Source organism: Penicillium citrinum (genome assembly GCF_028827155.1).
Source record: "Penicillium citrinum strain IBT 23319 chromosome Unknown utg000003l:1.0-4596430.0:1.0-4598250.0, whole genome shotgun sequence".
In the NCBI taxonomy this organism is placed as follows: domain Eukaryota; kingdom Fungi; phylum Ascomycota; class Eurotiomycetes; order Eurotiales; family Aspergillaceae; genus Penicillium; species Penicillium citrinum.
This window is the reverse complement of record NW_026622688.1, coordinates 3,933,439-4,470,455: the sequence shown is the minus strand read 5'-3', so window position 1 is coordinate 4,470,455 and position 537,017 is coordinate 3,933,439. Positions and strand designations below refer to the sequence as shown.

Genomic DNA, 537,017 nt, shown 5'->3' with positions numbered 1-537,017 from the left:
GTGGACCGACGAGCTGGAGGTGACAACGCCTCTAACACTTTGGCAGTATCTCTGGAAGTCCTCGATGTACGCATGGTGAATAATAATGGAAGTAGAAATAAAATTCCAGAGCAAAATGTCGAGACTGAATGATTTCACATGGCAAGTTGGTGAAGTGACAAAAGGCAAAAATGGTTCCCCAGCCTCGGTTCTCCCCGAGGAACTGTCGAATCGCAATCTCCACCTTTTTCTCCTTCAACATTCCTCCTCATCTTTCCCCCCTCCCCCCCTGCCTACACATTCCATCATGGCAGCTCCATCAGGTCAGACCACACAGAGACTATTGCGAGAACTGAAGGATTACTCGAAGTCGCCGAATGAAGCATTGTTGCACCTCGGTCCAGTGGATGAGGAGGATCTATTGCGGTGGGAAGCAGTCCTCAAGGGTGTGAATGGCTCACCTTATGAAGGTATTCCTCTAGCCTTCTCCTTTCTCTTCCTATCTTCCTATCTTCCTCGTTTCCTCTTCCTCTTCCTCTTCTATTTGCAAAGCTAACGAAATAGGCGGACTCTGGCATCTCCGTATCGCAATTCCTCCCAATTACCCTCTCGCCCCTCCGACAATCCATTTCACCACTCGCATCTCACATCCCAATATCTCCTTTACAACCGGCGAAATCTGCCTCACTCTCCTCACAACCGAACACTGGAGTCCCGTCTACACATTATCATCCACCCTCACCGCTATCCAGCAACTCTTGACAGACCCACAGCCCGATTCCCCACTGAACGTGGATGTAGCTGCTCTCCTACGTGACGGCGACATTGCAGGCTGGGAAAGTGTTGTGCGGTATTGGACAGGTGAGGAGCGGTGGCAGGGAAATGGTAATCTCATTCGATAAACAGTATACAATGCGTAATTCTACAGCATTTTTTTTTTGTTTCCGATGCGGAATATTCGTGAGATGGCGATCAATTCTATCCAGACGCACAGTTAATTGGCTCAGTTCGTGGAATTTTGCGCTTGGTGGCTTGTACATACCCCCGCTGCATATTTTGAAGATATCATGCTTTTATACAATACAAGATATACGATGCTTTTCAGAAACCCAAATTAAGAATATAGGCCATAGGCCAAGATGGAGAACTCCATTTATGTTCACTCGAAACTAAGATCTAGTCATAAGAGATAAGATATCATAAGAAGTAAGAACCATTCACGTGTCTTTTGGTGGCTTTCAATTTGATAGATCGTAGGACAGAATCGCGACAGATTCGGATAAGAATAAGGCAGATAAATGATCAACGCCAAAGGAGAGGCATAAGTCGGTCGTAGAGATCGTGATATGACAATCGTCATAGGTAAGGCTGAATGCTGATGCGAATTGGAGTAGGCTTAAAAATAGATGAACAATAATTGAAAAAGCAAAAGTCTTGGGTCACCAGGGTGAGAAGTGGAAAAGACTTAGAGAGCCATGGCGACGATGATGGCTCCGCCGACCATGGCTACAACCTCGCCAGTCAAGCCGGAGGTAGTCAATGCGGCAGCGCCAGTCTGCAGACTCGGGTGAGCGCCGGATCCAGTGGTGGTTGAGCTGTCGGAGCCAGTTGGGTGGACCTTGACGACGGTGGTCGAGGTCAGAGTGCTCACATCACCATTGGGCAAAGTAGTAGTCGCTTTGAACACAGAAGTAGATGAGCTTTCAGGTGTCTTCGTAGTGTGAGTGGTCTCCTTAGTAGAAGAGGATGACGAAGAAGTGGTGCTGATCGCAGTGCTCAAGGTGGTAGATGTAGACGAGCTGGAAGATGAAGAAGAGGTGGTGGTTGTAGTTTTGGGGGCGGTAGATGAAGTTGTAGAGGAGGAAGAAGATGAAGAAGAAGTAGTAGTAGAAGAAGAAGAAGAGGAAGAAGAAGAAGTGGAAGTAGAAGAAGTGGGAGGCTCAGTCGAGCTCGGGACAGAACTAGTTGTAGGAGCTGCAGAAGTGGTGGAAGAGTCGGAAGTGGTGGGTGATTCATTCTGACTGGAAGTGGTGGATTGCGGAGTTGCCGGAGCAGCAGTGGAAGAGCTTGACTCGATGGCTGTAGCATTGCTCTCTTGACGTTTGGCTAATTTGACCAAATTGGCGATCGATTGGTCTTCATTTTGTAGGGCTTCGGCAGCACTCAGGTCAGTCTCGAAGACGCCGTCACGGAATTTGGTGGATAAAGCGTGGAGGGCCTCATGAAGGGCATTGGAGGAATGACCTTGGACGCCCGCCAGCACATCCTCCTGATTAGACTCACGGGAGGTCTCATCGTGAATCTCGGTCGCAAAGACTAGCGATAAGAGCATCAGCGAGAGAAATAGTAGCTGGAGGAAGTTGAAGTTGACGCGCGACATGATGAGTGAGATGGGACCAGTGTCAACTATCAACTAAAAGTGTGTAATGGAAAAAAAAAGAGTTCGAGGGATGAGAGAAAGAAGAGGATAAAAGGAAGAGAAGCTGAAAAGAAAAAAAAAAGGCCGAAGAAAGAGAAGCAGGCAGTTGAGTATTTTAGAGTAAAGCAGTGAATACACCAGAGAAGAAAAGAAAATCAAAGAAAATCAAGAAATTCCATGATGAACTCCACAAGTTGACTTTCCACTAGTTTTTTTAGTTCGTCTTTTTTGGCGGGTGGCGGAGTTGGCGACGTTTGGAACTAGCAGATCGGCAGGTCACTGTAGATTCGATAGACTGCGTGTTTATATTTGAGATTTTGTAGATGATAATGATTGATTGATTATATTCATATCTTCAATCTCAAAGGAAAGGGGAAAGCTGCTGTGTTGATGGTATTTCCGCATGCAGCATCAGCATCAGCATCGGCATCAGGATTGCATCGCATCGTATCACACTGCCTGGCAGCACCACACGAGCTCCACTTTTCATTGGTCTGGTCTCACTGAACATCTCAAAATAGCATGAGTCGTGGGTGTCATCGTGGAGATTAGTACGTATTTTCTTCCTTGTCAGAATATTATCAGGCACTAAGGTACGGCCAGATCAGAAATTGGTTTCACCTGGTCCATGGCTTGATTGAGTGATATCCAAATAAACAGAACAAGCTGTACTGTATGAACAACACCCTAGTTACTGTACATAACTATTAACTATGTATGGAGTACTCGGGAGCTCCGATTGTTGAAATGGCAATTCGGCCCGAAATAAGACGGACTCCCGAGTTTCCCGATAATTCCCATAGGACAGGAGGAGTTCCTTCACCACACACTATCTTTGGGTTACTTCAGATAACTAGTCTAGTGGAGTACATACTATATAAATAACACTGTTGCCAAGTTAAATGCTTAAACTAGCTACGGAAACCCGTTCTAGCGGCAAAAGTAGTAATGAATGGATTGATTTGGTATGTATGTACAATCCTATGTGCATAAAGGATACCCAGTAAGCCATCCTTGCTGAAAATAAATTATGTAAAATATACACCAAACTGTTCTGGACAGAAACTCAACACAATGCTGCTTCTAGCTGTAGAGTTCAAGTGTATGAATAACACAATCCCCCCCGCGGTGGGACTCATGACCTCACGAATTCGGTGCGGCCGATCCAACACTCCAAATTCCATCACCGTATCGAGAGTAACCTTTTGGCCCCATGGCGGATTCAAGATTGTCGTCGTTCCATTGATCGCGTACCGCCGATTCTTCTCATCCTTGGCTTGCCAATTCGTCCATAACCGATCAAGCATACTGTGGTGCAGCATGAAGGCCGGATCCTGCGGTGATGCAAAGAGATCTTGCATCGCTGCCCCAAGACTAAAATGTCCGCCGCCATGCACACCAAATACTCCATCCGGTCGGGCCGGCCAGTGATCCATCGCTGTTTGGAATTGTGTGATATTTGTCGCGGACATCAGGTTGTCAATTAAGGTGTTGTTCGTGTAGTGTGTACTAAAAAAAAGTCCATTAGCACCCTCTCTCGTTTTCTTCAGCTAGCCCGGACGATCGAAACTTACGCAACAAAATGGTTCAAACTCCGATTCAGACAACGCGGGTTATAATCGAATTTAGGCTCCGGGAGCTCAGTCAATGAGACAATATTCCGACTGAACGGTCCAAGATGGACCTCAAAGTCTGCAAATGGTCCACAACCCTTGGGTACACATCCACCGCCAGACCCTCTTGGAATGGTCACATTGCCACCAGCCAAAGATTGTTCACCGGGATTGTATTCGCCGTCGCCAGAAAGAGATGACACACTGCAATCGAATAAGGGGCTTTTCTTGAGATCGTCTGCCCAAAGTGGCCAGTTCCAGTACGGCTGATATCCAGTGTAGCCACATTCATCTCGAAGGGCTGTCTCCCACAGATGGAGGAATCGACGATGCCAAGGTAAGAATAGACCGCTATAATGGACTTTCAGAGTTTGGTTGATATGCGTGCTATACAGTGTCAGCTCTGGATGTTTTGTCCCCCATTTAGAATGATCTACTTACGCAACGAAATCATCAAACCGGCTGCGAACCCCGGGGTAATCCTTTGTGGGAAGTCTTGGTGGTTTCCGAGCCAAACACTTGACTGCGTCGGTATAGTTGATTCGCTGGGCTACTGACAATTGCCCCCTTTTATGTATACGATTAGCATGGCCCGATCGCGGTACAAAGAAAATAACCTACCATTCTTTGCGAACAGTCGTCTGATTATTCTCGCAACTATGATGTTTGTGTAGGAAAGGCGAGGCGTTGACGGCCCCAAGCAATAAAATCAAAACCGTAAACCAGATCATCCTGTACAAAACTTTCACCCCTACCTAGTGAGAACAAACAATTCCTTCTTTCCCCTCAGAAAGGAAGGGAAGAATTCTTATATCCACGAGAATTTCGACATCCTGCACCAGAGGGTAAAACCTCCCCACCAACCAATTGGTTTCTAATTTCCCAAAACCTGTCTTGGTGCCTGTGCCAAAGTTCTATACATTAGTCCGCTGCAGTAGTCTTGCTTTAGTGAAGCAGCGAACTGTACCAAACCAGGGTGACAGGGACAGGGGGCTCGGGATTCCCCAATTAGCACAAAATATCTAAGTTGAACCATCTCGCATACGACGTATCTAAGAAGGGGGGAAGTCTCTTATCTTAAAATAACACATGATACCTATGATATAGGGCCAGATTCGAAGTTTGATTAAGTCCTAGCCATCAATTATGCTTTTGAACCAATTTTACTTGCAAGGGGTTCGCGGCATTTGTGGGGTTCGTTCAAATGTGACAACTCAACTCTCGGCGATCTTCAAGGGTCCATGTGGGTATGGAAGCTAGAACCGATGCAATTATATTATTGCGGGTCACTTGGCATTTGAATCTGGGCTTGTCCTGCAGTAAATTTTCCTTGATATTCTTGGCTCCCATCACACACACAGGCCGAGTTGTCCGGCCTTTGTTCTGGGTCTAGAGCTTCGGAGGTTCACCTCGGTATTGATCGAGATATTAGGCATCCAAATCGGGATGAGCATTCATACTACTGTCCATCCCTTTTGAGTGGCTCAATTATTTGCGGTCAGGTGTTTTGTAATTTTAAAGAAATTGACTGGCCTAGACTATGGTCATTATCGATGAGCAGATGCATTCGGGCTGTTTTTGGACTAATTTTGAGCATATAATAGTATTGTACTATAAGTAACTGTCATGTCCAAATGCTAGGTAGCAGTATACAATGCACAAGTGCCAGGACACATTGATTTTCCACAATTGACCCATGGTACTCATGGTATCAAAAATGAGCTGAATACACCGCTATGCCCGATGCCAATCCCACATCCTAGTATATATTCCTATAGAGATTCAGCCACGATGCTCACAACGTGGAATACGAACGCTTTGGTATCTTAACACCATGCAAATGAAACATCAACCCTATCATTGGTCTCTGCTATGTGATATTCTTTCAATAAATGCACTCAGCTGACCCAACTTATTATCCATCACTCCCATTTCCGCTCATACACGCCAATCCATTCGCCCCAACCAACCACACTACCATCTATCGCCTTTGCAATCTCTTCAATCGTAGGAAGAGAACTCAGCTTACTTGCATCAATACCCCGACTGAGCGCAACTAAAGTGAAGAAATACCTATGTTCCCCATGTCCTAATAACGGCCGAGGAGGAATATAGATATTCCCGCGACGATTCTTACCATATCGAAAACCCCCCTTCAACATATACTCCCCGTCCACAGCCTCGAAATCAGCATTCGTGACAGCCGTAGTGATCACCGGAATACCATAATAAATTCCATGAATGATAGGATTTGGCAAGGGTGCATCGGAATCCTCACTAACAAGAAGAAATTCTTTTGTTTCTGGGGATGCAGCGGGCCAGCTGAGAGATGGGAAGTGACCGGCCCCCTCGGCAGATTGATCCACGTGTAATTGCGATCCAGATGCTGTCTCAGACGTGATTGTTATAGTGGGCTTGGGGAATTGGTTAAATGCAGGTCCCTTTGTGAAAAGTCTTGCGTCGCGCCCTTTCGCATTGGAAAATAAGCGACTGAGCCCGTATTCGATGTATGCGGACTAGATGGGGTAAGTGGATGTTCAAAGGTACTGCGCCTGGTGGTCATACCATATTGACGAACTGGTTTGAGTTTATTGAATTGGGATAGAGTGATGCAACTGACAGGTGTGTGATTATTGAATGAAAAGAGAAAGAATTAAGCAGGTCTGATAATTGTCTTCTGAAGGCATTGCGAGGCTGCCGTGAACGGCCCGGTAACGGCAAACGTTTGTGCCTGGACTCTTAGGCACGAATTTACATGAATTGACTCATACACCAATACATAGGTGTAGAAAAAGGGCTATCAACGCTGAGAAGTAAGACTTATATCGGGATATAAGATGAAGTTCATCAAACGAAAAGAAAATGGTTAGATACTGAGCAAAGGAGTTGCGTCCTCGTGGGTCCCCAATACCCCCGGACTTGAAAAACTGGCACATCGGTCTGCGATCAAAGCAAGCCTTTCCAAATAAAACATATCTATACACATATGTGCATACAATTATACACCAACAACGTCAAGGAGACCTTTCTCTGCAAGATTAAGTCTCTCCGTCACCTTACCCCATACCTGCAATCTTAACTCTGGATCACTGACCTCTCGCTTTGGAGAAATCTCCCAAATGCGATTAATAAATTTACCACCCCCACGACCATTCGGTGCTCCGACACCGTGCGTTTTCGGATCAGGCCCAAACTCAGGACTAGTAGCCGCATGTGTGATAGCCAAACTACCCTGTTGCGAGTCAATCGCGACATAACTCAAAAGGAAGTCAAGAACTCGGCCGCCTTCCTTTCTAACTAAGGTCCAGATAGACGATGCCACGAAGCCTGGATGAATGCCGTGGATGATGATTCCCATGTAATCGGGGTGCTTGATGAGGCGTGATTGTAGCTCTGTGAGCCACATCTGGTAATAGAGCTTGTTATCACGGTATGGGTTGCCGGCCATACCTGGACCACAATAAAGTTCTGGATCATAATTTCCCAGGAAATGGTATGATGATGTTGAGCAGATGATACGGCCAGGTGTTTGATCTGCAAGCGATGGCAGAAGTCTCAGGGTCAGCAATACATGAGACAGAAAATTGATCTGATAAGATTATTAGCGGGGAAAACGTTGCTGAATGACACGGATCCAAAAGGGTATAGAATACCTGATGAACTGGGTGAAAGCCATCTTTCGTTTTCGCAGACAGAGGAGCAGCTGCTATACCAGCATTGTTGCAAAGGATATCCAAAGCATGCCCAGAAGTGAGCCATCGTTGGGCAAACGCCTCCACGCTCTCAAAATCCGCCATATCGAGTGGCCAAAATTCTATGATCGAAGAATGACCATGTGTCTGCGCGATATCTTTGCACTCTTTGGTAGCAGCTGTTGGATGCTGCTCCCACTCAGGGGGCTCACGACAACCCAAGATCAGATTAGCACCCCATGCAGCGAACGATTTTGCCGCTTCAAATCCAATGCCATTATTCCCACCGGTAATTATAATCCATTTTCCAGTCAGGTCGGTTCCGGGAACATCTTTCTCTGTGAGAATGGTGGTGTTCGTGCCCTTCAAAGCCTGGAAGATGTCACTCAGAAAGTAGTATACAGATGCCATTTCGATGATGAGCTCGAAGTGTGCAAACAAGAGATGCGGAAGGCTAGGAAGAGCAAAGTTTTTGAAAGTGCTTCTTTCAAGAGCACGCCTGGTGTTCCCTGAGAGAGTTGTACGTCCTACGCGCCAGGGTGACGGAGAAGCTTGAAGGATGAGCGGTGGTGGGATGGGGTCATCTCGGGCCGACCAATCACTCTCGGCCCCCAATTACTTACTATATGCGTGAACCTCTGAATTACTACACATGGTTGAGTCGGGCAAGGAGTATTATCAAACAGTAGCCCAAGGCAAAAAAAAGAGGAGGTAATAATAATATTTGACGACACATTGTTCCGACCGTGATGCAATATTGCCAGTCTCTAGCATGGCCATCGTCTCTCGGCACGCCGATCAATCCAGCTAAGCTACTCATGCATACAAAGTAATCCGCAGGCATATTTGACGGATTGCAATTACTCGGCTCGAAGATGTGGTATTGAAGAATCTTTGAGGGAGTTTGAATGTGAATTTTTGTTTGAGTCAAACGAAAAGTCGAGATTTCCAACAGTGAAAGGAGTGTCCCTCCTTCCCGGCAATCTTCACCTCTTCCTCTTCTTCTTCTTTCTCTCATCCTCTCATCCTCTCATCCTCTCATCCTCTCATCCTCTCATCCTCTCATCCTCTCATCCTCTCATCCTCTCATCCTCTCATCACCTTCGTGCCTTTGTGCGTTCATGCTCAGCGTTCTCAATCTTATCAAAAACCTTGTCGATCTATCATTCTGGCGTTACAATATGGCTGATTCAAGCAAGGTAAGTAGTACTTCAAACCTGTTCGATACAATTGAAGCAAATACCTGTCGTGGTTACGTTCTCATCACAGGGGCCTTGGCTGACATAAGTCCAGCTGTGCGTCCACCATGGACGGTGTGATCATAATACTGTTGATTGTGAATTTTTGAAAGGCTTTCGTGAGGGCTTTAGAAACACCGCATCGCCCATTTTCCACGATACGGCTCCCGGTTTCGCGGCCTACCGCAGATTCATTCGTGAATTCGAGACCGATGAAGATGTGAGCCTTGCCCTTGAACAAGATCTATCGATCCAGTATTGGATGGCTTCTGTATATACTTACGAACTTTAATCTGTACTAGGCAGTCCCGCTTGCTCGATGGCCCAGAGCAGGTTCAACTTCCATGGCCCAGGATGGGGCGGCTTCCAGGGCCTCCGACCAACCGAATGGAAATTGTGCAATTACTTTCAGTCATAACACGCTACATGAAGGCAGAATCCATGTACCGGGGAGCCACTCAACTTTGCACCTGCAGCACCACCAGCACCAGCGTCAGAACCAGCACCAGCACCAGCCGCGTGACACTCCTGAGCAGAAGATCGACGTAAATGAAGTCAACTTCTCTATTCAATCTCACGACGATGAAAGGCTCCCAGAGATGAAATGAAATTCGAAGGGTGATTTATGGAAAGATTATTTTCTCTTCATTTCATTTCTTTAATCCTATATCCCCAAATAAAAGACTAGCGAAACTATCTACTGTCTATCTTTAAGCGTAGTTATTAACTATGATGATATTATTATTCCTCCTTTCCTTTACCCAAAAACGCAAAATGAAATTAAGTTCGGGAGATCTCCACTGAGTATCTGATTTACTGGAAAAAATTATTATGGAACCAATAGGTAGCAAAACGTATGTATAGTCTACCCAGGAATATTTCTACTCCAATGAATTGATGAACAAGTACGAACAAGTCTTCTCCCCGAACATAGCCAAGAAGAATGGATTCAACTTCATTCTCAATTCCCCTATATCTGAAATGGCACGGAAAAGAAAAGACATGTGCGAAATGATAACAAATGTATTGTTATATTGTAGACAAGACTCCTATCACTCTCGATGTCTATTCCGAGTGCCGCTTGCCTAATTTATTTGTCTGGTGGATCCAATCAAATAGCCCGATCGAACCATAATTTAGATTGAACTTGGCGTGATGCATATCATGGTCCAGAGCCTTGTTATAGAAAAAGTCGTACCCGCTATGTACAGTCGCGGTATTGAAAAGCTCATAAGCAAGGAAGGACCAGAATGTCAGAATCTATGGATTTATCAGCTATTGATCAGAAAAAGAGTCTATGACACTGGAAAGGATCGACAAGCAGAGTGCCAGTGATATACATACATGACTATGCAAGATTTGTGGCGGTAGAGAGATCGGCAATGCATTTGCAAAAATCTGTTCAATGGGATGGGCGTACTGGGCTGCTAATGCGATAGGTGCCGTAAAGCGATGATGCTTCTTGTGAATTAACTTATAGAGATAGGGCACATGCAGCAGGCGATGGCTGTAATAGAAGAGAGCTTCGCGCAAGAGAAGACTGAGTATGAAATCCCTCGCGAATTCAAATGCAGTCGGTAAGGCTACCTCAACGCGGTAAGAGGGCTTTGAGCCAAGATGAGAGGTGATATTAATCAAAGAGAGATGTAGAATGGAAGAAAGAATTTGGTTTTGTGTGACGACCCAGAAGCAGTGGAGGATGTCACGGCGAGTAGGTTGTTTGGGCGCTGGCTGGATCTTATGCCTCTCCGAAAATGCCGGTGCAATGGTATCCAGAGCAAGGTAGAAGAGGGATGGGATCCAAAATGAGACGACTTGGACAAGCAGGGTTCCAATAAATTCTATTCGTTGAGGCGAGTAGGTTGACAAGATGTCTGACCACAAGGTCATGCCTTGTGTAAACAACGGGTTCTGATGCATTTCGGTGATTCTGGTCGTTGCTTCAACCGCCCCCAACCCAGGTTAGGAGCTACGAAAGAGTATTTGACAGGAAGTTTCAGATCTTCTTCAAAGACGCGGCGATTTACCCCCAAGAAATGCTTGCCGCATCCCCGCAATTCGATCGTCGGACATCGCCAAATCGTCGGTGGATCTCGGCTCGGAGCCATGTGACAGTGCCATCTCGACCATTCTCGTAGAAGATAATAGCAATACGAGAAAAGCGATCAACTTGCATCATCACGGAATAGTCAATATATACCACAGCTACTAGCGACATGTTCTCTGATTATCATCTTGGGCTGATAATGACAGATCTTAAGTTTACAAAACCATCGGCTTGATAGCCGGCGTTTTGCCTCTCTCTATGCAGATAAGCTTCTTCTAAATGAATCAAATGTTCTGGAAAAAAAAAAAATTAGAGTAGATTCCCATACATACTATGCTCTCTGCCAGGTGGTCATCATACGTGAAATCCCGCACAGTCAGAAAACAAGAAATGAGAAATTGTTCGTCTCATGCTACCCTTCACTGGCCCATGTGTGAATCGAGGGTACTTTTCATACCAATACCCTCTTTCTGCCCAGCGTCAAGCTTAGTAGTTGCGTTATCCTCCATCTTGATTTCCTGCTGGTTGTGGTCCTGCTGGTGCAGGTGCTTTTGGTGCAGGTGCTGCTGGTGCTCCTGTTTTTGGTGCTGCTGCTTCTTGTCCTGCTGCTGGATAGCCGATGCCTTCTCAGAAGCATTGACATGGCTCTCAAGCAATGTGCATTGGCTGAAACTAACGTCGAAGTTCCTAGTCATCTTCTCAAAGGTTTCAGAGGCCATCCCATCTTGAGCTACCGAAGTTGGACTAAGTTGGACTCCTAGGTCCAAAATTTCCCGAGCTGGGCTGTCTGAAACGTGGGTCTGCCTAATACATCCAGGAGCTTATCAGAATACACAGAACCCATTGAAGTCTCCATAAAAGCCTGTAATCGTGGGGAAAGCCTTACCTCCTGAGTCTGAGCGTTCTGTATGGATCTGTGATATGCCGCGAGACCGGCCAGCGTGTTCTGAAACGTGGGTGATCCCACACATCGAACACCCTCACGGAAGCTTTTCAAGTCCTCACAATCGACTGTCTTGTGATTGCCCCATCCATGGTGGACACAGTGCTGGACCTTTATTAGACAAGGGTTCTTTGATAGGGAGAAACGTAACCACTACGGGTAATTGTTCCATTTTTATCGAGAAGATAGAAAGACTATTTACCGTGCTTGAATCAACCATCTTTTCACGCCAGAACGATAAATCGACAAGGCCACTGATGAAATTGAGTAAGTTGAACATGAGGACACTGGAGAGGGAGAGGATGAGGAAGAAGTGAAGATTGCCGGGAAGGAAGAGTCACCTCATCCTCTTCGCGTTCTTTCCACTTTTGGGAATCTCGAGTGTTCGTATGACACAAACACAAACAAACACACAAGAAATGATGAAGGATCATACTGTTTATTTTATGCTACCACTAGAAGCAAGGCACATAAGCAATACTTTGTCCGGAGTATCAGTATTTTCTAGGTGTATTGAACCTCGATTGAATTGAGCCGAGTAGATGAGATGGAATCATCGACGAATCATGCAAAACCTTGCATTTCCATTTGAATTTCAGATGCCTAGCAAAACTGAACCCTGAGATGATCTCTCGAGAACCTTAGGAAAACCTCATAGAAAAAGCAAAATCACTGAGATGAGCACGGCTCATTGCCGACAGAACTCATGGTGTAAACCCTCGAAGATCTTTCTATTTCTTGGACGATCCAGATGGAGGGGTGTAGGTCGAGCTACCCTTTCCATCGTTGTGGTAAGTACTTCCATTCGGATTGGAATAGTAGTAGGAGCCATCCCTAAAAAGTATTCAAGATTAGTGAGCTGGTAAAGCAGATCAGCCAGCTCGGTCTTACTGGTTAGAATAATGGTAGCTGTTCGAGTTTGCGGCTCCAGAACCGTAGTCACGAGCGCAGTAGTGGTTTCCCTAAAGCGGAACAAGTCAGTCTCCTATATATCTCACCGCGTTAAGCTGAATGTGACGAAGATATTATCAAGCTGGATGGTAGTATCGAGAGCTAAGACGATTGCTCGGGGGCGGGTAACATGAGCTGCAGCTGAGGGATGGGCTGGACATACCTGGCTGTTTGTGACGGAACTCTTGTAGCTGTATCCTTTATCGGACGGCATATTGAGAAGATTTGATGATTGGTGACTTGAAAAGGTTTGAGAACTGATGGAGTTGTAGAAATGATTGGAGTTGAGGTTGAGGGGAAGGGGAGTGGAAAGTGGGGGAGACGGTCGAGTTCACTTGGGAAAGAGAAACATCCGTCGCCTACCAATCTACGTATCTCTCAACTTGGTGTCAGCCAATACTGCTCTCCATGTCTCGTTAATGCTTGCTGCAAACAATAGCCTGGAAATGAATTCAAGTCCCGTCCTTTACCATAATAACCATCTAAAGAAGCTGAGTGTTTGATAGTAGTTACCCAGCCATACATAATGCACTAAAGAATAGGAAATATTAGTACATGCCAGTTGGTTACAGGTTAATCAACACTCTAACAGCATAGCCAGTGACCTTGGAAGCAACTGTATAGCACTCCTTCGAAAGCCCTGGGGTTTGTTTGTTCGATTCTCTCCCACATCTATACATCCATATCCAGACCTTCTACTTCCCAATCCAGCAAGATCTCGGTGGTAGACTTGAGTATCTGGGTGATTGGCCCCCTTTACCTGCTCCCGCATCTTCAAGACATGACACATCAAACGAACAGCGTCCGTGTTCTGGCCGGAAAACTTCCAAATGAAAGCAAGATCGGCTTGACTACCCAACGTTTTTGGATGGCCCTCACCAAGACCTGCCTTTCGAGCTTGAATTACCTGTTCAACGAGCGGCTCAGCCTCCTCTAGCTGCCTCAGACGCAAATAAACTTTCCCCAAGCTTTCCGTACTCAATATAGTGACCGGGTGATTATCACCGAGTCTTAATTTACGGCCCTTGATCACCCGCACGAAGAGACTCTCAGCCTCTTGCCACGAGCCCTGGTGCCAGTAAGCTGATGCTAGATTGGACATACTACTTAACCTGTCGGGATGGTCCTCGCCAAGTTTCTGTCTGCGAGCATCGGATACCCGGAGAAGCAACATCTCGGCTCTTTTCCATTCGTTTTGGTACATGTATGAGGATGCTAGGCTTCACATCGTCGATAATGTTGTCGCGATGATCTTCGCCGAACCGCCTCTCGCACATTTTCATTACTTGGATTCCGAGTTGTTCAGCTTTTATCCATTGGCCTTGCTTTCGGTGTGCATATGTCAAATTCTCCATCATGGTCAATATGTTGCATTTCTCTTCACCAAGCTCCCTCTTGCCAGCCTCAATAGCCTTCACCAAAAGCTCCTGGGCCTTCTCCCATTGACCCTGGTGTGAAAACGATGATCCCAGACTCGCTCTCCTCATTATTGTTTCAGGATGATCGTAGCCTAGGTATTTTTTTGCTCGTTCCTATTTGTTCTTGAAAAAATTTTGCAGCTTCTTCCCATCGGCCCTGCTTCTGGTATGTTACGGTCAGATTGGCGAGAGCTACCTGAGCTTCAGGATAGTCGTTGTCGAGGGTTTTGTAGATATTTATTAGGTTCAATAACAGCTCTTCGGCCTCCTTCCACATTCCTTTGTACAATATGTCGATTTGAGACAAGAAATGTTGTACAGTGTATCCGGGTGGTTTTCACCCAATCTTTCTCTCCATCGGCTTCACCTCGATGAGAGTTCTGTCATTGACCATCCCTAAGGCAAACTCTCGCACTCGGCTAGTGATAATTACAGCACCATGTGGTGTTCTCGGGACATACTCAATCAGCGGCTTTCGCGAGCTATCAGCCAAATCATTCCTTGACTGTGAATTCGCTTTCTTCGGCACGATTTGGAAAACATCGTCGCTATCAGCATTATCAAGAACTAGTAGCCACTTCTCATCTCCCTTGGCGTGTCAGAGCCAATTTTCGATCAGTTCGAGAATATTACTTCCAGGATCATTGCGACCTGGAATTCTCGCAAAATCCGCAATCTCACGGAAGCTTTACTCAAATCGGGCTGCGTTACTTGCGTGAACCCAAAACACCCATGTAACAGGTGATTGGGAATAAATCTGATAGTAATATTCGATGGCGAATTGCGATTTCCTTGTCGCTAGGTCTTAGTCGGAAGTTATACACTCGTCTTTCTACTTTGACTTGCCCGATCACCCTCGAGTCCTATTAATGCTCTTCGTGATCCTGGCAGCGATGCCCTTTCGGAGATCTGTCGAAGTAGTTTGGCACGATTAACAAAGTCTGGTTCGCGCGGGGACGGGATATTGATGGAAGGGTTTGGTGGGGGTTCTACTCGCTCTATAGAAAGAAAGCGATGGTACTTGTTAATTTGTCAAACTTGGATTCCTGCCCGAGTTTTGAAAATACCTGGCGGTAGATTAAATTGTGCGTTGACAGAGCCACTATTTTCTCCTATTTAGAAGCCATAGTTGCTGCCATGAAATGATGCAGACGACATGGCTATTGTCTTCAAGACAATAGCTAAGTTAACAACCTGAGAGGGCAGATCTCCGGCGGATGTCGGCGATGATGCTCTTTGGAAGAAGAAGTAAACGAGTTGTTGATGTTGGCACCCAACGGCTGTCTGCGGTTTCGGGATACTACATTAGAAAAATCAGGTTAATTGCAGCACAGAATCAGACTAAACCGTTTAATTCAATTGGCAGGTAAGTGTTTTTAACGATTGGAATTAAATTACATACTGATGAAGAAAATTAGGATTAATTTCCCAATCGAAATCTCTTCCAAGAGATTTGGAGTTGCCATTTCCATTGAACAACTGACAAATATATACTATATATAAGGTCCGTCACCACATGTGGTAGCAGGTTTCCATTGGAATGCAGTATTGGGACTATAAATTGACCTCTTTGAATCATAAGGCCATCGCAACAGACATCTCAGATCCCTTGAACCAACCTTGGTTCAACAAACAAATATGAGTACTATTTGTTTTATTGTGGGATTTTGTGCAGACTTTGCTCGAGGCGGCCAAGACGCCTAGCATCATTTCCCAAACTCCAAGACCGGGCTGATCTTGGGGATCAAGTCGAAGCCTGAACCCTTTGTACTTTGCATTTGCCAAGATCAGCATCCTAGACATATCACTACCGGCCTGCAGGTGAATGAGTCTGGAGTTTACAGTGCACTTTAAATGTCACTGGCACGTATTGTCTTGATACATTGCAAAAACGATAGGACTACACTGAATAGCAAACTATTGTACTTGGTATTGTCGACTGTCAATCATACTTCAGTCTAATACAATGCTCAGACAGATGGCCTTTTCAATACAAATTCGAGGGCTTGAAGAATGTAGTGGTGAGACGATATGATGTCATTGGTAGACATTTTTTATTTTTATTCTACGAGGAATGCGAAAAGATAATTTCCCGAATGACTGCATGAACAATTCACACCTGCCACACTGATCTACTGTATTCCATTAGCGCCGAATCAATAGCCAATATTCTTTGCATGAACTCTGGATGGACTGTGATCCTTTGGTCGATGTTTGGGATTGAGCAGTACAATTGACCTATCGCAACGAGCGACACCAGGGGATACACATGCCTCTTTTTTGTAATGTATTTGTGTTGCCTACACCCACTACCGACTATGAATAGCATGCTCGGCTGGGATGTTCATTGGTCAATTGTGTGACCCGAGGAGCGAACAAATCTGGTCGTGCACCACACAATCAAGTGAGACAGGCTGGCGACAGCCACGGTGGAGTAACGCCAAGTGGAGTAGGTTAGATGCGAGGCGCCGAGAGAATGTGTTTGCTGGCGATAGGGAGGGCCAGGTAGGGACAAGTGAAGAAGGTGAGATGAGACAGTCTGAAAAATAGATTAGAGTGCCAAAGCTGTGTGTTCTCATACAGGGTCTGGATGGTGCGTTGAGGCGCAGCAGTGCAATCTACCCAAGATGCGCTCGATCGTCGCATCAATCCCCACCGCCTAGACTTCGCGTCTGTTTGCCAAGCCAATATAGAGCGCACATCGTCAGGGGCATTTTTTGAACGACAAAGCATTTCCGCTGAGGGACAGTACATACAGTATTGGAGAGTTCTTTGCGTATGACGAGAAAATCGATCATTGACTTATTCCGCGTGAGAAGTGTGTATGTGTGGGAGATAAGTCCGATGGAACATGGTACTATGCATACCAAAATAGAAGGGTCTCAGCCATCACTCCACAGGGGACCAACAGTGTCCTCTGTGTACCTCTGTAGTGTACATAACTTTGAGTGCGGATGTACTGTATGTACAGTAGCAGACCCTGTCGAACCCTGAGTGTGCGTACGTATGTTCTAAATGTGTGAGAGTGACTGGTGTATGGGAGTCCTGGACCTGCCAGGCGGGAGGATAGGGGGTGGCCAACGAGTAGATGAGGGCCAGTTTCAGGGTCAGATCCACTCTTGTCTGGTTGTTTTTGACCCAAGAAGACCCCTTACGGCGATCAAATTATCCAGTGAGATGAGAGTGGAGGAGGGTGTGGAGTGGAGAAGCGTGCAAAAGGGTTGTCTGGGGCCAAGAAACCAAAGGGTTTCCCCCATACAAAGTCCGCCATCTCCCGCCTTTCTCCCCCCTTGTTGAACTTCTTCTTTTTCCCTACATTCTTTGTCGTCCTTCGCTTTTTATCTCCTCTTTAATCCCTTCGTTCTTTTTTTGTTTTTTTACAAAGCTCATCTCACCTCCATACATTCTTTAGAGAAATACAACCATACTATTCATCATGAAGGCCAGCTTCACCACTCTGGCTACTGCCCTCTCTCTGGGCGCTACTCTCGTCCAGGCTGCCCCTGCTGAGAAACGTGACAACAAGGTCACTCCTATTACCGTCAAGGGTAATGCTTTCTTCAAGGGCGATGAGCGTTTCTATATGCGCGGTGTCGACTACCAACCTGGCGGTTCTTCCAAGCTGTATGTTTACCAGATTCAGCAGCCAATTCGCTAAGTGATTAGTGTCGCAGAACAGCGTAATAATTCTGTGAACATGACGGATATTAACCTATTGTTAATAGGTCTGACCCCATTGCTGATACCGAGGGTTGCAAGCGTGACATCAAGAACTTCAAGGAACTCGGTCTGAACACCATCCGTGTTTACTCCGTCGACAACTCTGCCGATCACGATGAGTGCATGGATGCCCTCGCCGAGGCTGGTATCTACCTGGTTCTGGATGTCAACACTCCCAAGTACTCTCTGAACCGTAAGGATCCCGAGATCTCCTACAACGACGTCTACCTGCAGTACATCTTCGCTACTGTCGACAAGTTCGCTCGTTACTCCAACACCCTCGCTTTCTTCTCCGGTAACGAGGTTATCAACGACGGTCCTTCCTCCAAGGCCGCCCCCTATGTCAAGGCCGTCACTCGTGACCTGCGTTCCTACCTGAAGGCCCAGAACCTCCGTCAGGTTCCCGTCGGTTACTCCGCCGCTGATATCGACACCAACCGTCTCGAGATGGCCGAGTACATGAACTGCGGTACCGATGACGAGCGCTCCGACTTCTTCGCTTTCAACGACTACTCCTGGTGCGACCCCTCCTCCTTCACCACCTCTGGCTGGGACCAGAAGGTCAAGAACTTCACTGGCTACGGTCTTCCTCTGTTCCTTTCCGAGTACGGTTGCAACACCAACACCCGTAAGTTCCAGGAGGTTGAGGCTCTTTACTCCACCAAGATGACCGGTGTCTACTCCGGTGGTCTCGTCTACGAGTATTCTGAGGAGGGCAGCAACTACGGTTTGGTCAAGATCTCCGACAACAGTGTCAAGACCCTGAAGGACTACGATGCTCTGAAGGAGGCTTTCGACAAGACCGCCAACCCCAAGGGCAACGGTGACTACAACTCCACTGGCGGCTCCAACCCCTGCCCCAAGAAGAACGCTCCCAACTGGGCTGTCTCCGGTGACGCTCTCCCCGCCATCCCAGAGCCCGCCAAGAAGTACCTGAAGAACGGTGCTGGTAAGGGCGATGGTTTCAAGGGTGACGGCTCCCAGAACGCTGGTACCAAGTCCACTGGCACTGCCACCGCCGGCTCGGGCGAGGGTGTCGCTGCCACTAGCACTGCTGGCTCTGGCTCCAGCGGTGGTGCTTCCACCTCCTCTGGTGCTGCTATTGCTGTCCGCCCCGCCACCTTCGGCTTCTCCATGGCCCCCGTCGCTGTTAGCCTGGTGACTGCCATGTCGACCCTTGTCGGCGCTGGCATGATTCTTCTGTAAACCTTGATTGCCAATTTGGTCTAATTTCTTTCTAAATGACATGCCGTTTCTGTTTTTCGCGCGGCAATTTGCATATCTCTTGTTGGCTAGGCTTTTGCTTTCCTCTTTTTTTTGTGGATTTTCGTTGGATGGAAAATTCAGTGTACAGTAGGCCATAATCCGGCTACTTTCTATGGAATACGAATTTGTGAAAAGAAAAAAACATCAACTAGATTCTTGTTCTACATTTCCAACCAAATCCTCCTAGCCATTCCATGAGATTTGAATTATATACATCTTTCTCACAGCTTAGCTTTTCCATCTTGAAGAGTATATACATCCCAATCCACCCGTCGTTTCATCCCAAACTCCTTCAAACCGAATGCACCATCTGCATCTGGCCGCATCATATCGTCGAACAATTGTTTAATTCCGTCAGATTGTATCTCGTCTCCGCCGTTCTTCCAAGCCAGCCTAACAAGTTCCTTTGACATGCGCGATGCATTTGGTGACGCGATCTTCAATTGATTCAACAATGCATCTATTCTCGTATTCAACCGTTCCTGTCCTTCAACAACTTCAGATATGATCCCTCGACTTTTCAGTTCAGATGCCTTGACAGATCTTGCAGTTAACATTGTTTCCCTTGCAAAAGACAGCCCATATTCGCGAATAACATATTTCGATATCGTCGCTGGGCAAAGGCCCAGCTTCACCTCGCTGAGCGTCATCGCGGTTGAATCTGTAGCCATGCGAATATCACAAGTGAACGCCAGACCAACGCCTCCTCCAAAAGCAGGACCATTGATAGCGGCAATCGTCACTTTGGGGGAAGTGTCAATAGCCTCAAATAGTGCCGTCAAACGTGTATATTGCGCGTCACTGGCAGAACCACCCCGAGCAACAGGCGTACTATCCTTACTGAGATCCATCCCAGTACAGAAGAATCCCCCCCTTCGCCGTGATGACTATACGAGATATCTTTGCGTCCTTGTTGGCATTCGTCACCGCATCTGTCAGACCAGATAGCATCGCTGCTGTCAATGCGTTACCGTTCTTCGGTCTATTGAGAGTAATTTTGAGATTGACACCCGAGCGATGAAGAAGTAAGCCATCGGAATCCGAGACTAAGGTCCAATGCAGGGGCTTCGACGAGAAATCCGATTTTCCAGAAACAGACCCAGATTCGACAGCATTCTTGATTGCCAATGCTGTGCCCGCTCGACTGGCGCTGCTCCTTGAAAGCTGTCTCGAGATCCAAGCCCCAACAGCCATTAGTTGCGCTAGATTAACACCCGTAGAGATGCCGGCGTTGTCAAACATATAAACCAAATCCTCCGTTGCTACATTTCCTTTTGCACCCGGCGCGAAAGGACACCCACCCAGCCCAGCGACACTACTATCAAACACAGTCAGACCGCAAGTATACGCTTCCCAGACATTGGCAACGGCTTGTCCGTATGTATCATGGAAATGCCCCGCAAGCCGAGAAAATGGGATCCCGTGGCTTTTCAAGTACGCAAGAAGACTGCGGACATTGCTTGGTGATCCCACACCCAGTGTATCGCCCAGACTTATCTCGTAACACCCTGCTTCAAGCAATTGCTGCACGCAATACAGGACTGCAGAGTGTGGAGTTGGGCCATCATATGGGTCTGCGAAAATGCAGGACACATAGCTGAAAAACTGTTAGGAAAGGGGCTTTTGGGATGTTGCCATGCATGGAACGTGTATCACTTACCCACGCACTGCGATTCTAGATTCACCCGGTCCACCATTTGCAGAAGCCAAAGAAATCACCCGTTTGGCACGATCAAGTCCTTCCTGAACGGTACAATTGATATTCGCTTTACTAAATCCTTCAGTCGCACTAACGAAGACAGCGATCTCACGAACTCCATGCTGAATAGCAATCTTCAACCCCTTCTCATTGGGTATAAGAACCGGCATTCGGAGCTCCGAATTTTGTAGTGCTTGCTGCACATCCTTGCTCTGAAGCACATCTCGACAGTCCTTCAATTGGGGAATTGCTCGTGGTGAGACAATCGATGTAAGTTCGATAGTAGATAATCCTGTCTCTTTTAGGCTTCGAATTAATTCCAATTTGGTTCTTGTTGGAACCAAATCCCGTATATTTTGTAGGCCATCTCGTGGCCCTACTTCCACGATTCTGACCGCGGGTTGTAGCTGTTCATTCATTGTAATTGGGTTTAAATTATTGCAATGGCGTTGTATAGATATATTCAAGGTATTTCGAGTTTTATGAGATCTCTTTAGAGTCTACATTTGAAATCTGACTTGGTCTGCCGTGCTGCCCTATTCCGGTCCGCCGACGGAATGGCCGGACCGAACCTTGCGGGGAATGACCGTTGGAATTCACAGGGAAATATTGAAATTCCTGGAGGAAAGGAGGTAGAATCAATGATGTAATATTCCGAGCTCCAGATTCCCTTCTAGATAGTACTGGAGTAATAGAAATAATGGTCTGATAATATAGTTTTCTGGATATCTTGCTAGATCTATAGTCTAGCCCTAATCACCTTACTGCGCACCGCATTATTCCCGATTTCACATAGAACATGCTTCTTGATCTTGCCACTCCCAGTCTTGGGAAAGTCATGACCAATGCCCGCATCGCCGATCCAAAAGGTATGTGCAGGAGCCTTATGACGACCAAGAAGCTGCCCAACCCATGTCTTGAGCTCCTCTTCACCTGGTCGTGGAACACCCTCCGCTGCCTTCAAGAAACAGCCAACCACTTCACCATATCTTTCATCTTTGATAGCGACAGCACTGGCTTCGTTGATTGCATGATGCTGCATGAGTCTCTCCTCTATCTCGCGAGGAAAGATATTTTCACCACCGCGTATAATCATGTCCTTAATTCTGCCCGTAATATGAGCATACCCATCATCGTCAAGCATAGCCTCGTCACCTGTATGCATCCAAAGAATTCCATCTTCGTCTTCCCTCATGACTTCTCTGGTCTTTTCTTCGTTTCGCCAATATCCCTTCTGTAAAGCGAATCCGCTCGTGCAAAGCTCGCCCCTCTCACCCCTTCGCAGAAGCTTACCATTCTTGTCAATCACCTTTGCGGAAACATGCGGAAAGACTCTCCCAACTGTCGTCGTTGCTTTAAGCCCCGGGTCGCTTAAAGCCGTAATGAATGTAACAGGACTAGTCTCCGTCATACCGTAGGCAATGAGCATTTTCTCAACTCCCATCGTCTGGCGCAATTTATCCATTAAGTCCTTGGACACCAAAGATCCGGATGCAAGCCCGGTGCGAAGACGTCGTGGTCGTTGCTCAGTTTTCTCCATGACCTCGAGTTCAGCAACATACATTGTTGGAACACCTAGGAGTACGGTTGCGTCCTCCGCGATTATTGCATCCACTACCTTTCTAACGTCAAAGAAGTCCGATGGGAACACAATCGAGCTACCGTATGTATAGGAAGCAAGGAAGCCCAGCACAAGACCAAAGCAATGGAAAAGAGGTGGTGGGCAGCAGATGACATCTTCAGGGGTCAGCTGCATTGCACCGCCCACGAAGCGAGCGTTATTTATGAGATTGCTTGAGAGGTAAGTAAATTTCATGACTCCTAGCAATAATAGGACTCACATGTGTGTCAACATAGCTGCTTTGGGAGACCCGGTGGTTCCTAAGAAAATTAATAAGAAAAGGGAATTCAAGATAATTTGAGGACACCACTCTTACCAGATGTGAACTGTAGATTGAGAACATCTTCAGGTCGTATTGCCGATTCTTCACGCTCAATAGCAGATTTGTCAATTGAAGTAGGATGACTGGTGGAGACGAAGGTATTGTATGGTTGTGTCTCTACCCCACGGTCACCACTTTTGCAACTCCCAATGCTGATTATACGGCGTAGATCGGGCATCTCTGGATTCCTTTTGTTCGATCCTTTCAACATATCCATATGGGATGAAAGACTTCGAGAGCCAATCGCGGACGCAAGGAAAACGAGCTTGCAAGCTGTATTAAAGTCAGCATAAGAAAACGTGTTCGGCCAGAGAAATCATACAGCTCTTTTGAACCGCATTCTTGAGCTCTTCGGGGGTATATGTATTGTTTAATACAACAACTGGGCACCCAATTCGACCACCACCGAGAAATACTTCGATGTATTGATGGCAATTTCCCGCCATTATTCCAATGCAATCGCCATTACGGAGGCCCATTTCCAGCATTGCTTTGCCGAGAATTTTCGATCGATCGGCCAATTGGCGATATGAAAACCTCACAGATTGCCATGGGAATATCGCAGCTATACGATCCCCATAGATATCAGCTTGTTCATCAATTAACGACCCCAAAGTCTTGAACCATAAAGGTGGTTCTTTGGGCCCATGGACCAAGGCTGGTGCGGGTGTCATAGTTCAAATGGATTTCCAGGCAATGGATATGGAATGTAGACTGAAGAGATGCTTAACAAAATAAAGCGCCTTTTATCATTGGACAATATTAGAAACTATTCAATTGATTATTTAGAATTGGTCATTCTTTCCTCGTTCCGTGAAGCGCAATCCCGGCGTCGGGCTTCGGTCCGAGCCCCTCAACCAGCACTACATCATTTCCTTCATCTTGCCAAAAGCCCATGTCATGTCCAGATTTTGATTCATATGGCCCTTTAGAAACACTTCTGAGATTTATCCAATCCGATATATTCATCATGGCGAGCGAGTCATCGTACCCTATTATCAACACTAATGTGGACCTTCGGGGAGAGCAATTCCTGGCGAATAGAGCAAGTTGGGATCCGATCCTTGATAAGTTCGAAGATGCACTTCAGAAAGTTGCCGTCGAAGGGAATGAAAGTTCTCTTCGTCGACATCAAAGCCGTGGACAACTTTTACGTAAGTTCAAATTGCATCGAAATGACTCTGTTTACTGCTGACCATAAAGCCCGCGACCGAATCTCCCTTTTGCTAGATCAAGACTCACCATTCTTGGAGGTTTGTGCATTTGCTGGGTACGAAAATGAAGATTCTACACCCGGTGCAAATATAATTGCTGGGATTGGGAATGTGTGTGGGAAACCATGTTTTCTGCTATCCCATGTGCCTACTTCTCAAGGTGGAGCATGGAATGTCATGACAGGTACGACAATACTCCCAAGTACCAAGAAAAGGAAACTTGAAGTTGACACTTAATTAGTTCTGAAGGTCAATCGCTGTCTGGAAATCTCGATGGAGAACGATCTTCCTCTCATTTCCCTGGTCCAATCTGCTGGCGTGTTCTTACCACAACAGCGTAACGTCTTCCATAAAGGCGGCCAACTTTTTCACGACCTTGCGCAGAGATCCGCAAAGGGACAGCCATCTTGTGCTATCGTGTTTGGATCATCGACTGCAGGTGGCGCATATCACCCGGCCTTGTCTGACTATACGATATTCGTGGAGAACCAAGGGCAAGCTTTCCTCGGTGGTCCCCCCTTGGTAAAAATGGCTACTGGGGAGGTGATCGAGGCCGAGGAGTTAGGAGGAGCTAAAGTACATGCTACAATGACAGGTCTCGCTGATCAGATTGCGGTCGACGAGTGAGTTTCTTCTATCTCTACTATGGGTATTTTGCTTACATGAGAGCACCAGATTCGACGCTATTCAGAAGACTCGGGAATGGGTTGCATCTCTTCAAATGCGCGCTCGACCAACTCCTGGGCTAATACAAGCCACTGCACCGCGTTACCCAGCTGAAGATCTCCTATCCCTCGTTAATCCTGATATCCGCAAACCATTCGACATGAGGGAAGTTTTGCTTCGCCTTGTTGATGATTCGCGTCTTTCAACATTCAAGCCAAAATATGGACCGAATGTCATTACGGCTTGGGCTCATATTATGGGTATTATAAGACCACCAACATCTGTCAAAGCATGACGTGCTGATTATGACATTAGGGTACCCCGTTGGTATTGTCGCAAACCAAATCTCGGTAATAAACCCGAATGAGGCCGCAAAGGCTGCGACATTCATCCGAACATGCAATCAACAAAATATTTCTATCATCTTCCTTCACAACGTCACAGGTTTTATGGTTGGAGCAAAAGCAGAGCATGCAGGTATCATAAAGATGGGCGCCCAGCTGGTATCTGCTGTCAGCTGTTCAAAGGTTCCCCATATATCTATAATATTGGGGGCCTCATACGGAGCCGGAAACTATGCTATGTGCGGAAGAGCATATAAGCCAAGGTTCCTTTTCACTTGGCCAACTGGGAAATGTAGCGTCATGGGTCCCGATCAGCTTGCTGGTGTCATGGAGACTGTGCAAACGAAAAGTGCTCAATCGAAGGGTAAAGACATTTCAACTGAAAAGCTGCAAAAACAGGTACAGGAATTCAAGACTACGGCACAGAAGGATGCGGAATGTTATTCGACTAGCTCGTCGCTGATTGATGATGGTATCATTGACCCTCGTGATACTCGGGACGTGCTTGGAATGTGCTTGGAAGTGGTCTCTCTCCAGAGTGTCAATGGGGCAGAGGCGCACAAGGGGCTAGCAAGGATTTAAACTGATGGGATACTAAGGCCTCGATATTTCAATGAATACAAATTGTGATTCTTTAGGTTACTCTTCTACTGGTATTCACAGCCACGGAGCTCTTTGTAGGTAAAAATAAGACATATACTTTGAAATCAATAGCATCGAGAATCCCAATAAGTCTCAGGCATTGCTAACACAAATTGATGAAGACCGAGTAGTGAACAAGCAACTGTATCTCGAGCCCTAATTACTAAACATTCCACTTGTTCAATTGGTATTTTCCTACGGACCGATGCTCCACTCGCTGCTGCGAACCCGCCCGGACCGAAGAGGGCGAAGTTAAGACGATCAGCCAATCACGTCGAGAAAAGAGTACGGTCCGTTGCATTTACTTCATTTGGCGGTCCGAGGTGATCTTGTACGTGAATATTGGTATGATGACCGTGCCTGGTAGGCGAAGACCATTATTATGCGCTCTGGAACCCTCGTTTCGAGTCTTTGCGGGATCGAGGGAGGAAACTATAACGCCCATTCGAATCACTATATGATGCCTGGAATTACAAGCACAAATATCTTCGCAGATGGGAATGCATCCCCATTTTGCCGGCCGCTTTATGTAGCGCAGCCTCCTCTGAGGGATGATGGCCGTCCTGTCATTAGGAAAGTCCTCATCGCCAACCGGGGCGAGATCGCGTGCCGAATAATCAAGACCTGTCGGAAGTTGCATATGAAGAGCATCGCTGTATATGCCGACGAGTAAGTGTGATTGAAAATCTAAAATTAGAGATGAAATCAGAGCTAATCTCAATTTAAAGGGATGCATATTCACGGCACGTCACAGATGCCGACGAGGCTATCAATATTGGAAGCATTGATAGAAGCAAAGTGAATCCTTTTCTGGATATGAATTTGCTTGTCCAGACTGCAGTTTCAGCAGGTGCACAGGCTGTTCACCCTGGATATGGATATCTCAGTGAGAATGCCGACTTTGCAAATCGTGTTCGTGAGGCCGGTCTTATATTCATCGGACCTTCTGCAAGTGCAATGTCGTCCTTGGGCGACAAGAGAGCATCAAAGGTGTTTCTATGTGAGCATGCACCGGAGGTTCCATTGATTCCTGGGTTTTCGGGATCCAGCCAAGATGTAGAAGCCCTTGGAGTAGCAGCGGAGGAGATTGGGTTCCCTATAATGGTCAAAGCTTCTGCTGGAGGAGGTGGCAAGGGAATGCGTGTTGTCAGAGAACCTGGTCAGTTGAAAGATGAACTTGCACGAGCACAATCGGAGGCAAATCGTTCGTTCGGCTCCAGCGACTGTATTCTGGAAAAGTACATCGAGAATAGCAAGCACGTGGAAATTCAGATCATGGGGGATTCGCATGGCAGAGTCGTGTCATTTTTCGATAGAGACTGTTCAGTGCAAAGACGACATCAAAAGGTCATTGAAGAAACACCTTGTCCATTCCTATCGCAGAAGACTCGACAGGAAATGAGCGATACAGCAGTCCGTATTGCCTCTTTAATTGGCTACGAGAATGCTGGTACAGTTGAGTTCATTTTCGATGTGTCAACGGAAAGATTCTATTTCTTAGAAGTCAATGCACGTTTGCAGGTTGAGCATCCTATTACCGAAGAGGTAACAGGATTTGATCTTGTTTCTTTACAATTTTTCGTGGCAGCTGGTGGAAACCTCAATACAATCCCAGCCTTGGGTGAGATCACTCAAACTGGCGCATCCATTGAGTGTCGTCTGACAGCGGAAAACCCAAAGAACAACTTTTTGCCGGAGCATGGCAAAGTTCATATGTGGCTCCCAGCCGGTAATGATCTATCCTCAGGGAGAGATATTCGCTATGAAACAGCCATTCAGACCGGATCTTCTGTTTCGATCTACTTTGATTCCATGATCGCGAAGCTAGTTGTGTGGGCACCCACACGATCGCTGGCAATAGAGAGAATGCAAAAGGTCCTTGCGAACACTGCTTGTGTTGGAGTTAAAACAAACCAACTCTTTCTGCAGGCTTGCCTGTCAAACAAAGAGTTCCGAAATCCTGCGTATACCACCTCTTTCATACCTAACAACCTTGGGAGCCTTCTACATCCACCCTTTCTCCCAAGGGCAGCTGAAATCGAGCCTATTCTTTCAATTATCTCGAGCCTCACGGTTCGAAGCCTGGCCAAACATGTCCTAAAGGGGACAAAATCGAAGCCTTTCCACAATGTCAGAAGACAATTTCGAAACCAAAGACTTGATCCTGTAAATATTCACTGCGATGTGATTACAATGTTGGATTCGCCATACGTTAACGTTGATAAGAATGTTCAAAGTTCACTGTGCCTTTGGAAAGCTGAAGAACACAAGTCCTCAACGGCACTGGACGAAGCCTTTCTGGTGCCTGTGCCACAAGAGAATCATCTGCAGAGTGATTCAAAGTCTGCTGCTACTGAAGTCTCTATCAAGTACAACAATATAAGCCAAGAGCTTCGCAGTGGAAAATATGAGAACTCATCTCCATACAGAGTTCGAATTGATGAATGGCAACCAGCTGAGGGAAGCACGGCCAATTTTGAATCATGCTTTTCTTCTAAAATCAGCGTGTCAATCAACAGGCAGAAAGTGACTGCATATGTTTGCCTTCCCTCAATTCACCCACATACACTTGCCGGGCAAATTGACCGAAGTCAGCGAGTATTCTGCCATCTGCCAGAAATCGGGACCTACGTTGAATTGAAGCGCGACACACTGCTTTCATTTGCAGGGAGTGTAAGATCTCTTACAAATGCTAAGAATGAACCGGAACAAAAGACAGTGACTGCTCCGATGCCATGTAAAGTTCTGTCAATCCTGAAGAGTAAGGGAGACTATGTCAATGCTGGAGACTCTGTCATGATTATAGAAAGCATGAAAATGGAAATCAACATAGCTGCCGCATCATCAGGAACGTTTGAGACAAATTGGAAGGAAGGGGATGCAGTTGAAGATGGAAAGGTTCTTTGTTCGGTTATTTAAACATGTAGCTCATCAAATTCTTGGATATCACGCATCGGAAAGATTATGTTCGAGGACCCTGAACTTTCGAAGTAAGTGGTAATATCTCTTCTCCGAGTCTATCAACAGTATATATGGATGGCCAGTTGCAAAAATAACAGTAAATTTTAACAGTAGAGACGCAGTCGCCGTCTGGCAATAATCTAGATTGAAAATCCCCTCGAACCAGAAAATTAGATATTTTGAAGCGAACTCAACTTACAACTTATGAGTGGAGATGAGCGTGAGTGTGGCAACCCTACTATTACTAGGGGTCTCTATTATGATTTTGCGCACATCAAGATAATTTATCTGGTATTTAGTTGGTAAGTGCAATAGGTAGAGTATAAGTTAATCAAGTCAATTGAACACGTATTTACATCACACTCAAAGCTTGCTGTGCTTCTTCATGTGTTTGATTTCTTGATTGACGGCCAGCTCAGACAGAATCTCTTCACTTCCTCCACCCACAACCATAACCCTTACATCGCGACTCACCTGCTCGATTCGCGATCCACGGCCATTCTTCGAGTATCCAAGACCTCCCATTACCTGCTGGGACTCTCTGTTCACCATTTCGAGAGTTCGACCCGCAAGGACCTTGAGATTTGCGAATAAACCTCCCATACCGGCGCCAGAACCGCTGTTCTTAGAGTCATGGTGGATGTATACAAGCTGCTCCATCCATGCGTAGGCAGAATCTAAGCTCCGGGCCATGCTGGAGAATTTTGAGCGAATAACCTGATTTTCAATCAGTTTCTTCCCAAAGGTTTCACGGGCAATAGCATGCTGGTATGCGTCTTCAGCACACACTCGGGCCATGCGAAGCGAGGTGCATGCAAGCCAGAGCCGCTCGTGGTTGAAGTCTATTAATATTAGCGTAAAGCAATGCAGTGTGACTTGATACCAGTAACATACTGTTCATGATCACATGAAATCCCTTGTTTTCTTCGCCAAGGAGATTTCCCACTGGAACTTCGACTTGATCGAATTCAATGTATGTAGATCCTAATAACATATTTAGCCAAATTCAATTATGCACGGTAGCACGACATACCACTAGCATGGACTCCCGAGTTGTGTAGTCTCCTACAGGTGACTCCGGCTACCTTGAGTGGAATAATGAGAGCTGAGATATCCTGGGGACGATCGCCTGTCCGGACAGCAGCTGTGCAATAATCGGCCCACAATCCGTTGGTAATCCACTTCTTTGCACCATTGACGATGTATACATTGCCCTTGCGCTCTGCTGTGGTGGTGATTCCGGCAACATCAGAGCCGGCTAGAGCCAGTTAGCCCAGAAATTCTAGATGAATCTGAGGATTGTTGAGAGGAGGCAAGACATACCATCCGGTTCCGTGACTCCCAAGCAAAATCTAATTTTACCCTGCAACATGTCTGGAAGAAATCGACACTTCTGTTCCTCGTTGCCAAATTGTACTACAGGGGGACCGCCGATAGAATTGCCGCATCCTAATCCCCAGACAACACCAAGATAGCCACATCGAGCTAGCTCATCGATGACAATCAAATCATGGAATCCGTCCCATTCTCGAGGGTTAATATCGCCTGGTAGACGTTGGCCACCTAGATACTCGGATGCCAGCGGGAAAGAGGCAACTGCCGTGTAACCCAGCTCCGCGTGTTTATTTTGGGCCTAAAGTCGTGAATAAATCCTTAGCATTTCTGTATCACGGATCATGCATAGTCCTGAGTGGTATCGAACCTCTGCGGGGATGTAGCCTGCTTTCTCCCAATCTTCCTACTAATTGTTAGAGGTGAGATTCGAAGACGTGTAGAGAATCCATATGGTGAAAGGAGCTCACATACGCAGAATGGGGTTATATTGTTATCGACATATTCCCGAACCTCTCGTTGCAAGCGGCGATGAGATTCTTTGTAGTAAGGACTGCTTTGGCGATTAAGCCAAAGCGGATCAGCGAAAGGGATTCTCGAGACAGTCATTTTGTGGTGTTTCTTCGATTATCAAAGACCACCATACGATTAATGAGGGTTTTATCAGACCACTCATGGCTTCTATTTTACCCTGTATATTGTTCGTGTTGATCCATCACCGGACCGAACTCCGGGGATGCCGGACCGGCCTGCCTGCGCTGTGGGGAAGATCTACAAGGCAGGCCGAGTACGGGGAAAGGTGGTGCCGGATGGGAGAAATGAAAACTTGAGGCTAATTCGAAAGTTCTCTGTGTTTACTCTGCGATTTGTACCAATTCTGATGACTGGCATATCTTTTCCCCACTTGACCGTTCACCGAGTCAGCACTCGAGAGACTTGATAGAAGAAATGATTGCATATCCACCAGTGCGAAAATGTTGCTGGGCAAGTGTGAAAATGTTCTACTGGAACATTTTGACACCAAATATATACCGCGAATAGAGCAAAAGCAATAAATTATCGTTTTCGCTGTTGTGTCTAGCGGCCAATGCCTTGAGAACACTAGCAGGAGACCTGGTCTCTGGTCTCTAGGACTTTGAAATTGAACAATAGTCTAGTTTGTATTCTACAGACCATTGGTTGCTATATAGCACCAACATACCCTGACTACTTGAAGTTGACGACTGCGTGTTGCTAACACTCAAAAAAAAAGTCTCATTTATCTGTCTTGTCCTGGACAGCATATAACAAGAAAACTTTGTCCGCGGCCATTGGGATTTAATCCGAACAATCTATCATCCTCCCGATTTACTTAGACGCAGCCAACTTTTTTGTAGCCATCACCAGGAGCGTTTCCATTCTGTAGGATTGTAAGTAATAGGCTTCTGCAACTTGTAAATGGTACCTTACCTCTCTTTGAAAAGCATCATCAATCCCTGAACGAGAAATCCCTTGGTGATTTGGGGAACAAGGCCCTTGTACAGCCTCAGAAATCCTTCGTTTCGAAATATGAATATGAGGACGTCTGTGAAGCCTTTAAATGGCTTACCACCTTCATGTCCCACTGACTTCGACTGCAAAGTAGTTTTCGCAACTATAAGCGGATGGGTCACAATTGTGGCTATTATTTTCGATAGAGCGCCAAGTACTACTTCAGATCAGAAAAGCGTTTAATAAATAATGAATGGGCCGACTAAAAACTTACAAAATGCATCGAAAGAGCCGAGTTCTTTTCTCACGTTGAGTAAAATGTTCCGTAGCCATTGATATACCCCATAGGTTATCATCGGGTTAACGACGAGGATGAGGTTCACTTTGAGCCCGGTCCACAGCCCAGTCCATCCATCATCACTTCCCACAATTGCTTTAGTGCATGCCCACATTGATCTTCTTCCGGTCACTCTTTTTCCAACCTGCTGTCTCGTAGAAATGGTAGAAATGGGGGTTGTACAGAGTTGGGCCATAGCACCACCTGCAGCACCTAGACCTAATTCTTTCACAATGCTGTTGGAACCGGAAAGGCCGCGAGCCTGAAGGATTTCACGATATATTGTTCTCGCAACGGCGGACCAGTAGAAATATGCGAAATTCATAGAAGCTGTCCCGAGCATGGAACTTTCCAATCCATGGTAAAGCCCCTGCACGCCATCCTCCTGAATGATCTTGAGGACAGTGTTCCAGATATTTTTGGAATTCTGGTCGTTATCCGATCCACATTCGATTGATATGTCCGTTTTGGGGTGCTGGATATGAACCTGGAGTCTAGTTTTGACGCTGTGGATAGATTAGAGCCGTCTCGAGGTTATGTTGATTTGAAGCCGACGAAAGAAACAATGGCATACATATCTAGTGGATAGACAAGGAAGTTTGCAAGAATAGCCGCGCCCGTTCCAGATAGCACGGATTTCCATGGGTCAATATGATTGTTTGGTGCCATTTCGATATTGTACATGCAAACTAGAAAGTGTGAGGCTAGATAGCATCCATTTGTTATTAGAAACGCCATAGCTTTGTTTCTAATTTAGGCATGCTAGATTCCAGGCTGTCGGTCCGACGGTCCGAGGCCAAGGTTCGCCGAGAGCACCATTTAGACCAAGCCATTGGTACCAGGACTGCAGTCCAGGAGATGCTCGACTTCATTTAGTCGCATGGTAGGGGATAGATTATCGAAAATGCCAGCATTACTCGATGATTCTCGAGGCGGAGCACTGAAATTGAAGCCCGCCTGAAGTGCCCATGAATCAGGCGAAGGAAGACCCGACATGCTGGACAGGGGCACAAGAGGCTTTTTGTGAGGATCTGAGCCTAGGATACCATAATCTATCATTGACCACATGATCTCTTCATGATAAGGATCAAGATCTTCTGTCAGACGTGCCGGGTCAAGAAGACCGGAAAACTGATCGGCAATGCTGTGAAAATCATTGAGGCGAATTGCCTACAAAGAGTTAGCCAGGTTAACTTCGACGAGCAAAGATGGCTTACCATATTTGCAGAGTGTGTCCAAAATCTTCCCAGTGTGTTAAGGGAATCGAGGCTCTGTTGAAAATAGCACAGAGCGTCAGACTGACGACGTGATACTTTCTGATGATCGAAATGGCAAGCAAGGGAGTTTATTGATCCAGCAATCGCAATGCAGTATGCATAAAAGGAGGATTCAACCCGACACCCAGCTTGAGTGGCTTCATTCAAAAGATCTAGAAGCTCCCTAGCATGATGAGCTCCATCCTCGAGCGCCCGGGCTGAGAAGCTACTTGGGGCTTTTGCAAATGGTTTCAAGCGTAATCGTACCAAGAACGGATGATTCAGAAGACAATGACAAAGGTGAAATAGAGTATGAGCATAGATTAATTGACTCATCTCACCCGGATGAAGGTCATGGACAATGTCTGGAATTGTCTGATCACCAATCTTGGAATAGGACTCCAAGAGAAGCAAAGCTGATTTGATAGCTGAGAACTCCGACTTGGTATCCCATGGGGGAACTTGAATTGACTCTTTTTTCCCGATGGACATATCGCGTACAGCGGCCAATTATCGAGGCCATCAATATTACCAAGGCGAATGGACTCGGATTCTCAATGATCTTAGCGTTCCAATTCAATAACTCACCCAACGTGTTGGTCTTCTTCCACGTGCCATTCTGGAAGATGTTCTCGTCGCAAGGAAGCTGTACTGAGCAATCATCATCTTGCATAACAATCGGACGGCCTTGGCCGCAGGAAATCAGTTTGTCTATAAGGTAAGCAGACCAAAAGGTCCGGCGTCGCTCTTCTTGTTCCAAATGAGATAGATAAACGCTGGGCTCCATCATCAAGCGCAAGTCTTGCGAAATCCGCGCAGTAAGACCAATTTTCAGCCATCCAGAGCTTACACGCCCAGCTATGATCAAGAATATTAGTTTCGCTTTATTCGAGAATCATAGAAGTTTCTCACCTGTATAGTCAACAACCGCGAGCAGGTTGACTGTTTGCACAACATGTAAATTCAGCTTTTCTTCTACTGCCATATGCTCCGTGAGTACTGATAGCCATGACTCCCTCGCGTATTCGAAAGAAGCTTGGGGGTTTCCCGCGAAATATTCATGATCGGAGAACTTCACTGCGCAGGATAGGATGGCTAGAACCAAGCAGCGAGGCAAATCACCACTCGCAAGTCTTTGTCGAAACGACGCCTCATGGAAAAAAGAATAAGGTTGGTTATGGCAACGTGAAAAATATGTATCGATGACGGAGCGAAGGACTGGGAATGGTGGATATGATCTAGAGACAATGGGAATGACATTGTCAGTCGCGGTAGGGTTGTATCAGCCGCCTTATTCGACGAAAGAAAATGGCATACGAATAGTTGATTGAATGTTCGGGCGTTGTTTGCCAATTCGAGTCCCTGATTGGTGGCAGACTATTTTCTTCGCTATTTGGCGCGTTCAAAGAAATATCCCTAAAGTTCGATATGTCAACCTAACACGGTTCAAATTCCTTTTCGTGGAGGAGAAACACACTCGCTTCTTCTCGTCGACTGCTCTGTAAGCTCTGCGAGTCGGGACTCAATGGTGCTGATCCTATAAAGAAGCTCTGACTATGGTTCTTTTCAGCTTCAATCCAGCACAGACAGGATCAAGGTAATATACATTGTTGGACTCTTGAACATTGGTTGTTACTGGCATTGACAGTGTTGGCTCCGCCAAAATGGTCGCCGCATAAGGCTCATAGAGACATGACAGTCGACTTCGGCGACAATGGAAACAAACAGGGCGTTCTCCAGAGCATTTGGTCTTTTTGCGCCTGCATTTTCACGTCACACAAACAAACGTTAGTCCGAGCGTTCGGCAATGCTACCGATAAGCCCTTTGAGTGGCGGGTAGTTTACCTGCAGTTCGCACAAGCTTGTCTGATGCGTTTGATACCTTGACTCGATTCAACCGACATCTCTAGAGCGGAAATAATTCCTCACACTTCAAGTGTGTTGTAAATTGATTAAGAGTGAAGATGAGGGAAAGATGAAATGCGGGGAAAGTGACGGAGCGACGTTTGACCGGCGGAACAGTCGAAGATGGTTTTTACCCCGGAAACCTTTTTTACCCCGGAATATCTTTTGGGTCCGTCACATGCTAATTCCGGGAGTATGTAAATGCTCTATGCTTCTCTAAACAGGGCGCAGTGTGACTAAACGATCAATCTCATCGCCAATTTGCCTCATGATTGCGGGGTGGGGGGTAAAGTGCACAGCATCTACTACCGAACTGGACTGATATGGACTGGATGCTAGCTAAATCCCACTTTCAAAGGCCCCTCATGTCTTGGATGCTACCAATTATAGTCAGAATTGTGGACCAATCAGCTTACTGGTATTTGTTTGAAGGTTACAACTACCACGACTGGATTAAATCTCACATTTACTACCCAAAACGGTAACTTTGGAGTTGGATCCACATCACTCGGATTCAAGGTCGAGATTGGCTACAGGATATCTTCTGCAGACGTTCGGAGCGAAGAATAGTTCCTGGGTCTTGGTCTTATCTTTCATGCTCTCTTTCGAACTACCCTTTTCGTCTGCTTTCTGTAATTCAGATCGGTGATCAAAAGGTGCGGCTGCTCATACTCCTCAAACAATATGGAATGGCCCACCGGTGATTGCATGTCAGTGTCCACAGCTGCCATTGGCACATATAAATATTTCGCTTGATCCGGCTGTCCAAATTTTCCATAAATCTTTACAGGGATAATCCGCATTGAACAGTTGACGCTCTCACGAGCATATAGTCAATTCGACTCCTGAATACTTTCATTTCAACTCCTACGCTGTCTACAACTTGAATATCATTTCCCAAAATGACATCCCGGGACGGATTCCAGTGGACGCCTAGTGATGGTCTAAAACAAGGTGTTCCATCTATCGGTGTAATTTCACCACCAAGGAAAATACAGACAGACAAACCATGGGATGTCATCGTTGTTGGAAGCGGATATTCTGGCCTAACGGCTGCTCGAGATATGTGTGTGGCTGGTATGTTCCATTTTTTGCCTGTACACAAAATACATTTCTAACTCTAAATTCTGCGTGACAGGACTACGCGTCCTTCTGGTGGAAGCGCGGGATCGGATTGGAGGAAGATCCTGGTCATCAAATATCGAAGGGTATCCTTTTGAGATGGGGGGTACTTGGGTTCATTGGCACCAACCTCATGTTTGGCGCGAGATTTCGAGATATCAGATGAGAGGCGAACTTGAATCATCATTTGACTTTTCTCGTGGTGTCAATCACTTCGAGTTACGCACTGACCATGGAGTTACAACAATGAGCCACGAGGAAGAGGTATGTATCCAGTATCTTGAAATATATTCTGGCTTATGGTAACTAACTAGCTGAATAGGATAACCTTCTCGCTACAGCCCTGGAAAAATTTGTCAACGTTGATGGCAACATGTGTCGCACACTTATACCTTTCCCTCACGCTGGATTTCATAACCCCGAGGCACGCAAATATGACCGAATGTCCGTTTTAGACCGCCTAAACGAGATCAGTCAGACTCTGACACCAAATGAACGCGCGTCTGTGGAGAGCTTCATTCTGCTATGCAGTTGCGGGACTCTCGAGACAACAAGTCTCTTTGAATTCTTGCACTGGTGGGCGTTGGGTGGCTATAATTACCAGGGATGCATGGATTGCCTCATCTCATACAAGTTTAAAGGCGGCCAGTCTTCATTTGCCATTAAATTCTTCAACGAAGCGATGTCATCAGGAAACCTATCATATGCGTTCAATAGTCCAGTGAAGTCGATTCACGACGAAGGGGAACAGGTAACACTCACAACGCGCGATGGTCGCATATATACAGCATCGCGTTTGATCTCCACAATCCCACTGAACGTGCTGAGCGATGTTGAATTCAACCCTCCGCTTGATCAAAACCGTGCGCAGGCAACGAAAATCGGCCATGTTAATCAGTGTGTCAAGGTGCATGCTGAGATATCCAACAAAGATATGCGTTCCTGGACTGGGATCACTTATCCGTTCAACAAGCTCACTTATGCCATTGGAGACGGGACCACACCAGCTGGAAACACGCACGTCGTATGCTTTGGAGGCTATTTCAATCATATTCAGCCCGAAGAAGATATCGATGCCACAAAATCAGCCGTTACAAGTATGGCGCCTGGAAAGATGGATATTCAACGTTTGGTAGGTCTACTTCCCAGGTCTGATGGACCTTTTTGAGAAAAGAGCTGAACCGTACAAACTTTCAGGTCTTTCACAATTGGTCGAAGGACCAATTTGCCAAGGGAGCGTGGTTTTTCTCGCCGCCGCGACTACTTTCCGACTCTCTTGACGCTCTGCGTCAACGACATGGAAACATACTGTTTGCCAATTCTGACTGGGCAATTGGTTGGCGTAGCTTTATCGATGGAGCCATTGAAGAAGGGACCAGGGTGGCCTTTACTTTGAAAGAAGAGCTTCGTCCCACTGGCAGCTCCCTCAGATCGCAGTTGTAGGCATTTCGTATGACTGCTCGGATGGATGACTTGAGTTTCCCGAGGATGAATATGCTAGCTGAGGAAGATACTGAATTTATGAAATTTTCAACATAAGAATCTTCTTACCGAGCTACCTATTAGTTAATATGTAACCATGACCAGGTGGTTATAATTACATATCCCATGGGCATGAGCTCCGAAGTTATATTGATGAGTTATCGAGAACGCGAAGTTAATAGTACTGTAAAAATAAATAAAAGGAAGTATTCTGAAATGAAAAAGATACCAATCATTTCCCAATTGTATCGAGAATCATCAACTGTCATCGAAAACGATAGTCCATGACAAAAAGCGGCAAACGGTACCAAAAATGAGACACGAACAGTCCGAGTTCGCACAGCAATGTATCATATGTGGCTTGGCGGAATCAGAACGAAGAATATCTCATCCGCTCATTACCAGCCCTGGAGTGAGCTCAATTAGATGCGATTGATTGGCGAGCAAAGACTCAGAAAAGGCCACTCATATCGTGGCAACGTAATTGCCACAGGAAATATACTTCCCGGATCGTCCATTTTCTCTCTACTATTGCTGTTTTTGGTAATAAATCTTCCCCGCACTTTCTAGTTTACCGTATCATCAAATTGAACTTGGAACGATATGTGCCACTGATAATGATGATACGAAGTAGATACTCATGTGATAACACAGTCATACCTATTTCAATGAAGTGTTCTCCTCACGTAGTGTATCTTCATCATCATTTTCTCTGAATCAGTACTACATTGTGGCTCTTGGGCTGTGAGGAATAAATCATGGAGCAGGACGACATAAAGATTGAAAAGGGTATGTCTAGTTCCTTCGAGAAACATTAAATACTACAATTTTATGTGGCAGGGATCTAACATCAGTATGTCCCACAGCTACGGCCGAGTCCGAAAGACGTGAGCCTTACCTTTTTCTCTTCCACATAACTTTGGCATTGAGACACCTGATCTTGGATATTTTGTTGCAACATGTTCCATATAGCTGACAATTATAGAACATGGACATATGGAAAGTTTGGTCGGGGCTGGTAATATAAGAGGTCTTGATATACAAGCTACGGGGACCCGGAAAATGACCTACTTGGAGACAATATCGGCGAGTTGGGTAATATGTGATAGCTGGGCTGGCGTGGCCGGCACCGTCGCGCTCGCTATTTCCCAAGGTGGCCCAGTGACGCTCATATATGGCCCAATTCTCATGCTTCTACTAGTCGGAGCTTGCACATTCACTCTAGCCGAGCTCGCCAGTGTCTATCCTACTGCCGGAGGACAATACCATTGGACTTCGATAATGGCACCAAAATCTATCAACAGAGGCTTAGTAAGATATCATCTAGCATGTTACGTGAGATACTTCTTTTGACTGATTAACTCCAGAGTTACTGCTGTGGTATGGTGAACATGTTCTCTTGGATCGCCATCTGCACAGGAATTGCCATCATCCCAGCCCAGTGCATAGTCGGGATGATCGTTTTCTATAATCCGAACTATAGCCCCCAGCCTTGGCACTCATTCTTGATCTATCAGGCTATCAACGGTGTCGTTCTATTGTACAACATAACGCTTCTGAAAAGATCTCTCTGGATACATGATGTTTCTTGTAAGTTGGGCATTTAAGTTTAGTAGATTATTCGCTAACACTTCTAGTCTTTGTGACTCTGGCAAGTTTTCTGGCGATTACAATTACCTGCCTTGCAAAATCCTCTCCTAGCTATGAGCCATCTAAAAGCGTTTGGGGTACATTTCTTAATGGTAGTGGTTGGAATTCTGGAGGTGTTGCCTTTCTAACAGGCCTCGTCACCCCTAACTACATGTATGCTGGGATTGACGGAGCACTTCATCTTGCCGAGGAGTGCATAGATGCAGCCATCGTTGTTCCTAGGGCATTGATGAGTACCTTGACGATTGGATTTGTCACTTCATTTGCGTTTATGATCGCCATGTTATACTGCACTAGCGACCTGGATGCAGTGGTTGCATCCAATACAGGGTAAGATTATAGACACTAGAAGCAATCCAGAATCAACTAACATAATTCTTCCCATGCAGCGTCCCAATATATGAGATGTGGCGTCAAGCAACTCAGTCGAGTACAGCCGCTACAATATTTGTTGTACTTTTGTGCTGTGCAGCAACATTTGCCCTAATAGGTGCTCAGCAAACTGCGTCTAGATTGACTTGGTCTTTAGCCCGAGATAGGGCCATCATCGGGAGTCATTGGCTTAGTCAAATGAACAAACAATGTCAAGTCCCAGTGTGGGGGCTCATCTTTAACTTTTCAATCATGTTCATCATTGGTTGCATCTATCTAGGATCCTCATCAGCGTTTAACGCATTTATTGGGACTGGTCTTGTTCTGCAGCATATCTCATACGCAATTCCTGCTGCTTTGCTTCTATACAGAAAACGATCCGAGGATTGGCTGCCTCGAGAACGATCTTTTTGCCTACCGAGACTTGTTGGATTTGCTGTGAATACGACCACGATAGGATTTGCTATTCTGGTTTTGATATTCTATGATTTCCCGACGACAATGCCGGTATCAGGAAGCAACATGAATTATACAGCGGCGGTTTTGGGCGTAATGGCAATTTGTGGGATTGTCAATTGGATGGTATACGCCCACAAGAAGTATTATGGTCCGCGATTACTACAAGAAAATGAGAAGTAGATATGACTCTTGTCTATATAACCTGTTCTAAAACAAAAATTGGCTTAAATCCCGAGGTGTTTGTTGAATAATGGACGTTGTTTATGGGGCATATAGTATAGAAAATGGCTTTCCCGCCTTCGGACCGATAATCCCGGACCCCCGCATAGTGCGGAGATAACCCTGAGATATGCCATCCCATGGCGTGGGATCCCTCCCGTCAAGGATTCTCTGCTTATCACCCCTGTCGATAGCTCTTAAGGAATTCATCTCCTCACGGGGTCATGGTTTGTGTCAATTCTCGTGCTAACGCTAGGCTGGTGACTGGCTATGGAAAGAGAAGTAAAAGTGAGTTCATGTTCGCGATGATTTAAATCTTGACGCGATGCAATGCCAATGCTAATGTGATCGCCATGCAGGCTGCAGAGAATGCACTAAACGTAGAATCATCTGCGACAAGTCAGAGCCAACCTGTAACAAGTGCCTTAAAAAAGGTATACACTGCTCAGGATTCGGAAGTATTCGTTTCTCAGGCGTCGCCCAGCGCGGCAAACTCAGAGATGGCTTTGGTCCTCAACCTCAATCTTCGATTGTGACTCCAGCAAGGATCCGTTGGAAGAATGGCCAACAGGAACACGTCAAGCAAGTGAAAAAAAATCACGATGTCTCTATGGACAGACCTGAACCCCATCAAGCCTTTGGGGCTGGTCTTGATCTAGTGGGACTGGATGTATCCGATAACAAGTCTATTGACTGTGAAGTCAGGACTTTGCCTGAAACGATCCCTTACTGGATTGCCCCTATGGGCCACCAGAGCCGCATGTCAATGTCACATTGTAAGAAAGCTTTGACAATCTCGGATTGTTCATCCAATAACTAATGGCCCCGATCAAGTTGCCGAGCATGTTGCACCTGTGATGGTGGTTCTGGACCACGTTGCCAATGGCTATCGAGATATAATCCTACCTCTTGCCTGCGACAATGATCTCCTCAGACAGGCAGTAAGTGTTGTCGCCACTCAACACCTGGCTCTTTCCCATCCTAGCTATCAAGCGGCAGCGGACAAAAGCCGTGCAGCTATCATTTCGCAACTCCGACACGAATCATTCCAGGCAACATCCGATCTTGTTTTCAATCGGGGGACATGGGCAACAATTATTGTGCTCTTAGTCGGGGAAACCATTACTGGCAGTTCGGAGTACGGTCATTTACTTCAAACTCTCTCGTGTCTCTCTCAAAATGTTGGACATATCGACTCTTCAACAAAGCATTTTTTGACACAGCAGACGCATATGTATGTTATACACGCTATTCTCTCCTCGGGTCATTTCTCACTAAAACTTGCAAGGTTTGAGTTCCTAGGTCAGCCACTTCTAGGGGAAGCCCAGGGTATCAACGCTCTTCGACTACCACTTGAGAATTATCTTGATTGGATCCATTATGATGTTCCTACAGATCCAGGAGACGAAACCCTTCTTCTAAATCTAAGGATGGCTTTCATCAAAGCATCTCATATTTATCTTGGTCGCGTGTCTTCAGATGAAACTCAGTGGGAGCTTCTTGAGAGTTTGAAGCAACTAGTTAGTCAGATTGATCCTCAACAAGTTGGATCTCATGCGCTAGTTTGGGTATGCTTCATCGGTGCGGCGGACTCCACAGATCCGGCACACCAGTCATTCTTTACCGATCGCCTGCAACAAATCTTCTCAAAAACGAAGTTCAATAATATCCTGTCTGCTATAAATTCCCTACCCGCCATTTGGCGGCAGAAAGGATCCTGGACACGGAATCTAATCTTAACTGCGCCCACACTGATCATGTGAAATCAATTGATGCCCATGGGAATATGTTTGCATTTCCACCTGAAATGTGATGAATAGGAAAAGGAATTAACCCTGATGTTTTGAATGTGACCTGAGAGATCCCATCTATATCCGACCGACGACGATATTCCGGATACCTTCTATTTCCGCACCAATCAAATCCTCGGTATTCTCAACTACCGAGGTCATCATCCGTCTATCTCGAACTAGTCAACTCTAAATTAGTCGCCTCCCCCGCAAAATGTTGCCCCGGACTCGTCCAGTGGAAAGTTTTCTCACGAATCCTTGAGTTCCTTATGGCAACAAAATCATGTCGGACGGGGATATATCACAACATGGACTTTCCTCGCAGGAGTCAGCCTCAAAACACTTCAATTATCGATGCGGAATATGTTCGAAGCAGTATAAACGCCGCGAACATTTGAGTCGGCATATGACTAGTTCTCACACCTCGGATCGACCCTTTCAATGCAAAATATGCCAGGGCTCATTTCAGAGAGGTGATGTACTAAAGCGTCACATACGAACATGTGGGGGGACAACATCGAGAGCCGGCGCGAAACGACGTGCTTGCGATCGGTGTGCCCACCACAAAAAGGCCTGCAGTTCGGAACAACCTTGTCGGGGATGCTCTAAAAAGGGTGTTTTTTGCTTCTACTCCACCCTGAATCCCGACATTACCGCACCTCCATCTGACAGTGCCCCAGCTACTGCCTCAAGCGGACGAAGTCATACTGTCCCCTCGGCCAGCTTCATACCTTTTGACGTCTTAGGCCAGGGACTGGGAAATTCCAGTTCATCCCCTGGCATTTTTCCTAAAAGAAAAAGCACATTGGATGTCCCCAGCTTGGGCTGGCCCGATTATGCACAATTAGCGACCGAGGTTCAATTTATGGACCAGTTGAACTGCGCATACTCGCTGCCATTTTTGGAACGGTTTACAAGAAATACAGGTCTTGTTTCGAGCTTTGACTGTGGAACACAGGAGCAGAGGGAAGACATCGCCTCGGCTTTGGAATTTGAAAATGTTGATCCTTTACGATACCCATCTAACGCTCATTTACAAGCCGGCCTGACGGGTCCTCCCATGTTGTCCCTCATATTCAAAGAACTCAGTGATACTGGTTCTGATAAGCCTATCCCGGAGAGCTGGTTTAGTGACTCTCTCTCGCTCAAGACTCATGAGATTCTTCTCCTTGTCGAAGAAGTGGTTACCGTAAAGCCAAGAAACAGCCCAGTGACACTTCAATGGTCACCAGCCCTCAAGGATGCATGTTTGAAGTTCTTCTCGCCCGTGAACCTGCGGAAATACCTCGGATTCTATTGGGCTCTTTGGCATCCCAATGTCAACTTTGTGCACAGGCCTAGCTTCGATCCGGTGTCCGCCAAACCTGCGCTTCTGGCTGCAATGGCTCTGATGGGTGCCAGTGTCTCTCCAAATTTGCCGGACAATGAAGATGCCAGAATGTGGTTGAATTGTGTTGAAGAAATCGTCTTCATCGACGACGACTTTAACAGTGATATGAACTACCCAGCAGCTAAAAACGTGGCCATCCATCGTCCCAAACTGCAGGCTCTCCAGGCAGCCTACATAGTCTGTCTTTATCAAAATTGGGAAGGCTCGGATAACAGTAAAAGCCGTGTTCGACGATTTCGGTTTGCTACCCTGGTCTCAACAGCCAGAGACATCGGGATTACAACAGCAACGCATCTTAACTATTCAATGCTTGTGAGAGCCGATTTTCAATGGAAGGAATTTGCCGCACGAGAGGAACTTATTAGGCTATTTACATGGATTTTCTTACTTGACACTGCATTTGTCATTTTCAACAACTTACCCCCACGAATGGTGTTCAAGGAAATGAATATCCACATGGCAGCCCCAGAAGCATGCTTTCAGGCGGAGACTGCAGACTCCTGTCACCAGATGATTCAGTTATACCTCCCACCTGAAAGTACATACTGGGAGATGTCATTTCGTCAGACATTTGAGGCACTCTCTCAACCGGAAATGCCTTCTTGCTTGAAATATTCTATATCTTCCCTAGGCCTACTTAATCTCTTCGCATTGGCTTCTGGTTAGTTATGACCCCAAGATCTAGTTGTCTTCCAACTCCGCGTCGCTAACATTGAGTAGCAATCCATTCACAAATCTTCCAGTATCACAACTCCATTAATAAATGCCAAAATTTGACCTCGGTTCGCAACGCACTGAGCAACTGGGATACTGTATGGCAAGTTTTCTCTTCTACAAGCTGGTCGGGAATGTCACCACACATCTTAGTCGAAGAAAATGACATCTCTCCGAGCAACATGTGGAAGAGAAATGGATTCTATCGTTTTTGTTCGGAATATTGGCTTCTGGCAAATCTTATGGCAGATCGGCTCTCCCTACATGAGCTTTTGCCTCGGGATAGTCCAACCCTACTCAGTGAATCTGTCTTGGAGCCAATATTGAGCAAATATGACCAAACAAGCATGCGACAAGTCAATGACTTGATCATGGGGTTTCAGACTTTTCAAATTTGAATAAAATCTACTCAATTAAATTGAAATATACACTCAACCACGCCATATTTCCGTGTTTTCCTTTTTTGTACGCCAAATGATAAACTTCAACAGGCCCAAGAGCTTCATAAGTTCAGAGGATCTACTAGTTACTAAGATCTCGACTACCTAATTATTAATTGCAGGTTCTGTCTTGGACATGAAAATGTACCCCCACCTCCGCATCCGACCTGATGATCTTCTATCCCACATCCTCCGACATCCCCCATAAATCTACCGACTTTGATCAAGGTTGATCCAAATGTCCTATACACCGGAGTTCCTTAGGGATTATTATAAATATAGCTTGAATACACTGGAATTATCGATATCTAACACCTCTACTTCAGTCTTAAGATCATTATGTTGCCCGTCACGATTATACTAGCAGCATGTATCGCTCTGTTTATCCTATCGCGCCTTCTTTCTATCGGCCGTCGGCCTAAGAACTACCCACCAGGACCTCCCACCTTGCCCTTGTTGGGCAATATTCATCAGGTTTGTCATGCAATATCAACCAAAGACAAATTACAAAATTTTCTCATCAGAATATTTCACTAGATGCCTAAAAGAAACGCACATCTACAATTCGAAAAGTGGGCCCGGGAATATGGACCAGTATACAGCCTGATGCTTGGTACTAAATGCCTCATTGTGTTATCGAGTGACGAGGCTGTCAAGGATTTGCTAGACAAGAAGAGTGGGATATACTCTGATCGACAGGAGATGTATATTGGCCAAGAGCTTTGCAGCGGGAACCTCAGATTGTTGATGATGGTAAGGAGCCACTTCTGCCTTCGGAAGATTCACTAAACAAGCTAATATGTGAATAGGGATATGGCCCTAAATGGCGCGGGGTAAAAATCTAAATTTATTCCAATTATCAAGTGCAGCTTCTCATGTAAAGCAGTTCCGCAAGATGGTCCATTCTTTATTGAATATTACCACGTCGAAGCAATACCTCCCTTACCAAGTCTTGGAGAACCGTCAGATGCTGTTTCAGTTCTTGAAGGAACCAAAGGAATTCTTGAATCATATACGACGGTACGAATACCTGGGAGCTATCCCAAAATGAGATTGAAGTCAATTTACTGATCGGATCGGCTTTGAGATCTAGATATTCGAACGCACTTACTACTACAATGGTCTTTGGATGGCGGAGTCCAACATATGAAGATCCCAAGATGATGCAACTTTTCGATGGCTTCTCCGAGTTTGCAGAAATTAACCAAACAGGCACCGCCGCTATCATTGATTTCTTTCCGTTTCTACGGAACTTTCCGGATTTTCTTCTCCCAGCACGAAGAAAGGCAAAGGAGCTTCATCGAAATGAAAAGGCATTATATCTCAGTCATTGGATGAAAGCAAAGGCCGAGACCAAAGAGGCAAGTATTAATCCCTGTTTCAGCGAGGGGATGTATAAAGTGCAACAAAAGGAACAATTCAGCGATGATCAAGCCGCTTATATATCAGGGACCCTTTTGGAGGCGGGATCCGATACCACTTCAAGCACGCTGTATGCCTTTGTCCAGGCAATGCTATTATTCCCCGATGTTCAACGCCGAGCTCAGGAAGAAATAGACCGCGTTGTTGGTCCAGATCGCATGCCTGTCATGGATGACCTTGAGAACCTACAATACATCCGTGGATGCATGAAAGAGACTCTACGATGGATGCCAACTACTATACTCGGAGCAGTCCCTCACGCAGTTACCGAAGATGACGAATATAAGGGTTATTTCATTCCAAAGGGAGCGGGTGTTCTGAACAACGTCTGGGCGATTGGCATGGATCCAAATCGACATCCAAACCCTCGCACCTTCAACCCCGATCGCTACAAAGATGACTTTCAGAGCTTTGGAGATGCCGCAGCAAACCCTAACCCTTCTTCAAGAGATGCGTTCACCTTCGGGGCAGGGCGTCGTATCTGCCCGGGGATCCATGTCGCGGAAAGGAGTCTTTTCCTTGGAATGTCGGGTATACTTTGGGGTTTCGATATTAGGCCTGCCAAGGATTCTTTGGGGAGGGAAATTATTCCAGATGCCGATCGTCTTACTCAGGGCTTCGTGTGTATGCCAGAGCCATTTCCCGCTAGTATCACACCCAGGTCAAAGGATCGAGAAGTCATGATTACCAAAGAATGGCAGCTTCAAGAGGAACTTCTCGACTCTAACAAACAATGGCTACACTCTCCAGTCACTATGAAATAAGTCCGAAGTCTGGTTTGTCGCAGGTTAACGGAACTGATTTGGATGGTTGGACGGTTGGGAACTGGAAAGGAAATGTCGGTCTACGTGATTATGGAGGGTACCAGTTGGTGATAGTATCACCTCATGCAAGTCCTGATGCACTATACTAGCCCAGTTCTGGCTGGAATTACACATCATTGGCCACTATGACAGTAACTTTTGGCATCATGTCGAGGCTTTCCATCTGTGGTATGCCTTCGCCATGAAGCCAGTTCTCAAAGCTCTTGTCGCACCTGATAAGGCCTAGAAAACATGCGAAAAGGGCGCTTTCACATGATAAACTTCAATTTTGGATATCATGCCCTTTCACTGTGACCGTTATAAGGCTGTAGTATATCCACCGCTCTGGCTAAAATTTATCTGAATTCAAATCATTTTCCAGGATGGATGCATCATCCAAATTGTGTGGAATCCAGGATGTGTTCCACCTCATTCACAATTTTGAATGTCAAAGATCAGTTATCAAAGAAACACCCTTCTGCTGAATATCAGTAGCTCAAAATACATCATGAACTTTGTAGCATGGTATCTTGAAATAGTAAACTTCAACTCGGCTCTGCATAGGGCTGTGTGGGTCCTTCACACCACTTTACAACTCGTGGGAAGCTGAATATACGCTGTGTCACATCAAAAAGTTACCATATACCGAGCCACGTTCTCCATGAGATGTAATGGAATATCATTGCTCTCCCATAAAATGACTTGATGATATCATAGCCAAGTGATGAAATATGTGCTCGGACTTTCGCGTATATTGATGTGCTTGCAGCCAAGATAGAGATAAAAATACCTGAGTTAGAGGGAACCTTTTCATTCAAGATGCTGTCTCATAAAGAATTACTAGTTACTGGTAGTAGATGAGACCTAGCATCCGAAATAGCACAATACATGTGTCAGAATACTAAGCCAAGCGCTTCCTACTATGAACTCAACATATCTGCTGGTCCTGCTAGCGGCCTTCCTCGCACAGAGTCAGGCCATGTCAAGATTCTATCTGGATATAAAAAATATGGAAACCATTGCGAGGTCAATACCATGCGTGAGTATATCCATCTTAGACACAATGATAAGTTCAAGAATCTCATACCTACAGCGAAATGGTCTTAATTCACTTTCCTATATGCACCAACTCTTTCATCGACTGCGTGCCAGCCCCTCGACGAACGCGGAGCTCATGCAGCTTTTGTATGACGTCCAGATAGTCTGCATTCACGTGGATATTGGGGCTTGGGGGACACTAGGTGAGATAAATTGCTACGCGAAACATCGTAGACCGGGCTCCAAATCATGTATCTCTGTCTCGGAAAGGAAAAATAAACATTGCAGGAGCACTGGGTGACACTGGATGAAACTTTCACAAACGAACTGCATTGGATCATTTTTAATTCGTGCGCATATAATTTAAAAGTTCCCTTCTGAGCGCAAAAAAGGAAAATACTAACCATAGACTGTATCGACTTACAAATTTCGAAAGCGTCCTGTCATAAATTCTAATACTCAACAAGGTTGTTGAGTATTCAAGGACAGAAATCAATAGAATTCCACCTGAACTGCCGAACTGCTTTTGGAGGATATCCTGACGAGTGCGGTTATATTTATTTGAACATTTCAAGCGGGAATATCCAAAACCATACAATTGCTGGTGGATGATCAGTTGCGGTAGTACAAGACTGAGCAATATTTTCCTGCGAGTAAGAACGAATCCTGATACTGCTGGACTTATAAGGTAACAGGGATGAGACAAGATAAGAATTGACGCTTTTTTGAGAAATAGAAATTTATAAAGAGCTCCTGAACACCTTTTATTCTGGGCCTTTTAGTTTTCGGAGATACTTCAAGAGCCGGGAATTTTTGCGCGGTCTACCACCTCGTCCTCGAAATTATCCCGAGGTTAGTACTATCACCAGTACTAGATTCTCAACAACAATTTCGATCATTGTCGATATTATTACGTACGATCGAAGGTTTCTGAAGTCTTGCTACGGTGGAGGTTTCTCCCTTCGTACCATTCTCACGCGAAATACCACTGGCCAGGAATACTACTTAACACTGAGAATGGATTGGGTCGAAAGCTGTTTGAGTGAGTTCATATCCTTCATGGACGATTAGTATCTCGCACTAACAGACTGCCTTTAGCGACAAAGATGAAAGAATGTACATGTCAGCATATTAGCAAAGAGAAAGAAGACGGAATCATTTCCCCTCCGCGAAAATTCGAGATGCAACCCTTGCCGAAATGTTTTGACCGGAATTCCAGACAGAAATTCACATTCCTGATTCCCTCTCCCAGATCACACGCAAGCCAGGATCGTGACAACACATAGTCATCGCGGCAGTTGACCAGATACATCCATTCGGGATTGCCTGTGCGGGTACGACAATGACAATATAATCTCGCTTGGAGGAAGATAGTCAAATTATTGAGGAGTGACTGGAAAATAAAAATGCCTCAGGGACCTCGTTATGTTTGAAAATGGCGCAGTACGGTGGAGAATCACATCTTCGGACCCAGTACAAGGTCTAGTGGGACAACGCACTTGGAGAGTAATTTCAAAACCATGATTGGATTGTTTTGGAGCTTAATATTCCTTAATTTTGCTTCATTTTTTCTTTTTTTGTGAAAACCAGGCAGCATTTTTTACAAAAGCCTGAAACTGACATACCTGGGACGCACACGAATGGACGGACGGAAATCAATCACCTTCGACCACAGGTACAGACTCTTAGACTTGAGACATCAAAAAATGACATACTATGTACAGCACGAGATTTGCTTGTGAAACAAGTCCTCGGGAATCTCTAGGCTACTACGCTTTGCCGAGAAATTTGGCTGCAGTACGACGCCACTTACACGAGCGCAACGGCACAGCCACCTCCAGTTGGAATTAATTCTGAATTTAATGGGGCTTTCACTATCTTGGCCCTTCAGCTGCGTGATATCATGAGCCACCGTGCGCCTTTCTTATGGATTGCCAAATAGAATGAAATGGGGTTGCGATGGACGAGCGGTCGGTATCAAATGACGGCTAATTCTAAGGCTCCTCGGTACGCGGATGTGAAGTCGTTGTGGTGCACCGATTGGGATGAGGGATATTCGACAGACAGATCTATCACCGATCTGGTAGCCCGGGGGAGTATCAGAGGGGTTTCATCCCGTGGGAAAGATACGGTAGGGTGAATATCCGGTCGTGTCATTTTCCTAGTCGGTTCTCCGTAGTTTGGTCGAATCTGGCCTTGCAAAAATGTTCCAGCCGACAGGTTGGAGGAAAATGCCTCATAGTTGTGCTGTTTTTTACTGTTCACAGGTCTATTCAAGTTGCATTTACAAAGCAAAGTTGGTAGAAGACAGTATATCTTCCGTAGCATTCTGAATTGTGCATCATGTTCAATCTAGATTTGAAACAAGGTCTCTCAGGTAGAAAGATTTCCATCAGACTCATCTCTTAAGAACGAGCCACACTTTACACTTTTTGCTTGTGAAATTGGACAGCAGTTGCTCCGTGCTTGATATTGGGACCCACGTCCTGCGGGTAATGAACGACTCAAATGCGCTAGCCACAAATTTTCGCTGGTCAAAGCTCCCATGGTCGAGCAAGACAAAAAAGCAGAAAAAGGGAAAGGAATGAAATTTCATGAAAATCCCTCTAGGTACAGTACAGTACCCTCCGAGTGCATGGACTTGGTCCCACCCAGGTGATCCTGTGGCTGTAAGCTGTGAGTGCGAAAGAGGATGGGGTTTCCTTGCCCTAACAAACTATTCCAACTGTACAGATCGGTGTATGTCATAGCTCCCACCAGCTCCCACGACCCCTCAGTCTTACGTCGAGGTAAAAAAGAAAATTTCATTCATTACCAGTTCCGAATTTAGTAATTCTCTAGTAAAAAAAAGAGAAAAAAATTTCCCATCGGACTCAAGCTGGGTGGATCTACACGATCGACGGGGGCAGTCCGGATATAAAAGCTCGGCGGCCCTTCGCATCGTTGCTTCAATTTCATCTCATCGAGGGATGCTTATCGACGGTCAAAAGTGGGCTTGTGAAGCTTGCATACGGGGACACCGTGTGACCAGCTGCAAACATCATGGTAGGTTCAAAAAAATACTACACACTATCCTGTTTCTCTCCCAACCCCCCCGCCGTAAAACGTGAAGCCGAAAACACGCCCGCGAACTATGGGTATACAGATTGATCTAACATCAGTGCTTGCTCAGATCGACCGTTGATTCGCATCAAACGCAAGGGGCGGCCATTTGCTACCTGCACTGTCTGTCAATCAACACCGTGCACCGCACCAAGCGAGCACGCGCGCGCAAAGCGTGAAGCAGAGCTTAAGACTCCCACAAAAGTAACGCAAACACAACAACCCTTACTACCCCTCAAACATAACCGGGGCAGAAAAGGAAACCATGAATATAAATCACATCTCGACACCCTCTTCAGTTCGGGTATACCGGGCAAGCAACGAGGTCAATCGAGATGCGCGATCGGCAAGGTGCTGATGCTTCTTTTCAAATCTATAGAAAGCAGCGCATGCCAGACTTTATCCTCGACACCATAACCCTCACGGTTTTCTTCCCATCGCACCCGACCTAGCACTAGCAGTAAAAGCGATAAACGCGCTTCTGCTACCTCGCAGCATAGCGTCGAGACACTGTCATCCTCGACGCGCGTTTCCCGCTCTGGCTCGACAAGTGCATCAGCTTCGGTGTCAGAGTCCCATACTCCGATATACCCTGATTCATCTTCCCGTCGTGATTCGGCCTTAACGGCAGACTGGTCTGGGTCAGAAGGGTCGGGCACGGAATCGAGTAGTCGGACGCGGTCCACGACAACGAAAGCCATGTCGAGGACTTCATCGGCTGCGCAGACCAGCAGTGCCTCGTCACAGCCATTCCTTCGCTCTGCGCCAGAGAATCTGACTCTTGACCCGTTGTTAGTTGAGCATACTTTTGATCCTATGTACAGTCTTCTTCCTTCGACGATATCAGGATCCGAAATGGCACAAACTATACCGATGATAAGTCCTCTGGAAGGTGGCAATCCGTTTGATATCCCCATGGATCCTTCGCTGACATTGAATGATTCTTTGGGATATCTGGAAAATATGGATGTTGACCTGACTGAGGGGTTTCCTGATGAGGTCTTTCATGTGGAAGATTGGTCGAGATACATGTGGTCGCCTGAGACAGGCTTCGAACATTTAGATACAGGGTTTCCTCCTGTTACACTTCCACCTGTGACGCAATAACAATGACTGATGATAAATGAATCTCATATGATGCTAGTAGTTTCATTACAAGTAGGCTCCAATGCTAGGCCTCATTGACATCTTCTCTTTGAGGCATGGCTTCAAGTAATCATATCGAATTGAGAAAGCCTTTGGGTGGATGTCAACAAGACGAAACTGAACGCAGGGTAATCCGATGATGCTGCTAGGACTAGTGTACGTTGAATTGCTTCGACATGCTAGTAGTATTTAATTCACAAATGTAGCCATAATGCAAGCCCAAACGCTCCGCTCCGCTCCGTGCTGATGCAGATCATACTGGAGGGTGAAAATAACAACGCAAAACGAACAGGCACAAAGATCCCAAGAACAGCAAAATCCACGCCTACCGGCTCACGACGCTCCCTGTACATGGTACGTTTGGTAAAAGTATATACATTTGCCGAGTCTACACCTCTTGGATGTAGTTCGCAGGGACACTCTTTGTAACTCCACCACGCTCGACATCGGCCCACCCATCCCCACCGTTCCGAGTGATGAGAACAAAGCGATCGCCCTCGGCCATGGTCCACTCCATGTCACTCCGCGCTTCATAGTCATACAGTGCTTCTACATATTGTAGCTTCTTAGCACCTCGGCGGGGCGCTACTGCGGGCCCAACGCGCTTATTTGCGATGCTACCCGCTAGGGAGGCTGACGAATTGGAGTATGTCGACCCGGGTCGTTCAGGGATTCCGGGGCTAGCAGATGGTACGGGCGAGGGTGTAGGCGCTGCTTCAACATATGAGGCTGGAACAAGACCCTCCTGAGAGCCGACACGGACGCGCATCCAGCCGGATCCATCTGATTATTTGGTTAGATTACGAAATACTTCAATTAAAGGGGAAGATTTCACTTACCATCAGGGTCTATGATTGACACATCATCGCCGTCTTGGACAGTCACCTCGTCATCGCCAGTTGCCTGATAGGCGTAGAGCATCTTACCTCTGGGATCGTTGGACTTGGAAGGGGCCGGTGTGTTGACCGGAGGAGGCGCCGTAGTATAAGCCGAGGGAGGAGGGGCCAATACCCGGTTCCTCCTCGCTGCGGCAGGTTTGGTAGCTGTAGCCGGCTCGGGAGCTGCTTCAGCAGGGCTTTCGGGGGTGGGCTGGGCAGCCACATTTGAGGTCGATACCGAGCGCGCTGTGCTGGCAGCATATCCTGAACTCAAAGAATTCATAGTGTTTTGTCGGGTGAGAGAAGGAGCAGCTGCTGAAGTGGCGGGTGAATCCAAATCGATAGCTGGAACAGATCCAGCTTGTTCCTGACGTTCAGTCTTGAGTTTCTTCTTGTCTTCTTTGGATTGTTCCCCAGGGCATTCTGCTGGCACTTTCATTTGACACTTGCTGTGACAAGTGTACCCACAATCCCGACAGTCGAACCCCTTCGCAGAGAGACCCCAAATTCGCTCTCCACAAAGATCACAATTGGTCGGAATTTTGAATGTTTGAGATCTAAAGTTATGGTTCTTGGCCCCCATAGATATGTCGCCCGCAACAGATATGATAGTAGATGTTTCCACCTCGGCTGTCAACCATTTACGCTCTACCTCATGCAAGGTTTCTTGCAGGTAGAAGATAGATCGTACAATATCAACCTCGTTGCGATTGTCCTTGCCCTGTTGAATGTTCTGCCGGGTTCTTTGGCCAGTTTCTACTTCACGCTTCTTCTTATCGGCCTCAACCCGCAGCTCACGGACTGATGCCTTGCTCTTGCCCAATACATTCCGCAGGAAGACTTTTGCGGCCTCGTCTGTGACAATAGTAGCATCATCATGCCAGACCGGACTGGGCTCAAAGCCTAGATCTCCAGGCTCTTGACTTTGAGTCACGTTATGCTGGAGGAACATCATGGAGTCCAATCGAGGGTCATTGCGAGGAATCTCGTTGAGGAGGTTGGTAGTATGGTTCACACTATTTGTGAGAGACGACTTTTCTAATTGTCCGGCGTGGATCCAAATTGCGTTTAACCGTTTGACTCGGATTTCGTTGAGATCTTGTAGGCCCTATACGTAACCGTGGTGAGCGAGTAAGCATCAAGATAGAACGGCTATGGTTGGCATTCACTTACATTCAAGACTTCAGGGACGTACTCGTGGAAGAATCGCTCTTTGAGCTTATTCGTCACGTTGATGCTAATGAGATAAAGATTCTGATATACGTTAGTCTGTTTCACGAATAATATTACTATTATAAGGTGAGCTTGACTCACCTTATAATTGTTCATTTCGAGTATTTGCTGTTGGTATGCAGTTTGCGCCTTGGCCTTGCCATGGTCAAAAGCCGATTCCATCTTCTTACGTCGCGATTCGACTTCTTGACAAGCTCCATCATATTTACCCTTAGCCTTCTTGAGATCTCCATACGCAGAATCGCGTTCCTTTTCCAGCTTGCCGTGGTAGTCCACATGGCATTTACGGATCTCTTCGTACTGAGTCGCCGCATGTTTCAACGGCTCCGCCACCTGTGCAACCAGATCTGTCGCAAACTTGTCGCGTTCCGTCGCATGGGCTTCGACCGCATTCAATTGGTGGGTCCATGTCGTCAAGGAGGCACTCTCGAGAGAGCCTGGTGTTAAAGTAGGAGTATCGCCGACACTGAGTGGGCTGATCTTCTTCGATTTGCGATCGTAGTACTTCTTGCATAGGGCGGTTAATTTGGCCGAATATTCCTTTTCGATAGCACTGCGTTCCCGATAGAATTGTTGAATTTCTTCCAGCCATGATATGCCGTTGGAGACCTGTGTGACATAGGTACATTAGCTCCGCCCACGCGCAATGACATTGATGCCTTCGCCCTTTTGCGGGGAATTGGGGATATGCGGCCTTACCCAAGTGTTGACCGGTTTAAAGTTATCCTACACAAATGAAGTTTGTCAATGAGGCCGCCATATACCATGTCATCATAGTAAAATGTCAATACCGACCTTTAGCTCTGCCCCAAACTGGGGAGCCACGTCTGCTGCCGCCATGGCTGATGTAGTGTTGTGGCCAAATCACGCATGAGCCGGGAGGGGGAATGATATAGAGCTCAAGCCTTGCGAACAGGCGGATTGGATCAGACAAGTATTGTTTGAATCTAATTTCTTGAGTAGTCCTGTAGAATGAGAACAAATGTGAAATCCCCACGAGCTTGTCGCAAAAGCAAGCCAATTCGGACTGAAAAGGCGATGATCGCAGCAAGTCGAAAAGGCGGGGGGTTTCTGCTTGGTGCCTGTAACAGTACATTACAGTTAAATTACACTATTCCACCGTACATTTGTAAGGATTGTCCGGCTAATCGTTACAATACCATCCACCGCCTCCCCTCCTGGGCTACTCTCTCTTGGCGGCATCATCGCGAAACATTTCTGCTATCTTCTTCTTCTTGTTGCTCCCATATCTCCTTCGTCTTTACTGCTTGAAACTCTCTTTGTTGTACTCTAAGTTCGCCTCTGCAGTATTACCTAGTCTGGGATATTGCTTCCTTTTTGCTTGTCTTGAGCATCCACCACGAAGAGAACTCGGTGGGCTGGTTTTAATAAATTCAACAACCCCACGATACACCACAGCTGTTGCTGTCTCCTCGGCACATCCCTCCATTCGCAATGGCTTCGGAAACCCCAGAGAACACTGGCTCGCTTGCCGACCGCATCACTAACCCAGATGCTCAAACTGGTACGGACTTCTTGACAAATTGCTCAGCTTTCGCGTCTATAGCCCCTCTCTTCTCCCCGCTCCCCGCCATCGACTTTAATCCGACAAACTGAACTTCGAGATATTTCAAGTGATACGATTAGCTAATAACGGATGCTTGCTTTGTCTTCTATAGCTGCCACAGGCACGGATGATGGTGCCGGTACTGCGCTTCATGGCTCCGAACTCAATGAGCCAGACTACTCCGTGGAGGTCAAGTTGAGCGATCTCCAAGCTGACCCCAACAACCCTCTGTTCTCGGTCAAGTCCTTCGAGCAACTTGGACTGTGAGTGTTCCTTGTGAGACTGTATATCAATGGCACTTTGGCTGACAGACGCAGTGATGAGCGTATTCTCAAGGGTCTGTCCAAGATGGGCTTTCGTAAACCTTCCAAGGTCCAAGAACGCGCCCTGCCCCTGCTGATGGCCAATCCCGCCCAAAATCTCGTTGGTCAATCTCAATCTGGTACCGGAAAGACCGCCGCTTTTGTTCTTAACGTTTTGAGTCGTCTCGACCTCTCTCCCGAAATGCAAATCAAGCCACAAGCTCTCATTCTCGCTCCCACCCGCGAGCTGGCTCGTCAAATTGTCGGAGTCATTCAAGTCATGGGCCAATTCCTCGAGGGTCTCATCATTGGAACCGCTGTTCCCGCCGATTCTACAACCCGTCCCGCCAAAATGGCTTGCTCTGTTGTTGTTGGCACACCCGGTACTGTCATGGACATGATGAAGAGACGCATTCTTGCCCCCAATGATATTCGCGTCCTGGTGCTAGATGAGGCCGACAACATGCTCGATCTCCAGGGTATGGGTGATCAGTGTATCCGTGTCAAGGCGTAGGTTCCCCTTTTCTCTCCCTCTCACTTAATATGCCGGTATCTAATGTTCCTCAAGTGCGCTTCGCCCAACTGCCCAGATCGTCCTATTCTCGGCTACATTCCCCGAGCACGTCAGCGAATACTCCAAGAAGTTCGCCAAAGACCCTAACGAGATTAGGCTTCAGCACGAGGAGCTGACCGTTGAGGGTATCAAACAACTTTACCTCGACTGCTCCAGCGAGGAAGAGAAGTATAACAATTTAGTCCAGCTTTATGGTCTTCTTACCGTTGGCTCATCGATCATCTTCGTCAAGGTTTGTCTTCATGCCTATGTACATTGATTGAAGCTCTCTAACGTTTGACCAGACTCGTGCTGCCGCTGCCGAAATCGAAAAGCGCATGGTTGCCGAGGGCCACACCATTGCATCCCTGACTGGTGGTATCGAAGGTAGCCAACGTGACGCTGTGATTGATGCTTTCCGTAGTGGCGAGGCCAAGGTTCTCATCACTACTAACGTCCTTGCCCGTGGAATTGATGTTTCAACCGTCTCACTCGTCATCAACTATGTGCGCATCCCCGCTCTCTGCACTCGTGCCCATCATACATTTTCTGAAACACAAAACTAACCACTGCTTTCCGCATTAGGATATCCCAGAGCACTTTGAGCAGCGTGGTCGTGGATCTCGTGAGCCCGATTATCAGACCTACCTGCACCGTATCGGACGTACTGGTCGTTTCGGCCGCATTGGCGTTGCTATCTCCTTCGTTTCCAACCGGGAAGAATGGGACATGCTACGCAAGATTCAACAGCATTTCGGCTGCCAAATCGATCGTGTAGACACTGGCGACTGGGATGAGGTCGAAGAGGTCATCAAAAAGACTATCAAGAACTCGCGCGCTCAAGCAAACTTCAAAAACGAGCAGTAGATGTCCACCGGTCACGGTCAAAATGTTCTTCCTTTGCCTTCTGTCTCTGTTGACATATCCGTAACGGTGGTTCTGTTTACGCCTTACATGAAGAGTTACGACATATTATTTGTGTTTCATGATCCGGAGGATGGTTGCCATAATAGATACCAATTCACGAATTCAAATAGCTTCCTCGCTACTTTCTGCTTTTCCCCTCAACTCCATATACTTCGCGTCTTGCGCTCTCTGTCTTTTATATCCCCATTCCTTCAGCAAATGCCAGGTCACGCCAGAAAATCACACCGGTCATACCTATGTGGAAGCTCAAAATCTGGAGTCGTCCGTGAAAATCATGAATTCGACCATTTTCTAGCAAATATGGTGTTTCAAGGGCAATATCTCTCGGGCCTTTTGAATAACGAGACTAGCGGCTCTTGGGACTCTTGGCTCGTTCGTATTCACCCACGCTCGGGCGAATAACAAGAACCAAAAGCTGGGAATACGAGCCCTATAAATTAGCGATCCTAGGCCTGTAAAGCAAGACCAATCAATTATGCTGAAGAAGCTCCGAATAGTCTATTTACAGGGTCCCAGCAATTAGCCCTATCTCCTTTTGCAACTAGTTCAAATATCAACACTCCGGGTTTGTGGATATGATCTCGTTGGATAGCACTCAAGTGGGCATAGTCAGGCGAGTGCTGTCGAGCCAAGAGAAGAGGCTTTTTTCTCTTCTCAGTCATGGCTTTTTAAACAGCAAGCCTCCCTGCTTTGGAGGGATCCAATGCCTTTTTCGGTTTCTCATCCTCTGGCTATCGTTAGCTAAGGCATCATGAAACCATTTCGAGCTGTTCTACTCGGGGCTTCGTTGATTCCAACACTAGTACAAGCATCGCCATGGTTTGGTACCAAATATGTCGCCGTCGTTGAGACCGAGGTGAGACCAGGATATACAGGGACCTATCTCACGGAGGATCCATATGTACGCACCAGAACGGTTGAAGTCTCTCCAACAATCACAAACCCATCTGTGATCACCTCCTATACAGAGATCGAAGACTACAGTAGCGAAGTCACGGCTGTCAATTTATTGATTGCGCCAACAGCTGCTGTTCCCATTACGGTCGATCACTACGTCGATTACTATGTGAGCGTTACATACACCGCTCCATCATCATGCAGTTATACAACTAAGCAATCATTAACTACGACAATCCCCGTTTACATACCATATGATGCTCAAGGCTTCGTGGAACCGACGTGGATACAAACAACAACGGAACATTTTAGCTATGTTACTGGATCAATTACAGACGTGAATGCCCTCTTGAATCCCACGGATATTCCAGCGAGCATTCTTTCGTCTGCGAGTTCCAAATGGAAGCCCGCTTATTACACGTCCTGCTACAGCTATTATGCCGACTCTGGATCCTCTGGAGACTCCGGATACCGCAGCGGTGGAGGATCAGGTTATTACTCGGGCTGCTCAGAATTCACTTGGTACTTTGGGACTTCGGCCTTTTCGGGTGGTTATTGCTGCTACGATGGGTGTCACTATACCTGGGGGATCACCCCATGGGCTCTTGCCCTCGCTATAATTTTTGGTTGGTTCGGCTTATTCCTCATCATCGGTATAGTCGAGAGCTGGTTCATCTATCGACGAGCCATGCTTGGTGGAAAGGTCCGCCGTGGTTTCCCATACGCATTTGCCGCTCTATTCCCGATCTTGTCATGTCTATTTCTCCTTACGGTCAAGAAATACCCACCCAAGACTCCAGATCAGCAAGCTTTCCTCGCAGCTCGTTGGGCGGAAATGTCATCTGGCAAGAAAATTAGCTCTTGGTTGAAGAATTTCTTCAAGAGGGCTGATCCTGCTGCGGAAGTACTAGGACTTACCGTCTCAGTTGCGCCCCAAATGGCATATCCACCGCAAGGTCAACCTCAATGGTATCCGCCTCCTGGGCCTCCCGGTGCACCGGGTATGCCGCCTACTAACCTGAGTGCTGATTCTCCATCTCCACCGCCAGCCTCTCAGGGCTATCAAGGGTCAGGCGATACCCCACACGGTGAGGAACTGGACGCTGAGCCTAAAGTCATCACTGTGAACGAGACAGAACGTACTGGAAGAACTTAGGCAGCATCATGGTAGGCGAGTGATCTGGTTGGAGAAAACAAAAGTATGCGAATACGTGGTTGATGTAGTAATTTGCGCAATTTTCCGTTGCTCTATTTGGCTTTATACCCACCTCACCGGTAATCATATATCTTGGCACACTTTATTTCCTAATTGGGAGCTTCTCCATTATCTACTAGTAGTAGGTCCTGGGACTATAAACTTGCCATCATCTTTCCTGGATGAAATATAGAATATTTCTTCAGAACTTCCATAATATTGATTATGGCAGCTAAAAACGACGAGAGCAATACTAAGCGTCAGCAGAAATGGTATGAACCAGATCTTGACGAAGTCAACCCTCAAATTCGTCACCTACTTGAAGACTACTCGAAAATCCCCTCATTGGATGTCGTCGATCATGTGAATGAGATTGTAAGTAGAACAAAGCCCAGAATTGAATTACCGAGTCTAAAAATTGTCAGCGTGCCAAGGGATTCGCCTCTAATCCATACCCCTGTATTGGAAGCTATCGCTTTCTCAACCTAACCCTTTTGACGCACCCTCTATACCAATCCATTCTTGAAACACTCAAGTCTAATCCGTCAGCAATATACCTCGATTTGGGATGTTGCTTTGGTCAAGATCTCCGTCAGCTTGTTCTGGACGGGGCTCCCTCTTCCCAGTTGATTGGCCTTGATATTGAAGGCGAACTGATGAATCTTGGATACGATCTATTCCTCGACCAGAATACACTGAAGAGTAGGTTTTTCGTCGCTGACATATTCAAGGGGGAGTCGCAGGGTGAGCCTTGGACGGGTCTTGTCGCGAGAGGAGTTGATGTGATTCATTGCTCTGCCGTTTTCCATCTTTTCCCGCTACCGGAGCAGTTCGAAGCAGCAAAGTCCGTTGCCAAACTTGTTAAGAAAGGAGGAGTCATTGTTGGAAGACAGAGTGGAAGTGTGAGGCCAGCTGAAGTTCCAGCCATCAAGGCTGGAACAACAAGTTTCAGACATGATACCAATACCTTGGCCGAGCTGTGGGACAAGGTTGGTGCAGTCACAGGTACAAAGTGGAAAGTTGAAGGATCTTTAGATGAAGTTGGTATCAAAAAGAATTGCAGAAATGCTGTGGAAGATGTGAATTCTCGGAGACTACTTTTCACGATCAAGAGAGAAGAGTGAATCCTTGATGTATTTTAATCAGCAATTTCAGAATAGCACTGCTGGCGGGTGGTTATGCGACCTTCACTCGTGGCTTGTTTGGCCACATTGTAGTACTCTTCTACTAGTAGCATTAGCAGTCATTACGGATAAAATGATGATCTATCATTTTGAGCCTAGAAAAGTTCACCCGGAAACAGATTCGATCCTTTCCTGTTGATAGGGAGTGTTCTGAAACCTATTTCGAATATGAGAGGACAGGGACTCTTTCACCATTCCGTTGGCAGAGTTTACCCGGATAAGAAAGAAAAATTCAACAAAAACTAACCCTGACCGAGTTCGCCTGCCGGGTATATGCTCGTTGCCTGTAGATAATAAGCCAAGGTTAGGGATACTTGACAGCTACTTGCCTTCTCTGGGGTCCCCGCTCGATTTATGTTTACTGTATTACGGACCTTGTATCTAACATTCAAACTGGCCTAATTCTTTGAGATGCACGAAATACAAAGAAAGAAAATCCCACGAAAAGGTCTTGAATTATAGGCGGAAGACTGAGGTTTCATCTGTTCATCCATGGATGGATATGGTCGATCTTAAGGACATTCGGCTTTTTACGCTATGCTTCAATACATTTGGTCTCGTTGGCGTTCCTTATTTATATATCCTAATAGGTGTTTCGTATTGGTACTGTAATGCTGAATGTCAGTACCACTTCGTTCATGACCCTTTTTGGGTTGACATTCTACTACTATACAAAGACGCTAAGATCTGTACATATCCAAGAAGATGTGTTTTCTTGTTCGAATTCTACGCGATACTAATCATCTCACATTTAGTTCTGCTATACACTGGATCACCTGGCTATGCTCCACCTTCCCAGTCTCGATCGTGGCATACATAATTACTAAAGTTATACCCATTTTTAGTGGCCTCGTGCCTTTGATTGGTGGTTTGTTAGGGACTTTCCTCTCCTTTCTGCCCATGGGATGCATGTGGCTTGATGATCATTGGCGGACAAGACTCTTGGGTGGTATTTGATGGTCAGCTGGAGTATATTTGTGATTGTTTTCGGGGCATTTCTTTTGTGGCTGAAATTTAACGCCTCGATCAGCAAGAAAGGAGGCTCTGCAGCATGGCCCTGTGCCGATAACTCCGATTCGTCCTGGATGATTACTTTTCAACGTGAGATTTACCATTCAGTACTATGCAACTGCATACAATTATCCACGTTGCAATCTGATGTTCGCGTCGTTTTTGTCAATTGAATTTGTGTACTTTTTATCATCTATGCCTTTGAAGCGATGAATCAGTCATCCTCTGGTCGATCAACTACTAGCTGATCGACCTAGCTTATCATCCATGGCTATATTGGATACATAATCTCAAATTGGAGTATAAAGGACTCGATGCACTCTGATATTGAGGTTTTGTAAAGCCCAACTTGCTATGAGTTATATCAATATACTACCACTCCATGCCTCGGTAGTGCATTGCACATTTTTAATGGCCAATCGCTTCAAAGCTTCCGGGGTAGTATCTGCCATGCCGTCAACTGTCTAACCGAAAACAGGAATCTCGCGCGAGATTTGGGGGCTGAAAATCCTCAGCCTCGTCTGACTCTATTTGGTGCTACTTCTAGAATTTAATAACAACAACAAATAATAATTTAAAGCTTTACACTTGTCTGTTTATTTTAACATTAAGTTCTACAAAAGAAATCTCGCGAGACTTGTTGTTAATTTCACTATGACGAATTCTTCGGCTGCATCCTACGATTATATCGTGGTAGGAGGTGGCATTGGCGGATGTGTTGTTGCATCGCGTTTGCGCGAGAAGCTTCCCGACGCTTCAATTCTTCTTTTAGAAGCAGGGAAAGATCCCGTTGGTCATCCTTTGACCAGTGCACCCCTTGCATGTTTCGGGACCCATCACTCCGAACTTGACTGGGACTTGTCAACAGTTCCTCAACCTCATCTGGACAATCGAACCTGCTACCAAGCTGCAGCTAAGGGACTTGGTGGTGGGTCATCCATCAACTATGCTACGTGGCTACGTGGCCCAAAAGTGGACTATGATCGGTGGGCGAAATTGGTAGATGATGACCGCTGGAGCTATGATGGCCTCTTGAGATATTTCGAGCGACACGGCGGGGCAAACGGGAAAATTAAAATAAGCTCAACTTCCCAAAGTCACCCTGATCGAAAGTATCCGCTTCGTGATCTAGTCCGGAGTGGATGGGAGAGTGAGGGAGTTCCTTATAATCCTACTCCAAAGAATGGGGACCCTCTAGGAATCACGGAGCTGGTTGAGAACTGGGATGAAGGGAAACGTCAGTTTGCTCATATGACGTTCAATCTTGATGGGGTTGATATTATCACTGAAGCTCCTACTGCGCGTATTCTTCTATCAAAGAGTGACTCCCCTCAAGGTCATCCCCGTGCAACGGGTGTACAACTACTTGATGGCCGAACTTTTTCCGCACGCAAAGAGGTGATTGCTTCTTGTGGGACTTACCATACACCCAAACTCCTCCTTCTATCTGGAATCGGGCCCAAAGATGAGTTGAAGCAACATGGTATTGACCAGATTGTCGATGCACCCGAGGTAGGGCTCAACTTTCACGACCATCCAGCGGTTGCTTTGATTTGGAAATTAAAGAAAGAGCAGCTGGGGCTTCCGATGAGCGCTATTGGAAGCAATCCTGCCTTCGGTCTAGGTTTGCCCGCAGATTGGGTGGTCTTCTCAGGATTGAATAAGAAGACTTTGTCGGATGCGTTGGCCAAGGACGGTCTCGACATATCCAATCCAGAGGTGCAATATCTCCTTGATGAAAAGAATTGTTTCACCGAAACCCTGAACGTGTATGCTCCCGCAGGAGCTATGCATGCTGACATGGACATTCCTTTTGATGGTCTCCATATTTCAACCCCTGTCTTGGGAATGCTGCCAACTTCTCGAGGGAGTATCAGTCTTTCTTCGAATGATCCTACCGCTCCCCCACGGATTGATCCGAACTTCTACGCCACTGAGGTCGACCGAGCTATAATGCGTTCAGGTATCCGACAGGCTTTACAAGTATTCCAAAAATCAGCAGCACTGAAAGACGTTATCGCAACTGAGGTCCCACCAGAAGGCTACCCTGTGCTAAGCACAAAATCCTCAGACGAAGAGATTGATGCTCGCGTGCGGCGGGTAGCTAACACATTCTTCCATCCTGCCGGCAGTTGTGCCATGGGCAAGGCTGTGGATTCTGAACTGCGAGTCAACGGAGTAGATGGACTCCGAGTTGTAGATGCAAGTGTACTACCTACACCGGTTGCTGCTCATTATCAATATTGCATCTATACTGTCGCAGAGCGAGCAGCTGACTTCATCGTTGAAGCTAAATAGCAGTATGCTGTGGTCAGATTATTCAATAACACTTAACACTTGACAACTTTCTTTCATCCTGTTCATGTTTCATGTTCATGTGAAACATCGTATGAAGCAAAATTTATCTATATCCATCTAGATAAATTCTCGTTGGATTGAGACAACACGGCCTTCGGCTCCGCTAAAGCACTCGCCGGCAGACACTCCGGACTGATGGTATCTAACAAATTCATATGGCTTATATCTTTTGTTCCGGTAGACTCAAATAGATAATACCTTGGTGCACAAGATCTGACGCAGAGTATGTAGTACAATACCCAACTACACGCTAAACCTGATTGAGTAATCTGCCATGGCCGGGTGGGACAAACAGCGGAGATGTGCGGATCTCCAGGGCAATTCATATACTTGGTAGTTAGTAGTTGATCTTGTCATCACATCGTCCTATTTGACATTATCTTATCTCAATTGGGACTTAATGATATATTCCGATAGCTTCAGATAAAAAAAGGGTATCATTTAATCTATGAAATCTAACCACGGTAGCTTCTGGTCAGAATCCAAGGAAGATAAGAAGATAACGTGCGGGGGAATGCAAGATGTCACGGGGCCCTCCTGCAGCCAGACTTTCACCGTAAAATCATCCCGCCAGTTTCTCATCTTGTCATTATTTCTCTTAAAGAAAGGAAAAGATGACATTTGAATCCGAGTCTCACTCCACCATGCCAGCGCCTGAACCGACATCTGCGGCACATCGCTACAGCAAACATATCATTGTATGTCGTTCCCATATGGCTTCATTGTTTATGCCTGAATATTGGGGGTCATTAACCAAAAGCAGTTGACTACGTACCCAGGTCAAAGCGGAATCGAGCCAGTTCCACTTGAATGGGGTGCACCTGATGCCAAATCCCGTGGTCCTATCATCGTTTCTCGAAGAGACAACTTGGTAAAGCGTCGCAACGCGATCGGTGCCCATGGCGGTAGCTATAGCATTTACAATGCTCTAGCTATTGCTTCGGGTGATCTTGATGCTGATTTCAAGCCGGACTTGCGGAACAGCGAACCGACGTTCAAGTTCGATTGGCAGCCTTCGTGGGCAGACAAGACTAAGATCGTGTCGATGGATCCATACGGTCATGACATAGTCAATCAGTATCGCGAGGAGCTGGAGGCCGGCTGGGACATCCGGCCCACAATGGCTGTCACTAGAGCTAATATGAAACTAGCTGAAATCGGCGACGCGGTCCGCGAAGGACGACTCCAGGTCGATGGCAATATCCTTGTCGATTCCTCTGGTGAGGTCCGAGTCACCAAGGTCGCGGTCGAGCCGGTTTGGTTTCTGGCCGGAGTGGCTGAACGCTTTGGTGTGGATGAGGGGACGCTTCGTCGGACTCTATTTGAGCAGACCGGAGGCAGTTATCCCGAGCTAATCACTCGTCCTGATCTGAAAATCTTCCTGCCACCGATTGGTGGTCTGACTGTTTATATCTTTGGCCCGCCAGAGCGAGTGTCAGATGAGAATGTTAAGCTTGCCCTGCGCATCCACGATGAATGTAATGGTAGCGATGTTTTCCAATCGGATATCTGTACTTGTCGGCCTTATCTCGCGTTTGGAATCGAGGAGGCCATTAAGGAAGCTCAGAATGGAGGTTCTGGTGAGTTTTGGTCTTTTATTTACCTCTTCATGTCATGGTTTTTAAGATTCTTTCTAATGCGCAACTTTCTTCTAGGAGTCGTGATATATTTCCGCAAGGAAGGTCGTGCATTGGGAGAGGTGATCAAGTACCTCGTGTACAACGCCAGAAAGCGAGGCGGAGACACAGCCGACAAGTATTTCACTCGAACAGAGAATATTGCCGGTGTGCGAGATGTATGATATCCTAATCACTTTACTTTGAACCTTTGTTAATCTCGCTTGTATAGATGCGCTTCCAAGCCTTGATGCCGGACATCCTGCACTGGCTCGGCATAAAGAAGATTGATCGCATGTTGTCCATGTCAAACATGAAGCATGATGCAATCGTCGACTCGGGTATCAAGATCCATGAGCGAGTTCCCATCCCCGAGGAAATGATCCCCAATGATTCCAGAGTTGAGATTGATGCTAAGATCAACGCCGGCTATTTTACTACCGGCAAGCAGTTTACCATGGAGGAACTCGCTCAGGTAAAGGGACGGGGCTGGGAAAAGTGGGAGGATATCACTGTGAGTATTCAATGGTGTCAGTACTTTTGCCCTTAATACTGACTTTATCCCAGCACTAAGCGTAGCCTCTGTCTCACGAGTAATCTTGGAAGACTCAGCGCTTATTTTGGGCATATTCAACCACATTGATCGGCTAGATATTTCCAAGAGGTACCCGTAGTTGAAACAAATTGGGCTTTAGAATACAAAGATGTTCAACTCATAATACCTACATGACATATAATAAAGGCTCACGTGCTTACAATGTGAGCTCACCAACCTCAAGGTCCTCGTGGTAGTAGTAGTGGAGCGAGATAGGTATCGTATGTGAATAGTTGGATGAGCTCCAATTCCATTTGTAAGTTTTCCCTACTAGTAGTACCTCTACGCTAGTGTACTGCCAGCGGTAGTATACGACAGCAGTGCCTTAGTTCCCCCCTCCCCCGCATAAACAGGGCTACTACCTCAATAAGAACCGGCTTATTCATCGATCGTGCAGAGGAGGATATCGATGGTTATCTCAGCATGCAGGAATTTCCGTTAGGAGTGTGCAAGTGATGCGGCTTACTTCCTCCGTGGACAAGAATACTCCCTGGTAGATCTCCAATTCGCATCATTGTCGTACTAACTCAATACTGTGCCACTTCCCATTCCCTAGACGCCTCACCGCTGTAGACTCACTGAGGAAAGCATTTAGAAGCTACATCCGTCAAGCACTTCTACCAAGCTGAGATCGGGCCCAGCGGCATTCTGCTCTTGCGTGGCGAAGATTGGCGAAAAGAAGCGACTGGTTGGACTGCGACATTCGGAATTGGAACCCGAGATATTCTGGGATGTTAGCTGTTTTGGCAACGAGCAAAGTACGGAACTGAAGGAAAAATTCCCGTCAACAAGAGCGAGAGCTATTTCGAGGATTCCAAGCCGACCATGGTTGAAAACAATCAACGAGACGCTATTATGGAGATGAAGTTTCATCTTGCTCACCGGTACTTTTCCGATGGAGGACCAGCCTCCACCATAGGGCAGTTATGACGCACAATGGGCCGTCTTGTCTCCATCCTCTGGAGTCCCCGCTTCGTGATAACCTTGAGCGGATATGCGTAGTTCTACCCATTAGGCTAAGAAGGGAAATTTTGGTCTCAATTCAGACCCGCCGACACCGGATCAGCGATCCACCAGGGGAATTCTTTGGAGGGAGACGGTGTGATCCTATTCGCGAGCATCGCCGTAGACGTGGATTTTGCCTGGGCAGGTGGAGCCATTCCACGATCAGATAAGATCAGAACGCGCAGTCAATTTTCTGCCATTCGTGACCGGTGTGGGCCCAGTATGCAAATCCTGATTTTCGCAAACGTTTCGTTTTTGGGAAGGAGGCAAGGATTAAAAGACAGTCGAAGTATTGTGCGTGTAGAAAGCAGAATTGTATTGCCAGAAACCAAATCGTAAATCCAGAGGAAGTGTATGTCCTGCGTGAATGGTGCTTTCTAGTGTCCTTTGCTGAGTTGAGGAGGTGTGCACCTAACAAAACTGTCTGTCACATGCTTGAGCTGACTCATCAGGGGTTTGGCTGGACTTGTAATAAAACGAGTAATATTACACACTGAAACAACCACTCTTTTGGTTTAAGGCACCCTGATACTTGTAATTTACCTCCGGAAGTGCGGCGAGCCGAAATCATACGACATTCCCGCTAGGCTTCAACCGTCGACCAAGTCTGGGAGGAACTTTTGGACACTTGAAACTCGCACCTCCATTGGTTTTATACCCGCGAGTACATTCTGTATACCGTTCAAATTACACAAAGCCCGATCTTCGTTGTTTTCTACTATTTCGCGTAGCGCCAAATCTCTTGCGATCCACCGACTTTTCGGAGGTGATCGTCTTTGCAGAGGAACACCAATTGATATTGAGAATCCACCTTTGGGGCGTCGCAGAAAGTTCCGCCAGTGCTACCGGCCTGCAAGTGGGTATCCTTGCCTAGTTCTCCGTCCCAATGGATCTCCTACAGACATGACTCTGACAACTCCTTTCCCCTCTTTCAAGTTTTGCGTTTACATCTCCCTGTACTGCATCAACCGTCGAACCTATCTCGAACTTGGTTATTGATTCTATCATCGGCACTAAGTAAGTAGTTGGGTCCATTTCCCAGGAATATTTCCTCATTTGTCGTCTGGATCGTCTGCAATGCATCGCGAGCTCGGCGTTCATCTTCCGAATCTGAGTGAAGAGCTAACAGATATATCAAGTGTTCGCAACCGTGCGCGGTGTTGCTTCATATTCGATTTGATAATCGCCTGTCGGCACAACTTGGAAAATGGACAGTGACTTCCAACTCTTCTCTCCTCGCCGACATTCAGGCGGGGATGATTCCCAGGGAAATCAATCTCACTCAGCCGTCGAGCACCATAATCAGGATTGGACTCAGTGGATGAGATGGGACGAGCCTATGTTTTCTGAGGAGAATGACCAGAAGTCAATGAATCTTCCATTTGTCTCTCCAAACACAATCTCCAGCTCTCCAAGTCACATCCAGCAGCAGGACTTCTCCCCTCACTTACCTCTTGGCTTAATGGAGATCCCGTCAAATCAGCGCAATACAGCTGCGAAGGCCGCTCTTACCTCCAACTTCCCAGGCTCCCAATCCGGACTTGTATCGCCGATCTCAAGCGTGGGGGGTTAGCCGGAAGCGAAAGACAGGCAGCGATGACGATGCTACAACGGTTAATATGTCAGTGCAGCCAGGCAAAAAGATGCCTGCTAAAAAGCGCGCTCATAACGTGATCGAAAAAAGATACCGAGCCAACCTCAACGAAAAAATTGCCGAGCTACGTGATAGCGTACCGAGTTTGCGAACATCGAAGAATCCTAACGGTGACTCAAATGAGGAGGAGGACGATGCCGATGCCGCTCAGTCTGGTAGCAAGCTCAACAAGGCTTCTATCTTGTCAAAAGCAACCGAGTACATCAAGCACCTCGAGATCCGCAACAAGCGTCTGGAGGACGAAAACACTGGCTTGAAGAACCGTCTTCGTCAAGTCGACAAGGCCGCTGATCAGGCAGTTACATCAGCAGCTTCCGTATCCTCCCCTGGAAGCTATACGGCATCGACAGATTCCAATTCTGGTACCTCGCCGAGTGTATTTTCCCAGCCGGAAGAAATCGACAATTCACAGACTTCTAGCAGTCCTCCGGAAGGAATGATCAAAATTCCCGAGTCTCTTAAGCGTTTTCGAGAGCAGAATGCTCCTCAGGGAATCTTTGCAGAATCATATATGTCGGCACCAAGGTCCAACATGCAAGGGGAGGGTTCTCGTCGACGATCAAAGATGCCCAATAAGTATATGTTGGGTGCTCTTGCTGGACTCATGGTTCTTGAGGGCTTTGGCTCTGATAAGTCAGAATCAGAAACGAAGGGATTGCTTGCAATGCCGCTGAATCTTTTGAGCCGCTTTCAGTCACCATATCTTGCGCACTGGCAATACTACATGAACAGCTTTTGGTATTCGCCGCACGCACGTGCTATCTCACACTTCTTGATCATCGCTACTTTGATTTTTGGAAGCGCTTTCATTGTCTTCGTCTATCTGTTCAACGCTCAACCTGTCAGGCAACGTGCTCCCGCCAAGGTGACCGATGGAAAGACGACCGCTCCGACTTCAAGCGATTTCCGTCGACAAGCTTGGCTGACTAGTATGCAACGAGTCGGTGTTCCACGACACAGATTTTTCCGGGAGTGGTATGTCGTCACCTCGAGATGCTTCGAATATGTTCTCCGGTGCTTCATGGGTTGGAAGATTTATTCATGGGTTACCGGGATAACGGAAGAAGATGAGAAAGGGCGTGTCAAGACATGGGATATCGCCATCGATGCTCAACTTACAGGCGGTGATGCGGAGATCAGTAAGAGTCGTCTTGTTCTGACAATCTTCGCCGCCGGTACCCTCCCTTCGAGCCCCATGCGTATGATGCTCAAAGCTTTACACGTTCGCATCCTTTTGTGGCGAGTGGGCGAGCCCGGCTCTTGGAGCTTCCATGTTTCGAACGATATCGCTCGCGCTCTCGCCAGATATCAGTGGGGCGTTGCAAAAGACATCAACGATGTACTTCCCGAGGGACACCCCGACAGGCTTCCCTCTCACCTCGCAGCTCTGGTCAACCTCGATTGTGAGGATGTCATGATCGACAGTATCATCCAACGCGCCGTGAATTTGACCTGGAATCGCCCGACACAAGAAGGCACCAGCGACGATGAGGTTATGCTTGATGTGGTAGAGGAAGATCCGGCCATCCAGTGCTCGGTTGATGCACTCGCAGCATGGTGGTCTAGTCATCTCCTCCAGAATGCTCTCTTAAACTATCTGGAAGCTAGCGAAGGAGGTCCCATCTCCAAGGGTAGCCGGGACTCTTTCAAGGAAAAGATTCGGATGGCCCTCAACGTGGCACCTGGTCTCTCCGCTGCCTATGCTCGTGCGCTGGTCATGAAGGCTGTCTTCTTTGAGCAGGGGCGGATTAAGAATGTTGGAGCCGTTCTCGCTACACTCCCCAAAGACAAACACAAGGATGATCACAACCAAGCTGCAAACTTTTTGGACTCCTCGTTGCCTGTCTCAGTTCGGGATGAAATCTCAATTGCCGTGCGATGTGCCATGATCGCTACGATTGTGACCGCCAGATCTGCCGGTGACACAAATTTACCCGCCTCCTTCACTATTCAAAAGGCCATCAATTGGTTCAATCAACTGCCCATTGACCCCGTCGAGCTCAGCCTGCTTGGGTTTTCTGCGCTCTACCATTTATTGCACCTACTGGCCTCCGACGTTGATTACATTGTGTCGTCAGACTCTTCCGCCCCTTCTACGCCGCCATCTGAAGTGACCTCCGCTGACGATGAAACCGATGATAAGCCCCGCCTCCCACGCAAACTCGCAGTCTGCCCGCGTGATATCCCCAACCTGGGCCGAGTGGCTGCGGAACTCATCTACTGGTCGCGCAATGCGTATAACCCTGCATTCTATGGGTTTTCATCCTCTCTTGTCGATGTGATTGTGAAGTCATGCGCCACAGCCTGTGCAAATGCCGGCATCAATGTCGATGATTATTTACATACTCCACCTCCAGAAGTCATGCCTTCACGAAAGCGACGACAGCGCCGACGTCGAGGTGGCTCTGATCAATCACCCCAGAGTGATGCTGATCAAGACCTGATGGCGTCTCGTGTTGGAAAGCCCCCGCGTAGAGAACGATCTGCCAGCAATGACACTGGATATGGAAGCCTTAGCCTCGAGGATGACATCCAGTGTACTCCCAACGTCCCTGAGAGGGTGCAGGAGGTCTCTACTTAGCGTGATAACCTATCGTTTTCTGATGATCATATGATAGTTTCGTTGTTCCGGTTTCTGGGTTCGGGTTCGGGTTCGGGTTCTCGATTTGTGGCGTTTCGGCAAAGGGCTGTATCATTGTTGGAGCAATTAATGGAAAGAAATCCAGGACTTCTTTGCAGTGGGAACCAGGAACATACAAGCAAGGCGTATTGAGGCGTTTCCCAATAGTGGAGCTAAGTCTGTACTGACTGCTTAACAGTCTTTAACTTCTAGATAGCACTACTAGTCAATTTTATTACGACTTTATATCTCAACAATTACTTCTATTTAGGATAAGACCTATAGCTTATATAATACAGATAGTATCCCTAGCCCACTGGTACAGTAAAAATAAAATCACCCTAGGTTTTCATCAAGATATGTGTCGTCATGCCTCAAATGCCAAAATTGCGCTGTATTTAATGGTAATCTTTTAAAGCAGCTCTGAAAATGACCCGAGATTCAAATATCTTTCTCGAGGCGAGACGTGTCCAACCCAACCGCAGTCTCAAGAATGGTTCTGCCACCCAATGACCAAGTCATAGAAACCTTCAATCTTTCTGGACTGAATAATTGAAGCCGTCAGAGGTTACATTGGTATGAATCGAATGTTGGGACGAAAATTTGACGGCACAGTTTCAACAAGCACGCAATAAGACGTTAGCCAATGGTCTTGAATTCAGACTGCTTCACAAGGACCAAGATTCCTCATTCTTCATCGACAAAGACCTGATTTTTGCCTGGCTAGGCTACCGTGTTATTATTGAGCGCGGTCGGTGGTTCTTACAAAAGAATACCCATGGATGTACCATAATTGCAGTAATCAATAATGTAATTTTTGCCCGGCGGCTCTGAAAAGCTACGAGATAATAACACTATTGAACAGACACCGAGGCTCTACAACGATTTTCGAAAATCGCCGTATTTATGTAGTCAGGCCAAATTATTCCGAATCTAAGGTTAGAGGAGGATAGATTCAACAGTAATGGCATTAATAGTTAACTTTCGCTGTGGTATGTTATGCTCAATGAGAATTTGCTGATATTGTTAAATGTATCTCGGGCTTCCGAAAACGGTCTGAACTTCACCTTGGCTCCTTATTTTCTAAGTCATGGTCCAATTATCTGGAACATCGGTAGCGGTTACCACTAGGTAATTACTGTATAAGGCTATACAGTAATTTGGGAAGCTTTTTGTCAGGCAGTTGACGTCATGCCCAATTAGACAACAAATCTAGATTCCAGCGTCAAAACGCTGTAATTTGTAGATTTTCTCTCCATTATATCATAAATGACGTCTAATATTCACTTTTAGTCGCGCAGCTGAGCTGAGATATACTATTTAACAGCGCGCCCTGAAGCCGCTCTCTCCCAATATCCAAGATTTATTTCAATTCCATCCAAACTAGTGAAGTATTTCGCAAAAGATATAATGACTAAGAGCTTGGTGGGATACCCTTTCTTTGTTGTTTAATTAGTGATTTATTAACAAGCAAAAGACATTCGATATCCGCTACGACAACGAGCTTGCCCATCAATACTATGGGGACGGAGAGAAGTTAGCTAAACAGTACAACTCAACAGTCATAGCCATCCCATTATCAAGCCTAACAACGAGATACAGTATCCGCAATGTGTATAAAGGCAAGAACCTTGAAATACCAGACCAATTCGATAGCACTGCGACCAGTCCACCTATCAACTTCATGAAGTACGTATGTACTGTAAAAGATGGTATCAACATACTAATGACAGCAGTGTCTCTGCCCTGGATGCAGTTGATGTTGATGAATTGAGACACGTGGAGGTTCCCCAAGGCTTGAGTATCGAAATAATAGATTTTGATGATGAGTGAGAGTGAGCAATCTTAGTATTGCTGTCGTGTCTATCTGTCAAGGAGATGCTCGACCTCCTAACCTGTACAAGTGGATTGGAATCCACTTGTACAGGTTAGGGTAAGTTACTATGTTATTTTTTAGCAAAATGGAATTAAACAAAAAAATGCAGGGGATATAAACAGAATTCTTTGCCCCGTTTTGGATTGGTAAGGCTCCGGGAATATATACTTTATATTAGTAGTACTACTACTAATATAAAGTATATAATCATGTATAGTAGTACATTTTTTTCGATGCTAGGTGACGTTCTACCTAGAACTATATAGCGGTATAAGTACTATCTATACCGCTCTATACAACAAGGATCCCCTAGCTAGATATATTTTCCCAAGAACAAGATATGTCGAATATATCTCAGAGATAAGGGTCATTGCTTGTCCTACCAAAACTGCCCACGATTGGTCTACTCTGGTATACGCTGCCACCGGTAGGGTTGATGCTAGGTTTTATCAGGACTGGATCCTTAGCATCGCTAAAGCAGACACTATAAGCTTTTTATAGCTACAGATGGTAAGTAAGGTATAATATCTTCCTAGATATTATTCCCTAACTGGGGAATAAGCAAAGGCCATAGCAAACCCCTACCCAGACATTGAAAATCTGTTAGCGATAAAAGGTCTTTTTCTCCTGGGATATTCTAACCTAGAGTACTATATTCTGTAACCAATAACACCAAGCTGCACTGTATTCCGCGTCGTTATCTGGTATGTACTCAATATTCGTGTTCTCTAATATTTTGTCTGTTCTTGAAAATCTAGTAACATCAGTGCATGTCAGTCTAGTCTAAGAAAGGGTTAGAAAGCGTTGATGGAATACAGTGGCCGACAGACTAAACACAGTGATAAGCAGGGTAGGAAGTACGATCTACAACTAAGCAAAACACTGTAGATGAGCTTGTTGTGTTGTCTGTTCCATAGTAATATCTTAGATTGGCAATAAGGCATAGAAAATGGAGAGCAAATGACAGCTGGCAGGTTCAATATCTGTTATACTAGCAGCAAAACGATGGACAAATATAATTTAAATAGTTGATTTTATATATATTTATTTGAATCTGAATTTGCAATATAGACAAATTTTGGTATTGCTATATTGGATCCACCCGTGGATCTGCTGGATAAACCCGCAGCTACCCCCGTCGATGATGGGTAGACCTTTCCAAAATCCGCATATGGGCCGCCCAGCGCACAAATCTAGCCATCAGAGTACTCCGGAAGCACTCCGGGAATACTCAGGGTTGCTCAGGAAGCAGCTCAGGGCGGCGAGGGGACTAATCCAGCTGGGCTCCGGGATTTGAGGCGGCAGTGTTACCATCAACATTATTACAAACCGGATCAATAATGACACAAAATCTCATTTTCTTCCAAAATCAGCTCTCACGAAAACATCCCAGGCAGTATAATAGTTCCAACTATTGTAGGTTTTGTAAGTCGAGACATGTCCCTATTGGCCCGCACGTACATGAGCGTTGTCTTACTGAAAGTTCATCATGATTGGACTCAATCTCGTTTACCCCTACAGGCAAGTCCCCAAGCATCACATTATTACGGGTGAAAAAGCGCGAGGTCAACTCATGACCTCCAACGCTAGTCAAGGGGGCTGAAGGATCAACTTCCCACGACAAATCAACGTGTCCCAACAAGCGTGGCTCCGCTTTCCCACGGCCCCAAATCCAAAAGGAGATAATTCGGGCTCTACAATACATGACACTTCACCTCGAAACAGGCACGGACGCGGACTAGGAAAAACCGTTCCTACTCCGTTGGAGGTGGTAGAAAAGACTCAGAGTCGTCTCTGTGTTGACTCGAGTTCGAAATATCTCGACATCCCACACCATGGCTCCATTCAGGGTGATCATCGTTGGTGGCAGTATTGCCGGCTTGGCGCTAGCAAATATGCTAGAGCAGTACGAGATTGACTACGTGCTCCTCGAAAAATATCCAACAATAGCCCCGCAAGTAGGTGCAGGATTTGCTATTCAACCTAACGGTGCGCGCATTCTACAGCAACTGGGCTGTTACAAGCCACTAGAAGCCGCCAATGAGCCAGTCAATTCTTTGTCGAATGTATCTTTTGACGGGTCACTACGCATGTATGAGCCCGAATTCGGGCGCTGGCAAGAAGAATCGTATGTACTCAATGATACAAGGCAAAATGGACTTATATGCTAAATATGTTATAGACACGGTAGCAAAATGCGCTTCATGGATCGACGAAAGGTCATTGAGACACTTTTTGAGAATCTTCGCGACAAATCTAAGATTCTGACCTCTCGTGAGGTTATCAAACTCTTCTCTCATTCCGATGGGGTCGAAATTGAGACAGGGGATGGTACTGTCTTCCATGGAGATCTTGTCGTTGGCGCGGATGGAGTTCATAGTCGGGTTCGACGAGAGATTCAACGAATCGCAGCTGAAGACACTGGTAGAGATCTTTTCCCGGAAGATGATGGTGTGTTTACTCCCCTCACCGTTCAACTATGCATATATCTTACACCGGGTATAGCCTTTACGTGTGAGTATAGAGCGATCTTCGGCATCTCGAAAGCCCCAGAAGGCATTGTTCCCGATCAGGCATTCAAGTGGTTCGGAGAAGGTCGCAACTATCTGTGTGCTCCCGGTCCCAACGGGACCTTGTATTGGATTTTCGATATGAAGAATGAGGAGAAGACTCAGGGAAAGTCAATCCTGCGCTACACAGAAAATGATATAGAAGAAGCTGTGACATTGTATCGGGGTGATGTTATCAAAGACGGTGTCACATTTGGCGATCTTTTCGACAATAGAATTAGAGCTTCAATGGTCCCTGTCGAAGAGGGTATACTCAAAACCTGCTTCTACAAGCGAATCGTTCTGCTGGGCGATTCCTGGCACAAGGTTGGTTATATTGGTACCTATAGGAAAAATCCATACTAATTTATACTTTAGGTCAATGCCTTGGGTGGTCTGGGGGGGCAACACAGCGATTCAGTCGGCTGCTACCCTTGCAAACGAACTAAAAGATGCCATAATTGATGAAGAAACCCCCAGCGAGGCCCGTCTGGGCTTGGCTCTGGGATACTATCAAAAGGCCCGTCAGGCAAAATCTCTCGCAGTTGTTGAGCACTCCCATCAGCTGCAAAAGATGGAAGCGCTTGAGACGCCCGTGACAAAATTCATCCAGCTGAAGCTTGCCAAATATTTATCTCCGGAGATTATGGCCAATGCGACTTGTCAATGGTATGCTTGGGCGCCACGACTCAAACATCTGCCTCTGTCTCCCCAATCCAATTTTCTGCCATTCGCCGATGAGATCAAAATGAAGCCCAAGCGTCGTTCGAAAATCATCACACTTCTTTTTGCGCTGTTTCTTATCATAGTGGTCTTTCTTCTCTATCCCCACTTGCAACAGAAAGAAGCCATCGTGACATACGAAGCAAAGAAGTCTCTTTTCACAAGATTGACAGGCCTGGACAAAGATCGATCACTCCAGCTCCACTACAACCTATCAATCACGATCATCACGGCTATTATATCCATCGAGTCATATCGTATGTCTTTGGGTTTGAGCCTATTGGGCAGGTGGGTACCTTCAACATACTACCCCTACTAATTCCGAATGAAAGCTAACGTGAATCAGTGCCCTCCCTTTCGGAATAGCTTCCATCTTCGTCGGATGGGAGTTCGTCGCACCCGCATACTTTGCTCTATTCGTTTTCCACACGGGAACTAAATCGTACTACTACCCATGCCCAAGATCGATCGATCTAGCCGCCGCTCAGGCCTTTGTCTTTGCCTATCTCGTCAACTACATCCCTCCCATAGTCTGCACATTTGCTTGCTCCACGTTCCCATCATTGTTGTGGAGTATCTCCCATGCCACCTTGCCCCTCGCCATTCGGCCTCTTGCTAAATGGATTGCGCGTCGCTCCACTGGCAGTATTCGCGGACCGGCTATTCTATGGGGCGATCAAGACATGAAGTACACAACTCGCTTTTTTAGTCTAATGAGCATGTTTTCACTGGTGGGATACTTGTTCAGTAATCCTTTGAAAGGGCAATCCGGGGCAAAGTTGCTTCCTCTATACTTACTCGTGGTTCAGGGGGGCTCTTTAGACCCCAGTGAGGTGAGAATATTGCTGTTGGATCTGATCATGATGGCTTTCTTGTGTTTTATAATTTGGGACACTCGACGAATCAATGCCAGCAATGCCGGACTTTCGACCATCCTGCTCACCATTAGCAATGCTTTACTATTTGGCCCTGCAGTTGCACTCGCCAACCTATGGTCAACACGTGAAACCGAATGGGAGGCATCGCGGCAAAGGCAGGAGAGACCAATCGACGACAAGGTTGTCATAGAGAAGGCCTGATGGCACGATCAGACAGAATCAGGGCCCTTTTCAGCCTCGGCATTTGATTTCGGCCGGTTTGAACACAAATATGCAAAAATATGTACACATCAGGAAATGGTACTCCCCTCTCTATTCTTCTCTTTGTTTAACGAATCGCTACCCTACGATGTCATGGAAGGGGGTCTAGACTTAAAGTTTTACAATGTCAACTTTTTCTATTTGAATATTGAAGAAATTGCGTCACATGTCACCTTGTCTCCACCGTTCAACTAACTGGACCATTGTCTATCAACGTTGCAGTTGCGTCCCGGATTATCGGAATCACGCCCACGATGTACGGGGCTCCGCGCGATCTAATGGAAATGACGTTTAGATCTCAGTTGTCGTCATTGTAGGAAGAATAACATCGGAAATGCGAAAAAGAGGCCTTCTGAGTGTTCTGAATTAATCCAGGGGTAATCACATCAAAATGTAGTTGTCGGAATAAATGTAGATTGACAACCGGGAGGGCAGCGGGAACCAAGGGATAGGCCGAAGACGGCAACACGCATCTCCCGCATCCGTTTTCGGGTTGCCGACAAACAACCACGAACTGTTTTGAGACCGGCAATGCAAATCTCCAATCAGAACCGGCTCAACTTCCTGGATTCAGTGAGATCAGCTGGATTACGCAGTCTCAATATTTTCCTTGGCAAGTCCGGGTCGGCGGGAGCTAAGATCTAGACTTTGCGCCGTACCCGCCACTGACAGCCCACATACCCGCTTAAGCTTAAGCTAGCCCTGATCTATGACTACCCAATTCGGTCGGTTACACTCACGTTTTCGTGTGGAGATCTACCCTTCGAAGAATGACGATGTTTCTAATTCGGCAGAAGTCCTGTCTTCAAAGCTCCAGGGGTCGATGACGGCATCCAGGTGCGGCCGAAGGCCAAGAAAGCCAAATACAACTTTATGGCGGCGATATCCTGGGCGCGCGTTGCTGCAGTTATTTATCTTTCCATTACGATCAAACACCTTCTTTCCATATTTCCTTCCTGCTCCTCGCTATCAGCCTCTTAGGAGTTGCTGCGCATCCACAGTCACGGTGTTGGACGGTTGACAGCGGCATCCTCCACTCCCTTGCTCCGATCAATACATTCCAACCCGACAAACGCATGGAACAATGGGTGTTCAACTTAAGGGAAATGGCCACGGGGAGCCACCAATGAACCCCTTCGTGGCTGTTCCTCTATTTGCCGTTGGAGGCTTCGTCGCACTGCTATTCTTTTGGAGAACGGCTGTTCGAATTCGACACAATCGCCGATCAAAAACAGCCAGACAAATCGACGATCAAAGTCAACTCGCGCGAACCGGTTCCACTAATGCCAGTCTCAAAAAACATCTTTTTTATGCACCTCTATGGGGTACCCGCCACAGCCGTGAATTTCGATTTCTAAGACTTCATATGGGCTCATTACCACTTCGATTAGAAGTTGTCTTATTGGTGATTTATCTTCTGATGAACTTCATCTTTGTGGTTGTCACGGTGGATTGGTGGGAGAATTTTCCCAAAAAGATGTTTCAACTCAAGTACGCTGCCGGACACCTGGCAGTGATGAATACGCCTGGATTGGTCCTGAGTGCGGGGAGGAATAATCCTTTAGTCCCATTACTCGGTCTTCCTTTCGATACATTTAATTTCATGCATCGCTGGGTCGGCCGTACGATTGCTGCAAATGCTGTCATTCACATGGCTGCCGTGCTTGCGAGCCTAGCACAGGAGAGTATGTTATTCTTTTCGTTCAGAGACGATGAATATGATAAACTGACAAAACGCAGATGGTATGAATTATATTCTTGATACAATCTGGCACATGCCCTTCTATATTTATGGCCTTGTGGTATGTTTTCGTAACAGCTTGAACGGAGTTGAATCAAGTCTCTAATCCCTCTCCAACAGGCCTTGCTTGGGTTTCTGTTTATTGTCGTGCAATCAGTATCGCCGGTTCGACACTCTTTTTACGAGCTTTTCTTGCACCTCCACATCGCTCTCGCCATTATGTCATTCGTCGCTCTCTGGTACCATTTGAAGAACCTGCTCCAGCAACAAGTCCTTTTGGGTACACTCATCCTTTGGGGCCTTGACGTATGTGACTGTTTATGAGTATTAAACAACCTTATGTATGTTTGCTAACTTTTATAAAGCGTGCCGGTAGATTAGGCATCTTGATCTGGAGGAATTGTGGAAAGCGACGTACGACCGCGACAGTGGAAGCTCTCTCAGGTTCAGTTGCACGCGTGGATGTCGAGGTCTCTCGAGCCTGGAGTTTCCGACCCGGTCAATATATGTATCTTTACATGCCTTGCTTCGGACTTTGGACTTCTCATCCATTTACGGTTGCCTGGACCTCAGCTGGCACCGAAAATCTGAACACAAATGAGAAGCGAAGCTCGAGTGATTCCATTGCAACCCTCCTGGGTGGCTCAGAAACTACAACTATGTCTGTTCTGATTAAGGGCCAGGATGGCTTTACGAAGAAACTTTTGGATAAAGCTGAAGAGTCGCCTGAAGGAAGAATCAAGGCGCTGGCGTTGGCAGAAGGGCCTTTCGGTGGTATCCATTCACTGAAATCGTACGGAACATTGCTCCTTGTTGCTGGTGGTATTGGCATTACACATCCTATGTCGTATCTACATGAAGTTGTTACAAATTTCGCGTCTCGGAAGACGGCAACTCGCAAGGTGCACCTTGTATGGATGATTCGGAGTCTAGGTAGGCACGCTCTCGTTTCCGACAACTTGAATACACACTAACATCTTCCATTAGATCATTTGACATGGATTCACAATTGGATGACTGATATATTCAATCATGACTCCTTAAACAGCACGATCAACCCGAAAGGAGAAACCTATTTCCAATTTCCTGGTCTTATGCTCTCTGTGAGCGTCCATGTCACCGAACACAAGGACACGCTCGAAGAGTATCTTCCTGCGCCAGAAACACCGTGGACTGAATGCGCCCCATCGAATATCCCTGTAAACGTGCGTTACGGCAAGCCATCTTTCCAAACGTTACTAGAGAACGAAAAAGCGGAGCAGGTTGGAGCCCTGGCGGTTAGTGTATGTGGCCCTGGTGGCCTGGGTGATAGCGTTCGTGAGGCTGTTCGCAATGTGCAAGGCGAGAAGACAGTCGATCTGTTTGAGGAGACATTTTCGTGGTGATTGTTTATAAATCTGGAGTTGTGTTGTCATGATGTTGCTGGCAAGTACAGTAACCTACTAATTAGTAGTTCGAGTATATAACTATCCTCTAATACATAATTCTGAATATTGAAAACGCCTGGCACAACTTGAAACTTAAGATTAGATAATCTTGCGATACTTGCTACATAGTTGTAAGCTTAGTTGTTGAACAACTACTGTCTACGAAAGTGGGTGCTGCGGTCAAATTCGTAGAGTAGAATCACTGGCATATTGCTAGTAGTATTCGTGTCGCCGCATCAGGTAGTTACTGCGACTAGTAGTTCTATTAGAAAGAGAGTGACGGTCTTGAGGATACTCATAGGGGTAGAGCCGTAGAAGTCGGAGGGTACCTAGTAGACAACCTCGCATATCTCGCATAGCCTCTTTGCTTTGAGCATTATGCAGATCACTTTTGTATGCTCAACACTTGTCTACAGTAGAAAAATATGCACAGACCTAGAGAAAATGCACGCGGGCATATCACTAGCAGTCCGCCTCTCCACTGGGAAACGATGCTATTTTAGCCTGTCCTTTTGGAAAAGGCCAATATTCACAACTGGGGCCTTCTCTGAGGGAACCCCTGGGTTACAACTCTCACACGGCAGAAGGTGGATCAAGCATCGGGTCTCCCCGCCTCATTCCTGGAATGGCATGTCGGGAACGAGGCATTCCCACCAAAGGTGGCGGATGTACATATGGGTTAGCAAGAGAAGAACGTTTGGGGGTTTCTACTGAAGAGCCGAATCAAACTTGTGTTCCATTAACGTGCGAGGGCAAGGTCTCTCTTTCCTGAAGCCGCAAACATAGTACAGCCCTCAACGTAGAGATACGAATCTTTCTAATTTAACCTCTTACCAATGATTCCTCTGTGATCTCAGCCCGTGAGTTCCTATGGTCACCGCATTTTGATGGATTGTGGTTGGTGCAAGGGAGCCCACGCAGGACACACGACCTCCTACCCCAAGGGGGTGGGGATCTATGTGGATTGGTTGTGTCATCGTTTACGCTGAAATCCCATTTATTATAAGATCCCCGGGCTGCCCCGCATTAATCTGATAATTTTGTTCCATTTCTTCTCGGTGTTCACCATACAATCTCATAAAAATGACGACTTCCTTTTCTTCACTGCCTATTGTGGATGTTGGTCCTCTCGGGAATCCCGCAGGGGCATCAACGGAAGAATTGACGGCACTCAGTAAACGCTTGTACGATGTTTTTGCTACGACTGGATTCGCCTATCTTGTGAATGTCCCTTTGAGCTTCAGCCATGAGCAAGTATTCGGAATGTCACGAGAATTCTTTGCTTTGCCAGAGGAAGAAAAGATGAAGCTTGCTAAGCGGTCTTTCCGACGCAACCATCACAACACATATCGAGGGTCACTAGTTTTCTACCCCAGTATTAAAAAGCTGAATTGCTGACAGATCTCCGAGCATCAAGTTATTTTCCAACTCAGCCCGAGTTAGCGTCCGATAACCTGAAAGAAGGATTCGAAATGGGTCCCGCAGAACCGATTCGTACGCAATCGGCTAGTTCTTCCAATACAAAGTTCAATCTCGCCGAGTCCAATGTGTGGCCAGAGGACAATCTGCTTACAGCTCGACCGAAGCTTGAAACACTTTATACAGAGCTTCAGGGTCTTGCGTCAAAGCTTCTCTCACTGCTTGCCGCATCCCTCGGGAAACCTGCCGACTATTTCGCAAGTTATCTGGAAGATTCCTTGAGCACTTTGCGATTGCTTCACTATCCTCCTGTGGCATCGGCCGCTTCGGGGTCGGGATCTACAGAATCGGAGGATGTCAAATTGAGCTGCACACCTCACACCGATAGTGGAATTCTCACTTTATTGCACCAAGATTCAACTGGGGGACTTGAAGTACGCAACTCCTCCGGAAAATGGGTTGCAGCACCATACATTCCTGAGTCCCTGGTTGTTAATATTGGAGACCTTATGGCTAAGGTATCTGGTGGAAGATTTGTCGCTACCATGCATCGTGTACGCGCACCCCAGATGAAAGCGGCTGCGTCGGCTGTCACTAGCCAACAGAGTGGTAGAACACAGGCACTTGGCAGAATAAGTGTCCCCTTCTTCTTTGAGCCCGGTGAAAATTGCCTTGTTCGATCTGTCGATGGGGATGAAGGCTTTGTTTTATACGGTGAGCATGTGCGAGCGAAAATGAAGACCTGGGTGGAATTCCAGGACGATGAAGACAATTGAATTGTCTAATTGACATGGTCCGAATTCACCTGGGTTGCTAATGAGAACAGTTTTGCCCCTTGCAACATTTTGCCAAACTCCCCTTCACTGGAATTCCCAACGACTTTTCTTTTGGCCCTCTTATATCAAGAGGCTCGAATGCTCAATCTGTCTTTTGGAAACGGCGGATGGTGTGACCCAAGCGACCTTGAAATCCATCGCACCAATCCCCTTGCAGCATTCACCCACGCGCCAAAAGATACTGTTTTGTTCCTTTCTGTATAGGATTCCTTTTGTAATTCAATATAGACTTGAATCTTTGCGAAATATCAAAAGTTTTCTCTTTTTGAAGGGCCCGGATATGGGAGTAGACTGTGTTGACATCCGCGATACCATCCAAATGGTGTGCCTATGATGTGCCTCTGGTGTGGGGATGAATGGACTTGAATTGAAAATGTGATCCCACTGGTAATCCGACTTGTAAAGCATCGCTGATGAGACTTAAGAGTAGAAATTTCTTAGACGTCCGAAGCTCAGCTAACAACATATGGTCTAGCTGGAGGAAACGGTACGGCAGAGATGTCTTTCCCTTTGCAGGCAGCCAAGATCAATGCGGAGAACGGTGTCATGTCGTGCACTCGGCCATGCTCTAAGGCATCGGAGTACTCATGTAAGGATATCATCGAGGTATTAGATGCCGAATCAAGATCTTCCCATTCCTTTTCGGAGTCGTTATCCCATAGATTGAGACGTGTGTCAAATGGAAGAGCGTCGACAAATGGCGTACGAACTGAATAGCTCCTTTTATGTAATGAATAAGCGCTGCGAAGCACTAAGCTAGTAATAATTGTTCGTCGAACACTCTCAGCAAGCAACCAAGCGCGTTTAGGGCTCAATGATGAGGGAAGCTGCGTGGGGGGCTTGCTGCCACAGTCGCTCAGCAATCCATTCAAGCATAGCACTGATTGTGTCACAATATTCGTTTCGATCATCCTCATTCAAAGCCAGAACACAATGAATCAGAATCAGTGCTTGTGAGTATCCAAGAAGGTCTTCAATACCCAAAGCACCAGAAAGGCGCCGCGCATATTCTGTCAATTTTCTTCGCAGCAAAGGGCTTAGATCTTGGGCACGCTTTGCTTTTTCTGCTTGGACATGCAATTTACAGAGCCAATGCACATCGCGAAGTGGCATTGCAATCTCTATTCCATGCACCTCAGGATGAACGAAAAGCGTCTTTTGGCTTTGGGCATAAGACCTTGGAAGATCTCGTATTCCGTTCACAAGAAATCGGATAGTAGATTTGCTGTATTCTTTTCTGATTTCTAGTCGCGGAGGGGGTTGTATTTGGCTAGAGAGTTTGCTGGGCCATTGGTGGGGGTATGAATACGGTTTGTTGACGGAGTGCCGTGATGTGCTTGACACAGCTAGAGGCGCATTGATATATTCACAATCCAGACCCCTGTTCAGACATCTACTGCACTTGGGAGAGCGCAGATCACATCGCCTCTTGCCTTTCGCACATGATTGGCACGATCTGCGAAGGGATGTTGATTTCAGAGGAGCTGCTGGCATTTTGGGTAATTCATCTGCTCACATTAGAAGAAATGAAGTGTTGAAGTGTTGTCAACGGGTCCAGTGGCTGCGTTTCTTCCGAGTCATGTGACCTTCGTGCACGTTGAAGTATAAAATCGGTCTTGGTAGAATTTGTAATATTTTCTGGTATGATGTGCGAAAAGCTAAGAAGATCTAATGTATGCAGTTTACTGAAATCCCATTCAAATACTGCCGAGAAATTTTTGGCGGCTACAAACGCACCATCTAAGCCGAAAACAAATCATTTTTCATTGAATTAATCATTCGATGGCGATCTCCGGAGCCTAATTTTAATTTCATTTTCACTTTTCATTCTCTTCGTTCGACGAAAAAATATAAAAAATATAAAAAATATAAAAAATATAAAAAATATAAAAAATATAAAAAATATAAAAAATATAAAAAATATAAAAAATATAAAAAATATAAAAAATATAAAAAATATAAAAAATATAAAAAATATAAAAAATATAAAAAGATGAAAAACATCACGATGCTTGATAGACGGTTTTACTAGTATGCACAGCAACTTATCACAATTGCGACTCCCCAAAAACTGCTGTAGTGCCTAGTTGAGTAGTATATTCGAGCTAATTCCTAGCAGACCAGCTTGTAGCTGCGGTAGTACTTCCGTCCATGAGCACGCTGACCACCAGAAGTACCATTCCAAACCCGACCATCAAGGTGGCAGGTCACATCGGTATAAGTGTATACTACAACAGGTATTGTAGTATACTAGGTAGTATACATTATTTTCTAACATATTTTTACACTAAATATATGTTAGAAAGCAGTACTAAAGATTGGTTCGAATTGGAATCTTTGGAAGGGTGACGTATACAAACACAGTTTCCTTCCTGCTGGCTGACCTCAAGGGAGTGAACATTCCTGAGAGTAAGATCACTTTTTTTCTCTCAAATGTTCAAGAGACTGCTGACGGTGTGTTTTCGAGGTTCTTGGGGCACCTTGATAGGTTTTTATCCCCCTTTTTTTTTAGTAGACATTGAGTGAGCCCGGGAGAACCATACTTGATCTATTTTGAGCTTTCACGCGATGAGGTGTATAGTGCACTAGAATCTAAGGCCAGCTTTATTTACTTGACCTAGGTCCACCATTTGTAGATTTTCTTCTGTCCCCGGAAAAGACTGACGCATGTCAAACATGCATCTACTCGTGAAGTGCCAAATTCTATAGTCGTTGAAGTATTTGTTTTGTCCATAGAGCTCTCAATGGTAGGACGAGACTGCTGAAATATCTTAGCATGGTCCTTGTGCTTTTAGGCGCCCCCATTGATGTGTCTCATGGGTGGCGTATTGAAGCACCTGCTTCAATACACTAATGGGAATTAGTGTAAGGCCTCTCAAACGACTCAAACAAAGGCCTAACACACAAGCTAAAGCCTCGATTGGCCAATTCCTTAGCCAAGACCAACAATATTATTCAGTTACATTGCAGCTTTCACACCAAGTTACCAAACGTTATCCTTGAATCAGAGCCTAGGTCCACGGGCATGGTGTTAGTACAAGGGAAAATGTCAGATTTTGTTACCCAATTTTACATGTCCCCATGCAAGTAATGCGTCAAAGATCAATTTAATTCGTCATTCTGATTCAAAAATAAAAGAAATCCATATATGCCATATCTTCAAGTCAATACCGACGTGTTGAATCTTTCGGTACTCCGATACAATGTTGAATCACTTTCTCAGTCTCACTTCATTTCCACACTTGCATTAGCACTGAGAGACAGTGGGGTAAATGTATCAAGACCAGCCCTTGTCTCTGCATCTTCCAGTGTCAAAATCACATTCCTGCCACTTCCAATACCGAATGCACGCTTCACGGCCTTCCAGCTCTCTACACATGCCAAGTAGACCACTGAACAGCCAAACACAAGACCCCACTCCCATGTTATCGCATGATGTTTAAAAACCACTTGGTTCACCACTGGAAGGTATATGACCGGGAACGCAATCACGAAACCAGCTATCACTGCCCAGAAGAGAAATTGGTTGCGCCATAATGTAGGAAATATAGACCACTTTTGAGAAAAATTGACAGGATCCATGTTGAATAAAGATCGTGAAAAGTGTTTGACTTCCCAGGCTGTGACCAGCAATAGGAATGTCAGTGTAGCGTATGTCGTTGCACGGGCTCGAAAGACGGCATCGCAGGTTGGGTTGTAATCTTGATTACAGCCATCTCCCAAATCAGTAGTTCCTGTACCGGCCGCGTAAATCACGCACACAAATGAGACTAGGCAGAGTGAGCCCATGAAAAGCCCGTAGATCATCTTGTCGAGTATAAGTTCGCGAGTGAAGACTCCGATCCTCAAGTCATGTGGTGGTCGATACATGATATCAGGCTGCGCTTCTTCCAGACCCAGACCAACGGCCAAAAAAGAAGAAGTGACAAGATTGGCCCATAGGATTTCCAGTGGAGAGAGTGGGAAGACTGAGTCTCCTCCGGTATCCTTGAATGCAAGAGCGATCAAAAGGAGGATTACTTGGGCAATGTTTGAAACCAAAAGATGCATCAGAAACTGCAAAGGTCAGCTTCGAACAATCGAATGCCTCATTTGGAAGAGGGGGGGGGGGGATCTATACCTTCTGGATATTATCGAAAAGACGGCGACCTTCTTCGACAGCTTTCACAATTGAGGAGAAATTGTCATCTGTAAGTACCATATCTGCAGCCTCCTTGGCCACATCACTTCCATTCTTACCCATGGCAATACCAACATCAGCCCGTTTGAGGGCCGGCGAATCATTGACTCCATCGCCAGTCATTACACAGAACGCCTGACGACGATGCATAGCTTCAACCATGCGCACTTTGGTAGCTGGACTACACCTTGCAATGACAAGTGGGAGCTCTTCGATATCATCCACCTCAGCATCGGTCAATTTATCAAACTCATCTGCTGCCATAACTACCTTTCGTGATTTTGCTTGGGCCATTACGCGATCGAAGATACCAACCTCGGAGGCAATAGCAGTGGCCGTTTTGATATGATCTCCTGTGAGCATATGGACCGTAATACCAGCTCTCTGACACTTGCGTACAGCTGCGGCCGTTTCAATGCGTGGCGGGTCGTATAACCCGACTAAACCCGCAAACTGAAGATCGCTTTCGGCGGCCACTCGAGTCGAGACGAGGTCATCTTGAGCCATTTCCGTCTTTTTATGCGCAATGCAGAGGACTCGAAGCCCTTCTCCCGCCATTCTATCTGCGGTATCGCGGATGATTTGCTTCTCTCCCTCGCTGATTGATATCGAGGGAATCACGGCCTCCGGAGCACCTTTCGTATACACTTCATTGATGCCACGATCCGCATTGCTGTATACAACAGTCATCTTCTTGATGGATGAATCAAATGGATATTCGGTATACGGATGTAACTTCCGCTCTTCAATGACCCTACTTTTGATAAAGTCGAAGCGCATGGCTAGAACATGCAGGGCAATCTCAGTTGGCTCTCCAATTGCGGTCCATGTGTTGTTTTCTTCCTGTACAAGCGAAAGATTACATAGAGAAAGAGCAGAGAGGAATGTATCCAGAGCAGGATTTTTCTCTATTGGAAGGTCTGAGTTCCAATCAATCTCATCAAGCTGGACCACACCACTAGTTGGATCATATGGATCTGTCGTTTGACGAACTGTCAAAGTGCCGGCCCCGGGGATCCATGCTGATCGAGCGATCATCTTTCCTTGTGTCAAGGTTCCTGTCTTGTCGGAACAGATATTGGTTACTCCTCCAACAGCCTCAAGACATTGCAATTTGCGAACAATGACATTTCCTTTCGCCATAGCTTTCGTGCCCACTGCAATGGTGATTGTCAGCACGGCAATGAGTGATTCTGGAATGACTGCCACTGCAACACAAATTCCGTAAATTAGAACTTCACCCTCGACATCCCACAGATTGACCGAAAAAACGATTATAGCAAGCAGAATTGCTAATGCAAATAGGAGGAGAGCAAACTTGCTGAGCTTGACTTGCAGAGGAGTACCGACGAGGCCTAATATTTTGGCAAAAAATGATTTGACACGATACAAGGCCCGGTAAAAGGGGCTTGCGTCGCCCATAGTGCCCTGGTCTTGGAGAAGTTGAGCAATCTTTCCCACTTCCGTTGCCATTCCTATTGCAACGACAATACCTACAGCACGACCTTGTGTAGCACTGCAACCAGAATATGCCATGTTCGTTCTATCGCCGATGGGTATATCCGGCAAGGTGAGTGTAGCGTAAGGCGTTTTCTGGACAGGAAGAGACTCTCCAGTCAAGAGAGCTTCATCCGTGGAGATGTTCATCCCCTCGAATAGCCGCAAGTCTGCGGGGACCACATCACCAACTGATAACCGGATTATGTCCCCAATGACAACTGACTCGGCCTTGATGGAGGTCAGCTTTCCATCTCGGATGACCTTGCACACCGGTGCAGATAGACGGTGAAGGGAAAGGATGGTCTTCTCGGCTTTATAGTCTTGGACAAATCTAAGCTGTTCAGCAGAGGTCCCATATTGACTTTCAATGGGATTATTCGATACATACCCAACGATAATGTTCAACAGAATCACGGCTGTGATAACACTTCCTTCTATATAATCATCAATACCGAAGGAAAGACCCATGGTGATAAGTAGAACCTTGAAAGACACTGGTTAGCTTTCTGTCCTCCGGGTGTGGTATGCACAGGCTATACTTACTATCGTCAGACTGTTCGAAACCTGTCTTAAGAATATCCCCCAGATGGAGATACTCTCCATTTCGCGAATAGTGTTCGGGCCATCGCGCCCAAGGCGTAATTCCGCTTCGGTGTGGGCAAGTCCATTTCTTCAGAGTAAGAAAGAATCAGTTTGATATTGAGAAATAGTATTTCTCTAGTCGAAAGAGAGAGAATGGATACATACTGTAGGTCTGACCCCAGGAGCCTTGCTAATTCGGATATCTCCAACAGATGGACATTCCTTAGTCGATCTTCGCCTCTATCAGCCGACTCGCTTGAGGTGTGTTGCTGCTTCAGAGTAGGCGGATTATGTGTGGCCGTGGATGGCAGCGTCGTAGACTTCTCTTTCGGGTCGCACGGCTCAAAACTTAAGCTTGTACGATTTGCATGTGAATGGGGTTCCGTACAAGCACATATAGGAGGCTCCGTCGATTCCTCGACATCGGGAGTTGTCTCTATGCCCATTCAAGTAGGTGGAGGGAAAGGAAAGAAGAAAAGAAAGTGAAGAACTTCAAAGAAACGACAGATAGTAATCGATTTGTGCGAGCCAAGCTAGTCTACTAGATCCTTTTACCTTTGGCGGCGAGTATATATCCGAGCGAAACAGACCAGAGTGAAAAAAAAGAAAAGAAAAGGAAAGAAAAGTACAGAATGGAAGAACAGGAATGTTTGTATTTGTATGGAAAAGAGGGGGATTCTATCGTGAGCGGGGGGACAAGACAATATCATTGGGGAACACCAAATCTGATGCTTGGCTGCTTCTATAATCTTGGAATGAGAGCTTGCGACAGAATATGTACCGGTTACCAAACCACTATTTCGAAAGACAGCAGTGATTGGATGCGGGATGAGTCTGGGGATGATGAGACCCCATGCGGAGGATGCTCGCCTATTAGCTGGTTGTCGATCCGTCGATAAATATTGAACACTTCAGGCATATACTAAACTATTAGCCATGGAGTCTCTCTAATACTCATGGTTTATTTGAGAGTGGATGATGATGATACCCCCGCGTCCTTCAGTATCCATGGTTCCCCAGAGTCATGAGTGCATTGCATGTCTGCCAATACCGAGACGCCACTGTCCAAGATCTCGGCGCGCCGGATCAAGTATTTGCGTCGTGTTGAGACTCGGCATTGGGCATACGATTAGGCCAGTATGGATCGAAGCCGAGTAGCCAAGAGATTTGCAATGTGACGTGTACAATCAGATACTTGAACTGTCTGCCAGTCAGTTAGTTAGTAGTAACTATTAAGTAAGACTTGCATGGTGCAGTGTACATCCGGCAACTACTCGTAGTAGACATGGTATTAGATTGAAGCATTGTAGAAAATAGCAGATACACTTACAATATTATACCTCTAAACAGTGCAATAGTTCCCTTGATATTACTTAGGTTAATTCACTAAGTAGGTTGCATGAAGTAGTTACATACTTCCCATGGCTGTACTGGTTAAGTAACCTCTACTTTACTAGTTCAAGCTGAGACTCCTATTACTACTACTAAAAATGCTATCATTTCATCAATTTCAACATTTACTACCTCTACCGGCTCTTGAATGTATGTTTATTCCATTCATCTTTGATTTATTGTATACTTCAATGGTAGTTTTGTTGCTCTCCACCACTGACCAATCAAAGTGCGGCATGCAAAATCCGCTTTGCAGTGCGACGCCGCGCAGTTTTCCACTTTCACATCCACTTCCGACTCCAGCGCAACTTTCGGGTCATTTGCCAATCGCACACATTTCATTGAAGAGAATGGTTGGTCCTACAGTATCACTGTCGACTTTGAGTCGAGCCGATGGCTCGGCCTCCTATAAATGCCCAACTACGGGCTACGATCTGCTCGGTTCTGTCCATGCCCCCATCGAGCTTCCTGCTCGCCGAGACGCCTTGAAACCCGAAGAGGCGACCGTGGAGGTCTTTGTTAAACCTGGAAATACGACTGCGGGTGTTGGAGAACGCTATGTGGAGGGAATCTTACGGAGTGTCTTAACCAAAGTGGTTCTTGGTCGTGAACGAGGATTTCCTCGTCGTGGTGTAGTGATCACTTTGGCTATTGTCGGAGGCGAGACTGTCACTCGTGGTGATTCTGTAAGTTTTTTTTCCCCCTATCCTTGCCATCCTCTTCTTTGATTTCATGCAGGAATTGACTTTGTGACAGTATCTTACCATTTTGCCCGCTCTCCTTCATACCTCGCTCCTCGCTCTGCTCTCGGCCGCTGTCCCTCTCTCTATGACCTTCTCCGCGACTCTACTCGGTGTTGATAAGTCTGGTGAAATTGTTTCGGATGTCGTTGTCGCCAACGCAAAGTCTGTCGCATCTCTGCATGTCCTTGCTTTTACCTCCAAGAGCCACTTACTCCTGAATGAAAGCGAGGGCCGCTTCGATTTTGATACCTGGGAGAACGTGCGGGAGCGTGCTCTCTCCATTTGCCGGGAGAACACGATTTCCAACGTGGACGGGGATGTTGTGATGGGCGACGGAGAAGAATCTCAGTCAGAGGGATTTATCCGGGAGGCCGTGGAAGATCGTCTGGAAAAGGATTATATGTGGAAGATTGATTCCGTTTGAACAGGATTTTCATCGGGTCTGAATGATAGTATTTTGTGGCGGAGGACAGAAATCTGGAAGAACACAAGGTTGTCCCAATTTGCCGGGAAAGGGTACTTTGTGCCATGCGATGTGAAGCGATGCCACAATCAGCCCATCATATCTCCGCCTTGGCCCTGCTGGGGGCTGCTATACGAGCTTCAGGTATGGAACAAATTGTCACTCTGCCGAGGGAAGTCAAAGACAGTCAAGTGGACCAGACACCAACCCAGGCTCACCCTGCAGATGGTGGTATCATGGGGGGGAGGATGCGCTCGGTCGCACAGGCTCAACGCCTCTCTATCTTCCTGTCGTACCAGAAAAGGCACCAGAGTCACTGAGATAACAAGGCCAATGAAGAGTGGACGTGGTGCACAATCCCCGTCAGCAGAGTAACGACCAGAATTAGCAATAAGCCCTAGTCAATATTCGAGAGGACAACGAATCAGACAGAAATAGACACAGGGATGGAAAAGAAATTTTTAGTTCTAGCTTGAATTATCAACTATTCAGCTTCAGCACTCAGTATTCAACCAGGAATAGATATCTTTATAAAGAGAGAGAGGGGTCTGGAATAAACCCCCTGTGAATGCCATTATACATTGTAGTATGCTAGTACCTCTCTCACTCCAGAGACTGCCGATCAATCCAATTCATCCTATTTATATACAATACAGTACGAGTCACAGATCTACTGCATTTCAGTGGAAGACGGTGGAATTCTCTCGCGTTCCACCAAAGAGAATCAAATCGGAGTTGAGCTTTGACTCCAACGCAATCCCCGTTACATCCGAAAGCTCAACTGGCCCCAATTAATTACTTTCCTCCACACATATCAGCCTGTCCTCTTCTGCTTTTTCTGATCTGCGTCTCTTCTGCTCATGGCGTCGCCCGGCAGTGAGTCGTCCCGATCTGACACCACCGCGACGCAACTCTCCTCCGGACATTCTCCATCTCGTCCGTCTCCATCCTCATCTCCGACTGTCGCTGCGACTGTTCAGTCTGCCCCACCCCCATCCATTTCGACTGCCGGTACTGCTCTGCTTCGCGATTATGCTCGTCATATAGAACCATCTCAGACACATCCGGAGATTCGCTCTCATCATTCCCTCCACGATCCATCTTCAATATCACAAAGTATCAACAACACCGCACGACCACCGCTCAGAATAGATTCGTCCCAAGAAGACGCTGTCGGAGGTCGTCCACTGCGAACCTCGGCATTACGCCGATTTCGCCAGAACTCTTTGTCGGGGCGTCGATCGCAGAAAGCCCTGTCGACCGATTGCATTCCAAGACAGACCATAATGAAGGCCTTGGCATCGCGCGCAAACTTTGCAAATAATAATCATCAGAGCGCCGGCTCCCCAGGTCCGTTATCGGGCTACATTGTCGAAGGCTCGTCCCCACCGGAAGATGGAGAGAAGGATAGGGAGAGAGAAAAAGAAAAGGAGAAAGAGAAAGTGCGTGAGCGAAGACGGAGCAATGCTTCATCACAAAAACTGTCTGCGGCGCTGTCCAATCTGCAGCTGAATGGTTATCTCGACCGGTCTCCGGCGACGGCACGATTATTGCTTCAATCGCCATGTTACTTCCACCAACGATTCGACGACGCGGTCAATATAAAGAAGGTTCTCGAGGAAATAGCAGATGATGAATGGCTGTCGCATTCTCGCTTGGTTCAAACGGCAACAGGGGTTCGTGAAGTATCGAAGCAATTGCAGCGAAGACCAATTAAACGTGCCGTGCGCAATGTTATGATCGTCACCAAAGCTCGCGATAACAGCCTGGTGCATCTGACCCGTGAGGTCGCCGAATGGTTGTTATCAACGCCGCGATATGGAAATGAATTAGGTGTCAACGTTTACGTGGATGCCAAACTGCGGAACTCCAAACGATTTGATACCACCGGGCTGTTGCAGAAAGAACCGCGGTTCGCGCATATGCTGCATTTCTGGACCCCAGATCTTTGCTGGACATCCCCAGATAAATTCGATTTGGTTCTTACGCTCGGAGGGGACGGAACCGTTCTCTTCACCTCATGGCTCTTCCAGCGTGTTGTGCCGCCGGTGTTTTGTTTCTCACTGGGGAGTCTAGGCTTCCTAACGAATTTCGATTTCAAACATTATAAATCGCATTTGAATGGGGTTATGGGTGATGTCGGTATGCGGGTTAATCTACGAATGCGATTCACGTGTACCGTCTTCCGAAAGGATCGGAGCAAAGGCGCAGAGGTGGGCGCCGTTGAAGAGGGCGAGCAATTCGAGGTGCTGAATGAGCTTGTTATTGACCGGGGCCCTTCACCATATGTGTCAAATCTCGAACTATATGCAGATGATGAGTTATTAACCGTTGTCCAAGCGGATGGCTGCATCTTCTCTACTCCCACAGGTATGTTTGAGCCGTATCCCCTTAACACTCCTTTGAGATTACAGACTAACCATAATAACGAATCTAGGCTCAACGGCCTACTCCTTATCCGCTGGCGGCTCTCTCATGCATCCCTCAATCCCTGGTATTCTTCTTACTCCGATCTGTCCTCACACTCTTTCCTTCCGTCCTATGGTCCTATCCGACTCGCATCTTCTCCGCATCGCTGTTCCTAATGCATCTCGATCAACTGCGTATTGCTCGTTTGATGGCAAAGGTCGAGTTGAGCTTCGCCAGGGTGACTATGTCACCGTCGAGGCCAGCCAATATCCATTTCCCACCGTCGTATCAGACAGTGGTGAATGGTTCACCAGTGTCCAACGTGCCCTTCGCTGGAACACTAGAGGCGCCGTGCAAAAAAGCTGGGACGGCGGAGTCTATGGTGAACAAGACATGAACGGAGAGGCTGAAGACGAACAATGGGATATTGACACCGACGCCGGACTCGGCGGGACGGACAGTGGAATCGGTCCTAGCGAGGATGGTGATTCGCTATCACCAAATCCAATGCGACGACAAATGAGCCTGCTCAATATGTGAGCCAGTGTTCTTGAAAAGCTCCTTTCTGCTCCACCTTCTCTCTCTATAATTTTACGACATTCCAACTCTCGTTGGGTTATACATTTTTCTTCGGCGTTTGACGACATACCCTGACTTGCATTTATCAAAGCTTTTTTTTTCTTATGCATAGACCTCGATGGATTCTTTCTTGTCATTTGTCGGACAGTTTAGCGGTCTTTACAGCAGGTATCTGTCTTTTCGGTTTATTTTCAACAATAATGACTCGGTGCATCTCAAGCTCATAACAGTCGTTACTAGATAGAAGCTTTTGCTGGGTGAGCCTCAAGGCTTCATATATGAATCGTACAATATTTATTCAAGTTTCAACAGACTTTGGTCCTTTCGAATCCATCGTAAACTTCCAATCTTGGCTCTATCAACCACCGTGGCACCTCTCGTTTCCACATCGTGACCTTCCTATAGATAGAACGGGAATTAATCACATTCCGATGACATTCCACAGTTCTCCAAACAATCTAACACAACTCCATGTAACCTCGCGTGAACGCAAATGGAGTTTGCAGATCTCGCCTGAAGAGCACTGAAACACCGCGTTGTTTCGGCTTGATAGGTCCAAGCTCCATCAGGTGGACCGTGAATATCCTCATACACTGCAGTATACTACTACAACTGGAGTATAAAATGCACCTGAGAAGCACTTAAACTCGGAGGAAAAAAACAAAACAAAACAAAACAACATTCAATCTCATCATCGATACAATACTCCAAAATGAAGGCCTACTTTTTACAAACCTCCTTCCTTGCCCTCCTCCAGACCACATCCGCCCTCGTCGGAATATCCTGGAAAGTATCCAATACTTCCTCCACAGGTCTACAAGATATAACGTTCCCAATCTCCATGCCCAACGCAGCCCATAAATCAGGCTACTACTACGCCCAACAATTCAGCTTCATCAATCAAAAAGACGTCGGATACACAGGCCTCCAACCCCGAGAAGACAATAACAGCAACTCAATCGTCCACGCCGCATTCTCCAGTTTCGTCGCAGGAACCACAAGTTCCGACGAAAACTGCTCTGATGGCGCAGATGGTGGCGCGGGCGTTTCCTGCGCTGTAGATGTTTCATCTTCCTACGAACATGGATATCTACTCCGCGTCAAGAATACGGGTGGAACAACCTGGGCCGGAACACTGATTGATGAGGTTGACGGGACTGAAACTCATATCGGGTCTTATACACTCCCCGATGGATCTGGTGGTATTGCGGGGAGTCAGGTTGGATTTGTGGAATATTATCCTTGGAATTCGGGGAGTCATACTTGTGATCAGTTACCTAAGACGGAAGTTACTTTTGGTGTACCTAGTTCCTCTGGTGGAGATGGAGAGTTGGATAATGCGTATGAGTATGGGGATTGTGTTGGGAAGGTTGATTTTAGTTCTAAGAGGGTTGATGGAGATGCTGTGGATGTTGTGGTTGGATTTTAGAAGTTCTTTGTATTTTTTGAGTATCAACTTCAGATTGGATTGTCAGCTCTGATGGGATACTTCTAGTAGTAGATGGATAATTGCAGGACAATTGAATTTCATTTTTTTTCTTTATTTATACCACCTCATATGGTATCTCTTTCACTTTTTCCATTGGTAACTATTTACGTTCGAGATTTCGATACTCCTGGGCTCTTTATGAGAAGGGCTATTATATCCATGATCGCAACCAGCAGATCCATACTGTGAATGCTCTTCTATGAGTTGATGCAGGGGTGGTCAGACTTTCTGGGATATATGTGAAATACTGATAGTAGTACTATCTATGAATGACATCGTATGTCATTTGTAGATTGCTAGGGCATCATCATCTGGCGGGTCATGATGTGACCATCCGGCGTGCTAGTAGTAGGCATGTGGATATTGAGTTCTCAAAGATAAATGAAAAGCCCTGTCTCTATATAAATGCATTTACTATTGTTACCTCAACAAGTACTGCCCAAAAATCCAAGTGGAATATCAGATATCCTGAGTTCAAAAGTCTACTAAGAATGCACAGTCTTTCAATGACTCTAGACTGTCTAGACCTAACATATTGGGAATGTTTCACGACGATCTCGATAGATTTGGCTATTAATTAAATTACCCCTGGACGCACTTGAACTCTGACACCGTGAACACATTGGCGAGATGCACTATGTAGTATCCAAGTGTGTGGTTCAGGGACTGATAATCTGATAATTGCCGATCTGGCGTTTCACCTGAAACCTGGGTAGCTACAGTAGCCGACGTCGTATTTCCCGTGACACTCACGATTAATCAAAAATCGACGATCAGTGATCTAATGGGCATTGATGGATTTTAGAACTCGAAACCATTGATTTACAGTATACACAGTACACTCATGGAGAATATCATTGTACGTTTGCAATGGACGAAATGTAACATCTAAATTGAACATCCCTTGCAAATAAACTTTGAAGCTTTAACCAACGAAAATCTAGATATAAACAAGTTGCCATCTGTGACAGTAGCAGATTGGCCAAGTGTAATAAACTCAGAGCTTTTATGACTTTTGTGAAACGGGTCATCGCCCCATCGTCTTCCCTTCCCATATTAATTTCGATCATGTCGCATAAATCTCATTCTGATACATCATTTTATCGTTTATAGTGAGCTCCTCACCAGTCACAGCTTTCAGCCAGGATCTCGGCCAGTTCCTCAAGGTACTTCTTATCCTCGTGGTCGAAGCCAGAGGGCAGGGCGCAATCAATGTCGATAATGGCGACAGTCTATGAATGATTAGTTAAATACCAGGATGGGCATGGAACATGGATATAGCGTACCTCGCCCCGAACAAGAATAGGCACAACAATTTCACTTCGGCTGTCGGCGTCACAAGCAATGTGTCCAGGGAACTTCTCTACGTCCGGTACAACAACGGTTTTTTGTGTGGCGGCAGCAGTGCCGCAGACTCCCTTGCCGAATCGAATCTGTTGGCAAGCGGGCTTTCCCATGAATGGGCCCAACAGCAGAAGCTGGTCCTCGGGTGAAGCATAAGTAGTCGAGATTGTTACATTGGCAATGCTAGGTCCGCTCAGCGGTGGTGAAGAGACGGGCGAGGCGAGGGTGGGAAATTTGTCATCGCGAATATAGAATCCAGTCCAGTTGACAGAGGAGGATGGAGAAGGAAGCGCAGCGAATGTGTGCCAAAGGAGTGAGGAGACGTTGGAAAGGTTGCTGACAGATTGTTAATTTACGAAACTCGGTGTTCATCAAAAAAAAAAAGTGCAAGCATTTCTCGGAGCGTAATTGGAAATAGTGCTTACCTGACCTATGATGACGATGTTCTGTTAGTACATTTCATCATTTTTGCTAATCTTGGAGAATGTTCTCTGAGACATCCCGGTGGAACAAACTCACCCAGTTACGCTGACCGGAAAGCAGGCCCTTGGTCTGATCAAGCAATTGAGGGTAAATCTCGGCTTTGGTTGAGCCAAAGAAGATGGAAGAGTCGGCGTGAGGCTATGAATTTTGCGATCGGACAATTAGCTCAGATCGGCGCAACCAATGGACATGCGACTGTCGCAATTGAAGGAACAAGGAACGGCAGGACTAACCATATTGACTTGATTGGGAGAAATAAAACGGAGAAGGGAAGAAGAAAGAAAAAATTGAAAAAGAAAAAAGAAGTTGAAAGAAGAGAAAGAGAAGTAAAGAAGGAAGGAACAAAGAAGGAACGAAAAGGAAAGAGCAAACTCGGGCAGTGGGGGAGGGAGGATTTTGAAGGAAGGAGCAACCCTGGTCTGGACCCCGCGTTCCTTCGTTCGTTCCTTTCAAAGCGCCAGTGTCTTCCTCTTCTCCACTTCAGCTTCAACTTCCTCACTTTTCAACGTCAGTTTTTGGACCCCAATTTGACTCCTCTTTTCTCTCCATCTTTGTGCAACTTTATTCCATCACGGTAAATTGGTTCAGATCCACTTTTTCCGGTTTGCTCGCGTGCCCCCGACCAGGTCTGTAATGATATGTGTCTGATAAGCCTTCGGTTCAAACCCAAGTAGTCCGATTCTTTCTCGTACGGAAAGTCTGCAGTCAACTTTAATTTCAGATCTGTCTCCCTGGTACTTCATAGTTTAAGATTTAAGACTGATTTGGTTTTGGCCTCCGGTCGGCTGAATACCATCTTCGGTCATTGACTTTGGCAGCTTTCCAGAGCCCTGGATCACTTGATCGGTACTCCAATGGAATTTGACTGCGGGGCTCATGTTTGGATATAGAGGAGAGACCACTGGCTGGTTGATGTCCATCTTCCAGATCGCTTTCCCCCGGTGAATCAACGGGAATCCGCAAGGGGCTTGGAATCATCGCGAATGAGCGAACGCGCCAGCTGAATACCCGGTGCACTTGATGCTTCTGGACAAGTCCTCGGATGATCTGATGCACCTCCACTTGGAGGATCGATCGCACCCGTGACATCGATCGCTTCCTAATTTGGAATCTTGGGCTATTGAACCCCGATTGGTATCGACTGGGTTGGAGACGCTTGCTACCTTTGATCCAGTTGTCGGCATGGCGAGGATCATGAAATTGTTCTTGCACATGTACTTCATCTGGTGTAATGCGTACCACGGGTCCTGTGAAGTCAGCAAAGAGAAAGAAAACCAAAACGCCAAAAGGACAAGTGAGCACGCCCACTGAACAGAACTTACCATATTCTTCATGCATGCGGTTAATTTCCTCTTCAAAGGATCCCGTTCCCCAAGTGGTCAAAAAGACCTCGTATAGCCCGGTCACGGCAGCGAGCCTAGGGCCGGGGAATTTGCTCAATGGGTGGATGTGTACCCGGTAGATGATCGTGACCAGAATGTAGGCCACCAGGCTACCGAGCAGAAAGAAAGCAATCATGGTGACAAGCTGACAAGCCGCGGCGGCAATCTTGCGGCTGAGAGTGAAGTGAACAAATGGCTGGATACGTAGAAAGTCTTGTGGTAAGCCGAGGTCAAGGTCAAGGTCAAGTTTTGGATCGCTGATTCTCTTCAAGTAGCTCGTGAGTTGAGACCGATATAAATATTAGTAGTAAACGCTCTTCTTTGCTTCAAGCAATTCGTCCAGATCTCGTATCTCTATCACCCACTCCGCTCTGATCCTGAGGTAATCAATACTCAGAAAGGGTGGTAATACGGCATCAAAACTTCCCAAGCAAAAGACAAATTGGCCCGCACGGGCAATATGAAGGTTGCACAAGTTGCGAGATTGGGATTGCTGCGTTTACAAGCTCCCCAGCAGTCGAAATCTCTTTCATCAAAGGCACAGACCAACTGCTCCCAAGCGTCCCACGGTGTCCTGCAAGATGTTTGTATCGTGGGGTGATCAACAGAGTGGGAGATCGATCATTGGCTAGCACTCTATTTATACCGCCTCTTTCTGGGCCTGCCCGCAGACATGGCGAGTCCCGTCTATCGTGAAGTCGGTATTAATTGGTGTTCTCCCTTCTTGTGGAGCTTTATATACAGGAGCAAGGCGGGCCTGTTCTGTAAGTTTGGTGGAATCTTGAAGGCTGGGATCGTGCTCAGCCCGAGACCGCTAATCTATGTAGAGACCACTGGTAGACCGCCAGTTTGGCTGGTCTCCGATTATTTGTCCACTTTGTGATCGAACACTTTGTCTGTGCTTACAGTCTAAAAACGCTACCGGGCATCATTCTGCATTGGGTTTGGTGTGTAAAATTAAAGAACAAATCTCGAATCAACAGTCAAGATCAGTCAAAACCGTCAGAATGGATCAGAGAAATTGCAATCTCAATCTCACCAGCAGTTAGAGGCAGGAACCGCCCATTTCAAAACATACAAGAGAGAATTCGATCGTGAAGTGGCGGGGAGTAGGGTTCGGTCATGTTCTGTGTGGAGGATAGATCGGCTGCAGGGCTGGATGATGGGTTGGGTTACACAATCTGCTACGTGGAACCCCAGACATACAGTTCGATTGTAGATCTGTAAGAATCCCCGTCATCGAACGTCAAAAGCTAAAATAACTGGCTGCAACAGAATTAAGTTTGATATGTTCAAAGGACTGGGATCTCTGATTTGCCTGCACACACAATACTAACATCATGGAAATGTCCTGATTGGCTTTGGTCTCTCCAATGTGTTGGGAGTTACCTTTGATAGCTCTTCGATGCATGGAATCCCCTGTTTGTGTATCAAATCCGCCCAACCTCATTCAGAATTATCTGTGGCTTTTACCTGGTCAAAGAATTTGTCTATTCAAATCTCATTGGATGCTGGGAAATCGGCAGTATGACGAAAGATTGGCATGGCGTCACTAGAGAGCGAGGTTAGCAAGTTGAACAGGTGTAAACACTGCCGAGATACTACCTAGTAGGTGTCTCTGCATGATCAATCAAGGCCCCTTTGGCCTTCATTCGTGGGTCATTTCCAATGAAATATTAGAAGGGCAGTGGTATTAGTTATATGCTATATCCCTTTGAGATCCAAATACGGTTTCATGTCTCAGTTCTCTAAGAATGGCTGTTTGTCTTGATTCATATTAAGTGCGAATAGGTACAAAATTGCCAAAAAAAATGTCCAAAGCCCCACGAGCCTTAATTCCAGGCATGATCATACACCTGAATCATCTTGCTCGATATCAAACTCTCCATCATATGTATTCCAAGATTCGCAGTTATCATTTACATAGTCCCAGTCAATTAGCTCTTTAGCTTCATCATATCTCTCTATGAATTGCAATGCAAATCCTTCAGCAGTATGCCAACCAATATGGCAGTGTGCAAGCCATGCCCCAGGGTTATCCGTCTGCCAGGCCATAAGTAAGTGACCAGTACTCTCTAAAAGAGCGGTATCACGTCGTGGAGGGTTGGATGTGACAGTTGTGCCATCCCAAGCACCAATGCCTTGCGATAAGACAAAAAAGTCGTGCCCATGCAAATGGATTGGATGAGCAACCGGCATGGTAGTATTGATCAGAAGGTATACCCATTCATCGGCATTTGGTAGCTCAATGACGCCACTGGAATCCTCCCAATGAGTTGTTCCTTGGTACATTTGTTTCAAAGTAGGTTCTTCCCAAGCAACTTGCATAGTGGTGCTATTAAGATACCAGCGGAAGAGGTTTTTACTATTCCTTCCAACGGTCACGTCTGTCAAGGCTTCCCAACCTGCTGTTGCGACATTTTTAGAGACGACGGGAACAAGATTGCTCATGTCCTCATCGACGCATATATCGTCAAAGCCCCAGGGTGAGGTTGTCGGGGTTGCTATTTTGCCATGATAGTGCAATATCCCTTTGATATTATCCACATTGTGGTTCTCGGAGCAATCTGTTTGAGGTATAGCACGAATCCAGTGATTTTTAGCTTTTGGCTGGTCTGCAGTAACAATCACATCATATCGTTGCCCTAGGTCAGATATTAGCTATAAACCGCCTTTTTGGACACCCGTTTCAGGAGGAATTATAGAACTGACCCATTCCAATATTGACGTATTCAGTAGTATACGGCTCGATTGGAACCAAATCCATTGCAATAACCGTCAGCTTATGATTATCAATCATGAACTTCCAGTGTGTATCAATGGCCGCATTCACGATTCGTAGACGGTATGACTCGCCTTTATTAGCCCGCATGGTGAAATATGAACCGCTCTCATTATACTTATTTGTTCCATTAATGAGACCAGTATCTAGTGTCGGCGGTCCTATAGTTTGAGCATGAGTAAAAAGCTCATCTGCTGTCTGATGCGACCAATCATTCAGGAACAGCATTCCTTTATCTACATCGTAATTCTTGCTCGCAGGTCCATTGATAATGATACCTCCGAAAACGCCCTCCCAGGCCTGCAAGCCAATATGGGAGTGATACCATGATGATCCATACTGCGCGGCACGCCATTTGTAAGTAATAGTCGACCCAGGTGCTGTCGGGCATTGAGTGATTGACACAACGCCGTCATTCTGGTTGGTATAATTCTGACGGATACCATGCCAATGGATACTAGTGCCATTCATAGACTCGAGGAGATGGTTTGTGACATGAATGACGACATGATCTCCCCAGTTGGCATAGATCGTAGGTCCTGGAATAGTCCCATTGATAGCCATTACAGGACGTGAGATTCCATCTGGAGCAGCAGTCATCTCATCAATTGAAAGCCAATATTCACGAGTGACACCTGTATTTGGTACCGTGGTTGTGTAGTCTGTGTTGATGTCGTAGTCACACCATTTCGTTCTCTTGTGAGCTGTGTTGCCCTTGCATGGTCTGGGCTTCGAACCATGCTTTTTATCCTTGCGTGTCTCAAGTTGCGGTATGGAGATTGCAGCTGCAGTAAATGCATAGGCTAGAAAAAGAAAATTATTGAGCCTCATCGCGATGCTCTATTTTAAATAGACAGATATAAGGTTCAAATTCTTCGTTCATGTAGCTGCCAATTGAAAAGACAGCCCCATGAATTTCGAATGCTCGAGTGTCTTGAAGTTAAAAGTCACAAAGGGAAATGGTTATTCCAAAGTACTGTCTGACTGGCTTCTATATATACAAGACATCCTCTCTGGAGAAGACCCACGCTGAAGTATTCATCCTCTAAAATCTCACTCGGCCTTTCACGGGCCTTGTCCTGGTCCTAGAGCCGCCCAGAGCACCCACAATCTCTAACATGCATGAAGCCAACGGTTGATACTAGCATCCTGCTAAGCAGGAATAAATCCATGCTCTTCATACGACCAACAATGACTCCGTACTAGCCATGTCTAGTATATCTCGTGAGGCTTTTCGGTACGGATTTCCCGAGTCGGCAACACTCCATCGCTCCCTTGGTCAAGATGTTTCTTTTCTCATCGTTTTCTGAAAGTTATATCAACCAACAGCCCGGGATAAGTGGCCTGAGTTTGTGTGTATGTCTCAGGGCCACGAGGCGTAGAATGCACTTTCATAATTAGCGTATCTCGTGAGATTTCAACACTGGCTAAGGCTACCACCACGGGGCCCCATTCAGCCAGGCACTGCCCACTGAAATTACATAAATACGAGGCCTCGTGCTATGTTGAAGGAGCTACGTCGATACGAGCGGCCTTTTCTTCTTCGGCTGGGGCTGAAGTTGCGTTGGAAGCGCTCACTCGGCCCAGCCGAATGGATGGGATGTAGTACGATGCAAAGTACATTTGTAAATCACGGCCAGGGCCAATTCGAGTTTACAGCTGAGCTGCAGGTCTTGCGCAGCCATGAGAAGCCCCTGCGGGGGGCTCTTTGGGCTTAATCATATTTTCGGAATATCTATGCGAAAGTGCAATAGAGGGCTGGGGTTACCATGTACAAATGGTCATCTTTCTCGGGTGGTGAGACATTAATATCAGAATATTCCAAGACTCAATATTATGCTATCATAATCCAAACGATATTCCTTTTACTCTTGCACCTCCCTGAGTTCACTCCGTACGCCTTTTGCGATTTTTTCATTCACTGAAACTCCTCTCAGATTCACTTACTATCTTCGGACCAAGTTTAGGCCTGCAAACCTCCACAGGCTTCTTGTCTGAAGGCTATACTAAGCCATGCTTTCCTTTCCTCCTCTATTTGCTTTGGTCTTTACAGCTCTGTTCTCCATTGGTTCTGCTCGACCACACGAGAAGCGTGCCCAGCAGTTCAACATATATGCTTTCGGTGATCATATCAGTGGTCTGCAGGTATACTACTCAGATGGTGCGTACCTATTCTCGTTGACAGATCCGAGCTCGCTCCTATGGATTACTACTTACAAACAGTATCCAAGGCGCCGCTGTGATAGGTGATCCAACTCAGACCAACTCAACCGACATACTGCCAGTCTACTGTATGTGTCTCCCCAGTATACTTATACGTCTCATCTTCGCTTGGTACAAACATATTGACTCAAATTTCTTAGTCACTGTGTCCGATGCAACTAGCTCCAGTGGAAATACATTCACCGCGCATTCCGAAAACAAAGCGAAGGCGTTGAGCGATGAAGTCCTATACATTTCGAATGACGGCACGGACAAAGTCGGCTTTGCCTCATCTACAGAGAAAAGCAGTGGAAAGCTGACCAATGTGTGGTGGCTATATGGGCGATACGTAATGACCAATGTTGACGGTGCCACTTTTTATGCGGAGCAAACCTCGAACGGGTGGTATGCGTTATCATGGAGCTCGGCAGATCAATCAGAAACCGGAAAGACGCTGGTCACGTTGCGGACTATTGAGCCGTCAACCAATTCTGTTTTGCCCTGAACCCCCGGCGGGATGGGGATATATGGGGGTGGCGAAGCTTTAGAATAATCAATATTGATTGTATGCAGTTGTCGTGTGAATACCTATCTCTTGGAAGTAGTTAGTTCCAAGATTACCGGATGTGAGAATGTCAAGAGCTAGCTGCCAAGAGAATGTATTGTCTACTAAGCCTTTACGAGCCGAAAGATTATATTGAGTCCACAGATCAACCCAAATGCGCGAAGACTCGGCTTAGATTTCCCGGGATTTCCTAAATATGCACCTTCAAGGATAGTATGAAATAGTCTACGCTCAGGTCATTTCTGTTCAGATCGTGGCTGCATCATGCATTGGAGTGGGCCCCAAGCGATCTGTAAGATCAACCGTTCTACTGTATAACTAACTATACGAGCCACGTCAACAGGTGGGGTAGGGCTGGCGAGGATTTTCTCGTGTCAGCTGGCTCAGCCCGTCATCGTCGCCGTCGGTAAGTTGAATGATATTCACCATTCATATGATCATCTAGCCCTACGAATTGAGTTCCGGCTGCTAGTGCCGAAGGGTGCAGGTCCAAGCTTGATGTTAAGCGATGACAAAATCCTGAGGAACAGTCGCAGTACGAAATCTGGTTCATATACAAGTCAGATTGGATAGAATCATGAGCTAAAATTGCCTGGACAATGCAGTATTTCCCAAGGGTTTGCAGCGACTGGAGAACGGGAAGCATCGGCGCTAAAATTGTTGGAGTACTTTATGTATGCAGTGGTGGTAGTATTAAGAGGTGCACTAGTATCGATCTCACCAGCTATGGGACCACGGGCGATCCTATTAGTACATCCAAGGATGGAAAAGGCCGATCCGATGACTCGGGAAAAGGAATCCCTGCTAGAGAAGGGCCACGTACTTCGTTCAAATCGGAAAGTTCTTGGCTCACCATGATGCTCGTATTTAATATAAATCCCGTGCTCACAGCATGCCAAGGATAAGGCCATAGAGTGTATGACACACCAATGCCACACGGCGCGCACATCGCTTATACTACCTGGATAATACTGTCTGGGTTCCTCTCAACGGATCCAGTTGCCTTGTGGCAACGGATGTCATTAGATAAAATATGCTAGGTAAAAAGGCCAGAGCCTTCCATGTATGCATGACTTACTCGGGATGTCTACATACTCCATCGTATTACTGCAATGCTCTCCCCATTGCGTGGATGATAAGTCTCACTCGGGTTGTAAATCGGAGCCGATACATCCTCCATGTCCTAGAGGAGCTCAGGCCGACAACTTCAAGTTGGGAGCCAAATAATTCTTGAGGCTTTGGGACCAACTTTCCAAAGATAACTGTGCACAGGATTTCGGGGGCTGAACTCTGTCAAGGTTGCCATAGTTTTCTCTGGGGCTTCTCTCTTCGCTCTCTACTTCTGATTTGCATTATAGAATGAGCCTGGAGTAGACCATTAACTGTTGATTTCCTGTTGCCTCCAAGTTCTTCACGAGAGCAGCTTTGTAGGTATCACAATTTAGTTTATTGTAGATACAGTTGAACAAATACGGACTTTTTGTCGTCGTTGTGACCTACGAATCAGCCTCATTATCCCATTTGACCGTTATGTGCCTGCGCCAATTGCAAAAGGCTTGGATAGGTCACTAAGAGAATGAAGGACGTGGCAAGAAATTGAGTGTGCATACAAACCTGTCGATAGAAGTGTTGAACTTGAGCAATGAGCATTAGAGGCCACGAATCAGAATTGTTCTATTGAAAGTCATATCAGTACCGTTGATTTTCTGCGTGTTTCAGAGCCAAGTGCATGTTGTTGCAGTCTATGTCACCTTCTACCTCGAGATCCTGCAATATAATGACTGGATTTCTTGGTCGAAATCTCAAAGTCTGAACTTCAATGGGATTTAGAATTTGGATCTACTTAGAGAAACATAACATAAGACCAAGTCATAGTATCGTATCGTTGTACGACTCAGATTATACATGCAGCTTAATGCTGTCCGTGGCCCTAGTATTTGCCCATATTTCCCAATATCAGTACTAGTATTAGTATACACTTTTCTAGATAAAAAATACTAGATTTTCTTCTCGGCCTGTGATGCCGTACCTTGCGGGGCGCTCTGTTTAGTCTGCTCTCCTCTCAGGAAGCTGACAGCACCCGGGCCAGTGAAATTTTTCCGTCCAGTCGTGATCCAAGTTATTATACTAAGCAGGCCGACAACACCAATAGCTGCGCTGGTATAGTTCATAGACTGATGATCTACTGGCGCCGTACTCGGGAAATTGAAGGTAATAGACGCAAATAGCAGAAAGATGAGTCCGAATACATTGAGGCCGATGGATACAGGCGTAGAGAATGAGTAGGGGCCTTCCATCTTGGTAACATGACCAGTAAAGTAACCCAAAAGTCGACTAAAGAGAGCCATTGCATAGGAGAGGTCTAGCGTTCAGTATCAGTAGTATTCTTTCATCAATTCATTATAAACCTTGGATCGACTTACAGAAGCCTTCCGTTGCGATGGAAATCACGGTTTCAAAGCCGGTTGTTGTGCCAAATTCGATAGCATCGAGAGCCATCTGCACCGCTAATGTAAGTAGAATAGCATTGACCGGAACTTGGCTCTTCTTTTCCACTTTGCTGAAAAACTTGGAGAATGGAAGGCCATTGTCACGAGCGAATGCGTAGACGGATCGGGAGCCCTCGGCAAGGATATTGTTCCCAGCCACGATGACAATCACTGCAATCATGCTTGAAAGTATGCAAGTGGCGGCCTTATTTCCAGTAGAGTCATATATAATTTGTATCACAGGGACTCCGGTACTACTGTTGGCAGTCTCTGCAATATCTCCGATGCAAAAGCAGAGGGTCAAAAGGAAGACGAATCCAGTGACAGCACCTAGAACAACAGCGAGCACAATAGCCTTTGGAGCCTCCTTAGATGCCGATTTCATCTCCTCTGTCATATGCGAAGGTGCATCATAACAGCACATACCAAAGCAGGCTTGCAAGATACCGATGATGGCCGCCATCCCGGTACCGAAGCCAGTTGTATTTTGAAAGTCTTGAAACACAAATGAAGCCGACTGCTTGCGGTCGTTAGTCGCAAGAAGTGTGACTGTCACGACGACAAAAGAGAACACATTCCAGATCAAGATAAACTTCGAAATACGATGGAGCAAGTGAGATCCCCAGATATTGACGGCAGCGGAGAGCAAGATAACCAAATACGCCACTAAGACTGTCTGCCATCGCTCAATAGTATATTCCGGGAATATCAAGTTAGCCATGCCGAGTACAAAATTCGAGGCAATATAGTTGTTTGTCGCTCCCATTGCAAGGAGACCTTAGCTGAGTTAGCTTAAACAAGTGCTTGTCATGCATGTTATCAATGTAGCAAAACATACCAATGAGCATAAACCATCCCGTCACGTATGAGAGACCCCGCGCATATTTAGTGGGAGTTAGAGCCGCTACCCATGAATACTGGCCACCTGCAACCGGGTACATCGAACACATTTCAGCCATGGGGATAGCAACGGCCAACGTAAGAAGTGAAACTCCTATAAAACTGAATATCATCACAGGGGGGCCGCCAGAGTTAACGCCCACAATGAATACGCCACTCAAGGCTGTCCATCTATTGAGTTTTTAGTGACACGTCGTTATAGTCATACATGCTATGATAGGTCTCTTACGATGTCACAACGCTAAAACTGAAACCAATCATGCTCAATAGGCCGAATGAACGCTTGAGCTCTAGAGGGCCGTTAGTATACTTTCTCCTGCTAAGCGAGATTTCGCTCTTCGAATATCAAAGATCTCACCTTGCTCATAGCCCAAATCCTCAAGTCTGACATCTTCGGTGGTGGTGCCTTTGAAGACTCGCTCATTATCATCGTCGTTTGACATGGTGGCAACTGTCTTGCTCTATTCTGCGATACAGCCAGAAGAGCTTCCTCGGTCAGGAGTGGGTGACACCCCTTACTTTAAACTCTCGATGATACTGATTCACATTCATACTTCCCCGTATGTCTTGACTTCTAGATAACCCCAGCAAGACTACATACATAGTTGCAACAGTCCATGTGCGATAAGATAGATGTGCCCCATAAACTTCCTTATCGAGAAGGTCTGCGCGACAGCAGTGGAGACCGGCATGCTAAATCCCGGTCAACGAGCGAACCTTCTCGGGATGTTTGCGGGGAGTAAGTTCATGCCTTCGACGCCTACCGATAAGCCAGAGTCGGAGAACCTGTCATTTGTCGAAGATCCGCCAGATCTGAATGTCACTATCTTCCCATTGAAAGTCTCAAGGAGGGTTTACCTCGAGAATTGTGTAATAAGAAATGACGAAGTTCCTTCACATCTCCTGAGATTACTCTTGTTAACCAAGTCAATGATAAACACAAATCTCGCTCGGTCATGATCCCGACAAGAAATTCCAGCCAAGGTCATTATTTACCAACGAAAAAATCAGGCCTTCTTGTTTGATTCTGAAGAGTTCTTATCGGCTGTCCCCAGCCGGATAGAAGAACGGCGCCGGGCCGATGTATGGCCTGAGGCAGAAAGATAACATCCAAAATAGGGCTTAGGGCTTAGGGCTTCGGAAGTGCAAGGTTCCGGCGAGTCAGCAGGCTGTAATTTTCGAATACAACAAGGATGTACCTGCACGTCTGTACTTTGTCAAGATCGTTCATGCATATGTCGACTGACCAACTTTATATTCGTTCCTATGCATAGAAGAAGCTGCTACTTATATGTTAGATTCTCAGGAAAGACTTGAACCATAATTTTATCTTCCATTCTCAAGTCTTATATTTGGATACTCCTCCATACACATCGATGTCGTCCACTGTATTATCAATACGACTCGGCAGCTTGAACATCCTTAAGATGGTCCGACAAATTTCACCACAGGAAACGAAGAGGCCGAGCAACAAGCACCAACGGCAATGTTCTTCGCAACTCACAAGATTTACCGGAAGGGGTCCTATCCGCTTTCCGTTTCACACAATTCAAGGGTCATATATAAACAGTTGATCCCCTATTTTCCCCGTAAATTACTTCGCGATTTACCCCGGTATTTCAATTTCTTTCCCTGCCACAAGGCCGTATCTACAGGACACAATGACCGGAATGAATACTACTCAGCAAATTCTAGCTGGTAAGACATGTCTTGTCACTGGCGGCGGCGGTGGCCTTGGAAAAGCAATCGCTGGCCATTTCCTTGAGGCAGGAGCCAACGTCGTCATCTGCGACATCAACGAAAATTGTCTTCAAGAAACATCCGTTGAACTGTCCTCTAAAGGATCACTGAAGGCCATCAAAGCTGACATCACGAAGACAAATGAGGTGGAGACCCTCTTCGCCGAATTGGTGGACACGTTTGGAAAGATCGACGTGTTGGTTAACAATGCCGCCATAATGGACACTTTCAATCCCGTCGGTGACCTCGAATACGATCAATGGGATCGTGTTATGGCTCTGAATCTCACGGCACCATTTGTTTTGAGCAAACTGGCCGTTCGCAATATGCTGGAGCAACCTACCCCTGACGGCCGAATTATCAACATTACATCTGTGGCAGGCCGAGCTGGATGGGCTGGTGGTACGTGAAGCGATTATTCACTTTCCCCTTTACTAATTCATCTAACACTGTATACAGGTGCTGCTTATACAGCCAGTAAGCATGGTCTTGTTGGTCTGACCAAGAATACTGCCGCCTTCTACGGTGACAAGGGCATCAAGTGCAATGCGCTCATGATGGGCGGCATGAATACCAATATTGCTGATGTGTTCCAGAACGGAGTGAATATGGACGGCATGCAAAAGTTTAAATCCGTCTTCGAAGCCGTGAATGCTCCGATGTGTGATGTAAATGAGGTAGCCGGCTTCTGTACTAGCCTGACTTATGGAAAGGGGGCCAGTATCATTAACGGTGCTTGCATTGCCGTTGACAATGGCTGGAGTTGTGTTGTGGGCTGAAAGCGATAAGCTATGCCTGACAGACTTGATACCATTTCGTATATACCTTACAGAATGAAAGTGCAATTTAGCCGCAAAACTCGAAACGTACAATATTGTCAAAGCCCATCAAATTCTTCAATAGATCATTCAACTGACAAGTCTTTTAACGCTCAAGTGGATTAGGTGGCATTCCAGGCTCTGCCTCCCATTGCTGTGCACCTTCTGGGATGTCGACGATTGCATGCTGAGTCCAAATATGGATGACATCTTTCATCATTTCCTTATCTAAACCTTCCAGACATCCGCCTTTCACATTGGTTGTCGCCTTTGGATCAGCTTTCTGACCAGGCGCGGGGACGAAATGTCGAAATCGGTGCAACAAACGAGCTCCGCACTTTTTGCAAAACAAGCATTCCATCTCTCGGCCCTTTAGAGTGATGCGAGTAAAGCTTCCCACCAAATCAGACACTGATTCTGGAAGCTCAAAGTAAGGGAAAATAGCAGTGATTCCGAAGGCGGATGCACTCTGGTGTCTGCACTCGGTGCAGTGGCACGCATAAAGGGCCAAGGGCTTGTCGGTCGACGTGGTGAATTCAACCTTGGAGCATTGACAGCGTGCCTTCATTCCCATCTTGAGAATATGATAAAGATGTTTAGTCGGCCTTGCGATTATTTGACAGGATGTTTGAAAAAATGTGTCTGGCGGTAGTGGTGAGGGGAAGATGACAGGTTGGATACGAGTACGAGTTTCGTTGGTCAGCCACAGTCGCACCGAGTTTAACCTCGCAGATTTGAGGATTCAACTGTAAACTTGAAACTGAAATTGATGATTTAGAAGAGTTTCTCTTTCGTGATTTGACCAGATACTCGGCTTTTGTCACCTTTTCCCCTCGCAGGAGCTCGACATTTCGCCACATTAGAATGCAACAGCACCTGGTTTCGAAGATCTTGACCTTCAATAAAAGTCAAATGGAATATAACTAGACTAATTGGACTTTAAAGGAGAGTATTAGCATTATTAAAGTTTATTACATGATCCGGGATGACTTTAATCCAAGTCTTCACTTTGGGATTCAGCCACTGGTTACGTACGTAGTACAATCTTTTCTTTAGTCGGTCGATTCGGTTGTATATTTATTAGAATATGACTTTGGAAGTCGTATTCATTCAAGAGGAATAGAAGTAACGACTTGTTACGTTGGTACTAATAATACTGCCGGAATTATCTGGCCATAAGTTTATCAACGATCTCTCTTTTCCCACCTAACCAATCATCCCAGCAAATAGATAGATATGCCGTATCTCTGCCTCCGTCCTTTTGCTCCCCATACGGTGGCCTCTCGCGTCCATTATGAACTTTCCCCCTTGAATCAGCATCATGGACAATCTTATTCCACCGAAGAATACCCTCCAGATGGAAACCCATTCGTTGAGCTGCATTTAATGACGCCTTGTTCGGGGGATCAGCGAGCCATTGCATCCGACGAAGACCAAGTCCGCCTTCTACCGGGCTATCCAAAGCATAATGAAGGAGCAGACCGATTGCATGGGTTGTGACGTGGGTTCGTTGGTAAGGGGGAGAATGATGATATATCCGACTTCGGCAGATAGATGAACCTCAGAAGCAGCCATATATGACACCATTCCAGCAACTTCCCCTTCATTATCGGCGTCCGATGGCGACTTTTTCTTGTCGATAATTGCGAAGCATGCGACAGACGATTTCGTATTGACAAAATCATCTATGAAGACGGACACGAACTCTTTCTCCGAATCAAATGGTCCTATAGACATGTACCTAAATAGTTCTGGGTGATCCTTAGATCCACGGAAGAACGGCCCTGCATGCTTGTTTGTCTTCTCTTGTGAGTCACGAGGCCTATGTTTCATTCAATGATCAATGCTTACTTTGAATGGCGTCAACTTAACCAAGTCATCGGAAAGCTCTTTGACTGGAAAGCAGAAGTCAATCCGGGTGACCATAGTGCACGCGGTAGTACAATGGGAGAAATATCGGGCCTTTGCAAATCTGATAGCGTTGATAATGGACGATGAGGGGGGGCTGTTTTACACCGATTGACATTGGATTGGTTGGCGACTGGTGCGGGGATGATCAGCCCCCTGCGCAGGTAGCAGCGGTGTTGCATTTGAGGCTTTCGGGCGCTTGAATTTGCTCCCTTATATGGTCCGATGGCGTAATTCACACAAAACCTCCAAATTCAGATATACCCAGTCCATGAATATCTGATAGTGTAGATTCAATCTTGCTAGTAACGCTAGTGCCAAAGGTATGTCAAATAAGAATTCAATGACCACCATCCCAAGGATCAGTCTGGCGTCGATTCCAAGAGTAATATACCCAATCATTCCTTGAGCAACATCGTGATGCTGAATAGGAACAACAATAAAAATAGGATTAAATCCATCTTCGGAATCCATCGAGAAGAAAGGATCCTCGTCATTTTTTGTTCGTAATATTTGAGTAAGGGACGCATACGGCCCCAAGGACATGATGACCTTTGCAGAACCCTTTTCGGTAAAATAGATCTGACCGGTACTAACCTAACCGTAAGGCCAGCGGCAGTTGTGCCATTTCCACGTAATTTCCATTTGGTATGTACCTGTACGTGAATATGGATAGTTCGATTGGCATAAAATCCTGGATGTTGATTAGCCCGGGCCTCGTATTGATACGCCAATATCTGTTACCGACCCGGAAAGACAGTTTTCATCTCCATGATTCCGTTCTTGTTGGTAGGCCAGATTCCCCTGAGCCAAGTTGCATTATCGGTATGGAGGTCTGTCAGTCCCATAGTATAGTTGGATATATTCAACTGTTGCAGCAAGAATGGAAATGGCGTGTTGGGTGAGATTCCGATAAAACTGGAGTATGAGCCAGTTGCATTGCAGTGCAATATATCAACTAGGACGTCCCTGAGAGGTTTACAAGACTCCAAATCAATGACACCGATATCTAAACACAAAGGAACTCCTTGCTGATTCTCTGTCATATCTTTTCTCAACTTCTGAGAAGGAGGGTATACATAAGGTCCCGAGATTCCTTCCGGGGTTAGGACACAAGTGCCGTTTTTGATTGCTTCATAATAAGGTGCTTCGGTGTAGATAGTATACGTAGTATAATCAGCATGCCAACGACGAGCTAGGTTGGCAGTCCAGCGGTCCTGGTGGAACTTCGTCACACTTTGATGGCATTTTTGAGACGTGGTTGATTTTCGCATTATATCCTCAGCGCTCATAGTAATGAACATACTACCTAGAATGTTCATTCTAATGTGCTACAGTTGGAAATGCTAATATGAAAAGATAGATGATAAAGCCCAGCAAATACATGATTGAGAGATGGTCTTCATATCGGTCTTGCAATAGGATCTTCGATTTTGTAGAGGACGAGATATATTTTATCTTACCATAAGTTTGCCAGATATTAAGAGATAGTTCTTTTTTATACTGATACTAGACCCAAGTCATCCCTGGAATGGCCATTACATCAGCGGATCTCATCTAGCTCGTTGTTCAATATTATTAGTTTGACTATTGTCAGTTCCAAAATGAGCTAGTTCAAAGAATTCTAGAGCTTTATTATCAAGGAAGATAGAAACCTTGTTAGTGTAGACAGCGAAAGTAAGATTACTAGTATAACCAGGCCTGACAAATCGATCTCACGCCATGGTTGTTTTGTTTTTGTTTTTTTCCTTAATAAAGAACTGTTTATGCTTTCCCATCTTACTATCATGACTTGTGGCGATAATATTGCCTGCTCATAACGCCAAGCTTAAAGTAGCACCCCGAACTGCCCAAAATTATGTTTGGACATCCGTCTGGCCTCGATGAATTGAACACATTCTCTGCATTCATCTCATTTCGAAGGTAGTTGGGTACCGTTGCTTCGATTCTCGGGGCTAATCATGGATTACACGCCCAGCAGAAGCTCCAATCATTATGAAATGAGTGCTAGTCTGGCCGAGCGGAATGGGTACAGAAAGTATAGGAAATTTTTGACAAGGTTTCGAAGTAAGCACAGGGCATCATTTTCGAAAGTAGTATAGACTACATCTACACAATTGGAGTGTACGGCCAGCTAACCGAATTAACTCCCATGAGGCTGTAACTAATTTCTGTCCCTACACTATGTACCGTTAATTCGCAAATTACAACGACTTCTTTCTTAAAAATTGTGTGATTTCTCTTGCAAGTAAATTATCGGGATTTGCTAAATACAATTAGGTTTGATGGCGTGTCCACGGAAGCTAAACATTTCGCCCGATGGTGGAGAGCCATTAACGAATGCATACCTACAGTCGCAGCTTCAATTGCTGATCCACCACGTCTTGAACCTGCTGCTCCATTCCTTTGAAATGGATACCCAAATCTGACATTGCCCTTGTTGTATCCACGGTGTAAGTAACCCTATCATCTGCCGCGTCCAATTTGATGGGCAGAGATGGATACTGCGACTGGACAAAGGCTTTCACCTCACTCCATGATCGTCTCGGCGAGGCAAGTAAGTAAGATTGGAGACCGCGGATATTGCCATCAAGAGCTTTGATATGCGCTGAAGCCACATCTTCGACATGCACACCCAGGTATTGTCCAGCCGATGGCTTCTCCGAAAACAAAGATTGGAAAAGGAGTCCGTTTGTGCCACCGAGTTGGTCTGCGGTTTCTTGGACGAGACTATGTCCGTACACAAAAACAGGGTGCAAAGTCACGATATCAAAGGAAGGCTTTTTCTCGGTGTAGAAATCTAACGTTGCCTTATGAGCAGCAAGCTTGCTGGCATGGTACTGAGACATTGGGTCAAGTGTGCGAACCTGGCCAGGGTCCATGGTAAAATCGATATCATTGTTTTCTATTTTGAGATTAACATAGAGTCTTTTCTTTATGAAATTGGGACCTTACCTGTGATTACAGTGCCATCTCCGATCGGCTTCAGGGGAACCAGAGACAGAACAGAGCCAGTGATGACGACTTTCCGAATGCTGGGAATTTTGACTGCTGATTCTAGGACTGAGACTGTTCCATGTATAGCCGGAGTAAGCAGATCTGATGTCCCCGCACTTGGTATCGGGGAAGCCAGGTGGATGACATAGTCTATCCCCTGCAGAGCATTTGTAAATGCACCGGCAACCGTGATATCAGGTACAATAGCAAAGTCAAGTTGACTGGCATATTGGGAGAAAATTGTGCGGAGCTTGGTAGCTTGTTCTTCACGACGAATAACGAGACGAGTATTATAGCCAGCTTTCAAGGCAGATAATGTGACTTGAGAGCCGATGAAGCCGGTAGCTCCGGTTATCAAAGTAGTGGGCATTTTGTAGTAATGTATTATGTAGACAGCACGAAAAAAGATACTGAAAAAAGGGTAATAGTTGGCATCGAACACTTTATATAATTATATACTGCACAGCGGAGTCGATTATTCAACTCATGTATGACTACATGATTATAAGTTAGTCTGTCGGTCTCTACGTTTTTTTGTGATGATAAATCATGAAATCGAGTAAATGTGGATTGTACTAAAGACAGAACACGAACCGGCACTGGCAAAAAATCGGTTATCCACTGTAGAGCCCAATGCTTTCTCGAAATTCCTAGCACGTCATCTACATAAGATTCTGTTGAATCAACATCACCGACTGTTCTAGTACCATTAAAAATGCCCATCATCACCTGAAGCGACCAAGTAGAATATAATTCGGTACCTACCAAGGTAGTCCATTTATGCGCCACGCTGACATATCCAAAAAAATTTCACTCGGGACAGTTCTCATTTCGCAGTCATCATCGATTTCAAAGAAAGTTACAGCCTTTGACGCGAAGTCTTGATCTGAAGGGTCTCTTTGTGGCCTTTACCCAGAGGATTCATCTCGGATGAAGAGCGCCACAATATGGTACATCCTTATACCTCCATCTGGGCACTGGCAGTTCTTCACGGACTAGCATAGGGTACGCGCAGTTATACATCTGTTTGCACCAAGCTGAAGAGCTTGAGACAGGACTGCCGATCATTCAAAGCAACTAGCACTGGCATGTATCTAAGTAGATGACATCTTCAGTATCTACCAGCAAGTGTCTCACCTTACCCCCGGGCATCCTATAAATCACGCACGCTCAGTCCACTGGTATCATGAATCACATTAAATCACCTTCACTCATCCCAAAGCGAATGGAATGTGGATATATCCACCTTGGAATGCCACATGGGCAAGATTGGTCACTGTATACAGTCAAGAGGGCTCGGCTCTGCCCGCCTCTCATCAGCTTCTAATCCTTGCTTCGCATATCCGAATTCTTGGATTACAAAGTACAGCACTAATGTACTGTAAAGTAGTAGATGATTTTCCTCAGCTGCGCGCTAAACGCTACGCTATTCTACTCGGGGAAAGGTTGCGGAGAGTTCGTGGGAAGCGAATGTCTCATGGGATCGCCGATAGGCACATTGCTCAGCATGGTAGGCTCTCCTTCTAACCGTTCCTTGTTTTGGTCTCTTCTTTTGTGAGGGCTGTCTGACTTGCATTAGGGCTGGAGGTCATGCAGGGGTATCATCGGAAAGGCTACACCGATCTAACATCCGGCCATCCTGAGGCAGTTAGTATCTATCTGCACTGTCGACATGCATAATCTTCTACTGCCACTCTCCAAACTGATGGTGTCCTCCTATTCAACAAACGACTCAGATAGGGCAGATTACATTCGTTCTATTGGAAAGTTGAACTCTGATTTGACTCAGTCCCCACCATCAAGCACCGGCGGTAGCAGTCTTCAGCCAAATTTTCGCCGATCGCGACTAAGTGCTGCGCGTCCCCGACACGTCTGGCCGACTGGATACCAGATCGATCCGGTCTTGCAGGCTTGAAGTTAGATGTGAAGAAAGTCTGCTTGCATCCGTCCTGCGCACTGAGCATCTCCTGACTCATAGTTATTCTTCATTTGTATATGAGAGAGTGGTGGGGTAGTAAACAGAGCCACGATCAAGGCGCGTCACCCATCACCTAGCCGAGACATCTACACTCAGGGTAGAAATAGAAAAGAGAAAAATGGAAGAAAAGGTGACATGCGTCATGGATCGTAGCCAGTTAGATTGCGCGGTTCCCTCAGTCCTGGCGAGGTGATAGGTGTCGGCTGATCAGAGAGATCGAAGGTGAGGATGGATAGTGGTTGGCTGGATACAACATCCCACCGTGATCGAGGCCCTTGTATGGAGCATTGACCAAGACTAGCTTGGCCCCGAACGGTTGTTGGCGTAGTCGTTAGTGCCCGTCATGTCAGCCACAAAATTCGCGGACGCATGCGAATCACTTTGCGGGATGACCGGGATGGTCACCTTTCACGCATGACCCCGGACGATCAACCGCGCCCTGGTGCTTGGATCGTCACCCACCTTTACTCAGTTCGGGTCCGCCACTACGACTGGATCGGGACGGTGCATGATCCGAATTGTGAAAGTAATGGAGAAATATCACTTAAGTGTGTGTTGCTGTGCCCTGAATTTTCAGATGAAGATAACCTAGGTCATTCGGGTGTCCCGCGTGGAGGAGAATGGTGTGTACCTGGGTGTAAAGGAGGGGTGGGTTTCACCGGTGCCTGGTGGAAGAGAAGGAGTGATAAAAAAAAGTCATTTATATATAGAGAGGGGGGGACTTTCCCCCTTCTCCTCACTCGAGTTCTTCCTTTTCGGATGGAAAGGAAAGAAGAAATTTTTTTGCTCTGATAACCACGACATACATACATTATCCTCCGCGACCAGACAACGATTCCGCACTTGTCGCGTCGGCCCGTCCACTAGCGAGGTCCCCCCCAAATTGCGACTGGTTCTCCACAGTTAGAAAACCCGGGTGTTATGGTCTAGAACAGAATTCACGGAAATACGGGAATCACGGAAACCAAGAGAGTCTCAGGATTCAGCTGAATGCCGCCAACCGAGCAAAGCCGGGAGGGAGGAATGAGACAGGAATCAATGTTAGTTGAATATCTCAATTGAATTGAGCGTGAGTGGAAGTGTGTGTGTATTGCATGTGTGAATATGAGAGTGTACAATTATGTGAGGGAGTGAGTGGGAGGAAGTTGAAGATGAAAGTGGAGCCATGACGCCATGCGCGGGAAAGTAGGAAAGAGGAAGGCACGCACACACACACATTCACTACGTATACAAAGTGGGAATTTTGTATAAAAGGAAGGCACGACTAACAAAAGTGCCGCAGATGCGGAAACAACTGAAATCCGCCAGTCCTTCTTTCCCGTCTTCTTCGTCATCCTCCGATTTTTATCCTTCGTCCCTCACTTCACACGACAGTAAGTATATTCCCCCCCATTGTGTACATAGTATAGTTGCTAGTTACTAGTTTACTGGTCACTAGTTACCATTATACTAGTGACTGATTTACTAGTAGTGACTATACTACAGTACTGTACAAATGTACATAGTACAAACAAATTTCACACATTCCTTCTCCACTCCGACACGTGTGACATTCCCCTTGTTCATTCCATATCTGATCGCCTGCATCTTAGGCCTCTCCTCTGTCTCCCCTCTTTCGCTGCCATATCGTCCGCGCGATCATTTAGAGAGTTTATTTCTTAAACACGGATACCCCACTCCTGTTTCGCTTTCGTCCCTGCGAGATTTAACGGCTACCTCCTCTGCTTATAATCCGCCTTCCCCCTCTCCTTCCCCTTCACCGAGGCCTCATCATACCCGCTTGCGCCCTCGTCGTCGGTCTTGCCATCGTCCACGCTACTCCGCCCGACGATCAGGCTCCGATCCCCCAATAGACGCCTTTGATTCTCTTTCTCTTTCGTCTTCTACTCGTCCTATTCCAATCCCTACTCGTCGTGGTTCAATCTACGAGGACGATCTCCCGGTCACCCCGCTTACCGGCCGTTTTGACAAGGACTCCTACTTTGAAGACTGGGAGCGTGCCTCAATATCGGCAAAGTCCAGGCACTTCTCCCCTCCTCAATCGTCCACCCACCGCCCGCGGGGTTATTCAAGAATGCGTTCAGACCACTCGCCCTTTATCTCTCCAGTTGGATCCCCCGTCATGTCTCCACGACGCCCCAGCTCCCCACAACCTTCTCGCTCCCATCCTCAAAATTCCGCAAAATCTATGCCAGGGTTTCATCTCGGCAATCTACCTCGTTTCCACCCTGCAGTCTATCAGTCCAGTTCATCAGGTCACAATGGCACCGGTCAACCCCCATCCCCGCGGCAATCAAGACACCAACCCAACTACCGCCCATCATCTAGTTCTCGCGATATGAAATGGCAATATCGGGACCTCTTGGAAGCATCTCATGAGAGTCCAGAGGCTCCCCGTCTAGACCCTCTTCGCAGCCCGGGGCCTGTCACACCTTTGGCTCTTGAAGCCAATGACTATCTGGCAGCCGGCTCCTCCACAGTGGACCACCGTGTTCCCCGTGAGAGTGGGAAACAGCAGTCCGGTCCCTCTCCTGATCTGATCGACAAGCTCATAGCTCGCGAGAATGAAAAGGCTCGTAAGAGGAAAGCAGCTTTTAGTCGGTGATTGATTGTCTGGGACATTTTCCTGATTAGCCAATTTGTTGCAGCTACTGCTACTGCATCAAATATTGGTCTTGAATTTATTCATCATGTCTTCTCTTCCTTTTCCCTTTTTTCTCTTCCATTTGTGTCCTTTTCTTGTGGATCAGAATTCTCCCCTCCATTCAGTTTGCATTTGCCGGGGTTAAAACAGAGACCAAATTGGCATTGGTTTGCATGAGTCTTCGTTGGCATGGCTGAACAGTCCACTTCCCTATATGCCCCAGATTTGATGTTCGTTCCGCTTTATGATTCATGTATCTATAATACCCCAAGTTTTTACTTATCGAACGCATTCGCATTTCAAGACACTGATATTGATCTATTTATATTCCTATCTCATTCAACTGCTATAGAAATAGTGTAGAAAAACACGCATCATACACTCTTGCAAAACCGTGGTTTCATTTCCAAGTTGTCTTGTCATTCACTGAGCGGCTCTTTCATTTAGGCAGTGAATGCCATATTTGGACGCGGCGTATCCCAAACAGGGAAGAACAATGACTCCCTCTTCATTCCTTCCTTTTCATGTTCCTGCTGTTCCTTCCTCTTCTTCTTACTTCCTTTCTTCTTCTCATTCCCCATCCTCTCATCTCTTTTCGTCCTCACCCTCACCTTGTGACGCTTTGGCTATCCACTTCAGCTCGGACGACTCTGCTCATTGCTCGCTGGACCTGCTGGCTCTGCAAACTTCTTCGCAACTCATGCTAACAACTGACAATAGTGACCTCCTTCCTACCCACCCCCTGCCCGTACTGCACTAACCCCGCTCCCCGACACTGCGCCACTAACACATACTTGTAGGCTGTAGGGTAGTCCCTATCACCACAGCACTGACTGCCTTTTCTGCCCGTCCCTTGCTCCAGTGAGTCTACTCCATTCCCTTTTGATTTTGCCAGCAGCGAAAGCGAGCAATGAGCCACGATTTCAATTTCCAGCTTTTGTGAGGACAAACCTTTTTCTATCACCATGCTCTTATTCCACTGGGAATATACTTCATACTTTATACTTTCAGGTACGTGCGCCACCAAGATCGTTTTCGCCTCAGGCATGAAAAGCGGATCCGGAGGTGCACCCTCGCTCCCCGAAGGAATCAACGAGTGCGGGGCGGAGGACTTAATTTGAAGAAGCAGCTCGACCATTCCTCTTCACCTCCTCAATTGCTCCAGATTCCCCAGAGTTCCCGTGCCAGTATCTCCACAGACACACCAGCTTTCTCATCTACCTTTCTGACCGTTTCAATCATCGCCTAATCTGGTCTCTGGCCCGTCGCACGCACTGCACGCTAATACAAACCGAGGCGCCGCTGACGCACCGCTCCGCGGTTCAGATTCAAGAATGTCATCGGCGCAGGCGCCCGTGCAGGCTTCACCTACGTCTGCGCCCGCGCCAAGCGCGGCGAGCAAAAAGGATTACAAGGGATTTGTTGCGGGGGTTTTCTCTGGCATCGCAAAGCTAAGTGGTAAGTCGAAGCTACGCGGAAATTCGTTGTGCCTGTCACAAGCAAATCCTGTTTTGGACCCTCTCATAATTGTCATTGGCTAACATATATGATTGATAGTTGGACATCCGTATGTCATATTCTCGTTCTTCGCGTTTTGAAATATTCTGCCCGAGATCTTCGGTAACTGACGACATTGCCCAGATTTGACACTGTCAAAGTTCGCCTTCAAACTAGCAAGGATGGCCATTTTAAGGGACCCTTGGACTGTACATTACAAACAGTACGGAAGGAAGGCTTGAAGGGACTATACAAAGGTGCGACACCACCGCTGGTCGGTTGGATGGTCATGGACTCAGTGTGAGTATTGCCTATGTTGACAGAACAACAAATTCATCTTGAAGTTTGGACTAATTCTATCAACAGCATGCTTGGATCATTGACACTTTACCGACGATTACTTCTCGAGAACGTATTCTCTAAATCCCACCTCCGTCCTTATCTCCCTTTCTGTCGCAGTCAGCCTGACCTGAAGACTCTTCCATCCTTCGGCCATGGTATTGCGGGTATCCTGGCAGGCACAACAGTCAGCTTCATTGCTGCGCCTGTCGAACATATTAAGGCCCGATTACAAGTTCAATATGCTGCGGACAAGACCAAGCGGATGTACAGCGGGCCTATCGACTGTCTTCGCAAGATTGTATGTGCAAGTGCCATTATCTCCTTGACCACCACCAGCTAACAAGTCGCAGTTGAGTACTCATGGCATTCGCGGTCTTTACCGCGGTCTTTTCGCAACCATTCTCTTCCGCTCCTTCTTTTTCTTTTGGTGGGGCTCATACGACGTTCTCACCCGCTACATGAAACATAACAGCGATATGTCCGCGCCTGTGATCAACTTCTGGGCGGGAGGCATTTCGGCGCAGATCTTCTGGCTCACCTCCTACCCATCCGATGTGGTGAAGCAGCGGCTCATGGTGGATCCACTGGGCGGCAAACTCAATGACGGTCAGAAACAATTTCACAGCTGGAAAGATGCCGCACGAGCTGTCTACCACGAGCGTGGCTGGCGAGGATACTGGCGAGGATTTGTTCCTTGCTTCCTCAGGGCGTTCCCGGCGAACGCGATGGCCTTGGTGGCCTTTGAGGGAGTGATGCGGATGAACTTCTAATAGATACTGTTCCACCTTGGATCAGAAGTGTATTTTAGTGAATAAAAAATGCATAAAATAGACAAAATGGTGCATTAGACCCTCATATGTGACACCCAGATGGAATGTCGATCTTCTGGCCGAATGCGGCCACCGTCGGTCTCCGCTGTTTTAGGTATCCCATTGAACAATCGTATTCTAATCCGAATATTCCCCCGATCCTGTTAATTATTGGACCGCGTGGAGACTCGCGAGGTTGTAGTGGTCCTCCAATTGCTATGGGTGGAGGTTAACAAAGGGTACTTTTTAGTCGAGGGAAGTTGATGTAGTATGGAAACATCCTCTTCCGGTCAACAAGACACTCTCACCTCTTCAATTTCTTCCTTTAATACAATTCAGCGTTCAATCTCCAATCTTCAGTCCAGCTCCATTAGTCAGTCTTATTCAAGATCCTCAAGTCTCTAATCTCACATTTGACAGCCTGGTCTCGACCCTTAATCTGCCTCAGGCATAACTGATCGACGGCAGATTGACATCGCCAAGACTGCAGTGCAATCGAGGACATCAACTCAACTCAACGCAAAGACAGGAGGGAAAAGGGAACGGCCATGGCCGTCGCACGCTCAATGCGACGTACGAGCCCAATCAGCCTTCTTCTGGCTGCGCTACTAGCCTTTGGTTTCATTTGTTTCCTGCTCACCCCTTCATCTCCCTCCTCCGCCTCAGCATCGGCCTCGTCATCGCGTCAACGCCAACAAGATGCCGCCGAACACCCTCTCTCCCCACCCACAAAACCATTCTTGAAATCCCAATCCTATCGCAGTGATGGATACCAAGCTGCACCGCCTGTCGTACACTACAATCTCAACAATCTCACCAGCACAAGCGAATCTCACGCGAACGGCGAACGCATCCTCATCCTCACCCCACTCGCTCGCTTTTACCAAGAATACTGGGATAACCTGGAGAAACTGAGTTACCCACACGAGCTAATCTCACTGGGATTCATCGCACCAAAGACAAAAGCAGGAAATACAGCCATCGCCGCTCTAGAAAAAGCAATCTCAAGAACCCAAAATGGTCCTATCGACAATCGCTTCGCAAGCATCTCCATCCTAAGACAAGACTTCGATCCACCCCTCACAACCCAAGACGAAAAAGTTCGACACAAATTATCTTCTCAAAAAGATCGACGCGAATCAATGAGTCGCGCTAGAAATAGTCTCGTCTTCACGACCCTTGGTCCATCCACCTCTTGGGTACTCTGGTTAGACGCCGATATAGTCGAAACACCAACGACCCTAATCCAAGACCTAACAAGCTACGATCAACCCGTCATCGTACCCAATTGCTTTCAACGATACTATGATAAGAATTCCAGAAAATGGGATATAAGACCCTACGACTTCAACTCCTGGATCGATAGTGAACAAGCTCAAGTCCTAGCTAAGGATATGGGTCCAGATGAGATTTTGTTAGAGGGATATCAGGAATTGCCCACATACCGCACGTTAATGGCTTACCTAGCTGATCTCAAAAATCTCGATCCAAGACGTCTTCTCGAGTTAGATGGTGTCGGTGGTACAGCGCTTATGGTTAAAGCAGATGTTCATCGGGACGGGGCTATGTTCCCTGCTTTTCCATTTTTCCATCTTGTTGAAACGGAAGGATTTGCGAAGATGGCTCGGAGGTTGGGATATGGGGTTTTTGGATTACCTGATTATTTGGTGAGTTGATTAGAACCTGATATTAGCTTCGTTGTTTTTTCTACTTCTTACTAATAATTCTTAGATCTATCATTATAATGAGTGATGGGGTTATTCAATTCGGTATACTCGCGCGCTGAGCGTGTGGGCTTTTTTGAATCGCGAGGAAATGCATTTCAGCAATGTCGGCGTTTTTTTCTTTTTCTTTTTCTTTTTGACTCAGTACTAGCATGCTAGGCTTTATTTCTATATCTTATTTCCTTGACTCTTGGATACCTTAGTCTATGTGAATAAGATTGTTCTCTTTCTTGTTTGTGTTTGTATTAAGATTTGAACTTGGAATTGAGAATGCTTTCTACTTCTCCCACTTGACTCAGTATACGAATAAGATGGTTTCTGCAACTTGGATCTGGACTAACAGATTCTAATTCTATGCACTGGAGAAGGCCGCTCGCACCAACAGTCGGAGTATTCATGGACGATTAGTACTGCCCTGGTGTATGCTCTGGGCAAATTTAATCCCACGAAATTCTATAGTAATCGTTAGTTTCAGTCACCTTTCATAGGAATGTGAATATCAAACTCACGCAAGCATAATTCCCGCGCCCACAGCAACAGCCAGAAACTGGATAATCGTCTTCCGCACCTCCACCGCTTTATCCCTACCAGTCTCCAGCAACTCTGGAATAACAGCAACAGTGCCGACATACAGGAATGTTCCTGCAGTAAATGGAAGAAGCATATCGCCCCAGGAAAGACTAGTTCCCCAGAGACCCGAGACAGCGCTATCTTCAAGAATATCGCCATGTCCACCGAACTCCTGTACAGCAATTCCAATCAATGTACCCAAGAACGCTCCAACGGCCGTAACGAACTGTGCACCCATAGCCTTGCGCTTCGAAAATCCAGACTGTACCAACAAGGCAAAGTCACCGACCTCGTGCGGGATTTCGTGGAAAAACACTGCAACAGTCGTGGTTGCGCCAATAGTAGGCGAGGCATAGAAAGATGAGGAGAGAGCCAAACCGTCGGTGATATTATGCGTGAAATCAGCAATAAGATTGAGATACCCGGCCATCTTGACGCTGGGGTTAATCTCCTTCTCTTTCTCCTCTTCCTTCTCTGAGTGTTGCTGCGACGTGGTTGGTTTGCGCTGCTTCAGCTCACCGGCATTGCTATCCGCGTTAGCAGCACCGGATGCTAATGCCGATACGGTTGACTCGTCTCCATGTAGTACAGCGGTGGAACCATGGGAATGATCGTGACCTTCGCCTCCTGTTGCGATGCGCAGAGCCTTATCCATTGCGACGAAGGTGAAGAAGCCGACCATTATACCGAGACCCAGCAGGAGATTCTTGTTCGGCTCAACCATTACAAAGCTGACGTGGTCCGGGGAATCTTCGCCGAGGAAGATCTCAGGGAGAAGGTGGAAGAGAGTGTCTCCGAGAAGACCTCCCACAGCGAAAGCAACCATAACTGATAGAGAAGAGGGGTCGATATTGGGAGGACATAATGCGAGGAGGAAGTCTAATGAGGGCATGAGAATTGAGTTTGAGATACACTTTTGCCATTTAGCGACGTGTAATATAGGACAAACATACTGGGAGGGCCGGAGATATACAAAGTCGCGAGGAGGGAGTTGACAGCCGGACTAGAAGGGAATAAGACAGCGAAGATTCTCGCGGTCAGACTGGCTGTTTCAGGCGTGGTAGCTCGTTTATGTTCATTGAGAGATTCCACAAGAGGGCAATTCTAATCAATGGCAGTGGCCATAAATATTAGTCTCGCGATAGCAGAAAGCCTATTCGGCGACTAACTCAGTTCAACGTTCAACTCATCGACATACCTGCAATTGTTCTTCGATTTGGCTGACAGACAGCTCTCCCGGACGAACATTGGCAGCAGCCAATGCAGAGAACAAAAAGCATCCAGCAACGAGTGCAAGACCCGTGCGGTGCGAGGGGAAGAAACGCGAAGCCATTGGAGAAGAGGATGTTAGAGAGAAAAACATAACATGCCGCACTGACAGCTTTGAATGACCGGGGGGGCGGGCAGCTTATCGCCGGCTCGAACCACTTTGAGTGGACTATCGGACCCTGCCAAGACTGTCCATTTACTGCCATACTGCAGTAGAAGTACACACTTATCTCAAGCTCTTATACATCTTGGATGTCAGATACATATGTGCAGTCTCAAGCCATTTAGCTCCAAAATGTTTCTGAGAACATACTAAGTAGATTATCAGTGACGCTCGAACGACAAGGTGTAGACGCGGAATCAAGGTGGAGAAGTATCTATACTTATACATCTAGGTAAATGTACAAATTGAAAGGAGTATATGTAGTTTGTTACATATGATTCTATGCTCTGCTCTCCTCCACAATAGACGGTCTATTTTTTAATTCAATCCAACCAAGACCATAGTCCACGGATACTACTTTACACACATAACCCTTTGCTCAATTGCCATGGGTTTTAATACTTCCACCAAACTCGCATTACCCTTTTGAAGGATTAACTTTTTCCTCCAGGTCCTAACCACTCTCACCAATCTCCAACTCTCTTCTAAAAGCTCCGTATTTTGGTATCAAGGACAAAGCTCACCGGAGTAGAGTATGCACTTCTTCGTTACAATACGCGTATTGTAATAATACACGTGTAGCCAAATCTGGTTAGGTCGCCTCACCGCCTAGAAAAAAGTTTCGATAACGATAATTATTTGCCGTGAACTCGACGCAAAACCACAGCACATCAGCAATAACATATCCGTCACAATGGGAAAAATCCTGCAGAAAAAGAAGGCCAGATCCGGCCTGTCCAAGGCCCGGCCAAAGAACAATCTCCGAAAGAGCGGCAATCGCAAAGTCAACATGCTAGGCAACGCCATCATTGCTGAGAACTGGTATGCGCAGTTCTGCTCCAACTCAAACCGCAAAGGAATCTCTGAAAAATTGGAAATGGAATAGAGCTAACTTGATCGCAGGGACAAGAAATTGACCTTGACCCAAAACTACCAGAGACTGGGTCTTATGCACAAGCTTAATGCCCCAACAGGTGGTCGTGAACGAATTCCCGGCAAGACGGATACGAAAGAAACCCCAAACTCGCTACACATCAGCGACAGCGCCAAGAACGTGAAACTCGACGTGATCGAGACGAAGGTCGAGCGGGACCCGGAAACAGGAAAGATTCTGCGCGTCATTCGACCAGAGGATGAGATGGTTGAGGTGGGCGGACGCAAGCACAAGGCTTCTAACCCGCTCAATGATCCTCTGAATGAACTTTCCGATGACGAACATGCTTTTGTCTCTGCTGCGTCTGGAGGCAGTCGCAATGGCTCGGCTATCGTTCAGCAACTCGAGAAGCAGGCTGATATGGAGAATCAGGGTGTTAAGGCTAAGAAGCCGAGACATCAGAGTAAGCGGGAAGAGGAGTGGGTTCTACGTCTTGTTGAGAAGTACGGGGATGATTACGTTGCTATGGCTCGGGACCGCAAGTTGAATCCCATGCAGCAGAGTGTGGGTGATTTGCGGAGACGGGTCAATAAATGCAGAAAGGTATAGGGGAGAGGAAATGAGAGAGAAGGGAAAACCAAAAGGGGGACTTTCTTTTGAGCATTTGGTTCGGGCGATTTGGCGTTTAAAATCATCGTCTATTCTTTTGAAGGTCAACACTTGAACAGTGTATAGTGGTGTACAGTGGTACGAATTGTCAACTTGGTATAATATTCGATATACAATAGGATCTTGGTCTCATGACATTACTATTCATCCACTCTTTAATCATTTGACCAGTAATCATTGACCAAGCGTTGAGTATGTGACTGTTCCTGCTGGTTGATTATTGTTCATACGTTGCACGACTCGTACCCATCGCCTGCGCCGCCATTCACCAACGCCGTACGAAGCAGCAACCGCCTCTTCCCAGTCGCCGGTCGAAATCTTATTTTCAGGACGTAATTTCGAAGTTGTTTCCGTATCCAGATCACCATAGGCCATAGTGGGCATCTCTTTCTCTTCACGTGCTTCTGGTGACTCGGCTGGAAGATCCCAGACCCAACCACCAACTTCGTCAATGATTGCTCTACCTTCTGCGGTCACCCCAGGAACCTCAAATCCAACGCCAGTGATCATTCTTTCGACCACCCACTCACGACAATCAAGATCAAGCTCCCACTTCTTGCTCTTCCACTTCCAACCATTAGGAGGTCGAACGTCATCGAAAAATCGACATCCCCGCGGCCGATCACCCGCAATTCGAGAGGGCGAGAGGGGGTCGTAGGGCTGCGGGCTGAAAAGGAAATTCTCCCAACCTGATTCAGAAGTCCCTGACACACGATGCTGTACCTCGAAGACCTCAACCTCACGTTCCTCCGGGTCAGTGTCGACTGAAATGTCCACCAGTTGCTCGATGGCTGACATGGCAGCAGACGGGGATTGTGGAACTGTAGAATTCATAACATCCTGGCTCTTTTCGCCTTCTGGAAGAGGGAGATCTAGATCATCTAGGCCATTGCCAACATCTTCCATCAACCCTTGACAAAAGAGTCGTACTTTGGGGTTGTTTGCTAAAACCGCTCCATTACCCCCAGCTAACATGACCAGTCTTAGCGGTATCAAATGCGCAGTCATGAACAATGCTGCCGCAGCCACTGTACCGACTAGAAAAACAGTAGATGAAAGCTTCTCATTCGAAAAGTTGGTCAGCGGGGCGAGTACGGAAATAGTTGTGTCATGGACATCCGAGAAATCTGCCATAACATTCTGCAGGTCTCGCATGTTGCGAAAGAAATCTTTGGAGGTCTCTGGGGCAGGTTTGATGGTTTTCGCAGGGGCCAGTGCCGGTCCTTCATAGGAATAATAGGGAGTTGTACTCGAGGTTGAAGTTGAAGGGGGAGGTGGGTGTCGAGTGATGAAGGCCGGGACCATGATGAAGAGTAAAAGTACCACCAGCGGTAATACCAATAGTAAATGCGGATCCAAGCAAACAAACGAGTAAGCAAAGAGGAAGGAGATTGTATGTGTTGGGGTTTTCCAGCTTAACAAACGCTCAACTCGGTTCTGGAATAGAAAGACCACACCAATTCTATTATTTGTCAACGTGAACTTCTTCCTCTGTTCTGCTTGCACAGTGATCCATGACAAGACTTACCGTGCATTAAAACGGCGGAAATTTGTGGACATGGTTGGCAGACTAAAGCCTGGTTTCTTGGGAGAAGTCGCATAAGACTGATTCCCGGAGTTTGATTCATCTTCATCATCGTCTTTTGGAATGACTTGTTGTAGCAATCTACTTCAGTCAGCTATCTTTCCCTTGGTGATATGATAGGTGCAAGGAACTTACTTCGTCAGTAATCTATCTTGAATAGAATTCTTTGACGTCGTTGATGAGGAGCGTGAGTGGGCGCTATCTGGGGATCCTTCACGCTTAAACCTCGGTTTCGAGATGGACAGCAACGGCACCGACTCATCTCGATTTGCAAGAACTTGAGCATCTTCTTCCATGCTGGGGAGCTCAGCAAAAATAGTAGAAGAAAAAGCAAGAAACTCAGCAGAAGGAGAGGCAATAATCAGGGAGTTGCAAACATGAAGAAGTCAACCTCGGACATCCACGAGTTGCGCAGGCACATGCGCCGATCTGCCGCCCAATTCTGGGGTGTCACACAAATACCATGTATTGTACAGTTAAAATGCAGTATTGTGTGTATTTCAGTATGGTATGGTCATCTCCGCCTCGAGTCAGGGGAACGAACTATTAACCATTAACTACTGGAGTTCGTGTAGTACATACACATTGCACGAGTCCACCCTGCTAGTTTGTCAATCAGCTAATGCTAATCTGCTAACTCATTAAACACGTCAGCCTTTTGACTTAATCTCATTTACTTTATACTACATACTACTCTTTCACTTCTTCTTTGTGACTATTCTGCTTTGTTGTGGACCCTTTTCCCATACTCTCAATCCATCAATATTCTCCCTCGACCGCCTTCGACCATCTCTTGCCCTAGCAACCTTCTTCCCCCCCCCAAAGTTGCTAAACTATTTTGCTGCGCCAAAAAAAAAGGAACGAAAAGGAAAAAAAAGATAGAGGACAGCTTTGAACTTTCTTTTACCAATCACACTTACGAATTCATTCTGGCATAATCGTCTGCCATCTTCATTCACCCCCCTTTCGCCCTCCGAAATGGACCGGTAGCTGCTATTCGATCATTCGCGCGATCGTGCTTGGGGGTTGTCCCTATTTTGATCCTCTCTACAAGCAACCCGCTTTTCTCCTGAATGCCACTACACGCGCACTTTTATACTCGTCGGTCTCACCAACCACGTCGGTGGTCAATTTGACCATAGGCTCTAGTCCTGCTATTTCTCGTCACTTGGGACAATGCCGGTCAAATCGTCGTCGTCGTCACAGACATTGGGGAGGGGTCAAGGTCAACCAGGAACTTCCCAATCGCGGACATCCAATCTGTCTAGAAACGACGATTCGGGATCTGGAGGTGAGCAAATAGGATTTATCGGGGAATTTTTCTTGTCTCTTGTATACTAATACATGTATAAAAGCTGAAACTTCTGCCCGCCGACGCCTCCAAAAGGCCGCTTCCACGATAAATATGAATACTTCCAACAACCTCGATTCTCAGTCCGTGCGGACTGGTGCGGGACCTCGCTCAGGGGGCATGGGTCGAAGGAGATTGTCCATTAGAGATCAAATGGCTCCTCAGGGGCCACGGCCACAAGATTCTTCACGTTGGAGGTAAATCTTCTCTTCACTCCCCACTCCACTCTTCCCCCTCCCCCTGTTTTTTTTTCCCTCTCTCTTTGCGGTCCCTCTTGGGGAGACGTCCCGTCTCGGATTTCTCTAACATGGGCCATTATGTGATATAGTAAACCGACCGGGACACATGTACGATCTGATCACTCCTCAATCGACTCAACAAACGATTCGACCAAACCGTATAACCTTAGATCTACCAGTGTGGGGAATCTGGCAAAGGAAGCCAACCAGACCCCTTCGGAGAGCATGGATTTTTTGGCACCTATAAATTTCGACGATTTCCATAACAGCATCATGGCCGAGCCTAGCTTGAATCATTTCCCTATGCCCAGCTCTCGGGCTCCGGGGTCTGAGGACCGCAATTCAAATATGTCCACCAACAGCTCGTGGACAAACAACAGCTATGAGAGCAATCCCTCCGAGCGCACGAGGGGTCCTTCAAGTCGCCGCAAGAGTGAGGTCCCACGATTCAATGGGACTCAAAACACTCCAGTACCACCTACTGGGCTCTCTTCAACAACCACTTCCAACACTCGAGCTCGCCGGCAAAGTCTCGCTCAGCCTAGCGCTGCTACGCGGGGTTCTCGCAAGTCTATTAGCTCAGGTGCCTTTGCTCCGACCAATGCATCTGCCCGACGTGCTAGTTTGAGTGCTCGCAAAGTCAGTACCACCGACGTACCAGGACGGCTTGACTCGAATAATTTTCTGCGGCCACGGATGCCCCCGATGGAGCCAGTCCCCAATGACGCTCCTAAGGTTCCAGCTTCAGTGCGTAACCTCAAAGCAAAGTCTTTCCAGCCTGCTCCTCGGGAGCCAACTCAGGGGACCTATCTGAACGCGGACGACACCTCGGACCACACGCGCTCTTCCTCCACGAATGCTGTTCGCACCCCACAAAGGCAACCATCCGAAGCATCTACGACTCCTTCGTCTTCTTCTAAGCGCGCTTCGATGATGCCTCATGCGACTGGTCTTGGGGCTCGCACCATAAGTCCCACTGATGCCCGAAGAATGAAACGAATGTCAATTGCTCCTCCCATGCCACATACACCTCCCACTCAGACAGAGCCTCTGCCTTACCGACCTGTATCAACAACTCAATCTCCCTCCTTTCTGCCCAGGAAAAGTGTCACCCCTTCTTCCAACCGGACAACCCCGGACCCCAATCGCAAATCCTATAGTTCCGGGCTTTCGGTATCTTCAAACACCAGCTATAATTCCGTCCGAAACTCTAGCAGTTCCCTCCAACCGCGGCATTCTCAAAACTTCTCGTCATCTCGCTTGCCAACCCCGAAACCTCGCACCGAGCAATCATCAAGTAACAACGAGGAGGAAGTTCCACCGGTACCCGCCATTCCCAAAGCCTTTGAATCGCCGAAGGGTGAGTTGGATGCACCTGTATTTCCAGCTCCGCGTAAATCCAGTTTACCATCAGACATCGGTCTTATTCATGCTGCGCGACACTCGGATTCTGAAGCAGCCAGTATGCAGAATGCCACCGGTAATGAGAATGTCGATCATTCTGCTGTACGGACCGCGAAGACCCCAGAGTCGCGAACACGGACCTCTACGGTGCTTGGTCGTAAAGGTCTACAGCCATTGAAACTGCCTCCTTTGAACCTCTTGCCGCTAGGTACCCCAATGACAACAAAGATAGAGGCGCTGAAGGATCGTGAGGCTGAAGAACGCAAAGCCCACACTCCATCTGCCCAGATCACTTCAAAGACTCCAAGCACCCCAATGACGGCATCAAAGGCAAATTTCTGGTATCGCGATGAGGAAGACAAGGGACCTTCTACCCAAATACGAAGCAGCACGTCGCATTTTGCTTTGAGTTCTACGACAGCTGCTTTGCGGACATCCAGTAGCACCAGCGCATTCGGGCCCCTTGACACACCAAATGGGAACCGAAACATATCTCCCTATGCATCTTATACGCTGCCAAAGAGTGGCCCTGATTATAAGGCCCTTCGTCACCAGGCGAGTGGCGATTATACCAGCCAAGGATCTCAATCGTATAAATTGACAGGTCCCCGACCTCAAACACAGAGCGCCATCTTCACTCCAGCTCCCGAAAGACTAAGTCAGGTCTCGACCCCATCGGAGCCCGAAAACATCACTTCAGCCGTCCCTAATCCTTCCCTTCGGGATCGACTGAACGTTGCTCGGGTGCGCAGCAGCTCCAGAACAAAGCAGACCGAGTCTGATACCAACTCTTCCAAATATGATAACATGCCACCACCAAAACTTCCAGCATCCGCAACATGGAACAATCTCTCGTCTGTGTCATCCACCAGCCCCAACCTGAAAACATCCTATTTGAAGCCCCGTCGACAATCCTCGGTATCAAGTATTACGAAGCAGGCAGGGAACCGCAAACCCAGCGTTAGCAGTGACCGCAGTCTGACTTTAGAACCGAGTCGTTCGAACGAGTCACATGCAAGCGATCAATCCCACCGTACTCAAAACAACTTTGTGTCGCCAGTCCACAAGATGATTAGCTCCGCTCGATCCAGTGCCGCAGCATCTGCGTCGACAGCCGATTCGAACGGTGATGCCGATGTTTTGATCGCAGATGAGGAAATGCGCAGGCTTGGATCTAAGCGTAAAGACTTCGAGAGGGCAGCCAGAGAATTGGACGATTTGCGTCGAAAGGCTGGACCTAAGGATCGTGTTAGTCCTGCCCAAGCTCTTAAGATGGCCAGTTTGAATATCTTCGAGAGGGGCGAGATAATTGATTATCGAGACGTCTACTTCTGTGGTACCCAGAACGCGAAGAAGCATATTGGAGATCTGCACTCGGGCGCGGCGAACTTTGGATACGATGATGACCGTGGTGATTATAATATTGTGATTGGTGATCATCTCGCATACCGTTACGAAGTTGTGGATGTACTTGGCAAAGGAAGTTTTGGACAAGTCGTGCGATGTGTTGACCACAAGACCGGTGCTTTGGTTGCCATCAAGATCATCCGCAACAAGAAACGTTTCCATCAGCAAGCCTTGATTGAAGTTAATCTTTTGACGAAGCTCAAGGAATGGGATCCCAATCGCCAGCACAGCGTAGTCAACTTTACCCAAAGTTTCTACTTTCGTGGTCACCTTTGTATTTCTACCGAACTTTTGGGCATGAACTTATATGAGTTCATCAAGGCACATGACTTCCGCGGCTTCAACTTGAAGCTAATTCGACGATTCACGAAGCAAATGCTTAGCAGTCTGGTGCTGTTGCATGCAAAGAAGGTCATTCATTGTGATTTGAAGCCAGAAAATATTCTTCTTGTTCACCCTTTGAATTCTGAGATTCGAGTTATCGACTTTGGTTCGAGCTGTTTCGAGAATGAGAAGGTATATACATATATTCAGAGTCGATTCTATCGATCTCCAGAAGTGATTCTTGGAATGTCCTATGGTATGCCTATTGATATGTGGAGTGTTGGCTGTATCCTAGCCGAATTGTTCACTGGCTATCCCATCTTCCCTGGCGAGAATGAGCAGGAGCAATTGGCGTGTATCATGGAGGTGTTTGGCCCTCCCGAGAAACACTTGATTGAAAAGAGTACGCGAAAGAAACTATTCTTTGATTCCCTTGGCAAGCCTCGCCTTACTGTTTCGTCCAAAGGTCGTCGTCGCCGACCAAGCTCTAAAGACTTGCGACAAGCCATCAAATGCGATGATGATGCCTTCCTCGACTTCCTCTCCCGCTGTCTTCGTTGGGATCCGGCTCGCCGCCTCACCCCTCACGATGCATTGAAGCATGAATTCATCACTGGGATCAAGTCGCAAGCCCGACCTCGGATGTATGCTGCCACCAACTCTCCCTCCAAGCGTGGCACTCCTTCCAGTGGTCGGCCGCTACCAGAACCTCCAAGTCTTAAGACAGGTCCATTTTCTCGCACACGAGAACCATCCGGCACTTCCCCAGTGAAGGGCAGCAGTGGGAAGCGCCATTCCACCGTGAGTGGGATAACCCCGTCCAGCCCTGCCAAGCGAGGATCCAATACTTCCACAATCTCCGGTACTGCTTTGCCTCGGGCATCGGCACGCAGTATCAGTGGGAAACCTGACCTTGCCACGGCAGCGGCTGCGACCAGTCTTGTGAGTTAAGACGCCATAACCAGCAAAGCAAAAGGGACCAAGCTGACATGGGACAGAGGAAATGACCTCATAAACTTCCCCCTTATACATTCTTGCATCTCCCCAATCCTATTCTTATTCCCATTTGCTTTTTGTTCCTCACCTTTTCTTGATCAGATTTATGTGCTGCCTGTCTGTAATCATAATTGCTCTGTTTATTCTTATATTTCCTTGTTATGCATCAGATGGGTGTCATGTCGGCATGTGTTGCGTTACGGTTGAATCTCACTTGCACCCACAGAGATGAAAGAAGGGCGGCATCATTCTATACCCGTTATGTTCGTGGATAGCATTTGCATCAGGTCCTTTGTGATATGAATTCGTGACGGGGGTACATGTCTTTCGTTTGTCTTTCGTTTCTATACTCATGACTCCACTGGCCTAGCCAGTCTGTACATTTTTTTTTATTCTTGCATCTCCCTATGAGCGCATTACATTACGATAGCGCTCCTGTGAGCCCCTTTGCTGCATTAATCATTCAAAGTTATCAAAAAATAAATAGCCCATGCAATCATACATACTATGTAGTTCACAATGTTGATGTGTTGATGTAGTCTGCTTGTGTCATGTGGGTCCATTGGATGCTTACTTGGCCTCATCGCCTTATCACCCCATCGTCAATCTACTCCACCATTTTCAACTCTCCTCATGTCCATCCGCAATGAATGGCTTCAATGAGAAAGGCCTCGACGGGGATGCCTTTGGAGAGAAGTCCAATCTCTCCGGGCTAAAGACATTTGACGCTTTCCGTGAGTTCACAGCTCCGTTCATGCAGCTCAGCTTGTTTACACCTTCAGCCTATACCTACACCCAGGTTGCGCAGAAAAGAGCAGAGACCTTCAACGAGAGCCTTAAACTAATGAATTACCTCTTCTAGCCAAAACAAAAACATCCTACACAACCCCAACCCGACGAGGCGGCCAATGGACCGTTCTCATCCTAGCAGTATGCACACTATTCAGCCTCCACGAACTCCGCACCTGGTGGCGCGGCACAGAAGCCCACCACTTCAGCGTGGAAAAAGGCGTATCCCACGATCTCCAATTAAACCTCGATATGGTCGTTCACATGCCCTGTGACACTCTCCGCATAAACATCCAAGACGCCTCCGGAGACCGCGTTTTAGCTGGCGAACTCCTAACCCGCGAAGACACAAACTGGGACCTTTGGATGAAGAAGCGCAATTTCGAATCCCACGGCGAACACGAATACCAAACGCTCAATCATGAAGCGGCTGATCGATTAAGTGCGCAGGATGAAGACGCGCACGTACACCATGTCCTGGGTGAAGTGCGCCGTAACCCGCGCCGCAAGTTTTCTAAGGGTCCACGTCTACGCTGGGGCGATAACAAGGATTCTTGTCGAATTTATGGAAGTCTTGAAGGGAATAAAGTGCAAGGGGATTTCCATATTACGGCACGGGGACATGGATATATGGAATTGGCGCCGCATTTGGATCACGAAGGTGAGATGCGCTGCTTTTTCCCTCTGTCTCGCTTTTGCATTGATTTGATACTAATAATCCTTAGTCTTCAATTTCTCCCACATGATTACAGAACTGTCCTTCGGACCACACTATCCATCCCTTCTAAACCCTCTTGACAAGACCATCGCCGAAAGCGAAACCCACTACCAGAAATTCCAATACTTCCTTTCCGTCGTCCCGACCCTCTACTCAAAGGGCCACAATGCACTTGACCTCGTGACAACAAATAAAGATAACTCCGTCCGCTACGGCCGTAACACAATCTTCACAAACCAATACGCAGCCACAAGCCAGAGTACCGCCCTCCCTGAAATCCCCACCCTAATCCCGGGAATCTTTTTCAAGTATAATATCGAGCCGATCTTGCTACTTGTCAGCGAAGAACGGACGGGATTCTTGGCTCTTGTCATTCGAGTCATTAATACCGTTTCTGGGGTCTTGGTTACGGGTGGTTGGATCTACCAGATTTCTGGGTGGATTGTTGAGATCCTTGGGAAAAGGAGACGGCAGTCTGAGGGTGTTTTGACTGGGAAGCATTATTCGGATTGATTTGTTTCTAGTAGTTTCGTCTCAATATAAGTTTGATTTTCCTTTTTCGAATGTTCTTCCTCGTCAATTTTTATTCTCTTCGGCATTGGTATCTCTACTTTTGGGTGTCTCACTTTCCAGGTGTAGATGCTCTCGTATACTTCCATCTTATACTGGCCCAGTACGGCAAATCTGGGACTTTACCGCGCACGCCTGTGGAAATTGAAATCATTTTATCTCTAATTCCGTAGCTCTAGAAGTACTTGTAGTAGGTTCTAGTACTCAGACGAACTTTGGCAGAGTCACGGTGACGATGCTGCAATTGGATTTATCCTGACTGCCGAGTTGAGATGATATCCGTCTGACTGAGAAGGATGGGATGCTTTGACAATATCTCGCGCGATATGCATAACTATTAAAAGGAAATTGGTTTCTTTATTAACAATTCTTGCGAAAACTCAAACCAAATATTTCAATAAGCCAGATTGACTCCGTGGAGTCGGATTGAATAAACGCTCCCCATACCCCCCTAGGTTATCCTTCCAATATTGCACTTACGCCAAACATCTTCCACCTCTCACTAATCATTGTTCTTCTCATCAAAGCAAATGCACAAGCCAGCGATCAGAGCCATATCCACGCCAGGCGCCACCGTCACGATATAAGTGTCCTGGCCGAAGAAAATATGACGAGGTTGAAATAGCTTCCTGCGAATACGAGCCACAGTCTGGCCACTCTGATCATCGACAATATTGGCAGTACGATCGAACCAGTTCCCTGTCATTCTCAAGGTCACCTCATTATCGAAGGTATCCGTAAACGTGGCAGTGGCGTTGGATCCAATGACTGTACAAGTGTAGCAGTTAGCTATATGCCCAGATCTACAATATGAAGTGATCTTTGTTGTAGGGGAACTGGAGTTCCCCTAGACATGCCAGGGCTGGCACTTACTTTTCAGGCTACTTCTTACTTCACAGATCTTGCTTTCCGTAGCGTCCTGCATATAGTATGTCGTATGAATATGTAGATGTTCCTTGCGAAGATCATATAGGTGATTCCCATTCATATCTTCAACTTTCTTGCGCCCAGAAAATGATGGCCAGGCACCATTCACTTTCAGAATGGAATGTCCATTTTCAAGTTTGATGTCGAAGCTATCTTTAGAAAGTGAGAGAACTTTCTCTTTCAAGACCAGTGTCGTCGGCTGTGTTGCAATGAACTGTTCGAATAGCGCAACGGGGCGTGTCACCGGAGGGAGAAAGGTATCCGACATTGTGAAGTTGATGCTAGCCAATGAAGTAATATGAGAATGTTTATAAAATTTATTATCCTCTGATGCAGAAATTGATTTCTTATATAGTTTTTCTCCATTATTCTCTAACAGACTCACGACGAGCTAATCTACTCTAAGCTTTTCCCACTGGGACTGAATACTAGAAGGCTAGCCCTAACCCCATTCGGTCATGAACTGCGATTAGTTTGTCGCATTTAAACTTCAGCCCCTTGACCTTTGGGGCAGATTCAGGGCCTTTCAGACTAGATCTTAGGCTCATAATTTAATCTATAATTGAAAATCTGATTTTGATGCTTTAATTGAAGTTCTCGATGTTTGGTTGGCCGGACTTCCACCATGAGTGCTTCATGTTCATCTGCATTGGTCTCTGTATCATGGTACCCAATACCGCTAACCTCTTCCTCGTTAGTCCAAATAAGCTATTTGTGTATTGATCAAGTCATTATAATAAATCCTCAAATTGTTTCTATCAGAAGGCCGAATCAATGCAGTGTGTATCTCTCAATTCACAAGCACATAACAGCATTCGGAGCTCAAGCTAGCTACATAACCAACCACAGTAAGAATAATACTATCTACTAGATATCATGTAGATTCCAGTTCCTCCGTCAAGAATATGCTCTCGATTGCAATTACCTCAGCCTTACGCACCAACCAATCCAAGCTGATTCCCGCTTTATAACCGTCATAGAGATACCCCCAAATCCCCCTTTGAGCCTCATATATACACCAGAATCCTCAAGATATGCTAGCAGTAGCCATCTCATCATAGCCGTCCCCTTTCAATGGTGGCTCCCCATTAGGACTAGCCGACACCAACGAATACCCCAAAGCATTCTTGTCAGGCTCAGTCCTAGGGAACCACAGCGCAGAATCGCCCAGTCTGTCTGCGGTCAAACCAGATCTTCCAGGGTTCCTGAAGCCTGCCTCGAGTTGACGTTTATAAGAAATCTTGCGTAGACGCTCGAACTCGGCGGGAGTTAGATGAATCTAAAAGAGATACGACGGATTAGTTCGTCATCTTGAGAGGTTTTATCTGGATGGGATATGATGACTGACATATAACTCAACTCCAATCGCGTGTAGGGCAAGGGCCAGCCATACGGACATGCCAAAGCTCAGGTTCAAGGCGGCGGCTGCATTTGCTCCACTGCTACCATTCATGTTTGCTTTCACTGCGACCCATGCAGAGGATGAGGAGCATTCGGGGTACGCTGCCAGGAGTTCCTTGTTTGTATCGTAAAACGAGGCTACTTTGTCGCATTTGTAGGCTTTATAGAGAGGTCCCCATAGCGAGATGATCGAGGCTGCGGAAATCATGATGATTCTGCAAGTAATAATGGAGCCAGCCTAGGATAATATTGAGTTAAGAAGTTGTTTCCTTCAGATTGAGGGGATAGAGAGCATACGTATATCCATGCCCTCAGCATCCAAGCTCGGTGCTGCTCGATCTGAAGCCTTTTGATATTGTAATATGCAATTGCGAGAGATCCAAGGAAGAGGATAGCCAATAGTCCCACGACAGTCTGAGTCTCGATGCCACCCCCAAAGGAAACTCTAGCAATCATCAATGCACCAGCTGTACCAACCAAACTGAGAAGAATAATAGCGTAGCCATTCATCCGGTGGAAGAGTATAACCTTGTATCTGATGATTGGCATGAATTGGAAAAACGCAAGAAACCCAGCTGGAAGTATAGTCCAGAGATGAAGTTTGATTCCGAGTTTCAAATAAAATTTAGTGTTGTATGTCCAACATTCTCCAGGTGCTGCGCCGTTGCCATTGGGGGAACAGTAAACACCGGTGTAGTCGACAAAATAGATACGCGCAGCCACGAAGCCTAATAGACCACCCGAGAAGATAAACCATAGAATAGCATTGTATCCTTTTCTGAAGCCGATGGGGTTATATAACTTCCGCAGAGCAGCGACAAACCCATTGGCTGGAGCACGAGTTGGGGCTACCATGGTGATACACTATTGAGTTGTGGCTCTGAACAGGTAGAGAGATGAAATGATATTCAGGAACTCATCTCCATATCTAGAGCTAGGTATCCTTATATTCCCTATACACTCATCAGTCAACAGTCGAGAGATCAATGCCAACCGTATAGGATCGCAGCCAAGATACATGCGATTTGGGGTTCAAGTTGGGGTTGACCAATGGTCGTCGAGAGAAAACAAGCGGTTCAGCAATCCATGACAATAATAGAAACAATACATTGTGATGATGAGAAATTCCCGTGAGATTTCAGGCTATGCAATTCTTTTGGGAAAGAAACTGCGTTTCTTTAAGATCTAAATGTGGTCGTCGAGAATGTACCATGCTTGGTTTATGGGGAAATTACTGGGGGCGGAAACTATACTTCATTCAGAGTCAACATGCGCTGGTGTGGTTGGCAAATTATCATTCTGCGAACAGATCTCTGGTAAACCATGGCAGGGCTGAAAACAATTTAGCGGTCTGGACCTTGATCCTAATAAAGAATTGGTATCGATGCTGGCGAATATTGAAGCTAGATAGAGTTGAAGGTAGGACTAATGGATTACTAGTAGTATGTTCAGGTATCAAAATACGCTAATTCAAATTCCGAGTCTCTCTATGAACAGAAATAAACACGAAGTTCACATAAACCACTCCAGGAATCTCCATATACTAATTATCATCTAATTCAATCTCTCTACCTCTTCGGCTACAGGCTTAAACCACCATCCCCTCGCTCTCAACTCCATCCCATACCACCCCGTCATCTCTTTCAAAGATTGCGCTGAGGTATCAACCTTGAATAGATGGTCAATAAATTTCGCGACGTACGCCCCCATAAACGGCTGTGAAACAGTCTGCAGTAAAAACTCCATTTGAGCAGCTCCAGAGTCACACTCATGCGGGAAATGATGAGCCACCACAAGATACCGTAGAGCCATTCCCAACGGAAATGACGAGCTAAGTGCCGTATACCCGCCTGCGCATGGTCTGTAAGATAGAGGAAGGGCGTGAACGATTCGGTGAGCGTGTAATGTAGGATTTCGTTCGTCGAGGAAATTGGGACATCCTTCAGATGAAAATGGGATCGAGGAAGAGAATGCGTTTGAAGAGTCTCGATCTGCCTCGTTCGTGACCAAATGAATGGTGGTGTATAAGAGGATAGAGCAGCTCCAGTAAAAGAAGCTCAAGTGCAATACTGCAAAGTCTCTATCAACTTGTGGCTTTGGGAGGGGATTCCCCGAATGAGTGTAATCGTAGATCAACAGATCTTCTCTCATGGAAAATTTCCAGATAAGCAATTCTTGTTCAACATCGTACATCTTTTTCAACAGGCTTCCTCGCTTTTCTGGACAGCGTTTCGCCACAGAAGTTGCTCTAATGTTATCCAGCTCTTCCAGGAAGCTCGGAATTTGGACCATGATATCAGATAGTTCCTCAAGTGCGGACTTATTCGTGCCATTCCAGGGAGCTGTCATCCAGTCAGGTTCATTGAAAGGTGAACCTTTTCGCCGGCAGACTCCCAGGATAAACTACAAGCAGAAAACCAGCGTTAGGGTGTCTCAATAACTCGAACAAGGGTTGATACTAGAGACTTACTGATACAATCCGGCCACTTGCCAACAAATATCTGCCTGCATCGCTCCATTCTCTATGACAACCTCTGTTCATGAACAAGGCCATTTCGCCATCGGTGTGAGCGTAATAACCTTGAATCTGAGGAGTAGGGTTCGTCTGATTTGGTATCTCTGACTCGGCGCCATATAAAATCTAGCAACATAAATAAATTAGCTCCCTCCATCCTGTTATACGTAGTACTGAAATGGATGCAGAGAGACTCACCTCGTAGAATCGGAACAGCCGAACAGCAGCCAAAAGTCCATCACCAGTAGCCCTTTGCGGATCTTGCAAGGCTATTCGCATTTCCTGCAGCGCCATCCGGTGCGCCTGAACACCCTTTACCTTCAAATGGCTATCATTATCCCGAGTCGCCAACATAGACAGACTATGCGCCAATGTAATAAAACGAAGTGTCTTCTCCGCACGACAAAGTCCATCATGATATCTCAACCAACCGGCCGAAGATATCTGTGAAGCATCCCGAGAAAAAAGCCGGCCGTTCGGCAGAAATGCAGCCAAGAAAAGACCTACATATCGATCTTCTCTCGTACTCCTCGCCAGAGAATCATGGAGAGTGATATTAGGAGTAGAGGTCCCGCTTCTACGTGGAGGACTGGATGTCTTGCTGTACAATCGACTCTGACCATCTGTGGAGTTAATCCAAACTAATGGTTTGCGATCATATCCTTCGCATACAAGTCCGGCTTGAACACATTGACCACAAAAGGGAATCTTCTTGTCGCACTGCTCCACGTCCACATTAACAGTCTGATATGGGGTAAATATGATGGAGTTGATTCCTCAACATACGCCTCTCTTCCTCCTGCGACACGTCGCACATCCCCCAGATCTTCCCGGAACACCCACCATGCCGATTTGAAAGTGCTAAGAGGGATTCTTGCGCAGAAAACTGCCTGTCTTGGAAGCAGTGGGTATGTACTGTATAGTGGCTTTATTATCGAGGTCTTAGCACGAGGCAGCACTGTAACACGAGGCTAGGCCCGTTCAATTTCACAAGGGTCCTACTTGCAACGCAAACCAAGTCGTCGAAAGATTATAAAAGAACTCGTCTTAAATCAATGAAGCAATTCAAAAGTGCGACTTTTCGTCATGAGTCTCAGCTTCTTCGGCGTAATCCGGCCAGCTACAAAACCAGCCAGTGGCAGTGAGGATGACCAACCTCGCTAAACAGCGAATCTCGACAAGACCCTTTCGCAATTCGTTGCTTTTTCAAGTAGCGCGGGTGAAAGTGCATAGAGGGTATATTGGGGGCCAGAAATATGCTTCTCAATTGGTTGCATTTTCGTAGGAGATTGCGGGCTGAGGCTGTACCAAATGCATTCGGCCCCATAAGAAGCCACTTGGACAAGAAGCATGTGTCAGTGCGAAAGTCTTAATGTGGTGGAGTGAAGATCCCTTGATTATTAGAGGATAGTTTGTTGAAAAGCCAATTTCTATTCAAATACAAGGCTGAAGAGTGGCTTCTTTTCCTTCGTTAAACAAGCCTAATGTGGTAATCCGTTCGTACATTGTACAGCCCGGTCGATCACATATACTTTGGCTATTTTAATGCTCAGCTATGTACATCGTACGTATGGATTATTTCAAAGAATTGAGTAGTATCATTACACTTAGAATCGGCAGAATCTATCTGACCACGACTCAATCCAACCCATTTGGGGATCTGTCGATATCTATTCAGGACAACATCCCACGGATGGAAACAATAAGGAGGTTTTCCTGTTACATGATTGGATTTAGATTTAGATTTCACTATTTCAAGTTGGGGTTCGACACAATTAATATAAAGTCACTCAGGGAGATTATTGGACTGGATTATATTTATGTTCTCTCAATACATGCAAATTTATATCTAGTTATATGGTTACTAACCATGAGGCCCGCGGAATGTCTTCCCTGGCTATATCAAAACGAACACAGTATTTCGATCCTAATTGCATTTTTCGCGTATCCACTGGTATGAAAATACCTGAAGAATTTCTCTCAAAGATGATTTGTTAGAGGCTAAGTACTACTTAATTATCTGCACTAAAGTTGACATAGCTTTTGTTCACATCAAGATGAATCTCATGTGCTTCAGTTCATAAAGAGGTCGGAACCTCTTCGATCTATCTATGTAGATTCGATTTTCTGAGATATAGTGTTGACTACTAGGTAGTAGTGTTTATTCAATTCTTTGAAACGCATTCATTTCATTCAAAGTATTGTGACAAATCATGGTATTTATAGTATAACATCAATGCGCCATCCATGCCACCATCCACCATCAAGCACCACCAAATCAACTTCAAAGTTGAAAAAAAAAAGTAATACTCAACTCACCTAGGAAACTAGACTAAACTTCAAAAATCTCTCCCATCCCCACACCAGCACCCTCCGCTCCAGCCCGACTATCAACAAGATCTAACCGCCATCCATTCCAATCACGCAATTGACGCTTGATCTCCCGTACCCATTCAACTCGTTTCCGCGCCTCTTCTTCAGCCTGTGCTCGCGCAAATTCCGCCTCATCAAATTCAAACTCATCGTCAAGATTCTCTTCTGATAGAAGTTCCAGACTACCCCGCGTACCTGGTTGATGGGCATGTGGTGGATTTGACGAGCCGGCCCTTGAACGATTACTGTTATTGTTACCACCCGTGAAAGCAGCAAATCCGCTTGATAAGACGGTGGAGAATGATGAGTGTTGCTGTGTAGCCATACTGCGACGCCGAGCATGATCCGGTCGGCCACCGACAAGATCGACGTCGTCAAAGGCGTTGGCTCCGGCATCAGCGCCTGATTCGGCACCTTCTTCGGGGAAGGCTTGTCCAGCTAATTCCTGGCGTTTCTCTTGCCAGACACCGCGGCGAAGGTCAAAGTTTTCGCCTTCTAATTCACGAATACGTCGTTCCAATCGCTGGCGCTCCTCATCCTCTAGTTCGTCTAGGGCTTCGTCGTCAGCGCCCCCGCTGGTCTCGCGCTTCTTGATACGATCCCGTTCTTCACGGAGACGGAGGTTCTCATTTTCAATGCTGGCGAGCTTCTTGCGGAGAACGGCCGTTTCTTTCTCGGCCTTTTCACTCTCGCGAAGGCGAGTCTGGTGTCGGGCTTCGGTTTCTTTGTGCAGGTTACCGATGGCTTGGAGCTTCTTTTCCAGGTTTTCGATCTTCTTCTCTGCTTCAATCTTTTCATTCTTGCCTTCTTCCACTTCGCGCTGTAGAGATTTGATCAGAGTTTCTGTAGAAGTCTTATCAACGCCTTCCTTGACTGCCTTCTCTGATGCACGCGTTAGAGCTTGCTTTGTATCCGCTAATTCCTTCTCGACCTTTTCCAAGGCAGATTGGCTCTGCGAGACCTTCTCTTCCAGTGCTGCTACTTGTGTCTCGTGTACACTATTGGAAGAAGACTGTGAGGTAACCTGAGCACGTAGGTTGGAGATTTCTAACTCCATAGCCTCGATAGTCTCGGATTTAGATTCAAGTTGGCGCACCAGATCGGCAGGAGGTGACTCTGAGGGACCTGCATTGTTCCGGTGTGATCGAGATTGTAGTTGGGAGTTTTGTCGTTGTAGAGATGCAATCTCTTCTTGCTACATTATCAGTCAGCTTTGTTCTTCGAACATTATATAGCCAGAGCTCAACCACACTATACATACCAATGATTCCACACTCGCCGCCTTCTCCTCTGCCTGTTTCAACTTCTCCCGTAGCTCCGCACCATCAACAGTAGCCTCCCGCAGATCCTCCACCTGCTCCTCAGTCTTGCGCCAGCGAGCCGTCGCATCAGCAAATTCCTTCTCCAGTCGCTTATTCTCCTTCTCCAGCTCCTCAATTTTCGTCGATTGTTTCCGAAACACTTCGTGTACTGACTCCCCGTCCCCAGTCAAAGGTGGTAGAGATTGCGGGGGAGATTTAAGCGCAGATGGCGAAGGAGAAACGCTCCCTTGTGAAACGGATGTTTTGCGGAACGACGATGAGCGAATCTTCGATTGTATTGATAGAGACGGCTGGCGGCCGTGTCCTGCGCGAGGCGTATCGAGTTTGGCAGGTTGCGCCTCTGTCTCTGGACCAGGAGATGTCGGGGCCGGGGGCATTGGCTCTACAGGGGATTCAACGGGTACATCTTGCTTTCCCTCTGGAGGGACTTCTGCAGCGGCCGGCTCTGCCGTAGAGGGTTCGGATTCAGGTTCGGCTGATGTGTCCTCTGCTTGCTTGGGCTCCGCGGCGACGTTTGCTGGAGATGGGCTTTCCGCGGCAGTCGCAGTACCCTCAGTATTCTCGGCATCTTTCGAGGCTTCGACATCTTTAGGAGTATCTGTAGTGGATGAGGTCTTCTTGTTGGCCTTCTTTTTTTGCTTCTGGAGCTGGGCTACCTACGAAACACGGGGTTCATTAGCGATATCCAGGCTTTTAGACTTTAGAAATAACATACTCTTTTCTTGGCAGCAGCCAGCTTTTCAGCCTTGACGCGCTCTTCCTCATCAGCCATGGTGAAATACTCGAGGGGGGTATCAATGGATGGTGGGGAGTAGAAGGAGGACGGAGAAGGGACAGCTTTCCCCATTCGTGCACGGGCCGCTCGATCTATACGGCCACTGGACTGCATATCCTCAGTTAGTTAATATTCCAGTATTCATAACCTAGATTCTCGTTTTAGGAGATAGGATGAATAAATATAACCAGAGCTCTCTCTCTCTCTCTCTCTCTCTCTTTTCATACACTACTATGCATCATAGCTACTACAATCATAGTGCCTATCATTATCGTTCCGCAATGGCCATTATACTAGTGACCAGATGTAGTCATACAGTGCACTCCGGAGCGAACCTCATAATAAGATAAAAAAAATAACATTAAATTGTATTAACAAAGGCCGAATAGAAGGGTAAATCAGGGCGCAGTCCATATCAATCCTCAGTCAGCGCCGCTTGTGGCCGGGTATGCAGGTTGAAGTGCGCCACAAGTCAATCGAATCGAGTCAAACCAACGCCCCGAGCTCCAAACAAAAACAGAAGTCAAAAGAGGAAAGCAAAACAAGGCCGATCAACGGTCATACAGATGAAATACCGACAAACAAGGCATCAGGGCGTATATAGAATCGTTAAACCTCCATAGAGTCTGCAATTTCCTCACTCATTGCCCGGACCATTCCTCTGCTACCAGAACGCGAGTGGATCTCCTCATCGCTGAGCATATAGTGATCATCATCATCGACCCGAAGGGTAGACTTAGATTGATGATGGACCATATCATCATCACTATCATCCTCGCTTGCACGAAGCGAAGACTCCGCCCGGGATCCAAGCCAATACCTGGCTCGCTTACTAGAGCTGAGGTCGGGGGTGAGATATCCGTCGTTGAAGGTTCGCTTCCCGGTCGGGGTTGAAGCCATCTCATCTGGCGGTGTATGACTGAGAATGGGTATCGCTCGTAGATAGATATAGCAGACACGTTTTCGAAGAGGGTTGAAGAAAAAGTAGTGTAGACTCCAGATCGCACCATCATCTGCGTCGGACGGATCCTCCTCCGGGGAGTACGAGTATACAGAACACTCCTTCAAAGACATATGTTCATCGACAGTCCTCCACATTCGAGGGCCCCATGAAGATGTGCTCGCATTATATGATCCAGACAGCGTGGCAGGGGATGAAGGTGACAGATCGATGGATTCACGGGGACGCAAGTTGAACAGGGTGGAGTTGACGGTATTCATCACCCGCTTCAGGTATCGCTCGCGGCGGAAATCGGTCGGTCGGAGGACATGTGAGAAGTCATAGTCCGGATGGCTGGCGTTGAGTGTAGCGATCAGGTAGGCAAAGGTGCGGCGACTAGAATGCTCGCTCAGGGGGCCAAACGGACTTGATCGTGACAGATTTAGGGTTTCAGCTGCATCGTGGGCATTGGGAGGAGAGAGCGATGCCGATAGACGGAGGATGGATTCATATTGGGCCTCAAGCGACTGTTCGATGTGGTTGTACAACTTGCGGTCGGATCGGGCAGCCTTGGTGGTGTATAAATCACAACCACCAGCGATATGGCAATCGGCGGTATCAAAGTTCATAGAACTTGTGACATCTTCTAACTCGGGCAATGGGAGAAACTAGATGAAGCAATTTGTTAAGTCATGGCGATTGACTGAGGCTGCGGGTTGCGGTTGCGGTTGCGGTCTGGGGGTGGATAGATGGGGCGATCTCCATCGCGACCGGGGGAGAAGTATCATCGACTTACCTTCATCTTGAAATACACGAGTGGCTTCCAGTGAAGCGGCAATCAATCTTGATCTCTTGAATTCAAAGTAATTGTACTGAACCTTGAGAGGACAAGGTCAGGGTGATGGTAGAGATGACGCGAGGTGGTCGCGCCGGAGACGGAGATGGGTCCGCCGATCGGCGATAGCCGCAGGCAGAAGGGGAAACTGGGGAAGAATGGGGGAGAAGGGAGAAGTTGGAAAATGAAGTCTCCAAGTGAATATCAACAGAGAAGAGGATGAAGAGGTTGTAGAGAAAGAATAAGAAGGAAAAGAATAAGAAAGAAACCGCTGGGAAGGAAGGAATCAGTCGAAAGTTGGGAAGTTGCGACCGGAGAGGGGGGGAGTCACGTGTCAGACTGGCCAGTGAGTGGACGCGGTGACTTCACGAGGAGGCGATCCATGGAACTGCGATTGTTAAGGATGAGACGATGGAAGACTGGTATAGGATGATGAGGATATATGAAGAGAAGGAGAGGGAGAGGGAGAGAGACTATAAGCCAACTCGCTCAAGATTGCGAGACACTTCTTCTGTATCCTGACATGTGAACAACAGTGGTATTGATTAGTATAGACGCTACAAAGGCAAACAAAGAACCGCTACATGATCTTGGTGACCACATCTTCCTCGACCTGGGGAGTATTAGTCCATCGGACCCAGGAGTAGAGTAGAAAAGAGTGTAGTGACTTGATAGAGCATCGAAAAGCAGAGGCAGAGGTAGAGGCAAAGGGGAACTGTTCAAGGGTATGGGAAAAGATAGTCACTCACCTCCATATCCTCCAGGCTGTCCTGTTGGCTGATACATCGCAGCACATTCTTCTTACTACTCTCTTGTAATTCCCCCGCCAATAATAATTCATCCAGAATGAAATATGCCTTTTGGAAATTGAAGATGATATCCAGCTCACACACATTTCCATAGTATTTGTCCATTTGCTCCACGTAACGGTGGACCACCTCTAGGGTGATCAATTCATTGTCTGTTGATGAACATCCCGCGATGAAGAAGAGTGAGGCATAACGGCGGTAGACGACTTTCGAGTCTATATAGATATAACAGTAAGCATTGACACTGGCGCCGGCACTGGCACTGGCACTGGCAGACCACTGGATAACTCAATAGAGTAGAGTGACAGCCAGGCACAAAGAGAACAGAATTTCACCTTTGTATTCTAGAAAATTGCACATCCGCGTCCGGCGGGATAGGACTAGCTGCGTCACATCTTTGATGATCTTTGCCTTCTCTTTAGGCGAAAGGGTGGTGAACCACTTGGCAAGACGCTGCAAAGAGAAAGGGAAGAAGAAAAATCAGAATCAATCCACTGCCATGGGGAACTCGGACTCGGCTTCAAGACGAGGGGGGTAGGAGATTGGGGTGGGTGACGAGGGCAACACACCACTTTACCCTGACGGGAGAGCAGAATCAAATAACTAGAATTATCAGTACATTATCGGCTAGTCTTGGACAAAGCACCAATCTTACCTGATGGGCATTTTGGATGGTGTGGGAGGGAAAGGGGATGGGAGTGAACGGGAGGCGTGTCAAAGGGCCTGCGGACCACAAAGCTTGGAGAAATTCTGCTTGAGTGGAGAGCGGAGGGCCCCGCTAGCCCTAGATTTAATTGCGATGTATGAATTATGTACTGTAGTCAGTCCAGAACACAGCGAGAATGCTGATCGAAATTGTCGAAGACTTGATTTAATCTTCTTCTTAGCTCGAATGAATTGTGAATGAAAACTGGGATTGCTGATTTGCTGACTGGATGAGTCAATCGCTGACGCATCTCACTGCATAACTACATGCTACATACTGTACACAGTTTAGTGAGTTACTGCTACCCACCACTAACCAAATCTACTCTTCACAGTACAGTTGATACTCTTCGTACACACCCAAATTCATAATAGCAACGTCAAAATAAATCAGAATAATGCTCATACATGTATATTGTATAAGCAGTAATTAATCAATAAGTATTAATGACATCATAATAACACAAGATCCAAGATGACGCCCGTTGCGCATTATAAAAGAACATTCATTTCAATCCGAAATCATCACCCCGTATTTCCCTCCTTTTTTTCATTCATGTTAGATCATTCATCAGCCAGGTCATGTCGTATAATTCATCCATCCACAATCCATGCAAGGCCAATACCAATCATCAACGAAGTTTCTCAAAGACGACGTGACACGCACATGGCGGAAAGAAGCCGAATAGAACTTGGATCCAACGGTCGGTCGGTGACACGCCAATACATTCAATGGATGATACCATCTTGATCCTCGGCGTAACTTAAACCTGGGCCATGCTGGGACGACCACCGCGGCGGCTAGCAGTGCGGCCACGGAGGTTGACGGTAGCGGATCGAGCCATGAAGATCGAGATGAAGACCGAGGCCATATAACCAGCCCATCCGAACCAGAGGAAAGCAACGGTAGCCTGAGCCTCGCGACAACGCTTTGTGGGGTTATGGGAACCGTTGGTGATCTCATTGTTGAGAACATACGACTATATCGAATGAGTTTTTGTCTTCATACAGCTATACCTATTCTTTAGTGTTGCGTAAAAACTTACCTTGTTACTGCAAGAGTGGCACTCAAGTTTAGCAGCCAGTGCGATAGCAGCGCAGAAAAAGAAAATGCAGTTCAGCACATCGACGACGATCATAATGATCGGGTGCAGAGCCCATTCAGGCTTGATAGAGGCTGGAACCAGATATATAAGACTGAACATTGAAAAAGCCGAAAGGAACATTGTATAGTTGACGGAGCTGGGGTTTCCGGCAAAAGCTTCGGCGATCATGTTACCCACGAGAGCCATGATCAACAAGGTCCAGACGAACTATTGAGATCAGTCAGGTCAGTTCAGGATCAATAAGTCACCCGATACTAGATATCACGTACCTGCCAGACGCGAAGGCCCAACTGCACACCCGATAAGCCCATTTTGATTAGATGTGGAGAGTATTTAGATCGACGGGTAGATCACGGGTCGAGAAATCGCGTCGGCGGTCACAGTTGGTTAGTTCCCTAGAAGAAAGAGGGATAGAACTAGACGAGGGGTCGGTTTAAGGTGCTGTGATTGATTTGACGAAGGACCTGCAGGGTGCATCTGGGACTGGCGTGGTTAATAAATGGCGGATAGACCGGAGGGGCCCCCCTGGTGTGGTGACGATATTGAAAAGTTAAGTAAAACCCTCGCTACGTCATACATCGACGAGCCCGGGAGCTGCCGGCAAACTGGATGGTAAAAAAAAAGAACTAGACTGCGACTCTGATGAATTGGTCAGAATTGGTGGAGACTGTCAATGATCAAATGAGTGGATGGTTTGACCAGGTTATTCTCTACGTACCTGGGTTGGAATTAGTGTTGGTGAAATGGTTTTCAACACACAGTCAGTATTCAGCATGCGGAGTACATAGTTTAACTACAGTACGAGTACTACTTTGTCTCCACAGCTTGACTATTGGTGGTTTTTTTTTTTTTGGATTTTCTTTTCTATCACGAGGGGGATCTTCCACTCTGAAAATTAGGCAAATATCTACGCGAATCACATCAAGGGGAAATTGCTGGCGGGTTCTTCTTGGAATGACCAATGGAATTTCTAGTATGGACACGCACATTCTTTGTACTATGTACAGCCGAGTATTGCAAGGATCTGAGCTGCTTTGAACTTAGTGCAGTTATAATACTAATGATCAAAGAATTAAGAATAAGGTCAAAATTCCAGGTGATTTTCGAGCAATTAACGAGGGTTGGAGGCAAGGATAAGCTAGGAGTCAACCATGGTTGTGTTTTAAGTTCAATGAACTGCCAAGGCGTAGTCCTCCTAAGGTCTACAGGGCTGCGACTAGATCTTGTATTCTTCATGATTAACATACTTTTGATTCTACTCAAGTTAGCACCGCAATTTAAGCCCGTGACTTTGCCAGTTCTCACTGCATACTAGTAAGAATAGTCATTGTAAACTGAAGAGAAAAAAAAAATTAGACGAAGATCGGTGGAAACTTCCACGAATATGCTGAAAATCATGGCACGTCAAGGGATCCAAAGCACCTCAAGTCAATTTCATTACACTGCTGTAAAGGGACTCTGCACAGAGCCATAGCTGTACCTGTTCATTAGTACTGGTACATCTTACAGACCGATTCTGGAAATTGTTCCACCAGAGGGAAAAGTACATACCCCTGCTTGCATAGATACCCCAACGGAGTACTACCACTCCGCATGTAACAAATCTTGGACCTCTGACACTCCTCCGTCGTGCACTCAGGGCTCTTCATACTCATCTTCCCTTGCAAGAAGTTATGCAAGCTAACCAAGCTCAAGTCCTTCTCCATCCCCTCAGTGACACGATGCCAAAAGGTTGCGTTGAGAGGGGCTTCTTCTGGCCATTCAGCAGCTGAGCCATATGTTTCTCGTGTGGAATATTCAAATCGATAAGTTGGTCCTTTATTTCGGAGGCCAGGGTACTCCGACACATTGCTGTAAAATGTGTATGCCTCGTAGATGTTGAAATCACCTGTATCGATTTCATACATTCGAAATCCACTGTTCATATTGGTCAGAGGGGTCACACTCGGCCCTATCCACGCGGTATTGAGTGCAGTCTCCGTTGACTTAATTGTCCCATTGTCCGCGTAGTAGATGTTAAATTGATCCTCATGAGTATGGCCAAAGAAAATATTGGCAATAACATGTGGAGAGTACCGCTCGACGATCTGGTAAAAGAGATTCGTTGGATCTGGCATCGCATTATACCCATCCCACCCAGCGAGGATATGTCCTATTATCCAGACTCTCTCCCCTTGTCCTCCGCGTTTTGTAGTTCTTCGATGAGCCATGACAGCATTTTGGAGGCATCAGGATCGACTGTGTTGACGAAGTTGAGACAGTTCCGTTTGTACCACAGATCTATGTATGTCCAAATTAGCCCTGTTACAGCATTGTAGTCAAAGAACCTCAAAATCAAGATATGATACATACTTGTGTTGAGCGAGATAATTCGCAATCCATGATGTGTCAAGACAGAATAGCCACCATAGTGGGTTTCCGCCTCCTTCGCAGTTTCATGGCTAATCCAACCCTCGTGTTCCCAAAGGCCGGATACATGCTTGTAATTCCAACTCATTTGCTTTCCCAAACGCCCTGGCAGACCGTGCGTCGCATCGATATCGGCGGGTACCGAGTCATGATTACCCAAGGTGACAAAGACAGGGCCCGTGAGATAGCGCTTGAACATGTCGAAAACGGCAGTCTCAATATACTCGAGATACCTCCGGGAATTCTGTGGAGCAGGATCATGAGACTCAAGATCACCAGTGTAAATTGTAAACGCAAGAGATTCCTTGTCTCCACATGCGCCTTTTCGTTTACCCGTGCCAGTCAAAGGACCGACTGCCTGCACTGCTGCCAACGCTAGATCGTATGGAGAGTCGCAGTGAAATGAGCCATAGGGAGAGGCAGGTAGTGTAACCTTTTTCATGGAATGCCGATTGTAGCTATCGACTCGACAGCATAACCCTGAAGTACAGTTGGCCTCTGAACCTACCCCGAATCGAGCATCAAGATGGAGGTCAGACATGTGCAGTACCTTCACACGTTTCCCGCTGGCCTTTGGGATAGAAGGATTTGCTGGCTTAGGCTTCGGGAACAAGTTGCTGGTCTTCAGTGGCTGTGCATGAGGCGAAGGACAGAACTGTGGATTGAGATTATTGCAGATGTATTCTCCGTCGAGTCCCTCTACATCGGCATAAGCCAATACCTGAGTCCAGGTAGGACCGAACGTGTTCCTCGCATAGCTCGATTCACACGATTCATTCGATTCGAAAGAAAAGTTCTTGCATAGTTGAACTATAGCTTCAGGGACCATTTGCGGAACATATAAAGCAGCTTTTTTAGCCGCAGCCAGTGCTAGCTTGCATTTGTTGCAGTTGCCTTTGGATGTCGTGGTCTCCGAGCTGATGATTGTAGATACATTTGCCATCACCTCTTGAAGAAGGGCATGTTTCTCATCAATTCTTAACATGGCATTGGGGACTGGGAAGAAGGCCTCATCTGAGTTTTCAGGGATGATATCTGGGTTGGTCAACTCGTAAGGGAAAACAACATCTATCACAGGGTCATAGATAATGGGTTGAGGCTCTCTAGTGGGCAGAGCAGGGGATTCATAGTAAGATCTGTATCTATTATCAGATCAAAAGAGCTAAGACTGAACCGGAAAAATCCCTGGATATAAGTTTTTGCTTACTCGAATGCCGACGTTGGAAATCCTGCAGCAGCAACATAAGATGCAGCTCCTGGGAGCGAGATTGTATCATTGACGAACGAGGGAAATCCCAGGATAGCTTGCATGATTAGAAGTAAGCACCAACATGGGATATCAGACCAAAGCAGATAGAAGCTAGCCATGATGGAAGGTCAATTTGGAGAGGAACAGGGTCCCTTCTCTTCAAAAATCCAAAACAGTAAAGACTGGTGATCATTCCCTTTTTGGCAAGTACAATTGCACATGGCAGGAAGGCACGAAGGGGATTGGCTCAGCCCTCGATCGGGAAGGAGCTTGCAGTGTACAATAGACAGTCGCACTTGCATTTTCAGTTGCATAAAAACATCCTACCTTATTGTATCTACCCTGGTAGTAGTTATTTCATCAGAAATTATTCTGGAGGTCATCTATCAGTGGAACATCTATAGATTTATATAGTAACAGGGATACAGGGAAAGACTCGATATATGTGAAATTCGATATTTCTCAAGAGCTCAATTCTAAAGAAACATCCATGGCACGCGTATATCCACATCATGACAATTTGTGGAATCCTCATCAAGGTCCTTCTGTATCAGCCAATGTTGAAGATCATGATATAAAGAGTAAGGATGAGCAACTCCACAACGCGGTAGAGCCGACCCGAGATCGCCATTTAACTTTGTGATCGACACCCCAGGTCTCACTTCAATTGTTACTTCAGATAGTTTTAGTACTAGAAGAGCGAGAGGACAAGGAGTAATGGGACTTCTGGTTTTCAAGGTATCATCCTTGGAAGTACCGAATCCAATGAGAGTACTCTATGTATGGATCTCATTTTAAGCCAAAATCCTGGGTTAATTCTTCATTTGTAGTAACTGAAATCTATATGTTAGAGTAAAGGGTATCCGATAATGAAATATCCAGAAAAGGTCAATCGGCCAAGTTTCTCTCCCTGACTCAGGGAGAGAAACTAGGTTACCTACGTAGATGTGTACAAAGTCATGATGTCACTTAACGACTTCCATTCTGGCCTATCGCATGACAGAGAAATAACTCAGCATACTAGCAATCAATGATGAATGAAACCAGAGAGACTACCAACTAGGAACTTGCTGAAGTACGGTTGCACAGAATCTTCGGAAGATAAAAAAGAAGCCCCAACTCCGGATGCTGAACGCTTGATTTATGGGAACTTGGAAAAACCGAGATCTCCAAACGAGACCAATTGAACTATCTATACGCATTGCAAGTGTCTTCAAGACAAAGAGTAAGGGAAAAAAAGGGCCTTTCTTTTCCAAAAAAGACCTCCGCGAATCAAACTGGTATCAAAATGCCTGTTCGACCCTCTCTTGAAGGGTCAAGCTTCGACGCCGACCTGCGAGACCGACATCTGATATACGACTATGCCGCCCAAGACGAACAAGGAAACCCCGAGAGTTGGCGATACGAAATGTGGTTCCAGAATGAAGATCGCATCAACTATGCGATCCACGGTGGACCGATGGCAGGTCGTATCAATTTCCAGACAGCCGAGTACCAATGCATCCGAGCCGGTGAATTATGGCAATGCAACTGGCTAGAGGAGACGGGAACAATCTGCTCTTTGGTATACGATATTCCAAAAAAGCGTATTACCACTATGCTGGGGTTCTCGAAGGGCCATTGGGAACAGGCGAAGGCGGCGCACGGCGACAAGCGGAATGCGGAGGATTTGAATAGATGGCGGGGATTAGCACGAATCGGTATCCAGACCGATCGTGTCATGCTAAGCGCGCAAGCGGATATCCTGGAAGATTTTCGTGGCCCAGGGAATCTTAAGCCCGTTGATAATAGTTTGCCCACTTTGTAAGTGAGTCAGTGTCAATGTCAGCAGAAAAGAGAGTGTGCATAATTATGCGCAAAGGCTTCAAGTGCTGTGAGTGTAGCAGTGATGACTCGTTTGTTCTTCATTTTGTATGCAACATCCCAGAGGGACTGTCCCAACATGGTGGCATACCGAGACAAGTAGCTGAACTTCTTGTAGACATTGATGCAGATTTTGTATTTGATGACTCAAGCACAGTTCATCATTGGGATAAGAACTTTATGGCGCTGTCATGTATCCCCGGATACGGGCATTGCCATCAATTAGACCAGGAGTAGGCCATGAGGTAAATGAATGATTAAACCAGAGAATGACTTGAAGTCACCAATGATCAACCCTTAATCATCGCTACTCGTTGAGCCTGAAGGAGGGGCTTGCGGTGCTTGAACACAGATCAGTTCGACCTGGATATCATCAGGGCTGTGAGGTGGTTCGTTGTCGTATATCGGGGTGCGACTAATTATTCCGAGGGCGACTTGTGATGCTTGTTGATGGGATGTCATATCATCAATATACCACACTTGCCACGGGGTATAACCTGAGCCAGGAGTCATGACTGTAACATTCTGCTGGGGCAGACTCTCTCGGGCAAAGTCTAAAGTCGAGTCAGTATTCGACCGGTTTCTAGTCTGGACATGGGGGTTCTTCAATGGAAATGGGTGACATACTCTGGACCGGGATGGAGGCAACGTCGAATAATTGAGGAGGACAAGGTTCCAGCGAGGGATTATTCCACATCAAATGCTCCAGAGCAAGCTCTAGAGGGTTATGATAGTGGTCCACGGTAGTTGCAAGGTGGAAAATAGTCGATTGAATAGTCTTCTTGATATCGCGGGTACAATGATCGCTCCAGAGACCATCGCATCCATTATTCCCACCAGCCGGAGACCCTGTCAAATTTCCAATTCGTAGAGCGATTTCGGTAGTTCGATTTGTGTCGATCGCATATTGATTGATGTTCCGATCTTGATATCCCAGCCAAAAGGCAGTCTTTGTCATCGGCCCCTGACCTTTGCCAGAGGATAGCGCGTCGAAACCGTAGAAAAGGGTGATTGGATCGGGGAAGAGAGGTTGAAAACTGAAAGGTACCGCTGTTTGGGCAAGGGGTTCGATACAATCCCTACTCCAGAAAGAACAAAACTGAGCTGAGGTGAGTCGTAATAAGGACAACACAGCGACTAGTACCCATGACCGGGTAGTCCTCAATATCGACGCCATCGATGCACCGGCGTAGTTTCGTTTATTACGAGGTGTATTCAAAGCAAATCCGTTCACGTCGAGCGACCACAGTGGGCCCTCAAAGGCGCGAATATGAAACTTGATAAGCCGAAACGACAGCACGCATTATCCTTCCAAGCAAAACCACCTCGAGCGACAGGGGGGGAGGGGAGTTTGGTGACTTGTGACAGGTGACTCAAAAAAGCGTGGTAGAGGGGATGGAGATTGGGGGATACAGTTCGAGGGATTTGGGGGGGGTTGAGGAAAAGAAGAGAGAATGAGAATGATAGGAAGAATGCAGACAATAAACCTGATTGATCGAGGGTCAACAAGCCCATCCGCTTCAAACCAAACCCAGCAAAGTCCCAGTCCCCGCAGCGCTAGGGACTCGGGGTTCTCTTTTAGCCCTTTTGACTATCGGCGACCGGCTCCTCCTTGAGTTTAGACCAATGGAAAGTGGATATAGGGAGTGTGTACGGAGTATTAGTGTAGGGGAGGGAAAAAAAGAAAGGCGTAATGTAAAAAGATCATTAAAAAAAAAAGGGTCTTGGAAAGTGGATGCTGAGGAAATGGAGACGGTGGAATGCCAGCCAAAGCAGTCAATAATCCATTATTATTTACTCTTGAAGAATGGAGCTGTTTTCGTGTGTCGCCGAGAGGATACTATGTATGTACAGTATTGTACAGGATCCAAGGGTCAGCATGCCAAGGCATTACCACACATGTACATACCATTTACTGTTCATCATGATCATCATTATCATCAATAATATCATTATAATTCATTCTATCTGTATAGCTGTACTCATACTGTACTATGTATGTTTGAAACAACAGGGGGGGTCGGTACCTCGGGGGTACCTACTCTACTGCGACGGACACCGCCGGGGTACAGGTCACTCGCAGGTTGCCCCTGCATAACTTCTCGGACTGTTTGGAATCTTTCTCCTCTTTTTTTTTTTTTTTTTTCCCTTCTTTCTTCCTCTATTCCTTTGATCTCTCTCAATTCTCTCACTTCTTTTCTGTTCCTCTTGGCTCGACTGCTGGGACACTAACAACCGAAGTCCCCGCATAACCGCTGCCCAAAAGGGATAAACCGACCGGTGATCCTAAAGGGTTGCCAAAGGTGGATATCAACCATTCACCATTCATCGTTCACCATGGCTTCAACCTTTCCTCGCGAAGGGTCCAAGTCCGTGGGTCCGCTAGGGCGCCATTTACCCTTGTTCTTCATACAGTACGGAAGTACTATGTACATACTTGCAGTACATCCTAATAGTACTATGTGCAGAGTCATCTGTATATTATTATGTAGTCATTAAGATGAAAAAAAAAAACAAATCTACCATGAACAAGTATCTTGTATATTATATCTACTATGTAGTGTAGTTATTTTAATGGGATACACCGACTGAAATCTCTTCACCCAATTTCCAGCCTCCAATCATGCAGAGGGTTCACACTTGGCGGGCCTCAATCCGTTATTAGTGCTGCGCTGGTCCCTCCGACCCTTCGACTTTATCGGACAACCTCCATTTATTCATTTTTTCATATTTTTTTTTTTTCGCTCTTTTTTTTTTTAGTCGGGGTTTTCCAAATGCCATTCGGTTACACCGGATTTGGTCTGCCTCACCCTAGTTCATGTGTACTCTGTACATAGTTAGTACTATAGTAACTGAACGCATTCTACGTAAAACAGTCTATCCCAGTATCGCACATAGGTACTAACTATGTAATAGTTAGTACATAGGTCCAGTATATGTACGATATTGGATTATCGTACATATAGATCGGACGATGATCAATCCGTTAGATTCCTGTCAATCATTCACGTCGGCCCCCTTTGGATCGCACATCTTCTGACGTAAGAGTTGCCTGAATCGAATCGGAGCATTCCGCGAGGAGCCTCTCCTCGCACATCTTCACTGCGTCATCGGGTTGGCCTGGGATGTAAGACACACTTTTCCCTCATTGGTGCACTTCCCGATGGATTCTTCGGATTCTGCTCCGCACTGTACCCGCGCAATTAAATACTCCCGTCCCCTATGATACTGTACATACTTTGTAGAGATCCATCGCTGGATAACGGGTATTACATGCAAATGCAATGCTTGGCGCCATTTCCTTATACAGTACAGTAAAATAGGCTGAAGCAGAGTTCAAAATGACCTCATGTATACACAGTACTGGTACAGTATGTATGTATCCATCCTGTTGGTTCTCCGTTGGCACTCCGTTGCCTCCGTACTTAGCCGAATCGGATACTCGGCGGAGCTCAATTAAGATCAAAATTTGAATGAAACTAAACGCGCTAACTAAATGACTCTCCTGACTACCAACTAGTCGACCTACTACTATACAAAAGAAGTCAAGCATTCGTGATCTCGTATCCATCATTTCGCCCCGGCCCCCAAGGAAATTCCCAAACAAGGAAATTCCTTGGGTTACTTGCCAAGCGACTTCAGCCTTTCTTTCAGTGTCACCTGCGACTGGTTGATGGAGTCAAACAAACGGTGCAGCCGTTCCTTCTCTCGTGCCACGTTCGCATCCACAATCGCCGAGATATGTTGCAGTGTCTGAATCTCGGCGATTTCAGCTTCGCTATGTTTAGCCAAGGGATCGAATTTTTGTAAATGCGTCTCCGCACTTTGAACTTTGTTAATGGCCTTGACTAGCGGTAGTATAGCGGAGAGGTTGTTGGTTAACCAAACCGCATTTTCCGGTGTGGCGTCCCCGCAGCCCCAAATTATGTTCATGGCCGATGCTCGCTGAATAAAAGTCTTTTCGCTGTTGGGTGGGAGTGGGCTTTTATTCCAATCCCAGTCGATATGAGGTAGTGAGACTGTACCCGCTTTCCACAGTTCGTAGTAATCTTTCTCCTCTGGAAGCATGCGTTCCTTGGCAAAGCTCTCTGCAGTCTGCCTGGATGGAAGTGATGATTGATTGGCAGAAAGAGCGAGGTTGCCACCATTCGCGACGGCATTGGCTAAGCTGTAAAGCTTCCTCGCCGTGTCATCGAGATTGTCGTCTGCCGTCGGTATTGACATGAAGATGGGGACCTCATTCCAGCTTAGTTGGGCCAAACAGTCAGACGGATTTGCTGGCCCCGCGTCATTTGTCTTCGACTCGCCTGTTTCAGCTGTCATTGGATGATGGGCGCTTGAGGTGGCTACTTTGGCGTGCGTATTTAATAGTTGTTATATTTAGACCTCTCAAACTGGCGCGTTTAGGTGTCGGCGTTCGAGCGGATTGTATTCCCAGGCGCATGCAGAGGCTAGCGAGTCAACATTACTAAGGCGTGAAATAATCTCATAAGTAAAAGAGGAGATGACCGCTGCTCGAATGGATGAAGTGCCACCCGGACAAAGGAGGTAGATGTTGATGATGCCTTGCTTGCTGGTACACCCAAAGAAGCAATACCTGATGCCCAAGGCCACAGGATCAGGTGACAGCTACGGAAAAGTGAACAATGAGATCCGTCAACTTCAACAACTCCGAGTTTACGATTTGATAGATGGAAGTGCTTAATGTGTTTGGAATATAGTACAGATGAAATTCTCATGAGCTCATCGCCCCAAACTTCAGTATAATACACGCTTGCGAAGCGATTGCTTCGATGCAGACCAGGTTGGCCCTGTACAGTGATTTTGACATATCATGCAAATGAAATGCGAAACAAAAAATCATGGGAGAGTGTCCGTTAGTTGGTGAAAATGAAACAGAGAAAAAAAAATACCAAAAACTCCGCGCTCAAAAAGAAATGCAAAATTATCGGACCAATGCCAGATGGTATCCCCATCTAAGTGAGGCAATAGTCACAAGGATGCGGAACCACCACAGCGCATGGTCTATTTATCGTCATCTTCCAGGGCATGGCCATTGCCCTGTAACCAGACACGTTTCCATGGACCCTCGGTTCCAAGAAAAGCTTCACGATCTTCTCGCATTCCTTCGAGAACACCAACGATGCCGCCACTACGGAGACGCTCAAGAACAACGTTCATGCCTTGCTTGCTCTTCAAGACAGCGTCCCGGGTACGCTTGACACCGATCAGCTCAATGGTTCGCTGGATACCGGCAGTGGACAAGGAAGAAAAGAAGCCTTTCTTGGGTTCCTCCTCTTCGGCATCGGTAGTGTCTGAGCCAGACTTCCTGCGGCTAAGGAATTTGCCCTGTCCAAGCCTAGATCGGAAAGTCACAGTCGTACGAACAGTAGTTTGCTCGCTCTTCTGATCAATTGACAGACCGTCCAATGCTTGGACCTGATCACTAGCAAGGAGACGCTGGTAGTGCTGTTTCTCCACAACGGAAAGGATACCGGTCCATTCCATGTTGCGCGACTCGGTTTCCATCCAGCCCTCCTTCGGATCGACTATAGTAGTTTCGAGTATATAACTTTGACCGGAGTTGTCGGAACCACCCATTCCCTTCGGTAATAGCTTCAAAATACCTGAAGGAATCTTGGACTTCTTCAGGTGTAGTCGTGTGGTGTGGAGGCGGTGGGTGTTCGGGTCGACATACCGATCAATCACATCGGTAGTGAGAACATGACGGGAGTAAGGATTAGGATAGCGAAGGAAGTAGGCAAGCGATACGGCGGGGAAGGAGTAATCGTAAGTGAATTTATTCTCGAAGAACTTCATTTTGTTGATGAGGATGGAAATACATCAGGGGGGAAAAGAAGAGTTGACTGATGCTTGCTGGGGGATCTTTTCGCGGCGAAGGAAAGCTGGCAGCGTGGAGACCGGAGAAATAGATGATCCGCGGGTGTCACATGTCTCTCCGCCTATCAACGCCGCGGGATGTCAAATAGTGATGTGATCATGCGATCATCTACTACTCTTGGGTATACATGCGTATATATCGTATGGCGATATGCATGGATTGCAGGATACCTGCGACACTGAAATTTTGTTGTGCCGAAAATAAATTCGCGTACTCCCACACTTTACTGCGAAATAGCTAAATCATACTACTGTAGACACTGTTTACTATCCATTGTAATCATTCACCCCCAGGTTTACCGTACTAGCATCAGGTGGAGATGAGCATTTTCAACCGACTCATTTTTGGGGCATTCCAAACTATCCTCGAATGATGGAGAAAATGGACAGATGATCAGCTAGTGTTTCAGTGATGTGATTCGGCTGGCAAATTACCCCGCAAAATCAAATCCACAGTCTGCAGTATAAGCCACCTCTGAACTTGATATCTCATGCATTGTAACACCTACCCCGCTAGATATGAGACTGCCGCCCCGAATTCTGTGGGAAGGACACTAGGGCCCTGTTATTCGTCAAAGACCTCGGATACTGATTGTACAGTACTTCTGATATACCTGCGATGTGCCCAGCGTCCTCAACAAGTCACGATGTCCTAAAACTGTACGGAAAATATCGTCAACATTGAGTTTTCCAGTGCGAGCCTATCGATCATGTCTGCAACAAACCCTATGCCCTAATGCAAGCTTTTCCATTTGGTCAGGATCATCATCGGAAAGCGAATCGGCTGTGAGCTCGGACAATTTCATGTGTAGATCAGATTTGTTTATGATGTGTGGGGTACGCATCATAAACAATATGACTCGACAACACTTCATAATGTGGGTGTATATCGGCAAGGAAATGTTTGAGCAAGAGGAGTATTGGCTAGAATATGGGATAGACTAAATAAATGATCATATGTGATGACTTACATACCTATGTACTAGGTAATACGTTTTACGTCGATAGAAATCGTTCATCACGTGTGATCTGCTTGTATGCTACATTGGTAAAGTCGGCCGTGCTTTTCCAACACTGGCAAGGGCAGGGGCAATGGCAATAAGTTAAATCTCAGTGGAATTCTTATGGATAGATGACTTGTTGTTTTTTCAACGGACGCTAATAATGACGACTTGAATGATTGCATGGTACCATCAGTTTGCATTGGGGATAGCAGAAGTTAGTGGAATGATTTGCATGTTACTGATCTTATGTCTGACGCCTCAGGCCATCTAGGACGTGTCGAGCCTGCCTAAATATTCAATGCTGATCGTAGCTTCCTTTCCTTCAATCTCCAGGGTGCCTCCTCCCATATTCAGAGTATCCCTGGAAGTACTATGAACAGAGATGCTTTGACATTCAGCACGATTGAGAGATATCCATTTTATAGAATATCTATCTTAATATAGCACATTAGCAAACACCAAAGAGTGTAAATCATGCCAAAGCTTGGAATAACCTTATACTATCCCTACACACAAGACTATGTAGATCATGCAACCTACTGTCCACTGCTACTAGCGGTGGATAAATACCTAGTAGGTATTATTCTCCGGATCATTCTAGAAAAATCCAAGAAACTGTCAATCAAAGTAGATTACCTCTTCCGTGCCACGGGTCTACTTTGATAGGGGATTTCATGTTCAAGGTTGAAGTTTAGCACATCATACGTCATCAGCATCCGAGGTGTACATATCACTATAGAAGTGTATAGTCAGTCAGCATCTCAAAAGGGCAATTGGGGGCCAGAAATGAAAATGAACTGGACATATAATGCACGTTGACCCCACATTCAACTCTACATTCAGGCTGACAATAGACAGTGCATACTAGTAGACAAAGTTATATCGTCGAGAGTACATGGGAGTACACTTCCTACATCCTCTATCTCATTGGCCTATTCCAAGGTATACCCGGTGTTGTACATACTATGTAGTACCTCTTGGTCCCCGATGAGGCAACCTTAGAACGGGGCACTCGTTTGGGGGCGGGGCGGTGCAAACTCGGCCTTCGCAAAATAAGCTAAATCTGATAATTTAAATGATGCATACCTTCACTTTTTCATATCCCTCTTTACTCGGACTTTGTTCAAAATGCCCCCGCATCATGCATCTCGAAATGATGCGTTCATGTTCGATATCGCTCAACCACCGGGCTGGTCATATACACCCGGAGATACTATCATTGGACACTTAGTCCGTAAGATACCCGTTGTTTCACCAGATGCCACCGTCACATTATCATTCGTGGGCCGGTCAAAAGTCAAGATCGTGTACACAAGGAATAACTCGAAGACATCCTATCGCGATGAAGCGCAGTTCATCAATCATCACTACACCGTCTTCAAGGGACCTATCCATCTACCCGAGGGAAATGAAGAACCTCTCTCCTGGCCTATTTCCGTGAACATTCCTCTCGAACCGCATGGATCATGCAGACAAGGTAGACCAGCAGATTGCAGTCTTCTCCCTATAAATGAAGAACATCCAGGTCACCACATCTTACCCGGCACCTTCTACTCCGAAGACAATAGTTTCGGAAACCCTGATTCGAGCTGTTTCATCGAGTATTACCTCATAGCGAATCTACGCTATTCACACGGTGGAAGTTGGAAATCCCATGAATCAATCCATCCAATAAACATCCGACATCCTATAACGAATAGCATGAGACTCGGTACCTCAGTCTTACTGAAAGATACAAGAATAATCAACAGTCAACGACTACGCCCAGGCATGGAAAACGCAGACCTCTCATTCAAAGAACACATGCACAAATTCTTCTCCTCTTCCAAAGTCCCGACGTTCAAATACGCCATACATCTAACCGCCCCTTCAGCCATCCAATTGAACAATCCACTTCCGATCCCCCTCCAACTGGAAATAATCCCAATAAACGAAGGTACAAGCGAAAGTCTAAAAGACATCGCTCAAAACATCCAAATCATATCAATCGACATGTCTCTTCGACCATACACGCAATGCATTGCACCAGGGAATTACATAACAAGTCAATATTCGAATGGATATCAAGAAAAGTTCAGTCTAGGCCTACAATCCCTTTTCATAGACCTGAATTCCCCTCTCATCATCAATACCGGGAAGGCAATTGCACCAGTTCATATTGGTAATACGTTTCAACTCACGCTTACCCCGGCGGGTTTGAAATCTGGGACTCGTCAATTGGCTTTTGCATATGCAGAGCGCGTTTTCCCAGACTTTCAAACTTATAATATTGAGCATATCAATAGTGTTAAGTATACTGTGACATTGAAGATTGCTGGTGAGAAGATCGTGCATAAGTTTTCAACTGTCGCCACGGAGATACTTTCTTCGCCATAGAGAGTTGTGTTGCAGATAGGATTGATTGTTCCATTTTCAGATACCCGATAGCTTTCGTCCTTCAGTTCCAAGGCAATACAATCTCAGTTTCTCTACCAGGCAACTTTGTATGGTCCGAACTCGTAGTTAAATTAGATACGTTTAAAGGAAGTGAAGTTTTTATAAATCTCATACTCAAGTTGAGACAAATCATTTGTCTTGGCATCTCAATTATTTCCAATTTGTTAGATTAAAGACATCAGCAGTCTCCTCGTTCGGGGTATGTTTTAATACAAAAGATCCATCACTAGTATATAGCAACAATGGTTCAAAAAAATAAATAAGAAAAAGAAATATGTCTATGTTAACTTCAACAGCATCACACACCTCTCTATTCGTGAGAAGGCTCCTGCTTCTCATCGGCAGCGGCGCCAGGCAGAGACAATGGCTCTACTACTTCCTTCCGCATACCGCGAATGACAGGGCTAGTGCGCTCGAAGTAAGAGTGCATGGAGCCATGCAGCAGACTGTCGTCGATATCATCAACTCCAAATTCAGTCGAAGACTCCTCGGCGCGGAGAGCCATGGCAGCTTCCCACTCAGCACGGAACTCTTGAACCTTCATCTTGTAGTCCAATTCTGCATCATATAGCTTGCCCTTACCCATCCAGCGCTCCCAAACAGAAAGGTGCTTGCTGTGGATGGCAGGGCCATGGTACTCGTGCTCACGGCCCTCACGGATGAACTGCCAGCGGCGCTCCTGCTCACGCAGATCAAGGCCGGTGGTATCAGGGAGGAACAGCCAGGTGATCAGAGCACCAGCAAGGCCGAACCAGGGGACAATGTAGAATTGCTGCTGGGTTGAGGTATAAGAGCCAACAACAGCGATGATCAAGGCTCCGAGTTTTCCAGCGGCGGCAGAGATACCGTGGGCTGTTCCACGGATAGGTGTAGGGAAGACTTCGGCGGCAACAAGGAATGTAATACAGTTGGGGCCGAACTGGTTGAAGAAAGAAGAAAGGAAGTACATAGCCTGGAAAGAATGGATGTTCTCCGCTTGGGTGTAGTACTCGTACTTGAAAGCCGGGATGACGAAGAGGATGAAGCAGAGCATGAAACCGATGATCTGCATCCACTTACGACCATAAAGCTTGGTATCAACGAACCAAGCAGCACAGTAGTAGCCAGCAAGACTGACACCGATATTGACCAAGTTCCAGAGCCAGTTGGTGGTCACATCGCTACCGGGGCTGATCACACCAATGAACTTCTTCTGGAAGAGCTTGTTACCGTAGAAAAAGACATCGTTGGCGAACCATCCACCGGCAGTAGCAAAGACACGAGGACCAAAGTGCTTGAAGGTCAAGCTCAAGGACTCCATATCATATCCGGTAACAGCGGCCTTTTTCTTTTGTGCCTCCAACTGCTTACTAGCAGCCTTCATGTGGTAGGCACGGTAGTACACAAGCCAAGCAGTACCAACAGCGGGAATAGCGAAAGAGACACGGTAGGTCCATTGAGTGGCGACCGCAGAATAGGGAGGGCTACCACTACCGTGGTGGAAAATCAGAAGCAACAGGATAAGAAGAGCCTGGTTCGCGAACTGACCCCAGCCCTGCATCAGGAAGGCTGACACAACGGAACGGCCACGGTGCAGACGATCTTGAGAAGTAGTCACCTTACCAGAACCATAACCGTTCTCCATTCCAATGGTGGCAGTCATAGGGTATTCACCGCCAACACCGATGGAGTAGAAGAAAAGAGACCAGGCGTAGCAGATAATCCAACCATTCTGCGTGACACCCCAAGCGGCAGTGAGCATGAGAAGACCAATGAACATGATAGTAGCATCCTGAATGAGACCCCAACGGCGACCAATCCTATACATACTTGTCAGAAGACTATTCTCACCAGAGGCGGTCGATATAAACTGTACTTACCAGTCACCCAAGAAACCGACAAGGATCTGACCAACAATAATACCGGCAACCTCAAGATAGTTGACGGCAGCAACCCAGTTCTTATCGCAAATCTCGTATTCCTTCCAGCAAGAGGCGAAGGATTTCTCGAACAGGGAGCTGACGTTGCTAATCGAGAAGAGGACATAACTGCAAGACCACAATGTTAGAAAGATGTCGATAACAACGCAGCAACGGGGGGAAACATCAATAACATACCCTTCAAGACCCAGACCAGCACCGGGAAGAACTGCATTCTTGAAGTAGTAGCCGATAGGAGAGAGAGGATCGGCCTTGAACATTTCCCAAAGCCAAGCAAACTCCTTCTTTGCCTCGGTACCATCCTGGGAGACGCAGAACTTGATGCGCTGACCAACTGGCAAGTCAGCCCAGTAAGTACCATTCGGGGCATACGAGTCCGCAGGACGAATGATATCGTCAAACGCGGCTTTCTCGTGAATCTCCATCTCCTCGAAGTGAGTGAGAGCCTCCTTGGGAGTCTCCATGTGAACCATCGTGGCGGCAATAGGGGGGGGGGACTCTACTAGTAGAGATGAAAGCCACCAAAGGCCAAAAGGCTAAGGGTTGGTTTGGGATAACGAGGGAGTGACTTGCAACGATTCAGAAAAGATTGACAGTCGAGCGGGATACCAAGCGTATTTATTTTCAATTGATTTTGCTCCGGAACCTTTTCGAGCGGAGCCCAGGTAAGTTTACCATGCAACACGACCACGAACCGCAGTATCAGCCGCCCACCAGATGTTCAATAGGACGAATGAGGGTCAGGCAATGGCACGCGTGGGAGGGTATTGGTGGTGGGTGGAGAACTGGCAATTTCAGATGTCAACGCTAGCCCGGGGCGAGGAGAGACTTTCTCGGACGCACTGGCCCGGGTATTCTCGATGATGGATCATGAGTCCATTGACTAGAGTATACGTGAAGAGAATCCATCTCATTCGTCGGGGGGATGGGGCGAGAGCTTCTGGAACAAGAGGGTCCAAGCAAGTAAAGTGCCTGCTAGTGGAACTCCACTAGGACGTACTATGTAAACAAGATCATGACATGATGTCGAAGTAGGAGTTTGTTCAAAAAAGTGGAATAACCAGATACACTGATCTGTCTGAAGTTGAGATTGAGATTGATATTGATATTGCATCAATGACGAAGGACAAGGCGATGCCCAGCAATCTTGGCGATGCTTGCCAGTGCTTGTCTCGTCTGGCCCGTCTTGGAAGGCGCAAACCTACACATCAAAGAATATCTCGCTCCTGCCTTTTCATGGTTGTTTGATAGAATGGGGCCCACCAGTCCACCAATCACCGTCTGTGACCCGCCCCCGTGCTCGTCGGGTTGGACCTCTGGGGCCGTTGCTTATTCCCAGTTCAGCCAATCACCACCTCTAATCACTTCACGCGGTCAACTCGTGGTCGGCCATGCTTCTGTCGCGTGCCTTCTACTTTTAAAATTCCACGAGGTGGGAGTTTGCCGTCTCGGCGGACTGCTACAGTCGCGCCTGCCTTGATTAGCTTCGGTGTATTCCGGATGTCACTGGGCGGTTACGATTGGCTAGACATTCAATTATATACAGTACTGTCATGGGAAGGCCCGTTGGCTCGCTTCAAGAATCTCAGCTTGTACATTACTCCGTAAATAATGAGACAATGGCAATTAACAATATACTACCATATCAGACATGTGGTGGCGTAACTATTGTATTCCTGTACATCCGACTTTCTGGAATTGCCATCCTGGTACATTTGACAGTGACCAGGAATAAGAACCATGATTGTTACCATAGCGCTGAATACTAGGTATTCGTTAATCAGTATCAAACGGTCATTATTGCACCACAAGCACAGTTTATGTAGATGTCGATGCAGATGCATGCCATCTGGATAGTCAGCGGGGTGCCGGAAAGCTTTGACCGACATTAGGGTGACGCTTGGACAATCTTCTCTTGCATGATTGCATTTGAGAACTAGTAGTTCCCGAACTGAGGTCATTATATAGTTACTTAGTTTCCTAGTACGAGTTAAGTCATCAACAGTATAACAACTAGTTACCTATTATTAGTGGTGGTACGTAACAGTATCACAACCTATGATACTTGAAGTAGTAATAGTCTAGATCATTCATTGTTAGTCTATTATGCCGCCTCTAATATTTCACATAATGTACAAAGTATATATACAGAAAACATGAGATGCAGGCGGAAAGAACAAGATAAATACAGGATGGCATCGCTGGAGGGGATCTATTTCGCATGCAGTGCGCTAGTAGTAGAATACAAGTAAAGAGAAATAGAATCACAAGTTGAGGAGAGAGGCTTGGGTCGTGTATCGATTGCTTTCTTAGGCGATCGCCGACGAACCGGCACCTGGATGGCGTTCTCGAGCATGTATGATAACGGCATGGGAATACCCTTCCATTGAGTATCGAGAATAGCCGCCGCTTCAAGCATGACAGACAAGGGGAATTGCGAGTGATAGTGCTGTGCCCCTGACTGGATGTCATGTTTGATGAGCATATAAGCTACTCGATTCTGAAGATCGCGCTCTTCACCTTGGGGCTTGAATCCAGATGTGAGGTATCCTAGAGGATCTCCGTGGAATTTCGAAGGAAGCAAATCGGTAATTTCCCATGGGTATCCCTTTTGTCGAGGTAAATGCAGGTCGAGTCCAATGATAACCTTTCCGGCATTAAGTTGCCAAATCCTATGGATGTCATTGGAGTATTTCTTCAATGGGACGTTGCGGCGTAAGGAACTCAGCACCATCTCTTTCATGCGATATGTCACATTTCCGTCGAGACAAGCGTACCGCCACAGGACTCGACAAATGTTGTACTTTTCGCTTTTGTAGGCTACTCGGAAGAGAGATTCGAGGGTGTCGCGCGACAGCCGGAAGTTTTGTTGTCGCAATAAGGGAAGGGTATAGTCAATGGCGGAGAAAATGTCTTTGCGGCACATGCTCACGAGCGTAGTGACAGTGTCACTCTTGAGCTGAAGCTGATTATTAGAACAAAACTTGAGCAGTATATTCGAAGCAGTAAAGTCTTTGCGACGGGCAATGACGCTGAACATTTGCGAGATAAGCGATGGGGTGAACCAATTAGCTCCGTTGGTTTGAGCTATCAGGGCGATAAATGAATCCATACTCTGACCATTGTCCAGATGCACGAGCAGTGAATCTTGGATGGTCAGTTGGAGTGCAGTCCGAGTTGTGCTGGTACCTGCTATGTAGCCCTTCTGCACCAGATGCGCCACAAGAGACGCTTTGGCGTTAGGCGTGATCATTGCCTCGAGCAATGCAAGCCATGTAGCCTTGTTAGGGCGGATATGAGCTCGATTCATAGAGACCAAGAACCGCCGGAATGTTTTCAAATCCTGACGTCGAGCTGCACTTCGAAGAAAGATGTTATATGAGTCTGCGGTTGCGACATGCTCTGCTCGAAGAAAGACTGCCCTTGCAGTCCTCAGATGCTCTTGGCCGCATAAAAAGGCCAAAGCTTGATTCAACGCCGCAGAAGAAAAGAATTCTCGATTCGAGTCTTGCCGAAAGAGCTCCCAAATACGTCGCACAATCATGTCACGATGTACGACCCAAGCCCCATTCTTTTTTTTCTCACCCGATTTGGATTCCCATGCATGAGTGAGATCTTCAATGCTTTCTGCAAATTCTTTGACAGTCCCAGTTGACGAACGATATTCAAGTAAATCCCGTAAACTCATTGGTTCCGGTCGAGAATCATGCCAAACACCACGAATCATAGGAACAGGAAGATTATTGCGGCGCATAGCTTCAATTGAGCTGAACACCGGAAAAATAGGTTTCGATACTTCCACGAGAGGATCTCCGTTTTTCTGGAGAGTCTGGCTGCGCTTGATACGGTCCTCAACTAGCTCCATCACGCGCTCGGAACCTGACAGTATAACCTTGCGGTGAATCCCATCACCTTCCCTCGGATGCATTATATGCACACGACATCCATTGCGAACATGGATGTAGAAAATATTTTCCGACCTAGCCGTATCGGTCATCCCAGATATCAAAGCAATGGTCTCTTCGGGAACCTGTAGCTCCTTTTGCCTAAGACTTCTCCTAACCGCTGTCCGGGGATCCCGTTCTTGCCGCTCTAATATATCTTTCATCGAGTCCCAGCCACCGACAGTAGTATGTGAGAGTTTCTCGGCGCTTCCCGATCGGTCTTTGATAAAAGTCCCGTAGCGTAGTTTCTTTCGATCGCGCACAGACAATTTAGATGTAAATTCGGCTTTCCGACTAGTCAAATCACGCGTAGGAGTAGCCAAAGGCCGTGAGCGGGATCGATTGAGATTTCGATTTTTGTTTCTCCATGAAACAGGAGTCCGGACCGGGTCAGTCAACTCGATGTTGGTAAAAGCATTGAGAGGACGTTTCGGCTCGGTGACAGGGGATGTCTGATGATGGCCGCTAAATCCTACTCTCTCTTTGATATCTTTCTTCCCATTCGGCCCAATCGTTTCGCGGCCGGCAACTGGCACTTCCGAGCTGCTCCCAGCGGTACCTGCGGCGTTAGCCGTGGCATCTGAAGAGAGCCATCGACTCGATTGTCGGGAAAACAATAGCGAAGATGATGGAGAAGGGCCGGCTGGTGCCAAGGAGCGATCGGAAGGACGATTCCTATTTGTTGAGATTGTCTTGGTGGTCAAGGACGCGATCTGCTGTCTTTGCAGAGCCGAGGCGGCCCATCGGGGGTAGAGGAACAGGAGAGGTTCATCGGGGCCAACCGCAGAGGTGTCCAAGACGACAGACAGACGCCTTCTTAGACACGGACGGCCACTCGAGAACATAGGGGAAATTGCTGATGCAGCATCCGTGGCATAGAGAGGGATGGCGTAGGGTGGTTCAGGAGGATAGGCCAAGCTCCGAAAATTGTTTGCGCGGGACGGGCAGGCGGTGACGGGCTACTTTTAGCTGCCGAAGTATACATAGTACTGAGCTGGCATCGGCTGAGAGTGTTGATGGACTAGGAACTATTCCAACGGCATATAAATTTATGATATTATATTCTAAGTCATGTTTACGCTATTCCAAAATGAGCCGGATCTAGTTCGTGTATGTCACGGCTATTATACTATGTACAAAGAGACTATCATCAATAAATATGGTGATCGCGACCAACTTCCGCGGCCTTAGGGATGCCCTTGATCTCCTGTCGCTTTGTCACAAGCAACGGCGTATCAGTTGCCTTGGACCGTTTGGATAGGAGGTATTTGTGTTGTGACTTCGGGGTCAAATCCAGCAACCCCCCTGCTGAGTCGCCATGAGTATCGGCGAAGAAATCAGGCCCCGTAACATGCTGTTTGGCTGATTCCATTGCCCGAATGAGATTATCTTTCTTTCTTTGCAGTTTGTCCGTATCCTTGCCATCTGAGTCTGCGATTGATTGAGAAAGCTCATGAATTTGGCCAACAAGATAGGTCACAAATTGCCAGCGGGATGTTTGAAACATGAACATAGGCATGATCTCGGGGATCTAGAATAAAGTTAGGAGCGTGTGTCGTAAAGTATGTGAGATAAAATATATCTTGACTGACCTTCTCGGCCAAATAATATAGTTCCTCGCCGCCTGCTTCGATAAACTTCCGAAGCGCATCAATCTTCTCCCGGTCTATCGAACAAAATTTCAAAGCATGCATCAGAGTAGGGATGTCCCCTATTTCCTCCAGAGGGACTTCTTCATCCAACTTTGTATCAACACGGTTCAAAAATCCAGACTCGACCCTGGAAAGACCAGTCACGCTTTGCTCGCGGCTGCGAACTTTAGAGGAATGAATAGTGAAATAATCCTCGGTCAACATATGAGCTTGTTCGAATCCTGACCGTCCACGAACACGTTTCTCCAGAACCTTATGACGAAGTCTAACCCACCGACGTCGACGGACCCAAGAATGAAACCACGGATGTGAACCATGCCACTGAGATGAACTGAAGGAGAAAGAGTATTGCCAGCCTTGCTCATCTACATCACCAGACATGTCGACATACCATGTCCGCCAGGACCACTCCCAGCTCGGGTCTGGTAATTGGGCATTCGTTATATTGACCGGGCTTTCTCGTCGATCTTGTGTCATCCATGGACTGGGATCGAAAGTGAGGAGCGAACTCTGAGAGTAAAGGGGAATCCCGAAGATAAATGATCCACGTTGATTTTCATATAAGATGTCTAGCTCCGAAATCGGCTTTTTATTATCGGCAGGGGGAGTTCCATTTCCCGTTGTTAAGTGCGTCGTAGTATTCGTATGGCTTTGTGTGCGTGTTGGCGCAAAGTCTAGAGTGTCGCTCTCTCTCAACCCTAGCCCACTGTCATGCTGCGAGGGTTGTCGATTCGGAGGACCACCAGAACTCCCTGCTGAAACCGATCCTCGAGCCCGCGACGATTCTCGGCTGGTGGAGGCCTCGGTATCTGATGTAACCCCCCAAACGATCAGGTTGCCATTTGGCATATTTCCTCTTTGCAAGCTGTCCGGATACTGATGGTCGAGTTAAGCGTGAGGAGCGGCTATTTTGGCGAGCGACGGTGGAAGTTCGTCGCAGTGATTCCAGGTCCCCGCTACTAGGCTGCTGCGAAGGGGCAGTATTATCCACGAGAGAAATGCTTTCGGTGTCTTCCATGATGTTTTCCTCGATTCGAAGGAGTTGGAATGACTTCTATGAAAGCCTGCAGTGTCTGTTACTAGAGAAGAAAGGCCGTTTCAACAAGCTCAAAGATTGTAGGCATTATCTTCACAGTAATAGCATCATTCCCATACCGGACCCGCAGTAAGGAGGATGAAGTATATCAGTCAGTATAGAAGTATGACGAGCTAATAACAAAGGAAAAGAGAAAGGAATAATGCAATTTCAGGCCCGGTAAAAGAATGTCTGGGTCATTGAAAAGGGGGATAAAAGAACAGGAAAAGTCGAGCAAGACTGAAGTTTAAACCTTTCGATGACATCGTTTGCGTCTGCGGGGACAAACGCCAAGCCTTCCAACGCGTGCAAATCCGAACGCCTCACGACAACCTCGAATTCCCCTCCTCCAACAACCCTATAAAGATGGCCGCAACACACCGCAAAATTGAGCTTCAATCTCCAGCAGACTTTACATATCTGTACGCAAATGCAGTCGCCCTCTCACGACAAAAACTCGACCTCAATTTCCCCCCTTTGGCAACAGACGATGACACCCCAGACCCGATGCGCGAACGCGTCCAGGAATTGGTGGACGAGGTAAGACACAAATAATCCAGTTCCTTACTTCAAGCGTAGGAATCTGTTTTGCTTCAAGAGACGCACCATAGAATGAATGGTACATATCGTGGTGGAATGAGGCTAATATATCTTAGTACATAAACAAAACATTCACAACAGCCTCCTCATCAATCAGCATTAACGGAATTGACTCTTCATCCCCACAATTCCCATTCCCAGCGTCATTCACCGCACCGACAGAAACAGTCGAGTACGAACCTTATGACTCGGAACTCGCTTCACGCGTCACAGCCCTCTACGCACAACTAGAATCACTCACTACGAGCGTGGCCCAATTACGACGAGATGCGCCACGGAAAGCAGCTAAGGAGTACGCGGCACAATTAGCGCAAGTCATTAAGGAGGAGGAAATGGCAGATGAAGAAGAAGAAAAAGAGGAGGGTGCTCAGAGTCTCCAGAATGGAGAAGGGTCTGGCGCTGGACCTTCCACTGGCGGCGATGTAATGGATGTCGAGGGAGATTCCGAAGGATCATCTGCGAAAACAGGGAAACGTCGTGGTCTCCCGCGTCCGGAATGGGATTTACGGGTTCCACTGGGCACAGATGAAGAGACGGAGCGATGGATGAGTGGTGATATGGCGGATGTATATGAAGATGCTTTACGAACGTTGCAGCGGTTACAGGGCGAGGGTGATGGCGATGATGAATCTGGTACGGAAGGGAATGCGCTGGCTACTACTGTTGGCAAGGCTGAACGGGCTGGTCGTGCTGCGGAGGTAGTTGAAAAGATGTGATAGATTGAGAAAATATTTACGGATTGATTATGTTTTGAATGTTGAAGGCGTTTGGATATGGGGGTTTGGTGGGAATCATGATACCATTGTTTTCTTTGAGTTCTTTCTGTGATGCTTTCCTCTGTTTTGACCAAGGGCTTATCAATAACAACATGTGTTCTACTCACGCTAAAATCAAATTTCTTGAAATCTACAAAACAAGACGAATTCTTGGGCTATTGGACGTATTTTGCTATGTGCTCTCCCGTGTATACACTCCAAATCGAGAATCGAATAGAAAAAAGCCAAGTCTTCACCTCCACTCCTAAACTCGCTTTTAAAAACTCCCCAATTCCCATTATCCCCTTTCTATATCGAGAGAGCAGGTGTAAACCCTCGTATTTTAAACAGGTAAGAGAATATAGGGGATGAAACTCTCCATGATATCTAGATCAGAAGCAAGCGACGAGAAAAACGAAAAAAGCTAGATGGGGGGCAAAGGATTCCACAGGATTGTGAATGGGTCGTCGGTGATGATGATGTGTTGAAAGTTTCCAGTAGGCGTTGAGTTGTCATCGAACATGGAAGACAATAGCAGAGTGATCCATGTTTGATCATGGCCTCGGAGAAAAGAGTCTAGTTGAGTTTCGCTCCAGTGAGAAACTAAACTGCCCCGTGAATCCTGTTCAATTTGTCCCTTTTCTTGGTTTTCAATAGGAAAGGCGATTGACGCAGGATCAATGCAGGCGCCCAGCAGATGCGAATGTTGAACGAATGAAAAGAGTCTATATCGAGCATTTTATGCGCTGGCCTCGACACCCTCCTCCTTCTCCCCCTCCTCCTCCTTCTTCTCGGCGCCAGCATCTGCGGGGGCATTGGCGGCGGCATCCTTCTTGACGGCCCATGCTGGGGGACGGGCCCATTCGGCCTCCTGCCAAGGTCCCTGGTCAGAAAGCTCACAGCCGCCCTCACACTCGCAAGTGCCACCAAACTCCTTGGGGAGGTTCTCGGCGGGAACCTGGGCCAGTAGCTCCTTTTGGTAGCCACTGCCAAGAACGTGGATCTTGCTGACAGTGACGGGGTCAAGGAAACCCTTGACAACACTGAAGACGGAGCTGAAGCCCCAGGGGGCGTTGATGATGTAGAGCTTACCCAGGCGCTCGGGGTAGTAGTTCTGGGAGATCTCGGAGGCCTGACGGACGTAGCCGTAGACGGAGGGGATGCTGGTAACACCGACACCCTTCATATCCATGACTGTGCAGCTGGTCTCGAGGAGCTTGCCGGCCTTGCGAGAGCAGGCGGGGAGACGGGGGTCGGACATCTTCTCATACTCGGTGACGAGGTTCTTCAGCATACGCTCGCTGGTGGTGATCTTGTACATCTGGTTGAGGTCGATCTTGCCCAGCTTCTCAATGTAAAGGGGACGGCCATCCTGTAGTTTAGACCGTGGTCAGTAGAAATTCTTTGTCTCGAGATCCTTATTGGATTGTATCGTATAGCGCTAGAACTCACCTTGTCAGTCTTGTGGTAGTATTGAGGGTAGAACTTGAAAACCTCGGGCTTCTCTGGGTATTCGAAAGTGGCAGGCAGATCATCAGTGCCGAATTCCTTGCGCCACTTCTCAGTGTTGATGAACCTAAGAGCGGACAAAAAAATACATTAGACTAGACTGCGACAAAGGCATTTGTCACGGTCAATCCAGCTCCCTCGAGAAGCGGGTGACGAGGGAATTGGCAGACATGGGCATGATCAGGGGCACATACATCTGCTTAGCCAGTTCAACATCAAACTTGCGAGCGCGCAAGAATCGAAGCAGGGTCAAAGTATCCAGGCGTTCGGTGTAGCCCTCCTGCTCGAGCATTGTCCGCAACTGGTGCACCTTGGCATCCTGTTCCGGAGTGGTGTGGCCGGGGTGACCAGAGACAGCGTCCGGCGCGGTAGTAGGGAAGTCGTACTGATCGTACTTGGGATCGGTGGGTAACTGTGACTCGGCCATAATGGAAGAATGGGCGGGGAAGAAGATTGGGGAGTGAGGAAGAAAGGAGGAGGGGAAGGGGAAGACGTCAAAAAAGGTGGAGGGGGGGAATATGCAGGAAAGGCGGACGGGGGCAATTTTTGGCGTAAGTGGCCACTTTTAAAGATGGACGATCGTTGGGTAAACAACAACGCACGGAAGGACTTTTGGATAAGTAATGTAAATGACTATTGCAGTGAATTAATTTTATTAATTTATTTGAAGGTGAATGAGTTAGTACATTACACAAGCAAGTTGACAGGGGGGGGGTTCTGTCAAGATACTCCTGTAGTACTATGTATATATAGTAACTATTGGCCGGGGTAACTGGTTATGGTGGCCAATTCAACTAAGCAGGACAGAGCTAAGGGGAAAATTATATATTGGACACAACTCGAGAAGTCTCATTTGTTTTCTTTTGACCATTCATCTTCATCTAATGGGTAATTTCTCTTTCCCTATCTTCCTTGTCAAAGGGTTTTGTCTCATACGATGACCGGTTGTACGGACAGACTGCCTCCAGCCTCGTTTCTGGGTTACGTCCATCGAGTTCACCAGGATGGATCATCGTGTTCTCCGTAGGCAACTGGAACTTCAAGGGGGCAGAGGGGCATGAGGCGGTGTCTCAAAAGGACTATCCACCAAGCCTGCATGACAAGTCGCCCTAGTCAGAAGCTAAGGGGAAAAAACTTGGCCGACGGATCGGCGATGGGGAAAAGTAAAGTTTTAAAGAATAAAAGTCATGGTATCCCAAATAAAAAATTGAAGAGAGCCTGCTTCTAAAGTGTATCTGCTGTACAGGCCAAAAGACTCAAACTATTAGGAGCTGAACAACGGGTATTTAAATCCAAAAGGCCTCGCATCGCACGCAACACGAAACTTGAGCAAGATATTATACACAGCGCAGGGAGGGGAGACCAGTAAGGTCCAAGCGGTATTGGTGATCGCAACAGAAACATGCATAGTAGACATCAAAACAAGATCAGATCAGATAGGATTATTGGGCAAATGTAGTGGCCGAACAAGAGACATGATGGATAAAACTATGCGCTGGGTATAAATTGCAGAAATCCACGACAAAATGAACCACGAGAAAAGACAAGGAGAAAAAAGGCAGAAAATAAGAAGGGAACAAAAGAAAAGGTCTCAACAATATCAAGACCGATGGCATGCCCGAACCAGCGGGGTGCACACGTTCGTATACCGATGGCATTTCACACTCGACCCAAGCTTCCCCCGAATACGCTATACGCTGCCGGGGGAAGAATGGTCGAGATCATAGCAGAGCTTCATTCAGTCCATCCCGATGCTGAGCAGCAACAATGATGGGAAGAGTAGACATTTAGGTCCAGGAAGATTCCTTTCCGTATCCATCAGATCATTCAAAAATATTACACTGCAGTCAAATATCGCAGCCAGTCAAAACTGCTTGATCAGAAATCATAAGCAGCTTCGGTCTCATGGTTTTTCATAAATAGGGGGCATATTGCCAAATGGGAGGAGTGTTTGGCGTTTACCATCCCTTCTTGCGGGCAAATCGTTTGTTGAGAAGAGCCAGCACCTTGGTAACATTGAACTGGACATATTCCAGGTCAAGGTCCTCAAGGCTATCCTTTTGCATCTCAAGGAGATCGTCCAGCTTGAGATCAAGTTCAAGTAAGCCACGGGCCCTGCCTTTGTAGTGTAGGCTGATCACAAACGTCCCGGGCAAGGGACTTTTGAACATAAAGTAGATGTTTGCCCGACGGTTTTCGGGAACATTGCTGCGGCGAATAACACCCTCCTTCTCCAGCTGTTGATGGGTGAACTTGTATGGACCAAGTTCTTGGTGTTTCTGCGTTTTCCGCTGCTTGCCTTCAGATTGGCTGCGGACGTTGTGGAGATAAGACTTGTATGTTTCAAGCTGGCCCACCAAATAAGCATTGTGGTCGCGGATAGTGGCAAATACTTCTTCCAGCTTGCGTGTCTCATCCAATACCTTCTCCTTCAACGACCCAAGATGAACCAACTCTTGCTCCACCTCATCTCGAAGCAGACTGAACTCGTCGGAGCGATCAATCACGCCCATATCCTGGAGTTGGCTCAGTAGTTCCATAGTACGAATTCCCTTCCGCACCATCACGGCATCATTCTTGAGGGTGGCAGCTGCCTCAGCGATGCGGTCCAGTCGTAGAGGTCGACGCGCGACAGAGGAGTTGGTCGGAAGTGATCGAAGGATTTGGACAAAGGTCGATTTGGCTTCCATGAAGAACACTTCTTCTTGAGTGATATCCAAAGCGGCGGTCAGATCATCCAAGGCGGTCTCCCATCGACTGAAGAGTGGCACAGTAATAGTCCTGTTCTCTTTGCGAGGCACCTGTGGGGGTGCCGCTCCCAGTTCTTGTAGGAGCTGCGAAAGGTGGGAGTTGTGATCCTGGGTGAGGGCATCGCTGTGCTTCTCAAGAAGACCGTGGGTGGCGTACATCTCGTTAAGAGTGATCTGCAGCTCCAAATCACGCTTAGACAAAGCCACGTAGTTGTCCATCTCCAGGCTTTCGTAAAAATCTTGGACTTCACACAAATCAAGCAAGAACTTGTTGACTCGTTCCTTATTACCTTCAATAAAAGGTTGTAGGCTCGACATGTAGGGCTCCTTGGCATAAGAGGGTTTATTGGCCAAGTTCTGAAGCATCTTAGCGATCAAAGTCAAGGTACGGCGGGGTTTGTCCGTAGGGGTCGCATCGATCAACATGTAGGAGCGCGGTGTAACAATAGCGGGATTGATGAAACGAAGGAAGAAAAAACCACCGATGAGTGTACAAATCGTCTGGTCCTGGGCGTCTGGGTATTTGCGACGGGACAGACTGCGGATCTGTTTGCAAATCCATCGAATACCGTAAGGGGTCTCATCCACAGAGTCAATGATAGTGGTAAGGAATCCGTTGGCAATATCTGTCAACATCTTCAAGCGCGGCGCAATAATTGCCTGCACCTGCTTGTTGTCAGCGGCATCTTCGGCCGTCACAGAGCGAGCCAGGTAGTCCGGGAGAGAGCCGGTCTCCTCCTCGATCTGTTTCACCATTGATTCATAAACTTTCAAAGGGTTGATTTCCAGATCCACATCTCGCAGCTCGATCAGTGAGTTGATCCGTCCCGCCAAAACCTGTTTCAAGTAGCTCTGACCGGGGCCACGGCGGGTGTAGGTTGTCATCATCCGAGAGACAGGAGTGTTCTGGCGTAGGAGGGACGAGTACTCGGGAGTGTTATCGAATTGATAGGTGAGAACGGACTGAAACATAGTGAGAAGAAGGTGCTCTTCGCGACTTTCATACTGATTTCCGTAAATTGTGAACATGACAGTCTGTAGAAGCGAATCAATTTCGGCCATCGAGACCAGTCGGCAAAGGTGGGCGATATGGCGGGGTTCGGACTGCAACAAAAAGAGCAGATTACCGTACTTCTGGGTACGTTCATCATTAGGGAAGAAACCCTCTTGCGGGTCGGCAGTATCATCAAGATGGCTGGCGACTTCGTTTTGCTGTTAAGAAGATCATTCGTGAGCCACTGTCTTTCTTTGCATCCTTTCTCCTTATCCGCCCGGAAGGGCACAATCCCCCCCAAGACTTACCTCCTCCAGAGCCATCCGATTCTGAATCAACAGTGCTATCCGTGAATCAAGGTATCGTACATCCTTTTCTAGCACGAAATTCTTCTTTGACTGCGAAGAAATCTTCGACTTCAATTCTCTCAAATGTTTCTGCGCTACACAAGGAGTCAGTCACCCAGAGCGAACAGTCAGGAGAGAAAGTCCCCGGACTTACCTCGAGCCAGGTCATCTGAGATTTCCAAATCTCTGTCCTTCGCGGACATAGACAGGTATAATGCGGTGACCGACATCCGCTTGGACTGACGGATCGACCGAGTATCGTGGGAAGACATGGTGTTTTGCCGTGCGACTGGTTGGAACGAGGAAGAAGACGAAGAGGAGGCTCGGGAGATTCTGGATGCAGGCTGTAGCATTGTCGCAACGGACATTGTGTGATTGAATAGCAGGCCTTCCTGGAGGAAGGGCGAATATGATCGAGTGCGCTACGAGACGGCGCAAACGATCACGACGGGCTAAGGAGGATACTTGGTGTTTTATCTCCGTTTTTCTGTTCAATAATAAATAGTTAGAGCGGAAGATCCGATGAGATGTATCGTCCGCATCGGGCGAATGAAGGTTGGCTTCTTTTCTTCTTATTACCTTTGCAATTCGTGGTTGACTGTTGTGGTTGACCGTGGTTGGTATAATCTCCCTCTCGCTCGACAGGGGTGACGGTTGGTTGAGGGAAAAGGGCGAACGGGGAGAAGATGATGGACGCTTAGGAGAACTCAGGTCAATTGGTGCCAGATGACAGACAAGAGGTGGAATTCCAAAAGGAAAAAGCAGGATGTTGCCAGTAACAGGGAGGAGGGGAGAGTGAAGAGGGGGAAAGGAGATTATTATTTCGTTAGTTCCTGTTAGGGCGGAACTGGGGAAAAAAAAGGGAAACGCGGTGGAGCATCGTATTACGGAGAGTGTATAGTATACAGTGTACAAGGTATTGGGGGTATTGGGATATTATTTTATAATTAATTATTATGTATATTTTTATATATTTTTTATCTTATTATCTTTGATTTTTGATTATTTTAGTTTGAATATCTGCAAGGGATCTCTGTGAACTGCACCACTTGTACACACGTAGTAATTAAGTAAAGTACTCTACCTGTCGATTTACCCCTGGATGCACTTCGCCACCGCGAACCTCCCCTTTTCCGTGGATGCGATATCTGGCCTTGCCACTTTGATCTTGATCGTACTCTATGTACTGTATGTACGTACTACATACTCTCTACTCTTTATGGACTATTTTACATACTCACTTCCCCTGGATCCACTTGATAACATTGCAAGTTCGTTCGCACTCCGGACTTTGTGCTTTGCTCGATATACCGAACTACGTCAGGCCAACGGTGCCGATTCTCTCAAGGCCAAGTTACACGGACTTGTTAGTAACCCACCATCGAACCCGGTACCTGCATCCGAGCCAAAATTGAACAAAATGGATCAACCGGGGCCGCACTGACTCTTGTGAGTGGGGATGTGCACTTTAGCTTGGAGAGAGGAGGGGGGCCAAGAGTGCATTGCTGATCCACGAGACTTCCATGTGGACGACGTTCTCGTTAGACCTGAATGAATTTAACTGTTTCACATTGATTCGATGTGTCTGGAATTAAAGGAACAGTTTTCTCTTTATCCAACTGATCTCGAAATACCTACGGGATATCCCATACAGAGTCGAAAAATAATGAGTTTAATCTTGAGTCCTAAAAACATCCTATCCATGGTCCATGACTTACTATGTACGGCCATCATCTCACGCTTATCAACAACCTCAATCAATCCCAAAATTATACCCCAAAAAAGAGAATCTCCACTTCCCTTCTGCACCAAAGACTGAACCTAGCGGCCGCAGGTGCAGCAAATCGTTCGACACTATCAACGGATGTCTCAGACGCAAGGCTCTTAGCGGATCTCAGCCGGATTAACACCCGGCTCCATCATCCGACATCGTGCGGTCCGCGTGGATGACGAGACCACTCTTGCTGGTTCATTCCAGTATGCAGCTGGATGCCCGAATGATCTTTATCCCCAGATACTTCTTGTCCCATGCACACTGCGAAGAATCTGGATAGCGTGGGAGAGCACTCAGTAGTGCGCTAAACCATTCTCCTCATATAAAATGGATAAACAACTATGCACATTGGAGCCACTCGATGTCCCGAGCTCGACGCTACGCCTTAAGGATTCGGGGGTTTTCAATTAGTTTGCGGGGGAGGAAGATGTTCTGCGTAATGGATGTTGATTTTGTTGAGATTGCTTTTGCCTCCATCCTTGCTCTTCTCGTTGCTTTTTCATGGTCTTGCCTTCACCAACCTGACCATTCACTTCCCCTCTGACCCCCGGTTAGCACTTACCTACTGTACGCTTACATTCTTGGTCAGTGCTGTTTTGTCCAGGGGTAAAGACGCGCGAGAGTGGATCCCTCCTGGTGGGAACCCGCGGGAGACTCGAGAGTTCCCTCTCCGCAGGCTGTGAATTGAACGCTGACAAGACCCATCGTACATACTCCGTACGGAGTACTCTCGTTACATATGTACACCTGCAATGTTCTCAAACCCCCCCTGATTGCAGCTCACAAGGTCGTTTACATAGTACGCCATACCTGAGACATATTCCGGGGTGGCGGGAGGTGATGCTACCGTGTGCCATGACACTAAATCTTAGATCAACGCTAATCTACCCCGAGTACACAGTAGATGACAGAAGGACCAGTTTCAACCGTCACGGATCCTGAGCATCCCTCTTTCTGTCCTACTCTACACAGTACACTACATAGTACATACTCCGTACATATGTACATAATGCGAGCTTTCCCGGCGATCAACCACACGGGCCACCTGCATCCCATCCCGCCTGTCATGAAACATGGCCAAGCTCCGTCGCAGATCTGTTGTAGCTCAGCTCTGCCCAATTCCCCTATTTACTTTCATATTCATTTTAGAGAGGCTCCCGTAACACTGCACTATCATTGGGTAGGATGATAGGGGGGCACTGCCTTTTCTTGGATGTCAACGAGATCGGCAATGCATGTATATCTCAAGCAACGTATTGGGGGTGTTGAATGATTCATGCCGCACATTACCGGTACGGCGCGGAAAAGGATGTACCAAGAGGACTAAGTGGGGATCAACTCATCACTCTACCTTTTCCAGGCATTTTAATAGATGAAGAAGATCACACGAAAGTGCTAACTGCCACCGTCGAACCTTACATTCCTCTTTGGCGGGGAATGGCCCATGCGGTATGATGTCGACTGTCGGCTGACCTGATTGTATTCGGTCTGTGCAGCCATGACCTTGAAATGCTCTATCAAACTTACTAAAATGCTGACAGGCATGCTTCATGGTGCATTGTGATTGCCATGTGACGTTGGTCGCGATTGAGATCTTCGTGTCGTCGAGGCGTTGCAGTAGTTCATTTCTTTCCCATGGCCCTGGATCTACGGCCCAGCTTGAGACTAAAGATTGGATAATTTTCCGAGTGGTAGGGAAAGCTGTCAAAACGTAGTGTATGTTCTATGTATGTAGCTAGTGCAGTGATATTTTTCAACTTGAAGGATTCTTTGCCGACAAACATGCAGCCATCATGAATCGAAACTAATTGTACGTACATAATAGTGTACTAGTTTGTTCAGGCTGCTAAGGCAACCAGTCACAGCCCCAAATGGTTTTAATACATAGCAGTGTACTGCCGTATTCTGTTCAAACATCTTTAGAAAGCCTTTATCATTCATAATCATCCTACGCGTGCGTAAAGAACATTTAATGGGGTTGCTCCTTATCTTGCAGCTGACGGAAACTTCGGGCTATCTACCCACCTAATGGTAGCCCAATTTATCTCGGTAATGTCACCTTTCAGATGGATTTGGAATCAAGACAGTGGGACCCCAGAGTCAAGCATTTTAATGGCGCAAAGTGGGACCCATCGTATATTGAAAAGCAATGAGTTACTGAAACCGCATGACAGATTGATTGGTACGTATGCACATAAATATGTACATAGTACAGTACAGTACAGTACCCAGGCCATGGTGAGTTATAGTTAACTAGTTAGGAAATGAGTATTACTTCATAAGATACTACCTGAACTTGAATGTAGCACTATACAAGACTCAATTATCTTTCTTCTCCTCTTCGCCCGCACCCTCAGCACTTCCAGCTTCACCCTCGTCCTTCTCCTCCGATTCCTGCCCCTGAATTCGCGGCAGCCAAAAGCGAGTGATCATTCCTCCTAAAAACCGCTGATCGACCCATTTCACCAACCCATATAAGACCCACCCCCAGCCCCACAGCGAAACGCCCATCATACTTGCAACAAGCAATACCGGACCCAGGATCAACAGGGACAAGATGGCCCAGAGCAGCAAAGAAACCGCAGCGAAAATGAACACACCTGCCAAAAACACAAGTAATGGGACTCCGCAACAGATGGCTTGACAGACAAGAAATGTGGAAGCAATCGGTCGGTTCAATGCTGCTTCATACATTTGTGCCTGTTTGGGGGCAGGAAAATATCTATCAAGAAGCCATTTCACAAACCACTCGAATGTATCGACCGTCTGTGGGAAGAGGCCGTATGCCCACTGAGTAAAAGAGGCCCAGATAGCCGAGAAGTTGATTTCAGGCTGTTGTTTGTTGTCGTTGGGAGGGGCGTCGTCGGAGGGAAATTGACCGGGGATGGAAGGCTCTTTTAATGTCTTTGTGGTCTTATTAACCCTTTTCACCGGTTCTCGCGCGGTTGATTGGACATCATCGGTTGCTGCAGTGGCTGTTGATTGCAATTTCTTCGGTTTGGCCTTGCCGAGACCGCTGGTGACAGGGTCAAGAGACATCAGGATTGGGTTGACCGGGCAGTTGGGACTAGAAGAGCGGAAATAAATGCTCCTGAAAGGAGATCGATGCTGAAGAATGACTAGTACGATTCAAGTACTCCCAAACGGCCCGAAAATGATCATGGCTCGTTCTTCAGAAAATTCGCCCAGGACATGGATCTATATCAATCTGGTCGCGATGGGCTCATGACGTAAGGGGCGCCGCATAAACTTGATAAATTATATTAATTCTGCGATCCAATCATGAAAACACAACGAACCAGCTTCCAGCATGTAAAAGAAAAGATATCCGGTGTTAAACTATGACTTCAGTTAAGTCGGTGGGTGTAGTACATGTCATTCTAACGGTCCAACTTGAAGATATTCACAGCCAAAACATTCAAGTGCATACCGTTGTACTATGTACTCCGATTCTGCACCTGGATTTAATGACGATACTCGTTGAAGAAAAGAAACAATTGACACTCCACTAGTGTAGCAAACATTATTCTTTTTAAGTCCAATCACTGGTCCCTTGAGCAGGAGATTTCGTAGAAGATAAAAGCAAGAAGATTGGCAATATCTTCATAGTCCACCACATCCCCATCGCTTGCCGCCTTCAAATCAAGATAGGACCACTAGGTAGAGTTAGATATTTTAGCTGTCGATAGCATAGGTAAAGCCATACATAACCGTAATCATCAACATGATAAAATGCAAATCGTTCACAATCCGTGGAAAGCCCATAGACAGCACATTTAGCTTCACCTCGATTTTTCCTCTCGGAGTAAACCATCGCTATCAAAATATCAGCCAACTATATAATACCCAGTTCACAGGCAGTACTAACCCATAGTTGCGATGATCTGTGCCTCACAACATGGACAAACCTTCACCTGAGATCGACATCCAAGCGGACTATTATTGGTTTCGAAAACTACAAGTTGAACAGCAGCCTCGTTCTCACTACCGTGCCAGAGACTGTAATCCGGTACACTGAAGAGAGACGAGTGTTTACCTTGGTATTCGACGGTATTGTATGAAAAGGACATTCGAGATTTGATATCTAACTCGTGAGAATGTCCTTTGCGACTATTGAAATAGTCTAGTCTGACCATGACATAGTCAAGAAGATCTCTCAATCGAGTTCCCTTGTCTTCTGAACCAGTACCAAGACGGCCGATACCATTTTCTAGTACACATTAGTTACCATAATAGAATGGGAGGAAATGAAAATATCATAGGTTCTTACTGAACCACCCCGGTATAGGAAAACTCGTCGACGACTCTCTCCACAACTTGCTAAACGGCTTAAATCGGAAATGGAGGTCCGGGAAGACTTTCATCACTTGATCGAAGTAAAGCGTATGCGCTTGTAATGCATGAGATTTCTGAGCCTCAACTCTGCTGCAGACATCGCTTAATTCTTCCTGGAATTGCTCTCTGGTGATCTGGTTATGTTCCAGGTATAAGGCTGCCACGAGGACACGATCAAGTTGGCGTTGAACGAATTCTTCGGAGGTTGCATTAGGAGTTGGGCTGAATTTAGTATACATTTTGATAGTAGATTTGATTCAGGAGTCAAGAATGTGTGAGCGACTGGAAAAGTTCTCTGTTATAGAAGCTCTCATCCTCCCCGCAAAACCGAAGTAGACGATGAGCCTATGTTTCGTCACAGACCCGACAAGGCCCAATTTTGAAGGACCACGGGGTGGTACCAGTAGTATTATAGTATTAGTATCGTTTATACTAATAGATGTGCCTGTTCTATTTTGCTGAAGTATCCATGCCATTGCTAAATGATAACGCCATTATGCCTAGTGCAATTCTATCTATCAGATCATTACCCATAAAGAAGTTCATGTCACGTAACGCCGTCACTCTCTCACAAAAACATCTGAGAGAACACTCATGCATCAATGTAAAGCTTATAAAATGACCCCATTTCCTGGGGTGGCACCAACGGGTACAGTGGGCGTTTCCATATGTGCTGGGTGAGGTGGTGCAAAGGGGTCGAAGGCAGTTCGAATCGCACTAACGCCTTCTTTGAGATAGAGGACGAGACGATAGGCCGAATTCCCATTCAAGTAGTACCGATGAAGTCGCTTACTGCGCAGAAACCCCAATCGCTCGTATAATTTCATGGCGCCGGTATTTGTGATTTCAGTTTCCAGGACAATCTGTGGAACACAATTCAGTCAAATTGGGGCTAGATTTAGGGCGTTGATTTCAAAATATACATACCTCATCCGCATCTCGCTCTGTCATCGCATCAATTGCCATGCGGACCAATTTTGTTGCAATACCTTGACCTCGAAACTCCTCACGCACCGCTAACATAGCAATATACCCTCTCAAAGGACCCCCGCGATGTGGCTCTAATTTTGACACCACAACTCCGACCATCTCATCTTTCTCATTCATTGCAAGAAAGCAGAGATCACCCCATTGGTATAAGAAATAGCGGTAGACATAGATGCTGTAAGGTTCGGACAGGTCCTTAGAGATCAACTGGCGCATCGCGGCGACATATTCATTCTCGCGCGCACTATCGTAACGCACATAGCGGAGCTTAGGGGAATCTTGATTCATGGCGGCGTTTCCTCAGTGTAGATGACGGGTCATAGATGGGTTGGGGGGGTTGGGGGGGGGAAGGGCGTGAGGGAAACAAAAAGAAGAAAGGTGCAAGTTTGCGGAGGAGACAAGCGGAGCACAACAACTGCCCGATTTACCATGTGACGCCGATCTGCCCGCCAACGGCCGCAGCTAAAGCCCTCCCGCCACCTTTTTTTCTTGTGACTCCCTTCTTTTCTCTTCTCTTCCCACCTGCTTTGTCTTCTTCGGCTAGCGGCCTTTTTTGCAATTCGTTTTGGAGTGCTTTCTCCCTCTGCGCTGTCGCGATGTTGCGCCGCCGCACGGGCAAGGACGATCCCCCTACATCCAGTGACGATAAGAGCCGGTTCACCCGAGACAAGAAAGAGGAAGAGCAATTGCGAGCTGAATTCGATGGCGCAGAGGTTAAGCAACTGGTGATTAAACCACGCAGCAAACGTCGCAATGGATTTATTTTCGTACTGGGTGGTCTCTTTGGCGTGTTTATTGCGCTATTCTTCGCGAATCAGCAGGAGGTGATCAATCTGGATGGATTGATGGATTTGAATATCGACTCTTTGATTGATGTCATTCCCCAGGGAATTGTTCGGGATGCGAGGGAGTTTTCGGTATGTTCTTGGGAAAGGGTTCTTTGAGGGCGCTAGGTCTTGAATATAGATTGTTTCAGCCAGCTGACTATGAGGGGAGATGCGGCAGCAACACGAACGCGACGCCGTCAATTACGATTCCTTCGCCGTCGGATTACACCTTCAATCGCAAGGGGTTTCAGCCAAGCATCCCGTGGTAATGATACCTGGGGTGATCTCAACTGGCCTAGAAAGTTGGGGCACTGGAGATACATCCCGGCAATACTTCCGGCGACGATTATGGGGCAGTTGGAGCATGATGCGAGCATTGGTGATGGATAAGGCAGAGTGGAAGAATCACATTATGCTGGATCGAGAGACAGGTCTTGATCCGCCGGGAGTCAAGCTGCGCGCAGCACAAGGATTCGATGCCACGGACTTTTTTATCACGGGCTATTGGATCTGGAATAAGATCCTGGAGAACCTTGCAACAATTGGCTACGACCCAACCAATGCTTTCACTGCCGCCTATGATTGGCGGCTTTCATACCTTAACCTTGAAATTCGTGATCAGTACTACAGTCGCCTCAAGTCATACATCGAGACTGCTGTGGAAGTAAAGGGCGAGAAGATCACATTGGCGTCACATAGTATGGGCTCGCAGGTGGTGCTCTACTTTTTCAAATGGGTGGAGAGTGAAGACCATGGTAAAGGTGGAAAGGACTGGGTCAACAAGCACATTGATTCCTGGGTCAACATCAGTGGTTGCATGCTTGGTGCCGTCAAGGGTCTGACAGCCGTACTCTCTGGTGAGATGCGTGACACAGCGCAACTCAATGCCTTTGCTGTGTATGGACTGGAGAAGTTCCTTTCAAAAGATGAACGTGCAGAGATATTCCGCGCTATGCCCGGTATTTCAAGCATGCTTCCCAAGGGTGGCGAAGCTGTCTGGGGCAATTCGACATGGGCACCGGACGACAAACCTGGACAATCGATGAGTTTCGGAAATCTACTCAATTTCCGAGAGGCCAATTCATCTTGGACACCACGCAATCTCACCACCCCAGAGAGTCTGCAGTACCTCTTCGACCAAAGTGAGGATTGGTATAAGAAACAGGTACTAAGTAGCTACTCACACGGAGTGGCACACACAACCCGAGAAGTCGAGGCCAACGAAAAAGACCCGCGAACGTGGCTGAACCCGCTCGAAGCCCGACTTCCACACGCGCCTGATATGAAGATCTATTGTTTCTATGGTGTTGGTAAACCAACTGAACGCAGCTATTTCTACCAAGAAGAGCGCGATCCGCAGACGAGGTTGAACGTCAGCATTGACACGACTGTAACATTGAACGAGGACATTGATCATGGCGTGGTGATGGGCGAAGGCGACGGTACAGTCAATCTTCTTAGTACAGGGTATATGTGCGCCAAAGGCTGGCGTATGAAACGATATAATCCAGCCGGAGCTAAGATCAAAGTCTATGAAATGCCGCACGAGCCAGATCGATTCTCGCCACGCGGTGGACCTAATACTGGTAAGTTTATCAGCAGAATCTTTTCTCCTTCTCGCATGAATGCTAACTTGAACAGGTGACCATGTCGATATCCTTGGCCGAGCCTCTCTAAATGACCTGATTCTCCGCGTCGCTGGCGGTAAAGGCGACCAGATCGAAGAAACCTTTGTCTCGAATATCCGCGAATATGCAGAACGTGTACAGATCTTTGACGATTAGATAGAGCATGATATGAATTAAGCGGCGTCTGGTTTTGCTTGATAACTTGAGCAGTGGAAAATTTTTCACGACTGTACTTGCTTTAGGAGATATGTGTGTGTGTGTGTGTGCCCTGTATGGAGACCGGGGTGTGTAATATAATTCCTTTAGAAGTTATCTTGAAACGACTTCTTCATACTGCAATGAAGAGTTCCAATTTCAAGTGTATTGATAGTATGATGCAGATATATCCAATGACAGTAATCAGGTTAATCAAGAAACTTGATTATTATCTTGCATACAGTCAATTTAAAGCGGGTTCATCCCAGCACTATGAGTGGTAGATAGTATCAACAAACCGCCAACCTTTAAGACTACTAGTAGTACATTAAATATAATGTATATTACAAGTATCATAAACTCCCCTCACCATCAAACCTTGATCTTCCGTACTCTTCCGCGTCATAAGTACTACAAGGAAGCAGTAAAAATTATCCAGACTGAGTGGGTAAATGCACCGTAGATTATGCAGTACAGAAACAACACAAGCAATTAGCCAGTCAGCCTCGGAATAGTACATGAGGCGGAGCCCGTTGTATGGAATCATATGAATCCATGTGCGTATGTATCAGCCAAAGAAGATCGTCTGATCTGCGTCGTTTGGTGCGGGGGTTATGCATTGTGCATCCATTGCGTGGATATCAGCCTGAGATGTCTGTCAAGAATGGGATGGAGGACTAATGGTATTGCTGCTACGAATACCTGTTGCTAGCGATTGAATGCTGGTCAGATTTACTAGTACAGTCTATACAATACAATCGATACAATGGACAATACAGACAGAAATATAATGTACAATTCATAAAGTTCATCTAGGGATTAAGAATAAATGCTAACGATGATCCAACGCGGTTGTCCGCGCTCCCCTCTCCTTCAAGGGAACAAGACATGAGGTGCCACACATTAGGTCGGGTGCGCGGTGCATGCCACGATTGGAATCGTGCTTCATTCGAGCCAGAAGCAAAGCAAACCGATCGGCGAGGTGCGAGATCCAAGGAAATCCGTCTAGTTTCCCTTTTTCTGCGGTCATCAATCGCCATGATATTCGGTGCTGGTCGTCCCCAAACCAGCTTCTTCTTCTTCTTCTTCTTCTTCTTCTCCTCCCCTTTCTCCTGGCCAAGTCCTCCAGGCCATGAAGATTTCTCTGCCACCACTGCGTTCACCTGCAAACCAGTGGAGGCTCTTCTATGTGCCAATGCAAATGTCCCCCGAGAGGTAAAATATTCATAAATAGTTCTAATGCACAGCGAGTGTAGTGCAAGCAATGACGCCGAATCCTTTTTCGAGTTTCCATAAAAAATGAAAAGTAACCCCGTATGCAAAAGTTCCCTGGCGCCTGATTCATAAGCGATCGACACGAATAATATAAGAAGTTTGTTCATATGGACGAGCTCGAAGCGAAAAAAAGGGTGGCTCGTCCAAGTCAAAAAGTCGTAGCGAAAGACAAGGGTGAGAAGTGAAGATAAAAATATTCGGAGCATCCCTCAATGAGGAAGGGTCCGACTCTGTACAAGCGAGGGTTTCCAACGGTGGTGATGCAAAGGGAATATCCCTTAGTCGCGAACCCAAAGGCAGGTGAAAAGGGCCAACCACCGGAATTAATGTATTATAGACGGATAGCCACTTCAGACGTGAAGCGACAAGAAGGCATGTACAGCCAGAAGGCGAAAAAAAAAAGTAACCTTCGGCTCAGAGCGGATCGAAAACCGCGCGAACCGGAGGTTTTCAACAGGTAATTAAAAACCTTAGGTGTCGAAAATGGCTCGATGCAGATGATGGTCCCAACATTGTCGTCAATTATAACGCCGTGAGAAAACAAAAACGAGTAGATGCAAAATGGTGACCAGAGTCGAATAAGAAAAGATGTATGCACGGTGGACTAGGTGACTTTTTTATCGACCGGCCTCGAGGTCATGGTTCGAGGTCAGAGTCTCGCTTTCCCAAGCATAGTGGTCATCCACGGGACTCAGAGAACCGGAAGAGACCGAAGAGGAGGAACCGACAGTCCACTCGTCACTGTCGAGGTTAAGGTCACCATCTAGACTAGCAAGGTCGTAGCCAAACTCTCGGGAGTGGTCGCCAATCTCGACGTAGTCGTAGTCCCAGCGGAAGGTCTTGTCGGATTGAACACGAGGCAAGAAGCGGGTCTTGGCGAAGTAGAACGCAATAGTAGCGAGAAGACCACCACAGACCAGGTCGACAGCGTAGTGGTGAGAGAGATACATGGTAGCCCACCACATCCAGAGTGTATAAGTAACCCAGAGGAACTTCATGCGAGGGAAGACGTGGCTCATGAAGAGAGCCGCCAGAGTGGAGTCTGCCGCATGAAGCGAGGGAAAGGCACCGAAGACGACGGGAGATTGCTTAAATCCCGAGGTGTACAGATCAATGCCCAGCAACTTGTCAATGCGAGCAAGACCAGCTGGGTTACCCTGCATAGAGTAATCGGCTGGGGCAAGACCATACAGGTTCTCGTACCATGGTGGGGAGCAAGGGAAGGCCAGCTGAATAGTCACAGCCAACATACTGATATATCCGAGAGTGCGGGCGAAGAGAGGGGTAGTGCCCGGGGGACCGAAGATGAAAAGGATAAGGGAGACCACAAAAGGAGCACCATAATGGCATAGACCATAAGGGATCCACGCCAAAACGTCAAGCACAACGTTTTGATGGGCCGATAAAATGTTGCTGATGTTGGCACCATAGAGAATATTTTCCATAGCGGGTAGGACACGGACCCAAATGGCAGGCCGCCAATCACTTGGAACGAACCTGTCGAAGAAGGGAACGAGTCAGTCATGCGTTATGTTGCCAGCAATGCGGCAAATTCGCCCATTTCGGGGGTAATACGCTCGGGGAATCATTCCGGGCATAGGGAGGCGTTTGGTGTAGTATAGGGCCCAGAGGCGAAATTCAAACGGCAGGAGAAAGAGGAGGGAGATGGGGATGAACTCACTGGCATGCATAGAAGAAAATAAGCCATCCAGCGATAGGCAAGAAAGGGAGGAAGAACTGCCGAGTGATGGGCAGGAGGAGAGAGAAGAGGATCATGGTCGAGATGGCCGTCTTGGCAAGCGGGCCAGGGGATTGCATGACGCTCAGGGAGAAGATGCCGATGATTAGAAGTAGCAAGTACTGGAAATCATATACTGTCCATCGATGAGCCTGGAGGGATCGAAGTGTGTCGGCCGGCGAGAAGGAAGTCTGTAACGTCGAGATTGACGATGTTGGTGATACACGACTCCGGAGCTTTGAGCGGATCTTGCGGCGCATGCGATGAGGCACGAGGAGCTGAAAGGAGCGCCATGGCATCTGGATCTGAAGTTTGCCGAACTGATTTTGGGTGCGATCCTTCCATGAGGGGAATGTAGACATCTTCGCGGTTGAGTTTGAGTCCTCTCAAGGACACGAGTAGTTCTGGATCACTCGTGGATAAGAGAAGGGGATAGGTCAAGAACCCAAGGAAGGGTCGAGGGATGCCGCGGGATGAGACGGAAGGAATTCGCGTAGGCGGAATCAAGGAACTCAGTGACAGACCGGCATGAGCACAGTAAGGGGAGAGAGAAACCGGTCTGGAAAACAAGCAAGGCGACGAGCCCAAGAAAGTGTGGTTGAGAAAAGGATGAGAAGGGGGGGGGAGGAGGAGTGCAAGGAATTAAGAAGGGGACGAAAAACGAGGGATAATTTGGCGTGGTATTGTCATTATAATACGGTAATTTACGTGCCAGGTTTGGCGCCAAAGTCCATGGCGTCACTATTGGCAGTACTACATAGCCAGACTTGGCGGTGATCATCAGTTACAATAGTATGTGGTAGTGGCAGATAGTTAGAATAAATAAGTAGCAGTCTCACAGTTGAACTGTTTTTGTTTATCTCTCTATTAATTCCAGCTGCTGTCTACTCTCAGAGTTTGATGTTTTTCATATTTTATAGATGCAGAGTATACTTGTAGCTCAACCGTACGGAGTCAGTACAGTACCTGGAATACGGGCCAGGGCCGGATGCTGCGGAACGGGGTCACGCCGATCGGGCAGATGCAGAAGATCACGGAAATTGCAGACCTATCCGAGGCCGAGCATAATTTTTGAGTCCAGTCATGCTGCCGTGTATATCAATATTTGTACTCCGTACACAATCAAGTTCTCATCGAGGATAATTACATTCATAAAATATTGTAATATTTTATTATTACTATGAACAAACTTCGAGTATATATGGACAGAATAATAACCGCAATGAGAATACTGCCTACTGCAAATACTCTATTTTGTAATGCATTATGTATTGTATTGTGTATCGTATGTACACAAAATTTTCAATATCAAACCATTGGCCTCGGCCGATTGGCCCACCTGCCCCTTTGCCGCCCCCATCGTTCAATTTTGCGACCAACTGGAGTCGCCTTTCATCCGGCCCAATTTCGCTTAGCCCACTAAACGGTCGTACAGCTTCGTATCCGCATTACTGCTTCGGTCGTCCTGGTGACTCGTGTGATTCGTGTGATTTGTCTGCGTGCGTTTGATCCAAGGTGCAGGCCAAACTTATAATTAAGATTGAATCAGGTCAGGTACATCAGTCGTATCTTACTTATGGTTACCAATGTGTAAAGAGAGCAATATACGTAGATAGTGATTTCGTGGATTTTCATTAATATACAGTCAACTATGACTATAGTGATCGATTATTTACATCTTGGGTGTCGCGTGTCGTGTACTACAGTAATTGTACAGTCCAACGATACAGACTATTGGTGCAAAGTGGCAGCTCAAGAGCTAGCGCCCGCTCCAAAAAGTCAAAAATCAATCAAACTCTTTACTTTGCCGCTTCGTTCACAGGCCCAGATGAGGATGTACAGCGATGTCTCAGTCCCAGCCTCCGTGTTTATAAGCGGACTTATAATGTGGGATTTCAAATCTCCGATCGATACTGACCCATCCGCCGTCCTATCCGGACTCCATAGTTCCCGAATCTCCATCTCATCCGTAATTGGGTTGTGATCCATCTTTAAGGATCGGCCTCCTCTAAGATGATCCTGGCTAGTCTGCCGCCCCTCAAGTTTCATGTTATCGAGTCCGCGCGACTGGGACCAATAGCTCGAGACCAAAAAGGTCAAAGCTCCCGGGTACCTGAACAAATCTACTCCGTAGTTGGGAAGAGCTGGATCCCAGCCTCTTTTTATTCTCCGATTTCGAAAACACTGGTTCATCGTTTTGCATCTGTACGTTTTCTCGTGCGACGTGCGTGGAACCCCATCGTGCGAGTAATGAGCGTATACGGAATAGAGCCTGGTCCACTCCGTACAGATATCACACTTGCAGGTCGGCCGGTGATGAGAAGGATCTTCTTTGCACACCATTGGAGTGCGCTGAGAGATAGTAGTGAGGCCTTTCGATACTGTTTTCGCGCCGTTGACGATTGTTGCCATCTCCTGCTCATATTTCGGTCAGTCTACGCTCGTCTCAAAATAGTTTCGTGTTTGTGACCGACGTGAGACTTTGTTCGCTAGAATCCACCAAAGAACAGTGTAGAGTAAACAGACGTGCGCAAAGATGATCACGACGATGGCCTTTTCGGTGAATGTGGCATCGGGGACGAATTGACGTTGAGAGAGCAGTACAAGGGTCGAGCTGGGAATAGGCGCCATCAAGTAATTCGACGTGAGTGAGATGTGCGGCAAAAGATAGAGAGTTGAGAACAATGATTCTCGAGAAGTCCACACGAGAGTCAGTCATCGCCCGCCACTTTGTTGTTTCTTTCGTGACTTCCTGTTTAGTCCAGAGTTCAACTATGGCAGGTGCGACCCAGTATATACTAATCCTCGGCATAGATTGACGCATTGCAAATTGCTATCTTTAGTTAGTACTCAAGGTACGTATTAAATTATATCGTAGGTAGGCAAGTCTGTTTGTAGTGCATGAAGCTATGGGCGTAGCATATACTTAGATATAGGCCAATGATACTGCATCAAAGGTTCAATCAATCAATCAATCAATCAATCAATCAAGCTATATGTATCTGTGAATGTCTTCAATATACTCCGTAGAAGTAGAACAGTACGCAATTCCATATGAATCAATCTCAATGAGATCATAGCCCCATAGTGATATTGGATGGATATGGAATAACCAGAACGGCCTCAACGTCCGTTTCAGATACATAAATCATGCGCGACAAGCACCCAATCACCCACCGACATCCGATATAGCTGGGCGCTTACCTTCCATCTATCCTCACTTACAACAAAGACTTCTGCAAAAATACGCACGACCAAATTATGGTAATACCCAAGTATCATCATACGCATACATCAACACGTTACAGAAACTAAACTTTGTAATCGTATATCGCAGAGTAATCTTATCGTATTCGGATTGGATATGACGGTTGCCTGTCGGTGGGTGGGGGCTATAATGAAAGGAGCAGGGCTTAGACCGACATTGGCATTCAAGTTAATTTTACGGCCGTACTAGGGCCCTCAATGGGGGCTGATTGTTTGTCCACGTATGGATTATGTACTGGCCAAGTCGACGTGTCCGCCCCAAAGCGCTGCGCCACATGTCTGTGGGAGGTTCGTGGACGGAGTAAGCTGATCTCATTTTCGTCAGCAATCTTGGTTTTTGAGTTGGAATATGCGGTATGCGATGACAGTCGGCGTTGCTGAATCTCTGAAGTAGATAGTGTACGTATAAAGCGTATTGTTTATTTGAGATGGTTGGATATTGTTCACAAATATATAGGTGGTTATTTTTAGATGGCGCTGGATCGTGCCAAATCTGGAGATACGTGGGGTCGGGTTTTCATTAGGCTGGGCGAGGAGGATTATTCATACAACATCCAGTAAGAAAGTGCGGAATAATTATTGGACAGAGAGCGAATCTTGATCAATATCTTTCACGAATGACAGTCTTAAGCTGGTAGCGAGGGCTGAGATACACAACCCAGGTGAGTTGACTTTCCTCGTTTGCCTTTTTCGGCAAATGTATACCGAACCAGTATAGCCTAGGCAGTAGTAGCAACATTTCACTAGCAGCCATATTGCAACGGAGAAAATATATCAGACTTGTGCAGTGCCTCTATCCTGCTTTTGAGATGGCCTTCACCGCACATTATCGAATTGAATCTCTTTATATTACGTTTCCTCTTGCAATCATCATCCTTCGGTATCTACGGGCATCCAATGTGTGTATACACTATGAGAAACATGTCTACCTTTCCGATCGCTTTAATACTACCTCCAGGGCAAACTAAATACTTCATGTGAATAATCACCTATCATTATATTGAAAAAAGACCAAATTAAGTATTCACCCGCCCAGGCTAGTCGGTATCAGATCCTCGGAGCTGCAGAAGGTTGTATACTTGCCACATACCAGTTGATGTCATCGTTCAAGTATTTCCAAGTTCATTTGGTAATTCAAGACAGCCAGATTCCAGAGCTGGGCAGTGAGCTACACCGCCGCATATCAATATGCGCTTGTAGTACCCTAGGGTAATTACCCCGAAGAAGTATTGTAGTATTCAGGCAAGAGTGTCTCAGTGCTCCTTGTATTCCTAAATCTCGAACTGCGTCTCTGCCCCGGTATATGGTAAATTTGTGTTCAAGAAACCCCAGGGATTACGGAGTGAATTGTACTCAAATGATCGCCAGTCGGCGCATTGTCGATCTAAACATGCTCTCTTTTGCTGACTACATACGTAGTTATTGTATGTATTGACCGCAAATACTGTAATTTCCACCTTCGATTAGACAGTGAAATCATAGCCAGTATAAAGAAGATTTGCTAAGATTGGCCTTGCTTTGTAGAAACAAATCTAGACCGAAATTACATTTGAGTAGCAAATGTATCTAGCTATCAGACATGCCAACGAAAGTGTGAATAGCATGTATAAAAACATCCGGCCTTTGACATCAATTCTCGGTCCCCGTATACTTGTCTTCACGCATTAATATTGCGCGGTGGGAAACCAAAGATACTTCGATCTTGCGTCAATATTTTCAGCCTTGTCAAGCCTTTAAGTGCGAGCCTTATGACGGCATTAACAATATTTTTAGAAGTGTACCCATCGGCCTTGCGGGCCATTCTCGGAACCGCTACCTGACAGGGCTACTAGAGTAGTTCATTACCAAAAACGTAAGTTAATGACCCCTTAGCAAAAATTTAGAGATTTGTGGAATAATTTTGCTTCTATTTCTCGCGGTTGAAATGAAGTGAAAGCCAGATAGGAATTTGATTCTTTCACAGTAGATAAACGGACCACGACATGTATCTTGATATTCGACACATACTAGTAGTCGGAGAATAGAGAGATAATGATAGACAAACACCAGTACACCAGTCCATGTAGATTGCCATGCAGTGAACGCCAGAACCAAGAAGATAAAAAAAAGAAATTGAAAAACATGATCATCTTACCCACCGTTAATCACTTTTTTGATGCTCTGATCCATGTGCCAGCATCTGGAAAGCCTTGACCAATCCCATTGCTGAACCAGCAGCAATGCCACCCACAAGCACCATCTGGATTCCACCAACAAAGCCCTTGCGGATATTTCGACGGCCACCCCATCCACTCACGAAGCAGGTCTTTCCGTAGCCGAAAAGAAACAGGGCGATGACCATCGTTGCAATTGACCAGCGTAGAGCGAGGAACGCATCATTGGGGCCAACAAAGAAGTATGGGACTAGAGGAACGAAGCCGCCGATGAAGTAACCGAGGGCAATTGTGATGGCGCATATCACGGCGCGAGAGCTCGAGGGCTCGGGGATTGTGTGGTGAAAGTTCATCAAGAAAGATGGGAGCATGGGTGAATTGGAGAGGTGGGTGGTGAGTTGGGAGACAAGCTCAGATGGTAATTCATATGGTTCGAAAATATCCTCGATAGTTCCTACGACAGATGCAGGATCCGTCATGGTTTGTGTCTCTGTCTCCTTTAGAGTTGCTTTGTATGATTCTCTGCAAGACGCACCTGGTCAGTACAAGAATTTTCCAAATTTAATTGTTTGGCTGGACATACTCTTCACTTTTCGCACCCAGATATCCTCCCAGACCCATTGAGATGGCGCCGGCGATTAATTCAGCCATACCACCAAACACAACCACCTTGGTATCACCCAGGGCAGATAGACCCGCTGTCAGGGCAAACGGAACCGTCATTCCATCCGAAAGTCCGATGATGGCGTCCGACACCGTACGTCCATCAATAAAACGAGCTGATATCTTGTCTGCATCTTGTCGAGATTTGCTGCCAGCAGTTTCAACATCCGAGTGTAAACGCTGCTGCATATCCTTCTCATCCACTGATGAGCTCCGATCGGAGAGAATGGAATAATTAGACATGAAGCCGGTAATCGAAGTAATAGACATGGCTCCAGGATTCGAAATTGAACAGAGAAGTATAGATGTCCCGCACTTCGGAGTGACGGCACGAGGACACTTTTTATGCTATTCCAATGAAAAAGAGAAAAAGTAGAAGCTCGCGTAGATACGCAGAGTTTAATAAGGCTGCTTCTCGCTAAGGGGGGGATGTTACAATGGTAGTGCGGAGTAACAGGCTTTCGATAGCCTCGTGCAGGGCACATCACAGCCTATTAAGGTCGAACGTGCTTGGCAGCTTCGATCCCACCGAATGCAACACTCAGGCACACGTGGATTGCTGATTCGAGCAGGATCGACTTGGCGGTGGAGCTTCAATTGGGTGGAGTTTTCTCTTGGAGTTGCGTGCCTTTTGGGACGGTGTTGCTTAATCTGGGGATTGAACCAATCAAAGCCCGGTAAATGTCATCCAGGACGGGACTTGTTTTTAAAAGCGCTTTTATTGGTTGGGCCCTACCCATAGGTGGTTCCACGCTAGTCCTAAAGAAGTAGATTTGTGGAAACGGTAGGCGTAGCCTCGAGCGCAGACCTCAAGCAGGTACACGCGTGATGAATATACTCAACTTGATTGATTATCAGCCTTACATGTACACATATACTTGTTGTTGTAGACAGCAGACATCTCGAAAATGAGATAAGGTATACTCTGTATCTACTGAGCCCTACATTTATTCTCATCCCATGATACTGCAGATACTGCACGCGATCGAGGTCACACGATGTGGACCCCGTGCGTGCCCCAGGGTGGTGACTCGGAAATACATTGGATCACATCTCCGAGTCCTCTCTTCTTATCGTGACACTAAACATCTCCACCTCCTTGCAAATGTCCTGGTGGATCATTTCTTAATCTCCATCAATAATAATCACCGGACAATATTGCAATCCCGACCCCACCGCGATAGTGTCCGAGTTTGCCCTCGTATACGTATCTAGCTTCACCCTAAACTCCCGTAGACGGAGATGCGGATCAGTCGCTATCATCAGTCCGGGGGTGACCGATGACTATCTGCTCAACAAAAGAGAAGCGGGGGGGGCATGTTCATTTCCTGTCGTGGTACCTGCCGATGCAGGAGGCGCGCTTGAGATTGCCGTTCATGTAGAAAGCTATAGTCCGGAGTATAGTCTGCAGAGGATCTCGAATCTTTAAAATGGCTGCATACTCTCAGGAACCTCCTTACTTTCAATCCCTTCACCCCTCTTATCAATTTCTTTGCGCCTGTTCGCCCCGTGCTATCCCTATCTCCATCACCATCGGTCCAAGGACCTCGGGAGATCAACCATCATGAGAAAAGTCTCGATCTATGTCGCTGTCCTGGCAGCTTTGATCGGCGCTGCATCAGCTCGTCCGACGATTCGAAAGTCTCAGACCTGGGATCAATTACGAGAGAACGTGAGTTAAGAAGAGCATTCAATCCACCTAGACATAATCTATGATCTAACACTACAAAAGATCAAGCATGTCATCTACCTCACTCTGGAAAATCACTCCTTCGATAATATCGCCGGCTACTGGGATTTCAACCCTAATATTGATAATCTACGCGGTGTCACCTACTGCAATGATTATACCAATCCCAATTGGACTGTGTGGGGGGAACCACTCAAGATCTGTGCTGCGCCATACGCAACAGAAGTTCCGTTGAAGGATCCAGATCATGACTTCGCTGGAGTCACATATGAGATCTTCCGCAAGTGGAACGTGACCAAGGAAGATGTTCCTAACATGGCCGGCTTTGTAGAGCGACAGTCGGAAAAGTACTCGTCCACGCCGGGGGATACTTCATTTGTTATCCAAGCATACGACGAGAAAAAAACGGCCTTGTTGGCGGAGATTGGTCGCAACTTTGCATTCTTCGATTCTTATGTTCGTATATCATATTATGCTCCTCTAGGTCTTTGCTAACAGATCTATAGTTCTCCGAGCACCCAGGCCCGACTAATGTTAACCGACAATTCGCAACCTCTGGCTCTTCCTGCGGTTTTGTCGATAATACAGACCAGTCAGCTGGATTCTGGAATAACGTGACTGGAACAACATGCGCAACGTCAATCTTTGAATCCTTGAGCAAGAAGGGAATCACTTGGAAGAATGTGAGATATGCAGAAGTCTTGAGAGATAGCCTTTGCTGATTAATTTGCAGTATTACGAGACTGATATCGTGGACGCTTACATGTACAAGGTGAGCACTTTATTGACGAAGTACTAACTTGCAATCAAGCCATGCGCTGATCAAATTCAAAGTGGACTCAAGATAACGCTATGGACCGGCTCGTACATGCCACAGAATTTTACCGTGATCTCGAAGAGGGCACTCTACCTACCTTTTCGTACATCAATCCAGAATGCTGTAGCATCGATTCAATGCACCCAACAAGTCCAATGGCAACGGGAGAGCAAATGATCAAGCACTTGTACGACGCACTCCGTCGGTCCAAGTACTGGGATAATGCGTGCGTATTTTCCACTAGTGTCCGTGATTGAAAATTGTTCTCCGTACTAATTATCCCAGACTACTTATTATCAACTTCGATGAGCACGGTGGCTTCGCAGACCATGTTCCTCCCCCGATGAACATCCCCCAACCGGAAGATGGCATCACTTTCACAGGCATGTCGGATGACCACCACGTCACCTACGACTTCACCCGTTTAGGCGTCCGGTAAGAACAAATAATCTTTTAACTCTAAGCTTAATTATGCTAATATCAACCAGAGTCCCCGCCTTCCTCATCTCCCCCTGGGTTCCATCCAACCACCTCATTCACGATGAAGGCACCATGTACGCCGAGGACTCAGCTTATACACACAGCTCGATCCTACATTTCCTACAGGAACTTTGGCAGCTGGAAGGCTTGAACAATCGAGTACAATGGGCCAAGACTTTCGAGTCTGTTTTCACATCGGCGAAACGTGATAGTACGCCTGAGACGCTGAGCACGCCTACCTGGTATGGAGGTAGTGGGCAGCCGGAGCCGGAAGCTTTTCGTCTTTTGAACCAGGATGAGAGTTATTACGCTTCACATTGAGTGCTGTAGTGCGGTGCTGCTCTAGTGAGATTCCTTTTTAGGGAGAATTCAGGTCAAACTCAAAAGCTTTATGTAATAGACGAAGGGCCTTTAACGAATGGTCAAGTGGTCAAAGCACTGCTTATAAGATCAGTTTCATTTCTGGGGTATTGACTATACAGTAGGAGAAGCCTATTGAATCCACTAAATGGAGAGAGAGAGAGAGAGAGAGAGAGAGAGAAATCTTCGTTTCAACGCAGTAAGTGGAGGCAAATTGGAGATCAATGACAGGTCCTCTATTGCAAAAGCCAGAGAAAGTATGAAAGAGCAGATAAGAAACCACAGAGAAGCATTGCATAACCATGCCCAGACCTAGGTCGTGTGCACAGCAAGCAGGGCATAGAACTCGAAGCTGACATAAAGTAGAACATTATTGTACATCATGGCGCATTTCCAGAAGCGGGTCATGAGATGAAAGTGAATAGACGAAAATGCGCATGCGAATATGTGCGATGGCATGAAATGTGTTGTAATAAATGTAAATGGTAGAAACGAAATGAATTCAAAAGATCTGTCCCGCATACTCTGGGTACTGAGTCATCCAGCGTTGGATTGGACCATAGCAGACAGACTAACACCCATATGAATGTATATTCGAAATAAAAAATGCGGGCGACGGAAGTAAGGGATAGCGAAGGAGTTCGGTCAAATTTGAAGTTACTTTGAGTACCTAGGAAAAGTCAGCACCAATACCCTTTACACTTTTAACAATCTCGTCGAACATACGGCTTGCGTTTCTCAGCACCACTCGCCTCTTGGCTTGTACCCTGCATATCCCAAAGTCGACTCTTATACGCGGGGAAGGAAGTGTGATTCCACATATTGACGAGAACACTAGATCATGTTAAGTCAGGGAGGAAACTCTTGAAGACACCAAGATAAGTGCGGGAGACTGACCTCTGTGTACGATCTTTATACGCCTCATCCTTGATCTCCTTCACATTCACCTTCATCCCATCCTTGGTGAAAACAACGTTCTTCTTCTCCATCTTATCACGCGCGGTCTGGCTCACGCCCTGGAAAATACTATACGCGACGAAACCGACGACGGCAAGGACAGCGACGAAGAGGAGAAGGAGGATGAGAGGGGAGGACATTTGATTTGGCCATTATGCTGATCGAATTTGTCCGTGCGATATCGTAGATTTGACGAGTTTTGCCCACTTATGGTCGATCAAGACGGAACAGAACGATTGAAGTGGCTCAGGCGAGGGGTGCCTCTGTGGCTTTGAGAATTTGTAGGTGTGGAGTTGACGGTGTGTTGTGGGTGCCAAGGGAGATGTAACTGTTTGTCTTTGTTGGCCTGTGTGCGGGATGCAGGCTTGGTATTCTGGGCATAAATTGCTGCCTGGATATGTACGATGTAAGAGGGAAAAGAATGCGTGATGGGGCCTTAAGCGGAGAACCTTGGGAAATACCAGGGGCTCCCCTTTCTAACGGCGCCGATCCAGAAAAGGGAGGGGCAGTCCGATTGGTGGGGGATGTGGCTGTGGTGGCTGCACTTAGTCATTGCTATTTATACACTGCATACAATACTGTAGTACTCCGTACATAACTAATAACGAGTTAGGCACATGTTTACATAGTATACAATCATTTATCGTGGTCAACTGATCTATGTAGTGTTCGGGAATACGTATTATTGGTGTATTGAGAGATTTCAAGGGAAATATCACGTCTTTGTTTTCCTACTATGGCCACTATTACGTGGTAATGTTGTTCCTCGCCAATGGGTGCTGCATCGCTACTAGTTGAATAATACCTAAGAGTATTGTAGCTATAAGTACTGGTGCGAACTAGTAAATGATATTTATACAACGCAGCCTATGTTCTCTCGGGCAGTACACGGTGTAGTGATACTTCTCTCTGGAAATTCTAGGTTCTACTAGTTACTACGGGATACCTGGTCTATGTTCCTCTGACCCTAAACTATCGATGAGAATGCCAGATTCAGGATTATTGCCTGGATACAGAGACAATAGGCTAGATTGCCTCTTGAAGGAAATGCCGCCCATAGATACTTGGACATCCGCCCCCAACATTGACCCGCCAGGTGGGCTGAAATGAAGATTAACAAAGTTGCCCTATATCCTCTTGAATGACCTTTAAAAATCACTTTCTTCTGTTGCCAACCGACTATGGAAATCTCATATTTGACGGCATATTCACTTTGAAATTCATTAGACTAGCCCTTCTAGTCGCGATTGCTACTGTCGGTAACAGTTCGAGTGTAGACAACGACGTTTTCATAAAGCGGACCTGCAACCCACGTAATTATCAATGACCTTCTCACTTATCTTAATGTGTGTCTGTCAATGAATGCATACTGACATTCACTTTTATAGCTGATACGCCATGTATGCTTGACACAGTAAAGGATTGTTGCTCCTAGGTTGCTACACCGACACAATTAAAGTGTCTCTTTGCGAACGAGGGAAATTGAAAATGACGTTCCCAATAGGAGGCGTTTCATAGCAGATTATGAAAATTTGGATCAATAGAAATTCTACATCTTTGAAAGTATTGCAATATAGACGAATTTATGGATCTTCATAGTCAGTCTAGTGTTTGGTGACAGTGTCATTGAAAGATGCGAGGTGAATGACCGTATCCTCAATATACATAAAATATCATCCTAACAATTTCGAAATTACCTTCAGTCAGCTAAATGTAATCATTGCATAACCTCATAGTACATAAACTAATTACTCAATGCATCCAGTATGCACAGCTGTTGTATGTACATGCATACCGCCCCGCATCGATCGGTGGATCACCATCTCAACTGCGTCATCATGATAGAATCACAACCGGTTGGAAATCTACTTTTGATCCGGGGTAAAATTCACCCAAAGCTTTCAGCTCTCAGCTCAATTTCTACTGTACCATAGCTCCAACAGTATTCGTTTTCTCCCCCTTCACCCCTACTCACGCTCATCATGTGTGATATCCCATTCTTCCCTATCTTCCCCATTTGTTTCCAATGCGGAACAGACCAGAATCCCTGCCACTGTAAAGTGGTTGGGCCAACACTGGGTACGTCCGTGAGCTTCGCGATTGAAGTGTTTCGAAAGAGAAATGGCTGATTATATTTTGTGCAGGATTCTGTGCTACAATTGTTGCGGCGGTGTGTCTCATCTGATAAGTTGGTCTAGTCGGGCTAGGCTGGACTAGGCTGGGTGTAGTTGAAGTTGACTAGGTCTGGGCTGATTGCTGACTCGGTGGTCTCTTGTAGGTGGTTTGCTGGCCTGCTTCGATCTTCTGTGGCTGTGGCTGCACAAAGACAGGGAGAGAGTATGTTTGTTCTTCCCTCTTTGTAGGGACTTGCTAATACCGCGGATTTAGTGTCCTAGGGTACCCGGTTAAATTGAATGGTCAAGTCAGTAATGCGATCCCATTCTGACCGAGTATATCGCTTTATGGGTGTTCCGCGAGATATAATTCTAATGTTCGAGATGATATAATCTACCAATACAGCTTACAGAAGAATAATATGGCGTTTTAAAGAGATTACCATCAAACTATTTATCTGAAACACATCTTTAAGCTTAAGTAAAGTATATTCCTAAACCGAGGATGTCCATTACGAAACGGTATTAGAGGACAGTAGAGAAGAGCTTGCTGGAATAAAATGCGGTGCAGGCAAATGAGGTATCCAGATCAAAACGCAATCAAACCAATCAAAATCAAAAAGAAACTCGAAATTAGCAGGGCCGGACGTAAATTCCATGAGAATGGCCTCTCCGTGTCTCAGTATTACCGCCTAATAGGTCAGACGCAATCAACCCATCGTAAGTAGAGCATCTATTTGAGCTTCTCCTTAAGCTTGGTGAAGAATCCACTCAGACGTTTCTTCTTCTTTTCGTCCTTTGAGCTACCCTCGGTGCTGCTCTTAGCGGCATCGTTATTGGAGCCTTGCTTGGCAGGCTCAGCGGGCTTCGCGGTGGTCTCTTTATCGGTAGGAGTGGTCTCCACGCCAGTTGTAACGACAGGAGCTGTCTGTTCCTCTGTATTTGGGGCAGAAGTGGGAGCGGGAGCAGATGGGGCTAGTCCGGGAGGAGGGGTCGAAGTGGGTGATACATCAGCCGAGTCGACCACCGGGGGGGACACTGAGGTTATGACCGGGGGCGGTAGCTGTTGTTGCTGCAGTAGCAGTTGGCGCCGGGGCTCCTGCTGATTCCTCCACAGGTACCTTTGTGTGTAGTTCACTCTCCACATCCTTCTTCTCTTCAACAGCCTCCTTGTTGGCGGCAGCTTCGGGGTTCTGATGAGATTCGGCAATTGAATCCTTCACGATCTCGGGTACTTCCTTGACTGGCTCCGAGCCGTTCGTCTGCTTGCTCTTCTCAAGGGGAACTTCAGCGGCCAGGGCGGCTGTAGTCGAGGTTGGAGCAGCCGACTGGATAGTGTAGCCGGGGTCGGCCATCGCGGCTTGTTGAGCGGGACCACCGGCTTCGTAAAACTCCTGCTCGGTACTAGCAGCTCGCTGTGCAGGTCCGCCGATGGGCAAGCTAGACTCGGGAATAGTGTTCTTCGAGACCGGAGGCACGTTGAAGGCGCTAGATCCAGCAGTATCGTTCTGGGTGCCGGCGCTGCCTAGAGGCACGCTGTCGCCCTTTTCATAAGATTCCTTGTCTAATCGCACGGTTGAATCCACAGTATTGCCATGGATAGCGCTAGAGTCGGGCACCTTCTCGCCAGGATTCAGCTTGATGGGGTTGCCGTAGCCACCCGAAGCTGGGATCGGGTTGACAGATAGGGTTTGCTCGGATTCCTGTCCCGGTGTGTCAGGGAAGGTACCGGGCAGATTTCCATTGGGTTCTTCCTTGGGGACGCCCGCAGTCAGGGCCGCGGTGGTAGAATCAGGGGTTACTCCAGACATGGTTGCGTTGGTAGTAGGTTGGGTCAAGGCAGCAGTCTCTTTGATCTCTTCAGGGAGCAGTACGTTGTTGATATTATCGTGACCGTCGTTCTCCTCTCGCACACGTTTATCAGTAGTCCAGTTGCCGTCCACAACGAACTATTGTTTTGGTTTAAGAGATAGAATGTCAGCCTAGGATCTCGTGGCGTAGCACAACTAGTTTTATACTTTTGGGAAAGCGGGACAGGCCAAGTGACGTCAGCGGAAGGATGAAGCGTCATGCAAAGCTGGGGTTGTCCAGCCTCAGGCAGTCGGACTCACCGCAACGTGCGCAACGTCTTTTTCCGATGGCGCCACTGGGGAAAAAGTGATATGAGAGCAAATTATAGAGTATCAAGAAGCATACCTTATATTGTATCTTCTCACCTGCCGGCAACGACACTTCCTTCTCGAAGGTATCGCCTACCCGGTTCAGTTTCACCGTCTTACCCCAATCATCAAAAGTGCCCGTAACGAACACCTCGTTGGCATCGTAAGGCCTACCATCCCAATGCGAAGAACCGTCCAGTCAGCGACCCAATTCAATTTTTTTTTTTCTGTCCGTGTCAGGGGGAGGGGGAATATCAAGTGCAGTTCTTCCCGTGCGTCAGATAGGACTTCTGCTGGGTGGCTGCGCGGCCAAAAGAGCAAAAGAGCCCGAGCCCAGCCGGATATGCCGGGTGGGAGGAACTTACCATTGGAAATTGAAGGACCCCATAGCTGCTTAATTACACAGCCCCGCCGCAGGAACCGAGGAGATGGAGCGATGAGATTGAAAAAAAGGTGGAAGGGGAAAAGGGAGGAGGTTGAGGAGAAGCGCGCTTGCAAGCTTCTTGGGATGATTTCGGGTGGGGGTGTGACACAGACCTATTTTGCCCTGATCTGAACAACCCTAAGCGTCTAAGGAGGCACGGAGGATGAATGTGCCCCTATCTACGAATCTTCTCTATCTTCCTCGAAATTTGATAACTAGCCTAACTGGTCCTAGGAACGAAGGGGACGCCTTCACCGCTGACTTGCGCAGCGAGCTTCCGTGGGGCCATGGCATCATGGCCACTTCTAGACCAATTGTTTGTAGGCGTCATAGCAGTGGTAGTAGATATACATACAGTACTGACAGGTGAGCATCCCGTAATAGACTACTTCATTATTCCTATATCATAGTACTTTTGATAAGTATTTCATGGAGAATACAATTGTGCGACCGAGCAATTTCAAAGCTTGTTACTGTACTAACGAGAGGGTAGTCAAAGTTCCAGATCGACACTACCCGCCTATTCCGGATGCCCAAAGCGCCCAACCGAGTGTGAGATCCCCCAAAAGAGGGATTGCCATAGAATTCCAAAAGAACAAAAAGGGCCAAGAAACAGAACTTGGACTAATGTGAGATGAAAAAAAAATAAATCAAACATTGATTTTGATAGGAAGACAAGCTGGGAGTCTAGAGCTACATACATAAAAGTAAATTTAGTAGATTACTGAAAACGGATGGATGACTTCAGTACTTGGTTGTACACCCATACCTACCGTATACATACAACTTTAATATGTGACTACTGAGGACAGCTTGTAGACAGCAGTACCCTTAATTCTCGCTACCTCGTACTGTAGCTACTGTAGTTAGTGCAAACTCCATATTCGCCACAGTGGCAAATGGCAAATGTCAATGCGGTTTCTAGAAGACGCCTGGAAGACCGGCACCGCAGAGCTTCTTTCTGCACACACAAACTACACCATCCATCTATTTGAACACTCGTACAAATTATTCTTAACTAGAAGATAGCCGTATAATATTTTTCATACTGCTAGTCTACCACTACATAGTAGATGCTCACTGTATTCAACTAATAAACTCTTTCCAACAACTGTGCTGTATGTATGTAAAGTACCAACTCAACAAGGAACGCAGTGACGTCGATCACTATGATCGACGGGAAGAAGCTCAGACCAGCCCCGACTTTTGGACTCCTCCTCAACTTCTTCCTACCCCTCCTTGGGCCGTTTTCCTTGCTGCTTCGGCTTACCCAAGACCTTCCCCCATTTTTGAGGCTATCCATTTCTCCCGTGAGTTATACACTGCTGTTTTACTTCTTCTTCTTCTTCTCTTCTTCTTCTTCGCTGGCTTTCACCTCAAGTTGCTCAAGGGCTATCCCCTTTTCCACTCCCACTCCCACCCTCTTCTGAGCCTTCCCTTCTCCACTAAACCCCTCTCTTCCCTCAATGTTACTCACACACTTTTGATCCACTCAGTCTAACCTTCTGCAAGCTTTCCCACTCTCTTCGCTTCCCCTCCCCATATTTTCCCTCCACCACTTACTATCTCCCACTTACACTTCCACTTACTCGCTTCTATACTAGTTGCACCTTCTCACCTGCTTTCTTCTTTCTTTTCATCTTCATCTTCGTCCACCCGTTCGGCCGGAGTGGCGGCCTCTCCGGCCCCTAAATCCATCAAAGTCATGGCGCAGAGCTCCAAGTCCTTCCAGGGCACCAGCCCTTTCATCAACACCAACACCAAATCCGACAGATCTCCCGGGTTTCAGAAGATCGCAGAAGACGAAGAATTCGAGGTGACGTCACCAACCGACGTGACCTTTAAGCAATCCAACGCCGCCGGCTCGTCGGGTACTGGAAGCCTGGCGTTTGGTGGAAGTGCATTCGGCGAGGCGGGCTCACAAGGCGGAGGTGGGGATACCTCATCGGGCTCGTTATTCTCGCGGAGCCCGTTTGGTGACCCCGGAGAGGGCTCCGGACTGGGCGGTGATGAGCCGGGAGCTTTGCCGACGGGATCTGGTCAGGGCTTCCCGAGCAATTATGCGTTGGGCCGTCGAACTTCAGTTTCTGCAGAATCCTTGAACCCCACGTCGGCCGGCTCGGATAGCTGGACTCCCCCGCACCACCCCAAGACAGATGACCAACTGGCACGTCTGAAGACCGCTGTCAGCAGCAACTTTCTCTTTTCGCACCTCGATGACGACCAATTCAAGACTGTTCTGGATGCCTTGGTCGAGAAGCCTATCCCCGCAAAGGATATCAAGGTTATCTCGCAAGGCGACGCTGGTGACTATTTTTATATCGTGGAGAACGGCCATTTTGACATCTACATCCACTCCTCCGGCTCCGTGCAGCCTGGCCCCGATGGCCTGGGCAATAAAGTAGCCACTACTGGACCCGGTGGCTCGTTTGGTGAACTGGCCTTGATGTACAATGCCCCGCGTGCCGCGACGGTCATCTCCACTGAGGCTAAGAGCACTCTGTGGGCTTTGGATCGAATCACATTCCGTCGCATTTTGATGGACTCTGCATTCCAGCGCCGTCGCATGTACGAGGCTTTTCTGGAGGAGGTTCCTTTACTTTCTTCCCTCAAGCCTTACGAACGATCCAAGATTGCCGATGCCCTCGATACCATCAAGTACCCAGCTAATTCAACCATTATCAACGAAGGCGATCCTGGCGACGCATTTTATCTCTTGGAATCGGGTGAGGCAGAGGCCTTTAAGAACGGAACCTCGGTCAAGAATTACAACCGAGGAGACTACTTCGGTGAACTGGCGTTACTGGATGACAAACCACGTGCGGCTAGCATTGTCACCAAAACTGAGGTGAAGGTGGCGCGCCTGGGCCGAGATGGGTTTAAGAGGCTACTTGGACCCGTGCAGGAGATTATGAGACGTACCGATTACCAGGTGGATTCAACCAAGTCCCCTGTTTCTTCATGAAGGATGATATGATACGATGAAAATGCGAGGACAAGATTCTGTGCAAGAGACAATAGCCTGCATCTTCACTTTATTTGAAAATTGGCGAATTCATCTCTCTCTCTACTTTGTCTCTTGGATTCTCTTCTGTTAGTTCTAACTTGCCGCCCTCCCCTCTTTGGTTCAGTTGTCCCTGCCCTGTCCGTTCTGTCTCCATCTCTATTCCCAACCTATTCGCCACTCTTTACGACTTCCTGTATTTACAATCTTGTCTCTTTTACGCGATTTGGTCCCAGACCCGGACCTGGACCTATTATCGTCCTTGTCATATTACTTTGCTGGGTTGCTTTATGAGTCATCTCATGTCTCGATCCTTTCAGGTCGAGACCAAGCAAATTGACTAGAATCATGTTTGATCGAGTATGCCAATGTAGATGCCAGTAAAATTTTAAATCGTAGTTGTCCAATGTATAGCAATGCTATGGCACAGAGTTACCGTGCAACAACCAAGTCACTTCTTAAAACCCACTTTTCCCCTCCAGTAACCTCCATCCCCTCATGAAGCATACAATGATCTCCATGTTTATGCAAAAGCGCCAAGCCCGTCTCAGGCGCCACTGAAATCGGTTCTGGATTGGGATTTTCCCGTGTAGGATCGGGGTAGAAGACGGTCTCGCCGCCTGAGCAGGTAGTCAAGTAAATAAGGAGGGTCCAAGTTGTCCGTGCCGGCACAGACTTGCTAGAGGAAGACGGGAGAAAAGTAAGGGAATTCGATTCGTCGTCTGAGGCAAACAATATGTAAGCATATACTCAAGTCAAATAGTATGGAGGGCAAGAGAATAAGACTCATACAATGTTGAGCAAAAAATTGACCCGCCGAATAGCGATAGATACGAATATTCGGATTTAAACCTAATGGGTCCCCGCCCCAAGTTTCCCTGCATTTCTGCGTTTTGTCTGGACTTGCATCCGGTATTTGGTTTCCATTTTCATCATAACCGTCATGTTCTTCATCCTCGTCGAAGCGTGTTGTAACCAATTCCTTCAACGCAGTCCCACTCCATACCATCTCCGCGAATCGCGCATCTTCCACCTGAAAACGATCATTCACGCGCACCGCCTCGTCTTTCTTCGGTTTACCGGGTGTAGTGCTTAAAGGTAATGAGGACAAAAACGAGACGTAGGACTTGCACAATGAGGCGGGGAAGAAGTTGCGGATTAGATAGATTTGGTCCGTGACGAGAGGGGTGAGGAATAGGTCTGTGGATGGGAGAAGTGGACGGAGTGGCGGCCAGTTTGGTGGAGGAATTGCATTGATGGGTTTGTTGCGTGGTTGGGGAGCCTTTGGGTCTGATTTTTTGCCTTTGGGCATGGTGGTGGTTGCTTTATGGTTTGTATGATGTTCAAGTTTTGATTTATCTTATCGCGTGGAAGTCTGGGGAGCTGTGGTGCCAAGCGGTCACTGTGAGTTCCGCTGGAGATCGTAATCCACAATTATTTCGATTTTTATTGGTTAGAATAATGTAGTTGTCTGCCCAATATGCAAGGGAAATGTGATATACGAGATTTTGAAAGTATTAGAAAGTCTGTTTTTCCGTATATTGAGAGAGACTTGTAATGATTGCATTGCATACAATCCTAACACGGATAGCTTGGGCGGCTTAGGATTATGTATTGTTCAACAGCATTGCGACTAAATTGAGAGTCGATGATACGATGATCCTCAAGTCCTTCCCTTAGATGCGTGCCTATTGGCTTATATTTCGCTGGCTCTCAGGACTATACCTTTACCAAGTTCGAGAGCATTTCTCTATTTGAAAGTAGATTGTTTGATAATGTGATCCATCAAATCAAGTCAAGCAGGAATCTGAGAACAGGAAAGAATAGACAATAAAAAAGAAGAACAATAGGAACAATAGGAACAATAGGAATAGTAGATTAAGTTTTACCGCTGTGAAGCGATTTTGGGAAATGCAGTTATACAGTCACGAATCTTGACTTTTCAAGTCCCCTTGGCCCTATTCGACCGAGCTACTATATAATACCATGGATCAGGCTTGGCTTTCAAATATAAGACTTCATCCTCTACTGAGTCCAGTCTGAACATAGGTCAGTGGATCATCAAATTGGGGGTCCCATGATTGTGCGTCGATAAGATGCTGTCTGGTCCAATCCTTCGGTTCTGCACTCCACTTCCCCACATTATGCCTGCAGGAAGAGGTAGAGTTGTAGCCTTGTGAGAGGATAAATTACAGATTTGAAGCGTATGTTGCTATTATGAAGCTTTGATGCTCAGAAGGGGCTGCATGGTAGCTTGATCAATTCATTGATGTATCACTTGTTACCTTAGCCAAAATTGCTGATATGGCATATCATGAGTGCGTAAGAAGCTCTAGGGTGCGGCCGTGATACTTACGGCCTTCACTCAGATGGAATCAGTCGGTAGGAAGAAATTTGAGAGAAATATTTAAATACCATACCGTGGTTGGTATGAACATACCGTCCTATCTACCATCCACCATTTTATGTGTCAAATACACTCCTCTATGGGTTGAAAGATTGGAGTGACTTGTAATATACTCAGATAGTGTGAGAAGGTAGTTATACATTCTGGTTCAGAGCACCTTTCTTCTGAGTCTGCACTTTCCAGATAATCTCTTCCATCGCCTATAGTCTTTCGTTTCTTGTCCTCTACAATATTCCAAGAAGATATTGCAGTGAATGCGATATCCGGTCAAATCAAAGAGCCAAGACTATTTTTGCCTTGCAATTGTATACTGCGAGCGGATTCCTCGAGCAAATCCTCAATTGTGGTCTGTTCGGGATAGTCCCAGATCTTTCAAACGTTCGCAACTGCTGGGGCTTCTGAAATGGATCAGCAGCGATGCCGCAGTCTCAACGTACGGATCATGAGCCGGGTATGGGATATACTGATCGCAGTAAGCTTGCCATCTTCGCCGCTCAAATAGAAAAATAGCAATGATTGATTATTGTTTAGACAGAGTTCCGATATTGTTGCGTTCTGAGACCCGGTATTCTGTGAAACATTTGTATTATCACTACGTGATCCAAATTTGGAGATATGTCTGAAAGATGAATTCACATGGCCAACCGAACTATCAATAGTATAAAAGAAGAACATGAGATACATTGTTCTGGGACAGATCTGGCAGGCATCTTCCAAAGAATATGCTTCTTGCGTTCGTTGAAGAACTCATCACGATTACAAGTCATTAAAGGAATGGCTCTATTCTCAAAGGCAGACTTGAGGATGCTTTGCTTCTTTTAGATTTTGGGGCAATGCATTGCTTCTTCAGGTTTGGAAGTTGCCTCATGTTGCGACTCGGACCAGGTACGATTTGTACGGCATCCTATACATTATTGTACCTCTAATCTAGTCAGTCTTCAATATTGCGGTCAACCCAGGGCTTCATCCTAATCAAGTTAATCAAGATTCACTTATTCAAGGGTAGCCTCCTATATAGGAGTATGTAAAGGGTTATTTCTGGCCTGTCTGGCTTCCAAGCCATTTCCTTTTAAGGCTTGTAAGTTATAGTTATCTCAGTCTACCCAAGAACGTATACCAGGAATACATACTTGTCACGATATTAATTCCAACTACCGAGTAGTTACTACTATCCTCATTCTCACCACATTCATTCTACAATAATTTTTCAGACCAGCAGCCAGTAAATTCCGCATGTACATCCATACGGCGAAATAGAAGAATGACAATCGGTGAACAGGCACCAAGTGGATCCTTCATGTTCGAGCGGGGCGAAAAGAAAATTTGTCCCGGATCGACTCCAAGGGGTCGGTCCAGTTCGATTCTGCAGATAGGATCTTCGATCTTGCAAAACACCAAACCGACAGATCCCTGAGGATATTTGCTATCTATCTTCTATTTCTTCTCTTCAGATCTCCTTTTCTAGTCCTTTTGCTATTGATTATCCCCGACTATCACTATGCAGTGATCCATTGTTACGGGCGTCTGCAGCCACCAACCCGGCAAGCCTCTTCCTCACCGCCTTCCAGTGAGAATCGCCCAGCAAAAGCTGCTTCTTCCCTCGTCTCCTCTTGAGAGCCATGTCGTCGCAGACTATGACGGCGCCAGCAGTGGGCCATCGACCGCCTGATTCAGGTCCAGATACGCCCATGCACGATTATGGCTACTCACAAGACGACCCTACCTCGCCTACCGCTTCAAGGAGCGCCTCCGCAACCCGCGACATGCATAATTCTGCCCCAACCTCAAAGGCTTTGCCCGCCACCTCCTCCATGGGGATCAAGACTGAGCCTTCCGACGGCCATGATTCCAACGGCAATGTTTCCGGCAACCAAAAGGATCTAAACACCCAATCTGCCGCCGGGGCCCTTCTCGCCCAACTCCTCGGAAATCCTTCTGCGCCGAATTCAACTGATGCGACTGGAAATCACTCCGGACAACAATTAGACACCCAGGATGTGAAGATGGACGACTCAAATGGCTTTCCTGCGACCGATCAGAGTACATCGAATGATATGGCGCTAGGCATGCAGCTCCCGCAAGATTCAACCTCGCCATCAAGGGGCATGCAAAGTACATCCAACGGAAATGGGAAACCTGCCACGGATATCCTGGCGGAGATTGATGCGACACAGCAGCAGGAAGGGAAAGGCATCACTGCGCATCGTCTGTCAAATGCGAGTGCCGTGGAGGGCATTTCCGACCCTTTGAATCCTAAATCGAGCCTGGAGCCATCCCTTCTTCCTCCCCTCGATTTTGCCGCAGCCCCTAAAAATGCCTTCGAAGCTCTTCAGCAAAATGAGTTACTAACGGCCGCCTATCTTTCACAAGGGGCTGACCTATCAGCCCTTGGGTATCAGGATGGATCAGCGTCTGTAGCCGGATCAGAACCGCGAATTCAAGCTTTTGCCAAGTTAGAGTTTGACGATGGCCATTTTTATGTCAATACATACTCGTTCATTCTGGGACGAGATGTTCGGGCTGCGCGCGCTGCCCATCAACGAGAGATTCAGTTTCGGCAGGCCGTACGAAGCTCTCGAGCAAAGAGTTCTAGCGGCGGCAACACATCCCACACGCCAAACAGGATGAAGCGTGAAGAAAGCGCTGCCATGATGGGCAGCGTGGTCAGTGACCGTGGCGGTATTATGGGATTCGATCCGGATATACCCCCCCCATCTTCCAGCCAATTTGAACATCAGTAGGCGGTCATCGAAATCTTCATTCGATGACTCTGCAATGCCCTTGAGTGCCAACCCTGCGCAGCTACAGACAACAACTGTGACAGACTATAATGCGCTTGCTATGCAATCTCTGCAATCCGAAAATAATGGTGATGCAAAGCCCGTAGATGCTTTGGCTCTATTGCCATCACCTGACTCTTGCCCTACGATTCCTATTCACCCGCCATCAACAATCGATGGTACTGCTGCTGGACACCGCGGTATTTCCCGCCGACACGTCCGAATTGCTTATAATTTTGATCGCAATCTCTTCGAGATGGAGGTCATGGGCCGCAATGGTGCCTTCATTGGAGCTGATTGGCTCTCTCCCGGGCAACTTCGCCCGTTACACAGCGGTGACTACATCCAAATTGGTGGTGTACGAATCCGTTTCCTGTTACCTGATGTCCCCATCGGTGAGACTGGGGCGGATAGGATGGAAGAGCCGCAACAAAAACAAGAAGATGAGGACTTAGATGCCGAGGCCGAGGCCGAGATTGATGCTGCCCACGAGATTGATGCTGAACATGAGATTGATGATATGGCTCTAAGTGATAGTCCTGACAGCAAAGATCCCTCCAGGCCTAAGGTCAAATCGAAGGACGATGACTCAAGGCTTGTGCAATCTATTGAATCAGGCGACAAGGGCGACCAACCAGCGCGCCGTCGTGGACCTGGTCGACCTCCCAAAGATGGCATTATGTCCAAGCGTGAAAGGGCTGAGCTGGCTCGAGAACAAAAGATGGCAGCGAAACGTGAAGCCAATGGAGGTGTCACACCACCAACAGCCAATCGACCTACCAAAGCAGGCAAGACTATCACAGGCAAGGAATCCCAATCAGTTGGAGCCGAATCACCAACCTCCTCCGTCAAACCTGCCGAGAAGCGCAAGTATACGAAGAGAAAGAAGGGCGATGGAACTCTGATGGACTTCCCCCTCCCATCCACGGAAGGCGGCCAATTCCCTCCAGAGCAACGACCCGAGGAGTATGTCAAACCACCGCCAGTCAAGAAGCGCAAGCCTTCGCGATCACCATCTCCCAACTATCCTCCAGAGTCTGCTTACTCGCCAGAGGACTTGGCCAAACCTCCTTACAATTATGCTGTTCTTATTTTCGATGCTCTGACAGAGGCTGGCACTCCAATGACCTTGAAACAAATCTACCGTGCCTTGAAGCTCAAATATCCATATTTCCGTTTCAAGTGCGAGACTGAAGGCTGGACATCCAGTGTGCGACACAACCTCAACGGCAACGGGCACCTATTCATGCACGCGGAAAGAGATGGCAAGGGATGGTCATGGCAACTTCGACCTGGTGCATCTGTTGAGAAGGAGAAGAAGAGACGACCTTCGCCTCCTCCTCCCCAAGCTCCTCCATCAGCGCCGCCCCAGCAATATATGCCTCCTATGCCTCATTCCTACGCCCCGCCCCCAGGACCTCCAGGTACCATGCCAAACCAGCGTCCGCATCAGCACCAGCACCAGCACCAGCACTTTCAATTCCCTTCGATGCCGTCCAACTTCCCTGCGCCATCAGCAAATCCTCAACACCCCAGTCCCTATCCGCCTCCTACGACGGGAGCTCCTCCTATCTCTACTCCCGCACCACCTCCACCAGCTTCGGCTCCTGCGCCGGTGCAAGCACCTGCCCCAACACCTCCTGCTACGGCTACGGCTAGTACTGCTGTTGCTCCTCCGGCTTCTGCTCCCGCTCCTTCTGCTCCTGCTCCTGCGCCGGCCTCCGGCCCAGCTCCAGCACCAGCTCCTCTGTCTAAGCCTACTCCTGCACCTCCTGTTTCCGCGCCTGCCCCGGCTCCTGCTCCGGCTCCAGCTCCTCCAGTCCCTGCACCTGCGGCGTTCCCGATTCCGAGCACTATTCGGAGCAGTCTCCCCGCAGCTTTTGCACAGACTATTCCTTCTACTTATACCTCACCGTATGCATCCAATCCTCCCTCACAGAGTGCACCACCGCCACGGCCTTCGCAAACGCCGCAGCCTGGACAAGGACCGCCACCACCGCAGCAGCCGCAGCCGCAGCATCACCAGTCTCCATATTCCACCCCCAAACCTCCACCATCTCAACCTCCGCCTATCAATACCCAGCACCAAAATTTCCCTCCCCCAGCTGGGCCATCCTACCATCCCCAACCTCATCCTCAGCCTCAACCCCAGCACCAACCTCAGGCCCAGCATCAACATCAACACCAGCACTCGGTCCAGTCGCAGCCACATCCGCAGCAGCCTCATCATGTGCCGCCTCCGCATCACCAGGCGCAGCAGCCGCGGCCACCACCGCCCGGACCCCAGGGACATCAGCAGCAGCCACTCCACGCACAGCCCAACCGGGGACCAAACGGTCCACCAGAACCGTCCTCATTCAATGAACGTGCGAACAAGGCTCTGGATGACTTTGAGGCGGTGCTTATGGAAGACTATGAAGACAAGAACTATATCCGAGAAGTTCTCCGCAGTGCCCGTGCTCGGGTACTCGGCAATGCAACGGAGAGTTCATTTCCTGGTGGCGAACCCAAGGATGAAAAGGTCATCATGGATGTTCTGGGGAGTTTGGTCGGAAGTCTCAAAGATGAGTGAAGAAATAAAAGACAAGAGAGAAAGAAAGAAGATACAAAGGAGCAAAAAGAAAGAGTGAACAATCTCCCAGGTTTGGCATGAGCTGATGCTTTTCTTTGTCACGAACTCACGATTTATTCTATATTTTCTGTTTACCACCTTGGGACATTGGTTCCGGAGTTTATTTTTGTCTTGTTTTTTTTTTTTTGGATGGTCGTTTGTACCTACACCAACAACGCCTTTTTCCCCCACTGCTTGCTCGCAGTTACCGATAGGCTCGACTAGAAGGGGAAGGGAACCCGCGGGAAACGATTTGAACGTGTCTCTGTGTCTCTCTTCCTCCTGGCGACCTTATCGAGTATACGAGTCTATGTCATTTGTTTGCGTGTCTGGGTTCTTCTTGAATCTTAGTGATATCCCTCTGTTCTGTTCTGGTTGAGCGCCAGACTTTCCCGTATTGTTTTCATCTTTGGACTATCTCGTGCCGTGGCTGTCGCGGTACATTAAAATCAAAAAGCTAGCATATAGAAATATGAAATTACTTGAAAGATTAATTTGTCTTGACTAGTTTGCATTTGAAAGTGAATGACTATTGGCGATATGTGGTGTCGAAGTCCTTATTGAATCGAGTAGTATAAGTCTTCAGGATTCGTAAGGTCAACCTACTCACAGACCCAGCCAAATCCTATCAAATACAATTTCTAGTCGCAAGCTCAGGCACAACTAATCCGTTCATGCTTATAATGTCCATGCACATGCACATGCAATGTCGGCCGAATACTACAGTAATAATCGCCAGGTCCGTATCCTGCAACTCAATACACTCCGTCTCTTCCGCTCCATACAGTGCTCAGTCTATGGAGTGAACCCAGTATTTATAATCCATTCTAGACCAGAATCGGTCCCGACCCACGGCGAGTTCTTGATTTCTTCTCCCCCCCCCTTTTTCCTTTTCTTTCCCTCCCCCCCCCACCTTCAAGAGAGAAGGCCCGAAATTTCCCTATGGCGGGGTTCAGGAGGGACAGAGGTACATACATAGTACAGTAAGAAGTGCCCAACCTCACATTGGGCCGAGCGTAGCCGGTGAGAACGGTCCACCTGTTGGAGTCGAGTGAGTCCACTCGGACGTGAACTAGTCTTTAGTGAGGGACTAGTCTACTTGTGAGTTTATTGTGTTGCCCTGGCGTAACTGTAGTCGTGGAGACGGAGTACAATCGGGGAGTTTAGATAAAAAGTTGCATACTTCTTTGGATGTAGTGTGTTCGATGTAAACATGCTGGAATTTAGTGAAAATCGGTTATAGTATAGTATACTCCGTACATATGTAGTACATCACACAGTAAATAATTAACTGTACTGTAGGTCTTAAGAGTGAGGAGGCAGGCAGGAGGATTACCCAGTGACAGGGCGCACCACGTACCAACGTGCAGGATATTGCAGTGCTGTCAGCGGGTCAAAGTCAGCGTGTTCAGAGTCAGACTTCTAGTACGAGGTAATGTAATCTCTATATAATACATATGTACTCCGTACGCAGTGCTGAATTCCTCCATACTCTCTTCGCCCCAAAGGCTGTGACTGTGACGGTCGAGAATACAGTACGGAGTACTGTACATGTGTATAAATCGACGGTGGGCTGGTCCAATCAACTACGAAAGCAGGCCAAGTGTTGCCTCTCATGCTTTTCTGTTCTCCTACCACCATGCGGCATGACGCTATTGCACACCGCAGGAATCATTAATTTTTTTTTTTTTTTGGTTTGACGGACACTCCGGTGACTCACTACCCCCAGCTTATTGCCCTTGCTTGGTTGTACGGGGTGATGGAGGGGGAAGCCGATGGCAACGGACACCTGTCACTATTAAATGACGGATAGTGATGGCAGATGACGGATGTGAAGTAAATGATTGGATTTGCCTTGGGAGGCGTTATTCGACTCGCCTCGTCATGTTCATGACTCTGCATCTCTGGAGTACTAGTTAGTTATATACAGTATGTACCTCGTTCTGAGGTGGTCACCGCGCAACGGGGGGGGGCCACTGGCATGTTCGTGGATGAAACGCTCAGACCCGTGAAAAGAAACTCTGCCGCTATTGGCGAAAGAGGCTTACTAAGGCCCGCACGAGTCCGTGGGGCTTTTTTTAGATTTTTCTTTTCTTTTTTCGGCGGTTGCATCAGAGATGATTCGGTCATTAGTATATACTGTACAATATATTTAGAGACAGTATTAGATATCCGTGAATCAAATACTCTAGGTATATTGACAGGTTAAATAGAGTATATTATACTAGTTAATGAGAGACATTGATTGTTACTGAAATAACTATGTATCTTGTGCGCTCACCGGGTTTCGGGTTAAGTATGTAATCATGTATTGCGGTGACGGTATGATCATGCCTGAATGGGCCACCAGCAGCCCCCGGTTAACCCCTAAAATAGTCGCCGTGGCGGGAAAGTAAAGAGTCGAGAACCCCGTGAGGTATTGTCACGTATTGTCACCCATCCACCACACACAATCCCCTTTTGCCTGTCAACTCTTCACTTCTCACTTTCTTTTTCTCACCTCCCCTTATTCTCTCCAAACCTCTCTCCCCCCCTCCTCCCCCTTTTCCAACGAGCTTTTCACTAAGTGTCGTTGCTGACCTCTTGTTTTGGAGGTTTGCCTCTACGCGAGGGAATCATTTGTGTTCTTTTTCATTTTCTCTATTTTCTACTCATCGCTTTGGGTTCATCTCAAATCGCGCGTGTTCTGGGCAATTGAAAAATTTATCTTCGGTACAGGGATACGTCTACAATTCTACCTTTCAGCTCGGTGAATCTGTGACTCGATCTTGTTACTTTCGACTGCTTGCGAAAGAACAGAAGAACCAGGAAAAAAAAAAACTACTATTTCAGATTCTCCTGGTGTTTGGCTATCGTGTCAGGACCTCCCTTCGCCAATCTACCGACGCTCCTTCACTCTCGTTTGTCTTCGGATCACTTGGTTGAAGATACTCTCAATGTCATTCAACTAGAGACGTTCACTACGACCATATCGGAGTGACGCGCTCGTTTAGAAGCGCCCCTCTCTCCGCTTTCCCCCAGGCTCAGGACGTTTCGGAGTTGTAGACGGTTCGCCTTTCCCATCCCCAGTCTTCTTCCCGGCCTGTCCCTGTTGCAGCGCTGACCAAGGTACTTCGGATAGAAGTCAAACTCGTCTACTTCATCCTGTCTTGACCTGGTCTCTCTCCCCCCTCTAACCCTCTTCGTTATGCCGTCTTTCTACTCTGCAGGCCACGGCCTGCCTACACCTCCTCACATCAACAGCGGTGGTCGCCTGGACGAGCCTCAGTTCTACCCGATCGGCTATACTGCCTTCCCACCCCGCTACCATCAGAGTGGTAATGAATTCATCGAGCAGTTCTCCCAGTCCATGTGCTACGCCAAACCGAACGCGATGAACATGCACCACTCGGCGCATCCGATGCACCCCCGGGATATGCACACCATGGGCCAGCAGCAGATGTACGGACCGATGGCGAACGCTTTGCCTCCAATTCGGTCCAACATGCAGCTCCCTCCCATGGACAGTGCAATCCCCCAACAGTACCGCCGCCAGGATATCGCCCCGATGAAACAACAGCACATGGAACAGCCTCGAAAGGAGGAGAAGGCTACTGGAGGCGTTGCCGCTCATCTGGATTATGAAATGGATCGCATGTCCGACTTCGTGGCGGAAATGACCCAGGGAATGTATGATTTGTACAACACCAGAATCACCCTTGCAGATATTGACTTCGCGCGAAGCATCTCCCCAGGAACCTCAGTCCCCCCCACAGTTCCGGAAATACGTCTATCAGATCTTGTCGTCGACACGCCTACCCAGCTCTACGATTTTGCTAGGACTCTTTTATTTGTCCAGCCGCATGCGGATGCTCTCGTCTCAGCGCGTCTTCCAGTCGAGCAGTGGCCAAATCTACCGCATGCTGACTGTGGCTTTGCTGCTCGGAAGCAAATTCTTGGATGATAATACTTTCCAGAACAAATCTTGGGCTGAAGTTAGCAATATTCCTGTCGCAGAGTTGAACAAGCTGGAACTCGAGTGGCTCTTCGCTTTTGAATGGAAGATCCATGACCGCATCTATGATCAGCAGGATGGTTTCGCTTCGTGGCGTAGTCACTGGGAAACCTGGAGTGCTAAGGTTAACCTTCGAAGCCACGAGTCTCGTCAATCCTTGGCGCCTCTTGACACTAACGTCGTTCGCCAACCTTCCCTCTCCAAACCGATTATGTCGCCCGAAGGCCCCATCCCGCCTCAATACCAGCGCAGCTCTCACCTTGAAAGTTCTTGGCTGAACCCGGCAGCCTCCGAGTACTCTCCGCCATCGGCACCTCACAGTGGTCCGAATACGCCTGACTACTACTCGGTTGGCCCTTGGGCCTATACGAATCCTCCTCCGCCTTATTCGCGAGCTTGGATTCCCCCACCACCGCAGTACATCTCTCAATCCGCTCCTCGATCGCAGCCCCCGTCCTACCACCACACCCCGGCATATGGCTTGCCCTTTGCCCAGAGTGTTTGGACTGGTCATGGATCGTCTTGTGCTTGCATGTACTGTGCGAAGCATCTTGAGCACTACATGTGCAACAGCGCTTTCCCTGCGCTCCAGCCTATTGCTGCTTAGACCGCATCTGGCTATATTCTTGATGCTTCCTTACTGATTAACTTATGATTACGGTTGAAACCGACGATAGCCCCGGCGTCCTTGGTCTCGTCGTCTTTTCTACCATTTTTCTTCTCTCACTTTTTTTTTCAATCTGACCACTTATTCGCGCGGTTTTAGAAATTTTTCTTCGACGTTAGGGTGATATTACATGGGTTCTCTTTTCGATGATACCGTTGTCTTTTCTTCTTCTTCTTCTTCTTCTTTTTCTTCTCCTCTTTTATCTTTTCCTGTCCCTGATTACTTCGACGTTTTACGCCCTCTTCATTTTCCTGGTTCGCTGGCCCAAACTCTGCAACTGGAGCAATCGGCATTCCGCGTCAACCCCCAAAAAGTACTTTTTGTTCTGCGATTTGCTGGTTCGTGTCGGCTAGGCGAAAGAAAAAACACCAAAAAAATGTCAAAATCAAGAGGAAAAAAAACGCTCCCACAGCGACATGGCACGTCCCGGCCAATCCTCGATCTCAGCTTTCGGCTCACTGCACCGTCCACATCATGCTTCGGTTTATTGGGCGCTGGTGTGACCAACTCGAGTATCGTCGGATCATTTCCTTTCTGTCGACCTCTAATGAGATTTGATGGCCGGGGCCGCAGTCACGACGATCACGAATACCCTCAAAATCTGACCTTGTTTATTACCCATGACCCTGTTCGGTCCATATCTCCGGTTCATTTCTTTCCTCCTTTTTTTTCTCCCTTCCTGGCATCTCGGCCGGCGGTGATTACCCATAGAATGTTTCCTCTTCTCTTCCTACTTCCATTTCATGTCGGTACATTATTCACAATTTTCAATTCCCACGCTACAGTCCTTACCCGGCGTTAATACTTTTCTCTTCACTCATCATTCGCGATCACTGCGTTATTTTGATCAATTGATTCGACTCGATTCGACTCGCTCTTCCAATCCGTGAAATCGTTTCTTGTCTTTCTGTTTCTGGTATTTCCTGTTTAACGACCCGGTCGATGAAACACTCCGCTCCAAAAAGTGGACCCAATTCCGACCCGCCCTTTTTATTCTGATCTCCCGTCTGACTGATGCACGGTTCCTTGCGAATGGACTTGGTGGAGCCTGATTGTCTGTGTCTGTGTCCCCTCCATTATCTTCTTGCAAAATTCTTCCAGTTCGGGAGCAAGCCAGATTTTCCAGTGCGCCATGTTTCATGGAACGTTTCCCGTGATCTACGGGGTCCTGGCTTGTATGTAGTCTATTTGTGCTTCGTCCTAGTTCTTTCTTTCAATTCCTTTTGTCCCGGTTTCAACCTATCCTTGTTTTGCCACTGCTTCCATGGCTTGATCTCCGTGCCTGAAGTGTGTTGTTGCCGGGTCTTTGTGTTTTGCTAGATTGAGGTTTAAGATGATTTCAAACAAGATGAAAATGACAAACTATTATCTTTGTCCTTAATCCCCTTCGTAGGCTTACATGATATAGCACTAGCTGTGATCATTTTTGAACAGAATTAAACAAGCTACTGATTGTCATTATTCTATGATCTGTGAATCATTGAAATAAGTGTACGAAAAAGCCTAGAATTTTTGTATCTCAGTACATAGTAAATAAACTCATAATCATATCGTCATAATCCCTGACCCATTAGACAGAGACAACCAGTCATATCCCAAAATCCCAGCCAAATCAAATCCAAGTCCAATCAATTTAACACAGGTCCGACACAATCGATGCAGTTAGGAATGAAAAGGAAAAGTATATATCAAAATCAGAAATGGATAGGGAAAAAAAAATGGGGGAAGAGGAGATCTTAGAATACGCATACTATCAACCCTAGTATACGCTTCCCCGTATACTCTGATCTTCTATCTGTTGCGCTTCAAGAGAAAGTTTCTCATCATTCTTTTCATGCTTTTCACTCCCGCTGTGCTGGGAGGGAGACTTCTCGGATTGCGAGTGTGTGGACATGTCATCACCGTCTCCAAGGATATTTGCCATGCGGTGGTGTGGTGGTTGGGAGTTTAACGAGGAGGTATGTCGGTGATGAGTGTGATGATGATGATGGTGTACATGTGGACGAGATTTCCGAGCATCCTCAGTAGGATGGGTACTAAGTTCATCGTCCCCGTCTTCTGAGAAGTCCTGTGATGGATTTGATCCTGATTCAGGGTGGAATTGTGAGTGGTGATGGTGATGTGGTGTTAATTTATGCGTCACGGTTCGAGGAATGTGGTGCTCTGTATCGGAGCACTCGTCGTCTGACGGGGCCAGACTGTTAGCACCGCTCATGGAGCCTCCGCCGTCTCGACCACCGAGGTGGAGAAGGGCCATTTTGAGACAGGCTGTTGATGAGGATAACGCGGGTGGATGAAGCAGATGGTCTTCACTGTCTCGTTGAAGACTGTGGAGGTGAGGTCTTGTAGGGCGTGTACCATTGGCCTTGACCTCAGAGTGAGTGCCACGAGGTAGGCTGGTATTGTCGACATTCGAATCTCCGTTGGCAGGCTCTTGGTTGCTTTCAGATACTTCACGAGCATTATTATTATCATTGGTGTTGCTATTATGTTGGTGGGCCTTTTCGCTTGCTGGAAAACTGAAGCTGTTATCCAAGCTTTTGTTATGCTTCACGGGCGATTTGAGAGAACCCGAGGATGGCTGATCAGTCTTCTTGATATCGTGACGGCTCTCCTCTGATTGGCCATTCTGACTATGGTTATGGTTATGGTTGTGGTTGTTATTGTGATCTTGCTTGACAGTCTCTATCACCTGCTTGCGTAGGGATTGCCTTGCACCAGAGGACAACCCATGGGTACATCCATCTGGGCAACCGCCCCATTTTCTGCGAATCGGGACATTGTCAGCCGGAGAGATAGGATCCGACTCCACGCCTTTAGCTTTGCGCTCATTTTCTCTCTCTTTTCGCAAGTCTGACCATGTGCGCAACTTGTTCTGTAGAGCGTATTTGCCATTGTCCGGATTGTGGGTCATGATCACAAACTCGCAGTGGTTAATATTGCGGAGATCCTCAAAGTACTCCACACTCCAATGATACCATTTCATCAAGAAAACTCGCGTCATGAGGCCGTGCGTGACCAATACACAAACACTAGCAGTGTCCTCCTCGCCAAATAATCGCCACAGCGATTCGTTGAACCCGCTCACTCGGTCATATGCATCTGCCGCAGACTCGCCGTTGGGAATCCGATAAAAGAAATGGCCATAATCGGCACGCTCCATCCACATCCGTTCCATTTCTGTTGAACATGGTTGAAAGTTGCCAAAATCCTGCTCTCGCAGTCGAGGTTCTTCATAGACCTTGATAGTATGTCGGGGGAATGGAGACGGATCAGGCGAGTCGGAGGTCAAGGATTCCAGCATGCCCTCGGTTGTTTCCCTTGTCCGGCGGTATGGGGAAGTGAAGAAATGTAGAGTATCATCGGGATGTAGGAGATCACGCAAGCGACGACCTGCTTCTTGTGCCTGACGATGTCCTTCGGGCGTGAGTTTGACCCGATGGTCAGGAGTCGTTTGGTGAATATCCCGATTTTTATTTCCTTCCGATTGTGCATGGCGAACAAGTATAATCATCTATAAGCAAAGGTTCATCAGTACCATCTCTTTTTATGATCCCTCTCAGCAAACAAACACTTACTCGTGGTTTTCCCATGGCTGCGGGTGCATGTGGGAACAGGCACGATGCGGGGGGGGGGCAAGTAAATAGTTGAAGGAGACCAAATGAGAAGATCAAATATAGAAAAGGGGAATCGAGAAGAAAGAAATCAACAAAACGGACCAACCCAACATCCCCTTCGAGCAAGCAAAAGAGTTGTTGTTGTTTCGGGCAAAAACCCAGCAAATTCACAGGAAGTCGACGCCGCACCGTCTCGCACGGACCACCCCGAGCGGCCATCCACAGGCCAGTCTTTACGCAACGTCACTCCCTCTCCACTTCAACTTCAACTTTTGTACATTATAAAGGGGGGAAGGTCCTGGGAGAATACAGTAGACATGGCTGACTCTCTACTGGAGTTGTTGACTCCTTATTTGGATAGTCCGGCTCATGATGCTACCACTGAACAGTATTTGACGCGCCTGTCCACCCTCTCTCTGGATTCTCTTCAATCCACCGAACCGCAGTCTCTCGCACAGTCCTCGCATTCGACCCTCCTCTCCCTTCAAGCCCTTTCCAACCGTTCACATCGGACCTTTATTACATCAGCCGACAATCTATCTACTCTTTCTACAAACATTCCTCAATTGATAAGGGAGGCGAAGCAGCTACGTGACGCCCTACCGAAACTTGATGAGGAGGCCGTGAGCTTCTCTACCAAATATAGCAAGATTACAGACAATGCCGCCCTAGAACGACAAAAGAAAGCCCTGCAGCTGGCTCGCAATGTTGATAGATTGTCTGATATTCTCGAATTACCAACTCTTCTCTCCACCGCTGTCTCTGCTGCTTCTGCCAACTCCGGTGCTGGTGCGGCATCCACCACATATTCATCTGCCCTCGATTTACATGCACATATCAAGCGACTACAAACTTTATACCCCGATTCTCCCCTGATACAGGATGTCGTAGCTCAGGCGGAAGAAGCTATGAAAGAAATGACGACCAATCTGATTGCAGGTCTCCGAGCTCAAAATTTACGATTGGCGGCTGGTATGCGAACTATTGGGTGGTTACGGCGAGTTGCACCGGATCTGGAGGTATTGCAGAATGAATCAGTATCGGGGACCGGGGAAGGGGCATTTGGAGCAGTCTTCTTGATTTCCCGACTAGCACACTTGGTTTCAACCTTGGAAGCGCTCGAACCGCTGCGGGAACTTGCCGATCAAGAAACGCAACGGAGAAACCATGGCAAAGAGAAATCAGAACCTTTATCGAATGGTCAACAGACTGATCGTTATCTGAAACGATACATTGAGATCTTTCGTGAGCAGAGTTTCGCAATCGTCTCGCTATACAAGAACATTTTCGACTCAGAGCAATCCGATACTGAATCAGTCGTGTCTGGATTACGCGGAATCAACCAGACGGAGAAATTGGCATCTCAACCAGCACAGACCAGTGATCCCTTGCAAAACCTTCCCTCCGCCCTGGCCACATTCCCAATGCATCTCGTGCAACTACTCACCGACACCATGCGGGTGTATCTCCCGAACGTACGAGACCGAAGCTCCCGCGAAAGTCTTCTCACACAACTGCTATATTGTGCAGCTAGTCTTGGTCGCCTTGGGGGTGATTTCGGAATGATTCTGACGGAGCTGAGTGGGGAAGAGGAAATGAGCTATGAATGGGAGGATGTAATGCGCAAGCACCGGGCATTAGCTGGACGACTGGAACAATTGACAAACAGGGTGGCAGTGAACTAAGCCAGCAAGAATAACCATAATAATACCAAGTTCAACTACAATATACATAATACTGAATGTATTCAGCAATATCTGCCTTCTTCGTACTTTTGTATAAATATAGACTCAGTGCCAAGACCCTCCGTAATCAATCATTCTCCGCCTTTCGCCCTTCCCCGTTCTTCGTGTCACGCTTCCTTTCTTCCTTTCTTCTCTCTTCCGCCCAAATCCCTTTTGGCCCTCCGATCCTCTTTATTTCCTCTTTGATATTCTGAATGTCTTTCTGTCACATACTCCCTTGACTATATCCCCAAAGTGCGGAGTCATGGCCGCCCCAACCATTTCAACCATGATTGACCCGACTAAACAAGCGGAGTACCCTGTTGTTCTGGGTGAAAGACTCGAACAATACAGCATCTAGTCGATTGGTGAATGTCAACTATAATTACAAAACCAAGTCCGCAACACCATCCCAGCGCTCAACCATTACTCGTTCCTCCTTGTCGCGCGATCTCTTCGACCTTTCCGTCACCGATAAGGCCCCGGGCGCCGATCATAACTTGACGTATGCCTACCAAGGTAGCGAAGACCCGACTGACGAGCGCAACCTCGTCTTGGTCTTCGATCCCAAGCGAAAAGTCTTCGTTCTGGAGTCTGTTTCAACGAAGTTGAATTTCAACCTTCGTTCAAGACCCGGCAAGACGGAGAAGGAAGTTCGCCATGAGAACTTGGAGCTCCTCCCAGTCTACCACGATGACGATCACACCTCCTCGGATGATCGCAATGCTGGCAACACAAGTGAAGACGAAGGCCAAGCCGATGATAGTAATCCCTACGACTTCCGACATTTCGTTCGAAAGCCTGGCGCGGAGAACCCACCGGCCTCGGTCTCTGGCGCCACCACACCGGAGCCAGTCAGCAATAGTAAGGTGACTACGCCGGTGATCCACGCTTCTAGGCCCGCTCCTGTTCCTGCTCCTGCTCCGAAGCCGATGGCTCGTCCGAAGAAACAGGCCAATCCTCTACGAGCTCCAAAGCGGCCTGCGAAACCGACCGCATCAACCGCCCCATCCGCCTCCAAACCGCCGCGGTCAACGCCAGAACCGGCCGCTGTGCCCACTCCCCGCGCGGACCCACCGGACCACGAAGATATCCGGTCTTCTCTCTCCGATGCCGGCACCGGCTCCGCATCACAGCAAACAATTCAATCTCCAAATTCCAATATCATTGTCGATGGGGATCTAATTATCGATATGGGCTCGCCGCCTCCATCTCGAGCCTTCAAGGTGAACCCGGCCTTCTTCTCGTCCAATAACACCCCGACTGATGATCGAGATGATGGCGAAGGAGACGAAATGGGAGAGGGAGAAGAGGAAATGGATAGTTTCCAACTTCCTTCCCCTGCTCGAGATACTAAACCGCCGCCTCCTGAGAACATATCTGGAGGTGCCGGTGATAGTAATGACATGGAGGACGATGACTTCGATCCTTTAGCAGCGGAGATGGAAGCGGCTTTCGAAGAAAGCGCCCGCGAGGAACAAATCGCTCCTCGACAATATACTCAGACATCAACTTCGGCACGATATACCATGCCAAGTGATGATGAGAGCGAGGTCAGCGAGGAGGAGTAAAGATACAGTCTTAGTTGACGATCATTTTGTTTGCATGGCATCAGCATGGCGTTGGATAATATATTTAGAGATACCAAATCAGCAATGGAATTCAATTCCCTTATATCAAGCAAGTTTACTTCCTTAAGCATTTAATCATCGATGGCCCTAGGGAATATCAGTCTAGCTCGAGGGTAAATCCATTTTGGGGTACAAGACAATCAACAGATTTGTCTCAAGGACTTCCGGCTTGATTTCCAATGGAACGAAGGCCGTCATTCGTTGCATTGCGTACGGAATGGCCATCAGCTTGTAATAGTATCATAAAAGTAACGGTATCTTGTACAAATCCGCCCATTGGACCAAGAGTAGCACTACCAATGAGCCAGGAAATAAATCACCAGGGCCGTTTTGTCCCACAGTATTTCCCCTGGCACTGGCATTTTGAGGATAATTACTTCAGTATCAAATTGAAAAGGTCATTTCAATAGTTATGACAGGCCTGTCACGGTGCTCAATGGATCTCAGCCTTTTTCGTAACTTATGGATAATCTAACCTGTTAGTCTGTCTCCAAATGGCACTTAGACTTTCAGCTCTTAATTGAATGAAGTTGAATCTCTGCGCTAAATGGTTAAGTGGCTTAATTGAAGCTATACTGAGAGATAGCAAACATAAAGAAAAAATTTTTATTTGTTTTGATACTATCAACGGAGAGCTATTTGAAGGCGTTTCAGATGGACTTGACTATCTATAGCGGATACCGCGGGACCCTAACATCGTGTATCATTTTTGAGGCTTTCACTCATACACTTATTACTGGGCCTTAAAGCCTGGTGAACAACAGATACCATGATAGAATCATTTGGGCTTAATATCTTTGACTCGACACGCCATAGGATGCATCAAAGGCTGTCTACAGTACCCCCAGCTGAAAGATCCCTCGCTTTCCCCGGAGTTCATCGTATAGAGACGAGATCTAGGGTATGCTTACTCTCTCCTTGTCTCTGACTCCTTCTGGTAATTTCAATTCATCTCATCTTCCAACATAGCTTGACTTTCATCCTCCACTAACTCGTTTCCAGTGGAGTTTGCGGGCCGGTCCAGGGCTGCGTGGGGCGAGCGGGGCCAAGCTCGTTGGGGGCCCTTTCGAGAAACCTCATTAGGTGTGTCTTGGGCTATGAAATAAAACTTGAATAGGGATACGAGGATCTGGGGAGACTAGAATACACGTTCAACGTGCATTTGTGGGTGACTTACACAATGCTCCTACTAGAGCTCTCACTTCATGTCTTGTGATGAATCTCCGAGATCTAGATCACATTTCATCATACCTAGTATGTACTGCGTTAAGAAGATGCGATATAGAGCTTTTCAGAAGCTTAGAATCCTATTTGAAATAACTAAATAAAGCTATTACATGGCCTGGTACTTGTGGGAATAAGATTGGATTTTATCTTTTGTCTAGCAAAATCTTCAAGTTCATCCTATAAAAAAGCCCTTTGCGAAACCGGGCAATCTTGTTGAAGCTTTCCTTCTTCTTCTTCTTCTTCTTCTTCTTCTTCTTCTTCTTCTTCTTCTTCTTCTTCTTCTTCTTCTTCTTCTTCTTCTTCTTCTTCTTCTTCTTCTTCTTCTTCTTCTTCTTCTTCTTCTTCTTCTTCTTCTTCTTCTTCTTCTTCTTCTTCTTCTTCTTCTTCTCAGTAGCAACTGATTGAATTACTGATACCTGGTCATACAAAAACCTTGAGTCCCAGTTGAGCGCCCGTAGGAAGATATCCACAAGACAAGGACATGCTATATTTCCCTCTTTGAAGTGCATCTTTAATCGATCCTTCAGCGTCCCCGGGAAGAATGGTATGGCCAGTATATCCGCCACGGCCTCTTCAGAGAAGTATGGCGCTCCAAGGAAGTATAAGGAATCAGCAGACATTAGTTCTGATTCGTTCCCTTTATAACTCTGCCTCAGATCTTGTAGGAATGCCAGGGCATCATCTTGAAGGCATGGATGCTTACTGAATACCTGCTCCAGGTATTTCTCACGTCTTTCGGTTATCAGCTTTTCCGAATTCCACACTCCAAGAAACTCTTTTAGGGGCTCGAGAATTTCACTAATCGACGGTTCATCGCCCTCTGGCCCAGCATGGAGTATCGGATTCTCCAGATCTTCTAGACCGCTAAGAGCTTGTCTGGCTTGTAGCGATGCCATGGAACTAGGTGCTTGAGCATAATAAGGAGATGGGTCACTCTTGTAGCGGACAATAATTGTGATGATAGGCTTATCATTCTGCGTCTCGTAGCAGGAGAACATTCCTGGATTATCAACAAATCTGGTGGCTTTTCTGTTCAAGCCACCAAACATGAAAAAGTTGTATTTGCTCGGTCCGCTTGTTAGTTCGAGAGTCCGGAGAATCGTCTGAATTGTGAACCCTTCTTCTTGCATTTTCTCATATGTCTTGCTTTCAAGGCGAAAGTTGAAGCTGGATGTCTCTTCAAATAGGAAAAGAGTAAGTGGTGCCATATTTGTTAGAATAGTAGTAGCATTTGATGTGGTAAAAGTGAAATTTAAAGCTGAAGATGAAATTGAATATGATCGATATGACTACAAAAGAGATAAAAGTAGATTTCATACTTCCGAGGGCGTAATTTCCCTAAATGGCAAAAGTAGTTGAACTGACTCTATCGCCGTTCCCTCCACCCATGGAACTGAAGAAGTAACACTTTGGAAGTTCTAGCCTTACAGACAGCCGCCGCCATTTGTAGAATATATGAGGTTCATGTATCCTAGTGCGTACTGTCTGAAAATGCTGTCATGATTCTGCACGGGAATGAATAGTATTCATTCTATACTTCAGCCAGATAACTTTCAGTAAGGTTCAAATGAACTTGCGCAGTTGACTGAATTTCTATAAGAAACTTCACTTCCTCTGTAGGTTATACAAGGAGCTTCAAGTGAAAGAGATAACCGAACATGAATCTATAATATCATAGATTGAAAAGAGCCTAGATAGGCTCTTTTCAAGAAGGTCAGGTTACATCGAACCTACATTGGAATGTACTGAAGCGGCTCCAAGAAAACATACAGCCAGTAAACTATCTAGTTTACTAGGTCGTATACAAGGTACATATTTTATCCTTTCTTCTAGTTGTAGTCGCTACATTAGCGGCTTTATTAATGTAACAAAACTTCCAATGCCACTAGTTCTAGCTCATGCTGTCATGGGCTTAGTAGCAATCTTTGATGGATGCGAAGAATCTCACTAATATACTCAAATTCGAGTCATATTGCGAGACTGAGTGGCTCCTACTGAAATGATATGGCTCTTCCGTCACGATTATTTGATGACTCATTTGCCCTAACTTGCGCAAAGAGTAGTACTCTATACCTATAGAGTACTAGAACATTGAAGGTACACGTCTGCTTTGTTATATGTGCGCTTTCATTATCAAGACTAGATCTACTCATCTTCTATTTCCATCAATCACCGCATCGGTGGTCCCTGTGGCTTACCCAGTTCACTGTCTACTAGTTCTATTAGCATTTTCCTGCCTCGTAATGCATTCCGCAGAACTTTAGAATTCCTATTGCCAGTGCTTATCACCTAGAAAGCCATGCGCAATCTGTGAAAGCAAATAAGTGCCTCATTGGGCTTAATCTTATGCGTTCTGCAAAGAAACAAAGACATAAGTAACAAAAGAGATTTCTCTATGGATGAATAAGATTTCTTTGATCAAAGTAGCAAAAACGCCTGGGCACGGCTCATGGGGTGAGTCCGTCAGAAAGGCTTCTAGAATTCCTGGAGTGAAAATGAGGGATCCCTCCAACTCTCGTGAACGAATTAATATGGGAGTCAGTCGAATGTAGCTCTATTATCAAAATTTTGTGCCCGTCACGGTCATCCAAGTTTGGAAAAGAGCTACAGCCGGGCGTGTCTCGTCGTACTACCTGTTGGAACAGCTACCAGATATCCGTACCTTGTATGTGTGTCATCTAGCACTATCTGATTAACTCAAAGGCTTTGCCTGGGGAGACTTTAAACGTGTTCGGGTATAAACTAGAAGTGTTCATCCTTCTTCAAAAGCCCAGCTGTACATGGTCTCGAGTTTTAAGTATCGAAGGATTGGAACCTTCTGCCCTTTGAAGATATCTTTGAGTCTTTTTTTCTTTGTTCGATATTTAGTTTACATTTCTCAAGTCCTCGAATACCATCAGCGAGTAGTCAGTGTTTCTCTCTCGAAACTAGTACTCGACCGCTTGCTCTTGTTTTCTTTGTTCAGGCGAAGAATGTTCGAGTCTTCTATCCTTTGTCTAGTAGATCTAATCCCAGTGAGTATAAATAAGTCTTTCAAGTTCTTGATCGGACATACTAGTTCCACCTCTTTGGATTTTTGTTTTCAGGCACTAGCTGTACTCCAGATCTCTCCTCTTCCCTAACCTTGGGACTATTGATACATTCGAAAGCATGGGTCGTACATCCGCTCGAAGAAGACTATTCGGCCGTACCTCAAGGGATCGCTATTATTCCGAGCAAAATCCACGGTATGATGATTTCAACGGGCCGTGGTACTCCTGTGAAGCCTCTCCGCGCGATGTGATAATGACAGGGGCCAGTCCTCGTCAAAGCAGACGCTCATCGAAAAGGAAGACTCGCAAGATTGAACATAAAGCCCAGCCCAATGAACACTTCCCTGGTTACCCAGTTTATCTACCCATACTTCCGTGGGATGAGTCTTATATCGGTATTTATCAACCGTATCAAATCCAGCGGCCCCCGCGGAAACAATGGCCCAAGCCATCAAGACCAATTCTCAGGAGGGACGAGTGTCCAATAGGCTGGCATGATCAAGAGCCCGATCTTGACCCTAAGTGAGTGGGCTTGTTTTCGACCTGTATTGAAGACTCATTTGTATTTTCAAAAAAAAAAAAAATTAAAGTACTAATTGCCTGATTTAGTGACATTGAGGCTCAGATCGCTCGTTGCCACGAGAGAATCGAGGACGGTATTTTGCCAGTCGTTTTCGAGCATAAGCTTATTACATTAAACGCGGAAAAAGACACTCGAGAGTACGTACCAAAATCTCAAGAACCACACACTCCGATAAAGATTATTCCTGACCCTCTTATAGCGCTTTGAAGGAAAAGTGGCCCGGGCACAGTTGGGAGGTGGTTCAGCGCTTAGAGAGTCTGGCAGGAATAGAACAATGGCTCATGGATCGAAATGACGACTGTGAACTATTGCCAAATGTAAGGGCTATCACTGCAGCCTACAAAGCAGGGCATCTAGATTTGGTTCAAGGACTAGTGACCTACTGGTACGACGGAAAGCCTCTGACACATCCACGGCCGTACAGCCCCAAGGAGTTCTTGGAAATTGCGAATGCAATTGGCGGTGGTGCAACTGGCTTTTGGGTAGAAGGTGTAAGCGATTCCCAAAAATTCATTCTTCGATTGACCAATGAGTACTAACGGGTGGTTATTAGCTTAATGGGCCGCGCCCTGGTAGAAACAAGGCTGTACAGACTGGTATTCCTTCAACGACTCATCATACGGGGGGAGGTGGAAACACACTTGCGAGTGTAGGTATCTTAAAAAAAGGGGGCTTAGCTTCCAAAGTTCTCAACCTAGCTAAGACTATAATTACTAACTGTTAACTCTCTGTTTACCACGATTTTAGGTACGCGTTGCTATTCGTCTCCCCAATGCACCTCGATGGGCTTATCATGAATTCGAAATGTTGGACGACACAGGATGTGACAACTTTATACTCTTTTACGGCGACCTTGTTCTTCTACAAGACATGGAGGCAGATGCTACTGGACAGGCTGGAACGGGCATTCCTCCTTTAGCAGGCGTCATTACAACTCAACTGGGCGATGGTAGTCTGGCGTACATGTACATCAGGATGCTCGAGGTAGCCATGTTTGGAGACAACAATAGCGGTATGATGACGAATCAAGGTTTGTGGGATCTTGTACAGGTTTCTATTAAAGATGGATACCAAGAAGATTTTCATGATGAGAGAGTCTGTGGTATATGGTCCAGATTCAAGTTATACTCTGGAACATGCCCAGATCAAAGCGGACGGGTGTACTTGAGTGATTCAAGGCCTGGCATGGTAAATGCGGTACCGACCACAATACATGCGCCTCAGTCAAGATATCTGCCTCATGCCGCTGCTTGGCCTCCCCATGGGCATAATCAGCCTATGCCTGTACCAAATGCCAATAGCATTACGACTTCGTTCGATCTGCCTACCGCAACAGGTCCGGGAGTCCCAAAGATTCCCCCTGATATCTTAGCAAGACGAGCTCAAAGACAAGCACAACTAGGACAAGGGCAGGGACAGAGGCAGGGACCGGGTCCTTAAATTATTAGGACTCTTATATTAAGCGTAGAACCATATCTTCCTTTCTTTGGTTTCAATCGAATCTCAAATTTTAATGGGTTTTGTTACATTTAGTTCGCGCTGTGTAGGAGAATATTACTTATTCAAGCTTTTTTTTTTTCTTATAGAATCCAAATCCTTATCTCAAAAAATGGTGGATTTCTCTTTTAATAATACAATTATTGTAGGCTCAAACTGATTCATAAAGTCTAGCCTATACCTTAGTCTGAATTGTGACAAATGCTTCTCATCGAAATGATGCTATACTTCGGCGTTTCGGCCCGAGTTAATCCGCCCCGAGCTTCATTCATCGCTGCAACGACATCCGCGTCGACTTCACCGAATTCTCTTCTTGTCGCGGGGAGAAACCTCTAATTCTCCAACTAATCACCATTCGTCTTATTGAAAAACCGAAACCGTGTCTTGACAACTTACACGGTGGTGCGATGAAAGACCCTGTTATGCGGTAGATTGGTCGAGCCCACTTTCTATTCTAGCCTGGGATAGGATATTATACCACGAAAGCAGAGATAGTCGCCCACGGCGCGCGCCGGCGCGCTTCACTTGCCGATCCGTTAAATTGCGCTTCTTTCTTCTTCTAAATATCACCCTCGGCTCATTTAACCACCAATAACGATCCGCCAAAATGGACCAGTCGCAAATGATCCCCGCGATGCCAAACCCGGTAGTTGCTGCAGCGCAAGAGAAATGGATGTTCACCGACGAGGAGCTCGAGCGCACCCCGACGCGCCTAGACAAAATCGAACGAGAGAAGGAGGACTACATTCGACACCGCGCGGTGGAGTTTATCTGGCAGGTCAGCATGATGCTAAAGATGCCTCCACAAACCTCCATGACAGCTACCGTGCTCATGCACCGGTTTCTGATGAGATATTCCTTACGAGGACAATACCCCGACCAAGCGGGGGACCTCATGCATCCTAAGGTCATTGCAGCTGTGGCACTCTTCGTTGCATTCAAGGTGGACGAGACAATGCGACGGATGAAAGACTTTGTGGTTGCTTGTTGCCGTGTCGCGATGAAGAAGCCCGATATGGTGGTCGACGAACAATCAAAGGACTATTGGAAATGGCGGGACCTGATCCTTCAGAATGAAAGTGTCATGCTCGAGTTCCTCTGCTTCGACCTGCAGCTCGAATCCCCCTATCGAGCGCTATGGGAATACTCCCTCTTCTTCGGGGTCCAGGACAATCGACCTCTACGACACGCAGCCTATGCTTTTCTCAACGACTCCACATACACCGTTCTGTGTCTCCAATTTCCTCCCCGTGTCATTGCTGCGGCCGCTCTCTACGCCGCCGCACGTCACACCCAAGTAGCATTCCCAGACGACTCCCAAAGTCGACCATGGTGGGAGCAAATCGATGTGCGCATCGAAGACCTCATCAAATCTTGCAAACTCATCGTGAAAATCTACGAACGTGTCCAGCAAACCCTTAGCAAGGGTTATCCTGATTTCGCATTCTCGGACACAGACCCTACAGACCCAACTCGCCTATTCAATAGCAACCCTACCTCCTTCGCGCACACACCAAGCCATACCTCCCTCACAACACCTACAGCAACCGGTGAACCCGGCACGCCTAATGGCCGTAAACGGTCTCGTGAACCAGAGTCTCACACCGCAGATCAAAAGCAACCAACACCCGTCCCAGCATCTTTGAATGGAGGACGATCCCCAAAACGCCAACGTACCATATCCCCCATGCCTGGTACAACTCCCGCTTCTACCAATAACTCACAAGCACAACCTCCTCGTCCGCGTATCCCAATGCGAGCAATGGAATCCACTTCGCAGAAACCTGATCTCAACAGTCCACGACCATCCGGTGAAAAAGCTGCATCTACCGCGCCGTCTGCGTCAAATCAAAATCCCAATACCGAGGAAGGCGAGGTCGAAGATGATAAAACGCGTGCACCCGAGTCTGGCGATTCACGAGCTCAGGCTCAAGCACCTCCATCAAATCATGATGAAGCAGGAGGCAGTGAGGAAGGCGAGGTTTAAATTTATAGAATTTATTTTTCCCGTCTCATTTCTTTGGCATGGCATGGAGTCTGTTCGGGATCGAGAGTTCGGTATCTTCTGGGGGGAATGGAACCGCTGTACATCAATTAGTTTCGTCTAAATTATTACTATAACCAATATCTTAACGAGGTTTCAATGACATGAAGAATCAATTTTTCCCTTTCGTCACTACGTATCAAACGGATGAAGGTACGGCATGTATTGTAATAGCTAGGATTCTGTCTGAACGAAACTTGCTAAAAGGAAATGCAAATACCCAGGAATGAACCTGGGTAAGTGAAAATGCTAGAGTCCGAAAACGCCAAGCTAATGAAAGCAAACGTAGCGTGGCATCATCACTGCCATATAGCTACACGCCCGCTGTCATCACGCCTAGGCCATGATCCAGCAACGAGCTAGGCGCCACGAAACTGAATCCACCGAAGGGATCACCCTCACCAGGAGTTTGTCCTGCAACTCCAGATAGTCGAGAATCCTTCCGACCTGGTGCATCGTAAAGGTCATCGAAACCACCAGCAAAAGTAGGACTAAGAGGAATCTGAGTAAAGTCTGCGGAGAAATTTTCTGCCAGAGCTGGATCTGTCACAATGGGTTGGATGGGCGGAACAATTTCGCGGCGTTCAAGTGCAGCCCAGTCAATCTTGCGGAAGAAGCGGTGTTTCTTGATAGTCTGTAAGTCCTTGGGCATGTGATACCCCAGTCGCTTGGCGGGATCCTTGCGCAAAAGACGAATGAGTAGATCTTTCGCATCGGGTCCGATGAAATACGGTATGACGAGTTTTTGCTTGATGATCTTCTCTTGAAGCTTGGTATTATTACCTGCGCGGAAGGGCGGGGAGCCGGTGAGAAGGTCGAAGCCGAGAGCACCCAGAGACCACCAGTCACAGGCTTTGCCGTAAGGCTTGCCCTGGATGACTTCTGGGGCCATGTACTCGATCGTGCCGAGAGAAGAGTTGCAGCGGTCATCGTCGCTGAGAGCGATCTTGCTGAGACCAAAGTCAGTGAGCAGAAGGTGACCCTCTTGGTCGAGGAGACAGTTCTCCGGCTTTAAGTCACGGTAAAGTACGCCGACGTTCTGGTGTAAGTGCTCAAGGGCGAGCACCATTTCTGCCATGTAGAAAGCAGCAGCGTCCTCTTGGAACATACGCTCCATGGCAAGGTGAGTGAATAGCTCGCCGCCTTGGGCGTATTCCAAGATAAGATACAGCTTCTCGTGATCTTGAAAAGCATAAAATAACTTCACCACGAACGGATGGCGATTAACACTCTCCAGTATCATGCGCTCAGTTTTGGTTTGTTCTACCAGCTTCTTGTGCACCGTAATCGACGCCTTCCGGAACTGCTTCTGCGCATATAGCTTGCCGGTGACGACATGGCGAACTAGCAAGACTGTTCCGAAAGAGCCCTTGCCAAGGCAAAGCAAAGGCTCAAAGTCATCAGCAGTCATTTTCCGACAGATTTGACTACGGATGTCGGTGTCGTTGCCGGCAACTGCGCAAGGGCTGGAGCCTTTCGTAGCTTCCTCCTCTTCAACATCTGCACTGACGAAATCTTGGTCAAGGGGTACCTCATAGCTTGTCAAAACTTCTGTCTGGTCGCTGTCAGAATAGACACTCGCATTACTAGGAGTCGCAGAGCACAGCCCTGAGGTACCAGCAGAGGGCTTGCCAGAAAGGCTGAGCGAGTCCAGCTGGAGCTTCAACGCGCTCACGCCATGGCCAGCAGTGGGTTGCACGCGTGGGCTCGCTCCCCCGACTGAAGTAGCCGGTCGCGATTCAGCAGCGCGAGAGCTTGTAGTGGAAAAATCGGAGTCCTCGTCAGCAGAAGCAAGAGGAGTAAAACCGCGGACGGTCGATAGAGCCGGGTCAGCCGGGCCGACTTGCTTCTTCTTCTTCTTTCGGCGCTGTCGACCGGTCATGAGGACTGGGAATGCGGGTGGCTGCATGTCATTCTCTCCATCGGCGGCCATTTGTTTGCGCGGTGACAGCCGATCGCCCATGTGGACATCCGCCCCGTGATGATTGGCCGGAGTGTCGATGGACGGTTGGGCGCTGTCAGCCTGCGGAGTGAACACATCGCCGACGGAAATGTCGTCCTGAGTCTCCGAAGGGGACATGGTATCTTGTTCGCTCGTCAAATGAGCTAGGAATTCGAAATAGTCGCTTCAGTAGTCACGGTACGTCTGGTAAGAATCGCCGACGAGAGTCGACTGATCGATAGGTAATTCGAAGCACACAGCAGTGCAATAAGGCAAATAAATACTCGGGATGTTTAAAAACCTGCCACTTTTCATCCATTGTACACGGTCAGCTTCATTTCATTCATGTTCATGGCATTATGGAGGGGTAATAAGTAGAGCCTTCGCTGAGCCATTTTTGACTAGCACTTTGGCCCCACCAATAATAAACGCAGTAAAACCAAAATTTTTTGGGAACAATTGCGACGAGGTTCAGCTTTCAACGTACTTTAAGAATAGAAATAATTCAGTATGGCTGCTCAGTTCTTTTCAAAAAACAACACCCTTCTTTGGCCGAATGAACGCCAACTCGCAGTTCCCCGAGTAGTTAGTTTTACCGTCCGCCCTTCTTCAGGACGGACCTGGGACCCCTACACAGATCACCTCGCTAACAGCGAAGTCAAGTTTCAGGGCGAGATTGGAGAGCTGAGGATATGCAAGCACGCTGGGCACTTCGGAAGGAGCGCGAGAGAAACCCAAGTCGAGCGCGGTAGGGTTCAAGTTGACCAGTGAGGTGGTCAAGGATGTCGAATTAAGCGAGGATGGTGCAGATAGGCACATAGAGAAGTCACAGAAGAACTGAAATTTTTTTGAAGCTGGTAAAACACGTAGATTTCCCACGGCGATGTGGAAAGGACAAGGCGTGAGTGAGCAAGCTGACGTTCAATTGAAAATCGTCGCTTTGAGGCGGAAATCCGGGGCGGTACTAGTCCCAATGCGGAACTCACGTGAAAATGGATTACTTGGACGCTGATAGGTGGATTTGTAGGAGTACAACGGACATTGGATAGGGATTAGAGATAGGGATAGGGATAGGGAAATTAATGAGAAACAAGGAGAATAATATGAAATCAGAATACATAATGCATAAGTCACTTTTCACTTTTTCGCATTCCATGCGGGTGATCCGATGATCTGGTCCTGCAGGCGATCTAGGCGATCTCGATCTCCATGCACGACATCACCGCCGTGCCACCTCGTGGCTCTCGAAGAATGCTTGAGACCGCGTGATCTCGATTCCGGATCTCTCGACAAATGCCAAGGCACTAGGCTTTTCAACAAGTACGGTCACTCTTTCGTTACCAAAGTCCACAGTGACAATCCGTGCAATGAATGTTGCCAGGGCCTCTACAGTTTGGAACGATGTCTCTTCCACTTTCTGCGAAACAGTTAGCTCAATCTCTAAAGCAATAGAAAAACCATGAGTAGAGCAGGAGTCGTAGGAGATACATACCTCTGCAACGGCCCTTGTCATATCCTGGTAAGTATCGACAACCGTTGACCCCCAAGCCAACTGCCCAGGGCCCTTAAATTCCAACGAGATAATAACCGCCTGTCTCTCAACCCGTTCATGGGAATTAACCCCAAGAATAGGATAGCACCGAATCCCATCAATAGAAAACTCTTCTTCCAAAACAACCGGATATCTTCCAGAAGCCTGTCCAACTTGCACAACATCAGGAAGTTGCGTATATCCCCAAACTGTAATACTGCGATACTTCAACCCTTCCTCCGCGCGCAAAAGCGCCTTAGGGAAATGTAACTCGACCTCGCACTTCCCATAAACATCCTCAATAGGCCAAGAAGCAGGTGCAGGCGTCGCAGGCGCTCCAGAGAAACTATTCCGCGGGCTCTGATGCACATGCGTCATTCTACGTACACCCGCCGCCGTCTCATCCAGTAAACCGAGGCCGCAATTCGCGACAATTCCCGCGGTGACGCGTGGATCTTGACCTACAGCTTTGGTCTTCATTTCCTCACGCTGCGTGCCCTCCACGCTGACCATGTACTTGTGTGGATGGTCGGATGATGAGCTGTGATGCGCCATGTCCCGAATATCTGACTCCAGACGACGGAAAAGTTTACCGTAGTCGAGGGAGAGGGATACATCATCTGCGCCTGCTGCTGCAATTGCTGAGGAATAGGAGAGTTTCAGCGTTGCGGTACAAGGCTGAGCTTTATCCGGGCGATGCCATGGGTCTGGAGCTGCGGGGAGGGGTAGCTCGATGTCGCGGAGGCGAACGCTGTCCAGAACTGGGGGGACTGGAGGGATATGAATTGCAGGTCTTTGTCCTGTCATTATGGTTGAGTTCTGTAAGCGGTTTGATCCGGAGGAATGTCGAGTTACAGCTATGGAGGGGTGAAGTTGAGCGGGGGGGGCGGGAGTTTTTTTTGGGCGGGGCTGCAGATCATGCGGGACTGGAGCTGTCTCCGTCTTAAGTTTTCCGATCCACAACTTTGATATACTTTGTGAACCCATCCGTAGTATTTATGCAACTATTCATACTTATGGCATCGTCTCTGCTTCTGTCTGATATGATACTATTAGAGGTAATGCTCTGGAACTTTGTCTGTCGATTGCGGGCTAATAGTAGCTATATGTATGAATGATTAGCAGCTAATCATGACCGTGGGCACCATCTACCCGAGGTTTCCTCAAAGGAGATCAGCCCAACCAATTCTCACTTTGAGTAAGGAATGGTCTGCCTTCATCTGCCTCGTCCTTGGAACCTTCGATATTTGTAGATGTTGGCCTTAATGGACAACTGCGAAAAGGGAGAAGGAAGATGAAAATAAAAATGACAGGAGAAGAGAAGAAAATTCAATCAATGCATGAATCATCTGAAAAGAGAAGAAAGAAAAGATCCAGTACAATTGACCATGGTCAATAAAGTACCACGGAAATATATCCAGAAAAGGTGAACCGTCGAGATCCAATCACAGAGGAGGGAGAAAGGTGCTTCAGGAAATCATTGAACTACTGAAAAAGAGCACGTTGTAACCTTGGCCGATGGAAGTTGAAAAAGAATCGTTGGTACCATGAAATCAGAAAAGTCAATACGATACGAGTCGGGTATTGCGTGTGGAAGGGAAGAGTATAAGTAAAATCATCTGCAAAGAACGCATCCAAGCGGATTTTAAGGTTGAATGATAGGCGGATTACCAGTAGCGAGGGCGATCATACGGGACATACTCCCCTCTAGGCGGAGAACGAGGACGTCCATACGGAGCTCGAGCCGCTAGATACGGATCATCGTAGTGGCGTGGAGGAGGTGGAGGCCGGGCATCATAGGGGTCCTCGTAGGGACGACGTGGGGGAGGGTAATCTTCCATCCGAGGGCGAGGGGGAGTGCGACGTCCATATCCATCGCGGTCGTAATACTCGCGCCGAAGCGGGATGGGTGACCGTTCACGATAATGGTCCCGGGGGCTGTATCCTCGAGGAGCCGGGAACCTTCGGTCATATTCATCCATGGGAGGGTATGGCCGACGTGGGGAACGAGACCGATATGGGTCCCGGTAGGGACGGTCTTCATGACTCTGTATCTGGAAACGGATGAGACGAGGTCCTTGTGTATTTTATCCTTGAATCCAGGGAAATTGAAATGGGGCTCCTTACATCCGCAATGCAAGTCACGCGTGAGCCTTTAAACTCTCGCTGATCCAGCTTCTCCACGGCTGTTTTGAGGTCGTTGGCGGTTTCGAATTCAACAAACCTTTATGGTCCTTGTCAATTTGGGGAGCTTCTTAGGGGAAAGGGAAGCCAAGCCTGGCTCGGGGATGCGAATGGTAAACCCACCCTCTTCCTTGTTCACGGCCAGTTTCCGAATAAACGACATCCAGTCCAGACTGTCGAGCGAAGTCTTTCAGGTCCTATCGAATGGTGAGTCCAGGTCCAGGAAGAAAATGTCCGGGTAAGTCCAGGTGTAAGTTTCGGGGTGGTTTCTACGTCCTGGGCAAGGGCAACAGGATCCAGATATGGTCTTTAACGCAGGAGAGAGGTCTCCTAGTCCTCGAAATATTCGTCAATGCTACTCTGACTCGGGTCCTGGGAGAGGATGGATTCCGAGCCCAAGCTCAAGCTCAGAGTTCAATGCGAGAGGGTTACCATCAATCCAAGGACAAGGGATCTGTGACTCGGCAAAATAGACCGTAGAGGATGTAGGTGCAGGTGGAAAGAGGTGGCCATGGGATGGGGAATCCGGGATATCCAGAGAGGGATAGATATGGACTGCTAACCTGCCAACTTGTTTCTGGAAGACCGGAAATTTGCATCCGGAACATAGTACGGCGTGGGCGTGGGAGAGCGGGACGGTCCGGGGGCCCAGGGAAGTTCTCCTTGCGCCGGGGACCACGAGCGAATTGCACGGTGAGCCGCTCGCCTTTGAAGTCGCTACCATCTGTCATGGTAGATTTGTAAGTAGCTTATCATGATCTTATCCACCAAGTGATACATACGAAAAGCTAGAGATATTTGTCAGTCCAAAGAGATGGGGTAAAAATCTATGCGAGTATAGTTATCCAAGGGCCATACCGGGCACGACGTCACGAGCGTCCATAGCATCTTCGTACTCGATGAAGCCGAAGCCATTCATCAACTTGATTTCGGTGATCTTACCCGATCCATGGGTACTGAAATGCTCCTCAATGTCCTGCTTAGTGACTGCCAATATTGTCAACTATAAATTCATAAACTGAAGTTCGGGATCCCAACGCTTCCAAATCAAGTCACCTCTTCCAGATAGGGTCCTCGAAAATGGATCAGAATGGACCCTCGGATGGAAGTGGGCCACTGGTAGCTCTCGGCGTGGGCCGCAGGGAAACCATAGGCGCAAGTCCGAATAACGCTCAAAGTCGACATGCATGGGAATCAAAGTAACAGGATATTAGGCAACATACCATTGCGGGGAAGGTTCCCAAGATAGAGTCTAGTGGATGATACTTCCGTCATGACTCTGGATCGTCACGGGCACGATGGGATGGGGGGCCCGTCTTCTGATGGTTAAAAGTTTGGTAAGCTCAAAAAGCCAAAAAGGAAAAAGGGTCAGAAACAAGACGGCCGACCGGACAGTGGAAACACGGTCGAATCCGTGAAAGACTGAGAGAGAGCGGCAAGGGTTATGCTCTTCCCCAACAAAAAGAGAAGTTGGGCTAATAAGTCGGGTAGACACGCACCGATAAAAAAAAAAGGATGAAGATGGATGGAAAGGGAAGAAATGCAAATCAGAAAAGGTAAAAAAGAAGGAGGGGAAAAAGAAGAAGACGAGGAAGAACAACAAATCTGGCGGTGGGCGCTTGGGGGGAAATTCCGCCTCACTTTTCTTTTTGGTGCTGTGACCGCTATGATCCACGTGTCCCCCACTCTTCAAAATACGGTGTCTTGGGGAAAAGAAGATGAGTTATTCTATGTTGTAATTGTATATTTGATTTAAGCAATCGGGGGAGTTTAGTAGAAGGCTTACTATGTAAAGGGGCAACCGACTAGTGAGCAAGTCTGGGTTTACGGTAGATCCCGCCTCGTGGACCTCCACCCTCCATTCCACGGTTCTGCCCGTCCTGGTCTCTCCCCGTGGGGGGAACGAGAGGAGGAAGTACTGTACTATGAATGTAATGGAATGAAAATAATACAAAAGGTCAAAAGTACGAGAATAGGTCGGTGAGGTGGCTATGGCAGAATGAAAATGACCGCTTTTCTTGGTATTCAGGTTATGTACAATACAGGAGGCTCAGGCCCGAGACTATCTTCTTAGAAACAATAGAAACAATAGATATAAATGGGGGTGGAAAAGGGAAGAAACGAAAAAGAAAGGGAATCTACTAGATATCAATCGGAAACCCAAGTATCTAGGTCATCGAATACTTGGGTCCCTCCCCACCTTGGGGAGTCTGCCAGTTGATATCTTGAGTAGGCACCTTGATATCACAGGTCTTGCAGTGGATGCAGCTAGAAAGGAGTCAGCATTTTGAAAAAAAAAAAAGGATAAAGCCAACTTACTTTTGTGAGTTAATTTGGAACCGAACTCCATGTTCCTTGCTGGGATCCTCGACATACTCATACACACCCGCAGGACAGAACCGGTTTTCGACACCCTTATACACGGGCCAGGCAATATCCTTGTGCTTGTCCCAGTCCTCTACCTGCAAATGAACTGGTTGGTCCTCCTCGTGATTGGTACCAGTGCGGCTGACACTAGTCAGAATATCGAAGGTAATTTCACCGTCAGGCTTGGGGTATTCGATCTTATTGCATTGAGAGGCCGGTTTGGTCGCAGCAGCATCAGTACCGTGGTGGTTGAGAGTCCAGGGGACGCGGCCCTTGAATATGTAGGCCTCCAATCCAGAGTACATCAATCCACCAAAGAAACCCAGAGGGCTATTGAATGAGGGACGTATGTTGCGCACTTCCTTCAACTCCTTCCAGATCCACGATTCCCGGAGAGCCTTCTCATAATCGAACAAAAACACGGTACCACTATCCTCCTCACCCTGCAGAGCTGCAAACGCAGACTCGGCAGCCAGCATACCAGACTTCATTGCAGTGTGAGTACCCTTGATTTTGGGGACATTCAGGAAGCCAGCAGTGTCACCAATCAAAGCACCACCGGGGAAAGCACACTTGGGAATGGATTGGAAACCTCCCTCGTTCAGTGCGCGAGCAGCATAAGATATACACTTGCCTCCTTCGAGAACCTCTCGAATCATGGGATGCTGCTTATACTTCTGGAACTCTCCGTATGGTGACAGCCACGGGTTAGGGTAGTCCAATCCTACTACCAACCCAATACTCACCATGTTGTCTCCAAAGTGATACATCCAGCCTCCACCGTAGGTATCCTTAGGCAGAGGATAACCCATAGAGTGTGTAATGGCACCCGAGTTGAACTTCTCGGGCTGAATTTCCCAAACTTCCTTGATTCCAAGACCGTAGGTCTGTGGCTGGCTGTCCCGGCGCAGGTCGAACTTCTTGATAACCTGCTTCGTCAAGCTGCCATGGCAACCCTCACCGAGAAGAGTGACACGAGCATGGAATTCCATCCCACGTTCAAAGGTATCCTTGGGCTGTCCATCTCGTCCAAGACCAAGGTCATTGGTCGCAACACCCTTTACTGAACCGTCGGGCTTGTAGACAACTTCACTGGCTGCGAATCCGGGATATATCTCTACCCCAATCTCTTCAGCTCGCTCGCCCAGCCAGCTGGTCAACGCACTCAAACTGACAATGTAGTTTCCCTCATTGTGCATTTGAGGAGGTGTGGGTAAAGGAAAAGAGGATTTCTCGGTCAAAAAGCGCATCTTATCGCCCTTAGCAGGAGTTGCACCTTCGAAGCGCGAAGGGTTGTCCTCAGACAACCAGTCGGGCAAAAGCTCATTCAGTGCAGTGGGTTGAAGAACATTTCCAGAAACAATATGGGCACCCAACTCGCCGGCCTTTTCCAGCAAGACCACCCGGAATTCCTCATTACCAGCATCGTTGGCCAACTGTTTCAAACGAATGGCGGCGGCAAGACCGGCGGGACCTGGAGTGATCACAGCTGTGTTAGACTAGTACTGATAATGTGTTTTCTTTCTATCTTTGGTGCCTTGAAGAGTGGTTAACATACCACCACCGACAATACAAACGTCTACCTCGTCGAATTCCCGATCCAATGATCGCGGATCAAAGTTGCCATTCTCGTCTGTGAACCGCCGTGATACGGATTGTGAGAAGGCTCTGGTTTGGTTAGGAGGGAGGAAGGATGCAGAGCGATTAGATAGACGACGGCCGGGGTTCGAGAAAAGAGTAGCGGGGAAACGGGCTGGAGAAGCCCGCGCGATGATGGAGGGGGAAGCTCGAGGCAGGCGAGCCGAAGCTGTTCGCATTTCGCGCCTCAGCAGAGGCAGGACGGTAGCATTGGACGCCATCGTGGAGAAACCTAATGGCTGAAGTGTAGAGAGTATAGAGTAGAGAAGAGTAAACTACCGAAACACTAGCATGACCGTTCCAAGCATGCAAAGAGTGTTTTACTAATAACCCTGGGTGATTCGAGATGAGATCGAACTGCCTTGAATAGCCGAGTGACAATCAAGGCCGCAGCCGAACTTTTTGCTTGCCAAAACGCCGAAAACCGCCTACCCGAGGCTGACATCGGACCAATCAGTGTTGAGCTGATGCGAATCATCGTCGCCGCGTTGGGACCCCAATTTGGTTCACCGAGTTGATAGTTACTTAACATCCAGATTATTAAGAATCGCCGAGCAATCGAGTAGCGGTCGATCATGATCGAGCCTCTATTCGCTCTACTATGTACATATATCTATGCCTCTATATAAATAGGAGTAAATTTATTTTTATTTATCGGTGGACAGGTTAGAGACTGAATATTTCGACGCCTGTCGATTCAGGCACTCAGTAAGAAAAGAATCACGCGCATCACATGCTACCGGACACGGTATTCGTCGCCGTGGACGGGATCTCCGAGAACCCTAGGTAACTCCATACCTAATTAGTACCAGTACTTTTAAGTCAAAAGAAAGTTATCAGGCTTTCAATATGGATGTAGACTTTTTGGTTGACATCATCGATGATCATGACCACAGCTTCCGGCCTCCGCGACTCGGCCATGCGGATTTGACGGGAAACCGAGCTTAATTCAAAAAGTACCTTATCCGTCACACCGCTTGGGACAAACTCTAGGGAAAGGAACTACAGAACGCAAGACTGGCGATCGACGTGATCCAAACGTGATTCAATGTGATTACGGTGTCATGGTTCTGGAATGTGACGGATGGGAGGTATCAGAGCACTGGGCGGTATGGTATTCAGCATACCGCGTTCCCATACAAAAATGAGTCGATGGACGGTAATATTGGAGTCAACCAGATACGAACCAGCCAGGCAAACACGCGCCGAGTTGACAGACTAGAGATCGGCGCATTATGAGATTCGTCCAAAGGCTTGGCGAGCGGTGGAGTCACAAAATTGGCGCCACCACTCGCCCAAATCGACCAGCTCCGTCAAAATGTCAAACGGACACCTGTCCTTTCTTTGTGTGGAATTCCAACATCAACCCAGTCAAGACAACAATGAGAACAGAAAGACTGGGAAAGAATGAGCTGTGATAGTGTGTACTGTATATGCGTCAGTTCAGATCTGTTAGTGAGTCAAACATTTATTGGTGGCGACAAGGTGACTAGTCAAAAAGTTGGCTATCATCCCAGGTCATTTTCCAAGCTGGGCGCTTGGGTGGGAGAAGGAAGAGGAGATGGATGGAACGAATTTTTGTTCAGTTGCCTCCGTTTAAAGCGGCGAGAGGATAGCGCGTCGTACAGGGAGTGACCGAGAACAGTCAGACGTGACTATTGGATAGCGTCAGGAAGGATGGGGTGGGCCCGACTATCAGCTGCAGGAGGCCAGCGGACTGGACGCCCACTGGCTGCAACCGTGGCGCCGCGGAGGATAAAAGCAAGGGCGGTACAGCCAGTCACAAACGAATACTGTAGAAAGTGGATTCAATACTCTAGGGTAAATAACCAATAAAGGAGAGGTCTTGGTTTTCTTGAATCTAACTGGACGATAGACCCACCTCGAGCCGCTAGAAGGGCGAAACGAAAAGAACAAATCGTCGCTGCTTTTGCCGCCACCAGCGGGCCCAGCCTCCCCTGACGCGGGCTGTGACTCAGCACTATATAAAGGCCCAACCTCCCACTCCCCAAACATCTTTGGGATTCCCGTCTCGGTCTTGGCACTCCCTTATCTTCTTCCCGCCCTCCTTCCCTCCCCCCGCAGATCTATTCTCTGCTCTACTAATAACGTGATCTTCTTTTTTTCTTTTTTTTGATCGAAGATCCTTCTCCGGGAAAGAAGCCTCATTCTTTTAATTTGACAAAATTAAAAGAGAGGAATAAAAAAAAAAAAAAAGAGTATTCCTAGGTACTTTCCAGTATCCAGGTTTCCGGGCTTACCTAAAACGGAAGCTTGTCCTGTCAAAAGGTCTTGCTTCATCACTCTCATTCAGATCGATTCGCAGATAGAACCCCCCCCAAATCTCAATTCAAAAAAAAAGCAGTGTGAGAAAATACCTTGAAACGCGAAACAAAAAAAAAGTTTTCTTGTTGTTGCCTCTGCTATAATCCACTCTTCCATCTGCGATCCTTTCTTTGAAAACACTTCAGTGTGCTTTTCTTCCTTGCTCTAAACACTATCTGGGTCTTTATCTGCGATCTGAAGATTCGTGTTACCATCACTTCGCGATCCAACAGTCTGTAGGGGGATACATTGAGTTGTCCATCTCCCGTGAAGTTGGTAAGGCTTTTCCCTGCGCACCACATGATTCTGCCATCACTTACCGCCACTGCCCTCGACACCTGACTTCCACTTCTGAATGCCTCACTGCCTCATCTCACTATTATTCGCTCCACTGAGTTGATCGCAAGACTAACTCTCGTCGCTTCCATTTCAGTTGTTGTCTGAATCATCCACTTGAACTGTTCTTGTCTTCTTTGATCGCTCACGATCGAGAAGTGGTACTCGAGATGGATTCTCTCACCACTCACCCATCCACCGCCACTCAGGCGCGTGCTTTCACCTCTGCTTCGTCGCTTTCTTTCCCTGGTGGCGCAGGCGATTTGACACCCCCGTCCTCTGTGAAAGAGATCCAGGGTCAACCCGGCGCTCCCATCGCGCATGATCAACAGCAAGTTGGAGGAAATGCCACCAACGGCAACGGGGTGACTCCCGCTACTCCGGCTGCGACCCCGGGTGCAACGACTGGCGGCTCTGGTATTGTGCCGACCTTGCAGTGAGTATACTCTCTCTTGGTATTTCGTTCTCCCAGCGAGATCACAGGCTGAACATAATCGCTCCTAAAGAAACATCGTGGCTACTGTCAACCTTGACTGCCGCTTGGATCTGAAGACCATCGCGCTGCACGCTCGCAACGCCGAGTACAATCCAAAGGTATATTCCACACCTCCCTGAGATTGTCTGCACATTCAGGGTACAGTGTGGCTGAACTGGTCTTTTTTTTTCTGCATAGCGTTTCGCCGCCGTGATCATGCGTATCCGTGAGCCCAAAACCACCGCTCTGATCTTCGCCTCGGGCAAGATGGTTGTCACTGGTGCCAAGTCAGAAGACGACTCGAAGTTGGCCTCCCGCAAGTACGCGCGTATCATCCAGAAGCTTGGCTTCAATGCCAAGTTCACAGACTTCAAGATTCAGAACATCGTCGGTTCCTGCGATATCAAGTTCCCCATTCGTCTTGAGGGTCTGGCATCTCGCCACCACAACTTCAGTTCTTACGAGCCTGAGTTGTTCCCCGGTCTTATCTATCGCATGATGAAGCCTAAGATCGTGCTTCTGATCTTCGTTAGCGGTAAGATTGTCCTCACTGGCGCCAAGGTGCGTGAGGAAATCTACCAGGCTTTCGAACTGATCTATCCTGTGCTCTCTGGTATGTCCTGTTGCTCAATATGACTACTTTGTCCAGCCATGGCTAATCAAGTTCCTGCAGATTTCCGCAAGGTTTAATGAGATACTCTAAAGGAAGATCATTGCGTCTTCGCATTCCACCCCCCGTGTATTATCAAAACATCTTTACCATTCGTCTCGTGCGACTGTTGTCGGTTGTCATTTGCCTTTGCTGGTCTTCGTGTCCCAGAGTGTGCCTACGGCCCGACCTCTCGCCTCGCCTTCGGGCTTTTTTCCCTTTTTTGATTTCTTTTTTTCTTTTTTCTTCCCTCACGATTTTTCATGCAAGCATAGTATGGCGTTTTAGCGATATGGATGATCCCCGGTTTGCGTCATCATTCGACTCTTTACACTTAGATTGCTGCACACCGCAGTGAGGCGGTTTGTGCGCTGGTCGATGGCTGCCTCTTTTTAATCCTCTTTCTTGCTCTTCAGCCATGCTCGTTGATGGGGCAACTCGTCGCGGGCCCAAAAAAATTATGATGTGCCCTTGGTCCTTCGTTCGATGGACTGAAAGGATGAGGCGGCTTTTGCCGTCTAGCTTCGTTATCTCAATGAAGATCTACTATGAAAAAAATGTGCCCTCTGGTCACTGTAGCTTTATTTCGTATTGTACTAGACTAGACGTAGCCGTGTCACTGATAATTGAAGGTCGTCTCTGCTAAGACGAACATGATGTCCACAAGTGTTTCGTCTTATTGATTGCCCAATCAATATGAAGGAAGACCGTAGTATACGTACTCCTGTTCAAATGGTACGTTTGTAGATCGTTGCCGACTCTTCCAATATGAAGTGACGACAATGCTGTCATGATTGAACTCCTACTACCGGCAGTATATACTTGTGTCTAGTCACATCTGATCTAAATATACAATCTCCTCTATGCAGGAATGTGGTATACACCTAGCCATCTACAACGCACTCCCCCGTGAGGCCTTCTTAGTCTTCGCTAGTTCCTCTTGCAAATTGGAGTTCCTTGCCCCAGATCTACTTCCATCTCCATCGAAAAGGTCGTCCGTGACGGATCCCGGGGAGGTAGTGTTGGCCTCCGTCCACTCCCACAGCTTTTGCAACTCAGGCTCCAACGTACCCTCCATCGCATCGACAATTTTATCTCCAAGGACAGGGAAGAACTTGTAACCATGTCCGCTACCACCGGTCGCAAGAAATAGTCCTTCATACGCAGGGTGGTACGAAACAATGAAATCTCCGTCGGGGCTGCACAAAAGTACATTAGTATCATGCAACATTCCGTTTCGGAATAATCTGAGCTGTTCACATCAGGGGCACGATAGACTTACGTATCAGTATACCAGCAAATCCTGGTATCAGCAAATGGTCTCTCCACAAATCGAGGTAGCAATTGCTTCAACGCTTCTCTGAACGCTTCCTGACCTTCCAGAGGAACTGGTCCACCGGTCTCAGGCAAACTGACAGACATGGTCTCTTTAGACCCAGTAGCACCAGGCACAGGAACAGTGATCGGATTCCGGTAGCCATAAGCATGACGCGCAATCTTGAGTAAATTGTCGCGGGGTGGAATGATGAAGATACCCGTTGCAAAGTTCAAGATTGTAGGAAGATTCTCCAGCTCTCGTTGCTCGGCATCACTGATTTTGATATACGCAATTGCCTGACCCGTCGCTACAGCCTTGCCGCGCAAATCAACTAGTCGAGATGACCAGGCACCGGTCGCTAAAACCACCAAGTCCGCCCTCAGCGTTGTCCCGTCGTCTAACACAACACCCTTTGCGCGCGGTTTACCCTTGTCTTTGCCGGACGATGCAGATGCAGTCTCATCAAAAAGGACTCGTTCCACATTTCCATGAACAAAATCGACCTTCCCGTCCTTATCAAGCAATTGCTTCGCAAACGCAACACTTGCTCCGGCATCAGACCATCCAGATCCCCAATTCACATAACCACCCGCAACATCCAAGTCCTCACCATACGGAGGAACAACAGAGAGCACATCCTTCTTCGTAGGAAGGAAAACGACCTTATCTCCCTCAATCTGGCGCACATTGTTGTAGCTCTTGCGCGCATATTCCTTTGCGCTTACACTGTCAGCCGGGTAGACCAGCAGTAGACCATTCTGAGTGTATCGACCCTGTTCACCCCAGGCAGTGCTGCGCCATTTTTGAATTGCGGTCGCTGCAAGCTTGGAATATGCTGCGTTGGCGTAGTCCGATCGCACAATCCGAGATGTGTCAACGGAGGACCCATGCGGGTTTGGAATTGTCGGTGACGATTCTACCAGTGTTATCTGGGCATTGGGATGTCGCTGTCTCAACGAGAGAGCCGTGGATACTATAATATATTAGTGGGAGTATTCACAGTCAAGACGATGCGATTTGTGAAGGTCAGGGAAGGGGGGGGGGGAAATGAATCATTGGAAATACGGATGAGAGGGGCTGGGGTAATTGGGGTTTGATTTTCTGGGGTTGAATTGTGTGTGATTGTCGTGGGTGAAAACAACTTACGTCCGAAGACTCCTCCACCTACAATGAGGATATTAGGAGGGATATCCATATCAATTGGGCTTAATGGATTTTGGAATGAACTTGGGTGGTTTTTCTTCTGCGGAGAATCGTGGACGTTGAATTGTCTATGCTCGATTTCCAATGGTCTTTTTGCCTCGTGGCCCACTACATGACTATCAAAGCCCGATAACGGACTCATTTTTCGGCTTCCGCCCCGAGATCCATCGGAATTGGAGCTTTCATGCACTTATCTTGTCGGCACCGAGATTCGCGCGGCTGAGCTTGTGTATGCATTGGTAAAGAGTGTTATCGATGACAGTACTATCTTTTCGACTTTAAGAAATTGTTTTTTGTTTTCTTTTTTGGGATACCCGGCTTCATTGATCGCGCATTGCGACGCGCTGGGAAATTTTCGTCCGGGGGTGATATCGCCAGACCACTTCGAGAGTTCAATTTCCCAAGGAGGAAGTGAAGTCTGACCTTGTTTTTGAATCTCAGCCGAGTCCTATAGTTACTATGGCTTCAATACCCGGCACACTCACCATGCACACGTTCCGGTTAGGGAGGGCATCCTCGCGAACTCCAAAGCCTTTGATTACCAGTCGAGGAGTTCAGAGCAGGGTTCCTCGCCAAAGACGATCAAAGTAAGTCAGTCTTCTTTCTATATGGGCACTTACTCCAAACATGTGTAGCTAACAGATTAGCCCAAACACACAAGCGCCACCACGCAAACAATTCAATCCTGAGATCCAACGTTTCCAAGAACGCTACGAGCGAAAGGAATCCGCGGCTGCACCTCATGGGATTCCCATTCGAGTCTTAACCTTTATGGGTATCACTGTACTCGCAATTAGTACCTACACAGGGTACCTCTACAGCTCGTACCAGCAAGAAGTCCGCAAGGCGCAGGCACTCGATATCCCAGCCGACGTCTCAGACCGGTACAACAGTACCGCATCAAATTTTGACGCCGAAGTCGACCTCTCTGAGAAAGCAATGGGTCTGGGCAAAAAACGCGCAGATCTGATCCGCCTTGCGCGCGGGGATGTACTTGAAGTTAGCTGTGGTACGGGGCGTAACGTGAAATTCTACGATTTAAAAGAACGGCGTGGAATGGATGATCAAGGACGCGCAGCGATACTTGGTTGTCGGTCTGTAACGTTTGTCGATCTCAGTCCTCAAATGGTTGATATCGCCAAGGAGAAGTTCAACGCAGCGAATCCCGAATACACGCGCGTTGCTTTCCGGGCTCAAGATGCCGCAGCTGTTACGGTGGAATCTCCCGCGAAGGTACAGGCTGGTAAGGGGTATTTTGACACTGTCGTGCAAACGATGGGTCTTTGTTCGATGCCGGATCCTGTGGGGACTTTGCGGCATTTGGGGGAGATAACAGAGCCGGAGCATGGGCGTATCTTACTACTGGAGCATGGACGGTCACACTACGAGTGGTTAAACCGGATCTTGGACAATCTTGCGCCTTTACATGCGGATAAGCATGGATGTTGGTGGAATAGGGATATTGGGGCAATTGTGAAGGAGAGTGGATTGGAGATTGTCGAGGAGAAGAGGTGGCATTTTGGAACGACATGGAGGTATATTCTTCGTCCGAGGCCGAGTGGTCAGAGTTGATCTTAGCTTGATTGTAAAGTAGTGTAGTGTATGAGTATTTTAGGGGATGGTAATGCCAGAATTTGTACATAGGGGATTCCAATGAATAAGTTATCTGAAATAGCAGCAGTAGTACCTACTACTGGACATCCCACAGGTCGGGCTCAGACACTAGGTAGTGTCTGAATATATATCTGTACTATCAGGTAGAATATTGCCAGGAAACACATCACGAACAACCTTGAACCATCATGGTTCAACGTAATTTAAAACTTGAATATTGCTAGAGATACATAAATGCTAGTCAAAGTCTGAGCGGTAGTCCGCAGAGTAGTACCATTCCTTTGGACAGTGAGGCTCTACGGCACCGTGGATTACAGTCATGTACTACCTGACTTCACAGGAGTTGAACCAGGGGGACAGTAATCTATGTCCCTGGAAACAAATTAAAATATGGACTACACTAGTATTTCACGATTGCGCATGTCAAACGAAGTCCTCGATAATTGTTTATTCTCCTCTCGAGTACAAACTCACGTCCGCGCAAGCTGTCGCAGAAAGAAAGGCGGGATATGAAACCGCCAGTGCATTTTGAAGCATAAAACGAACAGTTTCAGATGTATTTCCTATTTACTCCGTACTCCGTACCATGTAGGGGAATCCAAACCACAATACTACGTATTAATGCATGTGATATCGACCTTGCCTCCTCATCGCAAAAAGGTAGTGTAGAAGCGGAGACTGGCGTGTAAGGCTGCTGTCAGACGGCAACTTGCTTAGTCCACGTCCAACTCGAACCGATCAAACGAAGATAAATCATAACCCCGCTCAATAACCCTGCACTTTACGGAGTACAGTAGACAGACAAAGAAAATTCCCTGTTTTCGCCATACCATAATATAGTTCTAACTTTACTAGCATGACTAGTGTAGGTTTAACCCAGGATCCGGATTTGAGACATCTGTGACTGGAGGGTTATATGTACTATGTATCTCGAAGAAGGGGGGGGGGAACACTATGCCGTGGTCGTATTTTTCTGCCGTTGGACTGGTCGCGGATGTAAAAACCTTCCAATCTTTTTTCTTGATGTGTTATGCACAATGCCGATCACCTGCAGGGGTCTGTATATGTATCCAATAGATGTCTTGAATTCTTGGATGGTTGGCCTGGAAATTATTTTCTTTGAGATCGAGTGCAGCGGGATGATGCTGATGCAAAGATACTAGTGTTTGTTGAAGTACGGAGTAGTTACATGCATACTGTATGATGTGTATGCATGTACAGCGAACAGAGGGTTGTTGTACATAAGTACTAACCTATAACTACCATTTGATCTTGTTCAAGAAATGGTTTTTAGATTTAAAAAGAAGATGCTTAATGGCCAACACAGTGGACATCTACTACTAAGTAGAACACTTGTGAATGATAGCTCGTAATATACCTACTGTGACACTTGTGAAGTAGCTAGTTCTCGCAATATGAGATAACTAAGTACTCTGATCTTGCTCATTATGTAAGTACAGCTGGATGAATCGATCGGACTCATTTCCAAGACGTGTAAACACAAAATCTAGAGGTTGGGTTAACATCTACATAGACCATATATGCACCTAGTGGTCAAAGCAGACAATCGAGATGTGGAGATGCGGAGAATTAGCACCTGCTTCATCCTTTGATGTGCATACTGTATGTCTACATCTGTAGCCATCTGCAACTACAATACGCACAAAGCAGGTTCAGGCTGTGGAGTTCAAGTTGTTTAGAGGACTCCGCATTTACGCAATCGACGAGGTCATAATCTTAAACCATGTACGCCCTCCTACAAAACATACATATTGAACCGGCGTACTAGTAGCCAATGAATCTGGCTCGTGAATCAAATAATATATTGGAGTAAACTATATTGTTGTAGTAGGTAACTAATAGAGTACGTAGTTTGCCTCCTTTCGGCCGACGCTTTCGAACAATGGGCTGATGGAAGATGGAGAACCATGGTTGAGTGCACGCCTTCGCTATCTCATCTCGATGGTCGATGTCATGCAAACGGAGATTGGGTGAATCTGACCCAAACAATTCTCCATGTACGGAGTACATAGTAACTAGGTTGTATCTATCTATGAGGGGAAAGGATAGACTTACGGAATGACGTTCCCCATCCCGCGAGACCTGCATTTGCATCAACTGCAGTGCTTTGCACCCGCCCTTGCTGCTGCCAAGTAACCAGGGGGGGAAATCAATAATGATAAAATCAGTATGTACATACGAATGAGACTTTAGTACTCCGTATACGGTAGATGGAATCAATTATGATGTATAGTTGACTTGGCATTCATGTCACGTCTGGAGATGATAGTTTAGTTTCCGTACTAGAGTGCTGAGGCAGTGGAGAGCCGCTAGCAAGGCTACTTTGCGCATTGTCATCATATCGACGTCGGGCGATCGTCCTTCATGGCATCATCACTTTATATCTACATTAATTGATTAATTAATATTATATGATTATCAATATCCCAAAGAAGACTCTCGTAGATGAATCCAGTTATCGACTGTGATACTAGTTTATTTTATATAGAGTATGAAGTAAATAATTGATCATAATAACTAGTTGTAGTAAACGGATAGCTCAGCTCAAAGTATCATCGGGTGGCGAGGCTCCCCTACGAGCATCGGGCTTAATCAGGGTTAGTGGTAATTTACGATACTAGTCTCTTACACGCGCGGATGGAGGATCCGGTGGAGACAACTTGGGACAAACGGCGACGCTAGGGATCTTTTTTTCGGACCCGGTGTTTTCCTGCCGGGTTGTTCGGAGGCACCAGAATACAGTAGCGGGAGGTTGTGCCGATACAGCAGAGATTCTACAGTGCAGTAGTGATATACGATATTAAGAGTAGAAGAATGAAAGTGGAAGGATGCTTCATACATAGTAGCTAGTAAGTGGAATGCATAGTTCGTATAGTACAGTAACATCAGTGCACATGGTAATGTATACATTCAGCGGTCAATGGAAGTCGACTGGTCACCTAGCAACCATCGACAGATCGAATGCATGCTGTACTATGTACGGAATACATACAAACATAATGAGCCCGAACGCGAACTGGGTAACTGTCCCAGTGCTGGCTTGAACAAAGCACAAACCAATGGGCCGCACGCGAGTTGATCTTACACAAGATTTATTCAGGGCGAACGAACGATGATTAGTGGAGAGAAGTCGAAACGATGGAGTCGAGTCTTCCATTTCAGGTGATGGGACACATGGGAGGTCTCCACGCTGGACCTTTTTTTTTCGTCTTCTTGTCTTTCATTTTGCCTCTGTATCTCCACTCATTTATGAACTCTCCACTTATGGATCTCCACTGGTATGCCACTATGGCCGAGGTTGGAATGGCGGGCTGTGAATGGTATGGTATGAATTTTGCTCCACTGACCCGCCTGGAATTTTTGGAAAATCATCTTGCAGGAAGCAGAGAGTGTCGCATTGAGCGGTGTAGATTAGATCAGTTAATTGAGTTTAAATAAATCATGGATGAGTTAAAGTGTAAGAAATGTAGTAGTACATGTCCATCAAAGTACTGGACTACAAAAGGTACAGAGAACTTGGCTGAATAGAGGTAGATGGAGCTGTGGCGATATGGAGCAGAACATTCCAAGGAGAAAAAAAGAAGAAACCCAAGACAAACAGAAATCGAGCTGTAGAGTTTACCAGCCAATCATGATCGATTTAATTCCGATGGCTGTATTTTATTACCATGAATTACATACTCTATACCATTTTAGTACCAGCCAAAAAAAAAAATCGACGAAAAAAGGGCGAAAAAAATCGAGGCTCCACTCGAATCTTTTCCCAGCGAGAAAGCGCAGAAAGTCGAGTGAGTGAGAGCTTCGTCGCATCTTCAACCCTTTCCTCTCTTCCCTCTTCAACCCTTTCCTCTCTTCCCTCTTCTTCCTCTTCCCATCCTCTATTTTTTACTCCCTTTTCCCTCTTCCCTCTCCTCCCCCTTTTTTCCAGATTTTACTTTTTTCCCTCCCATAATTTTTATCATCTGTTTTTTATTTTATTTTATTATACTTTATTATTATTTGAGTTTTGTTGGTTACTTTGGGTTGTCTTTATTATTTGGTCTTTTTTATCTGGTCCTTCCTTTATTCCCTTTTACACTCTTTGTTCTCCAACTTTCTCCCACCCAACCCCAAAACCACCCCTCCTCCCTCCGACATCATGCCGTACAATACTCGTCGCAAATCTCTATCCCTTCCATCATTAGGCATTCATCTCCCAAATTCGTCTCGTCGGTCACCTTCCCTTTCAAAAGGTGCTCATGCGCCAGAGGATTTGCCTCCCGCGAAGAAAGTGAAGCGATCGCATACTTCTTTATCTCCCGAGCCGTTATCCGAGAGGAATTCCGCCTTGCGCGCCAGTCGGAATGGTTTATTTGAGCACACTCCTCCTCCCTCACCCTTGGACGGTGGAGTTGCGCCAAAGATTGATACAGAAGGCATTAATGATGATATCGTCGTCGCTGTCATTGATCAACTGGAGAAGACGGGTAATCGCCCTCATCTCGTGAAAGAGTTGGCCGCGATTCTAGTTGCGCTGAACGCGACTGTTGCCAAGTATGTTCATTTTCCTCTCTTTGATTCACTTTGAAAAAAAAAAAAGAAGCTCGTATACTAACGCGTGTATTTTAGTTCCGCCAATCCCGCTGCCCTCCTCTCCTCGCGCCTGGCTGCCTATATGAAACGCCAGTGGACGGCTCTTGCACCTTGCCCCATGGCCAAGGAACTCATTAATATTCATCCACGTAAAGTGTACTATTATTTGACGACTTTCCCTCGTCAGCCTATCCCGGAACCTTCCGACGAGCTGGTCTCGAGCGTCGACGGCAAACACATCACGCCCAGCGTCTCGAGTCTGGATCAGGATGAAGAAGATATGATCGCTCGCCAACGGAGTCCCAGTCCGGAGGTTGATCTGTCTTCGCCTGACTTTGAAGAGGAGGGGCCCGTCGACCTGGATGATGCGGCCCGCCGGGGAACCCCCCTCGGATCAGTTCCCAGACCCAACCAGCCACACTCGCCTCATGCACTCGCACCGTGCGGCCTCCCCGCCCCTGGAGGGCGACGAGAAGGAGTTCACGCAGACGGCTAGTGCTGTGCGGGAACGCGCGTCGGAAGAGAAGGCAAGCCGTCAAGATTCTGCCGAACGCGGTCTATCGGTTCTTTCCGAGAGCCTCAGCAATCTGGATGAAAATATGAGTGTTTCCGAGTCTGCCGTGAATGGCGGATCTATCTCACCTTCACTCCAGAATGATCGTATGTCTGAGGAGGAATATAGCGATTACTTCTCTCATATGACGGCTGCCGATCAAGATTCCCAGGATCTCGACGAGGCCGCTGCTGTTGCTCTGTTTGGCACCTCTCCGTCTCCCTCGCTCACCTCTGTCGCATCATCGGTCTCGTCTGGCACGAGTGCTCTCACCGACGCGGCAGATGAGCGGACCGAGTCACTCCCGGCTGCTCCACAGATCAGTCTTCCGGCCGACCCGGATGCCGTCCCTGTCTCAACCCTCAAGCGATCTCTTGATATGCTTAACAGCGGCCTTCCGGATGTCGATCTGAAGATGTCCGATCTGACCGAGTCGCACGAGAAGCTCAGTCTGGGTCCTCGGGCCATGGCCTCCATGACTCCCGAGCCTATCCTGGATTCTTGGAGAGAGCTGCAGAATCCGGAGACCGTAGAGGTTGATGAGCTCGATGAGATGTTTGGCGAAATCTAAGCTTTCGTTGCATCTCTCCCTCGCTCGGTCTCCCCTCTTCCTCTCATCCCTTCCTCTTCATGCTCCTATATATTCCCAACTTCTGTCGCTCTCTCTCCACTCTTTCGGTCGGCTCTACCTTGTCGACTGACATCATTTATACCCTTTGATCTAACCATCTCCCATCATCTACCTCCCTTGACCGTGTACATGTCGGCTTTTATCTTCCCGTCATGATTTTTACTCCATCTCTCCTGCTAATTCATCTTCCTGTATATATACATTTGTTGATTTTTTTTCTACTTTTATGGTCTCGCCCTGGATGGGTAGAAGGGAGGGGAAAGATATGGGATTGGAAAATGTGCTGTTTTATCATTTATCCTCACGTCATTTTTTTTACGTGCTGGGCTTGTTTTCCATTGTGAAAAGAAGAAGCGAAAAGCGATAGTCTCCAAAATGTATTGAAATGTTTCGACATGCATTTAGCCATGGAACCTTTTGACCAATCAGCTGTCACATAGACCCACAATGACTAAGCTGTCTCCATCCTCCCAGTTCTGCCTGCTCCCCGCCACATCTTGGAATCGTCTTATCGCATGTCCTTCATCGTCCTAACCATATCATTCTGCATGAAAACTTTGCTATACGGTATACAAAGATACACTGTCCAGATGTATTCCATGTCGCCTTAAAACATCACCTCAGTCCCGAGTGACTCCCTGCTCGGTTGTTCAACATCGCATATCAGCCGTATCGGGATCCCCCTCCATTCTTTCTCGATTTCGAAAATCTCCCTTCAACACCCCGCAACAATGACGACGGACGACCAGATTCCTAATCAATCGATCGAGGGACTCTCCGCCCAGAAAGAACTCCCAACTGAACCGATCGACCACAATACACCCATCGCGATACCCAGACCGGCATCTGTCACCGATTCCGCCTCGACCTTGAAACTTGCTAAACTCGGCTCGAATAGTCGGACCGATTCTGCGGGCCCCGCTAAAGTCGCCATCCCTCGTTCGCGATCTGGTATTGCCCCTCGCTATGGCCGTCGAGTCCCGCGCGCCTGTGAATCTTGCAGATCGCGCAAGTCTAAGTGCAGTGGCGATACTCCTGTTTGTCGACAATGCCGGGAACTGCGCATATCGTGTCAGTATCCGGTAGGATGGAAGGAGAAGACAAAAAAGTAAGTGGTTCATATGAGGGCACATAGACATACTCGTTTTTCTGTCCTCACTTAGCCTCCCATGATGAGATGGATTTTGTTTCCTGATACAACTATCTAGGCAAGTCGAATGGCTCTCTGAGAAAGCGGTTGACTATGAGAATTTGTTGAAGGACTTGGGAAGCTACGTTGAGACGAAAACAGCGGATCGTATCAAAGCTTTGCTGGACAAGGTTTGTAACTTTGGAGGCTCGAGATTTTGGGTTGTTCATCAGTGATCTAACATCTTCGCAGTATGGTAACGAAAACGAATCTTCCTCTAACGCTAGTGCACCATCACATTCCGTCACCCCACAAGATGACATTGGAGACGCCGACGACTTGAGCTCCCCCTCATCTATTGGCTCGCTCGAGGCTATTGATCGCGTGGAAGAGGATCTCAATCGAACCGAACACTCGCGAGCTACCGGATTCATGGGCAAAAATTCAGAGATCACTTGGATGCAAAGGCTTCAACGAGAGGCGGAAAATCGGTCTAAAGGGATGGCGGGGTCCTTGGAGCCAGGACAAAGCAAACGTCAGGACGATGATCTTGCCCTGCATGCTGTCAACTATCATTTAGACGATATGGACATTTCTGTTCCCCAACCGGTGGATGTCTACGCCATGCCACCTCGTGAATTGGCAGACAAGTTGTTCGATGACTACCTACGAACGGTGCATCCATTCTTCCCAATCATCAACCGCCCGCTCTTTTGTTCTCAGTACCGAACTTTCTTCGACAGTCACGCCCAACCCGGTGATAAATGGCTGGCAATTTTGAATATGATTTTCGCTATCGCAGCCAAGCACGCACACCTGATCGAAGCACCCTGGAAAGGCGAGGAAAGGGATCATCTGTTGTACTTGACCCGAGCCAGGATACTAAGTATGAACGGAGATATCTTGTTCAGCCATCCAGATCTTCAACAAGTTCAAGTCGAGGGTCTCATTGCTTTCTACCTCTTGGCTTCGGACCAGATCAACAGGGCATGGAGAATTTCCGCTCTAGCAGTGCGGTCTGCTATTACTCTTGGTATCAACATGAAGAACTCGAGTCCGACAACGCCGAATATCTCCAAAGAGGCTCGTTATCGAGTTTGGTGGTGTTTGTATACCTTCGAGCATATGCTAGGTATAATGACGGGTCGGGCAACATGCATCTTGGATGGAATTTGCACCACACCCCTACCGCTCCCTTTCGAAGAAGACCAATTGCAGGAGCCCGGGCCAGCGGAACTACTTAACAACTCACACCTTCGGGATGACAGAATCAATAAAGTCATGGCCAGTGCGTGGGTTCGACATATGCCACTCAACCCAACCGGTGGCAAGGATGCTACTCACAAGTCTAGAGAGCAAGACAGAGACAACTCCTGGGTGAAGAGTCTTGAGCCCAATTCTGGCCTTTGTCATCTCTACTACTGTGACTTGTCTGTCGTTACACAGGAGATTGTGAATAAAGTATATTCAACAGACTGTGTGATGGTACCATGGAGGCACATTGAGAACCGCATTGGTGAATTGCGATCTCGAATTGATCTATGGTATAGAAGCATCCCATCTACCCTTGACTTCGAGCAAAAGACAGACGATGGCCCCGAACGACTTCGCTACAAGCTTGCCCTAGCTTTACACTTCTACAGTGCTCGAATTACTTTAGGTCGTCCATGTCTCTGCCGACGTGATGCACGACAAAAGAATCCAGCAGATAGGTCTACCTTCAGCCATGAAATGGCCGTGGTCACTCTAGAATCAGCCATGTCAATGCTTGAGCTTATTCCAGATGAACCAAACGCCGTTCAACTCTTTGAAGCCGCGCCTTGGTGGTGTGTTCTCCACTATATCATGCAAGCCTCCACAGTCCTCCTACTTGAGCTTTCATTCGGCAGCGTTCACATGCCAGAAGCCGAACAAAGGTTCATCGAGTTAGCCAAAAAGTCCGTCCGCTGGCTCTACGCCATGTCCGAACACAGTGTTGCTTCCAGACGAGCCTGGCAACTCTGTGATATCGGTCTGCGCCGTCTCGCAACCGGCATGGGCTTCGATACATCCGACGTACCATCAAACGCCTACCAACCCGCCCCAACATCCACCCTCGAGTCTACAGATAGCACCCATCAAAACAACTTCTCGACCGAAATGAATAACGGAAATATGTGGGGTCCTTATCTGGAAGACCTCTCACTCACCAATCATCTAAGCCAACCCTACCAGCTTGGAGGTGAAAATTATAATTATCCTGCTTTCTCAAATATCCCCGACTCAGATCCCATGAATTCTGTCTCAACGGATGGTCAAATCGCGGATGATCTGTATTTCCCTTATGACCCTATAAGTGGTGAATTCATCCGGTCATTCTTCCCTCACAACAACGATGATAATCGATGGGACAGAGCTGATGGAAATGATGTTGTCTAAAAGGCAAAAAGTATCATGATTTATCAACGTCAAATCATCCTCTCTATTTTCTTTCATTCTTATCTTCTGAGCCGATATCATTAACCTATTATTGTCTTTCTTCTCTTCAGAGTCTGGTTGCTAATTTCCATCTCTTCTTATCTTGTTTTCTTTCCCTCTTCATTATTGAACTCGTTCTTGATCATTGGATACTTGTTTAACAAGTTTACCGTGTAACCTTTGAACTTTTTCTATCTTCTGTCCTTTTTGAACATCTATGTCTGCTCTACTATCCTATCATGATTTCTACTTATTCAAATGCCCGCACTCTTGACCAATCATTCGTCAAAGCGGTGGAATTAAAAAGGCGCGCTACTATAAATTGGGAGGTCATGGATGTGCTGGTCTTGATATATAAAGGGGAATTTCGAATGGCGTTGGTTGATTCGTGTTTGTTTCTTCTCTGTTCTTGTTGGTCATGATTATTTGTTCGGGGGGAATCTTCACCGGATATCTGAGATCTCGATGTCACGCTTTTGGTTTTTTTTTTATCTCAATGTTAGGCTGGCCTTACATTCAAACCTATTCTATTTGTACTACTATTACTCGTCGTACAGCAGTGTACCTGTAGTTGAAGGCTTGTAGTAAATATACTATTGGGTATTCTAGTTTGATTCCACTTGGATCTCTATTATGCAAAGAAACTAAAAACATTGGGTAGTGGTACATGATGACCAGATGCGGAAGGGTATATGTATGTCCGGTCAAGTTGACAAAGATATAATGTACAAAAGCTAGCCTCAAATAAAACGGAGACAGCAGTAATCTGCCTTAGCAGGCTCAACGCCGAGATGACCTAGACGAAAATCTCATTTCAACTTTCAAAACTTCGTCGAAGTTTCTCCCTGAAATTCATTTTGCGAAGTATTGTTCGGCTCTCCTGGATTGCGCGTGTTCCGGTGAACTTTCGAGACTTTGTTCTTGCGAGCCAACAGCGATTGCATCCATGACTTGTCTTGAGCTTGTTTGACGTGGCTAGGAGGGGAGAAGGATTCATTACTGAGTGCACCGCGGAACCGCATGAGTGCTAAGTATCCTGGTATCTCCAGCTCAATTGCCCACTCTTCCATGTTTTCCTGGAGAAACTTTCCCACGCAGAAGTCAAGAAGGGCCTCTGCATCTGTTGCAGGTGGAATGACACTTTGACTGGACTCAGACTTGTGAATTGGTGCCTGGGCCTGATTTTGATGGGAGGATTTGAGGAATGAACGTGGCGAGACAAGCGGAGACGCCCGCGTTGATGAAGATGGAAGGACGGAAGACATTTTCTGCCGGGTTTGCGTCGCTTGAGTCTGGGCCCGTTCAAGCTCATACTCCCTATAAGCAGCCTGTGCGAGAATTCGATAGGTGTTCAAGTCTGGGATGACCAACTTGCTTTGCGCATGTTCATGCCATGTAGCGTTGAAGTTGCGGTCTCCGGAAGTTTCGTAATGTTTTCGCTCAGTAGCCATTGGCAATCTGATGACACCACCAGATTTTGTACGCAGTTGATCGGGGGTGGGTGTATTGAGACACCATTCATCGAATAGCCGTTTACCTGCCTTACTGCCGTAATTATCTACGACTGCAGATAAGAGACTCTGGAAAGAGTTCGGGGGAATCTGGAAGGTCTTGTCACGAGACAAGGACTTTCCGATGCCGGCATTTTTGAGAATATTATAAATCGGACCAGGAACCACCTCGAAGAACGGCCAAAGGCGTCGAAGTACTATCCGCTGGAAGTCACTCACGCGCTCACTCTGACTTGGAGATGTGGAAAATTCTCCTCGGAAGAGGCGCGTGAAAATGTCAATCGCTTTGGCGAGGCTTTCTTGGTCCTTTTTTGGGGATTGAAGCCCGCTGGCCAGTTTACGCTGTATAGATGCATCCAGTGTGATGATCTTGGCTGCTAATGTGGTGATGTTGCTAAAACCCCAGGACTTCGCCCTGTAGTCGCGAAGGTAGTTGAATGTTAAAAGTGCTCGGTCCCAAGATTCCACTGATATGTGTAAGTTGATCACGGCTTTGAGAGTGTTGGTGGTAAGTGGTGTGCCAAGGGAAGAAACAACTCTGTCAGAAAGTTCTTTATTTTGTGTCGCAGCTGCAAAGCGAAGTATCGACGGTGCAATGGCTTGGTCACCATAGGAGGACTGTGAAATTGCGGGCCCATCGATATCGTCGTTGAAGAGAAGCCAGTTTCCAAAATCAAATGCTCGACAAGCGGTAATTAGATCGAGCAGATCGGCCATCACCACATTTTGAATTTGTGGAAGAGAAGATTGGGCCATACTCGGATCAGGTTGTCGAGACTGAAAGAAGGCGGTATTTGGGCTTTCATATTGGTTGAACTTTTCCAAGAACGCTCTGATGTGATATGACTTGCTTGCATCTACAACCTTTTGTAGCCATTCATATCCGGAAAATGCAGCACCTGCTTGTTTTTTGCGGGCAGAAAGTCTGATGCTCTGTTGGATGAGTCCAGACATGGCAGCTGTTTCATCGTATATTTGTGCTCTCGTGATCTCATTGAGTCGTTCGTCTGTAGGAATCGGTTCTCCACCCCAGGGTGGAACGACATTTTGAGTGGATCGTAGGAGCTTCGCAAAGGCTATTGGGTCATTTTCGGGGAGAAAACCGCCGGAATTAAGCATCCGATTGAAGTTCCAATTCGTCGATCTGTTGGTTAATCTGGGTTCCCCTTTGGTCTTCTTTGTATCAGACTCTAGGAGGTTCTGGGCAGATGCCGAAAGGGTCAACAATTCCTCAGCAGACATCCCGGTGGTCCCAACGGAAACGAAAGATTTGTTGTACAGCATGTCCCTTAAAGATGCAACAACTTGTGTGCTGATGGTCCGCCGACCCAGACCATTGAATGGGGGCCGTTCGCGACCTTTGTATATCACAGGGGGTTTGTCACTTTCTGGATCTCGCCAAGACTCTTCCGTACTGATATCAGTTTGACGGACCACGTCAAGAGCACGCACCAGAGGCTCCCAGCTCGCAACTTTCCACGCATGATCGTCATTTCGTGTGGCCATGTCTCTTAACAAAAGAGCGCCTTGTTTAGAAAATCCATGCTCGACGCAGCACCATAAGATCAATTCTAACCAGATCTCCGGGCCAAGTTCCCGAAATCCCACATTGAACGGAAGGAACGGTGGCTCCTCTCCAGCTTCAGTAGCGGAATTTGCAAGTGAAGATTCATGCTCGAGCCACGCGGCATCTGAAAGAACAGTCATAATATGGCTCGACAAGAGATTCAAGCCGGGGGGTCTGAAAGTGATTTGATCGGGGTCTGCAGGATGATACTGGTATACGTTGTCGGATATCAGGCCCAGATGGTGCAAACGAGCAAGAGTACGAAACACACAAGACATCGCGAGTTTGCGATCACTTGGAGACCTATCTGCGGCTGCCAATACCAGTGATCCGAGGTGTAATAATACTGAGCCTAGTAGCCTGTCCGCAAAGCTTTCCACCGCAGGGCGTCTCGTGGTGACATTGAGATCGAGATGGGACGCAGGCATCTTTATATTTGCAATTTGGGCTGCTGAGAGTCGCTCATATGATATATCATCCAAAGTCATATTAGAACCTTTCAGGGACCACTCAAGATCTGCGGCAGCATTCTTGAGCTTTGTGTAGGGAGCAAGTATTTCGTAAGTGTCAATCAACTCGCTGAGTAGCGTGTTCACGGTTGACCATTGCCCTAGCTCAAATCCCATATGCGCCAGGAGATTCATGCCCCTGAAGCTCTTCGCCAGCCACAAATAGCTCATCAGAGCATGGCCACGGTTGAGATCATCGACATGTTGGAAGAGGGTCTTGGTTGAGCCAGTTGGGGTCGCAGATTGCTGCGTCTGCTGTGGCGGCTTCAAACATGACACTAGAAATGGTATCCAAGCATCTGGGTTGCGATTCTTCAGACTGATAGGTGAATCCGCTAGATCGGTGTAATTGCAGACGAGCTTGTACTCTTCCAGCGTCAGTCTGCGTTTATTCGTGGAGGCGTATCGCGCATGAACACAGGACAGTGAAGGGTATGAAGACACGAGGGGACGAGGAGTACAAGGCCCACGGCCAAGTCGAAGAAGACGGCCGGGGCGCTGGGACCTTATCATGACACGGCGGCGAGCCTGAAAGGCGCGAGCGGATGAATCTCGAAGTTTGTGGGCGTAAATATGGCGTGGCGCATATCGATTCGATTAGGAGTTTCGCATGATTGGGCGGTGGGGTTCAGATCACTTCCGGATTTTGCTCTGAGAACAAAATTATCCAAATCCACCTCCAATGTCGACCGGAAATAATAGTTGGATGGTCGTCGAGCAGAAAGAGTCCGGCGGAAATTTGGTGCTCGATAGATTAGTCAGCGATCAATGGAGTAGCCAATGAGAGCGCGCATATTTACTTCGACCTTTCCTCGCGTGTTTTGAAGAGAAAGCAATAAAAGAATTCATTGAAAACAGCAAAGTGCTCTTAGTAAGAGCATATTCAGGATATAGAGGGGAGGCCCTGGAGTCTCTATGCCTAGTTCAAGCCAAACTATGGCCAAATTCATCAATTTAAAGTCTTATAGAACATTTACCTAGCTATACCAGGGCCTTGGATCTTCTCGGTATAAAGATTCTAGAGGACACTCCGAGTGATTGCTTGATTTGCGAGATTGACTACTTTTTTTTGCTTTGGAGCTGAGCCAGCAGCCATAGGCATACATAATCTAATCTATATGTTGAAGGCAGTGAGAATGCCACAAACGAGCACAAATAGCCCATGGGAGATCTAAGCCTGTATGGGACGGATCTGGCGAGCGTGGAAGCGTTTGAAGCCTTGACCATTTCCTTGGTTTCCGCCTTCACCCTCATACTGGCCCTGGCCGCCAAAGCTAGGGACAGAGGATCCAGTAGGGGCAGGGGAGAGGCGCTGCCGAAGCTAGATTGGCCTTCAAAGCCACCGCCAGGGAATCCAGAGGGAACGCCGGAGGGGGCGCCAGAGGGGGCGCCAGAGGAAGCAGCAGTAGGGACAGGGGCTTCACCACCATTACCCTGGCCTTCTCCCTCACCACTCTCTCCGCCAATGAGGCTGACACCTCCCTCGAAGCTGCTAGCTCCACCGCTGGGCTGAGGTCCGCCGGTAGGAAGGCTGCCCGAAGGAGCCTCACCACCGCCGTGGCCATGGTGGCCATGGTGACCACCGAATCCGCCGCTGGGGGCAGCACCACCTCCGAAGCCACCACTAGGAGCAGCACCTCCACCAAATCCACCACTTGGGACAGCACCGCCGAAGCCACCGCTGGGGAAGGTTCCAGTAGGCAAAGTGCCGGTAGGCTCAACACCGCCAGAAGGCTGAGCAGTAGGAGTGGCCTCCAGTCGATTGTTGCCGACTAACTATAGAAGAGATTAGCATCCGTGTGAATAAGGATGGCTCGTAAATAGATATCAGTGTGAGCACGTACAGCGGCGGGCAGGTTCCAGGCCACGGCATTGGGAGCCATGTAGAGGATGGTGGTGAGACCGAGAACAATGTTGAACTTCATCTTGATATAGAGTTTTTAGAGTCTAACGAGGGACAAGAATCGGAATGAAAATATATGTTAAAAAGAATGAATGGCTGAAGTCACTCAGTAACAAGAGTTTCTCAAGTTGGTAGAAAAGAAAGTAAGCGCACAGCACTGTGATCAAAAGGAATTCCCATGGTGATTGCAAGAGTCTTTATAGAGGGATTCCCCTATGTCCTTACAGAGCCTTGACATTTGTGACATGACATCTGAGACGGGACATGATGTCTATCTGGCGGAATTCCCGAGCACAATGACTCAATTCCGCCACTAGACAGAACCAAGACATCCAGACGGGGATTTTGGCGTTGGGAACTATAGAGATTAGAATAAAGTAAAGTGGTTTCAAAGAGTCCAATCCTCGACGCATCTGTCGAATCTAGCGACGATCGAGAGCGACGATGGTCCAGCCATACCAGTGTCTCCTGCGCATTGGTGCAATCAGAAGAAGCCGACGCAGGGGTCAACCGGAAAACAAAGGGTGATGCATCAGGGTTTCTGAAGTAGATGGCGCGACAGGCGGCATTCAAGTTGCTGGGACGCTTGCTGGTGCTAGGCGAATGCGTTAATCCGAGAGAGGAGGAAAAGCTGAAACGTGTGTTGGTCTCCACAGAAGCTTACACGTCGTCCCGTCGATCAACCTGCCATCTGCTTCAGATTGAGCAATGGCGTCGAATACCGGCTTAACGCGGAGGTTTTATTGGATGATACGAGGGCGCAATTGTGGTGAGCACGCTTAATGCTGATGCGAGAGTTGATGTCTCCCGGATCAGCCTTAGTATGAGCCCTAATTCGGCGCGTGTCAAACTACGGCGACACCAGCTATACGACTGATATGGGAAAAAGGGCTGAATCTAGAGAGAAAAAAGAGCGAAAAGATCAGAAGAGAAACGCCACAGGTCTCAGGCTAATGACCTGCAACAACTTTGGCCCGCAAGGCATTGCGCGTCCCTTATGTCGGCAAGAGTATCATCCTTATTGTTTGGGGTATTGTACATACATGAGATATGTTTAGCGAAAAAAAAGCAGGCATAGTAGGGAAGGGGGAAAAAAAACGAAACCAAGCAAAAGCAACAAGGGCTCAATTAACACAAGACCAACCCGCAAGCAACCCGGCCAAATTCATCACTCGTGGATATTCATAGCTCTTCCTCCCCGGCTGAGGCATCGCCTCCAAGTTCCTGTTCCACCTCATCGACTACAAAACTCTCGTAATCCTCCAAGCCCTTTTGAACATGAACCTTGAATCGGATGACATCGTTGAGCATCGTCTCCACATTGGTATGCAATTCCTCCCGGAGCGCATTCGCCCGGAGTGTAAGTTGCTCATACTCGATGTTGGTATTCATCTCGCGTTGCTCCATAAGCTGTACGCTATCACTTAGATTTGCCCGCATTTTAGCAAGTTCTTTCTCCATCTTCTCAATTTGGGCGTCTGACGCCAGCTTCTGAGTGGTGGTTATTTCCTTAGTACGTTCGAATTCTTCGTCGGCTGCCCGACGTCGGTGTTCCAAGGCCTCAACTTCGCTTCTCTTTTCGTCCATGGCCTCCTTAATATTGTCAAGTAGATTGCGACGTTCTAGATCTTCGTCAACACCGCGCTTTCGTCGTTCATTAATTTCCTTTCGGAGAGATTGAAGGCTGTTCCGGATCGAGCCACGAAGGTCCAAATTCAGTAGATGCGCAGGGTGATAGCCTGTGAAAGGCTCCGCCAGCAATCGATCTCCATCTGAGGAGATGCGGTTTGAGGCACCGCCGATCTGGCTTGCCGAGAAATTGTTCTCATTGACGTTCAGAGTGAGCTCATAATCTTGGCCTTTGGCATTCTCGGCAGATTCGGGAATCAGGCTATTCTGATACCCTAGAGTGTTATATGTCTTCACAATCTGCTCAAGATCTTCGAGCTTCTGGCTCGCCTCTGCTTCTTTCGCCATCACGCGGGCGTGCGTTTCCTCGAGACGGGCTAGGGTATCTTCAAGGCTCTTTTGAAGGCGTTCCCGTTCAGTGTTCATACGATCAATGTCCTGAATGGTGATACCCTGGCGATCAACACTAGCTTGAAGCTCAGCCCGCTCAGCCTCCGCGATTTGAAGTTCCGAATCTGTTTTCTGAATTTCGCTGTCCAGGAAGTTGTTCCGTGTCTCGTACTTGTCGATCTTTCCCTGTACATTCTGGTTGTAGTCTTCGAATTTGCGTTTATCGTCCTCCAAGATCCGGAAGTGCTTGTCCAATTTGGCCAGGTCCGGCGTGTTTTTCTCCAACTCCTCTATTTGCTCTCGGAGAGTCTGGTTTTCGGTCTCCAAGGCCTCCATTTCCTGTACATAACGTTCATTACCGCGCGCAAATTCCTGTGACATGTTCTCGATGTGAGGCACCAATCGCTGTTCTGCGACCTCATCATCCTCGTCTTCACCTCCCTGGAGCCAGTCATGGTAGGCACCAGTAAGAAAACGGAAGATGATACGATCACCAATAATGTCAACACCCGCTTCGGCACATGCTTCGTCATACTCTCCCTCGTGGTAACGGTCCATCATCTGCGCCAACTGCATCAGCCAGTGCAGCATACCAAGGAAGGTTGACCAATTCTGGCCACCAACTGCCGCAATCTGGGATTTCGTGATGCCCTTCTCGTAGGGATAACGCAGCTGCTTGAGAATCGGAGGGACTTCTGCATCCATAGCCTTTTGGAATTTGTAGCCCGGATCAATACGATGATAGAGCCATTGGAAGATGTAGTTGAAATCCTTCTGGGTAGGTGAGCGAAGGGTGTTTTGGCCTAAGGTATGTTTCATCTCCAACTCGAATTTGTTGTTGGTCAAGTATTCCAATAATTCTTGTCCAATTCGAGCTTGGAAAGATCGGTCTCTAAGCGGTCGCGGGTCCCTTGGGACTCCAGCTGCCGAAGGTACCTGTGTGAAAAAAGATTGGTGCGACATAGGCCCAGCAGTCGAAGGACGCGAGAATACACTGCTTCTGCGTCCCACGTTCTGCGGCGCAGAAGCAGCCGGTAGAGAACCTGGCGCATAGCTCTGGCGACCGGAACTGGCCCCATGGAACATATTACTCGATACAGATCGGCGAACAGATAAAAGACCGGCTTCTGGGCCATAGGGACCACCGGAGGATGCGCGCATGAAATTCGGTTGTTGCGGTCGGCTTGCCGAGTTCAACAAGGAATTCCGTGTATGCCCAGACGTGAACGGAGGGTTATTGAAGCCAATAGAGCTGGTACGCTTCATGGCAGACGCAGGCTGAGGGATAGACGAATAATTCTGAACACTTCCAAGCGTCTTCATTACGTGTTAGCCAGTAAACCAATTTGCGACAGCTATGATAAATTCCATACCTCGCGAGGGCGCTTGATACTAAACAATCCAGTATCTTGAGACATGGTGAATAAGAAGCCGCGATAGCGGCGGAAGGATACAAGTTCTCAAGAGGAGCAAAGAAAAATGAGAATGGTCTAAGTTCTTGAATGCAACCCAGACGCGCGCACACAAATTCCTCGAGGAGGGGGAACTTGTTATCTTGCAGCAAGTTGGGCGCAGATCAAATGTAAACAAGAGCGGGCTGTTTCTGCTTCTGGTAGGCGGTATCGGGAGCCGGTGAAACTCTTCATCCGACTGTCACGAGACCTTCGGTCTGGGGAAGGTTCAAGTCTTGGCGGTCGTGTGTTCCGAGGTCCACGGCGATTGCCGATGACGGTCGTTCCCCTGCGTCCTCTTTCCTTCTACATTCTCCCCATCGCAGTCGACACCCATTCATCATGGCTCCCCGTGAGGAGCTGATCGCGTCAGCTGTGAGTATATACCATGCTATTCACTTCCAGTTAATTCCTATAATGGCGGCTAACAGGATCTCCTCCAGGTGACTTGTACGTCGGGGTAAACCCAATGGACCGCATATGGCACATGGTGCATGGCTCGCAACTTAGATGCTGACACATGAGAACAGTCCTACAGGATCCATCAGTAGCATCGTCGCCTATTGAGAAGAGAGTCGCATTCCTACAATCCAAGAACCTGACACAGGAAGAAGTCGACGTCGCTTTAGCGCGGGCTGGCGAGGACCCGTCCGCTGCAGCTGCGGCTACCGGTGCTGCAACCTCATCGCAAAGTTACCCTTCACAACAGGTCGCTTATCGACCTCAACCACAACCACCTCAGCCATATGGCTATCCCCCATATGGTCAATGGCAGCCGCCACCGGAGTAGGTCCAACCCCGCTCGGCTTGCCTCCCGAAACCCGCATACTGATCGTATCCCAGGCCACCTAAACGAGACTGGAGAGACTGGTTTATCATGGCAACTGTAATGGGTGGAGTGGGGTATGGATTGTATTTCGTTGGCAAGGTATGCATGAAATGTGTTTTCTGGGCTGCGATTGCTGGACTAACGGTTGCTTCTCTAGCGATATATCGCTCCGCTGATTGCTCCTCCAACCCCTCCACAACTGGAACAGGATAAAGAGAATATCGACGAGCAATTTACACGCGCTTTTGGGTTGATTGATCAGCTTTCAACAGATACCGCAGCCCTGAAAGCTGCCGAGGATGCTCGCACCGAACGTCTGGATGCAGCTCTTAAGGATGTGGAAAACCTTGTTTCGGATCTGAAGACATCTTCGCGCCGGAGAGATGACGAAACTCGCCGGATTAGTGACGAGGTGAAGTCATTGAAAGACGCGATTCCCAAGGCCCTTGAGGGCGCTCGGGAGGGCAATGAGAATCGACTGAAGGAGCTTGGATCTGAGCTTAAGAGCTTGAAGACCTTGCTGGGTAACCGACTTGGTGGCAGTGGTGCTGCTCCCGCCGGTGGTCGAACTGTTGGCAGCCCAAGCCCGACTCCCGCCCCATCCCAAGCACAAGTCTCAACCCCAGTGGCTGCACCTCGGGCGACTGCTGAGGATACCTCCGCTAGTACTCCGTCGCTGAATGCTCTTCAACCCACCGTCACCCCGGCCGAACAGGAGCCTACTCCCGCCCCTGCCGCACCAGCCGCTGCATCGACTCCTCAGAACTCAGACAGTCCCCTCTCGAAGCTCGGCCGATCTGCCTCTATTCCAGCTTGGCAGATGGCGGCATCCAATCGCTCCAAGAGCTCCTCTCAGTCGAGCCCTGCTCCCGCCGGTGACAAGCCAGCTGATTCGAGTAATGAGCAGGCTGCACCCCCAAGTTAAGGGAGGAACGAATAGATTGAACGACACATTGTATATCTCTTCGCTTAGATGTATTTATCATAACTGGCCTTCTTCAATTCTTTGCTTGACTCGCATCATCCCATGGTCTAGTAATGCAGTAGTAATATCCAGTAGATTTATCGAGGAGGGCATATTAAACGTGCTAATAGTTTGCAATATCTTCAATAGAAATTTAATAGAATCAATTTCACCATGGTCCCTACCGAGGTAGGTTATTTGCACTGGAGACTGTGGGACGGCCAGTTGATAAGAGATAAGCGCAAGCTCCATCAGAGTGGAGTTCTACTTCAACCCGATTGAAAGGTCAACCTTTTGCAAACTCGACCATCGCAAAGTATTTAACGACAATGCCATCCCCGGGTCCATCTTCGCACCGTTCACATCTCTCTGACGCGCATAGCGCCGAACAACATCATCGCAGTCGACACGAGCGTTCGCATTCCCATCGTCACCGTCACCGCGACCATTCGCGCTCTCGCTCCCCACACCGATCCCATAGACACCGATCAGAGCGCCACAGTCGGCATGGCAGGGGCCGAGGACACGAGCGCACAAGCGATCGCCATGATAGACGAGACAAGCAGCCCACAGCGCCCGTGATACTCCCATACCAGGCCCGAGAGCTGGGCCGACGGGATCTTGAGACATACGAGCCGATGTTCGCCATGTATCTAGATATACAGAAAGGAATACTTATTGAAGAACTCAAGGAAGACGAAGTTAAGGGACGGTGGAAGAGCTTTACTGGGAAATGGTTTGTCGGAATTCACCCCCGTAATGATTGATACCCATTTGCTAAATTGTCCAGGAATCGCGGTGAACTCGCGGAAGGATGGTATGATCCTGCAACTCTAAAAAGAGCGCAGGATAATGCGAACCAGGCAGAACCATTCTCGGGTGGAGGTCGGCCCTCACCGGATTATAATCGTGGACGCTCAGCGGACAATGAAGCCACTGGCGAAATTCCAACTGCAGAAGACGACGAGGCGGACGAGGACGATGATGAATATGGACCAACTCTTCCACGACCAGGTTCAGTAAGAGGAGCTGCATATTCTGGGCCAACCATACCGAATATGCAAGATCTCGAGCTTAAAAGGGGTGAGTTTCCTTGATTCTTGTAGGCTGATAATCATAGCTAACTCTCCCCCCCAGAATCTGCAATCGAGGATGCAATTGCTGCTCGCCAGGAATCACAAGATCAATATCGATCTGAGGTTCGCTCTCACAAAGCAGAGCTTCGACACTTACAAGATGAAGTCGCACCGCGTGCCGAGCCGGGTACGCGAGAGAGACAGCTGGAGAAGCGCCGGGAAGCCGCAGCGGCGAACCGGGCATTCGCTCAGGCGAGGGGTGGATCGCCTGAAGCCGCGCCTGACGAGGAGCTTATGGGTGCTGGGGATAGCGAATGGGCGCGTCTCAAGAAGGAGAAAGAGCGAGACCAGAGGAAGAAGAATGAACGGGAGCTTCGCAGGGAGGAGATCCTGCGCGCGCGTGCTGCGGAGCGAGAAGAGCGTATTCAAAAATATCGCGAAAAAGAAGATGAAACTATCGGCTGGCTTCAGGCTTTGGCGAAGCAGCGATTCGGTTGAAAATATATTCCAATATATTAAGTTGCTGTGTTCGAGGGAATATTCGACTATCGAGTAGGTAGCTGCGCCTGGCTCAGCAGAAATTGTAAAGGATGAAACTGGCCTGTACGAGGAGAGTCCTATGTAAGCCCTTACATAGAGATTAGGTTGATCTAGTTATTCATAATTTTGAATTGGCATTACTTGCCAGTGGCTTTCGATTCCGAAAACGTGTGCTTAAAATATGTATATATACTCGGACTATGGTCCTGAATATAATTTAGTCCACCTAGGCTATATCCATAATATATGCCGTGCAGCAGAAGAAGCATCATCCCCAATGTCCAGTTGTAAATTGATGAGTGATCGATCTATCAATACAATCATTGATATTCCGCTTAAAATACCAGCATCCCCCGGTCATACTACAACCTCGGGAAGACGTGACCCACGCGGTCTAAACTTTTCCCCACAAATTGCAACGAGCTTCTTCTTTGAAACTACCCCAGCATACAGAATGAGTAAGATCGCACAGGCCCTGCAGGGCCTTAAAAGATTCACTACATGTGATGTAGGCCCCCAAACCATCATCCTCCCATGATAAACAAAGTCTGATGGAACATCCAGATCGGTGACGCGCTTGTGAAATTGAAACACCCCTATGGTGGATTTCTAGATGGCCTCAACATGCACTCACCAGGCGGTGGCACCAGCATCTATGGACCGGCCATTACAGTGAAAATGGTCGAGGGAAATAGTCCTGGCCCAACACCGCCAATGCATTTCGCCGATGCTAATAAGGAGGGCCATATCATGTACATCCAGCAACCCAAGGGTCTGATTTCGGCATGTTGGGGCGGCCTCATGTCCACTCGTGCACAGAAACTTGGCGCATTGGGCGTGATGGTTGATGGCCGCATTCGTGATACGCAGGAGCACATCGATATGAAGTTCCCAGTAAGTCAATATTCTCGTTCGACTTGATTATGAGTTGAAACACAATGGGTCCATTTCTCACAACAGGAATAGGTCTTCGCAAAAGGAACGTCTGTTCTTGGATCGAACACCTTCACGCGTGCATCGGAAATCAATGTCCCTTTACAATTTCGCGGTGACCTTTGGATCTATCCCGAAGATATCCTCGTCGGTGATGAAAATGGAGTCGTCGTTGTTCCCCCTTCTCTGACCGAACAGGTTGTTGAGCTCTGCCAAGAACGGTTTGAGATCGATGAGAAGACCATGGAGGCGCTGCGGGCTGGTGAACCCATGGGCCCGACTATCAAGCGGCTACGGAAATAGACTTGATAGACAGAAGTCTGATGTATTATTTTCAGAGTGGATCTGTGACGCCGATTCGATCAAGTAAATTTCTTTTGATAGATACAAGCTCCTAGTAGTACACATTCAGCCATTGGGATGACACAAATCATTCAAAAAGACTTTCCACATTCAGTTGGAACAGTACACCGCGAATTTAGATGGTGTAGACTTTAGAGCCATATCAAGTCTCATACACATTCCTCTAATCCCTGATTCGAGGATTCTTCTCACTCAGATCGACTCCAGCGTCTAATAGCCAGACGACCATTAAGGGCCTACCTTTCGACTCCCTGACCTATTCTGCCCTGAAAATAACAGCAAAAAGAAAAGAAATACATAGTGGGTGAAACAGGAAGATGATATGTTGGAGTGCAAAAAGAAATGCATCATCCGTGAATCGAACACGGGCCTCGTCGATGGCAACGACGAATTCTACCACTAGACCAATGATGCTGTTTGATGTAATTATCAACCAATAATGATTATATGAGCATGAGCCATAGCTGCATATACAAAGATGTACAGCCGATAAACGGAAACTTTTGACTTCTGACTGTCCACAACATCCAAAAGAACCTACGCAGCATCCGTGGCATAGAGAGGGATGGCGTAGGGTGGTTGAGGAGGATAGGCCAAGCCCCGAAAATTGTTTTGCGCGGGACGGGCAGGCGGTGACGGGCTACTTTTAGCTGCCGAAGTATACATAGTACTGAGCTGGCATCGGCTGAGAGTGTTGATGGACTAGGAACTATTCCAACGGCATATAAATTTATGATATTATATTCTGAGTCATGTTTACGCTATTCCAAATTCTTGACCATCCCGTATGGAATATTTAAGGAGTTACTATTTGATATACCGATGATTGGTCTTGAATTGTCTCCTTTCTCCCGTTTTTGTTATTATTTTCAAAGGCTTGTTTATAAATCATCTATATTAACAATAGCATGACATTGGCACCGTGATTATCTACAATTTTGATTGCCAAATCGACTGTTAATAAGGGAGGTCCCTTGTACAAATTTCAATATGTTGCACTATTTTCCAGCCCTATCTTCGCAGCTAGCTCGCAGCCTTTAGCGACTTTCCCAGACTGGCTCAGGAATTCAGAGTGAGACGTTTCAACTCTAAACTGGCTATAATCACCAAGTAACCCGGCCATGGATTCTTGTACGGCAATAGGGATTGCTCGATCGTCTTCGAAAAAAATTGTACATAAAGGGTAAAGTATGCCACGGTTCATGCATGACAGCATCCTCGAAGTAGGCTTGAGGCGTGTGTATGAGCTTAGATATCCACTTTTCTTGATCCTGGGGGGGAAAGGCCGTGATAGACAATTTCAGATTCTCCTGAAGAAGTAACATAGTCTCCCTGGGATCTCTTAGGAAATTAAACTCTTTCAAGTTCCCCAAGGCGATACTGAGAGTCTAACATATCGGTACTTTTATCCATGGTAAAATACTTACCACCGAGCATACCCAAGAGGCTACCACCTTTCAGAGAAACAAATGCAGCCATATAAACCAACATTATAACTCCGCCCTTCTTTTCCTCTTGTTTCCTCTCGGAGCACGAATGCCCTTTCACAGCTCCAGCGCCCACCATCCCGCCAGAAGAGTGGGCGATAACAACGACCTTTTTGCCTTGTTCAACAAGCTTCTCTATCTCATTGTGAACATGTAGAGTATCGTCCGCAAGACCTTTTTTTTGGAGGCTCAGCACCAATGGACGGTAGCAACAGAGCTATGGTAGGATTTTTGATCTTGCGCGATGCCAGCGAGGCGCGAACATCCTCGAATCCATCGGCCGCATGCCAAGCTCCAGGAATGAAGAGAAGTGTAGGTTGATCCATGTTCAAATTTTAGGACTCGGACTGATCCACTGTCATCTTGTTAGGCTTTTATATACTGATCTATACTGCGTTGCGTGTTTTAATATGAATATCCAAGGAATGAGAGAGAAAAATGAGGACATATATCAGCTACATCACCAAAAAAAGGCGCAACTAAGCTTTAAATGTGAATTCTTTTAATTGTCACTGATACATACTTCATGCTAGTGTATCCGACCTTGTAGCTACTGATCGGCTAGTATGAAGCGAGCCGGAAAGGAATAAAGGTCTCTACACTAGTGCGCTAAGAAACCACCCAATCAAAAGATGAAATTGACCATAACTTGTCTCAAATTTGGGGCATCGGACATAGTCGTTGTCGTATTGTCGTATACCAGCATTTATAACAGCCATTAACCCCAGACCCCGCGTTGCCGTTCCGGGGGATAGAAGTTAAATTATCGGATCTCACCATCGAATCAATTGCACTTCATTCGGGTCTCTACAAAACCAAAATGCCCCATGGGGCTCAATGAGTGATCCAGAAAAAGGCCGTCTGATATCGCATCGATATCAGTTCCCATCACTTAGAACATCCAATGATCATCAAGGAGTTGGACATATGGAAAAGATAGCTTGACAGAGACAACCCTTTGGCTTGATGATTCTACATACTCCCGAGTAGACTTGTCGATACGTAGATATGTACCTATTTGATGAGCCATCTGCCGCTATGGGGGATTCGGAAATATACCAACATCGTACTATTACGATACATAGCCCTCATACTGGTACGAATGATGAGTAGATAGTATCCCGAAGATCTACCGGTTGCGACTTGGCGGAAACTTGAATTCATTTCCAAAAATATTGAATATATGTATATACTAATGCTAATGGGTCATATTAGCATTTTTTCATTTCTCAGATCTAGTCTTGACATTCGTACCATCTAATATAGTCCAAATGGACAGGAATACCCCGGATGCACGGCGCGCACCCGCGACGGGCATACTCCATCTCCGATAATCGGATCTTTGCCAACTACCGCACCACCTGGAAGCTCAAGGCCATTCAAACTCTACATTTATGAACGACGGGTGGCACATATAACACTATGTTCAGCTCAAAGGCCTCCTTGCTTCAAACACGGAGCCCAATGGCCTCTATCAAGCGCACAATAATGACGCGCACGAAGCAAAACAGCCTACCAGCAGCCTACTATCGTGGCGGAACATCTAGAGCTGTATTCTTCAAGCGAGATAACCTCCCACATGACCGGAAACAGTGGGACTCGATCTTCCGAGGGGTCATCGGTAGCCCAGATCCATATGGTCGTCAGCTTGATGGCTTAGGAGGCGGAATTTCCAGTCTCAGCAAGATCTGCGTGGTAGGCAAGTCCAGTCACCGCGATGCAGACGTCGACTATACTTTTGTATCCCTTGGGATCAAGAATAACGATGTTGATTACTCGAGTAATTGTGGAAATATGATTAGCGCAGTTGGACCCTTTGCCGTTGATGCACAGCTATTCCCCCTGGATGGGGAGGACGTGGAATCCGTATCGGTGCGCATTCACAATACAAATAGCGGCAAAATCATCCACTCTTCATTCCCTATTGTCGACGGTGAAGCTGCGGCAAATGGAGACTTCACAATTGATGGGGTTGCAGGCTCAGCTGCCCGAATCCAACTAGACTTCATAAATCCAGCCGGCTCAGCGACGGGAAAACTTCTACCAACAGGTAACTCCGTCGATATCATCGACGATTTACCGGCAACTTGTATTGACGTGGCGAATCCATGTGTCTTCGTCCGTGCATCTGACCTTGGTGTCAAGGGTAACCTAACGCCAGATGAGATCAACACGCATCCGGACCTGCTTTTACGGCTGGATTCTATTCGTCGACAAGCTGGTGTCAAGATGGGTCTTGCAGAGTCACTTGCAGCTGTACCTGGCAGCATCCCGAAGATTTGCGTCGTTGCAGCTCCATCGGCCTCTGATGAGCGGGATATATCACAAAGCCAAACATCTACTCAAATAGACCTCCTGGCTCGTGCTCTTTCAGTAGGACAGCCGCATAAAGCTGTGCCAATCACTGTTGCTCTGGCGTTGGCGGCTGCAGCTCGAGTACCTAATAGTACCGTCGCAGGTGTTGTTGCAGGCAAGCCTGCTATTGACGAAGCGGGCATCACAATTGGTCATGCCAGTGGTAACCTGTTAGTTGGGGCGAACTTTGGTGATGATGGTACATTGTTCTCTGGAACAGTGTTTCGCACAGCTCGTCGGTTATTCGAAGGCCGCATCTTTTGGAAGGCTGAAAATGCATCTACGTAAAAGACTTTCCAGAGATTTGTATATGATAATGACAGTAATAATCAGGAACCTAGGTACGTCAAATACCAGGTGCCCAAGTGTATCTTAAAATTCAATCCTGTCACACTTAACAATTTCTCTTTTATGTTTCTATGACACCGTCTCTTTTCCCCTCTCAACGCCTATCTATATACCCACCCCCCAATGCAATAGAGTAATCGCTAGTTCACTTTTAATTCCGTCTGCCCAGGTCTAGATCCTTGACCAACTTCAAATCGCCCTTGCCATCATTCGATCCGAGTCCGAAAAACGGCTTCACAGCAACATCAACCGTCTCCTCGAACAATCTTCCAACAACCATCTCCCTGAGATCTTCACCAGTCTGTCCGAAATCTGGGTAGGCATTCAACTCTAGAAGCCAAACATCACCAGAAGCATCAACCAAGAAATCAACACCAAACAGCTCAAACGCGTTAGGCAATGTTTGGAAGTGAACCATCATACCCCGAGCCGCAGCCTCAAAGACCTCGCCAGTCACAGCACATATTTGCTCGAAGATCTTCTCCTTCCAGTCAACAGATAGACCCGGAACATGGAGATCCAGATCCCAAAAGCGGCGCACGCTGCCCTCATTTGAGCTACCGCCCTCTTGGAAACATGTGTTGGTCAGGTGGCGAGCCAGATCCTTAATTTCATCGTCTTCTTCATGAGGTTGGCAGTAGGATTTCGCGGCGAAGAGAGCAAGCATCTCCTTGAAAACGTAGACCTGCAATGAACCTGTTGCAAGAACATATGTACGAATATGGAACTTGCGGTTGGAAGATGAAGGCAGAAGAAGCGGAGGATCGATGTATGGCTGTGCCATGAAATGACGCAGCTGAGAAGTAACAATACCATCATCGTGAGACTCGGGCGTCTTTTCTGGAACTTCATCATGTTCAGAACCACTCTCCTCGCCATCTGAATCTTCTTCCCACTCCTCAAAGATTTCGCGTAACTGATCTTCGCTGCTGAAGAGACGAATGCCCTGTCCTCGATCACTCATACCAGGTTTGAGAATCCACCATTCCTTTTCAGCCTCATTTCGCTCTTCATTCTTTGCCATGCTTTCACGTAACTCATAAGCTTCCAACAAAGCCTCGTCGAGGAACTCGGCGTAGTCCAGCTCGAAATCAAAGGCTGGCTTGAAGTGGTGTCGCAGAATACTGTCTGGGTTCTTGGAAATCCAGTTCGCCACGGTGTTGGAAAGGTAGTGCTTGCGGATCAAGGCCTTTCGAATGATATATGCACAGGAGAGAGATGTTGATGGTCGGCACATGATGTGTTCGAAGTCGAGGCGCTCATATTCTCGGTATTGGAATACGGGTGTAGATGAATCAGGCAATTCGGAGATATCAGAAATTTGTTGAGAACGAGCCTTGCCTCCAAGTCGGCGAGTCAATGCTTGCTCCACGAGTTCCTGCACATAAGGGTCGTCACAGTCGACAATGGAATACACCGTTAGTTGCTGGCTATCTGATCTACAAGGACCACTTCTATCAGAACCACTGCACAAAGAAACGCGAGGAGAACTCAAGTAGAATGATGAAAAGACAGAAGCGTAAAACGTAAAATGCAAATGGGAAAAGGGAAGCATGAAGTCTATCAGCTAAGCCAGATATCTAAAGTGTATGGACCCCATATATATCTGAGACAAAACGTTTATAGCCATCATGCCAGACTATCCACTCACAGCTTGATCTCGCCCGAAATGTTGGGTGCATGCATGAAACTTGCTTGAAGAGGTGTCACACTAGAAGCAGGGAATACAATGTCAGATATCTTACTGCAACATATGCAGGGTTCGAAGCTTACCTGGTCATCTGCTCCTTGACGGCCCAGCCGTCATTTCCAGGAGCATTCTCTTCAACACTTCGGTATACATCTGAAAGATTTGGCGCCCACTTGAAATGCTTGTGCTTTAGTCCGGATTGATTCCCTTGAGGTTGAGCCGGAGCCGGTCCCTTCCCAGCCATCATCTCACTTTCAATACGTAACCGCTGCTCTTGAAGTTCAGGATCTTCAGACGCATCGGGATCAGTGGCTTCAAAGCAACTACCAGACGACCACTTATTCTGCAGCATACTTGTATAAAGGACCTTGTTTTGACTCACGCCCGGTTCCAATGGAACATTCACACTGTAAAGATCAACCTTCTCGCCCCAGTTAGCGTATAGATACTCGATCAACTTGACAGAGTGCTTTGATGCCTCAGCAATAACGACTGGATCATGATTGCGAGAGCTGAAGGCATATGATAGTGCGATCGAACGCTTGCCGCACACAGCACCCTCCATTGCAGCACCAATAGTTCCACTTGACATGGCGAACAGCGCCGTGGTGTTGCGACCATAATTGGGCCCCGAGACAACCAAATCGATTGGTCCACGATCCTCAAAATAATGGTACAAGCCGACCTGGACGCAGCTTGCGGGTGTCGAGTCAATCAAGATCCATTCATCACCACCGTCATCTGGCTCTCCATTGCTTCCTCGCGGTAGATGGTGAACGGTCCCATCCTCTTGATGCAAAGTACCTGGTCGAAAGTATGTTGGCTTTACCGATGCGCCTACAATATGCGCCTTTCCGATCCATGATCGTTGTTGGTGAGGCAGAACAACCGAGACCCTATGCCCCGCGGCTTGGAGCGAATGTACGAGGGAATGCACATACGGCGAGGACTGATTCGACGGCGGGCCGTCGTCGTTAGTGACCTAATCCTTGTGTTAATAAAATCTCTTTGACATTTGATAGATTTGGAAATATCAGATTATCAAGAATCTCCCAGGGGAATTACCAAAATGTGCATGATTGAATTGATGTTGTTAGGCAAAGGAGGGGAAGGAAAAGAATCGGAGATTTCCCCCCGCGCTGCCCTTTTTTTTCTCGGCGAACGTCAGTTCTGCGGGAAATCACATAATCTTTTGGAGATATTCTTGGGATATTCTTCATTTCATTGCATATTTTGGGGGTATTACATTACTCGCTAAACAGAAAGTAGATGAAAAGAAAAGCACCCTATTCCTCTGGCGAATGAATTCGACGTTTCTGAATTCCTTGGGCCTCTGCGCTCTCCAAGCCTGACCCCATACCTGAATCGCCAGCCTCGGCCGGGTAGCTTTGTAGCAAACGACTACTCTCCTCTTCTTCTTTGACCTTGACAGCTCCAGTCGAAAAGCTGCCTTCGTCTGGTTCGATCTCCTCTTTTATCTCATGCTCTGGTTCATCCTTGACTTGTTTTTTGTCTTCTTCCTTAGCTTCTTCCTTAGGCGTACTCGACTGCAAGATGGAATTCAAAATGAACCAAGTCAAACTGGCGGAAGCCATTGAAATAGTCCAGAACATAGAGCTAAAAATCACAAAAGAAGTAATCTTCCATCGATACATAAGCCACCTAAAAAACAGTTAATCAAGGGCGAAGCAGGCTCGTAGTTGGGAAGGTAAGTATCTCACCGAAGACCAGTAAACCGAGCTCGAAACTCGACTCGCGCAGAATAGAACTGCATTTTCCCATCGCTCTGGATTTCAAGACGTAAGCTTTGAGGTAAATTGCGCGACCCTCGCGCAAACTCGACCTTCTCCAGCATTTGAACCTCCAGCGTCTCGGCTTCATGTCGCCAGCCCACCACATAGAAGGGCAAGCGCACCACTCGCCGAGCAAGATCCACAAGTGGAGATGAATATGTCAGGATAGCTGGGCGCCTAGCATGTGAAATTGGACTAAGAGTATTGGACACAGCAGCAAGGCCAGTCCCAGACTGGGGGGACAAAAGAGTAAGGTCGATCATGAAGTTTCCCGCATCGAGATTAGAAGGTGTTCGAGGTAGTTCAAGCGTAACGGCGACATCGTAAGGTTGCGAATGCACAAATTTAGGATCAAGAGAAGCTGTTCCCCATGGATGACCATCACTATCAGGAGAGTTGCGGTCAGTACGTGGGGCTGAAGGGAAAGTATCAGGAACCTGCCTACCCGAATTGTAGATGAACTTCTCGGTCAATTCCAATGGTAGGAATGAATCGGAAATAGAAGATCGCATATGCTACACCCGAAACTCCTACAAGAATGAAGGTAGTTCCGATGAATAGCAAGATATTGAGGTAAATACGGAAAGCGGTCTTGGAGAACAGCGCGTGGAATGGCGTCAGGAACGCGTCCTGCCTCAAGTTAGGTTTGAATACAGCTGGAGAGAAAGAGAGTGTCACATACAAGAACACTTGTCTGTGGAGAGGAACCCTCCCCAAACTCCGTTTCGTCGTCAGTGTAATCGGGTTCAGCCATGTTGTAGGGTGAACAAGTGGAGTTGAGAGCAGTAACTAGTTCATGGGGGAAGTTCCTCGGCTGCGGGTTGATCTTATCGGCCTCCGTGGCAGTTGGAGATTACTCCGTGGCGATGGGAATTTCGTCAGGGTATTCATGGCATTGAAAATTGTTATGAAGGGTGAAAAAAAGTAGTGGCTGAATAGCCGTGGTGATTACTACGTCTACAATGAAGAATATTTTAGTTATGAGAATGCGAGGTACAGCACGAATGAATGATAGATTGTACTAATTCCCACCATGAATGCAGAAGACCTTCAACTCCAGCTTTTACAATCTTATCATTACAGGTCGCGCGCCTCTTGAAACGCGAAAATATCATAATATCTCAGGCCATGCGCAAATCGTGACACGGATAGGAAAAGATGCATGCAATCCTCACGCCCACACTGGCCATCCCATATGAGACGTGACACAATAAGAAAAGTAGAATAAATGGAATAGAAGCGTGAAAGTGAAAAAAAGACAATGAACCCCGTGGAGAAGTGCAAGTAGGAGTGGAGTGCGGTATTAAAGTACCGACAAGAGAATGCGGGTTTGAGGATGAGTAGTATGTAGCAAAGATCAAGCAAGGGGACGAGGGCTTTGCTGTTGAATGTGTTGGAGGAGAGCGTCGAAAAGTCGTCCAATCTAGATAAAGAGAATCACGTTAGAAGCAATTCAAAGAAGAACAAAGGAGTAATTAATCATACCTCAGGGGCCGCTTGGATGAAGGGGAGGCGGAAGAAAGAGTAGCTTCGGTTCTGTAGAAGCTCTTGTAGAGTGATGATAAGACCCCATGGGTGCGGACGGTGGACAATGAGTCGCTCCAATAGCACCCGAATGATTTGCTGGCGAATATCAGACTCATCCTGTTCAGAGTAATCAACACCAAACAAACGCAGGATGGTGAAGCTGAAGAAGTAGGTGTGGCTGTTAGGGTATCGCAGCTGGTTGGCCATGGCGCTCAGCAAGTAATAGCGAGCCTCTGGTTGCATTGCTTGTGCAAGCTTCTCCAGGAGGGCAGCGTGGTTAGAATTCTCGAAGACACTGCGGGTGTCACTCTTCGATGCGTGCTCATTAACGGCTTGTTGGCCAATGTACAGAACGAGTGCGTTCACCAGAACAACATCAACGTTGATAGGCTGGTAGAAAAGAGCGGTATCCCGGGGCTCAGCGCTCATGACAGTGTCACAAATTTGTTGTACCACAGACTCAGGAGTGTTTCCATTCTGGAGGACTGTATCGACGACATCCTTGATGTTCGCCTGTTGCAGGGGCGCAGCAACTTCGCCGGCAATCTTGGGGATTTCCCGCATCTCCTCAATTCGTTCAACCTTCAGACCCTCTCGGAAAGGGTCGGGGAGTTTCTGGAAGGATGACGGGTAAGCACTGAGAACCAGGTTGCGAAGCTGGGCGCAGTGAGCTGGAATCACATTGCAGAACTGGAAATGGTTCTCGGCAACAAATTCAGGGAAGTCGTGGTGGAGAATTAACAAGATACGAAGTACACCCTTGTATAAATCCTTGGCGACATAAGAGATGTTGGCCGCCTTGAGCTGCTCGCCGATATAAGAGAGCAGAACTTGCATAATCTCACAGTAAACAGCCCAGCCCGCACGCTCCGGCATGTTAAGCATATCAGACATGAAAACACGGTGGGAGACAAGAGACAGCCAGCCATAGACGAAGCTAGGGACGTAACGAGGCTGGAGGGAGAGGAACTTGTTGGCCAGGGCAAAGATCATGCCTTGGTGATCCTCATGGTGCTGCAGACCAGCAACAGAGTACTCGCACAGAATACTGGAGAACAGGCGGAAGAAGACACGCTGGTTGAATGCCTCGCCGCGCATAACTTGGTGGTGGTTGAGAATCAGAACAAGCGAAGAGAGGATGGATCCAAAGTAGGCGGGTTTGCTAAGGTTGACAGCGCCAGTGTTCTCGCCTTGAGACTTGACCAACAGGACAATGAGTTTCGCGAGAGCATCAACATAAAGGAAAGCCTCGTCTAAGCTACCACCGTTGGGGTTCTGTGATTCGTGCTCGAACATTGCGACGGAGATGTCGATGCTCAGACGGAAGAACAAAGCCGAGTCTTCTTGCACATTCATAACCTGACGGTTGTGCATATCCTGGAGGAAAGAGAGATAGGTGCGCTCATTGGCACCCGAGGCCTTGTAAATCCCAATCCACTCACTGAAGATATACTCCATTTGATCACGCTTCGACCTAGCTTGGTCATTGAGATGTGTGCTGACGACCTCAGGAACACCACTCTCACGCAGCTTACGGATAATCTCCAAAGCAGGGGCAACGTTGCCGTCTTCGGATAGCCATTGGCTCATGGCATCCAGGCTACCCGAGAAATCGGAGCGCAGAGCGGAAGGTTCATCATTGAACAGAACACGGCTCATCAAGTTGTCAAGCAACTCCAGGGCACTGACATTCTTTTGCAAGATGAGACGAGTGAGAACCATGTCGACACGGCGAATGTCCAAAAGGCCAGCATCAATGAGCGCAACAGTGACGGGGATATTGAACATGTGTTCGTCGTCAATTTCTGCGAGAAGAGCCCAAGTGTATCGGGCGATAACCGTGGAAATATCGCAGAGCTTGGCCAGGAGGTGAACAAGAATTTCAATCTCCAAAGGTTTCGAAGATTGGCCGTAGAGAGTAGTGCAGACCTTCAGAGAGGTTAGTCGGGCCAACTCCTCGCCATTATGCGAGTTCAGAATGGCGTGCAGAATTTGGTTGTATTCCTTAAGAACAGGACTATCGAGACCAAGGTCCTTGATATGCTCTTCAGGGGCATTACGAGTGGATTGTTGGAGCTCTGAAATGATTGTTTCAACTCGCTCTCTGGGGCTTTGGGCATCCAAGAATCCGTTGGTGTGAACTGGCATTTGAGAAACAGCGTGCTGAGGCTGAGGGGTGCGATGAGGAACAGCAGGCTGTTCGGCCGGGGTTGAAAGGTTGGGAATAGCGGGGTAAGTATCTTGGAGCACGTCTGGAAGCTGGCGACCAGAATCGGTTGATACATTCTGAGGATGAGCAGCGGCGGAGCCACGAGATTGGCGCGCGAACTCTTCGTAAATCGCCAATTGCTCTTTGTTGAGACCTCCGGGCGTTTGGCGGTACGGCTCGGGAATGAACAATCCCCACCGGTTCATTGAAGGATCAATGAAAGGCTCGCTAGGACGAGTAGCGATGTGGCGTCTTCGAGCCTCTAGTTGGGCCTCGATAACCTTCTCGATCTCAGGAAGAGACTTTTCCTCGGCGGCCTTCTCAACAATGCCACAGGCAGCATCCAGGTTGTCATTGACGCACATCAGAATCAGTCCTTCGGGCATCGGCTGATCAGAGAACTCTTGTTGGATCATACGGATGTAATTCGTCATGCTGACTTTCAATGGCTCCTTGCAAGTAACCAGGGCCAGACTACCGGCAAGTTGGCGTACCATTATGCCAGCCGCATGGCGGAACTTCTCCTCATCTGGCTCCATAGCAAAGTCCTTCGACACAAGTTGGACTGTGGAGATAGAGGCGATGGTGACGGATCGCTCCACAACCGGGGTAATGATTTCCGCAATGGCACGCTCCACGGCTGTGTGCACAATCTGCCTCAGAACACTCGGATCAACCATACTGCTGGCTGAGGGGGGTAGGACCAAAATATTCTCTAGACTAGGTAGAGTCGACATGATAGCAGCAGGCGACAGCTTCTCATTGCGAATACCTTGGCTGAGAGTAGTGAGAGCCATATCCTCAAAGGCTTCCAGGCCCTCTGGGATGTTGGTAGTAGACAAGGTCTCCTCGACATGGGAGGAACGGTCACGGATACCATTAGAAGGCTCGATGGTCTTGTGGTCAAGATCGAGATCTTTACAGAGTACCTCGATCTCAAATTTGAGGTTGAGCTTCAGCTCGGCGAAATGATACAGCTCCAAAAGGAGGCCCAAAATGTCCATCAGCCACGGGTTTGGAGGCTTAAAAACTGTGGATTTGGTAGCCTGGACAAGCACCTTGCAGGTGAAGGGAATCGTGACCATCAAACGTGAGCTGTCGTATCCCTCTAAGAGCAAGCCCTTAAAGAAGATGTTCTTGTGCTTGATCGGTTTATCTTTGGCAATCGTTAAAGAGCCGAGCCAAGCACCAAGGTTCTTGAGGTGGCCACGATCCTGCGATGAGTTCAAAGTAGCCTCCGAGTTCAACAGCTTCGCTACGCTGACATATGTTTCTCTCAGGACCTCAGCCCAAAGGATTCGGTCACCAATGCGGTTGAGAAGATCCAGATACAGTTGCTGGAAGTTTGGCTGCAGCTTGGCGCGCTCCTCCACCAGGTACGAAGCGAACCATTGGTGGTGCTGATCCCGCAGCACTTCACGCAAGTCCTGTAACTTCTCTTCGATGTTCTGCTCGGATACGTTATTCAAGACGAACAAGATCTTGTCTTGGATGTCTTCATCGGGGTCTTCATAGAGCTCGGACCGAAGAGGAGCATCCACTTGTACAGAGCGGAACTTTCGCGGTGTGTCGTCATTCCCGGTACCATCCTCTAGATTGCCATTGCTGAGGATGGGACCACCAAGGTCGTCAAACTTGTTGCCATTCTCGTGGTTTCCTCCTTGTTCCCGAAGAACCTCTTCGGCTTTTTGGAAGATTGGCGTACCGGCAAGACTGGGGATTTGAAGGAGCAGATGGCAGAAGCCAGCCCATTCAGGCAGACGGCTAATCAACTGCTCAATAGCTTCCACACCAAATTTGTACATCGGGTTGTGGACTTCGTGCTCTCTCACTGCCTCCAGGATCATGCCTAGACCAACCTTGAGAGTTATACCGTCGACCAGCCGGAAGTTGATGATTCCACCGAACATGACCGCGGTCTTGGTCAGAGCCTCAAGAGGATACTCGTGATAGCAGTGGTATTCATCAATCAGACCGTGAACCATGCAAGCGAAGAGATCTTGCTCTTCAGGATCACGAGAAGACTTATACTTTCGCATCAACTCCAACATTTCGCGTAGTGACAGTTCTTCATGGTACATTTTACCAAATAATTCCTGCATTTGCTTGTCGATCGACTCGGGCAAAGTGTTGCCATTTTCACCGTTCGCGTCAATTATATCATCGAATCCTTCGCCATAGTTGATGAGACGAGGATAAGTCTGGATGCAAATTCGTTGAACTGGTGTGAGGTTCTCGCGGTCACCAACATACTCTTCCAGTACAGACAACAGAGTATACACGGTTTTCACGGAAAGGCTGACCATCTGGGGGGGCCGGCTGTTCCTTTCTTTGAACATGCAGCTCATCCTCAGCCTTTATTCTCAAGAACTTGGACAACAGCCCGCCCATATCAATCGGGCCCTTTTGGGAAGCGTTTCGAACCCATTGTTCCAGATCGAATGAGCCCTTGCGGTGAGAGTAGCAAGCAAGATCCAGAGCGAGGCCATTTGTGAATCCGAGAAGATACTCGAGCCAGCCATAGGCTGCTGCGTGTTCATAAATCGCTGCAGTCGCGGTAGGGTCCTGGGTGAAAGCAGTGAACAGTTGCTCGGAAACCCATTGACGGTCCTGGCGCCAGGCTCCGTGAAGTGCAAGTTCATATCCATCTTCTTGCTTGGAGACAAAGACAACAAATGTTCGGAGAACGAAACTCTGCTGAACGCTAGACCATGGTTGCGGGATGGCGAGAGCGGAAACAAGGAACACAGGAAGGTCGTATTGCAAGACTGCTTTGATGAGGAGCTGGCTTTCAGTGGCAGCCCACGAAGCTTGAGAAAACAGAGCAAGATCGAAAATAGCCCTCATAGCATCCATGGAACGAAGAGGCGATTTGGCGGCGCGCTCGCCCTGTAGTTTCACAATCTCAGGAGCATCGTCGAAGAAGTCACTAGGGAATGTCGCACGAAGATTGGGGATTTGAGAGGCATCTGTTCGCGATGCAATAAAGGCTGTAAGGAATGAGATCTGCGTGTCTCGGTGCTCCCAGTCTCCACCCCAAAGCTTCTGGATATCCAAGGAAGCGTCACCAGATGCGGCAGGAGTCAAAACATCATAGAGTTTGGCAAACTGTTTTGGGTCCACTCTAAGGCCCTCCCGATCAAAGTTCCGAAGCACGAGGGCCCAATTGATTTGTCTGTCTGCGTAGGCACCCAGAAGAGTCTCGAGAGAAAACTGCTGCCAATACTGCGACAGAACCATGAAGAGAAGAGCACTAGCAAGTTGCTCCTCGCTCCAGCCATCGGGGCCTGCTGCATTGATCACTTCGGTGATTGCCTCCGTATTTGCAGTTGCCCGTGGGCCCTTGGAGTGTAGCAGTCTAACAAGAGTATAGCGAGGATTGACGAAATTAAACATCTGGAGGGCTGAAGACACCTCCAATGGCATATCCAAGCCCATCTTTTGGTATCGTAGATTCACGGCATAGACCAACTTGGCTTTGACTTCGTCGGTGAAATTGCGGGGAGGGTAAAGGATAAATCGTTCAATCGTGATTCCAAGGAAAGAATTCTGGAAATCCTTGGTCGTTTCGGATGGGTTTGCCAAGCTTTGGAGGAAGGGTGTGGTAGAGTTGGAGAGAATAGCGTCGGCTGTTGGAAGAAAGATTAGTTAGGCGTAAAAATAATATTTCAAGATGCAACCAACCTTTGGCCCGAAGATCGGATTTGTTTGACATCCTAAATGCCAAAGCAAGCGAGACCTTAACAATGGGGTCAAGACGGAAATGGTCTAGGAAAGTCGACAGATCGAAATCACGGAAGATGTCACCATCGGAGCTGTCTACCGTCTCAGCAATCTTTTGTGCTTGTTCGATGTCTGTTGCAACTTTGTGCATTTCTTGGGTCAGAAGGGGATAGTTGCCCGCATTCTCAACGACTTTATTGATGCCCGGGAAGATCTGAGGGGCATTGCCAGTCAGAAGACGGCGGAAATATTTCGAGAAGACCTCCATTCCGTTTGATGTAACGAGCTAAAAGCCAAATTAGCGTTTATAAGGATGGGTGATGACAAAAATCCTAATTTACCTTGTGTATCTGGGCAGCTTTGGTTTCCCACTTTTCTTTGCCCTCTTTCTCGGTGATAGAATCTAACAGCAGGAAAACCTGAGCGATTGAAATCTTGGCCAGGGATGATTGGCTCGAATGAGCTGCAGCCGATCCGGGTTTGTCAGAAGCAAAACCCGTAGGTGAATTCACAGTTGTGCCGGATGACAAAGGTGAGAAAGCAACACCTCTTGAAGATCCTGGCCCACCACCACCCCCAGTGCTTCCACCGCCCGTGATGGAGCTTGTCGTGGAAGGAAAATGAGACCCTGCGGAAGGGGTATGTGCGCGGAACTTGGGCGAGGAGAGGGACTGTGTCTGCTGCGAGGCGGATTGCAGCGCAGTGAATGGAGAGGGTACAGGCTTGGGGCTGCCCCCGGAGTGGCCCCTGTTCGAGCTCAGAACGGCAGAAAAGGATGAAGAAGTGGAAACCCCAGGGCCTGCGTCCAAGCCCCGGGAAGATGCAGAGGTGATGTTAGAGGAGAGATTGGTCGCGAGAGGAGTCAACCCACGACGAATGCTGGACTGTGACGTGGACCGACCCCAGGCACCAATTTCAGGCCTGGTCGAAGAGGATTTATCGGTGCCAGAAGCAATCGACGATTGGGCGGAAGAGTGAGGGGGAGGGAAGGTCATCTAGGAGACGCGATCATTTGATCTGGAGGGTCCAAGGACAGATTTTTAGGCGGGCGCAGTGGACGAGACCGATATAGCCGACCGATTAGGGGAAGAGTCGTGCGCTATCGAGAGATAGAAGGGGTGATCGGTAAGAAGATGAGGGGTTGTGTGGAAGGGGAATGGGATGGCGATGCGATGGGAGAGGTTGGAGGATTCCCTCCAAAGTGAGTGTGGTCAGAAGAGTTTCTGCCTGAGGCCCTTCGGGGGGTAGCTCGGGCAGCTGGACAAGTGGTACAAGGGGAAGAATTCGATCAATCCACTTGGTTATACCCCGGAAGTATCTCTTTGAGACTAGGAACCTCTATTTCTAGCTCTATGCACGATTATTTCAAAATCCAACACTCCATTCGACTCTGCTGTCAGTCGCGTGTCTGAAGCACACATCGTATCGAGACCAGGTCACGTGATATGGCCTAAATTAGTCATTCCACCCGCACTTATTATGACTTCCCAAAATGGACTAGTTCAAGGGCGGCAGCGGACCAACCATTGGCAACTACGCGGGAGTAAACTACAGCAGTGGTCTACACACAGTTATCACTGTAGTTAAATTTTGCATCTTTTCAGACCCAACGGTAATTGCAAATGGATATCATCATGAAGAAACTATCCTTTGAGGCCATTCCATTGCCGCCACCCATTTCGGATCCCCTGTCCAGGGTACCAGTTCACCTGATAGTTCAGATATCAAAGCTTTGCCCGGTCCTCGCACCGACCAAAACCGATTACCCAATTCATCAAGTAAGACACCCCAATACATGTATATAACCATTGCAAGCGGCTCTCGTGAACACAGTTGATTTACAAAAGTCTTGTTCACATATCCGAGCCAAGGGAGAATGCCGGCTGGGTGAGGACTATATGCAAATCTCGAGAATCAAGATCGTAACAGCTCAATGGCCTCGTGGTTACTACCCCGACGTTCGAGATGGGATTCTTGATTCAATTGGTCCAATCGGTAGAGGGTAGTACTTGTATTCGGGTCAAGAGGACTCGTCTTCATTTCCCAGAAGTTGTAATTTTCAAAAACGATGCCACGAAGCCATGCCTCGCTGATACATGAAATTCTGCATCCACCCTGAAACAACTCCCAGGCGATAGTCATGGTTTCAAGCATAATGAACTTCCCACCACGATATCTAGCACTCAAACTCGGTAATGCCATGCTGATGACCATAACAATGACCGAACATGCGAACACTGCTTCGCATGTTTCTGGAGTCAATTGGCTGAGCGCTTGTCAGTATGAACCAAATGACAAACTGCTGTATTGAACCGCCGTATCAAGGTATTTGAGAGCCTTCTGCATATCGGATGCTGTGGCTTCTGTGTGCAACGCAGCTAGGGCAAGAATTGCGTGGAGAAGATACTCGTGCGAATAGGCTCGTTGGAGAATTAACACTTGCCAAGCACATGTATCTGACTTGCGACCACACAGGCTTTTATAGGTTTCTGTTGCATATGTATGCATTAACTCTAGGTCTCGAGCACTATATCCATCAGCTGGTCCGGGTTTCTCGCTAGAGGACACCGTTTTCCGGGCATCATGGTTCACTGTATCTGCAGATTGAGACGGAGAGTTCGATGGATGGGTTCGAGGAACCCTGAGAAAGACACAACAGTTCTCTCGATATATACAACTTGAGCATTTTGGGCGCATCTCATCACACCGTAATAATCAGAAAGGGTCTATGTAGAGTAAAAGTTAGAAGATCTTACCTTGACATGTCGCTCCTTACATTGATCACACCCATTTCGAGACTTTCGGTATGACCGTCGAAGCCGTGTCTTTGGTTGGCCCGCAAGTTGCGTTGAAGGACTGCCCATTTCTAGCTACTGGTGGGAAACACCTGACATTACTCGCGATGGCCCATTCAGAATAGCCGCATAATTGAATTTCGAATGCTACTTGATGAAGTCAAAAGGAATTCTTCTTAGCGAGACTGTGGGATGACAGCCCTGCAACACTTCCGAACGCGAACACGAACTTGTTGAACGTCAGCAGGATTGGGGGCTAAATCCGAACGCCGTATTACAGCACCGGTTCTTATCACTGAGTAGTTTTCGAGGTTTTTACTAGTACCTGCTACCTAGGGAGGCTATATGAAGAAAAGGGCAGTTTGTATCTCAAGTTTGCTATGCTTTTTGGCAATGTATAGCGCAAACAGCCGGTTTTGGGCGTACTTATCATAGACTGAGATATCTGGTTTCCCGAAGGGCATAGCGTTCGTGTTATGGTAAGATATGGCGAAAGGACAGATTCATCACTCCTAGTATGTTGTAACTGGGTGACCGCGGAATGAGTTCCACCGTGTCAGCGTAGAGGGATGCTATATTTCGGACACTAGGATAGATACAGAGTGCCTTGGCTTTAACCCTTTACTACCTAGTAAAAGATTAGAGCATTCTGTGGGTCCTTGAGATGGTGCAAATAGTGAACGATATATCATCGTTACTGGCTGACACTTTAAAGAGTTGAGACAGCGCTCTGTACATGAATCACAACAAACTTCCTTTGCAAAAGGGCGAGATTCACTGAAGTTAGCCATCTTGGGCCCTGGTTCCAGAATAAGCATAATGCCTAATAGATTTGCAATTCCAACAGATTTACCACAGCGAACAGGGGCTCTAGAACCATCTATCTTGTATTCAAGGTTGAGACAGATGCTAACACAAATAACCATCAGATGCTAAAAGAAGACATGGTGAGCCCGTCGGCTCCTAGAAGAGACAAAATCGGTTGGACAACAATAGATCAAGACCAAACATATCACAATACCTTGAGCCGCGCCGGCTTGTCCATTAAACGCCAAAAAGGGTAGGAACACTCAACAATAAACAGGAAAATCGATATGACCCAACAACGGGATAGGAGCTGCGAGAAGAAAAATAGAAAAGATAGGATCGTGTCAAGTAGCAGATTCCGCACAGGAACGCAGCAAAGAAAAAACAATGTGTGTTGCAGAGTGAACAAATGGATCAGAAAATTCGGACAATGAAGAGGGGTAATTCACACATTGGAGGAAGAAGACAATCGTGTGCACATAAAGCGATGCTAGTTAGAAGGCCATTTCGAACGCCAACGCCAGTAATCCCATACCAAAAAACCAAGATGTAGAACAAGTAACCCGCTCAAACGACAGAGAAATGCACTTTAATCAGCGAATGATAGACAGTAACATGGGGTGGCGTATTGCGCCTTCGCCGTGTATGTCTGGTGAGCGCCGCCCTGGTTGTTGATGTAGGTGGTGGTTGGAGTTGGCTCATTTTCCTTAATGTCGATGGTTTTATATGGGATAGGCGCTGCGTGGCCCGAATTATCCACTTCCATTTGTTGACAGTATGGTGGCGTAGACCCTGCCTGGTCGCGTCGTTCGTCTATCTTGATCTTTCGCGGGTAGTCTAGAATCGAGGTGTCTCGTTTAGACTCGCTGTTGGCAGCCGCCGTACTGGCTGCCATATTGTGCTCGGTAGAGGCGGTGGCGTCGGTAGAAGTGTCTAGGATTGTTTGGTTGACATAGATGAAAAACTCCATTTGTGTCTGGTTCCACCAACAGAACCACGGTCTTTGACCGGGTTGCGCAACTTCCTTGCGACTTAGCTGACTCAAGAAGGACTCATCCCCTGGCCATGAACGCCCAGATACAGAGGAGCTTGATGTAAACCTGGACTCTGGCACAACAACCAATTTGTCAAACTTCGCCACGAAAAAGAGAGCAGGGCCCAGACTGGTATCACTGGTATCAATTGCCATGCCGAGTGGAATTGATGGCTCGGTCATGTATGGTGGCTGAGCTCCATAGCTGTAACTTGAGGTCGGGGTAGGATTGGGGAACATAATTGTGTGCTTATGATCATTTTCAGAGATGGTGATTTCCAGATGGTTCGGCTTATCCATACACTTCCAAGCACTCTTCATAATGTCATCTTCGACACACATTCCCGAGGAATTTTGATGAATCATGGGGACATAAAATGTGCCAGTTGGTGTGGACTTGAGGTTGCTGGGGGTACTTGTCATTGTCGAATAGTCCTTTTGCGGCGATGCAGTGACTGTCACAATGTTAGGGCCGGTGGAGGAAGCTGCTGCTGCCGCTTGCTTATCAGCTTCCGCAGCGCGTTTGGTGCCCAAAACACCACCTATCACACCACCTATAGATCCTCCGATCAACATCACAGTGCAAATAAGCACGAGAGTCCAGACTGGTAGGCCGCAGCAAGCAGTTTTCTTTCCTTTCTGTTTAAGCTTTTCTTCGAAGGCCATAATGCCAGTTGCTGCTGCCGCTCTCTGGCCAGCACTGCTGCGGTTATTGTTCCCGTTATTCTCATCATTGCCATTGTTCCCGGAATTTCCGGTATAATCGGCAACAAGGGCGTGCGAGGACATTTCAGAGACATCTGGCTGTCCCCTTGAGAGAGAATTGAGTTGTTGATCCTCCAGCGGAGGGTTAATATCAGCCATGTTTTGTGGAGTCGGAGGTTTCGGAATAACTCCTGTCGGGTATCGTGAATAAGGTGGTAGGGGTTCAGTGTGACCATCTGGCCCGATGATGTCGCCAACATCGTCATCTCGTCGACTTTGCGGTGGTTGATATGGTGGATTATGACCAGGGAAGCCAACAGGGATTACGTCGTCATCATCCATCCCTTCCTCGACTACATTTTGAGTGTACATGGCGTAAGGGTGTTGGGGACCGGTTGTTTCACTCAGCGGGCGATCGTGTTGACGAATAGTCGAGGTGCTTCCAACACTCGGGGAGCGGCTCACGCCAACTTGAGGATACATGCCATACGGATGGCTGGGACCGGTGGCTCCGGTGTAGGGGCTAAGAGCCCGCGGCATCGAAAAGCGAGATGAGACACTTTGGTTTCGTTGGACGGCAAAGGGAGAGTTGTTGACAGAGTTGACGGAATTGCGATTGTTGGAGAAGCCACCTGCCCCCTTCTGGGGAAGGCTTGATCGGTGGGCCTCGTCGAAGGAGACCCGGGCATCATCGCCAAATGGATTCTCATTCTCGGTGGTCGCCGTACTGACGGGCTTTTGAGGGTGATTAGTTGAGCGAAGGGTAGTCGAAGAGGCGATGGAGGCGGGACTAGGAGCACGCTCGATTTGGTCGGGATCGATCGGTTCTAACGAGTATTCATCGGAGAAGACATTGGGGTTGGAGACGCGTGATGTGCGACCGAAGGAGTGGCGAGGCATCGAATCGCGAGTCGTTCCTTGAGAAAGTCGAGGAGTCTGGGATGACCGAGAGGCTGAGCGAGAGTGTTGTCCAGACATTGTCTCCTTTAAAATGACGGCAGCCCTATCGGGCCACCTCTTGAATCGGTTTCAATCCGTTTCGCAGGTTTACCCCGGGGAGTCACGAATGGGTGGCGAGAAGGGAGGGGGAGAGGAAAGGGCGCTATATTCGATGGGGTGTCGGGGTAAGTTATTCTTCGAGTTGGTCGAAGAAGATTAGTCGAGTATTAGGGATGGTGGGAGAATAGGTGAATGAGGGAAGTGATTGAAGATGGGGAAGGGTCGGAATTGGATGATGTGAGAAAGAGGGAGGACGAAGGGGGACTGAGTTTGAGACTTTAGCGTGACGACGGTAATACGTCGGGGAGGGGGTTCCAATGGCTCAGGTTGGGTCACGGCGAGGTATAATTTACGGGTGTTGTAGTACCTTCCGCCTGAAACATTCGGTAATCACCGGGTAAATTACAGACTTTCTTGGCTTACGGAGTTATCTTTGAATCTTCTCTCCTTCATAACACAGACTCGCACATACAAATCATGAATGAGGGATGGAGGGGCCTTTGTTTTTTCCTCATTTCTTCCACCTCCATCTTTCTTTAGGTCTCTTTTTTTCCCCCTGAAGACCCTGCTCATGGAGGATCCCCCAATGTGAGGGACCCTTTGACTGGGTGAGATCGACTGGGACCTCCTCCGTGTGCGCTACAGCCACTAGGGCGACCGAACTAGCGACTAAGTCCTCCTTTTGGCTGCACGCAGTGGGTCTGGGCATCGCCACCCCGGGCTTGGAAAGAAAGGCACTGATGTTGTCACCGGAAGAGAGTCTAGACAATGGATTCCTCCTACTATCTGCCATACTTACTGCCTACGTCTCAGCTTCTCATTATTTACAGTACTACAGGTGCAAATGATGGACTTTTGCTGTCTCACAGATTTACTCGTCATTTCTACATATACTGGTAATATCCGCCAAGCGTACTCCGTACTCATACCAGCCAATGCAAACTCCCGACAAGGTGAATCCAAGGAACCGATCGCTAACTACGAATCGTCTCTGACCGTAAAATGTATGATGGTGGATCGCGACTCTTGTGTACTCCCTACACTCGGCGGTTCTCAACATCGCGTGCCGCTCGGCAAGCGTTTTGGCCAAAAACTTGGCTGCCAACAAAACCCACCAGAGCGTGAAAAACTCAATCTGACTCAACTTTGACTGGGGAGGTTCCAGATTTTAGGCCCTCTCTCGTATGGACGTATGGATGCAGCCCTACACGTACATCTCGTACAAACTTGACGGGTGGCGGATATCTCGGATCTTGCATGGGCGGACTAAGTGTTAGCCGTGATTAGAAGTAAAAAATTATAACTAGTTATACTCAACATACATATGTATGAAACTAAACGACTCGTACTTTGAGATTTATTTTTAGAGCGCTGCGCATCTGGTGGATGTTCTGAAACTGCTAAGCAAAAAGAGAAACATATCAAGTATCCTACACACACTCTCTCATGGCGAAATCTTTTTACTTGGTTTTTACTTGGTTTTAATCCAAAAAAAATGTTGATATCTTTTTATGTACTCTGTTTTTTATTTCTATGTTTCCTCACGAGAAAATGAGATCCATGGAACAGAAAGACGAGGTGTCTGGAAAGAAACGGGACTGGCGCCAAGAGTAGTTTAGGGCTTCGGGTCCCTCCCGACATGAAGTTCGTTGCGCCCTGGACTAACTTTTGTGATTAGGTACGAGTAATCCAATTCTTGGCTAGACCTCGCACATACGTACATACAATACTTGCAGTTGTGAAACTGCGGATAACAAAGCCGTTTCAGCTCCTATAGGGTTGCTGAGCGACTCAGCATGCTTCAACGCGGGGTATGAATAATGTGTGCGTAACCAGGCCCGCACCCAGGAACGGATCCATTTTTCTTTTCTTTCGAATGGGCCTTGATCGACCGACACCGTCACTTGTCTTGCAGTCGACAGAGGCCTGGACCGATGCTGATGGATAGACCAGCTCATAATCACAAAATGGCCCCGGCGCCTATGTACATACAGGATGTGACCGAGGCTCGGAGCCAATGCCTTTTGATACTGAGCCAATGATATTTGACACTCGCACTGAACTGAGTCAGGCCGTACAGTAATCGATGTGCATATGTACAAAGGAAAGGGAAGCCGACTCATCTCGCGAGTAAACGTACTTCATTCTCTATGGAACGTTGGATGGCCAAGTAATTTGGTGCCAAAATATAGACCATTCAACAATGAAAGTCATTTTCATGCGGGCCAGATACTTCTTTCGATTGAGAAGTCATCTTATTCCAAGTTTTTATCACTATAGTTCGTCAGAACCTCCATAATTCATAAGCTATAACTATTCACTACTCCACATACATAAGGCTAGAAGTTAACAGCCTACCGAATGATCGATTTGCCTCTCTTCGTCCGAATTCGGACACTTCACCTCAAGGTGTACTCGTAAACCAGGAACTTGTCACCTCTGGGGAAATCTTATGTAATTATACCAATAAAAAATACTAGCAGATAACTAACTCATAGCAAACTCAATGACTATCTCTTTCGGTGTAGGTTATGCTTATGCCAAGACTGGATGCCGCCGCACTTTATTCACGCTGAGTGACGTCTTAATCCACTGGGTTCAAGCCATATACTTAGATATATTGGTACTCCTCATACTGATTTAATAATATCCCCAATATCTTAGTCTATTGCCGCTTGCAGTGGTCCTTGCCTAGATACACAGCCGGCTGCCGGTGGGTAATTATTAGTAACTAACCACAGCTACTACGATACCTACAAACTGGTCTTCGCAAGATTTCATATTTTTGAGGTGTTGACAGTCAAGGGAATGTAATTGTAACCAAGGACTAGCAGAATGCACCGATTTTTATTAGTGGAACCGAACCAATATACTGAAATTCAAGTTACTACTACCCGTAGTACTTGTACTAGGTAGTACGACTAGTGATGATATTTAAATCACAAATGTTCTTTAGTAAATATAATATCGAATATTCTCTACCTTGATGCTGAACAATCATCTAGAAGATTGCGAACCATGTCGTACAGGTCGATCTCCAGAAGCGTCTATTCATGCGTTCCTGCCAAGTCATTCATCGGGGTATAGGAGCCCACTAGTTCGGGCTTGTCTGTTCGATTATGAAGCCCAAGAACAGGTGGGCGAGATTTTCCAAAGCGTCAGATAAGCTGTGATTGTGTTTTCTATCGCTGCCATACCAACACATGGGACAGTATCCATTGCAATGATCAACCTTGTCTTATGTTTTGGATCGGTAAGCTATCTACTAGCAAGTGCTATAGAAGCGGGTGAAAGCTAAACTTCATGATACAGTGCTGTTTTGCCACTATTTTTACGTTGGATCTTCGTGGCATCGGCTGACACACTAAACTAGGGGGGTTCTATGCTTGTTGCTGCGATTTCCGATGGCATGATCTTCCCTCCGATGATGGGAGCCATTGTGGACAAGAAGGGTGCCCATACTGCGATGGTAATTCCCAAGATGGGATATGACCTTGCAGTGATCTTCCCTGTCTATGTCAATATCTATAAAAGGGATAGCATGGACTTGCATCGTGACACAGAAGTCAATGTTACCATTCAGGTGGGCAAGGATTTGCAATTGGAAGAGGGCACTCATGATATTGACCAGACTACCACTTCTAATCTTGAAACAGTATCTGGGAGGGACTGATCAAACATCGCTTGTTTTGCGGGGTGGAGAAAAGTGTTACGGAAAGTATGATAACATGGCGGGATATTAGTATAATTATTTCCCAATGCTTCATCTTCAAGACTAGCTTCTCTTCGTGAGGTCCTTTGAAGATGTATTCTTTATTCCAGGCATAAAACCTCGCACCAAAAGCATGGTTATCACTGTGTGAGAATCCCAACAGATGTATACTTGCCCAAACTAGTTTTGACTAGTAAAACTGCGATTAAATTTCTAGTCCATTATTACAACTGTCCTAATTGATCAATATGGGACGAAATGGTAGGTTACCAGCGTACTAGACATATTCAATTCAAAGCCAATGACCATGGCAACGCAATGAATGAAATGTTCTTGATTGAAGTCATACCACCTCACCGCCTCCAGCTTGGTTGTGACCGCCCGCCCATATTGACGGTTATTCTTGGCTCCAGCTCCAGTCTGCATGTCCATCATATTGTCCATTAGTCGACTGGCATTTGATCTGCTGCATTTGCAGCACCTTTTAAGACATGCCTGACGAGCCAAAGGGGAAAGGCTTCCCCGATGTATCGACGAAATTATCCGCACTCCCAAAGAAATCGCTCTTCGAACGACAGAAAGCTGAAGCTGAAGCTAAACGCGCTCGCGAAAAAGCCGAAACCGCCGCGGTATATGAGGACTTCGTAAAGTCATTCGAAGACGATGCGCCTGCTGGATCCCAAGCTTCGAGTGGGCGGCAACCCACGTTTGGGGGAGGCCCGCCCCGACGACATTTCACCAATTCAGGGCCGCGCAGCAGTGGCCCAGGAAGCTTAGGTCCGCCGCCGCCGTCGATCTCGCGGAAAAGGCCTCATGAGGGTTTTGTGGGACAATCACGTAGCCGTGATGCGGCCCAGGGAGTGTTAGGATACGATAATTCGGGACCTAATCCATCCGGTCCCCCACGGGGTTTTCGCAGCCCATCAGCCGAGGAAGATGAGCGGAATACCGATGCAAAGGAGGCCGAGAAGGCCGCCGCTAGACCAACGTTATATCTTGCATCACTTCCTCCCGGGACATCGCCGTCTGTACTCAAGTCTTTAATCACTTCTCCTTTAGTCGTTGAGAATGTCAACATCCTCCGACCACAAAACCAATCTCCTACGGAACGGAAATCAGCCGCTGCAATAATTACTCTTGCTAGTGATTCGGCTGCTTCAGATATCGATAGTGCTGTTAGTGCACTTCAGAACAAGTATCTTGGTCGAGGATACTACCTTACCCTCTCACGCCACCTTTCATCCGCAGCAATTAGCTCAAATATGCCTTCGAATATAAATATGATAAGTACAGGTTCGCTTCCTTTCGGCGCAAAGACCACCCAACCCAACTTTGGCGGAGGGAGTCTGAGTCGGGCACCTCCACCGGGGTCACATCGCGGGGGCTTTGCGCCTCCAAGCTCATACGGCCCGAATCTGGGCCGAAATGTCTCAACTACACAAGTCGAAGTGAATGCCCCAACGGATATCAAACAACTGCGGATGATCCACAAAACTCTGGAGAAACTTCTTAATCACGGTCCTGAATTTGAGGCTCTGCTTATGAGCCGACCCGAAGTCCAAAAAGACGAAAAATGGGCCTGGATCTGGGATGCAAGGAGTCCCGGTGGTGTCTACTATCGTTGGAAATTATGGAATGTCATAACAAATCCTAGATCTCATGGTAATCGAAGGACCAAGAGCCAAAAGCCATCTTCGGTTTTCGAGGACGGACCTAGCTGGATGCCACCGGAAAAGGACATCAAGTTCGAATTTACTACGCGTCTGGACGAAATTGTGACTGACGATGATTACAATTCTTCTGATGAGGAACAGTCAGATGGTGAAGATGAGCGACGCAACCTTGGAGGAGCACCACCTGCCGAGGAAGTGGTGCAAATGATGGACTTGGGTACATGAATCCGCTACAAAAGGCCAAACTCACCCATCTACTTGCTCGCTTGCCAACAACACACGCCAAACTCCGACGAGGGGACGTTGCACGAACTACCGCCTTCGCAATTGAGCATGCCGGATTGGGTGCCGATGAAGTCGTTGATATGATTGTCCTGAATATTCTTAGCCCTTTAGCATACACTGGTGCCAACCCTGACCGTGATATGGAGAGAGATGCAGCAAATCAGGAAAGTCTAGAAAGGGACAATAATAATCCCTCAAAAGGGAAGATGGATCTCTCCCGGCCAAATTAGTCGGTCTATATGTCATCTCCGATATTCTCTCATCATCCGCTACTAGCGGCGTCCGGCACGCATGGCGATACAGACAGCTTTTTGAATCAGCCTTGCGCTCGCACAAAGTATTTGAGCATCTTGGAAGACTTGAGAAGGACCTCCAGTGGGGACGCCTCAAAGCAGAGAAATGGAAGCGCAGTATAGGAACTCTTCTTCATTTATGGGAGGGCTGGTGTGTGTTCCCACAGTCAAGCCACGAGCATTTCGTCCAGATGTTTGAACAACCGCCCCTCACTGATGAGGAACTTCAAAAAGAGAAGGAAAAAGCAGACGCGGAACAAGCCAACAATGCCCTTTCCAAGAAAAAGAACCGATGGAGAGCAGTCGACGATGAAAACTCCGGATCTGGGAATTTCGACCAAGGTGGGCCACCTGAGATGGAAACTTCAGCTTATCGGGGCCACCAAAGATTCGCCCTTGATGAAGATGAATCAATGAGTGATATTGATGGTGTTCCCATGGAGGACAGCGATTTAGAAATGCCTGACGATGAAGAGCCAATGGAGGAAGCCAGTACACCACGGGACCGTGACGCCTCAGTGGATCAATCCACGAGGCAGCCCAAAAGTCTCGCCGGGCAGCAAAAGCCAGAAGCAGAGAAACACGAACCAGCCTCACGACGTCCTCGAAAACCACGGCCCAAGGCCGAGGACATGTTTGCATCGGACTCGGAGTGAGCTGGTAGGGTATAGAGGTAGCAACGAACGCAATGATACCAAATCTTTCCAAGGATATTTAACTAGCCGGTCAATCCCATTGTGTAGAACCAAATACTTTTCAACTTGACTTTTCTCTTTTCCTTGTTCTCTCTATCATTTCTCATCAGATCTTCACCTCGACTCAAGCATCCATCAGGCAGTAAGGCATCAGCGGCAGAATTCGAGCCCCACACAGCACAGCAGCCCCTCGTCAACAAATACCTTCCTCCCCTCGAGAACTTCAGCCCTCTTTTCTATATTGTCCTCTTTGTGTTCCTTGACATCACTCCGCTCTTCAAAATGGCCGGTAAGTCATACCACCCAGAATCAAGTCTTCATCTCAATCTCCATCCAAATTTCTACGCCTTTATGCGCGCGGGGTCGATTGTTGCATCCCACCTTGCTAGCAAAAATGGATTGCGCCGTACAGAATAGGGCAGCAACCAGATGGAAATGAAGCTGTCCTGATTCTCCTCATAAATACAGTCAACTAACTTAGTCTTACCTCCTCAGACTTCACCGCCGTCGCTCGTATGTGGCCTTCATCCCCCTACATATTCCATGCGCCTGCACACAATTCCTGGAGAAAACACCCCTCCTTGAACGATTAAATAAACCCATATCGGACACGGATTCTAACCAATCATTATCCATGTTGCAGAACAGTTCGTTGAGTTCTACTACCAGACTTTCGACACCAACCGTGGTGGTCTCGCTCCTCTCTACGTAAGATTCGATACCCCGCGTCGCGGCTCCCGGCGACGACGGATATATTGGGTCTCGGTTACTAATAACGATCTAAATAAATAGCGTGACCAGTCTATGCTCACCTTCGAGACTGCCTCTGTTCAGGGTACCGCTGGTATTGTCGAGAAGCTGACCGTGAGTCTTTCTCCTTACTCCTTGAATCTCTGTTTGGGTTCCATACCAGCATGTGTGACATACTTACCTCTTGTTACCATTGTTAGACCCTTCCCTTCCAACAAGTGCGCCACCAGATTGCCACCTTTGATGCCCAGCCCTCCAGCGAGGGTGGCATCGTTGTCCTGGTTACCGGTGCTCTCATTGTACGTCAATTCAAAATTGATATGCTCTCCCCTTGGGCTACCCAAATACTAATGCTCTAAACCAGGTTGATGAGGAGCAGAAGCCCATGAGCTACACCCAGTGCTTCAAGCTCCAACCCGATGGCGCTGGCAGCTTCTTCGTTCTGAACGACGTCTTCCGTCTCATCTACGCTGCCTAAATTAAGGGCATACGTACAAGCCAGAAAAGATGATTGCAACGACGCGATGACCGGGAGGAATAGCGTACACTTTTTTACAGAGTGAGGTGGATATGTAGTTTAGGATTGACACCGTTTTTTTCTTTCAAAAGAACCATGCGAATATCCCTCTCCTGGACAAGGTAAACCCACTTTGGCTCGCAAGTTGAATGTTTCATATATTTGCATTCGGGGTCTCTATTGCTCCATTGCACTGGGTCTTTCTTCTATATGCAACACGCGACTAATAAAGCTATATTGCGAACATAACTTCCAATATCTCCAACCACAAGTAGTATACTATTGACTCTGCAAAAGCGGGGTCTCTTCAGACGGTTGTTCCGCATCCACCGGTTCCGGCGCGGCTGTCTCAGATCTCTCGGAGACTGTCCCATTGGACGGAGCACCATTCTCATCAGCCCGGTCTTTGCCTTTCCTGTTTGGTCCAAAATACTCAAAGTAGATGGCCATCGTCAACAATGTTCCTTGTAAACAAGCAGTCACCACCAATACGCCCCAAATACTCCAGCCTTTCAGCCCTTCGCGTGCCGCCAGACTAGCAGCCCAGACAAGACTTCCGGGAGTCTGAATGCACATCATCGGGATGCTCAGGCTGCCAACACGGCGAAGTCGCAATGTAGTGTAGATCTGGGGGAAGTATTGAATCGATGCCAGGATAGCAGCGAGAATGCCAAGGAAGTTAGCCCAGGCCGGTATGGCGGATGGTTGTCGTAGTGCGAAGACAACAGAAATGATAACTGTGACCAATGCATGTAGGAGGCAGATGGCTGTTATAGATAAAGCGGTGCGATATGTTGGGCCAGTGGAAGACTGAGAAGACACTGGGGCGGTGGGGTCAGTCGGGGAGGTAGCGCGAGGGAAGTAGATCACGAAGAGAAGCAAACTGTAATGTGAAGCATTAGAGGTGCTCTATGCGAATGAATACATGGGACGTACATGGAAAAGAAGCACAACCACTGCATGCCCATCTGGAACACGCCCAGGAGCCCCGCGAAACAGGCCATTCCACTAATCTCCTGGCAACATCCCACATCCTGCGATGTTTTGGGGAAGACTAGGATATTCACAAATGCTGACGTTCCTGATGTTGTTCCCAGTAGAATGAAGTAGGGCGATATGCCGAAGGAGCTTCGGCGTGATATAATACGTGCATGCTGCGGCAGGTAGGAAAACAAGATACCGAAGATGATTAAACTGGACGGTGTTAGCGGACGAAGCTCTGCTCTCTCCTGAAGGCCCCAATACCATGAAGTAGAGGTTACTTACACAGAAAGAACAGACTGAAAGATGCCGGGCGAGGCCAGCTCGCGGCAGTGTGGTGTAAGCGGATCCATGGGAGGTGTTGTTGAAGTTGTTAGGGATCGTAGGTCAGGAGAGTGGAGTGCATTCGGGATGACGTTGTGGCTACCGACGGGTGCTCACGAGGCGGTCACCTTTTGAACAAGAAGCAACTTCAGTTTAAGAGTCCCTTTTCTGAGACTTTGTGAGAATGGTATGATCTTCTTCAAGGGACAGATGCACTTCTCAGGATATATGCAGGGATACCCGACTGAAGAATGACGAGGGCAACAAGGGAAGGACAAACGTGCCTGGGCGGTCCCGGCCCCGCCTTATACTAGCGCCCGAGCCAAATTCCCATCATGCGCACATCATGCATTATTCTTAGTGACTTGGCCATTTACTCCCAACGTCATCTAGAAGAGATGTATGCTAAATATCTACGGAGTGGGAACTTGGACACTTGGTATTGTAGTGGGTTAATATTTCAGTAAAATCACTCGCTGCTCGTTTGCTACAGACTGTACCAGGTACTACATTAAGAACCTTTTCTCCCACGCCATCCGTATGGGGCCTCAGCCGCCAATCGTGTTCCATCCACCCCCTTGGTCGCCAAAATGTGCAATGCTTCCCCTTTGTCATAGTCATACGGCGTGATCTGGTTAAACACGTCTCGACAAAGTGGGTCGGGGTCATTCCTCAGAAGAATATCGATGATATGCAGATGCCTCGAAGAAGCTGCAATCTGTAGTGGAGTCTCCTGTCGACGATCCAGTGTGTTGACCTTTGCACCCTTTTCAATCAGCCCCAGAGCAACCTCACAGTTACCTGTTACCGCAACTCTGTGCAGTGGACACTTTCCATAACCATCAGGTGTCTGTGGGTCGGCGCCATGCTCTAGCAACAACTTCGACATCATGTTATCTGCAAAGCGAATAGCAATATTGAGAGGTGTATCTTGTTCCTCGCCGAATTGGTTTTCCGTGCTGGCTTGGTAAGTCAATAAAACTTTGGCGACCTCAAAATAATTGTTCAAGACGGCTCTGCAAAGCGGGGTATGTCCATTGAAATCCCTGGCCTCAATATATGCCCCTTGATCGAGTAAATGTCTAACCAGCTCGTGGCAACCGGAATTGGCAGCAAAATGCAAGGCCGTACATCCACGATCATCCGCGCACTTCACATCTGGGTTGAATTCCAACAGTACACCAAGCACGGGACTCAAGTCCTCTATGCGGCTCGCTCCCCATCTGCTGGACTCATTAAAGAGCGACCGAATATGCAAGGCACCGTTGGGCCAAGTGCTGTACATGCAACTGCTGATAGGTTTGAGTATTTTGAGCAGATGAGGGAGGTTCCAAGGACTATTGGGCCGACCATTGGGATCTGCACCAGCTTCGAGGAGCAACCGAGCCATTTCAACATCTTGATTCTCAATAGCTGACCATAAGATATCGCCTTCTCGGGCATTTGGATCAGCTCCTCGAGAGATTGCGAAACGTGCTGTATGGATGAGTTTCTTTGAAGCGGCGAAAGCCAGGGAAGAGCTATTGCCGAAGCGAGCGTCCATGGAATAGAGTACAGGACTGAGAAGATGGTAAAAGCGTCGATTGACCTTGACTAAAGCTGCAAGCTCCTTCACTTTCATCTCATTAGCGATGATGAGAAGTATCTCATTTGGAAGGCGAGAAATGGGGGATGGCAGATAGGTGAGGACGTCAGCAAGACGAAGCTGGAAAAAGTGATGATAAGTCTGGGGTATGCATATTCGTCTGTATGAGAGAATGACTTGCCTTTCTAGACCTAGGCATCATGATGACCACGAATCTCAAAGGATCACCCGTCGATATGGAATTGCTTGTTGTCAATCAATATTCCCGGTGCAGATCAACATTCTCGGTCGAGATTATGATCGAGGTTAGTGGGGAGGATGGGAGAAATTGCAAAAAAAGGAAGGTGGCCGCATTCACTGGAAACATAGACAATATTTGGGTGTCGACGTTGTGACTTATCTAGGGCCGAGTACAAACCAAGGACAGATAGACGATCGGCTAATTGCACTGGATGTAATTATTCGAACAACACCTGCGTATTTGACATTAATGCAGTGGATTCGCTGTGTCGGAGGAGATGATGATGATGAGTACACAAGTGAGGAAGAGAGGGTAAATAGAATGCTAGATTTGGAAGTCACAACTAGACACCAGACTGCACCTTCCTTATCAAGATTTATCTTGCGTGGAGTGCTACAACTAAATAATGAGTATGACTATGAGCCAGACAACGGCTCTCTTTTATAGGGAACTCTCTCTATATTGTTGAACTAATCTACAAGGGGCGAGTATATAGATCGGATCGGATTTCTAGTCATTAATAAATGGAAACTCCACCGGATGTTTCTGTTCAGAAGCTGAGCATTGATTCAATGCCACTGGTAACTGTCAACTGTCAATTTTACGCCTGAAGCGAGAAAATCAGAAAGAAAAAAGAGAAGGGCAAAAAAGGAATCGACAGCTGGCGGATTCGAACCGCCGCCTCCGAAGAGAATTGATTTCTAGTCAATCGCCTTAGACCACTCGGCCAAACTGCCATTTGATGATATACTGATCGAAAGTGTGCTTTGAGTTAATTGACTCTGGATGGAGCTGGAAACAAACGCTGATTGGCGCATTCAAAATGTATATAACCTTAGGACCACAGTACCTACCATCTACATATACATTTTATATACAGTATGGCTATATATTTCGAATTACAGGTATTGCGATTTTCCATTATCTCATGGATTCCTCGATAGACATTAAAAGCAAGAGAACAGAAGGCGCACTGTGATTCAATTTATTCTAATGGGTTGACTTGGACGGTAGGGTGCTCAAGACACCAAATAGATAGTATCTATAACCTCAAACTACCAGAAAGGGGGAGTATGCTAGCTGATGTCTTGCTGATGAGAACAAACTCCAGCGCGACTCAGGCGACCTCCCCCCCTAAATGCGACTACCTTGAATTTCAAAACTACCTTGCAATGGCTTTGAACATGCGAATCTGTGGACACAGAGCTCGGATGGTGACACCAAGTGGAGCTACCAACTCATAGCTGCAGGATAGGTTCGCCGGCCACTGTGTTTTCCCTGAAAGAAGGCAGACAAATCAGATTGTGATCATATTAGTGTGGTGTATGTACAATCAAGGGTTGATCTGGAACCAACAAAGAGCGATGACGCGGGTGCAACTAGGGAAAAGAAGAATTGGGGCTGATGAATCATGCAAAGGCGGGCCCCGCCTGGCAAAATGTCCCCACTACGTCACTGCACGATCATCCTTGCTCTTATTTTCCAATTTTCCCTGTCTACAGCCGGTTCCAATCATTCTTCCTTTCATTCATGATCACAGGCTTTCGTATTTAATACTCCCTACGCCTAGTCTTAATTTCTTCTCTTCATCCCCCGTTGAAGGTACGTCCAACCCTCATACCTGATTGACCTGACCTTGACCCACTTGATCCTGTATATACTAATTCTTATTCCATACACATTAGCTACCTACCTATCATACTAGCTCAACTTCACGTCAACTCAAGATGAAATTCCATCTGGCTTCTGGCCTAGTGTTCCTACTTGCTACCACCGAGGTTGTTGCAGCTTCCTCCTGGTGGAGTAAGGCTAGTATGTCGCGTTCACATTTTCCTGTGATTATATACTTCTGAAGGTGGCCGCGCTAACATCCTCGCAGTCTACAACAAATGGCACGAAACTGAACTCGAGCGCTGGCTCTCAGATCATGGTATGTGTGTCCCAAGCCATAGGTAAACAAGAGGAATGTTAATAGCAATATCTGCTAGATATTCCCTACCCTTCCCCGGCCGATCGCAGGGATCTCGAGAACTTGGTGAAGACCAACTGGGATAGTCGAGTGCAAAAGCCCCTTGGCCATGCCGCAGAGCAATTCTCAGATGAGGTTCATCATGCAAAGGAATGGGTCTTTGACACGTAAGATATCCTTGTCATCGTTATTGAAAATATGGGCTCTAATTGACGCGTTTGGCAGCTGGTCGGATTCGCAGTTGAAAGCATTCCTGGATCGTCACGGCATTCCCGCTCCTCAGCCCCGCAAACATGACATTCTAATCAAGACCGCCCGCGAGAACTACGAGGCTGTCGCCAAGAAGGCTGGCGAGACAGCATCCTATCCCGGCAACTGGCTCTACGAACAATGGACGGATTCCGACCTCAAGGAGTGGCTGGATGAACGTGGATGGCCTGTCCCCCAGCCCACAAGCCGGGACAAGCTTATCGCTTCCGTGCGCCGTAACTCTCGTCTGGCTAGCTTGCAAGCTAAGGCTATTGCTGCCTCAGCTGTCGCATCAGCTCAAGCCGCGCAAGCTTCCTTGAGCGAGGAGCTCTTCAACGCCTGGTCTGATTCCAAGCTGAAGGAATTCCTCGACGAGCACGATGTGAAGGTCCCGCAAGGCTCCAAGCGCAATGAACTTATTGCGCTTGCTCGCAAGCACCGTTCATACCTCCTCGACCAGGCTTCCAGTGTCTCTTCCGCCGCCAAGGATACATTTGGAGCTGCTACCACTAGAGCTGGAAACGAATACGCTCGAGCGACTGACGACGCAAAGCTCAAGGCTGAAGATCAGTTCAATGCTGCCATCAAGCTGTGGTCTGACTCCCGCCTGAAGGCGTTCCTCGATGCCCGAAGCGTTCCTGTTCCCCAGAATGGCAAACGTGATGAGCTTGTTGCGACGGTTCGAGCCAATGCCCACAAGGCTGCCGGTGGCTTCAATCAATACAACTTTGATACCTGGGACAAGGAGCACCTAGTGTAAGGGATCTCACTTCTCCATGACGGATTGCCTCTAACTGAATCCTAACAGGAACTATCTGTCTGCCATGAACTCTAAGGCCGTCAAGAAAGCCGACGCCTCCCGCGAGGAACTCCTGAAGCATGCTAAAGACTCATACGCCAAGGCATCTAAGGCTGGTGGCGAGCATTATGCATCTGCTACCTCCTCCATTGCCAAGGCGACTGGCTCCGCCAAGGATGCCAGCTTCGACCAGTGGTCCCAGTCTGATATCAAGCAGTATCTGGACTCTTATGGTATCCCCGTTTACCAGGGCTCTAGCATCAACGAGCTTCGGGCTGCTGCTCGACGTCACGCGACTTACTTCAAGTATGGAACTAGCACCCCATCCGAGACCATTTATGCCAAGTTTATGGATACCCTGCACTGGGTTCTGGACCAAGTCAAGGTTGGAGCTTCGAGCGGCCGTGCTCAGGGACAAGAAGCCGCCGAGAATGTTCGCGAGAAGGTCTCAGACGAGACCCGGCGATTGCGCAAAGAGTTGTAAAATGGTGAAATGAAGGACAAAGAGAAATTGTGGGATGGTGGATGTGCTTATTAACTCACTTTTGTCTCTTCGATCACGACGACATGACTTTCTGATCTTGTTTTTGGAGGTGTACTCGGGATATCTATTTCGGGGGCTTTTCTTTATGTTCGCCTGTCAATAATACGTAGTTTATCCCTTAAAATGAACACCCGATTCTATCAATTTACAAATGAAGCCGTAAATGACAACCATTAAAAATCCAAGTACCACCGAGATACTCGGGAACCCGCTCAAAATGGCGTTTCTCGATCGAGAGTAATGGATCAAACCATTCAATGTATCAAAGTTTTTCTTCCCGCTAGCATAGCACAGCAACTTATCCTTTTAAGATAGATAACGCTCAGTTCGACCTGTCTCGGTAGTTCAAGACTTGGGAGCCTCGGGATCTCCCTCGGCAACAAGCTTTCCGACTACCAGATACTTCTCGGTGAAGCGCTCCTCCCACGACTGAAGGTTCTCTAATTGATCGGCATCCAGGTCCTTGAGATCATCCAGTGGTGCTGACAGGTCTTCTGTCAGCATTTCCCTATCAAAACTCTGGTTAGCCAAGCCACGCGAAGCATCGCGGCCGGCAAAGTTCTCGTAAGGACCGCCCTGTATGATTATCATTCCATCGTCAGTCAATATTCTGCAAGGGCTCCTCCCTATATCCAATAACTCTGCAGCTGGGTGATCTGGAAATTTCCACCTACCGGTCCATAAAAATTTCGGCCAGGGGACACATCGAACACACGACCCCGCACAGCCAAATAGACTGGGCGATCGTTCTCGCCGTTGAACTCAACCAAGGTCTTGGGGGTGTAGGTTCTAAAGACAGTAGGAGGAGGACCACGTGGGAGACTAATGGGTTGTTTCGGACGGAAATGATAGTAAACCAGGACAACGAAGAGAGATAGGAGGATGAGGTTTATCGGCGAGGCGATCGACATCCTGTTGCGTGGGCAGTTAGTCGTGCTTTGTCTCTGATCATGAGGAATGACGGAACAATGGGGATGACGGACACCTCAGCTGGTGGTACAGAATTATCTAGATTGGGCCTGATTAGCAGAGGTCGAAGGGGTTTAGGAATAGTGAGACATACCAGTAGTGGCCATTATGAATGGGAACGCAAAGAACATAGGAATGTGAGTAGGAAGACCGGATATTTTTGATTGTACTTGGAAGAAGACCCAACGGGACCCAGCGGAGATCAATCGATGACATCGGCCTCCCCGCCCTACACCACGTGATGCCGCTTGTTTACATTGACGAGAATTGTTTGATGATATTTGTATATCTACATCTACATACAGTCTACCAGTTGAGACATTAACATGATGTTCCAGTCAATTCCAACTACAATTGAATCTGAGGGGTCGTAGCCATGTTATTAATAGTATTTGGCAGATTGGCGCCCAAAGCTCTTCATATGAAACGACAACACAGCCCACTAACAGTCCCTGATTGTTTCAACTCCACTCGTGAATCGCCCCCATTTTAATTTGTTGCTACCCACTTACGGTAGCCTGATGATGCCATGTTGGTTTTTGAAGAAATGCTATCCAACAATCTGAAAAGTTGACGGTGCAAGATAAAAAAAAGATCTTGAACCTTGAATTTCCCTTTTGTTTAGCTGGCCGGTCACGCTCTTTGAGTCCCGTGGTAAACAAAAGAGTGTATGTGTTAGGCTTCCTTTTTTTGCGGGGGTCGGGGGATTCTCTTTCATTTCATCTTCTTCCTCTTCGATATCGAGGGTATCACAGAGTCGTCTCAGATCCTCGATTTGAAACAGCCTCACCGACTCTGTCACTCTGCAGATCATCAGTATGTGGTCTAAAGGTCCTTTTAGTCGATCACGACGGACGGTTGGAAATAACCCCACACCGGGGGATATGGACAACGTCTCGGCTTCGGCGGATCCTTCACTGGTTGACCAGAATGCAAAGGGCTTACCTGCCTTCCCAAGGTATACATGTTTGTGACCGATCAAGACCGTCAGTTTATACTAATGCCATGTGGTCTTTAGCGGATCGACCTCTTCGTTACCCCAGCAGTCCGCAACGTCATCGCCCGTGCCGGGTACTTTCAATAAGAGATATTCAACAGTCTCGCCGGTAGGATCTCCAGAACTTGGACCTACAGGCATGCGCGATAGTGGAAGTAGCTTTTGCGTCTCGCCGATCGATGAGACTGATCGATCCATTCATCATAACCGCAATGACTCTCGAGCCTCTGCCAATGCGCCTGTCCCTCAGAGCGACTCATCTGATGCGATCACCCCGGCCCCTAGACAAGCGCAGCCTGTGCCGAAGACTGCTCAATTTGCGACACAAAAGCATCAGACCCAGCCCGTCCGCTGGGATGATTATTCAGGAGAACCGACTACCAATAGCAGCGGCAAGACAAGCCAGGTGAATCCACGTAGCACTACTTTTCACAAGTCCTCTGGGTCGCATGCCTCCAACTTCCTCCATGGTGTCCGAGAGCAGCTCCAACCTAAGAAGAAGCTTGCACAGGCTCGAAATCGGATCAGCAGTTTTTCCAAGAACGAGCCCCCCCGCGCAAAAGGAAAGTCGCGGTAGATCACCGTCACGTGTATATACACTAGCAGAGCATTCCGGTAATTATACTGGCATGAGGGACGCGAGTCCTAAACTCAGCAATAGCGCCTGGGGCTTCACTCCCACGACCGTCACGACGATCACTGCTGGAGGCCCTGCCACAAAGTTACCAGAAAGGCCAGCCGCAGAACACGTTGACTCGAGTAAACGCCGAGTCCAATTCGAAAAGCTTGAGCAGCCAGAGCAAAGAGACCAAGCAGAGACCAATTTTGTCGACACCAAGTTGGAGAGCATGATGAGGCCTGCCAGCAGCGGATTTACAACGCAACCCACCATGACGAGTGGCCCAGACGATAGTCGAAGTAACAGCCCATACGGTAGCAATCCCGGTGCAAACTCCACAGAAGACCTCCCAATCATGTCTCGACGACGACCAGTCCCTATCGGGATGCCAGGCATGCCGACCTCGAAGAAACCAGTACGGAAACCAACGCCCGCGGAAGTCCCATTGGCTGATCAGAACCTGGTGGATGGTCAGCCGAAGGATCCAGTGAGTCGGATCGAATCTTTGGAGGCCAAACGTGATGAGCTTGCGAAGCGCAGACATAATCTGGAAACAGTCATTCATGAATTGACTCGGGTGATTCAGCCAGGTTCTTTCGTATACGATGCGGCAGCAAAAGCAGAAGTGAAGAAGAGTGTGCAGAGTATCGAAAATGAAATCGCAGAGATCAAACGGGAAGAACATGAGCTGGGACTGAAGGTCGCTAGAGCGTGGAGGCGATTGGATGAGAAGGAGAATAATGGCGATGGTAGTAATCTTTGGATCAAGCGCGTTACAAGTTGAAAGTCAACCAAGTGACGAGAGAAGCAGTGCTTTCTGCAGTTCTTCTCGTTGATTAATTTTTTTTCTTTCTTATGTTCTGATATGGATACCCCGTGTGTCGTTTGGTACTGCTTCTTCCCAGCCAGCGTTCTGATTACGTTCTACTTAGTAATGGGTTGCTGTCTTTTCTCTCTCTCTCTCTCTTTCTTGTTCTTTATCAATGAAGAAATCTCAAAAATGATCTTTGCAATCACCGAGGCCCTGGAGACAAGTCCATTCTTTTCTTGTTGCAGCTGGTTGATATTGGTGGCTGATATCTATGCAAACGTATATTCACGACGTACAACTCAAGGTGTTTGATTGCTAAAGTCGAAAAATGCCACCACTCCAATGGCTCGTGGACATGGCTCGTTGAGATCGTGAAAGGGATATAGCATTTGGTGTATAAACAGAACGCTAGAAGGCGAACTGTGGGAAAAGGCGCCCATATGGTTTTGCAACACTTTATTTCTTGCCCGACTTCTTGATGCCTTGCTGACCAGTGTTCAGAGGACCCTTCTTGCCCTTGGCCGCCTCCATCATATCCTTCTTGGCCTTGGCGTCTGTCATATCTCTTGTCAGGAATACTATGCAATAAGTTTGTTTAGGAGAAATATGAGAAACTAACCGGCCTTCTGCTTCTCACGGAAAGCAATCTCGTCCTCGTCCAACTCCTTCTTCTCCTTCTTCGCGGCCTTGAGGGGCTTGACCTTGCCACCTATTGGGGAAAAACATTAGAATTGACTCGATATTTGAAGGTGTTGTCATGAATAAAAAGAAGAAAACACAGAGAGGGAGATTAGTAGAGGAAATAATTTCCATACCTTCTCTGCTTTGACCACCCATTTCTGCTGTGAGAATAGATCGAAACGAAAGGAAAAGTTTTGATGTGACGAGAAAAGAGTTGAGGGGCTGCGAATGCGATGGCAAATGAAAAAATCCCCAGAAACGCTTATCGGAGGGGCGATCATACCGCCTGCCTAACCAGGACTATAGCAGTCCCCAGTGAAGATTTGGCCGACGCCGACTATCTTCTTCTCTCCAACGTGCGCGACATCGATATCATATCGACCTCAACATCGTCCCTTACATGATTCAACTTGTCAGGACCGAACATCTTATGTGCTTGGATTGATCAGAACTGTGAGGCGTTGGTGCGAAGGCAGGCCCCTTAAGCCGGTTGGACTTTCACATACCTGAAGACAGGTTTTATCTTAAGAGCTCGCGCTAACTGAGCTTTCATTACTGAAGCCTCCTCCAAAGGCCGAACAAAAAGAGATTCCAGCAGAAGGAAAGAAAGAAAGATTGAGAATCACACTTCAGTTGTGAATTGTCTACTCAATAATAGCCAATAAAATGGCGTTGCATCAGCGGTCGCGGTCTCCGTCGACTCCTTCTGAGGGTGAGATCATTGAATCAGGCTCAGAGATGAAGGCAACTGCCTCACAACCTCCTCTTAATGGCACCAGCGTTGACCGTCCCATCATAAATAGCATCTCCTCAGCGCTCAGATCTCCCAGATCGCTGAGAGGCAGCACGTCACCACGCCGACGGAGGTCTTGGACACGGTCGCGATCAAGATCCCGATCCCGATCTCGCTCTTCGTATCGCGACAGCAGAGGCTACAAGCGCAGACGCAACGACGAGTATGATGAGTACGAGGACCGCCACTCTAGATATGATACTTCCCGTCAGTATGGCTCGAGATACGATGATAGGCATCATGCTCGAGGCATGCCTGCCCGCTCCTTGAAGTCGTATCATGACTACGATCGCGAAGAGAGCTACGGTGGTGGGTTGCGATACACTGACGACTACGATTATGATCGACGAACAGATAAGCGCCAGCGAGCCCGGAGCCGATCCCCTTATCGCGAAGTCCGGAAACCTAAGCAGTATGACGAACCAGATTCGAAAGGAAATGGGGCGTTGCATCCGGTAGATACAAAGAGACGCAGGCCGTCTTCTGAACAGGTGATGACCGAAACAAAGGCTCCTGTTGCTGCTCGGGATCCAAAGCGTGAGGCTGAAAAACCAGAGAATCAGGTGAAGCAGGTTCTTCCCACGCGGGCCTATGTGGCTGATGAGTATGTTTTATCCCCCCCCCCAAAAGCAGTTGAAATGATTCACTCAACTAATGTTCATTTTAGACCGGAGAGGCCTATTGAATCGGAAACAGTAGAAGAATCACAGCCAGCTGAGCCAGTTGATGAAGCTGCCGCTTTAGAGGCTCGTCGGAAACGTCGCGAAGCCATTCGGGCTAAATATCGAAGCCAAGCGACGCCTTTGCATCTGAAAGCTGTGCATGCTGATGTTCCTTCGACTCCGTCTACACCTGGAGCCGAGTCTACTCCTAATCGACTTGATACGTCAGGTAAAACTCACAACTCGAAGCATAGTGATCCAGAGCAAGCTAACCTGTCTGCTCCATTCATAGCCTCGCCACAGCTTTCACCATCTCAAACGCCCATTGATCAGTCTGGAGACTCTTTCCCAGGCTTTAACATTGGCAAAGATACTGATCTGGCCAATCCAGAAACTCCAGTAGATGGTACCGAAAAGGATGAACCTTCTGCAGCAGATTACGATCCGACATTTGATATGAAAGAAGAGAGACAGAAACATGGAGGAGTTCAAAGTTCAAAAAATGATGTATCATCTGCTGCGTATGATGAGACAGAATCAGCAAAGCAGGATGTTTTGATTCCTGATGCTGCCCCCGAAAAACCACCAGCCCCTTCAGAGGTCAAGGATCCTTACGACATGTTTGCAGATGACGACGACGATGATATGTTTGCCGAAGATCCGAAAAACGACCATCCTGCCCATGCCTCAGCGATGGCCGTCCCTCAAGCCAAAGAACTAGACATTAGCATGATGGACAATTGGGATGACTCCGAAGGTTACTACAACATCAGGCTTGGTGAGTTGATCAATGGCCGCTATCATGTCACGCAAACTCTTGGCAAGGGTATGTTTTCTGCCGTTGTCCGGGCCACCGACTCCAAGACGAACAATCTGGTTGCTATTAAGATCATTCGTCAGAATGATACCATGCGTAAAGCTGGTATGAAAGAGATTGACATCCTAGAGCAATTGCAGGAGGCCGATCCGGAAGGCAAGAAGCACGTCATAAAATTCGAGCGTCACTTTGAACACAAGGGCCACTTGTGTATGGTATTTGAGAATTTGAATTTGAATCTGCGAGAGGTACTCAAGAAATTTGGACGTGATGTTGGGCTGAACCTTGGTGCTATTCGTGCCTATGCTCAGCAAATCTTCTTAGGGCTCAGTCTAATGCGCAAGTGTAACATCTTGCACGCAGATTTGAAGCCAGACAATCTTCTTGTCAACGAGCAGCTGAATGTTCTGAAGGTTTGCGATCTAGGGTCGGCATCATCTGCTTCGGACAACGAGATAACTCCCTACCTCGTCAGTCGTTTCTACCGTGCTCCAGAAATCATCCTTGGAATCCCCTATGACTACGCTATTGATGTTTGGTCTATTGGTTGCACCCTTTTCGAACTCTATACTGGCAAGATTCTTTTCACCGGCCGCAACAATAATCAAATGCTCCGTTCCATAATGGAATGTCGCGGAAAGTACCCGCCAAAGCTTCTTCGAAAAGGATCTCTCGCCCACCTTCACTTCGATGATATGCTTAACTTCCATAGCACGGAAGAAGACAAGATTACAGGACGTCTGGTGACGAAGGTCGTGGATTTTAAAAAACCGACTCGTGATCTCAAGACACGGCTTATGGGGAAGGGAACACGTGGAATGACGGATGTCGAGGTGAAGGATTTACAATCATTTGTTGATTTCCTAGATCGTTGCCTCAGTTTGAACCCTGAGAAGCGGTGCACACCCACTGAGGCATTAAAACATCCCTTTTTGACCCGCAAATAGCGAGTGATTTACATAGTATCCTCATTTCATTCTATGTCCTTACTCAAATTTATACACATCAGTCATTTGGGTTGTTACCTTTAGGTTAGCCACTATCTAGGCTTTCATTCTACTAAATAGTAGCGTAGTTCATACCTGTAGTATGCCTAGGCGTGATCTGAGATAATAAGGCTCATATATGATGCTAAAGCTCAATGTGATACTAGAAGTCCTAGAGTGATCACCAGACAGGTTCAACTTCAGGACACAAGTAGTCACGTACATAGTACTACCGTGTAGACCGAACGTGGGCCTCGCTACTACACTTACCTATTAGTTTTCTAAAGATACTTGTACATAAAATGCTACTGTAATAAGGGCTGGATCTCTGTTGATTTCCCGTGCTAACACAGTCCGATGAACTAAAATTATCATTGGATAGATATCCTTGATTCTTACGGTGTAGGAACAACCTGTCTTACTATATACATCCCTGAGACAGGCCATGCGGCTCAAGATGACGGGGCCAAACGCAAGACCAACAGTTCATGAACAGCTCATTGCGTTTGCGCAAGTATTACAGTAAATAATTGCTTACTCTGATGATCAGGTATTAGCGTGGAGCCACTAGTAGCATCCTCTGTATGTAAGAGCATTCCGTACAACCTGTCGCATCGCCGCAGAGTCGACAGATCAGCTGATAACAAGGCATCCTCTGCGATCTGCAAATCTCCATTCCATTCCATCTCAGCCTGGCTTCATCTCAAAGATTAGCTTCTATTGCTACGCCCCGCTCGCCCCCCCTCCACCGCCGCTCCCGGAAGAGTATGCGACTACACCGTTTTGTACATAGTCTGTACATACATATGTACGTACTAGGCAGAATTGCAAAGATAGTGGAGATGGCTCTCAACCACGACATCATCATCATTCAACATTGGGGTGGCGGTCCTAAGGCAATGCCGAGCCTACTAGAAGAAACTACTGCAAGACACCAACGTATTTGCATCTGGGGTGAATGTGATGCTATACCGGGAATCGGCAAAGAGAGTCTAGAATAAGCAAAAACCTCCCTGGATCCAATAATCAGCGCGTGGCTGCTTCATGCTATGACCAGCTATTGAATAAAGACGATCATTGGGACGGAGTTAGTCAGAGTACGGAGTAAACTTCGTGATTTCACGGGTCCGGCATTTCAAGACTAAACACGGCCAGTAGTTCAGCTTGCCTTCGACATGGGTTCTAGATCAGCACACCTGGCAATAAATGATCCATGGTACGAGTCTGACTGTCGATCGTTAGAGGATCCTTTTCGGATCCGACTGTTTGATGCATCACAAACCCGTTCTTCCCGTTACCCCTTTCGTCCGGGTGGTGTTGCCTGAGGGAAACGAAAACCAATGGAAGGGATGAAGATTGTTGGAAGAAGGCAAAGACAAGTCAGAGCTGCACGCGTCCTCAGGCTACCTGTTTCTGTTTCTTTTCCCGGATTGCCCGAGACGTGGGCAAATAGGGAGAGAACGGCACGAGAATTGAATAGTGGATGATAGCCGATTGGTTTATCTAGCATTCACTTTTGGGATATTACAGTCCAGTCTAGTCATCGTCTACAGTATGTACTTGTACATATGTACAGTAGTTACAGTTTGCATATGTAGGAAAATACGGAGGATGAGAAGAAGCTCGTTGGTCTTCCCCAGATATTTCGCGTGCGGACTATGCCGGATGAAGAAGGGAGCGGCGTGGCCGCATGGCCATCGATGAGTTATGGGAATGAATCCCATAGGATGGAGGTCAAAGAGTTTCGAAGAAGGTTTTTCTTTTTCTTTTCCAAAGGCGTCGTTCATCTCTTGACCTGCAAGTTCCACCGTCGAGTGCCATAACTACTGTATCGCCACCTATTTTGGCCCATCTCCTCTTGCGGTGTACTCCGGAGGTGGCAAAGGTATCCGCGAACGACCACACCAAGTGTTGATGATGATGATGATAATGATTATGCCATTCATGATGTCGAGATGTGTTTATTTTGTGGGTCTCACTTGATGCAAAACTGCGTGGTCAATCCCCCCCCCCCCCTGTGGTCTTCCGCCACATGTAAGACAAGGAAGATTATGTTTGCACTGTATGGTAGGGCGAGGTAGGGGAAATATTCCGCATACAGTACTGTAGTGTACATATCTTCCTTCATGGGATTGGTCAGGATCAGTATGGGGGAAACGTTTAGGTCAGGGCTATGAGTAGTGGCAGTGAATAATTTGGATAATATGGATCCTGATGCAATAGAGCAGGACTAGTGGAAGTGAACAAGTGGATAATACTGGCTACAGAGGATGAAGTATGGAGTACATGCAGTGTGATGGGTAAGAATAAGAGTTGGCGGTGAACAAGGAGTACTAGCTACATAAAGTACATTTGGAGTTTAACTAACTAGAGATTGTATGTACACTACATACATAGTAGGATGACTGTGGTACGAAATAGACGGTACTTAGATCTAAATAGTAAATGTATAGTAAATGAATGTACTCAATAAATTCTCGGGGAGCAAGCGACCTGCAGCGCCAATTCTGGGGTAAAGGAAGGTGCGTGAATGTGAAGTACAGACAACGGGAAGGTGCGATGTGATGCACCATTTTAGGCAATGGCCTGCACAGAATATACATAGTACGGTTTAGGAAGGCATTATACTAGGGAAGGCGCGACCAAGGCATATTGTGCTCAGCCTTGGCAGTCAACTGGACCAGGCTGATTACAGACACCTCTTACGGAGTACTGACTGACCTCTCAGTTCTTGGTCTCTGCTCTCTGGCCTCTGTTCTCTGACTTTCAGCGTTAAGAAACCCCAGAGTCAAAAACAGTCACCAAGTCACACAGACCGACCTAGGCTGCCTGGGCTGTGCATCTACCCAATCATTCCCCATCACACCTGCCAGGGTCTCTACAGAAGACTCCATACAGTACAACACTTTCTCGGGCCCGTGCGAATGTCCAGGAATCTCCACACTATTCTCGAAAAGAAAGAACGCCTTGGGCAAATTGGTTGGTCAGAGCACCCTGCCTCATCGCCTCACTTCCAGGCCCTTCCCAGCATGCCGGTCTTTTTCAGTCCTCTAACGCGGTGGAGAATAGAGTTACGAACGGAAAAGGACTAACTCGCGGTGAAAGGGGAAGTATAGACTTCATTGCGTCTTGGGTGGAAAAAGTTGTGCGGAAAGTATGGAGTACGGAGTACAGTACAGACTGATCCAGTCATGCTCTCATCCTCGCATTGGTCTGGGAGGTTCGATAATCTGCATTCAACATAAACGCGCTCCTTCAGAACCATGGATGGATGAAACGAGACAGGGCAGAAACATTGCCTCCCCATTCCATTCCCAACTCGTATCCACACACATCATCCTGCGGGGCTGGGAGGAAAGGGGGGGCTGGATCCTCGTTGGATCCGATGAGGTGGCGGGAGCACTAAGTCGAGACAGCAGAGAGACCAACAGCAGGCCTTTCCTCCCCTCCTCTCTGTTATTGCCACACGGCCAACAGTGCCCCCCTATTTTTCCAGGAGGCCCTTCTGCAACGCCAGACGATCGTTATGTACGACCCCGATCTTTGACCAATCACCGCCTGCAGGTGGCGCCTGCATTTCGCTGCACTCGGGGCTCTGGTGATTGGTGGGTCGCATTGCTGCACACCGCTTCGTCGAGTCGAAAGCCACGGTGGCCCGCCGCTAAACAAGTCCACATGGGTGATGCCCACGAACTGGACGCATCATCGATTATTTTTATCGATGGGTCCCTCCTCTTCCCACCCATCCTTTTACCCCCCCCCCTCAACACCATAACAATTCGATTCTCTTAGCCTTGTACTACTTCTCTCCTTTTCCCATACGGTTGTTGCTGTCATAATTTTTTTTTATTTCTTCCTTTCGATATTATTATTCTTTGGATTTCTACTCAACCCTTTCCATCGGGATTAAAATTCTTCGACAAACAAAAATATTCTCCCTTTGGACCAACTGGATACCTCCGTGGAATGGATTCCAGCCTTTGAATGCCGTGGATTTTGGATCTCTAAAAAGCCCAGGACCTCCCTATACCGCCTTCCGCACTTCCCCCCCCCTCCCCTCTACTACATCTATACACTCATCTAGTTCCCCTCCTTCCAGGGAATCAGAAGATAAAAAAGGACAAGGACATTCCACCACGACTAGGTTCACTTTTTCACTTGGATTCTTTCTTTCTTTTTCTTCTTGATCTCTTGATCGTCTTCGTCAACTACCCTTCTCTTGTGGTGGCGATCATGTATCCTACTATGCTGCCAACTCCACCGCCTTCACCAACACCCCGTTGCTATGCTCCCGAGGATCGCCTAGGATTTATTTTGGCCAACCGGCTCGAACTGACCGGTATTCTCGGCGTGGGTGCGTATGGCGTTGTCTACACTGCCGTGGATATTCACACCAACATTCGTTATGCTGTCAAGGCTCTCAATAAGACTGGACTGGATCCCCGCCAGTTGAAATATCAGCAACGCGAGATCCGCCTCCACCACCAGGCTAGCCAACACCCTAACGTGGTTTCCCTGGTCCGCATTATGGATTCCTTGGACTGCACTTATGTCGTTATGGAGTTCTGTCCCGAAGGTGATCTATTCTCCAGCATCACTGACAAGGGCAACTTCGTTGGAAATGACCCCTTGGTCAAGCGCGTATTCTTGCAACTGCTTGATGCCGTGCAGTTTTGCCACAACCTTGGAATCTACCACCGGGATCTTAAACCTGAGAACGTGCTGGTGACGGACCAGGCAATGACAGTCAAGCTTGCAGACTTTGGCCTCGCAACTACGGACTACTTTACCTCGGACTTCGGATGCGGTTCCACCTTCTATATGTCGCCTGGTAAGTCTTCAATAACCGTCATTTTCGATAACATGAAGCTATTTTGCCCCCCCTCGTTCCCCTTCCCGTTCCCCTCTTTGTGAGACGGACTCTAATATATTCGAAACAGAGTGTCAGCAAACCAACCCTCGCCCCATGTCTTGCTACGTTTCAGCTGCCAATGACGTTTGGAGTCTCGGCGTTATGCTGGTGAACTTGACGTGCGGTCGCAACCCATGGAAGCGTGCTTCGATGGAAGATTCCACATTCCGGGCATATCTCAAGGACCCATTCTTTCTCAAGTCCATCTTGCCTCTTTCTACCGAAATGGTTTGTATTCTCAGCCGGGTATTTGAGCGTGATCCTGCAAAGAGAATCACCATCCCAGAGTTCCGTCAATTGATCCTAGAGTGCCCCCGGTTCACTGAAACTCCCGTGGCTCCCTGGGTGCCGGAACAGATCCCGCAGGCCGACTACTATGCCCAGCCCCAGATGCCATTCAACGTCGTGGATCCGATGCATGCCCAATACTCTGGCTCCTCTTCAGACTCTTCATCGCACTATTCAGACTTCTCCGAAGCTGCCGTTTCAGATACTTCCGCCATCACCGAGGATTATACCGATCTGAATTCCATGTCACCTGTTGTATCGCAATCAGTACCTGACTGCAAGGTGGTTTTCCCTCATCCTATCTGCGTTGAGCCCCCCCATTCCTGCAAATACTTTCATGGGTCCATCCATTCCGGTTTGCTAAAGGATCCTTACTCGTTTTGCATTACTTTTTGACGCACCTCTACGATTTTCACGCTCTCACATTTACCACGACTTTTAACCACATCCACCGGGCTCATTTTCTCCCGGGTATCTTGCTTTATCATCATTATAATCTTCTTGGCTCCTTTTGTATCTCTCCAAAACTCCTCGCTCTGGACAATCGGCCGCCCCTTGGACTTGGCTACCCTTGTCTTTCCTCACCCCTGGACATATTTTTCCCCTTATTGGATTATACCCTTTGGACTCGAGAGATTCGAGCCAGCTTTGCATTGCCCAATCGATCCTGAGTTTTCAACCTATATTCCGGAATTTTTTGGGGGTTTTCCATTCTTACTGTTTTAATATTTTCCCGCACATACCAGGAGGAACTTTGTTTTTGTTTGTCAAAAATTTATTTTGGGATTTCATACTTTCTTGGACGGATTTATTTGAAGAGAACACGTCCAAACGTGGATTTTGTGATGAACATTGGCTTTGAACTGGATGCAAGCAAATTCTTTGCTCAAGGCGTTGGTTGTTGGTTGACTGTTTTTCACTTGGTGCAATTGGTGTCTATACTTGATTTGCTTCTTCCTGTCTTCTTTTTTCCTTTTTATTTACTGTGACGACTTTTATGGGTGGTGATCTGATCTTGGTTTTTTTTTGCTTCATTCCGCGTCACGTGCATAGATTTCCCTGCGGCATATGGTTTGGCTGCGTCGGTTTGCTTTTTCTTTTTACGATATGATACCTTGGGAATCCAAATGGAGCGAAACAATTGCATCATCTCTATACACAAAACAAACTTATGGTATTTGATAATAAGATCCGATGAAAGCTTGCAAACTTAGTTGGCGGTAGGCTTGAGGAACCCAGTTGAATTGGGATCAACTTTGATATTGGGGACTCTTCTGATAAACTCACATTCCCTATGCTCGCTCCAATTCTCTTCTTCCTGACTCATTCACATCCACTCACTGCCATGAATGCTTTCCATGCTCACACCTCACTAAATCCCTCCGTGCAACGTTACGCAGTCCTACGGCACCGCTAAACATCGTGGCCCTGCCCCGACTCTGCGGTACGTTTCGTGTGGTCGTTCCAGATAGACCGTGCCACCGTGAGACCCGTCTTTGCTGCCCAAGTGAGATGCGAGTGAATGAAAATTGAATGGCATCAGTCCGAGATGGTGAGTGCCATAAGGGATACGATGGAATTACTCAAGGAACCACAGCTGTCGAACTCAAGCTGTTCCCATGACCTGTTTTATTGTATGTACTTCTTCGATATCGGAACTCTTAAGTCCCAAGATCTTCCTTTCACATCAGCCTTGTTTAATGAGTAGTGTAGAGGAAAATCATCCAGTAAATGGTAAATATTGGATGCTGTGTTTATGTACAATAAGTAGTACGGTTGCTGGAGGAAGCAAGAATAGTAATTTCGAATCAATACCATCATATCACATATTACGTCCTCCAGTAACCCGAATCGTCTCTCCATTCACATAGGAGAAATAAGGGCTGACCACACCCAAAATAGACCGTGCTGCTTCTTCGGGAGTCGCCGGGCGACGAAGTGGAATATCAGGGAAAGCGTTGGCCTCCGCATCGCCTTGCTTGGTGGCTAGCTGCTTGCCTGGGATACCCAGCGCAACCTTAGTACCATCTGGAGTGGTAATGAAAGCTCCTGCTTCCTTGGCGGCTGTCAGACGAGTGGTAACGTAGCCGAAGGCGATGGTATTAGAGCGAACGCCGAAGGCCGGTCCCCATTCCTTTGCAATAGTACGAGTGAGGCCAACGACACCGGCCTTTCCAACGGCATAGTTGGCCTGGCCACTGTAGGAAGTAAGTATCTAATCAGAAAAGGAGGGAGAATGTTAACAAAAACACAAAGATGTGCACTTACGCATTGCCGTGAATGCCACTTGTGCTGCTGATATTGATAATGACTCGCGGCTCCTGGTCTTTGACACGGAAGTAAGGCGCCGCCGCCCGTACCAGACGGAATGGAGCCGTGTTATGCACAGCTAGCATGGTTTCCCATTGCTTATCGGTCATCTGCCAATATAATTTCCTTAGTAAGTCTCCAACACGAATGTAGGGCGGAGCATGATTGGGAGGGTAATCCAATTGACATTGCTCATGCTCGGAGAAAAACGCCGACACACCTTGTGAATCACTCCATCCCAGGTAAACCCGGCATTGTTGACAATAATATGAATCTTGCCGCCGCCAAACTCGGCAGCACGCTTCACCAGCTCAGTTATATAGTTGACATCCGTAATATCACCGACGACGGCAAGGGCTCGGCCGGATTCGACCGAATTAATAGCATCAGCTACTCCATTGGCCTTTTCTGTTTGAGGTTGAGAAATTGAGTTAGGATGAGACATTTAAGCCATATGTGAGATACACAGAAAGATAGTATATACAGTGCGATACATACTGCTATCAATGTCAGCTACTACAACCTTGGCACCTTCATTCGCAAATAGTCGTGCCGCCTCGGCGCCGATACCTTGACCAGCACCAGTGATGATGGCAACTTGGCCGGCAAGCATGCCGGCCGGGTAGTTGAGGTGCCTGTTGACCTGGTTGAGGCGATCGGTAGGAGCCATGATATCTTTGTAGAATCCAGAGGTGTGGTGAGGGGAACGTGAAAGGTGGGAAGTCGGAGCTGACCTTATACACTTTGGGGGGAAGCTCGGCGATGAGAAATGCCGAGGCTCGCCGGACCGAAAATGTGGGGTAAGTATGGATGTGAATAGTGCCAACATCAGAAGCATTAGAATTAACCAAAAGAGAAATAGAAGTTGGAATAAGAGATGCACAGATAGTGTTTACTTCTCAAATAACCGGGGTAGCCGATTTGATCAATTTGTTTGCTATCGAATTAGCCGATTCGCGTTTACTTTCGAGCTGTTGGGAATACTAATCTACTGAAACGCATCAAAACTGTCCTCCCTGTAAAGTACAGAAAACATCAAATGGCCTCTACAAGTATCCCACCGATACGTAGCTCCCCTAAATGGAATTGTCATATTCCCCACTTTTAGTAGCACAGATACAGTCGTTAGACGAGATTGATTGCAAGAACGAATCCACCGTGGCTTCGTAGCCGGCGATAATCGGGAGAAGACAGATGCTCCCACCACCATCATTTAGAGAATCCGAGTCTATTCCCGCCACGTAGGAACTGGCAGACGCCCAAGGAATGATTTGCAAGTGTTCGTTCAAAACTTTGGAGTCAGTCGTCATATCATTGTCGACGAGCTTTGGAGGGTCGAGGCCGGTAGTATTGAGTGTCGCCGTCAAGATGGACAATGTCTCACGAAATTGCAGCAGTGAACCCCGTAATAAAAAGGCACGAATCTGGCGATCCTCATCTTGGCAGACCTCATAGTATCCATATCGAATATCAACTCCAAGCTCTGCGCGCGGAATCCGAGAAGTCTCCGGTGATATCAAATACTCGAATAGTTGTAGAGTCAGATTGAGGACCGAAATAACCAGGAGCAAATTTGCGCTGTCCTTCGCACATTTACAGCACTGTAAAAACATCTGGCATGCGCAAAATGTAGTCTTTATTGTTTGGAGGCTATGATCGAAGCGGAGAGGCATGGTGTCGGCGAGTAGATGATTCAACCTGTTCATATGGAACAGCTGCATATCAATACACTCACATGGTGCGTTTGAGAAAGGAGATGAAACAGAGCCACCCAGTGTCGGACTTGCTATTCCATCTGTCAAAGTATCTGATGAAAGGAAGGTCGGTGTCACTGGTGTATGCGGATAGCTTAGACCGATAGGCAGAGGAGGGCAAGATTCCGCAAAATCAGTGAAGGGCGAGCCATCAATTGCTGTCAACTGTGATGGGCAGATGGGTGTTTCCAAAGCCAATTCATTTCCGAAATTTCGTGGAGTTTCCCAAATCCCCGGAGCCGTTGAAATAAGGTAAACCTGGCAAAGTCAATATAACTGTTTATGATCGAAAGGGATAGTGACTCACCTCATCATCTAGCAGCGGATCAGTAACATGAGCTGAATATTCTACAGCTGGAATAGGATTTCGATCAGGTATCGGAAGAGGTGGAACGATTCTACTGCCTCGAGAGCCACGCAATGGAGGCTTATCTTCTTGGAGCTGGCCGAGCTTTCGCAGAGTGGCTCGATTCTTGCTGCCCTTCGGTTTCCCAGACCGATTAGCGAAGCCATACTGGCATTGCAGGCCATGACGAAGACACCGAATGCAAACGTTCTTGCCGGACAGGATGCATTTGACTTTGGACTGCCTACAATTCTCGCATGCAGTTCGGAGTTTTGGCCCATCACCCCCAGCATACGGACTGCCGTTGGTCTCTACGAGCATCGAGAGAAGGGGAGGGGAGGTGTAAGCGATATCGGCGAAATTTGAACTCGATCACTCGAGAGAGTAGAAGTTGGGGTGATGCAGCAAGGGTGGATAGTCGAGATAGAAAGAAGATCGATTGGAAGGGAATCACGCTTCTAAAGAGAGCACAACCACCCTCTTCTCCATTCGGTACCCTTTTGCGGGGCATCTCTTCCTATTCTTGTATATATAATACATAAAAAAATAAGAAAATAAAATGAAATAAAAAACTTAAGCTTCATGGCAAATAGCCAACACAGAAAAAAAATGTCACATTCGCATTTGGGAATCCTGAACCGGCGGCAGCCGCATCAAGAGATCAGCCGCTGTGAAACCCCAGATGCTTCCATCTGATCAACCTCGCATGGAGTACTAACTGGCACATTGAAAAGGGTTCTCCCTACCCAGGCGGACCTTTCAACAGGCTGCACTCTGATCCGGCCCAGACAGGATTCGCTGAGCTGTTGCTTTTCCGGAGCATTGCTCGTGACGGCACGCCAAAGGCCCTGGAATGACATAGGGGTCTCCCAAGTCGCACACCCGGATGCAACATCGTAAATTCATGGCTGGGCGTTAAGTTTGCGTTCTCTTTGAGCTAACGGGACTGACAAGTCGGCTAGGCCCGAAGCTTCGCAGCCAATGATACATCCGTAGCAAGATGATGCACCATGTGAAGGAATTAGACGTCTTAGGACAAACTCGGCTGACCGGAACAATGGTTCTTATTGTATTCACAATGATGGATTCATCGCTTCTTCGTTGGTCATCGTTGCACATCACTAAGCTAGAAAATCGTCAGCAGGGACCGAAGAGATCGCGGTAAGAGCCCCCGCTCTCTAACGTACACTACATCGTGTATGTTTCATTCCATGCTACCTCCAAAGTATTCCATGAGCACATTGTCCAACCTAGCGTTCCCATCTTCTTTGCCATCTAGACTCGGGCGCGTGGAATCTGACAAATCTCGGCTGTGCCGCTGTGCCGATAATCAAACGCTTTCAAGAGACCGGTCAGATGAGCTACCGCTGCACAAACAACCAATACATGGAATATCTGATGTGAGCTGCCAAAGATATCAAATTGACCAGGGCGTAACCGCTCCGGTACGCGAGCGGCATAGATGCTCGCACCCAGGATATATAGGAATCCTTGAAGAAGAAGCCAAGTGAGGCCGATTTGTTGGCGCATGCTATCGAACCCAAAGAGGTATAGACCGTGAAGAACGGGAAATACAGCCGACAGGCCCATCCCGACAAACATTGCCGCTCGGAACGGCCTCCAACGGGGTGTTCGGAACCGCGGGAGTATCGAAACACCAACACACCCTAGGCCAATGGTACAGATCATTGTCCAGTACCGGCGTTGCAGGCTAGGAACACAGTAAAACCCGTAGAATACGCTTGGGACAAAGCTTCCCACGATGAGTCCCACAATGCCGATGTAGTCAAGAGCATTTCCATATCGAGCCACAGTTGGCGAATGATTGGAAATGGTGTGGTAAGTCGCTGACATGCCGAGACAAAACGCGGCGCCAGCAAAAAAGCAAGTAAATGCTAATATATCCGAATCATCGGCCGTGTGGTAACGAGGCGACAGGGCACGATAGAGTTGGTATCCTGCGGGAAAGGCGAGAGCACCGGGTAATAGATGAGAATAGATGTTAACAGTTTCGTTATGAAGGTAACCCAGGGATTGGAAGGAAACCCAGAATGAAGACGACGCAGGTCGGTATCCCGTATGAATATGATGGTTATCCCGTTGCCAATGAGGCAAATCATCCCAATGCAGCAGTTTTTTCATTACCGTGGGTAAATTTGTGCTCTGACTGCTTGTTCCATAATTCTTCCCCGTCTCCTGTACCTGACGACGCTGACGAGCCATTGTCACATGCAAAAGGTACAGAGCTTAGGGTTCTGATTATAACGGATTTGCCACGGATTTATGCACGACAGGTAAGCAAACCAGTCACTTTATGCCAGTTACCCGAAACTAAACCAGCCACAGAGGATAGTAGCAAAATCTATGTACAAGATTCGCGAATGTTGGGTGAGAAGTTGGGGTAAGCCGAGGAACCACAAAGCATCCCGTTGGGGAATTGATAGATGCACCCATGATATATTGGTAATGGCACCTTGGATATGTCATGATGCAAATGGTGCAAACATTTGGATCCACCGCGCCTGCCAGCGAGCGTCTAGACTGAGCATCTTCACACCATGCAGCCTGCACGAGTATCGGGAAGCCGATTGCGGCCAGTGGCAGACTTCCTTGAAAGTGTAGGGTTCGTCTCAAAAGGGGACAAGAAGTACGTTGATCTCAGGGATTTCCAGGTCGACCGCGTTTATTGACAGGGATCCCCGCAGACTGCTCGACCACTCTGCTCAGAAAGAGTACTATGACAAGATTGTTGAGCGGTACATGAAGTTTTGTGCCCAACATAGCAGGAATCTTGATGCTGCACTCACATCACTTCCCGCAAGCTCATCCAGCGATGTAACCTCGAACCCAGCTGCCGCTCAATCATCGACCAAATCGAACCCCGCAGAGCGCGCAGGACCTCCACCATCCGCGGAGCTATCCACTCTTCTTCTTTCCCTCCGAAAGCTGCGAGAAGCCATTCTTGCTACTGCAGCAACAACACCAGCTACCTTTTCCCAGCGAGTACATGTCTTCTCCATCCGCTTATCAATTCGCGCGCAGCATCCACCATCGTATTTCCCGTCACTGCGATACAGCCTTGAGATGTTGCATTCCAAGTCGCATCCCCTACCGGACTGCGAGGTAAAAGAGATTGTATCCTACTTGATCCTCGATTTTGCCTGTCGACAGAATGATATGGTGTCAGCCTTCGAGTGGCGTGCTCGTGCACGGAAAGACTACGGGTTTGAATCCCAGGCCATCGACAACGTGCTGGGCGCATTAATGCATGACAATTGGGTTGTATTTTGGCAAATACATAAGAGCGTGGACTCATACATGCGTGCCGTGATGAATTGGGCTGTGGGTCGGGTTCGACGTCAGGCCCTCAAGGCAGTGGGAAGTGCGTACCTCAACGTCCACGTTAGTTGGATTGTGGGCGGGTGCACAGGGGACGAAGAGAATTGGACCTGGGAGAAATTGGTAGAAGCCGAGAAACTTGGGTGGGAAAAGGAAGGGGACAAGGTCATTATTCGACGGCCGAAGGTACGCCCCCCACCGAAGCCTGCACCTGAGGCCCGTTCCTAGTCATATAAGCATATTTTCAGGCGTTGTTTGGTAAAGTCCTGCATGGATATTGGTCTGTATTGGTCTGGGTCATTTTCTTTTTTAAGCGTGGAGTCTATCGACCGTGTGATGTTGTTCCAGGTTGGCGCTTTACATGAACATTAGAATCAATCAAAACGATAAGGTTTCTCTTCTTTGTATTTGGTATCATAGTTTAAAGTCCGCGTTCGATCGATCTAGGTTGGTTTGTCCTGAAAGATGCTGTTTGGAAATAGTAGCTGCGAGTTGCCCCTTCAATTGACCTGCGTTGTCGGAACAAAGCTCATACACAGTCGAAAGATTGAATATGAGACTGGTAAAAGAGTGATTTGCGGCGACCTGGGATTCCAAAAGCTGGCGGGCCTTCAGGGAGCAATAAGTCAATCGGTCCATACTCATATATCTGAGTGCTGACTTACCTCATCTAATTGGCCTGTATACAGCAGACACACAGCAAGATTTTGAGCCACCAAAGCTCCATCACTCCTCTGGTTATCTTCTAAAAGAGCACGCCACTCGTCAATCGCATTTTGATAATGGCCATCAGACATGCTGATGAGAGGTTTCAAGAGTGCAGCCTTTTCGGAATTCTGAGGCCCATCGAAGGCTTTTTGTGCGGCATCAATATCACCAATCCTTAAGAAAAGAAGGGCTTTTCTTAGCTTCGCAGTCTCTTCTTGTGTCTCGGGTGCTTGTAGTCCTTCCAGCGATCTTCTAGCTGCATCGAGATCGCCCATCTCAACTAACGCATTCACGCTTCTAATGCCTAGATCTGCCAACCGTTCTTTCCATATTCCTCTTTCTATCTCGGTGGTGTCACTTCTCATCACTTGCCTCCTTGCTTCAAGGCCAATCTCATATAAGCCTCCAATGCTTCTGCGTGGATCACCGAACCCAATACTCTGAAGCCGGACTGCTAGAACGCGGAGTGGCCACGGGACAATATGGCGTGGGAAGGGATCATGCTCAGCTTCGTTAACACCTCCAGAATGTCCATCCTGGTGAGATGGATCAAGACTAGAGTCGATATAGTAAAATGTGGAGTTAAGATCTTCAAGAGCTTTTGACTCCTGCGCCGCGAGAACTGTATGACCAGAAAGCTCGAGACAGGCAAGCCTCGTGTAAAAGAGGGAGAAGATAATCTTAATATCCGTAGTTGCTATCAAAGACGATGTGAGTATCGATCCTGCAAAATGCGCAGCAATCAAAAAACGACCCTCTACTAGCAATCTTTCTAGGATGCCGAGGTTGGCCGACAATGATTCGCCAGGATCGAGAACGAGGAAACGGGAGCGCAAAGGAGGAGGAATATCGATGTGAGATAGCTGATGGTAAATATTGTGTCGTAATAGGAATGAAAGATCTTTCCCCAGAGTTTCAGGGAGGTCATCAGGGGCCAACGGGTCCAATTCTTGAAGGGAAGAGCCGGAGAAGTCGTTACCGCCAGTAAACTTTTGTTGAATAGTTGTAGGTGAATTTGTCGAGCCAGGGGATGATAAGGGACTACACAGGTCAGATTCGGCTTTTTGACTATCGGAGATTTAGCTGATCCTCTCACTCATCTGATGCATCCAGTGGCCCTCGTGTAGAGCTGCGGGGTCGTGAAGCTGGGGAATCGATCAGTATGCCACTACTTCTAAGAATGGATAGAAAGGCAATGTATAACATACACCGTGAAGCATTGCGCTTATGTTCTTGCGGTGATAAGGCCATCTTGGGTAAGCTTAATTTTGCCCCGGAGTAAGCAACCCAGAGAGTTTAGCTTGGACGTTTCCTCGATGTTGTTGTTCCAAATCGTTGAAGCTGCGATAAGCTATCGATCTGTTTTGCCCAAGGCGGTGTGCGGCGCGAAGGGCAAGGGTTGGCGCGAGCGGCCATGCTGTCTTCCCCGGAAAACAACAAGCTGTCAGCCATTCGCTCTCTACTCATTTTCTTTGCCTTTGCTTTCTATCGCATCAGCCCCGGAGACATCAATTGAAATCATCTTATTTAATTTTCACAATGGTTGCTACCAAGAACAAGTACTCGGTCATCCTGCCGACCTACAACGAGCGGAAGAATCTCCCTATTATTGTCTGGCTGATCCAGAGGACTTTTACTGAAAAGTACGAAATTCAGTATGGTCGGACCTCATAAGACTTTTGCTAATACGAATATCTTCGCGAACAGTAACCTGGACTGGGAAGTTGTCGTCGTTGATGATGGTTCCCCTGATGGTACCCTTGAAATCGCGAAACAACTCCAGAAACTTTACGGCCCCGAACACATCAACCTCAAGCCCCGCGAGGGTAAGCTCGGCCTCGGTACTGCCTATGTGCATGGTCTCACCCACTGCACCGGAAACTACGTGATCATCATGGACGCCGACTTCAGCCACCACCCCAAGTTCATCCCTGAGATGGTTCGCATCCAGAAGGAGACTGATGCAGACATTGTCACCGGTACCCGCTACGCCAACCGCGGTGATATCAAGGGTGGAGTTTATGGCTGGGATCTTTTCCGCAAATTCACCTCTCGCACCGCTAATCTGATTGCGGACGTCATGCTCATGCCCGGTGTCAGTGATTTGACCGGAAGTTTCCGTCTGTACAAGAAGCAAGTGCTCGAGAAGGTCATTACCAGCACTCAGTCTAAGGGCTACAGTTTCCAAATGGAAATGATGGTGCGCGCTAAGGCCATGGGTTACAAGGTGGAGGAATGCCCTATCACTTTCGTGGATCGCATCTACGGCGACAGCAAGCTTGGTGGATCTGAAATCGTCGAATATCTCAAGGGCGTGTTCAACCTATGGCTTAAGGTTTGAACGATGTCGTTACACCAGTCTAATATGTTGCACCGCGCATAATAATCTGGAAGATTTTGAGCCCGATCAACCTGTCCTTCGATATACCCCATCTTTCGAGATCTTCTTATTCCAAATCTATATACTTCTGGGTGGTGTTTACTTTTTTCTGTTCTCTCTATGCTTGTGTCGTATGCCAATAAAATACCAAATTTGATTCCATATTAAGTATACGGATAAGTCTCTTTCTCATATCTCATAGCTTCTAGATGCTCTGCAGGTAACCCAGAACGCGCTTGGTCAAGTCCTCCTGGCCTTCGTCCCGGATGTTATGGCTTGCGCCGGGGACTATGCCGCTTTGTTCTGCCCAGGAAGCGCCTCCGGCTTCCAGTGCTTGCTTCCATCTCGACATCAACTTCTCTTTGTCTACCCAGGCAGGGCAGTACTCGTCATTGCCGGAATAGAGGACCAGCAGTTTCGACTGAAGAATCCCGCGGGATCCCACAGCTCCGAATGTTTCTTGATGACGCTTATCGCTCAAGTCAGAGCTAAAAAGGTCATCTTGGGTTGGGTTTGCAGGGCTATCAGGGCTCGTTAGGCTTAGGAATCGACGAGCACTAAGCGGAGCATCACCTGGAAGACCAAGCTGAGCCGTCAAATTCATCGGTAGGATGGTGTCTTTGCCATCCTTGGTCCAAGGCAAGGTCTTGGCAGAATTGACGAGCTCATCGAAGGCCCCTCGAACTTCGTTCGGGTTTGCGGCAGCTTTCATGATGGCAAGGACAGCTTCACGGTCTGAAACAGGGGCCTGCATTATAGCACCGTCAAGCTCCGGGCGGACTATATGTTCAAGTCCAATGTCAAATTCGGGCTTTGGTAGTGGGTTAGATGAATAGATGTAGTGGAGGACATCCTGGCTGCCTGTTGAATGACCCATAACTACAATCTTTGCATTCTTTGATGGGGCACCAGGCTGTCGAGAGGCTTTGAGGTCGCGAATGTACCGCACACAGTGACCAATCTCTTCGACATCCTTATCGAGACTGCTAACCCCGAAGCCATTGTACGAGGAAGATAGAAGAATAGAAAAGAGTGACCAGTTGGTCGACTCCAAAGCCTCTGCCAGCTTCGATACGTATGGTACTGTACAGAAACCGTCGGTTAATCCACCCACGAAGATCAAGCTGTTTGACTTGTTGACGTCGGCTGTGAACTCGAAGGCCACCAGCCTGGGAGCCTGTGCATTGAGTTCTTAGATAAGTATCAAAATTTGCAATGAAGAATTAAATAGAAGGCCTACATATTCGTGAAGCACGCCACGGTGGGACAGTCCACGGTCTGGTTTTGAAGCCATTGCGGATAGGTAGTGACGAAGTTGAAGCTCTGCGGTTGTTGGAGGGGAGTGATCTGACTTACGGGCCTGACCCACCGCGGGGCTTTGGTGATCCCCTCCTTACCTCATAGTACAATATAACTATACGCATTGTTCTTCGATAAGCCAGAACAGTGCTCTGATAATTATTTAAGGTAAATTTTGGCTGTTGCAGCTATTGCAAATTCTGTCAAAATAGGAATATACACTGTTTGTTTCGAAATAATTCCATCCATCTTCCGGCTCAGACTACAAAGCCGCAGCAATTTCAACGCAGATAAGAATATCCCGAGCTTTTTGATTTGGGATGGTCAAGAATGTCTTCATAAGGAAACACTAGCAGCCTTTGATAGTCACACAAAGTCTCAGTTGGTAGGGACCTACTGTATCTACTAGAAATTTTGGTCCCTGGATAGCTCCGGTGTGGAGACAAAATCCGGTAGCTCAGCTTGAGAGTAATTAAATTTCAAGTAGGAATCAATACTAGGGTCTACCTGCTACACAATTAGCAGATAGGTACGGTTCATAAGTTCAATTCATTGGAACACATGGTCGTGTTCCAATGCATATATTAGTTAACTAGGGCTCATTAAACCCTAGTTAGTAGTTTGGGTGTAGGTAGTACCTGTATGATTCTGGAAAGTGCATATCCATGGATCTCATACTGTTACTGGTAGTACTGGTACTTATTGTCAAATCATCTGAAGCATGGATATCCTACTGGATTGTACTCGCCGCTTACAAACGTGTATCTAGATCCAGAAATTCAAGGTCCTGTTATAACGCGTTTTCCAATGGCATGTGCGCCCTGAATGGGTAGTAATTATTATCTTGAGGGGTTTGATAGTCAGTTTTGGGGGGTGATTGGAGGAAACTCGGAATTGGGGTTTCGACGTCGGATAGTACTAGTAAACGTCTGCCTTCGCATGGAAGTATTGCTGAGAGTTTGAACAAGAATACTACTGATACTGGTGCAAGCGAAACAGACGTCTTGAGATTGAGATAATCTTATAATGCATAAATTGAGTTCTCGTAAAGCTTGATGGATGACTGAGGCCTGAAGATACATAGTTTAACATCAATGCTGATGAACACTCTCTTTCCTTATGCGATAATTGTAAGACATGCGAAGGTTCATGGACAGTAAAACCTACTTTGAACTCTACCTTGGAAGGCCACCGACGTCATTATATTTATTTAAAGCCTCAGGTTCTATGGGTTACACTGTTGCTAGATGGTCATGGTCTCATAGCAAGGAGCCCATATACATGTCACTTCAGTTAGATGCCCCGTAAGAATGCAACCGTGTGCATTCGATCTGTCGCATATCCCGAGAAAATTTATATTGAGAGAACAAAGCAAAAACAGTAGAAGAAAACCGGGAATTGTTGACTATAGTCTTCCACATATGACTAAACAGATACTCTTAACTAGATGGACGAGGGTATGTGAGCTAACTACCACCTTGTTCAGATAGAGATCGGTATCAATCATTTCTGACATTCAGACATTTCAGTCTCGAATGTTGTATATGGACACCATCTAGCAAAATCTTCACGGTCCAATAATAGTAGTCAAAAATAAGAAATCAAGAGATATGGTTAGGAACTAAAAAGTGCATTTGTTGAAATGGCGTCGTGTGGGGCAAATGTAGCTACTGAATTAGGTATAGCGCCTGTTCTCGTTGGAACCTGCGAACTGCCGCGACTTGCTGAACATTCCAAGCTCTTCGCGAATTTTTCGCGCATCACCATATCTTATTATCTTCAATTGACTCTCTGCGTATACTCTCAGCTCTATTGAGGATCTTGAAAAATAAAACAACTTAGATCACGTGAATGCGTTTGCGGATATATCCAAGCTTTTGATGGTATCCGACCATCTCAATTAAAAGATGGCGCGCAAGTCTGGCCGCGTGAGAGCTTCGAAGGCGGTCTATACAGAAGACCCATTTGCCGCCGCTGGAATCAGTGATGAGGAGTATGATGAAAAGCCTTCGAAGAAAACTAGAAGGTTGAAAGAGGAATCTCCATCTGACGATGAATTTGTTGGCGGAGATGACGATGAGGATGAAGATGTTGATGACGAAGAAATGGAAGAAGCGGCTGCTTCCGAGGAGGACAAAGACGCGGAAGTCGAGGAAATGGAAATAGAAGAATCCGAGGGGAATCTAGCTGGTGGCATGGGAATGGATGTCGATGTGCCAGTATTCGTTACCAAAAAGAAAGCTGCGGCTTCAAGCGCACGACCTAGAGCTCGCCTACCGGATGGAAAAATGGAGATGGATCCGAATGAGTCTCATTATCGAGGTGGCTTAGACCATAACTCTAACACCTCGAAAGAAATGCTCTATAGGTTTGCATTTGGATCGGATGACCGGGATCTCATTGCCGCAATATACCAGCGAGACCGCTGGAGTGAAGGCGCAGACTCATGTTTCCCTCGTCGCAAGACTTTACAAGCTTTGGACAAAGGGAATGACTACAAATATGGGCCAACTTTTGGTCAGGTCCCCAAATATTGCCAGGAAGAAAGAACGACCGGCTGGGATTGGTACTACGACAAGGAGTTTGGAGTTCGATTCAGAGAAAAACAGAAACTGGCAAAATTGAAGAAAACGGACCTGAAGGACTACCTCGCGAAGCTACCAACGAAGCCTCACACCGTTCTCATGGGACCTGTTGACCAAAGGAGGCAAATTGACCTGGACTACCATGAGCCCTATGACTATGGCAAAGTCTGGGAAAAGCCGAGCCAAGAGGGAGGTAACCCGAAACCTAGAAAGGCTGCTCGCGAGGGCTGGCTTATGAGCTTTGGTCAGAAAATTCAATGCTTAGCTTGGGCCCCGAATCAAAAGGGAGCTTCTCAGTACCTGGCGGTGGTTGTTCCAATAACCAAAAGGCAGAAGGACAATTACAATTCTTCCGATGGAGAACATAGGACAGCATTTCAGCCCACGCCGGCTTATCCATGTGCCATACAAATATGGGAATTCAGAGGTAGAGAGGCTAGTACCGAGACAGACTCACTTGATATGGAATGCAAGCCGCAAAGACGACTGGTCATCTGCACTAAATGGGGCGATATAAGAAGCATAGCCTGGTGTCCAATGCCTCGTGACAAACGACCCGAAGACGATCAGGGCGAGAACGAAAGTATAGGGCTTCTGGCCGGTATCTGGGGAGACGGAAAGGTTCGGGTTTTGGATATCAAACTACACCGTGGCTCTTCCCGAGAGGAATATGGTACGTTACCGTCTGAATAATTTGTTGACACCTCCATAAGTATGTCTAACTCGTGTCATGAAGTTCAAGTGGCCTCTCCTGTCTTTGAAGCTCGACCGTCTTCGACTATCTGCTCATGTGTGACTTGGCTTTCTCCCAGTGATATAGCAGTGGGTTGCTCTGATGGCCATGTTGCTATTTGGAGCATTCTGCCTTTCTCATCGCCAGAGCCGCAGCCATATTCCTATAATCTCATACACTCGACATGGATCTTGAGTATAACCTCTGCCTACCCGACTAACCCTCATCTTTTATGTACGATTTCAATGGATGGCGAGACTCGGCTCTGGTCAATGGTTGACCCGGACCGCGAAACTAGTTCAACGGTGCGCATGCGTGTTGCTGCCAATCACGTCAAATATTCACCTGTATTGCAAGCTGTCATCTCAGTTGATGAAAATGACTTTGCTCGTATGATGCCCATCCGCCGTTTCTTCGCGTCGACGGCGATAGCAAGACTTCCCAGTTCCGTTACCAGTCTTGCGCCCTGCAGCTCCTGGCATCCCTGTATGCTCACTGGCGGGACAGGTGGCGAGGTCACAGCCACCAATCCGCTTCGCAAGCTTCTCTACACTAAGGAGCAACAATACCAACAGCGTTGGTTTACCCATGAGTGGGTGGCTGGGGACAGCGCAGATAGTCCTGGAACCAGCCGGTTTTTTGACGGCTACAAGGCGGAAAGTCAGGTGCTGGCGAAGAACCGTGCCGATGAAATTCGCGGTATAACCAAAATGAGCACCACGACAATCTATGAAGAAGGCACTCACGTCACAGCGCTTGATTGGAATCCCAACCGCCGATGTGCGGCCTGGGCCAGTGCTGCAATGGGCTGTGGTCTATTACGCGTCGAGGATCTGGCCATCTGAAACGCCTAATTGACCAATACCCGGTTAAAAATATCCGGCAGAAACGGTAGATCCGGTAGATCAGTGGAAATATGTTATGTCACAATTACTGATCCAGAAACGAGGGATCAATTACCTCAAGGTACCAGCGCTTCGAGAAACTAAGAAAAGTAACTAGGCAGCGGCTTTGGATAAGTGTGGATTACCCCAGCCACGCTAATATCGACCGGCCCGCTCGGCTTCCACTAAACGTGGGTGATTTTCCATGTGGACGTCCCGCTTGTCAAACAAAAGAGAGGAAACAGAGAAAAAAAAAGGTGGCTGGGGTCATTTCCCCAGCCACTGGTCGATCCCCAGCCAGTTTATTTCACCATGTGGATCTATACATCATGCTGGGTGACATTTTCATCAAGATCGATTCTGTCGTCCACTTTTAAATCGGCTTCTCTTCATCCTCTCTACTCAATCTCTCAAACTCAACTCCTCTCTTATTATCATTCACGTCTTTTTTTATCATCCTTCCACTTCAGCATTTCTGGACTCATTAATTTCTTTGTTTACATCCCACATCTATAACGACCAAACAAACGATTTTTCGCCTTTTAAGATGCAACTCACATCTACTGCGGCATTAATTGCCTTGTCTTCCATCGGTGTGACCTATGCCGCGCCTCTAGCGAATTCTCAAGACGGTCTCGCTCGCCGCAAGCCAGAGTATGAGGTTGTGAACGTTGGCGGCGAGTCTTCCAGCTCGGCCCCTCCCGAGGTCGAGACCATCACTCAGACCATGAATTCAGTGGTAACAGCAGCTGGTGCTCCCGCTATTCCTTCGACTGTGACAATCACCGCTACACCCTCCAGCCTGATTGCATCCTCAGAAACTCCCAGCTCGACTCCTTACTCTCATCTTGCTCCGCCTCCCGGCAACTCTTTTATGCCACCTCCTGACTCTTCATCTTTTTTCCGTCGAGGCTTGAAGGCTGCCGGTGATCCATTCTTATATGCTCGCAGCTGGACTCCATCTTCCTCCAGCTCTGCGACACCTCTTGTCGCTCGTGATGCCAGTCAATGGTATTCCTCATCGGTGGCAACCCCCACGCTTAGCGTGTCCGCAGCATCCCTTGTCGCGCGTGATGTCTATGGTTGGTACTCGTCTTCAGTGGCCACTTCTTTCTCCAGCGTGATTGCTTCCCCCTCTGTTGTTGCTCGTCAGTGGGGTGGCTGGTCTTCCAGCAGCCCTGTACCATCCTCTGCCACGCCTAGTGTGTCTGCAGCACCCATTGTCGCTCGTGACGCCAATGCTTGGTACTCATATTCGGTGGCCACTCCTACTTCTAGCGTGGTTGCGTCCTCATCTTTGGCTGCCCGACAATGGGGCGGATGGTCCTCCAGCAGCTCTCTGCTATCCTCTGCCACTCCTAGTGTGTCCGCAGCTCCCGTTGTCGCTCGTGATGGCAATGCTTGGTACTCATCTTCGGTGGCCAATCCTACCTCCAGCGCTGTTGCTTCATCTTCTTTGATTGCTCGACAATGGGGTGGCTGGTCTTCTAGCCTCCCCCTTCCTTCATCCTCCAGCTCTGTCTCTGCGACTCCCCTGGCAGCACGCAACATTGATGGGAACTCGTACACTTACACCCCGTCGGTGACACCCTCCGCCTCGGCCACTCCTTTTGCTCGCCGAGCCATCTCCAGCATCTCGAGTGTGGCTACCCCTAGCTCTAGCCATGATCTCCCCGCTGTTGCCTCTTTCATGCCGTACTAAATGGCCTGATAACACGTGAAAAGACGACGAAAAGAAAGATTAATGAATTTATGCAATTCCCGACCGATGAAACGACGCGAAGTCGACAATTAGACAATATGGGACGAGAAAGAGCTACGAAGCTGCAGCTTGACATTTGAAACCCTCTTTTTATTTTTATTTTACAATTTGCGCGGCGAATTTCCTTCCACGATGGCAACAACGAACACGCATTTCAGGAGTTTATTTGGTAATTTTTGTGGGAAACTTGACGAGTCGTACACTTTCACCCTCTGTATTCTTTTCTTTTTTCATCATTCATGGACATGACTTGACTTGATGCTTTGAACGGGCAACGACCAGAATGGATATACTACAAGAACGGGCCCCAGGGATGACATAGATAGATTAGCTTAAAAGCAAATAAGAATGAGATATTCTTCAAAATCTAATATCCTTCGAAATCTCTGCAATTCATACTAAACATTCGAAAAACAGAACAACAAAATTATGTCAGGCATTACAGCATTCGCCTGAAAAGTTAAACCGTCCATGCAGCCTGTTAGATTGGCAATGATCGGCTTAGTCAGGCTGGCTGCGTGGCTGGTTGCCCCGAGTGACGCGCCCGTCCGGCAGAGTAAACATGCCTGGCGGTGCTTCTGACTACACTTCGACATTCAGCGACCGCAGGGTCTGTTTGTGTCATTCTCAACCACCCCGGACTTCTTTATTTGAATACACTCTTTGTGTATAATTTCTATTTTATCATCTTTACCTGAATTGAGCAAAGGCTGGCCGAGGCTCAACTTCGACAACAATGCCTGGGACGGTGGCTGAGGGACCAACGGTCTCAATGTCATGTAAGAGCACTTGATTTGGAGAATTTGAATCAGAGTGAAAGTTAATATTGTCGATTATAGTTGCGAATAACTTCTGGGGGAAAGATGATGCAGGCTTACAACCAATGCTTGATCGCATGCACGGGTCGAAGACAACTAGTGATGAGTTGAAAGTGTTCTACAGCGGTATGTACAAGGCAAATATATAGACACGGATGGGGAGAAGCCAGCTGACAGATATTATTAGTACGAGCTGCTATCGAAGATGAATATGCCCGCAAGCTTCAAGCACTTTGCCGCAAGTCACTCGGGTCGTCCGAAACTGGATCCTTACGGCTCTCGCTCGATGTGGTTCGTGGAGAGACCGAGGCCATCGCCAAAGCACACTCAGCAATTGCCAGCCAAATGAAGAGCGAATTGGAGGAGCCATTATCTGCTTTTGCCAGTGGATTGAAGGAGAGACGAAAGATTATCCAGAACACTATTGAACGACTACATAAGACCAAGGTCCAGCAGACACAGACTGTCAATAAGGTGAGATCCCTTGTTCTATCTTATTATGTGCATTTTTAACGAAGCTATTACTAGACTCGGGATCGATATGAACAAGACTGCCTCCGCATTAAAGGTTACCTCGCACAGGGTCACATGGTGATGGGTCAGGAGGAACGCAAGAACAAGGCGAAACTCGAGAAAACCCAAATTCAACTTGCGTCCAACAGCAACGAATATGAAGCTGCGGTGAAAACACTTGAGGAAACTACTGGTCGATGGAACAAAGAGTGGAAATCGGCGTGTGACAAGTTCCAAGACCTCGAGGAAGAGCGCTTGGATTTCACTAAGAGTAGCCTTTGGACTTACGCGAATATTGCATCGACAGTCTGTGTCAGTGACGATGCTTCATGCGAGAAGATCCGGCTTTCTCTCGAGAATTGTGAAGTCGAAAAGGATATCGTCTTCTTTATTAAGGACAAGGGCACTGGCCAGGAAATCCCAGATCCGCCACGCTTTATCAATTTCTGCAAAGAAGATACAGACACTGGATCTGATGTCGATGAAGGGGAAGGCTATTCAGTTGCACAGTTCCAGAGGACCATGAATCCTGCATTCCGAACATCCTCTCCTCAACCGTCGACCTTTGAATCCCACCATGATCCTCAGTCGGACCTTGCAGCTCAGATGGGTCACCCGGCACCTCCTCCTGCGCAGACCACTGTGCGAGAAGATCCGACTTTCTCTCGAGAGCAGAATATTGCACAGAACACTCCGCAAAACACTGCTTCGCAACCACCGCCCTTGGATCTTCGCCGAGGTGGACAACTTCCACCAAACTATGACCCCGATCAGCATGGTGAAATAAACGCAATTCCTCACAATGCTTATCCCACGGATGGTATGACTATGTTCTGCCGTACTGGGCCACCTTCGGAGCGAAGCTCGGCGACCAGCGCGTACCGACCATCCAGCCGTGATTCTCAGAGCGAAGTGTCAAACCCTACCTCGATGTCGAGTGTCGAGCAACAGCCAGTCGTCGCAAAGCCACCACTTAAGCCAGCGAATACTGAGCCATTGCCAAGTCAAAGAGAAGATAAGCAGTCTACTCCCAAGAAAAAGACCGCCTTCTTTAGCAACAGTCCCTTCCGCCGTAAGAGCCGCCATGACAAGGAGAGGCCTGCCATCGGATCACAGTCTTCTCGAAGCCCATGGAGCTCCCCTACTAAGCAGGCCAGTCCACCAAAAGCCCCTCAACCTCAGCCAGAGCGCCAACCCCAACTAGAGCGCCGGACCCGGAGCCCAGAACCTGTTGATCCCAGGGCTAACTTTCAGCTCAACGTTGGCAACAATGTCTTCGATGTTGCGTCTCCTGAAAAGAAGAACGTGGAAGCACAGCAGGCAAACAGCGGCGATGACAGCACAGACCCAATTGCGCGTGCCTTGGCCGATTTGAAGACTACTGGTAAACAATCTAGTATTCGTGTTTCGGCTGATCGATACCACGGAATATCAACTCCAACTCCATCTGCCCCTTCATCTACCTATGGTGGCAGCTCCTCTGGGGCTCCCCCAGCATACCACGACCCATCTGTGAAACGTCTCGATGCTCCCCAGCCAGCTTTCACTTCCAAGCAGATGCAAAAGACCACTCAACGCTATACCGGCCAAACCCAAAGTATGCTTCGGGGTGGTAGCAACAATCCCAATATGCCTCCTGCATCAAAGCCTCAGGAGGTTCCTCGTGCTAGGTCCCCGGCACCTACTGCACGACGAAGTGCTAGTCCCCAAGTATCCCCGCGAGTCGACACCCGGACAGCCTATAGCACTCGCGGGGCTAGCCCTGCTCCAAGCCCAACCACATATCAATCAAGCAGTGCCCGCAGCCGCTATAGCGCGTCTCCCACACCACGACGCGCACAGGAACCACCCTACTCGCCAAATGACTACGCCAGACGTGCTTCTCCAGCCCCCAGCCACCGTGCAGTTTCCCCCCCAACCTGCTTTCAGACAGCAAGCCCGTCCTTCAAGCGCTGGTGGCATGGAATTGCAGCTATCTAACCCCCCCTGATATGTATGCTAGCTCCAGCTATGGCTCTCGTCATGATGGCCGGCCTATGTCCCAGTATGGTGGCGATAATGGCGGACCACCACCCGTTGGTCGATCTCGCAGTCGTACCCTAGCGGTTGCTGAGCCAGGGAGAAAATTCAGTCGTGATGGTCGTCCCATCTTGCATTTCGGTCAGTATCCCCCATCTACACGATTATTTCCCAAGAAAATAGGACCATGAACTAACTTGATTTCCTTTGACAGCTCGAGCAATGTATAGTTATGGTGCCGCAATTCCCGAGGAACTTGGCTTTACTAAGGGTGATGTCCTGGCCGTAATCCGTCTACAGGATGATGGCTGGTGGGAAGCCGAAGTCACCAACGTTCGCGGACACCCTGGCTTAGTGCCCAGCAACTATCTGCAGATCATTTAGGTCTGAGATGTCTTGCCGTTCATGGACTGCCATGTCCATCACAATCCCTCGTCCTCAAAAGGACCTCATTTCTTGTGTTTTTGCTTACACTATCACGTAGATACCACGCCGTCTTCCGAGTCAATTCTTGCACATTCACGATCATTTCCTCCCTACTACACCATTTATTATCCTCTATTCGGCGTTATACATGCGCTTTTTATTTTCCTTATTTCGTCTGGATGGCCTGTCAAATATTTCCCATGCCGTGCCCATGAATGATTTGTGTATTTCTTTTCCCATCCCCCTATGTTCTCGCGTTTTGCTTGTGAAATCTCTGGATTTGAGCGTCTTGGCCCTTGGATCTTTTGTGTATTTGCTGGATGTTTTTGATTTTGATTTTGATTTTTTTTTTTTTTCACGGGATCAGTCAGGTCAAATTGTATGAGGAACGATCTCGGGCGATGAATCTCTTTTTCAAGATTTAATCGCTGGTTATGTTTTTATTTTTGGCTTAACTTAATTTATCACGATTTTTATTTTGAGTGAATACTCCATTGTAGTAAATGTCGCAATAGCAATATATTTTGCGATCATCCCTGATTTACTGGAACATGGTAGAAAGAGATGTAGATTACAAACACTGTCGTCACGTTCTATACGAGCCGCACGAAAGATCGACAAGCCACAGCAATTTGGGGAAGTAAAGCAAACACGATGTAATGCTATTTTCTGATGCAGCTCAAATAAGTTATGGTTAAGTTATTCATTTGCTTGAACCCCACACTCTGCGATCGGCAGGGCTATACCTTGAAAAGTAACAAGCCGCGAGGTTATATCTGATGTGTGCGTGTATTGCTTCAGGAATTCGACTACGGAGTACGGAGTAGACTAAGCAGATGCCCGACAACTTCGCGAGATACAACTAGATATGATGAAGATCTTCCGATATCGACCTCCCTTTTTTCAAATCATGATTTACAAGACTCAGCTATAAATTCGGTCCCTTTTCCTACTCACAATTAGTACTTGTACAAATTCCATTCTACCCATACAAAGACATTCACAATAAAAATCGAATATCAGATCTCTTGTCAACACAAGCCAAAATGAAAGCCAACTTCTTCCTCATCTTCGCCACCGTCACTGCTGGCGTGCTCGCAGCCCCTGAGGCGAGTGCCGATAACATCCTCGAAACACGATCCGGTACTTGCCATAAGCCTAGCTCCTGCAGCAAATTCTGGGCTGGCAAATGTGAGCAGTACTGTGAACCTTACAAATTCTCCCATATGACCGACGACGGTTGCGACTTTTGGGCTCAGAGATGCTGCTGTGATACCACCAAGGCATAAATCGCAGAGCAGGTTTCATTCTTGGTTGAAGGACCGTGAAAGGAGAAATTGAAGACATTTTACGAAAGGTGGACTCAAAGTCCCGAAATAACTTTGAGGATGGGCCAGATTATGGGGGGGGGGGGGAAATTGGAGTGTATATAATTCTCATACTCATATGTTGTTTTTATGTAAATCAGTCTTTGCTTAAGTTGATCTGATTGAATCCAGGTGGGCCACGGATATTCTGTGATATTATTTCAGCTGTAACAAAACCCTGAAAGAGTAATTCTAATATTTCAAGTGCTTCATTGATATAGAATATAAATGATTATATGTGAAGACTTTATTTCAAGAGTTTTGATTCGAGGCCACAGAGGAAGAGCCCCATTATCCAGTGGGACGCCAAGGCTCGTATTACTCTCTGAAGGATGATCCTTTACAATTTTTCAGCGGGCCAGTCTTTCTACTACGGAGTATTTGACATATTGAACTTTTTGCCAAGGCTCGTATTACTCCCAAGGCACTGATGATCTTTTCTTTGTGTTGGATTTTGGTGATTCGATTTCTTTAGTTAATGAAAAAGGGTTCTTTGGCAAGCCATCGGCCGATGGATCACCGTCCTACCTTCCGGTCCAAACATGAATAACTATGATTACTCTTCGCAGACATGCTTGTGACTTGTATCTTGAAGTACGGACTCTACGAGAAGAGTGACAGCATAGTCAATTTGGTCAGGCGGGTGATTGAGCAAATGATCAATTTAACAAGTTATAGCGTAGATAGTGAATACTATACGCATCGCTTAGCATTAGCTACTTTGAGTAATATATTCTTGGGGAAAAATGATAATGTATCAATTTTTATCACATAAAGGGAGAAACAAAGCCTGATGCCAATACAAACGAAGTTTATACAGTGTTGTAACATTAGTTTGAAACTACCCTTCTCTCTGCCATACTTTCTACGTCTCTTTCTACCACTTCGGAACATTCAGAATGACAGTAGAAGCGAGAGATAATCAGCAGGTTGTCTCAAACTTATATTACATAAAGCACCACTGTATGTCAAGGTTCGGAGGGATAATCTGGTTTGCCCTGGCACTCGGTATGGCCCACTCGGCAAGAATTATATGATCATCACATGACGACGGGACGTCGTTGCTACTTTAAATCTTTCAAGCACTAGTCTTGGCTTTATTATGTGAGCTAGCTCAGAGATTGGGTGGATCCAATCTGAGGTTCTTGCTTTCTTGTATGATTTATAACGTCTATACAATGTACTACATTGTTCCTAGACAATAATATTAGGTGGGTCAAGTAATTGAGATATTCTAGAAACCAGAAAAGAATTTTGTGAAAGATCGTCGGTGATATCTTATTAGCAACCTTCATTTAGACTGTTGGCTCCCGAATCTGACTGTGTGTGTGTACTACATAAATCCAATCTGATACAATTTAGTTGTTGTTGTGGAGACCCGTCGATCCTCTCCATGCGGAGGCCCATGCGTCTTCGCAACGTCATGGATGACTCCCCGCTACTTCGTACCTTTTTGCCCTGAACCAACACGAAGTTTCAGGAACAGAATTGATCAATTGATTCCAGTCATTCTCCGAGAACAATTGAATGGTGGAGCTTGGTGTCTGACTGAACCTACAAGTATTCCGTGCATCAATCCTTTTTTTTGTGCCTTCCAGCGCCGGTTCAACAAGCCAAGATGACAGCACAATCGGCGAGAAGGAATTATGCCGGTGCAACCTTGGATTATCTCGGAGCACGCTACGTTGGTGTCGGCCCCGAAGCTTGCAGCTATACAACAGAAGCCGTTCAAATTCCCATGCGAGATGGTGTGAGGCTCGCTGCCGACTTCTACTCACCGGAGTTGCCTAACAAACAGAGTCCGGCGGGTCTAATCATGATCCAATGCTGCTATGGTCGTGGAGCCGGGATATCTTTCATCAACGCACGGGTTTTTGCTGCTCGTGGCTATCAAGCTTTATTCGTTAGCACGCGCGGTACCCATGGCTCTGAAGGAATATTTGATCCAGGCAGTAATGAAGAGTATGATAGCCAGGATATTGTTAGTTGGATGCGTCAGCAACCCTGGTATCCCGGCTCCTTTGCTACTCTTGGGGCATCATATCTTGGCTATAGTCAATGGGCACTTTTGCACGATCCGCCTGAGGATTGCATCGCCGCTGTTATCCCTGTTGCACCTCATGATCAAGCCTGGCATACGTGGGGGACTGGCTCATTCCGCCTTGACCGTGCAGCCTGGAGCGATCTGATGTCAAAGCGAGATAAAGAGCAAGGAAGCTTTCTCTCAAACCTGGCAAACATCCCAGGTTTGAGCTTTTTACGGTCTGCAAAGCTCGAAAGGGCTGTAGCTGACCTACCTCTGGAAGAAAGTTTAAAAAGGTATTTTGGGGATCGAGCGCCGTGGCTGTTTGAGTATCTGAAACATCCCAATGTGGATGACGAGTACTGGGCAACACGACGGCATCATATTGCACTTGAACGAGCCAACATTCCTATCTTGTTGGTAAGCGGCTGGTATGACACCTTCACGACACAAACCCTGCACCAGTATACTCAATTACGTGAACGGGGTGCCAACGTCAATCTCATCGTCGGTCCATGGACCCATGTTCAAGGCTCTGGGCTCTATTCAATGCCGGAAATAATGGACTTTCTCGCTGAGCATGTGGCGAAGACCGGAAAATACAATCGCTCTCAAGCCCGCATTTATATCACGGGCCCCGGGGAGTGGCGTTCCTTACCAAGCTGGCCCCCATCAACGCAGCCTCATGCTTTATATTTACAAGAAGGTAGCGGACTGGGCTTTGGCCTACCGGCGCAGGCTGCGAGACCCTTATCGTTCATTTTCGACCCATTGAACCCCACTCCCAGCATCGGTGGAAATCAGATGTCCGCAGGTGGAAGACTCAATGATAGTGCATACGCCGACCGATCTGATGTCCTAACATTCACCAGCGAGGCTTTAACCGAGGACCTTGAAATACTTGGTTCCCCCTTCATCCATCTGATGCACGAAAGTAATCCGCCCTTCGCAGATCTGTTTGTACGACTTAGTGAGGTCGATCTAGAGGATGTATCCCACAATATAACTGAGGTATATCGAGCACTCGACCCAGCCCGTGATACGACTCAACCATTGAAGTTGGACTTGCAAGACTGTGCCCATCGATTCCGAGCCGGCACGCGAGTCAGGATTATTATTGCTGGAGGTTCTTTCCCTATGTATGCGAGGAACCTTGGGACTGCGGAAGATCGCGTTCGTAGTGATAAGACAGCCCCCCCAGCGACATACAGTGAGCATTGCTGGTGGAGTCTCGCAATTAGTTCTACCTATTGCAACGCCAATTTGATTGCCAATTGTTGAATATTCTCCCTTCCAATTACAGCCATCTCTTTTTATCTTTATGATTGTATACTATAGCTACTCATATGCTTAGAGAAGACCCAACCCACACATCGAAATGGCATTCACATTTACGATACATCTCGCTATAAATACGACATTGATAGAAGTATGTACCCGGCTTACTTCAGACAAATCTCAAGTTGCTAAATCATCCAAGACATGTCATTAGAGAGCCTTTGCAAACGCCTTGCCTGTTACTTAGGAAATCGTGCGTCAAAGTATATATCCACAAAAGAGAGACGTAGTCTCGAGACTACCAGAGCATAAAAAGCTAAAAGCACCGAAGGAACAGGGGTATATGGAGTAAAAAGCACATCTCCTGGCGATAATTCAAATACACGCAAAGCCCTTTTAGCCCTCGAAACAGACTAACAGTAGCATTCGTGTGAGATCATTCATTGTCCACGAATGAATTGGCCAACCGACCAATGAAAGGAACCTCAAAGTGATCCAAGGTGTCGACTAAAATAGTCTCAGTTTAAGTCATGTTTCTTAAACGCTGGGAACTTGCAGAATAGAGGACTTACCATCACGATAAGCATGCATGCCAAGGAAGCCCATGAGGAGGAAGTCAATGATTAATAGGGTCCAAGAAAGGAATGACGACCAGGCGAAAATAAGATGGATTATCTGAGCTGGTGTTAGCGTGAATATGAAGCAAAGAACGATCAGACTCACGAAAATGGCGCTGAAGAGCATGCTCGATTGCCAGGCATGGAATCTGAAAATTAAATTGTTAATTCTCCTCTGCAAGACCAGCCTTCCAATTTGAGAGCTACTGACCTAACGTAATCGCTCTTGTGCTCCGTCAATAGCAGAAAGACGCCTCCAGCCGGAGGTAGAAGCAGGTATGCCAGCATAGCTTCCACATCCATGCGAATAGGCAGACTCGTCTCGAACGCACCTAGACTGAAATTTCTACCTTCAAGGTCTGGGCCAAAGCCAGTGTTTCCATGCCCGCCTCGTGCAAAATGACTAGGTGAAGGCAAGTCGGCCGATGCGCGAGGTGAGCGGAGGTTAGGGGATTTGATGCGACCCTCTGGATTTGGCGGTGACAGCGCTCGCTCAATCTCAGGCGATTCGTCTTGATAAGGCGCGAAGTTCATTCTGTAGGAAATGAAGGGATTGATAGGAGCTGGATTGAGGGAAGCCGTCAAGAATGTCAAGGAGAAAGTCACTCTGCCAACGAAGTCGGGGGAGTTGAAACCTTGAGGAAGAGAGCTTAAAGTACGGGGTACTTTAAGCTCTCTTATCGCTATCGGCGCGTGTTCCCGCCGCCTGCTCCACCGCAGATCACACCCCCGGCAGTCGAAGTCGTGTTTTGATTTGAATTTGAATATTTTTATTGGGTATCATATTTATTGACGACTATTTTCATGAAATGGCATAAGGTATGGTACATGATAACTTGAATGATTTCATCTTAATCAAGGCTTCCCAAAATTGCTCCTACCGCGGGCGATTCCACTCCCTCTAGCTGGGATTCCACTGACAGGTCGACGAGTTGCCGTTGAAGCACCACGGGTAGCCCCCGTTCGACTGGTGCTCACGCTGGGTGTTCTACCGAGGCCAGTGCTGCGAACAGTTCCGCGCGTCGTTCCGCGAGTCGATTTGGGATTCAACATACGTCGTCGTTCTTCCTCTTCGGCCTTACGTGCAGCTGCTTCGCGCTGTTCTTGAAGTGCCCGTTCCCGCCGTTCGACCGCTTGTTGTTTTTGAATAGCTTCATTCTCCATATCGGCTACATCTTGTGTAGCTCCCTGCCAATTAGGGTTCAGAATCAATCGCTGATTATGTTCGGTCTGTGACAATATCCGAGTCCATGTGTTGAGAAGGGTTGAAGCAGAAGTAACTGTTTGCGATACGGTCTGAAAGAAAGAGTGTTAGATCTTGCCATGAAGATCGGACCAATCGCACCTACCTCCATATTTCCTTTGGCACGATCAATACTACTCAGTAGCCCTTCCAGAACCTCGTTGATATTCCGCACATTCTGTAACTCATTGCGCAAGGCCGCTTCTCGGGCTTCTTCACGATCAAATGCGCTGTCGCCGCTGTCCTGCATTGTTCGTGCTTCCGGGACAATGGGTTCTTCCGAAGATCTTTGTTTAGGTGTCTGGCGCGTTTGTCGTTTGGAAGGAGAGTCCCAAAGATTTTCGGTATCATCATCGGAGAGTTGGAGCCTCTCCATTTCTTCGGCAGTAGATCGGACAGCCATGATGTTTGTCGGTGATAAATGGTGAAAAGGGCGTTGATGATAGCAAGCGGGGTTTCCCAGAAAAAAACAACAAACAACTGACGAAACTTGGCTCCCAAAAGTTTCCCCTGAATTGAATGCCGAATGAGAAGCTCGTCACAACAAGTGGTGACCCACGGAAACCTGCAAATGAGAGCCGCGGGGCGAGATTGAAGCCCAAAAGTCGAGGCGGTGACTGGTTCACCGCCTCCTCACCAGCCACCTCGTTTGGCGCCAAAACATGCCGCGCGCCCTTGAATCACTTTCATCCCTTCTTCTGCCATTCACCTCTGCATCTCTCCTGTGTTTTCTGTATTGGAAGAAACGTGTCATCTGCTCTTGCTATTCGGATTTTTTTGTTCTCGATTCCTTGACCGATTCGCGATTGATATCACCAGAAGACGACTCGACATTCCATTCCTTGTTTCAGCACATCTCAACACAAGTCCCGAGAGTCAGCTTTTGGTCAAATTTCTTTGGAAAAACCTCTGTAAAAGGTTCGGATCTGAGCGAAAGGAACGTATTTGGTTGTATAACCAATTTGGATTGTTTAAATATGGCTGCAACTCCTCCGCCTCCTTCGCCATCATCTTTGCGCACCCCAGCGGCACCTCGCCATGGGGCTGGCTATGATCAATATGAGCCTTACCCGACCAGGCAATCCGCCAGAATTGCGAATAGACGAGCTTTAATGGCCACTGAGAAGACACCAGAGCCTGTGTGCTCTAGTTCACCGAGCAAATCTCGTTCAAAGCAGCACGCGAGAAAGTATCAGACAGTTGAGGTTGATGGGGATGAGTTCTTTTCAGCTCCAGGCAAAAGTGCCAAATCAAACAATAGGCATAATCCGGGTGCTTCAATCCCGTTTATTGCTTTCAACGACTATGACCTCACTTCCCGAACCTCACATTCACCCAAATCTCGCTCTCGGTCAACAGTGAATCAAGCATTGCCAACCCCCGCCAAAACCCCCTCCAAACGGAAAATCTCATCTCTCGACATCTCTTCTGCTTCTCGTACGCTGTTTCCGCCGCAGTCTTCATCACGCAATAAAAAGTCGACACCATTATCGTTAGAGAGCTTTGACGGTGCTGGCCCCTCAAATGAAATTCAAATTTACACCGATTCCCGTGACAGAATTCCTAAGCCAGCTGCAAATATGGAAACACCTTTCAACGCCAAGTCCAATCAGGTTTCGGCCTCTGGCTCTGCTCCAGCACCCAAGGTTGGCAAGCGTGCTCGCAAGCAAGACAAGATGGACGATGCTACTGTAGAGTACAAGTCATACGAAAAATATGACCACTACGGTCAGAATGATCTCACTGAGTAAGTAGTTCCAACCCGTGCTTTATATACGGTTATTTCCGGTACTAACAAGCATTTCACAGTGCCGAGGCAAGTGAAAGTGAAGAGGATGAGATTGCGCGTGCTGGTGGTATGACAATGATCTTGTGAGTTTGAGTTCCGACCACCCAAACCGATAAAACCGTCACTAACATTATCTTTGTTCCAGCCGTGGTAAGAAGGTCTTCAATAAGTTTGGAAGCCCCTCTGACGAGGGCGACGATTTGGGACTCTTCTCTGCTCGCCCCGATTTGCTGCAGGATACCGATCTTAGCAGTGTGAAATCTCTGAGTCGCTCTTCCATTCGACCTCGTCGTCTCTTTGCCGAGGCCGCTCCTAAGCCCCGGGTAGCACCTCAGATTGAAGCCGAGGAGGAAGCAACAGACGACGAAGGCCATGTCGAGGAAGAGGCTGAGGCCCAGCCCCACAAGGAGTCAAAATCCCCGTACACCCCGCAGTCTCCCGAGTTCCCTCGAGCCCCTGGTGGTAGCCGCAACTTACGCTCGGCTGCTCGCTACGGCGGTGAAGTTGATGTGACGCCAACAGCAACGGCATTGATCGCTGACAACAAGCGCAAGCGTGCTAGTCCATTTGATCATTGGTTGCGACAGAAACCCACACCTGATGAGGTTACTTCACAGAGTGCAACCCCCACAAAACGTGGACTACGTTCTGGCAGCCCAAGTGCTCCGACTCCGAAAAAGACACGCAGTGCTCGTTCTCCTGTCGAGTCTCAATCCGCATGAATGAACATTTTGTCGAGCTGGGCTCATATTTCTCATGTGATTCCGGAAGGTCAACATATCCCATATTTGATGCATTGACTGAGCGCCGCCGGGTTCTTGTCAGCCACTATCATTCTTCTTGTCAGCCGAATAGCCATTCATGTGACCTTTACCATTCTCGCGGCATAAATTTTCCCGCAGACACTCACGGCTTTTGTCTCTTTGTGTCCCTTTTTTTTTCTTTTCTTCCCTTTCTCTCTTCACTTCTCTTTTGCTTTTCAACTATTGATAATGATTCACGTGCGTTCCTCTCTACTGTTTGCTTTTTTCGGCGCGTGCGTTGTGACATGGGAAAAAGGGATACCAGGAACCTGTCTACTACTGGGACGGAATGGTGCAAGGCGTTTGGGCCCCAGTGGTTCATTTTTTGTCATTCTTTTGTGGTTACTTATAATGCCAGTGGTCTTTTGATCTTGTCCCTTTTGGAGATGATAGAGCAGGATTGTTGAAGTAACTACGATTCCAAATAAAAATGAATCCTCTCATGATGGTCTTATACTATACTAAAGAACATTTTCTTTCACATGGTCTTTACTGGATATGTAGCTGGCTAGATAAGATCTGTCCGGATACTTTCAATAAATGGAATAGCTGTAAACGTAAATCCTGATGACGCCAGGCACTTAGAAGCACTGGCATGGAATCCAGAGAACTTGAGATTTAATAAAGCAGCCTCGACTATCATACTAATTATATGGCATCCTCGTTAAGCAGTAGAAGAGCTTCTATCTCGTGACACGTTAGGTAAGAATAGAATGGATAAAATACAGATTTTCCATTATTGGCTGGATTTCTCCATAATCAAATGATGTCCAGCTCATCATCGTCGTCGTCCGACAGGACTCGCCTTCCCCCTTCAGCGACCTCGGCTCCAACACCAAGGCTTTCCCGACCCGCCTCTCTGATGCCCTTTGATGTGATGAATCGGGTTTTCTTAACACCACTTCCATGCGGTTTACCATGGGCTCGCTTCATAGGGCTCAGACGGACATTATTAGCCTTTCCCACCCCAGATAAGTTGAAAGTACTACTCATGGGTGGGGACTTGGAGGCCTTGGGAGACTCTTCTCCCTTGGAGTTCTCGTTGCCAGTCCGAGTACGAAGATAATCCGCAGCAGGGCCCGAACGGCCAGTGACAAGCTTCCGTGTTATATCTAGTTCGCGCTGCTGAGTAGCCAAACGTCGACGTAATCGTTCTTCCTTGGATTCCTGGCCACGTCCCAGCATACCAGAAGCGAGGAATGGGTCGTCGTGAGCATCGATGAGAGCCGCTGCAGAGCCGTTTCCCGCGGACGGATGAAATGAACGGCCACCGCCAGTACTTTTCGTGCCTGGTGTGATATAATAGACTGACTGGGATTCACCGTCAAATCTGGGACCATCTGACTTCTTCTTGGCAGTAGGGTCCCGAGTCCACGATTTTCGCTTGTCGTCCATGAAATCCAAGCTAGAGTTCACTCCCATTCGCTTGCCTTGAGTACGCCGCACCTGGATGTCAACATGGAAGTCACAGAATTCAGTTTTCCGTGCATCCACCCAGGATTGGCATGTCTTGCCATCTTTTCTAACAGCCTTGCAAAAGCCAATATCGCGAGCATAGCCGACCTCGAGAACTTTATCATCTGATGAATTCAACGACAAACTGAACCGGTTCGTATCCGTCTTATGTTTGGGCGGGGGCATTATGATAGGGTTCAAGATCGCAATGACAGTCCCCTCTGACATCTTGTAGTAGCGAGTGTAAGCAGTCTCGAACAGAAACAAGTCAATGGTCCACTTAAGATCTGTAAGAGTGATGACTAGGTATTTGTCTGTGTTATTGCGCCCCTCATCATAAGGATCTACCTCCTTCTGTGTGACATTTCCCTGGGTCTTGACATATCTTGGGTTCGACTTTGATGCAATGACCCCGAACACCACAAAATCAGTGTCAATATCTTCGGGGAGTTCAAAAGATGGTGCTTTAACCTTCCTTAGTAAATCAGGTATACGAAGCACCTTTTTACCATTCAAATTGCGGTTCAAGAAGGAATGCGGCAATATACGATTGGCCAAATGCAAATTTGAGTAGGATTCAAATTTCGAGGAATCCGGTTGCGTTATCCCATCGCCAGAGGTTGCTTCGTCCTTATATGGCGAGCTTTTGTCCGCCTGAGTAAAATGATGGCGCATACCGGATTGCCTGTTATTCGAGCCGGGGGGGTTCTTTCAGATTCGGAGTTGTCTGGCTTCGTTTTATTCCTGCAGGCTTAGAGAGAGATCGCATGATTTCTTCGCGACTGAAATGTTGTGGCTCCGGTTGTCGAGGACCAGATGGTGGAGGTGAGTATTTTTGATCTGCAGCTGCACTCCTAAACGCCTCGACTTCGGCTTGGTCAAGCTGGAATGCTGAACTTCTGTTTGCCTGAACTCTCTCAGCTCGCTCTACTCGCTCCAGGCGAGACTTCTCCGCAGCTCGACCTTCCGCCATGCGTTCACTGAAACTTTTGATTCTATTCAGACCTCCAATTCCAGGCGAGGTCTGTGGTCTGGGTGAGTGAATATCACCTGAGCGTGACATTGCGCCACTTCGCGTTCCAAGTTGGCTTGTTGGCCGTGGAGGTCGCTTGAGAGATACATCATTTGCCTTCCAGCCTTTATCAATGCCCATTTGATATCGTCGTGGAGACCAGGGATCGGCCGCAGGTGCTTCACGTTTCTGAGGTGACACGGGGACCTGTACTTCATCGGTCCGTGCCCTGCGCTGCGCACTCTGAGGACTTCTCGGATCAGAATTATGGGCTAGTGCCCGTGAAGACGAGGCAAGCGCAGAGGCAGGGCGAGCAAATTTGCTCTCTCCATCTTCTGTATTGGAATTTGCACTATCAGATCGACCGCGACTTTTTTGTAGTTGCTTCAGCTTGAGCCGAGCCTGGATTTCGGCCAGTCGTAATTGCAGTGTCTCTTCGTCTTCTTCACCATCTTCGCCCTCATCTTCACCTTCGTCCAGGACCCGGCTAGCTTTTGATCGAAAATTTGGAGTAGTGTTCGAGCGCTTCAAGGGAGATGGTTGAAGTTCTCGGCGATTTTGGAAGTCTTGGTACTTCCTTCGGCCCCCAGGCGAGCTGAGAAGGGCATCACGGGGTGATTGGGGTGGCCATGCGCCGTCGCCCACTGAAGTTTGGATGAAAGGAGCTGTCAGCGACTAATTTCGCACTGTGCGATCACTAAGAAATCGCAAACTCACTCTTTATTCCAGAATTGGGTGTCTTTAAAGGCGATCACCACGGTGCGTCATTCCCCGCTGTTTCTGCCGATTCACCGGCTATAAACACAAATAGAGAGACGAATCTGTTGAAAGCCGTGGGAGTCACTGGAGAAAGGCTGAGCAGGTAATTGAAAGAATTTTGCAAGATCAGTTCTGAAACCAACGGGGGATTACAAGGGCAATAGTTGAAATGCGAGGAATCACCTTGCATGGCCCCGGCCCGCACATGATTGGCCCGAGACCCGCGTCGAGGCGCGTCTCGCGGTTTCCCTTTTCATTTCAATTTAACCCGACGAGCACGAGACTTCTGCGACTTTAGTTCTCAACTTCAACCTCATCTCCATTCTCCAACATAGAACTATGCCTCGCACACGAGCAGCTGCGCCAGTATCGGCACCCGCTGGGAAATCAGAGACGGAACAAAAGAAGACATTGACACCCACCGACAAGCCTAGCAAGACATTCATTCTTCCATCGTCAACCAGTGCCAATGCGCGTTTACTCTCCCTTCCTCATCCACAGTCGGGGGAACTCACCAGATACTTCTTTTGTCCTGAGCGTGGAATTTTCGAATTCACAGTGGTGGCCTCGCCTTCAACCTCACCTCGAAGTATCTTGTTCACCCCGACGCGTCAAACGACGAACGCGTTGTCAGAAGAAGAGACTGTGCCCCAGACTACCACCGTTACGAAGAAGGCCGAGCTTTTAGTTGCAACTCCAATTGACCCGATATTTTTCTTAATTTCCCTATTCTCGGCTACGTCCAAGTCTGGTCAAACCTTATTCCAACCGCTGGACGATATTATCGATTCAAATGACGACCTCCCACAGCACCTCCGAAATGTCCTATACGATGAGACCTTCCGCGTTACTATTTTGAAACGTGCGGAGGCTATTTGCGATACAGTGGAGGCTGGTGATGAGAAGATGCTGCGCTTCAGTGAAACAAAGCTTCTGAATGAACTGGCCGCGAAGGCACAACGGATGGCCACCCAAGGGTTACCCGCCAGTTTAGAAGAGCGGTTTGTTCGCCAGCCATTGGCTCCACCGCTCATGTCAGTCAAACGAGAGGACGCATTGACTGGCCAGACGCCTATACAGGAAGATGAGACCTCCATATCTGAAGATAGGCAAGATACTCCATCTACAGTGGCCACATCCGCAACAACATCCGTGTCAACACCGGCTGGCGAGTCGACTCCTGTCCCTCAGCCATTTGCCGAAAACCCTACTTCAGATACTATTGTGCATCTGCAACGTATCTCGACAGCCTTGAGTTTCATTAAAGATTCCTATATTCCGGCTTCCCTCTGCTCTCGTGTCGATGAGATGCTCGCATCCTCAGAGAGTCCTCTTGACTTCAAACCTCTGACGGAGCGAATCAAGGAAATTGCCGCCCTACGCGCCGAAGCCCTTGCATCACGTACTCTGACAGACTTCAGCCGTAAGCGTGGCTTGGATGATGAGGAGGTGGAAGCTCGCGCGGAGAAGAAACGCAAGAAGGAAGATGAAGAGAAGAAGGCCAAGGCCGCAGAATCTCGAGGCGTGCGAGATCTCAAGAAAGTCAACACCACTGGTATGAAGAAAATGAGCGACTTCTTCGGAAAGGCTGCCGCCAAGAAGAAAACTTGATCCAGCCTCGGCAAGCAATTGTTAAACCTCCAAATTCCTGCAATATGAAGCAAACACGTATTGCCTCCTCTGGTATCGGGACTATCTGAGCCTACAGTATATAGCGCCTTCTCCGAAGGAAACAACCTGACAGACGTCACTCAAGGTCAGGGCTTCCACGCGTCCCTTGCAATAACCACTTCATTGAGGCAGTTGAAAGGGCGATATTGCCGGCGCCCTGCTATTATAGGGATATATATAATTCGGCTACCATTTTGGGGCTTGCTTGATTTATATGTCTGCCGGTAACGCCAAATCTTCTGTAACATAATCTACGAGCCGTGCAGCATGGTATGGTGAAAGGATCAAGCTTCAAGTAATGGATTTTTTTTTCTTGGTGAAATTATATCATCTAGCCAACGCAAGTAGGTTGGTATGATGCTGATGCTATTTAAAGCGCAACACTATCGATAGCAGCGCCCGCAATTCTGTAAGGAGAAATCATAATTAGTCTTAATCAAATGAAAAAGAAGTTGCGACGGAGAACAGAAGACATACACAAATGAACCATTGGAGGGCTTGCTGATAACCATGGCCTGCTCCAGCTTCTCGGCGCTGATATCAGGGAACTTCGTTAAGTAATACTCATTGCGCAGCGCAGTCGTCACAGCCTCAACCTTTCCTTGAGGCAACATGTGTACGGTGCAACCACCCCAGCCAGCTCCTGTCAACCGACTACCCCATGTACCCGCACGGCGAGCGATAGCACAGATATCGTCCACTTCGGGGGCACTGCATTCATATGAAGCATAGCAAGATTGCTGAGACTCGTTCAGAAGCTGACCGAGGTAGTGGATGCGCTTTTCATCCAATTTTGAGGCGTTGGCAAGGCAGGCCTTGAAATCCAGTACTCGACGCGCCTCCTTGAAGCAGTGCAGCGCACGCTGGCGCAATTTGAATCGATCCGCTTCAACGGGGAATGCGGAAAGGAAATTTGACTCCAATTCTGGAACTGTGATATCGAGGAGCTTGGCCATTTCTTCACGTGTGTAGCCCTCTTCCTGGGTGAATAGGTCCTGGGTAGCTTGGATGACGGAGTCGATCTGGTACTCCAAAGGATCGCCTAGACGGCCTTCCTTGGTCATTAATTGATTCTGAAAGTTACGTAGACTGTAGCCGAGCGAGCTGTTGTCCTTGGGGAGAGTGAGGCCAAAGTTCTTGGCCAGAATGACGGCGGCAAGGGTGCACTCTGCCACTCGCAGGTTGTAGTGACGAGGGGCAGTGTCGGCCTTGTTTGAAGTGACGAAACTCTGGGCCATCAGGAAGGTGATCTCATCGTCGGCGGAAGGAATGGCGACATGTTCAGCCTTGAAAGCGGGGAAGAATTGAGTGTAGAGAAGGTAGCCGCGCTTAGAAAAGATAGAGGCAGCCTGGTCCATGCTGTAGAAATAGAGAGGTTAGCATCAATTGTTCAAGGTCAAATACTTGCTTATATACCTACCCGCCAGAGTATACACCAACTGCGCGCTCCGAAACAACAGCAAGGTCCAAGAGGTCCTGCTTAGAGACAATGTGGTTGTTGGCTTTCATGACAGCCAGCGCACTGGCGCATACAAATGCTGCACTACTAGAAATACCACCACCAGGAGGAACGTTTCCATCAACCAGAATCTCCATGCTAGCGGGGATCAGCGAGCTATCAGGCCGCTCTTTGCGGAGGAACTTTAAGGAACCGAGTAGACCGGCCTTGAAGTAGTTGATCCACTCATGCTTCTTCGGGTCAATTTCGATATCAGTATCATGAGGAACAGTGAACTCGCGCGTGGGGAATTTTTCCGGGTTGACATTGGCGATTTTGACGGTAGTAACGGACGCAGTGGCGGGGATGACCTTAACAGCCATGATCACATCGACACTGACGGCGGTAGGTAGGACATCGTAAAGGGAATAATCAATGTGTTCGCCGATGATGTTTACCCGACCAGGACTGCGGGCAACAAAATCAGGGCGATGGTTATATTGCTTGTTGAATTGCTGAATGAGAGCAGACCATCGCCGTTGGTGCTCCGGCGCAACCGAGTTGACAGAGGCATCGTCGGTGGCATAAACCTCCGCGATAGACTCTGTTTGAGGAACCAGCTCCTGCGGGGATGGCATGGCGGGGGAAAATGGAAATTTTGTTTTCTTTTTTCAGAAAAAGGAAGCAAAGGGATTTAAAGGAAAGGAGGGGTGTTGCAGGGGAAAAAGTGAAGGTGGTACTGCAAGCCTAAGAAAGGGCGGGGTCAAACTTCCCGAAACGGCAGAATAAAGGCAGCCAAGTCCCGCAACAGTCGAACTCCCCGGAAAAAAGCGCGTGGTGGGGGAAGGTTTCATCCCCGGTGTCCCATTACAGTCGCGGTTGCGGGGGCCTGGGGTCAGTGCATGGGGATTCATGTCATGCTGCTGGATTCAGGAACATATCCAGTGTGCAAGATGGGTCTTCTTCCGTGTCAAGCATGGAGGACGACGTGGGTGGCGCTGGTCAGGCCGTAGACATAATTAATGCCTTTCAAATACCAATCAATGTACGTTAGTAGTGTATATCTAAGGCACTATTTAAAACAATTGATATGTGTACTGCTGCTGAGCAATAACACTGCTGTAGCGCGCCGTTACAAAAGGGAGTCCAAGCTTTCATAGAATTTAGCCCTGGAAGATACTACTATCAATAAACATCAGCCCATTGATACTAGTCCAGTCTCGCGGCCCGAATCTACAAATGTTCCGTCATACATAGCGAACGGTATCTGAGCACACCGGCCCGAATTGCAAGCCCCGCCCCGGCTTTCCGTGAGAGATCGGGATGGAGAATCCACAATGCACTCGGCAAAAGAAAATATACCCTGAGAACCCGCCATAGCGGCTAAAGGTACTAGATCGGCATAAATGGGCAAATGGATGACCCGGCCGAATCAATGTCTGATCAACCGTGTTGAAAGTGTGATACAGACAAGCTTCATCCCCGGTTGTTTACTTTTCACCCTAATTGTCAGTCTGGCTATTCCCGACTCAATTAGGCAGAATCAGGCAAATATCAGGCAGCGTACGACATAATCACGTGCCACGAAAATACATTGCACGTGACTCGCCGAGGTCGGAGCGTGGAGGGCATGATAGCCAATCAGAAACGCCGAAATTTGAGTCAGAGCGGTCGGTTGGTTTGGGTTTAAGGCGATTTTCGTCCCCAGGAAGATTCACGGCAAGGGCAATTATCATTTCTTTACACTCGCGGTAACTCTCTACTCACACCCCCGGGCTGCTGTCGGTCATGATGATGCCTCTCAGACCTTCAAATAGCGCCTGGCGCTCCATCCACCTCCAAAGGCAGCTTGCCTCCAGCCGCAGGACTTTCTCGACTTCGTTCGTGGCCTCGGCTGCGTCGCCCCACCGCTCCTCTGCTCAGAAGCGGACGCAAAGCACCGCAACTGCTTCTTCGTATGTCTATTGTTGGACGGCAATGGATTCAGAACATAATTAACGTTTATCTTTCTTTCTTAGCGGCTCCCGTCCTGCTCCCAGCCCTGCTTTCAACCAAGAACCTCACCGCAATGAGGTCTCTCCTCTGCAGAACCGCCAGCTCCCTGAGCTTGATGACTCGTAGGTCTTCCTCGGTTTATTCCGGTCTCAAATGTCTTACACGGCACAAAACCAAATACGGCTTGTCGATGGGACCAAGGAAATTGGCTAATATGAACGCAGTATGGTTGGTATGAGCGGTGGTGAAATCTTCCACGAGATGATGCTTCGCCTTGGAGTGAAACACGTCTGTAAGTTGATCAAATTATACTCTTCTTCTGTTCTTGTTTGTTGGCTTATATTTCAATCTCAGTTGGTTACCCTGGTGGTGCCATTCTTCCCGTCTTTGATGCCATCTATAACTCAAAACACTTCGACTTCGTCCTACCCAAGCACGAGCAGGGCGCTGGTCACATGGCTCAGGGTTATGCCCGTGCTTCTGGCAAGCCCGGCGTTGTCCTCGTCACTTCTGGTCCTGGTGCCACCAACACCATCACCCCCATGCAGGATGCCATGTCTGATGGTACCCCCATGGTTGTCTTCTGTGGTCAGGTCGTTACCAGTGCCATTGGAACCGACGCTTTCCAGGAAGCCGATGTCATTGGTATCTCTCGTGCTTGCACCAAATGGAACGTTATGGTGAAATCCGTCGGAGAGCTGCCTCGCCGTATCCAGGAGGCTTTTGAGATTGCTACTAGCGGCCGTCCTGGTCCCGTCCTGGTTGATCTTCCCAAGGATGTCACTGCCAGCATCCTCCGCAACCCTATTCCCATGCAGAGCACTATTCCTTCCCTTCCCAGTGCTGCCACCATGGCTGCTCGTGAGCTGAGCAAGAAGTCCCTCGAGGCCACTATCGGCCGTGTCGCTCGCCTGGTGAACGTCGCAAAGAAGCCCGTTCTTTACGTTGGCCAGGGCTTGCTTGCACGCCCTGATGGCCCCGAGGTCCTGAAGGAGCTCGCCGATAAGGTCCAGATCCCTGTTACTACCACTCTTCAGGGTCTCGGTGGATTTGATGAGTTGGACCCCAAGTCTCTGCACATGCTTGGTATGCACGGCTCTGCGTATGCCAATATGGCTATGCAGGAGGCCGATCTGATCATTGCTGTCGGTGCTCGTTTCGATGACCGTGTTACTGGTAGCATCCCCAAATTCGCTCCTCAGGCTAAGCTCGCCGCCTCCGAAGGCCGTGGTGGTATTGTCCACTTCGAGATTATGCCCAAGAACATCAACAAGGTCGTTGAGGCCACCGAGGCCGTCGAGGGCGACTGCGCTGACAACCTTCGTCTTCTCCTGCCTCAGGTTGCCGCTGTGCCTGAGCGCACTGAGTGGTTTGACCAGATTAATGACTGGAAGGCTCGCTTCCCTCTCTCTCTGTACGAACGCCAGTCCTCCGAGGGCCCTATCAAGCCTCAGACCGTCATTGAGACTCTCAGCAACTTGACTGCCGATATCAAGGACAAGACCATCATCACTACCGGTGTTGGTCAACACCAAATGTGGGCTGCTCAGCACTTCCGTTGGCGCCAGCCCCGTACCATGATCACCTCTGGTGGTCTTGGTACAATGGGTTACGGTCTGCCCTCCGCCATTGGTGCCAAGGTCGCTCGTCCCGACTGCCTGGTGATCGATATTGATGGTGATGCTTCGTTCAACATGACCCTGACTGAGCTCTCCACTGCTGCTCAGTTCGGCATTGGAGTCAAGGTTCTATTGCTCAACAACGAGGAGCAGGGCATGGTTACCCAATGGCAGAATCTGTTCTACGAGGACCGTTACTCTCACACTCACCAGCAGAACCCTGACTTCGTTCCTCTGGCCCGCTCCATGCGCGTCGCTGCTGAGCGCGTCTCCAAGACTTCTGACCTCGAGGCTAAGCTGAAATGGCTTATTGAGCAGGACGGCCCTGCCCTTCTGGAGGTCATCACTGACCGTAAGGTCCCTGTCCTGCCCATGGTTCCCGCCGGTCATGGTCTGCACGAGTTCCTGGTCTATGACGAAGGTAAGAGAAATACCCAACATCCTATGAAATCAATTGAGAAAGTTACTAATACTTCATACAGCCAAGGAGAAGGACCGTAAGGAGGTCATGCGCAAGCGCAATGTCGACTTCGCCGTCAACTACCGCGATTAAGCATGCTAGACAAAGTGGCATCCTCTAACCGCACCACCCTCGGATGCCTGTCCATCTTGACCGTCACTTTTTTCCTCCCCATTGATATCCATCGGGCGTTATGTTGGCAAGTTCACCAAAAGCAATCGGGACTGAGTGAACCCGAAATTCTTTCTCTTGAGTAGGAAGGAAAAAAATCAAAATAAAACTCCCTCCAACCCATTGCCCTTGTTTAAAAAGGCATGGCAAAAGTTCTGCGGCGCCTTTGTCGAGACTCTTGGGCTCCGTTTATATTGTTTCCCTGATCCTCTCTTCTTGCATGGGTTGTTGTCTTGTTAAGGGATTCCTTCCGAGCTGCATTGTGGTTGTTCTGTCATGATTTCGGGGTTTTCTTCTTTTCACCAATGTCGCCATTCTCACCATGTGTGTGTATATAATGTCCATGTATTTGAATTATAAGTTTGAGCCTAGGCATTTTGTTTGCTTGCCATGTGTTGTCTTAAGCCATTTTTCTAGAGTAGTTCAGCCCAGTAATTGCTGCTGTTGATATCTTCCAAGATGAGGCAAAGATTGCCAGTCAATATGACCTAAATTTGCGTAATATCTGGACATCTTGTATATAATTGTAGTCTTCATATTAGTATATCTTGCTACGATATCTAATTAGATCAATTGGTCGTGTTTCAAGTCTAACAAGTTGTACATACATAGTACTGTAGCTTAGAAGTGACGTTGTGGGGGTGTGACAGTCGACCAACTCCAATTCCAATTCGCCCCCGACCTCTTCTTCCTCCTCCACTCTTCCTCTTCCACCTCTTCCCTCATCCACGCCTCTTTTCCCTTTTTCCTTTTTGATGAATTGCTGTTTTTGTCGCTTAAGCTGAAGTGTCTCTCAGCTGAATCAATTGCTTTGAAGCTTACAGGGGTTTACCGCCTGCTCCTCTTCCACAGCTCCCCCTCATACGCTCTCCACGATGTCCAGTCCACCGCCGGTCGCCGAGGACCAAACACGCCTCCTCGAGGAGGCCCTGGGAGTGGTGAGACAGCAGTCGGCTTTGATGCGCAAATGTCTAGAGACTCCTGGCAAGCTCATGGATGCTCTTAAGTGCGGGTAAGCTGTTCTTTATCTTCCCAAGGCAGCCATTCGAGGCGGCTGCGCCATGATGACCCTCCCCCTCGTGCTAATCAATGCGTCACCGAGGCGGGAAACTACAGATCGACTCTTGTTTCTGAATTACGAACACCAAGTCTTGGTCCGAAACAGTACTACGAATTATACATGGCAGTTTTTGATGCTTTGCGACACCTGTCTGTCTACCTCAAGGAGAATCACCCCGTCAATCACCTTGCGGACCTATACGAACTGGTGCAATATGCCGGAAACATTGTTCCTCGATTGTATCTGATGATTACCGTTGGGACTGTCTATATGTCAGTTCAGGATGCGCCGGTCAAGGAGATTATGAAAGATATGATGGAGATGACTCGGGGTGTGCAGCATCCGATTCGTGGCCTCTTCCTTCGATACTACCTATCTGGGCAAGCCAGAGATTACCTCCCCTCGGGTAGTGGCGATGGTCCGGAAGGTAACCTGCAGGATTCCATTAATTTCGTATTGACCAACTTCGTGGAAATGAACAAGCTTTGGGTTCGGTTGCAGCACCAGGGTCCTTCGAGAGAGCGGGAACGACGCATACAAGAGAGACGTGAGCTTGAGCTGCTTGTGGGTAGCAACATTGTCCGCCTCAGCCAGCTTGTAGACCTCGAAACATACAAAACAGGCATTTTACAAGCGCTTCTTGAACAGGTGGTGCAATGTCGCGATGTTCTGGCCCAAGAATATCTCTTGGAAGGTAAGTTTTCGGATTGGATTCGGATTGTCATGTTCAGCGACTAACATGTTTGTCAGTCATTACCAAGGTGTTCCCGGATGAGTTCCACCTTCACACTCTCGATCAGCTTTTGTCCGCCATCGCCCGACTCAACCCGCACGTCGACCTCAAGAAAATTGTCATTGGATTAATGGACCGTTTGTCTACGTATGCGACGAAGGACAACGAGGCCAATGCCGAGCCAGAGTCGAGAAGACAGAGTGAAGAAGAAGCAGTAACCCAGCTGTTGCATAAACTGGAAATTGAGAAAGAAACGAAGACCATGTCAAGTGCGACTACTGTCACAGAGCCCTCGACGGAGAATGGTACCGAGACGGGCGAGGCAGACGGAACCTCAGAACCTACCAAGGAGAAAGATGAGAACGCAACGTCGGAAGAGAAGTCAGAGGTTCCCGCGGAAGTGAGATTGTATGACATCTTCTATGAGCAGGTTGTAAGCCTGATCAAAACGCGAGCATTGCCCATTCAAGACACCATGGCTCTACTTGTTTCCCTTGTGAACCTGGCACTCAACATCTATCCGGAAAGGGTGGAATATATTGACCAAGTACTTAACTTTGCTACTCAAAAGACCGCCGAGTACACCGATCACGCTGATCTGCACTCCGCGCCTACACAACAACACATTCTCCACCTCCTGAACGCTCCGCTCCGTGCTTATGCCTCTATCTTTACGGCCTTGGCTCTGCCACATTACTTGCCGCTTTTGTCATCACAGTCTTATCCCACCCGGAGATCCATCGCTGGCGAGATCATTCGGAGTCTTCTAAAGAACAATATATTCATCTCAACCCCCGAGAATCTTGATCGTGTGCTTCAGGTTGCGAGAGTCCTGATTAAAGAGGGCATGCAGCAATCTGGAGGATATGCGGGAGGACAATCTCAAAGACGGGGAGGAGAAACTGAGGAAACGATTGAGGAGCAGGGATGGCTTGCAAGATTGGTGCACTTGATCCAAGCGCCCGAGAACGATACACAACTCAAGGTAAGATCACTAGAGTCGCCATGACCCCTTTTTGCGAATATAGCTAATGTGTCCCGGACAGCTTCTCCAAGCCACGCGCAAAGCATATAGTGACGGCAATGAGCGTATTCGATACACAACGCCAGCCATTGTTACGGCCTCAATTCGCCTGGCTCGCAAATTGAAATCCCGGGAGCACTTTGATGATAACTGGCAATCACAATCCTCCGTTCTCTACCGTTTTATGCATCAATGCGTCAATAATTTATACCAACGGGTCAACCCTGGCTGTGCCGACCTGGCGCTCCGATTATTTGTGATGTGTGGTGAAATCGCAGACCAAACAGGGTTTGAGGAGGTTAGCTATGAGTTCTTCGCCCAGGCTTTCACCATTTATGAAGACTCCATCAGTGACTCCCGTGCCCAATTCCAAGCTGTCTGCGTTGTGGCGGGGGCTTTGCAGGGTACACGTGGATTCTGCAAGGAGAATTACGACACGCTGATCACCAAGACTGCTTTGCACGGAAGTAAGCTACTCAAGAAGCCTGATCAATGCCGGGCTGTGTACCTCGCAAGTCACCTTTGGTGGGTTGTGGAGAACCCCCAGCGAGAGGAAGAAGATCCCAAGGACGTAAGTGACCTTTAACCATAGACTTATTGAGAGTATCATCGCTAACTATTCACAGCTCTATCGCGACGGCAAGCGTGTTCTGGAGTGTCTCCAACGGGCTCTCCGCGTTGCTGACGCCTGCATGGACAACGCTGTATCTGTCGAGCTTTTTGTCGAGATTCTCAACCGCTACGTCTATTACTTCGATCAGCAGAATGAGAACGTCACCACAAAGTATCTAAACGGTCTCATCGAGCTCATTCACTCTAACCTACAAACCAGCGAAGATGACCCGAATCCCAACCTGAAAGGTCCAAAGGCTCATTTCGAACGCACATTAGCATACATTCGCTCGAGGGATTACGAGGGTGTCATCACAGAACGGCAATGATCCTGATAACTGTCTTTCTATGCACAATTTTAATGTGTTGATGGAGCTTGAAAAAGAAGGGTTTTCTTTTCTCGAGTGCATAGCATTCAGCTCTATGAAAGGGGGTTTTTGGTATCAGTGTATCTGATGACTGATGTCCTTGTTTGGTTTTTCTGTTTCTGGTTTCTCCTTATGTCTCGTCTATCTTCTTTTCTGGAAGCCGGCCTCAGCCATGGCGCTTTGTTCTTTTCGTTTGAGTATATACAACTGTACCATTGTCTCTGGATAACTCCATACCATTGAACTTGTTTTCAGTCATAATGCTCCCCCTCGGTGACTTGCCATAATACTAGTAGTGGCACTGGCAGTATACTCTCGTAAACAGTAGTAGGTACTACTATTTACGGAGTATTACAACTCACTTGTATGTGACAGTGTATAATCAGACGAAGAAGCTAATCAGCCACTTCGAACCACGACTATGAATTCAATCTTTTTACAGAGGAGCAGAAGATTGGACGAAGAAACCTTCGATCATGCAATTGAGTCAAGAACGATGATGGAGAGGAAGATTGTCCCAATCCCACGGATATCGCTGCATAATGCAGAAAGGCCAGTAAACAAGTAGATCATACCATACACAATAGCAAAACCCAGATGCCCCAGTCCAAGTCAAATCGACCTGAACAACATTTCGAACAAAAAAAGACCCGATTAGATGAAACCCATAACAATGAAAAACATATCAAATATTTGGAGACGTGTAGATGAGACGTTAATCCGTGACGCTTCGATTCGGAATAAAAAAAGGAGACAGAGAGGGGGACATTTCAGAGATTCATTTCCTTAAGGAAAAAAGCACATAAGAAGAGAAGTTTGCCGAGATGTTGCATCTCAGAATTGAGCTCATGATAAAAGGTGAGGACCATTGATCAGATATCGGGATTAGGAAGTCCCGCCAAACAGCCCTGTCGGAGGAGAGGAGTACTGTCTGAATACAGAGGGCGCGCCAATTCCGCCAAAAGGAGCAGGGTTGCTATTTCCAGGAATTGGACTGCCAATATCTCCGGGCACAATGCTTCCTCGATGACCGCTAATCGCACTGTTGGTATCCGGCTCGAATTTGACGTACCGACCATTCTCGTCTTCTCTGATAGAGAACGACCCTCCGCCATTTTGAGAGCTACCTTCCGTATCACAGATGTCGAGCATCTCTTTGAGCGAGATCGCGGGCTCACTGGATGGGCGCAATTGCTCAACCTGGTTGACAACAGCCTTCACGTCATGGTATCCACCCGAGCCAGGTTGCGGACTGAGTGTGTTGAGATGTTTACAGGCTTGGATCACAAGAAGACGAATGGTAACGGGTCGAGTTGTGTGTACACGATGATGGCCACCAGCAGCAAAGGCATTGTGGTTATGAGCCCAGCCAGATCCTCCTAGAAAGGAATTAGCGGCATATCCATTAGTGATTTACGAGATCCAGTGATTCTTACCAGTTGCAGGGCCCCAGGTAGAAGAAGTACCAGGGAAAGCAGAACCGAATGGTGCTGGGGCACCCCAAACAGGACCCGTTGCAAAAGGCGCATTTTTAGCTCCTAAAAGTCAGGTTAGCTCGTTTCATCATCCACGTTTATACATGTCTCATCAACTCACCCAAGGGCTCCGCGAATAACGACGGTCCCTGAAAACTGGCTCGCGACGGCGGAGGGAATTGTCCCGGGGCGGAAGCACCAGGCAACGACTGCGAAAGCTTCGACGAGTACGGATCATCTGTATCATCGAGTAGAGCACTGCTACCAAGCTGTGTACTCAGTTCATCCATATCATGCCGCGAGGAAGTATGGGCACTATCATGGTGATCTTGAGCAGTACTTGGAGGTCGCTTAATTGGGCTCGGTCGTGAGATTGGGAATGGCTGCCCTGCTGACTCCAGTGGAGAGCGGTCAAACGATGCGGATGGTTGTCTTGAATGAGGCTTCGTCAAGCCAGGTTGCTGCATGGGAAATGTGCCAGGCACGCCATGGCCCGAAAAAGAGAGACCATGTCCAAGATCAGGTGGGAACCCACGCCCCGGGTGCATCGGACGTACTCCATTAATGCCAGGCGGCGCAGCGATGCCACCTGGGCCACTGAAACCACGATGGTTCATCATGCCAGAATTCGGGGAATACATTTGCATGTCTGGAGGAAGGGGTCGACCACCCATCCCAGGAAGTCCTGGGGGGTTGGATGGGAAGCCACCCATTCCCGGAAACCCAGGAGGGTTTGTACGACCCAGGGGAGATAGAGGTGCAGAGGGTTGAGGGTGATGTAAAGGCGGATATTGTGGGTAACCCGGTCTGCCACCAATACCTGAAGATCCAGAATGAGCCAAAGAGCGAGGAGAAATAGATGGTTGCATGGGAAATTCCGAAGAAGTCGTCTGTGAATGCGGCGATGAGGTATGAGATCCTTGCTGAGAAGGTTGGCGTGGCTTGACAGGAGTGGAGGATTTGGGAGCAGCAGGCGAAGCCACAGAGTAATGCGGTGATTGAAAAGGACCAGGGGTAATTTGGGACGGAAGAGATGGCGCTAAAGGTATAGAGCCAGCATGCAATGTAGCTTTTGGCTGAGCAAACATCTTTCCAGCCCTCTCCTTGGGTTCCTGTTGGGTATCAGAGATAAGCTCGCGGTCTCTCTTCAACTGCTCTTCTCGATTCCTGCGATCCTGATCTTCCTTGGCCTTCCTCTCACGTTCCTCTTTCTCCTTTCGCTTCGCATCTTCGCGTCTCTTCTTCTCTTCCTTCTGTTCGCGCTGTTTCCGCTCGGCTTCAGCTTGTCGATCCCGATCTTCCTTCAGACGTCGTTGTTTCTCTGCCTCCTTGCGGGCACGCTCTTCCTCTTGGGCCTTGCGTTCGATCTCACGCTTCTTCCGTTGCTCTTCGCGTTTTAACCGCTGCTCTTCCAGCTTTTTCTCCTGTGCAGCCTTCGCAGCAGCCTCTTCGGCCGCTTTTTCGGCATCCCGACGAGCCTTCTCTTCTTCCTTGGCTTGTTTCTGCAAGCGTTTCTTGTCCTTCTTCTTCTGAGCTTCTCGGGCTTTCTTAGCATTTCGTTGCTCATTTCGGTTTTCCTCCTCCAGTAATTCTTCTATAAGCTGCTTCTGGCGTTGTTCGGCAACCTTTTCTCGATATGCTGTCATGACCCGTTGTTCAAACATACGAGCAGCGAATATTTGGAACATGCGCCGCCCTTCTTGCATACGTTGCTCTTCGGTCATCGCATCCTATACAACTGATCAGAATTTTGAAATAAAGATTGAGATTTCCGGGAAGCAAACCATCTCGTCTTCGTCAAACTCCTCCTCTTCTTCCTGACTATCATAATCTTCGTCCTCTTCGTCGTCGTAGTCCTCATCGTCAAGAGGACCGTGATTATGACCAGCATGGAATGACTGGTGAGCAGCGGCAATATTATACTGGGTATCTTCTTCGCGCTGCATCCGACGTTCGGCCAATTGCTCCATCATATCAATGAAATGCTTCCCATCATTTTTGAGTAGATCATCAGCGACGGTAAGTATGCCATCTGGAGAAATAGGAATTGTCAGAGCGGTCTTTTTTTTCAGCAGTCAATCAATATATTAGTGCACTCACCTTTTACTGTTAAGCTGTTCCCAAAAGCAAAGAAGTCTGCTCGAGCGGCCCGAGTCTCCTCGTCCTCAAACTCCTCATCGCTGTACAGCTCGTCATCATCCTCTTCCTCATCCTCTTCCTCCTCGTCTTCATCATCATAATCGTCTTCGAAATCATCGTCATCTTCGGGTAATTCCTGAACTCTACCCCGCGATGGGTGAAATTGGCCATGGGTTCGAGTATGTTGACCTGGTGATCGTAGAGGGGGTTGGTAGAGACGGGGCGGGGGAATGATAGGAGCACCTTCATCAAAGGAACCTTGGTTGTTGTTGGCGTATTGTTCGAGCTCTTCGTAATACGCATCATACAACACCTCAAGCTCCTCTTCAATCGCGGTTCGTTTTCGGCCACAAACGGTACAGCTGCAGGAATGCTTCTGTTGCTCCTTCATCTTCTTCAACACGGCATCCTTCTCAACCTTTACTAGTTGACGACGTTCCTCTTCACCAAGTTCAAACCAAAAGGTTCGAATGTTCTCACGCTCTTCCAAAGAGGACTGGTTCCAGATGCTACTTTCTTTGGCGGACTTGGCAGGAAATCGAGTGTTGTATGGGAGAGAGTGCGACTGTGGTGGGTGTGAGAATGTAGCGGATGGAGTAGAAAGAGGTGTCGAACTGCCGTCAGCGAGGGTGTGCGAATCTGAGCGGCCTTTTTTGTTCCTCTTTTTCTTTGATTTGCGGCCGGTTAGATGCTGATGATCGTCGGGATCGTTCGATATAGAAGGGTGCAAGTGTGGTTCAAAGTCGCCATTCTTGTAAACATCGTCTCGGTCATGGTGGTCGAAATCCGCGCTGTCGTGGTCCCCGATATAATCTTCGGAATGTCGATCTTTGGCCGAAGCGACGTCAGTGGGATCTTCCGGGCTGCGGACAGCTGCGGGGTCGGTAGCTAGGCGAGCAGCTTGTTTCTGTCGACGTTTTTGCTTCTTGCGATTTACAGTCGGGGCTGATGTTGACATGGTATCAATCGGTGAATGGCTCAAGGGTCCCCGCGCGTCACCATTAGTCGACGGCGTCGGAGCGGCCGATGCATGTGTCGCCATGGTGTTTATGGAGTTTGGAGCAACTGCCTCAGCAGCGAAACTGTTCAGAACCAGAGCAGAGGCATCGGTCAGAAAAGAATAGTTCATATGAGAGTGGGTGGGGTGACAAGGTTGAATGACCAAAGCAGAGAGCGGGAGAGCGAAAGAAAGAACCTACCAACAAAGCTCCGGTCAATCCAATGCAAGGACCAACTCACCAAAGGGGGCTACCTCCTCTTGGCAATAGGAATCAGGAACCTTTCTTTGGGGCCTGTTCGAGAGGGGCGCGCAGGAGCAAATAAGAGGGGCTTGGGGTCGGTGTCAGAGGAGGGGGTCGAAAGGTAATAATCCCGGCGGGTCACGACGTGTTCGCTCGGAAACGAGACCGGGGCGCAAGTAGACCCGCGGAGGACGAGGGGTAGTCGGTCACAGCCAGAGCTTTCGAGAAATTGAAGCCCTAGGAACGCGGATCGCAAAGGGTGTTCGATCGATAGGCGGATGATGGGGTGAAGCGAATGGCTTTCCGGCCTTCTGGCTGGTTGTCGTGCCGCCGCAACGGGATAGCCGCCGCAAGCGAGCTGGTGCCTGACTCGTTAGGCAGTATCGAATGAGTAGATTGCAGAAATTGGCCGGCAGTGATTCTATCAAGAGAGAAATATATATTTATATATATATATTACTTTCCAATATTCATCTGGCAGTCCAAATGAATTAGAATAATCGGTAGATCTAGTTAACTACCCAATGCCATCTTTATGGCCGATCCAATCATGGCCATATCAAATGCAAATGGCGATCGATCTTGTCACGTGATATATGCATAACTCTCACATCTGTCACCGCCTTTTATACAGTACATACTGTATATACTAACTAATTTATGGCTGTTTGTTTATAAGGCGGTAACACACGTGACTCTCGTCTTGTTGCTGTGCAGCTCCACCGCGCTGTGAGACACGCTGAAGCGCTAAGGTTCGAGGATTAAAAATAGTCAACGCTTCATCCAGTCCAAATTTTCTTCCAAAAACAGCTGCATGATCGGACGGAGTAGCTGCCGAGTGTGTCAATTAGTCCCGTAGTCCACGCTTTTATCCTTCAATCTGTTCTCCGGGGAGGAAGGGTCTTAAATCTCCGGATCTCCTATTGTCATCCTGCTAAGCCGCATTCTCTCGGTGTCTTTCCCTCCTCTCTATTTCTCACTTTCCACTTCCCGCTCGCTCCCTCTCCGTTTCTCTCCTTGCCCCTCTCCTCAAATCTACTTGGTCTTGTCAGACTTTTGATCGTCCCGTCTCACCCGCTCCGATTCTTCCTCTCTCTCCCTCTTTCTACTTTCCCCCTCGGCTTCGGCTTATCAGATCACCTAAGATCGCCCCCCCCCCTCCGAGCCAATTCATCGTCAACGACTCTCTCCATCCCACTTACTTCGGTCCACCATCCGACCCTCAGCTCCGGCCCGACCGCCTAGGGATATCCCCAACCCTGCATCATAGGCCACTGCATTCAGGCCACCCTTCTCCAGCTGCCCCTTGTCGTCGATTGGGCGGGAAAATCTTGTATTGTGGCCAGAATCCCTGCTGGCTTCCCTGTTCGCGACTCAGGCTATCAGCTTGATCATCGCTCCTTCGACCTACTTCCAGGCGACCTACTCCCTGCTCATACTTAATTTCTACCTTTTCCGCTTCCAGCATATACGACAGATAATCCACATCCAAAATCATGGCTCAACAGCAAAATGATGATAATGTTATGCGGAGGTATGTGCGGCTACTATGCTTCTTTCCTACGACTTGTCATACCCCCTCATACCCCCTCATACCCAATTGCAGGACAGCAATCTTGCATCGCTTGGGATCACCGTGGTCTCAAGATTCCTCGAAAGAAAAATGAGGCCATTTTCATCCCGTTACAGACTTGCGCATATACAAATACTCGAGACAGCATACTAATTCTTTGTTTGCGCATACAGGAAGTTGGTGATAATTGGCGATGGTGCATGTGGAAAAACGAGTCTGCTGAGTGTTTTCACCCTTGGTTACTTTCCTACAGTGAGTTATCCCGCCTCTGAACTACCTCCAAAAACGACCTTAACTAATCAATGATTTCGCAGCACTATGTTAGTCAAATTGACCTAGAACACATCTGCCGTACCATTCTGACCGTTCATATTTCAGGTGCCAACAGTATTTGAGAACTATGTGACTGATTGCCGGGTCGATGGTCGCTCAGTTCAACTAGCTCTATGGGATACAGCTGGACAAGAAGATTACGAGCGTTTGCGACCTCTCGCATACTCCAAAGCGCATGTTCTTCTTATCGGATTCTCTGTGGATACGCCAGATTCTCTAGAGAACGTTAAGCACAAGGTTGGTCGCCTAACCTCTAAACATTACCATTTATTTCACTTACTAACCCCGGTGATAGTGGATTGAAGAAGCTAATGAACGGTGTCCGGGTGTGCCAATTATTCTGGTTGGTCTGAAGAAGGATCTCCGTGAAGACCCTCTTGCTATCGAAGAGATGCGCAAGAAGTCACTCAAATTCGTGACGACTAAAGAAGGAAACGATACGGGGTCCCAAGTCGGCGCTCGCAAATATCTCGAGTGCTCTTCCTTGACAGGCGAGGGCGTGGATGACGTGTTCGAAGCGGCTACTCGAGCCGCGCTGCTCACCTTTGATAAGCGCAAAAGTTCCTGCTGTGTGGTTCTATAACGATCTGACGACGAGAACGTGTGACACATTGCGATTTCGTTTTCCAGCCCAGCGTTCGGTTGTCTCTCAACTTGGAGTTACTCAGTGGATGCGCTTCTTAGTGCAAGCAAATTGCCAGCCTGTTGCGCACCAATGGTTTCTTCATTGTATCATGCATTACTGGCGTTTGGATTGTTGTTGTTCTGGTCTGATATTATTTGTCTTTTTCGCTCCGGTTACAGTATTCGCCTTTTATTCACTGGCTGTTCCGAACGTGTCTATTTTCTCTCGGAGTACATTCTTCATGTCTTGCCTTTACCTCATTTCGTTTTTTTTTCCCTGCATTCTCATGCACGTGCAACACCGGATATCCATCTCTTGTCTATTCCCCGAGCATCGCACCGGTCACTCCCTTCTACTTTCGCTTCTCATCCTGTAGTATCTCTTGTCTCTTTTCAAGCCCTTTTCAATGCACTGTGTCTATTGCCTTGACCTCTCGGGCTTCATAATCCATTTAACACCTTACTGGAATTTGTAGTTTATTCTGTATAATTTTTGATCCAATTGTAATTTACCGCAAGATAAAGTTATATAAATGTAGACTTCCAGAGAAACAGCTCAATGCTCTCGTGGAGAAATAGAAAAATGCCTATAATACACAGCGCCAAATGATACAGAATTGCTGCGGTTGATCATTCGACAGCAGATGCCACCACACTAACACAAGCCTCACAACAAATCAGACTTCCAGCCCTCTATTTTTTGTCAGGTCGCTTCCAGTCGTGATTCCATCCCTCGGCCGGGGGGTAGTCGGTCTGCATACGACCATATTCAATGGGGAACAAATCAGTGAAGATTCCCTTCTTGTTCATCGATTTGCGGAATAATCTACCGCCATCTCCGGCGGCAGTACGCAGCTCCTCACACGCAGCCTGCATGCTCTGGTACTGACGCTCCAACTCCAATTCTTGCTGGCGGCGCTGCTTCGCCTGGAAGAGTTGCCAGGCGCGGTGAATTGTCCAATGGCGCAGGTAGCGATTACGAGAGAAGCGAAGAGGGCGGGGGGTGAGAGGGTGGTGAAGGAAATAACGGATGAGAGCTAGAGAGTGATTGTTAGATTCGATTTTGTTCTCAATCTGGAGTGTGCCGGGATCCAGGGCATGATGGAGCATTGAAGATGGAATTGAGACCGCGCGTACAGTCCAAGTTATGGGGTGAACATACTGATTCTCTTGTCAACAGTGTTTCCCTTGCCCTTTCGCTTTGCTAGGGCGCTGGTCGATGAGAACGGGGCCGATTGTTGCACAGCTGCGGTAATTGGGCTAGGTTGTGAAGTTTGTCGAGCGAGCGTCTCATGGCACACCCGGCTGACCGTCGGGCGCACGGGATTCAGCGACATGGGGATACGGAAGACATTTGCGAGGGACGCAAGAGCTGGTGATAGAGACCGCATTCTGTTGGTGTATGGTAGTTGCAAGAGACGCGGGAGGAGTACGGGGAGGAATAATTGAATTCCCTGATGGCAGAATCACGCCGCCTTTATTTAGCCGCGCGCTTATATCGCGATATTGGAGGACTTCTTAGTGCAGTCAACGTTCGTTTTACGATTAGGCCACTTAGTACAGCATAAATGAAAGTATATTTCGCTACACTGATTCCCTCAGGTGTGGCATGTAAGCTCAAATCTATAGGGAAAGAACACATTAATCTTAAGACTCTAAATTTGGAATAGTCCTTTTTTAAGATGAGGCAATGCCTTAAAAAACCCTCCATGAATAACTAACTATATGTGCCGTTTTAAAGATGCCACATCCGCTGTACAGCGGCATGAAGTGTGAGATAGCTGGTTTGTACATCTGCTAATAAGTGGCTAGGGCTGCCACCAAATCAACACGAATCACCTCAAACGCCGTGGAATGCAACCAATGACATAAAATCAAGCTCCAAAAAAAAGGGGGGGGGGGAATAGATGACTTCTTAGTAGTCCAGCCAACGGGTCAGAATTTACCGCTTCCCTTTAACATGCTTCTTGGCACGATCATAATCCAAAACCTTGCGTCGTCGGTGTGTCTGTGCTAGCTTCCACCGACAGTATAGAACGAGTGCGTCTTTCAGCATGACAAAGACACAGCCTCCTACAACACTTCGCCCCCAGCGAGTCTGGAGAAGTCCTGGGCGGCCACGTTCCAGGATAGAGGAAGGTGATGTCCATGCCTTGGGCAGAGCATATTTCAAAAGACCGCCCATTGATGCCGAAATAGCTGGGAATACAAGAGCGCCGAGAACAATATCGGCAAGACTGCTTGTATCGTGAATGATATCGTTTTGGCGTCGCCCGAGGCCGAGACCTTGACCGTTCTGCCCTCCGTTCTGGCCTTGCGCCTGTCCATCCTGGGCAGCTTCGTCAGCGCCATCTTGATTATCGGCGGCAGGAAGAGCTGGAGCTTCAAGCGGGTCGTCATCGTCGCCCATTCCTACCTGCAATTCAAGATCAATCTCCATGAGTATTTGACCATTAGCGTTGTCGCCAAACCGACCCAGCCCCTCCGCCTGGTCCTGTTGTTGAACTTCATCCATAATCTCCTCCGCCGCGCGAGGCTGCACCTCTGCAATCCATTTCTTCTCAAGGCCACCAAAGAGACGATCATAAAGAGCGCCATAAAAGCTTTTCACGTATGGAAGCGCCGCAAATGTCATTGCGGGGGTTGGAGGCCAAAGGTCGAAATCGGGCTCCTGGCCTGGGTTGTGTGAAGCGAAGAAAAGAACGGGAATCGCCGGTAGAAGACCTTCAGCATAACGAGTACGTGAGAAGATCAATACCAATGGGATAAGAGGTAGACCAATATTCATTCCAGGATTCCAAGGGCCATCCACACTGTCTTCGAGTATCTTTCTGGCTTCATCGGAACCAAACACAAGATACATTGAATAGGCTCCATGGGCGCAGCACCCAGCCCATACAGTTCCGGCGACTGTGAAAACCATGCCCGGGAGTACCATTCGCCCCGCCACCCTCTCAACCAGACGCAATATATCCACGATGTAGCTGCGCGGTCGCGTAACGATGATATCGGTCTTGCATTGCGGGCAGACCATTTTGCCGCTGGTCCCATTTCGCCTTCGCGATCGAGGATTCTCTAGATCCGCGAGCCAGTCGAGCAAGCATGCCTCATGGGCCGTTAAGGCACAAGGACAGGGTGATCTCCATTCCGAGTTCAAAGGCGAGTCTTCCGTTTCATCGGTATAGCATATCCAGCACTTGCGCGGTTCTTCCTGGGTGGTTTCGGCGGGATGTGATCGGCCGGCGCCTTTGTCTGTCACTTCGGTTGCGGTTTCTGAGGTAGAGGCGTCTTTGTTGAGAAATACGGTCCCCGAATCATCTGTCTGCTCTGTTTGGGTATCTACACATTCAAAACTTGAATCTGAGTCGGGGTTCGCAGTTGTGGTGCCGTCAGGCGCTCTCGGCCTCCCAGTGGCGGAGAATCCGGGGAGGGAAGCCATGGTGGAGAAGATAGTAGTGTTGTGATTGAAGAAGATGAGATAGATTTTAGAAACGTTTTTTCGAGGCTTCACTCAGAAGTGAATATGATTCAACATCTTTCATAAGTAGCCATCAAATACAAAGACGAAGCAGAAAGAACATGATCCTTGAAAGAAACAGCTCCGCTGTAGAAGGTGGAGAGTTCGCCTTTCGGTTGCGGCCCGCGGCTGTTGTTAGATCACGTGCTGATCACGTCAGAAGGCTGGAAGAAAGTGTCGCATGCAGCAAAGCACCACAATCAACAATCGACCCGGGATGCTTATATGTGACAGTCATTGCAGTCACAGTGCTTTTACATCCTTTGCTGTTTAAAACCAATAGCACACATTGCGAACGCAAATATCACACCAATATCCCTTATCGTATTCGCCGAGATCCTTCAGCCCTAGTGGAGTTGGAGAATTCCCTTTTACGGATCATTCATCCATCCCGACGGAACCCTTGGCAGTCCACAGTTGTATCACTTGTCTGGGTTGTCTCTAATCATGATCAAACGCGACTTCCTCAGGATGATTGACTTGTATATTCATAGTAAAAATAGTCAGCCCTCGAATCCACTCTACATTCAAGGGATATCGATGGCTTGGGAGTGTCCCGGTGATTGACATACGGCAGAATTTTTGGGCACGATTTCAACAAGTGGAATGTCGAGCCCTCATTGAGGCTTTGAGAGTTGCAACTTATCATTTCCCCCATGCCAGAATGGTATCTCAATGGTAAATTTTTGGCAACCAGTGTAGACACGTCTCCCTTTTCATATAAGGGTGCGTCCCAAGTATAACGTGTAGTCAAGTATATGCTACATTGTATCTATAAAGCATACAATGGAATATGGATCTTTCGCCTTGCATGAGGATCCAACATCCTTTGTAAATGCTTGCTGAGATAGGTCTAAGGTCATAAATATAATTACGAGTGAAGAAACGGTGTTTTGTTGAACAACACCGTGTTTGTCTGCATGAATCTCATTACATGCCACGAGTGAATGATGTGTTAAACAAATGATCAAGGGTTTCTTCGCTACTTTGTTTTATTCTCCTTTTCTGTAGATCACCTGCTTTCTTCGTACCTACGAGTTAAAGGATTCAATTCTTACTAGTAGTATAGGTGGTTCGTACATACTTTTTCTTCTGAGGCATGGTTCCCGAAGATCATCATATCCATATATATTTACCATTCTCATCAGTACTGGCGTATTCCTCAATGCAAATCAATTCCCATAGACAAGTTCAGACTGCTAAATGTACATTTCCATAGTACAGTACATATGTTCAAGTTTGCTGGTGATTCCATCCAATCACCTCGGGGAGGATCAATATGACATCACAGGGTGATAAGAAATGCCTTTTGATAGACTATCCACGGTGCCACCCTTTCACAGCCACGAATCCTTTTGATGAGCAAGCTGCGGCATCTTCTCCACAAACCGGTTAATGACGTTAGTGTAGAAATGATGATCGGCTCAGGTCGCCTTTAATAGTTTCTCTGGCCCACCTTGTAACTACTGCTAGTCACTTCTTCAATAATATACTCAGACATCTTACCTCTACATGCACAATGATATCTTCGATGAGGCTTCAACCAAGGCTACAGTCCACGGTCTCTTTGTTAACTCTCGGCCGGCCTTCTTTCGCCATCTACGGTCGGCGTGCCTATGCCAATGGCGAGGGCAAGGCCCAGAAGGACAAGAGCGATCAGTCGACAAACTACCCAATCCCTTCCAACAAGGCGGAACCAACGCTTCACGATGGTCGACAGTCGCCTATTGCCGACCATGAAGGACATCTCCGTAAAGATCTACCTCAAGATGTAAAGGAGCACAATAAAGATATGGACAATCGATACGATAAGCCATACAATCATATTGCGGACGAAGGGAATATCGAAGGCGGCTGGGAGAAGAAATAAATTGGGATTGTCTGGAGGTATCCGCTATGTGTAGCAAGATTACACTGGTGCAAGGCCTTTTATGTCATTCAGCTTGGAGAATACTACTTCTGCAATCTCCCAGTTTCTCTCATATCACACTATTATGTCTTACTGTCATCAATTTAGGCAAGAGAGGAAATAAATTAGAAAATAATAATGTTCAGCGAGTTTATTCATTATTTACAGCTAATATCGATGTTTTTGTAACTACCTATCTGGGTATGTAGGAGTCAAATCAAAGATCGGCCCATATGTTATTTGTTCTTCTTGCAACCTTCTCTCTCAGAAGTTAAGACTAGGCATTTGTGTTTAGAGCAAATGTCGACGCAATCTCAGTGATGTTGTTTGACTTCGCCAGCAATAGTCCCAGTAATATACGAGATTTTTGAGGGTTCAAGTATCCACTGGCAATATGAGTGGCAGTGCTGCTGTCGACGTCTGACAATGGCACCTCACCATTGACCGTGCGCATACTTTGAATAATTGGAATTCCAAGGCGATTGATAGCGTCTTCAATAGCATAGTTGAATGATGTTGTGACGCCTCCTGCTCCAGCTCCTGCAATCTACGACTAGTCAGTTATTGAACAAAATTCACAGAAAATGTGCTTATGTCAATTGTGAAAGTGTAACCTACCACGATGCCCTTTGCGCCACTATCGATGGCATTGTACAAGGTGTCATTGTGCATATCCTCGTAAGAGAAGAGGATATCAACTCTCGGAATTTCCGTGACGTTGGCAATATCGAAGTTCTTCTTTCCCGTCGGCTGTACGGGAGGGTAGAAAAAGAATGGAGTATTAGAGATCATCTCTCCTAGGAATCCCATTTCCATTGCTTTAAACGTATCAATGGTATTGGCGTTGGTCTTGGTCGTGTAGTAGGCGGATGCGATGCGATCATTCATGACGATCATGGCACCGCGGTTCTTGGCCTTCGGGGATGCTGCGACTGTAACAGACTCAAGGAGATTGAAGGGCCCATCGGCTGAGATGGCGGTCGAAGGGCGCATGGCGCCAACGATGATGACGGGTTTACCACAATTGATTGTAGCGTCGAGGAAAAAGGCAGTTTCCTCCAAAGTGTCAGTGCCATGAGTGACAACTGCTCCAGCCATGGTTGGATCGTCGCAGACAAGCTTATTGATCTGCTTTGACAGTGAAATTAGAATGTCGGAGGTGATATCTTCACTTCCAACATTTGCTGTCTGAACACCCGCTACATTTGCAACGTCGAGCATAGATGGAACAGCATCGATTAGAGCACGAACGCCAACCGCTCCAGAAGTGTAGCCTGTTGTTGCCGTTGAGCTTGAATCTGAGCCTGCAATTGTCCCTCCTAAGAGGTGTTAGGAAAATATTAGCATTTGAACGCAGAATTGGATATAGGGGGCCAAACGAACCTGTAGCAAAGATGGTTACATTAGGAAGGGTATGATTCATCTGAGTGAAATTCAACCCATTCGCATTGGTGAAAACAAACCCTGTGCCAATGGCTCCACGGCCATATAGCAAGGGCGATGCCGAACTCTGACAAGCAAGAGTGGCCAACGTTATCAGGAAGCTCTTTATTGACACCATTGTGGAAATGCTTGGTCAGACTTGGGGTTCAACCTTAGAGACAATTTAATCCATGTCAACGATTTATGCCATTCTTAAGGAATTTGTGATCTTATCGTACTACTTCATACATCCGCGATATACCACTAATTATCGGTTTGCCTATTACGTGGAATTGTGAATCTACTAGAGGAAGATAAGAAGCCAACCATATCAGTGCTTCAAGACGCGGGGTGGGATAGCAACTACTGTTTCTCCACTACCTTTAGTTTATGCTTTGGGGCTAGTAGCAAAGAGATAAGAAGTTGCCTAATGTAGAGAAAAGCCCATTGATTGAGCTATTACTATGATATAGTAAGGTATTCTATGGCTTGTATGGTATTCTACTCGACCATCAGATTGGAGTCCTGGGTGGAGCATGATAAGTACCCGATACCGGCATCCCAGTGGGATTCTATAGGTGCCCAGCCACCCAGGCTGCCAGGGCCGGGCTGCCACCGTGGGAGGACAGGGCGGCCTCCTATGTACTCCGTGCATAATACCCTACTACATGTAGGGTACATGCCGCGGAACAGCGATAATCTTGATAAGATAAAAGCCACGATTTGAGGTAGCCTTTAGGTACCATAGACCCTGTTCGCAACACTAAGGTTTGGATTAATAACAGATTGATAGATGCTTAGGACGTGGCTTAAAATCCACGCATTCCAATAAGATTGCAAATCTACCAGGGCAAAAACATCGTGATGCTATCTGGCTATGCTGCTCCAACTATCTCGAGAAAAGCTTTAAAAAGGCATTCTCTGCACTATCCATGGATCCATATTGATGGATCAATAAGGCAACATTGTATCATATTAACTATCCTGTCAAGCTTTCTTGTTTGTGGCTTTTCATGAACCGATATAGCTCCGAAACGTGGATGTTCTTGTATCGATACATTACCGATAATGTAACTTTGGAACATATATTAGGTATGTGAGTTGATATAAAAGAGCCTTTGGACCTTTGGGTTGGTTAGCCCTCCAGGGCTAATGAACAGGGCTGTTCACTGTTCCATCCGAATCAACAAGGGATGGGAGATGGATACCATCATCACGGTTCGTGGGTACGATTAGTGTTCCCATCAGTAATACTATACTCCTAGGGAGTCCCAGTATTATTAAGAGTATTGTCATGGGTACGGGTACACAAAAACACATCCCAGAGATATAGTATTTAAACGACGTTACGCATCCATGGATCATAAGCTACGACTGTGGATACTTGACGAGATTCCGATTACACTCATGAGTTACTAGAAATCTCACAGAAAATCTTTTGACTTGAAAAAATATAACTAAATTAGTGGAGAAAAAAAAGGCAAAAAGAGATGACAAGAGTGGGATTCGAACCCACGCCCCTTTCGAGACACGGAAATCTATAGTAGATCTCTGAGGATCAGGTAAACCTGAACCGTGCGCCTTAGACCGCTCGGCCATCTTGCCAATTGGATGAAATACCGATCCATTTAAGTGTATATGAAAGAGAGGTCTCTCAGGCCGTCTTTTCCATGGCTGAGTTGTTGGAGTAACATGGTAGATTAGTTATAACTAGGTTGTCTGATCCAACTCAAATAATAGAGTGTAATATTGAAGTGTTTTCATCACACCATAATGGAAAGGTGATATACAAAAGCCTATCTCTTCACTATACAAAATACTCGATTAATCAGATATACACCAGCAATTTGCTCGGGCGCCATACCACACCTTCTTCCTAAGCATGACAAAGAACGAAATCGAGCTAATCATGATACGCAGCATGAGACAACCCTCAACCCTCTAAGGCCAAACCTTTGGAATGTGCGATTTGCAGAAGATGCTAATACGGTCAACATGCAGGTATCTGGGGGGGAAAAACAAATTCAAATAACTGTGTACTTCGAGAAACCGTATATCAGTACCTACTGATATACGGTTGATAGGCATCGGATTATACTGGATGGTGATTTTGATGAATGACAATAATAAGGTGGCAAGGGCCACATCAGAAGAGTCTATGGATGCTATTTTATTATTCTCATGGTATATTCACTACAAGAATTTTGATTCGGGCTTTGCACCCTCCGGTGGATTATGTTTCGGTGCACCTCCCGACTCCGAAGATATACTCAACCCGTGAGTCGATGCCAACACAGATAAGCTCCCCACGACTTGTAGAATACCAAGGTTCCCCGCAGTCAAAGCTGCAGGGACTCAGTCATGCAGTGACCATCAAAGAATGCGTCGTATCTTGATATAGAAACCCGTGTGATATCTAAAATTAGCGCGTATCAGCTGCGGCCCTGGTTGGTCCACATGTGTAGGGCAAACATCGATCGACGATCGACGCGGTCGGCATTGAAGGCACTCCCCACATCTCCTCATCCACGATTAGTTAGTCTCCGTTACTCTACTTCTTTGAGCCGCCCCCTTATATCAGAATACGAAGATCGTCAACCCGGGTTCGTTTTTCCTCTTGGCGCCTACAGTTCTTCAAACTTTGTCTCAATGCAATTGTTCATACGCCTCCCGATGCTAAGCAACGCCATGTTGGGCTTGGCGTGGTCTCGATACGTACTACTTTGTATGTAAGTACAGTCATTGCTAAGAGACAGCCCAGAGGAGAACTGACCAAGCCCTATCAAATTTAGTGAGATAGCAGAAACGCCGTACTTGGTGAGAATTGCAGCCAACTCGGTATTGGCATTATGGAGAAAATCTCGCAGAATAACCCCCCCAAAACAAACATAGTTTGGACGATCAATAATCCAAGACCCCATAAGACCCAGCATATCGTCGTATTCTGTCAGCTCTATAATAGATCCTAGTATGATCTGCAGAGGCTCAGGTACGAAAAAATGCCAAGCATAAATCTATGCATCCCTGTCCCAACATCACCTCGTATTTACCTAATTCCCGCATGGCCAAGACGAGTCTCACTGAATACCAGTGGCACTATCGAGGCAATTCCTCCTCCATGGATACTTAGAAGAGGTTCCAATGGCTTCAACAGATGTAGATCGATGCAGGATGGGATACGAGGTAGTATCTCCCCAGCATAAGAATGGTTGATACGAAGAGCGATCAAGGAAGGCCAAAAAAACCCTCATACTGAGAACACGAGTTGCTATAGATAGATTCAAAAAGACAAGGTAATGATGGAAGGAGGTAGAGGTATAAATATTGTCTCTGAGTCCTCCCTATAACCCCCATCATCAGCTCAATTCACTGCTTCAAAACATCCCATATACAAGATAAACCAACTCTCCCTTCTCTTCTTCTAACACAAGAACCACCACCATCAAAATGCAGTTCTCCAAGATCATCACCTCTGCTGCTTTCTTTGCTCTGTCCACCATGGCCATTGCTGCTCCCAACCCCAACCCCCTTGAGGCTCGCATGAATGACCTCGAAGCCCGCACTGAGAAGCTTGCCGCTCGCGCTGGCTGGACCTGTGCCTTTGGCGGTGACAAGGCCTGCCAGGTCAAGGTATGTACCTGGGTTTTTTCTTAGCCAGAGAATGAAAAAAAAATCAATCTTAACTAACATAACACAGTGCGTTGGCGAGGGCAAAGCCGGCGGATACTGCGCCGACGACAAGTGAGTTTATGCCATCTAGTTTGTCTTGGTATTACAAAGCTAAATAAAACTACAGTGTCTGCACCTGCATTCAGTGATCAATGAATCACTATCAACCAATCTGATTTGATCTCTCAGCGATGCTGGGCTGGTTTAGATATGGGCTACTATGACTCTGTTGTGTCCAACTATATATTCTTTCATCGTGTTGCTTCATTTCTTTTGAGGTAGACTGGTCCTTAACCCTGGACATCTGCCATATCTTTCGCTTAGTTCTATCAATGCAAAATGGCCATTTTGTTATTCATTTCACTGGACCTTTTCAAGCAGGCAGTATTATGCACTCTGTCTACATAGTATGTATTACTGTAGTCGTCGTATAGATGAGGAACAATGGTTATTCCGAAGCCATTCCCGATCCGACATAACCGCCCCAAACATGTAATTTACAGAGTACAGTAGTGTATTTTTCGGTACTGATATTGCGTCATCGGGTTAATCAGCCGGGTTCACCGCCAAAACAAAGGCTACGATGATTGGCTGCATTAGGTGAGCGGGATCCACCAGCCGCTACGACAGCCAGTTGGAATGCTGTCGTCGTCATCGTGAAATCATTCAAGCACGACTGTCTTCAACGTGCACGCGAGTCCCCTGTCTGGCTATCTAGATCGATTTTGCCGGGGGAAACGAGTAGAAACAAGAGACAAAGAATGGAAAGACAGACAGGGCAGAATGGGAATGGTCAGATGGACTATTCAGAATTTGCCACACCACCCTAGACTTGAAGAGAAGAGAAAAAGAAAAGAAAAGGGAAAAATCCTCCCCGCGCAATTGCGGCGATGACGAGTGGCCAATCTAGCCGGATGAGTGAAAGGCTCCGCTATTACGGGACCCACCATGGGAGGGTCACTCTCTGCCCTGCGCTCAAGGGAGTGTCTTGGACACCTACATAAGAGTGCTAGTTTATAGTTTCACGAGGGTGGGAACCAACGGAAAGATCAGATTAGACTCGAGGGACATAGTTAAAGCAATGAATATACAGTATACAACAAATATCAAATATAGAATAGCTTTTCAAGAGTACTAAAATCCTGTAATAACAGAAATGTGTTCTGTCCGGACCGGCACAGATCGCGTAACCAGAGTCCAATCTAGTCCAGCCCCCCCTTCGACTGAGATTTTCCTTGATTCGAACCGCCTTCGGCACGCGTTACATCGGTTACAGTACGGTCCGGTACTTTCCCAGAGGGACACACTCGTGTGGAGGGTGAAATTACGGGTACGATACCCGGGAGAGTCCATTGTCCGTGTTACTAAGGGTCGGTCGCGCCTGCCCCCTAAATGTGCGTCATTCCCCCCCCTCTGGGCCTCTCCTCTGACGTCTTCGCACCTTCTCGGGCCATCACAACTTTGCAAGCCACGACAAGCGCGTAGTTGCTGCTTCGAGATGTCTGCTGCTGTTGCTGCTGCTCCATCTTCAATCGCGATGGATTCGAAAAATAATTCCCAAGGTTCGTTCGTGCTTGCTCTCTTTTCTCGTTCTTGCCCTTTGGAATTCTCGATTATATTTTTTTCTCTCACCTGCCTTTTGCCGTTTTTTTTCACTTCGCTCTCTCATCCTCCCTTATCAACGCAACCCCCTCATACACAACTCGCGTCTTGTCGCAATATCATTTCCCCCATACCCTTCATTATCTCTGAATATACTCCGTATATTCCCCTGATTTCCCCCGAGTGAAGGGATTCTACTCGGTTGGGGAAAAAAAAAGGAGCTGGCAGTGGGAGCGTGATCTATACTTAAGTTTTTTTTTTTTGGCTTTTCCCTCTCCATCTGGATTGGTAATACGCCACCTGCCCTTCTGCCGTTGAGATGATCTCACAACTGGCGTCATCGATCTTCTAAACAACCCTCCACCATGAACGCCCCTTCTCGTCCTCGGAATCATACTGGTACCTTTTTGTTTGCGCGCTTGTATACTTGTACGCTGGTCGCATGCATCGCTAACTTCAGTTTTCACCAACAGACTCGCAGGTCGCGTCTTCGGAAACCAAAGATCAAAAAGCTGGGGCCGAGCCCCAAACATCATTGGCACCGCCGCCACGCCCAGCTGCTGCCGGGACGACTGCTAGTGATACTCCCGATTACTTCAACTCCGTTCATAACCCTTTCTCGCTGGAGCCAAATCCCTTCGAGCAATCTTTCGGCGGGAACCCTAACGAGACACCCGGCAAATCTCTTTTGCCGCCCGTTGCTTCTTTGACTTCGCCTGCCCTGCCTGGCGCAACTTCGTCCGGGGGCTACAACTGGTCTAATTCTCTTCGCTCGGGTCCTCTTAGCCCGGCGATGCTCCCCGGACCGACCGGTTCCAATGACTATTTCGACAATATCGGTCGCGGCTTCCCTACCCCGAACGAGTCCTCCCTTCGGACGGGACTGACCCCTGGAGGAGGAGGTTCGATGTTCCCTGCTCCTAGTCCTAACTCGCAAGCTCTCCTCCAACAACTTCAGAGTGGCGGGGCTACCCCGTCGACAATGGAATTCCATCGGACCGCTTTGGCCGCTAAGAAGAACTCCAGTGGGCCTACATCAAACGCCCCCGAACCAGATCAAAAGCCCAACATGGATACCAAGGGTGCTCAACCTGCGAATGATCAATTTACTCAGCATGATGCCGCTGATGCCGCCAACGGCCTGTTCATGCTAGCTAAGGGTGGCCAGGCTAACAATATGCCGATGAACCAAACTGCCCTGCAAAATGAGACCCGCTCGGCTGCTGCCCGACGCGCATCGCAAAATGCTAACGGCGCTGGCGTTCGTGAGATGAGTGGTGATGGATCTGATCAAGAACTCGCTAAGCCAGCCGGCAAAGGCAAGGGAAAGAAGAACGCTCCCAAGGCTGCCTCGGCAAACAACCGACGCAAAGCAGACGATCTTCCTAAGGGGTCCAACAAGAAGATCAAGACAGATTCTCCCTCTGATATGGATTCCGAGGATGAGGATTCGAAATTGCAAATGGACCCGAAAAAGATGACAGATGAAGAAAAGCGTCGAAACTTCTTGGAGCGGAATCGGTAAGTCTAATTTTGTTGATTTTTGTTGAGAAAATTGTGAATCGATTTCTAATGCGACTGGATTATAGTGTTGCTGCCCTGAAGTGTCGTCAACGTAAGAAGCAGTGGCTGGCTAATCTTCAAGCCAAGGTGGAGCTTTTCACCACTGAAAATGATGCTCTGACTGCCACGGTCACACAATTGAGGGAAGAGATCGTTAACTTGAAGACGCTTTTGTTAGCTCACAAAGACTGCCCAGTCTCTCAAGCCCAAGGCCTTGGACCAATGATGATGAGCGGCATGGGAGCTGGCTATGACCCTCATGGTTATAACATGCCTAATAACATGGGCATGCAATCTGGTGCCCCAATCCCCGCTCAGGGCATGCGTCGTTAAATTATTCTCCCAACATCTGTTAAGCTGCGGCTGATGCAATCCTTTTGTGAGGCCATCTTAACTTCTTGTTTTACGATATTCCCTTTTCGGCTATAAACTTGCCGAAACCTTTTGGCATGGACAGGTGTTTATGATCCACACGACTCAAAAATGGATGGGCCGGTTCCAATGATATGTGGAACGGATGGATTTCATTTTCAGGCTTTGAAAGGCGCGTCAAAGTCGGCGTCTGAGTTTCTTCTGGCTACTCCAGTGTGTTCTGCTTTCCGATGGCTTTTGTTCTTTCTTCTCCTTTACTTTCCCAGCTGTATTTTCTCTCCCTCCCCGACCCCCTTCACTCTTCTCTTCCTAATGCTCTTCTCTTAACAACTAAGAGAACTTCTTTCCTTTTCACTTGTCTAATACTTGATGGGTTTGCGGGTGCATGTTCTTTTTTTTCTCTCTCTTCTATCTTCCTTCTGCTCTCGCTTTTTTGTTCACTCTACGGGTTGCTTATGTTTGTGATACATGAAACTGGATGGCGTTAGGGATGGCTATGTATTCGTTTGCGTTTTTTAAATTTTTTTTTTTTTGAACGGAAGGCTTTCGCAATTCAAATGAATATCGCTCGCGAATACGATGTTGCTGTAAATGTTGGTCATTTGTAGATTTTTACTTTTTAAGGAACCCTGCGGAGTCGAGATGTAGTCAATCTAAGCTTAGCTCAACCCTGGTCGTACCTGGAAATTCGATAACGTCGATAAGGGCGCGTCAAACGACGCAAACAATTTGGTACATGGGAACCCCATCTCAAACATCGCTTCCACCAGCGATTCTCTCTACTCCCATTGAGACACTTGTTTACCCAGTTAATTGTGAACGGACGCGATATCTACTATTAACCTGCTGCCCGACGAAGTATCTCACCCCAACAAACCCGCGCCCACCGCGATACCGCCAGAGGAAAACAACGTCCACCAAAACTATCGCCCATTGGCGGGGGGGCAAGATCATGTCAACCACGAAACAAACCGCTCGTCCACGTCGCATCGATGATGCCCTCTCCCAACTGGTCGACTCGTTAACCCCCGCGCTTCCCCTCTCCTCCGTGAACTACGACGATTACTCAGACGAGGAAGAAGCCATCGCCGCGGCCGAATCACACCGTCACAATGCCCAACTTGAACGCGCCTGGCGCACGATTGATGCATATGCCTCTACTAATTCGGGAGACCCCGGTTCACCCGCTGGACTGGGTGGACGACGAGGCAGTCTTGCAGGTACAGAGAGCGTCAACAACGCGCCGGATCTGATCAAGCGGAAGCTTCGACGCGAAAACCCCAGTCCTGATAAGGCCGTCCGTTTCGCGAATCTATATTCCCGCCTCCTGACACAACCCGTGCTCTCGCAGAAATGGGGCATTTTATATCTTCTCTACAAATTATCTGGAAACGATGAAATACATGGTGGTGAACGGAGTCGCAGTCCGTTGATGGACGATGGGAACTTGTCAAATATGCTTGGACGGGAGACGTCGCGCCCGCAAAGAGGGACGCATTCGCGGGCATTCGAGTCTGAGGATGAGGGCCCGGCTGTTAGTTCGTCTGCTTCACAAAAGATCCCGCTTTCGTCTAAACCAGAGAGACCTGGTTCACATGTCGAGCGGGAGTCTGTTGAATATACTGCACGTGCCTCTGAAGAACGGCCTCGTGAGGGGAGAGCCAGCCGCGCGAGCAATTATGATACCGATGATGATCGCCAAGGTGCGGCATCACCGACAATGACACCTAGTAATCCACGATCGAAAGAGTCAATTGAGCAAGGGCTTTTGCGTGACCTACCGTTCAACCTACAAGGTCTGTCTTCTTCGAATCTGCAGTTCAAGTCTGCTTCTGTCTTGAAGCTTCCGCCGACATTGCCTTCGCCTATCATATCTCTCCTTCATTCTTTGGCGGAACCGTGTCTTCTTTACAAAGAATTGTCGGAATTTTGTGACGGGACGAACAAGGGGTTGATTCACCAAAGCTTACGAGCGGCTATCTCCAAAGAACTGCATTCATACCTCGGCTTGGTTGCCACTCTTGAGGCGGAGATTAGACAGGCCTTGGCCGCAATTGGAGATGGCAGCCAACCGCAAGGTGTGCGCAAAGGAGGTGTTACTTTGAAACGGTGCATGGTTTGGACGCGAGATGCAACGATGGCACTTCGACTCATGAGTTTGATTGTTGAAGAATCTCGCGGTGAGTGAATCATCGAGGTAGACAGCCCTACATGTAACAGCTTGTACTAATATAATATTCAGATAAGAAGGGCGGCCAATTGATTTCTCTGATACATGGGTTTTCGACTTCACATGGAGATCCCTTCGTCAGTGCTTTTGCCGAGAAGCTCCTGGCTCATGTCACTCGCCCCTTCTACGATATGCTTCAGTTATGGATCTACGATGGGGAGCTTTCAGATCCGTACAAGGAGTTTTTTGTCGATGAACCAGAGTTTCGACCCAGCACTGACCCTCGAGGAATTGCCACGAGCGTCTGGGAGCACAAGTATAAGCTGGTAGATGAGCTTATCCCTTCAATTGTAACCCGTGAATTCGCAGAAAAGGTCTTCCTCATTGGAAAGTCATTGAACTTCATCCGGACCGGCTGTGAGGATTCTGCGTGGGTGGAAGCGTATTCCAAAGAGGCTTCTAAGGAGCTGAAATATGGTGATACGGATACTTTGGAGTCCTCGATTGACCAGGCCTACAAGACAACAATGGCGCGACTTATACATCTCATGGATCACAAATTCAAACTCTTCGATCACCTGAGAGCTTTGAAGAAATATCTTCTGCTGGGTCAGGGTGACTTCATAGCGTTGCTGATGGAGTCATTGGCTTCGAATTTGGATCGTCCCGCGAACTCGCAATACCGACATACGCTCACTGCCCAGCTTGAGCACGCTATCCGTGCCTCAAATGCACAATATGACTCTGCAGATGTGCTTCGACGGCTGGATGCGCGAATGCTTGAGCTCAGCCACGGTGAAATTGGCTGGGACTGCTTTACGCTTGAATACAAGATTGACGCTCCAGTGGATGTGGTCATCACACCTTGGGGGTCGAGGCAATATCTCAAAGTCTTCAACTTCTTGTGGCGCGTGAAACGAGTTGAATTTGCTCTGGGTAGTACCTGGCGCAGATGTATGACTGGCGCACGAGGGGTGTTGGGTAATGTGGAAGACACACTTGGACCAGATTGGAAGCGCGCGAGATGTGCTATCGCTGAAATGATACACTTTGTCTGTCAGCTCCAATATTATATCCTCTTCGAAGTGATTGAGTCTAGCTGGGACCAGCTACAGAATGAGATGTCAAAACCAGATTGCACCCTTGGCGACCTGATTGATGCACACAACAAATATCTCAACTCCATCACTCATAAGGGCCTGTTAGGCTCTACCTCCACATCGCGATATGGTGCTTCAACATCGACATCCGCCAAACAACCAGAGGAAAGCTTCCTTTCCCAGCTGCACCAAATACTCAAGATTATGCTCGCCTATAAAGATGCAGTTGATGGCCTGTATTCATTTTCTGTCGCCGAGTTTACTCGTCGACAAGAACTCATGGCCAAGATCGAGACACGTACCGCGCAGGGCCGTTGGGGCGTCACAGACCGCGATGTTCGTCCCCATCGCTCGAACAGCCGCGGTGGTGCATCTATCGCGTCCACTCCAGATATCAGACCTGAAAGTGCAGGCGTCGATGGAATTTCAACTCCTTACTCCCTCGACGGTCCCAACATGAACGATGATCAAATGCTTCCCACCCTGCGTACCCGACTTCGTGAACTTTCCGCCGAATTCAAATCACGGCTCAATATCCTCTTGGGTGATCTTGCTTACCAACCTGATGTGGATATGCGCTTCCTTGGTGTAGTGATGAACTTCAATGATGTCTATGATCCTGTTCGTCCAAACCGACGGAAGCCAACGTCTAGTTCCCGAGACAAGGAAAAGGAGAAAGAAAAAGAGCGAGAAAGAGTGAAGAGGAAAGCTGCTGGTGCCACTGCTTCCGCAAATGCTGATTCAGGGACAGAGTCTAGTGCCGCGAAGGAAGCTCGCCGAGACTAAATAGTATGCTAGGCTATTATCATAATGTGAGACGAATCCACGATTTTGTTGATTGTGAGGTGCGCCAAAATCAATGTACTCCTTAGAACCACTCTACTATAATTGTAACATAAACTGAGAAATGATTTCATATATCCAAACAGGTTGCATAGTTTTAATTCTGTGCTACTATTCAAAGCCCATGAACCGTACCCTACGGTTCTACTATGTAGGGTACATAGTAGATAGATATACACTTGGAACCTTATCGGGACCGCCCTGTGGACCCGGCAGAAAAAAGTCGACGCCGCCTCGGTGCGCAACTTTTCGGGGCAAAGCTTTTAGTCCTCAACGAGATTGCGATACTCGAATTGGGAGTCGAACTTCTCAAATTACCGATTAATTCCCATCACACTTCTGCTCATCGCAGCAACAGCGTGGAAGATGGTGAAACGCGCCGTAGAGGAGTCGCCGAAGCCAGCCTCCAAGCTCAAAAGCGAAGACGTCGTGGAAAAGACAAAACGCAAGTCCGACAAGTCAGAGTCCAAAGACAAGAAGAAGCGCAAGACATCCGATGAAACAGATGATGGCGAATTGAAGAAGAAAAAGAAGCGCAGATATGACGACAGTGACGAGGAATCTTCGGAAAAGAAGAAAAAGACAAAGAAGCGCGTTTCTTTTGGACCAGGCACGAAAACGGAAGACGGCGAAGCCTCGACTGAGAGCGACAATGATGCGGGGGACGAAGCGGAGGTCGACAATGGCAAGGATTCTGACACGGCTATGGAGGACTCCGGAAACAAAGAGGGCGAGAAAGCCCTCGAAGAGATGAAGAAGCGCAAGCGTGAGAAAAAGAAGGAGCGGAAGTCCGGTACTACTCCGCAAATTCACGAGACGCCTATCCTCTCATATCTTAGCTGGTATCATCGGGACCGAGCATCGTGGAAATTTCAAAAGAACCGCGAAACGAACATCTTCAGACATCTCTACTCATTAGAGCACGTGCCTTCAGCCTACAACGTCGCTCTTCTGGCCTATCTACAGGGACTGAAGGGCGAGGCGTCGAAGATGCGTTTAAGTCAGGGTGCAGCAGACGTCATGTCTGTTGATAAAGAAGTCGAAGCCAATGAAGAGTACCAGAAGACCGTGGAAGGATTCAGGGAGTCCCTGACTGCAGATAAGGAAGATATCAATGCCACGGATGCTGTTGCTCAATTCGACGACGAGACCGGCAAACGCCTTCAGAAAAGACAGCGGGCGGAGCTTGTCTTCTTCGCTGTCACGGGTAAATTATACATTGGCCAGAGACCTGCACCCCCGCAAAAGCAAGAGCCCCCGCCACAAAAGAAGCGAAAGAACAGAACGGTCGTTGTCGATATTTCAAGCAGTGAAAGTGATAGTGATAGCGACTCTTCCAGCGGCGACAGCGACGAGACTCTCGCCACCAAGAAGGCTTCAAAGACCAAGGCCAAGGCCACGCCGGTAGTCACTGAGCCTAAAGAGCCAGAGACGCCTGCACCAAGCAAGAACAAAAAGAAGCAGAAGCGTAAGGTGAGAACCGCTCAGATTGAAATCTCGAGCAGTGAGAGTGGTAGTGATAGTGACTGAGCTGTGGGTGTCTTCTTGTTGTCTTGAAAATTGCATCTTTGCATCTATACCATAGCAGCATGACTATGTATACTATTATCTTTTTTCATCATTTATGAATATAAAAATTGCAAATGGGGATTTTGGTCCTGCTCTAGTCAGCAAGTAAATGCATCGATGTCTGGCTTGTTATCTGGGTAGTACTAATCAATGTCATCGCCACTTTATCTTCAAAAACCTCTACTCACCTTCTTCCAATCACCTGTGTACAAGTAATCCTCATTGTTTTAAGTACCTAGATAGGTATCTAAAACAAAGATGTTCGTAGAATTGAAAACGTCCAAGTGAGTATATCAACTTCGTTGCGGCGAAGGTAAAGGCAAAGGCGGTGAAAGCTCAAGCTTGGAGCTCAAGGCACCGCTGGCGCGCGTCACTCACAGCACTGCTAAACCTCACCTCCATCCAATCTCCCAACTCTCTCTTGTCCATCTTCAATCCGGCCAATCCAACTCTATTCCCTAGTACATATAAGAAACTACCATCATGTCTGGTATGAGTCGAGCCAATCCTCCCACCCCCGCGCTGGCACCCACCAGCCCCCAATGACCTCAATCCCGACTGACTCTCATCTTCTCCGCATCAGGAAGCGCAGGCTACGATAGACACATTACGATCTTCTCTGATCAAGGTCGATTGTATCAAGTCGGTACGATTACCACCTTTTCTTGTGGCCCTAGGGTGTCCCGCCCATCCTGGCTCTCGACGACGTCTCCGTGATAACCGCTGACCAACCTTCGTTCCTTAGAATATGCTTTCAAGGCCATCACCTCTGCCAACATCACCTCCATCGGTGTTCGCGGGAAAGACTGTGCTGTCGTTCTCTCTCAGAAGAAAGTTGCTGTATGACTTGATCATTCTGACCCTCGTTCCAAAGTCACATGCTGACCCGGCTTTTCTTCAGGACAAACTCATCGATCCGTCCTCAGTTTCACATGTCTTCAAAATCTCGCCCTCGGTGGGCTGTGTGATGACTGGCTCGATAGCAGATGCGCGGGCATCCGTTGATCGAGCCCGTGGTGAGGCAGCTGAATTCCGATACAAGTTCGGATACGAGATGCCTTGTGATGTGCTGGCGAAGCGATTGGCGAATATCAACCAGGTCTACACACAACGAGTATGTCTCACTTCCCCAGCCCGTTATCTGTCATTTGTCCTGCCGGCCGTTGATCCGTGAGCCACCCATGGATTGAATGTGTTGAATCGGTGATGCGGGTAGTGTTTTCTTCGAGAGAGCTCCCAGATATACTAACGATTGACAGGCTTACATGCGGCCACTTGGTGTGGCAACAACCCTTATCTCTGTCGATGACGAGAACGGTCCCCAACTCTACAAGTGTGATCCAGCTGGATACTACGTCGGATACAAGGCCACTGCCTCGGGCCCCAAGCAACAGGAGGCGCTGAACTACCTGGAGAAGAAGCTGAAGAACAAGGATGCTGCTGCAGGTAACTGGGAGGAAGTGGTGGAGCTGGGTATCACTGCCCTGAGCAACGTACTGAGCGTCGATTTCAAGAAGCATGAGCTAGAGATTGGCATTGTGGGTGGCCCAGAGGTCGATGGCGAGGGTACTACGACAGGGTTCCGTGCCTTGACAGAGGAGGAGATCGATGAACGGCTGCAGGCCATAGCAGAGAAGGACTAAGCGGGTTGTGCACCACGGAAATAGGAGTGATAGACCAAATTTGGATCAGAAATGTTCTGCGCCAATCCCTTTTGAGGTTTCTCCAGGGCATATACCCTGGCTTGTAGGTACCTAGTACTCCGGATGATTATTTGATATATTTTCCCCCCATCTCTTATTTGCTGTCCCAGAGATTCAAATTGATGTTGATGCAGATCTTTTTTGCTTTCCCCAAGCATACTTGTAGTGCATAATGTGATATTTCAAGGGTCAAAACAAGGATCACCAGGGGTGATTGATGATTAGACAATCGACAATTCTGCAAGGCTTCAGTTTCAACAACGTCTGTTACGCACCAGTGAGGACCTGAAGAACCAAAGAACTACTTAGAACTTCCTACCTTAGGTGAAGAACCCCTACCTGATACTTGACTAGCCCGGGAAGCTGGAACGGCCCGTCGTCAGCAGCGTGGGTCAATGCTACACGGGGATCAGAATCCTCGCCACCACTTTGTCACCATAAGATGCGTTTTCGACCAAGAATAACTTGATCAGAGACGCGGAGCACCCCGAGAACTTGTTACCATCAGGCAAGGAGGTTCGTTCTCCATCGCAATCAAAATTGTGGGTGCATCGCTTCAGCTGGAGTCTAGGCGCCACATGTGGCTCAGCAAAACGTGGCTGGTCTGTTTTTCAGGTCTTTTCTTGTCTTCCTTTTTTGTATTTTTTATTTTCATCTTCTCTTTTTTTTTGGTACAATTTCCACTTTTTAAAATACATCCTATATGTTCTAGGCTAGCTCATTGTTGCCTCAAGCTGAGAGTTCCCCATCTAACCCGAATCCACTCTAACCTGAGGCTTCGATCTATTCATCGGATTCCTTCGGCCCTGCAGCAGGGACCACTTCCTGACAGCTCTGACGTTCTCCCCTTCTCTCCCTACGGTCCATACTGTATGTTGATCAACTCTGTAGACAGTCCCCACTTCTGTAATTCATCTGCATTGCATTGCCCAGGTTCGACCTGTTCACAATTCCTTGAATCATTAGATTCATATCATTGTCTCTGATGCTAAGTATACCTCGGCTGTACAACTGCCCTTATCATTCGTGTACAGAGATATGCAAGTCCTGTGTCCTGCCGATGTGACAGGAGCCCCACGAGCCACACAACACAATTAATTTAGTTCTCCATTCGATGGGTGCTCGTCCCTCATGTCCTGCTACCAATCACATCCCTGAAGCCACCATGTTCATCATCGCTCCCCTCGCGCGATGGAGCAACGCTTCGACTGCAAATCGGCCCGTACAGGAACCTAATCGCGGTGGAGAATAGTCGGCTCCACATCATTCATCATTGTTGGCTGCTCGGACCTCCCGTTCCTCGCTCTGAATTGAACTGAACTGAACTGAACTGAACTGAAAAAAAAAAAACTGCCGCGCCAAAATGATAGCCCTAGTCCCCTAGTCCCCATGGCTGCAGACTAATGAATCTCTTCCGTACTTCCGCCAGTCAGCCCCCAGTGGAGATCGCAAGAAATCCCCCCTGCTCTGGAACAGGGAGTGGCCCTGCTGGACTTCCCCCCCGTTTGACCGTTCACTCGGTAGCTATCGTATGGCCCGATCCATCTGGCAGATTACGTTCCAGCTGTGCTTGACTGCCGTTATGCATTTCTCGTTGGCTACTGGTCCAACCAACCATGTCTTCCCGTAATTCTCTTGACGTTCGTGTCCCCGCTGTCCCGCTGATTTTCTGGTCTTTTCCTTGAATATTCAATTTATTTTGTTCTATTTTATAACTGGGGCATTCATCATTTAGCGCTAAGTTGACACTCACTGGTTGGATTTTTTTGGGATTTCATTTTTCATACCTTTATTTTATTTAATTTTTGTCAAAAATTGAAAAGAAAAAAAGAAAAAAAAGAAATCTCCTGTTGCTTTTTCGGGATGTCTTCCAGACATGGGGTAATGAGGAGAGCTGTCCCAACTTTCCATATAAAGACTCTTAAGTATCTCGGGCCTTCCCCCAGACTTTTATTTGATCATCACTTTCTGATGTCAGGCTAAGGGACCATCTTTCATTCTTCTCTTCCTTTGGTCTTTGTTGATGCTTTTCGTCTCATTCCCTTACTCTTTCACTCTCTTTCTCAAACGTCAAGCTTAACAATTCCTTTTCTACTTCCTCTTTTTTTAATATACATATACCCTTCATCTTTCTCAATGGCAGACGGAAGTAGGTCAAGCATTTTTGACATCATATGAGTCCTCAATTGCTAAAGTTGGCATTCAATTGCTAGTGAATCAAGCCCGCGCAGTGCGAGTGGCCGAGCTCATCAACGACTACCGAACCCTTTTGTTACATATTTCTCAACAACAAGTGGATGTCCCAGCCGAGGACTACTATGAAGAAGGCTATACAGTTCTCCGGGAATGCCACGCTGCTGCTCAACAATTGTTATCCGCCAATTACCAGCCATGTCCGGTGACCGGCCAAGGAAGTGCGGAAACTGAAAAGGCCGAGCTTCAAAGGTATTTACGAAAACCTGCATCTTGGAGCAATTGGTTGCAAAGCTTTTCATGTGGAACATCAAACTGACCATTTATATTGCAACAGAGTCATCATTGATAGCAGTGCTCGTCGTTTCCAAGCACATAAGATTTACCTCCGCGCAGCGGCTTCACGAAGATGGGCTATGACCCGATCAGCCACTCTTCGTGGTCAGCGGCCCACTGGAGCACATGCAGCAGCTTTGAAAACCGCACACTCGACTCTGCAGCAAGAACTAAGCCGTGTGACCGACCAACATGTTGTCGCTGACCTTCGGGCCGCTGACCTGCGGGCAGGTCACTGGCTCGATGACGATCCATCCCTGGACTCCATCCGACGCTGGATCCAAGGGCGGTAACGAATTATATGATTATGAATCACCTACTGTTCATGATTCATGTTTCATGCCCCTCCCAATTTACCAATTGATACCGGAAGAAAGAGATATGATCTGTTTCAATTTACCTAATTCCGTGATGCGTTGTCATTTCGATATCTTCCCAGTTTCAAGCATTGGTGTGTATACGAGATTTGGTGTCTGATTTTGGTTTCTTTCTTTTTTTTCTTTCTTTCCTACCAATTCCTCTTCTGTTTCTAGTACTCGGTGGAGGCCCTTGTGGAATCGGTATGCGGGGGCCTCCTCGCTCGGCCGGTATAGCGCGGGTCGCTGTTTTGACCGATTGAGAGACAAAAATGAGAAGGGAAAAATAGTGAAAAAGGAAAAAAAAAAGCAAGTTTGGATTTTTGTTGGGCATGGCGACGATATCCCTCTTGTATTTTTTCTGGGTTTCTTTCTTTACTATCATTTCGCTTTCTTCTTCTTCTATTTTTCTCTCGAGATATTCAAGCATTTTCAGTGCGTCTGGGTAATTAGATACACTTCCATGATAACCTCCTGGCGAGGCTAAATTCCTTTTGTTTATAAGCCTCCAATATGTACTTCTATTAACTAGTTCGGTTCTGGGGAAAAGACGACATTCTTCCTATCCCTCCTCGCATAAACACAGAACTTGAATCTATTCGGTCGAGAAAACTAGGCCGGCATAGCCCTAGCATTCCCCACTGTTCAGTTTGTAGTTTCAAGAATTACGTGTTTAGGAAACAAGATTGATCTGATTACAAACGGTCTCAAAATCCGGTTGAACCAAATGCAAAACAGTTGAAAAGGGGCATTCTCCATAGTGGTCCACTTGCCCGTCAACCCTGTCGACAGTATATCATTGGATATGACATACAGCCGAAGAGCCAGACACCTGGGTCTCGAGGCAGAGATGGCAGCTGAAAAAAGCAAGAAAGAGGATCAGGGACCACACCAATGCACAGGTGCATATTTGACACGGCACTTTCACATTCATGTATGGATACTGATTACTACAGATGTACTACAACGGAACTAGTAACACCGTCAGTATCTATTCATCAAACTCCACTCGAGCCTGAGGTATACTGTAGTATGTATCTAAGTAGGATTGCGTAAATAGAACGTACAGGATAGGGCTAGTGTAGCAGTAGTCAAAAACCCGAAGCGGATCTCTAGGATTGGGAATGGGACTTAGTGTGGGATGCCATATGGGTTATGGATCCCCGAGTGGCGGATATACAAAACGTTTTCGATTTAGTGTAACTCACACCCTTAATTTTTTTTTTTCACTCGATCGTCATATGTGGGAAAATGGGGAATATGAAAACAAAGGACGGGTTAGATCTGATGTGGATCTGGGGCTAAGATGTTAGTTCCTTGAGTCTATTGCCAATCAGTGTTGAGATCGGGCGTCTGTCGGCTTGAGTTCAGCTGGTGCTGGTTTTGGGCCCGTTCATCTCCTGATTTTCGAGGACGAAAATTTCTTTTGGCCTTGGGATTATTCGCTATTATTCAATCTAGTTCCATTTAACCTTATTACCTCTGAATAGTGGACCGGCCTCGGATTGATTCCAGGCCCATGTCTCAGCTAGGTACTGCCTCAGGTCGTGTTTCTTAAATTGTCTAGTGATCAACGTCCATTTTCAACATTTGAGAATTAGTTGGATGTGGGTCTCTTTTTTCTCTTTTTTTTTCTTTTTACCCTTCAGAACGTTTCTATCGTCGATTGTCGTCCCATTATTTCCTTTTACGGCTCTGTGCAGGTTACCATGTGCCGAGTCTCTTCGCGTGGCCATCCCGGCGATAAGTACGGAGTAGTGTATGCTTTTTTTTTCTCGCTTTCTTCTACTGCCAGCCACATTTAGCTCCACTGGGGGTGGCAAAGTGGTACTTTTGGAATAATTTGTGTGGCCCTGCTACTGTACTAATGCTGCTTGACATCTCACGGATGTACTCGAATGATCGGCTGATGCTTCAATAGTTGTTCCCTTAGATGATCGGTGATGACCGATAAAGAAAAAAAAATTCATGTGGTTGACATTTCAACTCATGTCTCTATCGGTCACGCTGAACTCAACATGATTTTGAATGACGATCTTGGTGACATGTATTTTTTTTTATTTTGATCGGCGAGACCATTCATCGTAGTCAGTTTCTGGAATAGTAGTTTTGCAATAGCTACTTTCGGAGGTTATAGAGCCGAGTTCAATGTATCGCATAGCATTACTTGCTTCTTACCGCCTGTTCAGGTTTATGGAGCGAAGAAGATAGTTGATCATTCCAACAATGCTTTTCCCAGTCATTTGCCCTGACATATGTGAGAATAGGCTGATTGTGACAGCTTACAGATTGGTCGTGCACCTCCTGACACCCGATACTATTTACTAGTAGTATTCATCCTTCTAGTCAAAAGTACAAGAGTGTACTATTGTGTTCAAGCCATCATTACATAATCGACTACTGCTACAGATAGTCCATCCCGGAGTTGATTTATCTCAGGTGAATACTATAGTTTTTTTTCCGTTCTAAACCTCTCGAGGTAGTTACCGTGTATCTTCATCATGCTTAGGTACTCTTCTTCAAACGTATCCTGTCCGACTAACATTCTCTCTCTTGACAAGAGTATTGCCAATGGTTTTTGCTCAATACGTAACGAACCAATCCCTCATGGCAATTTTTTTTTTTTTTGCTTTGCATTCCTTGAAGAAAAGGGATGACAGCCTACCTGACTTGGTACGTGATCACCATTCCAGCTGTGACAAGAGTAGGATCAGTGGCAGCTGGAATGCTCTATTTAGTACGCGGCATCTTGAGAAACAAAAATCCCAGGGAAGGAGAAAGTGTCCGACCTTCAAGTTTCCCTGCGGTTGCTTGAAGGCTTTGACGACTGCATGACTGAGATCTCAAGTTGCACTAGGACCCTTGGGCAGGCGGAAGTGTCATGCTGCTCTGGATCCTGAGCTTGTGCGATCTTGTATATATGAGATCTGTTGAGGCTAAATTATATATAGTAGACGGCTATTCTCAGCATCAATCTAATCTCATCACCACTCTGTTTATTGACGATTGCAATCGATCTATAGAGCTCAGCCACAGCACGGGACCCCCCTAGCCACAGCCTCACCGCCACGTCTTGGCCGATGACGTGGGGCACTTTTTATTTAGAAACCCCCAGGTACAAAAGTCCCCTTACAATTAGGCTGCGACATTAGGTACCTTAAAAGTGACTGGAGTTACCCCTCCATCAACAACGACAAGATTGTGCTTTCCCCAGATTTTCTCCTGCAAATTCTACATTCTTTTGCTGATCTGGTTCGATCGTCATTGTTCCTCTGCAATTTGGCTATTCCATTCCAGTCAATTACATTTCTTGCTGCTTTAGTGCTGTTTGTGGCAGTCTTTCTGCAGTATTCCTTCGATCCTTGTCAACTTACACCGATTCAGAAGTCACTTCAGACCGAAATGCGATCTGTGGTTTACTTTGTCAACTGGGTAGGTCCTTGTTCGTGGCCGATCGCTCTGGAACCCGATCTCATGGGGTTCAAGGGTCATCAATGCATGATATAAATATACATTTGTCGATCAAACCAGAAGCTAATATCAACCCCCACCTTGCAGGCCATCTACGGCCGGAACTATAACCCCCAAGACTTGCCAGCTGACAAACTGACGCATGTACTATATGCATTTGCCAATATTCGTCCCGAGTCTGGAGAGGTGTAAGTCTTTCCGGGCCCCTTCGCTCGGGCCGGTTCGCTGGGAGGAAAAAAGCTTATCGGATCTGCAGGTTCTTGACCGACAGCTGGTCCGACGTCGAGAAACACTATCCCGGTGATTCATGGAATGACACGGGCGATAATGTCTACGGGTGCTTGAAGCAACTGTATCTTCTCAAGAAGCAGCATCGCAAGCTGAAGGTCTTGCTTTCCATTGGCGGCTGGACATATTCTTCCAACTTCGCCCAACCGGCAAGCAACCAAGAAGGTCGGGAGAGATTTGCAGAGTCAGCGACTCGATTGGTCCTAGATCTCGGTCTTGATGGTATGCCAATCAGAAATCGTCTTAAAATATTTCAATAAGAGGATAAAGTGTTGCTAATTTATATGCAAGGACTTGATATCGATTGGGAGTACCCTCAAGGTAAATAGCGTTCGCGCAAGAAATATATTTCTATATGCATACTGACACTCCGATACAGATGATGCTCAAGCCCAGAACCTTGTTGACCTCCTCCGCACTTGCAGAGAAGTATGCACCCCTCAAGGTCCATTGATGATGTGTCAAGCACAACCACTGACAAAAGAACAGCACCTTAATCGCGCCGCAGGCCCGGATCGTTATTTCTATCTGACTATTGCTTGTCCCGCCGGACCTAGCAATTTTAATAGGCTAAAAATTCGCGATATGATTCCCTTGTTGGACTTTTGGAATCTCATGGCGTACGACTATGCGGGTAGCTGGGATACTGCCGCCGGTCATCAGGCCAATATCAGGCCATCCGACTCTAACCCTAGTTCAACACCGTTCTCCACTGCTGCCGCATTGGATCACTATATCACTGCCAACGGTGTGTCACCAGACAGGGTTGTTTTGGGTATGCCGCTGTACGGACGTGCGTTTGAAAACACCGATGGACCTGGACGACCGTTCAATGGCGTTGGCCCCGGCAGCTGGGAGAATGGAGTCTGGGATTACAAGGCTCTGCCGCGTCCTAATGCAGGTGAGAATATTGATACGCAAGCTGGTGCATCATGGTGCTATGACAGTGGCTCTCGCACCATGGTCACCTACGACAACCCTCAGATGGTCCACATTAAGGCGGACTTCACCCGGCGTCAGGGCCTCGGTGGAGGTATGTGGTGGGAAAGTAGCGGTGACAAGGGAGGCAAGGAGGCTAGAGCCGAAGATGGCAGTCTAATCGGCACCTTCGTCGATGGAATTGGTGGCATCAGTACACTCGACCACAGTGAAAATGCTCTTAGCTTCCCCGAGAGCAAATACGACAATATCCGAAATGGAATGAACTAGATGTGCATCTTCCGATCTTGCATGTCTGCAGCAGCTCGATAGATTGGCGGTTAGTATGCCACCGCAGTTGAAAGTTTGGGTGCGAAGTTCAACTCCACAGGCCGTTCCTTCAAGATTATCATTACATTGCTACCATAGAGGGGGACAGTCATTATCTTTACGAGAATCAATCAAGATTGGCATAAGCCGAAGTTTTGAATTTTTGTATTCACAGTCCAGGGCTCGTAGGGTACCGTTAACCGTAACATCCAACCTGTGACAAATCCGAGAAATCTCCTCCCAGTCTAGCTAAGCCACACTCAAATTTGACGTCGAATTTTGCCCCAGCTGAACTAAGTCCATCTATTTGGACTCGTCGAAGACGTAGGTCAGGTGGCACTTGCCGCAGTACTGGCGGTTGTGCATAGCGGCCATGAAGACACCGGCACCGCACTGGAGTAGAGTTTAGCATTTGAACTTGATATTATAAAAAGAGCATGTGATATATAACATACCTCGGGGGCCGGGCACTCGCGGCGAAGACGCTCGATCTTGCCGTCACCGTCAACCTTGTAGTACTTGAGGACGGCGAGCTTGGTCTTCTTGTGCTTGTGCTTGATCTTCTTGGGGGTGGTGTAGACCTTCTTCTTGCGCTTCTTACCACCACCACGCAGGCGGAGGACGAGGTGAAGGGTCGACTCCTTCTGGATGTTGTAGTCCGAGAGGGTACGACCGTCCTCGAGCTGCTTACCAGCGAAGATCAGACGCTGTTGGTCAGGGGGGATACCCTCCTTGTCTATAGAGCAGTTAGTGGCTGTTCTCACCCACCACGCTGAGGTGATCGGAGATTTTACATACCCTGGATCTTGGACTTGACATTGTCGATGGTGTCCGAGGACTCAACCTCAAGGGTGATGGTCTTACCCGTGAGGGTCTTGACGAAGATCTGCATCTTGATGAAGGCCTAAAGCGAGTTAGTCGACATTTCGAATTTTGGCACCGGGTGATGCGATGCGAGCGAAAATGGATGACATAGATCAATCTCGTAAAGAGCGCGTATTGCAGCGAACAATCTAGACTGTCTATATATCTTGAGAATGTTCTGGGTGTAGGGATCGCAAACTCACCTCGACAGACTTGTCTTCCTCAACCTTGCAAGATTGAAGAAATTCAATGTCAGTGGGACTCGATTAAAATCGTTGTGCGGTCACGTGGCGTGGGTCAAATGACAAACGAGACAAACACGGATTAATACTGCGCCGCCATCCGAGGAATCCTTCTGTCAGCATATTACCTCACTTTGTATCACGTGATGGAGATCATGCTTGCCTGAGAGATCTGGCATGAATGACATCGTTCCCATCGATGAACAAGGTGCACAAGCCCCAAATAAACCCCCGATCCCACTCGCAGGTAGATCGATTATTCAATTGTATTCTCTGAACAGGGATATCCCCATGACGACGATGACAGGAGAGCCCATTATCAGACCAGGGACCCCTCGATGTCCATCCTCCTCACAGGACGATTGAGAACCCTTGCAGAGCCTCCGTGAGCAGCGTCTCGAGAAAAACGGACATTATACATAATTCAACACTTGCAACGCAGGGCATGCAATGCAAGGCCTGGATCACCGGATAGAAGAGCATAATCGGCTAAGTGGGTGACTCCTCTGTGGATCCTCCCTCGTCACAGCTGGATCTCCCGCGATGCCGTTGCCATGCCAACGTCCGGCTTGTTGTGGTTCCCAGGCGCACTTGATAGCGCCAAAGCTGAGCTGCGACCCGCCTTCGAGCTCCAGTCTTATTGAGTTTCACTTCTGCTCTTTCTTTGATATTCTTCTTCAAGGATTTCTGCAACTGCACTCTTTCTGTCGCAGGACACTTGAACATTTGAAACATATCAAACTTCAAAAAAAAACCTTTCTAGCTAAGCTATCTTCTTGAGGAGGCGCTAGTTACTCTTTCTCTCGTCTTTCCGCATTTGCTGTTATTGCCTCGTTAGTGACGTTCACAGACTAACACTGTGACCAGGGACCGTCAAATCGATCGGCTGGATAGCCATGATATCCTCAAACGCTACATCGACACACCCCGGTCACCACCGCCGTCAACTCTCGCAGCCCTTTGAAGCCGCCTCAGCACCGCGCCATATGCCTGGTGCTCTATCTTATCGTGCGCACCGTCGCGGGCAGACTGTGGACTATGCAGCCCTCGGCCCTCAACTTAGCTCGGCCAACCGAATCACCCGACGCCCTGCGCAAAAGACGGTTCCAGAGCTGCGGGACTTTTTTAACGAAAAATCAGGTTTCTCCAGTCAGTCTGTCACTCGCACCCAGATGCCGACGCATATGCGTCAAACCGAACAGCCTTTTTTTCAGAATGGCCCCCCTGCACAGACCTCATACAATGCGATGTCCTACATGTTGAGTGAGGAAGAGTTGCAAGCAATGTATGGTGCAGCGACAGCTGATATTTCGTCCAACACATATGCTCCGGCCCTCTCAAGGTCTGCAAGTGATAACGCCGGAAAGACCCCCTCAATGCACCAAGCCCTGTATCGTCTTCAACAGGAACGCAGCTTTCCAATGACCAAGGGAGAAGAAGCTTCATTGCATTCGTGGCCGGAGCATCAGCCTCTTGTTCAACCAAAGGCAATTTCACCCCAGAAGAACCCATTGAACTCTTGTAAGTCCTGATATGCGAATCTCATTAAATTCTTAGGCTAATATTTGAACAAGATGTATCCCCCCTTACCCCAGATGCGACACCTATGAAAGCGTCGTTTGATTTCCCTATGTACCACTATGACCAAACCCCTACCAAGTCCCAAAGCTTCTCTATGCCCCGAACCCCTGTCAGTGCAGTCATGCAAAGAGCTCAATCTCTGCAAGGTGTGCCAATCTCAAGTCCACTTCACGCCAAGCATCAGATCCCTTCGCCAGCCGAGTCTGTGGCTTCATTCACCGAACTGGCTGCAATGCCTTCCCCTGGCTCGCGTGGTGTTTCACCACACAGCCTTGACGAGGCCGCAACTCCATCTTCTAGTCAGCATCATTTCTCTAGCTCTCCAGGATCGCCCGTTGATGAGTCTATCCCAGAGCTTCCAGAGGGTGTGGATGAGTACGATCTGGATGCGCGCGTGAAAGCATCTGTGCGCGAGACCGGTGTTTCTAATGATCAAATCGCCAAGTACATTTCTGGCCCGAATTCCGATGGAAAATGGCAGTGTCTTTACCCTAACTGCAACTGTGATTTTGGACGAAAGGAAAACATCAAATCCCATGTGCAGACCCACCTTGACGACCGTCCCTACAAGTGCGACGTCTGCGAGAAGGAGTTCGTCCGAGGTCATGACCTGAAACGCCATCTCAAGACCCACACCGGCAAAAAGCCCTACATTTGTGCCTGTGGAGCCCGTTTTGCTCGACATGATGCCTTGACCCGCCATCGTCAACGTGACATGTGCGTTGGAGGCATGACTGGTAACATTCCCAAGACCACTCGCCGAGGTCGTCCACCAAAGAAGAGTCGCCCAGACATGGATTCTCGTCAGACAAAGTCTACTCGCACTCGCCAACGTGCCGCTGATCGAACCATGCCTTCGTCACCTGTTCAAGCCAAGGCTGATTGCCTCAATGGCCCGGCCTTTACGTCCCCGAACTATGCGCCATCCAACACTGCATCCGCTTACACGCCGCCTACTTCTCCCGGTGACAACCTCGACAATGTCTCGTCTCCCACTCCTGTCGGAAATGAACTTCCACGTCAATTTGAAGATGATATGCTCCCTGCACCACTATCGCCACCCCAAATTGCCCACGCCAGGTACGAACAAGCTATGTCTCAGTACAGCCCCAACATCATGATGAACTCGTCGCAAGAGTACATGTATAGCGACGCGCCTCTCACCCCTCACGAAATGTCATCGCCTCACACTGCGCCTACCCTTGCCGAATCGTCCGTTGGGTCAGAAATCGATCTATTCATGACACAAGATCCCTCTGAGCAAGTCAAGGAAGAATTCGGTACACTGGCCACTCAAAGTCTATCCGATTTCTCAAACCCTTACTATGTGGATTCCTCTGACTTTCCCACCTCGTCATTCTATCCTGACCTGCCGGAGAAGCCATTCTCTGGCCTTGATGCCCTCGATGACCCATATCCAGACCCTATTGACACACTGTCAAATGAGTTCTTGGTTGACCCTTGAGCAAGAGTTGCCACGAATCAAAAAAAATCCAACAACGGGCAACAAATTTTTTTCATTCGGCTTGATTCCAATTTCTTTCATCCTGGCAATAGCGGCGTTTTCATTTCCAAACAAAAAGCATGGTCGAGGCGCCTATTGCCTTTACTATCTTCGGCGTGATGATATTATTCCATGACCTCTTACGAGCTTATACAACTGACGACACAACGACCTGACACGGACGGGAGTTTTCCATTCTTTTCATTTTCTTTTCGGGATGAGCGACAGATACCAGTTGCTTCTGCACATTCAACTTTTCACAACGCACATGACAATGCACCCTGCCCTAGACAACGGGTATATGTGACTTATCGGACTTGGGGAGCTTGGCTCATGCTTTAAGCCCCTGTTTTGCCTTTCACTTTTTCCTTTCTTGTTTTAACTTGTTATCTGGGATGTGGGATAATCTCTGGTGTTCTTTCTTCAGCGGCAACCCCATAAGGGGTCTGTCTCTTGGCGTGTTATTTTCTTCCATTTCTTATAATTTTCCCCCTTTTACGATTCGACATGTACTTCATGGGTTCAATGAAATTATTGTAGCTAGACTCCTCCGCTTCCATTTTTGTAGTAGTGGTGACTATGTATCTGAGACAATCCAGAATTTTACTACGTTTCCTCCGAGTGCATTCTATTGTACACAAGCGATCTTTGCGAAATGATTACATGCTCCATCTCATCCCTAGCTGTATCGCATTCCTATGCGTCAAAGTCTCTTCTAGACGACAATATTGCCTGGTACTATCGCTCTAATTGACATATGAAATGTCTTCACTACTGAAGTATTCTAAAGATAAAAGGGGATGAATGAAGAATGGACACCAGAGCACCATCTCTCAGGACTGGGAGCGCCAGGTGATTTCAAGCTCCACGAGATGCTCTCCCTGCGATGCATAAATCGAGCTCTGAACCTGACCTTTGGGAGGCTTGTCGGCGAAAAAGGTAGTATTCCCATTGTAAGAGAGTTTCCCATCTTTGACCTATTCGAAAATTCAGTCAGTAAACGGATAATTCGATAAAATTACTTGGTCGATTGACGTACTGAAAACTCGCTTGGGCTCTTTACACCAGGTCCACAGCTTAAAACATCATCTCTGAAGCTACAAAGACCCTTCCTTGACTTGAGAGAGAAATTATCGCCTAGAGATTGGGTTAGGTATTGAGGTGATGGCAGGCGAGCTCTTTGTATCATACCCGTGGTCTTCTCTGCGTGGAATGTAGCACAAGTTCCAGCATTATACCAAGTTCCATAGCTAATGATACATCCACGTTGCCGGTTGAAGGTAGAAACCATCAGGTTGCCCTTGCCCGAGAAGGGAGCTCCTGTGGGCTCTGAGCCACGAGTGGTTGTCTTAGTCGGCTCAGCAGAGCTCCGTTTAGGAGGATATTTAATATGTGTAGTAGGACAACGCGAATGCTGGCCATCTGTGACATTGTTAACTTCTCACTCAACCCATGCTGACAAAGAACAGCTGGCAACCGACTAACCTGGCAGAGCAGGAACAAATTTTCCACCTTGAAGACTCCCAGCGATATTAAAGAAGTACCAGACTTCGCTAATGGCACCTTGACGACAGTTAACGACCACTGGAGCTCCATGTGCTTTTTCCAAGGCATCTTCAATATCTGCACGTGCATATGTCTCTGTATGAGAAGGCAGTATGCCAGCTTTGGCGAGGAACTATTGTCGATCAGATGCTGAAATTAAGAAGCAGATATCTTCATGAAGTTAGTGAGAGAGAGACTACTAACCTCAAATGTTGGAACTTCCTTGAATATATCGACAGCTCGGTCAAAGTAGTCCACCACATCTTGCTGGGGGATATAGTCTTTATAGCAGTGAGGCTCGAGAGTGCTAACACAGGTACCATGTTTGTTCCATTCATGTTGCCAGAGATTAGCATCATCTCCCCGAAAGTCCTTCCAGTATTCACTCATATATTCGAGTAAATCACCTCGACCTGAATCTACCAGAATCAGGGAAATATTGCTGTACTGCCGCTTGTGATCGCAAAACTGGTCGAACCCACCATTGCAATGATCAGGCCTAGAAAGAGTTCGTCAATTTTGTGCTATACTTAATGATCTTGGAAATTTCAATTATTTGCATACCAGAGACCATGAATGGTCCAGGAGTTATCAGGCCCAACTGGGGGATCGACGTCCCAAAACTGGGTCTGCAGCATTTGACCACCAGGATAGTTGAAACAGCAGGTATCTTGGCCATGGTACTTAGTTTTACAACTAATTTCGGAAGTCGGACATGATGATGATGATGATGATGATGATGATGATGATGATGATGATGATGATGTTACAGGTGTCTGGTTTTCACTTGGATTCGAGGTTGATAGCCATAAGGAGCCTAAAATCTTGAGGATCTTCTGGGGACCGGGGACGCCCAGTACTTGTTGGGTTGACTCCCACATTATTGATGGCGGACTATGTTCAGATGCTCTCCCGAGAAGTATGGTAGAGCTTTTCTCTTTGATAAACTGATCTTTTGGACAGTAGAGAGAGAGAGGGAGGGAGAGAGAGGGAAGAGGGGAAATAAAAGCGAACTATGCATTCGCCGCAAGTTGGGGTTGTCACCGCGGGTCTGCGATGACTAAGGCGATCATGCCCCATTTCAACTGTGGAACAAGAATGTGGATACACTCAGATAGTCTGATCATGAGGACGCTTTTCGATGGGTTAGTCTGAGAATGATTCAAGCTATTCTATCAAGCCAATACAAGACTAGTTGAAATTTAATGAGACTTTTCACCTATGAAAGTCATGCCATAAGGTGATCATCGAATAGTACTGTATAGAATGATAGTGAGGGGGGTATCTATTCTAACGTTATGCCATCAATATATACATGATATAATACCAAATATGCGGTTTTAAACACGTGTCTCGTCTTTCCGTCGAGACTTTTCTTCCTGTTCATGTACTCGTTCTTTCCACAGCCGTAGTACCTCGAAACCTACTTCGACAGCAATAAGTAAGATAATGATCCATTCTAGTCGAAGCCCATGGGTTTCACTAAGCCGTTCTCGGAGAACACTTGCGATCTCCTGTGCATAATCCATTTTCTCATTCAAAAGTTTGATGCGAATACCCACGTCCAACGCTCTGCCCACTTGTTCGTAGTATCCCTCCAGCCCTAGCTCATGCCGGCTATCCCAAAAGATATCGGGGAGTGAGTCTGTAAGTTCTGAGTAAAGATTGAGCTGGGCACGCACACTAAGCAATTGCCCGGTCTTTCGGAGAATGAAATCACGTGTATATGGCAGGCGGGACCCCTTTGAGAGAAGAGTTGGAATGGTACGTGTTGACTCGAAGTAATTCGATAGCAGGCTTTCAAGTACTGCAAGTTTCGTACTTCGTGCCAGGCCCGATGAAAATGCGACTTTAGTCAAAACGGTATCGATCGACTGCTGTGCCGCGAGAGGCAACCCCAGCCCATCATTTCCGGATTTAGTTCCCAGGATGATTGTGTCCCCCTTGATGCTGCTGTTTTCTCTCGTGGAATCTTCGACAAATTCTAAATCTTCGGTTTCAATGTCATCCACATGTGCCCCTTCCGACGCTGGAAGGAGAGTTCTCGTAGCGAGGAACGAGGTAAACCCTTCTGGCAACGCCCATGCCACCACTGTACCGGATGGGAAGACGAATATATCACCGACTTCATTAGAGGATAAATCTGCAGTATTAGGATTCGCAGCGCGACGTATAGAGTCGATTGGAACTTGGATATGGACGACTTGGGGATAGAGCCCAGTCCCTAAAGGATCCGGCTCATACCCCTTCTCTTGCAAGATGTCTCGGACTTGGCGTATATCGAATTGTTCAGCTACGGCGTAAGCTGTGACTATCTGCAACAGATAAATAATTAGTTTGGATTTTATTCGATATTCTGTTGTGAAAATTACCTTAGTTTGATGAATGCCCTGCTCCTTGAGCTGGGCCTTAGAAAGATATCCATCCCTCGACCTTTGTGCCTCTACAGCAACTCGGCGCAAAGAAGTAGGAGCCGCCGGAGCTCTGGCACTGCGCTTTCGTTGTTTCTGGAGTTCTAATGTCTCCGCGGACTCATCGTTTTTGTGAGATTGTTTTTGCGCTAATTGAGCGTTGAAGGTGAAGAAGTCTCTCCGGCGTGGGAGTGCCAATGCCGAAGAAGCATGCAGATACTGATTTTGGGGCTGTCGTGAGACACGCAGCGTTACTAGACGCTTGCATGCTGAGCAGATGGCAGATCTCGCAAACATGGTGAGGTGCAGAATCGAAAAAGCGCGATGACATCGTCTCGCAAGCCGAGGAACCCCGCTTACTAAGAGCTCCTCCGCTCCGACCCCAGCTCCCAGCTGCATGACGCTCGCCCGATAGAAAACCAGCTTCTACTACTTGTCGCAACTCAGTCAATCCCGCTTACGAGCTTCGGGTACCACGACGGACTTGCCATGGACGCGCCTGGCGCAAGGGCGAGTGCGAGTGCGGCCGAGAGCACATCAGAGCGCAATTCATCTCCGGCGCGAAGCCCATCCCCTTGCGACCCAACACACGAGAAGCGTCACCAAGGTGGAGATAACAGTGATGACGATACCGGAGGAAGTGAGAAAGTAACAGATGATGACGATGGGGGCATATCGGAGGCAGAAGTATCGGATGAGGAGGAGGTGGACGATGACGACGAACCCCGACTCAAATATGCGTACCTCACCAAACACCTCGGATCGGTATATCGTAACGGAGATGCGACTAGTACATTTCTCGTGGCAGGCGACAAGATGGTGCGTTTGTGGATTTTCGTGTCCTCATCCTAGTATTTTGGGTCCAACTAACATTCAATGCCTAGATCATCGGGACTCACAATGGAGTCATTGTAAGTGAATGATGTCCAGGTTATCACAGCAATTTCGCGTGAATTTATTGCTAACCTGAACCAGCATGTTCTTTCATTGCCTTTTCTACAGCCTCTTCGAGTATATCAAGCGCATTCGGCAAGCGTCACATCTATATCCGTATCGCCATTTCCACCACCTTTACCGAATCTCAAACCCGAGACCGCCGGTAATCAAAATGTAGAGGAATATGGTACACCAAATCGAACTTCAACCGGCTCAGGCAGTATTGGAAGAAATTCACGGCCGAATCAGCATGTTCCAGTTCCGGTTACACCGTCCAACTCTATACACATCGCTTCTGCGTCCATTGATGGAAATGTGTGTGTATCATCTCTAGTCGACCCCAGGGATATAATGAAAAGGAATTTTGGGCGACCTGTCCAAGCCGTCGCTCTCTCCCCGGATTACAAGAATGATAGGACATTTATCTCAGGAGGGCGGGCCGGCGAGCTAGTTTTGACAACTGGTGGTCGAATCGGAGTCAGCTCAAATGCCACTACAATGGGTGGTGCAACAGCCGCAGCTTCGAGCTGGCTTGGGTCTATGGGTCTAGGTGCAAACACTGGTAAAGATGTCGTACTACACAGTGGTGAAGGCACTATCAGTACTGTCCGGTGGTCTTTATCGGGGAAATATGTCACTTGGGTGAATGAAGAGGGCATTAAAATCATGCGGTCAAACTTGCACCTTGATTCCTCCCAGGCTGAGTTTGCATGGAGGCGGATAAGCCATATTGATCGTCCGAATCGACCGGGTTGGGAGGAAATGGCCAGCGTTTGGAAAGCACGTGCAGAATGGATTGATCAGTCTGCCTTGGATAATGATGAAAATCTCAAGCCAGAAGATACGACACAACAGCAAGACTATACAGCAACGTCTCTCGCTGAGAGCTGTGAAAAATTAGTTGTTGGTTGGGGAGGCAGTGTTTGGGTTATTGATGTGTTCCCGGATCGTGCTAGTAAATCCTCAAAGGGCGAAAGATTCGGCTCTGCAGAAGTTTCTACAATGTAAGTTGTACTGTATCCTCTCTAGCTCGCCAAGTATGGATGCTGACCCCAGGTACAGACTGCGGACGGATTGTGTGATATCTGGCATCTCACTTTACTCGCCTCGTCTACTTGTTGTTCTTGCCTTCATTGAGGTTGAAGATGAACCATCCGAGTCTAACAGGCGAGGCTCTGGCCGTGGCCATCGTCAAAAGGGGCTGGAGCCCGAACTTCGTATTATCGACATTGAAACTAAGGAGGAACTTAGTGCCGACACACTCTCAGTCAGTCGCTTCGAAGGGTTGGCTTCTTCAGACTATCATCTCAGTGTTCTTCCCCCTTGGAAGACCCCGGAAGGGCAAACAGTCCAGCGCGGAGCTTTGGGGGCTCTTGGCCATGGCCTTTTGGATGCTACGATGTATCCGGCGCGTCTATTCAGTTCTGGCGCAAGCATTCGTAGTACCACGAGCAGCGCAGACAAAGTCTCGGGCCGAGCACCTCAATCTTTCATCTCTAAAAACCTACATGGCGATGAGCCACTGCCAAAGGAAGTACAGGATGTTTCAGGAGCACCCGGTGCGAAAATCTTCATCCACAGCCCTTTCGACTGCGTTGTTGCTGTGAAACGAGATCTCTCTGACCGAATTTCCTGGCTTGATTCCCACGGTAGATATGAAGAAGCATGGAATATTATAGATGCGAATCCAGAAGCAATTGACTCGTCCCTCGAGCTACCAGAAGCTATAGTGGGATCTGTCAAGTCTCAGAGCAGCTTAGGTGACTTTTTCGCCGACGATGGATCATCTGTCATGACTGCTGGTGGCGCAAGGGTCTCCGCCGCGGATAGAGAGAAGGCTCGCCTTGGTGAACGTTGGATTGAACAGCTCATCAACGACGAGAAATGGCATGAGGCTTCTGAGGTTTGTGCCAAAGTACTCAAGAGCTCTTCTAGATGGGAGCATTGGGTATGGGTGTTCATCAAGAAAGACAAAGTCGACGAGATCGCCACGCACCTTCCACTTGACTCCCACCCCTCCCTTTCGTCTTCGATATATAATTTCATTCTCAAGCACTATATCTCGCGAGATCTCAACCGGTTTAAGGAACTGGTCGATACCTGGCCTTCTGATCTGTTCGACTCCAATGAAATAACTTCTGCGATTGACGACCAACTCAAGACAGGACCAGTCCAAGCCGAGTCAGACGAATGGAGAATTCTCACAGATTGTCTCGCTAAACTATTCTTGGTGGGTGGACACTACAGCGAAGCTCTACATTGTTACATTCGTTTGCAAGATGCAGATGCAGCAATGTCCTTGGTAGTAGAGCATCGCTTAGTGGATTCCATTTCAGATGATATTTCTGCCTTTGTCATGCTTCGTGTCTCTAAAGAACAGCTGAGGTCCCCTTCCACATCAATAGCCCAGCTGGAAGAGTTGACAGCGGAGCCAATTCGGCTCCTTGTCAGTGAAGCCTATACAGGCATTGTGCCCCCTAAAGAGGTGGTGTCGCAGTTGAAGTCCGCAAATCGTCTTCTCTTTCTGTACTTCTACCTTCGTGCGCTATGGCGAGGCGAGTCCCTTCCACATCAGACCTCTAAACCTCGTCGGGGCCGTGGAGCAAACTCACGAGATGCCGCTAGCAAATTAGCTGCCGACGAAGGGAAGGCTTTAATCGATGACTTTGCAGATACAGCCGTGGAAGTTCTCGCGGACTATGACCGACCCCTACTCATGGAGTTTCTACAAACCAGTATTTCCTACAACTTCGAGACAGCTATCTCGATATGTACAGATGGCCACTTCACCCCGGAGCTGATATATCTTTATTCAAAGACGGGCCAGACAAAGAGGGCCTTGAATCTGATCTTGTCAGACCTGAAAGACGTGTCTCAAGCAATTTCCTTTGCTAAATCACAGGATGATCCTGACCTCTGGGAAGACCTTCTCGACTATTCGATGGATAAGCCAAAGTTCATTCACGGATTACTTGTCGAGGCGGGAACATCAATTGATCCAATCAAGCTTGTTCGACGAATCCCAAGTGGACTCGAAATCGAGGGCCTACGCGATGGCCTCACTCGCTTGATCCGAGAACATGACCTGCAGGATAGTATTAGCCAGGGTGCAACACGTGTCATGCAAGGCGAAGTGGCACAGGGCATGGATACCCTGCGTAAAGGCCAGCGCCGTGGAATCAAATTCAACGTCATCGAAGACGATTCATCCGAAAAGACTGATGTTGCGACCAAGTCCAGCGGCTCCGCAAAGTCATCAAGTCTTGGACTAGGGAAATGTAGCGGCTGCCATGTCCCTTTCCAGACAAACGGTATGTGCTAGATCATATTCATTTCTGTCGAACGAAAAAAAAAAAATCTTGTCTTCTAACTTTACATAGAACGCGAGATTCTCATTGGCTTTGCTTGTGGCCATGCCTTCCATCTATCACATCTGCATTCAGATGCATCACGCCCACAGTCTGACACAGGCAGCCCTGAACGAAATGCCGACCACACGCCACGATCCTCATCACCTTTAGATGAAGGGCCCTCTACAAGTACCTCTCGAACTGTCGGTCCCAAGGTAACAACCGCACGATTGTTACGAGACAAGATTGGCGATGGTTGTCGGATCTGTGCTCTGGCACGGAAGATTGAATCCCTTGGCATCGAAGATGAGACATGAGACCCTTCTATTATCGAGAATCGAACCTCATAAGTCTGCGTCGCCATTATTCCATGCCCTTCACCATTTTCCCTTTCGAGATACCCACTCATCATTATCGATAATACCCCTGCATCGCAGCTGATATTATTATTTTTTCATGGAGTCGCCCATGACTTTGCACCATTCGTACATAGATTTTTGTCATAAATTCGGTTCACATACCCTCTTGGCTAGGTGGAGACTCAGTCTTCATTTACCATCTGAGCATAACAATAAGATTTGTTACCAAGTAAAGACTCCCCACGTTCGACCCGTACTACGGAGTTCTCCGTGCTACAATATTTATATCAGTTAGCCAGGACTGAGTACTGGCCACTTAACTTGAAGCTCACGTCATATGGACTTGTCTATGCAAAATCCTTCGGAGGAACATCATACAATCTAAATGAACAGTTGACTCCTGCTCACCTTCTATTCTGATATTATGCTCAGCATTAGAGGAATCAAGCCAGCATAACTCGAAGACTCTCATTGTACTGTGTGTTCATTATTCGCAATATCAACGAATAATGCAGCAGCCCAGCCCGGCGATGATTCAGTGGCCCACTTTTATGCAAAAAAACAAGCCCTAATTGGATGCAAAGATATCACTGTGGACCGCTGATTCAAGGCTGGTCTCCTTCGTACGTCCACTCGCAAGCATCCGTTTTATACTCGATTCACCTTGTGCTCGTCTTCATTTGCCAGTCCTTTGGTGGCAGATATTAGTGAAATCAAATGCATAACTTCTCCCACGGCCCGATTCCTTATCCTGTTCTTTTTCCGCTTGCATGATCTTTTGTTTGTCTCTATTTCCTTTCCTTTCCTTTCCTTTTCTAAAACAATAGACTCTTCTTACATTTGCTTGGACCTCTTCTGGTCACTTTTCTTTTTTATATACTATCCATTCAACTCTCCAAGATTGAATCTGGTGACTGCACTGGTGCAGATAGCCGCTCTTCTACGGAGAATTGCTGTGACACCTTTTTTTTTTTCTAATTTTTATTTCTTGTATAGCTTTCTCTTCTATCAACATGGCTTCTAGCCTTGATGAGCAAAAGCCGAATTCAAGCCCCTCAACTATTAATGAGGAAAGAGAATTGCCTAATAATCAAGTCGACCTTGAAAAGCAACTCACTCAAGCGACCTCAATCATTCCAGCACCGAAGTTTCCAGAGACGGACTTGAGTCAGGGCTTGGTCGGATGGGATAGTCAAGATGACCCCGAAAATCCTCAGAACTTTGCTGCCGGCAAGAAATGGGCACTACTCGCATTGATAAGTGCATTTACTCTGATATCTCCTCTTGCATCGAGTATGTTCTCCCCGGCAGTCGTTTATATGGCTGCAGAGTTCCATGAGACGAATGAGACGATTCTCTCTTTCACTGTCAGCATCTATTTGGTCGGTTACGTGGTAAGTGGGAAATGAGAACTACATCCCAGAGACACCGATTATAAAATTGAGAAAATTGCATGTCGATAAGTACCATCGAGCTAATAATGTTGATCTCCCAGTTCGGCCCTCTTTTCCTAGCCCCCCTGAGCGAGATATTCGGTCGACGAGTCGTTCTCAGCGCAGCAAATTGGTTCTTTGTCGTCTGGCAAATCGGATGTGCACTCGCCAAGAATATCGAAACTCTCATCGTATGTCGATTATTCGCCGGCATCGGTGGATCAGCCTGTATCACCCTCGGAGCTGGCGTTGTTGCAGATCTCTTCCCTATAGAAATGCGAGGAAGAGCAACCTCCATCTGGAGCATGGGTCCCTTAATTGGTCCTGTTATTGGTCCTATTGCTGGTGGATTCTTGGGTGAAGAAGTTAGCTGGCAATGGATCTTTTGGTTATTGCTCATTGCGGGTGGTGCCATGCAGCTTGGTATTGAGATACTGAATAAAGAGACATATGCCCCTGTCTTGATTAAGTGGAAGACAGCCAAATTGGCGAAGGAGCTTGGCCGCACCGACTTGAAAAGTGCATATGATATTGGTCGTGAGCCTCTTTCGGACGGCCAGATCCTGAAACGCAGTCTTGTTCGTCCGGTTCTGCTACTATTCAAATCGCCTATTGTATCGCTTCTTTCGCTGTACATGGTAAGCAATGCTCTGATATTGAACGCTACAAAGGGGGTTTCCCTGATTCTAATGAGTCTTATCTATATAGTCCCTTGTCTACGGTCTACTGTACCTCTTCTTCACAACCATCTCCGATGTCTTTACCAGTAACTATGGCTTTACCGTCGGACTTTCAGGCCTTGCTTACCTCGGTATCGGTATTGGATTCTTTGTCGGTTTAATGATCATCGCATTGACAAATGACCGGATCGTGAAAAAGCTCACTTCCCAGAACAACGGCAAGTTCGAACCAGAGATGCGTCTCCCGACAATGATCATGTTCTCCTGCATATTGCCCATCAGTTTCTTCTGGTACGGCTGGACCGCTGATAAACACGTCTTCTGGCTTGTACCTATCATTGGCATGTTCCCCTTTGGAGTTGGCATGATGGGAGTCTTCATGCCCATCCAGACATACATCATCGATTGCTACCCAGCATATGCAGCCTCGGCCAATGCAACTCTGACAGCGACTCGATCTCTTGTTGGGGCATTCCTCCCACTTGCTGGGCCGGCCATGTTTAAAAGCCTCGGTCTTGGATGGGGCAATTCATTACTGGGATTCCTTGCCCTAGCTTTCGTCCCTCTTCCTATCATCTTCACGAAATTCGGGAAACAGATTCGAGAGAAATGGCCTGTTGACCTGGAGGGTAGTAAGAAATGAGTGGGAGGTTGACATCGAGTTTATTGCATCAAGGATGCTTGCACATTTGGCGGAGTACTAAGTTCCGATTTATAGAGCAGTTGAAACGCTGCACTGGTGCGGTACGAGTGCTAGTTCTATCCTGATAACTTCAAGGTAGCTCTTCGCAGCACATTAGTGTACCTACACTAATATAAGTAATATGAGCCTGGATATATTGCAGATATTAAATAATAGATTTATTGTACATTCATTCAACCCTAATCTTGGATGTCTAGCTAGGCACCAGAATTATGTATGTAACATTCAGGTCGAATCCGCCTCACGCTATATCAAAAACAACCGTATCAAGATCCATACCAATCATAAGATTGGGATGTTTATTAATGAACTCTTGAGTTAAGCCCCACCCTTCTTCCTTCATAAAAGTCTCAAGAAACGCCGGTTTGATACGCAATACATTATCTTCGTCACGATCAAGGATTTTCACACCCCAAGGCCATCGAATCTTAATACAACAAGCAAACATCCCGAACAACCCATCTCGATTCTCCTCATAAAGAGACCACTGACGTATCAGATTTGCTCTAACTCCCCGATAAGGAACACAGCATACTGCGATAGGATGCTTGATTTCAAACTGTTCCTGGAAGGGCCGCAGGAATGGGGCGATATTGGCATAGGTCTTTGGACTTGGTTCGATTATCCATTTCGTGAAATGATATGTTATCCATCCCATTGCCAATATTTCTGGGTCGCGGATAGGTCGTCTTTCCAATGCTATGTGGATCATGTTTGCTAGCAAGTTGGTCTTGCTTCCGTATAATATGTCGAGAGGTGATTCAGGTGTATCAGGACACTTGGTAATTTCAGTTGGATGGACAAGCCATGGGAGTGACACTGTCTGAATACTGGTGAATTTATCCGAGTACAGTGGAAGCTCATTCCAGGGTGAGTTAATGCTTATCGGGTGAATAGCTCCGGGGGTTTGCTGTGATGGTATTGTTGAAGTTGAGTGTGTCACATGGCAAGTCAGATAATTGTCTTTGTTCGAAGAATCTGCAGTTCCCAAAGGAGGACAAGTCGTTTGGAGGAGTGAATGGTCAATTTGTTCCCTGGTTGTGTTTAGAGTCCTTGGTTGATTCGGAGACAAATATTCCGAGTCTTGTTGCTTCTCATCCCATGAACTGATAAGCGACTTCAAAGATCTTTGACGAGCCACAAGGCATTCATTCTGCCTGCGAAGATCATCAATGGTTCCAAGGAGTTCCTGGACTCCGGCGTCGTTATGATGTTGTTCGCAGTGGGCCACTTGTGCCTCGAGCTTGTTAGTATAGCGTAACTTCTTGTCGCGCAAGTTCTGTTGTGCGCGACGATCGCGATTACGCTTTTTTTCAGCCGAAGACTGGTCTGACATTTGATGATCACGCCGTCGAATGTGCTGAAGTACGAAAATTATATCTGCTTTTTTGGAGGCATGTAAAAGTATATGCCGGAAATTGTGCACCGGAGAAATATATTATCCGAGTATAATACTTTCACAATTGTTATACGCAATGCATACATACTACTACTTCTCTATAGGGCTGATAGTATTACTTTGAGAAGCAGTCTGGTATGAAATTACCTAGTTCATACTAAGGTAGCAGTATTGAATAGATAAGTTTAAGGATTGCGAACAAATCTAAAACATTTGCATTCGTATTGGAAGACGTGCATAAGAGGACAAGTGGCCTGACCATGAACAGCAGAGACGGAAGAAGTACAATTTATCATAACAAGGCATATTATTGAATGCAGAGCAAGCAAATGCAATTACCAAGGGTCGAAATGCAATCGGAAATCCAGAAAAAGTAAAGGGAAGCAACGTCATTCATCACGACAAGGGCCAAATTGCAGGCTTCGGACAATGTAGAAAATGGAGTAGGAAACGCCGTGGATGCAGGGTAGGGAGACTTGCCAACCAGATGTATAAGCCGCAATTAGACACAGGCTGGATAAGAACAAGAGCAAATTACAAAGGAGACAACACCGAAGGTGTGTGTGCACATAACAGAATCGTAAGGCATCATAAGGGGATTGAAAAGGGGATAAGGGATAAATGGACAAAGAATCGAAGGTAAAGTCGAAGGAAATAATGGAGGGCATATTAGAGTCTTAACTCGCCACCTAGTTGCAATGCGAGGCCAGCATCTTTGCGAAGTCTAGGGCTGGGGGCGCTGGGAGGCACGAGAGCATCAAAGTTCAGTCGTTTGCGAGCATCCTTCGTGGACAGAGGAGTTCGACCGGGGTTGCCAGGTGTACGTCCACCCCATGCCGGCTGAGCAGGGCTGGGGGTCACATTCACGAAATCAGCAAAGTTAAATTGCTGGCCAGGAGTTCCGAGATTTGGGGTTAGTGACGGGAGAACCGCATGCTGGCTTGGAGGTGTCGATGGCGGGAAGGCTTGGTGTTGTGAGCCTCCTGCGACACGGGCTGGTGTTGGCGAGTTTGCGAGATATAACAAAAGATCCGCACCATCCTCATGCTGTGTTGTTCGATCATTGCGTGACAAGCGGGCATGCTTGGGAGGCGGAGTTCGTGGGGGTGAAGAGCCCACCATGGAGCTCACATTCTGAAAGCTATGCAAGGGGAGATCGGGATCATTTTCCTCATCGGACGGGCCATGATATACTGGGGATGACATTTCGGGAATGGGTGCTTCTGACATGAAGGGATGCTGAGTCCGTCGAGAGGTGAGATGCCGACTAAGACCAGGAGAGGACTCGGGAAGCTGGTATGAACTCTTCCAGGAAACTCGAGGAGCCTTTGCTGGTCTTTCTGCGCCTGAATCGGATCGTAATCGTTTGCGGCTGGCAGATAGCATGGGTTGCATGACCCGAGAATTGAACGTCACTGCATGTCTATTGCGAGCCGACCGAGGAAGCTCTTTCGAGTAGGTGGCCGCCTCAAGAGGAGGTGAGGTAAAAGGAGTCTCGCAGCGACTACGTGAGAAGTCGGAAGAGGAATCGGAGGGCTTGTCACTATCGAAGGGCGAGATCGAGTTCAGACCATGAAGTCGGCCATGTTGATACTTGAGTTTTGCTAGACCTAATCGATCCTGTAAACTCAGGGATACCTAAAATGAACCAAGATCTGGTCAGCTTGGATGATTCATAGAAGAAGTCCTTGGCAAGATATCTGCAGTCTTGGAAAAGCCCTTTGATGGTACCTGCGTTGCTATATGCACCATATTGGGTGGGTGGAGGGGACAATCTGCCTTTCTTTCTCATTTTTTCCCCCCATCTTCTTCTCATGATGGTCTCCACCTCGAATCAAAACTTACTTGAGCAATATCAATTTTGCGAATAGTTTTCTCCGCCGAGGCAGGCTGGGACATGGTCATGATGGGGATACTATTCAGGGAAAGAAAAAGAATCCCGTTCGAAGGAGGGTGTCAAAGGGCTTTGGGGGTGGAAGATTGCAGCAAGGGCGGCTGGGAAGGGCAGAGAAGGTCCAATGGATGAGTGGAGTGAGGCCAAGAGTCCACTCTATGGCAGAGAGCCGACGATCGGACAAATGAGAATAGGCGAAAAAACAATACAAATTGAATTTAGAGAAAAAAAAAAAAAAAAAAAAAATTTGAACAATGAACAATGAGAGGAAGCGAGGTAAAAAGATTAGTAGATGTGAATTGAGAAGTGGTTGCAAATGCAAAAGAGAGAAGAAGAGAGAAGATTGACCGTTTGTTTGCCAAAAACGCGTGCCGCGTTTCTCTTTTCTTTTGCGACGCGTGTTTTTGCTACACCTTCTTTTCATCCTTCTTTGTTCAGCACATTCACACTATCTCGCAATGTACAACTACAATTTACTATACTATGAATACGGTATATGGTAAACAGACTACCGAGAATAGCAATCGAATGATGAAGAAAAAGAAGAAGGAAAAAGGAAAAAAAATTCAAATCAAATTAAATCAATTCGAATGTGTCGAGTGGCCCCAACCCCGTTCCTTTTTGGTGGCCCCACGGCTTCAGCTCCTGTGAAGCTCTGAGATTCCAGTGGGACTACTCCACATATTGCCAGGGGCATACGAAGTACACAGCACAGGTAGTTACATAGAGGAGTATGTATGATCAGTGGTATGCCATCTCAGATTCCGATCCACTTCTGCCATGCCGGAGCGATGTCGATGTCATCTAGGGACAGCCACCCCCCCTTCTCCAATGGGAGAGAATGCTGACATTCGCCGTTGATCGTCCAGCTGTGGATGGCCCGTGCCATTGGACCATGCGGCACTGGGTGATTTACTACATTGTATGTAGTATGTATGAAAGTGCAGCAATACATAGTAACTGGAATACATAGTAACGACTATACTTTATATGTACTGTAGCAGCAACAGTTCCATGCAGTCAAGTCTATTATCGAACTTTTGGCAACCAATTATTTTGCTGCATGATAAAATCCCGGAGTTGGAGTCGGCAATTCCGAACTACTATTCCGAATTGACGAAAATGGCATATATTTGCACATACTATACATACTCAACCAACTAACTTTGGGCGGGTTGCAAGTGTCCATCTACTCACAGACATACATAGTATAGTTACTTGTATATTCCTCGATAATAATAATGCACCGCAGCCCATGAGATTGATTGCAAGTGCTAGAAGCTCGACCCATCTTGAATATGGGGCAAACGTCAAGCCAAGCCGATTACTATGACGGTTGAGGCGCAGGCCAACTGGGAGATTACCGTGAAGATCGAATAGGACAAAAATGCAGCATACAAAGTATGCGGTATCAGTGCACCAGGTCGAACTAAGAGTGGGATTGTACACTATCAGGATTTGTTTTTCTTGGCATAGCCTTGGGACAGCCTTGGGGGGGAGGCTTGAAGCTGCATCTGTGCGAGTGTACATACATAGTTAACTACATATGTACCATGTGCACTTTTGTACTCCGTACTGCGCGTATCAGATCTCTTCAATGCATGGCCAAGGGGCAGCAGTTTTGAATGGAGCCACGATGGGGCCGACTGGAATCAACCATCAAGCCCGTTTGGCACAAAGCAGGGAATTGACCTTGGTATGTTGGTTAGCCCAGACACTAGATCTTGGACTAGCAGCGTTAGGGCGATCATGAAGAGATCCACAGGTGAAACATTGCGACTCCCAGGAAAATCAGCGGCTTTGTTGTCTCGCAGATTGAGGGGGTATACGTAATGCTTAAGACGCAAGAGGGGAAGTGAGTTGAAAAAAAAAAAGTCTTACATTACGATAGTTTTGAGGGCATTGACAGGGTTGAATATCCAACAATACTCCAAACATTACAGTACATGGTAGATAGGCGTCTGTTATAGTGACAACACCATCTATCGCACTTCCCCTTATCTTTTCTATTACAGTCTGACATATTTTTCCCCTTCCTCTTTTCATTTTCATTTTCATTTTCATTCTCCCTGATTATCTCCCTCTCGCTCTCTTTCATTCATTCACCCACATTCTGCGTATTCTTGCGGGGGGGGGGAGTGCCACAGCGGGCTTCGTCACTTTCGCCGCAAACGGTCGCGCTTTCCTTTTGTTCCTGACTGTTTCTGCTTCTACTCCGTACTCAACAACCAAACTCACTCCACAACTCTCCCTCTTTTCTCTTCTCTTCTCTTCTCCTCTCCTTTCTCACTCTCCTCTTCAATCCTCATACACTCTCTCGACTGTTTCCTATTTTCTCTCTTATTCTCTCCCTCCCTCTCTCTCTCTCTCTCTCTCTCGCTCGCTCTCTCTAGGCCTGGTTCTTCTGCTGGCGAGAAGTTCCTGGCCTCATCCCAATGCCTTTCTTCAAACAGCTTCGTCGCCGATCCAAGGCTAATTTCAATCCTACCGACTCCAAATCTCCTTCAACCAAGGTGGAAGTTGTCTCGGGCAAATCTTCCTCCACGATCGACACGTCTTCCCACAGCTCCATCACTCCCCCATCGTCGATCAAACCCACTCTGTCCTCACCAAACCTCCCTTCCCTGTCCGAATCCTCCAATGGAACCAGCATCACCAGCACTACTAGCACACCTCTTCCCCCTCCCCCACAACGGCCTGGTCCTTTTGTAACCACCCCATCCCAACGAAACAGTGTCGTGGTACGTCCAGCCTAACCCATACATCGCTGCATACATGTATATAAATACATATTTATAAATTGAATCATCACTAATTCGTTATCGCAACAGGGAAGCTCCTCCTCGTCTATTAACGGAGTCTATCGATCTCCTGTCCCTAGCTCACCTTATGCGCCAAGGATTGTTTCAATCTCAGATAACAATTGGGTAAGTGCTGATGCTCTGCATGATCATCAAACCAGCGAGCTCTCCAGACTAATCATCCTTCTTCCCAGGTTCATCAAAAAGTACTTCTCATCTATGGACAGGTTGGAGATCCTCGTCAACACCCGCTGGACGGCAATGTGACTGTCTTCCACCACCAAGATAATTTCCCGTCGCTCGGCTGGCCCGTAACGGCATCCCATTTCAAAGCTCTCGTTCATCTGGTTCCGGGCCCCAATCGCCTGCGCTTCGATTTTGTCTCGCCTAAGCTGTCGACCGGAAGCACATACCCCGCTGTACATTCTACATGGATAAATATCAACTACCTGCCGTTGGTCAACTCTCCACCGTTGCATCTGGTCGTTCTCCTAGGCAAGGACTCGGAGGGCACGTACGATGCTGTGCCAGAGAGGCAAGAGCGGGAAGGAAATGGTCTCGAAATGGCAATTCGAAAGTACCGAACAGCGGCATACCTTTGGCAGGCATTCACTGGAGAGCAAATGTATCGCAACAATCTCGGCCGTCGTTGCTTTAGGTTCGAGGAGGAGTGGCAATCGGGTAGTTTGAGTCGCCGGGATTCGGCCGCTGGACAAATGCGAAACGAAGCCAAGGTCCACGTTATTCGCTCTGATAAGACCGTCGCTGAATTGCGGGATCTTAACATTGCTCAGCAAAATAAGGACGCGAAAAACAAGGACGAACTCTTCAACATCGCAAAAGATGCTGTGCGCAAGCATTTTCATGCAAAATCCGGCCAGCACCAGTACGTCTCTGTATTGCTCCTCGATTCCCATTGGGACACAGGATCGCAAACCATCACTGGTCATGCTGCCCTAGGCTCTGGCGATGACGATATCAAGATGGCCATTTTTGGCTCACATTGCTTGCAAAGCTACCCATCATGCTTGGAAGAAGTGGTGGATGCATTCTCTGACTGCACGAGGACAGACACTAACTTTGTGGCCAACGACAGTGGGGAGGCCGGCTCGAACTGGGAGTCTGCTAATCTAGGAATCGGCGCTCATCTCCATGAAGTCGGTCATCTCTTCGGGTGCCCCCATCAAGAAAACGGTATCATGTTGCGTGACTACGTACAGCTCAATCGATCCTATTTGACAAAAGAGCCTTTCTCAACTCGGACCAAAGCGCAAGGCCTGAAGGTCTGTCTGCCGAATGATGAGTGTGGATGGCATCGCTTGGATGCGCTGCGTTTCCGATTCCACCCTGCCTTCCGTCTTCCGAATGACGCCCCAGTCAGCGCAGATGACAGTGTTCAAGTATGGCCAGTGGAAAATGGCAAGATCTTGTTCAGTGCATCATCGGGAATTGCGTTCATGGAATTGTATAAGGAGGGTGATGAGTTCTGCCACGAGTATATCGAGTACCTTAACACCGAATCAAGCCCCAATGGTCTACCAAAACAGATCACTATTACCGAAAGTGAGCTCCGACAGAAACTCTTTGGAACCGAAAAGGAGAAGAAGAAGAAGATTCGACTGGTGGTCTTTTCTGGCGCGTTGGGTAGCTACACCGTTGAAGATGTGGGAGCTCTCAAGTCAAAAAGCTCTTTGGTCAAACTGCCCAAAAGCCAGACTGGCTACAAGAGTGGAATACTGGGTCATTCCAGCATGGAAGGCAGCGAGCCTCAGCAGCTTCTTCTCGAATCGGCTTTTGTCAGTACGAAGCTGCTCACGTCCATCAAAATCTACCATGGCCGTGCTCTTGACGGTCTTGAATTCTGCTACGAGGACATGACTAGTCAACTCTTTGGAAAGCGTGGCGGCAAGCCTGGCGGTGACGAGTTCGTGTTGGATGTTCGGCGTGGAGAGATTCTACTTGGATTTTACGTCCGAGCTGGACTTTGGATCGATGGAATAGAAATTCTTACTAGCCAAGGGAGAAAGTCTGGCTTTTTTGGAAATGCCTCCGGCGGGTCAGGGTAAGTTCTGAGATTTTCCTATCGAGAGATCTAGACTTTGTACAGGTACTCACATCTTCCAGGCACACTTTGATACCACCACTGGGATACAAGATTGCAGGTGTCTCTGGATCCTGTGGCTCTTGGGTTGACGGATTTTCTCTCATCATTCAGCACTGAGTACCCTCAGTGCATCATATCAGCTAGTCTCTCAACCCCTCCAGGCGGAGCACGACACGATATCTTTTTGTAACTTCACACCTTCATCGCCGGATTCACATTCTGGGCAACAGATCCGGCCAGGTTGGTCAGCACATATACACGTGATTCTGCCAGATTCCGGATGTTTTGTTCATAACTCTTTGTTTTTTTTTATTTGGAATGGCGTTTTGGGGTGCGGTAGCATTGACTACATATTGCACTGGTTCCTTCTGCTTGCAACTTCGTGAGGGAGCTACAGATATTTTGTACAAGGAACATTTCATATTGAGCCGGCAGTTTATAGAAAGTAATATCATGGACTGGGCATTCCCAGCAAATCAATACCCGATCAATTGCGAGTACATTCTCTACATAAAGATTTTTCTTCTGTGTCAAGATTCACAAATTGTACTTTGTACGAGATGCATGCGCATTTGATATCATACTTGTAGCCGTGATGTAATTTGCGCCACAGTAGCAGAGTACAATTCACAATCTCCTCAACACAGCCACACTCGGCTTCAGAATATATTACTCTATCGACGAATAAAAAAGTCTCGGGTAGAATACAGCGTGAAATGTTTGTATTTTTGTGTAGCTACAATAACATAACATATGTACATTACTGAGTGGAATTCACCAAATACCCAGGATTCAATCCCCATTACATAGCTGCTGGAGCTTACCCCATACATAGCAAACACCGGGGTAATTTAATTGGTCGGAAGGAAGTGGCGGAAATAATGGCCAATCGATATTGGAGCCGGTGGGGTAGCGGCCGTGGATCAGCGGTGCATTGGATGATCTTGGATGTATGTACTGTGTACATAGTACATAGTACAGTATGAAATGTAATATCGATTTGTTGGGGTTTGTCGTTATTTGAGATTAATCGACATGAAGTACGAGGTACCCGTTACACTAATCTCGATGCCGGCATGTAAATGTAGCCCGACGTACCACTCAGTAAGGCTAATGCTCTATGATCTGCTTGGGCTTCAATTTGACCTCATGCATTGTATGGACTTGCAGTGATGCAATCTCAATTTTGTACAGTACAGTATCTCTAGATCTTACTGTAGTAAGTGCAAGACTTATTCGTACTATTGTAGTATCCTAACTCCATGATGTAATTGTAGATCTTTATATGTTGAAGCTATAATAGCAAGAGTCCTATAGTTACAGTATCGTAGTTAGTCAATATGTTGTGTAGTTATGTATGTAGTATCTACTGGATATGCACCATCACTCATCCTCCAAATCCGATCATAGCCATGCAATAATGCTTCTAACTAACTACTAACAGTTAGTAAATGACACTGGCAGATACACATCCGTCCATGCTGCAACGTTAAGAACCATCTGACTGCTTTTTGCCACACCTTTTCTCCCCCGCTTCACGACAGAAACTCATTCGTCTATCAATGCATTCCGCCCGTCCCGCTCCCCGCAAGCTCTGTCCTCTCTCATTACTTCTTACTGCCTTGTGGCTCGATGTGGCGCATATTGACTCAGAGTCGGATATCTGAGTCCGCAGTGGCGATATCTGTGTATAATTTGACTGGCTCTTTTGGTGTGCCTTCTTTTATTCGGTCGCACACATGCGACTCTCTGACACTTGTCCCGTCTTCCATTATTAGTCCCGGTTGCGATGGCGGCAGTAGCCACGGCGATCATTTCTTACAGTATGTATACATCTACACATACTATGTACAGTATACAGTGCTGTATGGATCTACGGGATACCCCTGTAAATATGTACATACTGTACGAAGTGTACAGAGCAGTGGTTTGACACCGCAGGTGGATAAAACATCCGCCTCTACTGCAACCCCTCACTTTATACAATGAGTACATACAACTGTATATAATACAGTTGTACTATGTACAGCAGCTAGTAAGCTATATGGTGACCGCTTGTCAACTAGGCGCCAGGCAGAGGCCCAAGCTCCTATCTGATGGCGCAGGGCTGCGATGATCTCCGACTGTTCAAAGTTCAGGGGAATGCAGCATAGTATCATACTACTGTATACGTTCAAGTTGGATTCAATGTGTTGTGTTCTGACATACACAGTATGTATATTACAGAGAATGACCGAGTCAGGCTCACTCGGTGATCGTCCGTCACCAGGCTGATTTGGTCGATCTGGCCGATCTGTAGCTGATTCGTGTACGCACTGTACTGTCCACTGCAGGGGGGGCGGTGACTAGAGAGCACACTCGACCGAATAAGTAGACGCTTCGTTTTCGTGTTTGCGCCTTGGCCACATTGAATACATCGCTGGCACGAGGGGCATCCACACCAATATTACATGCTCCGGACTGTGATCTGTGATCTCAAGACTTCATCCAATCAAGACCTACATAGACCTGACATCGGGTGAGTTTTCCGCTCCGTTTATACCGGCGTAGTAAACATTTACATAGTGTAACGCAAATGGAATTGCAGATTGAAGTCATACAAGAGGAGACAGAGAGACAAAGGGACAGAGACAAAGAGAACTGTCAAACCAGAGGCTGGAAAACGAAAAAGCAAACAAAAGAGTGCATCATTGAGTATCCTCAAATGCGCCGTTTGTCGATTCAAATCCCGAGAATTGAGCGATCCCTTTCACTTAATCCCAGAATGGTCGGTGGCGGTTACGCCCATGTCAATATTCTCCCCGAAACCGTCGGATGACACAGGTGGCTTTTCAGCCCAGTATTATATAGTAGTAGTTATACAGTATTATACTACGCGTATACTATAGTTCTCAACGTTCTACTGTAGTTGCCGACCTTAAATTTCGAACCGAACCAAAATCAACCGCCGCAGATATCCGTCTCTTGTCAGTACTTACTTCTGATTGGTGGAAAACACCTGGAAACAATATCCTGACGTCAACAACTTTACAAACCGCCTGAAAGGGTAATTACTTTCCTAATAAGGCGGATCAAAGAGGCTTCAGAGAAGATTTCGAAATGGAATCTTCAGAATTTTTTCCTCTATGGATCACGATATTTGTAATGGATGATGCGATCTTTTCGATCGGAATAATCGGGTGTATCTTTGCCCCGGCCGGATGGCGAAATGTACTAATGGTCGGCATACACTCGCTTACAATTTTTGCTTCTATATTTTCTCGAACAATTCAATTAAGAATGGTTCGAATTGTTATGTACGTACAAAAGCCAAAATGGAATCAAAATAGTGTATGCAACTAGGACTTCGTACTGTAGTATTTACAATTGATAATGCTCTCCACGAATGCATACGTACAGAAAGTACATACCTTAGGGGCAGAAGCCACGATAGAGCGAGCATCGTTGCCGTTTTCGATCAGAGTGGCTCCATTCCTCTTCAAAAGGAGGCTCGGAAGGAAGAGCCAGCCAATCAGAGCTTGTAGTCTTCTCCCCGTTGATAGTGTCCGAACGTACATAGTACACCACAGCATTTATGTAGCCTTTTAGAATAATTTCAATATCAAAAGGGCTCGATTTGCAGATTGCGATACGACTGGGAGTAGTTAAATATCTTTCTTCTTCTGAAGAAGCAATTCAACGACCACTCGGAGAACTCGAATCAATACCGAATACTCCGTACGGTGTACGGCGATAGCTAATCGAAGATCTCCTGCCAAGCTGCCCCAAGGTGGATCACCCGTGCGCGTTCGGTCATGTATCGTATTAAGCACGTGCTCCGAATCACCCGAACAAGATCTACGACTCCTGATTCGTGGGATGGCATCCCGGCAATAGCACAGCATAGAGCAAGCCCGTCGAAGTGTATGAATCGGTATTGTCAGTGTCTGTAATACGCCATCAGTAACATTGTTTGTTACTCGCCTCTCTGAATTCCTACTGTATGTATACAGCATACATGTTGATGGGGTAGTATTACTGTAGTCTGTAGACACTATACTTCATAATGCAGGATAAGGCTGACATGGCGGATGAACGCGTTTCGAATAGATGAGAGGTCACGTCAATGCCCCCGTCGTTGGATAGTTCCTCAATCGAGCCACGTACAGTATCGTGTATAGACAACGCAGAGTTTACAGTTTGTATGTGCTTACCCTGACGACGATCAATTGAACCATGATCAGATGATGTTAGAGTTATTGCTTCGCGGCAGTAAGTCGGCACGACCACTGCGAATCTGTCTCGTCCATGGAACCAATGTGGCCGTGCTGATGGAGTGATTGGCGGCTACTGAGCCCAAGCTCTACTGTACAATACTGTGTATACATAGTGTGGCTTGTTGTTGCCCTGCATTAAGCAGGTGCTTATAATTCTCTGGGTCAGATCTTCACTCCCAAAGTTAGGTTTCCTTCCATTGTACAGTATGTACGACAAGCTCCATAGAATGTGCATCTCCAATTCTGTTCTTAGAGTTTTTTTTTTTTATTGTATGACATACACAGTACTATGTTAGCCACTTAGTCCAGAGTATGGAGTATAGAGCATACATATTAATCGGAGTTGTATGTACACTCATGAATAGGTGTGTATGTGTGTATGTGTGTACACGTTGAGATTCGCAACATACGAAATCCCGCTGCCTGCGGCTCTAACTGAAATAGCATGTGGCTTTTATGATTCATGCAGACATACCCTACTACAGGTACAAGTACAGTAGGTTGTAGTATCCATGTGTAGTGATTGGTTTCGCCAGTGGCCAGTACCATCCTCGTTCCCACCGCCACTTCCGCCACCGAACTCGAGAATGTCAGATGCTTCTACAGTACAGTAAGTGCATCGCAAGGATAGAAGTATAATCTAGGTAATTCTTGTAGAAGTCGTTTTCTTTGTAGATGTATATACAGAAGTTACTTAGCACAATACAACCTCAGGCAGCAAGGCAGGTATGGGCGGCTCTAGTTCTCTCAAACGGTGTGGGGGACCCGAGGCAGTGGTAAGCATGGGTTATGGGTTATCGATAGACGGAAATTCTCCGGCTGGTCCCCAACGATGCCTCGAGAAATTTGACACGCGAGAAAGGCCCAAAGAAAAAAAAATCAAATTGAATAATGTATACTGTATGGTAAGGGGGAACTCCGAGCAAATGATGACGTTGTTGTCCGCACTGGGAGAAAGGAAAGACGGTCATTCTGTACTTTACTTTACGGTACTCCGTACTGTAGAGTGGAATCCCCGGTGATACCCCTTGATACACGACAGTGTTTAAATTACCATGTCTGGCCCCAGTTGTTTGATTTGTTGTTATTTCATGTATTTTGTATTTTATATTTGTAATATTGACCGATCTCCACTGAATACTCCTTTCAGTGTATGTACTCTCGTGCGGTACCAATCACTTCCATTCTATATCCGAAATCTCCAGATTTATAAAAAGAAAATTAGCCACAGGAGAAAAAAAAGAAAAAGAAAAAGAAAATAGGGTAGCCTACCATCCTCGGATGTGGCTCCTGGTCCTTATCGTACAAGTGGCGACCCTCTTCTCTTTTGCTGCTCAACATTGTAACTAAACTAACACTGTGTTTCCTCAACTCCACAGCAGCATCTTTCCTCTTCCTTTCTTCCTTTTTCTGTTTCTCTCTCTTCCTCTCTCCCCCCTTCCCCAACTTTTTCATCCAACCACATTGGTCCTTACAAGTGTGGCTCAGTGGATGTCAAATATTGGTGCTTCACATACTTCTTTCATTATTGGAGGCTCGATGGACCGTACCATCTTTTCTATACTTTTCTTTTTCCCATTCTAGTCTCTTCGTCATCCACCGTCCTTCCGTGTTCCACCCCTCCCACCCCTCGCCGCTCTGAATCATTCTCCATCATCTCGTGATAAAAAAGGGGTCTCGTCGCATACTTCGAACACTTCTTTCGATTTGATATTTTTTTTTCCCTTTTGGCCCTCTTTCCTTTCCCCTCCTCCTATACCTTCGACTTTTCCATTCCTACTTGGGGATTTTCCGCAATCATCGATATTTATCTTAAAGAGTCTCCGCACTACTTTTTACTCTTTTGGAGGCTCGCATTTCTCTATTCCGCTTACGCGCAATTTTGATTTAACCAAATAAACTTTCGACATTGACCGACACAAAACCGATTTGATGAACACATTCTATCATCATTATACAGAGAAACTCGTTTGAAGAAATTCGTGTTCGCAATTTCCGGACTGATTGAGTGCTCTCTGGAGCTACCCGCCTGGAAGATCGAATCTCGAACTAGCGGGAAGGGGAAGTCTTAAGGGAGAAAAAAAGTTCTCCACTTACGGAAAAAGCGACCACTACACGACATTTTGGGATTTGAGGGATCTTTTGCAATCAGATGATTCTGCTGTAAAAGGCGTCTTTTTTCTTCTCTTCTCTCTCTCTCCTATCTCTCTCAAACCCCCCAACTGTGTGAATTTGTCTTGTGAACATTCACCAGTCCATCCGCCCTCCATGTTTCGTAACCGGTGAGTCTCCGCCCCCCCCCAATTACAATTAGTCGGACCACGGACAGTCACTAATTACTTTTTTTTTCTTTGACAGAAACAGTCAGCAGAAGCCTGATGATGATTTTATCAGTCGCTTCCAGCAAACATTCTCCGAGATCGTTCCGCGACGTGAAGGCGAAAATGAATATGACCATCACTCTAATTTGGGCCCGGGAAGGTATGTGGACTCAAGAATTGTCATCCATGATCCAGGCCCGATTGACTTATGCCCCATTCACAGATTCACGGGAAATCATGACCCAAACTTGAAGATGGAGGATGTCAGTATGAAATTTAGCAATGAACGAACCCCTCGCAACCTTCAAGATCTCAACTTCAGTCCTTCATGGATGGACCCGGCCGCCATGCAAATGATGTCTTCGTTTGCCGGACAGCACCCTGGATTCTATACTCCTAATTCAGGAGGCATGGGTGCTGTATTTCACAATCAAGCCGGAGACCTCCACACACCGACTGCCGGTCTAAATATGATTACGCCACTCTCTCTCGCGAACCCTATGCCGGGATCTCATCCGTCTAACGGCCATCCCGTGCATCTCGACCAACAGTTCAACCCACACTATCTCCCGCCACACATGCCAGATATCAATCCCTACATGCAACAGGCCTCGTATGCGCCCAGCGCGTTTTTGCATAGGGATTCTTTCGATGCCATGGACGAATCTTCCGATAATCGATCTCTGAATAGCATTCCCGTCGACCAAGAATCCAACATCACAGCCTCTACGGACCACTCAAGCACAATGAATGTGTCATACGCTGAAGGCGAAAAGTAAGCCCCATCCTCACCTGGAACAAATCCTCTCTGATCAAGTGCTAACTGTAATATAGCTTTCGTTACAATGTGACCTTACGAGCACCAACGGCAATGGTCAAGCATAAACGAGAAATCCCAATAACTTACCTGAACAAGGGACAAGCCTATAACATGACAGTGATTGACTCTAACCCGCCAATGATTAGCTCCGAGCCTATCAAATACCGCACATTCGTCCGCGTCTCATTTGACGAAGAAGAGCAAAGGGCAAAGCCGGCGATATGCTGGCAGTTGTGGAAGGAAGGCCGGGGCATGAACGAGTCACATCAACGCGGAGGCAAGCTCCTGGCCGTGGAATATGTTGAGCCTTTGCAAGGCGGCGACAGCAACAAGCACCGCCAGATTGAAATTGAACAAATGTCATTTGATGGGTTTTGCGTTACCTGGACGGCTAACCCAGGCTCCGGTGCTTCTGACTGCACTATTCCCGTGCGATTCAACTTTTTATCTACCGACTTCAGTCATTCCAAAGGTGTCAAGGGCATACCGGTCCGATTGTGCGCAAAAACCGAAATCATATCGCCAGGAGAAGATTCAGGTGTCGTCCGGGAAATGGAAGTTTCATACTGCAAAGTCAAATTGTTCCGCGACCATGGCGCCGAGCGCAAACTATCTAACGATGTTGCCCACGTGAAGAAGACGATCGAGAAGCTGAAGCAACAAATCGCACAGGCAGAGTTGGGTGGTGGATATGGCAAGCGCAAGCGTGGTAGTGCCGCGAACATTAAGGACCGGTCTATGAAGGGCTCGAAGCATAAACGAACATGGTCGAATGGTTCTCAGGATGGAGCCTCAGACAAAATGTCTCTTGAAGATGATCTTCAAGCCAAACTCGTCGTTATGCAAGACATGTTCTCATCAACACGCAATGTGAGCGTTCTCGCGCTTCGTGGTGAATTGGAAGATGATCCCGATCTTTTCCCAGTTCGACTACCAATCGAAGGGGAGAAGCTCAATACCGACGGGTTGGACCGCCAAAGCAAGAGTGCTTCTCATTCTATGGAGTCTTTGATTCTCTCACCGAGTAGCAGCAATGCTTCTTTGAACTCCCCCCGTCTAGGTGCTTTCAAGAGATCTGGAATCCAACGAGTCCCTACGAATGATTCAAAAGTTGGCTACCTCGAGGCTATCGATATCGATCCAACATATCGTCCACCAGCAGAGCGACCCCCCAAACCGAGTAAGTCTTTGCCCCATTGCCATACTGCCGTTGTCTTCAAGTATTAACAACACTAGTTGCATGCTTTTACGTCAGATTTTCTGGAAATGAACAACAGCCCGCCTATTATCGAGCGATCTACCTCACCGAACGCACCGTACGAGACCTAATGAAGAAGATTTCCGAAAAGCAACACATCGATCCATCCCGCATTGCTCGTATCCTGCATGTCAATCAGAATGGACTGCGAATAATGGTCGATGATGATGTTGTGCGTGAGCTTCCAGAAGGACAAGACATGATTGCCGATATTTATGAAGCTCAAGGCCCTGGTGGCGGCTTTCCCGATTCTCCGATGGAGATCAAATTAACCTATTAATTCAACTCTCGCGACACATAGATAAAACGATCTCTTGAGTATTGACCTCGCGGTACTCGCTCAATGGCAGACCTTAAGCATCGTCTCGGCTTCTTTGCCGTGGACTAGCTTACCATCCACTCTACCTGAATATCGATTGCACCTGGTGTGTAAATCGATTCAGGGATCTCTCGCTCGCAACCGACATCCTGCAGCTATCTCATTTTTGTCCAGTTTTTTCTTTTTCCAATCGATATATCACTGGGCGGCTATTCATTTTGGGGGCGTTGGATAGGGAGACAATACACGAGTCTTCCAGCAATGGTACCGATACCCTGTCAACATATGATTTGATTGTTTTCATTTTACTATTATATTCTTCGAAATTTTCATGACTTTAGCCTCTCATATCATCCATGGAGTTTGTTTTCTTCCCCTCACGGAATATGAATTTGACGATCATCATGGTGATTGTCTGATACACAAACGATTTTACTTTTGTTTTCCAAGGCTTCTCTTTCACCGTCATGAGTTTTGTTTTGGCACAGGTATGAAACACGACGTTGATATCGCTGGTCCTATATTGGTTGAATTTGCTTGTTCCCGACTACATCTGTCTCTCCATTTCGCCTTGTTGAGCATTCGGTTGCCTGTCCTACTTGATTCTTCTCATGTCCTTTGTCTGAGGCGCGTAATTACTCGGACTTTGGATCATTTGTTACATATAGTCGCTAGTTTTAGGACGGGGTTATAAACCAAATGTTTACCCAGGCACGCAAATTTGACGGCCCTACCGCTATCATCAAGCAAATTGACTTCAACCTGTTGTACTCCGTAGAATGTTTCCACAATCTTCAAATTTTCATGATGATCAGCCTTAAAAAAGACGCAATCAAATCTTTGACTAACCCCACTACGATCGTCATCTTCATAAAATCGAAAAAAGAAGAAGAGGGTCTATTCTTGACTAGTGTACTCGGTAAATGGAGCTGAGTTGGGGTAACGCAAGTGCCAGTACGTACGTGGCTAAGTCCAGTAACAGATCCAAGCTAGCGGCAGGGAAAACTGCCGAATAGGAATGGGTCTCTCTCTCTCCCCCCCTCCCCCCTGGTCTCTCTACTACAGTATGTACTATGTATGTACAGTATGTACACTCGGGACCTTTCCAGACCCAGACCCTAGACCCTCAAAATTCAGTCGAAATTTACCATCCTACGAAGATATTTTCTCTTGGTGGCGTGGCCTGCTCAGCATTTCCATTTGTAGCAATTGTAGACTTTCGGGACCCCACCCCCAGAGCCGGTCCCAGCAACCAGGCAACGAGTTCAGGGCTGTTGAGATGAAAGCCACGGGTCGAGCCGACTAAATCTGAGAGGAGGCTCCATGAAATTCCATGGTCGATATGGATCGAAGGTATCCAGTATGATTGGTGGGCTCTGGGCCCGGAGAAAGAAGACAATGGGCCACATATGTACGTGCGTACTCCGTACTTTCGGTCAAGGAACATTAATGATCAGGCTCGGCCTGCCGGTGGAGAAATAAACCCGCTGTCATGAACGGACTTACCATCTGTATGGGCCATCTAATTTGAAATTTCTTCTCATTATGAATGCTTTAATTTCGGAGACGGTTGTCTGTATTTTGATCGTTGCAATGCTATAGGTTGGTTGGTTGGGCTTGGTTCGGTAATTGCGTAGGCCAAAGCACCGGCTGTAGATACCTCGTCAAGTATGTACAGTACAGTAGGTCAATTAGTAGCAATTGCGGCTTCATCTAAAAAGGATCAAATGTACATCTCTTGGCCTTACAATTCCGAGATTTGATTCCACCTGTTTCATATTGGGAGAGCTATAGGGAAACTTCGTTGCGAGATCTCCATTTCCTGTTTCATTTCTCTTGCTGCTCCTTTCCCGTGCGTATACAGTGCAATACATTGTCCTATTTGTATGTACCTATTACTACTAGAATGTATATTATGTAAAACATCCATTCTAAATATACTAAATCGAGGCTCGATTTCCTGACGTCAATGAATCTTCTCTTTAATATACTGAGTCCAGTGAGACAGCCACAAAATGAGCAAATTCGTACGGGATATTCTGATACAATACCAGATATAGTTTACTGTGTATGTATCGTACTAGTTTGTATGTATGTATCGTGGACGGTCCAGATCAGTCTCCGTACCTGTCGATCCCGGAGATTCATCCATGCTCGTCCATAAGTAAAAAAAACCCTTACCTCTAGTTCATTTCCAGCCCCGAGCACGTAAAACCCCCACTTGCTGATCCAGATTACCCCTCTCTTCAACCCTTCAATCTATTCAAGATAAACACATTGACTATGTAACCCGGATTCTTTGCACACTGATTGAATAATTCTACAGGGGTATCAGTTTTCCCCGTTCAATGCCAAGACTCGCTTATTGAAATGACATCTTCCGGATAGCAGTTAATAGCGAAGCGATCTCAGCTACCAGAAATGACCCCACTTCGTGTTTTTCCACGCAGCTTGCCCCGTTACGGAGAACAGCGAAATCGGTTAAGTCAATTAGAGGGACGCTTACCAGTGCCACTAATACTGTATGTACCCATATTGAACTCGTCGTATGGCATTTGTATGGTAATTCAACGGCGGTTTTCTTCCCCTACTCCGCACGAGAGCTCCGCATCTCCGGGTCTCTTCGGCTTTCCGACCTACATATACTGTCTACACTAAGTGGTACTCAAACTCGGCCCGGTAATATTGTACTACTTTAGCTGTTGGTCTTACATGTCTCGAGTCTCGGTGTGGATGATGGGATTCGTCATCTTGAACCACCCCGCTAAGACGCCATTGCATCGGTTCAAAGTCTATATCGGGATATACAGTAGAAGATGTATGTAATTCTGTCATTGATATCTGTTAAGTTCCCCCAACGTGCCACATTAGCCCTAGACTGGCCGAGCTTATCCTTGTGGCGTCCAGCCACAGTTTCGTCATAGGGCTGATGATATATTGATGGTTTGTACCATTTGGCTGGTAAAGTCAACGTTCCCGAAACCCTGGGAACCATCTTCTACTTGTAACGACAGGGGCACTTGGGCCATGGTTCGAGTTTACGTTAAATCTGACCACATTCTAAAGCGACGGGTAGAAGTTGACTCAGGCCCAGAGCCTGAGGCACTCTGATAACCAGCTTACTCCTACTCAATACATCTTTGACCAATTGTCGATACTCAACAGTTCTTCGTCAGAAGTATATTAGTCTTTCCTACCGAGTCATTTGTTTGAATTCTGGCTTTTACATCGCATCTTATCCTGATCTTGCTTGGAAGAGTATCTTCACTTAGTTCTCTATATTCCGCTCATCTGCGAACATCGACCAAATAATAGCACAACTAGCGAAGCTCTAAGAGTAACCATACTAGGCCAAGGGTACATAAAAATTGCTGTCATTCTCCTTGCTGCGGGCTGCCTGCTTTTCGTCATAATACATCACCTAGACCTCTATCTTATATTGACCATGCCCATGTTTGATAACCATAGTATAATCCCAATAAATAAAACCACATCTCGTTCCAAGCAATTGAGTGTGCTCTTACTCATTTGTGTTGGAGAATAGTTCTACTCGCTCTTTCCTTTTTGGTTCGAGCCGCACGAACTTAGCAGATCTATGCGAGGAAGATCTATGCTTGGAAGGCACGACTCCTATACACGCGTGACTTCCAAATTCAGATTAACTGTCTGTCATTCACTTGTTTACCTCCCCCCCCCCCCCTTCTCTCTTCTTCTTCTCTCTCTTTTCACCACACTGGCTTACTTCCACCGTGTCTATCTACGCAATCAACCTCTCTCGTTTCTGACCTCTGGTCACTAATACGTATCTTCACTCGCTTGAATTTCGTTTGTTCACTCTCAATATGAAGTTCAATATGAGCCAGATGATGGTCATCTCGATGCTCATGCTCCTGGTGACCTTGGTGATGGGCTCAGACAGTAAGTCTTTCTGTTTCGTTTCATCTCAAATCCCTTTCTTTGAATCTTTTCGCTTTGTCCTGCATAATATACTGCTAAAATGAACTTCTGGCTTACTTTTCTCAGACGTGAATGCCTTTGAGCAGCTTCATCGACGTGAAGGCTCTGCTCAAACTGCTGAGGAGCCTTTTTCCGTCACTCCGGTTCCTCTGACTGTAACTGTCACCATCACTGAGACAGATACTGTCACAGATTACATTCATACGACTGTTTCCTTCGTCAACACCTGCTCAATAGATTCGTCCGCTTGCACCCCTACTGAAGGCAGCTCAGACAGTCCAATCATCTTGACTCAAAAGACCATTGAGACTAGCACAATTACTGTATTTTCCACTGAGGCTGAATGCACTTCTGCAGGATCAACTGCAAAGTCCTCCGGCATTGAGGCCACCGTAATTGATACCAAATGCATTGAAAGTACGACAGAGACCATGCCCCCTGCAACTGTGACTGAATGCCCTGGCGAGAAGGGCGGCTGCGCTTCTCAGGCTCCTGGAGCCAGCCAGTCAAGCCCAAGTGTGACTGAAGAATTCGTCACCAAAACACTCACAATGACTACATGCCCTCACAGCGGCTCTTGCACTGAGACGCTCACCACCTTGGTTACACCCATTGCTCATCCTGGTACCGGCACAGGGCTGATGCCTGTTCCTACTGGTGGGATCTATGTCAACACCACCGAAAAGGCTGTGACTTCCAAGGCAACTAATCCCTCAGAGTCCACTGGAAGCAAGAGTCCCAGTGGCCCTACTTCCACGGCAACTCATCCTCCCAAGTACAACGGTGCTCTGGCTCAGCAGACCACCATGGGTCAGATACTTGCTCTGGTTGGCTTCATCGTGATTCTCCTCGAGTACACGTGAAGTATCACTTTCAAGAGGTCATTATCGGTATGCTGACCAAGGCATTCAATGGTCAAATGACCTCCAGAACATTCGCAGTGGAACTGCGTCATTAATGTTTTCAATTTCTTTTCAATTCGTTATTTCTTCTTGTCAAATGTTTAGGGGACATATGGGTTTAATGAACCATGTTTCATTAGTTGCTTTTTTTCATGTTCTGGGATGGGTTTATTATCGTCGTACTGATCAGACGATTTTCTGAAAAATCTCCGTTGATTTTGTTATTAGATAGTGCCGACTAGCGGCGAGATCAAATCAACGTTGAGCTATCAATTGTACAAGTAAACGATACAAGTGTACACATTTATTTTCCAATACCGCTACCTCATTCCTCTTGCCAACCTATATTCTCCTGCTCAGTCTGTCCGGGAACGTCATCATTGGTTCGCTCAGCTTGCTTTCTCCACAACAGGGCCAAATAATCTGATGTCGTCGCTTCATCAATTGACTTATCCTCTCGAGCTTTCAAAAATCTGGGGAACCTGAGACTGAGACCCCTCTCTTCACTGACCAACCCAATAGCCGCCGGGTACGTCGGACTGAGAGTGATATCTGCAAAGGCCATCTCCCAGACCTCCTGTGGCTCAAACCAGACATCCGGCTCGCCATTATATTGCACCCAGCTGGGCCGCGAGATAACATTCGGACTACCCTCAGCGTACTTTTCTTTATTGGCAAGGTAGAATTTGTCGGTAAAGCCGGACATGCACTTGGTGACAGCTTCCAAGACACCCGATTCAGGATTTCGGACTGCAAGAAGGATTGGAGACCACCATTTGGCTTTTCGGCCTTGACCATGCCACCCTGCCACGGGAATTAAATCAAGGGTCTCTGAAGAGGTACTGTAATCCTTTTTGACTTTGAGCCAGGATTCCAGACGTTTGTCCGGCTCATAGGTGGATAACAGGGCTTTGCGCCGCGTGGATTTCTCTTTCGCCGGTTTGATGGTTTCTGCCGGCTCTATCGGTTGAGTGGTGGCACCCGGAAGACCATTATCACTGCTAAGCTCTTGCACCGCGCCGTTATTCTTGATCGTATTGTCAAGGACCTTGACCATAATACCTTCGCATTTCACGTCTGTCGCACTTTTGAAGAATTCAAGTACAGTCTCTGAATTAGCGGACGTAGCATCAATGCTCTTGACCCACGTGAATCGGTTAGGTATTTCGACAAAGAGGCTCCGAAGTAGCTCGCGTCGTTCGCGGAATGGTCGGTCCAATAGAGGCTCTCCATTGAGATACATCAAATCGAAGGAAAATAAACACACATTGACAGTGATGGCGCCGAGCTCAACATTTTTCTTTGCTCGGTTTGTCAGAGTTTGGAAGGGCTGTAAATCGCCCGTCGCCTGATCCACAGCCACGACCTCTCCTTCTAAGATAAAGCTAGAAACACTTTCACCTCGAATCTGTGGCACCAAAGAAACAAGATCAGGGTATTTTTCGGTCATAAGTTCGAGATGGCGAGAAAATATCGAGACTTTGCCCTTTTCATCGCAATGTACTTGGGCTCGTTGCCCGTCGTATTTGTACTCGCAGCTGAAGTCTCTCCCTTGTAATTTGGTCAACATATCGGAAAGATCCCGGGTGATGCTGCCCAGCATCGGCCTTAGAGGAATGTGTAATGCTAGACCACACCGAATAAGAAGCTCTTCTGTTACTCCAATTTCCAATAGACATGGTACAAGGTCATTATAGTTAGGATGGCGGGCATATGATGCCTTGACAATCTCTTCAGCATTACCGTACATCTCGACGAGCTCATCCTTTTTTAAGCGTGCAATCTCTTGCTGAGATCGCACCTCGAATGAAGCTCCAGATGGCTTAGAATAGAGGAATGCACGCGCTAGTGCTATTAACATTGTCGTCTTGACTGCACCAATCCGCAGGTTTTGAACAAGCGTGCGAACAATATAACGGCTCTCCTCGGCACCACGTGTATCCTGCAGGAGCTTTTCAACAAGACGTTGTTTCATTTCTTGGCTACCAGATCCTTTGCTGGTGGCAATCTTCAACAAGGACTGGTATACGCCCTTGATCTTTAATGGTTTGGGCTTGACTAAAGTGAAGGCCTGGCGCTTCTTGGCCTCGAAAGCGACATCTCCAGCATCTCCGTGCTTATCGTAGAGCGTTTTTAACCCTTGATTATCGAGACCATATATCTTTTTCAGAGCTTTGGAGATGGACGAGCCGCCAAGTCCCAACTCTAGCTCATCGAATGGAGGTGAAATCGAATTGGTTGCCAACCAAACAGCGGGCAGTAAGCTAGAGGGGTCGACTTCAATTAAAATTCGTAGGAAATTAACTAGAGTGTCGACCGTTTTGGTTCGACTTGTTGTTGCATTTGCAAGGACAAATGCCCTCGTTAGAAGAGCGTAGGAAGCATCACCACCCTCGCCAGCCCAATGCGCTTGTAACTCGCTCACGTACTTGGACATGTCAAATACTTGTGGATTCTGATCGAGAGGAATCATCAGTGACATTGAATCCTCTGTACCAGCAGACGATTGCAATGAGAGTGTATTCTTTTTCGGTAATATCGATGAAGCTGTCGTTGTTGAGGTCGTATTTGTAGGGATCGCAGACGCTGATGTAGAAGTAGACTGCTCTAGATCTGCCGATGTAGATTCATTGCTGGCCGCGGCCGTAGCCGCTGATTGAGAAGTGTCCTCTTGATTCCATTCGGCTTGAATCTTGCGCGCCAATGCCTCGTCTGAAAGTGTCTGCTCTGTAGTCTCGGGTTGAAGCTCTGGCAGCTTAGGCTTCTGGACTGAGGGCCCCTTGAAAAACGACACAATGCTGCGCGTTTTGTGTGGTGAGTTATCAACGTCATTCTGCTTTCGCTTCTTGGCCGGGCTGGACATATTGCTCGTTTTTCTTTTATTGCATTGAAAAGTAGAGAAATAGCGGCGCCCGTTTGCCACTGAGGTCGAAAGAGAGCGGTATGTACGTCAGACCGAAAGGCGGAGATCGGCGATCAACAATCGCGACGACAGCTGGACCTTCCACTCCCGCGCGATCTTCCCTTCTTCACACCATGGCGCCCTCCACGTTGCTCTCGTCGCATGAGCGAACGCGGGTGGAAGATTATCTCAATGACAAGATTCAAGTTACGCCAGACCTCGAGAGTTTGGACTCGCTGCTCTCTAATCTCCGTGCTCAGCAGGACCTTCAACGAAAGCAGGTATCGCTTGCCCTACGTCGGGTTCCTCAAACCTCAACATCTTGTTACTGTTGTAGAATTATTCAGACTAACGCATCTTTTTTTTTCAGCTAGCAGAGGCTCAGGAAGCTCTATCGAATGCGACAAAAGCGTCCATCGACCATGCCGAAGCCACTCGCAAAAGCGCCGAGGCATTTGCCGAAGAGCAGACGGATATCAACAGACGTTTAAAGGCTATTACACAATCTGAAACTAGCGACGAAGCGGTGCATCGACTGGAAAAAAGTATCGAAAGATTTCAACGCCTGGAGTTATCTAAAGGATACGTGGAGCTACTGAAAGAGGCGGAGGAATTGAGGTATGCATGCAACGATGTCTTGTTTGACTGGACAAGGAAGGTTGACAACGACAAAATAGCAAGGAGGCCCTGACCAAAATACCTTCCGAGCCTCGTAATGCGTTGAAACCATATGCTCGGCTCCGCAGTCTCGTTTCATCAGTGAAAGAAGCTCAGCCCGCCGCTGAGGGAGCAGCACCCCACCTGGTCGACTATACCGAGAAACTCGCATCTGCACTGAGGCAGCAATTGAAAAAATATTTTGAGACTCAACTGCAGAAAACTCTTGAATCTATGAAATGGCCTACTCGGGACTTGAATATCACGGATGCATTGCTAGATCAGTGGAGACAGGAAGCTGAGTTACTTATCGATCTACAAACACCGTATGTCAACTGCCTCACCTTTCTCGAGAGAATGCTAACCATTTGACACCAAAGCGAGCTACCAACAAGGGATGCATTGGCCGCTGGCTCGACCATCCAACCTCCAGTCCTATTCCCATTGGAAGTGATGGTGCATCCACTCGAACTGCGGTTTAAATATCACTTTAGTGGTGACAAGCCAACTAACAGGCTTGACAAGGTATCGTGACCGAGACTGTTTCGGAAAGGACCATCTAAGATGCTGATATATAACATAGCCTGAGTATTTCCTATCGCACGTCATCGACTTGATAAATCAATCCGGTGGATTCTTTACTTCTTACCTCCAACCCATACTAGACAAAAAGGCCCAGACTGCCGGCCAATTTCTGGAGTGGAATTTCTATAACGCTCTGCATGGCTTTATCAACGCCCTGCTCCCGATGCTTCGACACAAAATCAATTCGTTCCTTCCTCAAGTCGCGGACCATCCTCAATTACTCAGCCACTTCATCCACGAGCTTATGAATTTTGACAATGAAGTCAGAGAGACTTGGAATTACTTGCCCGACCCCTACGAGGAAGGAAACTGGAAGGGTATGACCTCGGAGGTCCTAACAAAGCAGGGTTGGTACGATCGTTGGCTTCAAGTCGAGAAGGAATTTGCACTGGCTCGATATAAAGACATAATCGATAATCCCGATAGTGGTCATATCGACTATGATGGCATCGAGCTTACTGCAACCAAGCCAACCAAGGCCGCAATACGCGTCAACGATCTTCTTGAAACTATCACTGAGCGCTATCAACCCTTGGCCTCTTTCAGTCAGAAACTCCGATTCCTGATTGACATCCAAATCACCATATTCGATCAATTCCACGAACGCCTTAACTCTGCATTGGAGGCATATCTCGCTATGACCTCTACCCTTGGTCGAACAGTACAAGGCGCTGATGGCCAAGCCAGCGTGGAAGGTGTTGCAGGCCTAGAAAGACTCTGCAGAGTCTTCGGTAGTGCCGAATACCTTGAAAAGAAGATGGAAGACTGGAGCAACGATGTATTTTTTGTTGAGCTATGGTCCGAACTCCAGGATCGAGTTCGCCAAAATCGGGATGGTAGCAAGAATGTTGCTGGTAACATGTCAATCGCAGAAGTCGCATCGCGTACCTCACCGGCTGTGACAGATAATAATGCGGCTACCACGCAATCTCCATCTGATGGGGCACTCTTTGATGAAACCGCTTCTGCTTACCGACGCCTTCGACAGCGATCTGAATCTATAATCGTCTCTACGTTAACCTCGAATGTAACAGCCGCTCTAAAGCCCTATTCGCGTGTATCGACATGGGCGACCATTTCAACTCCTTCAGCTGGTGCAGCGTCATCTCCTCTCTCTTTAACATCCGACCTGGCACATGCGGTCCGTATCTTATCCACCCAGGTTTCTTTCCTCTCTCAGGCCCTCGGCGTAGCTCCACTTCGCCGCGTTTCTCGGCAGCTGCTCCTTTCAATTCAGAATTATATTTGGGATAACGTTCTGACACGAAATGCATTTTCTGCGACTGGTGCTGCACAGCTTTTTAGCGATGTCGATCACATCTGCAATGTGATTGATACCACCCTCGGTACAGCAGGCCAATCAGGTGGTTCCCTTCAAATTATGAAGAAATTAAATGACGGCCTGCGCCTCCTTCAATTGAATGCATCGTCGACTGAAGTTGACACTGTCGATGCATCACCTACTCCTGGTCTTTGGGAGGTGGAAAAGAAACTGTTCAAAGACAACGAGAGTGCCCGAGCTATTCTCACTGAGTTAGAGATTGATGGGCTGACGGGGGCAGAGGCTCGATCTGTTCTGGAACGGCGAGTTGAAATCGGAAACTAAGAGGAAAGGTTCAAATTCTAGGAAAGTAGTATAATTATCTGGAGCTTTACTTCAATGATGTCGATGTATATGTCTAATTAGATGTCTTGCAACAAAGGGTATGTACAAATATCTTTACTCGAGCAGTGCTCAAGCATGGTGAATCACAGGCCCATGTCCATGTTCTGCCAGTCGCTTCAGAGGAACGATTGGAGTAGTTTTCTTCAAAGACTCGACGATGGATGGTCCGACTTCCTCGATAGCCTGCACAAGTGACTCTACTGTATTCTTGGTCGTTGAAACATTTACGACACATCTGAAGAACTTGCCGTTTCCTATGACATTCTCATCACCACTAGGGGGGAGCAAAGTCCACCATGAAGCCCTTGGGTACAATAGCATGCGTGATCTGTTCCGTAACCTTGCTGTTGTTCTTACCACGTTGCTCTTCATTTGAAACGACTTCCGATTCTCGTGGATACACAAACTCTTTGCCGGGTGCATAATAGAAGCAGACTTGCAAGCATGGCGGTGCATTCTCACTGACGAGAATGAAGTTCGGGTTCTTTGAGACAAGACTTGCAAGGTGAGCGGCAATATCGCAAGCAGCATCGATCTGCTGTTCATATCCTTCAGTGCCGTAGTATGTCCAGCCGAGGAATAGCTTCAAGGAGTCGGCACGACGACCGCATTGTAGAGTAAGGTCTGCCAGATCCCATACTTCAGGCGAATCGACTTCCAGCTCTGTCTCATGTCCATTTCCATTAGCGACGGCCTCGGTATCTTCATTGTGGAAGAGATAGCCCGCCGGAAGTGTATTAGCTTTATGGAATTGGCGCATATCAGATGCTAGGAGGAACGAGCAGGTAACTGGAACTCCGAGCATTTTATGTGGGTTGATGGCAATGCTGTTTGCCTTTTCCGAGCCAGCCAACTTATGTCTCTGTCGTTGCGAGAAAACGAAAGAACCACCCCAAGATCCATCAATATGGAACCAGAGATTATGTTTCCGGCAGATCGCAGCAATTTCCTCAAAGGGATCGAAAGAACCCATCACCGTTGTTCCTGCTGTGGCGTTGACATAGAAGGGAGTCCGTCCCTCGTTTTGAGCCTTCTGAACCAGCTTCTCGAGCTCGCTAGGGACCATACGGCCGTACTTATCAATGGGAACGGCCCAAACGGCTTTGCTACCGAATCCAAGCATCTGCGCAGCCTTCTCCACGCTGTAATGCCCATGGGCGCTGGTGAAAAGTACAAATTTGTAGCCGCCATTACCTTCCTCCTTAGTGCTGGGGTACAAGTTATTGCGCGCAATGACGATAGATGTGGTATTCGAAGCAGAGCCACCCTGCACCGAGATTCCACCAGCACGAGGACCGTTCAAGCCAAAGAGATGGGCGAGTCGTTGACCAGTGTATTTCTCAATGACTGTTAAAGCTGGCGAGACCTGGTAAACGTGAACATTTGTATTCAGGGCGGCGAGAATCAGCTCCGCTGCAACTCCGGGGGCATTAGTTGAAGCATATAGCTTGTCTAGGAATCCTTGATGCCAAGTGTTCACGGAGTATTTGAGGACCTTCTGCAGTACCTCAATCAGGCCATCTTGTTGCCGACCTTTCTCGGGGATCTCGAGGTTCAAGATATCGCGAAGATCTTCTGGTTTGCGGTATTCTACCAGTGATGTCCCGTGTGAGTGTCCATTGGTACCATTGGTGCCATTCTTCTGTGCGGCGACTGTCGGCTCGTCAGCGGCGCGGATGAAGGGAATGAGAAGATCTTCAACGGCATTGAGGAGCTAACAAAAAAAAAGAGTTGTTAGCTGTAGCCGATATGATCAGGATATTCCCTAGCTAATCTCGTGCACCAGGTCTGTGACTCACACTCTGCACCTCATCAGCACGGCTTGAAGGCAACGTTCCCGACATCTGGACGAATTGCCGTAGATTTTCAAGGGTGAGTGGTGTCGATGTGCGGAAAAAGCAGGAAATGTATGTGGAAGTAATGTGCAACAATGGGGTCAATATGAATGTCGAGGTTGAAATGCGTCGAGTATGTTTCCGCAAAAGAAAAAAAAGTTCCGATGTGCCGATGTCGCCGGGGATGGCGAGACTTGCCGGCCTCTTGACATCATCGGCTCGGCCCGAACAGAGTAAATCTCGCCATAGTCTGACTGTATTGAGCTCTTTTTGCTATTCTTTTGCATCTTTATTTACATATATAAATCGATGTATGCCATTGCCAACCAACATTCAAATTCCAGTCTGGATGGAGGGGCACGTCAAAGGCCCCCGCAGCTCACAATCTTATCGGAGATGCAGCCTCAGGATTTCCATATTTGAGGGTTCAACCGGGCCAATTCGAAAGACTTAGTTTATAAAGGACTGTATAAGTGATCAAGTACATGTTAGAAATCAATAGGTCTCTCGAGGACCTGAATTTCTAGTGTAGTCTATTGTACATGAACTTTTTAGGTGGCTAAGAACTATAGGAATAAGGTTGACCAATTGGGACACGCAGGCCAAGGAACCTGCACCCTAATGCATGCAGCCACTCGGACGCGCGGATATATTCGCATCAAAAAGGTGGTATATTCATCAAATGGGTATGTATTTCGCTCATTTAGCAGATGCAGCCTCGGCTTGCTTGGCGGCAAATCGTTCAGCTGCCAACTCGATCTTGGACTTAGGTCGGGCTCCGTTGCTTTCACCCTCGGGCTGTCGTTCAATGCCTTTAGCTTTGTCTTTCCACTCATTTCGTCGGCGCTTATAGAGGTCCATGGACCAGTTCCTCCAAACAGCTCGTCCCAGGAAGGAGTCACGCAGAGTCATTTCGTTCTGGTACAACTCTTGCGCCATTCGTTCCTTGACGAAGAAGATATCTTTCGTGGCTGACCAGAGTGAGTCTACCACGTGAGATCCGCTGTTATCAAGAGCAAGCTCCACGATGTGGCCCTGGAAGCGAGTAGTAAATTGTCGCCGGAATTGTGCGGTAGATGTAGGGAGAGTCAAGGCTTGTTGGAGGACACGGGAAGATGTAGGCTCCTTGGCAAGTTTAATTATAGTGTCGGGTGATTGCGCAAGAAGACTAGAGTACACAAGCTCACTCAGTGGGCCCGATACTGTCAACATAGCTTGTGCTAGAAGTGAGCCATGAAGCTTCTCTGCAGAGGAGACGGAAGATTTGCCAGCTCCACCTCGCTTCCTCTCTTCGCGCTCTTCGTCACCTGCGCCTTGCATAACTTGATCCTCTCGGTCCTGCTCGGTCGTCTCATCCAGCTTCAGCATCTGCTTAAGTCGAATAGAGGGGTCCTTGTCGTAGGCATTTTCCAGTGCTTTAGCGAAAGGCTTGGTGTCAACCTTACGGATGACGCATCGTTCAATCAACACTCGAGGAACAATAAGACGAGTCCTCTCGATAAGCCCAGGAACTTCCGGAATAATAAGATTCATAGCGTCTTGCAAATCATCTTTTCCAAGTCGCTCCAGAGTTCGAAGAACCACATACCCAGCTGTGCTGTTCCGGGATAGAGATCCAATCCGCTCGCAGATGTTGTTCTTGTATAGATTCTTGAAAACCTTTCCTGGCATGTACCGAACCATGGTTTCGACCAAACGCGAACCGACTGGGTCGTACAGTAAACCGCGAATGAAAGTGGCACTTTCTGTGCCTTCTTCGAAGGACTCATCGGGTACAAGTCGTCGTAGGATCGAATTGGGGTCCTTGGCACTGGATTTTCCAAAATGAGAAAGTTCTAAGAAAAGCATCACCTGCAGAACTGGGTTACCCACAGGGTGGCTAGCCAGAGCCCTCAGGTAGGTGTTGTCTAGACCAGAAACCATATCGTTCATGATTTTCTTCAACGCAGGCGCAAAAGACTCAGGAACACTCCGCTTCTTGGGAGGCATCTTGTCTTCCTGAGTTTCAGCTCCAGGAAGAGTCAGTCTCTCCTTCTTGCGGCTGGCCACAACAGAATCGTTTGACACAACATCAACGGGCTCTCCTGCGAGAACAAGCAAAAGCACACGAATTGTATGGGATGCAAATCGCTCTGTAAGCAGGTATCCCCAGTTACCCTCCAGTTCCTCAATCACGGTCATAAACATGTCAGCGAGCGACAATTCGGGCTCCGCATCGTCCTCCTCCTCCTCCTGATTAGATTGCTTTTGTTGAGAGGTTGGCGTCTTTGCCATGACAGCAGGAGCAGCATGAATGAAGAGAGTTTCACAGCAGTGACTGGCGAATCTGTGCTGTACTAAGTGCAGAAAATGACCAATAAATTTGCTGAAGACCCGTCGGATTTGTCGGATATCTGACATAGAAATCAATTTCTCCATGAGCCTCGAGCAACCCTGACTGCAGGCAATCTTCAGCTCTTTCCCATTGGCCTCCTGGTACACACTCTCAATGAACAGGTTCTTCTCTTCAGCATCGGCGAATTGGTTGGCTTCAAGCATTTCATTGGCACGTGAGAAATATTCCGACTCCTCGGTGTCAAGCAGACCGAAGAAAATCCCATCACCTGAGCCCTCCTGATTCAATTCTCCTTGTTGACCATCGGCCTCGAAGTCGAGGGGAATGTAATCGGCATTCTCAAGAAAGGGCTCGGAAGCCTGGTTCGTATCGATGTCGGCGTCGGCGTCGGTGTCAGGCTTTATGCGTTTCGCGGAGGGTGCCTCGAAAGTCTCCTCATACCCACGTTTCGCATCTTGCTTCTGGGCCTTTTGTTCGGCACGGCGACCTCTTTTTTGATTTTCACGGGGCATGGCGACGTTGTTTGGAGGGAGATGAGCGCGCGCTGGGAAATTTTTTTGGATAAGCGGTGGTCCAAGCTTATCGTGTTTGTTCTGTTTGCACTTGACCATCCTACATAGTAGTGCATTGTAGATTTACTATTATTGAATTCCAAGGGTAACATATGTCAATTATTGTATGGAGATGGATTGACAAAGGGTAAGAATATAATTAATTACACAGAAATATGATACACAAAATATTCTCAGCCAATAACTTTTAAATGGCCGAATAAATGGCCGAGACATGTCGCCCACATTCGACACGCTGCTCCATGTTTACATTTCGCTTGCCAACCTTGCCCTTGTGTCGTGGCATGATCTGCAGCCTTGCCTCGGGCCCAGGGTTCTTGGGAGTCTCGGAGGGCGCCTTGATATATGTTGGCTTAGCTAGGTTTGCTCGCCTTCCCGTGCCAAGTTGGAAATTCTCATTGCCTCCCCACCAGAAAGCTTCATAGCCCCAGTCACTTGATTGATCCAGTGTATCTTTATTCTTGGCGCTGAGATTTGTTTTGTTATCCAGCAAAGCAGCAACATGGGTTGTACCGACTGACATGGTACGTAGGCGAATAGGGAGCATCTGCTTCGTCTTCTCATCGTATTCGCCCAAGCCACTCAAGGCTTTGACCTTGATGGGAGAATCTTGCAGATGAATCCATTTCCCAGCTCCAAGAGTACCCCAAACACCTCGGCCGCAAGCCCATGTATCAGCAGTGATGTTCCCTAGGTCACGGACCTTAGTTTTGTCTTCCTCCGGGCCTAGAATTCGCTGAGAGTCAACGGTGAAAAATGTGTTAGCTCCACCGGCCGCTATACTAGTGACCTTTGGCGAATATGTGTTTAGGCGGTATAGACCCTTCATTGAAAGAACAGCGGGAGAGTCATTGAAGGGTTCTTCTGGTAGGAACTCGACACCGAGTTGACCAAAAGAATTGTCACCCCAAGCAAATAGTTTTCCATCTTTGCTCAATGCCAGAGAGTGGTAGTCTCCAGCGGCAATTTGGGTGATTTTATTGCCCTTAAGACCAGTAACTTCATGGCATGTATCCACGGGCCCACTGGGTCGAGTAGTAAAAGATAGTCCAGGAATGCCAAGTTGACCGAGTGATGGATAATGTTCTGTTGATGCAGCAGCAGTAAAAACGCGACCAGAGCTGGTCAGTAGAACAACATGCTCCAGACCACCTTGGATTGAGGTAACCTTTTCTCCGAGCTTCAATGATGGCTTGAGAACACGATAGCTTAAGTTCGACTTGCTGCCCCAGAAAGGTACCCAAGAGCTCTCTCGTGACTTCGGTCCAGTGCTTTGGTCTTCTTTGGAGATGGGTAGGGAATATAAGCTACCATCTGAAGACAACGCAATGATACGGCTTTCAGAAAGCGCAAGTGATGTCAGGTTCTTCCCGGTCAGAGTTTTGGTAGGCTTATACTCAGTCTCCGAATATCCTTTACCCCACTGAACTAGATCTCCATCCTCTGTAATGGCGGCGCCAGATTTCTCATCGATCTTGAAATCCCGCAGCACTTGATCATTGAAATACTTGAAACGTCTTGGTGTCTTGATGTCGGAATCCTTAGATCCCGGTGCAACCACCTTGTATTTGTTCGAGCCCCAAGTATATACCCCTGGACTCTTCAAGCTCCGCTTCTCTTGGATAAAGTCGGCACGAAGGTCGTTCACATCAATGACTTCTTTCTTCATCTCTTTCTGACGCTCAATCCAAGCCTCCCAATCCCCGTTCATATACGTATAACCAAGGTAGGCGGTGGTTCCCGCTACTGCGAATCCGAGCGAATTGCGGAACCAATGCGATGAGGTGTTTGGCTTCGATTTACCACTTGCGAAACGTCGCCATGGCGCATTGAGGGTAGGGCGAGAAACAGTGCTAGGTCGTACAGCTAGACGAGCCAGCTGTGTCGCTGGCCGTCGCATTCGAGTCGTCATCATTTATTTTTCGATACGTCCGATATAACTCTCAGTGCATACCCAGAAAGCTGGAAAGGCAGTTCGACTTCGAGAAAGATAGCTGCAGGAAGCTTCCACATAGTTTGCGTCACAAGACGTAGAAGCGGAATCCGGTGGCAGAATGCGGCATGGCTGCCGGAGATGAACACCTCGCACTCCAGATTCACCTTTTCAGGCTTCTTAGTGGCTTGCCTCTTGCAGGTTCTGAGAATGATATGCTTTGGAATTTGAGATCGTCTTTGTTCACGGGGTTTTAACTGCACAATGCCATCTGCAACGCGACAGCGCGCCCGCCGCCAGACAGCACCATCTGGACCGCCGCGGCAACCAACCGCTCTCGCAATCCGACCTGGCCTCGAGACGACACAAGAGCAACCTTCAGATCTACAAAAACCAGACATTCCAAATTGGAGCAATGAACTTGAGTTTTCGTCATGGCTCAATGGCGTTAAGGACGATCTCGTTGAAGAAAGCTACGATCAATATCAGTATGTCCCCATGACCGTGGGGCTGAGGATTATAGTAAAGACTAACGGGCCAACTCTCATGAATTAGGGGCACATTGGATGACCTCCAACAATCGAAAGAGCACATAGATGAAATCCTTACGAGCACATTGGCTCTCCTTGACGATCTTTCCAGTCTATCCGAATCATTTAGAACCGTCGAGTCGCAAACTTCCAATTTTGAGAAGCAATGCGAGGGGCTGTTATCTGCTCAAGAACGCGACACGAAGCTGGCAAACGCAATTCAGCATAATCTCCATTACTATGACTTTTTGGATCCTGCTTCGCGGCGGCTCAATGCGCCGGGCGCTGGAAATACCGTCCGCGATAAGGAATTCTCGGACATGCTACGACGCCTAGACGTTTGTCTAGACTACATGGAACGACATGTTAGTTTCTTATCTTTCCTGGTTGAACTCCGCCAATACTAAACCGACATGGAATATAGCCGGAGCAAAAAGAAGCAGACGTCTATCGCTCTAGATACCGACTCCTCCTTACTCGCGCCCTTACCCTGATCCGTGGAAACTTCGTGAGTGCCCTTCGAGATATCTACCAAAATGTGTCAAAGAAGATCTCCGATCAGCAATTAAATGACACGGCACTTTCTGCTCTCTTATATGCGAAATTTAGAGTGGGCGCCCCAGAGATGAAGCAGATTGGGGTAGAAATCCAAAAGAGAGCAGTTCCACCGCTCAACCCAGAGCAGAACAACGAAGCCGAGTACCAAAGCCTGATGAACGAGCTACACAGCAACTATGCCGCCACCCGAGCAAGACTCATAGTTCCTCTTGCCCGCAAGAAGCTGATAGAGATCACGCAGACTCCTAGCTCGTCTAAGAATCTAGTCTCATTCGCGAGAGCAAGCATTGGCTATATCCGAGGTCTGTGTTTGGATGAATATGATTTGTGGGGTGAATGGTTTCACGGCCAAGGTGGAATGTATGATTTTCTTGAATCTATCTGTGAACCGCTTTATGACCACCTTCGGCCTCGCATTATCCACGAGACCGACATCGTCAACCTCTGCCAACTTTGCACACTTCTTCAAACCCGGTACTTTTTAGATCCAGAGGATGACGCAGAGCCGACTGATACAAACCAGCTTGACTTCTCTGTTTTGATCCAGCCTGCTCTGCAGGATGTCCAAACTCGTTTAGTCTTCCGTGCTCAGGCAATCCTCCAAGACGGCATTGAACGATACAAGCCTCGCCCCGAGGACATTGACTACCCCATGCATAGCCGACAAGTATCGTTGACGGTCAGCGATACACAAATATCCGGCAAAAAGGACACGACAGCAAACAACATGATCGATATGACGGACATTGCCAAGGATGGTGAAGAGCCCGGTGATGCTTCGCAGGAAAAGGATGGCAAATGGGACTTTGAAACCCAGACTGCTCTCAAAGGATGGTATCCAACACTACGAAAGGCAATTTGGCTCCTCAGCCGGATTTATCGCCTTGTTAACGTGAGCTTTCCTGTCTTGACTTTAGCCAGTTCATTGATTGCGCATAAATACTGATAATATCGCTCCAGTCCACCGTGTTCGATGATCTTGCCCATCAAATTGTCCACCAGACTACCGAATCTCTCCATAGTGCCAGTCTTTTGATTTCCTCAAAATCCACGCCGGCCGATGGACAATTATTCCTAATGAGTCATCTTCTCATCTTGAAGCAGCAAATTGTTGCATTCGATATTGAATTCGTTGCCCCTGATGTCTCGCTTGACTTCTCTGGTGTCACCAGCACCTTTTGGGAATTGCGTGAACGCGGTGGCCTGTTCAATCCTCGCAACTTAATGCGATTAGTTGGTCATGGTCTAATTCCACGTGTCGTGGAGAACATGCTGGATGCCAAGGTTGAATTAGATGGCCGTCTTCGCACCGTGATCAATGATTTTATCAACGCCTTTGCCGCTCGAATGACTGCTTCGTTGCCCGCCAAGTTTGTGGACACTCGCAATTTGCAACCCGGGGAACTAACTGTTCCCACATGCCATACCATTGAAAAAGAGGTTCCAATCCTTCGAAAAATGCTGAACGCATATATCGACGATACTCGTATGAAAGAAACTCTTGTTGGTGCAGTACAGGACCGTACGATTCAGATCTACGAAGATTTCTTGGAGAAGTACGCGTCATCGGAAAAGAGTAAGGGGAATTTCCTCGGAAAGAAAGGTAAAGGCCGTGATGATGCTGTTTGGGATGTTGGGACATTTGCCGAGTGGTGTGAAGGTATTTTCCGAGTCGGTGTAGCTGGTCTACAGACCGAGCAGACTGATCTAGATGGGGATGAGGATGATATTCTGAGCACAAGCTCATGAAGCCTCCGTTTGAATTCGCATCGTTAGCATGTTACTAGTAGATACCATGTGGAATAGCGCAATCATTGTATATGTACGAAACGATGCCATTGATTCAGCGTTCGGAGAACTTTATAAGGCGAACATGAACCTGAATCTGAATCTGACCTGAAATGCTCGAAGTCATAGCACGTAAGTACACCTATAGATCCTCAATGCGAGCCCCAAGGGCATTATAATACCACTTTGAGTTAGTCCAATGGCACAGGAACCACTAGTAGCAACTCCTTGAGATAAGAAACTATTTTCAGGGAAAATGGCCCGAAGGATCGCTGATCATCGAGTTGAAGGGATCAACCCCAGGCAACACAGCCTCGTGGACCCTAAAGTAGCCTGGCAAAAGTGGAACCACCATGCTGTGAAATCAACGTATAAACTCACCACTGCTCCTTCTCCATGAAATACACGAAGCGGATTCTTTTACTATGAACTTCTCTTCAGGGGACGCAAAGATGAGTCCTCACGACAATCACAAAGATATCTTGCTGTACGGTGCACTTCCCACCGGACTGCCTACAGCACAAGTGGGGGCCAACCAGCCCAAATCCCTCTTGCTGGTCTTCCTGGCCGATATCAAATCGCATGACAGAGAAAGACTCATGCGGCATATTCAGCCAGCAGTACGCAAAATAGAAATCCTGACTTGGTATCCAAATCAACAAGTTTTACGATCAGTTGCTCCACAGCGTGGATACAGCGACAGCCTAGCCAACCTATATGGCCTTGCTGTTATCGCGAAAAGGAATGGACATTTAGGTTTTGTTGTGGCAGATGAGTTAACGAAGCGCCAAGTAGAAGGCCAATTCCCTCTACGAGGTGAGGATGAACGCATCTCTCTCGCTATGATTGCTATTAGGGAAGGGGAACAGAATGGGCAAGCTCGTATCTTTGCTAAACGTTCATCACGCAACAATTCTCTGCGTGATGACCTGGAAAGCTTCGACATCAATCAGGATGTGGATAATTTGGAAAACCGGGTGTATTCTTCAATGCTCTATACAGATCTTGGGTTCGAGATACATGATCCAGATCAACCTGCGTTCACACCTACTACGTTGGAATCCTTTGGACACGAAGAGACTCTTGCAGCTACTATGTCGACACTTTCTAGAGATACACCATTACCTCCTGAGTTAATCCTGGATATCGTATCACGGGCAGAAGAGAGCATGATGGAACCGATCAAGTTCCCACCTGGATTGGAATTCCAGGCTGGGAAGCCAACTATCAACATCATTCTTTGCTTCGAGCATACCCAAGAAGAGCGTGAGGGTATATCCGCTCTTTTACAAAGTGCTATCGATCTCGAGCTTTTGGGGAAAAATAGGACCAGCAACGAACGCAACAGAAGCAATGCTGATGCTGAATTCAAGAATACGCCTAAGCCCTCCATCACTCTGATTCCTTGGGGGAAGACCTGCCCTCTGTCTCGTCGAGATATCTCCGAAATTCCAGAAGCAGTGAACGCATATGCAGACACGGACCGGTATCTCAAAATGCCATATCTACTCACGAAGCCGATCGACAGAGAAAACGCGAGCTCGACAGAATTTCTATCCATTAACAGGACGAGAGTGGGACCTTGTGTACGCTGCACTACACTGAGTGAAGTGCTACACAATTATGAAGGACGGGTAAAAGACCCAATTCGAACGAAAGACCATCAAAATGGGCAAATAGAATTGTTCCCACCTACGGTCTTTCATTCTGGGTATGACGAACCATTCTATCCTATCTCACATCCTTGGAATCCTGTCGATAGACGAACGAACAGCATTCCTCTATTTTTCCTCACCAACAAGCTCAGCGATACACAAGTCAAGGCACTTTACAAGGAGATTCAGACTATGAACCACATCGATGATGAAGATTGGGGCAAGAAGGTCATTTGTCCTGTACCCTGGAAGGAAGATGAGCCTGATGCAGAAGACGGGACACCGGAGGATATGTGGAGACTCTATACAGAGGTCAAGAAAAACTGTGAACCACCTCTTGTATTCGCTGACCTCCAGTCTGGCGAAGACCTGAAAATTATCATGACCGAGAATATATATATCCCCGACCCAGGGAATGACAACAAAAATGCTCGTGAAGTCCTGAAAGGCGTCGATGATCCGAATTATCGTGGCTTCATCTACGGTCGTCTGCCTGGCCGCGATGCACACATTCACTGGATTAATCTCAACATTGCTAATATGAACCTTGATGAATCGCTTGATGACTATGAGACTTACCAGAGGCCAGACTGGCCATTCCACCATATGCTTGATGAATACAATGACTGGATTCCCGAGGAGGAGGCGAATGAGAACGGGTGAAATTTGTATTCCAGACTGCAACTTCACACTGGAAAATCGCATGGATGACTTGAACTGGTAATATATTATGTGCTCACTAGGCAGTGAGCACATCCAGGATGTATTATGAAATTTTGAAGCCCAAGCGATCCAACCAGGTACTGCGGGTACCAATTTTTGTGACTTGCTAGCAGGACGAAACTGAAGCCTGAGAGCCTACAAGAACATCAGAAGTGTACCCAAAGGATTTGGAGATCAGTATCAGAATGTGAAGATGGTGAATCATATTATGTGCATGCGATCGTTTCCAGCACGAAAAACACTTCGCTGCCCAACAAATCGAATTACGAGCCCTTAATCCACGTAGAAGAACATTGCTATGTGCAAAGATCGCTAATACACTGATATCTCGCAAAAGCACCCTTTGTAAACACTGTTCGAATGACTGAAAAGTAAGACGCCGGAGGGTTGGGTATATGTATGTACTGACATGAATGATGACAGACAGTTCATCACCGTATCCAACCAAAAACATTTATTTTCATGAACCACAAATAGAAAAAGAATAAGAGATCTAATAGACGTCTCGGATCTTGGCGTATAAGTCCGTTTCAAGGAAGTTGTAATTGGGATCTGATTCACAGAACGGGTGACGCGTGAGCAGAGTTCCGGCAGTTGGGCGCTCCGAAAGAGTTGCTGTAGGCATGTTAGATACTGATTTTTATAGGGAGAGGAGTTGAAATAGAACTTACACCGTGAAACAGTCATACATGAATGCAAGAGCAGCAGGGCTGATACTCATAGAGACATCATCGGGAATAGGAGGAGCCTGACCGAGACTGCCAAGCTTGAAGATGGCACCAATCGCTTCCTCTTTGCTCCAGGGGCGACGACCAGCAAACATTTCGAGAACCACGCATCCAAGAGACCAGATGTCGACCTTGGCACTGTATCCCTGTCCTTGTGACTGGATGACCTCCGGGGCCATCCAAAAGACCGATCCTTGCATTGAATTGGTGGAGTCATTTCCGTAGATATCATCCGTCTTTTTGGAAATACCAAAGTCAGAAATCTTACAAGTGCCATCGACATCCAGAAGGATATTGTCGGCCTTCAAGTCACGATGAAGAATGCCCATGTCATGAAGATAGGCTAGACCACCTAGGGTCTGGCGCGTCAGGGACTTAACCACACTTTCCTCGAATTTACCGTGCTTGCGAAGGCAGCTACCAATAGAGCCACCAGAAATATACTCCAGGTAGATAGAGATTGAAAGGTCTCCTCGCTCACAGCCAAGGTATTGAACAATGTTGGGATGTTCCAGATGCTGCATTGTATCAATTTCTTGATCTAGAGCAGCCACCATCTCCTTGATCCGATCTCTATCCGTTCCTGCAATCCTGGCGTTGATTTCGACTTGCTTCACTGCTAAGAGCTCACCATTATCGGCGTTGATACCAAGATAGACACGGCCATAGGTGCCCTTGCCGATAAGCTGACCTCGAATAATGCGGAATGTTTGCTGGCGTTGTGGAACCGACTCTGCCGGTCCAGGCTGGCTAGTATGTTGTGGGATAGGATCGAGTTGGCTGAGCCTAGTGCCGGGCTTTGGACTGATCTGCATGATTTTAGCACCAAACATCTTGGTACTCTTACGTCGCAACAGATCTCCTGATTTCTTAGGGCCAGTAGCAGGGCCAATGCTCTTGGTTCGGTGAGCTGCACCCTGAGCAACTTGTCGAATGGATTTTGTGCGCGAAAGCCCACCACCGCCACTGTTTTTGATGTTGCGTGCAGCGACTGAAATTGGCCGGGCGGTCGATGAATCAGCCCCATGCGGTGCAGTCGATTCAGGGGCTCCTTGAGGAGCAGGCGGGACCTGAGGAAGTTGTGATTTACTCCGAAGAGTTGCTTCATTCTCCCCGTTCATGCGACTGCTTGGGGAGGGTGGATCTTCGAGATAGGGCGCATCAAGGTCGACATTCGGGAAGAATCTGTCCAGGTTATCAATGACACCCTCAACTGGGGGTCTGCTAGCCCATAGGTGATTGGTAAAAGAATCTCTGCGGTCAATTCTGGCATTGACGGGAGAGACCGCTTCGTGGGAACCCCCTGAAAACTGACCAGCATTGTCAGAAAGATCCCCACCAGGACTGTGACTTGAAGGCATGTAAAGTGATGAGCCTTGGGAAGCTGATTTGGGGGACTGGATTGTAACAGTGCGACGCTTGGTATTTTCTGTGTCCACGGTAAGAGTTGGCTTCTTCTCAGACTCTACTTTTTCAGGTTCCGCCCTTGAAGGCCGGATAGCAAAAAGGCCGTCGTCAGAATCATCATCAGAACCGTCGGCGTCCTGACTGACATGTGGAGTTCTCGCAAACGAAACCTCATTCTCTTCGAAATCAAACTCTGGGCCGACAGACTTTCTGGATTGCTGCGGTGATTTCGATCCACTGAACGGAGATGGCGATCTTTCAACATGCTCGGGAAACTTAGGCCCGTTCCTAGATGAATCTAGAGTTGTCTGAGTCGAAGCCGTTGCTGCGGAGTCGAGCGTAGGTGGTCGATCGGATTCTGAGCCTGTGCTATCTCGATTGATAGATGAAGGCGTGGAAGGAACTTGGACTGAAGGGGACGGTGTGCCAATTGAACTCGTCATACGACCCATGTTGGCGAGGGCGGCACCGAGGCCGGGCTGTGCCCGAGTTGGACGTTCACGTTCGCCAGGACCCTTCCTGAGAGAATTGACTTTGGTAAGAGTGTTCGACTCGTTAGGAGCAGTGGGTGGATTACGCCTAGGAACAAGGCCTTCCTGTTGTTGTTGTTGTTGTTGTTGTTGTTGTTGTTGTTGTTGTTGTTGCTGCTGCTGCTGCTTTTTCTCTTCATAGGGCGAGACGCGAGGGCTATTGAAATCAATAATTCCTTCACGTCTGTACCCGGTTTCGCCATAAGTGCCCTTGAAGCCTTGTTGCTGAGAAGTGGGAGGAGCACGAGTGATACGGTGCTCTCTTTGTTTTCGCTCTACTTCGCGCAGATGAGCCTCATGCCGTGCGAGAAGGTCTGCTTGTTCGGGATCCAGTAGCGTTGATGATTCAGGCCCATCGGGTGCTGTTTTCGCGCCAGAAGACTTAGGGGCTGGCTGCGCAGAGCTAGGGAAAGGCGATCCAGGTTTGACTGTTGCTTGAGGGGATATCCGTTCCAAAGCATCTGGTTCTAACGGTTTACGATGTATAACGGGATGTGTCGATGTTGTTGGGGATGATGTGGGCTTATCGCTGGGTATTGAGACCCCAAGACCATATGATGTTGCAGGTTGTGAGGGGTTAGGCTGGATGAATAGCTTCAAAGAGCCGTAGGCGTCAGATTTGTTTCGACGAGAGACTGCTAGCATCGTGTCACTCAATGGGTCATCATGATGGAGTTGACCTGGCTCAGTGAGAAAGATCTGGGCGCTCGCCCAGTCATTGAGACCAAGATCTTTACAGATACCGGCACGAAGTGATTCGACCGACTCCATATCTGATATATCAACCAGGCGATAGTTGACACCATCAGTGGTTGCAAAAACCCACTTCTTCGTTTTGACTCCTGAAGAGGAGGGGCGATCTCCTAGTGACATATCGCTTATGTTGAACCCTGGCTTTGAATATGGGGTATAAGAGCCAGTGGACCCATTCGGCCGCTGCTCTGGACTCTGAGGTGAGTGCTGCTCCTCCGGGGACGGATACTCGTTTGCCTTGGCTTTCCTCTTGAACATGTTAAGGAACCCCTTGTTATGCTCCCTATAAGAGGTAGGCGTTTCACCACTCCATGGCCGAGCATTTGTTTCTTGCTGAGGAGAAGGACGCGCACCCTCCTGGCCCTGTCTGCGGTGGTCATAGTACCGGCCTACACCACCTCGGCCAGCACCAGTCGAGTCTGCACTGTTCCCACGAGAATGCTCATATCTCCCCAGAGTCAAATCAGCGGTGGAGTTCGATGTGAGGCCCTGGTATGAAGGTGAAGCGAATTGTAGAGCCGGACTGCCGCTTTTCGGACTGTCTTGACGGCGAGATGGGAACGTCCCATGCTCACTGGATAGAGAAGGGCTTTGCCTCTTGTGGTCATTCATCTGCGCCAATGTATTCCTAGAATACTCCGATCGTTGCAAGGTTGAAAACTCTCGTATTGGTGAGTCGTACTTGGGAGACTCGTATCCGGCAGGCAGAGGCTGAGTGACAGAGCGCATCTGTGGGGGTTGTTTCTGAGCCTGTGTGGATGTCTGAAGTTCCGCAAGCTGACCAGGACTGATGTCGTTGACCCCAGGTGTAGGACCAGCCGACCGGGGCTCCGAGATATGTGTTTGATGAAAAGTCATGCCAGTGCCAGAATCAGAGGAAGCTGGAAATGAAGGAGGCTCTTGCCGCAAAGGCGTCGAGATGGACGAGTCGGGGTTGCCGTCGTGAATTGAGCGAATCAGTTTTCGCAAACGCAACCCTTCCTCTCGTTCGCGAGTAGAGTCCCATCCTGTTCCGCTTCGAGCACATTCTTTCGCCAGTTGAGGATACACCACCTTATGGATTTTGCCAAGATTCCCACGTCCACCCCATGCTAGACCGAGTTCAAGGAAGTCTGCGCCTTGTAGCTCCAAAGACTTGAATGTTTCCTGCCAATCATTGGAAAATCCATTTTTGGCAAGCCACATAAGAACCCGATCGAGAGGCCAATGGACAGCAGCTTCGCTCGGCGAGAGGCCTCCTAATGATGTACCGCTGATATTGTGACGATGGCTGGGCGATTTCGAAAGATCCACGCCGGGACTTGAGTTTAGCGGTAGGTTGTCACTCGACTGGATTTCATGAACGTTTCCGTGGAGGTAAGGCGGAACATTTACGCCGCCGGGTGTCTGTGGATTATAATTACTGGGATTGTATGTCCCTGCATTGGTTGCAGAATAGTCGTAGTTCTGGTTGGTCACAGGCCTTTGTGGTGGATAGGCCTCATGTCCAGTCCGGCCGGGCTCAAACAAAGGTGGGATGCCAACTCCAATTGTATCATGCCCTGGGATATATGTAGCCGATGTAAGAGGTTGATTGTCGATAGACAGAGGGGCAGGAACACGATATCCAACAAGCGGGTTTTGCTGTGGCGGTGGTGGCGGTGGTGGTGGAGGTGGGAAGCCCGGGGTCATAGCTTGTCGAGCGTAGTTGTTTTGCGGCCATCCTGACGATACGCCAAATGAAGTTCCTGGTGGCGGACCTGGTGGTGGGGGTGGTACCCCTGGTTGCTGAAGCTGCGGGTGTTGTAGAGGGTGTCGCGGAGGAGGTGGAGGCAGTGTGGGCGGCCCTGGGATGTATGTTCGTTGTTGGCCGTCCATTGTGATTGATAATTGAACCCTGTGATTCAGATCGCCCAGCGCAGTCTCTCAGAAAGGATCAAAAGATCCAAGTCACACTGGAAAGGATCGAGGGGATTGCCTCGACTATCATACACATCACAAAACTTCAACAGTCCCGTCCCAAGATTGAGGGCAGAATCCTCGATTCGAATGGCGTGAGTTTGACGACAAGTTCCAAAGTTTAATGTCGCATCAATCTCCCGGCTGTTTCCAAGAATTTTGTTCAAGTAGCGGGTTTGCTCGCCGGCATAATCTGAATTTCGGCGTCTCCGAGGTTATTCGCGGTGCCCGAAGCGCAAGGCGGACCTGGTGGGAGGGCAATGGGAATCCAAGACACTGCGGTGAACCCCGTTCTAGGGCCAGCTGAAGAAGCTGGGGCTCACTGTTGTTGAAACGATCAAAGATTAGCAACTTGAAAGAGACAGATAAATGATGCGAGGGGGATCCCATCTCTCTGATGATTGTAAAAAACCAAAGCAAGTGGAAGCGAAGAGAATGCATATCAAGCTTCCATGCCTTGCATTGGAGACAGGCTCGTATCCAGATTCCATTGCGCAATGACTTACCGTGAAGTATCGACCAGCAGCGATACCAAAAAAAAAAAAAACAACACAAAAATAATAGCTAATGTTTAGGAGACAATATAGAGTCAAGACCTTTGATGCCTTGAGAACGCTTTGTGATCGTCACGTGGGCCCGCTTTACCGGGTGGAGACCAAATGGAGATTGTGTAGATTGCAGGATGTTTTTGTATTTCTTTTTATTTTGCTGGAGGAGGGTATGAAATCTTGAAAATAATGAGCAGCATGGATTGGGTAGTAGGCAGAATCAACAAATCAAACGGAATAAGCAGATAACCCCCCCCCTGTGGGTGAGTTACGGATCTGATCTACCCCTGGCTCTGTGGCCGCAGGTGTCATATTGAGGGGAAAGAGGAGGATCCATGTCCCCGTTATTCCTTCAGCCCCCTCTCTTCAGCTACATTATCCCCCCAAACAACCACCAAATCCCCCCTTTATTTGATGGGCTCTCTTCTGTCTGTCTCAAACAGAACGGACAGCCACTGATTCTCGGCGAGATCCATTGTGGTATTCAAAGTTACTAGAAGCCACCGTTGGTCGATTTGATAACTAATTAAATTAATTATGTGCTTACTACGGACGAGTACAAAGTGAACCCACTATCAGCCCTCTAGGAAATTTTTGCTCATTTAATAATGACATTAGACTTCATTTCATTCGTTTCGTGTATGCATCCGAGAGGAGGAGATTATGTGTTGCTGATTAGACGACAATCATATCCACCATGTATTCCTGCTGATTCACGGCGACACAGTCCAGTCCAGCCTCAGCCAAGTCGTTCGGTGACTAGCCTGAGCAGGTTCCCTGCCGTTCGATCTGAAACATGGCTTGATATGATATCGCAAAATAGATAACGGTACAAATTGCTCCCCATTTGGGAAAAGAGAGAGAAACAAAATTCTGGCGCTGTGCATGGGGACAGCAAATCAATCAGGAACTGCTTATTTGTTGCGCGCAGCTGCAGCTTCAGCAGTGAGCTTGAGGGCAGCGGGCGCATCGTCGCGAGGCATGTACAGCTCCACCAGTCGGAGTTGATTAGAATTATTGAAGTCCTCATCAGCGAACAAGCCATTCAGCTCATCTCGGGTCTTGATTCTGTACCCCCTATATCCATCGTTGCCGCCGAAGACCTTCGGGATATTCGCAAAGTCCCATGGCTGAATGTCATTGTATTTCGCCTCCCAGCCATGGATATAGCGCTCAATGGTGTAGCCTTCGTTACAGATCACAAAGCTAGGAACGTTAGCATCGAATGGCTTGGCACAAGAAAAGAGAAGGGAAAGGAGATTGAGGGACTTACACAATAGGCGAAAGTTTGTTTCTCAGAATTGTGCTGAGTTCTTGCACAGTCAATTGAATGCTACCATCTCCGATGAAAAGAATCGTGCGACGGTCATTCTGTTCTTTCGCGGCTAGCGCAGCACCCTGGCAGGATCCCATCGAGTAACCGATACTGCCCCAAAGTACTTGACTAATGGCAGTCACGTTTGCAGGAAAGCGAGTGTCCCAAATTCCAAAGTTTGCCGTGCCAGTCTCTGTGATGACAACATCGTTCTCCTTCAGCCACTGACCAATAATTGGCCACAGCCAGGCATGGGTGATATTCTGATCGGATGATGATTCCTCATTCTCTGGGAGCTTGTTGGTGATTTGAGGAGCAGGGGTCACATTCAACTTGCCCATTTTCTGGACGACCTTTCGAATGACTCCCTTCATGTTGATCTCAGGGTATTCAGAGTAACGCACGCGAACGTAATTACTGTGGAAATCAATTGTATTCAATTGTCCAATGCGATAGGTGAATCCAGTCGTGTTGAAGTCGGACTTGATGGCACCGATGCTGAGGATCAAGTCGGAAGACTCGACAACTTCACGAACGCCGGTATTGGATCCATTACCGGCATAGACGCCACCAAAATTCTTGTGTGTCTCATCGACAGCTCCTTTGCCCATTGGAGTCACAAACGTGGGTAGCCCAGAGGTCTCCACCAACTCGTGTACCTCCTCTAACGCCCGATGACGGATCGCGCATGCGTCAACTAGAATCACCGGTTTCTTCGCAGCATGTAGGTACTTCAGAACAACATCAACGACATAATCCTCCTTCTCCGAATCATTTGCAGGCGGCGCTAGGTCAATTGGCTTCTTCAAGCGGTCTCCGTTCACCTTGGCATAAATCATATCGGTGGGCAGAGTGATGTAGACGGGACGGCTGCGAATCCAACATTCACGGATCGCACTATCGACGAATGTAGCTGCGTAGTGAGGATCATTCAGCTGAGCAACGTAGCAGGAGATCCCGGCGCTCATTTTCGTGAAAACATTGAAATCACCATTTCCCAGGGTGTGGTGGAGTAGCATTCCATCCTTCTGCGATTGAGTCGTCGGTTGACCAACGATATGCACAATGGGGACATATTCAGAATATGCACCGGCAATTGCGTTCAAGGCAGACAGCTCGCCAACGCCAAAAGTGGTTATCAGCGCGCCAATTCCATTTACTCGTGCGTATCCATCAGCAGCATAGCCTGCATTCAGTTCGTTACAGTTTCCGACCCACTCTAAATCGCACTTTGGCAAGTAGTCAAGGGCCGACAGATTGTAGTCACCAGGGACACCATGAACCGAGCGAATTCCGACTTCACGTAAACGTCGAAAGAGGTATTCCACTAAATCAATAGGATTCTCAAGCTCCTGCGTAGCAATATCGAGGGAAGTCATGATGGGTGGGGAGATAGAAAATATGGTAAAGCAGAGTGAGGGAGGAGAGAGAGAGTTGTAAGAAGAGAGAACTTTTGCTCTCGCTTTTACATCAGCGAAGAACAGGTGATACGGAAGAATCGGAAGGTGCCACAGATAGTAGCGAGACCGCGCTTGGTGGCAGCTTCCTCGACAGGTTGGTGTAGGTACATGCACTACGTCATCCCATGAAGATTATTGATGTCACGCCATTTCCAGTAAGATGCAGGTTTATATTGTGTATTGTCTGACAAGTAACCGGCCACATGGTGAGCGGACCCAATGCTATCAAATCAACTTGTTCAAGAACATGTCCCTCAATATCAATTCTATTTGTTCTGAGGTGTTCGTGAACCATTCAAGGTGATGAGCTAGACAATGATAAGCTTCATCCAAACAACTCGCGGGATCGACCACGCTTACCGGTAACTTGAGTGATCCACTCGATTTGCGCCCGCTAACCCCAAATAGGCAGACACACAAAACTCGATTGATTCCCCCACTCTTGCAGCAAAACAGGGACATCTAGATTTTCCCAATGACATCGGACGGGAAACGCAGCATGCCTCAAGATGCAGCGTCTTCGAAGCGGCGAAAGGTATTGTTTCCCCTCAGTCAGCCGTATCCATTCCTCCATAAGAAGGGCTTGTGATTTGATACAGAACGCCCGATTATCAGTTTTAAGGCAGTACATGGAACTAACTACATACTTAGGGTCCGCCGCCTAAGCAACGGATTAACATCGACGCCGGCGATGCGGGGATCTTCGTGACCTGTGACATGGGCAGGGAAGGGAAATGTAAAGCCGAAGTGCTAGACATTCTTTCCGAGGTGCGTTCTCTCTTAAAATTCATATATCGTGGAACTTCTTGCATATTACATTATTCCCGCTAACATATACTAACTACTCGTCATATCTAGATATTGGAGAAATCTGAAGAGAAACCTCCAAATGAAGAGGATGAAGATTCTGATGATGGTGACATCGAGGCTCAGATTCAAAGAGAACTCGCTGGAATGCAGCCCGTCAAGGATAAGACTAAGAAGCGCCCAGTGGAAGTTACTCGATTAGAAATGCCATGCGGTGCGTTCTTTGTCTCTTATGATGGCGCGACGGTCCAGGGTCTCGCATTAGATGAAAAGTTATGACGCCAGTACCAGGATTGATACTAATTCCAAAATAAATAGTTCTTTTTGCTCGAATCGATAGCTCTGTTGACCCCGTGGAACTGGTGCATCGTCTATGTACCGAGGCGCAGGATAATCCACAGACGAAGAGAAGCCGATATATCAAGCGAATGACCCCTGTTGTTTCTATTCGGAAAACGCTCAGTGTGGAACTTGAGCCCTTCATCAAAGAGATGCTGCGGCCACACTTCCATTCAGGAGGGGGACCGAAGAAGGTGGGTCATCACCCTGTTAAAGCGAAAACTTCTCTTGGTCTACGCCGCCATTGAGACATTACTGCAACTTGCCAAGAAAGGTAGTCATCGCCGCCTAGGATTACATTTGCTGATTGTACCCCATTCCCATTAGTTTGCTATTCGGCCAACTATTCGGGGCAACAACAAGTTCAAACGGGATGACCTGATCAAGACTATTGCGGAAATCGTTGGTCCTGAGCACTCCGTCGACTTGACAAACTACGATTTGACGATTTTAGTCGAAGTTTCTCAAGTAAGTATTCGATTGGCTTTGCTTCCTATCCAAAGGACCATTCACTGACGCCAAATAGAACCTGATGGGAATGAGTGTAGTACAAAGTGATTACGATAAGTTAAAACGGTACAACCTTGCCGAAATCTATGACCCTTCACCAAAAGGAGTTTAGGCAGCGATAGCAAAATGGAAAGATGCCCAGGTCAAATCCTAGCATAATCATTTCATCAAGTCGAATGCGTTGGCATGGTCTTATCTGCATTCTCGCTCTAATTATTGATTTCGAAGAATGTATTCGCGACGACTAACGAGTCATGTGGCGGCTTTGCATGAGAGCAGACGCAAATAATTCTCCTACTGGCTGTTGTCTGCGTGGCTGTTCCAGCATCATTTATTCGCAAGCGCGTCCAAAAGAGGGCTTTATTCTATATTGACAGGTACTTTGTACATACCAAATACGATCTAAGATTCCACGCTGTTTTGACCACTGACACGAGTCTATGCTGTTCAACGGCATCTTATTTACATTTACCTCAACAACCTTGGAGCTTCGATTGAGCCAGCTTTCGGCCAAAGGAACATGTCAAAGATAGATCCCATCCATCTCATCAAAATGGCCACGGCTTACAGATATAAAAGAAGCAAATGCACAATCGTGGTCTTCTAACTTGCCAATTTTACGGCTTGTGAACGCTTAAGATGGACAAGCCGATTATTTTTAGTCCAGATGCGAAGCCAAGACGTCATGACACTAACATGACGAAGAGCCGACTAAGTTTCGAGGAACAATTTTTCGAAACACAACTACCTTCTATGGGTATCTAGATTTGTTAGTCCGATGTGGCCCGTCGAGTTCTTCATAGGATCCACAACGGATTTCGGTAAGGCGTCCCTCTCATTGGTGGCCGCCGGGTGCTCGGATGTTAGTCTCGCTGAGAGCGGGATCCTTTGGCGAGCCAGCATCGCGCTTTTTTGAATATCATTTGCATTCTGCGTTATGCCGAGACTTTGATGTCGCTCACCTCGCTAGTTTATTACTGCAATTGGAGACGACTAATGGTATGAAACCTATTGCACCGTGGTAAACGATGCAGTGGACCTGTTGCTTTAGGTTCCTGTATCGTATATTAGCGACCACTTGGGCCACCTCCGCTCTGTATCTCGCGTAGATGAACCTACAGAGGCAATGGGCTGGTTCGGAAAAGGCCCGTGATCATATCCTGCACATAACATGGGCTTGCAACGCTGGCGGTCTGGTGGCTCCCCTGGGTCCTCTCGTTGGTCTTCCTTACGTCTGTGATGGATACCGCTGTGGATTTCAATGCCAGGTGGCTTAGGGGGGCTAACTGAGTCCTTGTCCTTTTTCTAAAGCCCGATAGTTCCTTGTCTGCTTCTTTCCTGGACCGCCTTTCCATGAAGGGAGGGGTCTCATCGCCGTTTATCAATTTAACAGAGAAGATTGCATCCGGAGCCTCTTACCAGTGTCAAGCTCTCGGACTTTCATTGTTTTGCTCTGCTCTGATACTGTAACAGAATGCATCGTACATATGTGCAAACACATTCTACAAAGCCTGATGCTCTACCCCTCAAGCTTGAAGGAGCCTCCATGGATTCTACTCATAGTATGATAAAAACCACCTGGTTGGACGAATATGAGAAACTTGACACCCTCATCTCATTCTTGTTCCCGTCAACTGTATATGTGCAAAGATCACAAATTATCGCTGGCCATATGCATTATTTACGCCTCCTGAAACTATCAAACGGCGTGAAACTACTACTCAAAAGTGCACCCTCGGCACGAACGCCTCTTCTCCGACACGAAAGATTCTTTCTCGAAACCGAAGCTCGCTTTCTCGCTGTACTTGGGCAAAATGCCAATCCCTGCATCCCGCAACTCTACCATTACGATCCCAATGGAAATCCACTGGGATCTGCTTATTCTATACGCCAATATATGAAGGGAACACCACTATTGCAAATAGCACCACAGCTCACTGTACAACAACGAAATGGCATCGATCGACATTTAGGCTTCTTAGCCAGTACTATTGGACAGAATGTTGCCCCTGCATTTGGCTCCCTTCAACAGGTAGCCGCAGGTGCTGGAAAATCATCTTGGAGGGATGCGTTCAGTGCTTTGTTTGAGAGTGTTCTTCGCGATGCCGAGGATATGTTTATTAGCCTACCATACGCTGAGATCCGAGACGGGATGACTCGATTGCAATCGGCATTGGACGACGTCATGCTTCCACGCCTGGTTGTAGCCGGGCTTGGACGACCCTCACACGTTTTATTGGATGAAGAATCAAAACAATTGTCGGGTGTGATCGATTTCAGTAGCGCCTTTTGGGGAGATGTTCTCATGGCCGAAGTTTTTGAGGGTGAAACCCCTGCCGTTCTAGAAGGAGCTGGATATTCATTGATGAGAACGATGGGAGAAACGATTCGAATACTGATGTGAGTGATACTGCTGGAAAGTATGCAATGGTCTCATTTCATACTAACATGTTTGATTAGGTATGCATGTTATCGCCTCGTGTCACAAATCACCGTTCAGTACTATCGAAACCGAGATGAAGCTAAAGAGTTTGATGCGCGGAGGCGACTGACCACAACAATTACCAAAATGTTAGAATTGGATCCGGTATAAATACAACATGGCGAAGGGAGAGGCATAGCATTATTGGCATGTTTGAGCGACATGATACCCCGAAATTGGAAGTCTTATTTTGCCCCAGTCCTTTTTCCCTTTCAGTATCCTTTGAGTAGTATTATCGAGGAGAGGCACTCCTCAGACCCCTCGCTTTAGAATATAGTATGGCTTCAACAAGATATAAATAGTTCAGAATGCAAAAGGTAGTAGTAGTATGAGCCTTGTACGTAGGGCACGTCCTTGTACAAACTACTAGTTTGTACAAGGACGTGCTAGGTATATTGTTAGTACTTGGGCTTGCGTCTAATGTACGACTTGCTTGTGGGGATTAGGATACTATATCCTCTGACGAATATCTTCTTAAGCTAACGCTTGGAGTACCTCTCTGGAGGTCTCCATACCAAAGAGATTAGTGTATGATGAAGCAATTGTTTGTATTACTTGCCCGAATATGAGCGTCTTAATCTACTCCACAAGGATCTTTTTGAGCGGCAAAAGCGGTTTTATTCTTCTAATTCCGATCTGTGGAAGGCCATATGTGGCCACTCGTGCTACTAGTCAACGATGCCGTAAGCTATAGCCGCCGCAGGTGGTACATATATATCTCGAGAACCACTCTGTAACTGACGATGCGGAGCCCCACAGTCTATAGTTCGATTCGGCATGTGATTCGGAGTTCAACAATGCCGGTATAGACGATACTAATGACCTACAATAGCTGGCATGTATGTCAAGAATGGCAGAAGTTTCTTACCCTTTGTTCTGTTCAAATGAGTCTAGTTTAAAATATTCTTCCCAGCCTATTTCTTTGTTTATAACACTGAGATCGCTTCCAGCATGGCTTGCAGCCGCAGGGCGGGAGTGGAGCGGGGCAGATCCGTTTAGCCTCCGCCATGTCGTCAGCTAACGAAGCTCCACCACCTTTTTTCCCTTTCAACCTGCTGCATACCCTGTCAAACCCCAACGCATAGGGAAAGGATATGGCACAGTTCTTGAGAGGCAAGCAAGCTGGTATCCAGCACGACTTTTCAGAAGGTCTGGCAGCAGACTTCTTCAAGCTCGACGACGTTCGTCTTGGCATTCCAGGCACCCTTTTTTCCCTTCGTGAACTGACTCTGGTGCACAGTTTGAACGATGTGGTGTGAACTCGAAGATTAGCGTGATTGCATATGACCCGGTTCAATCCCTCCTTGCTGTGGGCACCAACGATACCCCGTATGGCAGCGGCCAGATCTATGTTTTCGGACAGCGTCGAGTGCTGGTCACATTTCAATTCCCGCGGAAATCCTCGGCCAAGTTCCTCCAGTTCTGTGCCGACAAGCTCGTCAGTGTCGACAGTAAAAATGAAGTCAGCATATATTCCCTCGAAACTAAGCGTTTGGTGACTTCGTACGCGCCTCCCGGGCAAGCCACAGCTCTTGCGACAGACGCGAGTCTTGATTATGCTTTCATTGGTCTCTCAAATGGTGTGTTGGATACAAAGGCATTACTTGACAAATGACGAAAATAGGCTAACATTGACGAAGGCGAGGTCATTGCTTATGATCTAGACCGAGAGTCTTTGACTGCTTATAAGATCCCAAATCTGTGGCTGGATGTGAACCCTCGCGCACGACTCTCCCCAGTCGTGTCGCTCGCATTTTCTACGCGCGATATTGGAAAAATACTCATTGGATACTCAGAAGGAGCAGTCACCTTCTCATTCAAACAGAATGTTGCCCAAAAATACTTCATCTATGAAGTGCCACCAGGCGCCCCTGGCGGAGACCCCGACGCGCCTTCCAGCGGAGTGCGCAAACCCAGGATGACTGAAGCCATTTGGCACCCAAATGGCACTTTTGTCCTAACTGTTCATGAAGATACCAGCTTGGTTTTGTGGGATTCAAAGGACGGCCGCAAGCTTCAAGCCCGTACGCTCCAGGCCACCAATGTTGACCAGCCAGGTGGCTCGAGGCCAGCGGGACCAGATGGCGAAACTAGTGGCCCTAAGGAACCTATTGTGAAGGTCAAATGGTGCGCAAAAGATAACCCTGATGATACCGGGCTTCTTGTTGCCGGCGGCCGACATGCTGGGGATTCAACTAAAGGCCTCACTTTCTTGGACATGGGCCCGACTCCGAACTACCAGACATCTTCTTGGCAGGTTCTCTCTAGCTATTTTGAGAGAACACGCCGACACATGTTATTGCCAATTCCGCCAGGTGCACAGGTCATCAATTTCTGCCCTATCCCTCGCTTGTCACCTTATTTTGCGGGTGCCCACGATCCAATTGCTTTGCTAGCCGTTCTTTCTTCCGGGGAACTGGTTACGATGAGCTTCCCTAGCGGGCATGCTATTACACCAACCAATATGCTTCACCCCTTCTTGTCTTTCGTTCATCCATTCGTGAATAAAGCTACTCTGACTCCAGTCGACCGCAGTGTGTGGCTTGGGCTGCGAGAGCGCAGAATGCAAGGGCCTAAGTTTGTGATTGGAGGTGCGGAGGCAAAGAACCCTCTCAAGCGCTTTGAGAATCGCAACGTCATTACAACTGCACACGCAGATGGAACTGTGCGTCTTTGGGACGCTGGTCATGACGACGAAATTGAGAATGGCGAGGCTATCCAGGTTGATCTGGCTAGGGCCGTTGGCCGGGTCCGCAATATTGAAGTCACTGAAATGTCCTTGGCCGCCAGTGCAAATGAATTATCTATCGGCCTTCGCACCGGAGAGCTCGTTGTCTTCAGATGGGGCAATAATCTTTCGCAAGGCCGCGATGATGCCCCTGGTCCTAACCAACCTGGAAAACTAACATCTATTAATCACCGAACAGATCCTGGCCTGAAGTCCGGGTTTATTCCCTTGACGCTCTTGGATATGCAACAAGGGCCAGTGACGGCTGTGAAACATAGCCAAGTAGGCTTCGTGGCGGCTGGGTTCGAGGGAGGCAGTTTGGTCATTATGGACTTGCGCGGCCCAGCAATTATTCACACCGCGCATCTATCCGAGTTTTCGAAGGTATCCAAACGGAGTAGCTTCGTACGAAAGAAGAGTAGTACGGAGGACGCCCCGCCTGAATGGCCTACATCCATCGAATTTGGTGTGATGACGCTAGAGGGCGAAGATTATTCGAGCATCTGCTGTTTTGTTGGTACGAACCGAGGAAATGTGGCAACATTCAAGATTCTACCAACTGCTAATGGTGCCTATTCGGCTGCATTCGTGGGCGTCTCCAACATCGAGGACAAAGTCTGCAACCTCATCCCAATCGACGCAGACTCCGGGGGTAATGCTCTTGCTACACCAAACGCAGTTGGCGGGCTGAGAAACGGCATGAAGATCAATGGTGTCCTCGTTGCAGTTTCGCCATCAAGCTGTCGGATCTTTAAGCCCGCAACATCCAAGGGCGCACACAAGACGTGGGACGACTTTTTTGTTGACTCTTCGGCGGTCGTGCGAACCGAGGGTCGTGGTTACAGTCTTGTATGTCTTTGCGGCGATGGAAATGCACGCGCATTCTCTATTCCTGCCTTGAAAGAAATTGGCTGCAGTAATATAAACCACATTGCTGAGATGAGACGACTTTCTGAGGCACACATCACGCCTACGGGGACTGTGATGACTTGGACTGGCCCATCTGAAATGGGGCTTTTCAATGTTTGGGGATCGGGCCACCAAATGTATGACTCCCTGTCTCATTGTGATGAAAACTGATTGCTAACTACCTCTACAGGAGCCCTTCCCAGGACCGACTGTTTGATCCCGCGAAGGTGATACCGGCTCGTCCAACTATCACCAACATCCAATGGATTTCAGGAACTCAATACATCTCGCCGCAAGATATGGATATTCTAAGTGCGTTTCATACTAAAATGGTTCGAGTTTGCTTCCAGTCATGCTAATAGTCATATAGTCGGCGGCCCTAATCGCCCACCATCGAAGCGGATGATCGAACAAATGAGAGTTGACGAACAAGAGCGCCGTCAAGCCCTGCGGGAAGGCCGTGCACCACCACCACAGTCGGGTCCGAGCAACGAGGAAGGCTATTGGTCGTCTATGACTCGTGGTATTCAGGAGCGCACCGAGCGCCTTGGAATTGCGGGTGATACGATGGATCGACTCGAGGAGAACAGTAGTAGTTTTGCCAGCGACGTGGGCAAATACGTACAGAGCCAGAAGAGGAAAGCTGTGTTTGGTGGTAAGTGCTCTTCACTCAAGCAACGAATATCAAACTCCACCCCCTTGCATGATGACTGACCGACCTTTCTAGCTTTGGGATCCAAGTTTGGGTTTTAAATTCTATTTCTTGAGACCCTGAGTAGATTAAAGTGATACCTTTTTGTCATTCCTCGGGCTTCCCATATTAGATATTCGAGTAAAGTTGAGACATAAATTTTAGTTGTAGGACAGTACAGTATACCATTGCTTACTAGGTATTAGTAACCTGCTTATGTCTCACTAGTTTCAGACAATGCGAAGCACTAGTAATTGCTACAATATTGAATTATTACACACTATTCACTAGTTAGTGGTTGGCGAATTGTTGTAGGGCCCTTATCTGGCTAGTATGATACACTGTGAGATGTCCAGGTTGAGCATCGCGGATTGAACGGAGGCAGTACTGAGGGAGAAAAAGAAAGGAGAACTCTAGGAACATTTAAATAGTACCAGCAAACAGCGAAGCACTGGCAGAACGTAAATCTACATTCCGGCCTGGTTCTCGACTTATCTGTTGTCCATGATCGTGCAACAGAAGGTTTACAGTCCTCCAAGCACCGCAGCTGTTGTTAGCATATGTACAGTATAGTACATTGTAGGTTTTCCCAGGGTACTCCTGTCCAATTGCGTGCTATGTACATATCATCATAAGGAACGGTCCGGTCATTCTTGTGTGTCGATCATTGCAGTGGGGTATTTATCCGGCCATTAAGGATGTTTTTTTAAAGAGATGGTTGACGTGTCCAAAAAAAAATCCCTTCCGCATAGCTGTGCTGAATGAAGATCGACGACTACGGCCCCAAGGGAGGTTGAATTGAAAAGTTTTCTATTTCGTAGACCCTGATCAACGCCGAGTTGAGCAGGGGTATAATCAGGAGATTGGTTCAGGTGTCATAAACGTAGCGTATTGGCTGTCATCAAGAAGCATAGGAAATCAAACGGTGAAAGATACGGGAGGTAACCAGGTGTGGGTTATGTTTTAGTGCACCATAACCTCAGGCTGGGCTTGGTGAGAAGATTTGGTGGCAGAGTCGTCCTTCTGTTCAGAATCATCACCCATTTCGACATCCTCATCACCACCCTCCTCCTCCTCGAGGTCATCATCGTCATCGTCATCACTGTCCTCCTCGAGGTCTTCACTGCCAGCGTCGGACTCTTCATCATCCTCCTTGCCAGCGGTAGGTTCAGCACCCTCCATTTCATGGTCTTCACCGGCCTCAGGCTCGCCATCTTTATTGGCATCCTCGAGCTCCTTGACAAGAGCAGCCTCGAGTTCGGCTTCCTCAGCACCATAGGTATTACTATCATCATCAAGGTTGTCGGCCTCGGGCTGGTCTGGTGGATACTCAGCAGGGGCAGACTCCTCAGAATCCCTAAGAGATGACATGTGAGTGGAACGATTCAAATAAAGAAACAAAACCTTCAAAGGGAGTCCATACCATTTGATAGCAAATCGAGTCACACGGGGCTTCTCAGCAAGGACATTACGGCGAATACGCTCAATAATGGGCTTGGCAGGAGGCTCAGCGGCCAATTCCTCAGAGTCATACTCGTTATTGTTGTAGTAGCCAACACGGACGAATTCACGACCGTCATAGCTGCAGGTAAGAAGGATGACAGTAACTCCGAGGATCTCAGAGGCGGGAATTCGCTTCAGGTCGGGCGCATCGGCCTCGAAGATGAACTTGTTCACACCGACCGGAATTGGGCCAACAAGGAGAGAGTCGAGTTCTTGGTCATATTCGGAGCTAGAAAGAGTCAGCGGATGCGAATCTCAAGGAGGTCAGGAGGTTGCTGTCGTTGCGATGGTGGGGTAGTAGACATACGAAGTGGCGGAGCCGACATAGGTGAGTTTCCACTCGAGATCTTAAGTGATTTTGTTAGAAGAAAGTAACAGCCAAGTGGCCTCAATTGGTAAGAACATACCCTTTTGAAGCTGCTCAAGGCACTCGAAAGTGATCTCAAACTGATAAGAGTCGGTGAAAGCGGCAGGGTTGTTGAGGATTTTAACCCCAAGAAGAGAGACAACGGACATTTTGAATATGTGATATGCGTGTATGTACGTTGAATGTGGGTTAGGAAGAGCGTGGGAGAAGAAGGAGAATTTATAGGGTCAAAGCAATGAATCCGGGGCAGAAGAAAAGAGAAACAAACAGTTCACCGCAAGGAATGTGAACGGGAACTCGCCATAAAGAGGCATAATGCGAGGGAGTTCCCTCGACGCGCCTTCGCGTCCCTTGCGGGCGCGCTTGACCGCCCACGTGATAGACCGCAGCTGGATTTGCGTTAGGAGCTTGTCGAGCGCATTGGAACCTCACGAGAATTGCTCCCCCTCTCAGGTGTGCATTGAAAGGCTTCACTGAGAATTCATTGGCCCCGCTTGACGGCGGTGTGCTCGTTTATATACCTAACCACCGGCGCATCATTCAACTATCACTTTCCCGTCGCCAATCTCTTTCCCTCGGCCCTTCACATCTCCCCATCACCTCTCTTATCTTTCTCCAGCTCCCTTTGTTCTCACAACCTCCCCACACATCGCTTCAGCCATGGCCGATGACGAAGCCGAGCAGGCTTTCTTCCAGGCACAAGCTACTGACGCGGGATCTGAGCAGCAAAATGCTATTGAAGAACCCGTTGAGGCAAACCTTGATGAGGAAGAAGAAGAGTTTGACCCCACGAACACATTAAATGACGAACAGCAAACGACAGAATATGATCCCCAGCAGGATGGAGAAACCACCGAAGGTCCTTCCGCAACCCCGCTTGACTCGTTAGATGCCGCAGATCCTTCCCAAGAACCTTCGCATGCCGAGCTTCAGACTTCTACCACGGTCCCGTCTACGGCTGCATTGGCGCAACCTCAGACCAGAACAATTGGGGGATTCGAAGTTGATGACGATGACGAAGATGATAAAGAGGGAGAAAATGAAGAAGAGCAAGGACAATATAAAGGAGCAGGAAACGAAGAGGAAGAGGAAGAAGAAGCGGACTATGAACCGCCGGCTGCGCTGGGGGTTGATGACACAGATGCCATGCCGATGACTATGTCTCAAGATCCAAGTTCAGGAAATGCAATTCAAAATATTTCACCTGATATATCATCGCAGCCGCCTGTTCAGGGTTCTGCCAGCATTTCAGACGTTGCCAATAGTTCTTACTCTCCTGCACATGTTCCCAATATTGATCTTTCTGCCTCTGCTCAAGCTCAGTGGGCTTCGCAGGAAGCGAGCCTTCAGAACAGTACCGTTCCTACTCCTGTACCTGATTCCCCGACTGCTCAAGGGCGTCTCCCCTATGACCGCGTTGGAATTTTGCAAGATCGGGTAGATGAGGACCCGCGAGGAGATATTGCTGCGTGGCTCGAGTTGATTGCAGAGCATCGCAGCCGCAATAGGCTGGACAGTGCCCGGGAGATCTACGAGCGATTCTTTAAGATCTTTCCTACGGCGGTAAGCTTGAGTATTCCACATAATTTTTCAGAATTTGCAGCTAATAAATGGACAAATCGCAGGCCGATCAATGGGTGGCATATGCCACAATGGAGTCTGAATTAAACGAGCTCTTCCGTCTGGAACAAATATTCAATCGAACACTTCTTACGGTTCGCAGCGTGCATCTTTGGTCTGTTTATTTGGATTACGTCCGTCGCCGAAATCCCTTGACCACGGACACTAGTGGACAAGCTCGACGAGTCATTTCATCTGCATATGACCTCGCTCTTCAATACGTTGGCATGGATAAGGACAGCGGTAACATCTGGTCAGACTACATTGAGTTCATTCGTACTGGGCCAGGGAATGTCGGTGGTTCTGGATGGCAGGATCAACAAAAAATGGATCTGCTACGAAAGGCTTACCAACGAGCCATTTGTGTCCCAACTCAATCTGTCAATGCACTTTGGAAAGAGTATGACCAGTTCGAAATGGGTCTCAATAGACTGACGGTAATTTCCATTCTCCACGTGAACTACTTCAAACAGATCGACTGACTTCAATAGGGTCGGAAATTCTTACAGGAACAATCGCCGTCGTACATGACGGCACGCAGTTCTTACACTGAACTTCAGAATATTACTCGGGACTTGATACGTACCTCACTTCCTCGCTTACCTCCTGTGCCAGGATCCGAGGGTGATGTTGAATTCGCGTACCAGACCGATGTGTGGAAACGCTGGATTGCCTGGGAGAAGGGAGATCCTCTGGTTCTGAAAGATGATGATGCCGCGGCCTTCAAAAACCGCGTGGTCTATGTTTACAAGCAAGCTTTGATGGCCCTTCGCTTTTTGCCTGAAATTTGGTTCGACGCTGCTGATTTCTGTTACTTGAACGACATGAGCAACGATGGCAATGACTTCCTGAAGCAAGGTATTGAGGCGAATCCCGAAAGTTGTCTGCTAGCTTTCAAGCAGGGTGATCGGATTGAAGTCACATCGGACTCGGAGAAAGATCCTTCTAAACGAGCTATCAAAGTACGGGAGCCCTATGATAAACTCCTAGAGGCTCTTTACGAATTGATCAACAAGGCGCGCAACCAAGAGAACCAAGACGTTTCCCGTATTGAGGAGACATTCGCGAAAGAGAACCCCAAACACAAGTCTGCTCAGAACAATGACGACGATGACTTCCAAGGCGAGGCAAAGGAGAAAGAAGCGGCCAAGACAGCCCAAATAGAGGCAGTACGAAAAGCCCACTCGATCCAGATCACTACACTTTCCAAGACCATATCATTTGCGTGGATTGCTTTGATGCGCGCCATGCGTCGTATTCAGGGCAAAGGGAAGCCCGGCGAATCAGCTGGCTCCCGTCAAGTTTTTACAGAAGCTCGAAAGCGTGGCCGTATCACCAGCGATGTCTACATCGCCAGTGCTCTTATGGAATACCACTGCTACAAGGACCCTGCGGCAACCAAGATCTTTGAACGCGGAGCCAAGCTTTTCCCAGAGGATGAAAACTTCGCTCTTGAATATTTGAAGCATTTAATCGATATCAATGATATCATCAGTAAGTCGATCTCTATGTCCTGCTCATACACTATGCAAGCCTGCTAACATACATTCAAGATGCCAGAGCTGTATTCGAGACCACAGTCAGAAGACTGGCCTCCAGTCCAGAAAATGTGCACAAAGCCAAGCCTATTTTTGCTTTCTTGCACGAATATGAATCCCGATACGGTGATCTTGTTCAAGTAATCAATCTGGAGACTCGTATGCGCGAGCTTTATCCGGAGGACCCATCTTTGGACCAGTTCTCGCATCGTTACATCACGCCTACATTCGACCCTATATCGGTGCGGCCCATTTTGTCACCTTCACAAACTCAACCCAAAACATCTCATCCCAGCGTCATTCCAGAAATGCAGAACTCTTCCGGGTCTGGACAAGTCGACATGTCTCTTAACTCACCGAAGCGACCTTATCCTGGTGACGATTTTGATTACGATTCGGATCGTCCTCGCAAGTTCGTTCGAGCAGAATCCCCTCTGAAGACCGCACAAGGTCGTCGTCTCGATCAACAGAAAAGGGTCCAACCTCTGCCTGGTCAAGTCACATCTCACTACAAACCACAGGGATCGCCGGCACCCCTGCCCCGGGAGGTGGTTCAACTCCTCAGCATCATTCCACATGCATCAGCATACAATATCTCGCGGCTGTCGCCCGAAAAAATGGTCGACCTTATTCGCCGCACCGAAATTCCGGCTAGCACTGCTCAGATCCCGCTCCCTGCCAATGCTCGAGGGCTTGGGGCAGTTCAGGGCGGAGCAAATGCATACGGAAGCTAGTTTGTTCCTTCCAACAATCGTCCATTCCGTGAACATGGTTCTGAAAAGAACGGTGGGGACACTACTAGCGTGCATTCTCAAGGTGCTTGTCATTGTTGATCCGCCTTTCCAACGCTCGCATATTGTTTTCTTGTCCTTTTAAAGTTCTTGCATATTGATCACCCATCATACATCGTTCATCTAATCTCTATGGAGCAAATTTGGCGGTCCTTTTTTTTTTCGAAGATATCCTCTTTGTTGAATGAAGCTTGAGTTTCGACGAAGGATGGGATTAAGCTATCCATGGCTCTTCTCTTCCTCCTTTTCTATCCCATTATCCTTCTTTCTCTCCTCTCATTCTTCCCCTCCCTCTTCCCTTTCCAGAGGCCGTTGCATGTATTGGGCGTCGATCTTTAATTTAGGCATCGGGTGTCTATTGATCTAAGTTGATTTTCCCTTTTTTTTTTCTCCGTGAATGGAGAAACCTTCCTATTGTCCTGTACAGCTTCGCATGTTCATTACCGTGAAGATAGCCTTCAATGACAATTGAATAAAATCCAAATCTCCTTCTCAACCAGAATATCAAAATATTCACTAGACATCACTCCTCTTGTCCCATTCACGTCTTGTTTGTTTTGTTGTTTGACAATCATGGCACCTGCCTGCCTTCTGCAACTTCCTCCTGTCTGTCTGCACCTGCCTCAGTCGAACTATAAAACCACGAATGCGCTTGCTTGCTTTCTGCTCCAAAATGGCTCGGTGATTGTTTATCTTGCCTCTTTCTTTCGCTGTTCCTCTTTTTCTTTCTCTTCTTTCGTACGCTTCTGATATCTCAAACTGCTCTCGATTTGTTTTGCAACTCTTTCAAACCTTCTGATATCAAATCAATTGTTTCACCAAGGTAAGTGATATGATCACTTCTATATCATATTGTCCCAAGATGTTTGATGTAATCTCCTTGTTTGCTGGTCCCGGTTTCTCTGCTTTTGTTTGATGAAATCGTTCATCTCCGTATACTAATCTGTGGTTTTTAGCAAATTCTCGCACCCAAGTGAGTCTCAAGATTCTGTGGTCATGGATTCGAGCTCCAAGAGATCAGGCAAAAGCCCTTCTCGCGGGAAGCCGTCGGGCAATAGCCCTAGCCGCAAGAGCGACTCCAGCAAGAAAAGCTCCAGCTCCAGCTATGGAAGTTCTGGGTCCGTGAAGTCTTATGACTCCCGCCAGGGACCACCTACTCATCCGAAAATTGTTCATCCTGACCCTGCTCCGCCGGGATATGAACGAATCAAGGATACTCTTGTCCGGGATCGAGGCAAGAAATGGCTGCCTCCTCCCAAGGCCGAGAAGAAGCTCTCCCCCGAGATTCTCAAACAAGCGCAGAACATCTCCGCAAAGACTGAAATGCGCGATGGTAAACCATACAATCCACGCGAAAAGTTCATCGAGGAGCACACCCCAGTGAGTTTTATCATGCTCGAATATCTTGTCCTCTGATCCATATCTCTTGACGAGCAGAACTGATTGAGTCGTAGGTGCCTCGATATAATTTACCGCCACGCAACGCGTACAACAAGTCGGGCAAAGAAGTTGAAGTTGTCATGAATGCATACCCAATCATCAAGTTTCCAACTCGCCCGGTTTTTCAGTACGAGGTCAACGCAATGCTTGGTAAGTGGAAGGCAAGTGCAGGCCCCGATGATCCTCCGGAGAAAGGTCAGTACATGGAACAAGATTCGGAAATCTTGCGAAAGGTCTTCTATCGCTCAAAGGTCAGGAAAGAAGAACTTCCTGATGCAATCTACGATGGAAAACATATTGCTTGGTATGATACATCTCTGTTCTTCATCGCCTGACATGATTGCTAATGCACACAGGTCTCTTACCAATCTGGACCGTCAGCTGCGAGACAAATTTGTCTATCCCAGTGGATGGCGCCGACCTGTTGGAACTCGGTCCGACGTTTACGGTGAGGAGATCTGTCTCATCATGAGTGTTCGACGCAAATTGTATCTGGGAACAATCAATGAGTGGCTTGCGAGAAAGCGGCCACTCGATGAGACTGTCATGGAAGCTTTGAGTGAGTTCTACTATAAAAAGATGCAGAAGGATATAGGCTTACTGAATTTTGCTTCTCTTGACAGACTTCCTTGATAATTTGATCCGGGATTACCCAGCGAAGGAGTTCACGGCCCTGAAGCGATCATACTTCTTTGAGAAGCTTGAAATTCATGAGGATCCGGAAATCAGAAAGATCGCAGACAAATCGCACTGGCCACTACTTCAAAGTGGTGCAACCTGCTATCGTGGGGCTTTTCAAACGATCCGATCTTCACCTGTAAGCCATATGCCATAGCTTAACTTTGAGGTGAACTACAACTGACTTTGATGTCTTCTTCAGATGGGTCTCTATCTGAATCTAGATATTGCACATGCTGTCTTCTATTCTCGAACATCCCTCATGGATATCATTCGTGGTATTTTGGGCATAGACGACCGAGCCAGGCTCGCCAGAGCCCTTGAACCCATTGTAGATGCCAATGGTGTCCGGGATGAAAGCCCGGAATTTGCAAAAGTCAGCAAACGGATTCACGGTATACGTGTGTGCCCTGATTTCGAGGGATATCCTTTGTCTCAGCGCAGCTATACTGTCGACCATCTCATCAATGGCGGCGCTAAGGAATACATGATCAAGATCGATGACCCTGCCACTGGAAAGTCTGAGCGAACAAGCATTTACGACTACTTCCGCAAGAAGTACAACCTGAACATGAAATTTCCAAAAACAGTCCTTGTTCAAATGACACGCAGCAGTGTCATATTCCCCTCGAAATTCTGTTTGTCCGGCATCTTCAGCGGTGGCCGCATAAGCTCGATGAGCGCATGGCTGCGGACATGATCAAGTGGACTGCTGTCAAGCCGACAGGACGTTTAGATGCCATTCTGAATTGTCAAAAGATTCTTGATCATGCAAAGGACCCTAATCTGAAAAATTATGGCATGAAGATTGGTACCAGCATGATCAAGACAAAGGCCCGTCTCCTTCCCAATCCCGAGATTCAATTTGGCAATATCAAACATAACCCAGGCACTACCGGACGCTGGGACCTTCGGGGTAAGAAATTCCTCAAGCCAAATACAAAAGCTCTTGAATGCTGGGGAATTGGCTTTATCGCAGGGTATCGAAGTTCGATCACGCATGAGCAGGTTCGCGCCTGGCATGAACATTTCGAGAAACTTTTCAAACAACACGGAGGTATATACAAGAACAAGGCCCTCTCCATCGAATTGCGAGACGATATTGGCGTCGCAATGAAAACGCTTTATGAAAAGACTCGCGAAGCATGGGGATCTCTCCCACAGCTGTTGGTGATTATCGTGCCCGACAAAAATAGCTTTAGTTATATGCGCATCAAGAAATCATGCGATTGCCGATGGGGAGTCCCCTCCCAGGTTTTGCAATCACGTCACTGCATGGACAACAAGCCCCAATACATTTCAAATGTCCTGATGAAGGTGAACGCCAAACTCGGTGGTGTCACCAACCGAGCTATTCCCAAGACACCAATATCGACGTTGCGGCCGCAGTCCATCATCATTGGAGCTGATGTCACGCACCCCATGCTTGGTGTTTGGACACCTTCGCTCGCTGCCATGTGTATCTCTAACGATCCGCAAGGAATCAGCTACATGGGAGGCTGCCAATCGAACGGAGACCTGAAAGAAATCATCAAGCCCGAGAACATTCGGGAAATTCTCCTCCCCCTCATGATGGAATGGAACGCGACTCTTGGAAAAGGAGGCAAGCCGGCTAAGCAGATTTATTACTTCCGTGATGGAGTGTCGGAATCTGAGTACAACGAGATTCTCCACAAAGAGGTTGCCGCTATCAAAAAGGTTGCTGCTGAGTGTCTCAAAATTGATCGCTGGCCTGGAAAGATGACAGTCGTCATCGCAAATAAGCGTCACCATTTGAGAGCGTTCCCAAAGCTAACGGACAAAAATGCATCTGATAGAAATGGAAATCCTCTTCCTGGGCTTCTTGTCGATCGCGATGTCACCAGCCCTCATGGGTGGGATTTCTTGCTGTATTCACATGCTGCTCTCCAGGGCACATCTCGCCCAATTCATTACACTGTCCTCCTGGATGAGATTGGCCATAAAGCAGAGGAGCTGGAGAACATGATTTATGAACACTGTTACCAATATGTGCGCTCCACCACTCCGGTCTCAGTTCATCCATCAATCTATTATGCTCACTTGATCTCCGTTCGTGCACGCCACCACGAGGACATTCCTGCTAGTTCTGGGCCACAGCACGGTACACGAGTCCCGATGCGTCGCGAGCTTGAGCATCCTCGCCACAAGGAAAAGGAAGATTTCCGCGAGAAACAGAAGGAGCACCAGGAGGAGATGCTGAAGGGGAACACGGGCATCGTTTTGGCGAGAGTGTACCCAAGGCTATCACGCGCGCTCAAAGCCCTGGAAGTCAAGCAAGCTCCAAGGACGCCAGCTACAAGGACGACAAGAAAGATACAAAGCTCGCTGGCTCGCGTCTTCTCCCGATCATTGGAACTGGCAACCGGCTTTCATACAAGATGTGGTGGATCTGATGGATCAGACGCGCTATCAAATACCCAAGATACCAAGATTGATTACCTTGAGTGAAATCGCTGATCTTAAGACTGGATTATTGATTGTCCAGTGTCTTTTTAACCCAATCCAATCCTTTCTGTTCTGACATTCTATGTCATTGGTTTTACCCTCACCGGTCTATCCTCACTGTCAACAGTGTTTCTCTGCCTCTGTCTTATGGCCATGCATGGTCTTTAACCCAATAAACCCCAAATTTCATTCACTTGTTAGCCTGACTAAGTAGAATCACCATAGCTATGTAACCCTTCTAACAACGTGCATTATATTCGGACATCGTGCTCTTGCATCACTGGAATTGTCATTGTATGTGTCTTTACTCGGGAATAGTAGTCTTGAAGGCCATCGTGTGATTACTAGAAATTATGAATAGGTACCAAGCCACTTGGATTTCAGGATATTCCATTGATATCGGTAGTGCCAAAGAACTGAACACTACAAAGATTCGTAAACTAATGTACCATCCTATGGTACAAGTCAACCTTTAGTACATGGGATACCTTGACTTCAGAGATGTAGCTCCGACCTCTTAGCCATACTATCTATCCCTAAGTTCATGACTAGAACCGACGTAATCTCCGTACATCGGGAACCCTAGGGTACATACAAGGTTGTAGTGTAGTACCTCTACCTCGGTAGCTAAGGGATACTACTACCTAGTAGTATCATCAGGATGTATTGAAGATTGCTTGAAGCAAACGAAGGTGTATTTTGGTAAGATAAAAACAGCATGTAGATTCACTGGCAATAAACTGTACAAGGCAGCACATTAATAAAAAGAAATGATAATCAGCTGTCGACGGTTATGTTATAGTACAAGCAAAGTGCCGGAATACAGAATTATATAGAACGCAATACATGGCGACCCGGCGTGTGGAATCAAACAGAAAGGAAGATGATACATAACTGACATGGCCAGAAACGTCAAAGTAGTGATTCACAGCCGTATAAAGCGTCCGATCCACGCGTTGTGTATATCTCGTCCATCATTCACCCATTACTCTTCCATCAATCATCACACCCATTTCCTTCTGGGCGCCAGTTCCGGGGCGAGAAATATAAATTCAGAGGGGAATAGACAAATGGGAAACAGAGGGAAATAGTTTGATGGGATAAGTTCGATAAACTTGAGTGTGGAATTAAGGAAGTGAGAATGAGAATGAGGGACAAGGGTTAAGCGGCAATGAAAAGTTCGTGATCTTGCACTGAGCAATTATGCAGTTGTGCCATTAGTCATGGGAATATTCGAGTTATTTTGTTGGATCTCGCCAACACCATCAACGTTCGAACCTTCTTCAACCGGGTTGGGATTGGCATCAGTTGTGAAATCCGGATCTTTCATTCCATCCACTTGGTCTGCGTCGCCGTCGACATCATTGAAACCAGGCATATCTAAAGCGACACCACTGTTCTTTTTCGATTTCTTCTTACTTGGCTCAGAGGCCCCGGCTTTTGATGCTCCGACCAGACTTGATGGGGGGGCGTTTTTGTGGGCTCGTGTTCGGTGCTGACACGCCAGGCAACGGCGGAATCTTACCAGAAGCTGGGAGACGAGGCTTGGCCGCCATGGGTCGTTGTTTGGGAGGAAGCTCAAGATCTTCGACCAATGGCTCATCACTGTTTGCATCTAACTTTCCCTTGAAGAAAGCTTGGAGGAGGCCGATCTGGCCTGAGATATTGTCCACTGATATGCGGCCATATGGAGGCGGAGTGGGGAAAAGCGTAATAGCTTGGGTAGTACTATAGAAGAAAACGGGTAAGCTCCTGAAAGTGACAATTAGAGTGAGGGGGGTTGGTGGCATACTTGGTATTCTGCGACTGGGCCGCGCTATACATGCGGTTTTGAAGCAAGTGAAGAGGAACGCTTAGGGTAGCGAGGCCAAATTCCCGATCAAGACCCAGTTCCTTGAAGCCGAAGAAATCTTCATCGATGTCTTCCGCGAAATCACCGCCCACAAATTGCTCGCTTCCATCATTAAACGAATTCGAACCGTCTTCGCCACCATCTGCAAGAGCAGGCCGAAGCAGTTCGGTAAGGAGAGACTTAAGACGATCATGAGCAGTGGAGAGTTTTGTCCCAAGCCTCTCAACGTCATCCTTGATGTAAGATTCCAGCTCGTCGATATCGATTCCCACAGCAGAGAGGGTGTGGAGAACAACTTCTGGCTCAGTATAGGCGGGCTTCCACTCCGCAGCCGAGGTTGCAGTTTCTTGGGTCCCTGTGGCCGGTACCTTGGGGACTTCCATGTAAGATTTGATGGTGTCACCCATCTTTTGGAAGAAATCAGACGCTACATCCGTAACGACCTCAAGGGCAGATGGTTGATACTCTTCGAATCCAGCATGGTAGAAAATCTTGGCAATTGCTCGTTGGAGAGCTGCGCGACAAGTTCCGGGGGCGATCACCGGCCCGTTGTCATTCATGACGTGGGGTTGAATGTCCTGTTCAGCAAAGGGCTCTGGGTTGTATTTTTGGAATTGATTTTGGTACATCTAGACTTGGGTTAGAGTGATAAACAAATAGACACCACAAGAGTCTGCATACCTGAGACTGGAGTTGCATCTGCTTCACAATGCCTATCTTCGAGCATATCTTGCGGGTCTCTTGTAATTGACGCATGTTTGCATTGAACCTCTGGGTCAGTTTGCTTTCAGGCTGAGTGAACAAGCCCTTTGGCAAAACCCTGAGAAACTCCTCCGAGGCGTCGACGACATTACCCTCTGCATCCTCCTTCCAGGCCAAGCGATCTGGAAGGTCAGGAACACCCGACATTACATCGTAGTAATGAGGAATCATTTGGTCTTCCTCCACTTCGATGCCTTCAGCAAGTGTCTCCTTTCCCGCCTTGGGCTCCATGGCCTGAGTCTCAGCATCGTGGATTTTATCAGCTTCAATGGCAGCTTGCTTTTCATGTCGCAGCCACCGTCGCATGCCAGCTTTGGTTCGCCTGAGAGCAGGCTCATCGGCATTAAGCTTGTCACCCTTGAGAAGACGATGTCGCTCTGCAGCAATGAGCGCTCGGTCTCTCTTCGTCACTTGCTTCCATACCTTGTACTCCGGGTCATCTATCTCCGCCCCCGGAATTGAGATGGCGCTGAGAGCGGTAGTCGATGTTGATGGCACATCAATATCCATAGCATCATCTTGTTGGCTTGCAGCGGCTCCCAGTCCTGTAGGGTCAGATGGGGTATGGGAGCCAGGGGGTGGAGTAGAAAACCCATTTTGACTTGCCTCCATTGCCGTATCTGAGTCTGTCCTTGGGAGTGCTGGAGGCTGAGATGCAGCTGGCCCAGGCGGACCTTCAGAGCCGCTAGGCGTATTTCGAGAAGGAGCTGTGCCCTTCTTGGATGACTTTCCAGGGGCTTTTCTGCCCCTCGACGACATGATGGGCTCGTCATCGCTTTCATCGGCGCCATCAAGTTCCTCGCGCTGCAAGCGACGCTCTTCAGCTTCAACTTCAGCACGGTCTCTAATTACAATGTCAGGAATGAGAGGAACCAGTTTCTCTGTTTCCTTCCGCATATAGAGAGCATGTTTTCTCAAGAAATGCTCAGGGTTTGTGTTGTACTTCAGACAATTTGACCAGATCAGGTTCAAATCATCAACGAAGTCTTGCTTCGACCGATATTGCAAGCCCTTCAGCTTTTTCGTCATGCTTCCGAGGTCCATGGGGTGTTTGATGACTATTTGTATATGTTAGAACAAGGAGCAATTCTCACAACCAGTTAACAATGAGAGTCGGCAACCTACTTGTATAATAATCCGGGGCATCACGTTTGTTGACTCGTGTCAAAAATGCCGTAGAATGTTCCGTCATAGCCTTGAGCTCACTCAAAACTTTTTCGGCAGCTTCGTACAGCTCCTCTTGACCAATCTTATCCTCGCTGGCCCACTTGCTGCGGTTCTTTCGAACCTCACTCAAGAGACTTCGCAGTTCCGCATCGGATGCTTGGACCATATCACGCTTCTTATCAATCCGGGCGATCAAATTCTTGAGTGTTAGGCTAGATGCTCCCAGGTTTGTATTGCTCAAAGAGCTATACCCATTCGCCCCGCCGGCTGTATTACTACTTCCGGAACCAGCCTGGCCTGAGATCTCTGCCTCAACTTGTCGCTCAGACTCCTCCAATCTTTGTTGATCCAACATGGCATCCCGATCATTTTCAAGGGTATAAAACAAGGTATGGAAGCTTCGCTTGGCAGCTTCCTCCGTTGCTTTCTTGTCCTCTTCGAGCTGCTTCCGGATATCCTCAACTGACTCCTTTTTCGTTTCCTTTGATGCGTCATTGTTGGTAGAAGCCGCGGTGCCGGGGCGTTGAGAAGGTAGGTTAGAGGTATTTGGGTCTTGCGGCGGGGGATCCGATTTTCCCTTCAAAGGCGATTCGGAGGTATCGGCCATATCGGCATCATCGTCCTCATCATAATCATCGTAGTCATCATCCATTTTACGCGCGGGCTTTGATGGTGGAGCCGTAAGGGGTGCCGGCGCATCAACGCGTTCGGTTCCAGCGTCGGTCTGTTCCGTCTCTGCGACCGCGGCGGTCGCAGCATCATCAGCAGCAGCAGCATAATGACCAGAGAAAAGTACGTTTATTTTAGCCTCACTGCGGCGGTATAAATCACGGAATTGAGCTATGCGCGGGTCCTCATCGAGAGTGAGATCGGGCTCCGATGTCATACTACCGGGGTTCGGCCCGTCGGCGCTGACAGAGCCGCGTACCTGAGGCGTGCGCGAACCAGATAATGTTTTTACCAAGCCATTGACCGGTCGAGGCGATTCCTGATGCTCATCTGGGGGGGCGTGTATTGCCCGGTGGCCAGGCGTTGTGACCGAGCGACATGCTCCAAATCCCCGATTCTGGGGGTGGGCGAGACTCGATCCTCCACGGTTCGGATCACGGGCCGAGAAGTCACAACAAGGACGTTTTAGGAGGAAAAAAAGGCATAGAGATGTGCCGCACGACCGACCATTAAGCTAGGCGATGTCGAAAAGTGCCAAAATGATGGCACGGCCGCGAAGTTTGATGAAGAAGTTGAGGTCTTTTGTAGGGAAGTTTCTCGGACGGGGATGAATTCACGCCAGGCGCGAAGGCGGCAGATCGCGGCAATTTGCGATGGCTTCATTTCGCGCCTTTTAGTCATTCGCTCCCCGCCAGGAAGTCATTTGGAGCAATTGATTTAGTTTAATTTGATTTGATATTTTTTCTTTTCTTTTCTTCATACTGGATCTTCATTGAAATACAACTACTCCCTGATTCTCTTTATCTACATACAAGTCATGCTTTGAGGGAGTATCTGCAAAAGAGTACTGTGACAAGCTCTTTCACTCTCTCCGCATGACGCATAAGGCAGCACTGGGGCCAAATCGATCCACGTCTGCTTTGCTATCCACCATCTCCGCCAAACCCGACAAGCTCCAACGCACCCACCACAAACTCGGCCGGGGAACTTTGAAGGCCCTTAACGTACGCGCATTTGATTGTCTTCAATCTTCATCATAATGAGGATCCGCTATCCTTTCGCAGGTATGTCTTTCGGGCTCCCCATATTGACTGGATGATTCGTTTTTGCTGATCCACTCTTCGTAGGAGCTTTTGTCTTTCTGTTGATTCTCGCCGGTTATATTGGCCTCCTTCCGCATAGTACCTCTTCATCAATCCCTGCGAACCTGCAACCGAATGACAAGTTCCTGCATCTGATCACGTTTTTCCTATTATCGGTCACCTTCTACTGGATCGTTGATACGTCGCGCCGGCGTACTTTGCACCTCACCTTGGTGGTGTGTACGTTGGGCTTAGGGGTAGGCTCGGAGGTATTCCAAGGCTTGCTTCCGAACGATCGTCCCTTTGATCCATTTGATATTGTTGCCAATGTGGTCGGTAGTCTAGGTGCTATTGGTATCTGTGGCTGGTACCACCGCCGGATGTTAGAGCGCCGCCGAGCCAGCCGCTATGGAATGGTTGATGGGGATGGGGATGATGATGTCGAGCTTGGTACTGGGGTCGGAGCACGCTCTCGAGAAGAGGAAGGAATGGGTCCTCAAGAGTCTGGGGTGACCAATTTAGAACAAGAGGTAGACAACTGGGATGAGAATGCAGTTGACAATTGGGATACCGAAGATGGTCTGGAACCTCCGGAGACAGCACCTCCAGATTATCATGAACATGGACACACAGCTGAAGAGGGGATCGGAAAACGCAGTGACTGATGGTATCGTTTATGAATTTTTGATCTAAATGTCCATTTATATGCACCATATATGATTGTTGGATTTTATGATGAAGCCGAAGCGTTGATTGGGTTTATGTGGGTATGATGTTAGAAATATGGCTCTATTATTATGTTTCCATTATCGATGCAGGACATGTCGGTCATTCAGTCATATGAAATTCCAAGTGTTGGAACCAGTGCTTCGTGGTGGCTTGCAACATCTGTTGTGTGCTGTTTACCGTCTGCTCCAATGTACAAATTTTCTGTTCTTACATATTGGTATATAGTATATCAGTCTGGGCGATTGAATTTAAGAGATGCCTATTATATAGTCGTAAACAACTATAATCCACTCGAGTCGAGCTTCAAATCACACAAAATTACAATAATTCTGTATATGGTATGGCCCTTGACAATCACACGATGTGATAGTCCGCATTTATGTAGTCACGTGCGTACCAATACTTCGTTGACTCGTGGAAGTGATGGACAACCAACCTTCTTGAGATTTGACTATTGGAAATAGTGCTAGATTGTATTTGGTTTGACTGATTAAAATTTCGAGTCTTCACTTGAGATTAATATGATCGGTAGATGGTATCCTCTAATTGATAAGACCAAATACTGATCATCCAATGTAGTTATACTAACTAGTAGTGAGAAGCATCCAGGCACCAAGGCACCGACCCCGCGCGCTATTGCTGCACAGTAAAAATAGAAACTTGACGGCGCTTCCAGCCACCTCGAGGGGTGATCCTCGTGGAAAAAAGTCCATTTTGTTCCAGTGTTTCTCCCTTCTCATCCCGTTCTTTCATACTGCGGGTTTGTTCCTATATGTATTAATGTGGTGCATCACGGTCGACTGCAAATTTTCGAATAGAACCCCATGATTGTTAAGCTGTATTGGGTGGTTCCTGCATCCTTGTTGGGAGGCTGATGACTCCTGGATCAATCCGATGGAGTCTACATTTCCTGCCATGATGGACTCAACTGATCGATCAGATCAAGGTGACCTAAGAGGCTCTCAAATGATTGTTCAGCAGTATGCCCGGTACCCATCTACATTGGAATCGGCACTTCGCAGTGCCTCGTCGCTTGGGAGTGCTCGCAGCCAAGCTGAAGCTAATAAATCGCCTTCATTACATCGTAAAGAAACTCCACGGAGCATTCAGTCTTCTCCTAGGGGGGTTTCGCTCTGCTATTCAATCGTCATCAGTAGCTCATTCCGGGCAATCAATGTCTCCACCTGTATTTGATGCCATTCGCCATCAGCAGTTGAAAGACACTACTGACCACGCGGAACCTCGAACCTTACCATCCCGCGAAATTACTGACGAGACAATCGATGATGCTTATGTCTTGTTTATCCTCTACTGCAATCCGAATGTTCCCTCTTCTGTTGATACTTCGGAGCTCCGACGAACATTTCGGTGCCCTCCTCGCAGCGATGGCAAAAGTTTCAGTGTTTTCACCCTTTTCGAGCTAATTCGCAAACTTGACAATAAAGAACTAAAAACTTGGATTCAACTGGCTATTGAGTTGGGTGTAGAGCCACCCTCCATTGAGAAAAAGCAAAGCACACAGAAGGTTCAGCAATATGCAGTCCGCTTAAAGGTATTTGATACCCCGTCTCCCATAGGTCTATATGATCACCTCTGATAAAAACTAGCGTTGGATGCGTGCGATGCATGTCGATGCATTCTTTGAATTTTGCTTGGGCCACCAACATCAGTATTATACCCAATTGCCTCCTTCAGGTCCATATATTAGTGAATCCCGCGATGGCGTACCACTAGAAGAGGACCTCGCACTTCGAGCACTTGTTCCCCAATGGAAGCCGAAACGAGGGAGGAAAAGAGCAGAGGACAGAGAGCTCGAGGAAGAAAAACCAGTCAAGCGGCCCCAACTGGACACCTCGGCAACGGGCTTACACCCAGGGGGTTTGCAGCACCATTCGGTGACTTTCCCACAGAGCGCCATACCGTTCAGTGCATTCCCAGACGATGATCCCTGGATGGCAGCCTCGTCAGCGTACCCGCATCCTGGACAACCCGGTCAACCTGCTCAGGATCTTCGTTGGAGACTCCCAGAACGGGAGACATCACCTGCAGGATACCCACAATCGGCCATTATTCCACGAGGAAGCCAACCATCCGACTCTCTTGTGTCAAATGAACCCCGTTCAGCTATTACTCCATCAACTGGCGAGAAAACTCGCTCGCGGCGGAGGCATGGACCCGCAGTCTCTTCGGCTTGGACCAACACCACTGGCTCATCTAATGGCAAGAGTCGAGGCAGGCCTCCGAGCAAACCACAAGCATCTGGACCATTTTCCACATTTCATGTGAATTCCACGCGTGATTCTTTACATATTCCAACAAATCCTCTTCCACAATCGTCTCCCCTTGTGGTAAATCAGAACTCGACAGAGCCCATTCCAAGCTCAAACTTCAACCAGTCACCCACACCTGCACACAATGGAAGACCAAACAAGCTTCAATTGCAAGTACCACAGCATTTCGGAGCACCGGTGCGCCTTGCAACACCACCGACACTTTTAGTAAATGGCATCAATGGGGCAGTGGTACATACCGACGAGAGTCGTCCGTCTGAGCCAGCGGATATTGACTCTGTTGGCTTGCGTGAAGACAACAATGGGGAAATAACCATTGATGATGTTGTCCGTGTTCTTTCAGATGACCTCATGCGTGCCCACCTCACCGGTGCAGCCAACCCTCTGAGGCCTAATGAAGCTCGTGGATTGGCATCAGCCATAATAGCAACTACTTCTTCCACCTACTCTCAAATCCCATTTGAGTCCCCAGCACTGCACCTGGCAACTCACTTAGGGGTTGCTCACCATTTTGGCTTTAGAGTTCCACGACCAAACTACATGGCACTGAGTATTGAGGCACCGCTGCCACGCGACGGCTCAAATAACGGCTTACACGGCACCAAATGCAGCCTCACGCTGGAATATACACCCTCTTACCGCTTTTCAATACACGTTGTAATAGGAGAAGTTAACTCGAGCTCTCTTTCAAGTTCTCCTCCCAAAATTAATGCGGCCAATGCCACGCACTCCCAGGAGAGTGCTTCTCGGGAACATGATATCAGAGACCTTGGTATAGAGGAGGATGATCCCGAATCTTCAGCATCCGAAGCTACCTGGAGAGCGCGCTATGCGAAGCTACGGGCACAAATGCAAAAGAAGGAGCGTGCTTTGTCTAATTATAAGCGAAAGATCGTTGAATCTGTTATGGCGGACATATAACGAAGACTATGAAGGCGTTACCTGTTGATGAGAGGGATTTTTTGCAACCCATTTTATTCTGTCTTCGACGTGTTCGGCCAATATCTGGTTGATACTCGTGATTTTTTGTGCCGAGATACCCCCGTTTATAATTGATTTTTTTTTTGCGTGGCATATGAAATATTCGAAGTAGATAAGCTGATTCAAATATCAGAATCGTGTCGATATAGTGAGTATGGTCCAGACTCAATCTCGATAGTCGAATACCATCCATGTGATGACATTCGTCATTTCCCCCAAGGTCGTACATATTGTACTACACATTGTATTCTCAAAACTTCAAGATGCACTGTATTTATAAAACAGTTTCACTTTCCTGGATAAATAGGAAAAGGATCGTGAGTAAAAACTTTTTCTAGCGACGGAACGGAGGACATAGGAAGGATGTTGAAGACAGACAACAACGATCTTGTCTTTAAATTATCTTGAACGATACAAATGGCCGGAGGGAACGCGTCCCAGTGGTTGTACTGATTCCTAAGCAAGATCAACAGCATACCAGAGCGAAAATCATACAAATCAATGAAACTGCAAGATAGATGGCGAGGGCTATTCCTTTCGAACTAAATCACAAAATCCGGTTGAATGGAGCTATCGCGGCCGCGAGACCCATGAGATACATAAAACTCCTAAATTCCTTGATACCAGAAACCAAATGCACCAAAAATGAGAATCCACCAAAAGCCAAAACAAAGAGAACTAAAAAAAACAGCCCATGCTCCTCAAGCCATCAAATATCTCGAAGACGAGAGATCCTGCCGATTGGGGTATTTCTGTCTATAAGTCAGTATCTTGTACCAGCCAACATCTAGGTTCAGAGACCCCAAGACTCAACTGACTCGTGCAGGAAGCCAAAAGCGAGCTTCACGCATCGTCCTGGACACACTCATCCTTTTCGGCCTGAGTAGCTACGTCCTCATCGTCCTTAGCATCGCTTCGTGCTGCCTTCTTGGCTGCGACCTTCTTGGATGGAGCACGCTTGATCTTGGGAGAGGAGGAGGGCGTGGTGGCAGATGTAGACTATGAGCAATTAGACTCATATACTAACCAGCAAAATTCATGTTTGGATTTACAGCAGGCTTGTAGAAACATTCGACTTTGAACCCGTGTTTCTTTGCGAGCGCCTTGAACCGATTCCCAGCTGAATGAGGGTTGTTGTAGCCCAGAGCGCTGGCGACTGCGAGCATGTCGACCTGGGATTATCTAGTCATTGAAACGCTCGTCGATGATAGATCACTAGTGACCTTACCTTTCCACGAGACATGTCAAATCCCTTGAAGCACTCCACAAGGAAGAGAAAGTCCTTGTCAATGGGATTTTCGTTAGGCATTTTGGCGTCAGTTGTTTGTAATATTGAATGATGTGTTACTAAGGATGAGCTGATCCGAGCTAGAAGTGATAGGTGGAAAAGGTCTGGAGGTGCTGACTGAAAAAAGTGAAGGATGGGTGAGACGGGTGATCAAGAAGAAGAGAAAGACCGACCTTCGCAGCGGGTGAACTTTTCCAACTGTCCAGAACACTTCAGCTTTGGCGGTCACGTATCTGCCCAGGTAGACACACTAGCATCATCTATTTTCAAATACCAATTGGAAGGAATGTCGAGATAAAACCTTGGATCAAAATTGGAGAGTATGACTCAACTACCTCTGGATATACTAGTAAGGCTTTGTATATAGATGGCCCTTCGCTGTCATTGGCAAGGCATAAAAGTAAATTGGAAGATGGCTACTAGACTCGATCAATACGATGAACCTTGAGTCATGATATAGGTGCAATATTTCCAAAGTTCTAGCAAGATATGCAGTCGTTTATAACATATATCGGAATAATGGTGAGCGGTCACCCAATGAATCTGGATCATCGGGATATTCTGAGGGATCCATGAGGTCTCGTTGACGATTGATGCGTTGATATGCGAATCGCAAAACCACAGTAGCTATCATGCCGACTACCACAAAGGCAAGCTCCAATGAATGACCGAGGATATATTGCGGGGCGTCCTGGGCACGGTAGAAGTTGGATGCCATAGCTACAAGCTCAGTGAATTAGTATGTGGCTTTAGGGTTCTGTGAAGACGACAGTCATGGAACCTTACCACCTGCGAGGTTACCAATGCCAATATAGATAGCCATTCCAGCAGCACGTTTATAGTCTCCAGCTAGATTGACACTGATCCAAGTGACATTGCCTGGGAAAGCAGGGTAGATCCCTTGTATAGACTTTAGCTTGTGGTTCCAGCTCGTTGGAGCTCTATCAAAACTCACCAATAACAGCCACGAAGACTCCAAAGTATACAACACCAGGGACGCTTCGGCCACTTGAAGCGAGGCAAATAATGAAACCAATAGCGATCATAGCCATGAAGAATAGGATGAAGGGCGACCGCTGTTTCCGTCGATCTGAGAGCCATGCTGCAAATACAGCAACGACTGCCGCGGTGATATATATCGGGACCTAGGCAATTTGGAGAGGCTCCTTAGCAAGAGATCCTGCATATGGCGAGTGATGAACTTACCGTCAAAAGTTGGGCCGTCGAGGATGCATAGCCAAGATCTTTGATGATGGAAGGAAGAAATAATGAAATACCATAGAGAGGACAGGTGATACCCCAATACACTGAGTTGAGAATGTTAGTTTTCATTTTCAGTCAAGAATTGACGGGCAACGCTTACTGAACAGTCCCAACCAAATTTGCCAGTCCAGGAATGCATCAATAACATATTTGGTTTGGAATTTGGCTTCATCCTGTACCATTTCCCGCGCGTCTGCTGAATTTTGAATGCGTAGGCTATGAATAACAAACCGACGTTCCTCCTCTGTGAGGAAGGTGGCCGTCTCTGGAGAATCATGGATTGCGAATGGTGCAATTAGAGCCACCACAACGGTCAAAAGCCCTTCGAGAATGAAAATCCAACGCCAGCCCGCGTAACCACCAACACCGTCCATTTTCTATTGAAACGATGTGAGATTCACGGTAGCGTACAGGTAGAAGCAATGGTACGTACCGCAATTCCATATGCAAGAAGCCCCGAGAATGCACCTGCGATGCTGGCCGCACTAAAGAATAGCGCCTGCCGATATTGAGCTCTGTGTCGAGGATACCAGAGTGTAATGTAGTAAGCGACACCTGGGTAGAGACCGGCTTCTAAATAAATCGGATCGATTTAGCAGAGATCCCCCAGATACAGTAATTCTGGATAGAAGATCTATACGTACCAGCGACGCCGAGCATAAGACGAGTTGCCAAGAGACCGCCGTAATTCTTGACCACCCCCATCAAAGTCTTGATACTCTATGTCAATACAAATGGACCGTGAGCTAGAATGAAGTTCAAAACTAACCATTACAATACCCCACGCAACCATAATCAAGGGTAGCCATCGGGACGGTCTCAGCTTCTTGAGAAGCAGATTGCTCGGTAATTCGAAGACACAGTAGGTGAAGAAAAACACAGTTACTGCGGGCATTGAGTATCAGTATGCTGTAACCAAGTGACCGGAACATGGTTCGTACGAGTCCAATTGTACTGAGGACCAGTCATATTTAAATCATCTACCAACCCTTCGATCTTCGCATTGCCAATATTGCCTATTCAAACTCCAAATGAGAATCGCCAATCAGTAAGCTTATCTTGGTCTCACCAAAGACGATCTGCACCCGTATCGTGTACTACTTACCTCGGTCCAGGAATGCGAGGAGGTAAAGTATGCTCAACATTGGAATCAACCGAAGGTCCATTTTGCGCAATACCGCTTTTTCATCAACATTGAAACTTAATGAGCCATTGATAGCTATTTCATGATCCCTGATCTTCTCATCATGTGAGCTTTGGGGGTTCTCAAATTCGCATACTGAGGCTTTCTCCAGCGAGGCGTCTACAGCGGTAGACATCGCGATGGGATGAGGATGTCAATGGGGGAAGGTACGATGGCGAGGGGGAAAAGAAAGGAAGGGACAAGCAGAAAAGAACAAGAACAAGGAAAAGCAGGGGGAAAGAGCAACCGTCGGCTCTTAAAAGGCTTCTCGTGGTTTCCTTCGACAGTTTACCTGCCAAGCATTCCCCCATATTTCCCCCCGGATTTCAATCCCCCTCTCCACCCCCACGGCTACGGTAATCAAATGGTGAGATCAACCCACTTCTTGGCGTGAGGGGGGTCATATCCCACATTTGCTGAGCTTAAGGTTTTCTATCTACTCGGGGCAGACTTGCCAGTGGTGATCTAGAAACTTTGTCTTTGGTGGTGTGTTGCAGGAGTGGTATCCTAGTGTACTAACTATTGTGTAGGAGTACTAACTAACAAACAAACAAACTAATTGACTAAATGATTAACTAGCTAGTGGTAGATCTAGACCAAACAGATGGATTTGGTTTGGCATATATGCTTATGCTAGCTTTGGAATGCATACAGTAGTTGAAATTCCGCGATTCCGCACTCGATTGATGCAGGGACTTGTAAGCGCTAAGAAAAGTACATCTTGGTCTGACTTGTTGCTAATTTGTCAATTTCTCATCCTACTACTCTGCTATGTCGCCAGTCATTTTCATATAATAATCATTGTCAACAGTGCAATTGCATACTTTATTACCAAACTGGAGTCGTCAAAAGATGTGATCTTCAGCCACACAGCCACAGCTTTTCTCGCACTTATATCATCATGGTGAAATGGGACCAACTTCCTCAATTTGCTCACAGTGGCATCATTGCCACCATCATATAATCGGATGAGACCGTCCGTCTCGATGACCTTACCAAATAGCCCTGTAGACCAGTCGAACAGTGCCTCTCAGTTCATCCAATCTCCTCAAAGGTCTTGCAATCCCAACGCCTTTCCCGTTATTCTATCATCTCTATAAACCCATCCAGCATGCCTTCGTCCCCATGGTCTTCCCCCGATACCAGCAATCGCCCAATTGCCGTAATCGGCGGCGGAATTATGGGCCGAAGGATTGGCATGATGTGGTTGGCAGCTGGCTACAACGTGATCCTATGTGAAAAGTCCAATGAGAGCTACGACGGAGCATTGGATTATATCAATGAGAATAAGGCAAGGCAAGCATCGAAGCTAGGCACGAAGCCAGGCGAGGTGCGGCTAACCGCCTCAATGGAAGAGGCAGCACACAATGCTTGGATGGTTGTTGAGGCTGTTCCAGAGATATTGGAGTTGAAAATTGATATCCTAGGACAGGCGGATAAAATTGCCCCACCAGACTGTGTCGTGGCGACGAACTCATCTTCGCTTCGCTCAAGCCAGATGCTGGCTAATACCACCAACAACTATCGTATCTGTAATGGTCATTATTACATGCCACCTGAGCAGACCTACTACGAGGTCATGTCGTGCGGTGAAACCGATCCTGCCATCTTCCCCTTCTTGATGGAGAAAGCCGCCACTGCGGGATTCCAGCCCGTGCACGCGAAAAAAAGAGTCGACTGGTTTGGTCTTCAATCGAATTTGGGCGGGCATCAAGCGAGAGTGTCTGCTTGTTATGGCGGATGGCGTTAGTGATGGTAAGACCATTGATGATATGTTCAAGTCTTGGTTCAAGGCCGAGAAGGGCCCATGTCAGATGATGGATACCGTTGGATTGGATACTGTGTACAATATTGAGGTTGTATACGGGCAACAGCTGGGTGTTAATCCGCGAGCCAGAGAGTGGCTGAAGGCTACCTATGTCGACCAAGGCAATTTGGGCTCAAAGGCCGGCAAAGGGCTGTTAGGATAATGTTGAAATCATTTGGTATGCGGCCAACATTGACGCGATAAAAGGAGCGAGGAAAAGACGCATGTTTGAAGTTGTACGATCGCTCTGGGGTTTCTATATTCATCTGAAGATAATTAGATAGACACAGTTATCGGTACTCTTAAGTAGGAAACCGCACAGAAACCACATCAGATTGAATGCCGAGAATTCTATCCAAAGAAAAAAGACATCGTTAAAGCCATATTCAATTAATGAGGATCGGGAAATCAAAGATAGAGTCGTCTAGCGATTGAAGATATGGTTGAAGATAGTAGTTGGAATGAACGAAAACGGGTATCATAAGTATGAAGCTCCCACTAGATAAACCAAGGCTCATACAATAGTACATCGAATAACTCAGACCAATAAGGTCAAGTGAAAGTTCTGCTTCTTTGTTCGTCCTGATACGTAGATCAGTCATTAGGATGTGCTAATAGGCAAAAGGCCTAAAGCATGAGAAAGCCAATACCATATCAAGCTTGATAGAAGAAAAAGCCATGTACACGTCTGATGAGCCCTGTTGGGAAAAATACATTAGGAGATAGTGAAGAGAGTGTAATCAGAAGTTGTTCAGACTCAAAGCCACAAGGCAACCGTTCAGGGTTGCCGAGGTTTATTAGGGCCCGGGAAAGATGGAGTGAGACGCAAACAGGGGGGGTTGAAATAATGGAAAAGGGGTCAAAGTATGGAAATACAGGTATTAGGAATAAGGGGGTATTGACAATCCGATTGTTCCAAGGGCACAAAGAGTCCAATGTCTCTTGGCCGCGAGTAAAAGTCCAGAAAGGGGTATAAAGATTAGGGCGTCAAGTGATAGTTCTCAGGAGTCCATGCGATCATGAGGGTACGAGACATCCATCAGAAAGAGTGATTAGGGTAAGTATGACAATAGAAAGAGACAGAAGAACAGTGGAAGCGTGAATCAATGGGACGGCACTTTTCGGCGTCGGTGAACTTTCCACTCGGCCTTGGCGACTCGCATAAAGAGTTCAATATCTTTTATCGGAACCCAGCTGGTGAGAACTTTCATTATGTTCTCAAAATCGGATTCCAGAATTATATCACGCATGCCATCTATAAGAGCAGCGGATGTGGCATGGAGTACGTCAAGACCCTGACCAAAGGTCCCTGGGTCTTTCGTCGGGCCTTTCCCAGAAGAGGTAGCTGGTCGACCTGTATGGTCTTCTGAATCCCCGAGGAGCATGAATACATCCCAGACGCGAAGTTGAGCTGGGAAAGGGATTGAGTAATTAAATAATGTCAAATACCACCGGGTACCATAGGCTGTTGGCGGGATTCCGACCTCGTTCTATGGACATGATTAGTACACGGGCTCGGAGAATTTGGAGGTTAACGGAGAAGGTTCAGGGATTTCGTACCAGTTTCGAGGCTACCTCACCACCGGCCAGCCATTCACGCTCAAAGTCGTCCAATGCTTCCATGAGTCCTGCAAAACCTGACTTGTATAGTTGCTCTAGGCCGCGAAGGTGCCAGAGCCGCGCAATCATTACAAAGGCATGCTCCTCGTCATAATAGGACAAGAGTGTAGCTGCAAGAGCTGCCATGCCTTGCACATAACCAGTATCGGGATAATATAATGACATGGCATGTAGGACACGAAAGAGGAGCCTCTGGCCACCACGATATCTTCGACGAAACATGATATGGCTGGTGATGGTACGAGGTACATCGATGTCGATCTGAACATCGTCCGGCGAAGAGATATACTGATACTCATGAAATGCCTCAATAAGCTCTTCTTCAGACGGACTATTAGGGTGCCGCTTGGCACTCGCCTCGAGGAACGAATACCAAGCTGTTCCACGCCATCGATCCGGAATACCTTTCCATGTTCGCTCGATCAGTTTGCTGCTCTGCGTATCGAACTCGAACGTCATGCCACCACCGTCGCGGCTCTTTTTAGTAGGTCTAGCCATTTTGGTCCATTTGTCTTCACGTTCCCACTCCTTCCTTCGCATCGCACGCGCGGCAGCTGCATCTTGTCCATCCCCGGTGTTCTTATCAGGGAGAGTCAGCATGTCAGCAGCTTCGTCCGTAAATTTGCGATCCCGGTTATGAGGGAGGTGATTCGTTGCGGAGCGTAGACGAGAAGTTGACCGCCGGATCGGCGCACTGGTCGTACTAGCTGATGAAGATGGACGCCCTGCTGCGGAGCTTTGAGAGAGATTTCGAGTGGGCGATCGACCATTGAAAGATCTATTACTGGATGGTCGGATAGAGCGTTTGCGACGTGGCGATTCCGAGGCAAGCAACAGACTCGTGGTAACTCGTTGGATTGGATGAGGCTCGGATTTGTCGGTGCCATTCTTGGGAGTTGCATGGATGAAGCCATAACGATCCACTTCTTCAGCACCGACGTTTTGCCAGTATTCGATGCCACCCGCGAGCTCTTGGGTTTCTCGCTTCATTCTCATACGTTCCACCTCCTCTGACGCTCGGCCTTTGGAAGTAGGCTCCGACGATTGAGGCCCAGGGGTGGAAGCAGTTTCGACATCAGAGGTTGCGTTCTCCTCCCAAAGGACGCCATTTTCCACGGCAATCGACTTTGCAACGTCAGAATCAGTGACCTTGTCATCGCCCCTATCATACATCAATCGAACTCTTCGAGAGAGCATATCCTCATCAGCGGATATAGCTCTGCTCTGAAGACTGGTCTGTCGAGGACGGAGGGTACCCTGTGGTTTTGGTGGGCGCGGAGTAGGCTTCGGTAGACTGTTATCCGTATCGACTGTGGTGGTTGAAGGGGTAGGTACGGGTGATATATCGACATCTTGTTGGATGGACTGTGCCTCCGACTGCGGCTCCGGGTCCTGCTCTTGTTCAGACGGGGACTCCATTCGACCCTCTAGTCGTTTGCCCGGCCGAGGACGACTCGATTGGTCCCGAATAAGACTACCACGATGTGAGAACTTCATTGTCTTGTCCAATCCACTAAGGGAGCCGGTGGGAATATCCAAACTGATTCCATTGAAGGACTGTTCAATCTGGGGCACAGGTGGTGTCTCTTCAGAGCTCATCTTCCGTTCCAATTCGGCCGATCTTTTTCTCAATCCGCCCCATTTGCGCTCCGACCAGCGTGATCCTGGTCGAGATCCCGGGCGCGAGCTTGGGCGGGCACTCCCATCATTGAGTATGATACTCGGAACACTATGCAATGAAGGCGCCTTCCCACCAGGTCGACGATCCTCCGATGATCTTGACCGGCCTTCGTTCCCTGAAGATGTAAAAGGTCTCAGTTTCCCCTCGTGTCTTGCGCTGTCTTGCGGCGCGACCGCTGTGGCGGGACGGTCGTTGGCTGCCGAGGGTACGCTCATGCTAAGGGATCGGCCATTGGGTTCCTGAGGCGCATTACCGGTGGGCACTGAGACTGAACGAATGGCAGACGGGCGTCTCACTCTGAGAGAGTCGTTGGAGGGGACGGCGCGAATGGTCGAGCGCGACTCCGGGTGAACGGTTGAGGGTGATAACGATGCAGGGGCCTCTTCCACCATTATCCCAGCATGACTTAGGGAGAACAAAGGGACAAACGAGCGACGAAGCCAGAACGCACAAGATTTAGAAATCAGCGGGGCAATTAAGGAGCGTGGAGGGCATCACTGATCCCTTTGCGGGCAGGGACTGGAAATTAAAATTGACCAGGAGACTTCAAAAAGACGGGGCGGGTGGAGTTTGGACGGTCTTGGCACTCTGCAGTCTGTTCATTCCAATCGGCAGAATACTTTGATGTAAGCAGGCAATGTCTGCAGGATATAATCAATATGAAACAACCGAAGAGATCTTTCAAGTGGTAAGTATGTAAGAAAAAAGAGGATTAATTGGAGAAAGAAGGTCATTAGAATAGCACGTCGTGTTCCACTCCCAGGCCACGCAGTAGTGGAGTGCGCGAAAACAGACAAGGAGACTGGAGTGGAGACTTTGACCAGTAGTTGATTGCTTAGATTAGAACAGCCATGGTGTCATGGTCCATTGCAGTATCCATTGTCTAGAATGAATGGAGGTTGGAAGAATGAGGTCCACTTTGTTTAGTCTGATGTTGTATTGACAGAGTAAACTGGCGTTTATAGTCCAATATCAAAGACAATTTGCAAGAATGTAGAAGTGGAGGAAGATGTACTACTCCAAACTCAAAGTACGGAAAAGGTCCAATTTTGTGTCACTCCCACGCAAAGTGTAGAATAGATAGACATGTACATAGTAGTATACTCCATACAGAGTGAAATAATAAAATCAAATCATTTCAAGAAAAAAAAGAACAAGAAAAGAAAAGAACGCGTCAAAACGCCCGTAGCCGAGACGGCGCAATCCAGCCATCAGCCGCCAATGCAAGAAAAAGGGGCCTCCTCAAGCGCATTCCCCTACATAGTAAGCTATGTATGTATGTATACTTAATTGTAATATTTAATACTCATCATGATACTCGTGATCCAGCCGTCCAGCGTTAGATCCTGCTAGGGTTTAAACCACTGCGGCCGTGCTGACCCCGGACTGCGACTCGCGAGTGGCTCGACTTCGATCGATGGGCTCTTTAGGTAGAACTTCAATTTGTCGAACAAGGAAACTCTTCTCGTCCGTGAATTGATCATCATCAGTTCGATCCTCAAGGAACTTGGGTAAGAAACGGAGTAGTCGGTCGCGGTTATTGATCAGAATGCGTTGTACTGCGACTGATTTGTTCGGGTTTGCCACAAATACCTGGTGATTTCTCGTTAACGTGGATGCCCTGACGTGGATGACTGGAACGAGAATTAGGTAGCCGTACCTTGAAAACGTGGAACCCTTCATATTGCACCATCTTGCGATCATCACGTAACAGCTTCATGCACAGCTTGAGGTTCTCCCCACTCTCCACATAAGCCATCATCACATTGTAATTGGCACGGTCCAACAAGATCTCCCCAAGAAGCTTAATGCTCTGTCGCTTTGTCACATATGAATCCGATTGCACAAGAACATTGTTGAATCGTCCAAAAAAGAGCTCAAAGTTGCTGGCTAAATATGCGGTGACCAGACTTTTGTGCCGAGTCAAGATTTCCTGAGAGATGTATCAGTCACTGTTCCAATTGCGAATACATACATCCATATAATGTCAACTTACTCGAAATGTCGTGAATGCATCAGCACTCACTTCAAAATTTCCTTTATCAATCCACTCAAAGAAGCTCCAAAATACGCCGGTGCCATTTTGCGGGGCATTGGGCTTCAACTCTGACAGACGCACGGCCGATTCCCCTTCTTGTGATTGATCATATAAAACCACGGCAGTGACAACGTCAAATTTGAGCGCTTCTCGTAGAATCACACCGCATGGCATGGCACTTTGGCTGTGAAAATATCCTCGGCATAATTCAATAAGAATCTCTGGACGATGATGCACAATATATGAGATAACTGGAGGGTCTTTGTCGGGCGCGTATGTGGTGGGTCGAAAGCGCAAGATATGAGAGAAGATGGTTTGCGTATCCTTTCTAGCCTCGAACGGCAGTAAATGAATTGATCGAGAGAGATCATAGAGTAAGTCCTCTTGTAAAGTTGCTTGAATGAGTGCGTGGACCTGATCGGGGGATGTGTTGATCTCTAAACCGTGAAGCATCATCTATTAGCCATGTTGGTCCATTCCAATTCCAATTCAGTCCAGCAACTTCGAACAGATTGCCTGTTATTCTTTAATCCTTTTTTCAGCGTGCAGGTAACCGACCTTGTGTTCCTTGGACAATCACTTTCATCTGACCAAGCTGTTTGGCTAGCTCCTCATCGGCCTGTATCCCCAAGTTAGCGAGGATACACTCTTCCTCTTCAAATAGAGCTCCTTGAGCTGCGTACCTTGGTTGTTGTATTAGAGGATGCTTCAACCCTGAGGAGTAGTTCTTTTGTTGACCGAACGACCTCTGCCGGCTGCCGGGATCTACCCCGATTGAAGAAGAAAGCCATGACTTCCCAATTTGAAGAAGTTCGATGATGAAACTGGAGAGAGATACTCAAGCCTGGAACGGTCCAAGGGTTCCCCGACCGCCCTGGTTGAATAAACAACAGAAAAGGCGGGGCGGGGCAACGGTTGGCCCGATAACGGATTTTTGTTTCTTTTTTTCTTTTTTTTCTTTTATCGGTTGGTTGGATTTTCTGCCCCTCCATTGCCCCTCCAGATCTGTTGCTTCTTATATAGTCCAGATCATTCACGATGGCCTTTTCGGATATTTCTAAAGAGAAAGTTCCTGCCGATGCGCGATCAGTTTCCGATGAATCTGATTCTACCAATGAGGAAGGCTGGGAAGATGTTGAGCCTGAGGATGATTCGCAGCCGGTGGTCGATCTATTCTCCGAGATTGTCTACCCCGATGTTCGTTCAATGCTGCAGGTATGCAAGGACAAACATAACTTCGACTTGCTGAAGATTCAAAAAGAGCTAGGTATGTAACTCTCTGTCCGCTACGAGGCATAGAAGTGTGGGCTTTCTATCATAGACCTTTCGAAGCTAATATATCGATTCTGGCAGAACTCGACTTCTTGGACTCCATTAAATTGGTCAACTATGTGCGATCCCAGGTCAAGGCTGGTAACAAGTCTCCCGACGTCTCCTCTAAGGCTCAATTCGAAGACGATGCCTACTTGAAGCCCGTGCTTGAAGACGATGCGCTTCTTTATAGTCTGGATGATATTGCCGAGGAGCAGGATGAGGACAAGGCCCCTGGTAACGATTCGGATCGTCGAGTCGTGGAACTGCAGGAGGAATTGGAACGACTGCAGACTCAATTCTCTGAGTATCGGATTGCCGTGCAGCAATCTCTCGAGGACCAGTTAACCCAGGAAGACGAGAAGCTCCAGCCCGAAGCACCAGAAAAGAAATCCACAGATAAGACCGAGGAAGTTGATGCTGACTACTTCAGCTCCTACTCTTACAACAGTTCGTATTCCATGACCGCCCAATACGCCGATATATTCGCTAATCACAGGACTCTCTATAGCAATCCACGAGTCTATGTTGAAGGATACCATTCGTACTGATGCATACCGTGACTTTGTCTACGAGAACAAGCATCTCTTCAAGGACAAGGTCGTCCTAGATGTTGGATGTGGAACCGGTATCTTGTCTATGTTCTGTGCCAAGGCCGGTGCAAAGAAGGTCATCTCGGTCGATAATTCGAACATTATTGATCGTGCCAAGGAGATTGTCTACGACAATGGTCTTGGTGATGTGATCACGTAAGTCATAATGTCTACTATTCCATTTAATTCTAGATCACTGATCGTTTGAGCAGATGCATTCGTGGCAAGATTGAAGAAGTTACTCTACCGGTTGAGAAAGTCGATATCATTATTTCGGAATGGATGGGCTACGGTCTTCTGTTCGAAGCCATGTTTGACTCGGTCATCTACGCCAGAGACCGCTATCTGGCTTCCGACGGCCTCATGGTCCCCTCTCACGCCACTCTTCGGGTTGCACCCTTCGCTGACCCCGATTTCATCGCCTCTCACATTTCCTTCTGGCACAACGTGTACGGCTTCAAGATGAACAGCATGTTACTGAATATCTATGAAGAAGCCCTTGTGCGTACCGTCCAACCCACCACCATTCCGGGAGATTCCAACATCTTTTTGCCCCTGCCTCTGCATACTATTACCGTTGAGGAGCTGAACTTCATCAAAGAGTTCAAATTCACCCTGAACGAGGATATCGACGCTCTTGATGGCTTCGCCATCTGGTTCGATATCTTCTTCATGCCCTCTAGGCAATCTCCAGTACCGGAGGACCCTATCCCCTCGGAAATGCAGAAGAAGGGAATTGTCTCCTTCACCACCGGTCCTCACGGAACCGAGACTCACTGGATGCAAACCATTCTCCTCATCGACCACGGCAAGGAGCAGCCCAAGCCTTTGAAAAAGGGCCAAACGTTCACCGGAAAGGTCGGTTACCAGCGAAAGCAGAATGGCTACCGCGGTCTGGATATCACCGTCGATTGGAACGGCGGGGAGAATGCTACAGGTAACCAACAATGGGCACTTCAGTAAATAGGAGCCGCCTTAGAAGTTGATATGATTTTAATGATGGTGTCATAAAATTTGATATTTCATGGGCTGTTAGCCTAGATAGAGAATTATATACCCAGTGAAAAATGAGATTCTACATGAAAGCAATTTTCATAGTGCACGAGAAATTGTATATTGGTGCTTTTGATACAACTAAATAAAAAGAGATGGCAATGCTATAGGGTATCATAAAAATAGTGGCAGGGCATTTGAAATATAATGATCAATCAGCTCTTCGCAGAAATACTCCTTGATTCTGGCCTAGAGTGTCTCCGACTTTGACGATCGTCGGCACGATGATGGTGATGGGAACGATCCGAAGACTCGCGGTGTCGTCGATATGACCGATGTCGACTTCGATGTCGACTTCGATCTCGATTGTGATCGCGATCATGATCATGACGGTGACGGTGACGGTGGCGGTGATGAGAGCTCCTGTGACCCTTATAACCACGTTCCTTCGAAGCAGAATTATCCAACCTAAAGTCATCAAGGCTATTCGTGGAATGTGAACGCTTCCGATAATGCCTTGAGCTGTGGTTTTCAGCAGTTTCCAAGCTTTCGATCTCTTTTCGTTTTTCCTCGCGCCATCGCTTCCGTTCCTCTTGCGTCGTCTTCAATTGCCTGACGCCTCGCTTCATAGCCGCAAGAGGGTCATTAACATCCATCCGAGCCTTTTCTCGTTCTCTACGCATAGGATCTTCATTTCCCCACACGTTCTTATCTGGCATGGCGTCAGGAGCTGTTACCATCTGTGCGCTGGACGAATACCATGGCTGACGCCCTGCTTGTTCTTTGAAGCCTGCTGCATTAGAAAAGCGCATCGTATATTGGTCTTCGAAGCTGCGTTCTTTCTTCTTTCTCTCGGCCTCCGCCTCGGCGTTCTTCTCCGCTTGCTTGCTGTCTCCAGGGAAAAGATTGATATGGCCTCTGTCATCCACAATAGGTGCCTGATTGACTTTATCATCCTTTCGAGATGAGCGTGACTGCCCATCTCTCACGGAAGCCGCATTCTGTGCATCTTCCCGAGCTAATCGAATATCCCTATCTGTGTCGTCTTCGCCCATAAGACGACGCCTTTTGCGATCCTGTCTCGAACCATCCTGCAATTTTCTCTCGGAATGCTCAGTGGATTGCTGAGATGGGCCCGGGGCTGGTGGAGGTGTTGGCGGTCGTTCGCCACGTAATATCTTGATCCGGCGCTCGGCATCAACTTCTTGCATGAGGCGTTCATCTTCCTCTTCGCGAGCTTTTGCTTGGGCCTCGTCACGTTTGACGCGCGCGATATTTTCCGGATTGTATACGTTCCATGATTTCTTGCCTAAAAGGTGTCTATTATATGGTGTCAATCAGTGGTTGATGAGCAAGTGGTGTCTCAGTGGGTGAACTCACAGCGGCATTTGGATGTCCCCTCAATGGAAAATCACTAAGAAAGGGCCGTCGGTAATTAAGATTGCAAAATTCGAAGATTATGGAAAGCAGTTATAGCCGCGAAGAATATTTTTTAGAGGCGTTGAGGCTGCAATACCCCATATAGTTTAGCAAGCCTAGGTAATGAAAGTGCTTACAGCGCTGGTGACCGCGGTTCTCAATAGGCTTGACAAGATGGTTTGGACCGGCAGAAAGTGTCAGGAGTCATATCTTATAACCATTTACAAATATACTACCTTGAGCTTCGATTCCTTTCTGCTAGTCAATCCTTGAACTTCGCAAATCAGATCCGTCATATCAATCACAGCTGAGCACTTAAGTTGATACTCGATTATCTTATCCAGAATATACAGTGATATCATGATGTGGAATTGGATTCCATGCGGTCTCTAGGGCGGTCAGTCCGGATTGGAGCTGCCTTATCGATAACACGCCCCACACTGCAACCCACGCTGTCTTCAGCAGCCCCGAGCTCGAGTTGCCACCTACATCTTCCCAACTCTCTGCTTTACTTGAAATCCCGACTCACTTTTGATTGCCAGCTGCTCAGTGAACAGCGCTGTTTCTTATTTCGTTTTTTACTTCTCAGAAATCGGTGGCGATTTTCCAGTCATAGCGTCCTCAAACGATCAGCGTCGAGCGTCATCCTTGAATTCCAACACATAACTACCAATTTTTCCACGACACGCCATGTTCAATCGCCCTAATCCCTACGGAGACGGGCGTCCGTCGCCGCAGGGATACTCAAACCCCAATCAAGCACCTCGGTATGACCACGGCCAGCTTCCCATGCCTCACGACTACGATGAACCTATGACTGATGAGCCTTATGATTCAAGGGGTTACGGGGCGCCGCCACCCCAACAGATGAACAGAGCCCCTCAATCACAGCCACTGCGCGCACCGATGGGAGGAGCACGACCCGGGGGACCGTCATGGATGTTCCAGCCCAGCAAGAGTCCAACTGATAACTATACCTTTGGTAATATGTATGTGGCCCGAGATATCCCATACGACCCTGATTTTAGCTCTAACATTCATTCAGCGTTGCCGTCTCGCCTCTAGACATTCCGCCCAATCCCGATGGCAGCGACATTTATGTCCTGGTTAAGGACCTCTATGTGTTCTCTGCTCGCCCCTTAGACGGCTTCCCTCGAGGTACCATTGGTATGTCAACTCACCAACGTACCTGGGCGGAAGTCGGAATGAGAGATGCCGTCAAGGTGGAGTTGTATGATCAATTCAACCAAGGAGGATCGGCATACTTGGGGTCTTCTGATATTGAAGTTGGCTTCGCATCTGCGAGCAAGCGGACAGAGGTTCCATATGACCAGGACGACCTGGCAAAGGCGGTTATTTATGTAAGTCTGGTCCTCTTTACAGCAATCCAGCCAGATACTAACGCAACAAGAACTTCCAAAACCAATTGTTTGCTCCCGGTCAAAAGATCCTAATGGATCATAAGGGCATCCCTCTGGTGCTACATGTCAAAACAGTGCAGCGTGTCAATTGGTCTGAGAAAGTCGATATGAATTCTGGGGAAGTCGAGACCAGCCCAGTTGCACGGGGATTACTCACGCCACAGACTCAGATCAACTTTTACAGAGACGCAAAGACTGGTGTCAATATGAAGGCCTCAAATCGACGCCCAGCTGCAAACTCGATCATCCAGCCCGGATTCAAGTTCGAGGACATGGGAATCGGTGGTCTTGATTCTGAGTTTAGTACCATCTTCCGTCGAGCTTTCGCGTCCCGCATCTTCCCCCCCCGGATTGGTAGAAAAGCTTGGTATCCAGCACGTCAAAGGTCTTTTGCTCTACGGACCTCCCGGTACTGGTAAAACCTTGATTGCACGACAGATCGGCAAAATGCTTAATGCTAGAGAACCAAAGATCATCAACGGTCCTGAGGTTTTGAACAAGTATGTCGGTCAGTCTGAAGAGAACATCCGAAAAATGTTCGCAGATGCAGAAAAGGAATACAAAGAGAAGGGTGACGAAAGTGGACTTCACATCATCATTTTTGACGAATTGGATGCAGTTTGCAAGCAGCGTGGCAGCGGTGGAGGTGGAGGCACCGGCGTGGGTGATAGTGTCGTTAACCAGCTGCTGTCGAAGCTCGATGGTGTCGATCAGCTGAACAACATTCTACTCATCGGTATGACCAATCGTATGGATATGATCGATGAGGCTCTGTTGCGTCCTGGCCGTCTGGAGGTTCATGTAGAGATTTCACTTCCTGATGAGAAGGGACGAAGCCAAATCCTGAACATTCATACGGAGAAGATGCGCACCAACAAGGTCATGGACACTGATGTCGATTTGGAGGAGCTTGCCCATCTGACTAAAAACTTTTCGGGTGCTGAAATTGCTGGTCTGGTTAAGGCTGCTTCCTCCTTTGCGTTCTCTCGTCACGTCAAAGTTGGCACCATGGCCAGTATCAACGACGATGTTGTCAACATGAAGGTTAACCGGGCTGACTTTCACAACGCCCTTGAGGAGGTTAAACCTGCCTTTGGTGTTTCGGAGGAGGAGCTTTCGAGTCGTATCCAGTATGGTATGCTTCACTACTCTGAGACCATCAATGATATCCTGCGCGAAGGTGAACTCTTCGTCAAGCAGGTCAGCAGCCAAAATCAGTCTACACCACTCTTATCTGTACTATTGCATGGACCCACTGGAAGTGGAAAGACCGCGCTCGCTTCGAAGGTTGCGGTTGATTCCGGTTTCCCGTTTATCAAGCTGATTAGCCCGGAAGATATGGCTGGTTTCAGCGAGGCAGCCAAGGTCGCGCACATTATGCGCGTCTTTGATAGTGCCTATAAGAGTCGCACTAGCATGGTGGTTGTTGATAACATCGAGCAAATCATCGACTGGGTACCAATTGGCCCTCGATTCAGCAACAGTGTACTGCAAACCTTGATGGTTTATCTTCGAAAGCAGCCTCCTCGCGGTCGTTGTCTACTCATCTTAGCCACGACTACCGAGCGTGCTTTGATGAAACAGCTGGATATCTACAAGTCCTTCAATTCGAACATCATGGTTCCCAACGTGAAGACATTTGCTGAGCTGCGGTATATTATGGAGAACTCCAATGCCTTTGATGTTCAAGAAATCGCCCAGGCACTGGAAGGTATCGGTAGTCTTGGTCTGGCCGATGATGGTCGTTTGAGCGTTGGCGTCAAGAAGGTTCTACTTGGCATTGAATCCGCCAAACAGGACACAGACAAGGTTGGCCGTTTCGTGCGTGTCATCAATGAGGCCATGGAAGAGTACTAGTTTCTTATTACTTAGAACTCCTCATTGCTTAAAGCTCTTCTGTGCTTAAAGCTTTTACCTTTTTCGGTGAAAGCGTACATAGATCAATGTAACAAACAGCATATAATGTGTGTTGATAGCCATACCGTGCCTGGGATGTATACCTAGTAGCATCCTCTTCTCGCTCCAATCGTGGCATTGAAAAATTTCGACTGGTGTAAGATTTTTTAAAGTTATATAGTACTGACAGTAACTAGTGTGGGGAGGAGATAATATCTTGACCATAACCATAAGGTTATAGTCAAGAACTACAACGACCCTAAGTTACATTGATTTCTATGTACCTGCCCTTACTCTCGAGCCTCTTTAGCGCATACAGAGCATTATCCTTGTTCATAGGAGACGATAGGCTTTATTGTAACCAATGTGGGAGACTGATGACTTCCAGTGCACTATCCTATGATATTGATGCAGTTGATATGATACAAACTGAATCAGAGCTCTCCAATGATAGAAGTTCGAGGCATCTCCTCTCTTCGGGCTTTTAGCTATTCAATTGCCGTTTTTCTTAAGCCGTAGTACAATTGGTATGCCAACCCCCTGTCCCTTTCCTGGATCCTTGAAACACTAGCCTATGCACTAGAGCCCGAATAAGCTAACGGTTATTTAAGTGTCGAACTTACTTAAGATTGCTGAACCTTATTCAGCAATAGACCCCAACTTCAACGTGTGAGGCAAGTCAAACATCTCAGGCAGTATCTAGTGCGTGTACGAGTAGTGGTGCTCTCAAGCCCTAAGATGCGCAACCCTAGTAGCACTACAAACCTGGAAATACGATTTCAGGAAATTACACCGACTGATTTTACATGCTAGGGCGCTGATTATTACGGCTGCAGGCACAATGACAAGTACGATGCGCGTCATACCGCATTGCTATAGCCCTAGATGTACGCGAATGAAGCCGTTACGTACACGAAACAGAAATATACAGAATCCCAAGCATACGCTCCAAACCAACTATGAAATCCAATAGAAAATCAAACAACCCGTCCCAAAGCCCAAAATCCCGATTTTGTCCGAAGTCATGAAGGTCGTTACATTAAGCGAAAAGAAGGTTAAATCACCCACAGCCGTGTCAGTGGAACCAGCGGGGGCATCGGGTAGCTCCCGCTCAGTAGTCGTCGAAGGTGTATTTCTTCGATGCCCGACGGTATTCGTCTGGGTGGGCCTTCTCGGCCTTTCCTTTCAGAGCACTGCGCAAACAAGCTTCTGTCAGTCTTCTAGAACACGCATGTGCCAATTTCATAGCGCGTCGATCATCCCAACGGCGCACGTGCCAAGCACTGCCCTGGCGGAGCGGAAGCTATCAAACCCCTGTCCGCGGAGCGGGGCGGAATTCGCAACGTCCACTTAAGGGAAGATCAGGGGTTTAGGGGCTTTTTTTTTCTGGAATATATATTACCTGACGCGCTTCTGAGTCCATTCCAGATCCCGTTTCGTCTCGCGAGCTGTTTTAAGCCCCTCGTTGAAATTGGCGCGGACGCCTTTCAAACGTCGCTGAGCTAGGGCTTGCAGCTCCAAAAGCTCTTGTTGCTTTGCGTTGAGTTGACCGGAACTAATTTGTGCACTCTAGTCAGCTTTTCGTCTTTCAGTTGGTTACCCGAGACCGGAATCTCTCGCAAACACGATCCTCGTCGCTTTGAAGACTGCGAGCAAGCTATGGGCTTTGCGCAAAGTATGCTCGCGCTTAGGGTTGAACTCACGTTTGCGCTTGTTTCGCCAGACTTCGATCCAATGGTGTTGGATCAAAAGAGTCTTGCATGCGGTCGCTCAGGACTTCAACGACGTCCACACCTGAATACGACGCCATGCTGTCATAGTCGCCGCCAGCACCAACGGAGCTGAAAGTCAGGCCACCAGAAGTGCGGCTGCCAGCCGTGGTGCTTGCATCAGAGAAGTCAGGCGGAGAACATGGCGCTCTGGAGATTGGATACATGCTTGCAGGCGCAGGGGCCTTGGATGGCATGTTCATGGCATGAGCAGAAGGTTGGTAGTAGTGACGTTGAGTAGCCATGTTGATTCGATGGTGTTATTCGAAGAGTGCAACGAGTATATCCCAACAAGATATTTCAATGATGTTATAAGGAACAAGATGACCTTGGTTCTGAGTCGAGATAGGTTCAGCAAGAACCTAAAAGGTATAAGGCTGAGAAGTGTGCAAACGGGGTCAACCGGGAGAGATGGATCAGGAAGATGGAGGAGAACCGGGCCCGCCGGTCAAGACGAGAGAATTTATAGCCATCGGCGGATAGTTTTCCATCCGGCGGGGGCAATTGAAACCAAGAAGGCAAAGGCAAGAGGGCAAGGATGGACAGAGTCTAGACGAAGCCATTGGGTCATCGGAGCACTGGGACTCACAGCCCTCGTACCATACCCCCCCAATCCCTCTCTTCGGCTGCATATCCTCCTCCGTGTCTGCCCGCCCATTCGCCTCTTAGACCTCCTCGACCCCGCTTGAGGTGGAATCGAAGAATTGTGTCTGGTGGGATATACCAGCCATCCTCCACCAGAGCTTCCGCCGTCCCGCCCCTCCCACCGGATCATCGGTCTTGGTCTACGCGGCCCCTCCCAAATATTCTGTTTGTCTTTTGGGCCCGAGCGGAATCAGATGAAAGGGATTTTTTTTAGGAAAGTCATGTATGAAAAAAGTGGGTTTGGAGGGGCATGGAGGGTGGGAAAACCTGAGTTGGGTGGGAATTGGGAAGTATGGAGTCGAAGTATAAAAACGAGCCTTATGCCCTGCTCTCTTTCCTAATCTTTCCTCCCATTTCGCCATTCTCACTCCCATTTCCAGTCCCTATGGTGCTCCGAATGCCCCTCATCCTTTCAGTCTACTTTTCGAAATTCGGTGGCTGGGAATGCAAATATACTCCCGAGGATTCGGGTTGATTCGCCCATCGGATCCATGATGGGGCACGCCGAAAAGCTGCAAACTACAGAAGAAACCCGTATGACAACCAAGGCTGTGCTCCCTCAGCACACTTTCATTCTCATGCGGTTCTCTTAGTCCTTGTCCATATTCGCCCATCCCATCATGCTATGCGGGCAAGACTCACATGATGGAGGCAGCAGACTGTTGAAATTATGTTGTGTGTGTATCTGCCACTAAGTGAGCCTTGAGGTATACTCCCGAATTTTCCCTCTTCAAAAAAAAGGGACTGGGCCCAGAGAGATGATGACGTCTCACAGTCTGACATCATTTGGAATTCGAACTTCCAGATTACAACTCAAAAAGAAAACCTTCCCTCAGGCAAAAAGAATCCAAGGGACAAGGTCACACGGTACGAAAATCACTGCAGTTGGACATCACTGCAGGGCGCGGACGAACGAGCCGTGGATAGCCCTGTAGAGATTCAAAGGGAACCCGCGTTTGATCTAATAGGTCTGTGTTCCATCAAGCCATTTAGGCGCAAATCCCAAGCAGGAGTCACCCTAGGAGCAACGGGGTAAAAGAGCATAATCAACCCAAGACAAAAGGGAAAACAGAATACTGTGTGACCAAGATGTGATCGAATTAGGTCGACAAACTCAGCCCATGGAGACAAAGATACCAGGCCTGAATATGTTGATCCCTGCTCCTCCGTTTACCCGTCTTCAATGCGACTGTCAGAAAGAAAATGCCTCGCATCGGTGTATTTAGTGGCACAGAGGGCCAAGATGAAGGCATGCAAGCATGGACAAGCGCTCTAGACGCCGTCATGGCGTGGGAAGCAGCATTGTCCCCGCCTTCTCCTGCGCACATGTTTGATGACTTGCTTGTTCAAAGCCATGTAGAAGGGAGACAAGGCTCTGCAGGCCGTCGACAACGCAATTCGTGAAATAAATGGCAAGATGACCGCTTCCTCATCATTGGTCCTTGGGTTCCTGCTGACAGGAAAGACATGCCGATCCCAAAAGCCCTGTTCTGGGTCCTTTTCGCCGCAGGACCTTCATTGGGACGATACCATGAAAAGAGGATACTCAAGATACATACATACTACCTGAGAACCATGCCTTTTTCTTCTTTTCTCGCCTTGAGGGAAAACCTGTCAATCCTTCATGCCTCATGCCTCACTTTCTACACCCGATGCCTTGGCCCTGGACTTTTCCTGCATGCCTTGCAGCCTGACCAGCCATGATATGCCCCGTTGATACGCATTTCACTGCCGAATTACACTGTGATACCACCCTCCTCCACGTAATTTCTCATCCCCAAACATGCCAGGGATGCTACGCCAGGTGAAGCAATGGGAAGCAATTTCATCCAGCCCATACTTGGGTTTACATTTGTCGATATCCCGTTCCCTTCACCATGAAACATACTACCAGGAGACAAGATATAGGGCAGCACAATAAAGCAATGACGCGCAGCGCACGCCAATATCGGGCATTGAAGAAGAGAAACTTCATTTACCAAATTCATCGTCATCGCCCCAATCTCTTCGGCCACTCACCGAATTGTGATCTGCCCCCCCTGTTCCCTGAGCCCTTCATATTTTTTTTTCTTTCTGGTCCTCGGGAAACTCAACTCAATGACTTTTTACGCCCCTTCCATCCCACGTTGCCTATCAACTTCCCAACGCACACACACATTCAGACGAATCTGTACCTTTTTCCCCGGCTATACATGCATGATCTCGAAATTGTATCCGTGACACGAACCCTTCGCTTTTATTTCAGGCCCTAGGCATTCTACGATGCTCCCATTCCTATACTCTGCCCAATGTCCACCTCAGGTGTTGACTATCAACTCCTGATTCATTTTCTCCCACAACCCTGGGCGAGCCCTTCCCCCCAATTTCCATTCATTGCAGACAATACTGCACTAAATAATTTGCCAACAAAAGAGTGGGGTTGAGGCGGGGATTATTTTTTACTCTGGACGCTTCCTTCACCGCCACATGCAGCGCCATGACTGGATGGTTGGCAATCGCCAACTCACACTTCTTTTCCTATTTCGGCCATGGCTTGATTTCCTTTCCCCGTTTTTTTTTTCTCTTTCTTCCTTTGTCTTTTCTAGGAATATGTCTACTGAATGTGCGAAAGGGCCTGGATTTGCTGTCAACAAACTATATGCAAGATGCAATTCATAAATCCTGAATCGGATATCCACGGCTTTCACTCTCCAATATCAACAAATGCGATTTGATTTGAGCCCTTGTTGAATCTCGTAAAGAGCACACAAGAAAAACTAACTTTCGCTTCTTATCTTGTTTGACAAAGCATTACAGTACACAGTTTCGATGAACCTTCGGGCGAGGGTGCTCTTCCGATTGGTTTCTACAGCCCGCAGAGTCTCTCGACCGAGGTCCTTTTGCTTTATGCCTTGCAGACAAGCAGGCCCCTTGATGACATCTATCGCCTTGGAGCCTAGATACTCATGGGAGAGTCTGATCGAAACTTTCAGGGTCTACTCGCTATGTGAAACTTCGAACGTGTATTTTCCAAGCCTAAGATCCCATCTGCTCTTATAGTCTTGAGATATGTGAGGCTGTCACGTGGGTTATTTACATCAAAGCGGATTTTTTACAGTAGAAGAACCAAATGGGATAAGAAATATAATGCTTGATAGTAGACAGAAACATGAATTTCTGCATGCTGAGAATGATATTGATGAGGCCGTGTTCACTTTACACAGTGTAAAGTAATAGTAATTATAAGAATTGAAATTGGTCAATAAGACCGATTCAATGATAGAGTAAGAAGGGAAAAAGGCTAAAAGTTAAGATAAATACAGCTTCAGAAGAAAATTGTCGTTGCGCGCTCGTAATCTGGTATCACGTATAAAAGGAAACACCACAAAGCTGAAAGTCGAATAGAAAGATTGAACAGAAAACAGATGGCCGTATACCAACGCTGATGCCATGCGCCTGAACTCGAGATCAAGCATATGGATGTAAAAAAAAAAAATGAGTAAGAGGATCAGATAGTAAGTACAGCCGTGTTTGTGATGCCGTGATGGACTGATGCCAGAGGATGGCGACAGATGCTCATTTCCAATGCGAGCTCCTGGAATGCACAGAATGTATAAATTCCCCTGAAGAGGAAATGACGAGAAAAGGAAGTGTTCGAGGCAAAGAGCTAGAGCACTGTTGACGGAGTTAATCACAGGTAAGGTTCCTGTGGAGCCTCTTAAGGATTCAAATTTCTTCCTTGATGCCCTGGTGCGCTTGCAGAAAAAAAGAAGAAAAAAAGACAGGGAAAATGGTTGGGCGAAGGTTGATCATGCAAAATAGTCAAAAGATGTATCAAGTAGATTGTCGTTGGAGACGAGAATGCAGAGAAAACCCCTGTTGTGGGAATTAAGCGGATCTCATATATTTCGAAAACGACTCAGCGTCGAACAGAAGCTGTTTTGTCGCTGCCTGGATGAAGTCGATCGCGCAGAAGCAATAATGGCTTGTTAGTGTCAAGGAGACCCATCATCATCTTGCCAAGTTCATTATGCTTGATGGGCTTGGTGACATAGTCGTTGAAACCCGCTTGAGCCGCATTCTCGATTTGGTCAGTCATTGCATTGGCTGATAAAGCCATGATCGGAATCTGGGGGTAATGATTCTTCTGCTCCCAAGTCCGGATCTCCTGACAAGTATCGTAGCCGTTCTTGACTGGCATTTGAATGTCACACTGGAGATCGATGGTTAATACATTGAGACTTATGTTATGAGCGCGGAATGGCTTGACTTACGATGATCAGGGAGTAGTAGCCGGGCTCCTTAGAGAAAACCATGTCTGTGCACTCTTGGCCGTTGGAAGCGGTCTCTGACATCAACTTGATCTTGTCGAGGTATTTGAGCATCACCTATCATCACGTTAGCAAAGGTTCAAAAGTCGCTGGGGTTGTAGTTCAGACGTACATCGCGATTGGTCTCATCATCCTCAACTAGCAGAATACGATAACCTTTATTACCAAGAACTTCCTTGACCATCTTCGATACGGTTTTGAAGTTATTGTTGATCTCTCGCGCCATGTCTTGGTTGCGGTCTTTGCTTAGCTCACGCTTGCTATCAGGGTCGAAGATGGTAGAGAATGCAGAAGGCTTGACCGGCTTTGGTACAATGAATACCTGTTTACCAGTAGCTGCCAATTCTTTGACACGAGTGCTGATTTGCCGTTTTTGATACAAGTCCGAAATGATGACTATCACAGGTGCTGCACTGGCTTCAACCTCTGAGATATGCTGAATAACCTCTAGAATGTCATCTGTTGCAGGCAGATTCAGAACGAGGTGTGTACATTTCCAGTCAGGGTCGTGCTTCATGTCCTTCCATTCGTCCACGTCGGGCAGGGTGGTGATTTTGAATGGAATTTCATGGGGAACAACCTTTTCAATATGTTGCTTCGTAGCTTTGCGACTGTTGTCAAGCGGGCACAGAATGACGACAGAGAAGGGGCCTTGCGAATGGACTCCGATAGATTTTGCGGACGACTTGTCCTGGAGTGCGGCCTCGCCTTGATGCGATGGCAGTGTCTGCCGCATAGATCCAGTCAAGTGAGGTGCAGTGGAAGGGACAGCCATATCACTGTTGGAGTCTTCTCCTTTCGCGAGTTGAGGAGGCAGGTTGGCAGTTGAGATAGCCGGAGTTGGAGGAGCCGAGGTTCCAGCAGATGAAGGGTAAGTGTTTTGGAGGCTCCCGTCGAAAGACTGCGAATCGAGGCCCGGAGATGTGGCTGAGGGGGCTGAAAGCTTCGGCTCGAATGATTTAGGTACTTGTACAGAGGATATATCATATGAAGTAGTCCTGGATGTCGCGGGTCTCCGAGATGCAGTAGAAGCTTGACGGAGCAGCTGTGGCCTCTCTGATGGCGACGGAGGAGGAGGAGCATCAACTCGGACATTGAAGGAGAACTTTGCACCTTGACCCTCTTTGCTGCTGGGTGTGAGACTTCCCCCGTGCATTTCAACCAGCTGCTTAGATAAGAATAAACCCAATCCACTACCGGCATGTTGTTGTGACCCAGTCTCGCCTAATTGACTGAATCGTTGCATGAGCCGCTCCGCATCTTGTGAACTAAAACCCTTGCCGGTATCCACAACATCAAAGTTCAGGAAAGCTTCTGTTTCTTTAAGGGATGGATCGCGATGGAGACTGCAGCAGATATAAACCTCGCCTTGCGAAGTGAACTTGACTGCATTTCCAACAAGGTTGATAAGGACCTGGCGAATACGGAACCGATCTCCAATCATCATGGCAGGAACATCAGCTTCCATGAGGTAATTTATCTCAAGGCCTTTATCAATTGCTCGAGAGGCTATGGTGTCGATAACATCCTCAATCATTGACCGAGCATGGAACCAAGAATTGACCATTGACATCTTGCCAGCCTCCACGCGCGATACGTCTAGGATATTATCCACCAATTCCCGGAGATTAGTAGAGCTGTTCTGGATTGTATCGAGCATTCTTCTCTGATCACTGTCGAGCTGAGTGTCAAGAATAAATGGGATGGTTCCCAGAATTCCGTTTAGAGGTGTTCGGATCTCGTGGGACATATTGCTGAAGAACTTGGTTTTGGACTCCATTTGGTTATTCAGTTGGCTCATTGCTTTGTTGAGTTCCCGCTCGAGGTTCTTCCGGTCATTGATATCGGTACATGTACCGTACCACGATGCCTCTTCGCTACCGAAGCTGCTGGTCTCAACGCATACTAAACGAACCAGATGCCAGCGGAAATCACCTCCACGAGATCGAAGACGGATTTCCGTTGAGTAAAACACCCGACCGTTTTCATCTTTCTGCAAAGATGCAACGCCAAGTCTCACCAGCTCATCAAGGGTGGATGACACAGCATGAGCTTCCAAGCCGGAATCTGCAGATATGGGTACATTGGTATCGTTCCGCCTTTGCGTTGTCTGTGAAGATATTCCACCACATTTTGCGAGATCTTCGGGGTGCACGTGTTTGGCAAACCCAAGGTCAAGAGCCTCTTCCAATTTCTGACCTGTGTACAGATTCCATTGCTCGTTGACGAATATAAGTCCACGATTCTCTGTTGCTTCGAAGACAACCTGTGGGATCGAGTTCGAAAATGCGCGATATTTCGCATCAGTTGCGAACTTTTCTCGCTCTTGGGTTGCCTTGAGCTCAGAGATATGCTGTTCGTGTATGTCGAGAAAAGACCCTATCCAGTAGAGAACCTCTCCCGTGCCAGAGAGAAGAGGATTCGCCCTGAAAATGAACCAGCGATATGCGCTTTCATCATTGAACCTTCGGACGCGTACTCTCTCGGTAAATTGCGATCCTGTCCGCAGCGCATTTGCCCATTCATTGGCCACATGATCCCTTTCACTAGTATGGATATTTTGCCATGGATCTCGGAGTTTCTGCTCCTGAGGTTTGCTTCTCCGGTACGCGTCAAATTTCGTATTCGTCCATATCATTTCACCGGTTTGAGGCTTGGCTAGGAAGAGGTGAAGAGGCACTGAATTGAGCATCAATTGCGCGATGGTATCAGGAATTGGCCGAGTCAGGTCGCGCTGTAGCTGGGTATAGAAAGAGTTTGTGGACGCCTGGCGAGAGGAGGGCTGGGTCGGGGAAAAGGTGGCTGGTGGTCGCATCTCATATATTGGGGAAGCGACAAGCGAGCTTGGATCATGTGAATTGGCTTCCTCGCCCGTGGAGGCTTTCCCATGTATTTTCTCTGGGTTGTCCATAACAACGGATGATTTGGATAGGCGATGACGCTGCTGTGGAATATTATCACGGGGCATCTTGAACTGCTGGCTTTGAACGTTGAAATATTCATCCTCGCCAGATCGCACAGCTGGGGAGTGGTTGTTGGATCCAAATCCAGCATTTCCAAGATCAAAGCCTGGAGTTCCGATATTTGAGACAGCAGGGCTAAACTTCGCCGACGAGCGATCGCTGGGGCTATTCACACTAGCCCGGGCAGACATAGATGCTTCGTCACCGACAGAATAGCTGACATGACCACTTAAACCTGCGACAAGTTCTAGCTCACTACTTGCATCTGAAAAGGTGCCACCCAGTCCTAGAAGATGCCCGTATCGTGGTGTTTCCACTTTGGAAGAGACCTGGCGTTCGAGTTGACTGTATTGTTGCGCCAAGCAGAAGGATGTCGTCAAATGTGGCATGAAATGGGCCAACGACTGTCGAAGATTCGATGGATAAGGGACTATATTCGATAACAGCGAGATTATGGCGACCGGGAACCTCAAGGTTGACCCAGACTCATGGTTGGTTTGGACTCCGTGGAGCAAAGGTATGTGGACTACCGTCTTAGAGTAATCAATTCCAATGGCCTCTAGAGGCTGAATATTCGAATAGTCGTGTTCCGGAGGGTTCTTTGCAAAGGCCCCTTCGTCGACTGTGTGACTCGTGAAAAAAGGGTTTAAGTCTGCATGGGTTCGTGGCGCGGGCGAAGGCGCAGGTGACTGGGACCATGGAGATTGAGGTATTTGCTCATATTCATCGAATTCCCGTGCATGGAGAGTGCTGAATTTCTTCTGTTGTCCAATGATACGCTCGGCGTCAGCAGGCGGCTCGGCGCCTGGCGTGACCTGCACTGTTTCCAGTGGGCTCCGAGGGAGCCCGTTCGACGATTGCGAGACTCGAGTGGGATCATTTTCCGTATATTCACGAGTCAAGATAATAGGATTATTCCGTCCAAAAAGTTTCACAACCCCAGTCCGTTTAATCAGCGGGTCTGGCTCGTTCTCTAGAGGTCTGGGGATTGGGAAAACTGCCGAGCGAATTGGGCCGAGCGAATTTTTAGACGAGTCTTTAGCATCAACACGCGACTCAGCTGGGTGAAGTTGCTCGCTGATCCGGGCATGCTTTTTCTCGGATTTGGCAGCAGATGGTTTCGACAGATCCTTCGGTCGATCGATCTCTTTCATTTGTTGTTTCTTGCTCTGAGAAAATCCAGCGAATGAGTGGCGTGATTCCAATGCTGGTCGAGCAGACGTGGGCATAGCTCCTGGGGTTTTAGGCTTAGTTCCAGATCCCTTCCGTTGCCTATTCCCTTGTTCACAGCTATGCAATTGACGTTCACCTAGATAGTCCGATGTAGAGCCTTCGTAGTGAGAGCATATTTGCCCAGCATCTGAAGTCGCCTCAACGTGCTCATTGAATGTGGCCTTTTGTCCCCAGGGTACATTCTCCAGATCCGTGATGTCTCCCGGGACAGCCAGAGTGACACGTTCCGCACCATAGTTCTTTTGCAAAATATCAACGAGATTTGTCCACCATCCTTCGACTCCTGGATCCGCATTTAATTTCAAAATAAGGTCATAGAGGTTTGGGGTCGCAAATTCTTCATCCTGGGGTGGATTATGATCAAGTGAAGAGTCGAAATTGGACCTTATGTCCGTCCGTTTCGTAAAATCTAGATTTTGATTGTGGTTCTGGTTTGCGGGTGAAACACGCAGCCTGTCAGCAGGGAACTTCAAGCGAAAGTGACCTTGGTGTCCCGGCTTCTCAGTAGTTGCTTTTGATGGAGTAACCTGCGCCGGGGCACGTGGGAAGGGGTAGGACGGGGTTTGCGTTGTGGCTTGTCCGGTGGAAAGAGACTCGTCGGCACCTTTTATAGTACCCCCAGAATCTATTGGGCCTGAGTCAGGTTGGACTATCGTCACGGGGATTTCTGCAGCGGACGTGTTTGACAGACGGCGCTTTCTAGGGGTTTCGTTTGGTGGTGAAGAGGTATGTGTGGGTTGCTTTGCGGACGAATGTTGGCTTTGATTCTGGCTCTGCTGCATCTGTTGATATACCAACAGCTCCTCCATCTGTCTTCTCAATTCTTTTAGGGTTTGGGATGACCGTCCTTGATCTTCCGGCCGGTCCTTCTCCGCCTGGGCATTTTCAGTAACTGGTGTTAAACCCATCACCTGCTCGGTTGAATCACCACGCGAAAAATGAGGCATCCGTGCTGATTCTGCCCCGGAACTATCCTCACGCTGAGCCAATTCTTCCAACGATATCCCAGTCACATATTCAGGGTCATGGGGCAATCGGTAACTCGAAGGTGATCGCGAAGCTTGCAGGTTGAGAGGCTGTTGAATGGCGGTAGACGAAACAGTTTCGGTTGGCGAAGGAAATGGAGGAGTCCTCCTGCTATGCACGTCCCCCATTCTCTCACTCCCTCCGATCAAAAAGGAAAATCAGTACGCCTGGGCGACAATCAGCAGGCTCAGAAGCCGAGCAATCATTCTTCGGTCACAATGAACCGTCACGGATCGAGGGAGGAAATATAAGACGAGGAGGAAATTTTCAAGTCCCTTCCTGTCAGATCGGAGAAAACAAGACACCAGGGACAGAAGAAGGCTGGTCAGTCAGAGGTCCAGCAACGTCAGGACGATTTAGAATCCGAGGTGAAAGAATGGGAGATGACTATTATGGTTGATTTTTCCCTTTTGTTGGTGGTGAGATTGAAAGGATGTGAGTAGCGAAGGTAGAGGCGGTGTTTGTGTTGATATTTGGTGGTGGTGGTGGTTGTGATGAACGATAGCGAGAAGCGAAGTGGAGAGGAAGTCAAGTGATGGGAAGGGCTCAAAGGGGGGTGTTCGATAGGTGAGAAGAAGAGAAACTGGCGTCAGTACCCGCCCATTTTGCTTGGATCGCCCAGTGGGCAACGGGTGGGCCGCTGCTGAGAGACCGCGCAGATGCGATGACGTAGTGGGCCCTGTTAAAAACCTTCGTCACCGCCGTTATTCCTGCACGTCTACTTTTTTATATCAATTCTGCTGTATATATATATACATATACATAGTATACATACTCCCGCTATTATATATCTGTCCAGTCGATACATCCCTTGTTTCTAACTAACTTTCATTCCCATTCTAATATAGGCACGCTCCTCGTCTTCTCTGCGGGCAGGTCCAGAGGATGTTCGGCTAAGATGAGGTTCGGTACGTACCTGGTACCTCCGATCCACCCGCTGCCCGCGACCACCTACGCACGCGATGGTGAGTATCGAGGACTTGTCGGTCCAAATAGAAAGCCAACCCGAGTCCTATCGTCCCTTCTATTCTCTCTCTCCTTTGCCTCTCTGTCAATTTCTGGATGGTGATACTTTAGTTATGTCTTACTGCCATCTCCTGGAAATCGGCCTATCCTGATCACGGCTTGCATCATGGTGGACCCGGTTGTTTTTTTCCCAACGTAAGGTCAGCCTTTTCCCCTCGCACAGTCACACATACGCACGCAGTTCACCGGTCAACTATCGACGTCATGCTCTGCATCTCCCGGAAGAAAACCATCGACGATCCGACAAGAAAATAGGTGTCCTGTACAGTATGTACTACTACGTATCAAGTGCTGGAATTCCTGGACTTGGTCTAGGCCTCTTAGTTCTCCCCCTTCCGTTCAATTCCCTGGTGATCACCGCGAAAACTAGTTTATGCTATTATGCAGCCATGGGCACGTTAGGAGTTTTTCTAGAATACTAATAAATTAGCACTTTGGGGGGGGGGGGGGCGGCCCCTTTTCAAAATGGTAGATCGTCCACTGGTGGCGCACGGCTCAAATAGGATTGCACCCCGGAATGGATCCTGTTCGCCTCCCCCCCCCTTTTTTTTCCAGCATATTCCGTACTATGAGGTGCATTGTATTTCCGTCGAAACG

The 537,017-nt window shown here is 47.5% G+C and overlaps 204 protein-coding genes across 204 annotated transcripts in view; 100 read left to right on the top strand and 104 right to left on the bottom strand.

Moving 5' to 3' along the window:
* N7469_004914 (endonuclease III domain-containing protein) overlaps positions 1-74 on the bottom strand; it is a gene marked incomplete at both ends in the record, with an annotated part of 1,305 nt that extends 1,231 nt beyond the window's left edge. Inside the window, one exon of the mRNA XM_056643834.1 lies at positions 1-74. This exon is cut by the window's left edge and continues 1,231 nt beyond it. Within this exon, the coding sequence (XP_056503246.1) occupies positions 1-74 (74 nt within the window).
* Positions 75-286: 212 nt separating this feature from the next.
* pex4 (putative ubiquitin conjugating enzyme (UbcJ)) lies at positions 287-881 on the top strand (the record flags this gene model as incomplete). Its single annotated transcript, XM_056643833.1, has 2 exons — positions 287-449; positions 544-881. 2 exons carry the CDS (start codon positions 287-289, stop codon positions 879-881), a joined length of 501 nt encoding a protein of 166 aa, XP_056503245.1.
* Positions 882-1,444: 563 nt separating this feature from the next.
* N7469_004912 (putative GPI anchored cell wall protein (Dan4)) lies at positions 1,445-2,359 on the bottom strand (the record flags this gene model as incomplete). Its single annotated transcript, XM_056643832.1, has 1 exon — positions 1,445-2,359. The coding sequence occupies one exon, from the start codon at positions 2,357-2,359 to the stop codon at positions 1,445-1,447; it is 915 nt and encodes a 304-aa protein (XP_056503244.1).
* Positions 2,360-3,426: 1,067 nt separating this feature from the next.
* N7469_004911 (tyrosinase family protein) lies at positions 3,427-4,635 on the bottom strand (the record flags this gene model as incomplete). Its single annotated transcript, XM_056643831.1, has 4 exons — positions 3,427-3,907; positions 3,973-4,398; positions 4,453-4,556; positions 4,633-4,635. The coding sequence occupies 4 exons, from the start codon at positions 4,633-4,635 to the stop codon at positions 3,427-3,429; spliced, it is 1,014 nt and encodes a 337-aa protein (XP_056503243.1).
* Positions 4,636-5,933: 1,298 nt separating this feature from the next.
* Positions 5,934-6,579, bottom strand: N7469_004910 (YbhB/YbcL family Raf kinase inhibitor-like protein; the record flags this gene model as incomplete). The annotated part of the gene is made up of 2 exons (XM_056643830.1): positions 5,934-6,527; positions 6,577-6,579. The coding sequence occupies 2 exons, from the start codon at positions 6,577-6,579 to the stop codon at positions 5,934-5,936; spliced, it is 597 nt and encodes a 198-aa protein (XP_056503242.1).
* Positions 6,580-7,009: 430 nt separating this feature from the next.
* Positions 7,010-8,114, bottom strand: N7469_004909 (Short-chain dehydrogenase/reductase SDR; the record flags this gene model as incomplete). Its single annotated transcript, XM_056643829.1, has 2 exons — positions 7,010-7,600; positions 7,665-8,114. 2 exons carry the CDS (start codon positions 8,112-8,114, stop codon positions 7,010-7,012), a joined length of 1,041 nt encoding a protein of 346 aa, XP_056503241.1.
* Positions 8,115-8,884: 770 nt separating this feature from the next.
* On the top strand, positions 8,885-9,549 carry N7469_004908 (uncharacterized protein; the record flags this gene model as incomplete). Its single annotated transcript, XM_056643828.1, has 3 exons — positions 8,885-8,902; positions 9,066-9,212; positions 9,244-9,549. The coding sequence occupies 3 exons, from the start codon at positions 8,885-8,887 to the stop codon at positions 9,547-9,549; spliced, it is 471 nt and encodes a 156-aa protein (XP_056503240.1).
* Positions 9,550-10,006: 457 nt separating this feature from the next.
* On the bottom strand, positions 10,007-10,861 carry N7469_004907 (sterol desaturase family protein; the record flags this gene model as incomplete). Its single annotated transcript, XM_056643827.1, has 2 exons — positions 10,007-10,201; positions 10,286-10,861. 2 exons carry the CDS (start codon positions 10,859-10,861, stop codon positions 10,007-10,009), a joined length of 771 nt encoding a protein of 256 aa, XP_056503239.1.
* Positions 10,862-10,964: 103 nt separating this feature from the next.
* Positions 10,965-11,159, bottom strand: N7469_004906 (uncharacterized protein; the record flags this gene model as incomplete). The annotated part of the gene is made up of 1 exon (XM_056643826.1): positions 10,965-11,159. The coding sequence occupies one exon, from the start codon at positions 11,157-11,159 to the stop codon at positions 10,965-10,967; it is 195 nt and encodes a 64-aa protein (XP_056503238.1).
* Positions 11,160-11,407: 248 nt separating this feature from the next.
* Positions 11,408-12,211, bottom strand: N7469_004905 (uncharacterized protein; the record flags this gene model as incomplete). The annotated part of the gene is made up of 3 exons (XM_056643825.1): positions 11,408-11,788; positions 11,875-12,042; positions 12,134-12,211. 3 exons carry the CDS (start codon positions 12,209-12,211, stop codon positions 11,408-11,410), a joined length of 627 nt encoding a protein of 208 aa, XP_056503237.1.
* Positions 12,212-12,662: 451 nt separating this feature from the next.
* On the bottom strand, positions 12,663-13,096 carry N7469_004904 (uncharacterized protein; the record flags this gene model as incomplete). The annotated part of the gene is made up of 3 exons (XM_056643824.1): positions 12,663-12,765; positions 12,823-12,893; positions 13,046-13,096. The coding sequence occupies 3 exons, from the start codon at positions 13,094-13,096 to the stop codon at positions 12,663-12,665; spliced, it is 225 nt and encodes a 74-aa protein (XP_056503236.1).
* Positions 13,097-13,459: 363 nt separating this feature from the next.
* On the bottom strand, positions 13,460-14,369 carry N7469_004903 (uncharacterized protein; the record flags this gene model as incomplete). Its single annotated transcript, XM_056643823.1, has 2 exons — positions 13,460-13,965; positions 14,042-14,369. 2 exons carry the CDS (start codon positions 14,367-14,369, stop codon positions 13,460-13,462), a joined length of 834 nt encoding a protein of 277 aa, XP_056503235.1.
* Positions 14,370-14,637: 268 nt separating this feature from the next.
* On the bottom strand, positions 14,638-15,600 carry N7469_004902 (uncharacterized protein; the record flags this gene model as incomplete). The annotated part of the gene is given in 5 exon segments (XM_056643822.1): positions 14,638-14,889; positions 14,934-15,098; positions 15,123-15,320; positions 15,339-15,412; positions 15,495-15,600. Coding segments are annotated over 5 exon segments (795 nt in total), but the record flags the coding sequence as incomplete, so codon positions are not given.
* A 2,136-nt stretch (positions 15,601-17,736) lies between these two features.
* gel1 (1,3-beta-glucanosyltransferase gel1) lies at positions 17,737-19,226 on the top strand (the record flags this gene model as incomplete). The annotated part of the gene is made up of 2 exons (XM_056643821.1): positions 17,737-17,924; positions 18,026-19,226. The coding sequence occupies 2 exons, from the start codon at positions 17,737-17,739 to the stop codon at positions 19,224-19,226; spliced, it is 1,389 nt and encodes a 462-aa protein (XP_056503233.1).
* Positions 19,227-20,123: 897 nt separating this feature from the next.
* N7469_004900 (hydroxymethylglutaryl-CoA lyase) lies at positions 20,124-21,404 on the bottom strand (the record flags this gene model as incomplete). The annotated part of the gene is made up of 2 exons (XM_056643820.1): positions 20,124-20,883; positions 20,947-21,404. 2 exons carry the CDS (start codon positions 21,402-21,404, stop codon positions 20,124-20,126), a joined length of 1,218 nt encoding a protein of 405 aa, XP_056503232.1.
* Positions 21,405-21,724: 320 nt separating this feature from the next.
* N7469_004899 (uncharacterized protein) lies at positions 21,725-23,602 on the bottom strand (the record flags this gene model as incomplete). Its single annotated transcript, XM_056643819.1, has 4 exons — positions 21,725-22,778; positions 22,827-22,866; positions 22,923-23,201; positions 23,251-23,602. 4 exons carry the CDS (start codon positions 23,600-23,602, stop codon positions 21,725-21,727), a joined length of 1,725 nt encoding a protein of 574 aa, XP_056503231.1.
* A 296-nt stretch (positions 23,603-23,898) lies between these two features.
* Positions 23,899-25,734, top strand: N7469_004898 (acyl-CoA carboxylase subunit beta; the record flags this gene model as incomplete). The annotated part of the gene is made up of 5 exons (XM_056643818.1): positions 23,899-24,082; positions 24,132-24,326; positions 24,384-24,765; positions 24,818-25,068; positions 25,124-25,734. 5 exons carry the CDS (start codon positions 23,899-23,901, stop codon positions 25,732-25,734), a joined length of 1,623 nt encoding a protein of 540 aa, XP_056503230.1.
* A 520-nt stretch (positions 25,735-26,254) lies between these two features.
* Positions 26,255-28,713, top strand: N7469_004897 (acetyl/propionyl/methylcrotonyl-CoA carboxylase subunit alpha; the record flags this gene model as incomplete). The annotated part of the gene is made up of 2 exons (XM_056643817.1): positions 26,255-26,463; positions 26,523-28,713. 2 exons carry the CDS (start codon positions 26,255-26,257, stop codon positions 28,711-28,713), a joined length of 2,400 nt encoding a protein of 799 aa, XP_056503229.1.
* Positions 28,714-29,118: 405 nt separating this feature from the next.
* N7469_004896 (acyl-CoA dehydrogenase family protein) lies at positions 29,119-30,696 on the bottom strand (the record flags this gene model as incomplete). The annotated part of the gene is made up of 6 exons (XM_056643816.1): positions 29,119-29,597; positions 29,650-29,739; positions 29,789-30,013; positions 30,079-30,388; positions 30,458-30,493; positions 30,562-30,696. The coding sequence occupies 6 exons, from the start codon at positions 30,694-30,696 to the stop codon at positions 29,119-29,121; spliced, it is 1,275 nt and encodes a 424-aa protein (XP_056503228.1).
* A 738-nt stretch (positions 30,697-31,434) lies between these two features.
* N7469_004895 (uncharacterized protein) lies at positions 31,435-32,632 on the bottom strand (the record flags this gene model as incomplete). Its single annotated transcript, XM_056643815.1, has 4 exons — positions 31,435-31,486; positions 31,537-31,774; positions 31,832-32,400; positions 32,469-32,632. 4 exons carry the CDS (start codon positions 32,630-32,632, stop codon positions 31,435-31,437), a joined length of 1,023 nt encoding a protein of 340 aa, XP_056503227.1.
* Positions 32,633-32,713: 81 nt separating this feature from the next.
* Positions 32,714-33,114, bottom strand: N7469_004894 (Zn(II)2Cys6 transcription factor; the record flags this gene model as incomplete). Its single annotated transcript, XM_056643814.1, has 2 exons — positions 32,714-33,064; positions 33,112-33,114. 2 exons carry the CDS (start codon positions 33,112-33,114, stop codon positions 32,714-32,716), a joined length of 354 nt encoding a protein of 117 aa, XP_056503226.1.
* Positions 33,115-35,957: 2,843 nt separating this feature from the next.
* On the top strand, positions 35,958-37,620 carry N7469_004893 (flavin monoamine oxidase family protein; the record flags this gene model as incomplete). The annotated part of the gene is made up of 4 exons (XM_056643813.1): positions 35,958-36,132; positions 36,194-36,441; positions 36,500-37,309; positions 37,375-37,620. The coding sequence occupies 4 exons, from the start codon at positions 35,958-35,960 to the stop codon at positions 37,618-37,620; spliced, it is 1,479 nt and encodes a 492-aa protein (XP_056503225.1).
* A 797-nt stretch (positions 37,621-38,417) lies between these two features.
* Positions 38,418-40,320, top strand: N7469_004892 (putative choline transport protein; the record flags this gene model as incomplete). Its single annotated transcript, XM_056643812.1, has 5 exons — positions 38,418-38,448; positions 38,645-38,970; positions 39,027-39,249; positions 39,297-39,639; positions 39,699-40,320. The coding sequence occupies 5 exons, from the start codon at positions 38,418-38,420 to the stop codon at positions 40,318-40,320; spliced, it is 1,545 nt and encodes a 514-aa protein (XP_056503224.1).
* A 392-nt stretch (positions 40,321-40,712) lies between these two features.
* On the top strand, positions 40,713-44,651 carry N7469_004891 (uncharacterized protein; the record flags this gene model as incomplete). The annotated part of the gene is made up of 6 exons (XM_056643811.1): positions 40,713-40,758; positions 40,809-41,135; positions 41,194-41,593; positions 41,648-41,927; positions 42,763-44,200; positions 44,260-44,651. 6 exons carry the CDS (start codon positions 40,713-40,715, stop codon positions 44,649-44,651), a joined length of 2,883 nt encoding a protein of 960 aa, XP_056503223.1.
* A 381-nt stretch (positions 44,652-45,032) lies between these two features.
* Positions 45,033-46,879, top strand: N7469_004890 (cytochrome P450; the record flags this gene model as incomplete). Its single annotated transcript, XM_056643810.1, has 5 exons — positions 45,033-45,167; positions 45,231-45,446; positions 45,503-45,526; positions 45,580-45,713; positions 45,787-46,879. The coding sequence occupies 5 exons, from the start codon at positions 45,033-45,035 to the stop codon at positions 46,877-46,879; spliced, it is 1,602 nt and encodes a 533-aa protein (XP_056503222.1).
* Positions 46,880-51,757: 4,878 nt separating this feature from the next.
* On the top strand, positions 51,758-52,165 carry N7469_004889 (uncharacterized protein; the record flags this gene model as incomplete). Its single annotated transcript, XM_056643809.1, has 1 exon — positions 51,758-52,165. One exon carries the CDS (start codon positions 51,758-51,760, stop codon positions 52,163-52,165), a length of 408 nt encoding a protein of 135 aa, XP_056503221.1.
* A 427-nt stretch (positions 52,166-52,592) lies between these two features.
* On the bottom strand, positions 52,593-55,155 carry N7469_004888 (putative actin polymerization protein Bzz1; the record flags this gene model as incomplete). Its single annotated transcript, XM_056643808.1, has 6 exons — positions 52,593-52,987; positions 53,044-54,190; positions 54,256-54,336; positions 54,397-54,924; positions 55,015-55,041; positions 55,111-55,155. 6 exons carry the CDS (start codon positions 55,153-55,155, stop codon positions 52,593-52,595), a joined length of 2,223 nt encoding a protein of 740 aa, XP_056503220.1.
* A 615-nt stretch (positions 55,156-55,770) lies between these two features.
* On the top strand, positions 55,771-57,604 carry dbp5 (ATP-dependent RNA helicase DBP5; the record flags this gene model as incomplete). Its single annotated transcript, XM_056643807.1, has 6 exons — positions 55,771-55,840; positions 55,995-56,145; positions 56,200-56,694; positions 56,753-56,990; positions 57,043-57,243; positions 57,323-57,604. 6 exons carry the CDS (start codon positions 55,771-55,773, stop codon positions 57,602-57,604), a joined length of 1,437 nt encoding a protein of 478 aa, XP_056503219.1.
* Positions 57,605-58,415: 811 nt separating this feature from the next.
* On the top strand, positions 58,416-59,717 carry N7469_004886 (uncharacterized protein; the record flags this gene model as incomplete). The annotated part of the gene is made up of 1 exon (XM_056643806.1): positions 58,416-59,717. The coding sequence occupies one exon, from the start codon at positions 58,416-58,418 to the stop codon at positions 59,715-59,717; it is 1,302 nt and encodes a 433-aa protein (XP_056503218.1).
* Positions 59,718-59,981: 264 nt separating this feature from the next.
* N7469_004885 (class I SAM-dependent methyltransferase) lies at positions 59,982-60,880 on the top strand (the record flags this gene model as incomplete). Its single annotated transcript, XM_056643805.1, has 2 exons — positions 59,982-60,131; positions 60,182-60,880. The coding sequence occupies 2 exons, from the start codon at positions 59,982-59,984 to the stop codon at positions 60,878-60,880; spliced, it is 849 nt and encodes a 282-aa protein (XP_056503217.1).
* A 1,725-nt stretch (positions 60,881-62,605) lies between these two features.
* Positions 62,606-64,249, top strand: N7469_004884 (GMC family oxidoreductase; the record flags this gene model as incomplete). The annotated part of the gene is made up of 1 exon (XM_056643804.1): positions 62,606-64,249. One exon carries the CDS (start codon positions 62,606-62,608, stop codon positions 64,247-64,249), a length of 1,644 nt encoding a protein of 547 aa, XP_056503216.1.
* A 704-nt stretch (positions 64,250-64,953) lies between these two features.
* N7469_004883 (putative GTP cyclohydrolase II) lies at positions 64,954-66,498 on the top strand (the record flags this gene model as incomplete). The annotated part of the gene is made up of 5 exons (XM_056643803.1): positions 64,954-65,007; positions 65,073-65,889; positions 65,965-66,104; positions 66,158-66,439; positions 66,493-66,498. The coding sequence occupies 5 exons, from the start codon at positions 64,954-64,956 to the stop codon at positions 66,496-66,498; spliced, it is 1,299 nt and encodes a 432-aa protein (XP_056503215.1).
* A 2,234-nt stretch (positions 66,499-68,732) lies between these two features.
* Positions 68,733-71,760, top strand: N7469_004882 (basic helix-loop-helix domain-containing protein; the record flags this gene model as incomplete). The annotated part of the gene is made up of 2 exons (XM_056643802.1): positions 68,733-69,093; positions 69,152-71,760. The coding sequence occupies 2 exons, from the start codon at positions 68,733-68,735 to the stop codon at positions 71,758-71,760; spliced, it is 2,970 nt and encodes a 989-aa protein (XP_056503214.1).
* A 3,750-nt stretch (positions 71,761-75,510) lies between these two features.
* On the top strand, positions 75,511-78,026 carry N7469_004881 (FAD-dependent oxidoreductase; the record flags this gene model as incomplete). The annotated part of the gene is made up of 5 exons (XM_056643801.1): positions 75,511-75,803; positions 75,858-76,126; positions 76,181-76,564; positions 76,638-77,235; positions 77,294-78,026. 5 exons carry the CDS (start codon positions 75,511-75,513, stop codon positions 78,024-78,026), a joined length of 2,277 nt encoding a protein of 758 aa, XP_056503213.1.
* Positions 78,027-79,170: 1,144 nt separating this feature from the next.
* N7469_004880 (ferric reductase family protein) lies at positions 79,171-81,212 on the top strand (the record flags this gene model as incomplete). Its single annotated transcript, XM_056643800.1, has 5 exons — positions 79,171-79,771; positions 79,827-79,888; positions 79,948-80,133; positions 80,193-80,760; positions 80,815-81,212. The coding sequence occupies 5 exons, from the start codon at positions 79,171-79,173 to the stop codon at positions 81,210-81,212; spliced, it is 1,815 nt and encodes a 604-aa protein (XP_056503212.1).
* A 1,125-nt stretch (positions 81,213-82,337) lies between these two features.
* Positions 82,338-83,449, top strand: N7469_004879 (isopenicillin N synthase family dioxygenase; the record flags this gene model as incomplete). The annotated part of the gene is made up of 2 exons (XM_056643799.1): positions 82,338-82,609; positions 82,672-83,449. 2 exons carry the CDS (start codon positions 82,338-82,340, stop codon positions 83,447-83,449), a joined length of 1,050 nt encoding a protein of 349 aa, XP_056503211.1.
* An 864-nt stretch (positions 83,450-84,313) lies between these two features.
* On the bottom strand, positions 84,314-84,622 carry N7469_004878 (uncharacterized protein; the record flags this gene model as incomplete). The annotated part of the gene is made up of 1 exon (XM_056643798.1): positions 84,314-84,622. The coding sequence occupies one exon, from the start codon at positions 84,620-84,622 to the stop codon at positions 84,314-84,316; it is 309 nt and encodes a 102-aa protein (XP_056503210.1).
* A 2,112-nt stretch (positions 84,623-86,734) lies between these two features.
* N7469_004877 (putative potassium/sodium P-type ATPase) lies at positions 86,735-90,217 on the bottom strand (the record flags this gene model as incomplete). The annotated part of the gene is made up of 5 exons (XM_056643797.1): positions 86,735-87,565; positions 87,630-89,520; positions 89,578-89,672; positions 89,733-89,859; positions 89,937-90,217. 5 exons carry the CDS (start codon positions 90,215-90,217, stop codon positions 86,735-86,737), a joined length of 3,225 nt encoding a protein of 1,074 aa, XP_056503209.1.
* Positions 90,218-91,513: 1,296 nt separating this feature from the next.
* Positions 91,514-92,330, top strand: N7469_004876 (putative exosome complex subunit Rrp46; the record flags this gene model as incomplete). Its single annotated transcript, XM_056643796.1, has 2 exons — positions 91,514-91,849; positions 91,920-92,330. 2 exons carry the CDS (start codon positions 91,514-91,516, stop codon positions 92,328-92,330), a joined length of 747 nt encoding a protein of 248 aa, XP_056503208.1.
* Positions 92,331-93,229: 899 nt separating this feature from the next.
* N7469_004875 (putative NAD+ kinase Utr1) lies at positions 93,230-95,318 on the top strand (the record flags this gene model as incomplete). Its single annotated transcript, XM_056643795.1, has 2 exons — positions 93,230-94,739; positions 94,807-95,318. The coding sequence occupies 2 exons, from the start codon at positions 93,230-93,232 to the stop codon at positions 95,316-95,318; spliced, it is 2,022 nt and encodes a 673-aa protein (XP_056503207.1).
* A 751-nt stretch (positions 95,319-96,069) lies between these two features.
* Positions 96,070-96,786, top strand: N7469_004874 (uncharacterized protein; the record flags this gene model as incomplete). Its single annotated transcript, XM_056643794.1, has 1 exon — positions 96,070-96,786. The coding sequence occupies one exon, from the start codon at positions 96,070-96,072 to the stop codon at positions 96,784-96,786; it is 717 nt and encodes a 238-aa protein (XP_056503206.1).
* Positions 96,787-97,967: 1,181 nt separating this feature from the next.
* N7469_004873 (GAF domain-containing protein) lies at positions 97,968-98,909 on the bottom strand (the record flags this gene model as incomplete). The annotated part of the gene is made up of 4 exons (XM_056643793.1): positions 97,968-98,078; positions 98,133-98,526; positions 98,702-98,811; positions 98,895-98,909. The coding sequence occupies 4 exons, from the start codon at positions 98,907-98,909 to the stop codon at positions 97,968-97,970; spliced, it is 630 nt and encodes a 209-aa protein (XP_056503205.1).
* Positions 98,910-99,426: 517 nt separating this feature from the next.
* N7469_004872 (uncharacterized protein) lies at positions 99,427-100,191 on the bottom strand (the record flags this gene model as incomplete). The annotated part of the gene is made up of 2 exons (XM_056643792.1): positions 99,427-99,920; positions 99,996-100,191. 2 exons carry the CDS (start codon positions 100,189-100,191, stop codon positions 99,427-99,429), a joined length of 690 nt encoding a protein of 229 aa, XP_056503204.1.
* Positions 100,192-101,903: 1,712 nt separating this feature from the next.
* On the bottom strand, positions 101,904-103,668 carry N7469_004871 (CAZyme family AA1; the record flags this gene model as incomplete). The annotated part of the gene is made up of 2 exons (XM_056643791.1): positions 101,904-102,700; positions 102,768-103,668. 2 exons carry the CDS (start codon positions 103,666-103,668, stop codon positions 101,904-101,906), a joined length of 1,698 nt encoding a protein of 565 aa, XP_056503203.1.
* Positions 103,669-104,850: 1,182 nt separating this feature from the next.
* On the top strand, positions 104,851-105,544 carry N7469_004870 (uncharacterized protein; the record flags this gene model as incomplete). The annotated part of the gene is made up of 3 exons (XM_056643790.1): positions 104,851-104,998; positions 105,069-105,128; positions 105,201-105,544. The coding sequence occupies 3 exons, from the start codon at positions 104,851-104,853 to the stop codon at positions 105,542-105,544; spliced, it is 552 nt and encodes a 183-aa protein (XP_056503202.1).
* Positions 105,545-107,601: 2,057 nt separating this feature from the next.
* Positions 107,602-109,436, bottom strand: N7469_004869 (putative GABA permease; the record flags this gene model as incomplete). Its single annotated transcript, XM_056643789.1, has 5 exons — positions 107,602-107,966; positions 108,028-108,870; positions 108,932-109,164; positions 109,223-109,283; positions 109,352-109,436. 5 exons carry the CDS (start codon positions 109,434-109,436, stop codon positions 107,602-107,604), a joined length of 1,587 nt encoding a protein of 528 aa, XP_056503201.1.
* Positions 109,437-110,654: 1,218 nt separating this feature from the next.
* On the top strand, positions 110,655-111,512 carry N7469_004868 (SDR family NAD(P)-dependent oxidoreductase; the record flags this gene model as incomplete). Its single annotated transcript, XM_056643788.1, has 2 exons — positions 110,655-111,135; positions 111,193-111,512. 2 exons carry the CDS (start codon positions 110,655-110,657, stop codon positions 111,510-111,512), a joined length of 801 nt encoding a protein of 266 aa, XP_056503200.1.
* A 145-nt stretch (positions 111,513-111,657) lies between these two features.
* N7469_004867 (GFA family protein) lies at positions 111,658-112,125 on the bottom strand (the record flags this gene model as incomplete). Its single annotated transcript, XM_056643787.1, has 1 exon — positions 111,658-112,125. The coding sequence occupies one exon, from the start codon at positions 112,123-112,125 to the stop codon at positions 111,658-111,660; it is 468 nt and encodes a 155-aa protein (XP_056503199.1).
* An 872-nt stretch (positions 112,126-112,997) lies between these two features.
* On the bottom strand, positions 112,998-113,477 carry N7469_004866 (GNAT family N-acetyltransferase; the record flags this gene model as incomplete). Its single annotated transcript, XM_056643786.1, has 2 exons — positions 112,998-113,373; positions 113,419-113,477. The coding sequence occupies 2 exons, from the start codon at positions 113,475-113,477 to the stop codon at positions 112,998-113,000; spliced, it is 435 nt and encodes a 144-aa protein (XP_056503198.1).
* Positions 113,478-115,807: 2,330 nt separating this feature from the next.
* On the bottom strand, positions 115,808-116,826 carry N7469_004865 (NAD-dependent epimerase/dehydratase; the record flags this gene model as incomplete). Its single annotated transcript, XM_056643785.1, has 2 exons — positions 115,808-116,364; positions 116,415-116,826. The coding sequence occupies 2 exons, from the start codon at positions 116,824-116,826 to the stop codon at positions 115,808-115,810; spliced, it is 969 nt and encodes a 322-aa protein (XP_056503197.1).
* Positions 116,827-118,128: 1,302 nt separating this feature from the next.
* On the top strand, positions 118,129-118,371 carry N7469_004864 (uncharacterized protein; the record flags this gene model as incomplete). Its single annotated transcript, XM_056643784.1, has 1 exon — positions 118,129-118,371. One exon carries the CDS (start codon positions 118,129-118,131, stop codon positions 118,369-118,371), a length of 243 nt encoding a protein of 80 aa, XP_056503196.1.
* Positions 118,372-119,716: 1,345 nt separating this feature from the next.
* N7469_004863 (uncharacterized protein) lies at positions 119,717-121,039 on the top strand (the record flags this gene model as incomplete). The annotated part of the gene is made up of 2 exons (XM_056643783.1): positions 119,717-119,807; positions 120,027-121,039. The coding sequence occupies 2 exons, from the start codon at positions 119,717-119,719 to the stop codon at positions 121,037-121,039; spliced, it is 1,104 nt and encodes a 367-aa protein (XP_056503195.1).
* Positions 121,040-121,574: 535 nt separating this feature from the next.
* On the top strand, positions 121,575-122,199 carry N7469_004862 (uncharacterized protein; the record flags this gene model as incomplete). The annotated part of the gene is made up of 2 exons (XM_056643782.1): positions 121,575-121,797; positions 122,090-122,199. 2 exons carry the CDS (start codon positions 121,575-121,577, stop codon positions 122,197-122,199), a joined length of 333 nt encoding a protein of 110 aa, XP_056503194.1.
* A 213-nt stretch (positions 122,200-122,412) lies between these two features.
* On the top strand, positions 122,413-123,687 carry N7469_004861 (uncharacterized protein; the record flags this gene model as incomplete). The annotated part of the gene is made up of 5 exons (XM_056643781.1): positions 122,413-122,536; positions 122,636-122,645; positions 122,720-122,875; positions 122,942-123,215; positions 123,268-123,687. 5 exons carry the CDS (start codon positions 122,413-122,415, stop codon positions 123,685-123,687), a joined length of 984 nt encoding a protein of 327 aa, XP_056503193.1.
* Positions 123,688-124,274: 587 nt separating this feature from the next.
* On the top strand, positions 124,275-125,478 carry N7469_004860 (mannosyltransferase complex subunit MNN9; the record flags this gene model as incomplete). The annotated part of the gene is made up of 2 exons (XM_056643780.1): positions 124,275-125,393; positions 125,458-125,478. The coding sequence occupies 2 exons, from the start codon at positions 124,275-124,277 to the stop codon at positions 125,476-125,478; spliced, it is 1,140 nt and encodes a 379-aa protein (XP_056503192.1).
* Positions 125,479-125,887: 409 nt separating this feature from the next.
* N7469_004859 (Zn(2+) transporter YKE4) lies at positions 125,888-127,353 on the bottom strand (the record flags this gene model as incomplete). Its single annotated transcript, XM_056643779.1, has 4 exons — positions 125,888-125,903; positions 125,960-126,899; positions 126,974-127,124; positions 127,219-127,353. 4 exons carry the CDS (start codon positions 127,351-127,353, stop codon positions 125,888-125,890), a joined length of 1,242 nt encoding a protein of 413 aa, XP_056503191.1.
* Positions 127,354-128,146: 793 nt separating this feature from the next.
* N7469_004858 (nucleolar protein 16) lies at positions 128,147-128,935 on the top strand (the record flags this gene model as incomplete). The annotated part of the gene is made up of 2 exons (XM_056643778.1): positions 128,147-128,274; positions 128,356-128,935. 2 exons carry the CDS (start codon positions 128,147-128,149, stop codon positions 128,933-128,935), a joined length of 708 nt encoding a protein of 235 aa, XP_056503190.1.
* Positions 128,936-129,169: 234 nt separating this feature from the next.
* On the bottom strand, positions 129,170-130,876 carry N7469_004857 (PEX28-32 family peroxisomal membrane protein; the record flags this gene model as incomplete). Its single annotated transcript, XM_056643777.1, has 3 exons — positions 129,170-130,457; positions 130,524-130,661; positions 130,716-130,876. The coding sequence occupies 3 exons, from the start codon at positions 130,874-130,876 to the stop codon at positions 129,170-129,172; spliced, it is 1,587 nt and encodes a 528-aa protein (XP_056503189.1).
* Positions 130,877-131,756: 880 nt separating this feature from the next.
* N7469_004856 (putative protein kinase) lies at positions 131,757-136,256 on the top strand (the record flags this gene model as incomplete). Its single annotated transcript, XM_056643776.1, has 3 exons — positions 131,757-131,871; positions 131,936-132,128; positions 132,260-136,256. 3 exons carry the CDS (start codon positions 131,757-131,759, stop codon positions 136,254-136,256), a joined length of 4,305 nt encoding a protein of 1,434 aa, XP_056503188.1.
* A 691-nt stretch (positions 136,257-136,947) lies between these two features.
* On the top strand, positions 136,948-138,321 carry N7469_004855 (endoplasmic reticulum-Golgi intermediate compartment family protein; the record flags this gene model as incomplete). The annotated part of the gene is made up of 3 exons (XM_056643775.1): positions 136,948-137,035; positions 137,164-137,751; positions 137,816-138,321. The coding sequence occupies 3 exons, from the start codon at positions 136,948-136,950 to the stop codon at positions 138,319-138,321; spliced, it is 1,182 nt and encodes a 393-aa protein (XP_056503187.1).
* Positions 138,322-138,880: 559 nt separating this feature from the next.
* N7469_004854 (LURP-one-related/scramblase family protein) lies at positions 138,881-139,573 on the bottom strand (the record flags this gene model as incomplete). Its single annotated transcript, XM_056643774.1, has 2 exons — positions 138,881-139,146; positions 139,252-139,573. 2 exons carry the CDS (start codon positions 139,571-139,573, stop codon positions 138,881-138,883), a joined length of 588 nt encoding a protein of 195 aa, XP_056503186.1.
* Positions 139,574-140,332: 759 nt separating this feature from the next.
* N7469_004853 (uncharacterized protein) lies at positions 140,333-141,561 on the bottom strand (the record flags this gene model as incomplete). The annotated part of the gene is made up of 3 exons (XM_056643773.1): positions 140,333-140,584; positions 140,654-140,944; positions 141,004-141,561. The coding sequence occupies 3 exons, from the start codon at positions 141,559-141,561 to the stop codon at positions 140,333-140,335; spliced, it is 1,101 nt and encodes a 366-aa protein (XP_056503185.1).
* Positions 141,562-142,260: 699 nt separating this feature from the next.
* Positions 142,261-143,575, bottom strand: N7469_004852 (uncharacterized protein; the record flags this gene model as incomplete). The annotated part of the gene is made up of 3 exons (XM_056643772.1): positions 142,261-143,109; positions 143,177-143,347; positions 143,420-143,575. The coding sequence occupies 3 exons, from the start codon at positions 143,573-143,575 to the stop codon at positions 142,261-142,263; spliced, it is 1,176 nt and encodes a 391-aa protein (XP_056503184.1).
* A 1,978-nt stretch (positions 143,576-145,553) lies between these two features.
* On the bottom strand, positions 145,554-147,688 carry N7469_004851 (uncharacterized protein; the record flags this gene model as incomplete). Its single annotated transcript, XM_056643771.1, has 3 exons — positions 145,554-146,789; positions 146,856-147,572; positions 147,632-147,688. The coding sequence occupies 3 exons, from the start codon at positions 147,686-147,688 to the stop codon at positions 145,554-145,556; spliced, it is 2,010 nt and encodes a 669-aa protein (XP_056503183.1).
* Positions 147,689-148,300: 612 nt separating this feature from the next.
* Positions 148,301-149,433, bottom strand: N7469_004850 (RNA polymerase III-inhibiting protein MAF1; the record flags this gene model as incomplete). The annotated part of the gene is made up of 2 exons (XM_056643770.1): positions 148,301-149,299; positions 149,428-149,433. 2 exons carry the CDS (start codon positions 149,431-149,433, stop codon positions 148,301-148,303), a joined length of 1,005 nt encoding a protein of 334 aa, XP_056503182.1.
* Positions 149,434-150,046: 613 nt separating this feature from the next.
* Positions 150,047-150,941, bottom strand: N7469_004849 (AP-1 complex subunit sigma; the record flags this gene model as incomplete). The annotated part of the gene is made up of 5 exons (XM_056643769.1): positions 150,047-150,079; positions 150,216-150,490; positions 150,611-150,728; positions 150,845-150,878; positions 150,931-150,941. The coding sequence occupies 5 exons, from the start codon at positions 150,939-150,941 to the stop codon at positions 150,047-150,049; spliced, it is 471 nt and encodes a 156-aa protein (XP_056503181.1).
* Positions 150,942-151,744: 803 nt separating this feature from the next.
* N7469_004848 (MARVEL domain-containing protein) lies at positions 151,745-152,397 on the bottom strand (the record flags this gene model as incomplete). The annotated part of the gene is made up of 3 exons (XM_056643768.1): positions 151,745-151,960; positions 152,027-152,293; positions 152,356-152,397. The coding sequence occupies 3 exons, from the start codon at positions 152,395-152,397 to the stop codon at positions 151,745-151,747; spliced, it is 525 nt and encodes a 174-aa protein (XP_056503180.1).
* Positions 152,398-153,523: 1,126 nt separating this feature from the next.
* Positions 153,524-155,806, bottom strand: N7469_004847 (PPN1 endopolyphosphatase family protein; the record flags this gene model as incomplete). Its single annotated transcript, XM_056643767.1, has 4 exons — positions 153,524-153,560; positions 153,638-154,196; positions 154,439-155,631; positions 155,703-155,806. 4 exons carry the CDS (start codon positions 155,804-155,806, stop codon positions 153,524-153,526), a joined length of 1,893 nt encoding a protein of 630 aa, XP_056503179.1.
* A 1,226-nt stretch (positions 155,807-157,032) lies between these two features.
* On the top strand, positions 157,033-157,551 carry N7469_004846 (uncharacterized protein; the record flags this gene model as incomplete). Its single annotated transcript, XM_056643766.1, has 1 exon — positions 157,033-157,551. One exon carries the CDS (start codon positions 157,033-157,035, stop codon positions 157,549-157,551), a length of 519 nt encoding a protein of 172 aa, XP_056503178.1.
* A 353-nt stretch (positions 157,552-157,904) lies between these two features.
* Positions 157,905-158,784, bottom strand: N7469_004845 (uncharacterized protein; the record flags this gene model as incomplete). Its single annotated transcript, XM_056643765.1, has 2 exons — positions 157,905-158,161; positions 158,235-158,784. 2 exons carry the CDS (start codon positions 158,782-158,784, stop codon positions 157,905-157,907), a joined length of 807 nt encoding a protein of 268 aa, XP_056503177.1.
* A 2,444-nt stretch (positions 158,785-161,228) lies between these two features.
* On the bottom strand, positions 161,229-161,930 carry N7469_004844 (uncharacterized protein; the record flags this gene model as incomplete). Its single annotated transcript, XM_056643764.1, has 1 exon — positions 161,229-161,930. The coding sequence occupies one exon, from the start codon at positions 161,928-161,930 to the stop codon at positions 161,229-161,231; it is 702 nt and encodes a 233-aa protein (XP_056503176.1).
* Positions 161,931-162,632: 702 nt separating this feature from the next.
* Positions 162,633-163,427, bottom strand: N7469_004843 (MSF1 domain protein; the record flags this gene model as incomplete). Its single annotated transcript, XM_056643763.1, has 1 exon — positions 162,633-163,427. One exon carries the CDS (start codon positions 163,425-163,427, stop codon positions 162,633-162,635), a length of 795 nt encoding a protein of 264 aa, XP_056503175.1.
* A 2,213-nt stretch (positions 163,428-165,640) lies between these two features.
* N7469_004842 (uncharacterized protein) lies at positions 165,641-166,888 on the top strand (the record flags this gene model as incomplete). The annotated part of the gene is made up of 1 exon (XM_056643762.1): positions 165,641-166,888. The coding sequence occupies one exon, from the start codon at positions 165,641-165,643 to the stop codon at positions 166,886-166,888; it is 1,248 nt and encodes a 415-aa protein (XP_056503174.1).
* A 370-nt stretch (positions 166,889-167,258) lies between these two features.
* Positions 167,259-169,340, bottom strand: N7469_004841 (uncharacterized protein; the record flags this gene model as incomplete). The annotated part of the gene is made up of 3 exons (XM_056643761.1): positions 167,259-168,747; positions 168,808-168,975; positions 169,045-169,340. 3 exons carry the CDS (start codon positions 169,338-169,340, stop codon positions 167,259-167,261), a joined length of 1,953 nt encoding a protein of 650 aa, XP_056503173.1.
* Positions 169,341-171,079: 1,739 nt separating this feature from the next.
* Positions 171,080-175,312, bottom strand: N7469_004840 (uncharacterized protein; the record flags this gene model as incomplete). The annotated part of the gene is made up of 3 exons (XM_056643760.1): positions 171,080-173,770; positions 173,989-174,342; positions 174,404-175,312. The coding sequence occupies 3 exons, from the start codon at positions 175,310-175,312 to the stop codon at positions 171,080-171,082; spliced, it is 3,954 nt and encodes a 1,317-aa protein (XP_056503172.1).
* Positions 175,313-175,904: 592 nt separating this feature from the next.
* On the top strand, positions 175,905-176,854 carry N7469_004839 (uncharacterized protein; the record flags this gene model as incomplete). The annotated part of the gene is made up of 2 exons (XM_056643759.1): positions 175,905-176,078; positions 176,195-176,854. The coding sequence occupies 2 exons, from the start codon at positions 175,905-175,907 to the stop codon at positions 176,852-176,854; spliced, it is 834 nt and encodes a 277-aa protein (XP_056503171.1).
* A 778-nt stretch (positions 176,855-177,632) lies between these two features.
* On the bottom strand, positions 177,633-178,833 carry N7469_004838 (SEC14 family lipid-binding protein; the record flags this gene model as incomplete). The annotated part of the gene is made up of 3 exons (XM_056643758.1): positions 178,597-178,833; positions 178,346-178,469; positions 177,633-178,265 (listed from the first exon to the last, which is right to left on the bottom strand). The coding sequence occupies exons 1-3, from the start codon at positions 178,827-178,829 to the stop codon at positions 177,633-177,635; spliced, it is 990 nt and encodes a 329-aa protein (XP_056503170.1). The 5' UTR covers positions 178,830-178,833.
* Positions 178,834-180,360: 1,527 nt separating this feature from the next.
* Positions 180,361-182,861, bottom strand: N7469_004837 (Ras GTPase activating protein IRA2; the record flags this gene model as incomplete). The annotated part of the gene is made up of 3 exons (XM_056643757.1): positions 180,361-182,364; positions 182,455-182,588; positions 182,648-182,861. The coding sequence occupies 3 exons, from the start codon at positions 182,859-182,861 to the stop codon at positions 180,361-180,363; spliced, it is 2,352 nt and encodes a 783-aa protein (XP_056503169.1).
* Positions 182,862-186,586: 3,725 nt separating this feature from the next.
* Positions 186,587-187,306, bottom strand: N7469_004836 (seipin co-factor family protein; the record flags this gene model as incomplete). Its single annotated transcript, XM_056643756.1, has 1 exon — positions 186,587-187,306. One exon carries the CDS (start codon positions 187,304-187,306, stop codon positions 186,587-186,589), a length of 720 nt encoding a protein of 239 aa, XP_056503168.1.
* A 503-nt stretch (positions 187,307-187,809) lies between these two features.
* N7469_004835 (uncharacterized protein) lies at positions 187,810-188,841 on the bottom strand (the record flags this gene model as incomplete). The annotated part of the gene is made up of 4 exons (XM_056643755.1): positions 187,810-187,923; positions 187,974-188,083; positions 188,136-188,477; positions 188,538-188,841. The coding sequence occupies 4 exons, from the start codon at positions 188,839-188,841 to the stop codon at positions 187,810-187,812; spliced, it is 870 nt and encodes a 289-aa protein (XP_056503167.1).
* A 372-nt stretch (positions 188,842-189,213) lies between these two features.
* On the bottom strand, positions 189,214-189,877 carry N7469_004834 (peptide alpha-N-acetyltransferase MAK3; the record flags this gene model as incomplete). The annotated part of the gene is made up of 2 exons (XM_056643754.1): positions 189,214-189,465; positions 189,530-189,877. 2 exons carry the CDS (start codon positions 189,875-189,877, stop codon positions 189,214-189,216), a joined length of 600 nt encoding a protein of 199 aa, XP_056503166.1.
* Positions 189,878-190,185: 308 nt separating this feature from the next.
* Positions 190,186-192,200, top strand: N7469_004833 (phospholipid:diacylglycerol acyltransferase; the record flags this gene model as incomplete). Its single annotated transcript, XM_056643753.1, has 3 exons — positions 190,186-190,506; positions 190,595-192,002; positions 192,058-192,200. The coding sequence occupies 3 exons, from the start codon at positions 190,186-190,188 to the stop codon at positions 192,198-192,200; spliced, it is 1,872 nt and encodes a 623-aa protein (XP_056503165.1).
* A 1,526-nt stretch (positions 192,201-193,726) lies between these two features.
* N7469_004832 (uncharacterized protein) lies at positions 193,727-194,082 on the top strand (the record flags this gene model as incomplete). The annotated part of the gene is given in 2 exon segments (XM_056643752.1): positions 193,727-193,971; positions 193,989-194,082. 2 exon segments carry the CDS (start codon positions 193,727-193,729, stop codon positions 194,080-194,082), a joined length of 339 nt encoding a protein of 112 aa, XP_056503164.1.
* A 49-nt stretch (positions 194,083-194,131) lies between these two features.
* On the bottom strand, positions 194,132-195,614 carry N7469_004831 (phosphatase PAP2 family protein; the record flags this gene model as incomplete). Its single annotated transcript, XM_056643751.1, has 2 exons — positions 194,132-195,011; positions 195,196-195,614. 2 exons carry the CDS (start codon positions 195,612-195,614, stop codon positions 194,132-194,134), a joined length of 1,299 nt encoding a protein of 432 aa, XP_056503163.1.
* Positions 195,615-200,659: 5,045 nt separating this feature from the next.
* Positions 200,660-201,605, bottom strand: N7469_004830 (VIT1/CCC1 transporter family protein; the record flags this gene model as incomplete). Its single annotated transcript, XM_056643750.1, has 2 exons — positions 200,660-201,194; positions 201,256-201,605. The coding sequence occupies 2 exons, from the start codon at positions 201,603-201,605 to the stop codon at positions 200,660-200,662; spliced, it is 885 nt and encodes a 294-aa protein (XP_056503162.1).
* Positions 201,606-202,899: 1,294 nt separating this feature from the next.
* Positions 202,900-204,643, top strand: N7469_004829 (uncharacterized protein; the record flags this gene model as incomplete). The annotated part of the gene is made up of 7 exons (XM_056643749.1): positions 202,900-203,007; positions 203,068-203,481; positions 203,532-203,708; positions 203,759-203,797; positions 203,860-204,068; positions 204,128-204,277; positions 204,331-204,643. 7 exons carry the CDS (start codon positions 202,900-202,902, stop codon positions 204,641-204,643), a joined length of 1,410 nt encoding a protein of 469 aa, XP_056503161.1.
* Positions 204,644-205,339: 696 nt separating this feature from the next.
* Positions 205,340-205,779, bottom strand: N7469_004828 (uncharacterized protein; the record flags this gene model as incomplete). Its single annotated transcript, XM_056643748.1, has 3 exons — positions 205,340-205,352; positions 205,409-205,516; positions 205,580-205,779. 3 exons carry the CDS (start codon positions 205,777-205,779, stop codon positions 205,340-205,342), a joined length of 321 nt encoding a protein of 106 aa, XP_056503160.1.
* A 1,842-nt stretch (positions 205,780-207,621) lies between these two features.
* N7469_004827 (uncharacterized protein) lies at positions 207,622-208,035 on the top strand (the record flags this gene model as incomplete). Its single annotated transcript, XM_056643747.1, has 3 exons — positions 207,622-207,718; positions 207,918-207,976; positions 208,003-208,035. The coding sequence occupies 3 exons, from the start codon at positions 207,622-207,624 to the stop codon at positions 208,033-208,035; spliced, it is 189 nt and encodes a 62-aa protein (XP_056503159.1).
* A 451-nt stretch (positions 208,036-208,486) lies between these two features.
* Positions 208,487-210,300, bottom strand: N7469_004826 (carbohydrate-binding module family 48 protein; the record flags this gene model as incomplete). Its single annotated transcript, XM_056643746.1, is given in 4 exon segments — positions 208,487-208,791; positions 208,805-209,702; positions 209,950-210,082; positions 210,278-210,300. The coding sequence occupies 4 exon segments, from the start codon at positions 210,298-210,300 to the stop codon at positions 208,487-208,489; spliced, it is 1,359 nt and encodes a 452-aa protein (XP_056503158.1).
* A 1,741-nt stretch (positions 210,301-212,041) lies between these two features.
* On the top strand, positions 212,042-213,301 carry N7469_004825 (cyclic nucleotide-binding domain-containing protein; the record flags this gene model as incomplete). Its single annotated transcript, XM_056643745.1, has 1 exon — positions 212,042-213,301. The coding sequence occupies one exon, from the start codon at positions 212,042-212,044 to the stop codon at positions 213,299-213,301; it is 1,260 nt and encodes a 419-aa protein (XP_056503157.1).
* Positions 213,302-213,772: 471 nt separating this feature from the next.
* Positions 213,773-214,652, bottom strand: N7469_004824 (uncharacterized protein; the record flags this gene model as incomplete). The annotated part of the gene is made up of 2 exons (XM_056643744.1): positions 213,773-214,062; positions 214,133-214,652. 2 exons carry the CDS (start codon positions 214,650-214,652, stop codon positions 213,773-213,775), a joined length of 810 nt encoding a protein of 269 aa, XP_056503156.1.
* A 2,714-nt stretch (positions 214,653-217,366) lies between these two features.
* Positions 217,367-221,099, top strand: N7469_004823 (forkhead domain protein; the record flags this gene model as incomplete). Its single annotated transcript, XM_056643743.1, has 3 exons — positions 217,367-218,484; positions 218,534-220,142; positions 220,746-221,099. The coding sequence occupies 3 exons, from the start codon at positions 217,367-217,369 to the stop codon at positions 221,097-221,099; spliced, it is 3,081 nt and encodes a 1,026-aa protein (XP_056503155.1).
* Positions 221,100-224,325: 3,226 nt separating this feature from the next.
* On the top strand, positions 224,326-225,739 carry N7469_004822 (uncharacterized protein; the record flags this gene model as incomplete). Its single annotated transcript, XM_056643742.1, has 2 exons — positions 224,326-224,905; positions 224,958-225,739. The coding sequence occupies 2 exons, from the start codon at positions 224,326-224,328 to the stop codon at positions 225,737-225,739; spliced, it is 1,362 nt and encodes a 453-aa protein (XP_056503154.1).
* A 155-nt stretch (positions 225,740-225,894) lies between these two features.
* On the bottom strand, positions 225,895-226,092 carry N7469_004821 (uncharacterized protein; the record flags this gene model as incomplete). The annotated part of the gene is made up of 1 exon (XM_056643741.1): positions 225,895-226,092. One exon carries the CDS (start codon positions 226,090-226,092, stop codon positions 225,895-225,897), a length of 198 nt encoding a protein of 65 aa, XP_056503153.1.
* Positions 226,093-227,558: 1,466 nt separating this feature from the next.
* On the bottom strand, positions 227,559-229,392 carry N7469_004820 (acid phosphatase DET1; the record flags this gene model as incomplete). Its single annotated transcript, XM_056643740.1, has 2 exons — positions 227,559-229,313; positions 229,378-229,392. 2 exons carry the CDS (start codon positions 229,390-229,392, stop codon positions 227,559-227,561), a joined length of 1,770 nt encoding a protein of 589 aa, XP_056503152.1.
* A 341-nt stretch (positions 229,393-229,733) lies between these two features.
* On the top strand, positions 229,734-231,101 carry N7469_004819 (Dor1-like family protein; the record flags this gene model as incomplete). Its single annotated transcript, XM_056643739.1, has 1 exon — positions 229,734-231,101. The coding sequence occupies one exon, from the start codon at positions 229,734-229,736 to the stop codon at positions 231,099-231,101; it is 1,368 nt and encodes a 455-aa protein (XP_056503151.1).
* A 328-nt stretch (positions 231,102-231,429) lies between these two features.
* N7469_004818 (ELL-associated factor) lies at positions 231,430-232,711 on the top strand (the record flags this gene model as incomplete). The annotated part of the gene is made up of 2 exons (XM_056643738.1): positions 231,430-231,455; positions 231,502-232,711. The coding sequence occupies 2 exons, from the start codon at positions 231,430-231,432 to the stop codon at positions 232,709-232,711; spliced, it is 1,236 nt and encodes a 411-aa protein (XP_056503150.1).
* A 1,430-nt stretch (positions 232,712-234,141) lies between these two features.
* N7469_004817 (uncharacterized protein) lies at positions 234,142-235,206 on the bottom strand (the record flags this gene model as incomplete). Its single annotated transcript, XM_056643737.1, has 1 exon — positions 234,142-235,206. The coding sequence occupies one exon, from the start codon at positions 235,204-235,206 to the stop codon at positions 234,142-234,144; it is 1,065 nt and encodes a 354-aa protein (XP_056503149.1).
* Positions 235,207-237,148: 1,942 nt separating this feature from the next.
* On the top strand, positions 237,149-239,053 carry N7469_004816 (uncharacterized protein; the record flags this gene model as incomplete). Its single annotated transcript, XM_056643736.1, has 5 exons — positions 237,149-237,552; positions 237,640-237,750; positions 237,813-238,104; positions 238,167-238,262; positions 238,361-239,053. 5 exons carry the CDS (start codon positions 237,149-237,151, stop codon positions 239,051-239,053), a joined length of 1,596 nt encoding a protein of 531 aa, XP_056503148.1.
* Positions 239,054-239,717: 664 nt separating this feature from the next.
* N7469_004815 (uncharacterized protein) lies at positions 239,718-241,097 on the top strand (the record flags this gene model as incomplete). The annotated part of the gene is made up of 1 exon (XM_056643735.1): positions 239,718-241,097. The coding sequence occupies one exon, from the start codon at positions 239,718-239,720 to the stop codon at positions 241,095-241,097; it is 1,380 nt and encodes a 459-aa protein (XP_056503147.1).
* Positions 241,098-241,467: 370 nt separating this feature from the next.
* On the bottom strand, positions 241,468-243,234 carry N7469_004814 (AGC family serine/threonine-protein kinase; the record flags this gene model as incomplete). The annotated part of the gene is made up of 1 exon (XM_056643734.1): positions 241,468-243,234. One exon carries the CDS (start codon positions 243,232-243,234, stop codon positions 241,468-241,470), a length of 1,767 nt encoding a protein of 588 aa, XP_056503146.1.
* Positions 243,235-244,315: 1,081 nt separating this feature from the next.
* On the bottom strand, positions 244,316-245,434 carry N7469_004813 (dihydroneopterin aldolase; the record flags this gene model as incomplete). Its single annotated transcript, XM_056643733.1, has 2 exons — positions 244,316-244,513; positions 244,589-245,434. 2 exons carry the CDS (start codon positions 245,432-245,434, stop codon positions 244,316-244,318), a joined length of 1,044 nt encoding a protein of 347 aa, XP_056503145.1.
* An 860-nt stretch (positions 245,435-246,294) lies between these two features.
* Positions 246,295-247,542, bottom strand: N7469_004812 (uncharacterized protein; the record flags this gene model as incomplete). The annotated part of the gene is made up of 4 exons (XM_056643732.1): positions 246,295-246,681; positions 246,755-246,851; positions 246,935-247,008; positions 247,375-247,542. 4 exons carry the CDS (start codon positions 247,540-247,542, stop codon positions 246,295-246,297), a joined length of 726 nt encoding a protein of 241 aa, XP_056503144.1.
* A 1,437-nt stretch (positions 247,543-248,979) lies between these two features.
* Positions 248,980-251,037, bottom strand: N7469_004811 (electron-transferring-flavoprotein dehydrogenase; the record flags this gene model as incomplete). Its single annotated transcript, XM_056643731.1, has 3 exons — positions 248,980-249,079; positions 249,131-250,652; positions 250,737-251,037. The coding sequence occupies 3 exons, from the start codon at positions 251,035-251,037 to the stop codon at positions 248,980-248,982; spliced, it is 1,923 nt and encodes a 640-aa protein (XP_056503143.1).
* Positions 251,038-253,647: 2,610 nt separating this feature from the next.
* N7469_004810 (TBP family protein) lies at positions 253,648-254,642 on the top strand (the record flags this gene model as incomplete). Its single annotated transcript, XM_056643730.1, has 4 exons — positions 253,648-253,913; positions 253,984-254,071; positions 254,151-254,565; positions 254,626-254,642. 4 exons carry the CDS (start codon positions 253,648-253,650, stop codon positions 254,640-254,642), a joined length of 786 nt encoding a protein of 261 aa, XP_056503142.1.
* An 851-nt stretch (positions 254,643-255,493) lies between these two features.
* On the bottom strand, positions 255,494-257,114 carry N7469_004809 (NAD(P)/FAD-dependent oxidoreductase; the record flags this gene model as incomplete). Its single annotated transcript, XM_056643729.1, has 3 exons — positions 255,494-255,800; positions 255,884-256,892; positions 257,066-257,114. 3 exons carry the CDS (start codon positions 257,112-257,114, stop codon positions 255,494-255,496), a joined length of 1,365 nt encoding a protein of 454 aa, XP_056503141.1.
* Positions 257,115-257,608: 494 nt separating this feature from the next.
* N7469_004808 (class I SAM-dependent methyltransferase) lies at positions 257,609-258,694 on the top strand (the record flags this gene model as incomplete). Its single annotated transcript, XM_056643728.1, has 2 exons — positions 257,609-257,709; positions 257,770-258,694. The coding sequence occupies 2 exons, from the start codon at positions 257,609-257,611 to the stop codon at positions 258,692-258,694; spliced, it is 1,026 nt and encodes a 341-aa protein (XP_056503140.1).
* Positions 258,695-262,895: 4,201 nt separating this feature from the next.
* On the top strand, positions 262,896-264,453 carry N7469_004807 (uncharacterized protein; the record flags this gene model as incomplete). Its single annotated transcript, XM_056643727.1, has 3 exons — positions 262,896-263,290; positions 263,366-263,681; positions 263,728-264,453. The coding sequence occupies 3 exons, from the start codon at positions 262,896-262,898 to the stop codon at positions 264,451-264,453; spliced, it is 1,437 nt and encodes a 478-aa protein (XP_056503139.1).
* A 791-nt stretch (positions 264,454-265,244) lies between these two features.
* N7469_004806 (Zn(II)2Cys6 transcription factor) lies at positions 265,245-268,060 on the top strand (the record flags this gene model as incomplete). The annotated part of the gene is made up of 3 exons (XM_056643726.1): positions 265,245-265,621; positions 265,722-265,833; positions 265,895-268,060. The coding sequence occupies 3 exons, from the start codon at positions 265,245-265,247 to the stop codon at positions 268,058-268,060; spliced, it is 2,655 nt and encodes an 884-aa protein (XP_056503138.1).
* An 860-nt stretch (positions 268,061-268,920) lies between these two features.
* N7469_004805 (uncharacterized protein) lies at positions 268,921-272,199 on the bottom strand (the record flags this gene model as incomplete). Its single annotated transcript, XM_056643725.1, has 1 exon — positions 268,921-272,199. The coding sequence occupies one exon, from the start codon at positions 272,197-272,199 to the stop codon at positions 268,921-268,923; it is 3,279 nt and encodes a 1,092-aa protein (XP_056503137.1).
* A 546-nt stretch (positions 272,200-272,745) lies between these two features.
* N7469_004804 (uncharacterized protein) lies at positions 272,746-273,611 on the bottom strand (the record flags this gene model as incomplete). Its single annotated transcript, XM_056643724.1, has 2 exons — positions 272,746-273,462; positions 273,531-273,611. 2 exons carry the CDS (start codon positions 273,609-273,611, stop codon positions 272,746-272,748), a joined length of 798 nt encoding a protein of 265 aa, XP_056503136.1.
* Positions 273,612-274,771: 1,160 nt separating this feature from the next.
* N7469_004803 (kinetochore-associated Ndc80 complex subunit NDC80) lies at positions 274,772-277,026 on the bottom strand (the record flags this gene model as incomplete). The annotated part of the gene is made up of 2 exons (XM_056643723.1): positions 274,772-276,925; positions 276,982-277,026. The coding sequence occupies 2 exons, from the start codon at positions 277,024-277,026 to the stop codon at positions 274,772-274,774; spliced, it is 2,199 nt and encodes a 732-aa protein (XP_056503135.1).
* A 375-nt stretch (positions 277,027-277,401) lies between these two features.
* Positions 277,402-278,813, top strand: pex14 (putative peroxisomal membrane anchor protein (Pex14); the record flags this gene model as incomplete). The annotated part of the gene is made up of 5 exons (XM_056643722.1): positions 277,402-277,434; positions 277,503-277,509; positions 277,590-277,845; positions 277,903-277,987; positions 278,046-278,813. The coding sequence occupies 5 exons, from the start codon at positions 277,402-277,404 to the stop codon at positions 278,811-278,813; spliced, it is 1,149 nt and encodes a 382-aa protein (XP_056503134.1).
* Positions 278,814-279,181: 368 nt separating this feature from the next.
* Positions 279,182-280,426, top strand: N7469_004801 (uncharacterized protein; the record flags this gene model as incomplete). The annotated part of the gene is made up of 3 exons (XM_056643721.1): positions 279,182-279,588; positions 279,643-279,935; positions 279,990-280,426. 3 exons carry the CDS (start codon positions 279,182-279,184, stop codon positions 280,424-280,426), a joined length of 1,137 nt encoding a protein of 378 aa, XP_056503133.1.
* A 496-nt stretch (positions 280,427-280,922) lies between these two features.
* N7469_004800 (RraA family protein) lies at positions 280,923-281,704 on the top strand (the record flags this gene model as incomplete). The annotated part of the gene is made up of 3 exons (XM_056643720.1): positions 280,923-280,976; positions 281,033-281,362; positions 281,435-281,704. 3 exons carry the CDS (start codon positions 280,923-280,925, stop codon positions 281,702-281,704), a joined length of 654 nt encoding a protein of 217 aa, XP_056503132.1.
* Positions 281,705-283,114: 1,410 nt separating this feature from the next.
* Positions 283,115-283,577, bottom strand: N7469_004799 (alpha/beta hydrolase; the record flags this gene model as incomplete). The annotated part of the gene is made up of 2 exons (XM_056643719.1): positions 283,115-283,425; positions 283,448-283,577. 2 exons carry the CDS (start codon positions 283,575-283,577, stop codon positions 283,115-283,117), a joined length of 441 nt encoding a protein of 146 aa, XP_056503131.1.
* A 1,096-nt stretch (positions 283,578-284,673) lies between these two features.
* Positions 284,674-285,894, top strand: N7469_004798 (DUF453 domain protein; the record flags this gene model as incomplete). The annotated part of the gene is made up of 1 exon (XM_056643718.1): positions 284,674-285,894. One exon carries the CDS (start codon positions 284,674-284,676, stop codon positions 285,892-285,894), a length of 1,221 nt encoding a protein of 406 aa, XP_056503130.1.
* Positions 285,895-286,105: 211 nt separating this feature from the next.
* On the bottom strand, positions 286,106-288,721 carry N7469_004797 (uncharacterized protein; the record flags this gene model as incomplete). Its single annotated transcript, XM_056643717.1, has 4 exons — positions 286,106-287,393; positions 287,606-287,665; positions 287,728-288,626; positions 288,710-288,721. The coding sequence occupies 4 exons, from the start codon at positions 288,719-288,721 to the stop codon at positions 286,106-286,108; spliced, it is 2,259 nt and encodes a 752-aa protein (XP_056503129.1).
* A 209-nt stretch (positions 288,722-288,930) lies between these two features.
* On the bottom strand, positions 288,931-290,191 carry N7469_004796 (seipin; the record flags this gene model as incomplete). The annotated part of the gene is made up of 4 exons (XM_056643716.1): positions 288,931-289,306; positions 289,366-289,821; positions 289,883-290,067; positions 290,120-290,191. The coding sequence occupies 4 exons, from the start codon at positions 290,189-290,191 to the stop codon at positions 288,931-288,933; spliced, it is 1,089 nt and encodes a 362-aa protein (XP_056503128.1).
* A 603-nt stretch (positions 290,192-290,794) lies between these two features.
* N7469_004795 (CCR4-NOT core subunit CDC39) lies at positions 290,795-297,891 on the bottom strand (the record flags this gene model as incomplete). Its single annotated transcript, XM_056643715.1, is given in 5 exon segments — positions 290,795-290,860; positions 290,923-295,425; positions 295,442-296,802; positions 296,858-297,182; positions 297,238-297,891. 5 exon segments carry the CDS (start codon positions 297,889-297,891, stop codon positions 290,795-290,797), a joined length of 6,909 nt encoding a protein of 2,302 aa, XP_056503127.1.
* Positions 297,892-298,528: 637 nt separating this feature from the next.
* N7469_004794 (Zn(II)2Cys6 transcription factor domain-containing protein) lies at positions 298,529-299,760 on the bottom strand (the record flags this gene model as incomplete). The annotated part of the gene is made up of 4 exons (XM_056643714.1): positions 298,529-298,790; positions 298,824-299,169; positions 299,197-299,593; positions 299,653-299,760. 4 exons carry the CDS (start codon positions 299,758-299,760, stop codon positions 298,529-298,531), a joined length of 1,113 nt encoding a protein of 370 aa, XP_056503126.1.
* Positions 299,761-301,087: 1,327 nt separating this feature from the next.
* On the bottom strand, positions 301,088-303,136 carry N7469_004793 (uncharacterized protein; the record flags this gene model as incomplete). Its single annotated transcript, XM_056643713.1, has 1 exon — positions 301,088-303,136. One exon carries the CDS (start codon positions 303,134-303,136, stop codon positions 301,088-301,090), a length of 2,049 nt encoding a protein of 682 aa, XP_056503125.1.
* Positions 303,137-306,458: 3,322 nt separating this feature from the next.
* N7469_004792 (uncharacterized protein) lies at positions 306,459-306,908 on the top strand (the record flags this gene model as incomplete). Its single annotated transcript, XM_056643712.1, has 2 exons — positions 306,459-306,488; positions 306,609-306,908. 2 exons carry the CDS (start codon positions 306,459-306,461, stop codon positions 306,906-306,908), a joined length of 330 nt encoding a protein of 109 aa, XP_056503124.1.
* A 530-nt stretch (positions 306,909-307,438) lies between these two features.
* N7469_004791 (uncharacterized protein) lies at positions 307,439-311,121 on the top strand (the record flags this gene model as incomplete). The annotated part of the gene is made up of 9 exons (XM_056643711.1): positions 307,439-308,818; positions 308,860-309,134; positions 309,182-309,850; positions 310,004-310,182; positions 310,389-310,406; positions 310,537-310,601; positions 310,686-310,757; positions 310,844-310,942; positions 311,008-311,121. 9 exons carry the CDS (start codon positions 307,439-307,441, stop codon positions 311,119-311,121), a joined length of 2,871 nt encoding a protein of 956 aa, XP_056503123.1.
* A 318-nt stretch (positions 311,122-311,439) lies between these two features.
* On the bottom strand, positions 311,440-312,494 carry N7469_004790 (PQ-loop repeat-containing protein; the record flags this gene model as incomplete). The annotated part of the gene is made up of 3 exons (XM_056643710.1): positions 311,440-312,043; positions 312,097-312,354; positions 312,427-312,494. The coding sequence occupies 3 exons, from the start codon at positions 312,492-312,494 to the stop codon at positions 311,440-311,442; spliced, it is 930 nt and encodes a 309-aa protein (XP_056503122.1).
* A 482-nt stretch (positions 312,495-312,976) lies between these two features.
* On the bottom strand, positions 312,977-314,008 carry N7469_004789 (ankyrin repeat domain-containing protein; the record flags this gene model as incomplete). The annotated part of the gene is made up of 1 exon (XM_056643709.1): positions 312,977-314,008. One exon carries the CDS (start codon positions 314,006-314,008, stop codon positions 312,977-312,979), a length of 1,032 nt encoding a protein of 343 aa, XP_056503121.1.
* Positions 314,009-315,976: 1,968 nt separating this feature from the next.
* Positions 315,977-317,792, top strand: ish1 (double-strand break repair enhancer MSC1; the record flags this gene model as incomplete). The annotated part of the gene is made up of 5 exons (XM_056643708.1): positions 315,977-316,103; positions 316,171-316,221; positions 316,280-316,427; positions 316,486-317,265; positions 317,318-317,792. Coding segments are annotated over 5 exons (1,581 nt in total), but the record flags the coding sequence as incomplete, so codon positions are not given.
* Positions 317,793-318,197: 405 nt separating this feature from the next.
* N7469_004787 (uncharacterized protein) lies at positions 318,198-318,952 on the bottom strand (the record flags this gene model as incomplete). The annotated part of the gene is made up of 4 exons (XM_056643707.1): positions 318,198-318,428; positions 318,527-318,764; positions 318,836-318,860; positions 318,916-318,952. 4 exons carry the CDS (start codon positions 318,950-318,952, stop codon positions 318,198-318,200), a joined length of 531 nt encoding a protein of 176 aa, XP_056503119.1.
* A 687-nt stretch (positions 318,953-319,639) lies between these two features.
* Positions 319,640-321,221, top strand: N7469_004786 (uncharacterized protein; the record flags this gene model as incomplete). Its single annotated transcript, XM_056643706.1, has 3 exons — positions 319,640-319,779; positions 319,840-320,391; positions 320,480-321,221. The coding sequence occupies 3 exons, from the start codon at positions 319,640-319,642 to the stop codon at positions 321,219-321,221; spliced, it is 1,434 nt and encodes a 477-aa protein (XP_056503118.1).
* Positions 321,222-321,704: 483 nt separating this feature from the next.
* On the bottom strand, positions 321,705-322,085 carry N7469_004785 (translation machinery-associated protein 7; the record flags this gene model as incomplete). The annotated part of the gene is made up of 3 exons (XM_056643705.1): positions 321,705-321,802; positions 321,868-321,957; positions 322,064-322,085. 3 exons carry the CDS (start codon positions 322,083-322,085, stop codon positions 321,705-321,707), a joined length of 210 nt encoding a protein of 69 aa, XP_056503117.1.
* A 510-nt stretch (positions 322,086-322,595) lies between these two features.
* Positions 322,596-325,148, top strand: N7469_004784 (putative serine/threonine protein kinase (Prp4); the record flags this gene model as incomplete). Its single annotated transcript, XM_056643704.1, has 2 exons — positions 322,596-323,326; positions 323,390-325,148. The coding sequence occupies 2 exons, from the start codon at positions 322,596-322,598 to the stop codon at positions 325,146-325,148; spliced, it is 2,490 nt and encodes an 829-aa protein (XP_056503116.1).
* A 4,272-nt stretch (positions 325,149-329,420) lies between these two features.
* Positions 329,421-330,783, top strand: N7469_004783 (serine/threonine-protein kinase; the record flags this gene model as incomplete). Its single annotated transcript, XM_056643703.1, has 2 exons — positions 329,421-330,018; positions 330,128-330,783. The coding sequence occupies 2 exons, from the start codon at positions 329,421-329,423 to the stop codon at positions 330,781-330,783; spliced, it is 1,254 nt and encodes a 417-aa protein (XP_056503115.1).
* Positions 330,784-332,209: 1,426 nt separating this feature from the next.
* Positions 332,210-333,367, bottom strand: N7469_004782 (SDR family NAD(P)-dependent oxidoreductase; the record flags this gene model as incomplete). Its single annotated transcript, XM_056643702.1, has 4 exons — positions 332,210-332,585; positions 332,656-332,807; positions 332,918-333,105; positions 333,196-333,367. The coding sequence occupies 4 exons, from the start codon at positions 333,365-333,367 to the stop codon at positions 332,210-332,212; spliced, it is 888 nt and encodes a 295-aa protein (XP_056503114.1).
* A 406-nt stretch (positions 333,368-333,773) lies between these two features.
* On the bottom strand, positions 333,774-335,118 carry N7469_004781 (Zn(II)2Cys6 transcription factor domain-containing protein; the record flags this gene model as incomplete). Its single annotated transcript, XM_056643701.1, has 2 exons — positions 333,774-334,709; positions 334,759-335,118. The coding sequence occupies 2 exons, from the start codon at positions 335,116-335,118 to the stop codon at positions 333,774-333,776; spliced, it is 1,296 nt and encodes a 431-aa protein (XP_056503113.1).
* A 954-nt stretch (positions 335,119-336,072) lies between these two features.
* Positions 336,073-337,020, bottom strand: N7469_004780 (hemolysin III family protein; the record flags this gene model as incomplete). Its single annotated transcript, XM_056643700.1, has 1 exon — positions 336,073-337,020. One exon carries the CDS (start codon positions 337,018-337,020, stop codon positions 336,073-336,075), a length of 948 nt encoding a protein of 315 aa, XP_056503112.1.
* A 335-nt stretch (positions 337,021-337,355) lies between these two features.
* Positions 337,356-338,364, top strand: N7469_004779 (uncharacterized protein; the record flags this gene model as incomplete). The annotated part of the gene is made up of 2 exons (XM_056643699.1): positions 337,356-337,444; positions 337,470-338,364. 2 exons carry the CDS (start codon positions 337,356-337,358, stop codon positions 338,362-338,364), a joined length of 984 nt encoding a protein of 327 aa, XP_056503111.1.
* A 186-nt stretch (positions 338,365-338,550) lies between these two features.
* On the bottom strand, positions 338,551-340,017 carry N7469_004778 (uncharacterized protein; the record flags this gene model as incomplete). Its single annotated transcript, XM_056643698.1, has 3 exons — positions 338,551-338,745; positions 338,802-339,885; positions 339,941-340,017. Coding segments are annotated over 3 exons (1,356 nt in total), but the record flags the coding sequence as incomplete, so codon positions are not given.
* A 366-nt stretch (positions 340,018-340,383) lies between these two features.
* N7469_004777 (dolichyl-phosphate beta-D-mannosyltransferase) lies at positions 340,384-341,185 on the top strand (the record flags this gene model as incomplete). Its single annotated transcript, XM_056643697.1, has 2 exons — positions 340,384-340,487; positions 340,552-341,185. The coding sequence occupies 2 exons, from the start codon at positions 340,384-340,386 to the stop codon at positions 341,183-341,185; spliced, it is 738 nt and encodes a 245-aa protein (XP_056503109.1).
* A 244-nt stretch (positions 341,186-341,429) lies between these two features.
* Positions 341,430-342,518, bottom strand: N7469_004776 (uncharacterized protein; the record flags this gene model as incomplete). Its single annotated transcript, XM_056643696.1, has 2 exons — positions 341,430-342,401; positions 342,465-342,518. The coding sequence occupies 2 exons, from the start codon at positions 342,516-342,518 to the stop codon at positions 341,430-341,432; spliced, it is 1,026 nt and encodes a 341-aa protein (XP_056503108.1).
* Positions 342,519-344,430: 1,912 nt separating this feature from the next.
* Positions 344,431-346,686, top strand: N7469_004775 (transcription factor TFIIIC subunit TFC6; the record flags this gene model as incomplete). Its single annotated transcript, XM_056643695.1, has 2 exons — positions 344,431-345,781; positions 345,845-346,686. The coding sequence occupies 2 exons, from the start codon at positions 344,431-344,433 to the stop codon at positions 346,684-346,686; spliced, it is 2,193 nt and encodes a 730-aa protein (XP_056503107.1).
* A 586-nt stretch (positions 346,687-347,272) lies between these two features.
* N7469_004774 (uncharacterized protein) lies at positions 347,273-348,427 on the top strand (the record flags this gene model as incomplete). The annotated part of the gene is made up of 1 exon (XM_056643694.1): positions 347,273-348,427. One exon carries the CDS (start codon positions 347,273-347,275, stop codon positions 348,425-348,427), a length of 1,155 nt encoding a protein of 384 aa, XP_056503106.1.
* Positions 348,428-349,223: 796 nt separating this feature from the next.
* N7469_004773 (formin-binding protein HOF1) lies at positions 349,224-352,221 on the top strand (the record flags this gene model as incomplete). The annotated part of the gene is made up of 6 exons (XM_056643693.1): positions 349,224-349,266; positions 349,327-349,431; positions 349,493-349,779; positions 349,834-351,773; positions 351,821-351,978; positions 352,052-352,221. The coding sequence occupies 6 exons, from the start codon at positions 349,224-349,226 to the stop codon at positions 352,219-352,221; spliced, it is 2,703 nt and encodes a 900-aa protein (XP_056503105.1).
* A 1,088-nt stretch (positions 352,222-353,309) lies between these two features.
* Positions 353,310-353,552, top strand: N7469_004772 (uncharacterized protein; the record flags this gene model as incomplete). Its single annotated transcript, XM_056643692.1, has 1 exon — positions 353,310-353,552. One exon carries the CDS (start codon positions 353,310-353,312, stop codon positions 353,550-353,552), a length of 243 nt encoding a protein of 80 aa, XP_056503104.1.
* A 1,696-nt stretch (positions 353,553-355,248) lies between these two features.
* Positions 355,249-356,934, top strand: N7469_004771 (CocE/NonD family hydrolase; the record flags this gene model as incomplete). The annotated part of the gene is made up of 1 exon (XM_056643691.1): positions 355,249-356,934. One exon carries the CDS (start codon positions 355,249-355,251, stop codon positions 356,932-356,934), a length of 1,686 nt encoding a protein of 561 aa, XP_056503103.1.
* Positions 356,935-357,367: 433 nt separating this feature from the next.
* On the bottom strand, positions 357,368-359,194 carry N7469_004770 (uncharacterized protein; the record flags this gene model as incomplete). Its single annotated transcript, XM_056643690.1, has 6 exons — positions 357,368-357,438; positions 357,504-357,606; positions 357,655-357,697; positions 357,760-358,183; positions 358,430-358,844; positions 358,898-359,194. The coding sequence occupies 6 exons, from the start codon at positions 359,192-359,194 to the stop codon at positions 357,368-357,370; spliced, it is 1,353 nt and encodes a 450-aa protein (XP_056503102.1).
* Positions 359,195-359,768: 574 nt separating this feature from the next.
* N7469_004769 (uncharacterized protein) lies at positions 359,769-361,302 on the top strand (the record flags this gene model as incomplete). The annotated part of the gene is made up of 3 exons (XM_056643689.1): positions 359,769-360,538; positions 360,601-360,663; positions 360,726-361,302. The coding sequence occupies 3 exons, from the start codon at positions 359,769-359,771 to the stop codon at positions 361,300-361,302; spliced, it is 1,410 nt and encodes a 469-aa protein (XP_056503101.1).
* An 840-nt stretch (positions 361,303-362,142) lies between these two features.
* Positions 362,143-364,816, bottom strand: N7469_004768 (Mcm10/DnaG-type zinc finger protein; the record flags this gene model as incomplete). The annotated part of the gene is made up of 3 exons (XM_056643688.1): positions 362,143-363,523; positions 363,699-364,525; positions 364,763-364,816. 3 exons carry the CDS (start codon positions 364,814-364,816, stop codon positions 362,143-362,145), a joined length of 2,262 nt encoding a protein of 753 aa, XP_056503100.1.
* A 132-nt stretch (positions 364,817-364,948) lies between these two features.
* N7469_004767 (uncharacterized protein) lies at positions 364,949-366,220 on the top strand (the record flags this gene model as incomplete). The annotated part of the gene is made up of 1 exon (XM_056643687.1): positions 364,949-366,220. The coding sequence occupies one exon, from the start codon at positions 364,949-364,951 to the stop codon at positions 366,218-366,220; it is 1,272 nt and encodes a 423-aa protein (XP_056503099.1).
* Positions 366,221-366,650: 430 nt separating this feature from the next.
* Positions 366,651-368,356, bottom strand: N7469_004766 (uncharacterized protein; the record flags this gene model as incomplete). The annotated part of the gene is made up of 3 exons (XM_056643686.1): positions 366,651-366,687; positions 366,758-367,639; positions 367,701-368,356. 3 exons carry the CDS (start codon positions 368,354-368,356, stop codon positions 366,651-366,653), a joined length of 1,575 nt encoding a protein of 524 aa, XP_056503098.1.
* Positions 368,357-369,509: 1,153 nt separating this feature from the next.
* Positions 369,510-371,885, top strand: N7469_004765 (acetolactate synthase catalytic subunit; the record flags this gene model as incomplete). Its single annotated transcript, XM_056643685.1, has 5 exons — positions 369,510-369,673; positions 369,737-369,835; positions 369,938-370,005; positions 370,068-371,753; positions 371,815-371,885. 5 exons carry the CDS (start codon positions 369,510-369,512, stop codon positions 371,883-371,885), a joined length of 2,088 nt encoding a protein of 695 aa, XP_056503097.1.
* Positions 371,886-372,838: 953 nt separating this feature from the next.
* N7469_004764 (vacuolar protein sorting-associated protein 35) lies at positions 372,839-375,721 on the top strand (the record flags this gene model as incomplete). Its single annotated transcript, XM_056643684.1, has 5 exons — positions 372,839-372,975; positions 373,080-373,717; positions 373,774-374,741; positions 374,803-375,351; positions 375,407-375,721. The coding sequence occupies 5 exons, from the start codon at positions 372,839-372,841 to the stop codon at positions 375,719-375,721; spliced, it is 2,607 nt and encodes an 868-aa protein (XP_056503096.1).
* A 924-nt stretch (positions 375,722-376,645) lies between these two features.
* Positions 376,646-380,503, bottom strand: N7469_004763 (uncharacterized protein; the record flags this gene model as incomplete). The annotated part of the gene is made up of 5 exons (XM_056643683.1): positions 376,646-377,139; positions 377,197-377,298; positions 377,357-378,965; positions 379,020-379,267; positions 379,336-380,503. 5 exons carry the CDS (start codon positions 380,501-380,503, stop codon positions 376,646-376,648), a joined length of 3,621 nt encoding a protein of 1,206 aa, XP_056503095.1.
* Positions 380,504-382,111: 1,608 nt separating this feature from the next.
* Positions 382,112-383,104, top strand: rho2 (uncharacterized protein; the record flags this gene model as incomplete). Its single annotated transcript, XM_056643682.1, has 4 exons — positions 382,112-382,149; positions 382,362-382,440; positions 382,567-382,758; positions 382,817-383,104. The coding sequence occupies 4 exons, from the start codon at positions 382,112-382,114 to the stop codon at positions 383,102-383,104; spliced, it is 597 nt and encodes a 198-aa protein (XP_056503094.1).
* Positions 383,105-383,838: 734 nt separating this feature from the next.
* Positions 383,839-384,536, bottom strand: N7469_004761 (mitochondrial 54S ribosomal protein mL40; the record flags this gene model as incomplete). Its single annotated transcript, XM_056643681.1, has 2 exons — positions 383,839-384,182; positions 384,308-384,536. 2 exons carry the CDS (start codon positions 384,534-384,536, stop codon positions 383,839-383,841), a joined length of 573 nt encoding a protein of 190 aa, XP_056503093.1.
* Positions 384,537-385,087: 551 nt separating this feature from the next.
* N7469_004760 (RING finger domain protein) lies at positions 385,088-386,584 on the bottom strand (the record flags this gene model as incomplete). The annotated part of the gene is made up of 1 exon (XM_056643680.1): positions 385,088-386,584. One exon carries the CDS (start codon positions 386,582-386,584, stop codon positions 385,088-385,090), a length of 1,497 nt encoding a protein of 498 aa, XP_056503092.1.
* Positions 386,585-388,181: 1,597 nt separating this feature from the next.
* N7469_004759 (uncharacterized protein) lies at positions 388,182-388,532 on the top strand (the record flags this gene model as incomplete). The annotated part of the gene is made up of 1 exon (XM_056643679.1): positions 388,182-388,532. One exon carries the CDS (start codon positions 388,182-388,184, stop codon positions 388,530-388,532), a length of 351 nt encoding a protein of 116 aa, XP_056503091.1.
* A 316-nt stretch (positions 388,533-388,848) lies between these two features.
* N7469_004758 (asparaginase ahrA) lies at positions 388,849-390,132 on the bottom strand (the record flags this gene model as incomplete). The annotated part of the gene is made up of 3 exons (XM_056643678.1): positions 388,849-389,118; positions 389,190-389,890; positions 389,955-390,132. The coding sequence occupies 3 exons, from the start codon at positions 390,130-390,132 to the stop codon at positions 388,849-388,851; spliced, it is 1,149 nt and encodes a 382-aa protein (XP_056503090.1).
* A 3,308-nt stretch (positions 390,133-393,440) lies between these two features.
* Positions 393,441-393,811, top strand: N7469_004757 (uncharacterized protein; the record flags this gene model as incomplete). Its single annotated transcript, XM_056643677.1, has 3 exons — positions 393,441-393,623; positions 393,691-393,734; positions 393,790-393,811. 3 exons carry the CDS (start codon positions 393,441-393,443, stop codon positions 393,809-393,811), a joined length of 249 nt encoding a protein of 82 aa, XP_056503089.1.
* A 1,349-nt stretch (positions 393,812-395,160) lies between these two features.
* On the top strand, positions 395,161-397,160 carry atfA (bZIP transcription factor atfA; the record flags this gene model as incomplete). Its single annotated transcript, XM_056643676.1, has 3 exons — positions 395,161-395,224; positions 395,738-396,785; positions 396,854-397,160. 3 exons carry the CDS (start codon positions 395,161-395,163, stop codon positions 397,158-397,160), a joined length of 1,419 nt encoding a protein of 472 aa, XP_056503088.1.
* Positions 397,161-398,151: 991 nt separating this feature from the next.
* On the top strand, positions 398,152-401,255 carry N7469_004755 (tubulin gamma complex associated family protein; the record flags this gene model as incomplete). Its single annotated transcript, XM_056643675.1, has 2 exons — positions 398,152-399,379; positions 399,442-401,255. The coding sequence occupies 2 exons, from the start codon at positions 398,152-398,154 to the stop codon at positions 401,253-401,255; spliced, it is 3,042 nt and encodes a 1,013-aa protein (XP_056503087.1).
* A 423-nt stretch (positions 401,256-401,678) lies between these two features.
* N7469_004754 (WKF domain-containing protein) lies at positions 401,679-402,842 on the top strand (the record flags this gene model as incomplete). Its single annotated transcript, XM_056643674.1, has 1 exon — positions 401,679-402,842. The coding sequence occupies one exon, from the start codon at positions 401,679-401,681 to the stop codon at positions 402,840-402,842; it is 1,164 nt and encodes a 387-aa protein (XP_056503086.1).
* A 522-nt stretch (positions 402,843-403,364) lies between these two features.
* prs2 (proteasome core particle subunit alpha 1) lies at positions 403,365-404,524 on the top strand (the record flags this gene model as incomplete). The annotated part of the gene is made up of 5 exons (XM_056643673.1): positions 403,365-403,371; positions 403,465-403,527; positions 403,627-403,721; positions 403,783-403,995; positions 404,141-404,524. The coding sequence occupies 5 exons, from the start codon at positions 403,365-403,367 to the stop codon at positions 404,522-404,524; spliced, it is 762 nt and encodes a 253-aa protein (XP_056503085.1).
* A 2,196-nt stretch (positions 404,525-406,720) lies between these two features.
* On the top strand, positions 406,721-407,406 carry N7469_004752 (uncharacterized protein; the record flags this gene model as incomplete). Its single annotated transcript, XM_056643672.1, has 3 exons — positions 406,721-406,733; positions 406,798-407,029; positions 407,115-407,406. 3 exons carry the CDS (start codon positions 406,721-406,723, stop codon positions 407,404-407,406), a joined length of 537 nt encoding a protein of 178 aa, XP_056503084.1.
* A 3,465-nt stretch (positions 407,407-410,871) lies between these two features.
* On the top strand, positions 410,872-412,437 carry N7469_004751 (glycoside hydrolase family 18 protein; the record flags this gene model as incomplete). The annotated part of the gene is made up of 6 exons (XM_056643671.1): positions 410,872-410,901; positions 411,028-411,128; positions 411,197-411,450; positions 411,520-411,549; positions 411,608-411,657; positions 411,718-412,437. The coding sequence occupies 6 exons, from the start codon at positions 410,872-410,874 to the stop codon at positions 412,435-412,437; spliced, it is 1,185 nt and encodes a 394-aa protein (XP_056503083.1).
* A 2,041-nt stretch (positions 412,438-414,478) lies between these two features.
* Positions 414,479-416,628, top strand: ace2 (putative C2H2 transcription factor (Swi5); the record flags this gene model as incomplete). Its single annotated transcript, XM_056643670.1, has 2 exons — positions 414,479-415,103; positions 415,157-416,628. 2 exons carry the CDS (start codon positions 414,479-414,481, stop codon positions 416,626-416,628), a joined length of 2,097 nt encoding a protein of 698 aa, XP_056503082.1.
* Positions 416,629-417,500: 872 nt separating this feature from the next.
* On the bottom strand, positions 417,501-419,093 carry N7469_004749 (T2 family ribonuclease; the record flags this gene model as incomplete). The annotated part of the gene is made up of 5 exons (XM_056643669.1): positions 417,501-417,644; positions 417,707-418,089; positions 418,153-418,345; positions 418,417-418,711; positions 418,777-419,093. 5 exons carry the CDS (start codon positions 419,091-419,093, stop codon positions 417,501-417,503), a joined length of 1,332 nt encoding a protein of 443 aa, XP_056503081.1.
* Positions 419,094-419,552: 459 nt separating this feature from the next.
* Positions 419,553-420,920, bottom strand: N7469_004748 (RMD1 family protein; the record flags this gene model as incomplete). Its single annotated transcript, XM_056643668.1, has 2 exons — positions 419,553-420,527; positions 420,585-420,920. 2 exons carry the CDS (start codon positions 420,918-420,920, stop codon positions 419,553-419,555), a joined length of 1,311 nt encoding a protein of 436 aa, XP_056503080.1.
* A 192-nt stretch (positions 420,921-421,112) lies between these two features.
* Positions 421,113-425,226, top strand: N7469_004747 (CLH domain-containing protein; the record flags this gene model as incomplete). Its single annotated transcript, XM_056643667.1, has 5 exons — positions 421,113-421,442; positions 421,508-421,534; positions 421,599-422,563; positions 422,622-424,870; positions 424,940-425,226. 5 exons carry the CDS (start codon positions 421,113-421,115, stop codon positions 425,224-425,226), a joined length of 3,858 nt encoding a protein of 1,285 aa, XP_056503079.1.
* Positions 425,227-426,281: 1,055 nt separating this feature from the next.
* N7469_004746 (MFS transporter) lies at positions 426,282-428,024 on the top strand (the record flags this gene model as incomplete). Its single annotated transcript, XM_056643666.1, has 3 exons — positions 426,282-426,662; positions 426,764-427,339; positions 427,410-428,024. 3 exons carry the CDS (start codon positions 426,282-426,284, stop codon positions 428,022-428,024), a joined length of 1,572 nt encoding a protein of 523 aa, XP_056503078.1.
* A 301-nt stretch (positions 428,025-428,325) lies between these two features.
* N7469_004745 (bZIP transcription factor) lies at positions 428,326-429,420 on the bottom strand (the record flags this gene model as incomplete). The annotated part of the gene is made up of 1 exon (XM_056643665.1): positions 428,326-429,420. One exon carries the CDS (start codon positions 429,418-429,420, stop codon positions 428,326-428,328), a length of 1,095 nt encoding a protein of 364 aa, XP_056503077.1.
* A 732-nt stretch (positions 429,421-430,152) lies between these two features.
* Positions 430,153-431,388, bottom strand: N7469_004744 (uncharacterized protein; the record flags this gene model as incomplete). The annotated part of the gene is made up of 2 exons (XM_056643664.1): positions 430,153-431,121; positions 431,329-431,388. 2 exons carry the CDS (start codon positions 431,386-431,388, stop codon positions 430,153-430,155), a joined length of 1,029 nt encoding a protein of 342 aa, XP_056503076.1.
* A 2,424-nt stretch (positions 431,389-433,812) lies between these two features.
* Positions 433,813-436,399, top strand: N7469_004743 (zinc metalloproteinase family protein; the record flags this gene model as incomplete). The annotated part of the gene is made up of 4 exons (XM_056643663.1): positions 433,813-434,118; positions 434,209-434,304; positions 434,373-436,240; positions 436,303-436,399. The coding sequence occupies 4 exons, from the start codon at positions 433,813-433,815 to the stop codon at positions 436,397-436,399; spliced, it is 2,367 nt and encodes a 788-aa protein (XP_056503075.1).
* A 3,006-nt stretch (positions 436,400-439,405) lies between these two features.
* Positions 439,406-439,839, bottom strand: N7469_004742 (uncharacterized protein; the record flags this gene model as incomplete). The annotated part of the gene is made up of 2 exons (XM_056643662.1): positions 439,406-439,495; positions 439,693-439,839. The coding sequence occupies 2 exons, from the start codon at positions 439,837-439,839 to the stop codon at positions 439,406-439,408; spliced, it is 237 nt and encodes a 78-aa protein (XP_056503074.1).
* Positions 439,840-442,806: 2,967 nt separating this feature from the next.
* N7469_004741 (grainyhead-like protein) lies at positions 442,807-445,217 on the top strand (the record flags this gene model as incomplete). The annotated part of the gene is made up of 5 exons (XM_056643661.1): positions 442,807-442,820; positions 442,897-443,019; positions 443,083-443,634; positions 443,694-444,859; positions 444,916-445,217. The coding sequence occupies 5 exons, from the start codon at positions 442,807-442,809 to the stop codon at positions 445,215-445,217; spliced, it is 2,157 nt and encodes a 718-aa protein (XP_056503073.1).
* Positions 445,218-449,098: 3,881 nt separating this feature from the next.
* Positions 449,099-450,076, top strand: N7469_004740 (uncharacterized protein; the record flags this gene model as incomplete). Its single annotated transcript, XM_056643660.1, has 2 exons — positions 449,099-449,174; positions 449,280-450,076. The coding sequence occupies 2 exons, from the start codon at positions 449,099-449,101 to the stop codon at positions 450,074-450,076; spliced, it is 873 nt and encodes a 290-aa protein (XP_056503072.1).
* A 364-nt stretch (positions 450,077-450,440) lies between these two features.
* On the bottom strand, positions 450,441-452,978 carry N7469_004739 (putative DNA ligase I; the record flags this gene model as incomplete). Its single annotated transcript, XM_056643659.1, has 1 exon — positions 450,441-452,978. The coding sequence occupies one exon, from the start codon at positions 452,976-452,978 to the stop codon at positions 450,441-450,443; it is 2,538 nt and encodes an 845-aa protein (XP_056503071.1).
* A 173-nt stretch (positions 452,979-453,151) lies between these two features.
* Positions 453,152-455,865, top strand: N7469_004738 (RINT-1 family protein; the record flags this gene model as incomplete). The annotated part of the gene is made up of 5 exons (XM_056643658.1): positions 453,152-453,298; positions 453,388-453,635; positions 453,695-454,000; positions 454,055-454,199; positions 454,258-455,865. The coding sequence occupies 5 exons, from the start codon at positions 453,152-453,154 to the stop codon at positions 455,863-455,865; spliced, it is 2,454 nt and encodes an 817-aa protein (XP_056503070.1).
* Positions 455,866-456,199: 334 nt separating this feature from the next.
* N7469_004737 (pyridoxal phosphate-dependent decarboxylase family protein) lies at positions 456,200-457,769 on the bottom strand (the record flags this gene model as incomplete). The annotated part of the gene is made up of 2 exons (XM_056643657.1): positions 456,200-457,639; positions 457,725-457,769. The coding sequence occupies 2 exons, from the start codon at positions 457,767-457,769 to the stop codon at positions 456,200-456,202; spliced, it is 1,485 nt and encodes a 494-aa protein (XP_056503069.1).
* Positions 457,770-458,459: 690 nt separating this feature from the next.
* nop9 (RNA-binding RNA processing protein NOP9) lies at positions 458,460-460,607 on the bottom strand (the record flags this gene model as incomplete). Its single annotated transcript, XM_056643656.1, has 1 exon — positions 458,460-460,607. One exon carries the CDS (start codon positions 460,605-460,607, stop codon positions 458,460-458,462), a length of 2,148 nt encoding a protein of 715 aa, XP_056503068.1.
* A 247-nt stretch (positions 460,608-460,854) lies between these two features.
* Positions 460,855-462,579, bottom strand: N7469_004735 (RCC1 domain-containing protein; the record flags this gene model as incomplete). Its single annotated transcript, XM_056643655.1, has 1 exon — positions 460,855-462,579. The coding sequence occupies one exon, from the start codon at positions 462,577-462,579 to the stop codon at positions 460,855-460,857; it is 1,725 nt and encodes a 574-aa protein (XP_056503067.1).
* Positions 462,580-462,864: 285 nt separating this feature from the next.
* N7469_004734 (Golgi transport complex subunit COG3) lies at positions 462,865-465,437 on the top strand (the record flags this gene model as incomplete). Its single annotated transcript, XM_056643654.1, has 4 exons — positions 462,865-463,088; positions 463,156-463,495; positions 463,555-464,580; positions 464,649-465,437. 4 exons carry the CDS (start codon positions 462,865-462,867, stop codon positions 465,435-465,437), a joined length of 2,379 nt encoding a protein of 792 aa, XP_056503066.1.
* Positions 465,438-465,928: 491 nt separating this feature from the next.
* N7469_004733 (uncharacterized protein) lies at positions 465,929-467,794 on the top strand (the record flags this gene model as incomplete). The annotated part of the gene is made up of 1 exon (XM_056643653.1): positions 465,929-467,794. One exon carries the CDS (start codon positions 465,929-465,931, stop codon positions 467,792-467,794), a length of 1,866 nt encoding a protein of 621 aa, XP_056503065.1.
* Positions 467,795-468,411: 617 nt separating this feature from the next.
* bck1 (uncharacterized protein) lies at positions 468,412-473,129 on the bottom strand (the record flags this gene model as incomplete). The annotated part of the gene is made up of 2 exons (XM_056643652.1): positions 468,412-468,469; positions 468,526-473,129. The coding sequence occupies 2 exons, from the start codon at positions 473,127-473,129 to the stop codon at positions 468,412-468,414; spliced, it is 4,662 nt and encodes a 1,553-aa protein (XP_056503064.1).
* Positions 473,130-474,672: 1,543 nt separating this feature from the next.
* On the bottom strand, positions 474,673-476,452 carry N7469_004731 (alpha-keto acid decarboxylase family protein; the record flags this gene model as incomplete). Its single annotated transcript, XM_056643651.1, has 2 exons — positions 474,673-474,964; positions 475,032-476,452. The coding sequence occupies 2 exons, from the start codon at positions 476,450-476,452 to the stop codon at positions 474,673-474,675; spliced, it is 1,713 nt and encodes a 570-aa protein (XP_056503063.1).
* Positions 476,453-477,008: 556 nt separating this feature from the next.
* On the top strand, positions 477,009-478,301 carry N7469_004730 (THUMP domain-containing protein; the record flags this gene model as incomplete). The annotated part of the gene is made up of 6 exons (XM_056643650.1): positions 477,009-477,068; positions 477,185-477,301; positions 477,392-477,593; positions 477,659-477,873; positions 478,007-478,147; positions 478,206-478,301. 6 exons carry the CDS (start codon positions 477,009-477,011, stop codon positions 478,299-478,301), a joined length of 831 nt encoding a protein of 276 aa, XP_056503062.1.
* A 1,362-nt stretch (positions 478,302-479,663) lies between these two features.
* N7469_004729 (phosphotransferase family protein) lies at positions 479,664-480,782 on the top strand (the record flags this gene model as incomplete). The annotated part of the gene is made up of 2 exons (XM_056643649.1): positions 479,664-480,589; positions 480,650-480,782. The coding sequence occupies 2 exons, from the start codon at positions 479,664-479,666 to the stop codon at positions 480,780-480,782; spliced, it is 1,059 nt and encodes a 352-aa protein (XP_056503061.1).
* A 983-nt stretch (positions 480,783-481,765) lies between these two features.
* N7469_004728 (uncharacterized protein) lies at positions 481,766-485,061 on the top strand (the record flags this gene model as incomplete). The annotated part of the gene is made up of 6 exons (XM_056643648.1): positions 481,766-481,852; positions 481,912-482,251; positions 482,312-484,445; positions 484,499-484,620; positions 484,679-484,963; positions 485,036-485,061. The coding sequence occupies 6 exons, from the start codon at positions 481,766-481,768 to the stop codon at positions 485,059-485,061; spliced, it is 2,994 nt and encodes a 997-aa protein (XP_056503060.1).
* Positions 485,062-485,962: 901 nt separating this feature from the next.
* Positions 485,963-487,018, bottom strand: asf1 (nucleosome assembly factor ASF1; the record flags this gene model as incomplete). Its single annotated transcript, XM_056643647.1, has 4 exons — positions 485,963-486,356; positions 486,423-486,731; positions 486,810-486,849; positions 486,910-487,018. The coding sequence occupies 4 exons, from the start codon at positions 487,016-487,018 to the stop codon at positions 485,963-485,965; spliced, it is 852 nt and encodes a 283-aa protein (XP_056503059.1).
* A 511-nt stretch (positions 487,019-487,529) lies between these two features.
* Positions 487,530-490,761, top strand: rna14 (cleavage polyadenylation factor subunit RNA14; the record flags this gene model as incomplete). The annotated part of the gene is made up of 4 exons (XM_056643646.1): positions 487,530-488,432; positions 488,495-488,926; positions 488,981-489,983; positions 490,043-490,761. 4 exons carry the CDS (start codon positions 487,530-487,532, stop codon positions 490,759-490,761), a joined length of 3,057 nt encoding a protein of 1,018 aa, XP_056503058.1.
* Positions 490,762-491,491: 730 nt separating this feature from the next.
* On the top strand, positions 491,492-495,057 carry N7469_004725 (putative eukaryotic translation initiation factor eIF-2C4; the record flags this gene model as incomplete). Its single annotated transcript, XM_056643645.1, has 7 exons — positions 491,492-491,499; positions 491,775-492,198; positions 492,273-492,562; positions 492,615-492,817; positions 492,882-493,075; positions 493,139-493,525; positions 493,549-495,057. Coding segments are annotated over 7 exons (3,015 nt in total), but the record flags the coding sequence as incomplete, so codon positions are not given.
* Positions 495,058-496,603: 1,546 nt separating this feature from the next.
* Positions 496,604-500,515, bottom strand: N7469_004724 (SAGA histone acetyltransferase complex subunit SPT7; the record flags this gene model as incomplete). Its single annotated transcript, XM_056643644.1, has 6 exons — positions 496,604-496,839; positions 496,928-497,130; positions 497,195-497,883; positions 497,936-499,074; positions 499,142-500,249; positions 500,360-500,515. 6 exons carry the CDS (start codon positions 500,513-500,515, stop codon positions 496,604-496,606), a joined length of 3,531 nt encoding a protein of 1,176 aa, XP_056503056.1.
* Positions 500,516-500,891: 376 nt separating this feature from the next.
* Positions 500,892-501,599, top strand: N7469_004723 (VanZ family protein; the record flags this gene model as incomplete). The annotated part of the gene is made up of 2 exons (XM_056643643.1): positions 500,892-500,916; positions 500,980-501,599. 2 exons carry the CDS (start codon positions 500,892-500,894, stop codon positions 501,597-501,599), a joined length of 645 nt encoding a protein of 214 aa, XP_056503055.1.
* Positions 501,600-502,644: 1,045 nt separating this feature from the next.
* Positions 502,645-504,875, top strand: abp2 (putative ARS binding protein Abp2; the record flags this gene model as incomplete). The annotated part of the gene is made up of 2 exons (XM_056643642.1): positions 502,645-503,215; positions 503,271-504,875. The coding sequence occupies exons 1-2, from the start codon at positions 502,646-502,648 to the stop codon at positions 504,873-504,875; spliced, it is 2,175 nt and encodes a 724-aa protein (XP_056503054.1). The 5' UTR covers position 502,645.
* Positions 504,876-505,778: 903 nt separating this feature from the next.
* N7469_004721 (uncharacterized protein) lies at positions 505,779-506,244 on the bottom strand (the record flags this gene model as incomplete). Its single annotated transcript, XM_056643641.1, has 3 exons — positions 505,779-505,934; positions 505,988-506,107; positions 506,164-506,244. The coding sequence occupies 3 exons, from the start codon at positions 506,242-506,244 to the stop codon at positions 505,779-505,781; spliced, it is 357 nt and encodes a 118-aa protein (XP_056503053.1).
* Positions 506,245-506,722: 478 nt separating this feature from the next.
* On the bottom strand, positions 506,723-508,805 carry N7469_004720 (allantoate permease family MFS transporter; the record flags this gene model as incomplete). The annotated part of the gene is made up of 10 exons (XM_056643640.1): positions 506,723-506,943; positions 507,010-507,123; positions 507,179-507,368; positions 507,430-507,530; positions 507,587-507,863; positions 507,920-508,059; positions 508,131-508,206; positions 508,256-508,371; positions 508,428-508,502; positions 508,592-508,805. The coding sequence occupies 10 exons, from the start codon at positions 508,803-508,805 to the stop codon at positions 506,723-506,725; spliced, it is 1,524 nt and encodes a 507-aa protein (XP_056503052.1).
* Positions 508,806-509,780: 975 nt separating this feature from the next.
* On the top strand, positions 509,781-510,639 carry N7469_004719 (3-hydroxyacyl-CoA dehydrogenase family protein; the record flags this gene model as incomplete). Its single annotated transcript, XM_056643639.1, has 2 exons — positions 509,781-510,323; positions 510,385-510,639. 2 exons carry the CDS (start codon positions 509,781-509,783, stop codon positions 510,637-510,639), a joined length of 798 nt encoding a protein of 265 aa, XP_056503051.1.
* Positions 510,640-511,579: 940 nt separating this feature from the next.
* Positions 511,580-514,169, bottom strand: N7469_004718 (putative TBC domain protein; the record flags this gene model as incomplete). The annotated part of the gene is made up of 2 exons (XM_056643638.1): positions 511,580-511,966; positions 512,037-514,169. The coding sequence occupies 2 exons, from the start codon at positions 514,167-514,169 to the stop codon at positions 511,580-511,582; spliced, it is 2,520 nt and encodes an 839-aa protein (XP_056503050.1).
* A 964-nt stretch (positions 514,170-515,133) lies between these two features.
* On the bottom strand, positions 515,134-516,606 carry N7469_004717 (Mo25 family protein; the record flags this gene model as incomplete). Its single annotated transcript, XM_056643637.1, has 5 exons — positions 515,134-515,370; positions 515,438-515,710; positions 515,774-516,252; positions 516,374-516,434; positions 516,499-516,606. The coding sequence occupies 5 exons, from the start codon at positions 516,604-516,606 to the stop codon at positions 515,134-515,136; spliced, it is 1,158 nt and encodes a 385-aa protein (XP_056503049.1).
* A 247-nt stretch (positions 516,607-516,853) lies between these two features.
* On the top strand, positions 516,854-518,682 carry N7469_004716 (protein arginine methyltransferase RmtB; the record flags this gene model as incomplete). Its single annotated transcript, XM_056643636.1, has 4 exons — positions 516,854-517,082; positions 517,169-517,576; positions 517,638-517,875; positions 517,932-518,682. The coding sequence occupies 4 exons, from the start codon at positions 516,854-516,856 to the stop codon at positions 518,680-518,682; spliced, it is 1,626 nt and encodes a 541-aa protein (XP_056503048.1).
* A 245-nt stretch (positions 518,683-518,927) lies between these two features.
* N7469_004715 (uncharacterized protein) lies at positions 518,928-520,100 on the bottom strand (the record flags this gene model as incomplete). Its single annotated transcript, XM_056643635.1, has 2 exons — positions 518,928-520,032; positions 520,093-520,100. The coding sequence occupies 2 exons, from the start codon at positions 520,098-520,100 to the stop codon at positions 518,928-518,930; spliced, it is 1,113 nt and encodes a 370-aa protein (XP_056503047.1).
* A 721-nt stretch (positions 520,101-520,821) lies between these two features.
* N7469_004714 (AAA family ATPase SEC18) lies at positions 520,822-523,409 on the top strand (the record flags this gene model as incomplete). Its single annotated transcript, XM_056643634.1, is given in 4 exon segments — positions 520,822-521,120; positions 521,177-521,492; positions 521,543-521,837; positions 521,857-523,409. 4 exon segments carry the CDS (start codon positions 520,822-520,824, stop codon positions 523,407-523,409), a joined length of 2,463 nt encoding a protein of 820 aa, XP_056503046.1.
* A 1,150-nt stretch (positions 523,410-524,559) lies between these two features.
* Positions 524,560-525,462, bottom strand: N7469_004713 (KxDL motif-containing protein; the record flags this gene model as incomplete). The annotated part of the gene is made up of 3 exons (XM_056643633.1): positions 524,560-524,641; positions 524,851-525,003; positions 525,152-525,462. The coding sequence occupies 3 exons, from the start codon at positions 525,460-525,462 to the stop codon at positions 524,560-524,562; spliced, it is 546 nt and encodes a 181-aa protein (XP_056503045.1).
* Positions 525,463-527,065: 1,603 nt separating this feature from the next.
* Positions 527,066-527,266, top strand: N7469_004712 (uncharacterized protein; the record flags this gene model as incomplete). Its single annotated transcript, XM_056643632.1, has 1 exon — positions 527,066-527,266. One exon carries the CDS (start codon positions 527,066-527,068, stop codon positions 527,264-527,266), a length of 201 nt encoding a protein of 66 aa, XP_056503044.1.
* A 2,494-nt stretch (positions 527,267-529,760) lies between these two features.
* Positions 529,761-535,522, bottom strand: pkhB (putative sensor histidine kinase/response regulator; the record flags this gene model as incomplete). The annotated part of the gene is made up of 3 exons (XM_056643631.1): positions 529,761-530,054; positions 530,116-530,229; positions 530,285-535,522. The coding sequence occupies 3 exons, from the start codon at positions 535,520-535,522 to the stop codon at positions 529,761-529,763; spliced, it is 5,646 nt and encodes a 1,881-aa protein (XP_056503043.1).
* Between the last annotated feature and the right edge of the window lie 1,495 nt (positions 535,523-537,017).